Source organism: Macaca nemestrina, chromosome 1 (genome assembly GCF_043159975.1).
Source record: "Macaca nemestrina isolate mMacNem1 chromosome 1, mMacNem.hap1, whole genome shotgun sequence".
NCBI lineage: Eukaryota > Metazoa > Chordata > Mammalia > Primates > Cercopithecidae > Macaca > Macaca nemestrina.
Window position 1 is genome coordinate 138201633 of NC_092125.1, and position 565194 is coordinate 138766826.

A 565194-nucleotide genomic window follows, 5' to 3' on the forward strand; every position below is an offset into this window, starting at 1 on the left:
CTTAAAAAAATAAGGTTCCTCGATTCCAAATTCTCCTCCATCTCCCACCCAATTTATCCATTCACCTCAAAGAAAAACTTGCAATAACTGGAGACTGTTTTTTTCTTTTTCTTGTCCCATTCTCTCTTCTCATTTCCATCTGCCTTCCGTCACTACCTTATTTAGATCTCCAGTGACTAACCTGTTCCCAAGATATCTGATCCCACCTGTCAACAGCATGTGACATAGCTGACTACACTCTCATTCTTTGATTATTTTCCTTTCTTGGTTTTTTGGGACACCATTCTTTGCTAATTTTCCTCTTATCACCCCTTTTCTTTTCCGTCTTCTTTGCTGGCTCAATTTCCTCTACTAGACCTCTGAATGTTAGTGACTCCAGACTCTTCTCTATCCTGCATTGTCCAATACAGTAGCCACTAGCCACACGTGTCTATTTAAATTTAAAATAATGTAAATGAAATAAAACTCATTTCCTCAATCACACTAGCCATATTTCAATTGCTTAAAAGGTATATGTGGATAGTATACAACATGGATACAAAACATTTTTATCATTGTAGAAAGTTCTGGCCAGTCACGGTGGCTCACACCTATAATCCCAGCACTTTGGGAGGCCAGGGCAGGTGGATCACCTGAGGTCAGAAGGTCAAGACCAGCCTGGTCAACATGGTGAAACCCCATCTCTACTAAATATACAAAAAAATTAGCCGGGCATGGTGGTGGGCACCTGTAATCCCAGCTACTTGGGAGGCTAAGGCAGGAGAATTGCTTGAACCCGGGAGGCGGATGTTGCAGTGAGCCGAGATCGCGCCATTGCGCTCCAGCCTGGGCAACAAGAGCGAAACTTTGTCTCAAAAAAAAAAAAAAAAAAGAAAAAAGAAAAGAAAAGAAAAGTTCTCTTTGAGAGGACTGACCTCAACTCTCCTTTGGTGATCTCACCCAATCCTATAGCTTTAAATACCATCTATATGCCAATGAATTCTAAATTTATACCACTAGACCTGACCCAAGCTTCAGGTCTGTACATAAAACTTCCTATCTGGCATAACCACTTGGATGTCTAGCAGGTTATTCAAACTAAAGTCAAAAACAGACCACTTCATTTTCATCCTCTCCTCCCCTTCCCCTACCCACAAAAGCTTGTTTCTCCTTCAGTCTGTCTATTCTTAGCATGTAATACCACCTAACCAGTTTTGAATAAAAATATATTGGAGTCATCTGGATTCCTCTTTGTTTTTTAATCCCCAATATCTAATCCCTTAACAAATTTTATTGACTGTTCCCATAAAATGTATATCAAATCTGACCTCTTCTACCTCCACTGTTATCTCCCTAATCCAAAGTTTTTGCCTGGACCACTGTCTTATTTATACAACATCCCCTGTACCTAAAACAGTGTCTGGCACACAGCAGATGCTTATTAAATATGTTGAATAAATTAACATGTACAATCCTACAGAAAAGTACAAAATTATCTGAACCTCTAAAATAACTTTAAAAATATGCATGAGTAATATTTGCTGCAGAAACTTTGGGAAATAGATTTAAGAAGAGAATAAATATCGGCCAGGCGTGGTGGGTTATGCCTATAATCCCAGAACTTTGGGAGGCAGAGGCGGGCGGATCATGAGGTCAGGAGTTCGAGCCTAGTCTGGCCAACATAGTGAAACCCCATCTCTACTAAAAATACAAAAAATTAGCTGGGCATGGTGGCGGGTGCCTGAAATCCCAGCTACTAGGGAGGCTAAGCCAGGAGAATGGCTTGAACCCAGGAGGCGGAGGTTGCAGTGAGCTGAGATCGCACCATTGCACTCCAGCCTGGGCGATAGAGCGAGACTCCATCTCAAAAAAAGAAAAAAAAGAAGAAGAAGAAGAGAATAAAAATCACCTCCCAGGCTGAGCAAGGTGGCTCACACCTGCAATCCCAGCACTTTGGGAAGCTGAGGTGGGTGGATTGCCTGAGTTCAGGAGTTTGAGACCAGCCTGGGCAATGTGGTAAAACCCTGACCCTATGAAAAATACAAAAATTAGCCACGCATGGTGGCACACACCTGTAGTCCCAGTTACTCGGGATGCTGAGGTGAGAGCATCTTCTGAGCCCAGGGAGGTTGAGGCTGCAGTGAGCTGAGAGTGCACCACTGCATGCCAGCCTGGGTGACAGAGTGAGACCCTGTCTCAAAAAAAAAAAAAAAAAAAAAAATCACCTCCCAGACATACTTTACTTATGATTGGTTATAGACCACATATCATTATTCATTTTGTCAACTATTAACACAGTTTTCATGCTTTTTGCAGCACTATAATTTACTTCCATGAATCTGTTAAACACATTGTCAGCACAACTCACCTTCCCAAGAGAAATTTTAATTGTTGCTTCTTCTCACTCCGTCTTAACTTTCCTGATTAATCCACTATAGCTTTTTTTTTTTGAGACAGAGTTTTGCTCTTGTTGCCCAGGATGGAGTGCAATGGCACAATCTCAGCTCACCGCAACCTCCGCCTCCTGGGTTCAAGCGATTCTCCTGCCTCAGCCTCCTGAGCAGCTGGGATTACAGGTGCCCACCACCACGCCCAGCTAATTTTGTATTTTTAGTAGAGACAGGGTTTCTCCATGTTGGTCAGACTGGTCTCAAATTCCCGATATCAGGTGATCCGCCCGCCTCAGCCTCCCAAAGTGCTGGGATTACAGGCATGAGCCACCGTGCCCGGCCTTTTTTTTTTTTGAGACAGGGTCTCTGTCATCCAGGCTGGAGTACAGTCGTGCAAATATGGCTCACTGTAGCCTTGATCTCTTGGGTTTAAGCAATCCTCCCACCGCAGCCTCCTGAGTAGCTGGGACTACAGGCACACACCACCATCATGCCTGGCTAATTTTTTAATTTTTTATAGCGATAGGGTCTCACTCTGTTGCCTTGGCTGGTCTCAAACTCTGAGGTTCAAGTGATCCTCCTGCCTTGGCCTCCTAGATTGCTGAGATTACAGGCACAAGCCATTGTGCCTGGCCCACTACAGCTTCTTGACTTCTTGATTATCTATACATTCTGTGTCTGTCACAGCCCAGGACTTTGCTTACCCAGGTGGCATTTTTATCAGGACTTCTCAACTATGTTCCTGTCCCTGCCTGCTACCTAGCTGCTCCCTGCAGTTCTCAACTTCCTTGACAGGAAAACTGAAGAGTTTTATGATCACCTTAATTCAGAATAACTCAACCAGTAAGTCCAAACAATGTTGCTACCCCACCCTCTTTGATTCTCTGCATTTTCTGCAAGCCCCCAATGTTTGATTGCCTCCATTCATTCCAGCTATATGCCAAGTGTGGTCAAACTGATATTTCCTACAGATATAGGTAATTACAATAGTGAGGGGATGAAGTAATGGGAAATGCAAGGGTGTCCTTTAAGTATTAAATCTACCTTAATATAGAGCTTGGGGCCTGGAGCTAAGTAATTATCATATGCCTGACATTTTCATTGCATGTGTCAGTTTACAAAGCTTTTTCAGACACATCATCATCACAGCAATCTAGATGCTATTGTTTGCCTACCCAACAACCCTCCCTGCAGCTTCCTCCTTACTGAGAGAATGCCTATTTTGTTCAGTACCCACCCTCCATCCAACAGTCATATACTACAGGTGAGTTGTAGGTCATCCTTCTCCCACCTCCAGCAGCTTTGAGATTGCTTTCCTTTTATGCCTGGGAAAGTGATATAAGTATGGCCAAAAGGAGTGAAAGAAAGTCTGCTGTGAGGGGTTCTAGAATAAGTTTCCTTGCCAAAAAATAAATAAATAAAGCAGGCTGGGCACCACGGCTCACCCCTGTAATCCCAGCACTTTGGGAGGCTGAGGCGGGCGGATCATGAGGTCAGCCTGACCAACGTGGTGAAACACTGTCTCTACTAAAAATACAAAAATTAGCTGGGCGTGGTGGCGCATGCCTGTATTCCCAGCTACTCGGGAGGCTGAGGCAGGAGAATCGCTTGAATCCGGGAGGCGGAGATTGCAGTGAGCTGAGATCCGGCCACTGCACTTCAGCTTGTGTGACAGAGCAAGACCGGGGGCGGGAGGAGCAAAACAACACCCAATGACAAGATAACCTTTTTTGGCTACGGAGATTGCCATGTTGGATGTAACCATCCACACATCCCATTCTGGTACCACTAATGTCTTAAGAAAGAGGTAAGACTGTTTCAGGTTGAAGACATTATTAGGAATGGCAGAGCGGGCATATAAAAGTAAATGATATTCTTTGTATTATCCTCGAGCTGTTTTTCATACTACACCAAAGCCCCTACTTCTGGACTTTCAACTACGCATTTGTAAGCCCAGAGGGTTCTGATTCCATTAAAATTTGAGGGATACTGACTTCTTTTTTTGAGAAGGAGTCCCGCTCTGTCGCCCAGGCTGGAGTGCAGTGGTCGGATCTCAGCTCACTGCAAGCTCCGCCTCCCGGGTTCACACCATTCTCCTGCCTCAGGCTCCCGAATGGCTGGGACTACAGGCGCCTGCCACCTAGCCCGGCTAGTTTTTTGTATTTTTTAGTAGAGACGGGGGTTTCACCGTGTTCGCCAGGATGGTCTCCATCTCCAGACCTCGTGATCCGCCGTCTCGGCCTCCCAAAGTGCTGGGATTACAGGCTTGAGCCACCGCGCCCGGCCGAGATACTGACTTATAAGTCCACAACTATGAACTTTCTCCACCCTTTCTAGCTAAGTAGCCTTAGGCAAATTATTTAACTTTTATGGAATCTACTTCTTTATTTGTAAAAAGGGAAATAATATCCACTTTAAGCTCTTATTGTGAGAATGTATGGTTAAGAAGATTTGATGGAGCTGAGTGCGGTGGCTCATGCCTGTAATCCCAGCACTTTGAGAGGCAGAGGCGGGCAGATCACCCGAGGTTAGGAGTTCGAGACCAGCCTGGCCAACATGGTGAAACCCCCATCTCTACTAAAAATAAATAAATAAATAAATAAAAATTAGCCGGGCATGTTGGTGCATGCCTGTAGTCCCAGCTACTTGGGAGGCTGAGGCGGGAGAATCGCTTGAACCTGGGAGGCAGAGGTTGCAGTGAGCCGAGATTGTGCCACTGCACTCCAGCCGGAGCCACAGAGCGAGACTATCTCAAAAAAAAAAAAAAAAAAAAAAAAAGAAGAAGATTTGATGGAAGACAATTTGAAAGTGTTGTAAGGTCCACAAACTCTACTCACAAAGTCTCCCAAACTTGCCTGCTGATAGGAATGGACACACTGGTTACATAAGCTAATCCCAGGTGCCCTATCCCTGGAAATTCTGATTCAGTGCTTCCCAATGGACCCTGGGAGTCTGCACTTTTAAAAACACATTCTAGGCTCCAGGTAAGTGTGGTGATCAGGCAAGTTTCAATTTAGCAAAGGAATACAGGATGCTGTACTCCTGTCCAGCAGGACTCAGATTTCTGGTTTCTGATTCTAGATCTGATACTATTCCACTTGGGCAAGCAGTTGCACCTTTCTGAACCTGTTTACTCATCTGTATACCTGTTCAGTATAACCTACAGGTAGGTCTATGATGGACCGAAGGCAAATTATATTTGGGATGAAGGGGGTCCTGATCTTATGTTGTAATGTGGATTAATTAGACATAATAATAAGCAAAATTGGGATTGAAGAGGGTGTTGGCAGATCATCATTTTGGCTAAGGACATGAGAAACACACCGGGAATGCTTTGTGGTAAAATTAACTGAATATTAATTGTAGGACTGTGCGTTGTCTATCCTGCTACCTAGAGCCACTGAGCTTTGCAGTCCTCTCAGGACTGTGGCTTACCTTGCGGTGGTCACCCTCAACTACTCTGGTCACACTGAGACTGTGAAAACGCCGAGAAAAGTTAAAAACATACGTGTTGAGGGAGAGGGGATTTGGATGAGGGACCTAAATTAGATGTTGAAGCCTATGGTTCTTACTGGCGAACACTTTCAGTAATGTCTGTGCATGCAACAGAAACATTTCTCTTGGCATTAAAAAAAAAAAAAAAGAAGAAAGGATGTATTTCGTTAGCTTCAGGTGGCATTCACGAAGTGGGTAGAGCCAGAACATCTCCTAACTCGGGAGTTTCGGGGCCTTTCGGCACACAGACGGCCTGACCTGGTCGTGGGCGTATATTAAGCTTTCCCAGCGCTTAACTTTCCGATTTTCAGCTTACGCTTGGCTGCAGCTGCCCAGAATCCGCGCAGAAGCAGGGGTTCCGCCGACAAACGTGAACGTAGAGAACGTAGAAGCCTTTTAACGCTAACAGGCAGTTTCTCTGCATGGTTGTTATGCATTATTAATCTAGGTATTGCGTATTTAGTTTAGGAAACACGAATGCTCATGATAAATGAGGTAAAATGAATTGTCAGCGGGACCCCTGCTATTCCCTCGACCCGCCACTCCTCCCGGCTCAGGCAAGTCCAGCCCACCAGGAGGTGCGTCCCTCCGCGTTTGAGTTGCTTCGGCACCCGTAGTTGTGAACTTTGACAGCGGCCGGTCCCCGGAAGTTGGACGCATGCGCCATTTCTCTGCATGGTGTGTGTTCTTATTTTAGCTGCTGCTGCAGGAGCTGTGGCGGCTTTCCTAATCCTGCGAATATGGGTAGTGCTTCGTTCCAGGGACTTTACGCCCCGGGAGTCTCTCAGTATCTTGGTGGTAGCTGGGTCCGGTAAGTATCGAGGAAGCGACTGTCGGACTTGGGTTGGTCACTACAAACCCCAGAGTGCACCGCGACCTTCTTCCCTGGTACCCTTAGCACTTCTTGGAGTGTTGCATGCAGAGATTTGTAGTTTCTCTGCCTTGCCGGAACTGGTCAGTCTAGCCTGGGTAAGGGCTAGTTTGCTGACGCGGCCCAGAGGTCTTTTTATGACAAGTAATTTACACTTGTCTGTAATTAAGACTCTCTGTAGCGCATATTTTGCAAACAAATAATTAGTGAACAGAGAGAACGTAGAAGCCTTTTGATGCTAACATGCAGTTTCCCCGTATGGCTGTTGTGCATTATTAATCTAGGTATTGCGTATTTAGTTTAGGAAACACGAATGCTACATGACAAATGAGGCAAAATGAATTGTCACATTTATAAATATACAAAGTCCAAGAGGATAAAAACAATGATTTACGGACTATAGAGCAATACACACCGGGTGGCAAAGTGTGAGCAACCCACTGACCTGTCAGGTAATACAATCTAAATACACCAATTGTGTAGGTGCTTACAATTTTAAGTAGACATATATGACAGGGACAGACAGACAGACACACACACACACAATGTAAACATTTGGGGATGGCAGGAGATTGCATCCAGATAGAACATGTATAGTATGAGCAAATGTACTAAGTTTATGTTCGAGTATAATACATTACTTTATTCACTTAATCTGTTTTGAGCTGTTAGAGAGGCCAAACACTAAACTAACCTCTGGAAATAACAAAACTGACTAACATTGCTTGCTACGGAGTGCTGACTCCGTGCTAAGTCCTGTGAGAGATGCAAAGATACAGCAGTGAATGAAATAGAGAATACAAAAAAAAAAAAAAAAAAAAACCTAACAAAATAAATCAAAATGAGTATTTGCCACAATGAGGTAAATGCTATAATCTTGTAATGATTGTGTAAGAAGGACAAATTGCTATGGCAGTCTTCAGGAAGGGCACTACTTTATCAGGTCTTAAAAAACAGGCAGCTTCCTGGAAGAAATAATGCTAAACCAAGACTTGAAAGATGACCAAGAATTAGTCAGATGAGGGAGAGCCAGGGTTTTGAGGGGTGGGACGATGTGAAAAGAAGATAATAGCACTTTGAATGGCCGGAGTTGAGAGGACACTGTCGTGTAGAGTTCAATATGGGGAGGTAAACTGAGTCCAGATTATAAAGGGTATTTAAAATCTTGCTTTTTTTCTTTTCTATACAGAGTCTCACACTGTTGCCCAGGCTGGAGGGCAGTGGCACAGTCTCAGCTCACTGCAACTCCACCTCCCAGGTTCAAGCCATTCTCCTGCCTCAGCCTCCCGAATAGCTGGGATTACAGGTGCACCACCACACTCAGCTAATTTTTGTATTTTTAGTAGAGACAGTGTTTCACCATGTTGGCCAGGCTGGTCTTGAACTCCCGACCTCAAGTAATCCTCTTGCCTCAGCCTCCCAAAGTGCTGGGATTACAGGTGTGAACCACCACCCCGGCCTAAAATCCTGCTTTATAAAGCAATTGCTGCTACTCCACTGTTCCATATCGTCTAGGGGTTAAGACCACAGGCCTCTAGGTTGTCATAACACCACACATGAATCACATCTCTGCCACTTACTACTTTGGTGATCTTAGGCAATTAGTTAACCTCACTGAACCTTCTGTTTCTACATGGCTTGAGAGAGGACAGGAGAGATTAAATATGATCATATTTAAAGTGTTTAGGCTGGGCGTGGTGGTTCACACCTGTAATCTCAGCAATTTGAGAGGCTGAAACAGGTGGATTGCTTGAGCTCAGGAGTTGGAGACCAGCCTGGGCAACATTGTGAAATCCTATCTCAACACTAACATAAATAAATAAATTAGCTGGATGTGGTAGCATGCACCTATAGTCCTAGCTATTTGGGGGGCTGAGCTAGGAGGATCAGTTGAGCCTGGGAGATGGAGGTTGCAGTGAGCTGAGACTGCGCCACTGCATTCCAGCCTGGTTGACAGAGTGAGACCCTGTCTCACAATGAAATAAAATAAAATGATATAATCAAAAGCTTAAATTAAAAAATCAGTGTTTATTAAAGTGCTTGACATATAGTGTCAACCTAAAATAATTGAAGGGCTCAATATCCAGTTAGAAGAGTTTATTCAAGCACAAAGCGTGAGAGTGGCTGTCTGGGGAGCAAACCTATATCAAAGAATGGTGATCAGTGCTCCCCATGTGTGGAAGAATGAAGATAGTTTAGATAGACCAGAACAGAGATGCTGAACAAAATTACAACATTTTCCGTAGAAAGCTAACATACAGATATAAGATTTGGTTGGCTACTGTAAGGGCCAAGGAGAAACTTCTCTTTTGCCCTCTGAAGTTTCACTGAAAATCACTGACGAGGCAGAAATAATAGGAGAAAAGACACATACGTTTATGAAGCATATATGAAAGCGTTCTGAATGAAGACCCAAAGATACGAGGGAAATGGTCTGCTTTTATGCTTAGGTTCAACAAAGTATGGACAGCCATGTAGAATTATGACTGGACAAAAGGGTCTAATTTAATGCTAATAGACAGTAGGGAAGCCCAGCAAGGCCTATCTAGATTTTTCTTGGTCTCTCTGAGTATGCATTCTTTCCTTCTGGATATGGGGTAGGACCCTCTCTGGAATGGGGGGTCTTATGACCTATCATCAAACAAGGTAGGTCAGATAATTTATTTTTTTAAATTTAATTAATTTTTAAAATAGAGATGGTGTCTTGCTATGTGTACCAGACTGGTCTTGAATTCCTGGCCTCAAGCAATTCTCCTGCCTTTCAAGGTGCTGGGATTAAAGGTGTAGGCACCTCACCCAGCTCGGATAATTACTTTATCGCCAGTTTTTACACAGAAAGTTGGAGTAAAATTAGAGCAGTATTTTTAGGTTTTATGACTAGTTTTGGGGAGAAGGAGTTCTTGGTTTCTGTGACCCGCTCTGGGGAGAGAGATTCTAGTTTCTATGGCAAGCCTCAGGGGAGTATGGGACTGAGAGACAGAGGACAGGAGAAGACCAGAGAAAAAATTTTACTTCTGAGGCCTTCATTTTGGGATATTATTTTCTAAGTCCCAACACTACTATTGATTACACATTAAGGGATTTGTTTAACATTCTGGTATAAGGAGGTAACAATCACAAAGGCCTCTATCTCCAATGTCATTTAATCTAGGTTTGAATAAAGACTAGGGAATCTGGTTAATGTATAACATCTCAACACAAAGGTCAGGAAGCAGCAGTCATACACTAAAGAGAAAAAGCCATGTTACATGAGTCAGTTTCCAGGGCTTAGCTTTTCCCCTTAGCATAATAAATTTGGAAGATCTTGACATTTTCTTTTCTTTTTACGTAAGCAGTTAATAAATGGTTACTATATTAGTCTTGGTGGCAAAAGGAGCTTTTGAAGTTTTGTTTTGGTTTTTGTTTTTAAGACAGAGTCTTGTTATATACCCAGGCTTGCCTGTAAATCCTGGAATCAAGTGATTCTGAGACAGACTCCCGAGTAGCTGGGACCACAGGCACGTGCCACCGCACCTGGCTTATCTTTCTCAGTGGAGAGTCACCCACTTCCATCTGAGCGTTCACAAAGATTATTCAGCCTGCATTGTCAAAAGAATGTCTTGACAAAGACTGAAATAGAGAAACAAATAGGAGCCTTTTGAATATTTCTGATAACAGATAAAGATGGCCTGACTGGAGTGGTAGGTGTGGGGCTGGAGAGAAGCAATTGCATTCGGATGAGATTGGAAGATTTTAGGGGTTAAATCCACAACTGTGGATTGAAACTAGAGGATGTGGGAGGGAAGGACTGAAGGGTGATTTCCAGGTTTCTGACTTGAACAAGATGTTAGGACCAATGACTTGATAGTGTTACATTTGGTGGACTAGAAACCAAAATTAAGGGTGATAATTCATCTGGCAAATGGTGCCTTCATTCAAATTATTGAGGGTAGGAAGGTATCAAGGGCCTGAAAGAACCATGCCAGTTAAAGAAAGACTTGTAATCAGATAAGCAGTTTAATAGTTCATGCCCAAAATTTTGGAGGAGGAAGAAGACATTTTCAATATTTACCTTGAAGATGAAGCAACATTTACTCTTTAGATATCGTAAAATATTATTAGGAGGCCAGGCACAGTGGCTCACGCTTGTAATCCCAGCAATTTGGGAGGCTGAAGCAGGTGAATCACCTGAGGTCGGGAGTTCAAGACCAGCCTGGCCAACATGGCAAAACCCCATCTCTACTAAGAAATACAAAAAAATTAGGTGGGCGTGGTGACAGATGCCTGTAATCCCAGCTACTCAGGAGGCTGAGGCAGGAGAATCACTTGAACCCAGGAGGTGGAGGTTGCAGTGAGCTGAGATCGCGCCACTGCACTCCAGCCTGGGCAACAGAGCAAGACTCTGTCCCAAAAAAAAAAAAAAAAAAATTATTAGTAGACCACTTCTGTTCAGAGAACAATTGCCAAAACTACTTTTCTTTGAAACACAATACAGCCTTCTTAGGCAAATGTTAGATTTAATATCAAACTTTCATTCAATCTTTCCTTCAATAGGACGGCCTGCTCTTTCTAGGAATAGGAGGTACAGCAGTAACAAAACAAATAAATCCCTGCCCTCATAGTACGGTGCTTGCCTTCTAGTGAGGCGTGGATAGAGGAAGATAAAAAGCAAAACAAATAAATAGACTACACAGTAAGTTATGCAGTGATAAACACTGTGATTTGGGGAAGGGGGCATTGCTTTTATTTATTTATGTTTTTTCTTGAGACGGAGTCTCATTCTGTCGCCCAGGCTGGAGTGCAGTGGCGCAATCTCCGCTCACTGCAAGCTCCGTCTCCCGGGTTCACACCATTCTCCTGCCTCGCCTCCCGAGTAGTTGGGACTACAGGTACCCGCCACCACGCCCGGGTAATTTTTTTTGCATTTTTAGTAGAGACGGGGTTTCACCGTGTTAGCCAGGATGGTCTCGATCTCCTAACCTCGTGATCCGCACGTCTCAGCCTCCCAAAGTGCTGGGATTACAGGCATGAGCCACCGTGCCTGGCCGGGCATTGCTTTTTATGAAGATTGTCAGGGAAAGCCTCCTTGGGGAAATGACAGCCAACAGCAAGAAGGCTAGAGTGATTAGAGTAGACTTAGTAAGCAGGGAGGAACAGGAGATGAGCTCCAAGAGGGAACATAGTTGAGGTCAGAGTATAAGAAGCCTTTTATTCCACATGAGACATGAAGCTACTGGAGGATTTTGAGGAGAAGTAAATAATTTGATCAACTCGAATAGGGTCACACTGGATGTTACGTTGCGATAGACTGAAGGGGAAGAGGGTCAGGGAGCAGATCAGTAAGCTGTGTTCATAATCCTTGTGAGAGGTGATAGTGGCCTGGAGCAGGGGAGTAACAAAAGAAATGGTGAGAAGTGATTGGATGCTGGATATATTTTAAGGTAGAACTTAGAGGATCTTATTCTCAAAAAAATGTATCTTAATAAAAGAGTAAAATGGAAGACAAAGTCCATCATTTTAATGACTTTATTCAGTAACAAGGTTAAATTTTCAGTGAATATACTGTCAACCTAAATAACAGAGAGATTCTCCAAAGATAGGAAATATATTCAAGAGTAAGCATTGTAGTGTGGAATACCATGCTGAATAAACTATGGGCACAAAGAGGCAAGGGAAGACAGTGATTTTTAAAGCTAAAATGGGGAGCGTTATATAAGTTGTTTTGAAACAATTATCCTTGCTTACAGGGATCAATAATAAGGGTGGCATCAGTCCAAGGTTAGGCAGGCAGCGGCTGGGCAGATGTCCTTGCAGGAGTATTTTTTTGCATAAGGTTGCAATGGCCTTTGTACAAGGTTGTGGTTTTGGTATAGTCTTTTGTGGTAGTTCTTGTGTTCAGGCGATTGAGCATTAAGAACCCTTCCTTCATGGCCTTTCCCAGCTCCATTTTGTCACAGTGACTCTATTTTTATCCTGACAACTTTCACAGCATTCAATGAGGGTTTCCTTAAAAAAGAAAAAAAAAAAGAGGAAAAAAAAGAGTATTAAAGCAGGTATAATGAAGTTTTAATTGTAGTGGAAGATGCTGTGGATATTAGGTTTTATCCTTAATTATTCCAGCTGTGAAAACAAGTACCTACTTGGAGTACCACCACTTTTTTTTTTCTTTTTTGAGACAGAGTCTCGCTCTGTTGCCCAGGCTGGAGTGCAGTCTCAAGCAATTCTCCTGCCTCAGCCTCCGGAGTAGCTGAGATTACAGGCATGAGCCACCATATCCGGCCTGACTTTTTTGTTTTTTTCGAGGCTAAAACCAAAAATACTAAAAAGAGTATATACCAGATGTGTGAACTATATGCCCCAGTCAAGAAGATGGGTGACAGGTTATAAAGCTAACATATGATTTTAATTCCTGAAATTCACGCTAAATCTATGCCAAATTTGTTTCTATATATAATTCCTCCTGGAATCTAGAATGAAATCCTTTCCTTTCTACTATTAAAAAAAAATGTGGGCCCGACGTGGTGGCTCATGTCTGTAATCCCAGCACTTTGGGAGGCCGGGTGGGTGGATCACCTGAGGTCAGGAGTTCAAGACCCGTCTGACCAACATGGTGAAACCCTGTCTCTACTAAAAATGCAAAAATTAGCCGGGTGTGGTGGCGCATGCCTGTAATTGCAGCTACTCGGGAGGCTGAGGCAGGAGAATCGCCTGAACCTGGGAAGTGGAGGTTGCAGTGAGCCAAGATTGCACCATTGTATTCCGGCCCGGGCAACAAGCGTGAAACTCCATCTGGGGGTGGGGTGGTGGTGGAGGGAATTTGTGTTGGGGGAAACTCATGTTTAATTTATCTTCGTTTGTGTTCTTGTATCACTATATACTCTTTCTTACAACAATAAGGGAGGTGGGGTGGGGGAAGCCTTCTAGGTATGGGGAGCAGCATGACCAGAGGCAAGGAGTGAGTAACAAATAAGATGAATGCAGAGAATGTTAAAGACATCAACCTGACTGAGGCACAGAGCTTGTGAGATGAGACTGAAATAGGTATGATAGGGCTCCTTGATAAGGAGTTTGACTGTTTTGCTTAAATAGTTTATAGATAGGTAGGTATTCTAGTGTTGTTTTCATGAAGGAAATCTCAATGAACATAGTTGATTTTTAAATTTATGCTTTTGTAATTAATGTATTAAAATTTTGAAGATTATATGACTTCAGAAACTGAACATTACTCATTTGGTGAAGCTGATAAATATTTGAGGACCTGCAGTGTGCTGAGACCTCTGATAGGAGCTGGGGTTACAGTGGTGGACAAAAAATGTTTCTTAGGAAGGCCCAAGCCCTGCTAGTCTGTGCTCATGCCCCCTTCACCTTATTTCTCTACATAGAACCTTCAGTGACTGGCTTCCCTTTTCCCATCCTGCTTTCGTGACCTTATTTCACCCGTACCCTTCTTCACAGTATTCCTACCACACTTTGAACACATGTTTCAGATCTTGTCATCTCATGCCCTAACAATCCCCATCTCCACCCAGTGGCCTCCCTACTCCTATCTCTCCATTATCTTCACCTTTCAAGTCATCTCAGCCTTTTTCAGGGATCTTCCTTATTCTTTTTTTTTTTTTTTTTTTTGAGATGGAGTCTTGTTCTGTTACCCAGGCTGGAGTGCAGTGGCATGATCTCGGCTCACTGCAAGCTCTGCCTCCCGGGTTCATGCCATTCTCCTGCCTCGGCCTCCTGAGTAGCTGGGACTACAGGCGCCCGCCATCACAGGGATCGTTGTTATTCTTAAGGCATTGATTTTTCATAACCATTTGCTTACCCTCCACGTTTTAGTTTTTCTTGCTGTCTTGGATCTTCTTTGTCTTCATATATGTGTCTTGCCCCTTTCTCACCAGTCTTCTTGATAGCAAGAGCTATGTCTTATACTGTTTTGTGCCTTCCTTAGTACCTACTGCTAGTGCTTTTGATGTAAAAGTTGTATTTATACAAGTGCATAGATTTATTGTTTTCAAATGTTCTTGTGTCTTCTGAGAAATATACAATTACAGTGCCCCCCCACCTGAAACGATGACATTGGTATAACATGGTCAAATGGATATGTCCATTGTGGGTTTATTAATCTTAGGACTTCTGATATTTTTTCCAGGTGGGCATACCACCGAGATCCTGAGGCTGCTTGGGAGCTTGTCCAATGCCTACTCACCTAGACATTATGTCATTGCTGACACTGATGAAATGAGTGCCAATAAAATAAATTCTTTTGAACTAGATCGAGCTGATAGAGACCCTAGTAACATGGTAAGTGACAATTTCTATTTCTAAGAAAATTACAAGTTGTACATTGAGTTTAATCATCTTTTGAAATAATCTCACCACTCCTATTCAACATAGTATTGGAATTTCTGGCCAGGGCAATCAGGAAAGAGAAAGAAATGAAGTGTATTCAGGTAGGGAGAGAGGAAGTAAAATTATCCTCGTTTGCAGATGACATGATCTTATATCTAGAAAATCCCATTGTCTCAGCCCAAAAGCTTCTTAAGCTGTTAGGCAACTTTAGCCAAGTCTCAGGATACAAAATCAATGTGCAAAATCACTAGCAGCATTCCTATACACCAACAACAGGCAAGCTGAGAACCAAATCATGAATGAACTCCCATTCACAGTCACTACAGAAAGAATAAAATACCTAGGAATACAGCTAACAAGGGAAGTGAAGGACCTCTTCAAGGAGAACTACAAAAAACTGCTCAGTGAAATCAGAGAGGACACAAACAAATGGAAATACATTCCATGCTTATGGTTAGGAACAATCAATGTCATGAAAATGGCTATACTGCCCGAAGTAATTTATAGATTCAATGCTATTCCCATTAAACCACCATTTACATTCTTAACAGAATTATAAGAAACTATTTAAAAAATCATGTGGAACCAAAAAGGAGTCCGAATAGCCAAGAGAGTCCTAAGCAAAAAGAACAAAGCTGGAGGCATCATGCTACCTGACTTCAAACTATACTACAAGGCTGCAGTAACCAAAACACCATGATACTTGTACAAAAACAGACACAGGCCAATGGAATAGAGTAGAGAACTCAGAAATAAGACCACATGCTTACAACCATCTGATCTACAAACCTGACAAAAACGAGCAATGGGGAAAGGATTTTCTGTTTTGCAAGGAGTTGAACTGGCTAGCCATATGCAGAAAATTGAAACTGGATTCCTTCCCTACACTTTATACAAAAATTAGGGTAGATTAAAGACATAAGTGTAAAATCCAAAATTATAAAAAACCCTAGAAGAAAATCTAAGCAGTAGTATTCAGGACATAGGCATGGGCAAAGATTTTATGACGAAAATGCCAAAAGCAATTGCAGCAAAAGTACACAGCAAAAGAAACTCATCAGAGTGAACAGACAACCTACAGGATTGGAGAAAATTTTTGCAATATGTCCATCTGACAAAGGTCTAATATACAGAGTCTACAAGGAACTTAAACAAATTTACAAGAAAAAAGCAGTCTCCTTAAGAAGTGGGCAAAGGACATGAACAAACCCTTCTCAAAAGAAGACATTCATGCAGCTGACAAACATATGAAAGAAAGCTCAACATCACTGATCATTAGAGAAATGCAAATCAAAACGACGATGAGATACCATCTCACACCACTCAGAATGGCGATTATTAAAAAGTCCAGAAACAAGAGGTGTTGGTGAGGTTGTGGAGAAAAAGGAATGCTTTTACACTATTGGTGACAATCTACATTAGTTCAACCGTTGTGGAAGATAGTATGGAGATTCCTCAGAAATCTAGAGGCAGAAATACCACTTGACCTAGCAATCCCATTACTGGGTTTTTACTCAAATGAATATAAATCATTCTATTTTAAAGATACATGCACACATATGTTCACTGCAGCACTGTTCACAATAGCAAAGACATGGAATCAACCCAAATGCCCTCAATGATAGAATGGATAAAGAAAATGTGGTGCATATACACTATGGAATACTATGCAGCAATAAAGAGGAACAAGATCATGTCCTCTGCAGGGACATGGATGGAGCCGGAAGCCGTTATCCTCAGCAAACTAACGTGGGAACAGAAAACTAAATACTACACATTTTCACTTATAAGTAGGAGCTGAACTATGAGAATACATGGATACATATCGGGGAACAACACACACTGGGGCCTGTTGAAGGGAGGGGTTGGGGGAGGTAGAGCATCAGGAAGAATAGCTAATGGATGCTGGGCTTAATACCTAGGTGATGGATTAATTTGTGCAGCAAACCACCATGGCACACATTTACCTATGTGACAAACCTGCACATCCTGCACACATACCCTGGAACTTAAAAGTTGAAGAGAAAAAAATTGTTGCTTAATTTTCTGCATATTTTTTATTCTTTTAAATAGAGAAAGTGGTTTTTCATTGAATTCCAATAGTGAAAATTATTTTATTTATACTTACATACACGAAGCATCCAGTTCATGTGCTTATTGGCTCTTCATTAAAACTCTCTATCAGTGTGTTACATTTATGGATAATTTGATTTGTCTATGACTGCTGTTTCTTCTCCAAATCATGTTTGTGTCTGCCCTTGAAATTATTAATACTTCTTTCCCCTGGTTGCTCACTTCATTTTAGCATTTTAGTCAGTGTTTAGAGATTTTTTAAAAAATGAAACGGTTTCTTTATTAAGGAAGGAAACTAGAGCTGTTCCTTGTGTAGAGTCAGTGCCTTTATCCATCCCTCTCTCTGGGAATGGCCCAGCTGCAGGGCTGCTTTGGATAGTTCAGGGGTGGACAGCTGGCCTCACTCAGACCAATTGAAGTCTTTCTCTGAGCTTTTTGGGCTTGGAGACCTAGAGAATGGAATCAGTCTGTCTTCAAGCAAGCTCTGTAAATGATAAAGCTTGAAAGCTGCTGACAGTCATGTTTTCACTTAGAAGATAAAGGTAGTCTATAGATAGAAGAATGAAGATAATGAACAGGAAGAGAGGAGAAGCCAGTGTCTGGTGCTGCATTCAGTGGCTCAAGAGGCCCTGCTATAGCTGTGTTGGTCCTGGGTTGGTGGTTCTTTTCTTGGGAAGTCAGGATCCACTCCTAGAACCCTACCCCACTCCCTTTGTTCCCACCTTTGCGACACACACACACACACACACACACTCTTACACCTGTTTGAGTTAACTTTTGGTCACTTGTAAACATTATCCCCAACTAATATACTACTAAAATATATTCTCAAAAAATCCATGTCAAACAAGATCAGGATATAAATCTGCTTGCTATCATTCAGCTATAGCAAAATGTTTGGTACTTTTTTCCTCTGTGGAAAATAAGCCAAAATGATTTTGTTTTTGTTTTAGGAATCAATACTGTATTCGTTTCTTAGGGTTGCTGTAACAAAATACCATAAACTGGGTGGCTTAAAACAATAGAAATGTATTTTCTCATAGTTCTGAAGGGTAGAAGTCTGAAATCAAGGTGTCATGGAGCCGTACTCCCTCTGGAGGTTCTGAAGAAGAATCCTCCTTGCTTCCTGCTGGCTTCTAGTGGTCGCCAGCAATGCTTGGCCTTCCTTAGCTTGCAGCTACGTCACTCTAATCTCGGCTTCCACCATCCCATGACCTTTTCTGTATCTCTGTCTTCACATGCCTTTTTTATGAGGATACCGGTTGGATTTAAGGCCCACTCTAATTCAGAAGGACCTCATTTTAACTTGATCATATCTGCAGTGATCTTATTTCTAAATAAGGTCACATTCATAGATTCCAGGTGGACATGAATTTTAGGGGGACAGTAGTTCACTGAATGTAAATATTTATATTGAACTATTTTAGGAAAGTCTCTTTTTTTTTTTTTTTGAGATGGAGTCTAGCTCTTTTACCCAGCCTGGAGTGCATCATCACATTCTTGGCTCACTGCAACCTCCGCCTCCCAGGTTCAAGTGATTCTCCTGCCTCACCCTCTGAAGAGTAGCTGGGACTACAGGCATGTGCCACCACACCTGGCTAATTTTTGTATTTTAGTAGAGTTGGGGTTTCACCATGTTGGCCAACCTGGTCTGGAAATCCTGACCTCAAGTGATCTGCCTGCCTCGGCCTCCCAACTGCTGAGATTCTAGGCGCGAGCCACTGCACCCAGCCAGGAAAGTCTCTTTGACATACAATGCAAAACAACAACCTTGCCCTTTTAGAAATTGTGAAAGTCTAGAAATAGCAGGTGATTTTTTTGTGAGTGTAAAAGGAGAAAATAGAGAATATTGAGTATACTAGTAAGTGTTCCTTTCATTATTGTGAGACAGATAATAGTATCCTCATTTTACAAATGAGAAAAATCGAGGCTCAAAGGTGTAAATAACCAGAGTCCTGCCAAATATGTGTCACATACCTAGATGTTTCCTCCAAAGCCTTTGCTTCTCCTACATAACGACCCTGCTGCTTTTGTGTATTATTTTCCAATTCGAAAGACTTAGTATGAGAAGAATACCCTGGAAATTCTCATCTAAGGCATCAGAGATTAAAAATGTGATTTAGTCTCTTATGTTAGGGTGTAGTTGAGAAATGGTAGAGAATTTGGAGAAAATGATGATGATTTTTCATATAATGTGAAAAGTCTAGTTTACCAGTGGTATAGAGCACTTAAAAATGTTCAAAGAGCAAAATAATCACAAAATTGTTACTGTGTTTTTCACCATAAGGAGCCAGGTATCTTTGGTTTGACCCAACTGCTAGTGTGCAAGTTGCTTCTGAAGTTGCATCTAATTTGGAGGCTCTATTTTTAATTTAGCATATGTATTAAATATTTCCCTCTTGGTCTGTCACCATATGTATTGTTTATTTACTGAATGATTTCATGGTTTAGTGAAACATTTGGAAGATTGTTATATACTGTGCATCACAACACTTAGAACCAAGTAAGTTGGGTTTGCTTCACATCGATAAGAAGCCAAATATTTTGGATTTTTATTTTTATTTATTTGTGTGTGGTTTTTTTTTTTTTGAAACAGAATCTTGCTTTGTCTCCCAGGGTGGAGTGCAGTGGCATGATCTCGGCTCACTGCAGCCTCTGCCTTCCGGATTCAAGCAATTCTCCTGCCTCAGCCTCCTGAGTAGCTGGGGGTACAGGCACCTGCCATTGTGCCTGGCTAATTTTTTTTTTTTTTTTTTTTTTTTTTTTTTTTTTTTAGTAGAGACGGGATTTCACCATGTTGGCCAGGATGGTCTCGATCTCCTGACCTCATGATCTGCCCGCCTCAACCTCCCAAAGTGCTGTGATTACAGGCATGAGCCACCATGCCAAGCCAGATTTTGGATTTTTATAGTGCCATTATTTTGTATTTTCAAAGTGCGATGTAGGACTGAGCATCTCTGATCGACTTCCTTTTACTCACACTTTCCTACTGGGGCAGTGCAGCCACTGTTAGAGAGAAAATTCTGCTCCATTCCTAAAAGAGCCTCTATTCATGAATCTGAAGCTGGGAAGAGCTCTGCAGAGATGCAAATGAGCTGCTGACAGAGATAGCATGAACATTTCTGCTGGCCGCCACTGGGTACCACATTGTGTGTGTGTGTGTGTGTGTCTGTCTGTCTGTCTGTGTGCGTGTGTGTGTGTGTGTGTAGGAGGGTGTTGACAGGACGTGGTGAGGGACAGCAAGACAAAGAGGCAGAGGTAGACACCTTCCTGCCAAGCCTTACCAAGGTAGCAGGGGTTCCCTACTGGTCTTTTTCTACACTTCAGCTCAGCCATCTTTTGTACCTTGCATGGAGCTCACCAGACTAGGAAAAAGTGGGGTCTTGCTGAAGAAATTGATAGTGATCAATACATTTGCTGGAAGAGCCCATATTAGCCAAGTATATTTAACAATCTAGACCTGCAGTGTCCAGTATAGTAGCCACCAGCCATATGTGGCTACGTATATTTCAATTTAAATTAGGTAAAACTAAGTAAAATTTACAATTTGGTCCCTGGGTTGCACTAGCCTCATTTCTAAGTTCAATAGCCACATGTGGCTAGTGGCTACCATTATGGATCATATAGAATAGAAAATTTTTATCATTGCAGAAAGTTCTATCAGATGACACTGATCTAGACTTTCCTTTATAATAAACTGAAAATGAAATATGATTAGATATTGTGAAGATAATTAACAAGTTCAAAACAAAAATCCCCTCCCAAAAGTTAATACAGAAACAAAATAACTTTTTAGCTCCTGGGTGACCACAAGAAACTTAAAAAGGGGAAGAAAAAAAGAAAATAACTTTTTAAATTTCATATTATCATTGAAAATCTAGGAGATATTCCAAATAAACAAGAATAATCTGTTTGGGTTTTTGTTTGTTTTGTTTTGTTTTGAGACAGAATCTTGCCCTGTCTCCCAGGCTATAGTGCAATGGTGTGATCTCAGCTCACTGCAACCTCTGTTGCCCGGGTTCAAATGATTCTCCTGCCTCAGCCCCCCTAGTAGCTTGGATCACAGGCGCCCGCCACCATGCCCAGTTAATTTTTGTATTTTTAGTAGAGGCGGGGTTTCACCATGTTGGCCAGGCTGGTCTCGAACTCCTGACCTTGTGATCTGCCCCCCCTCAGCCTTTCAAAGTGCTAGGATTACAGGCGTGAGCCAGTGCGCCCGGCCAAGAATAATCTGTTTTATAAAGGAAGCAGTCTTAAAACAAGAAAGATTCCTTGGAAATTAAAACAAAATGCTTATCAAAATTAAAAGTTCTGAGTCAGTAATTATAGGGCTAAATATAGACTAAAACCTTATTCGTGAATTGAAAGTCAGGCTAAAGGAATTCTCCAGGCAATAAGGCAAATATGAGGGAAAAGAATCATGAAATGTCAGGAATGAGAGGAAAGAAAATTTTAAAAACTCTAGAATAGATTTTCATTAGCTTTCTCCTAGCTCAAGTATCACTTTTTAATTAAATCTCAACATATCATCAACAGTTATATAGTCTTAACTCACCACTGTTTCTTGTATACCATGTCTTCTTCTGATTTCATTTTGTTTTCTACTTGGCTCAAGTGTTTCCTTCAGTTTTTGTTTTGTTTTGTTTTGTTTTGTTGAGAAAGGTTATATATTTCCAGAATCTTTTCAGCTCTGAAGGTATCTTTTTTTTTTTTTTAGACTGAATCTCACTCTGTTGTCCAGGCTGGAGTGCAGTGGCGCTATCTCGGCTCACCACAACCTCCACTTCCTGGGTTCAAGTGATTCTCCTGACTCAGCCTCCCGAGTGGTCGGTATTACAGGCGTGTGCCATGACGCCCAGCTAATTTTTTTGGTATTATTAGTAGAGATGGGGTTTTGCCGTGTTGGCCAGGCTGGTCTCAAACTCCTGACCTCAAGTGATCCTTCTGCCTCAGTCTCCCAGAATGCTGGGATTACAGGTGTGAGCCACTACGCCCAGCTATCATCTCTGAAAAAAAATCTTCTTTTTTTATAAGACAGAGTCTCACTCTGTTGCCAGGCTGGAGTGCAGTGGTGCGATTTTGGCTCACAGCAACCTCCGACTCCCTGGTTCAACCGATTCTTCTGCCTCAGCCTCCCAAGTAGCTGGGATTACAGGCATGTGCCACCACGCCCAGCTAAGTTTTGTATTTTTAGTAGAGAAGGGGTTTCACCATGTTGGTCAGGATGGTCTCGATCTCCTGACCTCATGATCCGCCCACCTCGGCCCCCCAAAGTGCTGGGATTGCAGGGGTGACCCCACACCGTGCCCGGCCTGAAAATACCTTTGTTGTGACAATATCCCTATAGTCGTTTGGCTTGATGTACAATACTAATTGTAATGCCACAACTTTTTCCTCTCAGAGTGTGTAAATACTCTTCCATTCTCTTCCAGCAGTCAGAGTTCCAGAAAAGATGTTTGATCCTAGTTTGATTCTCTTTCCTTAGAATTCTGAAATTTAATCAGGCCATGTCTACATGTCTGTTTTCTTATTAATTCTTTCTCGAATTCAGTGGACTTTAATGATCTTTCTTCAATTTAGGACGATTTTCTTCTCTTTTTTCTACTTGTCTATTCTGTAAACTAATCCTTTTTCATATTATATATAGGTCATATGTGTATATCTACACACACACACACACACAGATGGTCATCTAAGGAGAAATGACCATCTGTGTGTGTGTGCGTGTGTGCATGTATTTTCATGACCTTGCACGGATGCCAAACTCCACAGATGCTCAAGTCCCTTTTATAAGATGATGTAGTATTTGCACATTGCTCATCCTCCCATATACCTCAAATACCTCCAGATTATTTATAATACCTAATACAGTGTAAATACTGTGTAAATAGTTGTTATACTGTATTATTTAGGAAATAATGACAAGGGGAAAAAAGCCTGTACATGTCCAGTACAGATACAGTTATCCATTTTTTTCCCAAATATTTTCTATCCATGGTTGATTGAATCCACGGATGCAGAACCTGTAGATCCGGAGGACTAACTGTGTGTGCGTGTGCATATATATATTTATAGGATGGTTACATGGACAATATATTTCCATATCCATAAACAGACTTGTGTGTGTGTGTATGTGTGTGTGTATATATATTTATATTTGTTTATTTATATATATAAAAAACTGTATTCATTTTCTTCCTGCTTATTCATTCACCGTTTTATATGAAGAGAAGTATTACGATTTTTTTTTTTTTTTTTGAGACAGAGTCTCGCTCTGTTGCCCAGGCTGGAGTGCAGTGGCCTGATCTTGGCTCACCGCAACCTCCACATCCTGGGTTCAAGCAATTCTCCAACCTCAGCCTCCCGAGTAGCTGGGACTACAGGCATGTGCCACCATGCTCAACTAATTTTTGTATTTTTAGTAGAGACAGGGTTTCACTATGTTCGCCAGGCTGGTCCGCCCGCCTCGGCCTCCCAAAGTGCTGGGATTACAGGCGTGAGCCACCACGCCCAGCCAGAAGTTTTAGATTTTAATGTTTATATTTTCCTTTAGGAATCCAAATGTATATTTTCCCTTAGGACTTAAACGTCATAGAGTTATACTCAAGTGTTATTTTCTAGAAGTTCTAATATTTTTCTTTTCTTTTTTCTAGACAAAGTCTCACTCTGTCACCCAGGCTGGAGTGCGGTGGCATGATCACAGCTCACTGCAGCCTTGATTTTCCCAACTGAGGCAATCCTCCCACCTCAGCCTTCCAAGTTGCTGGGACTATGGGAGTGCACCACCACACCTAGCTAATTTTTGTATTTTTTGTAGAGACAGAATTTCTCCATGTTGCCCAGGCTGGTCTCGAACTCCTGGACTCAAGCAGTCTGCTCACCTTGGCCTCCCAAAGTGCTAGGATTATAAACATGAGCCACTGTGCCTGGCACATTTTGCTTTTCACATTTGTCTTTAATTCATCTGGAATTGATTTTTTCTGTATAATGTTTGAAAGAGATCTAATTTCCATATGGCAAAACGGGCCCAGCCCAGCACCGTTTATTCAACAGTCCATTTCTGCCATGCCACCACTGATATGTCAAGTTTTTGTGTATGTATAGATCTGTATCTTAGCTCTCTATTTTTTTTTTCTGCTTCTATTATACAGTTATTCAGCCTAGCTGTCTATTCTATTAACTGGTTTGTCTGTCCCTCACCCAGTACCAAACTCCCTTAGCTTTATCCTTCAGAAGTGTTTTCATTTTCCTTTCTTTGTTACATAGGTTTTTAAATTAGCTTTGACAAGTTCACAAAAGAACCTTGTTGGTATTTTTATTTGCATTAGATTGAATATATCAGTTTGGGGAGAACTTATATCTATATGATGATGTCTTCCTATCCAGAAACTTCATCTCTCTCTCTCTTCAATGTTTAGATCTCCTTAATGCTTTTCAGTAACATTTCTAATTGTCTTTGTAAGAGTCTTGCGTATCTTTGGTGTGTTTGTTTCTGAGTATCTTGTATTGTTTTTTTACTTTTGGAAGTAATATATCTTTTAGTGACATTTTCTGTGTTGGTGGTATGTAGAGATATATTTGATTTTTGTATAGTAATCTCATAAGAACTGCTTGCTACATTCTGATTAAAGCTGATGATTTGTTATGACTCTTTGTTATCTGTGAAGATAGTCTCATCATCTACAAATAGTGGTAGTTCTAATTCTTTCTAATCCTTACACCTTTTATTTTTCTCATTTTATTTTGTTAGAACTTCCAGAACAGTAACAAATAGAGAATAATGTAGTGGACATCCTTGTATTCTTTCTGATTTTAAAAATGTACCAAGAGTTTTACCTTAAATCATACTTGCTTGTTGATTTTTATCAAACGTCTTTTCTGCATGTGAGATAATATGGTTGTTCCGATTGTATTTGTTTACATGGCCAAGTACGTGGTGTGAACTATTCTTGAATTCCTGGAGTAAACTCGGTTTGTTTATGGTGTGTTATATTTTAATACATTGCTAGATTTGGTTTGCAAGCATATTGTTTTGGATGTTTAAATGTATGTTCATGAGTGAGATTGCCCTGTACTTTTCCTTTCTCATGCTTTTCTTTGGTATTGGTATCAGGGTTACAGTACTCTTATCAAGTGAGCTGTGGAGTATAGACAACTTTTTATTCTCAGGAGGAATTTGTGTAAGCATGGAATTGATTATTTTTAAGTTTTACAGAACTCGTCTAAGACAAAACCACCTGGGCCTGATGTGTTCTTTCTGTAATGGTTATAGGACTCTTCAGGCTTTGTGTTTCTTTTTAAATGCATGTTGTGAAGACATTTTTCTAAGAATGTGTCCATTTTATGTAAATTTGCAAATGTATTGACATAAATATTTTCATAATTGTATTAGTCATTCTTGCATTGCTATAAAGAAATACCCAAGACAGGATAATTTAAAAAGAAAAGAGATTTAATTGGCTCACAGTTCTGCAGGCTATACAAGAAGCATAGCAGCTTTTGCCTCTGGGGAGGCCTCAGGAAGCTTACAGTCATGGCAGAAGGCAAAAGGAGAGCCAGCACTTCACAGGGGCAGAGCAGGAGGAAGGGGTGGAGGGAAGTGCTACACACTTTTAAACAAACAGATCCCGTGACAACTCACTCACTATACTGTACCAAGAGGATCATGACCAGCCATTCGTGAGAACTCTACCCCCATGATCCCGGCACCTCGCAACAGGCCCCTCCTTCAATGCTGAGGATTACAATTGGACATGAGATTTGGTAGGGATGCAGATCTAAACCCTATCGATAATATTCTCTTGTTATTTTTGTCATTCGCGCTGTGGCTGTAGTTTGTGCCCTTTTCCATTCCTAATTTTGCTTGTGTGAAGCCAGACATTTGTCAATTTTAATATTCATTTTTTTGTTGTTCGAGACAAGGTCTGGCTCTGTCACCCAGGCTTGAGTGCCATGGTGCAGGCACAGCTCACTGCAGCCTTGACTTCCGGAGCTCCAGTGATCTTCCCACCTCAGCCTCCCAAGTAGCTGGGACCACAGGCACATGCCCCATGCCTGGTTAACTTTTGTATTTTTGGAAGAGATAGGGTTTCACCATATTGCCCAGGCTGGAATTTCAATATTCTTTTCTATGTTTAGCTTTTTGATTTCTCTGTTGTATCTTGTTTTCTATTTAATTTCTCCTTCTATTTGTATAACGTTATTGCTTCTGATTTTATGTTTATACTGTTGTTCTCTTTCCAATGTTTTAGGTTGTATCTTTATCTCATTAATTTTCAGCGCTTATTCAAATACAAGTATGACTATAAATTGGTCATTAGGTAACATTTTACAGCGTCTCAAAATTTTGATATGTAACATTTTTATTATTGTTGATTTCTGGTACCACAACATTCTCATTATGAATTTTTCTTTGACCTTTTAATTATTTCAAATTTTTAAAAACTCTAAATATAATTTTTTAAACTGATTTATTATTTTGTTCTGGTGTAGTCAGAAAATTGGCCTGTAAAGGACCCAGTTTTTTTTAATTATTGAGATTTTTTTCATGGCCTTGAAACTTAATGTTCTTGCACGTGGTCAGTTGTTACATGTGTCAGTGAAAAAAATGTGTATTCTCTAATGGTCTGTTACATATGACAATTCAATGAAGCTCTTTAATTGTATTGTTCAAATCTACTGTGATCTTGACAACACTTTTGTATGTTTGACTTAGCTGTTACTAAAAGAGATATGATGAAATTTCCCTCTGTGATGGTAGATTTAGTTTCTTCTTGTAGTTGTGTCAATTTTGTTTTGTGTATCTTGAGACTATTTTATTACATGCATTTAAGTTTAAAATTGTTACAGGCTACTGGCCTATTGAACTTTTTGTTATTACAGTATTTAATGACTTATTTTATCCTTAAAATGCTTTTTCTTAAAGTATATATTTTTTCTGATGTCAATGTATCTAACTTAACTTTTTGTTCTTATACTTGGTACCTTTATGTGCTTTTGTTTTATTTATTTATTTGAGACAGAGTCTTGCTCTGTCACCCAGGCTGGATGGAGTACAGTGGCACTATCTCGGCTCACTGCAAGCTCTGCCTCCCAGGTTCGCGCCATTCTCCTGCCTCAGCCTCCGGAGTAACTGGGACTACAAGCACCCGCCACCATGCCTGGCTAATTTTTTTTGTATTTTTAGTAGAGACAGGGTTTCACCGTGTTAGCCAGGATGGTCTCGATCTCCTGACCTCGTGATCCGCCTGCCTCGGTCTCCCAGAGTGCTGGGATTACAGGTGTGAGCCACCGTGTCCAGCCTATGTGCTTTTATTTTTTGGATGTGTTGTCTGTAACTAACATGTAGCTGGACTTTTTGTGAAACTCTAATCTGACATTGTGGGCAGAGAATGTGGTCTTGTAAAAGAAGTTCCTTGGTATTTGTTAAGACTTACTTTGTAGCCTAGTATGTTTGAGTTTGAGTACATTTTGTGTGCTTAAAAAGAAATTATATTCCATATTGTTTGTTGCAGAGTTCTGTGTATGTCCATAATGTTTACTGCATTGTTCAAGTCATCTTCTGTATCTTTATAAATTGTTTTGACTTCTTGATCTATTCAGTAGGAGAGAGGCATGGGCTGGGTGCTGTGGCTCATACCTGTAATCCCAACACAGTGGGAGGCCAAGGCAGGAGGATTGCTTGAACCCAGAAGTTCTAGGTTACAGTGAGCTATGATCATGCCACTGCACTCAAGCCTGGGTGACAGAGTGAGACTCCATCTCTAAAAACAAACAAACAAAAACAAAAATCCCAAAAATCAGAAAGAGACAGGTATGTAAAAATTGTGATTGTGAATTGGTCTTTTTTCTTTGTATTTTTCAGCTTTCTGTACATATTTTTGCATTCTAGTTCAAATTTGATTCTACGTAGTGAATTATTTTTAATCATTATGAAGTGACCCATTTTATCCCTAATAATGCTTTTTTTTAAAAAAAATCTATTTTATCTAACATTAACGTAGAAATACCAGCTTCCTTTTGGTTAGTGTTTGCATGGTATATATTTTCCCACCTCTTTATTTTCACTTTTTTGTGTGTTATTGCATTTTTTATGTGTCTTTTATAAATGACATATAGTAGAATTTTAAAAATTCAAAACTGAGAATTCTCTTCTAACTAACATGTTTGGTACATATACATAATGCATTAGATTTCTTTCTCCTATTTTATTTTGTCCTTTTTACTTAGACCTTTTTCTTTGAATCTTTTTGTTTTTCCTCCTTGGGCTGCCTTCTGTTTGTATTAATGAAGATGTCTTTATTCCCCCCTTTTCCTTTCATTTGGAAATGGAAATTATTCTATTCTCTTAGACATTATTCTTTTTTTTTTTTTTTTTGAGATGCAGTCTTGCTCTGGTGCCCAAGCGGGAGTGCAGTGGTGCAATCTTGGCTCTGTACAACCTGTGTCTCCCGGGTTCAACTGATTCTCCTGCTTCAGCCTCTGAGTAGCTGAGATTACAGGCACGTGCCACCACACCTGAGTCATTTTTGTATATTTAGTAGAGACAGGGTCTCATCATGTTGCCCAGGCTGGTCTCGAACTCCTGACCTCAAATGATCCACCTGCTTTGGCCTCCCAAAGTGCTGAGATTACAGGTGTGAGCCACTGCGCCTGGCTCCTTACACATTATTCTTAAATTGTTAACGTGGGTAACTAAAGGAAAAAAATATAATATCTCCATCTTCCTCCTGAAAAACAAAGCTTTTATTTTTATTTTTTTCTCATTCTTGCTGTCATCTTAAGGCTTTTAGAATGTTTTCACTGTGAGCACTCCTTCTCCTCTTACATATTATTGTGTAGTATTTTGGTTCTAATTTGTTTTTATACCACCTAAATTAGTTATCATTATTATTGCTTTATACGATTGTGCTTATTCAGATGTGTATTTATATAGCATTTTCTTTCTTATCCTTGCTTCTTGTATCTTACTTGTTTTTTTGGATTCGACTTCTTTCTTTCAGAACTGTGTATTTCATTAGTTCCTTCATGGAAGTTCTGTAAGTGATGAGTTTTCGTGTTTTTGTTTGTTTACCTGAAAGTATGTCTTGGTTTTGTCCTTCCTTTGATTAGAATCCTAGTTTTCCTTCATGACCAAGTTTAGCATTCACAAACTTATTTAATAAATATTTGTTGAATACCTACTAAGTGTTAGGAATACAGTAGTGAATAAAACAGAAAAATCTCTGCCCTTATGGAACCTACATTCTAGTGGCAGGATAATAAACCAGATAATTAGGTAAAATTTATAATGTGTTAGTGAAAACTTGTTAAGGAGAGGAATAAAGCAAGGCAAGGGAATAGGAAGATTCAGAGGGTTAAAGGGGGGTTATAATTTTAGGTGGTGACCAGAAAAGGTGGTGTTTAGACGAAGGCGTGACGGAGGTGAGATGTTAAGCCATCTGGGGAAAGAGAATTCTGGGAGAGGAAGCAGTAACTGCAAAGAAGGCCCTGAGGTGAGGCCACGCCCGGCATGTTTGTAAAATAGTGAGAGGGTCCGTGTAGCCAAAGCAAAGGAAGCACGGGAGTAGGATCTGGGGTTATAGAGGTAAAGGCAAAGATGTTAGGCTTGGGTCTTTTAAGACCTTGTTCATTTTTTGGCTTGGACGGTTTTTCCCAGTGAGTGAAGTGGGGAGCCATTGGGAGGCTTTGGGTAGAGGAGGGACATGATCTGATAGGATCACTTTGGGTGCTGAGTAAACTGAAGGGGAGAAAGGCAAAAGCAGGGAGAGGGGTTTAGAGGCTACTGCAGTACTCCAAATGAGAGATCAGCATGGCTTAGACCAGGAATGGCAATAGGGGATATGGAAGAAAGAAGTCAGAGTCTCAATATATTTTGAAGTCAGAGCTGATAGGATTTCCTGGCATATAAGATGTAGGGTGTGAGAGAATGAGGAGGAGTGGAAGATGGCACCCGGGTTTTTGGCCTGAGCCACTGGAAGAATGCAGCTGCCACTTACACAGGGAAGGTTAGAGGGGTCATCAGCAGGGGTAATTGTGGGTTATCTGTAAACATACAAGAGAAGATGTAGATAATACAATGGGATCTATGAGTCTGAGGTTCAGAAGGCAAGTCTGGTCCATAATATAGATTTTGGAGTCTTCTGTGTATAGGTGATGGTATGTAAAACAAGAAACTAGGTAAGATTACCCAGGGATTAGGCAGGGCACAGTGGCTCATGCCTGTAATCCCAACAACTCAGGAGGCCGAGGCAGGAGAATTGCTTGAACCTGGGAAGCGGAGGTTGCAGGAAGCGGAGATCATGCCACTGCACTTCAAGCCTGGGTGACAGAGCGAGACCCCGTCTCAAAAAAAAAAAAAAAAAAAAAAATTACCCAGGGATTGATAGAAAATATAAGAAGATTAAGAACTGGTCCTTAGGGCCTTCTATTAATAAATTTCAGGTACAGGGGAGCTGTTATTGTCTTGGAAATATCAGCTATCAATTTGTTCCTTTGTAGGCTTTTCTCCTCCCCATCCTTTAGAGGCCCTGAAATCCCAGCCCTTAGGTGTCTGGAATAATCATGTCATCCTCGTCAAACCTTCATGTCACAGGCTGTCTGCTCGCTTTTCATTTTCTTCTTGTTTGTGGCAATTAGGGACTTCCGTTTCCTTCTTTCTGGTTCAGATAAAATCGTATTTTTGTTATATTTCTGACAGCGTTTAAAACTGTTATAGAAGGAGGGTTATAAAGCTAGTTTATATTGCTATTCTATTTCAGAACCAAAGTCAAATTCATTTTCTAATGAAAGTCAGAGTTTTGAAGTCCCCTTGGTGTGGATGCCTATTCTGCACCATTTGTGTAAATAGCACCCCCCCCAATTTTCCTCACTTTTAAAATCATGTATTATAATTGTGGCAGTTGCAATTTCCTGGCTATAGAAAACACTCCTGTGGTTATAGGCCTTGAACTATCTCTCTATAATTTAATTGTTTTCAGCCTTCTTAAGTGAACCAGAAAATCTGGATCATTTTAAAGCATTAATAGTAATTGCGCTTTGTGCTTTGGCAGAAGGTCTCATCCATATTACTTGGAACGCTTCAGGAATAAAAGGGCATCGATTCACACTTGGTTCTGGTGAGAAGCCAAAATCCACATTTTCAACACAGGCTTGCTCTTCCAAAAATTCAAAGAGCTTCCCAGAAATCAGAAGATACAAATTAGAAATATTAATCACTTATATAAGTAACAGGAAATTTCTGTCATTTGGTTAATAACTTTTTCTGATATGGAATTACCCAATAAATTTCTAAATGTTTTTGCTAATTTATAGAAAAAAAATTATTTTTATTTTATTCTATTTTTTGGAACAGGGTCTCTCTTTGTCACCCAGACTGGAGTACAGTGGCTTAATCATGGCTCGCTGCAGCCTCCACCTCCTGGGTTCAAGTGATCCTCCTGCCTCAACCCCCCAAGTAGCTGGCACTATAGACGTGCACCACCACACTGGGCTAATTTTTGATATTTTATAGTGACAGGGTCTCATTATGTTGCCCAGGCTGGTCTCGAACTCTTGAGCTCAAGTGATCTGCCCACTTCAGCCTTCCAAAAGTGCTGGGATTACAGGCATGAGCCACAGTGCCTGGCCCTTATTTTTTATTTTTTAATAATTTTCTTTTTTTTTTTTTTTTTTTTTTTTTTTTTTGAGACGGAGTCTCGGTCTGTCGCCCAGGCTGGAGTGCAGTGGCCGGATCTCAGCTCACTGCAAGCTCCGCCTCCCGGGTTCACACCATTCTCCTGCCTCAGCCTCCCGAGTAGCTGGGACTACAGGCGCCCGCCGCCTCGCCCGGCTAGTTTTTTGTATTTTTTAGTAGAGACGGGGTTTCACTGGGTTAGCCAGGATGGTCTCGATCTCCTGACCTCGTGATCCGCCCGTCTCGGCCTCCCAAAGTGCTGGGATTACAGGCTTGAGCCACCGCGCCCGGCCAATAATTTTCTTTTGAGGCAGGATCTCACTCTGTCACCCAGATTGGAGTGCAGTGGCGTGATCTTGACTCACTGCAACCTCTGCCTCCTAAGCTCAAGCAATCCTCCCACCTCAACTTCCTGAGTAACTGGGACTACAGGTGCACACCACCCACACCAGGCTAATTTCTTGTATTTTTGGTAGAGACAGGGTTTTGCCGTGTTGCCCAGACTGGTCGCGAACTCCTGAACTCAAGCAATCTGCCCATTTTTACCTCTCAACGTGCTGGGATTACAGGTGTGAGCCACTGTGGTTGCCCCCATATTTTTTTAATGTTCATTTATTTATCTTTTTGTAACTATAACCTTTCACAGCCTTCACGCAAGAAAAAAATTAATGTTGGTATTTACCTATTTATGCTAGATATTCATATACAGCAGATTTTAAGCTAAATTTTAAATTAATATAATTTTATTAATTGAATGTTAGAGGTGGCCTACATTTCTTGCACAAATTCTTCATTCAAATTTCTTCTGATTCTTCTGAATCAGTGTATTTTTTAATGGTATATAATATTTTAGGTGCATAATTCACCTTATTTATGATTACACAAGAGTAAAGATAAATAATAATCCTGGTTTAATAACTTTTTAACTCTACTCTTCAGCCTCTGTTTCTTTGGGTAGTTTAAGTAGCTTTTTAAGGAGAAACAGGCTTCCCTTGACTAACAACTGAAATTAGAAAGGCAAAGAGTGGAAAGCTAAGAAAAAAAAAAGGATATTTGACTGTGAAATTACTTATATGAAAAAAAAAAACCTTGAAAAACGTACTAAAGAAAAAGTAATTTCCACTGGGATTAGTTCTAAAGTAAAGAGTAGTAAAGTAATATCTTCCAGCAAAAATTGGAGAGTAACCTTTCCAAATAGAGCCAATAACCAGAGCCCTATGAAGGTAAATGAAAACTCAAACCAGAACGTTCTTCCTGGAGAGCAATAGTCTCCTTGTTAGGCCATGTTTCAGCAGGGACATCCACCCCTCCAAGGCGTGGAAGGAAATGAGACTCAGGGCATTGCAGTATGGATTTTAGTTCATTCTTTTATTTGCTTCTGAATCTGAGCCTTGTTTCTTAACTGCCTCCCTTGACAACCAACTACTATTCCTTGTAACTTCTGTTACAACATGACTTGGCCCCTTTTCACATTACTGAAGAAAAAAGCTCAGTGACATATGAATAAAACATTTTTTAACCTGTGTTTTAAAAAATATAGAATTTTTCATATATAAAACAACAATAGAAGTTGTTGAAAACTGATTTCGAAGGGTTAAAAATCAGAGCCAACTTGCCTCACTTTCAGGTCACTTAATTAGATCTCCCACTACTCTGTAATTAGGCTATGTTTTCCCAATAAACGTTATTTATTTGCTAATTCAATCAAAAAATACAAAACGAGTGCTGATTCTGTACAAGACACTGTGTTTAGTGGAAATTTCAGCAAATCTTTATTGAATATGCCCCATAATTAACTGTGGGAGGACTGTGAGTGGTTATTTTTCTGTTGCTTTGCTCTTTTCTACATTCCAAATTTTATTTATTGTTTATGTTTTCTCTTAAAGCATCAGGATCTTGCTCTGTTGCCCAGGCAGGAATATAGTGGTACAATCATAGCTCACTGCAACCTGAAACTCCTGGGCTCAAGTGATTCTCCTGCCTCAGCCTCCCAAGTAGCTAGGACTATGGTAATGCACCACCACACCTGGCTAACTTTTCTATTTTTTGTAGAGATAGGGTCTTGCTATGTTGCCCAGACTGGTCTTGAACTCCTGGTCTCAAGCAATTCTCCTACCTGAGCTTCCCAAAGCTCTGGGATTATAGGCGTGAATCACCATGCCTGGCCTGTTGTTTTCTTAATTTTAAAATTTTGGACAATACAGAAATATGCAAAGTAGGCCAGGCACTGTGGCTCACACCTGTAATCCCAGCACCTTGGGAGGCCAAGGCGGGCAGATCACCTGAGGTCCGGAGTTCGAGATCAGCCTGGCCAACATGGTGAAACCCCCGTCTCTACCAAAAATACAAAAATTAGCTGGGCTTGGTGGTGGGCGCCTGTAATCCCAGCTACTTGGGAGAATGAGGCCAGGAGAATCACTTGAACCAGGAGGCAGAGGTTGCAGTTAGCTGAGATCACGCCACTGCACTCCAACCTGGGTGACAAGAGCGAAACTCCATCTAAAAAAAGAAAAAAAAAGAAATATACAAAGTAAAAAGTGAAAGTTTCCTGTCACTATCCCAGTTCCACTCTCTAGAAGTAACCACTGTACCAGTTTGAGTTATATCCTGCCAGTGCTTTTTTCCCTTCTGTTACATGTATACATATAACAAAGTATTATGAATTATATATACACACATACATATAACCCTAGAGACAGTGCTGGGTGTTTTTTGGAAGGAGCAGGGTATGGCTAGTTTGTAAATCACATCCTGTATATTGTCTGTAACTTTTTTAAAAAATTTAATTCTGTACCTTCATAACTTTCCATGTTGGTTCAGACAGGTATGTTGTGTTATGTTATGTTATGTTATGTTATGTTATGTTATGTTATGTTATGTTATGTTGTGTTGTGTTATTTTTTGAGACAGGGTCTCACTCTGTCACCCAGGCTGGTCTCAAACTTCTGGGCTCAAGCTATCCACCCACCTCAGCCTCCCAAAGTGCTGAGATTACAGGCGTAAGCCACTGCGCCTAGACTACTTTTTACTTTAAAAATGATTGTAAACTGTAGTATTGATGTACCATTTCCTGTCATTTTCAGTTTTTCACTAAATACCATAGTATTATTTTATTCTGTAAGTTATTTTAAAAAGTACATTTTATACACATTCTGCAAGTATTTTTATAATTTTCCAAATTTACTACAATAAATATGGGCAATAAGCCCAAATTAAATAACTTGCTGACATTAAAGGGCTTGTCAACCCTTGCCCACTGTAGCATTGTGCTACATCAGCAGTCCTCAACCTTTTTGGCACCAGGGACCGGATTCGTGGAAGACAGTTTTTCTACAGATGGTGGAGGATGGTTTCGGGATGAAACTGCTTCACCTCAGATCATCAGGCGTTAGTTAGATTCTCATAAGGAGTGCACAGCCTAGATCTCTTGCATGCGCAGTTCACAATAGGGTTCGCACTTGTATGAGAATCTGATGCTGCTGCTGATCTGATAGGAGGCAGAGCTCAGGTGGTAATGCTGGCTCACCTGCCACTCACCTGCTGCCGTGCAGCCCGGTTCCTAACAGGCCACAAACTGGTACTGGTTCACAGCCTGGTGGTTGGAGACTCCTGTGCTAGATTGTTGATTGAATTCCTATTTTGAAGTACACCTAGAAGTTAGGAGTGTACATATATGGTGTAGAAACCAATGTAATAGATATTCCAAACTATTTTTATTGTGGCCACTATGCCCTCTATTCATATTTTTCAATAATTTACTCAAGCCAGCAATACTGGGTATACTGAGTATATACTAATAGAAGTAGTATTATAACATAATACTAATTAGTATAATAATATAATACTAATAGTATACTATTCTATTAGTATACTAATTCTATTATACTAATTCTATTAATATACTAATACAGTATGCTAATACTATATAATTAGTATACTAATACAATGTATACATTGCAGTACATTTGCAATGTATATGCAAACTCTACACATGCTGCTGAGTTGGACTCTAGTCTTCTTTAAATCACATTCATATCCCTGGCTGTCCATATTTAGCTTCCTAAAGCACTGCTTTGCATAAATAACCCATTATTCTAACATTGTCAATGGTTTCCTTAATATGAAACAGTGCACTTGGAGCCAAAAGCCAATGTCCATTACATTCTTTCTCTCTAAAATCAGAACCAAAAGAAGAGTATCTGCCATTAGTCATACTGTGTTTTGTTTTGGCCCTCCACCTCAGATGAAATAAGAGGTATAAATATTGAAAAAGAAGAAATAAAGTAATATATTCTATAAATAATTATATCTAGGAACAAAATCACCAAAAGACTATCAAGTAATACAAGTTCAGAAAGTATCAGATTCAAGCCAAATACGTAAAACTCAATTACTTCCTTATATGCTAGCTTTAACTATTAGAAAAATAATGAAGGAAGAGACCTAAAATATTAAACACTGGGAAAGGAGCTTTAATAAAAGGAAATTATTAATATGGGCCCAATAGTGAAATCTTATTGAGACATTAAATGTGGCAAAAATAAATACAGAAGCATGTTCCTGATGTTTAAAACTTAAAGATTTTCAGTTTTCCAAAATTTATAATACAGTGTCAGAATCCTAATGCTTTTTTAAAAAAAAAAACTTTGTTTATTCAATAATAAATATTTACTTTCCATTTGCCAGGCAGTATTATAGATATTTGGGATACACAAGTGAACAAAAAACACACAAAAAAGTCTGCCCTCATGGAGCTCACTCCACTTGACCTGGATGAGAAGGCAGTAATACCAGACATAGTGAAGAAGAAAATCGTAGAGCCTTTTCAAAGGTGATCAGCGCTATGGGGGCAGATTGCACAGGGATGGGGAACTGGGAATTCTGATGGGGTGGAAAAGTTGTGATTGATCTTAGGGCCTTGAAGAGGACGGGGACTCCTGAGAGAAGAGTGTTTCAAGCAGAGGGAAAAGTCTCTGGAAGAGCCATAGGGAGGAACATTCCTGGATGCTGGTGCAACAGCAGGTCATCCTGGTACCTGGAGGAGAGTGAGTGGAAGGAGAGACACTGAAGAGGAGATGGCAGGAGCGGGCAAAGACCAGATGATATAGGGCCTTGTAAGCCCTTGTGAAAACTTCCTGTCTTGATCTGAGGAAAATAGAGACCTGTTGGCAAGTTTTGCTTAGAGGAGTGACACAATCATACTGTTTCACACAGGTCACTCGTGTGGCTGTGTTACAAATACACCAAAAGCGAAACCCAGGAAACCAGTTCGGAGGTTGTTGCAGAAATCCAAGCAAGAGATAATGTGGCTTGCATGAGGAGGGCCAGGAGTAAGGGAAAGTAGTTGGATTCTGGATGGTTTTGAAAGTGGAGTTAACAGAATTTCATGGCAGAAAACAGAGGAATCAAGTATGACTTCAAAGCTGTTCTGAGCAATTATAAGAATGGGATTGCCATCACCAACCCTGGGATGTCTGAAAGCAGAGCATCCCGATATCCAAAGGTCTTTAAAGTGTTTCATGCCACCCAACAGCCTCCCTTGCCTAGAGGAACCTGGAAACTCCCTGGGATTCAAAGGGACTTCCCAGAACCACTTTGCACAGATTCAAAACCATTTCCTAAATTCTACACACTTGTGCACTCTCTCTGCCTGCTTCCCTGTTTCCCTTCCTCCCTCATTCCCCTCTCCCTCTCCCCTCCTTCTCTCTCTCTCCTCTTTCTCTCCTTCCTCTCCTCTCTTCAACCCTCTCTTTCTCTCCCCTCTCTTCCCCTCCTCGCTCCTTCTCCTTTCCTTCTACTTCTCTTCCTCCTCCTCTCAACCTTCCTCCTTCCTCTCCCTCCCCCAAAAGGTCCTTGAAGCTTCAGAAATGGACCAGGGGGGCCCCTCCAAGTGTTGAAGAACTTATGTTTTCTTTCCTCTGCAATGTCACCCCCTCATCCTGCCACCAGGTGGCAGTGCACTGCTGATCATTTAGCTGCTGACCTGCACTAGTTCTCAGTAGAGGCGATAGAGAGCTGAACAGAGCCTGCAGTCGGCCTTTTAATGCCTTTTTCTTCAATATTAAGTAGGGCTTCTCATCCTCGTCACTATTGACATTTTGGGACAGATAAATCTTCATGGTAGGGGAATGTCCTGTGTGTTACAGGATGTTAGCAGTAGCCCTGGCCTTTATCCATCAGATGCCAAGAGTGCTTCCCCAACCCCCATCATCAGTTATGGCAACCCAGAATGTCTCCACACCTCGTAAAGTGTGTATGGGGGGCCTCCTCTCCCATCGCCCTTGAGAATCAGTGGTTGAATCAACATCCACAGACTATCAGACATTTGAGGAAAGCCTCTAAAACGAGAAAACTAACCATCAGTGAAAGGAACCAGCGGCAGTGGGGAGTTTAAATGAAAACAATTATGTTCGAAGAAATGAGAGGGCATTATTTCCTTAAAACAAGAATGAGACCTATTTTTTAAAAAACTAAGAACACAAAAAACCCTTAGCTATCAAAATTTTGATTGCAGCAATAGAAATTCAATGAAAGATTGGAAGATCACATTGAAGAACTCAAGAAAAAGATTAAAAGGATAAGGAAAACATAAAAAACAATAGAGAAAGGCAGGAAAATTAGACAACCAAACTTGATGTTGGAGGTCCATTATCCAGAAAGAAAAGAAAATGGGAAAAGTTCAAAATGCAATACAATTATGACCCAGGGACATTTCCAAAATAGAAGAACCTGACTTTTAAAATAAAAGGACTATGCTGAGTCCAATGAAACTGTAGTCACAAGATACGTCATCTACAGTTTCAGAACTAACGATGAAGAGAAGATACCAAAAACTTCCAGAAAGAACAAGAAAAGGAGTCACATTTGAGGTCCAAATGGTATTCAGAAGTACAGTGGAGCAATGTCTCAAATGGATTCCACATGTACCCTCCTACAGAGGGTGTGCCCCACCAAAACAAGGGGCATCCAAAAGGGAGACTCGGTTCCAGGGATCTGGGCCTCAGTCCAGGGGAGAAGCGAAGGGAATTTTCAGGACAGCAGTGAAGGGAGTTACAATGTGAAGACTTCATAGGTGGTCCTAGAAGAGAGCAACCAGTTGGGGACAGAGCAAAGTGGCAGAGAACTCCAGAAGAGATGGTGCCAAGAAAGTAATGGGAATGATAAATAACCCAAAGAGTTTGACCAAACTGAGAAGACCAGAAGAACTTTAAAACCATATACGTGTGTGTGTGTGTGTGTGTGTGTGTGTGTTTAAATCAAAGATAAACAGAGGACAATGAGTGCTTTGAATGCAGAGGTGGGAGGGATCTCTGTGAGCTAGAGTGTTAGGTGGGGTGGGGGCTTCTTCAAAAGAGTAGGGAGTTATTGGTTGATTTTTGGTTTTGTCTTTGAATATTTTTCTGTATTTTCTAAAGTTACAATTAGAAAATAGCTATTTTTTTAAGAAACAAAACTAAGAAGAGATACAAGCTCCAGTGGGCATAAAAACCTATTAATATGGAATATTTAATTTTTTATAAATATCTAAATAAATATTTATTTTCTACAGAAATAATCCAAACACATACCATAGGCACCAATATTTTGAGGCTCATATCTTTTTATTTTGGAAGTACAAAAGTTTTGCTGCTAGTTTAACAAATAGGGATTCTTTTGGTTTGCATTCTTTTTTGGATTTTGCATTTTTGGTTTATATTGGAATCAGCAGCAGTTTGGTGGCTGCAGGATTTATCAACCAGCTCTTCTAAAATGAGCATGACATTCTTCCACTGAACACCACCTACTGTTTTCCACAAGGTGGGGTGCTAACTTCACACAGTGGACTGAGACTGTGTACAGCTTGCTGAGATGTCTACATTGATTGTATTTGTTGTTACTTTCCACAGTTCCTAAGCAGTTCTTTTTTTCCGTTCTTTTTTTTCTTTTTCTTTTTTTTTTTTTTAAAGAGGCAGGGTCTCACTGTCTGCCCAGGCTGGGGTGCAGTGGCGCAATCATAGCTCGCTGCAGCTTTAAATTCCTGGACTCAAGCAGTCCTTCTGCCTCATCCTCCCAAGTAACTGCCCTGGGACTACAAGTAAGGCCCATCACACTCAGTTAATTTTTTAATTTTTGTTTTTGTAAAGATGGGGTGTTGCTGTGTTGTCTATGCTAGTCTCCTTCGGCCCTGGCCTCCCAATCAGTTCTGAAAGAAATGTTTGTAAACTGTATAGTTTCAACTGTGGGGTTTTGTTTCAGTTTGTAAACTATAATGTATATTACACCTCCTGGTTTAACATAGTTACCGTTTTGAGTGTGTATAATGTGTGTGTGCACTTTTCCTCATTCATATGGACCTTAACTTACTGAATTATAGGTAACGGTAAAGAATATCTCTAATTTGAAAGAAGGCCAGTCTAAATGAGTGAAATATTTGAATAAGAAAATATTTGTAATTTACTGCAAATAGAGATTCTGATGTGGCCATTTTCAGTGAATAGATTCTTATTTTTGAAATAGTATATCAGGTAGATGTATACATGCTTTTAAAGTATTTTAAACAGCTTAATCTCTTAAATGCCTCCCCAAATCTCGAAAATTCCTTCCTCTATCTCTAGACCTAAGGCCAGTCAGGTTAAACTTTCTTTAAATCATGTTCTGAATGGATGAAATTAAAATAACTGTGAATGACATAGTGCAGTTATTTCAACCTTGTGGTAATTTAACCAATTTCCCTATGCCAGTTAAATTTGTATTGTATGGGATTCTTACAACATGGAGAACAGTGATATTTTATAATATAGTACTGTTGTTTCTCCATTTCAAAGCAAATTTATGGCATTCTAATCACCAATGTTTGGGTTTAAAAACATAAATAGCCCAATTTTTTAAAAAAAAATCTATACTATTGAGTGCAAACATACAATTTCTTTTGTGCTGTTATAAAATCAGGATGTGGCCTGTTTTGGAATTCCCTGTGTCCTTCCTTTTGCACAAATGGAGGCTGTTAGATCCGTTGCAACCTTTAGGCCCAAGGAGATGACTCTGGTAGTTGCAGTCACACCACAGACAGCATAATTCTAAGCTCTGCGTGTGGCCAGGCTGTGACTAGAGATGTACTTAAGGTTTTAGTCAGGATTGACCAAGCAGGTGAGCAGGGCAAGCAAGTAAAAGGGAAAGAGTGGGTGCCAAGGGACGCTCCCTTGTCCTTCAAGTACCTGGTAGATGCTCACTTTATGGTGCTTATGAAGTGTCATGAAGCAGCATACGAGTGAGGGAGCTGTGGGTTCTGCTAATAACCAGCTCTCTGTCACCTTGCGCGAATCAACCCCTCTGGACCTTAGTCTTCCACTGTGAAATAAGGAGGCCTGGCTGAGATTAGGAATCTTATTTATTTATTTATTTTGAAACGGGGTCTCTCTGTCACCCAGGCTGGAGTGCAGTGGTGCAAACTCGGCTCACTACAACCTCTGCCTCCCAGGCTTAAGCGATCCACCCACCTCATCCTCCTCAGTAGTTGGGACCACAGGCGCAAGCCACCACACCTGGCTAATTTTGTATTTTTTGTAGAGGCAGGGTTTTGCCATGTTGCCCAGCCTGGTCTTGAACTCCTGAGCTCAAGTGATCCGCCTGCCTCGGCCTCCCAAAGTGCTGAGATTACAGGTGTGAGTCACTGCACCTGACAGAGATCTCACACCTGGCTCTCAAGTCTGACTTGTCAAAGTCAAGTGAGGCTTCTGCTGCAGGCCGTGCTTCTCCAGGGCCTGTCAGCATCAGTCCAGCATCCAGATTCCTGAATACTATCTTTCTAGATTCCCAGTTGTCTTCCTCCATCCGCTTGTCTGCTAGGTCTACCCATTGCTTCAGTTATAGTACAAACTCCTGTCTGTCCCATTTCAACCTAAAATACCTGTGTGTGTTTTCTAATATTGATATATTTTGTACTTAAAGAGTATTTTACCGACTCAAAATTATGCTCCAAACAAGACCACAGTGAATCATGATGTGCTCTCAGCCTGTTTCCCCTCTTGCTATTCTCTCCCTAGGTCATGACAGTACCATTCACCCCAGCTAAAAACCTGAGAGTTATCCCAAACTTTCCAGCCTCTTAAATCCCCCTTCTCAGTGCTTGTCCTCTCCATTCCTCCACCTTAGTGCTGCCGCTGGCCGTCAGGCCTTCAGCACCATTCTCCTGATGTATTTCAGTGATCTCCCCAATTATTGCCCTTCTCTGGTCATGCCCTCTCCCCTTCTGTCCATTCTCTTCATAATTGCTAGACCAGTATTTCTTGAATGCATCTCAGGTCCCATTATTCCTCTCCAACTCCATTTTCTGTTGTTCTTTATGTTGCATCTTACGTACCAAAATACAGTTCCCCAAATATTGCATGCTATTTCATGCCTCTCAGCTCCGAACACGCTGCTTCATCTGGCTGGAAGACCCTTCACATACCCCCACTACTGTACTTAGAAAGTTTCATATCCTGCACAAGTTAGATCAGGTATCTCTTCATGAAGCCCGATTTACCTCATCAAAGAATAGCGTATTGGCTGAGCATGGTGGTTCACGCCTGTAATCCCAGCAATTTGGGAGGCCATGGTGGGAAGATCATTTGAACCCAGGAATTTCAGACCAGCCCGGGCAACATAGGAAGACCCTGTCTCTAGAAAAAGTTTTTTAAAAATTAGCAAGATGTGATGGGGCATGCCTCTAGTCCTGGCTACCCAGAAGGCCAAGGTGGGAGAATCGCTTGAGCCCAGGAAATCAAGGATGCAGTGAGTCATGGTCATGCCACTGCTCTCCAGTCTTGGCAAGAGAGCGAGATCCTGTCTCAAAAAAAACAAAACAAACAAACAAAAAACCTTTATCACTTTTTTTTTCGAGACGAAGTTGCACTCTTGTTGCCTAGCTAGAGTACAATGGTGCGATCTTGGCGAGTAGCTGGGATTACAAGTGCCCACCACCACGCCTGGCTAATTTGTGTGTGTGTGTGTTTTGTTTTGTTTTTTTGAGACAGAGTCTTGGTCTGTCACCAGGCTGGAGCGCAGTGGCACGATCTTGGCTCACCGCAACCTCCACCTCCCAGGTTCAAGCGATTCTCCGCCTCAACCTCCTAAGTAGGTGGGACTACAGGTGCGTGCCACCATGCCTAGCTAATTTTTCTATTTTCAGTAGAAACAGGGTTTCGCCATGTTGGCCGGGATGGTCTCAAACTCCTTACCTCAGGTGATCCACCCATCTCAGCCTCCCAAAGTGTGGGATTACAGGCGTTACAGGCATGAACCACCAAGCCCAGCCAATTTTTTGTATTTTTAGTAGAGATGGGGTTTCACCATGTTGGCCAAGCTGGTTTCGAACTCCTGACCTTCAGGTGATCCGCCCACCTCAGCCTCCCAAAGTGCTGGTGTTACAGGCATGAGCCACTGCTCCTGGCCCAGTTTAATCACTTTTTACTTAGTGCTAACATTATATTTGATAATTGTTTTATATTGTGTTTATTTCTTTTATTGCAATTATCAGTTTTCCTGTGCTGTCCTGATAGACTGTAGTGAGTTCCTTGTGAATGTCTTATTCACCTTTGTGTCCCTAGCCCAGTTCCTGTCACCTGGCAGGTGCTTGTTGAAAGTTGAATGAATGAACTAGTGAATGAATCCATGCTTATAATAAAGAGTACAGCTCTGAAATTCAATGTCATAAACAATCGTTTCATACATTATTTTAATATATATATTTTATTTTAAGAAAAGGAATGCAGTTTTCATACCATTTTAAGGACAGAGGAAGGGTGCTTCAACTTCAAGTGACACAAACCCACACTTAAAATTGGCTTGAACAATAAAGGGAATTTGTCAACTTACAAAACAGGAAAAATTCAGTCTTATTTCTGGTGAGACTTGGTCCAGCTGCCCAGGGATATCACTAGCAAGAGTTGTCTCTCTGCTCTGTCTTCTGCAGTGGCAGCTCCACTGGGCTCCCCACAGTGCTGCCTCCAGCAGCTCCAAGCTCTCTCCTTAGGGTAACAAAAACCTGTAGCATTTCCTGGCTTCATGTCTCTTCCTCTTCATGAGAAAGAAGAGGATCTCTTATAGCATGTGGGAGAGAGAGCCCCAGCAAACATCTCCTGCCTCACGGTACTCCAGTTGGGTTATACTCCCATCTTTCAGCTAATCATTGTAACCAGGAGTGATTCTTCCATGTTGCTTCAGCCATTCTAGGCCTACTCTTAGAGGTAGGGTTAGGGGTGAAGGAGACAGGCGGCAAATACCACCAAACCATCTGGCTGAGAATATGAGAGGAATGAGTTACCCAAAGGAAAATTGCAGTACTGTCAAAAGAAGGAGTCAATAAAAGCTGAGAAGAGAACAAATGTGCATTTATAAAGGCTTTGAAAATCTTCTGAGCTGGAATCTCATAATTATTTCAAAACAAACTACTTTTGTTTTTCCCTGAAGTCTGAGACCACCAGGCAAGGAGAGGCTTCTGGAGGTAAAGTGAGGAGTGGTTTCAGGCCCTGGAGCGGAGCTGGAGTGGCAGCCTCATTTCTCTTTGACAAGCCAGTCTTGAGCCAGGTGTGGGATCATGGTGGCTAGTTAAGGATCCCTGATCTCAGCCAGCCCTCGTTGCTTCACAGTGGGACACTGAGGTCCAGAGAGCTTGATTCACGCGAAGTGACTGGTTATCAGCAGGACCCATCCTGGGACTGTATTAGTCTGTTCTCATGCTGCTATAAAGAACTGCCTGAGACTGGGTAATTCATAGAGAAAAGAGGTTTGGGCTGGGCGTGGTGGCTCATGCCTGTAATCCCAGCAATTTTGGAGGTCAAACATGGCAAAACCCCGTCTCTACTAAAAATACAAAAAGTAGCCGGGTGTGGTGGCACATGCCTGTAATCCCAACTACTCAAGAGGCCGAGACCGGAGAATTGCTTGAACCAGGGTTCTGGTGGTTGCAGTGAGCCGAGATCATGCCACTGCACTCCAACCTGGGTGACAGAGTGAGACTCCATCACAAAAAAAAAAAAGAGGTTTAATTTGACTCACAGTTCTGCATGGCTGGGGAGGCCTCAGGAAACTTATAATCATGGCGGAAGGCACCTCTTCACAGGGCGACAGGAGAGAGAATGAGTGCCCAGCAAAGGGGGAAACTCCTTTTAAAACCATCAGAACTCATGAGAACTAACTCACTATCACAGGGGAACCGCCCTCATGATTCAATTATCTCCACCTGGTCCCTCCCACGACACATGGGGGTTATGGGAACTACAATTCAAGATGAGTCTTGGGTGGGGACACAGCCAAACTTTATCACGGCCCACAGCACCGTCACTCATATAACACTTCATGGCACTTCATCAGCACCGTAAAGTAAGTACCAAGTACTTGAAGGACATTTAAAAAAAATTTTGTGGTAAATTATGGTCATCTTGATTTCGTAATGATTAGTTGAACCATCCAAAATACATTTAAAAATATACATTGTATTATTTTTAAATAGTTATGAAAGAAAGCTGAAAACATTTTTGGTTGAATGAAATTTTACCATTTTAGCTTTGTCTTGTTTCCAGGATTTTTCAGTCGTGTGGCATTCACTAAATAATAAATGTATTGTATGTTTCAGTGTGTGGTAACAGCAAAGAATGACTTCATCAACCACTTGATCTCCTCTGTTGTGGTTTATGATGCCATCTGGGTTCTTTGGTGGAATTATTTCCATCTAAATCACTATAAACTCCTATTTAGTTTTCACAAATCTAAAGCCAGATATGTTTGTGGTTTTTAAACAGTGATGTAATTCTGGAACATACTTTGAAAGTTACAAGTTGTCATATACTGTTAGTATTTAACTCAGTGTTTCATATACTATCAGACACTAGAAGCCTGAACAAAATCCATTTCTCTGTTTTTTCACTCTTCAGCATCCTACTTTTTTGTCTGTCTTGCCACCATACATTTGATTATACATCAGTCAAGTTTATACAGGGAGCGTTGGGAGGCCCTGTGGGCATACAGAGTACTATGGGACATGGCCCTGCTGTACAGGAATTATGAAACTGAGATGGAAAGGTTGTTTCACTGTTTCACTAAAATATGTCTTTTTCTATATGATCGAGAATAAGAAAGAGTCTTACTTCTTTGGCCAATTGTGTGAAAGAGACCGGATTATGTTGAAGACAGGTAAATTTTGCAGGATATACACATTGAACTGCAAAGAAAGTAGAGAGAAAGAGACAGAGAGAGAAGAAAGAGAGAGAGAGAAGAGAAAAGAAAACTAAAACATCCTTTCTAGGAACATATAACCCAGTTGACTGCCAGGTAGGAGCAATAGCAAGACAGCAGAACTTGCCATAAGGGCCTTGAGGCCCAAAGTTCAACAGAAAAGTCTGAAATTTTCTGAGGTTATGTTGTGTTTTTATTCTGATTTTTCCCCTAAAAGGCTTAGGGAATGTGTAGGGGTTGGGGGGTGGTCATTGGTAACAGTGATAGGTGGGTTTGGTAAGCCAAGCCTACGGTGCAAAACAGGGCACAAAGGGCAAAGAGAGAGGAGGAGGCAGGGAGCTTAGTTCCCATAAAGGCAGGGAAAGAGACAACAAACTCTATGGGTTTGAGAGTGGGTGATTTGAAAATCGAGTAAGAAAAAGGAAATGGATCAGGATGGGTAGCTGGCTATGCATAAGAGCATCAGGAGGCAGGAAGTAAACTTTGTGGTTCAGCTCCTTATATGTTAGGGAAGGCAGCTCCTCAGCAGTGAGGCACAGAGATCCAAGCAAGGTCTAGAGAAGGAGGTGAGTCAGCAACATATTTCAGTACATGTGGAAGACGGGTTCAGGTCCTGGTGCTGTCACCTTGGGAAAGTCCAGATTCCTCATCTGTGACGTGAGAAAGTTGGAATAGTATGTCTCTTAAAACCCTGAGATGTCATGAGGTTAAGAGCCATCATGTTCCCCATCACCATCCAGCATAGCCCGTGGACTAGACTTCTAGAAGTTATAATGATAGTCATTTGTCTGTTCAGCAAGTTATTTACTGAGTACCCATGATGTGCAAAACATCAGGCAGGGGATTATAGCAGTGAGCAAGATAAAGTCCTTTTCTCTCATGGAGCTTGCATCCCAGGAAGAGGGACAGACTACATGCAATCACATATACACATAAATGAACAAGTTAATTGGAGGTAGTGGTGATTGCTATGCAGATGGTAAAACAAGACAGTGTGGTGGAGAGAGACCACATGTTTGGGGAAGAACTGTCTCCTGTCTGAGTGGGTAATGTTTAGATGAGACCTGATGTGCAGGAAGGAGCTAGTTGTGAGACAGTCTGGGGCAAATCAAACTGGTTAGAATGAGCAGACAAGGCCCTCAGGAAGGAGTGAGTCTGATACATTAAAAAAAAAAACAGACAGAAGACCAGTGTGGCTCAAATGAATGAACAAGGAGGAATTAGAGAGGTGAGCCAGCACCGGATTACATGGGACCTTGGGAGCAACTGTAAGGCATTTGGACTTGGTGCAGTGGAAAGCCTTTGTGGGTTTTTAAGCAAGAGAATGAAAGGATCTTCTTTACATTATAAACAGATGGGTCTGGCAATTCTATAAAGAATAGATTGTAGGGGAGCAAGAGGAGACGCAAAGAGACTAGTTAAGAGGCTGTTGCAGTAGTCAAGGTGAGAGATGGTAATGACTTGAATCGTGGGAGTAGCCGGGACATGTGGAACAAGTGGGTAGCTATGGAATGTGTGTAGAAGTTTTGGAAGAAGGAAACATGGGGCCGGCCTCCTCTCTCCTTTCTGTCCCTGCCAACCTCATAGATCTTCATATCTAGAAGGAAATCTATGATAGATTTCACTTTTGATTTGTTGATTTCTACCTTGGGAATACAGAAGGAGTAGCCTGTTGTGGTAGCAAATATGATAGTTCAGTTTTAAGTCACTGTAGAAAGGCCTAGTGGATAGAGGAATACAAATATATATATATATATCTCAGCCCCAGTAGAATGGATTGAGATCCAGATTAGTAGCCTACAGTGTCCATCAAAGGAAGAACTACTTTCCCTTGGTCTATAGGAATCCAGGAGAAGACTGGCCCTGCTAGGGTCATGTGGCCACTCCTGAACCAAATGGTAGTTCTGGGAGTAGGAGGTAGGGGTGGTAAAATGATGGAGCAGGCACCTTTTATGTCTTGCATCCCATTACAGGACATGAAGCTGGGTCAGGAACAGTTCCCTTAGGGCAAAGGTACAGACTAACAAAAACAACGTCTATAACGATGCCTTCATTTGGATTTCTCCAGATGCCAGAACCCCTAGGTAATTCCTGGCCAAAGGTCATAGCAGGCCTGAATTGTAGCTGTCTGAACCTCTGTCTCATTCTCGTCTTCAAAGGGACTTTTAAGACTAGAATATAAGCCTTGTATTGATTATTTTTCATTGACTTCCTTATATAGTTGATTATTTTCTAAAACTATGTAAAATAATAAAAACTCTCTTAAGGTTTTGCCACAGCCTGGCTCTCAGTGTCTCCTTTAAGTGACACAGGACATCAAGTAACCAGCACCCAATTTCTGTGTCAAGCATAGGTAATCTGAGGGCACTGTCCCTGTCAGGATGGCCCAGGTTCCCATCTACTTGACTGCATGGCAGCATAGCAGGTATCATAGGAAAACAGTGGGGCAGAGAGTTTTTGAAGCAGTATTAGATGCAGAAGGGGTTGCCCTGCTGCTCTGATTGGCAGGCTCCTTTCCCCTTTGTGTGCGTACCTCAAAGCCTCAGCACACTCCTCTCTCATGGTCCTATTTTCTGGAAAGAGGACCCACAGAGGCTTTTCACCTAGAACATGTTAGGGAAGGGAGGCATTTGTCTTTGGTTCCTTTGTCTCCCTCCTTCCTGTTTCCCCAACCCTTGGGGCTTGGTGCCTCCTAGCTTTGGCTGTTTATAAATCCCCAATTCCCTGCACTACCCCAGCCTTTCTCCTCTAGCTTCATGAATTCCATTCAGTTCAACCCATTTAAGGAGTGGCCCTTGCAAATAAGGCTTTAAGTATGCACTCTCAAATTACCCGCCTCTTGTTCTTTCTATATTCTAAATAAATCTCAGCCAGGTGATAGGAAGATGGAATTGATTTATATTACTGTGTAATGATATATTGAATTATTTATTCAGTAAATACTTTTCTTTTTTTTACTGCAAACTATAACCAACTACTCTTACAAGCACTGAGATTGCAGAGATTAAAGTTCCTGGCCTAGGGCCAGGCGCAGTGGCTCACACCTATAATACCAGCACTTTGGGAAGCCGAGGCTGGCAGATCACCTGAAGTCCAGAGTTGAAGACCAGCCTGACCAATATGGTGAAACCCCGTCTCTACTAAAAATACAAAAATTAGCCAGGTGTGGTGGTGCACACCTGTAGTCCCAGCTACTTGGGAGGCTGAGGCAGGAGAGTCTCTTGAACCCAGAAGGTGGAGGTTGCAGTGAGCTGAGATCATGCCACTGCACTCCAGCGTAGGTGACAAGAGCTAAACTCCATCTAAAAAATACGTTCCTGGCCTCCTTTTGTAAGTTATGTTCTAATCGAGGAGACAGCAATACATAAATAAATAAGTATATAATATGCCAGTATAGTAGATGCTATTTTAAAGCACACAGAAAGCTTGATGATGGGGGAGGGAAGAATATGTGTACATGGGGGCATGGGGAGAGGAGGATGGGGATATTTTAGAAAGACTAGTCAGGAAAGATATTTCTGAGGAGAACTGATATGCCACAATGGTCGGGGGATGTGTAGGTGAAGACTTGGATTTAGAGAGCAATCTCTTTTTAGTAGGATTTTCAGTTACCTGGATTTGCTGTCAAAAAATAATGTGAGAAAGATTGGATGGGGTTTGGAAGTGGAGGCTTCTCTAGTTTATCGCTATAAGCCAGAGAGTGGCACCAGATGGACTCTCCTGTCCCGTGCCAGTCATGTTAATGTCACGGTTAAGACTTCCAACTTGTCTTTCTTTCCAGCTACTACCACTTCAACTTTCATCCTTGACTTTGATGCAGATTCTCCCATCATATTGACTCTTCAGGCTGTACTGAACAAGGATCGTGTTCTCTGACTTGGAAGAGGCTCCTCATTGCCCTACCCTGTGGATAACCATGTCATTTAAATGGATACTTCTGAGAGCAGATGGGGCACTATCACTAATTATGCTGAGATAACAGGTGTAATCCTTTGCAATCTAGATGATTGGTCACTGTAGGCATGTGGTCATTGGCTGAGCTAGCTCCAGCACACAAATGGAACCAAGACTCCCCTCCCAGCTAAACTTCTGTCTGGAGACTAAGAGGTTGGTTCCTTGTATGGTACGTCTACAAGTCAAAAGAGAGGTCATCAAACTTTAGTTATTGGTCTTGTTGCCTTACCCTCAGGCCTGATTTTCTATTTTATATCTTGGAGGTCCTTCAGTTCCCATCCCAGAACATGCTTGTACTAGTTTCTATTCTTCTGAAAATGAACTGAGACCCATTTTCTTAGCTGCTTCAGGCTGCTGCCAGGGATGAGATGTAGACTTTCTTTCGTGTCCAGGTCTAGGAAAGCTATCTCCAGCCCCAGACGCTCTTGCAGAGGCTCTACCAGGCCTGGATGTTTACATCCTTGGAGCCAAGATGTAATCAGGGGAGCCAGAATCAAACTGATCACCCTTCCGGTCCCGGTGACACTGTCTGGATATAATCCAGAAATGCTGTTCATTGCTGCTGCTTTGTAAAGTTGTATGCTCATAGCCTTAAAAAAATTAAAGGAACATGATAAGCACCCATGCTTTTTTAAATAAAATATTATAGATATTGAGATTAGGCCACACAATTTGGTGGAAGTAACAGCCAAAAAAAACTTCTATGATGGAATTCTCCTGAATTATTTTTATCACAATAATAACAATGACGTGGCATCTTACTGGATTCAAATGTAGTTTGTAGTATAGGTCCACAGTCTCTTAGTCTGAAATCCTAAAGAGCTCTGATAACTGGGGGAAAAAAAATCCAGTTTTTCACAAGCTTATTTAACGGCAAAACCTGATTTGAATCAGCATGAAGCTTATAGTCTTTATTTATCCTATTTAGTGTGAATATTCAGGTATTGTTGCAGAAATACTAATGTTTTCTTTCTTTCCCAAACTTCAAAAGAGGCTATTCTATAATATGTGGTATATAAACCATATTAACTATCCAAACACTTCTGACCCAAAAGTTGTCTGAGAAGGGATTTTGACTCTACAATACTGCCTTGGCCTATTACTTGTTTTTAATTAATAATCTCCATAAATTAGATGAGCATAAACCTTAATTTCCTATTGCTTCTGAGTGGTTTATAGTTTGGGAACTACTCAGTATTAGTTTCTAGTTCAATATTTAGTACCTTAGCTTTTGGAAGGAAAACAAAACATTGATTTGATAAAAGATTGATAAATAAATAAAAATAGTGGATACATATTGAGCCCAGATCTCCCATTCTACACTGGTATACCATGGAGAGATGAGAAAATATTCTTTGCCATCATATGAAGAAGCAGAGTGGTCACACATTTCCATTCACTTTGTGCTGAGTCCATAAGAACTGCACTGGTGTTCTCTTGAAACATAATAGAAGCCTCCAAACACAATTTCACACTTTTTTGTGAGTGCAAGAAAGTAGTTATATGCTCTTACTGGTTTAGAAAAAGACTTTTCTATTCTCAAGGAACATATTGTTTCTCAAGGTCAAAGGGAGAGGAAGAATGTATTAAATATTCTGTTCTTTACTTTCTGACTGAACTGTGTGGTAGCCAGGCTCCAAGAAAGCCCTTGATGAGTCTCACTTCCTGGTTTTCACATTCCAGTATAGCCCCCTCCATATCAAATAGAGTTGACCTGTATAACTAATATCAAAATGTCAGAAATATCAGAAATATCAAAATGTGACTTCTGAGGTCAGGTCATAAAAGACATTACAATTTCTGCCTTGCCTTCTCTTGGAGCACTTACTTTTAAGAGGCTAGCTGTTGTGTAATGAGAAGACTTAATTAAGGAGCCCTATGGAAAGATCCATTTGGCAAAGGACTAAGGACACCACCCAACAATCAGCACTAAATGGCCAGCCATATGAGTGAGCCACCTTGGAAGTGGATTCTCCTGCCCCAGTCAAGCCTTCAGATGACTGCAACCCCAGCCACCCACTTGATTTCAAGTTCATGAGTCACTGCAAGCCAGAATAACCCAACTAAGCCACTCTTGGGTTCCTGACCCACAGAAACTGTGAGAAATAGAATATACTTGTTGTTTTAAGCTGCTAAGTTTGGAGGTAATCTGTTACACAGAAATAGGTAACCAATATACCTGGAACTTTGATTTAAGGAAAATATGTTAGTTTCTCTTAATTATGAAAATATGACGGCCAGGCGCGGTGGCTCAAGCCTGTAATCCCAGCACTTTGGGAGGCCGAGATGGGCGGATCACGAGGTCAGGAGGTCGAGACCATCCTGGCTAACACGGTGAAACCCCGTCTCTACTAAAAAAAAAATACGAAAAACTGGCCGGGCGAGGTGGCGGGCGCCTGTAGTCCCAGCTACTCGGGAGGCTGAGACAGGAGAATGGCGTAAATCCGGAAGGCAGAGCTTGCAGTGAGCTGAGATCCGGCCACTGCACTCCAGCCTGGGTGACAGAGCGAGACTCTGTCTCAAAAAAAAAAAAAAAAAAGAAAAGAAAATATCACTTTCATGTTGCAAATTTCAAACATATTCAAAGATATTCTGACCTGAAAAATGAAAATATCCTATAATATCATCCTCTCTATAATTTGTGGCATGTAGTTCCTGTTCCAGATTTTTTTCCTCCTTCTTTTTTTTGAGGCAGACTATTGCTCTGTCGCCCAGGCTGGGGTGCAGTGGCCTGATCTCTGCTCATTGCAAACTCCGCCTCCAAGGTTCAAGCGATTCTCCTACCTCAGCCTCCCAAATAGCTGAGACTACAGGCACCCGACTAATTTTTGTATTTTTTGTAGAAAATGGATTTCACCATGTTGGCCAGGCTGGTCTCGAACTCCTGACCTCAGATGATCCACCTGCCTGGGTCTCCCAGAGTGCTCGCATTACAGGTGTGAGCCACTGTGCCCAGCCCAGTTCCAGATTTTTTTAAATGCAAATACTAATGCACAGGCCGGGTATGGTGACTCAACCCTGTAATCCTAGCACTTTGGGAGGCCAAGGTGGATAGATTACCTGAGCCCAGAAGTTCAAGACCAGACTGGGCAAGATGGCGAGAACCTGTCTATACAAAAAAATTAGCTGGACATGGTGGCCCACACCTGTGGTCACAGCTACTGGAGGCTGAGATGGGAAGATCTGGGTGTGGTGGCATATGCCTGTGGTTATAGCTACTTGGGAGTCTGAGATGGGAGGATCACCCTGAGCCCAGGGAGGTCAAGGCTGCAGTGAGCTGTGATTGCACCAAGCACTCCAGCCTGAGCAACAGAGTGAGACCTTGTCTCAAGAAAAACAAACTAACAAATACTAATGTGTGTATGTATGCACGTGAGTATTTTGTTAATTGATGCTGGATTATATTAAACCTGCTGTCTTCCAACTTGCATGATTCACTTAATGTGTCTTGGGATATCTTCCATATGAATTCATATAGTTGTATGTCATTTGTTAACATATCTCCATATATTTTACTGTATGCACTTCTCCATTTCCTACTGGAGAATATTTGGTCTAGTTTCAGTTTCCACAGATACAAACAATGATACGGTGGGGTAATCTGTGGCATATATTTCCAGAAGCAGAAATGCTGGATCAAAGGGAGGCACATTTCAAGTTCTGATAGATATTTCCAGATTGCCCTCCCAAAAAGTTGTACCCAGGTATTTAACCAGGGAATGTAAATGTCTATTTCCCTATACTCTCAACAACACTGGTTATCCACTGTCATTGCCAATCAGGTAAGTGAAAATGACTAGTTTTCTGTTGTCCCCAGCTTGTTGGCCATCTTTTTACATGTTTATCATTATTTGTATTTCTTCTGTTTTGAGTTATCTGTCCATCTTTACCCGTCTTAATACTAGGTTACTTGTCTTATATATTGACTGGTAAGAACTCTTTGTATATCAGCAGGTTAAATTCTTTGCCTGAAATGTAGTTTATACAAACTTCCCCCAACTTATTGTTCAAACTGATTTTAACAGTTTTTGAATCATAGGAACTTTTTTGTCACATGTGATCCCATCTGATGTGTTATATAAAGCATGAGATAGGCATTACAACTCTAATTTAAAAGTGGTTAGAATGAAAATTTAAAATAAACAAGAAAGCATTTCTATTTCTACAGCTGTTAACTGTTACCATGTTTAACTTTGGTATCAGTGAATCAGTTGATTTGGATTCCTTCTGTTTCCTTCTAGTATACCAAATACTACATTCACCAAATTCCAAGAAGCCGGGAGGTTCGGCAGTCCTGGCCCTCCACCGTTTTCACCACCTTGCACTCCATGTGGCTCTCCTTTCCCCTCATTCACCAGGTGAAGCCAGATTTGGTAAGTAAGACCATCACTAAGGATAGGGAAAGTAACTCCCTGTAGATCTTTCATTAGTAACAGGACATACTGTTTTCTTAAACAGCTACCATTTATCACTGTGCCAGGTCGTATACAAGACCCTGAACTGGCTGGTGCCTTGATCTTGGACTTCCCAGGCTCCAGAACTGTAAGAAATAAATATCAGTTCTTTATAAGCCACCCAGTTCATGGTATCTCATTATAGCACCTGAAATAGAGTAAGATATCATCCTTGGATTTTTTGTGACTTTTATCACAAAGCACTCTTTCTCCTGCCTCAGCCTCCTGAGTGGCTGGGACTACAAGTGCGTGCCACCATGCCTTGCTAATTTTTGTATTTTTAAGAGAGATGGGGTTTCACCATGTTTTCCAGGCTGGTCTTGAACTCCTGACCTCAAGTAATCTGCCCGTGTCGGCCTCCCGGTGTGCTGGGATTACAGGCATGAGCCACTGTGCCTGGCCTGTGACCAGTAATCTTTGATGTTACTGTTGTAATTGTTTGGGGACACTGTGAATCGTGCTTACGTAAGACAGTGAACTTAATAAATGTGTGTGTTCTGACTGCTCCAACAGCCTGCTGTTCTCTCTCTCTCTGTCTCTCTCTCTCTCTCTCTCTCACACACACACACACACACATGCATTCCTTGAGCTTCCCTGTCTATGAGACACAACAATATTGAAATTAGGCCAATTAATAACCCTGCAATGGCCTCTCAGTGTTCAAGTGAAAGGTAGTATTTCTCATGTTTCACATTTGAAATCACAAGCTAGAAATGATTAAGCTTAGTGAGGAAGGCATTTGCAACAGGCACTTAGCCAAGTTGTGAATGCAAAGGAAAAGTTCTTGAAGGAAATTAAAAGTGCTACTCCAGACCAGGTGCATGCCTGTAATCCCAGCACTTTGTGAGGCCGAGGCAGAGGGATCACGAGGTCGGGAGATCGAGACCATCCTGGCTAACATGGTGAAACCCCGTCTCTACTAAAAATACAAAAAATTAGCTGGGCGTGGTGGTGGGCACCTGTAGTCCCAGCTACTCGGGAGCCTGAGGCAGGAGAATGGCATGAACCCAGGAGGCAGCACTTGTAGTGAGCGGAGATGTCGCCACTGCACTCCAGCCTGGACGATAGAGTGAGACTCCGTCTCCAAAAAAAAAAAAAAGTGCTATGGCACTGAACACACTGGTTTTATGATAAGTACATGACATAGCCTCATTGCTGATATGGAGAAAGTTTGAGCACTCTGGATAGAATATCAAACCAGCCACATTCCCTTAAGCCAAAACCTAATTCAGGACAAAGTCCTAATTTTCTTTAATTCTGTAAAGACTGAGAGAGGTGAGGAAGCTGCAGAAGAAAAGTTTGAAGGTAGCAAAGGTTGGTTGAGGCTTAAGGAGAGAAGCCATCTCCATAGCATGAAAGTGCAAGGTGAAGCAGCAGGTACTGATGTAGAAGCTGCAGCAATTTATACAGAAGATCTAGTTAAGATAACTGATTAAGGTGACTACACTAATCAACATATTTTCCATATAGACAGAACTGCCTTATATTCGACAATGTCATTCAGGACTCTCATGGCTAGAGAGGAGAAGTCAATACCTGGCTTCAAAGCTTCAAGGGACAAGCTGACTCTCTTGTTAGGGGCTCATGTAGCTGTTGACTTTAAGTTGAAGCCAGTGCTCATGTACCATTCTGAAAATTCTCAGGCCCTTAAGAATTATGCTAAATCTATTCTGCCTGTGCTCTATAAGTGCAACAACAAAGCCTAGGTGACAGCACATCTGTTTACAGCATGGTTTGCTGAATATTTTAAACGCACTGTTGAGACCTGCTACTCAAGAGACAAAGCTTCCTTCCAAAATATTACTGCTCTTGATATATTGGGCTGGATGTTTTTATTTTTAAAAAATACAAAATATGCTGCTCATTGACAATGTGCCTAATTACCCAAGAGCTCTGATGGAGATATACAAGGAGATTAATATCTTTATGCCTGCTAACACAGCATCTATTCTGCAGCCCAGAAATCAAGGCATAATTTTAACTTGCAAGTTTTATTATTTAAGAAAACATTTGTAAGGCCATAGCTGCCATAGATAGTTATTCCTCGGATGGATCTGGACAAAGTCAATTGAAAACCTTCTGGAAAAGATTCACCATTCTAGATGCCATTAAGAACATTCTTGATTTATGGGAAGATGTCCATAAACAGGAGTTTGGGAGAAGTATATTCCAGCCCTCCTGCATGGCTTTGAGAGGTTCAAGACTCAAGTGGAAGAAGTAATTGCAGAGGTGATGGAAGTAGCAACAGAGCTAGAATTAGAAGTAGAGCCTGAAGATGTGACTGAATTCCTAAAACCTAATGATGAAACCTGACTAGGACCCTGCTCTGTGACTGGATTTATACCGTGCACTCGAGGTTTAAGAGTAAACACAGCTCTATCCGTAAGTGGCCTAAGGTGATCTGTGAAAATGGCTTGCTATTCACTTGACCTAGAAAAATTCCAGGAAAGTCATGCAGATCAAGAAGTTCAAGTCTTCATGTTCACTTTAAGAACATCCACGAAATTGCCCATGCCAGAGAGACCTAAGTAACCAAGATGTTCTGTAACTCCAATTTTCTTTAGACATGTATTAGATTTTGCCAATATTAGCTAACTTGCTCAATTAAAAAGTTATCTAGTATTTTAAAAAATATCTTTGATGCAGCAGGTACTAAAAGGGATGAATAAAACAGCTCCTCAGGAAGCTTATACTTTAGCTTCAGGGAAAATGGAGTAAAGAAACAACAGGTAGACTCGAAATACAGATTAATTCAGTTGAAAATAGAGACCCTATTTAAATCAGAAATAGTTCTTCCTCTCTGCAGCCTACATTGAAGTACTTTTAGCTTGTTCTAGTATTCAGGATTCTCTTTATTTTATTAAAAAAAAATTTAAAGATGGGGTCTCTCCACATTGCCCAGGCTGGTCTCAAACTCCTGGGCTCAAACCATCCCCCAGCCTCAGCCTCCCAAAATGCTGGGATTACAGGTGTGAGCCACCGTGCCCAACTAGTTTCTTAGGATAGCAACTTAGGTTATTGATTAAGATATTTCTTCTTTTCTAATACAAGCATTTAATGCTATACATTTTCCTCTCACAACTGCTGTAGTTTCATCCTACAAATGTTGATATGTTGTATTTTCATTCACTTCTAAGTATTTTTATGTCCTTCAAGTCTTCATCTTTGACCCATGGATTATTTACAGTGTTTTGTTTAATTTGCAAGTGTTGGGAAATTTTTCCTATTATCTTTCTGTTATTGATTTCTAGTTCAATTTCCCTATGGCCAGAGAACATACTCTATTTTAAAATATATTGAGGTTTTTTGATCCTGGATGTGGTTTGTCTTGGTGAATATTCCATGGGCATTTGAAAAGAATATGTATATAATTGTCTATGAGATTCTGTTGATGGATGATGCCGTTGAGTTCTTCTGTGTCTCTGCTGATTTTCTAATAGTTCTGTTGTTGATTGCTAAAAGAGTGACGGGACACTTTGTTAACCCTTCTAAAACCATGTTTAAATAGTCCTATTGATCTCAACCCTTCGTAATCTCTTCTGTGTTCTTCTGCTAAAGTACACACTGATCCCACATTAAAATGAATTTTAAATATTCCATGGGCGAGATGGATACTCTTTTGTATCTTGAAGCCTAAAGATTTTTTCACTGTTGTGTCTTTCGTTTTTTCCTAAAAGTAGAAGTCTCTGTGTGAATCTTCAGTGACTAGGCTGATCTCATATCCTCTTGAAAATATACTCCTAAAGAGGAGTTAGTTCGTTTCAATGAGAAGAAGAGAAAAGTTAATTTGTGAGATTGCTGATGATTAAAGTAAGAGGACTGCTTATGTTGGGGGAAAAAAATCTATAAAGTTCTTGAGGGTAAAGGCCAAGTATTTTTGCATTTTCCATGGTCCTTTCTAGAAAAGCTTCCACATATTTGAGGAATGACTTAAAAATAAATGAATGAATACTGGATAAAATGAGTCATCACAAAAACAAAGACACCCACTCCCTACACTGGTGCTCTTCTCAGGCTTTATTAAGAGTCTGAAAAACCAGGAGGGTTTCCAAAGTCTGCAGTGTTTGATTACTGGCTTCATTCCACCCTGGCCATTACCAGATGAAATACTCAAGGAAAGAGCTCTGCATACAAAAATGAAACCTAATTTAATTTTTAATCAAGTAAAAAATAAATTTCAGATTCTCTGTATTAACAAATTGAAAGGAAATGGACCATTTCAGCCTAATACTCTGCCTCTTTGCCTGAAGCTGGTTTAATTCACCATGACAAATTTAGATGTACTTATTACATCTACACTCACTCACGCGTTGTATGAAAGAAGGCCATTATTTTATTTAGTCATTTTTTTCCATGTTCCATACCCAGTTTGAGCTGTGAAATGTCTAAGTTCATAGCAGTAGAAAGTTGATGGCTGGGTGCGGAGGCTCATGCCTGTAATTCCAGCACTTTGGGAGGCCAAAGCGGGCAGATCACTTGAAGTCAGGAGTTCGAGACCAGGCTGGCCAACATGGGTGAAACCCTGTCACTACTAAAAATACAAAAATTAGCTGAGCTTGATGGTGGGCACCTGTAATCCCAGCTACTCAGGAGGCTGAGGCAGGAGAATCACTTGAACCCGGGAGGTAGAGGTTATAGTGAGCTGAGATCACTGTACCCCAGCTTGGGGCATAGTGTAAGACTCCATCTCAAAAAAAAAAAAGTTGATGACACGGATGGTGGGTTATTATCCATAAGTAGGATACTGTGATTTTTTTTTTTTAATTAGGTGTTTTCTGTGGTGAGCCACAAACTAGGTGGCACCAAGATTATCACTGTTTGTATAGTATATAAAATTTTTATTGGCCTACTAATTAACATGTGTTTGAAATATTAAGAAGAGGCAATTAACTTCTTGTTGACATGCCAGAACCCTTACGGGAACTTTTTCTCCTTAACTGTTGTTAATTTGATTCTCTTTGTATAATGACCTTCATCTGGTATTATATTTGGTGGTGATCAAAAAACTTCATAACATGTTCAAAGGAAACTTGGCTAGACAAAGAAAAGGTCAGCTGTCCCAAGATGCTTATCTATCAATGGAATTAAGTGAGAGGAAGGTTTTCCAAGCCAAGTCAAATGAGAAACAATTAGACCACACTTGTCTACTGCTTCATGTTTTCCAAGATTAATGAAATCATAACTGGGAGCCATTTGTTTAGGTTTCCTCAGTTCCTGCTCCTCTGGTGCCCAGTCCCTCTATAATGCGTTAAAATAATGCCAGTGTCACTCCTTCCCACTGTGTGTCTCCTCTCCATATACGCACTGTAAATTTGGCGGCCTCCTTAAAGATACAGAAGGACTGGCCCTGCACTGTACGTGCATTTAGCAAGTCTGATGATGGTCAGAGTCCACTGCGAGAAGTGGTTTGATGTGAAAATCCTCCCAAATATCTGGTTTCTTGTGACTGACAAACTGCTTTTCCCAGCTGCATGGTGAAATTACCAGCTGTGCCACTGACACACTGGCTGAGTGACAACCTGTAGCTGCTTCCATCCATAAATGAGGTATTTAGTTTAAATGTTACAGCTTCTGTTTCACATTGAGTAAGTTCAGAACAACATCTGTGTCAAAATTAGGCTGCATATTAGCAGTTAGATTGCTTTGAGTTGTTTTTATTCGTCTCCATTTTGGGGGACTCTCAGCAGCTTGAAAATGATTTTTCTTTCTATGTTGATGATTTTTCCACTTGGCAAACATTACGTTTTTCCTGTCTGCAGAAGCCAGCGTGGCTTTGCCTGCGATTTTTGCTCCCTTGTTTTGCTTTGCCTGCATCACTCGTGAGCTGTCACTGTTCCAGCCCATCACAGGCTCATTTTGAATCTGAGGCTGGTGGGGACTCTTCCATTCAAGGTGAAAGCCAATGTGTTTTCCCAAGGGTAGCTGTGAGGTCACAGTTAAAACAAAAATGAAAGTTGAATGGAAAGGAATTCAGCTGTGAGAGGATAAGAAGAAGGAAAACAAAACTGTTCTTGAAGAAGGGACTAATGTGGTCATGGGCAGTGAGCTCCAGAGACATGGCCTTATAGACGAGGGTAATGGGAGGTGCTGGTGGCGAGGTAAGAACAGAGGGTGGGGTGAAGAGAAGGGAAGCCTTTGAAATGACCTTAGATGCATGAGTAATTCCTAGAACCAGTCCCAGCTTCACAGACTTCCAGTGCTTATTTTAAAGGATCATGTGAAGCAGGAGCTCTATTTGTATAGCACTTGAAAATCAAGAAAGTGATGTTTCTGTTTAGAATCTTTAAAATTTCTCTTTGACCTACAGAAAAAATAAAAGAAGGGGGCACAGACAGCACCGATAATTGAATATGTAATGGGAGAGCCTCGGAAGGGCTACTGCCCTCCAAGTTAAGTGGGATCATTAAAGTTTTAGAGTTTGTGTCACTAGAGTCAGTAGGGAAGCGTCATAGGAAGTTTTAAAAATTTGAATACAGACTGTGAACTCCTTGAGGAACGGTGAGGTATATTACTCATCTTGGCAGTGCTAGCACCTATTCTAGAGCATGGGGCATGTAGGAGTTCAATAAATTTTGAAAGAGTAAATCTGGGTAGGAGAGAGATTAGGAAAGGAGAAGTCAGAGAAGCTATTAAAACCTGACGATGACCATTTACAGCTTTTAGGTGGGCTGGAAAAAATAGAATAGGAAAAAACATTGCATAATTGCCCCTTGGTTAACTTTTGCTCCCTCTGAATTAACCGCTGAATTTGTCTAAGGATTTTTTTTTGATAACATGTTTCTGAAGTGTTAAATATTCTCTTTATCAAAGCACCATAAGAAAACGGCGAAAGTTTCTCATTCACCTTAACCAGAGTACACTTGCTTTATTTCTTTAATTGAAGTGAAATTTGCGTAACATGAAATTAGCCATTTTACAATGTACAACTCTGTGGCATTTAGTACATTCACCATGCTGTGCAACCACCACATACCTATACAGCATCGAGTTCCAAAACATTTTCGTCAGCAGTTGCTTTACTTTAATTTCTTGGTGTGGTAGAACCGCTTAGAGTTTTGTGGGTTTTTTGTTTTTTGTTTTTTTTTCTTGAGACGAAGTTTCGCACTTGTTGCCCGGGCTGGAGCGCAATGGTGCGATCTTGGCTCACCGCGACCTCTGCATCCCGGGTTCAAGCAATTCTCCTGCCTCAGCCTCTCCAGTAGCTGGGATTATAGGTATGCACCACCACACCCAGCTAATTTTGTATTTTTAGTAGAGACGGGGTTTCTCCATGTTGCTCATAGAGAAGTGCTGGGATTACAGGAGTGAGTCACTGCGCCCGGCCACCACTTAGGGTTTTTTACTTCATTTGGGGGAGAAAAAACAAACAAAAAGATTAAAACCCAGACAGTGTCTTCTAATAGCCTCTAAAGATCAAAGGCCGTCTCCTTCATGGTCTTTCTTTATAATTCCTTGTTTACCCTGCCCAGAAGTCATTGAGTAAATGTGTCTTTTCAGTTAGCATTTCCTCTTTGATACTTTGCAATTTGGTGACTTCTTTTTCTCCTTGTATAATTTTTTTCTTTTCTTTTTTCTTTTTTTGTAACTGAGTCTTGCTCTGTCACCCAGGCTGGAGTGCAGTGGTGTGATCTCGGCTCACTGCAACCTCCGCCTCCCAAGTTCAAGCGATTCTCCTGCCTCAGCCTCCCGAGTAGCTGGGATTACAGAGGTGTGACACCACGCCCAGCTAACTTTTGTATTTTTAGTAGAGACGGGGTTTCACCGTGTTGGCCAGACTGGTCTTGAACTCATGACCTCGTCATCTGCCCGCCTCAGCCTCCCAAAGTGCTGGGATTACAGGCATGAGCCATCACACCCAGCCAATTTTTTATCTTTTAAAGCATGAATACATTGAAGCCTGCTGGCAATGGATTTCTTCTTCCTTTCTTTCTTTCCTTTCTTTTTTTTTTTTTCCTTCCAAGATAGAGTCTTGTTCTGTTGCCCAGGCTGGAGTGCAGTGGCGCAATCTCAATCTCGGCTCACTGCAGCCTCCACTTCCTGGGTTCAAGTGATTCTCCTGCCTCAGCTCCCTGAGTAGCTAGGACTATAGGGACCCACCACCACACCCAGCTAATTTTTGTATTTTTGGTATAGACGGGGTTTCACCATGTTGGCCAGGCTGGTCTTGAACTCCTGACCTCAGGTGATCCACCCACCTCAGTCTCCCAAAGTGCTGGGATTACAGGTATGAACCACCGCACCCGGCCGTGGATCATGGATTTCTTTTTCCACTGTAAAACATATACGAAGTTAAATCAGCTGTAGAAAGCTTATTGCTGGGATTACAGGCATGTACCACTATGCCCAGCTAATTTTGTATTTTTAGTAGAGACAGGGTTTCTCCATGTTGGTCAGGCTGGTCTTGAACTCCTAACATCAGGTGATCCACCTGCCTCGGCTTCCCAAAATGTTGGGATTACAGGCGTGAGCCACCACGCCTGTCCAGGTTATCGCTTTTTTACCTGTTAGCCTGCAATTTGAAATTCCACTCATACCAGGACAGCATTTTAAAGCAGATGTAAGCCAATCTGCTTCTCACCTTCAGTGGGGCCTTTTCCACATAGTCAAAAGGGTTAACTGATTTTCCCTAAGATACATGGGCAATTAATTATTAAAATGTTCTTCAAAAGGACCTTACAATCAAGAATGAGGATACGTAGAATGAGTAAACACCTTACACATTTCAAATACGATTACGGCTTACTGCAAAAGCTATGTTAGCATTATTGGGTGAGGAATGTAAAAGATCCAGTCAGAAACAGGTTAGAGAGCTTGAACTGGTATTATACATGCTTAAAAATAACAAGAAGGTCCCTGCTGATAAGACCTTCAAATTATGGAAAAAATATATTGTGACTGATAATTTTTTTAAGAAATGTGCATACCAGATTTATAAGTTTCACATGTTTACAGTGTCAGAACTTCCATATTCTGCCATAAAAATGAAATCCTGCAGTGGAATCAGCTGTCGAATTGCAAAGGGCAGCAAATTCCATTTGTTAGCAAAATACCATTTTACATTCTTGGTCTTTCTGAATTCACATTTAAGCCACTTATACAAATCTTTGACATAAGCAATTTTAAAAATATGTTTATGGCTGACAGTTTGTGAAAACAGGTTTGCTTTTGTGGGCTAAATAATCACTTTTCTCTAAAGATAGGTGTCACATGCTTAAATCAGTTGTGTCCACATCTTAAAGCTCCAGATGTTATTTTTCACATAATTTGCTTACACAGTACAGTATTTTGTAGATAAGCCTTGTTAGTGGAGGCAGTGCCTGGATTCAGGGAACTTGGTCTGTTGCTGTTTAATTATTCCTAAGCCAATTTGCCTGTTTCAGTTTTTCAAGGAGACATGATTCATCTCTGAAGTCACACAAGGAGAGAAAAATTCCCCACTGGTCACTTCTATGAAAAAACAGAATTGGGAGGGGCTGGAGGTTGGGAGAAGGTGGGGGTGAATTTCCTGCTCTCTGTGGAAACCAGGTATAGCTTATGTAAGGCAAACTTTCACTCTTAAGGTCATAAAAGAAATCCCCATATTGACCCTCCCTCCCTCCCTCCCTCCCTCCCTTCCCTTTTTTCTTTTTTTCTACTAATTGAGACAGAATCTTGCTCTGTCACCCAGGCTGGAGTACATTGGCATGAGCTCGGCTTGCTGCAACTTCCGCCTCCCAGGTTCAAGCTATTCTTTCCTGCCTCAGCCTCCTGAGTAGCCAGGATTACACCCAGCTAATTTTTTTTATTTTCAGTAGAGGTGGGGTTTCACCATGTTGGCCAGGCTGGTCTCAAACTCCTGACCTCAAGTGATCTGCCCGCCTCAGCCTCCCAAAGTGCTGAGATTACAGGCCTGAGCTACCATGCCTGGCCACCTCATATTTTCTTTATTGGTTTGATTAAGAATTCATCCTGAATATTTGCTTCACATTTGATTTCCTATAATTTCCAAGCTACTTTTTTCTCTGGTTTGCATCCATTTTACCTCAGTTGTGATACACAAGAAAAAATACCATCCTACGAATCAGGAGGTTTTGACTTTACTCTCAGCTTTGTCAGTAGTTAGGTGTGGCAACTCAAAGCTAATCAGTTAGCTTCTCTGAGTTAGCTTCTCCTTCCTATCAAATAGGAATAATGAGAAGCTCCAATAGAAGAATCACAGCTGGCAGATCCACTTGCTTTTAACCAAGCCACTCCCTCTGCTGGGAAAGTGATTCCCTGAGATTCAAAACCACTTACTGCTGCTCACCTCCTGCCAGGACATATGATCCTTGGAGCTCCGGTGCCTCATTGGATTTTAGATATCGTAGATCTCAAAAATATATATATTTACTTGAATTATGATGTCGATGTGGCTGTTAGAGTCATTCTGGGGTTCCCCAGGGTTTCCTTCAGGAGCACCTATCACCCATACACATCCCAAGGGGCTTCGAGAAGGTGGTTGCCCTTCTATAGCCCTGCCTGATACATGCTCGTGGCTCTCCTCTCTCTTCTGTCTCCTTCCTTGCTTTAACTGTTCTTTCTCTTTCTTCCTCTCACCTACACATCTACTCTCCATTGGGATCGTGTTGAAGCCCCTGTTTCATCTTATCCTTGACATTCTCTCCCACCTGTTTTTGTCACAAAGACCCTAGAGGTTGGCCTGTTTACCCGCACTCCTTTCTGACTGCCCCAATCAGATTATACTGCAGGAATTCTTCCCCTAGGTCTCCCTTAGGTCTACTGGGAAATGAACTTCAATTTTCACCAGTTTTGGTATTTTTTTTTTTTCCTAGCACAGTGACTCTTCATTTTAAGGGCTTTTCCTGCAGTTGACTGTAGGAAGCAGATAGGTGTTAAAAACAGTTAAGCATTGCAGGAGTTAGATGTGTAGGAACTAAGGGGTTATTGATGGACTTTATTCAGATGTGAATTGGACAAGGTCTTTCTCAATGCCTTTTGTCTGCTTCAATTAGCTCCTTTTTATTTCTAAGACCAGCACTCATCAGGGCCTCCTGCCTTCTCTTTTTTATCAGCCAGTTCTGAAGCAAACTGATGATCCTTGGGCCATAGCAGACACACACATCTTGTCCGATTCATGTAGTTGGTCAGTATTTGGACCACATATTTGGTCAAGGTATTTCACACCACACACGCGCACACACACACACACACACACACACACACACACACACAACCTTTTGCAAAATTGCAAGGGCTGGTGACTGCAGGATGGACATTAAGCAGCCCTAAGTAGTGACTACCTGCCTGGGCTGTCCTCTCTGTGGGCTCTTACCTCTGGTGGTTTCATTTTTTGTAGGTTCCCTGACTGGACTGTCTTTGTGTCCATCCTTCAAGCCTTCTTCTGAGGATCTGAGTGGGCAGTAGCAGTGCTGAGAGGTGGCTTGGAGGACCAATAGGTGTTCTTGGGGACTAAATGCATGCCATGTAAATGAAGGCAGTGGGCTTACTGCACACAGTTGTGAGATAAACCTGCTGTCACTGAACCTTCTTCTTTAAAGTCCTGGAGCTTCCATTGCTGTTGTGGCAGAATAGTTCGTATTTATCAGATTTAGATCTTGGCAGATTTCTGAATTTATATTTATATCTTGGTGGGTTTCCAAATATAAAAATCAGCATGTGTCCGCATATTCCCCTTCCTCTTTTTATTAGAGCAGTCATATTATTCAATGGACATTCTCTGATGGAGAAGCCTTTTGTACACTTAGCATTACAAACTTATACAGATGATACCTCACCAACAATTTAATTCTATACCCACTTTTTAAAGTTTAGGTAATAGAACCAAAAGAAGGGAGTGCCTTGTCCAAAGTCTTAGAACTAATAGCAAAGCGTGGATAAAAAACCAGTTCTTTCACTCCCAGCTCCAGGTTCAGTTCTCTGACCACACCACAAATGAGACATCATAGACTTTTCTCCTCTTGAAAGGTATTAGGTGGAATATGCCTACATGGAATAGAGAAAATGGGCTTGAGCAACATGCATACCCGGGTTTAAAATCTAGGTCTGCCATTCTACTATTTGGATAAATTTAGGTGAGCTGTTTATTCTCCATAAACTTCCTTTTCCTCATCTGTAGAACAGGGACCACAATATCTACTTCATAGTCTTGTGTGAACATTCATGCATAAGAAGCCTCCATGGTAAGTTCCTGGATCCTTCTCCTCTTTTGTCATTAAGTTAAATATTATCTTCCAGAAATCAAGAGGCTAATAAGGAGTTAATAAATGTTTTAAAACTTAGACCACGGAATGTCTACACAATGCCCAGTTTGGATGCTATGGTATTCTGACTGTTTTTGTGTTGATTTTCATGCCACAGTGAGCCTCTTCAGACATGAAAACAACCAAAGATTATTTGCTTCTCTCTTCTTTGTTTTCTGGCCCTCTGATGTTTTCATCACAGACTCCATCGCTTCCAAAAACGGTGTGTGAGGATTTACTAATGAATTTCAGCTCCGTCCTGCTGGACCACCATTTAAGGACATCCTTCCAAACCTGCCCCTCTCAAGAAGGGCTCATCCACATGCACCTGATTCACAAACAACCTTAGTTCCCCAGTTTGGTTCTTCATTTTCTTGAGGCTTCTTCTGAGGCTTTTTGTCTTGCACCATTACTCCATCCAGATCTTGCCCTCCTGTGAACTCTTCTTGAACTTAGAGTTTAGCATTTAATTGTTCTCTAGTCATTTAACTTCTGCTGAATTTTCTCCCTCCCCAGATTAGATCGTGAGTACTTTAAGAGCCAAAAACCAAGCTTTCTGGGTTATTATTATCCCTGTGGAGCTTAGCAGTGTGTCAGGTGCTTGGAGAGGTCTTTGATTAATAAGTGAATAGTAAGGAACTGGAACACACTAGCTCTACCAGATGGAAATTAGCAGCACCCAGTCCCAGCTCCCTCCAGATCTCCATCTCTCTCGGTTAAATATCTCCTCCTCAGCTAACACCCTCTGATCCCTCCTGGATCCCACTGAGAGGTGAATGGTGTTCACAAGCCCCTTGAACTGCTTCCTGGCTCACCTTTATTACCCTGACTTGCTCCCAGCCTACTGTCAGGTGTGTTCTGCCCTCTTTGTTATCAAAGACTGGGGACTTAGGCCTCCCCTCTTCTGAGTGCTGTGGCAAGTTTAAAACTGTATGGAGCTCTCTTCAGATTGCAAAGGTTTAGGAATCATAACGAAGGCTTAGGAACTCGGGTCTTTTTCTGCTGCCATTCCATCAACATGCGCACTTAATTCTTAAAGAAAATGCTATTCATTGAATGTTTTAAATTTTTTAAATTTTTTATTTTTTAAGATAGCCAGAAACTATTAATATAGAATGCCTTTCTGACGTCATTGCTCTGGGATCATAAAACCTACATGTCAAAGCTATCCTTTGAAGTTATTTAGCCATAATTTTGTTATTTTATAAGCTTTTTATTGACAAATAAAAATTATTTATAAATCAATTTGTGAATAATTGTAATTATAAGTTTACACATAATTTAATTTTTTGAAGATAATTCTAAAAAAATTATTGACAAATTTGTTTTTATTTTGCATTGAGTAACTGCTGTGAGCTGAGACTAGAGGTAGGCACCATGGGAAATGGAGAGGTCTGTTTGTGCTCAGAAGAGTTTGTAATCTAGAATCCAGCCATGGCCCCAAGTCTGACGCTAAGAAGGAAGGATGATCTGGACTGGGAACAGAATTGACCTGCCTCAGGGTTCCAGACTGAAGCATCAATGTGATTTTTCAGAGGTGTTTTAAATCACAGGCCCTCTTTTGGAGGTAAGAACAGGTTAATTAGCCACTATCCCATTATTCCAGGCTGCACAAACTACATAGTAAAGAATATGGCATGAGGCTTCAGGATGTCTGACAGAATCATTCTGGAAGTCAGGGAAAGCAAACGCTCTTCAAAGGGCCCAGAACAAATAGCCCTTTAGGTCAGTTCTTAAATCAATAACAGATCAGTCACCAGAGGAGGAAGTCTGTTTCACAGCCGAACAGTGAACAATGCTGTACTGAAACCCTAAGTTCCCACAGTCTCTGGGGAGTAATTAGAACTTGTTCAGTAATCAGCTAATTTGTACTTCTGAGAATGATTCTAAATACAAAATGATAAAAGTTGGGTAAAGGGTAAAGTATAGACCATTGCTTCATAATGGAATTGCATAATTCAAGTGGGGAATCATAAATTTGGACATGCTAGAAGGGTGTTTTTTTTGTTTTTTTAAGAAAAAAGTGATTTAAAGGCAATGCTAATAAAATAAAAATAACCCATGACTAAAAATATATGCTGAAGCATTTGATCTCACTGCGACCTGAGAACAGTAAAATATCCAAGCTGGAGTCTAGTCTACTAGACTAGTCTAGTTTTCTCACTAGGCCTATAAATTAATTTTGAGACTCTGAAGTAATTGACCTCTTTTGTCTGCAGAGTCAGTACAGATTTGGGGTGCTTTTTGTTTTAGTTGTTGTCAAAACATTGTAGATATCCATATCCTGGTTGCTGTATTTTTATTATAAAGAGCAGGAAACTGGCCAGGCACGTTGGCTCACACCTGTAATCCCAACACTTCAGGAGGCCCAGGCAGATGGATCACAAGGTCAGGGGTTTGAGACCAGCCTGGCCAATATGGTGAAACCCCATCTCTACTCAAAATACAAAAAAAATTAGCCGGGCATGGTGGTGGGCGCCTGTAGTCCCAGCTACTCGGGAGGCTAAGGCGGGAGAATTGCTTGAACCCAGGAGGCGGAGGTTGCAGTGAGCCAAGATTGCGCCACTGCATGCCAGCCTGGGAGACAGAGCAAGACTCTGTCTCAAAAAAAATAAAAATAAAAACAAGAGCAGGAAACTTATTTCCATCAAAAGAGATGGAGGTCTAGGATACGTGAATAAACAATAGCTTATGGTTAATTTCAAATACAGCTTGTTACCCTGCACTAGAAAAATGAGACAATTCTATATTTAATTATATATAGCAACTCTAACATTTGTGATGAGAGGGAAAGATTCTTCTGGATTGTTTTTCTTTCTTTCTTTCTTTCTTTCTTTCTTTCTTTCTTTCTTTCTTTCTTTCTTTCTTTCTTTTTCTTTCTTTCTTTCTTTCTTTTTAATTGAGACAGTCTCACTGTGGCACAATCTCGGCTCACTGCAACCTCCACCCCACAGGTTCAAGCAATTCTCCTGCCTCAGCCTCCTGAGTAGCTGGGATTATAGGTGCCTGCCACCATACCCAGATAAGTTTTTTTGTATTATTAATAGAAAAGGTGTTTCACCATGTTGGCTAGGCTGGTCTCGAACTCCCAACCTCAGGTGATTCACCCTTGTCGGCCTCCCAAAGTTCTGGGATTACAGGCATGAGCCACCGTGCCTAGCCTGATTTTCATTGTTTCAACAGGACAAATACAAGAAAGACTTGAATAGTATCTCATCAGATTATACTTTTCCTGTGATATCGGTTTTGAACTTACAGTTTCTTTCTAGCTTCAAGAGTCTCTGATTCACTGATTCTAACATGACATACTAGGAAATTCTATCAAAGCAGGGCTCCTGGAACAGGCCCCGTTGACCATGGAGCAAAGATGTTCTCAAGAAGAAACCCACATATGGTGATAGGGTATATGACTAAACTGCCTGATTTGAGATACACAGCTTTTGTGACTACCAAATCTGGCATTTGTGTTTCTCAGTAGCAGATGTGGAGAATGAGTTATTACTTAATGAGCAGCAAAATCTTACTGGACTCCACTACAGTAGCACAGTAGCTCACCCTAATAAGACAAAACAACTGTAAAATAGTTTGTGTGAGTTTAGTTCCGAGTCTACTTCTGACCTAGTTGGATAGTATTATTTCCCTAACCTAGGGATTTCAGGTTACTGTGACATCCACCAAAAGATCCAAATCATATTCAGTAGAAGTTCATATGACAAAATGAGAATTAAACTAAATTTGGTTAAATGTTTTGAGTTTTACTTTTGTATTAGTCCGTTTTCACGCTGCCAATACAGACATACCTGAGACTGGGTAATTTATAAAGAAAAAGAGGTTTAATGGACTCACAGTTGCATGCAGCTGGGGAGGCCTCTCAATCATGGTAGAAGGCAAAAGGCACGTTTTATATGGCAGCAGACAAGAGAGAAAGAGTCAAGCCAAAGGGAAACCCCTTATAAAATCATCAGATCTCATGAGACTTAACTGCAAGAACAGTATGGGGGAAACCACCCCCTTGATTCAGTTATCTCCCACTGGGTCCCTCCCACAACACATGGGAATTATGGGAGCTACAATTCCAAGATGAGATTTGGGTGGGGACACAGCCAAACCATATCAACTTTTCATCACTGTAAGTCATTAAAAATACAGATTAAAACACTTAGTCACATATAGTTTTTAGATTCCAGTAATAAAGAATAATGAATCTTAATCCTGTTCTATATGGAAGTCTCTGTAGGCTGCTATAACACAGTACCATAAACTGAGTGCTTACTAACAATAAAAATTTATTTCTCACAGTCCTGGAGGCTGGGAAGTCCAAGGTTAAGGAGTCATCCCATTTGGTATCTGGTGAGAGTCCATTCTCTGGTTCATAGACAGTGGTCTTCTCACTGTACTCTTACATGATAGAAGGGATGGGGGAACATTCTAGGGTCTCTTTTATAAGACACTAATCCTGTTCCATGAGGGTCTCACCCTTATGACCTAATCATCTCCCAAAAGCCCATCTCCTAATATCATCACCTTGGAGGTTAGGATTTCAAGTATGAATTTTGGGAGGTCACAGACATTCAGTCCATAGCAGGAAGTAATTGGGATCTTCAAGTTTCTAGGCTAATCTAGATGCCTTCCTATATATCATTCTTTTTTTGAGTTGACTTTCTGATTATAGCAAGGCCAGGTCAGCACACAGTATTCTCAATATATGGTCAGGATGATTTCTTCTGACTTTATTCAATATCTTTATTTATATAATGAAGAACTTTGCTTGTTCTTATTTCTGCTATGCTCTGTTAGAATTGGAATTTTATCTTCCAAATCTTTAGAACCTTTTACTAAATATAGAATGATATTCTGGCTTTTTTTTTTCCTCTTCCAGTCAAGAACTATCTTTTCTTTGTAGAATTTAGGAATGGCAAAAGGAACTAATTCATTTTTGTGGTGTTTTCTAAATCCAGAATACACAAATGAGTAGGCACATGGCTGATAGAAATATCAGTATACAATAGCTTATAGCTTCTTTCTCTTTTAATACAAAATATAAAGGGCATTTTCACCACCATCAAAAATTTCCTGAATTCACCTGTAATCAATTTCTACAATCTCTTTTGCCATTTAGGCCAAAGTGAGGTTTTATCTTTATCATTGATAGACAACTTCATTGTGTCTATATCAATGATAAAGATGGCTGAATTTCAGCTTTATACTTTAGTGAGTGGAATATACTGGATTTTTTACTACAATACAGACTAAGATACTTGGGAGCAGAGAGTGGAGGTGGTCGAGGACAAGTCTAGGCTGAGTCCTATGTTTCTGACTTGGGCAAATGAATCAAACTTCAGCTACGTTTGGAAGTAGGGATGTCCACTGGATGTACTGTCAGAACTCAGAGAGCAATCTGGGCTGTAAACATTGATTTGGCAATAGTTGAAGAGGAAAATTATTTGAGAAGCTATAAATGTTAGGAGGAGCTTTCTTACGTAAAGTTTGTTCCATAAGATAAAGTTGAAAGGTTTGGGAGGATGAATCTAGGAGAAAGAAACACAGGACCAGTATGACAATGAGGGGACATGAGAGAATTGTTTATTAGAGCCACTAACTATAAAAAGTCTAATTTTTTTCCTCTGTGAATGTTGGAGGCTCATTCATGGATCATACTTAAAACCCCAAATTTATCATTGCTGTCTCTAATTATTTGGGTTAAAAATTTCAAAAGCCTATTAAAGTCTAGAAACTATAATTCCTTTTAGCTTTTTATTTTGAAATCATGTTAAACTTACACAAAAGTTGCAAAAATAGTAGAGAATTCTTGTGTGCTTTTTACTCAGCTCCCACTAATGTTAACATATTATACAATCATAGGTACAGTTATCAAAGCCAAGATATTAATGCTAGTATAATACTATTAACTAAATTACAGGCTATATTCAGGTTTTACCAGTCTTTCCACTATCGTTCATTTTCTGTTCCACATGCAATCCAGAATCCACATTATATTTAGTTGTCAGATCTCCTTAGTCTCCTCCAACTTGTGACAATTCCTCAGTCTTGCCTTATCTTTCATGACTGTTACACTTTTGATGAATACTAATCAATTATTTTGCATACAGAGACTACAACTGTATGATCAAATAATGGGATTTATTCTTACTCTATTTCTGAATGGAGCTTTGAGTTTTCTAAAGACTGTATTTTGTGTTTGTCAAAACCCTGGTGACTGGTCAAAATCCATTTCAGCACAGCACAATTATTGTGACTTCTTTGTGTTGCTTGGAAATTCCTCCTTCCTTCACTACAAGGAAATGATATATTCTCTGCTCTACTTACTATAGTAATCGCTCCATCTTTAATAATGATAAGTGAAATAGAGAGTAAAGAGTAAAAATTTTCACAATATATAGTTCCTAAATTAATAATTTTTTGTCTTAGAAGTCATTTTAAATACAACATGATTATACATAAAATATATAATATTTTATAAATATAAAAATAAAAAAATTACCATATGACCCAGCAGTTTTACTCCTAGGCATATACTCAAAAGAACTGAAAGCAGAGACTCAAACAGATACTTGTACACCAGTATTTATAGCAGCATTATTCACAACAGTCAAAAGGTAGAAACAAGTGTCCATCAACAGATGTGGAGAAACAAAATGCAGTATATATACACAATGGAATATTAGCCATAAAAAATGCAATTCTGATACATGCCACAACATGGATGAACCCTGAAAACATCATGGTAAATGAAATAAGCCAGCACAAAAGGACAAATATTGTCTGAGTCCACTTATTTGAGGTAGCCAGAATAGACAGATTCGCAGAGATGGAAAGCAGAATAGACGTTACTAGGGGCTGAAGAAGGGGGGAAATGGGAAATTATTGGTTAAGGGATACATGGTATCTGTTTGTAATCATAAAAATGTTCTGGAAATGGATAGTGGTGATATTTACACAACCTTGTAAATGTGCTTACCATCACGGAATCGTACATGTAGAAAGTGGTTAAAGAGGGTAAATTTTATATATACTTTACCACAATTTTTAAAAAATCCTTATACAACCATAGCTCTCCTGTCACCCACTTACTGGATCATTTAAATCCAATATATAGGGTCTTTTTATTCTACAGATTAAATTTTTTCTGAAAAACCTATTTTTCTAAATAGTATTATCATACTAAACCTAACCTTATAAAACTTGTATTTCACCTAATAGAAATTTGAAAAAGTTTCATCTTACATTTATTTGAATAATTTAATTTCTGATACTTGTATTTGATTAGTTATGAAAGTCAGTAATAGAAACATAAGCTTATTCTCACTAGAGGTATATTTTTTCCTGTTGGCTTGGATTTTGTGATAAATGTTCACATAAAGTTGAGCCTCTGAATAAATCTCCCTGCAGCATGTACCACCCACATTCATCAACGCTCCTGATTGTATGCCTCAAATTCTCTAGAAGTAGGAAGCACTACAGATACATGCTTACTGTAGGGAATCTAGAAATTAGGGACTTGTATCTCCATGAGCCCCTAGACTCATGGCACCATTTGTTAGCTTGTTCTGTTTCATGACTGACAGCTCCACCAGAATAACATGGAATGGGAAAGAAGCGATTCTCAGACGAAAGGAATACTGAGAAAAACAAAAACAGATGTCTAGCATACCAGATCATTTTATTAGTTAATTCCACTAATGTTTGCTGAGCACCTCTTATGTGTTTGGCACTATTCTAAGGGTGAGGGATACATCAGCTAACAAAACAGACAAATATGCCTGCTGTCATTTAGTTTACCTTGGAACTGGTCTGTTCAGCTGTAAAGGCACGTTGAAACTTGGGCAGCTGGCAAGTATAACATAAAGTACTTAGACTTCCATGGCTAACCTGTCTCCCACTTCTTGAAGTCATTGCATTCAAGGAGGATAGCAAGCTAGTATTCATGTCAGAGTGACTTCCTTATGCAGAGGTCTGCTATAGTTTCCATTAAGTTCAAACCAGTGGGTGGTATTGCTGTGGTTTTGGGGGCCCCTAGCATCTAGAATGAGATAAACTGGTACTGTTTTAGCCTGTGTAGACAACATGTTCACAATAGCCAGTCAAGTTGCTGCAGGATTTCGGTCTCAGACCAAAATGGGATGAAAAATCAGGAGCCTTGATGGAATTTTGCATTTTGGGGCTAAAGCTGAGGTTTACTAGACACGCAGGAATGCAGAGGTTTTCCAGATACATACCAGATTCAAGCTTAAGGCAGAAATACTAATTCCATTTTATAGACCAAGCCCCTGGAAAGGGTGGTGTTCCCGCCAGTCTTGGTTAGATCACTTGGGACATGGGCAGGGCACAGTCTGTTAAGAGAAAAATGTCTTCAGATGGGAAATGACCATAGGATGCTAGTAGATGGATGCTATCAGCAAATAAAAGTAATTGTTAGTATTTGTTAGGCAGACCTACATTTTTTCATTTAATCCTCACAACAAAAATGAACAAAGGGGGAAAAACCCTCTTTGAGATCAGAAGTCTACTTGCAAGTATTAAAAAATCATATAGAACTTGCTCAAACAAAAACGAAATTTTTCAATACTGGCAATACAGGGATTATTAAGACAGACCGTCCCCACCCCCCTCCTCTGTCCTGATCTCACTGCCTGTGCAAAGGGATAACATTTTTGCCTTTTGGAAATATTAGGAAATACAGTTACATGTTTCAACTCTGGAAGCCACATTGGGTTCTAGGCATCACACTTTTAAAGGGCCATTGACAAATTGCAGCATGTTCAGAGGAAAATGATCCAGATGGTGAGGAAATATGAAACCGAATTATATGAGAAACAGTTGGAGGAAGTAGAGAGGTTTAGCCTAAAGAAGAGAAGATTAACCAGAAAGTATTACAGAGACCACAGTTTTCAGATTCCAGAAGAGACACCACAGAGGTTAGGGATTCATCGGATTCATCATACTCTGCCCATTGGAGCCTCCCAGAACAAAGGCCTTTGTCGGGAAGATACAGGAAGAGCATGGAAAAGAAATTGATAACAAAGCCGTGCCAGAATGACTGGGCCTCACTGGAGACAGGTTCCAAGGTGGGTACTAAGCCCCACATTTCTGGAGTTATTCTAATGAAGGATATCAATCAGCACCCGCTCATTTCATTCTTCCTCCGTGAGTCTTCCCAGATCTCCCATGGTCAATAATCTCTCCTCCATGAGCTTTCCCAGATCTCTCATGGCCAATAATCTCTCTTCCTGGTTCTCCCCTTTACTTTTTACCTCTCTGAAGTGCTTTCATGGATTCCTTTGTATTCAATTCAATTTATATATCTCCATCTCTCACTAGTCATTCTCAAACCTATTGTAATCCTTTTTATATCTTGTCCTTTCCTATCCTGAAATGAAAGTCATAGTTAATGGAACCTACCTATATATAATTCCAAAAGTACAATAAAATACTCTAATTTTAATAAAAAGGAAAAATGAAAGGAATTTATAGTCAAATTACATGTTTTCTAATATGTACATACCCAGGCATGACCAACCAGAAGGCATAATCCAGTGCATAGATTCTGAATATAGAATTACCATGAGTAGGACAGCTACAATTCAGACCGATCCGGGTTCATTGTATTGATAACTCAAAACCTGTGAGCAGCTTTGCTGCCCATGATGTAATTTTTTAAAATAGTGAACAGCTTTTGTAAAGTTCCAAACAAACCAAGTATAGTCTTCCCTCAGTTTCCATGGAGGTTCTATTTAGGACAATTCAGTATACAACCTGTAAAAAAAAAATTTGTCTTTCTTTGTAAAACAGAATTAGGTTTTAGGTTCAAATAGCGCTAAACAGATTTTTCACTATGTAGATGTCCAATGGGACATTGAAAGTAAAGAGGGATGTAAGACAATCCCAAGTACTGCAGAATGTCTATATCCCTGGCACCTGTCCAATAAGTGCAAATAGCACCCCTTAGTCACCATAACAAACAGAAATCCCCCTATAAGTTCCCCTTACCTACTGCTCCATGAAGAACCAGACTATACAGTGAACTCTAGGAGGATGGGATCCAGTTTCATTCCTCTTTTAATTTTCTTTTTACTTGATACAAGAGAAACTCAATGTTTATTCAAGTGAAGAATGCAGTAAAGAGGATGCTTAACTGCTTCTCAAGTATTTCAAACTCAGTTTTTCCAAATTGAACTAAGATACCATCTTTCTGATCCCTGTCCCCACTCTTAATCTGTCTTACCTCTTTAATTTTGAGACCTAAATGATGTAACAGTATACAAATCCAGCAACTATGTATTCTTCTCTCTCACTGCCTGTGACCAGTAGGTCATAGACCATTTTGTTTCTGGCTTAGAAACATGTCCTGACTCTGGCCTCCTCCATTACCTTGCTTCTGCCTCCCTTTTCATGTTCACCTGGCTGTTGTAACTGCCTGTGTCTCTGCTTCCAGGCGCCCCACCTTCAAATACACACTGCACTCTGAACATTCCATGGACGTGTCAAGCCCTCTAAATTTTGGTACATGCATTTCCTTATTTCTAGAGTAATCATTGCTTTTTTCGTCTGAAAGACTTATCCTCATGCATCAAGACCTGGCTTCAATGTCTTTTCCTCTGTGAGGTCTTCCAAGATCGGAATTACTCTGTGTATCTCTCTCTTCGTATTCTTGTTGTGGCATTGCTTGAGTTAAACTGTATTTGTTCACATCTCTGTGGTCACTGCTAGATGGAGAGTTCCTGCCAACATGGTGAAACCCCATCTCCACTAAAAATACAAAAGTTAGCCAGGCATGGTGGCACACACCTGTAATCCCAGCTACTCATGAGGCTGAGGCAGGAGAATTGCTTGAATGCGGAAGGCGAAGGTTGCAGTGAGTCGAGATCATGCCACTGCACTCCAGCCTGGGCAACAGAGCGAGACTGTGTCTCAAGAAAAAAAGGTGGGGGAGGTGGGCAAGGTGGCTCACTCCTGTAATCCTAGCACTTTGGGAGGCCGAGGCTGGTGGATCACGAGGTCAGGAGATCGAGACCATCCTGGCTAATGTGGTGAAACCCTGTCTCTACTAAAAATACAAAAAAAATTAACCAGATGTGGTGGCGGGCGCCTGTAGTCCCGGCTAGTCGGGAGGCTGAGGTGGGAGAATGACGTGAACCCAGAAGGCAGAGCTTTCAGTGAGCCGAGATTGTGCCACTTCACTCCAGCCTGGGCAACAGAGCGAGACTCTGTCTCAAAAAAAAAAAAAAAAAAAAAAAGTTAATTACCCAGGGCCAGGCACTGTGGCTCACACCTGTAATCCCAGCATTTTAGAAGACCAAGGCAGGCAGATCACCTGAGGTCAGGAGTTCGAGACTATCCTGGCCAACATGGCAAAACTTTGTCTCTGCTAAAAATACAAAAATTAGCCAGGCACAGTGGCAGGCACCTGTAATCCCAGCTAGTGGGGAGGCTGAGTCATAAGAATTGCTTGAAGCCAGGAGGCAGAGGTTGCAGTGAGCCAAGATCGTGCCACTGCACTCCATCTTGGGGGACAGAGTGACATGCTGTCTCAAAAAAAAAAAAGGAAGTTAATTTCCCAGGCTTTGGAGTCAGTGCTGGAGTTTGGGTTCTACATAATTTAGTAGTCCTCTGGTCTTGGGCAAAGTCCTTAATCTTTCAAAGCCCCAGGTTTCTTATCTGTAAAATGAGGATAATTGTGGCCACCTCATAAAGATATTGGGAATTGAATACAATGCATACAAGATGTTTAAAACAAAGTTTGAAATATCCATTATCACTGGCTTTGTATCTATCCAACACCTCATAGTAAGCATAATAGAGAAGATACTTAACTAGCTGACTTTGAATGAAAGGACTACTGATATCAAATTCTGAGGTTTTGTGATTGAATCAAAAATGGATGTTATATTTAGAAATTATAGCTAATTTTGTCATAAATAAATTTATCTATGGAAAATAATATTAAAACAAAAATGCTATATTTTCCCCTCTTACTTTTTTGGTCCATTAAAAGGCATTCAGGTTGGGCATGGTGGCTCATTCCTGTAACCCCAACACTTTGGGAGGCTGAGGCAGGAGGATTGTTTGAGGCCAAGAGTTCAAGACCACCCTGGGCAACATAGTAAGACCCCATCTCTACAAAATATTTTAAAATTTTTAAAAATTAGCCAGGCATGACACACACTGTAGTCCCAGCTACTCAGGAGGTGGAGGCAGGAGGCTCACTTGACCCCAGGAGGTCAAAGCTGCAGTGAGTCATTATGGTGCCACTGTACTCCAGCCTGGGCAATAAAGCAAGACCCTGTCTCAAAAAAAAAAAAAAAAAAAAAAAAAAGACCGAGGGCATTCATTCTAGAACAATAATATAAAAACTCTTGAACTTTTAAAGTCCACAACCACTGTGGAAAATTATGTGCCCGCAGACTCCTGTGTTTTGGACTTTGACTTGTGTCTTCCAAAACATGAAGTGTGAAGAATGTCACCCTTCTCTTATTAATCTGGGATGGTGAAGGACAGTGAGCACCTCTGGTATTGTTGCGCTAAGCTCAGTAACTGTCCTGCAGTTCATTCACTTTCAGTTGAAAATAAATATGTTTATTCAGCCTATGGACCACTTGTTTCCTTGCTTTAAAAAGTTTTACGTGCTGTTTGCAATATAAAACTGAATCCTAAATTTTAAAACTTCCATAGTTAATACTCTACTAAATGTTTAAAGCCTGACATTTAATCTCCGTGAACTGGAACGCTCTGATTTCACTGTTTTCAGCTAGTAAATGTCACTCTAAACATTGTTGCTTTCACTCACACTTAAGCGCTTTCATCTGCAGTGGGTGCAGTGTGTCAGAGAATTCTTTGTTTGCCGCTTTAGTAAGGGGAAAAAAGACTAAGCTGGGCCTTGAAACAGAGTGAAAAACACTTCGTGGCAGGCAAAGATGACCCTGTTTTTATATGGTGTTTGTGAACACACAATCTTCAGTTCTACCAGATACTCTTAAAAAGCAATTACAGAGTCCTGCTGAGCTCATATGTGCTTGCCAGCCAAACAGTGGGAGTGGGGAAGGAGCAGTAGATAACTATCGTTGCTTTAATTCACTTTTGCCTGCAGGAGGAATCTTGTCATCTACTGGCTCCCCAAACTATTTTCAAATGGGATATTTTATTTCTGAGTTTCTGAAGGCTACTGGCACACAGGCCAGCTCTCACTTTTCATCATTTTGACATGAAATGGAAAATCCGTTTGTGGCTATTTTCGTAGCGTGTGATTTACTCTTGTTCTTTTATCTGTCTCCCCTTTATATTTTGTGTTTGGACATACTTTTCTCTTCAGTCTTTTGCTGTCCTGGCGTTTTTATGTTCATCCTCTTTCCCCTGCCTTCCCCTCATCCCCAACCCACTCAGCCTCCTTCCCCTGGTCCTCAGTCCCTTGCCCCGCCCCTCTTGTGCTCATCCAACTTAAGGCTAGGCTGCCTGCCTTTCTCCTTCCGGATCTGTTCCATGCTGCTGCTGGGGCTGCTTAGGCTACTTCTCCCCACCTTGCAGGTTCCCCCTCAGTACCTACAGGGCTTAATCGATATTGGCCCATGAGGTAACTGACAACAAGCAGTCATTACTGAACTCATCCCTCATCACTGTTGTAGAAAAATAGATTATCAGCAACATTCTTAGGCATACCTGTGTCTTTAAGGTACTTTGTGCCTGCAACAACCAGTGTTTCCAGTTTCCTGGCAGCCATCTGGAAGCATGAATTTACTCCTGGAAATAGTACATCGTATGAGAAGCATCAAAGTGGAAGTTTAGAAAATCATGCCTTTCTGTCAGACACAGATCCAGGTCTCTACTCTATAGCTTATTAGCTATGTGGCCTTGGGACAAATTCATTCATTCATTTAATTGAATGCCTATATTTATGCCTTGTATTTGGCTTTTAGGAAGCCAGTTGATAGCCCCCCCGTCTTCTCCACTTACATTCATAACCAGCTGAGAAATAAGACATAGAAATGGCTGGGTTTGGTGGCTCACACCTATAATCACAGCGCTTTGGGAGGCCAAGGTTGGTGGATCACTTGAGGAGTTTGAGTTCGAGACCAGCCAGGCCAACACGGTGAAACCCCATCTCTACTAAAAATACAAAAATTAGCCAGACGTGGTGGTGCACACCTGAAATCCCAGCTACTCAGGAGGCTGAGACACGAGCATTGCTTGAGCCTGGGAGGCAGAGCTTGCAGTGAGCGGAGATGGCACCACTGCACTCCAGCCTGGGCTACAGAGTGAGACTCTGTCTTTAAAGTTAAAAATTAAAAAAAAGAAGGCATAGAAATCAAATTATTCACTTTATCAACAATAAAAGCCATGTTGGAAGATGCTGCTTATATATGCAGCCACCCTAGGTTTACTAATACTTCTCTCCTAAATTAGACAGCAGGCCTGCCTCTGTTCTTCCCTATCCAGCACACCCGTCTGGGTGTAGAGCATGGTCACATGTTGACAATAGACAAGCTGAAAAGAATTTAAAAAGTGAAAAAGCCCATGGGGGCTGGCTGAGCATCCTCAGTCTGTCCTCCTAAACTCACTGATCAGGCAAGCTGCTCTTTCTCCTTAGAGAAGGATAGAGTGAGAAGACTGAAAAGAAGAGACTCTACTCTTCCCACCTGGAACTTGGAAATTCTCTTCCCTCTAGGGAAACAGGAGGGTTGAGTATTACCCCCTAACTTTAAGCATTGTATTTAACCAGTGATTACCATGGTAAGCAAAATAAACATTGCAAGCCTATTTTCTCACCTTAAAATATGGATAATCATAGCTACCACCTATTGTGGCTGTGGAGACTAAAATGAAATTACAAATTATTTACAAAGAATTTGAGTGTGTGTTAACTGCCATTTTTTGATCAGGCGCAGCCTGGGGCAGAATTGGTCATTTGGTAGGTAGGATATGTCTTTGTTGCCTTCTCTTCTTCTCTTTCTGAACCTTCAATTTAGTGATTTTTCTCCCTCCTCATTCCTGTTTTTCTTTCTTTCTTTTTTTTTTTTTAATGTGGCATGTTGGTCTTAAAGCTTTTGATTTCCAGTAAGTATAGGTTGAATTAACTCATACTGGCCAAATCTTTGCTAATCCTGGTTTATGTATTACAGAACTCATTAATTTGAACAAAGAAAGCATTTGGAACAATTAGGTCTGCTTTAGAATTGCACAACTGGTTGTACCTAAATGATCACCAAATACATGGCTACCAACAGGAAATATATTTCTTTTTTTTTTAGGACAGGATCTTGCTCTTACCCAGCCTGGAGTATAGTGCCATGAACACAGCTCACTGCAACTTCTGCCTCTCAGGCCCAAGTAATCCTCCTGCCTCAGCCTCCTGAGGCTAGCTGAGACCACAGGTGCATGCCACCCAGCTGATTTTTTTTTTTTTTTTTAGAGAGACAGGGTCTCACCCTGTTGCCCAGGCTGATCTTGAACTCCTGAGCTCAAGTGATCTTCCCACCTTGGCCTCCCAAAGTGCCGGGATTACAAGCATGAGCCTCCAGGCCTGGCCAGAAATATATTTCTTGATTCCTCACATTTATTGTTGTTTTAGTAACTGGAACAATACTTATGCAGCTTCTCTATTACCATAGAAAATAATTCAGGCGAGTCTTCAAACCGCAATAATGAAGAATAAAAGTATAGGTAGTGAGTTTTAGGAAGGAACTTTTAATCCAGGATATTTGGACTTTATTTCGAAGGCAGGAAGAAGCCATCGAAGGTAAGTGATGACATGACTAGATTTGCGTTTTAGGAAAAAGTCATGTAGCAGCACTGTAAAGAGTGAAATGGAGCAGGAGGAGATAGGGCTGGGAATGTGGGTGGGAGGGTTGGGGGAACCACGTGGGAGGAGAGATGGCCTGCACCAGTCAGGGATGGTGGAGATCAAGAGCAAGGCCCAGATTTGAGAGGCTTTCTGAGTAAAATTAACAGGATTTGGGCAAGAGAAGGAAAAAAGGCAAGAGAAGTGTATCATAGTAGGAGAGCTGTTTCCTAAAGTTAATAAGATTATAAATGGCAGTGCTGCCAGAGGTCCTTTCCCAGCAGGATGAGAGGGTTTCCGTGAGGAATCTAGTGTGGGAAAGACAGCTGGAGCCAAAGGAGAGATGAACTTGGCCAGTAAGAGAAGCTGGACCAGTCCCTCAGGAGGGAGCTGGAGAGGGAATCCCCTGGCAGGTTAAAACTGCAGGGAATGGGATAACACAGAGATCTGCCTTTCACTGACTGAAGAGAGAGAGAGAGAGGAGGGAAAGGAAGAGTGGAAAAGGAGTAAAGTTGGTGTGTTGGGGACGTTTGAGGGCTGCATGCTTTCAAGAATGCCAGGATGTTATAGATACTCCTGCCTCATAATTATGTCTAATCATTCCGATAAGCACTTGAAGCCTCATTTCAGGTTTTCCAAAAAAAATTGGTCTAATGTAAGTTTATAATGGGATACTTAGCTAGAGGGTTTTTTTGTTTTGTTTTGTTTTAATGTTGTGGACTATGTCTTTTTTGGTGGGAGTGGGGGGATTTAAATTACATTTTTCTTTTGCCTCAAATTGCCTGAATGTAGGGAATTTGACCCCTGGGACAGGCTCTCTCTTTGTAGTCTGCTTTTTATAAGGATGTTTCATAGCTTTTAAAGAGTCAGGACTGGAGCATGGAGTTTTTAACTAATGACATGTTTCAGAAGTTTTTGTTCATATTTGTACAGGTATTGCATAAAACCTATGTTTGTTCTGAGATATTTTGTGATGTTAAACTGGCCAGCACCTCTAGACACCTAACAATGTATGAGTAATTTCTTCAGTCTTCCCATGAGATTTTTTTGTGTGTACCTGCTTTGTGCAGAGCATGTGATAGGGGCTGAATACAATACCATTTCTCAATTGTAAGCTCTCTGATGGCTTACTCATCTTCCCAAGCCCCAAGCCAGGTAAAATGCCAGTACCACTATAATACCTTATATGTATTTAATCCTCACGGTAACCCTATGAGTTAGTTACCTACCATGTCTGTCCTCATTTTGTGAATAAGAAAACTGAGGCATTAGAAAGAAAATTGGCTTACCCAAAGTCTGAAGGCCAAGTGGCAGACAGGATTCAAACCCAGATAGCCTGAGACTACAGCATCTATACTTTATTGTTATACTATGCTGCCCTTCTGCTCAGGTCATGACTATTTAATTCATAAATATATTTTTTAATAAAGTCATATAGGTGAGACAACACAGAGTGATAAGCTGGTGGTAGTTATTAGAATTTTAACATGGATTTTAGCACACTTGCTTATAATTAACAGCACATTTAAAGTTAGTGTCCCTCCATCCAGTTTTCTTTCATACCTTCCCATTGCCAGCACTTCCCCCAATCAAAGGGAGCCTGGTTTTGTTTTCAGACCCAGCTCTCTGTTTCAAAGATTTACACCATGGTGGGCTGGCAGGGAAAACTGAATGGGGTTAGACAGCCAGTGGAGGTGGGAGTCAGGAACAACAATGGACAACTGGCAGAGAGGGCTGCATGGCGCTTACTCTCCCTGGAAACGCTCCGTCAGACTCAGGAAATGTGGTTTAATCCTGGTTAAGATAATTCCATTTTATACCCTAGAATGGACTGTCTATATTCTCCAACAGAATTTTATTTTAAATCTTACCCTGAGAAGCCCTACCAGTAAATAACTTGGTGTGCATTATTTTCCCTGTTAGCTGAACTGTACAAAATAGGAGTTTATTCTGCCACCGCCACCTCTTTTCCCCTTAAAAGACTCTTCAAAGAGAACCTGAGAACCTGCTGCCCCAACAGAAGATGCCTGGACTGTGGCCCAGCCATGCCCTCAGTGGGATTTGGGGGAGGAGAGAAGACTGTAATTCAGTCAAAAGAGCCACTGTCGATCTTGAAAGAACATCAACCATACAGATGCCATAAAGATTCTCCTCCCTGCTTCAGTTCCAAGACACATCTTTTGGTATTTATTGTGAGGCAGTCCTGTACAGAGAAACTAAAAATAAAACTAAGCCGCAAATGTAAGACGTGCTATGATCTAATTGCTTTGCCGATCTTACTTCACTTAATCCTCCCTATAACCCCATAAGGGAAGCACTACTCAAATCCCCGTTTTACAGATGAGGCAACTGAAGTACAGAGAGGTGAAATGATTCCCCCAGGATAACACAGGCAGGAAATGGTAGAGCCAGGATGCAATCCCAGGCAGTCAGGCTCTGGAGCCCATGCTTTCACAGCTATCCCTTCCCTGGACCGTCAATGCCTCAAATACCCCATCTTGTTTGCAATTAGGCAGAAACTGTTTCAATCAACAGGGGGCTTCATATTTGATTTAGAAAACTCAGAGGTTTAATATTCTCACCATGGTGTTTGAGAATCTCTTCCTTAACAAGACTCGGCTTTTAGTCAGGCAAAATGTCTCCAGATCAACTGCTGGATTAAAACTTGCTGCCCCTGCCCTTAAGACTACTCTGGGAGAGGGTCCACTCTGTGCTACTGACAGACTGAACCCCACCAATGAGGCCCTACTTATTGCACCCTCACCTCCCCCAAAGGCCCAGGTTGTAATGCAAAGCACCTGCAGCAAGCTATTTCTCACATGCCCTTTAGCAGGGATGGAATGGGACACCTTGGCAGGAAAGATGACTTTAAGTGGCAGGGGATATGGTGCCTTGTCACCTGCCACCTCCCTATTAATATTAATGTCTTTGTCTTTCCACTTTTGGGTGTCTTCCTTATATCCTGTGCATATTCTCTGGATACTCTAAACTACGCTTTTTTAAAGTGTTAACAGCTGGACATGGTGGCGCACACCTGTAATCCCAGCACTTTGGGAGGCCGAGGCGGGTGGATCACCTGAGGTCAGGAGTTTGAGACCAGCCTGGCCAATATGGTAAAACCCTGTCTCTACTAAAAACACAAAAATGAACTGGGCATGGTAGTGGGCGCCTATAATCCCAGCTACTTGGGAGGCTGAGGCAGGAGAAGCACTTGAATGCGGGAGGCGGAGGTTGCGGTGAGCCAAGATTGTGCCACTGCATTCCAGCCTGGGTGACAAGAGTAAAAAACTCCATCTCAAAAAAATAAAAATAAAGTGTTAACAGATAATTAGGGAACTAACTTCTAGTCCTTCCGATTGAACTCCACTCAGGGATACCTGCCTTCTAAGAGATGACTCCAGAAGCCTAACCAACACATGGAGGGGCATTCTGGCTGAGTTCTCCAATATCTGGCAGTTCTCTCTGCTGTTGGAAACCTCAGGCTCACTGAAAAGCCCCTCCCAGATGGGTTCAGCAGGGCTGCTTGCCCGTAAAGTGGTATTGAGCAGGATGAGAGAGAACGGCCTTTGATGGATCACCAGTGCCCACATCTCCTTCTTCCCACTGCTTTTCCTCTTTAACACACACACACCCCATCTGCCAGGTTGCATGAAGGTAGGGATACCATGCCTGAACATAGCCAACCCTGTTCCTATAGTGTAGAGCAGACGTCCCCAGTCTCCAGTGTGCACCAGAATCACCTGGAAGCTTGTTTGAAATGTGTATTCCTGGTGCCTAGACCCAGGGATTCTGATTTAGAAAGAATCTCCATTTCTGTTAAGTACCCCTGGATGAATGTGATGTGAAAGTCTGAGAAACACTAGCATAGAGTCACTCCTCTACTTGCTTTCAGTGGGATCCTCTCGGAATAGAGCTGGGATAAACTCACTGCTTTCCTGAAGTCCTACAATGTTCTTGTCTTTTGCATGTGCAATAGGAAACAGTCATTAGTGCAGCCAAGCAGTCTTAATGTAACTCAGCTGAACTTGAAGTCAGTTTTTAAAACCTTCCAAAAACCTCCTGATTTCAACAAAGCAGTGTCATTCTGCTTCTGTAAGTTACTGATGGGTGAGGTGCATCACTGCTATGATTTTGGGAAAGATGTGATGGACAAGTAAAGGAAACAATCTTTGAAAGCCTGAAAGCACTGACAGTGAAGGACATTTTCGTTGGAGGACCTTGACTGCTTATTCAATGTGTGGAATCCAAACTTGGCTCCAAAATATATACATTTTTTGAGACAGAGTCTCATTCTGTCGCCCAGGCTGGAGTGCAATGGCGCAATCTCAGCTCACTGCATCCTCTGCCCCGCCGGGTTCAAGCAGTTGTCCTGCCTCAGCCTCCTGAGTAGCTGGGATTACAGGCACGTGCCACTGTGCTCAGCTAATTTTTGTATTTTTAGTAGAGACGGGGTTTCACCATGTTGGCCAGGCTATTCTCGAACCCCTGACCTCAAGTGATCTGCCTGCCTTGGCCTCCCAAAGTGCTGGGATTACAAGCATGAGCACCTGGCCCAAAATACCACGTTCTTTAAGCACACTAAGAGTACAGAAACTTTAGGATCTCAACTTGTCATATTCTACCTCCTTGCCTCTGTTTCATTGTCTTTGAATATATGAATGTCTCTCTTTCTGTATATCTGTATCTTTCTCTCACACACATCAACACACACACATGCTCCGAATCTCATAGAGAAGTGTTCTTACATATCCTTTGACTCAGAATTAATGAATCAGATCATCTTCTATAAAAATTCTTAAGCTTATTTTTATACTGCAAAAATAGTATGCACATAAAATAAGGAACACTATTGACCAGTTTTCAGTTCAGCAAGATAGAAATTTAATACGTAGGTATGTGTACAAAAATTGAGGAAGTATCACAGGAAAACTATCACTTGCCTACTTAAGAGAGTGCCATGACTGAAGTCAGGAATTATATAATCATTTTGAATTCAAGCCAGTTCTTCCTGTTTAGGACGGACACTCCATTTTCTTGTGAAAACATTAACCATTTCACCATTTTCTCTGCTGAAAACCTTTCCTAATCCATCTTACTGTAACAATAGCATGTTATAGTCTGCTACTGATATCTCTGTTAAAGCTATATAAAATGTTAATAACAATTGCCAGAATTTAACCTTTAATTAAATTCCCTGTGTCAGAACCTTTCTTAGAGCCCTCTTGCCTTAAGTCCACTTCCAGCAAAAGCTAGACCTAGTTGGCAGGCCTCAGCCAGGCCAGTATGGTTGAGAGGAGAACCCTGGCCTAATCTTCAAAAAGCGTGGGTTTGAGTCTCAGCTATGTCACTAGCTAACTGTATGATCTCACATAGACCAGTTAATTTCTCTGTACCATAGCTTCCTTGTCTAAAACAGGAGGATAGAACATCTACCTCTCAGAGCTATTCTAAGGTTTAAATTAGGTAATTTTGCAAAATGCCACATGTAGACTCTGTTCCTAGCAAGTGGTATTGTCAATGTGTTTCCCTTACTCCTCAAGCCGAAGGAAAGGGATTGACCTAAATTATTCCCTGAGGTTTCATCTAGCTCTAGCTGTCTGTGCTTTTGAGAAGCCACTTACTTCAGGGTGTGGAGAAAACAAAAGGAAAAAATACTGGGTTAGTAGAGTTTAAAGCCCTCTGTGAAAACATTTCAGAGAGTTGAAAATACAATGAAAACAAAAAAAGATCAAGAAGCCAGGAAATCATCACCTTGGTCCAGAGAACAGGAAAACTAAAAGATTCGGTTTCCTCAACTGAAAGTAGGAGCCGCCAGGAAGGTTGGGAAAACAATGTTTGGTTAACCTGATAACGATCTGTAGTGATGATGCTAAGCAGGCATGGCCTGACCATTCCAACCAAAAAAATGTTTAGGTCTTTATTTATGTATTTGTTTTTCGTGATGGAACATCAGGGCAAGGAAATGAAATACCAACCCAGTGTGGCATTGACAACCTCTGAGCTCTTTTGCCTTCCCTCAGTTACAGTCAGGCAAGCAGTCATCAACATGCATGGAGCATGCAGACTGTATAGCCCCTTGGGTCTGTAGGATGCTACTGATATGCACTGAAACCAAAGCTGGGCATCCCTAAGTTGTAGAGGGGATGTTGGAGCCTGATGCCTGAATGTCTGCACTACTTATAGCTCAGACCAAACCCCAAAAATCAGGATGATCACAAGTAGGCTGGGAAGTCTAGTTTCCCATACAAGGGCAAAATTGACAACTCTTGTTTTGAAATGGCAAGCTCAGCCTTATTTATCATGTCATCAGACTTGTTCACTATGTTACGGCTACAGACCTTCAAGGCCATTTGGCCACGGGCTAAGAAGTGTACTACAAGGTCACTGCAGATCCCGAGTAGGGGAAGCTCAGGAATCCTTTAGGCATCCACTGTTGGTGGAAGTCCAGAAAATACTGCCCTTGGTAATCAGGCTTCTTCTATCTTTACACATGTATAAATATATATAAATTATAAATAAACATATATAAATGTATATAAATATATAAAGATATAGAAATATCTATACATATTTATATTTAATATCTTTATATATTTACATATCTTTATATATAAATATATTTAAAAGATATTTATATATTTATGTAAAGATAGAAGGAGCCTGATATATATATAAATATTTAAATATATTATAATATATATATTTATATAAAAAGAAGAAGCCTGATTACCAAGAGCAGTATTTTCTGGGACCCTTCCTCAATTTTTGCCCTGCCCAATCTACTCCAAGTGATATATATGACTGGAAGACAAAGAGACCAAATTGGATGGCTGGGTTACTATTATCCAGTATCCCCTGAAGGGTAGGCTGAGTCATGCCATGCAATGCTATGCCTGTGACAGAGTAACAGGACTTGAGGACAAGATTAGCACAGCCCACATCATCTATGTGTTTCATAAGGCTCAGGCCTTTCTTCCACACAGTACTCTTAAAGTTTGAAAAATGCCACAAGTATATTACTTTGCTCTTTGATGGATAATAATAGCTACCATTTATTGACGCATTACCATGGAGCAAGCACTGTGTTAAATGCTTTACATGTGTTATCTTATTTAATCTCCCCAGCAGATACCGTTTCCCCTGTGCTACATTTGCTTCTGGTTTGGTTAGCATTCCCCATCCCTAACATTCTCCACTTTACCACTACCAATTCCCAAGAAGAGAATATGTTAGAACTGACTTTCCACCTCCCACTAAGAACTGGCAGGGCCAATTCTGTCTTGCCCTGCATCTCTGTTTGGGTTATTCACTACAAGAAGTTCAGAACCCTGAGATACAGTTTCACCCTGGCATAATATTTCTATTTAGCTATAATCTGTCTCAAGCTCCCCCTCCTCTTCAGCCCCCAAACCCTTCCATTGGCCTTCAGTAACTTAGAGTCAGTCCACAAAATCTTCATTCATCATCCTCTTTACTGCCTCTTGCTCTAATCAGTATCTGATTCTGCCCAGAATACCCTACTACTTCATCAGATACTTGCTTATGAGTAAGTCACGTCCTCAGGAAAGTCTTTGTCTTCTATATCACCCCATTCCCTTATCCTGCTTTTCAGTCAACAACAGACAAACAATAGTGGTCCTGTAAGATTATAATGGAGCTGAAAAATTCCGATCACCTGGTGACATCATAGTTGTCCTAATGTAACACTGGTAAACAAGCCTACTACACTGCCAGTCATGTAAAAGTATAGCACATATAATTATGTACAGTGTATAATACTTGATAATAAATTACTATGTTACTGGTTTATTTACTATACTATGCTTTTTATCACTATTTCAGAGTGTACTCTTTCTACTTAGTAAAAAAAAAAAAAAATACATTAACTGTAAAACAGCTTCAGGCAGGTCCTTCAGGAGGTATTCCAGAAGAAGGCATTGTTCTCATAGGAGATGACAGCTCTATGCGTGTTAGTGGCCCTGAAGACCTTTCAGTGGGACAAGATGTGGAGGTGGATGACAGTGATGTTGATGATCTGATGCTATGTAGGCCTAGGGTAATGTGTGTGTCTATGTCTTCGTTTTTAACAAAAAGGCTTAAAACTTTAAAAAAAAAAAAAAAGATATAAAAAATCTTTTTGTTCAACTGTACAATGTGTGTTTTAAACTAAATATTTCTACAAAAGTCAAAGTTTTTTCAAAAATTTAAACGTTTATAAAGTAAAAAAAGTTATAGTAAGCTAAAGTTAATCTATTATTGAAGAAAGAACAAATATTTTTTAATAAACTTAGTATAGCCTAAGGGTACAGTGTTCATAAGTTCTACAGTAGTGTACAGGAATGTCCTGGGCCTTCACACTTACTCACCACTCACTGACTCACCTAGAGCAACTTCCATGCCTACAACCTCCATTCATGGTAAGTCCCCCATACAGGTGTGCCATTTTCTGTCTTTCATACAGTATTTTTACTGTGCTTTCTCTATGTTTAGAAGTGTTTAGATATACAAATATTTAACCATGTGTTACAGTTGCCTACAGTATTCAGTATAGTAGCATGCTATGCAGGTTTGTGATCTAGGAGAAGTAGTAGGCTATACAATTTAGCGTAGGTGTAACATCCAGATTTTTGTAAGTACACCCTGTGATGTGCACACACAGCGAAATCACCTAATAATGCATTTCGCAGAAAGTATCCCCATTGTTAAGCAACACATGACTATATATCTATTATTTTCTGTCTACCCACGGTAATGTAAACCTTACAAGGGCTAGGACTTTTGTTCACTAATAAATCCCTAATGCTCAGAACAGTACCTGTCATATTATCTTTGCTCAATAAAATATTTGTTGAATGAATGAATTCATGACAGGGGAAACTGAGACATAGCATGGGTAAGTAAACTGTCCCAGGTCACATTGCTGTTAAGCAGCCAACCATGGTCTGCATGATTGCAAAGCCTTGGTGCATAAGCACCATGTTATTCAGCCTCTTGATGGATTATGTGAATGCACAACGAGCAGGAATATTCTGACCAGACCAAATAACGATAGGGTGCGTTAGAGGGAACTTATCAATTGGGCAAGAGCCTACAGAACCAACGTTTACTGTTCTTCCCAGTTATTTATTTGATTCAATTGGAAAGTTTTTTTGAGTTCTCACCAAGCAAAATGCAAGTAACTAATATTTGAGGATGAGCCAATAAATTCAGTATCCTTAAAACACTGGTGCATTTGCCTAAATGAAAACAATTTATAACTTGCTTACCTTTTTGGTATGGCTTAAAAGAAGATGAAAGCTATGCTGGATAAAGAGAAATCAGCAAGTGGCTAGATGACTGCGGTACGTTCACGCAGTGGAGAAACACGGAATGGATGTAGCTGTATACGTGGAAAAGTAGACCCCAAAATGCTGTATACACAATGATGACATCTCTGAAAATTCTGTCACCAATAGAATTGTAAGAGACCTGAGGTTCATAAATAGTCAGTGATTCGAGGGTTTAGAATTTATTTGGTGATTTAATGTTAGTCTTGATATTTAGATGTTTCTGTTTAACTGTTACTCCTCAGATGATTAAATAAACATAAAAAAGAAATACTGTGTACCATCATGTGAGCCAAGCAAATACGTCATCCCCATCTGCTGCACATCCTTTTCCTTCCTGCTGTCCACCTCCACTGATTGCTGATGTTCAGCACAGCCTTTCCCAGGCTTCAGCCCAGCCTTCCTGTCCCCTGACTGTAACCTCTGCATGTTATACACCACCTGACTCCAACTGCATTTTCTTCTTTACTCCCTTGATTACTCTCAGATTCTTCTCTGTCTAGTTGCCTGAGGCTTTTGTCCCACTGCTTTTGCCCTTGTATCTTAGATAAGGCCTTTTGCTTATCCTTTCCAGACCCTGGAGCACTCTCCCAGCTTCTTTTTGCTGTGTAGTCATCATCCATGTTTTGCCCTGTCTGACTCCTAATGCCTACGGTCCAGCACCTTTAGCCCTGCCTGAGGAAATCCTGTGACTGCTCTGATGTGATCTGGCCCCTCTCTGTCTCTACACTTGCTGCTCTCAAATCTTTGTTCCTCCCATCTAGTTAGGATTCTTGATAGCAAACTATAGACGTCTACTCTGGCTGGTTGAAACAGAAAAAGGATTTAGTGAAGGCTATTGAGACCTCTTGGAATTACCAGGAATGTCAATTAAGCAGGCTTAGAAAATATACAGGGACAAAGTGGGAGCTGAGCAGCCAGAACCATGACTGAAATTCTATGGCCAGAGAGCTGGTTTCAGGAGATGCTGCTGCTACTATTGCTGGACAGTGGGCACTGCAGCTGGCACCAGTGGCACTGGATGCTGGACCCCTGCCAGTAGCACCTTTGCTACCAGGACAGAGTCTCCTCCAGCCCTGCCCCTCTGTACCAGTAGCTCCTGGTCAGATCTAGGCAGAAATAGCTGGGCAAGTCACTGGCCCATCTGTTAGCTGTAAGGAGGCCTAGAAAGGAGTATCTCACTTCTGCTGTGAGATAGGGGCTCTGCCTGCAACCACAGCTCATACACTGGGAAATTGCTTAAACAAATTCTAGACAGGAGCAAAACAAACAAACAAAAAGACCACATGGTCCATTCCCGATCCATAATAATTGTTGTATTAAACTTTCTACAACTTCCTTAATTCCTGAAAGCTGCTTCTTCTAACCTCTCACTCAGCAAGAACTCTGGAATATAGTTTAATGCAAAACTAAAACTCTAGGGATCACAGATTTATACACAAAGATGTTCATAACAGTATGATTTAGAATATCAAAAAAGGAGTCAGCCTAAATTTCCAACAATAACCATTTCCATTAACAAGAGAATGGTTAAATGAGTTATGAGATATCCATAGGATTAAATATATGCAGTCATTAAAAACCATGGGTTTTTAAAAAGTATTTTAAAAACGAATATAACTAAAAGCAACTTTACTAATATTATGTGTAAGCTCTCACAATTGCAAATGTGCATATGTGAACATATTTTATATTAGAATATAAATATATACAAACACAGAAGTTAGAAGAGAATACACCAAAATGTCAAGATTGGTGAGATTAAAAGGATTGTGTTCCTTTTTGTGTTTATCTATATTTTTCACACTAAGATGAAAAATTAATATTTAAAAGAGGGCAAACTTTCCTTGCCACTATTTTTATCTTTTATCATATTCTCAAAAAGTACAACTTTTCCCAAATCAACCTCATGAACCAGATACTCTGAATACTTACTCTTCTCCTGGTATTGAAAGAACTCACCCTTTTCTATATGATCATTTCCTCCTTCACTATCAGTTTGTTCTCACTGATCTTTATGTTTACATGTAGATCATTCATTCTATTCTGTAAACCCTTTCCCCAGCCCTGCTTGGCCCATCCAGCTGACACCTGAGCTCCCCTCTCCCACAGCATGCTTACTTTTCCCCTGCCCTGTATTTTGGTCCAATGACTCACTGAAATAGCCATCTCTGAGGTTTCTATTACTCTTGACCAGATCTGAAGATCTTTTCTCTGTCTCTATCTTTGTAGCTCTGCTACCTGAAAGAAATGGTACTGATCATTTCATCATCTTTGGTACACTTTTGGGGATAGGCAAGGGACCTTTTGGTTTTCTTCTTATTTGTCTAACCATTCTTAAAGCGTTTTCCTGACTTTGCTTCCTGTTCAGCTTTACAACCAAGCTTCTTCTCTTTATCTGTTGACTATTCCTACATGTCAGTGTTTTCTCCCTTCCTCATTTTCCCATTTACCTGTCTACCTAATGGAGCCAATACCCTATAAACAGAAGCATTGATTTTGACAGAACCCTTGACCTCCGTATAGGCTACCTACCCAAGCCAGCCCAGCTTTGACCGTGGGCTCCAGTTCTCTACCTTCATCCATGGCCCCAGGAGCTCAATAAAGCTTTCCCTGCAGCTATGTTCCTACAGTTCATGACCTCCCTCCAGCCTTCGCCTCAGTCAGCAAGAGGCTATCAGAAGGTCTGGGTTTGGGCCAGTGCCTTAGAGTTGGACTCTGCTTCTCTGTCCAGTCTCTTAAAATTGAAGCCTTAATTGAACTCTTCAACTGCCTTTCAGTTTCACCTTCACATGCTCTCTCGGGTCACCCTCAACTCCATGATCTCTGACCTACAAACCAACCCAGGATGCCAAAGTTCTTAGCCCATATTTGGTGGGGGTGTTTTACTGGGTCAGGAGTTAAATTCGGACTATTCAAGTTAAGTATGTCTTTTCTATTTATTTATTTATTTTTCTGATCCATGAGTTTCCTGAAAATGTGTCTTTTCATACATGCAGAATGTTATGTTTCAGCCAATGGGACTTGACCTGTGGTGACCCAAATCTACAGAACAACAATCCTGTTGAAACTGCTCTTGATCCTTGATGTGGCTCATCTACGCTCATGACCTTGTATTTATAGTTGTCCTGTCCTCTTTCCGTTTTCTAGACCCACAGCGTATTATTTTTAGTATATCTCTTAGACTTCCTGCTCTTAGAGAAGTTTGTTTATTGATTTGTTAATCATCCAGCAGACACGTATTGAACCCCTACTGGTTGGTGCTGCAGATGATCAGAGGCCAGTCAGGGAGTTGGACAAAACAAAGGGTTGTGTCAGGTAGTATGCTTCTTATTGCCAGTGACAGAAATCTTGATTCAAATTATTTAAGCAGAAATAGAATGTATTCCCTCACCTACCTGGCAAGTCTACAGTCAGATCTGGTTTCCTTCAGGCACAACTGGATTCATGGATCATAATGCTGCCTTTCGGACCTGGCCTGTCTTCATCTCTCGGCTCTACTCTGCTTTGTGATACCTTCATTCTCAAGCTCTCTACATGGTGGCAAAATGGATGTCAGTAGCACCAAGGCCACATCCTCCTCAGTTCCAGAACAGCAGAAAACGTGCAGCTTTCTCAGCCCCAGCAAGTGTTCTGCTAAGTCTTGTGGTTTCTAATTGGACTGTGCTCTTCCCTGAACCAGTGACTTTCACCAGGGGAATTCGATGCTCTGATTGGTCAGACTGGAGTCATACATCCTCTCCTTATCGCTGGGTATGGAGTCAGGTCTACACAAGCACTTAAATTGAGAGCGAGGGATACAGTGGTTCGTTCCCCTGAGGAAAAGGTGATGGATGTGGAATGGTTAAAAAAAAAAAAAAAAAAAGTCAGGTGCAGTGACTCAGGCCTGTAATCCCAGCACTTTGGGAGGCCAAGGCAGGAGGATCACGAGGTCAAGAGATCAAGACCATCCTGGCCAACATGGTGAAACCCTGTCTCTACTAAAAATACAAAATTAGCTGGATGTGGTGGCGTGTGCCTGAAATCCCAGCTACTTAGGAGGCTGAGGCAGGAGAATCGCTTGAACCAGGGAGTCAGAGGTTGCGGTGAGCCAAGATTGTGCCACTGCACTACAGCCTGGTGACAGAGCAGGACTCTTTCTCAAAAACAGAAAAAAAAAAGCTGTCAGTTAACCACGTAAGTGTATAGTTAGAATTACACATGGTCAAGTTTGGCAAAGGGACCATTTGAATCAATACAGGGTAAGCAAAGACCCACTCCTTCTATACTCCCTTGCTTCTTCCTTTCTTTCTTCCTTTCAGCAAAATGTAGTGAATGGCTACTTTGTTCTAGGTGCAGAGTATACGCTGTCCTAGAAGTGGACTCTGCCCATAAGGAGCTTACAGAGTAGTGAGGAAGAGAGATGGCCAGGGTGATGGTGTGAGACACATTCACTGATAATTTATATTTTGAGAAATGGAAGTATGAAGAGTACTTCTGTGTTTTTTTAAATTAAAAACACAGCTTCAATCATTATATCATTTAACATCTTAGACTATCTCAGTGAGTTCTGCTTTGTTCGATGCTTGGAATAAGTCTGTCTGGTATGCTTCTTTGAATAATGAAGACTCCATAATCCACTTTTATTTTTCTGCCTAAGCTGCCTCAAAAAGAGGTAAAACCTTTGTGTAATTAAAAGTAGCTTTCCTTTGAGATTAGTTTGCTTTTTTTTTTCAGTCCTTGATTTATGGGTTTGTGGTTTTACTATACCAGGGACTTTTGTAGGTGCTTCCAAATATACAGATGCAAGAGAGATAAACAAAATACCTTTAATTTATACTTTTACCTTAACAGTCTCTTCTTCTGACCTGTGGCAGGTTGTTAATGCATCTCCCACCAATGCCAGTCATTTCCCTTCCCATATACAGATATCTCTATCTGTGTATACATAGTTTGTATATAGAGAGTTGACTAGAAGTTGAAATGAACACATGTGGAGTTGTACCTTTTTTTAAAAAGGAACAAATGTGAAATTATTTCCGTGACGTTCAAGATCCAGCAATCTTTACATTATTTTTTAGCTGTAGTTTTTGTTTTGTTCTGTATTATTGAAACAAAGACTAAGAAAAGCAGCACAAATAATCCGAGGATTAGGGAGTACATTAATATAGTCGCTGTCAACTGGAGACATTTGGCAGTGATGGGAGTCATTCTTGGTTGTCTTGATTATTGGAATCTCGTGGGTAGAGGCCAGGGATGCTGCGAAGCTTGGCAAGTCAGATGCACAAGACAGGCCCCCATAACTAAAATATCCGGTCCAAAATATTAATAGTGCCTGGCGTTAATTGGATTTTTGGAATTCTGAACACTGAAAAGATTCAGAGCAAGTTTGTAATTTAGGTTTAAGACAAAGATAGAGGAAAATTATAGAGTTATAGAACCCTGGAGCTGAGAGGAAAAGACATTTAGTCCAGTCTACCCATTTTCTAGTAAGGTAACTGAGTCACATAAGAAAAAAGTGACCGAAGCAACATAACTCCTTCACCTCCTAAACATGTGATCAAGCAACTTGCCCAACTTCTGCGTGCCTCCCTTTTCTCCTCTGCAAAAAGGGATGATACAACTTGCTTATGCTCACTTTGGCAGCACATATACTAAAATTGGAACGATACAGAGTTATTTAAAAAAAAAAAGAACTTGTCTCAAATTATGATTGCTGTGACGACTACTTAAAACGTAATACACGTAAAACGTTTACTACAGTACTTGGCCGTAGTGTGTTGTTAATAAATAGCAGTGGTGAGGGGCGAGGTAGTGATTGTTATTTATGCTGTTGCCCAGAATCACAGAGCCAGTTTGCAATTGGTTTCACCCTGTTCTTCTGACTCTCAGTTCCATTTTCTATTACATTGCCTTGAGGGACTATGAAGAAAGGTTATAAGGGCAACTTAATGGAGATTAAAGACCAGTCTGGACAGCAGCTTAGTAGCTGGTAATTCAAGGGAAAGTGAACACAAATTCTCCATAAAAGACAGAAAGGGGGTTTGTAGATGGTAGGTAGAGAGCTTCGAGGAAGACATAAGGAAGATTGGTCTCATCTAAAACAGACTCTTTTCCCAAAGCTCTGTGGATGGTATTCCAGGTGGTCACGCCTCCTGGTGGAGCCTAGACCAGGTGACCTTTTTCAAACCCTCCAGCCTTGACTATGTTCACATGGAGGCAAGATGGCCCTCTTTCTGTCGGGGAGAGTCCTTGAAATGCTGGGGTGGTATAAACAATATAGACAGTACATATGGGAACCTTTCCAACTCTGAGATTCTCTGGTGCTAAGTTTTGTGGACCTTAGGCTGGTAAGATCATGTGACATAGAGCATGCCCAGTAGATATGCATAGACAATCACAAACCTCTTGTTTTATGGTTTGTGGAATAAAATGCTTTATTAGATTTTACTAATTCAGTCAACATGAGCATATGATTAAGATGTTGTGTAAAATGCTTTTTCCTCTGAAAACAGGAATATCTTACCAACAATTCTCTGAAATAGATTTTCTCTTATTTTCTTAAATGGCTTATAAAAATTCGGCCAGGCGCCATGGCTCATGCCTGTAATCCCAGCACTTTGGGAGGTCGAGGTGGGCAGATCACGAGGTCAGGAGATCAAGACCATCCTAGCTAACATGGTGAAACACCATCTCTACTAAAAATACAAAAAAAAAAAAAAAATTAACCGGGCCTGGTGGTGGGCGCCTGTAGTCCCAGCTACTCAGGAGGCAGAGGCAGAAGAATCGCTTGAACCCAGGCCGAAATCACGCCACTGCACTCCAGCCTGGACCACAGAGCGAGACTCTGTCTCAAAAAAAAAAGAAAACTTCATAGTCAATTAAAGACATTTTCTCCCAAATCAAGAATAAGTTGGTACATAAAAGAAAACAGTGAATCTCAGTTGATTTTGTTTTCTATATTTTTGGTGACATTCAAGGTCCACAGAGCAGTCAGAGAAGAGCAACACATGCCTATCTGATGAGGGCTGACTGAGCACCAGGCACCATGCTAGAAGTTAGAAGTTAAGTGATTTGCCCTGAGTCACACAGTTGGTAAGCAAGAGAACCAAGACAACACAGCTCTGCCTGGCTTCCAAGTGCATGGGCTTGAACATGCACTGTTTGCTGCATCCTGGTTCTTGACAGAGAAGGACTTATTAGAATAATAAGCAAATCCCCTCTGAGATCAGACTGTTCTTAATGCAAAATGCCTCCCTTAGATGATGATTCTGTGTTTTCATTTGAACTTCAACTTTTTCTTTCAGGTGTTGTGTAACGGACCAGGAACATGTGTTCCTATCTGTGTATCTGCCCTTCTCCTTGGGATACTAGGAATAAAGAAAGTGATCATTGTCTACGTTGAAAGCATCTGCCGTGTAGAAACGTTATCCCTGTCCGGAAAGATTCTGTTTCATCTCTCAGATTACTTCATTGTTCAGTGGCCAGCTCTGAAAGAAAAGTATCCCCAATCTGTGTACCTCGGGCGAATTGTTTGACAAATGGCAACTGACTTCTTTAGAATTTTGCAGTTAACAATAGTATGTACTCAAATTGGGGGGAAAAAAACCCTACATTTTATTGTAAAGGCGTCTGACAGTCCTGAGAATTATTGATGGTAAGGAATAAAAAATGTACAGATGACTCAGGGAAGAAACTGAGACTTCTCTTATGAAACAAACACTGATAAACAGTAACTACTAAATATTTATGCCTCTGTAAACCAAATCTCTTTTCTAGATAAAAATATGTATCACTACCTGCAAATTTTCTTCTGGCTGTTTTAGTAGTATTTTTTTACGGAACTAAATATAGAGTTTGTATGATTAGTAACATTTCCTGTCCTACAGCTTTTTTTTTTTTTTTTTTGTAAAGTATTCTGCATTGTAAAAGAAGAGAAAAAAAAAAGGTATTTCTGAGTTTTTGTTCAGATATAAAAGGCTTTATTTCCTGTGTGGAAACAGTGATGTCCCCAGTGAATCCTTTCAGCATAAAGGAAGCAGTTATATTAAATTGGCTTCATGACAATTTGCACTCCACAAGCCTCCAGAACCTTGAGCATAAACCAGTATTATTTTTTGTACTTCAGTCTTGCTTTTTGAGTAGTTGGCCTTAATACAGAGTATCTTTTAAAATCTCTTGTTTAGGCCGGGCACGATGGCTCACACCTGTAATGCCAGCACCCTGGGAGGCCGAGGCGGCCAGATCGCTGGAGGCCAGGACTTTGACACCAGCCTGACCAACATGGTGAAACCTTGTCTCTACTAAAAATGCAAAAATTAGTCAGGTGTGTTGGCACATGCCTGTAATTTCAGCTACTTGGGAGGCTGAGGCAGGAGAATCGCTTGAACCTGGGAGGCGGAGGTTGCAGTGAGCCGAGATTGCACCATTGCACTCCAGCCTGGGTGACCAGAGCGAAACTTTGTCTCAAAACAAAACAAAACAAACAAACAAACAAAACTCAATGATGTAGGGATTGTTATTATTCCCATTTTACAGATGACTTGTCCAAGATCACATGACTCTTAAGTAGGAAAGCCACAATTCAAGTTCAGGTAAGCCTGACTTCATAGTGGGGCCAGTTTCACGTGTGTGTAGCCTGTGCAGTCACATAGAGTTCTGCACTTAACAGGGCCCCACACTTGGTTTAATGTTCTGCTGTCACTGTCTTGAACTTCTGAATAATTTTTTAAACAAGGAACTTATATTTTAGACCCTCTAAATTCTGTCGCTGTTCCTGCTTGAGATTGTGTTTCTAATGGTGCCATGTCTACTACAATAGAAGTACAAGTTAGTGCAGTGCCTGGCCCAGGGAGCTCCTCAAAAACAGGAATTCCATTTCCTTCCCTCTAAGCTCTGCTTCTTTAACAAAGCAACCAAAAACACAAAACAAAAAGAAGAAGAAACAGAAAAGAGAAGATCCTCTCCTGTAGTATTTCAGTTTATATATAGGTTTTTTTCCTCTTAAATCTTTTGCTTTATAAGTATGATATAAATCTAATAAAGAAATAGTGATTAATGAAGTGATTGAATTTTAGTGAAAAGAGACATGATTATCCACAATCATGTAAAATTAAAATCCTGAGGCTGATCTAGCCTTTTTTCTTCTTCTTTTTTTTAAAAACAAAAAAACAAAAAAACAAAAAACCTCCTTCTCTGAATCATGTAACAGGCGCATCTGTCAGCCGGACATCTTCCTAGGTTTTTGGCTGGAGAAATGTGTGGCTGAAGATGTCTCAGAATGGTGAGAACACTTTGCCGTCTGGATTTAGTGGGCCTGGGGCAGCCAAATGATAGTTCATTCTGCTTTGATTTTCATCCTCAAATCTCAGGCACTGGTTGCTTCCACTGACCTGTAGACCTGGAGTATCAGAGAGCATATTCGTATCGTTCAACCAGGGGCTGAGGTGAAATAAGCCTTGACTTTTCTAGAGAGAAAGTGATTTTTTCAGGGACAACAGCATCTGCATTTCATTCCTGTTTAAGTCTTTCTCTGCTCTGTACTTTGTTCCTAAGTGGCACTAGGTAAATGAATGGTAAGGAAAAGAACTGCATTTAGTGAATGCCTCTCTGTGCTGTGGGGCAGCTTCCCCGGGCCCCCGCAGGTTCATCCTGCTGCAGAGGCTTCCATCAGGTCAGAACTTACAAAGATCAGACCAGAGAGAGTTGTAGAAAAGATGCTGTAATTTTTTCCAGAAACATATGTCCAGATGTTTTGCAGAGCCTTAACTTAAGACAGTGGTTAGCCTGGAATGTCAGAGAAAGAATGTGTATGTGTTATATCACCAAAAGTTTAGAAATCTTATATCTTTCATAGGTTCAGGCTGCTGTGTACTCATTCAGAGCCAAGCTGAGGCATGTGTTATTGCATCTTCCTGATCATTCAGATTACTTGGTAAACAAGTGCATGCTCTGCTGTTATGGCTAATTTGAGTCCTCAAGGTCCCATTAGCAGAGGGGGCTGGTGGCACAATTTCTCTGCTGTGCATTTCTGTGACATTCAGAAAGATAGTGCTCTAGCCTCAACTCAAACTGAAGAAGATGAGTAGCTAGCTTGTCCCTTCCAATTTCTCTTAGAACACTCTGAATGCAACTTTTACTGTAGGAGACTGTGCATGAGAAATTAATTGAATCAGTCTTCAAATGAGAGGCAGGGAAACCACACATCCTGCCCACACCTACTTCCCTGGAAGATTTCTGTCTGCAGTTCAGCTATCCTAAAAGGTCTCAGCAGCTTGCCAGGTCAGAAGGTCTAACTGTTTCAAAAACGATGCCCAAAAATCATGACAGGAAACTTTAGCCTGGAACGAAGAGTGCTATGAAACCGTGTCAACAAGAGGAGTGGTGTGCAATTGTGAGTTGAATAGCAAGACGTCCTTGCTAGGAAGGAGATGACCCAAACTTCCCCTCATAAAAGCAACTTGGAACACATTATTTTACCTTTCAAAGATACATGGTAAGTTAAAATTGAGAAACATACCCCTTTCCTATGCAGTTCCTTGGGTTGAATGAGTGCTTTATTTTTTCTGCAAAGCCCCATCCCCCAAAAGGCATTTGATAGCAATGTATGAAGCACCTTTTACCAATGATAAGAACATCATCATAAGTGTTAAAGAAAATTGTCCTTCTCCATACAGGTCAGCGTTTGAGCCTCACGGGGTTTCTTCCCATGATTTCAGCCCTGACGCACAATGAGCAGACACCCAAATCTTGTCCGCCCTGGACATTCTTTTGTTAGGGCCCATCACTCTAGCACTCTAAAAACAAATCATCTACAACTGTGTTCTTGCTGCCAACTCATTTTAAACATGAATTTGACATAGCTCCTCCTTTTCCCACTGGAGTAGTTAACTAACGCTAGCCCACTGGCTTATATCATGTCCCTCAAGCAACAAACTTTGGAATCATTTTTGCTTTTTCACTCTTTCCTTGCCCACTTATAATAGGTTGCCTTTCTTATTTCATTATCCCCAGAGTTTTCTCTTGTCTTCCTCTTCTCTCCTTGAAATTACTTTTACTGTTCCTCTCCTTTGTCATCACCTATTGATTCTGCCTTTGACTTAGTTCATGTGTACCCTTTCCTTTTCAGTCCCACGGTTACAACCTAAGCCAGTTCTTCAACAAAAAATTTCTTGCTTGATGAGCACATTTTATTGAGGAACTGAGGAAACACCTGTGGAAGGAACAAATGAATGATTTTGTTAATTATTTATGTTTGTCTTCAGAGACTGCACCTCATACTAGTTTTGTATCCTTGTTCCACCTTTTTCTTTTTCTTTTTCTTTTTTTTTTTTTGAGACACAGTCTTTCTCCATCGTCTAGGCTGTAGTGCAGTGGTGTGATCTCATCTCACTGGCTCACTGCAACCTCTGCCTCCTGGCTTCAAGTGATTCTCTTGCCTCAGCCTCCCAAGTAGCTGGGATTACAGGCGTGTGCCACCACACCTGGCTAATTTTTGTATTTTTAGTAGAGACGGGATTTTACCATGTTGGCCAGGCTGGTCTTGAACTCCCAACCTCAAGTGATCCACCCACCTTGGCCTCCCAGAGTGCTGGGATTACAGGTGTAAGCCACCACACCCGGCCCTTGTTCCACTTTTTATAATATTTACACCACAGAGAGGTTAAGTAATTTATTAAAGATTATAGAACTAGAAAGTGGCAAAGCTGGGATTTGAACCAGGGCATTCTAGCTCCAGCCAGGCTTACCTTAATAGCTATGTTAGGTGTTTTTTTGTTTTTTGTTTTTGTTTTTGTCTTTATTTTTTTGTTTAAAAAGAAAAAGTTCCTAGAAAGGAAATAAATGGGGTAACAGGGCACTATGATGGAGTAGAAGGTAGTTGGTGTTCTAGATAGGGCAATCAGGAAAGGCCTTTAAGAAAGTGGTTCTAGATAGGGAAATCAGGAAAGGCCTTTAAGAAAGTGGTATTTATCCAAAGGATAATGCCTTAAATATTTATCCTCCTTCTACTTCACTTCCAACTTAGATTTTGCCTCACTCACAAAGTCTTTGTCTTCAGCCTAGTTTGAGCAAATTATCTAAATAACTCTGTGACATAGCCACCCATACCAAAGGTTAGTACTGAGCTACATACCATTGAATTGCAGTCCTTGTACTTAGAAGCACCTATGGAAGGAACAATGAATGATATTGCTTCTTATTTATGTTTGTCTTCAGGGACTGGACCTCATGCTAGTTTTGTATCCTTGTTCCACTTTCGATTGTATTTACACCACAGCTCTGTACAAATGTAGGCATTAATTAAATACACAAATTATTTGGCCGGGTGCGGTGGCTTACACCTGTAATCCCAGCACTTTGGGAAGCCAAGGCAGTTGTATCACGGTATCAGGAGTTCAAGACCAGCCTAGCCAAGATGGTAAAACCCCATCTCTACTAAAAATACAAAAAATTTGCCGGCGTGGTGGTGGGCACCTGTAATTCCAGCTGCTTGGGAGGCTGAGGCAGCGAATTGCTTGAACCAGGGAGGCAGAGGTTGCAGTGAACTGAGATGGCACCAATGCACTCCAGCCTGGGCGACAGCGAGACTCCATCTAAAAAACAATAATAATTATTACTATTATTATTATAGCTTCAGACTTGTCTAGGCTCACTTCAGTTATATTTTTTTCTAGACCAGTGCTTCAGAAACTTTTTGGTCTCAGGACCCCCTTATACTAAAAAATTATTGAAAACCAGCTGGGCACAGTGTTTCACACTTGTAATCCCAGCACTTTGGGAGGCCAAGGCGGATGGATTACTTGAGCCCAGGAGTTTGAGATCAACCTGAGCAACACGGTGAAACCCCATCTCTACAAAAAAATACAAAAATTAACCAGGCATCGTGGTGCACACCTATAGTTCCAGCTACTTGGAAGGCTGAGGTGATAGGATCACTTGAGCCTGGGAGGCGGAGGTTGCAGATCATGGCCCTGCACGCCAGCCTGGGTGACAGAGTGAGACCCTGTCTCCAAAAAAAAAAAAAAAAAAAAATCCCAATGAGCTTTTGTTTGTGTGAGCGATATTTGTCAATATTTACCATTGTAGAAATTAGAGAAAAATTTTAAACACAGGAATATAAAAGGACGTATTCCATTGGCTGTCAGAACAATATCATCGCACATCTTTTAGCATCTGGAAAACTATACCATCATGAGAATGACAAGGAAAAGGCAAATAACATCTTAATATTACTATGAAAATAGTTTTGGCCTCATAAACCCCTGAAAACATCTTGAAGACTTCCCGGGACCTTGGACCACATTTTCAGAACTGCTGCTTTACATAATGTCACATTAATGAATTCATCTCCTCTTTTTTTTTTTAAATAGAGACAGGGTTTCACTATGTTGTCCAGACTGGTCTCAAGGAATCCTCCTGTCTTGGCCTTCCAAAGTGCTGGAATCACAGGCATACGGCACTGCGCCCGGCCTATCCCCTTTTAGTCAGTCAGTGATCTGTGTATTAGTTTTATTGCTGTGTAAAAAATTGTCACACATGTATTTGCTTAAAACAATACATTATCTCATAGTTCTGTAGGTTAGAAATCCAGGCAAAGAAGGTTCTCTACTCAAGATCTCAAAAGGCTGAAATCAAGATGATGTCCAGGGCTGAGTTCTGATCTGCAACTCTGAATCCTCTGTCAGATACATTCAGATGGTTGTTGGCAGAATGGCAGAATTCAGTTCCTTGCAGTTGTAGGATTTGTGGTGACCTGCTTCCTGTCCTTCAAGGACTCACATGACTGGGTCAGTATAATCTCCCTTTTGATTAATTCAAGGTCAACTGATTAGGACCATAATTACGTCCCTTGTGCCATGTTAATGTGACGTAATCAGAGGAATGACATGTCATGATATTCATAGATTCCACCCGTACTTACAGATAGTAGATTATCCAGGGCATGAAATCAGGGGCTGGAATATTAGGGGACATCTTTTTTTTTTTTTTTTTTTCTTTAAGACGGAGTCTCACTCTGTCACCCAGGCTGGAGTGCTGTGGTGCAATCTCAGCTCACTGCAACCTCCGCCTCCCTGGTTCAAGCGATTCTCGTGCCTCAGCCTCCTGAGTAGCTGGGATTACAGGAGTGCGCCACCAGCCTGGCTAACTTTTTTATTTTTAGCAGAGATGGGGTTTCACCATGTTGGCCAGGCTGGTTTCCAACTCCTGGGCTCAAGTGATCCGCCCACCTCAGCTTCCCAAAGTGCTGGAATTACAGGCTTGAGTCACCACGCCCAGTCTGGGGGCCGTCTGAGACTTCTGCCAACCACAATCAGCCAGATGTTTTTTGTTTTGTTTTGAAAAAAAATAATAATAATAACCTTTCACTTGGGCCACCAAACTCCTAACTTAGTATCCAAGTTCTCTAATTTTTTTTTTTAATATGGGAAATCCACATCTCCCAAACTCTATCCCTTTTCTAGCAAGTTACTTGACCTTTCTGTAAAATAAGCATAATGTACCGACGTTAGAGTTGTAGTGAGCACTAAACTAGATGATGCATGTACTGTGTTTAGCACAGAGCCTGCTAAATAGCAAGCCCTCAGTCACATTTGTCTCTATCAGTGGTAGCTCCCTTGGTGTGTTAAGGAGGCTCTTCTTAAACTAAGCACAGCAACCCCCTAGGATGGCTATAGTCCATGAAAACCCAGAAAATACATGCTGCCAAGGATTTGGAGAAATTGGAGCCCTCCTACATTACTGGTAGGAATGTAGAATGGTGCAGCAGCTGTGGAAAACTGAACTGTTTCACAAAAATCAAACATAAAGTTATCATATGACCCCGCAATTCTTCCCATAGGTCTATACCTTGGAGAATTAAAAACATATGTTTACACCAAACTTATATGTTCTCAGCAGCGTTATTCATAATAACCCAAAAGCTCACCAAAATGTGGTATATCCATACAGTGGAATATTACTCGGTCACACAAAGGAATGAAGAAGTACTCATATGTGCTACAGTGTGGATGAACCTTGTAAACAGTATGCTAAGTTAAAGAAGCCAGCCACCAGAGACAACAAATGCATGATTCTGTTCATACGAAATGTCCAGAGTAGGCAAATCCACAGACAGAAAGTAGCTTAGTGGTTTCCAGGGGCAGTGGGAAGGGGAAATGGAGGGCAACCCCTAATGGATATGAGGCTTCTTTTGGAGGTGATGAAAATGTTCTGGAATTCGACAGTGGTGATGGTTGTACATCTCTGTGAATATACTAAAAGCCACTGAATAGTATACTGGGTGAATTTTATGGTATCTGTAGACGTTCCAGTTGACGATCATATCTTAGTATAGACTTTGAGTCATCTCACTCGAGGCACTAGACATGCAAGAGGAGAAGTCTCCAGATTATTCCAGCCTTGCCACTTGAGTCACTCCAGCCTTTCTGGTCTTCCCAGCTGAGGCTCAGACATCGTGGAAGAAAGAAAAGCTCTCCTTCTGTGCCCTGTGGTTTGCTGATCCACAGAGTTCATAGGCATGATTAAATGGTAGTGGTTTTCCACCACGAAGTTTTGGAGCAATTTGTCACAAAGAAACAGGTAATTAGAAAAATAACCTTTCAGGCCGGGTGCGGTGGCTCAAGCCTGTAATCCCAGCACTTTGGGAGGCCGAGGCGGGCGGATCATGAGGTCAGGAGATCGAGACCATCCTGGCTGACACGGTGAAACCCCGTCTCTACTTAAAAAATACAAAAAACTAGCCAGGCGAGGTGGCGGGTGCCTGTAGTCCCAGCTACTGGGGAGGCTGAGGCAGGAGAATGGCGTGAACCCGGGAGGCGGAGCTTGCAGTGAGCTGAGATCTGGCCACTGCACTCCAGCCTGGGCGACAGAGCGAGACTCCGTCTCAAAAAAAAAAAAAAAAAAAAAAAAAAAAAAACCTTTCAGAAGGAGCCAGTTTCTCCAAAGCTTGGGTACTTTAGCTTAATATTAAAAGAGGAAGAAATTTCTTGACCCCCAGGCAAAAGGCAGAAGATGTATTTCTACACCATGGATAGAAAAAGGATTTTTTTTCTCTTTTCTCCTTGGCCAGCATGCAGCAGTGAAAAAGAAACCAGTGGATTCTTTTAAATCTTTAACCATATGCAGATGAATAAGCAAATGGTTGGACTTGATTCCTAATCTCTTTTCCTTTCCTGTATAACTGAGATTTTTTTTCTACTCTAATAAACTTGAACATTTAAACAGAAGTCATGTGTCACATATATGACGATTAGCAGCAAGAATGTAGAAAAGGAGATAGCGGCTGAGCTCAAAGCCTTAATTAATACCCAAGCCATTCAACTGAAAATAAGAACAATGTTTCTGGCAAGGAAATGTAAAAATAAAATAAAATAAAATTCTGTCCAATTTGGAATCATTTTTTTCTCAATCTTTTTAGGATAATGATTTAAAATTCAATGACTGTAAAGAGAACTTTTTTTTTCTTTTTTGAGATGGAGTCTTGCTCTGTCACCCAGACTAGAGTGCAGTGGCGTGATCTCGGCTCACTGCAACGTCTGCATCCCGGGTTCAAGTGATTCTCCTGCCTCAGCCTCCCAAGTGGCTGGGATTACAGGCGTGCACCACTACGCCTGGCTAATTTTTATATTTTTAGTAGATACAGGATTTCGCCATGTTGGCCAGGCTGGTCTCGAACTCCTGACCTCGTGATCCACCCACCTCAGCCTCCCAAAGTTCTGGGATTACAGGCATGAGCCACCGCACCCAGCCCAAGAGAACTTTTTTAAGTTTTCAGTTGAGCTCCAGTGATTGAAGTGCGGTAATCTTTGAATGACATCAAGGCCCACCCTCTCCACGTCTGGGTCCCCACTGGACTGCCAGTCCCCAGAACGTACACACTGAGAGTAGGAAGGGAATACAGCCCGAGAAAAGCCAAGCAGCCGCAGGAGGGATGGCATCTGGGGACAGTCTCTTCCCGCCTCTCAAAAAAAAAGGGAAAAGAAGTTTCATTCTTCAAAGAAAAGGGAGAAAAACAAGATTTTTATGGAAATACCATATACAGAGTTGGTAAAAATTCAGCAAGGAATAAAAAGTATCCAAAATGTTCCCTTATTCAGTTGCAGTCTGGCAGACAAATTAAAAGAGGTTCAATTTTCAAACTGATTTGCCCTGAATTATCTGGACCTAAAACCATGCAAGGCATCTAAAAAGACTCGTGGTTTGGTCCATTGACAGCCCAATTGAACAAGCGGAGTCTAAAGCAGCCAGATGGAAAAAGCTTAAAATGTTTTCATCACAATCTTACAAAAAACAAAGTATTTGCGGATGAAATGATAAGAGGCCTGAGATTTGATGGAAAATCCATTGCCAGAGTGGGCAGGAAGGAGAGTTTATAGATAAAACAGGATTAGCCACGCGTGTGGAAGCTCACTGGGCAGTGGGTACATGGGGTTCGTAAATAAGCCCATTATATTCCCTCTATTTCATATATGTTTCAGCATTTCCATAATTAAAAGCTCTAGACATATGTATCATGTAAGAAATTTTCAGTTGCTAAAAAGACAAAGAATGTATTGATTATAGATAAGTGAAACAAACTAGGTTTTTAAATGAGAACAAGAAAGGACACTTAAAAAATTACTTTTATTTCATGCTTAACTCATGAAAAAATAAAAAAAAGTGGGCCGGGCATGGTGGCTTACGCCTGTAATCCCAGCACTTTGGGAGGCTGAGGGGGGTGGATCACGAGGTCAAGAGATCAAGACCATCCTGGCCAACAAGGTGAAACCCCATCTCTACTAAAAATACAAAAGTTAGACGGGCGTGGTGGCACGCGCCTGTAGTCCCAGTTACTTGGGAGGTGGAGATAGGAGAATCGCTTGAACCTGGGAGGCAGAGGTTGAAGTGAGCCGAGATTGTGCCACTACACTCCAGACTGGCGACAGAGCAAGACTCTGTCTCAAAAAAAGAAAAGAAAAGAAAAGGGTCAGTCTGCAAATCTGAACCTGAATAGGTTTCTCTGACTTGAAATAGTCTATGTTGGGCCTTTCAATGCACTGTTACCGAGTTTGAAATGTCACCGTAATCTTTATCCACCTAAGAGCTGCGCTCCTCATTGTTTGGTAAATATTTGAGGTGTTCCAACATCAATTTGACAAAATCTTTACAGGAGACTTAAGGAGGCTGACTCCTATTGAAGGATCCCTTTCTCCAAGGGTGCACTACCCACTCCGTGTCAAAAGCGCTGTGTGTGCACTGACTCATTTAATCCTCAGACCTAGGCACCTGAGGCCCACAGTTTAAAAACATACACTTGCCACTTTCCTCCCTATGGGGATGGAAGGGCCACACTTTTCTAGACCAAACTCTGGCTACCCAGGCCCCCAAAATTCCCTGCCTCAGTGGCCCAAGCCTGCTTCTAGGGTTTGCATGGGCCTCCTGCCCCACGGAATGCAAGTGAACTGTGCCCCAGGGCTGAGAGATGGCACAGGTGGTTTTCAGTGGGGAATGGTGTGGCAGGAGTTAGGACCCGCAAGCTGAGGTGTGCAGGGCAGGATGGAGCCAGATGGAAAGAGAAGGGAGAGGGTTATGGCAGAGGTTTTTGTGTATACTCTTGCCAGGGGTCCTGGAAATGTTAGGGGTGGACCTAATGAGGTAAGTATTATCATGACCACCTTTTTGGAGAAAATAAAACTGAGAAAGCTTGAGTAATTTGCTCAGGGTTGCACAGCTGGCTAGTGGCAGAGCCGGGGCTTAGCCTGTCATTCTTGTGATTTCATGGCTCTTCCCTTTCATGCTCCACACAACAAAATCCACAGAATCTGCAGGTACCCGAGGCTCTCATGAGACACAGAGACAGTCCTGAAAAGCTGTCTTACATCAGTTAAGTTGCTTTTCTACTCCGTACTACATTACTGGTGCCAGCTCAGAAGGTGGCAGACAGAAGTGGTGGCAAAGCCTCATCCAGAAAAAAATTACCATGGGAAGTTGATTCAACAGAAAAATATTTGATACAAGAGTATGACAGTTAATCCTAGGATTTCACTTTTTGTTCTGAACTTCTGACCTACAGCTGCTAGTCCAGCCACGGAACATCTAAAAGGTACTTTAACTAGATTTTAACCCTGTGGAGCCAGCATTTGGCCAATCAAATAAGTAGGTCTTTGTTTATTTCCTTTAAACTCTAAAGCCAGGAAATTACTTTTGATATGTTAAGACCCCTGTCTTCCCTCCAAGGACATCCTGAGGCAAAGAAATAAAATCTAGCCAAACATATTTTCAATTACTATTCATAAGGAAACACCCATCACATTACAGGTAATTTGAAAAAGCGAATTTATGGAAAAAACTGTTAAAATATTACAATATTTTTAGAAGGCATAATTTGACGTACTTAATACCAAGTGGTCACTTTTTGATATGTTTTGGATACTAACCGCAAATATCTAAAGTTAATAGTAATAATAGTAGCTAACAGTAGTGAGTGCTTTTGCGCCAGGCACAGTGCTGGGTCTTTTACATGTATTAACTCACTAAACCCTCACAGCAGCCCTAGAGAGTAGTTATATTAGGTTGGTGCAAAAGTAATTGTGGGTTTTGCCATACTTTTAATGGCAACCTCTCTGGACCCTGTTTGTTTCTCTGGATACAACACAGATGTAATCAGGCTTCCTGGGCCCCATGTCTGCCCTGGAGGTCAGTTGCCTGCATTGTCACATGCCAAAATCCCCTAAGTATGATTCCAAAGGCTTTGAATAGCAGTGTTGATTTTTGCTGAAGATTCGGAGGGTGTGGGGGAGGTTGGGTTGCACCATATATCACCAGCAAAACATCCTTAAAGATTTCTTGAAATACTTTTCCCCCCAAATTCCCTTTTCCTCTACCAGCTGCCCAAATTCTCTTTCTCTCTTCCTTTCCTCTTTACAAAGGTATTTTTTCCCGTTCCATTCTCCAGTCACACTCAACATTTCTCCCTATTCCAAGTCTATTTTCATTCAACAAATATATATGTACATATGTATATATAATATGTTAACGTGTGTATGTGTGTGTGTCTGTGTCTGTGTCTGTGTGTGTGTGTGTGTGTATGTATATATATATTTGTTATCTAGCCTGGGTGACAGGAGACCCTGTCAAAAATATTTATATATTTAGATATATATATATTTGAATATTAACATATTTAATGTATTTTTTATATATATACACACACATATATATATTCAAATATTTGTTGAATGAAGCCACTGCACCTGGCTTCATTCAACAAATAATTTTGACCGGGGCATGGCAGTGGTAGCTCACACCTGTAATCTCAACACTCTGGGAAGCCAAGGCTGGAGGATCACTTGAATCCAGAAGTTTGAGACCAGCCTAGGCAACATAGCCTATCTCTACAAAAATTTTTTTTTTAATTTAAAAAGATAAAAAATTAATTTTAAAAAACCAAATATTTTTAATGCATCTACCATTTCCCAGGAATATTCCTGGTGCTGGTGGATACAACAATCAATGGACTTTACAATCCATCCCTTTCTTACATAGAGTAATCAAACTTTGTCTGATGTTTTCAATTTGCATGCAGCCAAAGGCAGGCTGTGGGGGAAATGCAGGGGATTTAAATTACTAATAATGTTTTTTTAGTGTTATAAATACAGAGATGAGTACTTTTTTGCTCTCAAAGGGCCTCTCAGTTCTATTTTTAAAAATGATTGTATGATTTTATAAAGTTTAATTCATAGCAATGTCTGCTTCCAAGACACTGATAATCATTATAATAAGCATTTATTGGGTACTCACAGTGGCTCTTAGCATTATATTAATTGCCTTACATTTAATCCTCACAATCCTATAGGTACTATTTTCTTTTTCTCTATAAAACTGGCATTTAGAGATGCTCTGTGACTTGCCTCAAGTCAAACAGCTGCCACAACATTGAGACCCAGTCCTGCCTGACTTTGGATGCTGTGCTTTTTAGCCCCTGTGCTCACTGCACCACCCCGACCCTCCTGTCAGCCCTTACCCAAAAGTGTTGCATCGCTGGGCTGGGAATATTAAAGTATTAGAATCGATTTTCCTGTACCATTTTTGCCATATCTTCTGAAGATTTTTGCCCTCTGCTGAAGTCAATTGGAATCTGTTTTTGAACAAATCATATTTCCACCAACCAACATCTATGGTGCACCTGGCACTGTAACAATGTTGTTGATTCATTATGAACCTTAAGAAATTATCTGTGGCCGGGGACTGTGGCCTCATGCCTGTAATCTCAGCACTTTGGGAGTCTGAGGCAGAGGATCACTTGAGGCCAGGAGTTCAAGACCAGCCTGGGCAGCATAGCAAGACCCCATCTCTACAAGAAAATTTTAAAAAATTAACTGAGTGTAGTGGGATGCGCATATAGTCCCAACTACACAGGGCAGGCTGAGATAGGAGGATACCTTGAGCCCAGAAGGTTGAGGTTACAGTGAGCTATGACTGCATCACTGCACTCCAGCTTGGGTGACAGAGCGAGATTCTGTCCCCAAAAAAGAAAGAAAAGAAAAAGAAATTAACTATTTACAGTTTTTAAGGTTGAGATAATAGAAACCCAACTTAAATTTAAAAATAATTTTGATTCAGATAAACAAAGGCTAGGTCTCAACCCAATTTCAAAGCCTGATGGATTCAAGAGCTCAAATAATAAATGTCAGGGCCCTATTTTGGCCTCCTCTTTTTTCCTGGCCCTGCTCTTCTCTTCCTGTCTTCATTCTCTATGCAGGCATTCTCTAGCTGGCAAGCAAAACAATCACCAAAAGCCTCAGGTTCACATCTCCCAACTCAGCAACCCCGAAGGACAGAGAATGAATGCCTCTCTCAATACTCATTTATCAATACCAGGGAAGTCTTTGATTAGCTCTGCCCGAGTCCCATGAACCAATCGTTATGACCAGGGAGGGCTGAGACTATGATTGATAGCCCCATTAATGCCATATGGGGTAGGGGAGAAGTTACCCAAAGAACCCAAAAGAGAAGAATAGGAAAGTGGGTGGGAGAAGCCAAATGGATAGATGCAGTCATCTACCACCTGGTCTCTGCCATCAAAGAACTTTCAATTTAGTTGAGGATATGGATACATGAACCAAAAGATAATGTGAAGAAGCATACACTTGCCCAGTGGTTGGCACCCTGCAATGCAGAAGACCCGACCTTCACTACTCCACAGAAGCCTTCTGAAGTTAGCCCCCAGTGTAGGCCTTCTAGCTCCCCTGCAGTTCTTGTTTGACTTCCTTGTCATCCCCACACCACCGCTGGTACCAGTTTCCTGTAAGCGTTTCCTAGAGTCAACCCCAGTAATGGTGGCAGGCACAGGAGAGAGGCCCAGTAGACAAAACGGTAAAGGTGGGAGATTCCCACTCACATGGCAGCAAATGATCTTTTCATCAGAGCAAACAGAGTAAACAGGAGCTGGCCATTTGGTGAAACGCGTAGCCTAAAACCCAAGAAAGGAATAAGGAAAGAGCCAAGAGGAAGGTAGAAAAAATGTAATTTCTACTATTTAAAATAATTAATTCTGAAATGAAGCTGTTTATTTTTTGCTGGACATGTAGAGTAATAGTACGGCCTTTCTTTAATGGAAAAAGCTCCATTCATTATGCTTGGAGAAGTCACTTGTGTGCCTCTCAACATGCTTTAAAGTCGTGGGCTTAACAAAGCCACTCCAGACTCCTAATTGGAGTCTCCTTTCTTTTGCTTTAGTTTTCTTTTTATGTATTTCATGTATGTATTTCATGTTTCAAATTGTTACTACAGCCTCCGGTCGGTTATAATTTTTTTTAAACAAAGTCTTCTTAAAAGACTGCCTTTGTCTATAAACCAGTGAGAACTCCTAGAAGGATTTATAAAGAACCAGGAAAAGTTTTCTATTTCTGTCCTAAAAACAGTGGAGTAAGTGGCAACATGTCTTCGGGGAGCTGCCCATACATTCTTCATATCAGCATTGGCTAGAGTGATCTGATTTGAGCAACAGAAGTCATTGAATTCTTACAAGCATCAGTGATTTTTGTGGAGGCTCTAACTTAGTATCAATCTTGACAACTGCGATTTAGAAGGTCAGGGTTTTTATGAATTTGTTTCCTCTATTGTCTAGTCACATAATTAAAGTATCCAAGGGCTACCACATGAGTCCTGGTTTTGTTAGGGACTTTCTATTGCAAACAAAAAAAGAAGGAAAGAAAGAAAGAGTCCTGACTTAGGTAAGAATGCTGAATGTATAGATTTAAGTATAAGGCAATGCATGTTAAAAGGTATATTCCTGTTCTGAAAAGGAAACAAGTCAGTTACAATGGAAGGATTTCCTTACTTTTTTCTCTACTGTTCTGGAGAGGGGCACAGTGGTCTCAAACCCAGACTTGGTTAACCAAACCTGTTAACATTTTTTTCATAAATTTACTGGATTGTAAATAGGAGTTAATTTACTCCCTACCCAAATTATATGTTAAATATTTTGGAACACTAAGGATCTGGCTTATACCATTGTTTGCTGTATAATATAGTCAGTAATCATATATCCAACATTTTTGGATCTTGTTTTTCCCAACTTTTTTAAGCCAGAGATTCTTAAACTGGAGTCCACGGAAATGGCTATGATTTTGGAGATTTGTGTGTATTTTCTGGAAGACAAGCTATAGATTTCATTAGATTCTCTGGATACCTTCCCCTCTCCCCCTGCAAAAAGATGCTAAAAGATTATGAGGCTTTTTAGAGAGGGACTCTTCCAAAAATGAAGAGTATAAAACAGTTTCTGGTGGCCAGGCACGGTGGCTCACGCCTGTAATCCCAGCACTTTGGGAGGCCGAGGCAGGCGGATCACAAGGTCAGGAAATTGAGACCATCCTGGCTAACAGTGAAACCCCGTCTCTACTAAAAAAATAAAAATAAAAATAAAAAATTAGCCAGGCGTGGTGGCACATGCCTGTAGTCCCAGCTACTCAGGAGGCTGAGGCAGGAGAATCGCTTGAACCCGGGAGGCAGAGGTTGCAGGGAGCTGAGATGGCACCACTGCACTCCAGCGTGGGCGACAGAGCGAGACTCTGTCTCAAAAATAAAAAACAAAAACAAACAAAACAAAAACCTGTCTCTGAGGACAGCAGAATGCCAGAAAAAAAGATAGAAAACAGGAATAGTACCTTTTTTTTTTTTTTTAAGAAAATGACTTTTTTTTTTTTTTTTTAACAGAAATCTGCCTTGAATTTTTTTCTATCCTGAGCCTCTTGGCCATTGTTAATTGTTATTTAGTATTCTTCACTGTGAATTACTTTGTGGGTGACTATAAATTACTAGATTCTATTTTAACTAAAGGAGCCAACACAGCAAATTTATGTTCTGTTATAAATTAAGTAATGTGATGACATATGCTTAGTGGTTAGACTGACATGCAAAATAAATCAGATGTAATCATGTGAATATAAGTTTGAGATACAAAATAGCCATTATGGGGTTGAAACAAAAGACAGAACCATAGGAGTAGGAGTTTGCAAAAGCACAAATAAGCTAATTCTGCTTTCAGTCAGCAAAAGAAAAATAATTTAAATTGGATATTTTTCTCCTTCTTTGAGTACCATCAAGAGAAGTTAATAACTCAGATGTAAGGCTAGGTGCGGTGGCTCACACCTGTAATCCCAGCACTTTGGGAGGCCGAGGCGGGCAGATCACCTGAGGTCAGGAATTCAAAACCAGCCTAGCCAACACAGCGGAACCCTGTCTCTACTAAAAATACAAAAATTAGCCAGGCGTGGTGGTGCGTGCCTGTGATCCCAGCTACTTGGGAGGCTGAGGCAGGAGAATCTCTTGAACACAGGAGGCAGAGGTTGCAGTGAGTTGAGATCATGCCACTGCACTTCAGCCTAGGCAACAGGCCAGGCCATCTCAAAAAACAACAACAACAGAAAAACAAAACTGAGATGTGAAAACACAGAATTTAGAGATAGAAGGTCTATAAGTGGACACCCTTACTTGTATTTTTAGCAGGTGAGGACACAGGACCAAAGATACTCCAAGCCACAGGTGGCTGGTCACAAATGCCCTAACTAAAACTAAGGTATTCTAATTCTTAGGCCGACTTTCCACAGCATCTTACCTAAAGCATTAAAGAGAGAACAACTGACTTTTGAGTTATTGTGCGAAGCTATTAAAGATTACACAGAGTGAGCATGGTAGCATCTGAAGCCCAGCACTTTGAGAGGCTGAAGTGTGAGGATCACTTGAGGCCAGGAATTCAAAACCACCCTGGACAACATAGTGAGACCCTATTGCTACAAAAAATTTTTTTAAATGGCCAAGAGTGGTGGTGTGCACCTGTAGTCCCACCTACTCTGGAGTCTAAGGCAGGAAGATAGCTTGAGCCCAGGAGTTCAAGGCTGCAGTGAGCCATGATCATGCCACTGCACTCCAGCCTGGGCAATAGAATGAGACCCTGTCTCAAAAAAAAAAAAAAAAAAATACACAATTTATAGTACCTGGAACTCAGATAACAGCTTGACTACTATGAGAGCTAAAGAGATACTACCTATCAATGAATAAATGATAACAAGAACACAAACTAAGGCTAAATTTTGTCATTCTGGCTTTTAGAGCAGAAGCTAATTTTTAAAATTGACTTTATTAAAATCATTTTATTCACTTAAATTTATACATACCCCGTGGAGGAGATAAAATTAAGGAAATGAAGAACTCTAATTTTTTTGAACATGGGTTTCTGTATATTTGAATTTTCTCCCTGATCAGGTAATCATCTGTTATTTTTTCTTTTTTTTTTTTTTTTTTTTTTTTTGAGACAGAGTCTCCTTCTGTTGCCCAGGCTGGAGTGCAATGGTACGGTCTCAGCTCACTGCAACTCTGCCTCCCAGGTTCAAGTGATTCTCCTGCCACAGCCTCCCAAGTAGCTGGGATTACAGGTGTGCATCACCACACCTGGCTAATTTTTGTATTTTTGGTAGAGACGGGGTTTCACCATGTTGGTCAGGCTGGTCTCGAACTCCTGACCCCATGATCTGCCTGCCTCGGCCTCCCAAAGTGCTGGGATTACAGGTGTGAGTCACCGTGCGCAGCCTCATCTGTTATTTGCATAATTTTGATTAAAAAAAAAAGACTCCTACACCTTGAGGTTTTGGGTTGATGTGCTGTGCTTCTCATCTACCAGTTTGACACTAGCAGTTGACTATTTTCTATGCTTAGCCTATCAATGGAATTCAAAAGAAAAGAAAAATGACATCATTTTATTTGTGGAGAAATTCAGTCTTATTTCCTTTCTTGTGTGATTCTCCAAGGAAAGATGGAGACCAGAAATTTGGTTAAAATAGAACTTATAACTGGAATAAATGTTGGCATCTTTGGGGCCAACCCACTACTCAGAGGGAAGCCGACTGCTGGAGGTTAAAAAACTCCCAGGGTTAATTGCAGCTAGTAAACAAGGATGGCAGGGCTTCAATCCCCGCCTCCATTCTCCCATGTATCCTCCCATCACCCATGGTGATTGCATTCCTGCAGTCAAGGGCATAAGTCATCCAATTTTACTTCCCATTGGTTTTCTATAGCTCCCATTGGACTGTCCCATAGAGAAGTCATTTGTTATGAGACAGTCTTGCTCTGTTGCCTAGGCTGGAGTGCCTAGGCGTGATCACGGCTCACTGCAGCCTCTGCCTCCAGGGCTTAAGCAATTCTCCCACCTCAGCTTCCTGAGTGTCTGGGACCACAGGTGCACACCTCCACACCTGGCTAATCTTTGTGTTTATCGTGGAGGAGAGGTTTTGCTATCGTGGAGGAGAGTTCAAGACCACGCTGGTCTTGAACTCCTGGGCTGAAGTGATCCACCCCCATGTTGGCCTCTCAAAGGGCTGGGATTACAGGTGTGAGCCACTGTGCCCGGCCATCATTTGTTTTGTCTGTGTCTCATCTCCCTCATAGATCCTGGCTAATAGTTACTGTGTGCCTACCATGTTTCAGGACACTCTACACAACATTAGCACATTTACTCTGTAGGGACAGTCCTGTAAGAGAGCTGCCTTTGTCCCTATTTACTATCAGAGAAAACTGAACTCAGAGAGGTTACGAAATCTGCACGAAGTCACACAGCTGGTAGGTGGTGGGACTGAGATTCAAACCTACATATGTGAGATTCCAAAACTCACTGGAAACACTACTGGATAGAATTATATTTTACTTGCCTTTATTTTCCTGACAGGTATTTGTATAGCACATTGCTATACAAATAGTAGGTACTCAATAAATGATTTTGCAAAAAATGAACAAATCATAGATCTAATAAGAACAAAGCATAAATGCTTTTTTATTTTTTATTTTTATTTTTTGAGATGGAGTCTCACTCTGTCACCCAGGCTGGAGTACAGTGGTGCAATCTTGGCTCACTGCAGCCTCTGCCTCCCAGGTTCAAGTGATTCTTCTGCCTCAGCCTCCGAAGTAGCTGGGATTACAGGCATGCACCACCACACCCAGCTAATTTTTGTATTTTTAGTAGAGATGGGGGTTTCACCAGGTTGGCCACTCTGTTCTCGAACTCCTGACCTCAGGTGATGCCCCCTACCTCGGCCTCTCAAAGTGCTAGGATTACAGGCGTGAGCCACCGCACCCAGCCAAAAAACTTTTTTAAATGTTATTTTTGGCTGGCCGCGGTGGCTCACACCTATAATCCCAGCACTTTGGGAGGCCGAGGCAGGTGGATACCTGAGGTCAGGAGTTCGAGACCAGCTTGGCCAACATGGCGAAACCCCGTCTCTACTAAAAATACAAAAATTAGCTGCGCGTGGTGGCACATGCCTGTAATCCCAGCTACTTCAGAGGCTGAGGCAGGAGAATCGCTTGAACCGGGGAGGCAGAGGTTGCAGTGAGCCTAGATTGCGCCACTGCACTCCAGCCTGGGCAACGGAGCGAGACTCCATCTCAAGCAAATAAATAAATAAAATAAATGTTATTTTCAATACTTCAGGTATGTTTTGTTCTACTCTTAAGGGGAAAAAAACAACCTATGCAAACTAAAATTCAGTAACCCAGTAATTCATCAAGTTTCTCTGTCATCTGAAAGGCACTATAGCAGAGTGGCTTAATACCTGTACCCTGGGGTCAGGCTGCCTGGGTTCAAATTCTGTCTTGCTTCTCACCTGGGCAGGCCACTGCACTTTACTGTGCCTCAGTTGTTTCATTTGTAAGGTGAGGATTATAGTTGTAACATCTTTATAGGGTTGTTTTGAAGATGAAGTGAGTTAATAGATGTAAAGCACATAGTAACACTCAGTAAACACTCAATAAAAAGCTTTATTAACCTAAATATGTTTCTTCATAGCCCTTGTAAAACCCTAGCCACTCTTTCGCAGTAAAGCATTTTCAAAAAGTACCATTGATCCGGGGTTATCTCTGTGTTCTTCTCCTGGAGGATCCTGAGTGCGGGCTGTGTCGACATCACGTCATTAATGTCTTCTGCTCCCTGCACTGCGGTCAAAGGCTTTTCAACATGGCCTTGGATCCCCTGGGTTTGCTGCAGTTCAGTGCACCTCGAAGCATGATAACAGGAACTGAAGTGGCAGAAACTGAAAGCAAAATAAAATTCAGCCAGGAAACACTTAGTTATTTTTCCCTTTGCTCTGCATGGGGGAAAAAAAAGGAGGAGATAAATCGAAAACCTATGAAGTCCAGCATGTATTTCAGGGTTGTTTTAATTTTCTAAATATAAGTACAATCTTCATTCCTCCCTTCAGCAAATATCTATTGAGTGTTTACTGTGGTGTGCCCTGATTCCCCATAGACATCTGGTGGCCATCTATCCAGGATTTTCTAGAACAATCCTAACTTTAAATGTCTTTGGTGTCTTTTCATGAAAATACATTTAAAAGGCAGTGGAAAAAAGCCTTTCTCAGGCCCCATGGCCAGAGTTTTGTTTCATATTTACTTTCAGCTGTTTCTGCTTGCCCCAAGGTCAGGAGCCGCCCAGTAAAAAAAAAAAAAAAAAAAAAAAAAAATTCTCCAAGTCCTGAAGGGCTGCAGGAGCCAGGACAGGGAAATTACTAGCTGGTATTCTGTGTTTCTCCTCTGGAGGAAGAGTTTTAATGCTTAAAATTTTCATCTGTAACCGTGGTTGTTTCTTTGGGGCTGGCAATACTGAAAACTAACTTTTTGTATTATACATTCTTATAATGTTTGGTTTTTTTACAGTTTTTAATGCGATGCATTACTGTGATAAGCAGAAAATAGAAGTTTTTAAAACTACTCACTTAAATAAAATAGACATTCTCTTTTTTAGCAACCCAATAATAAGGGGTAGTGAAAAACAATATGCTCCCTGAGGACAGGGACCGTCTGCTTTTCTCATCTTAGCATTCCCACAGAGGAGCACTGAATAAATATCCATCAAAGCAATGAACAAAGGCCTCCTTCATATGCCTTAAACCATCTTTACTTTCTGGAAAGGAACATGGTAGCTCACCTTAACCATGCCAAAAAAACATATACTTTGTATAAGTCCAGATTTACACACAAAGTATTATTTACTTGATGAAGGGATTTACCAGATTCCTTTCTACAGCAAAATCTCCTCAATCGATTTGAAGTGTGACTTGATTTGCTTCATTTTTCTTATGAGATAGTGGAATAAACGAAGAGAACTTCGGTAAGCCAAGAGCCCGGAGTGTGAACCCTGCCTCAGCCTCCAGATTAACTGGGATCACAGGCATGCGCCACCATGACCACCTCTGACCTATCGCGTGTCCTTGGGCGGGTTTTTGGTTTGCTTGTTTTTTACCTCTCTGTGTCTTAGTTATCTCCACTCTAAAATGAGAATAATTGGAAGGGTTATAGGTACCATATTAAAGCCCCTGGGACAGTGCCAGGAGCATAGATATAAATGGCAGCTGATAATCTTATTGTTGTTTATTAAACCTTTTCAAAGCATCCAACGCATGAATTGAAGTGTAATTGCAGTGATAACCACAGGTCCCAAAATGTATCATGAAGGCTCAAACCTAATTGATTTAAAAAAAAAAAAATCAAGCTTTTTATGCTTCATCCCAGGCAAGTGATTTAAATGCTTAACGCACATTGTTTCATGCTTGGAGTTCTGAGAGCACAAGGGCCTCCTTTACTTCCTTGTTTATGTGACAAGAGGGGAAATCTCACCCTTCTCCAGCCTTGCCAGGCTAACTTTTTGAGGTTCGGCTTGAAAAAAGAAGAGAAAATTAGCAGTTATATTTGGGAGCAAGGACTGGTGAGTTTGGTTACTGGGATTGAAGCCTAGCCTAGAGGAATTACTGAAGGTCGAACGCAACAAAAGCACCTAAACCTCATTCTAAACTTTTCAATCCAGGCCAGGCACGGTGGCTCACTCCTGTAATCCCAGCACTTTGGGAGGCCAAGGCAGGCAGATCACTTGAGCCCAGGAGTTTGAGACCACCATGGCCAACATGGTGAAATCCTGTCTCTACTTAAAAAAAAAAAAAAAAAAAAAAAAAGCAAAAATTAGCCGGGCGTGGTGGTGCATGCCTGTGATCCCAGTTACCCTGGAGGCTGAGGTAGGAGAATTGCTTGAGCCCGGGAGGCGGAGGTTGCAGTGAGCCAAGATGGCGCCACTGCACTCCAGCCTGGGTGACAGAGTCTAAAATAAATAAATAAACAAATAAATAAATAAACAAACAAATGTTTCAATCTGATAAATAAACCAAGAGCTGCACTGTATAGTGAAAGTAGGAAGTCTCAGGGTGCATTCGCGCCGGCACCTTGCTAAGATTTTTTGCAAGTTAACTAGTCAACAGGCTTCCTCCTCATGCCATGTCTGCCCTGGCTTCCTTCTAGAATCAGGGAGGGACTCTCAGGAAGTAGACCGGGCCCACAGTCCCCTGGGCTGCCGGACACTCCTACTCTCCCCAACAAATGAGAAGATCTCCCTGTCTCCTCTTGTCCCTGTCCCAGGTCCCCTCCGTAGTGATTATGTAATTCCATTACAATTCAGAGGAAAAAGGGATTTTTAAAAAGAAATCAGAGAGGCAGATTGGCCTTCAAGGTAAGGGATCTATAAAACCAGCCCCTTCTACCAGCCATAGACAGTGTTCAGATATCCTAGACAAAGAAAGTCGAGGAGGAACACAGAGGGTTAAAATTCCTCCTGGCCTTGGGCAGGTGCAGTGGCTCACGCCTGTAATCCCAGCACTGAGGTGGGAGGATTGCTTGAGCCTAGGAGTTTGAGACCAGCCTGAACAACATAGAGAGACCCAATGGGTACAAATAATTTTTAAAATTAGCAGGATGTGGTGGTGTGTGCCTGTGGTCCCAGCTACTCAGCAGGCAGAGGCAGGAGGATCGCCTAGCCCAGGAAGTCCAGGCTGCAGTAGGCGGTGACTGCACCACTGCACTCCAGCCTGGGCAACACAGTGACTCAAAAAATAAAAAAAATAAATAAAAGCAGAATAGCATTATTCTTTAAGCATATACACTCTCACACACACAAAGTTAGTGTACGTGGATATTATATCTTGAGTTTATTGAGATGTATGAGACCACAACTTGTGCTTTTTTGAGTTCTTTACAATTCCTGATGTAGTGCTATACAGCACTATACAGTAGATGCTCGATTGATATTTGTGAATAAATGCCTGTGAAATAAATAGTCCTGGCCAGGTGTAATCCCAGCACTTTGGGAGACTGAGGAGGCTGGATCATCTAAGGTAAGGAGTTTGAGACCAGCCTGACCAACATGGTGAAACCCTGTTTGTATTAAAAATACAAAAATTAGCCAGGTGTGGTAGTGGGCGCTTGTAATTCCAACTACTCGGGAGGCTGAGGCAGGAGAATCACTTGAACCTGGGAGGCGGAGGTTGCAGTGAGCTGAAATTGCCCCCTTGCACTCTAGCCTGGGCAGCAGAGCAAGACTCCATCTCAAAAAAAAAAAAAAAAAGAAAAGAAAAGAAATAAAGAGTTCTAGAGCGGTAAGGGTGGGCTTCATAAAGAGGGTAGAAAGCTACCTAGATTATTACAGGGCATTGACCAGAGTGCTGGTTGTAGCAAACTTTTTAGTTTTATTGTTAGAGCCAAGAAATAATACTAATTCCCCTCCACTTCTTATAAAACATGTCAAGGGGCAGGGGAGATGTAGCTTTTGAGTGCCCCTTTTTGCTGCCAAAGGTAAGAAAGTTAATTTTACTAGTTGTTCCCTAAGGTACTGGTTTATAGCCGTCCTCTTTTCAGTCCTATTGTTCTACCCTGCTTATAAACTTCATCATAAGAATCAAGACATGAGAGGCACAACAGTGAACACAACAGGAGTCAGACAACCTCTCTCTAAAGGGCACTTGCTACAAGAATAACCCATCATTTATTTCTGTTGAAAATGGAAACGTGGGGCAGGCTCCTTGGTGGTAATCTTCACTGCCTGATTCTGATTCTAGGCAGAGACAGAAATAGTTTAATAAAACCCAGGTGACCATATCCTTTCCTATGCAGACATAATGGATTACACAATGTCATGATTATCCTCTGTTCTCCAGGACTTTTGCAAACAAGTCATTATATTTTGGTAGAAAGTTGGAGGTATTCAATATACCTTGAAAATAATGTCTTTACCAGGGTAGGAACAGCCTCTGAGTGAAGACAAAGGAGTGAGAAAAATGACATTTCTGCATGGGTTGGCTATCAGTCTCAATACATCTTGGTGTAAATAAAGGAAGTGTTAGCTGCTTGGGATGGTTAATTGGCTGGGCCACAGTGCCCAGAGAGCGGTGAAACATTAGTCTGGATGTTTTTGTGAGAGTGCTTTTGAATTAGATTAGTATTTAAATCCATCAACTTTGAGTAAAGCAGATTGCCCTCCATGGTGTGGGTCGGTCTCATCTAATCAGTGGAAGGGGTGAATAGAACAAAGGTCTCACCTTGCCTTAGCAAGAGGAAACTCTACTAGCACATGGTCTTTGGACTTGAACTGTACATCAGCTTTTCCTGGGTCTTCAGCCTGCTGACCTACCTTGCAGATTTTTGTTTGTTTGTTTGATTGTTGAGACAGAGTCTCACTCTGTCATCCAGGCTAAAGTCCAGTGGCATGATCATGGCTGCCTTGACCTCCTAGGATCAAGTGATCCTCCTGCCTCAGCCTCTCGAGTAGCTGGGATTACAGGCGCATGTCACCATGCCTGGCTGACTACCTTGCAGATTTTGAACTTGCCAGCCTTCATAATTGTATGAGCCAATCCCTTATAATAAATCTCAATGAATCTCTTTCCATACATATACATAACCTATTGGTCCTATCTGTCTGGAAAACCCTGACTAATACACTGCTGTAACAAATAATCCTCCACATTTCAGTGGTTGAACACAAAGAATTTATGTCTCTCTCAAAGAGCAGCCCAAAACCAGAGTTCCCTGTTAGGGGGGAGTTTTTCCACCATGCAGTAATTCAGACACCCCAGCTTCTTGCACTCATGATTCATTATCCTCCAGGCCCTCTGCATCCTCTATGTCCAGCCAGCAGAAAGGAAAGTAAGAATAGAGAAGGCAAATCTGTGTCTTAACCATGGTGGCCTGGATATGGCCTCCACCATTCCCACTCGCTTTCCTTTGCTGAGAATGAATCACATGACTCCATGGAGAGGAGTGGTGGGGCTGGGGAAAACGGCCCTTGACTGCGGAGCCATTTCCCAACAGCAGCTTTCTACTGCGGAAAAGGGAGCAAGCATTTGGTAGCCACCAGTCTTCTTGGTGAACACTCGCTGTCTTATGTGTGTTTTTAAGAATTATTCCACCGCAACTCTTATCTCGTTTGTGTTTTCTCTGACAAGAGTCCCCCTCCAATTTGTTTCCTTCTAACATGGCACAGAGCATATTCTGTGAATTTCCTGAGTGACTGGCCTCACATCATTAGACCTTTCACAGATTTAAAATCTAGCAAGGAAAATAAGGTTAACAAAAATAAAAAGGTTAAATAATAATAGAAGGCCAGCACAGTGGCTCAAGTCTCTACTCACAGCAATTTAGGAGGCCAAAGTGGGAGGATTGCTTGAGCTCAGGAGTTCAAGACCAGACTGGGCAACAAAGTGAGACCCTGTCTCTACAAAACATTAGCCAGGTGTGGTGGTGCATATCTGGAACCCCAGCTATTCAGGTGGCTGAGACAAGAGGATGGCTTGAGCCAGGAGGTTGAGGCTGCAGTGAGTCAAGGTTGTGCCACTGCACCCCAGCCTGGGCAACAGAGACTCTGTCTCAAAAAACAAAACAAAACAATAGAAGGCAGTTTATTATTACATGTGCAGAAAACAGGACAGATGGTAAGTACAATGTGTGTTCAGAAGAGGGAAAGTGGCCGGGCACCATGGCTCACGCCTGTAATCCCAGCACTTTGGGAGGCCAAGGTGGGCAGATCACTTGAGGTCAGGAGTTCAAGACCAGCCTGGCCAACATGTTGAAACCCTGTCTCTACTAAAAATACAAAAATTAGCCAAGCATGGTTGTGCACGCCTGTAGTCCCAGCTACTCAGGAGGCTGCAGCATGAGAATCACTTGAACCCAGGAGGCAGAGGTTGCAGTGAGCTGAGATCGCATCACTACACTCCAGCCTGGGCAACAAAGTGAGACTCCTCAAAAAAAAAAAAAAAACAAGAAAGAGAGGTTCTGTAATCAGATGAAGTAAAGGTGTGCAGTTCACTAGAATCTTCATTTTGTGTGTGTGTGTGTGTTCTAGGTTTTCCCTTTTTCCAAAAAAGATTTTAAGTTCCTCATTAACCAGACAAATATTTGAGTATCTATTTGTTGGTTAGATTATCTCTTACTAATATCTTACTCGCATCTCCCTATATCACTTACGCTGGTACAGAGCATATAGTAACCACTGGACTCTCTCTAATTCTACTTTAGAAATATCTCATGTCCATTTCTCCATATGCATTCCCCATCCCTAGCCTATGAACAATGCCCTCTTCCTTCTTGCCTAGCCTACTGAAACGTACTCCCTACTGGGCTTCCTATTTCTAATCTCTGACCTTTTTAACTCATATTCACAAATCACCAGAGTTATCATCCTAAAACACAGGTCAGATTGGGACAGACCTTGACAGAGAACAAATTCCATAGGCCTTCACATGCTAGCGTGCTAGTTTGTTTTATGCTCATAAATTCCTCCCATCCCAGTTTGTATGCTCCTTTGCAGTGTGACCTTGCTGTTTCTCCCTTGGAGGAGTGGAGTTCGTTTTTCCACCCCCTTGGATCTGGGCTGGACCTGTGACTTGTTTTGACAAATACAATGCAGCAGACATGACCTAAGCGTCCTGAAGCTTAGGCCTAACAAGCCTGGCAGCTTCTGCCTTTGTTCATTTGGAAAGCTGCCCTGAGACTCCAATGCAAGGAAGGCAGTCTGGCCTAGTGGAAGAGGAGAGGCCACGTGGAGAAGAACTGAGGCTCTCTAGCCAGCAACCATTCCCCATCAACTGTCAGACGTGTGAGGGAGGGAGGCCCTCTTAGGCCTTCCAGCCCAGCTGTCACTAACTTATGCGGGCACATGAAGGAGCCCGGGGGAAACCAACGGAGGAATACCCAGGCAACCCATGGCATCATAAGAAATAATAAATCGTTGTTCTAAGCCTAAGTTTTAGGGTAGTTTTTTATTTTTATTTGTATTTATTTATTTATTTATTTGAGACAGGGTCTCACTCTGTTGCCCAGGCTGGAGTGCAGTGGCATGATCTCGGCTCACTGCAACCTCCACCTCCCAGGCTAAAGCGATTCTCCTGCCTCAGCCTCCTGAGTAGCTAGGATTACAGGCGTGCGCCACTACCGCCCAGCTAATTTTTGTATTTTGGGGAGAGATGGGGTTTCACCATGTTGGCCAGGCTGGTTTCGAACTCCTGACCTCAAATGATCCACCCACCTCGGCCTCCTAAAGTGCTGGGATTACAGGCGTGAGCCACCACACCTGGCCTAGGGTAGTTTTTTATACAGCAATGGAGAACTGAAACAGGTAGACTCGATAGGATAGGTATGAAGGTGAGGGAGGAGATGTCTAGAATGACTCCTATAAACTGAGGTTTAAGGAAATAGGCATTGATTTTCAATCAGAATGTAAGCATTAAGAACATATGGGATATGCCAGTAGAGATATCCTGTAGGTAAGTGAATACATGGATCTGGGGCTGTCTGACTTGAGCCATCAGTTTCAGTAATTGGGAGTGGATTAAATCACCCAGGACCACCCAGTAAGTGAGAGGGGGCAGAAGTCAAAGGTCAGAAGACAAAACCTTGGGGAGCGCTAACATTTAAGACTGGGCAAAGGAAGGAAAGCCAGCAGCACAGGAGGCTGTTTTGCAACACAACTAAAAGTGGACAGACTATGTTTACGAGCTTTACTTTTGTTCTTTACTTTTCTTGGGCCAGTCAAAAAAGGAAACAAAAAGCAGTGGAAGAAGCAAAGAAGATACCTGGGATAGTAACGTAAGGAAGTCCCAAGGACCTAATTAGTCATTTTTTGGATGCAAACAAGTCCTGCAAATGCAGCGGGCCGGTGCTTTCCAAGGCCCTGGGGAATCCTTAGCCAAGAAACACAGCAAACTATGCAGAAAAGGCAACTAACCAACCTTGCTATGCATACTCCTCTTTCACCAGGATAGAGAGCTGAGGGGGACCCAAACAAATTCAGAGCAAACTAGACAAACTAGCCACTCTAGTCAATAGCAGAAGAGACAGAGATATGTGCAGAGGCAGCCAAAGAAAGGCGCAAGTCAAAATATACCAGAGCACAGACAACACAGTGAGGACAGAAATAAAGATACACGGCGAGGCGTGCCTCTTGACTGTCCTATCTCTTCTTCACCTCCATATCTCTCTCAGACACATCAGTGTAGCTTTATGGACTCCTGTACTGTGGGAAGCTAGATGATTACATTTATATTTCAGGATATAAGTGTATAATTACACACTTATGCCAGAGTCAGAAACTCCCCATCCAAAAACCGTAACAGTTTAAATTAACAGAGCTGTTGATGCTGTTTACATTATGCAGGGAGAAAGAAAGAGAAAGAGAGAGGGGGGGAGAGAGAGGTGATCATTGCATATCCCCAAAAGAAACTCAGCTATCTTGGATCTAGTCCCCTAATTGTATAAGTTTTTGGAGATTTTTTGACACTAAGACTGCAGCATTGTTTACAACTCTCTGTCTCTTAACTGAGGATTCAATTTAACAGACATACCTAGCAGCCACGTGGTGCAAGGCTCTACAAGGCACACACAGATGTAGGCAGTAGTGTTCCGGTAAACCAGCACTCCACAGAAAGGGACTTGATTTAAAGCATTTGCTTGTTTTTGTGGCAAAAGTATTCCCACCGTGGCTGATTTTAAGCTACCAGTGGTTTAATAACTGAGGCTCATTAAAATCTTGAATATTTAGCATTCCTGGGTCTAACATTTAAGAATGAGGAAATCCGGCCAGGCATGGTGGCTCACGCCTGTAATCCCAGCACTTTGGTAAGTCAAGGCGGGCAGATCACGAGGTCAGGAGATCGAGACCATCCTGGCTAACAGTGAAACCCCATATCTACTAAAAATACAAAAAAATTAGCCGTGCGTGGTGGCAGGTGCCTGTAGTCCCAGCCCCTCGGGAGGCTGAGGCATGAGAATGGTGTAAACCCGGGAGGCGGAGCTTGCAGTGAGCTGAGATTGCGTCGCTGCACTTTACCCTGGGTGACAGAGCAAGATTCCGTCTCAAAAAAAAAAAAAAAGGAAATCTGAGGTACCCAAGACAACAAGACAACAGCCAGCACCAACTGTCAACTCTGTGTGTGAAACCATGTTGGTCCTTCCAGCCCAGCTGGCCCTCAGCCAAAGTATGCCCAGGGAAGACCAGCACCACAATCTCCCAGCCAAATCAAAGAATCATGAGAAATGGTGGTTGTTGTTTTAAACTACTACATTTTGGGATGATTTGTTACATAGCAATGGTTAACTGATACACACATAGTACAGATTGCCTGAGGGAGAGTCGGTTTCTAGAGAAGCAGGAGTCTTTTTTGGCCTTCTTCCCTGTTAAGCTCCCAGACCTAGTCACAAGCTATCTGAGAAATTTCCATCCTTCTGTTTGTTACATCAAGACTTTCTAGACACCTGGTACTAAGCACAACCACTGGCAGTTCTTATGCTCTTGCCCCTTTGAATGTGCTGCCAGTCCAACTTTTAGTCAGACTAGGGGCTGAACAAAGGAAAGATCATATTTACAGGCAGTTGTTTTAGGAAATTTTGTTTCTTGAAAATTAGGCTTGATGATTTCATCACATGAAAGGAATAGGAAACGCTGCAAGCGAGACTACCTAAGGCAGACAGAACATTTAGTAATGTCCTCCTCGTCTGTTTCAGTATCTCGTCTGGATACTGACATTTCTTATCTGTCCCGCCATCAGAATTAGACTCCAAATGTCTCTAACTGATTTGTTAAATATTGACTTGACATAGTAGCAAGGAGCCAGAGTCCATTTTTTTCCCACGACACCCCATTCCTAAAGTGAGTATTTTGTGCAGGTAATACTTTCTCTTTCTGAACACTTTTTCAGAGCAAGCCCCAGTTGGACTCCTCTAGGGGATTTTCCTACTAAAGATTTCAAAAGATCAGATCTGCCTCTTTGGCCTATGCACCTTTCTCATGTGTGAAATACTGTTGATTTCAAAGTATCAGGGACCAGGGCAACAGCAACAAAAACTCTTCAAAAAATCCATTTCCTGGAGAAAAGCTAGAAAATAATTATTACAAAAGCCAAGACAGTGTTTTCTCCTGGGAGGAGAGAGAGGGCTAATGGGGGTGAGGTGCCATGAGGGAGAAGCCTTCAGGTCATGTTCTAATACTTAGCCAGGTAGTAGGTCACATGCTATTTGGACTATAATAATATTTTTAAGCATCTGTGCAATTTTATGCTCTTTGTGACTGTAGGCTTTATTTCACAATAAGAAAAAATAACCAATTTAAAAGTAATGCATTCTGCATTCTGATTTCTTATTGTATGAGCTGGGAGCTTGTTAGAAATGAAGACTCTTGAGCTCCCCCGAAGGCCTACTGAACCTACTGATCCCCAAGTGGTTTGTCTGCACATTAAAGATTGAGCAGCACTGACCAAGACTGAAAGACAAGTCACTAGTTCCAAGATATTGGAAAAGTCACATTATCCTTATGCCTATGTCACATCTGTAAAATGGGCATAATAATGCAGATCTGGCCTCCTTTCCAGGCTGCTTTGAAGAGGATGTGAGATCATACATATGAGAGTACTTTGAAAAAAAACAGTAAAGCATCGTATACATTAGGTCTTACTATTACCTTGGGATAGCGTCCTGAAAGAATCAATTGCAAAGAAGAAATTTCTGCCTCTGGTTTCCTGGCAGCTTCGTGCTTCTCAATTCTGCTGTGTCAAAACTTGCTTTCCTCCCTGCCTTGAGGGTATTACCACTTTCACAACAGATGCAAGGTCAGCCATGCCCTTTGCAAGGTCTCTGGAGCAGATTACATCTTTCAAAGGGCACTGGAGTCCCCAATTTGACTTTCTGACAAATCAAATCCACATGTTTGGCTAAGCCTGTTGTATGACAACAGCGTCTGGCCTCACCTGGGCTGAAGCTGAGCTCCAGCAGGAACTGGGAACACCAGGCAGGCATCAGATGCTTTCAATTGTTCATGGCTCTTGGCTTTATTTTATTTTAATGTTTTCGAAGTTTAAAAAAATTTATTTTATGTGCAGAGAGCTAGCAGTGGTTTCTTTTGTTGAGCAGCTGTCTTGGATAATCCATTCAGGGAAGATCATTTAGTCCAACTTGATGAAGGCTATATCCCTTCCATTCTGATGGAAACACGGGTGGCACATATTGAGGTTATATTCCCAGATCAAACCTGCTGGTTTGACCAGACACAGCAAGAGCAAGAACCTTGGCCAAATTTTCTAGGGTAGTTCCAACAGAGCTGCTGATGACACATCTCTGAAAATAGAGCAGTAATTCTGTGCTCTGCACATTGTAAGGACTCAAAAAAATTGTTGGTGATGAATATATGCATTATTTCAAATACGACATTCAGTTTTCTCAATTTCAAAAGATACTAAAACAAACAAACAAAACAACCACAACAACAACAAAAAAAAAACAGGTCCAAATGGACAGGTAACTAAAGCACTTATCGGTGAGGCTTGCCTAGGTTTTCTTTCATTAGGGTCCTTCTACTGAGTTTCAGGAGTTGACATGATGTTGATATTTTCAGGATGCAGTACTTAAATGATAGACATTCAGATGTTGTGCTTCGTTACTCATTCATCTCAACACATATTGGAAGGCCAGTCTGCACCAGGTTATATACCTGGTTATATTTGTGTTCTGTCCATACAAAATGGGGAGATATGGGGTGTGTGTGTGTGTGTGTGTGTGTGTGTGAGAATGTGTAATTGTTTTTGATGACCATATTTTTTTTAAAAAGAAAGAAAATAAAGAAAAGAAAAGAAAGGGAAGGTGTATGGTGAAACTGTTGAGGACTTCCCCAGTGCCTATTCTAGAGTTAGGCCCTCTTGGTAATCCCAGCACTACAAATTATTAGTTGTGAGATTTTGGGTAAGTTACTGAACTCATTCACCTGGATCTAAATGTTCTCATCTGTAAAACTGTGACAAAAACAGGACCCATTTACTGTAAATATTAAAAGTTTTAAACCATGTGCCTGGCATGTGATAAGGGCTCCATAAATGTTAATTTCATGATAAAGAAAGGGAGTAGACATCAGTTTTGGGGGAAAAGAACCCCATCAAACTTGTAAATGTCACTATCATGATTATTGACACTCTGTTGATGATGTTGTGCAGAAAATAATTAACCTAGCAGGCCCCAACTACTGCCCGTGAAAAGGCCGGCTTGCAAGGTTGGCCCTTGGCTGGTGTCTGGGAGAGAATTGAGATTTTGTGAGGGTTCCCACCATTAACTGATAAGAGTGGTTCATTGTGCCAGACTGTTTGTGCAAACAATGTGGTTTGTGCTGAACACCTGCTTTCTAATGGGAAGCCAGAATTTCCATATGTGCTGGCTTGGGGCTGCCTACATGACCAGGCTCCGTTAGAAACCCTGTCTAACGAGCTCCCTTGGTTGGCAACATTTCACACTTGTTTTCACATACAGAACTCACGCTGGGGGGTTAATTTATCCTTTGTGATTTTACTGACAGAGGAGCCTTAGAAGCTTGTGCCTGGTTTTCCCCAGACTTCACCCCAGATGCCTTTTCTCTTTGCTGATTGTGCTTGTTATCTTTTTGCTGGAATAAATCATAGCCATGAGCGTTACATGATAGTAGGCTGAGTCCCGTAAGTCCTCTTAGTGACTCATTGAACCTGGGGATCGGCTGAACTAGTTATCTCTGAAGGAAATATATTTGTTTGGGAAAGAGTGGTATCACAGCATCATCTAATTTAATGTAGGTAAACAAACATATCATTTTCAAAAACTGACTCAGAAACATAGGATCTGAAAACAAGTTCTTAAATGAGTAAAGGATAAAAACGCTCCAAGCAGCATTGTATCCTCAGTGACCCTTCTCTAAAATCATAAAAATGTTAAGAATCTTCAACACTGTAAAAATTATACACCGTAGGCGGGGCACAGTGGCTCACACCTGTAATCCCAGCACTTTGGGAGGCCAAGGCGGGCGGATCACCTGAGGTTGGGAGTTCGAGACCAGCCTGACCAACATGGAGAAACCCCGTCTCTACTAAAAATACAAAATTAGCCGGGTGTGGTGGCACCTGTAATCCCAGCTACTTGGGAGGCTGAGGCAGGAGAATCGCTTGAACCTGGGAGGCAGATGTTGCAGGGAGCTGAGATTGCACCATTGCACTCCAGCCTAGACAACAAGAGTGAAATCCATCTCAAAAATAATAATAATAATAATAATAAAATTATACACTGTAATGTATAGATGTATAGAGCAGGGGTGTCCAGTCTTTTGGCTTCCCTGGGCCACACTGGAAGAAGAATTGTCTTGGGCCACACATAAAATACACTAACACTAATGACAGAAGATGAGCTGAAAAAAAAAAAGGCCCAAGCATAAATCTCATAATGTTTTATGAAAGTTTACAAATGTGTGTGGGGCCACATTCAAAGCCATCCTAGGCTGCATGCAGCCCACAGGCTGCGGGTTGGACAAGCTTGGTGTAAAGCAGAAGGCAGCAATGTGATAATTTACAATTTTTAGGTCATTGTACAGTCAAAGCTCCCTGGCTCCCCCTCCTACTCCACACACCTCCCTTTCTACCCCATTCCCTCCCCAGTAGTCTTGATTTCCTTCCCGGTGTCTGTGAAGCTAATTTTGGCATTCAGTAACAAATTCTGTATGGTTTGAGAGTCAAATGTAAATGTATCACATATAGATGTTTCCAGACTATTCTTTCAGCATCAGTTTGAAATATACTCATTCAGCAAGAACTAACTGAATACCTTCTACATGCCAGGCTGACATGTAAAATTATTTGGTTTAACATGAACCCTGCAGTTTTTATTATGATACCACAGAATGCAGCTTAAAAGCCCTTGTTAGGCAAACCTCTCAAAACCCTGTGCTTTATTTTCTGTCAAAAATGATCAACAAAAGCGTGTGTTTGGGTAGTGTTGTGCTGGCCTTTGTATCAAATGAACTAGTCGAGCATTATCTTTTATCCCTTTGATAGAATGCAGATTTCCCACTAAAAAAGCAAATCTTTCATTTTAAAAAGTTGGTTTTTTTTTTTTTTTGAGACAGAGTTCTTGCTCTGTCATCCAGGCACAGTGGCACAATCTTGGCTCACTGCAACCCCCGCCTCTCGGGTTCAAGAAATTCTCCCTGCCTCAGTCTCCTGAGTAGCTGGGATTACAGGCGTGCACCACCATGCCTGGTAATTTTTGTATTTTTAGTAGAGATGGGGTTTTGCCATGTTGGCCAGGCTGGTCTTGAACTCCTGAGTTCAGGTGATCCACCTGCCTTGGCCTCCCAAAGTGCTGGGATTACAGGCATAAGCCACCACGCCCAGCCAAAAAGATTTAATAAAATGATACTTCTTTCCAGCTGGTTAAATTTAAAACACTGGGGAAAAAAAAGTTTCATGCAAGACTGTTCTCCAAGTCTGGGCTAGAGCAGTTTCATTTGAGAGTGAGCTGATTGCACTGGTATTTAACTCACAGCCACAAGCATTTGTCCACAGAGGAGAGCAGCAGGCCCTTGTAGCCCTCCTGATTTGCCTGACAGTGCCATGAAGATTGCTGTTGTATTACTGCCGCTGGCCCTTCCCTCAGCGCTGACAGATTTCAGGGAAGAGCTGTGCCCAAACTGTTAGTATTTTCCTCTTCAGTTCTCAAATTAAGACATTCCTTGATCTCCTCATGACTCCACCTTCTCTGTTCTTTGAGGGAATTTGGAAGCCTACGTTCTATAACTGGCAAAAAAAATGATGGAGACAGATAGCAAATGCATCCAGCTGCAAAAGGAAGCAATATCTTAAGTCAAATCAGTATTTATTTACTGAGCATTGGTGCTACCTAAACCCTGGGTCAGGAATAAAAAAGTAAAATGTGACCCTCGCCCTCCAGGAGCATATAATGAGTTTGTATTAGACAAGACATTTTGGTATTAGGGAACAGAAGGCCACTTGGGCTGGCTTATGCAAAGCCAGGAATTTATTATACACAAGGGAAGGAAAGCTTCTGTGTCTTAATGAGGGATAGAACCCAAGAACTGGATGCCAACAGGAACCAGTGTTGCTCTCCTTGTCTCTTGGAGGCCCCAAGTCTCTCACAGCTGCTTTTATTCTGAGCCTCAACTTCGTGCTCACTTCCTGGAGATCAGTTTTATCTGTGGAGATGAGCAGAGGCTGCTTGTTGTACCTGTGATGTCACTCTTCCACTTTTTCTCTGAAAAGAGAGTATTAGCTGAACACTAGGTCACTCAGCTGACAGATGCACTTCCAAGCTTCCCTTGCCGGCAATTGTAGGCATTTACTAGGCTCTAGCCAATGCGATATGGGCAGAAATGGTATGTACAACTTCCAGGTTACACTCTTAAATAGAAAGGAATGGGCGCCTCCTTTCCTCTTTTTCCCTCCTTGCTGCCTGGGTGTGAATAAGATGACAGGAGTTGAAGTCATTGTCTTTAACCTAGGAATAGAATTACAAGTGGAGAATGGCAGAGCAACAGGTGAAAGGAGCCTAGGTCCCCAACTCCATGGAGCTAATGTGATCGTTAGCCCTGACCCAACTGCTTAGCCTCAGACTCTTATATAAAAGGGAAACATGGATCACCTCTGAGCTAGTATTATATTGGGTTTTTATTGAGGAAGCCAGAATCTGCAACCTAACTTATAAATCTGCTTTCTCTGTTTTTCTACATATAAGATGGCAAAGGACCACCCTCTTTCTTCTAAATTTGTAAGACCTCAGTTGAAGTGACCAAACAAGAAATCCAACTTCAAATGCCCATGTAGGAGGATCGACTGTGACATCTTCAGACTTCTAATCAGCTAAACTTAGAGGGGAGGGTAAAAGAATACAAGCCTAGCTACAGGGGCTGCTGTGGGTGGGGGTAAAGTTGGGGGGTCATTTTCAGCAGAAGGTCATCTACTTTATTGACCATGCTTCTATATTGGGTTTCAATATAGAAGAAATTATTTTAGAAAGAAATTATGCTTAATGTGTAAAAGCCAAGCCTATGCATTAAATGGAATAGTGAGTGAAAAGGAAATTTCAGAAATTGGAAGGGAAACTGACATCTCTCTGTCAATTAATAAAGTCTCCTGTGAGTGTGAAGGTAGACTGGCTGGCTAGGTGGTGATCTTGTTCTCCCTCACAGATCTTCCAAAGCTGCTTGCTCTGTCAAAGAAGATGGCAGTCACAAATAAAGAAAGGCTCTTTAGTGTTCGGAGCTGTGTTTTCCCGCTAGATCCTCAAAACAGACATAATTAGTGTGTTTATATGAGATCTGTTTAGTAGCTAAGAGAGCATTTGAGATAAAAGGAAGGTATCTTAGTCACCTTCCTGCTTTAACAAAATAACATAGACTGGGTGCTTATCAACAACAGAAATTTATTTCTCACAGTTCTAGAGGCTGAAAATTCAAGCTTAGGATGGTTGGGTTCTGGTGAGGACCTTCTTCCTGGCTCTCAGACTGATGACTTCTTTTTGTATCCGCACAAGGTGTAGAGAAAGCAAGCTAGCTCTCTGGCCTCTTCTTATAAGGGCACTAATCCCATTCATTAATGAGGGTTCCATCCTCATGACCTAATAAGGTCCCACCTCCAAATACCACCATACTGGGGATTAGATTTCAACATAAGAATTTCGGGAGGACACACAAATTTAGTCTGTCACATTCTGCCCATGGTCCTGAAAACTCATGTCCTTCTCAAATGTAAAATACTGTTGGTCATTCCATTTCAACAGCCCCCAAGCCCCACCACCAATTTTTAACTCATTCTGGCATCAACTCCAAAGTCTAAAGTCTGAAGTCTCGTTGAAGTATTATCTAAATCAGATATGGGTAAGACTCCACATACAATTCATCCTGAGGCAAATTTCCTCTCCAGCTGTGAACTTATAAAACCAAACAAGTTATGCACTTCCAAAATACAATGGTGGAACAATCATGGGGTAGATATTCTTATTCCAAAAGAGACAAATAGGGAAGAAGGAAAGGCTGACGGGTCCCAAATAATCCCAAATCTAGCAAGGCAAACTCCATGGGTTCTTAAGTCTCCTATCTCTGCACTCTGCCCTCCAGGCCTGCTGGAGAAACAGTCCTGCCTTTGGGACCCTGTGTGGCAGTCTCACCTTCCACACCGCCTGAGGTTGCAGTGCCTATCCTGTGGCTCTGACAGGCAGGGTCCTGCCCCCAGGGTCTTGCTGGGTTGGAGTCAAGCCTGCACAGCTTTGAGTGAGGATCCTCTGACCCGTTGAAAACAAGGTAACAACCTCATTTCAAAACTAAGGAGGCAGCCCTGATGATCTGTGAATCGCTTTCATGGTCATTCTTCCCTTGTCTTGGAGAAGAGTGCACATTTGCAGCTAAATAGCTTTAAGGTACTGTCCTGTAAAACCCAAGACTTCTGACATCCTTCCTTCATTCCTTCCCTCTCCTTCCCCTTCAAGTTAAACTGTCAGTTTATCTCTGGGGAGCTGATTAAATTCATGGTTCACACCTAATCTCCTTATTGAATGGTTTCTTGGCCGCCCACCCTGAGTGTCCCCTTCCAAGCGTGCTTTTCATATTTTTTTGCAATACAGATAGTTTGAGAATTTTTCAGATAATTATGTTCTAGTTCCTTTTGCTTAAAAATTCCATCTTTAAGTCATTTCTCTCTTCTCACATTTTACTGTGAGCAGTTAGGAGGAACCAAGCCACTTCTTCAACATTTTGCTTAGATGTCTCTTCAGTGAAATATCCATTTTATCACTCACAAATTCGGTCTTCCACAAAACACTAGAACATGAAAACAATTCAGCCAAATTCTTTGCCATTTTATAATAAGGATCATCTTTTTGCCATTGTCTCATAATATGTTCCTCATTTCTATCTGAAACCTCATCAAAATGGCCCTTATCATTCTTATTTCTACCAACATTCTGTCCATGATTACTTATATATTCTCGAAGAAGACAAAAGCTTCCTCGAGAGCTCTTCTCTTACTATTTTGAGCCTTCACCAGAATTGACTTTAAACATCCCGTCATGACAATCTTAGCTTCTTCTAGCATGCACTTTGAAATTTCTAATTCCAAAGCTGCTTTGACATTTTTAGGTATTTGTTACAGGAGCACTCTACTTCTCAGTACCAATTTCTGTCTCAGTTAGCATGGACATCACTAACACATTACCACAGACTGAGAAGCTCATACAACAAACATTTAGTTCTCATAGTTCTGGAGGCTGGGCAGTCCAAGATCAAAGACTGGCAGATCCAGTGTCTGATGAAGGGTTTTTTTTCCTCATTGCAGACTGCCAACTTCTTGTTGTATCCTCTTACGGAGTAACGAGGGCGGGCTTGCTCTCTTACCTCTTCTTATAAGGCACTAATCCCATTCCCAGGGCACCATCTGCATGACCTAATCACGCCCCAAAGACCCCACTTCCCAATACTGTCACCTTCACTATTAAATTTCAATGAGAATTTTGCGGGGACATAAACATTCAGACCATAACAGAAGGAATGTTAGACTGAAGACAGGCACTTCCGGGGTATTGGTGGGATAATTCCCAGTAAATGAAATAAGAGTGGTGAAGGATGCTTTTCTTGATGGGAGCAGGGGGTTCTTTGAGTTCATCCTTGTCTCTCTTCCTCTATTCTCCCTTGCAGCCAGCAATAAGCACTAGAGTGTAATAGTTAAGTGAATGGACCCTGGAGCCCCTCTGAGTAACCTGGGCAGGTCACGCTCTCTGGGCGACCTGGGCGACCTCTATTTTCATCTATAGAAGGGATATAACATTACTCACCTCACAGGGTTATGTTAGCTTATAGGGAAATTTGTAAAAAGTGCTGAAAACAGTGCCTGCACAGAGTCATGCTATCATAATTAATTAAGCCTCTAATAATGATTACTATTCTTTCATTAAGCAAATGTTTAGTGCCAGGGACAAGAGACCCAACTGAGTTAAGTAACATGCTCAAAGCTTCACTACTAATAATTGGTGTTGCTGGGTTTGACACAAATGGGTCTGACTCTAAAAAATGGGCTCTGGGGAGAATTCTTATCAATGTCACCACACACCCTCCCTTTCTTCTTACTTTTCTTCTTTTATTACAGTCATCACAGTAATAAAAGAATTAGTCCTTAAATCTAAGAAGCATATACAGTCAATTGTAATACAGCGCATTACATTCTATTATATAGATTAAAAACTAAAAGTCATGGGAACCCAGAAGTATGTATTTACCCAGATGGAGTAGGAGGACAAAGAAGGTTTCTTGGAGAACATGACTGATGAGCTCAGTGAGAGACAGACAGATAAGACAGAAGAGGACCATAGAAAAAATGGTTTTCTGGATACAGCTGCTTTACTGAATTGCTAAAAGCAGGCCACTGACTAGAACACAGAATATGAGAGCCCTTTTTTCCAACCTAGTTGTCAGTGAGACATTCTATGTGAAGAGGACTTTGTACACTTAGATATTTGGAGTTTATTCTGGAAGCACAGGTGTGTTCCGTAATAGAAAGGCAAGGCTGGTTGTGCAGCTGTCCTTGGGCGCATGTGGTTCTGCATGTGGTTCTGGTTAAGTAAAAAAGACCTAAGAACAATCATTTTGACTTTTTCTGAATTAGTTCAGATAATAAAACTCAAGCAGAGAAAACCATGACTTTCAAGGCAAGATCTTTGTCTGTCTTGCTGCTGTCTCCTCAGAGTCTAGAAAAGAACCTGGCACAGAGTAGACACTCAGTAGATATTTGCTGAATGACTAAATTGGATAAAAAGATGTGTGCATTTTAAGAGCAGCACTTGGCAAACTTTGTTCATCCTTCATGGGCTGATGCAGACTAGAACTGTATTTTTGGCTTACACCTGAAGGAGCCAACAAGTTATTAAGTTATATATTAACCAGTCTTTTGGATGGTTGTATAAATGACTCAGCAGTCCTCAGGAGGTAACATTGTAACCTTAACTTATAAATAAGTGGACACCTGCTTTGTATTCAGAACTCAGCTAGACACCAGTAAGGAACAGATATAAAATATAATCCCTATCCCATGGATTTAAGATACTATGCAACCAGGTGTGGTGACTCATACCTGTAAACCCAGCACTTTGGGAGGCCGAGGCAAAATGATCACTTGGGACCAGGAGTTAGTAATATCATGAGACCCTGCCTCTACAAAAATATAGAGACCTCATCTTTATTAAAAAAAAAAAAAATTGTCAAGCACGGTGGCTCACGCCTGTAATCCCACCACTTTGGGAGGCTGAGGTGGGAAGATCACAAGGTCAGGAGTTTGAGACCAGCTTGGCCAACATAATAAAACCCCTTCTCTACTAAAAATACAAAAATTAGTCAGGCATGGTGCATGCACCTGTAGTCCCAGTTACTCAGGAGGCTGAGGCAGGAGAATCGCTTGAACTTGGCAGGTGGAGGTTGCAGTGAGCTGAGATTGCACCACTGCTCTCCAGCTTGGGTGACAGCAAGACTCTGTCTCAAAAAACAAACAAACAAACAAACAAAAAACCAAAAAAACATGAAACAAAAAAGAAAAAAAAAGAAATTAGCTGGGCATGGTGGTACATGCCTGTAGTCCCAGTTACTCGAGAGGCTGAGGAAGGATTGCTAGAGCCCAGAAGTTTGGTTACAGTGAGCTCTGATTGAGTCACTACACCCCAGCCTGAGTAACAGAGCAAGACCCTGTCTCTGAAAAAGAAGAAGAAAAAAAAGGTGTAAGGCCAGATGCAGTGGCTCATGCCTGTAATCCCAGCACATTGGGAGACCAAGGCAAGTGGATTGCCTGAGCTCAGGAGTTTGAGACCAGCCTGGGCAACATAGTGAAACCTCATCTCTACCAAAAATACAAAAAATTAGCCAGGTGTGGTGGCACACACCTGTGATCCCAGCTACTTGGGAGGCTGAGGTGGTAGAATCACTTGAGCCTGGGAGGCAGAGGTTGTAGTGAGCTGAGATTGTGCCAAAGCACTCCAACTTGAGTGACGGAGTGAGACCACATTTCAAAAAAAAAAGAAAAGAAGATGTAAAGATGGGAATAGCACCCATGAAAAAAGAGTGGTCATTACCAAAGTTAATCATGTGATAATAACTAATGGTGGTTTAACTCATACGTGCCAAGATAAGAATACACAAATAACTGGGATATAAGATAAATAACTGAGAGTTAGAGTTAGTGCTATGGTTTGAATGTATCCCCCAAATTTCATGTTGGAAATTTAATTCCCAAATGTATATGTTGATGAAGGTAGGGGCCTTTGGGAGGTAATTTGGATTAAAGTTATCAGGGTGTGGCCTCTATGATGGGACTAGTGGTTTTATAAGAAGAGGAAGACAGATGTGAGCCGACATGCATATTCTTGCTCTCTTGCCATGTGATGCCCTCTGCCATGTTATGACACAGCAAAAAGATTCTCACCAGATGCCAGCACCATGCTCTTGGACTTCTCAGCCTCTAGAACCATGAGCTAACTAAAGTTAGTCTTTCTCTTTTTTTGGAGACAGTGTCTCACTTCATCACCCAGGCTGGAGAGTGCAGTGGCGTGATCTCACCTCATTGCAACCTCTGCCTTCTGGGTTCAAGTGATTCTTGTGCCTCAGCCTCCCGAGTAGCTGGGATTCCAGGTGTGTGCCACCACACCTGGCTACTTATTTTTGTATTGTTAATGGAGACAGGGTTTCACTCTGTTGGCCAGACTGATCTCGAACTCCTGATCTCAAGTGATCTGCCTGCCTCGCCCTCCCAAAGTCCTGGGATTACAGGCATGAGCCACTGTGCCCGGTGGTAAACTTCATCTTTCTGTTGCTATAACAGAATACCACAGACTGGATAAATTATGAAGAAAATACGTTTAGTTGGCTCACAGTTTTTTTTAAAGTAAGTTTAATTTCACCTTGGGAACATATATTTAGAAATAATAACATATTATCATTTAAATCCCACACAACCTTATTTTACAAATGAAACAGCTGAAGCTTACAAAGATCATATAAATAATCTACCTGAGGTCCACAGCAGACAAACTCAAGGCTGTTTTCTTAACTCCTACCCTGTACTGCCTACTTTATTTCAAAACTTTCATTAAGAATATGTTCCAGAGGACATGATGTCAGAGGGAAACAAATCATATGTACAACTGGCCCATGAACAACATGGGGATTTGGAGTGTGAACCCCCTATGCAGTTGAAAATCCATGCATCACTTTGGACTCCCCAAAACCTTAACTACTAATAGCCTAGTGTTGACCTGAAGTTCTTACCAATAATGTCGTCAATTAACATACATTCTGTATGTGATGTACATTATATACTATATTCTTACAATAAAGTAAGCTAAATAACAGAAACTGTCATTAAGAACATTATAAGGAGGAGAAAATATATTTACCATTTATTAAGTGGGAGTGGATCATGACAAAGGTCTTCATCATCTTCACATTGAGTAGGTTGGGAAGGTGGAAGAAGGGGAGTTGGTGTTACTGTCTCAGGAGTGGCAGAGGCAGAAGAAAATCCACATGTGTAAGTGGATGCATGCAGTTAAAAAAATCCATGTTGTTCAAGAATCAACTATATATAAAACCATTATACTTTCTGAAAATAATTAAGTAGCTAGGTTTCTTGAAGTTTTTTTTTTTTTTTTTTTTTTCCTGTTTCTTTTTTTCCTTGTCTTAGTCCATTTATGCTACAATAACAAAATATCTGAGACTGGGTAATTTATAAACAACAGGAATTTATTTCTCACAGTTCTGGAGGCTGGGACTCCAAAATCAAGTTGCCAGTGGGCTCAGTATCTATCTGGTGAAGTCTGTTCTCTGCTTCCAAGAGGGCAGCTTGTTGCTGTGTTCTCACATGACAGAAAAGCAGAAGAGCAAAAGGGGCCGAACTCTGTGTGAAGTCACTTTTGTAAGGACCTTAATCCTGTTCATGAGAGAGAAGCCTTCATGACCTAATCACCTCCTAAAGACCCCCACCTCGCGGATCACGAGATCAGGAGATCGAGACCATCCTGGCTAACCCGGTGAAACCCCGTCTCTATTAAAAAATACAAAAAACTAGCCGGGCATGGTGGCGGGCGCCTGTAGTCCCAGCTACTCGGGAGGCTGAGGCAGGAGAATGGCATAAACCCGGGAGGCGGAGCTGGCAGTGAGCTGAGATCCAGCCACTGCACTCCAGCCTGGGCGACAGAGCAAGACTCTGTCTCAAAAAAAAAAAAGAAAAAAAAAAGACCCCCACCTCTTAATACTATTGCATTGGAGATTAAGTTTCAAAATGAATTTTGGAGGACACATTCAGACCACAGAATTTCTGCTAAGACAACAGTAAAACCAGGCAATTCAAAGGAAAATTTTAACAGCTGAAACTGATTTTTTTTTTTTTTTGGCATTTGGAATAATGCCGATAAATCACACCCATATCCTCTTCAAGCTGAGAACTGAAAGCAAAAATTGCTCAAATCAGTTTACAAAGAAGTTTCTCTAAAAATCTTTTGGAAAGAAAAAAAGACTTTTAGGTGAGGCTAAAATAGATATATTTTTAAATTTGTGATCATGATCCAAACTATTTAAAATACAAAGTTGGAGAAAGAAATGGAAACTAGTATAGTGGCCAATTCTAAATACACAAAAAAGAATGGAAAAATTCTTTCCTATTATGTTGACCACATTCCTTCTCTGAATCATAAAGCTCTCAGTTGAACAAGTATTATAATCAGTGTTTATTTATCTAAAATGGTTAGAAAATGTGCCCACCTACGTAATTTTATTTTTCAGGTGAGTTATTAGATGCACCATTCAAGAATTTCTATTTCTAAATCACCTCAATACTGAACTAATCTGGTCTTATTTTAACCTTTAATTCAGAAAATAAAGACAGATGGGGTTTTCAGGATCACAGATCCTCATTGTTCCTCCTTTCAGGCCAAAATCCTCATAGCCCTCAAAACCCCGCTTCATCTGGTCTCTGCCTACCCTTCCCACTTCATCCTTCTCCTACTTGCTCAATGCCCCCAGCCACTTCTGTTTCTTTCTCTGTTTCAACCTCATTCTCTCAATACATTTGCCCTGATGACGCCCTCTGCCAGCAGTGCATTTCTCCCTTATCCTCTCAACATTCACATCTCTGCTTGAACATCACCTCCTCCCCAGACACCCTCTCTCAAGCAGCACACACACTCCCCAGCATAGTATCCATTCACTATCTTCACAGTGCTCTTGACTCCCCGAAATAGTCTTCCTTATGCTATTGCTTGACTATGGCCTGTAACCCACCCCTTACTAGACCAAAAGCTCCTAAGGAAGGATTTTTTTTTTTTTTTTTTTTTTTTTGAGATGGAGTTTCGCTCTTGTTGTCCAGGCTGGAGTGCAATGGCATGATCTCGGCTCACAGCAACCTCCACCTTCCAGGTTCAAGTGATTCTCCTGCCTCAGCCTCCCGAGTAGCTGGAATTACAGACATGCACCACCACGCCCAGCTAATTTTTTGTATTTTTAGTAGAGACGGGGTTTCTTCATGTTGGTCAGGCTGATCTCGAACACCTGACCTCAGGTGATCTGCCCACCTCGGCCTCCCAAAGTGCTGGGATTACAGGTGTGAGCCACCACACCCGGCCGGGAAGGATCTTAACCCTCTCACTTACCGTTGTATTCCCAGGGCCTGGTTCCAGAGCCCCGTGCAGGGCTGGCTCTCAACAGTGAATAAGTCAATTTCATGAAATAAAGTTCACCAAATGATATGCCTCTAAAGATGCTTTAGAGCATGATATGATATTGTTATCAACTTATTTGATATTCATTTAGTAGATTGTTAAAAGATACACTTAGGCACATTAAAATGTTACAGAGTTTATCTGGGGAGACAGCAGTTCACGAACTGGGCAGTACAGATTGGCAAGGGGTTCAGCATTCCACCCAGGGAGCATGAGGTGAAACATTTATAAGGTGTTTGTAAAAGCAAGGCCAAAAAAGAAAAAAAAAAAATTAGACAGGTTAAAGTGAAAAGTCCCTTTGGCCTTATCTAGAAGTTAGTTGGTGATTTCTAATTGGTCAAGTTTGTTTCATTTTAGTGCTTACATTGAGTTGGGTTTTAGTTTGCTGAGGCACTGGTGCTGTCTCAGCGGACTGCTTCTCAATTAATTATTTTAACAAGATAAACATTTATTGAATGATTACTATGTATAAAGTGTGGGGGATACAATGTTGAACAGAATGGTTCCTGCCCTCCTGAAGTGAATCATCTAATGGGAACTTAAAAAAAAATTATGTTACTTGAGTTTTCTGTTACTATATTAGTGTATTTATTTATTTACTTACTTATTTTTAGAGACAGAATCTTGCTCTATTGCCCAGGCTGGAGTAAAATGGCATGATCATAGCTCACTGTAACTGTATGGTTAATTTTTAAATTTTTTTGTAGAGATGGGGTCTTGCTATGTTGCCCAGATTGGTGTTGAACTCCTGACCACAAGTGATCCTCCCGCCTGGGAACCATTGCACTTGGCCAATGCTTTTAATACTATGGAAATAAATGTCTATTTTCCAGGCGTCTTCATTACCAAAAAGTAAACACATTTATTTTAAGAAACAGGTGCTAAGCAACTTTCAGCATAATCTGGAAATACTTTCCTTTGTCGGAACAGTGCTACGTGATGAAATTTAGACCGTTAATAAACTTTATTCCCACTGCCTCAAGTAGTGAAAAGGAATTGCATTTCAATAGGGTCGTTTCAGAGTGAACACTGTTTACAAAGGAATTAAACTGCATTAGTATTTTGATACCATCTTAAATTATCTAAGGTTTTTGATAAGCAACAAAGACTGGAATGTGACACTGGAATGTGAGTCATTCTGCATTTCAAAAGATTGCTGAGTTGAGATTCTTGATGTTAACCCTACTTCTTACAAATAAAAGCTTTTAAGCTGTATCCTTACCGAAGTCAAGAACACAAATTATTATAAAGAAGCTAAAACTGAGTACCTGTATTTGACAGAGGTATTATAAAAGGCAGTGGGGCCTGGAACTTTTTGATCCTCTTTCCCTTTGATAATAAATAAATGTAGAATCCTGTCCCCCCCAAAAATGTAGGTGAGTACATACACACACAAAAATAATTGCATAAAAGTCTTGTGAAGGTTATGAGCTCCAGAAAAGACAGCCCTGACTGGGCCCTTTCCTCTCTTCCAGAATTCCCTTTTGGGACTGCCAAGTCCTGTGGCTGCTGTCAAAACACTGTGTTTTATTGTTAACAACAAATTTAGAGAATCAGCAATGTCTTTGAACCTGAATGACAATAGATAAAATCAGTGAGGTATTCCCAATTGTTTCAAGCAGGAATAAGGCAAGGAGAGAGAAGAAACAACACACACACACACACAGAGAAAGAGAGAGAGTGAGAATAAATGAATATGGGAATGAGGAGAGAAAGGACAGCTATCATGAGAATAAATGAATATGCAAATGAGGAGAGAAAGGACAGCTATCATGAGAAAGAGAAAGTGGCAGGAGGAGTTTTAAAGGGAGAGGTGGTCTGTCTTCCTTCCCCATGTCCAGAACGAGCAGTTCACTCCCTCAGCTCCTGCTAGCCCCTTCCACTCCCAGAACTCTCATCTCTTCAGCTCTCCTGGCCCCTGCCTTTAGTAACTCTATAAATTCGCCTTTGCTTCTTTCAACCCAGCTATCTACTTGTTAAGGACTGCCCCCTTCTCAGCTTCCCTCCACTGTAGATGGTTTTTCTTTCTTTCTGGTTTTTTTGAGACAGGATCTCGCTCCATCGCCCAGGTTGGAGTGGAGTGGCAGGATCACTACTCACTGCAGCCTTGACATCTTTGGCTCAAGTAATCGTCGGGACTACAGGCACACACCACCATGCCTGGCTAATTTTTGTATTTTTGGTAGAGATGGGGTTTCGCCATGTTGCCCAAGTGGGTCTCAAACTCCTGGGCTCAAGTGATCCACCTGCCTTGGCTTCCCAAAGTGCTGGGATTACAGACATGAGCCACCGCCACCCGGCCTTATAGATGGTTTTCTAAATCTGCTCCCTCCATGTCTTCACCGACTCTTCCCTTCCTTACCCCAAAATGTGATTTCTACTGGAGCTGTGGCCTTGAGGCTTCTCCATGAGAAGGACCATATTGAAAAATAAAAGGCTCTTTTCCTTTCTGCACTTAGCTTGTATGTTTGTTCACCTTTTTCCTTAAAAACTTTCGTCTTCCTTGTTTGCTGAGTTCATTTTAGTATTATTTGTACTTGTTTGTGGTTTTACTCACTTTCTTTTTCTTTTTCTCCAAATCTCTGAGCCACCCCAGAATCTAACTCTTGCTTTTCTGTGTTCTTTACACTTCCTGTCTGAGGAAATACAGATATATAATGACATCATGTGCCAAGAAAAACATAGGTTTCAGAAGCAGAAAAAAACCCCTAAACTCTAATTCTGATCTTAGTGCTGTGTGACCTTAAGTCACTAACCTCTCTGAGCCTTGGTTTCTTCCTCTAAAAAAAAAATGAGGACAATAATGTTTCCTTCTAATTGTAATTTTAAAGATTAAATGGGGTAAGATTTGTAAAAATGACTAAGTGCTCATCATATTATTCATCAGACAAGCATTTGTTGAACATCAACTTCATGCCAGATTCAATATAAGATCCCAGGGAATGATGCAGTGAAGAAGGCATCGTTTTCTGCCCTAAATCTGCTCACAGACTAGAGAGGGGCATGTAAACAAATAAATTACACGACACTGTGTCAGCAGCAACAATAGGAACATTTACAAAATAGAAGGGACACACAGAAAAGGGGCCGAATAAATCTCATGGAGGTTTGTGAGACAAGGAAGCCTTCTGGGAAAGGTGATATCTGAATTCAATTTTGAAGAATAAATGTTAACACATAGAAGCAGAGAAAACAACATATTCAAACATACCTCAGTGTAAAACAGCATGGCCAATTCGGGGCTGTTTCTAGAATTAAAGCACAAGGTTGGAAGTGACGGAAGACAAGATTGGAGAGGTAGGGAGAGGCCAGATAATAGTCTTAGTAATAATCAAGCTACTAACACCCAATTATTGAGAAATTACCCTGTGTCAGGCACTGTGGCATAATTAAGTACTTTGCATATATGATTTTTAAAAATCATCATTATAGCAACTCTGTAAGTCAAAGAGCTTGGGCTTGGCATGTGGCCAAATGAAGAGCCACTAGACTTTTAAGTAAGGTAGTTATGATCCCATGCATATTTAGAAAAGCTATTAAAGCATCAGATTTTTAAAAATTGTGGTGAAATATACATAAAAATTATTATCTTAACCATTTTTCAGTGAACAGTTCAGTGGCATTAAGTATATTCACACTGTTGTGCTACCATCACCACCCATCCATCCATAGAACCCTTTCCATCTTGCAAAACTGAAGCTCTGTAGCTATTAAACAGTAACTCCCCACTACCTGGACTCTTCATCCCCTAGCTGAATCGTGCAGTATTTGGAATACTACATAGTATAGTAGGATGGAATCACACCATATTTATCCTGCTATGACTAGTTTATTTCAACTAGCATAATGTTCTCGGTGTTCATCTCTGTTACAGTATATGTCAGACTTTTTTCCTTTTTAGGGAAATAATATTCAGTTGCATGTATATACTACTTCTAGTTTTCTTTTTCACCCACTGATGGACACAGGTTGCTTCTACCTCTTGGCTACTGTGAACTCTGCTGCTGTGAGCAAAGGTATACAAGCATTTCTTTCAGACCCTGCTTTCAATTAGGTTGGGTATATTCCTAGAGGTGTATGATAATAGTGTTTTAATTTTTTAAGGAACTGCCCTGCTGTAAGGCTTTGGAGATGAATCAGAAGGAAAAGGCTAGGGCAGGATGCCATTTTCTGGCAATAAGAACCTCAGTTTCAAGCTGTTAGGAGTGGACGAAAAGCAGTGTAGTTGAGCAATTGACAAGACTTGGTTCCTAAATTGATAAGAGGGAGGTAGATATTCTGACTGACTCTCTTGTAGGATAGCTTCAGATTTTGAGGGGCCTAAAGCTTATACAAGTTTAGGAACCCTCCTTGAGAAAAATAAAAATAAAAAACAACAGATAAAAAAATCAAGTGCAGGACTCTAAAAAGGCCCGTGGAAGTGAGCGGCCTTGCAATACACACTGGAGAGAGAAGAGCTTGTGCAGTGGGCATCATCTTTATTTGTCCCGCCAGCATCTTTTCCCTTGTTTTCCTTTGGGGTTGTGCATCTTCCCTCTCTCAGCTCCCGTGGTGCTGGCCGAGCTGCTAACTTACCTCCACGCCTGCCTCAGGCACATACTCTGACCTGCCAGCAGGGCCTTCCTCCCGGTAGCCGCAGTGATTAGCATGGAAATAGGCAGGTGACCCCAAGCCGATGAGACTCAATTTTGCGACTTTTGTTAGAACTGTTGGGAAGTTTTTCACTTAGAAGGTTAGGATGTAAGCCTGGACCTTCCAGTGGTCAATTTCACTCCCGGTGGGTAGGGCTGAGGGAGTTAGCAGAAGAGAAAAGGTATGTGGAGACATGCTGGTTTGTCAAGCCTTTGACTGAGTCCTTGAATCTAGCCACGCCCAATGCTACATCTCCTTGACTTTTATGTCACATGAACCACTAAAGTCCACTTTTTGTCTAAGTCAGTTTGACTTTGTTTTCAGCTTCCATATCTGTTTACCATAAAGAACTGTGGTGGGTCCTGTTTGGGTCATGTGCCTCCTTGGGCCCAGTACTGGGCCTAGCGGGGGATAAGGTAATCCCTTTGAAAAGTCCGCCACATGCTTGCCTCTGGTGGAAAAGGTGGCACACGATTGATGTACTAATAGTATTACCTGGCCGGGCGCGGTGGCTCAAGCCTGTAATCCCAGCACTTTGGGAGGCCGAGGCGGGCGGATCACAAGGTCAGGAGATCGAGACCACAGTGAAACCCCGTCTCTACTAAAAATACAAAAAAAAAAATTAGCCGGGCGCGGTGGCGGGCGCCTGTAGTCCCAGCTACTCAGGAGGCTGAGGCAGGAGAATGGCGGGAACCCGGGAGGCGGAGCTTGCAGTGAGCCGAGATCGCGCCACTGCACTCCAGCCTGGGCAACACCGTGAGACTCCGTCTCAAAAAAAAAAAAAAAAAAAAAAAAAAAAAAAAGTATTACCTGGAATAATTGGTGAGCACTCTCGAATGGGAGGGGGAAAAGGAGCAGATGTGCCTTACAAGAGCAATTTCAGGGAGCTTCCAGACAGCTGAACCCATGGAGGTTCCTGAAGTGAGGCGTGACAGAGAGGCCATGGCAGTTCTACTCCCCTTCTCCCATACCTCACCCTATGCATCTCTTCTATTCGGCTGCTCACATGTCTTTTGGAAAAACTGATTTCAGATGAAGATGGGCAACAACAAAGGATCACTGTCAAATCCAATACAAAGTTGTTGTTATAAAGAAAAAGATGTAAAGGATAGGAGCTTTTTTTTAAGACACAGCCTCACTCTCCTGGAGTGCAGTCTCCCAGTCTGGAGTGCAGTGGTGCGATCTCAGCTCACTGCAATCTCTACCTCCTGGGTTCAAGCGATTCTCTCGCCTCAGCCTCCTGAGTAGCTGGGACTTACAAGTGTGTGCCACCATGCTGGCTTTTTGTATTTTTAGTAGAGACGGGGTTTCACCGTGTTGCCCAGGCTGGTCTCGAAGTCCTGGCCTCAAGCAATCCACCTGCCTCCCAAAGAGCTGGGATTACAGGCGTGAGCCAACTGTGCCAGGCCAGGGGCATGTTTATAATAAATTCCATAAAGCATCCCCCCTTGCCCTCTCAAAAAAGGGTGACTTCAGATTCTTCAGGGGTCTGGGAAGCTGGTTTGTTGAGCAATCATTCTAAACCAGGCCTGGTTTCAAATCCCAACTCTGCTCTCTATTAACTGTTTGACATTGACCGAGTTGTATACCCTACTAAACCTTAGTTTTTGATTATAAAATAGGAATAGATAATATGGATTATTACAGCGTTATTGCGAGTGATGCCTGTAAGTGAGGTGACTGTGATTTAGCATCTCAATGGGACACTTTTGAGGGTGAAATGAGCACACTATGAAGGGGCTTTATCAGGACTGCCTGAAACAAAAAAATATTAATAGTGCCCTTTCACTCTCAAAATGCCCCTATTTGGGTGAATTTTGATTTCACTGCCTGTTATGTGCCTCTAATAGTGCTCAGCACATAGCAGGTGCTTAAAAGTCTCTTAGCCTCTGAGCCTTTTAGGGTCCCTTCTGCCTTTACCGTAACTTATCCACGCCTTTGTGGTTCTCTTTAATTCTCTGGCATTGTGGACTTGTTACAGGAACAGGGTCCTGATCTAGACCCCAAAAGAGGGTTCTTGGATTTCACACAAGAAAGAATTCAGGGTGAGTCTATAAAGTGAAAGCAAGTTTGTTAGGAGGAATAAAAAAATGGCTACTCCAGACTCAGCAGCCCCTTGGGCTGCCGGTTGTCCATATTTATAGTTATTTCTTGATGATATGCTAAACAAAGGGTGGATTATTCATGCCTCCTTTTTTCAGATCATATAGGGCAACTTCCTGATGTTGCCATGGCATTTGCAAACTGTCCTGGCGCTGGTGGGAGTGTAGCAGTGAGGATGACCAGAGGTCATTCTTGCCGCCATTTTGGTTTTGGTGGGTTTTGGCCCACTTCTTTACTGCAACCTGTTTTATCAGCAGTCTTTATGACCTGTATCTTGTGCCAACCTCCCAGCTCATTCTGTGACTTAGAATGCCTTAACTGTCTGGGAATGCAGGCCAGCAGGTCTCAGCCTCATTTCACCTAGTCCCTATTCAAGATGGAGTTGCTTTGGTTCACAGGCCTCTGACAGACTTTCAGGGTGTATTCTCCAAAACACTTTATATTATTATTTTCGTGGCAAGATGTATGGCAACATGACCCACAAATTTGCCTCTATGAAAAAATACTTTTCTACAACTCTCCAACTGCTTTTAATTAATAAAAATTTGGAAAGGTTGAGTTGACCTCCGTAACAGCATTTATTTCAATTCAAAGTGTTCTGCATATTACAGAAGGTTCCAGGGAAAGTACTTAAGATTGCTGGGCCACACCCTGGTAGTTAGTTTGTAATGTGACATTTTACTTAAACTGAGCATTTGCTGACACATTCTAGTGTTAGAACTTGGTCAGGATTTTTGAAATGTATCCTAACAGTGACAAGTTAAATACCATAATAAGAAAACACACAATTCAATAAAAAGTAGGCAAAAGATCTGAACAAACATTTCATGAAAAAGATACACAGATGGCAAATAAATACATGAAAAGATGCTCAACATCATTACGTATTAAGGGCATCAAATTAAGGGAATTCAAATTAAAACCATAATGAGATACCATACTCCACATGTATAAGAATGACTAAATTTAAAAAGACTGGCCTACCAACTGTTGGTGAGGAAGCAGAGGAACTGGAACTCTCATACACACTGGTGGGAATGTAAAATGGTACAATTAGTTTGGAAAAAGTTTGTAGTTTCTTAAAAAGTGAAATATACATCTTTCACATGATCTAGCCATTCCATTTATAGGTATTTATGGGAGAGAAATGAAAGCATATGTCCATACAAAGACTTGTACATGAATGTTCATAGCAGCTTTATTTGCAATAGCCAAAATCTGGAAACAACCAAAATGTTCATTAATAAGGGAATGGGCAAAATCACTGGTGTATCCCTACAGTTGAATACTACTCAGTAATAAAAGGAATGAACTAATGATACATGCTACAACATCAGTGAATCTCACAATAATTTTGCTGAGTGAAAGAAGTCAGATAAAACAGAGTATACAATGTGCGATTCCAATTATATAAAATTCTAGGAAATACAAATTAATGTATAGTTACATAAAGCATATCAGGGGTTGCCCGGTGGGGTGGAGAGGTAAGGAAGGCTGGGAGGGAGGGGTTACATGAGGAAACTTTTGGGGTGATGAATATGTCCTTTGTCTGTTGTGGTGATGGGTTTTTAAATAGGTGTATCTATGTGTATATGTGTGTATCAAACTGAACACTTTAAATATACTTTGTTATACCAATTATACTTCAATAAAGCTGTTAAAATTGTCCCAAATTTTAAGTTTTTCTCATTTTATTCCATAGTGTCACAGTAGGTAGTCAGACGTGAGCAGAGCAGGAGAGGGCTCCCCGCTCCCACAAGGTATGTCAGGCAACCATCAGGTGGTCAGGCAGTTGTTAAACTGTCTCTCTAAAATAATAATTGGTCACAGCCGGCACTAGGGAAAGGCAGTCTCCCAATGGATAGAAAATACCTAAAACTGGCGATCAGCAGCTTCTGGATAAGATCTTAGGAGTCGGGCGAGTGGGCTCACAGGTGTGTACCAAGAGGCAAAATAGTGGCATTTAACTAGTACTCATATATGACCTTCCTCTAGGAACACTCGACTAGTAAGGGTAGAATGCCTCAAGTGAGCATGCGTGCAACTTCAGTTAACACACTGAGCATGTCGTCCCTCCCAAGTGCTGGCAGGCCACTGCACATGCAGACAGCCCACCCCAAGGGAAGAATCAGGGGAAAAGGGACACAACCCCCTGGAAGCATGCCAATGTATAAAACCCCGAGTCAAAGGTCAAGCAGCACACTTGAATCTATCAAGTTGCCCGCTTGGCCCTCTTCCGAGTGTACATTACTTCATTTCATTCTTGCTCTAAAACTTTTTATAAACTTTCACTCCTGCTCTAAAACTTGCCTTGGTCTCTCCCTCTGCCTTAAGCCTCTTGGTAGAATTCTTTCTTTGGAGGAGGCAAGAATTGAGGTTGCTGCAGACCCATACAGCTTTGCTGCTGCTAACACACTTTGGTGAATGCGACTCAGATACATTCCCTAGTGCTAACAACAGCATTACGTATTCCTACACAACCAGTTAAATTCGAGATGAAGGAAGCCTCTGGAGTACTGATGGACTCCAAGAGGACCAACAATATTTAAATAGTAAGTGCCAGTGGCAATGTCAGAAAGAACTTCAAGTACCTTAGGGAGGATAACAGTTGACCAAACAAACAAATGTAGAAAATTTCATGTTTACTTTAAAGCCATGTAAGTGTACGATGGCATTATACATTTACAATGTTGTGTGACCATTGTCACTACCCATCTTCAAAACTTTTTCATCATCCAAAACTGAAATCCTGTAATCCTTAAAAAATAACGCCCCATAAACAATAAAATTCATAGTTTTCAAGACAAAATACAATTCTTGAACATTTTACAAGGAATAAGCTAAAGTAGATTAAAATGACTTTGACCATACAACAGGAGCAGTCAGGCTTAGATTGCTGCAAAAAGGCTCTGCAGGCTGGGCACCAGGATTTGTACCTCAAATCTGGCTGTTATTTCCCACACTCCTAGGTCCCATAGAAATGTGGGTGAGGTCCTGTGGTTGACACACCATCACTGTCATACTACTGGAAAAACAGCCCAAACTGCTTGCCTCAGTGATAGTGGGTCAATTGTGTCATCTTCGTATGGGAAGAATGCCCTAATTATCATTACTCCCTTTGGATGAAATTAGCAAGTCATTTATAAATCATTTCACTTTCCTCCCTATTTGCCTCCTCCCCCTTCCTTCAGGTTCCATCCCTCAAAGTCATTGGGAAAAGCCTTGCAAAGTTGATAGCAGTTTTGTGCACTTCCGGCTCAAGTTGCCTTACTTCTGTTTTTTTAATGTAAAAAAACTTTGGATTTTTTTTATAGAGACAGGCTCTTGCTATGTGGCCCTGGCTGTTCTTGAACTCCAGGCCTCAAGCAATCCTCTCACCCCGGTCTCCCAAAGTGCTGGGATTACAGGCATGAGCCACCACACCTGGTTCACCTTACTCACTTCTATTGCAGGACGGTTCAACTATGATGTTTTGGCTCCTCTTCTCAAGCAGGTTGCCACACCTTGTTCCATGATCTCTTCTGGCACAGTAGCTGGTATTTGGCGAACATAGTTTTCATCCTGGGATCTCAGGGATTGAAATCTGTCCTAGGTGTGCACCAGAAAGTGGTGGCAAGAGATGAAGCTTCGGAGGAGGGTGACCTCGGCCAGGATTCTTAAGTCTCAAAGTTTCAGCTTTCTCACCTCTCAACAGACATGAAATCTACCTAGTAGTAACTTCAGGGAAGTAAATGAGATAATGTTTGGAAGATATCTAGTCTCCGAGGCGCTCAGGCGGGGGACGAAGGTTCTGTTTCCAACCCCTTCTCTATCGAATGCCTTTAAAACTCAGAAGAAAGCGTTGGGTAGGAAATGGGACTGCGAAAAAAGTGGAGGCTGCTTCTGGCCTGAAGGATACTTATCTCTATACAAAGGGCTTCTGATTCAAAGAGGCCCCTGGATTCAAAAACACAAGCAGAGCAACACTACGTGGGGTTTGGGACTAGCTGAATTCCGGATAAAGATTCCTGTAAAGAGGAATTGATGAGAATCCAGAAAAGCACTTGAAATGCCCAGGCTTTGCCATGGCACATTCCCCAGGATTTTTTCGCACCGCATTTAGAGGTTTAGACACAGTGAGCTCGAATCAGGCCAAAAGCCTTAGGTTACTCGGTGGCGGCGGCGGGGCAGAGGTCAGACCAACAGGTGTGGGAGGCTGCTAGGTGAGGGAAGAAGCAGGTGTCGGTGGAGGCCCCAGTTCCTCCCGCCCAGAGGCTCCAAGGCTGCTGTTGGTGTTCCAGCAACGGGTGGAGGGGTCCCGCCCGGCATCTGGGCGCGCTGGGCCTGGAGCCCGGGAGCAGGCAGACGGAGGCGGCGGGTCAGACCGGGTGGGCTTCCGCTCCCCTCCGCCAGCCCGGCCCGGCCCAGCCCGGCCCGCCGCGGAGGATGCCTGGAGGTTGACGTGAACTGCCTGTGGCTAGGAAGCCCCCAGGCGCCCTGCCTAGCCCGGGGGCGGGGCCGCCTTGCCGCCGACCCCGGTGGCGTGAGGGCTGGGGCTGGGGCGGGGGCCGCGTACCGCGCGGAGAGAAAGCGGGAGGGAGAGCGGCCCCCGCGGCCCTTCAATTGGCCGCACCGCCCCTCGGCGCAGAGGCGGGAGGAGGCGGCCCTCCATTGGTCGGGCCCGGCGGCCAATCCCCGAGGGCCCAGGCGGAGGCGGGGGCGGCCGGTGGGGAACCGCGGTGCGGGCGGGGAGCAAGGCGGGCGGCGAGCTAGGCAGCCAGGAGCTTTGGAGCGGACCTCGAGGCTCTGCGGCACACAGTCGGACCCAGTCGCCCAAGCACCGCCCGCGCCCCGCGGCCGCGACAGTCTCCTGCGCCGCCCAGAGGAGGGAGTTCCGAGCATCCCCCGCGGCGGCCACTCCTCGGGGCCAGGAGCGGGGAAGCGAAGTGCGAGAGACCCCGGACCCCAGCGCAGCCTCTTCCCGCCGCCCTAACCACCATGACCCACTTCAACAAGGGCCCTTCCTACGGGCTCTCGGCCGAGGTCAAGAACAAGGTACGCCTGGCTCGGGCGGGCGCGGGGACCCCCGGGGCGAGGGGTGCAAAGCGCGCCCGGGCTCCCTTGGGCTAGCCTGGCGCTGGGCCGTACTTCGTTCGCCCCTCGCGCTGTGGTTCACCCCTCTTTCCTGGAGAGGGGACGTCGAGGCGGCGCGAGCGTCGCTGCCTGTCCCGGTTGCGTCCCGTCCCCGGGCTCGCGGGGCCGGCTCCCGGGCACCCGCCTGGCTTTGTTCCCGCGCCATGGGACGGGACTAGTGGCTGGCGGTGGGTTCCCGGGCGCCTGGAGTCCCGCGGAGCCGGCCTTTCCGGCTGCGAGGGTCTCTGGGGCCGTTTGGTGGTTGCAGGACGCGCCCTCCGGGAAGGGGGCGCTCCTGCGTGGCCACTCGCCCTTAGGCGGAGCCCGTCCGCGCGGCCAGGGACCCGGCGAGCCGCTGCCGCAGCCCCCGCCATCTACCCGGGCCCCGGGTGCTGGCGGACCCCGCACCTCCCCACGGGGAGAGAGACCGCCCACTGTCCCGCCGACCCCAGGGCCCCCCGAGGAACGGGAGCCGGTCCAGGACCCATCGTAGTCTCCGATCCCGGTGCCTGGGAGGCATTTGGAGGCCGATTGCTGCTGCTGCCGCTGCCGCTGCTGCTGCTGTTGCTCTTGCGGGAAATGGAGACAAAGCCTGAGCGCGCCACTGTGCGAGCGATGTCTGCTTAGGCTTGAGACTTTTTATAAAACACTGAGAAGTTTGTAGTACATTAGACTTTCACGACATAAAGGAGTATTTTTGTGGGTTGCTTTTGTTTAGGGCTTGTTTGCCGAGGCGGCTTATAGTTTGGAGCGATTGGGATTTGGTGACGCTCAGCTTTGCTACTGAGCCCAAGAATGCGTTAGGTTTATCTTTGGGACTTTTGGCCTGGGAAAGAGATGAGAGGCGTCCCCCTCCCCAAATCCTCTCCTTCCTTCCTCCCTCCCTGCATTCCAAGCCCATGACATCAGGGGTTTCTAGGGGGAGAGACCAGCCAATCGGCGCGGAACTGCGCACAGAACGCTCATTGTCTCTTTTCTGCTGTTCTGGCCAAAGCGCCACAAAGGAGGGCTGCTGTGGTTTAATTCCCATTAACCTCCCGGGAGCCCAAGCATGTCAGGATTGCCACCGCACCGTCCGACCGCTGGTGGAAGGCACTGGCATTGTCAGAGCTGGAACATCCCGGGGCTGTGGGGGTAGGCGGTGTGAAGCGAATTATGTTGAGGTAATGAAGCGCACCGTTGTCAAACCCCAAGGGAGAGTTGTGGCTCTTGTCTCCCGCTGTTAGTCTGCACATCATACCGTCTTTGAAGCAAAGGGTTGATTTTAGTCTCTGTATCTAAAGTTGAAATGTTTAGGTCCTTTACTTTTTCAAACGTCTTGCCCGTGTTGGACAACAGTTTGCTAAACAGTTTTTTTAAGAGCAGAAAGGTGAGTGGTGTATGATTGAATGCAAACCTCACCAACTGAAAAGTTTGTAACAAGTTAATTGTTCCCTTCCTTCCAGGGTTTACAAACCGAACTTTAGGAAACTTTTCAGAGGAACGGGCATGTCCAAAACGTTGGACGTGTTGTGAGACTTTTTGGCCTGGTTGTGCACATTCATTGTAATTCCCCCCAGTGATTCTTGGTTGGCAGCAGTTGAGTCTCTTTACTACCTTTTGCATTGTAAATGAGGTACTGATAACGTTGGCAGCTCTTCAAGTGACTTACTTTTCTTGGATGTTAATAATATTCATGCTAATTTCTTTTTTGCTGACTAATGTAGCAGCTTCTGCCGTTTTCCTGCTTAATACTGAGCAGACTCAAGGAAATGCATGCACAGGCCAGATCACTGTAATTATTATAAATGTTTAAAAACAGTAAAACCTCAGTTTTTAGAACATTTGGAAAGTTAGTTAGTAAAGCTGTGGATTTATCCCTTTAAGCACCAAACCCATTTTTTAATAGCCCGTTTCATTTTTGTAGTCCTTTCAGACAGTATTCTTTCATAGGAATTCTTTTCATCTTAACAGCAGAGCAGTCCTGTAAGGTGAGGAGGATTGCTGGGATTATCCAACATCATTTACAGATCAGTACACTGAAGCTCAGAAAGATTTGCTCAAGGTCACAGAAGTTGGACTGTTCTAAGAATTTTAACTCTAAAAGCGATGTCTTAGTTGAGTGAAGTACTTAGGGATGTTCTACAGAAGACTCTGCTGTCTGTCGCCTTCCCCCCCACCTTTTTTTTTTTTGTTGAGACGGAGTCTTGCTCTGTCGCCCAGGCTGGAGTGCAGTGGCAGGATTTCAGCTCACTGCAACTTTCGCCTCCCGGGTTCAAGCGATTCTCCTGCCTCAGCCTCCCAAGTAGCTGGGATTACAGGCACCTGCCACCACACGCGGCTAATTTTTGTATTTTTTAGTAGAGACAGGGTTTTGCCACGTTGGCCAGGCTGGTCTCCAACTCCTCACCTCAGGTGATTTCCTCCTGCCTTAGCCTCCCCACATGCTGGGATAACAGGTGTGAGCCACGGCGCCCAGCCCTTCCCCCCATTTTTGCTACCCACCTGTCACTTCTTGACATTGTGATTATTTATGTGATACTGTTTCTGATCTGTTCTGGACCTGGGAATCAAATTAGCCGTGTTTGCTAGGCCTTTGTATGAGATGCTACATTCTGATGGAGTCCTCAGGACTCCCGGGTGAAAGGTGGGTATATGCAAAAGTGACATTGCGTGGTTTGACACTTTTTGATTCCTTCCTGCTTTTTCTTTATTGCATAATTGATACATTGCTTGAATGCTAGATTTCCCCCATCCACCCCTAAATCTCACTTAACAAAGAAGTATAGAAACATCCTGGGGAGACAATGTGGAGGGGACCTAGGAGTCTAGCATATGTGAGTTCTAGTCCCCGTTCCGCCACTTCCTGCCTTCTGTGATGCTGGGCAAGCTACCTGACATCTCTCTCCTAGTTTGTCATCTGTAGAATGGGGGAAAACAATAGTTACCACCCCTAAACACCATGTTGTGGAAATGTGTCTGGCTTATATTCAGTACTCAGTGACTGTATTGTGCTATTAGCTCTTAGTAGCAAAAAATTAGTTATTGGTATTATATTTCTAAGATATTTATGTCCCTGCCTCTTTAAGTAGTTGGTTTGTATTAATACCTTTTGGTCTTGTTATATAATATTCTAGCTGTAAAAGCAGTTCATCAGTGAATTGAGGATGTCTCTGATTTTAAATACTTTAATCAGTAAAATTTCAGGGAAAAATCTTTAAGACATTTGATTGATAAGATGATAATACATGGCAGAACACACAAACTTACTTTCTTTAATAGGCAAGAAGATGTGTGAAAACAGCCTAAAAAAAAGAAAAACCCTAAGAATTCCAGTCTTTCAGCGTGGAATACGAACAACGTTTCTTTAATAACAAAGAAAAAAATGACACCAAATGATCAATAACTTGTAGTTTACAAAAACTATCAGAGAGTAAAAGGGTCAGGGAAAATGCAGACACTGGTGTATGGATGGTTCGATGGAGGATGGAAACACTCGTAAAGTAATGGGCCCTACAGGTATTCTACAGGTTGAGCCAGGCCCTTGAATGCATCTTGGGAACCAAAATGAAAAGTGAAACAATTCTGTGCCTCATAAACCATGAAAAAATATAACAGGTACTCAAGGGAAGCACAGCATTTCCTGGCAAAATGTTGGAGTGGGGGTAGTTTCCCGTAAATTTGGACGGGAAAAGAGGACGCAGTGAAGCATGTCTTCATCAGACTTGGAGTAAATGCCGCAGGAACCTTTCTTACAGGTCTCAGGGAAAGTGGAAAAAATAAATTGACGAATGGGGAGCTGAAATAATCTTACCTCGGTATGTTTTTTTGGGAGGAGGCTAACTGAAATATTAAGAAGCATGGAATTGGAATGCACATTCTTCCAGTCTTCTGCCCCCCTGGAATGTCTGATTTGAGCAAAGCAGCTTCCCACGGGATCTTCTTGGTTACAAAATGGTATTTCTCAACACCTAAAAACCATCTTGAAAGGCTTATTACCAAAATCGTTGGTTGTTGAAGTTAATCATATAGTAATAATTGGACAGGACCAGTGTCCGCGGAGTCCTCCCAGCCTGTTTGCCGGCTGCGCTTCAGACGCACAGCTGCTCTGAGGGTACTTCTGGTAAGAGTAACCCAGGGTGACCCAGCTGTGAATTATACCCGAAGGTGGGTTGCCTTGTCTTGCTGGTAGAGCACCAGAATCTTGGTAAAAATGTGTTGGTGGGCTTAGCTTTTTTCTTTTTAATCTTGAAAGTTCAGAAATTGGTTTTTAATTAAAATATTTTTTTGTTTGCTTATTATCTGTCTCTTCCCACCAGAGATAAAGCTGTCTTATTCACGGGTGTGTCTCAAGATCGATATTTTAGAATATAGTTTGGCACATAGCTTGTGCTCAATAAATATTTGAATGTTTGTTGATTTAATGAATGTATTCATCAGGAATAGATTTTGCTACCTCTAGACATAAGAAGTTAGAAATTAACTCTGTAGTCTAAGATAATTCTGTAGTACAGTGTGATGATTTTGAAGGATGTGGTTAAAAAGAAAATATTCTAAAAACTATTTTATTTTTTTATCTCACTATGTTGCCCAGGTTGGTTCTTGAACTCCTGGCCTCAAGTGATCCTACTGCCTTGGCCTGTTAAAGCACTGGGATTACAGGTGTGAGCCACCATTCCTAACCCTGTTTTTCTTAAGTAGTTAAATAGTTAATATTACATTGAAATTTTTCATCTTTGCTGCTGATTTTGGGATTATCTCTTAAGATAGATATTTTGACTGGGCTCTTAGACTTCCAAGTTAGGAATGGTAGAGGTGTCCTCTGCAAGGATTTGCCCAGTGCCTGCATTTTCCTGAATACTGCTGGAGAAGGGGCCATTCAGCCAGGCCAAGGACTCTGCTCCTGGTACGAACCAGCCATTGCCGTTGGTCTGCTTTAGTTTTTGTTTTCCTGTCTTGACCAAAACAGATAAATAAGATACACTTTGCTGAAGCGACAAGAGGTACTATGCTTCCTCTTTAAAATGCTCAGCCTTATTTACTCTGGAGTTTTAACGAGGATTATTATCAGGCTCACTGATTTTTTACAGTCTAACATTTGTGGAAATTGTTCTGTCTCTAGCCACTCTTGTAGATTTCAGAAACAATCTTGACAATGATGACATTGCTAATACTACCATCAACAGAGGTATAGGCTTTTTTTTTTTTCCCTATGCCTGTTTCCCTTCCAGGTTGGGACATGAGGGTTAGTGTTTCCTGCCTCCTTTCCCTCTTCAACAGTGTGTTCTTAAAGCCATAAAGAATCTGATCTGCAGCATAAAAAAAGTAAGCACAATTGGATGGTTTTGGTTTTTCACCTGTCATTACCATTGTATTCAGGAGAGTGAGGAAATGCATTTTATTCGCTCTCTTTTTAATTTTTTTGAGATGGAGTCTCTCTCTGCTGCCCAGGCTGGAGTGCAGTCGTGCGATCTCAGCTCACTGCAACCTCCACCTCCCAGGTTCAAGCAATTCTCCTGGCTTAGCTTCCCGAGTAGCTGGAATTACAGGCACCTGCCACCACATCTGACTAATTTTTGTATTCTTAGTAGAGTTGGGGTTTCACCATGTTGGCCAGGCTGGTCTCAAACTCCTGACCTCAACAGATACACCTGCCTTGGTCTCCCAGAGAGCTGGGATTACAGGTGTGAGCAACTGTGCCCAGCCCTGCATTTTCTTTCTCAGTGAAACTAGGTGGTAGTTGGAGAAAGCTTGTCCTTAGAATTTGTTGGCAAGTTCCATTTAAATCTAGGCATTACCCTCCTGTAGCATATACCTTGTGCATTCGCTCTCTTTAACTCTGAACTTATTTTATAGCCCAAATGGGCTTTTAACTGTTATTCATGTGGACTTGTACCCTCAGATTTTTGTTAAGGATTCTTGGAACTCATAGGTAGATCCAGGTTGTTTGTGGGGACGAAGTTTATATAATTTTGGGGTCCTCATTATGGAAAATATATAAATATCTTTTAAGTTTTACAAAAACCTATAGCCATGTGAACCCTTTTGAACTTGAAGACTTCCCCATACCTGTCATACAAGGTTCTTGTCAGAGGGAGAGTAGAGCTTAGTGGTTAAGAACATGGACTGTGGGAACTGGGTTGGATTCCTGGTTCTGCATCTTACTGTGAACTTTGGCAAGTGACTTAACCTGCCTGTCTTGTCTGTAAAATGAGGCTATCATGATGCTCATCTTTATAGGGTTGTTGGGAGAAATAAGATAGATAATCCATGTAAAGTGTTTAGAATAATGCCTGGAATCAAAAGCCCACATTATGTAAATTTTAGCCATGGTTTTTCATTTGGAGACTGGTTCTCTGCTAATTAGGCTCAGTCTTGTGTTCTGAGCTGCTTTTCCCTTCTGGATGTTGATATTATTTCTAGAACTTTAATATTCATTCATGAATCTGTTTCTATCTGCCTGAGATTTCTGGTGGGTAGGGGACCATGACACCAAGCAATACTACTGTGTTTCATTTCTGTGTCAGGAATGTGATCTGCCCCAGAGTCCTTATCCAGGACTCCACCCCCAGGCAGCCTGTGAGGCGTTTCCACCGTGAAAGCACCAGGTCTGTAGATCTGCACCATTCTGTCCACGTTGCCCTTGGGGCTGAGGACTTCTCTGTAGAGCTGGAGGTCTTGCTTACTGGGCGTGGTTGTATTCTGCTTTTTCTAAGAGGTTGATTCCTTTTAAATAAGATACATCTTTCCTTTCTTGGTTTCAGACAGGGCTTGTATTCCTCCACAACTGGCTGGTTAACATATTTTCCTTCAAGTGTTTGAATTTGGCTTGCTTGAATCTGGAGGCTTTGAGTTTATGTGTTCTTATGAAGTCTCTACCTAGACCTGTGTGAAGCAAGTCCTTGAGTGGAGAAGACTAATTCCTAGTTTTCCCCCACAAGGTAGGGAGGGACCAGGAAAGTTCAGGGTGTGGGCGTGACTGTTGGGTGCTGTGTCTGCAGTGGGAAGGCCAGGGAATTGGAGGCATGAATGCAGAGAAAAGAGGAGGCCTTTTGTGCTTCGAAGGACTCTTCTGGGTGAGTTGTAACCTAAGCATTTATGGTTATTTCCCCTCTCCTGGAGAATTTTCCAGGGAACTCTAGCTGTGGAGTGGCCACACTGGGCGGGCTATGGCTTCATCATTGCTTCTTCCCGCCTCCACTGCCAAATGTTTGGACACTGATCTTTCTCCATTATCTGCAGCTTCTCACCCTTAATGTTACCCAGGCTCTACGAATGGATAGTGTGTGCTTCATTAGTGCACACTTCCCTGTCTCCTTTTGTTTCTTGTGGGAGGAAATAGGAGAGAAAACAATCAATACCATGTGTAGCAAGTCTCTGTCATGCTGTTGGTTAATTCAAACATGTGATTCCACTTTGAATGCAAAAATAGCAACAGCAATCATATTATGCTTCTAATCGAGTATAGAAATTATACGTACATTAGGCATCATCTTGTGAGCTTGCTGTGGTCCTTGGCCCTTAGCAGCTGAGCTGGAATCCTAGGGCTGCTCTTGGGAGTCACCTATGGCTAGATGCCTTCCCCTGAATGGTCCCATTCTCTACTCTGAATACTGGGGTGCATTTGTTTCTGGATTTTCCTTATCTTTCTTCAAAGACTTGGATACTGTATTTTTAAAAAACCCCATCCCCACCTGTCCCCGCTTACACACACAAACACGCATTCTTTGCCAGCCAGATTTTCATTTCAAGGTTTCTTCCTCTCTGGGCTTTCCCCTGCTTCTTTTTCTTCTTTAGTGATACCCTTTCCTTCAGTCGGTCTTACATCACCTTCAAAAACATGCCTGTGGCAGAAGGTTAGTCTTCATATGGGCCAGTGGGAGAGTAAAAGTGTTTTTAGTCTAAAATAGCTCTGCTAAATATCTTACGAATTTTTTTTTGCTTGACAGTCTTGCTCTGTCACCTGGGCTGGAGTACAGTGGCGCGATCTTGGCTCACTGCAACCTCTACCTCCTGGGTTCACGCAATTCTCCTGCCTCAGCCTCCTGAGTAGCTGGGATTACAGGTGCACGCCACCATGCCCGGCTAATTTTTGTATTTTTAGTAGAGATGGGGTTTCACCATGTTGCCCAAGTGCGTCTCAAACTCCTGACCTTAAGTGATCCACCCATCTCAGCCTCCCAAAGTGTTGGGATTATAGGTGTGAGCCACAGCGCCTGGCCTTATTATGAACTTTTGAACTGTGCTGGCAACGCCCTTTGGAACTAAGGATTCCTATGGGCTTGTTTAAATCAATTCCTCCCACCCGCTGCTGACTTTTTTCTTTTCTTTTTTTTTTTTTTGTGACAGTCTCACTTTGTCACCCAGGCTGGAGTACTGTGGTGTGATCTCGGTTCATTGTAACCTCTGCCTCTCGGGTTCAGGTGATTCTCCTGCCTCAGCCTCCTGGATAGTTGGGACTACAGGCCTGTGCCACCCTGCCTGGCTAATTTTTTGTATTTTTGGTACAGACGGGGTTTCACTATGTTGGCCAGGCTGCATTTGAACTCCTGACCTCAGGTGATCTGCCTGCCTCGGCCTCCCAAAGTGCTGGGATTACAGGCATGAGCCACTGTGCCCGGCCCAATTAGTCCTTTCTACAGCTGGGCAATATATTCATGTGCATTAGTCTGATACGATGATATGGGTGGTGGGTACATGTGGATATATTGTCACATCTTCATGAGTTAAAAGGACTTTATGTTAAGCCAGAGTCTAAGCATCTTCAGGCAGATTGCATAGTTGCTGTGCTAAGGCTGTGTATAGTACAGAGAGTTCCTGTCTTTCAGCTTGGTTGTGGAGTAGGCATGGGGGAGCATCCAGTGATGGAAAAGACTTAGACTTGGAGCCAGATCTGGGTCCGAATCCCTGCTGAGCCCACAACCTTTGGACAAGTCATCTCTGCATGAAGACAGTACATCTACCTCAGGGTGCCATCTTCCTTTCTTATGAGAACCACTTCTCTTTATGCAAACAGTTCCAAAATAGAAGAGTAAATAAGTGAAAGTATCCTGTATGCCTTACCCCTACCCTAACTGCTTGTACTGCTTTGAATATTGTTCAACCATTTTGAAAACTGAATTATAGTCTGTGGTATGGGTTTCCACTGATTATTCACTGCTTCCCTACTGGTAGATATTTCCTTTAAAAGTACTTGTGTAGAAAAGTGTGTAACTTTTGACCTAACATTTAAATGTATTCAGGTATTACCAAATTGCTCTCCAAAAAAATTAGTTCCTACCAATGGTAAGAAAGAGGAGGAGGATCTTTTGATGTTAAGAAAAAAGTAACTTGTTTTAGTTTCTTTATTACCAAGTCATGAGTCACTGACATCTGTAATCCCTACTCCATCCCTCATCCCCAGCAGACTCAGGTGGGAGTTGGCAGTGGGATGGGATGAGGGCATCTCTTTTCACAAATTATTTGATAATAGCTTTTTAAACAGGAAGCTTGGCCAGGCATTGTGACTCACGCCTGTAACTCTAACACTTTGGGAGGCTGAGGTGGGAGGATCACCTGAGGTCAGGAGTTCGAGACCAGCCTGACCAACGTAGAGAAATCTCTTCTAAAAATACAAAATTATCCGGGCATGGTGGCGCATGCCTGTAATCTCAGCTGCTCAGGAGGCTGAGGCAGGAGAATCGCTTGAACCTGGGAGGCAGAGGTTGCAGTGAGCCGAGATTGCGCCATTGCAATCCAGCCTGTGCAACAAGAGCGAAATTCCATCTCAAAAACAAACAAAAAACCCAGGAAGCTTTAGGTAGCATTAAAATGATATCAAAATGGCTATCAAATCATGTCAAGCAAGTGGTTTTTAATGATATATTGAATTCAAAGGAGGAGATCTTTCCAGTATCTTGATTAGAATGGCCAGCAAAGCATAGATGGAAGGATAAGTGTTGACATTTATTGAGTTCTTACAACTTATGTGAATTAACTCATTGATTTTTCCCAGTAACCTTCTGATGTAAGTGCTGTTAATGATCTCTGGTTGGCAGGGAAGAAAACTGAAGCAGAGGAAACTTGGTGCATGGTGGAAATGGGCTTCTAACACCAAGCATTCTGCTTCTAGAGTCCTTGCTCCTAACCATTTTAATCTGAGGCCAGAGCTCAGGGAGAATTGACATCTTTCAAGAAGAGGGGGTACTGAGCCGGGAGAGGGCAGACCAGAACAAGAAGTCCCAGTATAAAGTCCTTTAACAAGAAGCTGGAGGAGGAGAGATTAGAGGGCCCGCCTGGAAAATACTAGGTGCTACAGAGAGGCCCAGAGGATGACTGGAGACAGTCATCTCCAGACATCCAGACATCCAGATGACTGGATTTGGCTACTGAGAAGTCACTGATGATCTTTTTTTTTTTTTTTTGAGACAGGATCTTCCTCTGTTCCCCACTCCCTGCAACCCCCCTCCCCCGTTTCCCCCCAGGTTGGAGTGCAGTGGCGTGATCTTGGCTCACTGCAGCCCTGACCTCCTGGGCTCAGGCAATCCTCCTGCCTCAGCCTCCCAAGTAGCTGGGACTACAGGCGTGCACTACCATGCCTGGCTAATTTTTTGTATTTTTTGTAAAGACAGGGTTTTACTGTGTTGCCCAGGCTGCACTGGTGATCTTTCGAGAGATCGTTGGTACAGCAAATTTCCAGGGGTTAGGAGAGGAAGTGAGGAAAGTGAGGAAATGGGTAGGCTTGGCATGAAATAAATGAGAAACAGGACATTGTATGAGGCTGGCAGCAGGTTCAATCAAAGATTTGCCATTTCAGGGAAGACAGGGTAGCCTGTGCCCATTGATGAACCAAGTAAAGGCAATAGCCCAAAACAGATGGTGGGTAGGGGCAAAGCAGAAGGGCAGGAGGGTCAGCGGGAAGAGAAGGGGCCCAGCTGGGAAGGGGAAGGGAAGAGGACCATGAAAATGCAGCACTGATGTGGAGAAGTCATCTTTTCATCTGAAGTAGGGGTGTCACTTTGCTCCTGACCTTATTATGCTGGGGCCACTGATGTCTGATGGAGAAGGGAGCAGGAATAGGAAGAGATGGCCCAGGCTGAGCCCTGCCTGTGAGTGCACTGCTGATTGGGCTGTCCCTTTGGAGCCTGGACGCTGGCTCACTCTCCTCTTTCCATTGGCCCTTGATCTGGAAGGGATGGGAAGTTGGGTTTATTTTGTAGAGCCTGGTTGTCTCTAGCAAGCCTTTACTGTATAATCTCCAAGAGACCTTTGTGTTGGGGCATAGCACTCTGATGGAAGATGTAATGCTTTCAGGGGAACTTACATTCCCTCATCCATGCTCTCAGATTGCATTACAATTATGTAAAATATGGAGTTTACCTTTACTGTCGATGTAAAGGGTCCCCTGTGACCTCATCATAAGATCCTTGCAGACTTCAGGACTGGAAAGGGGAAACCATGTTCAGACTGACTTCCTTTTAGAGGAACTCTGAATCTTGTAGTTGATTATGTCCCTCTTTGTCTTGGTGTTTAAGATGCTTGGACTTCAGTTTGCATCCAACCTATCTTTGGCTGTTACCTGTGTAGGACTTGGTGGCATGCAGGTGTGTGAGCCTTCCCTCTGACTTCATCTTTTTTTCACACATCCTCATTAAAAGCAAAATGAACCTAATGGCTTTTTACTTAGGGTCTCAAAAAGTACAAAATATCTTTGTATGCTATTTCATAAGGCACAGTATGAATATTTTTAAAAGAAGGATATGGGACCAGCCTGGGCAACATAGGGAGACCCCATCTCTACAAAACATTTTTTAAAAAGTAGCTGTGGTGGCACATGCCTGTAGTCCTAGCTACCTGGGAGGCTGAGGCGGAAGGATTGCTTGAGCCTGGGAGGTTGAGGCTTCAGTGAGCTATGATCATGCCACTGCACTCCAGCCTGGGTGACAGAGCAAGACTGTCTCAAAAAAAGAAAAAAAAAAGAAAAAAAAAAAAGAAAATGGGAAATTCTATCCTACTTTTTAACGGAAATGTCATATTTTCTCATTTTCATTGGGGAAAAAATGGTGCTCTTTTGCACAGTTAACATATCTGTAAGATTCCATCAGCATCTATCCCATGTTTAAAATTAGATGTTTCCTCTCTGTTCATAGCTGGTTGTGTAAAGCCACCTTTCTCAAATGGACAGACTCCACTGTAGTAAGCAAAACAGCATTTGCAATCTGAGATCTAGACCTGGATCTAGACTCCAGGAGGAGTTCCAGATTTACTAAGGCTGACCCAAAGGGCTGAGATCCCTTTTCTCCTCGGCCCGCTTTCATGCCTTGTGCCAACAATAACCCTCAGTAAAGGAGCTGCGTGGTGTTTTGACTCAGTTTTGGGGTTGGCAGATGGGAGCATGGAGATGAGTGTGATCAGTGATCTGTGAGATGATCCCCAGGCTGGTTGAGACCAGTTCCTTCTCAGAACAATACAGCGAACTTTTGGGACAATGACGTTGAGGTGGATTTCTTGCCTTCCTGGAGTCACAGTAGACTGTGAGGCTCGTCCTGTGGAGCAGGCTTGCTGAAGAGTTGACGAGGAGTGAGTGTACATTCTGAAACTACAGAAAAGTTGCAAACATGTCATGTGCCTTGTCGTTTTGGAAAGACAAATGACAGCTCTTCAGTGTTACCCATGCTCCTGACTCAAGGGTTATTTTGGAGGCACCTAGAGGTCCTGCTGAAGAGACAGTGCTTGATAATCTGGAGAGTGGCAAAGAGCCGATACCTACAAATGCGGGAATGAGTTTGTTAGACTCTTACATATTCTAGTGGTGAGACAAAGAAAACAAACACTTGAGGAACATCTCTATTTTCACCTCTTTGACCTGTGGGGCTTCAGCTAAGATCCCCTTTCAGCAAAATCTCTACAGATCTCTAAAATTCAAGACCCGGCTGGCCTCCTTCCCAGTGAGAGAATGTTCTCCAACAAGCTTTCTTGGAGGTCATCTCTTCCTGCCTGTGCTTCACTGGCACTCAAAACATGGTATTTTTCCATGCCTGTTTGCTTCTTGTCCATCTCTCGGGAACTTCTATGTATATTTTCCTGGTCTGTCCTCTGTGTGTCATTCAGAATAAATCAACTCCCTCTTCTATATAACTTCCATCTAAATATTTAGATGGGAGCTAACCTGCCTCTCCTGAACTTCCAGGTCATATGTAGCCACTCCTGGCTAGCCAGTTTCTCATAATAGGCTGTATTTGGTTTTTCTAATCCTTTCACCACCTAGTTTACTCCTTCTAGTAACTGATGTCAGCTTATCATTGTCACCTTTCAGAATGCATCACTCAGAATTGATCATAGTATTGCTACAGATATGGTTTAACCTACCAGAGTACACTGGGATTGTTAACTGACTTCCTTTGATTACAAAGCTTTAGCTCCTTCTGTTTTAACCAACAGAATCACTTGGTGAGGTAGACAAGGTAACTCTGTGTAGAAGAAAGATTCTAATCCTTGCTTCGTCCAATGAACTTTTCCTGTCTATAAAGTATGGTGGTGATCACTCTGGGAGGTTTATGGCTCACATGAACTCCCATGCGCACCGTTTCTTATAAATAATGCTTTCCTTGGTTACCTCATGGGGCTGTTTTGATTTAAACAAATAACCAATACTATTTTATAAAGAATTGTATAACTATGCAGATCAAGATAGTGTTGGCTTTTTAACTCACTCAAGTCACTGAGTAAGCATTACTAGTTCTAAAACTTTGGGGCAGGAGTTTACATAGATTTTGAATAAACTGTGTATTAATGTAAGAAAGAGCCTTCTGATTCCCAGTTTCCTTAATAAGTATGCCCAGTAGTTTCCAAATCATTAACGACCAGAACAGAAGAGGACACATCTAAATCCAAACATTGAGGTACACATCACCATGAGTTTCTTCTGCCGTGACATAATCAGCACAGTGGGCATGGTGTTCCTTCTGACTGTACCCTACTTCAAGGGTTACTAAACTGGACTTCAGGAGTGCCCTAGACATAAGGAACTTTTATCAGAAAGTAATGCAGTTATATCCCTAGTGGGCCATCTAATACCAGATTGGCAGATTGAGGAGATGTGACGCCCATAAAAGGCAGTGACATTCAAATGCAGATGCCTTTCCGAAACAAGATAGATATTTAAATCTTAGGCATTTCCCTAGGCTGGTAATCCTGTCAGTGGGTGAAAAATCATGGATTGAGTGCCTACTGTGTATCAGGCATGGGCATGAGGGGTACTAAAATGAACAAGAGCCTGTCCTCCCCTCCAGGAGGGGACATGGGCAGGTGTTCTTGGACATGCCTGTGTGTCCATGCAGCCCTGGTGATGGCTGCCCTTCCCCCTGAGTGCTTGCACACTCTCTCCCCAGGAGTCCACTCTAGGAAGGGCACCTGCCAGGCTCTTCAGCCAGTAATAGATTCTTGCCTTCTGGGTGGGGATGGGGCGGGAGCAGGCCTCCCTCTAGGTTCCTGTTACTACTGTTTGCCAAAGCTTCTCTCATAGTGAGCTGCTTGATATGCACTTCTTTGTTACTTGTTGTTTCTGAGTCTAGATTCTTCTGAGAATCCAGTGTCTATACTTGTTCCCTCCTTGTTTAGATTTGAACTTTCAAAAATCCACTTTAAACTATGTGTGTTCTAAGCTTTATGGTCTAAAGGTCATTTTCTAGACAGAGAAGACAAAATTGACATTCTGTTTGCTCTGCATCTTTCTATACTCTTTGCTTTAGGCACTGGACCAGCTCCTCTTTAATTTTATGTATATATGTATATAAAATTTTTTTTTTGAGACGGAGTTTCACTCTTGTTGCCCAAGCTGGAGTGCAGTGGCGTGATCTCGGCTCACTGCAAAAACCTCCGCCTCCTGCGCACAAGCGATTCTCCTGCCTCAGTAGCTGAGATTACAGGCGCTACGGGCGTGTGCCACCACGCCCAGCTAATTTTTTGTATTGTTAGTAGAAACGGGGTTTCACCATGTTAGCCAGGCTGATCTCGAAGTCCTGACCTCAGGTGATCCGTCTGCCTTGGCCTCCCAAAGTGCTGGGATTACAGGCGTGAGCCACTGCGCCTGGCTTATTTATATTTTTTTGAGACAGGGTCTCCATCTATTGCTCAGGCTGGACTGATAGTAGCATGATCTCAGCTCACTGCAGCCTTGACTTCCCAGGCTCAAGTGATCCTCCCACCTCAGCCTCCCAAGTTGCTGGGACCACGGGTGTCTGCCATAGTGAGACAGGGTCTCACTATGTTGCCCAGGCTAGCCTCAAACTCCTGGACTCAAGTGATCCTCCAGTGTTGGCCTCCCAAATTGCTGGTGTGAGCCACTGCACCCATCCTAGTTATTTTTAAAGCTTTAATTTCTTGTCAGTCTCACAGTATTTGTATATTGAGTCATAATGTTTTTGTATGTACCTGATTATAGACATTTGGAGGGAAAAAATTTGTGCTAGTTGGTGCCATGTGCTGATACCTTGATCTGAAGATACAGTTGGACCTCTGAGAGGAGGACCTGGCTTTAAAATGCTCCTGGACTTAACTCAGCCGTAGTTTACATCTTGGGTGATATGTGCGATTGAGGAGAAAGCGGAGGAGATGTCTGGTGAGTAGTGTATTGCTAAGAATAGACCTGTGATGATTTGTAGAATTAGGCAGGCTGCAAGAAGTGAGCCGAAGTTTCATCATATGGAAAGGTTAGATGGGGTGGGTAAATCAATGAGGGAACGGTTGATTATTTTTATGATTGGGTTGGATTTGCGTATTGGAATCATTAGTGCTTTTATAGTTGAAGTACAACGATGGTTTTTCATATCATTGGTTATGGTTGGAGTCCATATGGAAGCAATGGCATATATTTTATTTACATTGAGTGTATTGTTAGTTATGGGATTTGTGGGTTTTTCTTCTAAGCCTTCTCCTATTTACGGGGGTTTAGCGTTAATTGTTAGTGGTGTGGTTGGTTGTGTGATTATTTTAAATTGTGGGGGGGCTTATATGGGCTTGATAATGTTTTTGGTTTATCTGGGGGGTATAATAGTTGTTTTTGGTTATACTACAGCGATGGCTATTGAAGAATATCCTGAGACATGAGGTTCAGGTACGGCTGAACCATCCGCTACCTCCACGCTAATGGTGCCTCCATGCTCTTCATCTGTCTTTTCCTACACATGGGTCGAGGCCTCTACTATGGCTCATACCTCCTCCTAGAAACCTGAAACATTGGTGGTGTACTCCTTCTTATAACCATAACAACAGCTTTCATAGGCTACGTCCTCCCATGAGGCCAAATATCATTCTGGGGAGCAACGGTAATCACACATTTACTATCTGCAATCCCATATATCGGAACCAATCTCGTTCAGTGAATCTGAGGTGGATATGCCATTGATAGCCCCACTCTCACACGATTCTTCACCTTACACTTTATCCTACCCTTCATCATCGTCGCCCTCACAACCGTACACTTACTATTTCTACACGAAACAGGATCAAACAACCCCTGCGGAATCTCCTCCAACTCAGACAAAATCGCCTTCCACCCCTACTACACAATTAAAGACATCCTAGGCCTAGTTCTCCTTCTCTTCATCCTAGCAATACTAGTACTATTCTCACCTAATCTTCTAAACAACCCAGACAACTATATTCCAGCCGACCCACTAAACACCCCTCCACATATTAAGCCAGAGTGATATTTCCTATTCGCATACGCAATCCTACGATCTGTCCCCAACAAACTAGGAGGCGTATTAGCACTCTTCCTATCAATCCTCATCCTAGCAGTCATCCCCATACTCCACAAATCCAAACAACAAAGCATAATATTCCGCCCACTCAGCCAGTTCCTATTCTGACTCCTAATCACAATCCTATTAACTCTCACTTGAATTGGAAGCGAACCAATAACCCAACCCCTCATCATTATTGGCCAAATAGCATCCATAATATACTTTATTACAATTCTAATCCTAATACCACTGGTCTCCATAATCGAAAACAACCTACTCAAGTGAACTTGCCCTCGTCGTATAAATTAATACGCTGGCCTTGTAAACCAGAAATGAAACATCCTTCCTAGGGCAGTCAGAAAGAAAGTACCTAACTCCACCACCAGCACCCAAAGCTGGCATTCTGACTTAAACTACTTTCTGTATTCTTATGTTGTATGGGCCTTACAATGTAACTCTAACACTAACCTACTTGTAATGCTACTATGTAATTCGTGCATTACTGCTAGCCAACATGTATAATATATAGTACTATATATGCTTGACTGTACATAGCACATGCTATTACATATCAACTTAATATTCTTGAAAAACATGCTTACAAGCAAGAACTCTAATGAACACTTCAACAATGACACATAACATGGCTTCTCCAAGTCTAAATCCTCCTCACCACGAATACCAACCGAACCAGCTAATGTCAGCCGTCCATAGTACATTAAATCGTTCATCGCACATAGCACATATTCATTAAATAATCCTTCTCACCACGGATGCCCCCCCTCACTTAGGGGTCCCTTGTTCACCATCCTCCGTGAAATCAATATCCCGCACAAGAGTGCTACTCTCCTTGCTCCGGGCCCATAACTCGTGGGGGTAGCTATACTTGAGCTGTATCCGGCATCTGGTTCTTACCTCAGGGCCATAATAATCAAGATCGCCCACACGTTCCCCTTAAATAAGACATCTCGATGGATCACGGGTCTATCACCCTATTAACCAGTCACGGGAGCTCTCCATGCATTTGGTATCTTTTATCTCTGGTCCGCACGCAACCCCATCGCAGAATGCTGACTCCCACCACATCCCGTCCTGAATGCGCCTGTCTTTGATTCCTAGTACATGCAGTTGTTGATCGCACCTACGTTCAATATTCTAGCTCCACACAAGTTCCAACAAGGTGTTATTTAATTCATGCTTGTAGGACATACCAGTAACCAATTCCGCGACACCACTCCTACCATACCACAAAACCACAATAAAATTTCACCAACCCCCCCCACCCCCATCTCCGACCTTCGTCCAAAACCCACTTTTGCCAAACCCCAAAAACAAAAGTCTTAATATGTCCGACCAGAGCTTGTATTTTCATCTTTTAGGTGTGCACAACTCTAACTGCCATCCCCTCAACTAATATTTACTTCACTAAGCACTCTTAACACCAACCCACAACAGGCTTTCTTCCCCACAACCCGAAAGAAACCACCCCACAACTACGCTCACACCTCCGTTTATGTAGCTTAAACCCACTTAAAGCAAGACACTGAAAATGCCTAGATGGGTTTGCACACCCCATAAACAAATAGGCTTGGTCCTGGCCTTTCTATTGGCTCTTAGCAAGATTACACATGCAAGCATCCCCATCCCAGTGAAGACGCCCTACAAATCATCATGACCAAGAGGAGCAAGCAACAAGCACGCACACGCAGCTCAAAACGCTTTGCCTAGCCACACCCCCACGGGAGACAACAGTGACAAATATTTAGCAATAAACGAAAGTTTAACTAAGCTATGCTATATTAAGGGTTGGTTAATTTCGTGCCAGCCACCGCGGTCACACGATTAACCCTAGCTAATAGAGATCGGCGTAGAGGGTGTTTAAGATCTGACATAATAAAGCTAAACTCCATCTAAACTGTAAAACCCTAGCTGATGTAAAATAAACTACGAAAGTGGCTTTAAAACTTCTGAACACACAATAGCCAGGACCCAAACTGGGATTAGACACCCCACTATGCTTGGCCCTAAACCTCAATAGTTAAATAACAAAACTACTCGCCAGAATACTACAAGCAACAGCTTGAAACTCCAAGGACTTGACGGTGCTTTACACCCCCCTAGAGGAGCCTGTTCCATAATCGATAAACCCCGATCCACCCCACCCTCTCTTGCTTAGCCTATATACCGCCATCTTCAGCAAACCCTGATGAAGGTTACAAAGTGAGCGCAAACGCCCCCCCCCGCAAAAACGTTAGGTCAAGGTGTAGCCCATGAGACGGTAAAAAATGGGCTACATTTTCTATCTCAGAAAACTCCACGAAAACTCTTATGAAATCTAAGAGTCCAAGGAGGATTTAGCAGTAAATTAAGAATAGAGTGCTTAATTGAACCAGGCCATAAAGCACGCACACACCGCCCGTCACTCCCCTCAAATATACTTAAGGAACATCTTAACTAAACGCCCTAATATTTATATAGAGGGGATAAGTCGTAACACGGTAAGTGTACTGGAAGGTGCACTTGGATAAATCAAGGCATAGCTTAATATAAAGCATCTGGCTTACACCCAGAAAATCTCAATATTATTTGATTGCCTTGAGCCAATACTAGCCCTAAGCATAACCAACACTAATACCAAACCAACATACACTAAATCATTCACCTACACAAAGTATAGGCGATAGAAATTTTAATCTGGCGCTATAGATACAGTACCGTAAGGGAAAGATAAAAAAATCACTCAAGCACAAAATAGCAAGGATTAACTCCTGTACCTTTCGCATAATGGATTAGCTAGAAACAATTTCACAAAGAGAACTACAAGCCAAATTCCCCGAAACCAGACGAGCTACCCAAAAACAGCTAAAAGAGCGCACCCATCTATGTGGCAAAATAGTGGGAAGATTTCTGGGTAGAGGTGAAAAGCCTATCGAGCCTGGTGATAGCTGGTTATCCAAGACAGAATCTTAGTTCGACCTTAAGCTTACCTACAGAACCACCTAATCCCCCTGTAAGCTTAATTGCTAGTCTAAAGAGGGACAGCTCTTTAGACACTAGGAAAAAACCTTACAGAGAGAGTAAAAACCCCAATTACCATAGTTGGCCTAAAAGCAGCCATCAATTAAGAAAGCGTTCAAGCTCAACATCAACTACCCCAAAAATACCAAACACATAACTGAACTCACACCACATTGGATTAATCTATCACTCTATAGAAGCAATAATGCTAGTATAAGTAACATGAATATTTTCTCCACTGCATAAGCTTAAATCAGACCGAAAGCCTCACCGATACTTAACAGCCCGGCATAGCAAGCACAAACAAGTCCATGCCACCTTCACTGTTAACCCAACACAGGCATGCTTTAGGGAAAGGTTAAAAAAAGTAAAAGGAACTCGGCAAACTCAAACCCCGCCTGTTTACCAAAAACATCACCTCTAGCATTACTAGTATTAGAGGCACTGCCTGCCCAGTGACACACGTTTAACGGCCGCGGTACCCTGACCGTGCAAAGGTAGCATAATCACTTGTTCTTTTAAATAGGAACTCGCATGAATGGCATCACGAGGGTTTAACTGTCTCTTACTTTTAACCAGTGAAATTGACCTGTCCTGTAGAGACGGACATAAAATAATAAGACGAGAAGACCCTATGGAGCTTTAATTTATTAATGCAATCAAAAACCATATAAACCCACGGACCCTTAAACTACTACACCTGCATTAAAAATTTTGGTTGGGGTGATACTGTTTACCTGGGGCGAGCATGATTTTCCACAGCTTTCAAATGTCTACTTCTTCCACATCAAATCTGGAGCACGTTCATACCATGGAATGAGTCTTAGATTCTGTGGTGACCTCAAGAAAAGCATGCATTCTATCTTGACATCACTGTCCCAAATGTAAAATGTTTTTATCTAGAAATCCAACTCCTATCCCCCATAAGATACGTGCCTGATTTTGTAAAATAGTTCCTTTATCTTTTCTGTCAGCAACAATCTGAAAAAGAATGAGAATTTGGGATGCAAACACATTCTAAGCAGAGAGAAGAGCTTTAGCAAAGACAGAGAGGCAGGAACTAGCCTCAGGAAGAGTGGTAGAGGGAGTGGACAGTGGTGAAGGCTGGCACCCCAGGTGAGCCTGTCTGCAGTGGGATTTTCTTTGCTATTGAAAACAATGGACTGAACAAGTTGCATTGGGGTTTGGTTAATAGAACGCCCTGTACCTCGAGCTGATAAAATTGGAGGGCGTACATGCTGATGTGTGTCAGGTATTGCAGTGGGTTCTGTTCCTATTAAACAGGCTTCATCCTCACAGTGGCCCTGGAAGGAAAGAGTCTACCCACAAGAAATGGGGTGACCTGGGTTCATTTACTTACCGAGGTCACACTGGAATTGGGAACACAGGGTTTTGAAGTTTGACTTGAAAGTCTGTGATCTGCAGTACATGTTTCTAGGATTCATTGCGGAGAGACTTAGGGCAGATAAAAAATGTTGAAGCCTGTTCATTGTCCTTGCATGGATACCAAGAATGGCAAGTGATAGTGAGAAGGAAGGAGAGGAGGAATCTTGATATTTGAGATGGAAATCTATTTTGTTCCTATTTTAGGACCAAGGTAGCCCCCATTGTTCTCTCTCTGTATTTTAAACGCCCCATTTTGTATATATTTTTGTGAACTCTTTAACACACCTTATTTAATATTTGTCTCTTTCTGCTAGAATGTAAGCTTTTAGGACAGGGACTTTGCCTTTGAACTGTGCCTGGTATGAACTAGCCATTTAGATGAAGGACAGAAAGAAGGATTCATGGAGAAAGAAGACGAAAGAAGAATCTAAGGAACACAGGGAACACTTGAAAAACAGAAGCTAATGTTGAATACAAATTTACTTAGAGAGTTTGGAGTAATGCAGTATTATTCTAGTGGCTCAAAACAGGGAGCCTAGTGAGAAGTCAGACACAGCTGAAATTAGGGAGATTGTTGTAATCACCAGGGACAATAACCTGGAATTGTCTGCTTCCAGGTTTGAACAAGCTCTGTGATAATACATCATGAGAAGGAATCCATGTGAGAAACAAGCAGTCTTCACTCTTCAGTAGATTCTGGAATGTCCTGGGTGTAAGGGGGGCATCGGACTGTTCTTGTACGTGAATATCGTCACTCTACCTCATGGCAGGTGCGCCCCCACCTTTTTTCCAAATTGCACTTGAGCTGAACATTCTCGGTGTACACCGAGAAGTACCATTCAACAGCGCAGGAATCGAGCTTTTGGATCAGCTGTGGAGGTGCTTTTTGGAGCTAGGTCTCCCTTTACTCTGTCTCCCTTTCTGAGGGTTCTGAGGGGGAAGCTTCTCAAATCTCAGAGCCAGGGAGGGGCATGGCTGTTTCCCAGCAGCTGGTAGGCTTGTATCTGCTCTAGTGTCTCCCTTCACTGTTAGCACGCATAGGCCCTCGGGGTTGTGTTTCTGAAGGCGGTCTTAGTCCAGAGCTCTTGGATATATGATTAATAGTGATATGTGATACGTGTGCATGTGGGCTGGAAGAAAAATTGGCTGAAGTATAGGCCCTTCCTTCTGGGAATGGAGTGTGATTTGGGGGAGAGAGACTCGTACATTTTAGTGTATCTCAGTGTTTCTTAACCTTGTTTTCATGATCACTTTCTCCAAGAGTTGTTTTAGACACTGTTCCTAGTTACCTCCTATCCCCTGCCAGATTTAGTACAAAGGAGTAAGATTTTGTTGGGTAGGGTTGAGCTTTGGAGAGTCCTAAGTGTTTGTATTGTCTAAGATTTTTTTCACCATCTACCACAAGAAGCACTTTTCACCCCTTTGGGACCCTGCCACCCCTGTGGAGAATGCATGTGCTACATACTTGCATATCATTTATTTATTTTTTTAAAGACAGAGTCTCACTCTGCCACCCAGGCTGTAGTGCAGTGACATGATCATCAGTTACTGCATCCTGAACTCCTGACTTCAAGCAGTCCTCCTGCCTTGGCCTCCTCCCAAAGTGCTGGGATTACAGGCATGAGCCACCCACCTGGCCTAATTTTTTTTTTTTTTTTTTTTTAAATAGAGACAGGGTCTCCCTATATTGCCCTGGCTGGTCTCAAACTCCTGGACTCAAGGGTTCCTCCTGCCTTAGCCTCCCAAAGTGCCAGGATTACAGTTGTGAGCCACAATGCCTGGCCTGGCCTAACTTAAAACAAAATGATTATTATTTTAGAATTGGCTGGGCAGGGTGGCTCATGCCTATAATCCCAGCACTTTGGGAGGCTGAGGTGGACAGATCACCTGAAGTCAGGAGTTCAAGACCAGCCTGACCAACATGGTGAAACCCTGTCTCTACTAAAAATACAAAAATTAGCTGGGCATGGTGGTGGGCACCTGTAATCCCAACTCCTCGGGAGGTTGAGGCAGGAGAATCTCTTGAACCCGGGAAGCAGAGGTTGCAGTGAGCCGAGATCGCGCCATGGCACTTCAGCCTGGGTGACAGAGCGAGAGACCCGTTTCTCAAAAAAACAAACAACAACAGCAAACCAATTAGTATTTTAGAATTATAAAAGAAAGTGAGGGCTAAAGAAAGGTCATGAAAAAAGAAAGGACTGACCTGCATTTGAACTGAAGGGTGACTCCACACTGGTGCTCTTAGCTGTCCTGAAGATAGAGCCGAGGGAAGCTCTAAGGGCTAAAGCCACCACCACCACCACCACGGGATGAGCCTTGGACCTCAGGCACAGGAAGATGAAGAAGAGCACGTGAAGTTGTTGGAGGAGCCAGAGCAGAGCAGGTCGAGCGCTGAATGCAGGGAGGAGGATCAGCTGTACCCAATGTCCCAGGAGGCTTTTTTCTTGGTCTTCATTTTCTTCACATGTTGATTGTATCTGGCAAGAGTGATGTTGGAGAGCTTCGGGGAGGAGCCTTCAGCAGGTGTGCCCAGACAGGATTCTCATCGGCCCCTGGATCATTTGCATGTGCGCCTTGATGCAAAGAAGGCTGCCAGGTACTGCTTGGAGAATTTGTGCGTGTTTAAGAAAGGAAGGGCGGGCATATAAAGAGAGGGGCTGCTGTGGATTTGAAAGAGCCAGGCAGAAAGTCTGTGAAAGCAGCTTGGGAAGGCCAAGAAAATAAATCTTGGTATTTATCAACAACTTGGAAGAGTAATTTTTATTTATTTATTTATTTTTTATTTTTGAGATGGAGTCTTGCTTATTGCCCAGGCTGGAGTGCAGTGGCGCGATCTCAGCTCACTGCAAGCTCCGCCTCCAGGGTTCACGCCATTCTCCTGCCTCAACTTCCCGAGAATCTGGGACTACTGGTGCCTGCCGCCACACCCGGCTAATTTTTTGTATTTTTAGTAGAGACGGGGTTTCACCATGTTAGCCAGGATGGTCTTCTCGATCTCCTGACCTCATGATCCCCCCTGTCGCCCTCCCAAAATGCTGGGATTACAGGCGTGAGCTACCGCGCCCGGCCAGGAAGAGTAATTTTTAAGTAAATTAGAGTGAAATTTCCATGAAGTATTAATAAGGTAAGTTTAAGCAATTATTTTAAGCTAACTTTCTTTTGTTGAGAGAAAGAAAATGTAAGTGGTTTTCTGCCAGATGTTCAGAAATTGAAGCTTTTTAGATGAAAATAGTAAATCATTTTTATGGCCAAAGATTACTTTTAAAAATTGCTCTCAGTTCCTTGATTTTAAAAGATAATGCTGTTTAGCTGGCCTGACTGCATAAAGCTCACTTACTAGAAACATATTCGCAGTATTTGGATAGAAGAATCCTGTTGCTCCTTTACTGAAAGGAAACCCTGAGCCCAAACCAACAGTTATTTGATGTGGCTGCATTCCTAGTTTTAATTTTTAATGGATCATATGGGGCTTTGAGTTTTGCATACATGTACTTACGAATTTCTTTTGTGCACATGGTCATATGGTAAGTCTCAAGGACAGCATCACCTGTCCAGAGCTCCCCCCTACAACCACTCATTGGCAGAGCCAGGATTTGAACTGAGGTCCATCTGACTCCAGTGCTTGATTTTTCTATCTCATCACTTCCTTGACCAGAACTGTCAGCAGAGAAGATGAAAACTTCTTACTGGGATCTACTAGGCTATTTCAAGTTAGGTCTGTAATCACTTCGTGGTTTGGGGCATGGCACCAAATCTGTTGGACACATTTTTAACAATGGACACATAAATATGCTTTTAATGTTTTTCTGCTTAAATAATAATTGGTGTCATTTAGTATGAAAATTACCATCACCATCACCATCCTGTGAAATACCCTAAACTACTCTAACATAATTTTTCTCTACATTGGAAGAAACAAGAGAAAATACTTCTTCAGTTTTTTATTATTTGACAAAGTTGTGTAGACAGCTGAGAGTAGGAAAGGACCTAGTGCAGTCATCCAGTTCAGACTTCCTCTTGGATCAAGAGAAGTTAGAGAAACTAACCCAGGGCCAATAGCAAAGATAGATGGAGCCAGGCGTGGTGCCAAGACAGAACTCCTCTCACCCTAGTATATTATGTTTTTCTTCAGATTGATCAAAATATATCTCCTAGTTGAGAACGCCTTCACTTTTGGGGAAAAAAAGTCACCTTACAATTAGAATGTGCTTTCCATAGTTAATGCTTGAGGAGTACTCTTTTCTCCTTTTCTTCTTTGCCTATCCCCTTTCATACCACCACCTCCAATTTATATAGCGAGGATTTATTTTTCTAGCCACCCAGAACAAGACCCCAGTGTGAAAATATAGTCAAGACTTTAAAAAATGTGTCTACCGGCTGGACACAGTGGCTCACGCCTTTAATCTCAGCACTTTGGGAGGTCGAGGCAGGCGGATCACCTGAGGTAAGGAGTTCGAGACCAGCCTGACCAACATGGTGAAACCCCATCTCTACTAAAAATACGAAAATTAGCCAGGCATGGTGGTGTGTGCCTGTAATCCCAGCTACTCGGGAGGCTGAGGTAGGAGAATTGCTTGAACCCAGGAGGTGGAGGTTGCAGTACACCGAGTTCACGCCACTGCACTCCAGCCTGGGCGACAGAGCAAGACTCCATCTCAAAAAAAATAAAATAAAAATGTGTCTACCAATTTAATATTTGCTTTTATTTTCTAAAAGTGCCATAAAACATGGGTTTATTTGATGTGTTGGAGGAGATATATTATCCTAGAATATTTATCTAAGGTATAATAGGAGTAATGGAGGCTGGGGGTGGTAGCTCACCCCTGTAATCTCAGCACTTTGGGAGGCTGATGCGGGAGGATCACGTGAGACCAAGAGTTTGAGACTAGCCTGGGAACAAATTGTATTTAAGACTGTCTTTTATAAACTAACCTCCAGGCCATACTTGATCCATGGAACATTGCACAGTCGTCTTAATATGAAAATATAAACTTACTGGATTTTCATTTGTAATTCTGGGTAAATAAATCTGCAGTTTAAATCAGTTATCCATTATTCTGTCAAAGCTGTAGAGCCATTTCTCCAACTTGGGTAAAGGGTGCAAAGGATCAAGAACTGCCATCTCCCTAATGCCACCGTAATTTAGTGAAATCATTTGCCCTCTCGCAGTCAAAGCAGAAGCTTCATGCTTTGGCATGGTGGGGAGGGGAAGAGAGTCCCTGAAAACAGCCCAGGAGTAGTCTGATTATGTGCCAGGGGATCCCTCAGGCTCAGGTGCACAGTGAGCCTTCAAGAGGGGGACCTGGAATGTAGACCTTTCCACTTACTTGACCTGGGAAACGGGATGTTTTTCCTACCTTGAGAAGTTAAAGGCTGTTGTGGCTTTTGATAGACACAAAAAGGAACTGTGATCAAGTGTGACACTTTAAGTCTGTATTTTTTAAGACTCAGCGTTGGTTTTCACTGTTGGGTGACTTACAGGTAAGCTGGCCAGGTTCGTAAATGTCTGTCCTGATCCTGGTGGTCAGGCTCTCTCTCTTGGAAAGGACCTGAATGCAGCCCACAGGCCTGTATGCTCTGGCACTAGGACCCTGGGGCGTTTCCCACAGTTGTGCTTGGTTCCTCCATGACTGGTGTAGACTGGAACTTGCGGGACCTCTTTGTGACTAAAATGTGAAGATGTCATTTCACTTCTTGCCGTGATTAACTCTCCCTATGTCTTATGGACACAGCAGACATTTCTACCTTCATTCCCATTTCCAACAACGTAATTGATTCCCAAGCTCATGATCTCTATCTCCTGGGCATTTCCTATGTATACTTGGCATTTTCACCTGTGCTCAATGAGAAGACGAATGACACTGGATCTTTCCTTCTTCCCAGCTGTGGGTTAATTTTTTGGCGGTGGGGCGGGAGACAGGGTCTCACTGTGTTGCCCAGGCTGGAGTGCAGTGGCGTGATCATGGCTCACTGTAGGCTCGATCTCATGGGCTCAAGTGATCTTCCTACCTTGGCCTTCCAAGTCACTGGGATGACAGGCATGCACCATCAAGCCCAGCTGAATTTTTTATTTTTAGTAGAGACAATGTCTGTCAATGGTGCTCAGGCTAGTCTTGAACTCCTGAGCTCCACAGATCCACCCAGCTCAGTCCCCAAATGCCGAGATTACAGGCGTGAGCCACTGCGCCTGCCTGAGCTGTGTTCTCCATAACCCTGATTGACCAGCCCCTTTAAGGGGACTCCAGGACACCGATAGCTTAAGAACTTGGGCATGTGATTTTTTTCACAATATTTTGCTTAAATTTTATTTTTTCAATTATTTTAAATTGAGGTCTGTGGTCTGACTAAAAAGGGATCTTTCAAAACTTATGTTTAGTAGTTTTATCATGTATAATAGCGTAGCATTTGTGTTGGTAAGTTGGCCTTTATTTTTGAATTCTGCAAGTAAAAAGTTAAACTTTCTTTTCGTTTTATCAGATGTTTGGGTGTCAGGTTCAATTCTAGATACTAAGAATCTGAACTAGATGCTTTTCCTTCTTGTAAGAAGTCTAATAGAATAGAGACTACAGAAACAGAATTTAAATATTGTACAATAATTAGTACTAAGTGTGTGTGTGTGTGTGTGTGTGTGTGTGTGTGTGTGTGTGTGTGTTTAGTATGTAGTGTGTATTTGGCGGAACAGAAGGCAAATACCAGAACTTTCCAGTCAACAAAACTATTGGAATGTTACGTATTGGCGAGGTGTGAGATACTCTGTAAAATAACTGCATGTGTCAGAATCCTCTCCCCTTCTTTTATTGGAATACGGTGATTAATGACTTAAACCTTAAAGTTGGAGTGCCATATTGTAACATACCATAAATCCTTGTCACTTCCTGTGGATCATGAAGGGAAATCTGATGTCTCTTGATGGATGTTCTCTCCTTGTCAGTCGCAGCCTCTCCGTGTGCTGTTCAAAATTTCGTATGACACCGTCTTCACCAAAAATTTGTTATTAGTTACTGAAGTTGTAACGGTTAAGTTTGCCATTGAGCTCTATTGAGTGTCATTTACTGCACTTCACAGCTGTGGTCTTAATGGATAGTGAAAGCAGAGCACGTTGTGAGTCGGCAGTTTCTGGTGCTTTCGTGAAATTCTTCTAAAGTGAGTTAACTTGTATTTCAGATTGCTTCCAAGTATGATCATCAAGCAGAAGAAGATCTTCGCAATTGGATAGAAGAGGTGACAGGCATGAGCATTGGCACCAACTTCCAGCTGGGCTTAAAGGATGGCATCATCCTCTGCGAGTGAGTTACAGCCCTCCAGAGTCAGTTTCCGCTCTTCCAGTTCTTTCCATGGCCTTCTCTCTTACTCTCCTTCTCAGCCCAGGGTGTCAGACCTTGATATTCTACAGATATATTTAATGCTTTCCCTTACTGATGTTAAAGGAGCAACTTGATATTTCAATCCTTGTTTTTGTGTGACTAGTAAATAAGATGTCTCTCATATTTTTCTTTTCAGACTTATAAACAAGCTACAGCCAGGCTCGGTGAAGAAGGTCAACGAGTCCTCACTGAACTGGCCTCAGGTAACAGCCAAACCAACCACCTCTGGTTCTAGTTGGTTGCATTTTATGTAGTGGAAACTTGATTTCAGGTTTGGTTTTTTGGTTTTGTGTGTTTTTTTTAAAACTTTTTGATTACAGTTTTTATATAGATGTAGCAGAAATTTGTGCATATTTAATTTTTTGCCCTTTTTTAATGGTTCCATATTACTTATTGAACTAGTTCTGTAATTATTATGTTTAGCTTAGAAGTTTTCCTGTATTTGGTCTGTGTACATTCAGAAGGACTTGACACAGCTTACACAGAGAAATGCAACCCAGACCTTAAGGATAAGGGAAAAAACAAGGCATTCTACATAACTAACAGTGGACTGCAGAACAGTGTATCAGACATAACCTTAGTTCATGAATGTGTATGAGTAAGGAAAATGGGATACTTACTGGTCTTGAACATGTGTTTTGAGATATGAGAGAATGAGTATTTGGTAACCACAAATTTATTCTGAAATTAAAATGAAAACACATAATGAGTTATTTACTAATATGAGTAATTATATACCTTTTGACAAATAAAATTCCAGGCCTGGATAGCTCTGATACAGAATCCTTTTAAAATATATAAGGAAGCTGTTGCCCGCAAAAACCGAAAACACGTAACTGCTTAAAAATATGAAGACCATGATGTGCCCCACAGTGAGAGAGACGCTCTCTTCTTGCTCTTTCCTGTTCCAGAGAGAGCCGTGCTTAGCATGTATTTGGTTGAATCCTTGTCAGACAGCTTTCTGGGTGGCATCTTGTAACTAGTTATGAAGACTTAGAATTCTTACAAATTATGAATGTCAATATTTAGCTCCAGAAGTTATCAAACTCTTCTTCTTTATAGTTGGAGAATATTGGCAACTTTATTAAAGCTATTCAGGCTTATGGTATGAAGCCACATGACATATTCGAAGCAAATGATCTTTTTGAGAATGGAAACATGACCCAGGTTCAGACTACTCTGGTGGCTCTAGCAGGTCTGGTACGTACATGTCTTTAATGGCTGGTTAACAGATTCCCACCACGTTGGTGATGAATTGCATCATTGCTGTTTCATGGGGGTTCAGACCAGGTGGGGCGGGGCCTGTCTCTTCTGTAATTATTAGCTTTGTGGAAAGGCTGCTGACATCAGCTGCCTCGTACTAGATAGCTTACTTAGAACAGTCACATTTCAAATGATGCAGTATATCACTGAACAGCCTGAAATATTTTTTATCTCTAGTTTGGGCCCCTTCGTCTATGACCATATCATTTCTTTGTTGTTCCTTCTGTGAAACTCTGTTGGCCTTTTCAGTTAGTGTGCATGTTTCTGTCTAGGCTAAAACAAAAGGATTCCATACAACCATTGACATTGGAGTTAAGTATGCAGAAAAACAAACAAGACGTTTTGATGAAGGAAAATTAAAAGCTGGCCAAAGTGTAATTGGTCTGCAGGTAAGTAATGTGGTGTTGCTTATTCAGTTACTTATTCAATATGATTAATTCTCACCATGCAAAATATTAAGCCTCTCCTAAGTGAAGAATAGATGGAAGTGCTATAGTACTTGGGGGGTGGGTATAGTTTATACAATTTATATCTATTTAAAGCCCATAAGACAATGATAATTTTTAGAGGAAACCTCAGGTATACCACCTGACTTGACAGTTATTTCCCCAGGAAATGAAAATTTTTAATTGAATCATATTGTCTATTTTTTTAAAGAAAAAAGCACTTTTAAATTTTTTATTTTAGCTTTTTTTGTTGTTGTTGAGACAGAGTCTCGCTCTGTCGCCCAGGCTGGAGTGCAGTGGCGCAATCTCGGCTCACTGCAACCTCCACCTCCTGGGTTTGAACAATTCTCCTGCCTCAGCCTCCCAAGTAGCTGGGATTATAGGCATGAGCCATTATGCCTGGCTAAGTTTTGTATTTTTGGTAGAGAGAGGGTTTCACGATGTTGGCCAGGCTGGTCTTGAACTCCTGACCTCAGGTGATCGGCCCGCCTTGGCCTCCCAAAGTGCTGAGATTACAGGTGTGAGCTACCACACCCAGCCAGAAATGTACTTTATAAATTCCTTAATGTTATTGACCAAATGAGGCAATTTTACACAACCTTAGTGCCAAAGTCACTTATTTACAATACCAAATCATGATATAGCAGCCAAGCCCTGTTAGAATTTGTCAGTTTAAATTCTTCTGAAATACGTAGTTCAGATGTTTTCCTTCTCTTCATTGTTCCCCTGGAGAGTGTCATGGAAACGCCATTGCTAACGCCCTAAATGCTGTTGGCTTTACTCTCCAAAAGCCACCATACCTGCTGGACACAGTGCCCCTTTCTGGACTGAGTCTGTGCAAGTTAGATTTGTTTTTGCACAGTACAAAATTGTATCAGTGGCGAGAAACTGGAAACCTACATTTCAGAATAATAGTCAGTTGGTTGAATTACAACTCCATAAAAGCAAAGTGTAATGTAAAATTTTACACTAGAGTTTGAAAAGATAGGTTATGGGGAAAAAAATCAGATCATCAAATACTGTGGTCAGCATGGAGTTTTAAAATGAAAACTGCACATGTTTTCGTATGTATTTGTATATGTGTATGTGCATCTATAGATATATACATAGACACATAGGTTAAAAAGCTAAAAGGATAGTCACAAATGTTGACAGTGAATGGATGGTGGAATCACAATGATTTTTTCCCTCTCCTTTTTGCTTACATATGTTTTCTGAATTGTCTTCAATGAACAGATTTTATATTTAGTAATAAAGGTTTTCTTTCATCTTATTTTTAAAGAAAAAAGATCCAACATCAGAAAAGTGTCCCTAACCAGTGGAACAGGGTGTAATGGTTGGTCCTGAAGCCATACTGTTCTCAGTGGGGAAGAAAATTTAATTACTGTTTCCCTGAACTTTGCTGAGTTCAGATTCCTCATTCCACCTTTCTCCAGCTCTGTCCAAGGACACGGGAGTTGCAGGAATAAAATGTGGTTCCTTTCTGGTGAAAATGTTGGTGATTTTGAAACTGAAAGAAGTCCTTGTCAAGCTCCCAGAGAAAACAGCTGGCATTTGCTTTCACATTTTATGTAAAACATTCCTGGAGTAGAACAGCATATTGCTTGGCCTAGGATTGCTTCTGTTTAAATAACCAAAGCTGGTACCTCTTAATTTGGTTATCTGGGGAAACAGTAGCAGAGGAAATTATTCTGCCACTGTAATGACTTTTAGTGTGTCAGTCCACCTGTTAAAGTGTGTTTAATTCTGCTATGTATGAGGTTTTATCTATAGTGAATTTCTTTAAAATTTTCTTTTTAAAGTTAGCACTTGAATTTGTTTGTAAACACATGGAAGAGTCGGCTGGAGCCTCAGCTCAGTAACTTGTCAGTTGTGCCCCTTCTGTCTTTTTAGTAGCGTGGAAAGTTTTGTTTGTGTTGTGTATATTGTTGACATCTGATAATTTGTGCAATTTTACTTTTAACTTAAAAGATGGGAACCAACAAATGTGCCAGCCAGGCAGGTATGACAGCTTATGGGACTAGGAGGCACCTTTATGACCCCAAAATGCAAACTGACAAACCTTTTGACCAGACCACAATTAGTCTGCAGATGGGCACCAATAAAGGAGCCAGCCAGGTAAGCAATACCTTTTTCTACTTGTACAAGAGTACACTTACCTTATTCTTATTAACTAGAAGTTTAAAGTAGGTATTTTTTGTATAGTTTATTTAAGAGTATATTCCTTCAGGAATGTGGACTTTGCTGGGAAAGCAAAAGAATCAAAAGACCTTTTCGATAGCAGCAAAAGCACGATGTGTCTCGTGGTTTTTGTTGGCAGTTAGAACAGCTGGCCTTCTTTCTACCTAGCCAGCAGAAAAAAAGATATGTTTATTCCAGTGTTCTTGCTCCAAAATCCAAGTAAAATATTGCTCATTTAAATGCTGACTTTTTTTTTTTTTTTAAAAGAACCCTTAATTAATAGGTAGAATTATCTGGTGTCCCACTAAGAAGGATTTAACTAGCATTCCTATTAGATGTGTCAATATAAGGAGATGGAAATGCAACGTGATGAAAATACCAGTACACCACATCCAAGATAGAAATATTTCCTTCTTAAAAATAGATCACCAGCACCTCAGAAGGAAGTTCCAACAACCATTTGAGAACAGACAGGTCTCACATCCAACATCAGCTGGGATATGGTTTGGAAAACATTTTCTTAGAGAGTCCAAGGGAGATTGATCACTTTGCCCTTATGGAACACATCCTGCCAGGTGTGGCATTATGTCTCTCATAGCTGCCACTCACGTGTACTTTTCTACCCACTCTGAACCTGGAAGTGTGTGCCTGATGTAAGTAGAGATGAAGTATGAGTTACTGTACTCTGAAAAAGAGGGGAGTGGCTGTGAAGTGGCTGGCTCTTCTGCATCTCAGCCTTTTGAAAAGACTCAAGTCCTTAAGATCTGCTGAACATAGTTTTTGTTGAATATATTATAAACTTGTGAAATTGGTAACCCGGATAATGTATGTGGTCCTCATGGGCATTCACATGGAACTTTGTGGTGTGGAAGCATTATGATTTCACGTTCTTTATGTCTCATCCTCACTTAAATCCAGAGTAAGTAGTAATGTCTCCATTTTGCAATTTGAGAAAGCTAAAGCTAAATTTACTTGTTTGAGGCCACATAGTAATTTTACAGCAGAGCAAGGATTTTGAAGAAAGGTCTCACCTAGCTCAAAAGCCAATGAATATTGCTTCCTGGAAGTGATTCGGTATCAGGATATTTTGGTTAAGCTAGCTTTACCCCTGAACCAAATGAAAGTTCATGTACTGCTGTTCATATTCAGTGTGAATTCTATAATCTGTAAATTATTCACAAGAGTAGATTCCAGCTGCCGCTTTAACTTTTATACTATGTTCTAATACCAGGCAGGGATGTTAGCACCAGGTACCAGAAGAGACATCTATGATCAGAAGCTAACATTACAGCCGGTGGACAACTCGACAATTTCCCTACAGATGGGTACCAACAAAGTTGCTTCCCAGAAAGGAATGAGTGTGTATGGGCTTGGGCGGCAAGTATATGATCCCAAATACTGTGCTGCTCCTACAGAACCTGTCATTCACAACGGAAGCCAAGGAACAGGAACAAATGGTTCGGAAATCAGTGATAGTGATTATCAGGCAGAATACCCCGATGAGTATCATGGCGAGTACCAGGATGACTACCCCAGAGATTACCAATATAGCGACCAAGGCATTGATTATTAGATCCACACAGAAGGAGCGCAGTATTTAGTCCATTGTTTTTATTCAGTGAGAACCAAGCTAGCCTTGAGTAATTTTTATCTTGTCTTCCTAAAACACTATTAAGCTTATTGTACTTTTAAGAAAAATTGCCTTACATACATTCCTTTTTCCTTTTTCTGCCTCTTCCCTCAATAGTTGCCTTTTAGTGCTGTAATAGTTAAATCCTACAGCATAATCAGTAACTCGCATATGAAGTAAAAAGGAATACTGTGAAAGGGGAGTACTCTTGTACAGCCAGTTCTTGTATGCAAAAATCTATGCATTTTTACAATCTTATATTAAACTGGTATTTTCAAACAATAGAAACTATTTTTTTTTTTTTTTTTTTTACAGTTTAGTGTATCTGGTTTCTACATGGAAGACTAAACTCATGCTTATTGCTAAATGTGGTCTTTGCCAACTAAATTTAAGATGCAGCATTTTAGAAATTTACATATCAATGTTTCTACAGTATTGTTTGCTAATTTTTAAATAAAGTCATGATCAGTGTGCATTTGTGATTATATGTGTACTCATTCTCTTACCTAGCGGACAAGATCTTTTCAGAGTGGTGTTTCTAAAGGAGCATGTACAAAAGTGGCCTGTGGACATTTAGGCCTGGGTGATGCATTTGCTCTTCCTGTTTGTGCCAATGTATCAATGTAGAGTTGCTCTGTTTTCTTCAACTGTATTTATTGCTGCATTTCTCAGCATAAACTTATCCCATTGTATTTTTTATAAATAAATATTTTGTTTTGAACATTCATATGAACCACAGGCTGATTATTTTCTGGCTAGCTTCTAGATAGGTAGGGTCAGATTTTTTTTAAGTACCTTTTTCCTAGGTGCTGTTACAAGGTACATTAACATTTTATTTACTCCACACAACACTGCACTCTATGCTTAAGGGGATTGAGGCTTAGGAAACCATTACACATAGTAAATGACAGGATTCAAATCATTTTCTGACCCTATTTCACTGTGACTTAGCTGGCCCAGATTCATCTTAAATTCAACTTGGAATAATCTTAAAATAATTTTTAGGAATATTGATATGAGCAGTGGGGAATTTTCCTATCTTAGGGTAAATATGAATAAGAAATATGCTAGGTCAGCCACAGGATGTGCTGCTTGATAATAAGCTACGGTTTATGGTGAAACATACACCTTCAGTCCTGACAGAGGGAAGCACAAACAATAACTAGGTGTCATAGTGACAAAAATGCAGTCACTAAAAGAAACTTAGTAACTCTCACTTTCCGACATTGTCTCAGCCAAGCCATGTCTTCTGATAGGATTGGCTCTATCAGGTTTGGGGGCGAAAACCGTCCATTTTTTGTGAGAGATGAGGAGTATATACACATGGTTTGACGAGCCCACAAAAGTGAAGCCTATTAGCTCATCATGTCACAATGACTAGGTTTAATGCTTCTGGGAAACTGCTTGTAAAGGAAACTATTGGAGTCAAGCTAATTCAATGGTGGCATTTAAGAAAAAAGTCACTGCATTTAAAATAGACCTGAGTTCTCAGGCTGTCCTTGTCATCTTTGACTCTTCAAAGTTTAGGGGACGGAAGCCTTATATCACACTACCTCCCCTGCCATTTAAGTCAGATTGATTCTCATGAGGCTGCCAATCAACATGTTAAAATGTTTCTATTTGGTTAGAGGTTTAAAAAGGAAAAGCTCTTCCCCTCACTCCCATCTACATAAATCTCTGAGGTCCGGGCAGAAGTATTTTTAAAAATCTGTCTCCAGGTAATTTCTCAGGTGGGGCTGTGGTTGAAAACCACTTCTTCCAGAATGTCTGCCGTAAGAGTGCTTGTGTATCAGGATTTCTGAGATAAATTGTGTGTGCCATCATGGAATGTGATCTGGTGGAGAGACATAACAAAAAGAAAGTGGATTCACAGTCATATCAGAGCATGGAGGAAAAGGACAGAAGAGAGGGCAAGTAATGCTCAGACGCATTGCAGAAGCATGATGCTATCAGAGCTGGGTTTTGAAGAATAAGTAGGAGTTTGCCATTAGCAAAGAGGAGGAAGAGTATTCAGAAAAAAAGGAAGAGCATGTGCACCGACTAAATCATTGGTTACACTCCTGCCTGTCCTGTACATGCCCAGTTCAGGTGGTAGTTAATGTCAGAGTTTACACTTTGGGCTTTTATTGTCACCAAATCTAAGAACCGTACTTTGAAAAGTGAATCCACTCAGCATATTTCCAGGATTGGATGAATAGGGAAGTGTCCTACTCTGTATAAGAGCAACGTTCCACGCTGGACATGGTGGCACGCCTGTAGTCCCAGCTGCTTGGGAGGCTGAGGCAGGAGGATCACTTGAGCCTAAGAGTTGGAGGCTGCAGTGAGCTATGATGGCACCTGTATGTCGCCACTATACTACAACCTTGGGAACATACTGAGACACTGTCCCTTTAAAAAAAAAAAATTCCAGAGATTTCCGCTAACAAAATCCTTAAAAAGGTTTATTTATTAGTTATGCACTTACAGACTTGCCTCAGTTCTTATATAGTGTACTTTTTAAACTGATGCATATAAACATGGTTTTAAGAGAGTTTTTCTGTCCTAATTTGTACAAAAAAAAGGTGGTAAACTAATATGGTTCCAGTATTGTTACCTGGTCAAACAATAATGACACAGACAATGAGAAAGAATAGTTTATTAGGTCTTCTTTAAAAAAGAAAAAATTCCACTAACTTTTCTCGAGTGGTCTTGTCTTCTATTCTGTAAATGGTTCTTCAGAAAGAAACGTTTTCCAGGTACAAGTCCCTAAATGGGTATCTATCTCGCAATGGCCTGGAGTTCTGTTCCCTCGTCATTCCTTAATGAGTGCTCGTCCCGCCGTGCCCTTGCATTGTTTAATTTGTTGCTCCTTTTTACAAAACTCTGAAACAAAAGAACAAGTTAGATGAGTATTAATGTGTCTGCACTGTTGATAATGTAGGGGCCAAGGGAAAACTTCTCCTTTGCCCTCTGAAGGTTTGCTGAAGAATTAACTTACAAAAGGCAGATTAACAGGCGAAATGGCATATAAATTAGCAAGCACAGCGGAGAATCACAGAGTGATTGTCTAACTATGAAATGGGGATGGGGAAGTGTGGATGATTTTTAGGGGGGTGGTAAATTACTTTTAGGGGAGTTTAATGAGCTTGAAGGATACTTAATGGCTGGGGACAAAGTCTGTTGGGCCCGCAGAGCAGACAGTGGTTTGTGACAAAAGTCTGTCCAGGTGTGTTGACTGAAGTTAGTTTTTGTTTCTGCTATATAAGTCCAGTTAATGGAAAACTCAGGGAAGGGGCCAGAGGCTGTTTTTTTCTTTGGTGAGTCTGGACTTTAGGCAGATAAGGGAATTTCATTCAGATGACAGCTTCATCCTGCACTTTGGGAGAAGGTCAGAGTCAAAGTGCCATATTCTGGAGTATCGGTTTCTGAGTCCCAGTGATAACCATTTACCAGTTATTGGCCTTAAATTTCAGATAAATGGATCCTTAAGAAAGTTTCTCCTGTTGAAACAACTATTTTAGGGGGTAAATTTTAAGGTGGATTTTTTTTTTGGGGGGGGGGTTAGGGAGACGGAATCGCCCTCTGTCGCCCAGGCTGGAGTGCAATGGCACCATCTCAACTTACTGCAACCTCCACCTCCCGGGTTCAAGCGATTCTCCTGTCTCAGCCTCCCAAGTGGCTGAGATTACAGGCGCCTGCCACTGCGCCTGGCTAATTTTTGTATTTTTAGTAGAGACAGGGTTTCACCATGTTGGCCAGGCTGGTCTCAAATTCCTGACCTCATGTGATCCACCTGCCTCGGCTTCCCAAAGTGCTGGGATTACAGGAGTGAGCCACCGTGCCGGGACTTCAAGGTGGATTTTTAACTGGAAAAGCAAATCAGGGGATGGGGACCTGGCTAGCTTCATACCACCATCATAAACACTTTCCTTAGAGTACATACAAATAAGTCAATAAACAAGTAAAAAGTAAAAATTGTATTTTGGCTGGGTGTGGTGGCTCACAACTGTAATCCTAGCACTTTGGGAAGTGCTCTTGGGCACTCTTGGGCACTCTTGCCCAGCACTCTTGGGCAACAAGAGCAAAACTGTCTCCATAAAAAAAAAAAAGTAAAAATTGTATTTTTATGTTTTATATGGAGAAGGATGAGGATACATTAATTATAAACTGTGGAAGTGGTTCTTAAAAAATTGAGTGGCTGCTGAACTAAAGAGTGCATTCAATGCTCTGTTTCAAGCTAAAAGGGCTTGAACACCTAATTTTAATGGCAACAGAATGAAAGAAAAGTATGAAAATCTATAACTCAGACAAGGAAAAGAGATGAGACATGATTCAGCTGTTAAAATATCCCTGTCTACCCAAGATAAGGCAAATAGGCAACAACTGTGTTGCAAAGGCTGTTGCAAACAGCTGCCTGCTACTTCCAGATACAAACAGTATGGGCACTCCGCTGAGGGTGTGGCTTTTCTCACACTGGTGTGCCTGGGCTAATAAAGGGCCCGAGAATTGCAGATCTGTCAATACTGGCACACATAAGTGTGCTCTCTCTAATAGAGTGGGTATGAACATCATGCTTGGAGATGCAAAAATGCTTTAGAAAAAGATCAACTGTTAAACTTCTAGACCACCCACAAGGCTAGATCATGCCACGAGCACCAAAGGGACCTGAACTACTGTGTTCAGGACATCTTCTGCCCAGGGTAAGAAGTGCTGCTGCTTCTGATCAGCATTCTTGTTCAGCTTCACTTCTCCAGGGAGAAGGTTCTCAGAAAGGGAAGTGGGTTCAGCCTTGGAGAGTTCAGCCCAAATCCCACTTTCAGGCTCTGGGGTAGTAGAAGCCTCAGAGCCCTCTAGAAGACACAGGCTGGGTATGAGCCTCTTTTGTGTGCAGCTTTACAAAACTGAGATTGCGAGCGTGGATATTGCAACTGGAAATGAAATGTTTGCTTACCAGAAATTCTTGGTCCATAAAGTAGGGCTTTTCTGACGATCCATCATTTGTTTCCAGATCAACAGCAAAACACAGGAAAAGTGCATCCAGCACAGTTTCAAACACAGATAAAAAACTATGGGCTACTAAGTAGGCAAAAAAAGCTACCAATAACAGAGGGACTGCCCACACCTGGAATGCCCGATTGTAGTTAAAAGCCATGAGTCCTCCAAAAACAGTGAAACACACCACTAACACCTGTGCAAAAGAAGAGTTTGTTGAAAATCTTTATGAATCAGTTGCTTAGATGTTTTTGTCAGTTACAAGTAATGCTTTAATATACGTTCATGTGTGCAACGTGTGTGTGCACTATTGTAAAGAATGCTTGTCAGGAATGTTGGCAGAATGAAATAGAGGAAAAAATGAAAAGCTGTATCAAAAGGAAACCCAGTTCATGGTGGGTAGGAAGGTTATATGTTATTTTATCTGTGCCTAGCTTTTGTATTCATATAAATGTAATAATATCTCACAAACTTTTTATTCTGTTTTTTCACTTAACACCAAAATAAGCTTATTCACTTTAAAACTTTTTGAGAAAACCCCCCTTTCTTTTGAGACGGAGTCTCGCTCTGTCACCAGGCTGGAGTGCAGCGGCGCGATCTCAGCTCACTGCAAGCTCCGCCTCCCGGGTTCAAGTGATTCTCCTGCCTCAGCCTCCCGAGTAGCTGGGACTACAGGCACCTGCCACCACGCCTGGCTAAGTTTTATATTTTTAGTAAGGATGGGGTTTTGCTATGTTGGCCAGGCTAATCTCAAACTCCTGACCTCAAGTGATCTTCCCGCCTCAGCCTCCCAAAATACTGGGATTACACATGTGAGCCACCTTGCCCAGTCCAGGTTTCAATACTCTTTCCATATATTCTTATTGAGAAACCCACAAACATTCATTTTCTGAGGTTAGTAGTATGTTCATTTTAGACCTGAAAAAGAATGAATCAGAATGGTAGAACTGATCACAGGTAAGAGAGTAAGAGTAGGATTAAAATTCTGGCTCTACCTATTGTAGAACCCTGGAAAGGTTATTAAACCTTCGTTTTCTCTTCTGCAAAATAGGGATACCTCTTGGGATTGAGGATTAAATGAGATAAGGAAGCACAGAGTCCACTACAGAGTAAGTACTCAAGAAATATAGTTCCCTTTCAAACCAATTGTTGTGTGGCTTAATTTTCAGAATCCCAGGCTCCTTTATGTATTTAGTCAAGATATCTCACCTTTCCTAGAAAAATTATGAAGTCTCCAAAGCAGTTAATAGATGTAAAATGACTTGAATTCTTGGACAAGATTTTGAATGCATCTTTTGCTGACGTACAGAAATCTGTCCCATTAATAGCAGTTGTAGTATATGCATTCTGAAACAGAAGAGAATTGTTTAAAAGGTAATTCTTATAATTATATTTTTAAGGCAATATATTAATACAGAGTGTTTGCAAACTAGAGTTACAATAAACCTACTCTCTCTACCCATAAAAAAATACCATTTTCAAATTCCTTTCCAGTCTGATTATACCCATATATATTTTCATATAGTGGCAGCAGATAGGAAAGATAAATAGGTACTTATGGTTAATATGAATATCCCACTACAAACATGTGGAAATGATGGGTAAAGCATAAGGGTTTTGTTTGCTTGTTTGTTTTGAGACAGTCTCACACTGTTGCCCAGGCTGGAGTGCAGTGGTGCCATCTCGGCTCACTGCAACCTCTGCCTCCTGCGCTCAAGCGATTCTTGTGCCTCGGCCTCCTGAGTAGCTGGGATTACAGGCGAAAGCCACCATGCCTGGCAATAAATTATTTTTTAATGCACAACAGAGTTTGAGGGCAGGAAGTTTAGGTCCCAGAAAGCAAGCAGGATCTAATGGTTTGTGAGAGCTGAACCCAAAGGTGCAACAGGCATGCAATTAGGCCCTTGCTAGGGAAGCGAACTCTTTCAACAAATTCAGGATTCATACTCAGTTCAACCTCAGTCAGCCATTCCAGGAAGATGGTACAGAAATCCACTACGTGCCTGGGACTGTTAAAATCCTAGGGTTTTGCAAAGGCAAAGCAACATCGCCACCTCCCAGGCCAGGGAATAGTGGAGTCCTACAGGTAACAACCACTGGAGAAGATGAGGAGCTCACAGGAAAATTTTACAGAGGACCCATGGAAATGAACAGCACAACAAACAGAATCTGTACCCTGAGAACAACCTGGAAAAAAAGTATTTAGGGAGCTATGTTTAAGGTACTAAGAAAATAGTGAAAGAAACAGTAACCATAAGGAATAAACAGAACAGTATGAAAAACGAAGAGGCAGAGTAGACAACAAACTGAATAGAAATCCTAGAAATAGGCCAGGCGCCGTGGTTTAGGCCTGTAATCCCAACCCTTTGGGAGGCCAAGGCGGCCGGATCACCTGAGGTCAGGAGTTCAAGACCAGCCTGAGCAACATGGAGAAACCCCATTTCTACTAAAAATACAAAATTAGCCAGGCGTGGTGGTGCATGCCTGTAATCCCAGGTACTCGGGAGGCTGAGGCAGGAGAATTGCTTGAACCCGGGAGGCGGAGTTTGCGGTGAGCCAAGATTGCGCCATTGCACTCCAGCCTGGGCAACAAGAGCGAAACTCTGTCTCAAAATAAAAACAAAGCTAGAAATAAAAAATATACAGTGTAACTGGTATGGTGTCATGATTATATATATTTTTTCTTTGTATAATAAGCATTTCTATGTTACCACATGGCTTTTATAATTTTAATTTTAATGCATATTCTGGGATGCACATATGTGCATGTGTACGTGCATGTGTGTAGCTGGGACATGTTGACTGTTTCAAATGTTTTGCTCTTATAAACAACCATGCGATGAACTCTTGATTTCCTGATTTTGGATAATTTCTTAAGCATAAATTCTCAGAAACAAGATTACTATATCAAAGACTACAAATGTGTGTGTGTGTGTGATTTATGTTCACATGAGATGATTTCTCAGGTCATTTTTTCCAAAGTACCTTCCCTTTATGACTACATTTCAAGACCATTTATGCCTCTTGAAATCTTTAAAAATGCTACTTGCATTGCAGATTACAACAAGAATTTAAAACTTTCCTGGGAAAATACACGAGAATACTACCTACTTGGGTTGTTGTCATTCCTTTTGGTTTGGATAAAGGATGAAAGTTTTTTGTTTCATGATATACAAATTAACCCTTTTGTACACCCCTTCAAACACATCACAAGGTAATCAGTGTGGAGTCTACTGCAGTAATCAGCCTGCCATGGTGCGGGGCCTAATAGAGTAAGTGGAAGAGATGAAGACCACTAACAAGTATAGGATTAAGAGAGGGGAATTAACTGACCCAGTTTACCAAACTCCCACTTCAAGGCCCACAAGAGAAGAATGTTTAGTTCTTAAAGACAAAAGGCTGAGCCAGGTGCGGTGGCTCATGCCTGTAATCCCAGCACTTTGGGAGGTTGGGGTTGGGGGCAGATCATGAGGTCAGGAGTTCAAGACCAGCCTGACCAACATGGTAAAACCCTGTCTCTATTAAAAATACAGAAAGAAATAGTTGGGCATGGTGGCACAAGCCTATAATTCCAGCTACTGGGAAGGCAGGAGAAACACTTGAATCCAGGAAGCAGAGGTTGCAGTGAGCCGAGATCGCGCCACTGCACTCCAGCCTGGGCGACAGAGCAAGACTCCATGTCAAAAAAACAAACAAACAAAAAAAAACAACAAAAGGCTGGAAACCATATCCCATAAGGGCACCATGCTTGCCTTAGAGATTTTCAGTCAGACATCAGATGAATTTCCTGCAAAAATGCCTTAATAGTATTCCACAAGGAACTTTTGGTTTTGGACTTACACAGAATGTGCGTGAAATTTGCTTTGAAAATCTCAAACCAGCTCTTGCTGGAAAGCTGCTCCAGTTTGGGGGCCTGAGCCTTGTGCAGGGATGTGGAAACTCATTTACTTATATTATTTAACTAGGCATCTTCAATCATCTTGGGTTTTCAAAGCCCTGATGACCAATCTATTCATTCATCCTCAAAGCACATCTGTAGGAAGGGTGGGTGAAGAATGGCATAATTGTTCCTTTACAGACTGGAAACCAAGATCAAGGGCATTTCCCCCAGGTCCCCTGGTGAATCCATGAGACAGAGACCTTTTTATTTTTATTTTTTTAATTCTAACCTTCTGGACATTACACTATCAATTTTCATTAGGAAAAATTGCTATTTAAAAGCATGGTGGTTACGGTAAGCACAGGCTCTGTAGCCAGACTGTCTCTGTGCTCAAAACCCAGTTCTACCACTGCCTGGCTGTTAGTCTTGGACAAACGATCTAACCTCTCTAAGACCTCAATTTCCTCATCTATAAAATGACTTACAGCACCTACCGCAAAGGGATGTTGGGAGGATTAAAGAACATACTCCCTGTAAAGCACACAGAAAATGTGTAATAAAGAGTGGTTATTATCATCCAGACATCACCAAAGATGATCTCATTTACAACTGGGAACACAGAAGCAACTCTTTAAGCACCTGAGGAGGTGTGGCAGGGGCCTGTGGTTGCTTTATCTGTAGGCTTTAATCCCTCACACCCACAGGGATCCAGGAAAGGGCTTTTCAGACCACATGCCAGTCCCCAGCATCATCTTACTTTGTTACGGCAACTCCACCATGTGCCGCTCAGCCTCTGTCTCTGCCTCCTCTCTTCATTCAGGCTGTCTCCAGCCCACCACCCCATCACTTCCCGGCTCTAAACTTTCTAAAGTGCTTCTTGCTTCCCACAGGGAAGCACTGTTTTTGTGGGGACTTCTTTTTCTGCAGATCACTGCCTCGTATTTAATTTAGCACCATCTCTCATAAGCAATAAAAAGAGATTTCGCTCTTTGGCTAAAATGATTAAAAGTTAAAAAGATATTATACTTTCTCATGCATGTGTTGACTCCAAAGAGTTTTGGGGCCTGTAAGCATTTATCTTTTCTTACGTATCAGGCCCACAGAAAGAGGGCATTAAAACCACTCTGATAGAGAAACTATATATGCCTTCCTGCAGGTACCACACCACTAGCATTTACCAGATTCAACCCTGAGTGCAACAGAGAGATCTAGAATTAACTTCTGAATGAATAGGGGGAGGAGGGAGGAATCACTCAAGACACAGGATAGGGATTAAACATTTCTGCTGCTTCAGCATTAGCTAATTTATACTTATTCTGAACAGAAGCTACTTGTCAGGCAGCTGGAAGATGGATTGCACTAACATTTTCATCGTTAAGTCCTTGTTCTGAGCATTTGTATTTGCCTGGGATGACAGAACTCAGGATTAACGTGCCAAGGTAATCTGCAGACTCTAACAATATGTGGAAATGATTGGCCATAATAAGGATTAGGAAATACGTTTTATTGGTTGTGGAAGTTAAGAGATCCTAAAGGCTAACCTTTAAACAAGTAAGCAGGAGGTAGTGGCATTCGGCTTTTGATTTATCCCCAAAATTCAGTGTGCATACTTCTTTAGCGTCACAAAACAGATGGGTGGATATTTCTGTCTTGAAATTGAAGCTATAAACACACAAGATAGATACGAGGAAGCATTGCCAAGTTGGCGGTGGTAGTACCTCAATATTAGATCCCAATTCTCATTCCCTTGCTTGGGATTGAAGACTCCCTCCAGGTACAGGTGGATTAGTTTTCAGACTTTAACGGACTGGTCGCCTGGGACTGTCCCAAGTGGCTGAGAAGCACTGGGGGAAGAACACAATGAGGACGGCCCTGTGTGGCTGTGAGGGCTTCAAAACAATGAAATACATAGCACAAGTGCACATGTGAGGGCCACGAAGAGCAGAACCACAAGCTGGAGGGAGAGGGGAAGAGAAGGCTCAGCAGGAGAGATCAGGGAAGGCTTCATGGAAGTGGCATGTGAGCTGGCCCCAATGTTGCCTGTCTCCAGCAGGGTAGGAGGCAGCAGCAGGAGCCAGCAATGTGAGCCACAGACGTGAGCGTACCAGCAGGCACTGGGGAGCCTGAGCAGAGGAGAAATGGGAAACAGGTCTGGAAGAGTCGGGGGTCAGCCTTCGGTTGGTGGGGCTGACACAGTGTGGAGCAAGGCAGTGAAAGGAAGTTTCAGGAGGACTCATGATTTTCAGCCTGTGCCTCTGGAAGCTCTCCCAGGCTGCCCTGGGGAAGTTCAGGTCAGATCTCCCTCATGACCATCTTCCGCTGAGCCACGAAGCTCTGCACCTTCCAAGGCTCATTCCTATTCAAGCCTAGGAGACTCCCCAAGCACCTTCACAATGCCTGCAGGGCTCTGCTGGAGTTGGGTAGAAATGCTGTGTGGCCATGCAGCCATTGAGCACACCAACCTGCCAGCAGTCATAAGCCAGGGGCTAGGCCCAAAGACCGTGAGTTCTCGGGAGAAAATAGGAGCGTTAGGAATAGTAACTCCTCCCAGGCACTCTGGCTCCCCTCCACCCCTACCTCAGTGGATGCCTTAGTGATATATCCCAAATGCCTTGGCACAGACCTAACGGTAGCTACAACTTTCTAATTTCCATCTGTGGCCTTTTTCTTTTGCAGTCATTAGGCAGGTGTGCAACTTTTGTGTGTAAATAATAAATAATAACGGCATTAATCTATCACATACTATGTGCCAGGCTCTATTCTACCTCTCCCCGAACACATTCACTCATTTAGTCCTCTTAACTCCAACCCGATGAGGTAGTTAAGGAAACTAAAGCACAGAGAGGTAGTGTACCCCCGGTCCCACGCAGGTCATAGATGTTGCGTCCGTCTTCCATGAAGTAGACCTCTAACTCGTTCAGGCCCATATGCTGGAAAACATTTACTTTGAGCTGTACTTTGCGCTTTTTCGCCCAGATAGGTCAAAATAACAAAGTGGTGTTCTCGTGAGATGCACCATTGAAAACAGCTGAGGATGTGGCAGGACGGCTCAGTGGAAAGAGGCTGGATTCCAGCCATGTTGCCTCCAAAGACTTGCAGAACGGCTTCCACCAAATCACATCATTTCTCAAAGGCTCTCACTTTGCTGCTTGGAAAAGACATCCACCAACTCCAACGTTCCATGATGCTTTATGTTTGTGCTTCGTGGCCAGCCACCCTCAGATCATCATCTCATTAGATCTCATCTGTTTTCACCACAACTCAGTGAAATAATCACCGTGGGTGGTATTATTCCCTGCCGCCTTTGTGTGTGTGTGAGAGAGGGAGTCTCACTCTGTCGCCCAGGCTGAAGTGCAATGGCGCAAATGTACTCCAGTGTTCAACTGATTCTCCTGCCTCAGCCTCCTGAGTAATTGGGACAACAGGCACCCACCACCACACCTGGCTAATTTTTGTATTTTTAGTAGAGACAGGGTTTCACCACGTTGGCCAGGCTGGTCTCAAACTCCTGACCTCATGTGATCCGCCCGCCTCGACCTCCCAAAGTGTTGGGATTATAGGCATGAGCCACTGCGCCTGGCTGGTATTATCCTTATTTTATAGAAAATTCTAATTATTGAAGAAAATGAGATTTAAGTGTCCTTTTAGGTAAGAGAAAATCTAGATTACCTCTTTAAGTTACTTTGAGAGCTATCCAAGAATGTTAATTGTAGCTTTAACATAGAAAGAGCGTTTTTTTAACTCCTGAAATCAAATGCTTAGCCAGCACAGCTCAGCCCTTTGTCCATCATCAGCTGAGTCTGTCCTCTGACTGAACTCAACTGTTTTCTTCTTTTGGTGGCAGAACTGTGAATCTGGGTTTCTGCCGACTCTTCAAAAAGGTAAACAGAGTTTCCCTCCGTAGTGGAGGGAAGGTATTTGCCGAAAACCATGCCATGAATAGCCAGCTTTATTTCTGGAACGCCTTCCTCACAGAATTCTGATATTTATTCTCAAAGCAAGAACTACTAAAACAAACTTGAGAAACTGGACAGTGAATAAATAACACTGGCATTCATACTTTCCTCAGAACTAAAAAAATTACAGTGAAATCTGAGTCCAGATACATCCCCATACATCCAGGGGCCTTCCTTGGACCTACAGTAAAACTGGCAGGAACCGTCCTAGACCAGTTTCATCTTGAGCCCTGTTTTTATCACAAACATATGTGGAGTGAGGCAGTGCACAGCCTCTGGGCCTTCCAGGGCCCTGCATTCACCGTTCAGATCCCTTCAGGAATGCACCGGTCACCAGGATGCAAACAAACATCCAATGAGATGGTGAGGAGGGAAACCAGCCAGTCCCCTGGGGCTGCCGCCAGGTGGGAGGTGGGGTGGAAGAAGGAAGGACAAATATGAGAGCTGCCTATGAAGCCAGGAACAGGGCTGTGCTGTTTTGTTTGCTCTTTTAAAACTTTTCTTTTTGCTTAATTTTTAGAATGGCTTTATTATTTCTATGCTTATCATAAAAAAATCAAATAACACAGAGACAAAGAAGCAAGAAAGTCACTGTGATCCCACCCCTTAGAAATAACCACTGCTAACATCGCCTGGCCCTCACCCCAGCACCCCTCTGTGAATATACACAGAGGAAGAAAGGCAGGCCGGATACACTGAGCATGCGCTACAGTAATGAACTCACTCTCTCCGCGGTACTTTAAATAAAAGGACAAATGTTCATTTGACTTCAACAAAAGAAAATGAAACTAAACTGACGCTGAAGGAATACCCAAATTTCAGGCAAATTGCACCTTCACACACAAGACGTAGGTTTTAAAAAAGTTTTCTGAAACATTAGGAAGTTAGAGTACTTACTGTTTTTTTAACATAGGGTTTTAAGTTTAGGCAGTGTAGATAAGAAAGATGAGTCCTCTCACGCTTTCTCCTGCATCCTGATTTTAGTGAGTTTCATTATTCTGACTTTGCCAGGGTTTTGAACATTTATAGGCTCTTTGATGATGAAAGTCTCTACGTCTAAGTTGTTTTTGTTTGCTTTGTTTGAGACAGGGTCTTATTCTGACACCCAGGCTGGAGTATAGTGGCTCGATCATGGCTCACTACAGCCTCAACCTCCTCCCAGGCTCAGGTGATTCTCCCACTTCAGCCTCCCGAGTAGCTGGGAATGCAGGCATGTGCCACCACACCTGCCAAATTTTGTGTAGTTTTTGTACAGATGGGTTCTCGCCATATTGCCCAGGCTGGTCTCGAATTCCTGAGCTCAAGCTGTCTGCCTAACTTGACCTCCCAAAGTGCTGGCATTATAGGCATGAGTCACCGCACCCGGCCTAGTCTTTGTTTCTTAATGAGGTGTATGCAGCACTGCCACCATGCCTGCCCCTTCACACACCTGCTGTGGACCACTGCATTCACACCATCCTGGAAGGCCCCAGTGGTTCCTCCACTCCCAGATGTGGTTCTCTCTGCTGAAATGCCTTCTGATCCCTGGCCTCTCTGTGGGGCTAATATTTGTTGAATAGATAAAGAAAGATGTTCTGGCAAACCAAGAATATCTTCTGAATAATATTTCTTCCTATGAAACCCAAATTCAATGGATTGATCCCTTTGTTCTTTCAGCAGAATGTGCGGATTAAAAGGCATCCTAGATATCACCTAGAAAAATGCTCTCATTTCACCAATGAGGAATTGGCAATCTCGACGAGGTAGAGGAAGTGACAAAGATGGAACAGGAATCAGGTGCTCACAGCCAGTGCTCTTTGTGTTAGATAAGCCTTGTCCTCCCACAAATTCAGGAAAGGCCACATTAGGCAACAGCATCTTGCTGGACTTGATCCTTCATTGATCTGCCAGCAAAGCTCTGCACTCTGCGGAGAAAGCCCACCAGAACGATGATTCCTAATGAAGAGACAGGTCCAAGTTAGAGGACCGTATGGAAGTGTCACCTTCATCCCCCAAGCTCTTTCCCAGTTGGAGTGCTGCTACATCCTTTATTCCCATTTGACCTGTGCATAATCAGTGGTGGAAGGGAGCAAATCAGAAGCAAGGCCTGGTTTTCTGGAAGGCAAAATTAAACAGTGGACCTGTGACATGGGAAACACAGAGGATGGGGAATGTTTGGGCTATTACTGACTTCAGGCTTTCTCAGAAGGAAGATGACATAGATGGGTTTGTCGCTATTAGTGAGCGCCACTCCCTGGTTTCCTCCTCCTTACCCTTAGCCTTGGCAAGGAACTCCAGGCAGCACAGCAAAGCCAGTGGGCCACAGCTTTTGGAGTCACGAGGATGACCACATAGTAGTGCTGTCACCCTGGACATGCTCTTCATCCTCTGGGGCTGTTTCCTCATTTGTACAATGGGGATAATACCTACCTAATACACAGAGTCCTAGAGAAGATAAACTGAGACTGTGTAAGCCAAATGTTTACCATGCTGCCCGGCATACTGGGCCAAAGTGGATGTCTATGGGACTTACAGACTTTAGAAGGTTGGTTCCTTTTTTTTTTTTTATTTGGAGTCTCACTCTCTCACCCAGGCTAGAATGCAGTGGTGTGATCTCGGCTCACTGCAACCTCCGCCTCCTGGGTTCAAGCGATTCTTCTGCCTCAGCCTCCTGAGTAGCTGGGAGTACAGGTGCGTGCCACCATGCCCAGCTAATTTTTTTTTTTTTTTTTTTCAGTAGAGATGGGGTTTAACCATGTTGGCCAGGATGGTCTCGATCTCCTGACCTTGTGATCTGCCCGCCTCGGACTCTGAAAGTGCTGGGATTACAGGCCTGAGCCACTACGCCCAAATATTTTTTTTTTTTCTTTTTTTTGAGACGAAGTCTTGCTCTGTCGTCCAGGCTGGAGTGCAGTGGCGCGATCTCGGCTCGCTGCAAGCTCCGCCTCCTGGGTTCACACCATTCTCCTGCCTCAGTCTCCCAAGTAGCTGGGACTACAGGTGCCCGGCATCACGCCCGGCTAGTTTTTTGTAGTTTTAGTAGAGATGGGGTTTCACCGTGCTAGCCAGGATGGTCTTGATCTCCTGACCTCATGATCTGCCCGCCTCGGCCTCCCAAAGTGCTGGGATTCCAGGCATGAGCTACCGCGTCTGGCCGATTAGTTCTTAAGAGAATGTCAGCCTTCTCTGATTTGAGGCCTTGAACTGAGGAAATGGTGGGAGAGAGATGGAGAGCAGAAACTGGAACATTCGTGTTTTTCATGTGTTCCATGTTTTGGGGAGATCATTTCAAGTCAGGTGCATGCGTCTCCACAAGCACACTGTTGGGGAGCCTAGGGGTGGGGAAGCCAGAGGCGCCCTGCCAGGCTGCTTGGGGAAGGCCTAGTGACAGAGAGCCTGGCCAGAAATCCAAAGTCACTGGCTGCTGGGAATAACTATTGTTTGGTAACACAGCTTGGTCCACACCTTGCAGAGAAAAACGTTTATAATTTAAAGGCATTTGCTTCAGAGACATTCACTGTAGTAATATATCTTTTCTTTCTCTTGAGATGGGGTCATGTAACATTACCCAGGCTGGCGTTGAACTCCTGTGCTCCAGCAATTCTCTCGCGTTGGCCTACCAAGTAACTGACTATAGGTGTATGCCACCACACCAGTTTTTTTGTTTGTTTGTTTGTTTGTTTTTTGGTCATTAAAAAAAAAAAAGCAGAACATTCAATTTACCATCTTAGCCATTTTTAACTGTAGAGTCCAGTAGTGTTAAGTATATTCACATTGTTGCAACAGATCTCTAGAACTTTCTCATCTTGCAACATTGAAACTCGATAACCACTAAACACTAATTTCCCCTCTCCCTAGCCCCAGTGCCCTTTAAACATTGTGTTTCCATAATTTTTGACTACTTTAGATACTTCAAATACTGCGTGATTTTATTCATACAGTATGTCTACTTTTACTGTATTTGTCAAAGACAGTATTTTGACTACTACATTCAGCATTTGAAGTATCTAAAGTAGTCAAAGTACTGTCTTTGACAAATACAGTAAAAGTAGACAAACTGTATGAATGGAATCAGTATTGAGGCTGAGAGAGAAATCTTACTGTATGGATGATTGGAAATACTGAATGGAATCATACAGTATTTGTCCTTTGTGACTGGCTTATTTACCTTAGCATAATGTTCTTGGGGTTCATCTATGTTGTAGCATATGACAGGATTTTCTTCTTTTTTTAAGGAAAAGAAGAAATACACTTGGCTACATAATATTCTACTGTATGGCTATATCACATTTTATTTATCCATTCATCTGCTGAGGGCACTTGGGGTGCTTCCACGTCTTGACCGTTGAGAGGATGCTGTGATGAACACGGGTGTGCAAATAACTCTGAGATCCTGCTTCGAATTCTTTTGACTATACACTCAGAAACAGAACTGTTGGATCATATAGTATTACAGACCCATTTTTAAGTTTTTGAGGAAACTCCATACTGTTTTCCATAACAGTTACAACATTTTACATTTCCACCAGCAGTGCACAGGGTTCCAACTTTTCCATATCCTCACCAACACTTATTTTCTGTTCTTTTGATAGTGGTCATCCTGATGGGTGTGAGGTAATATATGGCAGTTTTGATTTACATTTTCCTAATGATTAGTGATGCTGAGTATCTTTTCATATTGGCTATTAGTATAGCTTCTCTAAAGAAATGTCTCTTCAAGTCCTTTGCCTTTTTTTTTTTTTTTTTTGAGATGGAGTCGCTCTGTCGCCCAGGCTGGAGTACAAGTGGCGCAATCTCAACTCACTGCAAGCTCCACCTCCCAGGTTCACGCCATTTTCCTGCCTCAGCCTCTCAAGTAGCTGGGACTACAGGCGCCCGCCACCATGCCTGACTAATTTTTTGTATTTTTAGTAGAGATGGGGTTTCACCGTGTTAGCCAGGATTGTCTTGATCTCCTGACCTCGTGATCTGCCCACCTCAGCCTTCCAAAGTCCTGGGATTACAGGCGTGAACCACGGCACCCACCCTTTTTTTTTTTTTTTTGAGATGGAGTCTTACTCTGTCACCCTAGCTGGAGAGCAATAGCATGATCTTGGCTCACCACAACCTCTGCCTCCCAGGTTCAAGCTGTTCTCCTGTCTCAACCTCCCAAGTAGCTGGGATTACAGGCATGAAACACCACGCCTGGCTAATTTTTGTATTTTTAGTAGAGATGGGGTTTCACCATGTTGGTCAGGCTGGTTTCGAACTCCTGACCTCATGATCTGCCTGCTTCAGCCTCCCAAAGTGCTGGGATTACAGGTGTGAGCCACCACGCCCGGCCGTCCTTTGCCCATTTTTAAATCGGGTTATTTTTGTTGTTGTTGTTAAATTGTAGAAGTTCCTTATGTATTTTGGACAGTAACTTCTTAGCATATATAGTTTACAGTTATTTTCTCCTATTCTGTAGGATGATTTTCACTCTCTTTTCTTGGATGTGTAGAAGTTTTTAAGTTTGATGTGGTCCCATTTGTCTACTTTTTATTGTGTTGCCTGTGCTTTTGGTGTCATATCCAAGCAATCACTGCCAAATCCAACGTTCTGACACTTTTCTCCTGTATTTTATTCTAAAAGTTGTATAGTTTTAGGTCTTTTAGGTCTTTACTTCATTTTAATTTTCCCATATAAGGTAAGGGTCCCACTTCATTCTTTTACTTATGGATATCCAGTTTTCCCAAGATCATTTGTTGACGAGACTGTCCTTTCCCCATTGTGTGGTCTTGGCATCTTCATCAAAAATCATTTGGCCATATATGCAAGGCATTATTTCTGTGCTTCCTATTCTGTTCGTGGTCTATAGATCTATGTAGCACAGTGTATCTATGTTTATGCCAGCACCACACCATTTTCATTACTGTGGCTTTGTAGCATGACAGATGTTTTCTTTCTGAACCTCAAAGACTATTTGTCCCTCCCATTTTAGCCTCCTCTCTTCACTGGATCTTCTGCTCAGGAAGTAGTTTCCCTTGCAGTCAGTTCTAAGTGTGGTTAGAGCAAGTCCAACGAGAAAGGGCAGCTCCTTTGAGCGAGTATTTCTTTTTCCTTTATTACCTCCCTGCTCCTTTTGGTATATGTTAAAAAGCTGTGTGAAGGCAGCATGAACCCAGGGCTGATACTGAGGCTGTTTGGGTCCTCATACTCATTCTTCAATCCACGGACACACGTGGAAGGTCTGCTTTGGCCACGCTCCAGGCTGGGGACTGGGGACAGGGCACTAAGTGAGGTCAAGAGCCTCGCGTTCTTTGAGGCCTAACCAAGTTTCTCTGTTGTTGCTTTGATGGAAGCGAGACGTGGGCATGGCACACACCCAGAGCGCCCCTCTCCACCCGCACTGGGGTGCATCCTGATGAAGTCATTCAACCTCAGCTGTCTCGTTCCTGGGATGAATGCAAGTCTAGCAAATGCTCTCTCTACCCCACCCACGCCAACTGAGGCATTCCATAGAAGGCAAGAGAGGGAAGAGGAAACCACTTGAAACACTGTCAAACCTGGATCCACTTGCCAAAACTTTTGGGAACTTTTTCACCCCACCTAGATAAGAAAGCTATTTGAAGCAAAATTCTCTTAGCCACTTCCTCTTCTACTTTTCACAAACTTGTGTCTCAAATATCTGTAGAGATGGGACTCTCAACAGAAGGAGGAATGTCCAGCCACCCCTAAGACATGTATGATGGTTGGCTTCGCTCTCTTTGCTTCTGTTTCTCCCCCTTGTGTTTTTCTCCTTTCTCTTCTCTCCACATTCCCCATTCAAGCAGGACTCAGGCTCTGTGCTCATTCCCCCAGTTAAGGTTAGGGGGCCAGGTGCGGAGTGGAGGCAAGAAGACATCCAGTCTTCAATTCTCACTGGCTTTTGTTTTCCAAAATTTAGGCTCTTTAAGCCCTTACCTGCCAGGGGAAAAGGTGAAGAAGGAGGTTTCCCAATACAGACCAAACACCTTGGAGTAGCAGGCGAGTGTGCAGGTTTCCTCCAGCCTCACATTAGAAGTCTCACATTAGAAAATGACACTCTCCTGGGCTAGGGGAGGAGGAAACAAAGGTCTATGGGTCTTGTCCAGGTCTGCCCCTCACCTTTTTTTTAAACACAGCTTGGAGAACTGGCAAGGCTCTTCTATGACCACTCCCAGGTTCCTGGTTTGCCTGGGAGTGAGGGGGTACCAGAGACATGGGGCTTCTAGGTGACCAGGACAGTTGGTCACCTAGTGCTAGCATATCAAGGCAGATAGGACCATGGGTGACCATAGGTAAAACATTCCTACTTCCCAAGCTGGGCCTGAGGAGCCATAAAGATGGGAAGATGATGTCTCAAGGGCAACCTATATCTACTAATGTCTGGGGACACCTGAAACCTCATATATCCCCAAGGAGGGGATAGCTCAAGAATAAGAAATTAAGTTTTCCACCCGTCCAGTGGAATGAGAGCTCAAAGTTAGAAATTAGGTTGAGAGACATGATACAATATCATCTGCACATCTGAATCTGTGGCTGCTCTTCATAGCACGTGGAAGTCATTCAAAGATGAGACTCAGGTGGTTGTGGCCTGGGGTATCATGGGAGTCCTGCTTGTAGTAGGACATGACTTAGTGAGTGTTAAATCAAAGTGGCATGTATTTCTTCAGCCACAGTGACTCACGTCTCCTTTCATATGCTTTTTTCTTTTTATGAATGCATTCTCTAGTCTCTGGCCAATCATCACTTCCTTCCTCCAACAAGTCTCAATGCCTTAGGACAAATAAGAATGACAGCTGAGGAATGTGCCCACAGTCACTGCCTTGCTTAGAAGAGCGTGGACTTCAAAGTGGGCAGTTAGACCCCTCGGACAACAACTGTTCCAGACAAAGAGAAATGCCCCAAAGAATCCTGCTCTCCATCCTAAGGGAAGAGGACACTGGGGGTAGGAGCTACTTAATGGTTTCATTTCATTTTCCACACTAAGTGAATTTGGGAAACGTTGAAGCTAATCTATCCTCTTCACATTTCTTGAGCACTGGGGGTAATGTTGACAACTTAGGTTGGAAAGTTCCCTTTTCCACTCTGAGGCACCTCCCCACCTAGCCCTTGCCTAGCTGTGATCACAGATGACGGCCTGGCCGGCCTAGCCCAGGCAGCGTGGTGTCCACCGCACACACTAACCTGTGAGTGGGAGGGCATAGGAGGAGTCAGCCTGAGCTGCCAGATCCCTATATCCGAACACTGCTCGTCAGAACACAGTGTATTCACATGTCACCTGCTTCCTCCTTTATGAGGAAACTGGATGTGCTGATTCAAAGGTGGATTTCTTAAAGTTAAAAACCTGGGCGGTCTCCCTCAGCCTATTTCCAGTGTACCTAGAACATGTCATGACAGGAAGGCACAAAGAACATAAAGGGGTTGCTTCATGTTCCACATGGGGTTCAGACTTGTGAAAGAAGGCTCAGATTTACAGAAATGGTGACTCCTTGGATCAGCTGACCTTTTAAACTAGTGTTGTTGGAAACAGTCCCAGTTGCCTTTGCTACCATTAATAAAGGGTGAAACCCCAAACTTTCCAGGATGCAAATGTTCCTCACCCTTCTGCCGCCATGAGCATGGGCCTGTCTTCCATGCTGCCCAAGAGACGGGGGAGATCTACATAGAGTTCCGCCAAAAGGTACCCCAGGGCAGCTCATGTAGACATACTGTGTAAAGTGACACACCTGTCTGTCCTCCAGGAGGCTCAGAAGGGCAAGGGAAGAGAAGATGCAGAATAGGGAAGGGAATCAGAATGAGCTCTGTCCACCGTGTAACCTGGTTGAGGCATTCAAGCCCTCTGGACCCCAGATTCTGAATTATGAGAGGATGCTGTTCCATGATCTCTAAAGTTCTGGGGTTCTGAGTCCCTATCCTGTGGAAGGAGTGCCCTAGTGGACTGGTGAAAACCTGGGTTTAAATCCCAGTGTGGTGCTAGTCTTGATTTCCCTGGCTTTGTGTTTCTGTGGTCAGGGACTTCCTTTAGGCTAATGCCTCTCATTTGTTTCAGGGAAGGAGGTGAACTTAAGGGACTGGGCAAATTTGGAGGGAGCAGCAGAGTGCAGGTGGGCTCAGGCCCTTCCTCACTGTCTTTCGGGAACCACCTGTCACCAGGAACCTACTTTCTCAGATCCACAGAGAGGTTCACCTTGTTGGATGGGCCTGGTGAAGGGTGGGTTGGTCATTCTGATTCAGGGGTAAAACATTAACAACTGACTTGCCTACAGCTGTTCCTGTGGTAATTTTCCAATCAGATGATTTCGTATTCAAGGTGATATTTTTAATCTTCATCTGTTTGACTCTTGCATCTCACAATTATTCAGAACTTGGACAAGGAAGAGGAAATGACTTATTGGGACTTCAAAACCTCAAGAGTCAGCTCTGTTACTTTCCTCCTGTCTAACCTAGGTCAGGTTACTACTTAAGCTCTCTGAACCAAAGTAGTATCATCTATTTAAAAAATACTACACAGGCTACTTTGTGAGGCTATGGGTAGTTAAAACACATAAAGTAGCACAGTACCCGGTATCTAGTAAGCGCTAGTGAGTGGCTGGTATTCTTGTCTTCAGGAGCTGCACACTCAGGAGGAAGTCAAAGTCATTGGCACTGAGCACTCGATTGCCTCGCAGGAGCTCCTAATTGCCTGAGTGCCCTCTTATAACTTTCCCTCCCTTTCTCATGCAATAATTCATTCAACAAACATTACTTGCCTCTCCCAGAAGGCACTGAAATTTCATGTCAGGAAGCACTTCAGAGTCCAATTTAACATGGCAGCTGCTCACCGGGCCTTACCTCAAAGGATTGAGCACTAAGGCCCGCTTGGAGAAGACGGCTTTGAGCCTTACCCTCCTGAGCCCTGAGTCTTGTAACATGCCCACAGCAGGTGGGAGCTAGGCTCCAGAGAGGCTGCTCCCAGGAAAGCCACACTAAGCCATAGCCATATGCCTAGCAGCTTCTGAATCAAGCACCGGGAAACATGAGGATTCAGTTTGTTTTCTCCCAGACAGCCTGGGGCCTCTGACAAATAGGTGTCTTAATTCCTTTCTATCTAAAGCCAGGGTAGTAGCATTTGCCATGCAACAGCTGGGTGTGGAGATTACCATTGTCTATAAATGGGCCTTAATGCAAACTATCATATTGACACACATGTGAGCTTCGTTCTGAAGCATGCACACATGAGGCATCTCTCCAGAGCTCTCACCATCAGCTGGCTGCCCAGAATAGCTCTAAACCAGTCAGCGGGGGTGGAGGATTCAGAACCACTGCTGTCGCTGAAAGAATGGCTGTCTGGATGCTCTGTGATGAGACTACCTATTATGGCAATGCCAGCTTCTGAAAGAACTGTTTCTTCTTAAGAACCTTTACATCATTTTCCTAATCTAGTGAGATAAACTGCACAATATTTTTACTTTTTTTCTGAGATGTGCATGCTGCTCTGGGAGAGGAGAAAAGAGGAGTCACTGGAGATCTGCCAACTGGCTTGGGATGAACCGACCAAACCTGATGCGGAAAAGTCATTGAGTGCTTTAGCTATTGATGGACTATGAGAAAGAGAGTCATTGAAACAGAGCTAACTGCAAGGCAAGAGGTGGGGGAAGAGAACGTTTGGAGATACTACAAAGTTGAGTCAGCCGCAAAGGTTTAGAAGACAGAGACCAATATTATGTTCACTAAAAACAGTCTTGGCAGGCAGAGCAGGTTGGGGAGAGGCACTATGAGGTAAGAAGGGGAGAGAGGTGTATATTTCCCCAGAAGCAGCAGGTTTTTCTCTGCCCTGATCTTCAGAAGATTGTCTGGGACCTTTCTAACCAGTGTATTCGTTAGTCAGAAAGACAGGAAGCTGCTGGCATTTCTGATCAAATAGCAACAGGCAACAATCTGTACATGTACTTACTAAATCTTATCTAGAGGGATGACAAAGGAAAGTAGGCTGCACGCTTTACACACTGCATCAAAGTGCATTGGGGTCACTTGGTCCCCTCCTCAAGGGGATGCAGCACAGATCCATCAGGCTCCCAGCTATCTTGCACAATAGCCCAAGGCAGAAAAGGGCTGTGAAAGGCATTGGACATTACAGTACACTCCCACTGTTGAGAATGATCGAGGTGCCTGGCATTTGACCAGCATCTCATTACCAGTTATTTTATTTTATTTATTTATCGCTATATATTACAGCAGCACTACCGGCAGGATTGCTGTAAGCAGATACAGATAGATGGCTCCTCTTTGTTCATTCGCATTCTCAGACAACTCTACCAGATTCTGGTGCCTAAAAACTGAGGCAACATGAAACATCACTGAGTTTTGTGGTTCTAGGATAAGTCCTTACCATGGATACAAGGTATATCATGAAGAGAAATGAGCCTGTCATTTTGGAGCACCACAGGAAAACAAACAGCTCATACTGTTTTCCATTCTACCCCCATTTCCCACACAAAGCATCTCATGGTTTTGGTGCAGCGGGGTGGCATTCTGCATGCCCCCAGCTCTGGGCTGGATGCCATGACAAGGGTCAAAATGCCACACAAGAACCTTGGGGGTCACTGAACCTAACCCTTTCATATTGCAGAAGCTCAGCAAGGTTAAGGGACTCACCCAAGTTACTCAAATAATGAAGAGGCAGAGGCAAACTGCTGCTCTACCTGACTGAAGTCATTTTTACCTGGAAGCTTCTCCCAGGAGACTGGTACAGATACGGTGGTTCTCAGACTTCTGACACTAGCCCACAGCTCACTGCCTATACCCATTCCCACTTCTGCTGGAAGAAGAACAAAGCATTGAAGAGGAATGCAATGCTTAAAGTGATTTTAAAAAAATAGAATGGATAAACAAAAGGCCGGGCTTATACCTGTAATCTCAGCACTTTGGGAGGCCGAGGCAGGTGGATCACCTGAGGTCAGGAGTTCAAGACCAACGTAGCCAACATGGAGAAACCCTGTCTCTACTAAAAATACAAAATTAGCCAGGCATGGTGGGGCTTGCCTGTAATCCCAGCTACTTGGGAGGCTGAGGCAGGAGAATCACTTAAACCCGGGAGGCAGAGGTTGCGGTGAGCCGAGCTCACGCCATTGCACTACAGCCTGGGCAACAAGAGTAAAACTCTGTCTCAAAAATAAATAAATAAATAAATAAATAAATAAATAAATAAATAAATAACCAACCAACCAACCAACCAAGAACTGAATAATCAAGAGAAGTAAAATGTCCAGACAAGAATGACTGCAACTGAACAACATGGTCAACTCAAGGCAACACTAGTGGTAGCAAAGTGTTCTTTTTCCAATTTGCAAATCCCACTGTCTGCGTGCGTACATTCACAAATTTTGCAGGGTCACCAGGCATTGCCTCAGCAGCTAGATGTCTGAAAAGAATGAGTCTGAGTCCTTAAGAAACTACGTTAAGACACCAATTTGGGTTCATAAAGAACACATTTTAGTAAACTTTAATAACACATGCTCTACTTTATTGACGGGCAAACAACTCCCTGTTGTATGCAAAAATGAAAAATCTATGGAATTCTGCTATTTGCCTATAAAAATTGAAAAAAGGATTTTCTAGAATGTTCAGATCAGTTTGGAACCATCAGGAAGAGTCCTGGGGCTCACCGCTGGGTTTCATACTTAGAGGAACATTGACCTAAAGCCAACATCATGGCTGGGACAGATGCCTGTGTCCACAATGGACAAGAGATGTGCACTTAGGGAGACATTTTCATGAGGAACTGTGTGCAGACCCCATAAGAAACAGTAAGTACGCCATTCTTGCTGAGGGCTTAGCCTGTAGTCTCACAGCGGGGTTCTTAGCCAGGCCCCTGGACAGTGCTGGGAGGGAGAGGGGAGGCTGTAAGGCCCTTTTGCCTGAAAGTCTCTGAGAACAGCCAGCCAAGACTCCCAGACGCTTTGACCACTAACTTGCCTGACGAAAGGAGGAGGGGCCAGGCCACCCTGACCAGCCTTTTCTGGATGGATAACTGCTTGATTACAGTTATGGTGAGTTCATCATCTTCATTGCTCCTTCACCTTTCCTGTCCTCCTCCACAAAAGTCTGCTGTGTAACAAGACGCGCTTTGCCAGCTCTACTTGTACGGACTCTGGCTTTGCAAGGAGCAGAAAAGAACATCCCCAGGTGGTGGTCATGAGTCCTCCTCCGGCTATTTTAAAAATGCACAGTGGTTAAGGGCTTGGGCCTGGAGGCAAAACAGACTTGGATTCAAATCCTAGATCTGCCACTATGTGCCTTCTCTAAGCCTCAATCTCCCTATCTGTAAATTGAAGACACTATCTCAGAAACTAACAACTGGCCACAAATGGTGGCTCATGCCTGTAATCCCAGCAGTTTGGGAGGCCGAGGCAGGTAAATCGCCTGAGGTCAGGAGTTCGAGACCAGCCTGGCCAACATGGTGAAACCCCGTTTCTACTAAAAATGCAAAAACTTAGCACGTGGTGTCATGTGGTCCCAGCTACTCCAGAGGATAAGGCAGGAGAATCACTTGAACCCGGGAGGCAGAGGGTGCAGTGAGCCAAGATTGTGCCACTGCACTCCAGCCTGGGCGATAGGAGCAAAAATCCATCTCAAAAAAAACAAAACAAAAACAAAAAACCTAACAACTGATATAATGCAGGAAAAGTGCTCAGCATACCACTGGCAAAACAGTTGATTGCCAATACCCACAGCTGTTACTGCTGTCGTTAGTAGCTGGTGATCTCCAGTGGGTACTCTATACTCAGGTCCACTTCTCCTAGGAAATTTCCCCTAATTACAGAGTCAAATGACCTCTCCCAAAGACCAAGATTTTCCTTTTCTGAACTTCCACAGCCCTATCCCAATGCTTAAACATGCGCTTTTCTGTACAGTCATATGTCTCATGCATATGCCCCTTACTGGCCCCTGTCGCCCGACAGCTAGCTTGTCAATTTCTTGGAGGCCTGGCTTTTGCACCATACAGTAATGACTCTGTATCACCTCTATATCACCATGGTCCTTGTCCTTATTATACCCAGGTAGAAATAGTCTGCATACAGGATAAACACATGGTTGCTGGATGAACACATGTGTGAGGTGAACATGTAATTTTTTTCAGTATGTACACACTCAGTATTTATGATGTAGGGAGAAAAGTAAATGAGAAATTATGAGATTGAGAGTTTCATTCCCCACCTTGCAAGTGAATGCCTGTGCAGCCTTAGGCTGGGTGTTTGCAAAATGCAGCAACTGCCACCTGTCTCCCTACTAGGATTTAGTGAAGATGGATTAGGCTTTTAAGAAGCAGTGGGAAAACCCAACCAGCTCCTTGATGTTAAATAAAGACGAGCATCTGAGTTTTGATGGTAACAAATGGATCTCATTCTCTTTTAGTATTTCCCAGCTCCTATTCCACAAAATGAGGAACATAAAATAGGGTTCAGCCTTTTAAAATCTGATTTCCAGAGACAGAGATGCCACAATGTCCCCTAGTAAGTCATTCCAATGCAAGGAAATTTCTGAAAAGGTGAATCTAAATTCCTTTTCTCACTTTATGCTCGCTTTCCTTTGTCCACTGCCAAATGAGGCTGACAGTTGCTCTGATTACCATTTACAATCATCTTTATTCTTAAACATTTTTATTTCACTCTGCTTTCCAGTAGTCGACGTAGACCAGAAGTGACCCTTCCTTCTCCATTAATATTCACACCAGTTCTTGTTTTTTCATTCTTCCTCCTCTTCCCAATCTCCTGAACCTTAGGCCTCTGAGCATCACCCACATCAACTGGCACCACCCAGTTCTACAGGAGTCACCGCAAGGAAAAGACACTATGAAGCTGGTTTAGCCACAGCCTACTGCACAGGCACCATGATTAGAATCTGAAAGACCTATCCCTGTTTGCACCACTGACTCACTACACAAGCTGGATCAAGGCTGGCTTAGTTTTTCTGTGAATCGGGGATCATTATTCCCATCGACACATCTGTTATATGGAGTCATCACCTTTAGGATGGTCATTATGGTTTGGTTAACATTAGTGTCACTTATGAGTTTGGAAACATTTGAATTACCAAGGGAAATGGTCCTGGATTAATTAAGGTGGTGAAATTTCAGAAGGGAGGAAAATACGTACCTCAGGATAACGGCAGAGAAAACAAATGTGAAAATGGGACCAGAGGTTTTCAAATGTGTTTTAGCAGCAGAGACCTGTCCTCAAATGAAACCTTCAGTACACTCCCACACTCCCACCCCTAACCACATAAAGCGGAGTTGCTCTGGCTGCAAGGCCGGGCAGTATAGGCATGGTATGGGGCCAGGGTCCACCCTTCCTCCACCTTACCCATTTCTCTGCCCTCCTAACGTGGTGGTCCCCACAGTGTCCACAGGAGCCTCTAGGCTTCCAGGGGCCAGGATGAAAACCATGAGTGAAAGAGGGATGCAGAAAGTACCTGAATTCCCGTAATACAGTGAGAGGGAATGACAGGTCAACCCCGGGGCCTCGTATGGCCATATGGCCAACATATTTGTATATCAATGGTCTCATTCATTGCTTTTATCTTTCTAGTCTATTTATATGTTTCTTAACCTTTATTTTTCATGCATATATATTTTATCATAGTTAATACATTTTTGCAATGCATCTCAAAATATTTATGAAGTTGGTGTCTGGATACATATACAACAGCTATAACATCTAACACCATGACAAATGTATTCAAAGGGTTTGGACTCACTTGTTACATGTACCCCCCATTCCGAAAGGTCCTATGGTATTTGATTGTGTTTTACACATGCTGGTTTATAGTAATCCAAATGAAAACTAAATATACTCTAAAATGTTCTCCAAGATTATTAAGAGCCTAAAATAGACCTTACTATAAGAAGGCTACATTTTTCCCTGAATAATGAAAAGTATTATAAATACCACTTGTAAGACATTAAACATAGATGGTCTAATTAGTCCCTTTACTTCTAAAGGTAAATTTCTTAGGGAGGGGGCAATTATAAGAAGTACTTTTCTAAGTGAGATTTCTGTGAATGTTCAAATTATAAAACAGCCTGCTAACTTACAAAAATACTGCTTTGTGTAAATTTGACTAAGGACTATTAAAATCTCCTAAATGCTCTAAAGAGAAACACAACGTATTTAAATTTCCATTAATTTGAAAAATTCAGGAGAGGAAAAAAATCCAAAATCCAAACAATTGCAAGATATAATTTTTATAAGTTTAAAGGCATATTTATAGCTTCAAAAGGGAAGACTGGTGAAATCTATGACAATTAGGGAGGCAATTCTTTTCCTAGTTCAGGAAAATTATAGTTCTTAGAGAAGGCACTGAAAATCAGCTCTTAGTTGATATACATTCATTATGCTAGGGTTTCTAAATACTCCCTCTCCTCTTTATTTCTGAAAAGAGAAAAACTTTCTTTTAAAATTTGAAGCGTGGTTTTAATGGCCTATGGTTCTAGGGTAGGGTCTGCAAACTACAGCCCAGGAGCCAGCTCCATCACACTGCCCGCTTTCCTCTACAGGAGCTAAGAACAATTTTTACAATTTTACAATGGTTGGGAAAAAATCAAAATCAAAAAAAGAATATTTCTTGACATGTAAAAATCATATGAAATTCAAATGTCACTGTTGATAAGTTAAGGTTTACTAGAACATAGCCATACCCATTCATTGACATTTTACCTATGGCTGCTTTCCTGCCATGATGGCAGAATTGAGTGGTTGTGACAGAGAGACTGGTCTGAAAGCCTAAAATGTTTACACACTTTGGCCCCTTAGAGAAGAATTTGCCAAACCTTGACCTAAGAGATGGAGGCCACCTTTGGACCCTTCTGTGTGTTCCTGAGGCAAGAGGTAGGAGACGTACCTGGTTGAGATGGAGCAGGTATTTGTCAAGACACCAGAAACAGCAGTAGCAGCATCGGAACAGGTACCTCGACAATGCACCATGCTGCTGGATCAGGTTGAGAGCAAAGGAACAGAGTCAAAAACAACACAGGAAAGAAGACAAGGAGGCAGTTTCTGAGGAAACACAGTTTTCACTTATGCACCTAGGGAAACACTGGTGGCGTGGGAGAAGTTCTTATTTTGTGCATACTACTACTACTACTACTAATTATGGTTCTAGTATTATTGAGGAGAAACGTTTCTGTCTTGTGGACTTATATGTTAGCGGTGCTATTAGGGAGGTTAGTCCATACTGAACAGCAAAAGAAAAGCAGGTCTTCTGGTTCCAGTTAAAAAAAACCTCTCTTCCCCCTTCATCTGCCCTTAAGTGTCTGAAATGGTACACTTGGCTTTTTCAAACCAAAGTTTATATTCATGAAAAATTCACATCCCAGAAACAAAAAAACAAATAATACACTGTAGATACTAGTTATGTGCCCACATAAATAAAGAATCAAGTTTAACTTTGGAGGACATAAATGCTGTAGTGAGATTTTTTTGGGGGGACTAAAGTTCGAGGGATAAATTACTCCTTTGAAATATAACTTGAACTTGTGCATAGCTCAAGAATGAATACTTTCATGAACCTCTTGGGGGAGGGGTGCTTGGCGGCACCCTACCCACTCCCCAGAGTGAACACATCCCTGGAAACAATCCTGAAATAGCCTAGGATGAGGACCCCAGGAATAACTCAGCCTTATATGGCCATTTTCTCATCCCAATGTGAATTCAATTGGATGAAACTTGATCTGGACACTTTTCAGCCTGGCTGTGTTGGTGAATGAGCCTATTGAACTAGGGAAAATCACACGGTGGCTGTGTGAAACATTTAAATTGTAGACACAGTGCTGGCCAGTAAGGCTGCTGAGGAAGAAATTGTTTTTTAACCTAAGAAAGGACACATTTTCCCAATAGTGACATCACTAAAAGCAATTCTGGCCCTTGGTCCTTGTGGAATCTGGGAAGTGATAAATAACCTTTTAGACCACAGTCAGAGAGACCTTGGGCCTTCCACTGACTTCTCTTTTAGATTTATGAAAGGCTGTATCCCCAGAGAGTTTAAGATGCCTAGCTTTAGGAGGGACAGCAAGCTCCTCGCTGCTCATTAATTTGTGATTATTACTAATACACGCACAAACATATCACAAATAGACTTAAAATAAAATGCTGTCCTGTTCTTCAAGAAATCCTGCAAGTTTCCTAAGATTGAAGGATTGACTTCAAAATGCAGGAGCCAAAAGTAGTTTTGTCCTGGATATGGAAATGCCTCTTCAAGTCACCAAAATGTGGCCAAGCAAAATATTAATAGAAATACAAGAAAATGTTCTACAATCAGGGGCAACTGCTTAGCATGCATTTCCAGATAAGGAAGCCAGATAATTTTATGTGTTAGCCAATCAATTGCTTCTAATTGATAAACTAACTTTAAACCTTGATTATAGATTTTAAAATATCAACAATTCAGATATCTTTTTAAAAAGCAAATGAAAACAACTCTAAAATATAATGTAAACCTATTGGTAAAATTTCCTGAATTTACTAAGGACACATAGCTATACCCAAAAGGTTGGAATCAGGTAAGTTTGTGAAACTGACCAAGTCACCAACTCTGAGGTGGTGACGGGGGAGAGATTAACATTGTGTGAGAACAGAAGAGTTGGGAAAAGTCCTGTCTCCCCTTGTTTGGCAGGCCAGAAATACCATGAGAACAGCTGTTTTCCTGGTGTTCTGGTTTCCACTGGCATTCATAAGCAAATGTGCATGGAAATAAAAACTAGGGAGGAGAAATCCCCCGGGCACAAAAGCCCTACAGTTTTCTGTCCTTTGAGCTTAGATGTAGGTCAGCTTGTCCATTTCTCACTCTCAAGCGCATGTGTGCACACGCATGTGTACACACACACACACACACACTCATTCAAACCCTCTCCTTTTCTCCCTCCTCACTCCTCACACACACTGGGAATTTCCCATGACAGCTCTGGGAAACACAAAAGGCAGGCAGTATTTCAGCATTCAAACAGAAATGAACACATATTATTCCTATCTTACGGTGCATTTTTTCACTTAAAAAGGCATGATAAATGTTCACAAAAACCTTGTTTAAATTTCACCTTAAGGGTTCATCCTGTCTGTTCGCCATTTACATAAGAAGGAAAATCAGCTAACTCAGAACTACTCCCTCCCCACACCATCTCCACTGAGTTGGAGAAAACCCAATAAACAAAACCATAAACGAAACAGAGACTCTGGGAAAATAAAAGGTTTGCTGGGAGAGGCGGGGGATGGGAGCCGAGGAGTGCAGGAGCTTTCCGCACGGCTGCTGTCACAGGTCACATTTCTGTCCTGGGACCTGCTGTAGTTTTCCAGTAATTAAGTTTCTGGCAACCCAAACACGGAACGTGCTGTGTATCAGGAGGTAGCCTTACCTGTTCTTTCAGCGCGTTTTGCATGTACATGACAATGATTCTTGGAAGCCTCACCACAGGGATTAAAAATGACCCTTTCACAACGGTTCCTTGATGGTAGAAGAAGAGAATGGAGAGAGACGAAAGGATGGGACGATCAGGAGGGTCATTTTTACTTCTGCAAATAGGGAAAGGGACAGCATTTTAAAAACACTTTTTATAAAGCAGCAAAAACTCTCTGGTTCCAATCATCTGTGGCACTAACAACTTAGAAAGTGGTGACGCAATAAGCATTCGGCAAACTTTTTCTACTCCTTGGTAGCTTCGGTTAAATTGTTTCTTGTATTAATTTAATTAGTTTTGGTGCCACTTAATGCTACAAACAAAATAAAACAGAAAAACTTTAAAAAAAACTGATGAGTTAAAAAAAGTTTCCCTCTTTATAATGCCTAGCCCAAGCCCAACCACCAACCCTTTAGGGTGTCTATTCATCTCATTTTCACTTTCAGAAGTTTAATTGTATCACAGTCTTCAAGGTTTAAATGACACAGGACTATACATAAATATTGCCGGCATTCACCTGGTGATTAAACATCATCACCAAATCATGTGACCAGGATCTGCGGCCAGAGAGGTAACAGTGAGCTCCCGCTTACAGGAAGGGGACAGAGAGCCCTGGGTGCTTGGCTCCTGCACAGCTCTAGGCTCCCCAAATCCTGCTGGTTTCTACTCTGCTCTTTAAAGGCCACTTCAGTGTGAATCATTTACGGGACTTGTCATGACGCAGCTCCCAAGAATGTGTACAAGTCAGTTTCACAGGCAGGGAAAAAAAGTGAGAAAGAACAGAATGGGCACAGCCATCAGTCTCCCCCAAACCAGAAAGATAAAACAAAGGAGTGGGGGCTGATGCCACCCCACGGGTGACCCTCTGAATTCCCGCTGAAGCCAGTTCTAGAAAATAAGGCCTTTCTGAGAAGCAACTTCACAGATTCCAAGTGAAGCTTGGTTTCTTTATAATGGATTATTCTACAACTTGCTCTGGTTGCTAATAAGTCACTATGAATTAAGGTTTTGACAGCGGCCTAGGATTTGAGAGAGGAAAAGGAAGGCAGCCAGAAATGTTTCAAGAGTTGGCAATGGCTGCATTTTGCTGTTACTCAAATCAGCCAGGAAGAAAAAGAGAACATGAAAGTAATATTGGGAGCTGAAAAACTGCAACCCAGTTGTCCCACAAAAAGAGGGATGTGTGTTTCAGCCCAGTATCATTTAAAATAGGAAAAACCACAGAAGCTATTGCTAATAGGAATTCATTTAGATCTGATAAACTAGAAGAGTAGTGTAGGCCAGGAAAATCTGACACATTTTTTTTCCCCCTTCCCTCATTTTTTTTTTTTTTAAGGAAGAATGTTTACTTTTCCACTGAGGAGATTTATGTGCTTTAGAACTTATTATGGTGCTCAAGAGGGGAGGCAGGGAGAAGAGGACAACACCTGCTTTCCATCTGGCAGGGAAACACATGATTCATAGGCCACTGTGAATGGGGGCCTTGGGGTTAGCCCTCCAGGTATTAAAGTTTGGGGTTAGGCATCAGCTTTCTGAGGTTTCACTGTGATGGGGTTAACCACTTCAGGCAGAGGAGTGCCTGCACTGCCTCAGCTTCCCTAGTCTGTAACACATCCTGGTAATGGCTCGAGGCTCTGCCGGGCTTGGCTGGAAGAAGATGCAGAGGTTCCGGAAGCTGGGTTATCACGTGATGAGAGAGGGAACTTAAAAAGAGGGCCTTTTCAACCCAAGCCAGCCCACCGAGCCAGGAGTCACTGAATACCTGCCCTCAAAACTAGAAACAGTCCTACAGAAAAAAATGGCTAATGAAGTGGTGTGTCTCTGAGGCCTCCACCTCCTCTCAGACTCATTTCCATGTTCAAAGGTAACGTCATCCTGCCACCTCTCCCCTGCTGTGTGTGGAGCTAGTGCCTCCAGCTCTATCTCCCTCACAACCAGCCAAACCTGCCTGCAGGAAGAGGATCTGACGCACCCAGGGATGCTAAACATAATACTTACCTCTGGACTTATTCATATTTTAAGAATTGACCTGGGGGACAACATTGCAGTGTTGAGCATATGGGGCAACCCAGCAATGAGTGTATTAGGAGGCTGGTGAGGACTGGGCCTCCAGTCAGCCTTCCTCACCTCTCTCTAGATCTTCCCACTGGGCCACAGGCACCCCAATTCTGTGGGCAGTGGCAATAAGGAAGACACAGGCAGTGTTAGAGGGTAAGGAAACTCTAGCGTATGCCTGATGAAGCCCAGCTTCTCCCTTCCTTTGGATGTGTGGCTGCTTTGAGCGCTAATGCTGCCTGGCTCCCGGAACAACGAGGCCAGGTCCCCAAAGTACCACATCAACCTAAGCTGTGGGGCAAAGGGTTTAATGGTCCCATCCGTTCAAGTCCCCTGACAGCTCTGGGTCATGGTACAAAGTACTGTTTTGTAATTTCTAGTCCCATCAGACAACAGAGTGCATACAGCCAGGCAAGCCACATCATGGTCCTAGAGACAAGCTTTAGCTCTAGTTAGATCCAGCCTCGTGCTCACTAAGAACTCTTCTGATATTATGGAAAATTAATTTTGTGCTGAGGCTCCCGGACTAGGTGTGGGCTGCCTGGGACAAACGGCCTCCAACGTAAAGCTGGTCCCAGCAAAGATCCCTTCCCATATTTCTTACAACAAAATAACTGCAAGATGAGGCTTGGAAGGCTGAGAATGTTGTATGTTTCTTTCCTATTCGACAGAAAATGGAAATCTTCTTTATTAGAAATAACAGGATTATTTAACTGGCCTGGGTAACTCTTGCTAGGTTAGGAAATTCATCTGTCTCTACCTAAATTCCTTAGGCTCTGCTACGAATCCATTTCCTCTTCTCCCTCAGGAGATCCAAAGCTGCTGGAAACCATTCTTTGTATATTTGAAAACAATGATGAAGTCACACCTCAAGTGTCCCTTCACCACCTTGAAGGGTTCTAGTTCCTTCCCATCACATCCCTAACACCACCTTTATGGCTCTCTCAGTTGATCCCTCTTCAAGCCAATGGTTACAAAAAGTAAATTCTACAGACTGACCATATCCTGGTACCTGATGGTCTTTGTATGAATGCTTCAGCCCTCATAGTGCTTACATGAACGACAAAGATGAATGCACCCTGGCTATATTTAATCCTCACTGTGAGTGCAGGCCAGAAAAGGACATGAAGAATTGTGAACTTTGACGATAAGGAAAAACCTTGAGGTTTCAAAATTAGGCAGAAAATCAAAAAGGAAGTAGAGCTCTTTAGTAAATGGAATAGTTGTGCTAAAAATAAATCATTGTGTGTTATATTATAAATTATTTTTTTAATCAAAGGAATATGTAAAGTATCTTACAAAGCCAAAAAGCACTGCTAGACTTAATAGGCAAAACAGCAGTTTTTCTTCCCCCATTCACAATTCTGTCTCCCTAGAGATAATATTTTCGTTGTTATTAGAGAACTCACCTCCACACCTCAAAATTACATGTTCTTACTGCTATTTCTTGATTTTTTCCGCTTCAGATATTGTCCACTGACTTTTCTACTGTGAAAGATTCTGGTTTTATTTTCTTACACAGCCTAACTCCCCCAATCCCCTCACACTCATTTTCCCATTCTTCCAACGTAATTACATCAAAGTTTTTAGTTAATGCTTAGTGTTTGTTATTCATACATAGATAATATGTGCTGTAAATAATATTCACAACTGATCCAAGTAGCATATTCCAATTAGATTCCCTTCCTGTACAACTTTTTTTTTCTGAAGTTAATTGTTTCACATTTTTTTATTAGCTTGGATTTCCATGGGCCTCACCGAATGCTTCACCAATGTGTAATGCTTTTCTTAACATGTTTGAATACACCTGGTATTCCCTCAGTTCCATTTTCTTTTCACAGTGACATCTCTCCTGGAGTCCATTGTCTACCTTGGACTGGATGCTTTCCACGCCTGCTGCACAGCTACCCTCCTGGGAATTCCTTGCTCTGCTCTGCTCTGCTCAAGCCTGTTTTCTGAAACTCACGTTTTCCTCTCTGGTTTAAACATTAGTTTCAGCGGGGAACATCCCTCCTAGAAAGGATGTGGGCAGGGAAGTCTTGGGACTGCCTGTGCATGACTTTATTCTTCTTTACCCTTGACGGGTAGTAGGAATAGGCATAGAACGCTAAACTAGGTATAGACTGGCTATACAATTCTAGGTTGGAAATAATCTTTCACTAGACTCCTATAGCCTTCCTCCATTGTTTTTCTGGTTCAGAGTTGCTGTTGAAAGTCAGATCCTACTCTGGGTCCTCGATCCTTTGCCTGTGATCTTTTTTCCCTCGGGAAGCTTCTGGGATCTTCTCTTTACTTGTGTCCTCCAGCCCTGGGAAATTTTCTTTGTCAATTCCCTCTCTTCTTTTCTTTGTTCTGTATTTCTGGAACTCATGTTAGTCAGCTAGTGGGTCTCCCAAATTTATCCTCTTTTAATCCTTTCTCTCTTATTTTGTTTCTCTTTGTCTTTTCATTCTACCTTCTGAAAGAGTGCTTCCACTTTATATTTTAATCCTTCAACAGAAAATGTTCACTTTTGTAATCATACTTTTAATTACTCAAGGGTCTTGTTTTCTCACTATGCCCTTCTTCTGTTGGTGGGAGGGGATTCTGGCAATATATCTTTGTTCTCTCTGATAATATTATAGTTTGTTTTGTCATTTCATTTTGCAGCCTGCATTGTCTGTGTTTTCTCTAAGCTCATTTTATTTGTACATTTTGATCTTCTTCTTTCACTTAGAGGCATTCATCATGTTTAATAATCACTGGTAAACAGTTCAAATTGAAGAGTGAGGCTCTCCAGAATGACCTGGAAGCTCTGTGTGAGGAATGTTGCTTGTTGTCTGATGAACTTCACTGTTTTGCTAGGAGTCAGGGAATCCATTTCATTGGGGGGCCCCATATGGCACTATCTGTAGGTCTTTACTTTGGGTTAGGCAGTTTCTCCATAAAAGCATCCTCTAACCTCTTCCTAGGGAATATCAAACAAGCTGCCAATGTTCTGGGAGCTGAACTGTGGAATGGGGGGTGCTGGTGTGTGTGTGTGTGGGGCCTCACTTCAGAGTTTAGGCTTTCACTTACTCACCCTGCTTTCAGTACAGAGACTTGCCCCCAGCCTCAGCTAAATCTGAAACCCCAAGTCTGGCCCTCTCTGCTTTCTCTCTCTGGAGAATAAACTTCCCTGTCTTCAGCTGGTGTGGAATTTGGGGGTCTAACTACTCCTTAGGAAGGCTTTCAGCTCATCTTCGGAAACACTTTTTATACTTGAACTCCTGAGCCTCTCTGGGACTCTGGGGCTCACTTCAGGGTGCATCTTATTTGTACCTCCTCATGCAGCCAACACACATGGACAGGCTGCTTCTGCTTTCTCCAGCGGGCTTGGGGCACCGCTCCACCTCCCTCTCTTTGGCTCCCACCATTTGGTTGGTGTTTCTTATCTGCTGTCATTGCCTCTCTGTTTCTCACTGTCCTGGTGTGTTTGTGCCTGTTTCAATCTTTCATGATTTTTTGAGTGGCCGGAGAAAGGGAAGAGATTAGGAGATAAACACATATACTTCACTGGAAGTCCAAATTAGAAGTCCTCATTGAAAATGCTTTGGTTTGTTATTCTAAGATAACACAAAATTACTGTTAGGCAAATATTACCTACGGCAAATTTGGTTAGAATACTCTCTTTGCCCCCCTCCCTGGGAGGAAGCAATACACACAACCCACCTCCCGTTGCCTGGAGGTTCTCAGTGCCAAGGGCAACAGCCCCTCTGTGAGTCCTCTGGAGTCTCTAATGATGGAGGCTCCGGAACTGCAGCGCTACATTAAAAACCCACAGTGCTGGCCGGCGCAGTGGCTCACGCCTGTAATCCCAGCACTTTGGGAGGCCGAGGTGGGTGGATCACAAGGTCAAGAGATCGAGACCATCCTGGCCAACATGGTGAAACCCTGTCTCTACTAAAAACACAAAAATTAGCCAGGCGTGGTGGTGGGCGCCTGAAGTCTCAGCTACTCAGGAGGCTGAGGCAGGAGAATCACTTGAACCCAGGAGGTGGAGCTTGCAGTGAGCCAAGATCGTGCCACTGCACTCCAGCCTGGGTGACAGAGCGAGACTCGTCTCAACAAACAAGCAAGCAAACAAACAAACAAACAAACACCCCGCAGTGCTCCTTATCATCAGGAGGAAACTGCTCAATGGCAGGAAGCACCCCTGGCGGACTCTCTCCCCATGAAGCTCATGTTTCTCTTTTGGTCTGAGAGGCTGGAGGAGGATCAGCCCTATGAAGAGTAAACTTCTGTTTCTGAGCCCAGTCCTGCCATTGCTCTGGCTGAGTTCCTCTGTCCTGTGGGCTCTCACTGCCCCGGGGTGAGTCACACACACAGAAGAGGTAAAGCATTCAGGGGTGTGTGTGTTTGCGTGTGTCCTCAATTTCTTTCAGGATGTGATAGGAATATAAGCAGAGAAGCATGTAACTAATTCACTGGTTCCTAACTATAATATAAATTACATTTTGTAATTACATACAATTCCTTTAGGATTAATTTTTTTTCCCCAAGCAAACATTATCTGATTTTGCAGAGGACAAAGTGAGGCTCACAGAATTTACTGAAGTATATTCAAAATAGACCAGTAATTTTTCTGTCTGAAGTCAATTAGGATGGATATTCATAGGGGAGTTCGACTCTCCCTTTTTTTAATATTAAAACAATGGCAGCCGGGTGCGGTGGCTCACACCTGTAATCCCAGCACTTTGGGAGGCCGAGGCAGGTGGATCACGAGGTCAAGAGATCGAGACCATCCTGGCCAACGTGGTGAAACCCCGTCTCTACTAAAAATACAAAAATTAGCCAGGCGTGGTGGCAGGCGCCTGTAGTCCCAGCTACTTGGGAGACTGAGGCAGGAGAATCGCTTGAACCCAGGAAGTGGAGCTTGCAGTGAGCCAAGACCGCGCCACTGCACTCCAGCCTGGATGACAGAGTGAGACCCCTTTTTATCTTTCAAGTCTAAGCAATATGATCTCTTCCCTGTTTGGCTTGTTTCTAAATTTTCTGGCTTAAAGTAAAAAAGTTGGAAATGTGACAGATTCAGGGTATAATATTTCTTCCCACCACCAAATGAGCATACAGCTCAATTTTTAGCTTAGTCTTTTATTCTTGCCAACTCCTTTTAAGGGGCTAGGTCAGCATTCCCAAATATCTTTTGAGATATCAACATGAAGCACATAGATAAACCACACAGACAAATCAATAGAAAAAAAACCACTGGACCTACCTGTTGAAATAGCAAGTAACCACTGCCCCTGCTATAGTCATTTGCTGGCACGCAAGGATGAATTCACTAGTCCAGATGAGGCCAATTAAATGGTAGGACCACATATACCGAATGCCCGAAAGGGGCTTATATTCCACTTGGCCGCCTTCCATAACCTGGGCAGCTCCTAAAGTTTCAAACACAAACATGCTTTATACCAATGTTGTCCTAAGCATGAACCATGGTTCAACAAGCCACGTTTCTTTAGGCTTGGCCTTTGGCATTACATAAAACAAATGCCAAAGTCAAGTACCCACCATAATTTAAAATATACAGAGCAAAAGATCAAAATCAAAACCACACATTTAACTTGTAAATAATACCAACGGTGATAATGACAGTGACCATTGGTGGGCAATTTCCAAGACACCTGACATATACTATAATACTCATCCCACTTCGTGGATGTGAAAACTGAGGTTTAAAAGAGGCAAGGAGGCTGGGTATGGTGGCTCATGCCTATAATCCCAGCACGTTGGGAGGCTGAGGTGGGCGGATCACCTGAGGTCAGGGGTTCAAGACCAGCCTGATCAACATGGTGAAAGTCCGCCTCTACTAAGAAAACAAAAATTAGCCGAATGTGGTGGCAGGCACCTGTAAGTTCAGCTACTCGGAAGGCTGAGGCAGGAGAATCACCTGAACCTGGAAGGCTGGGGTTGCAGTGAGCCAAGATCACGCCACTGCACTCCAGCGTGGGTGACAGGGGAAGACTCCACTCTCCAGAAAAAAAAAAAAAAAAAGAAGAAGAAGAAGAAGAGGCAAGTAACTTTTGTAAAGTCTCAGAGCTCAGAATTAGTAGAAGGAGAATATAAACCTGAACACATGGGACTCTAAAAATCTGTAGATTTCCCTACCACACGACTTTGTGATGCAAACCAAACTCGGCACATTGATGAAACCACACAAAGCTATTAGTATCACGTTATAGAATCTTACTTCACCAAAAACTTAAACTTTGTAAAAGAGACAAGGGTCTTTGTTATCTCAAAAGGGATCTATTTCAGATTTCATTTCAAGAGCAAACTCTTAGCACATTTAAAACCTCTACTGGGCCTCAGTGTTAACCTTCCCAGGTTCAGATCCCAGCTTGACCCCTTTGTGGGTAACCCTGGACAAGTTATTTGGCTTCCTGGAGTTTTAGATACCTTATCTGGAATAGCTAGAGGACTTTTAGATTCCTTATCTGGAATAGCTGGAGGAGTTTTGGATTCCTTATCTAGAATACCTGTTTCCTGGTGGTATTCTGAGCGTGGAGTGAGATTACTTGGAAAACACTTGCATTGTGTCCAGACCATAGACAGATCGCACCATAAGTGATCATGGTTTATTACTATCATTAAATTTCAGGAGCACAGTGCTACATTCAACTGAGGCCAGCAAGGTTGCCTTAACAACTTTTTGCCATTCACGTGGCTATACCCTGCTTTCTTTTCTCTCCTCTAAAGAAGTCCTTTAATTAGCTCTGCTGGTAAATCCACTGGTAAACCCAAATTTACTCTGCTGGTAAATCCACTGGTAAATTCACTGGTAAATCCAAATCCCAGCTTCATGGCTGCATTTGATTTCCAGATCTTTTCCCACTATGGATTTTAAAACAACTACTACTGGGAAGAAGATGCGTGCTCTGGTCTTTGGTGAAAGCTATAGCTTGAAGAACATTTAGAGATTGTTTCATATTTCCTGTCATAGCTATAAATTGACTTTAGGTTCATCATTCAGGAGTCCTTAGAAATTCATAGTAGGGTCTGTGTGAAGGAAAGGGGAGGATATCCGTGCTGTAGATCAAAAACTGATTCCACTGACTAAGGCTGATCTTAATTCCCAAGCTCTATGTTCTGCTGAACAAGAGTTACATTGTAAGAAACAGTGGAGCAGCTTGATATACAGAGAGGTTAATATTTTATGAATGCTGGGCTCACTTTGGCTTGGAGGCAATCTCTGTTTTGGGTAAGGCATGGATAAATGCCTATGCTTTTCTAAAATGGGGTGATTCAGGGCACACTTCAGGAAACATTCCCAATTCCAGAGGAGGTGGCCCCTCCCAAGCAGAGTGCCTGTTAGGTAGATGAGGTCAGGGGACTTTGAGAACCACTCTGGAATTTCAGAAGTGCTCTGAGCCAGGGAAGAAGTACCTGCTCCTCCTACAAGGCCCAGCAGTATCAGCGACAGATTATGCTTTTGCAAAACTAGGTTTACAATATCACGAATAGTCTGAGGGCAGAGAACATTTCCACAGAACAGGAAGGATGATTTCTTCAGACAGACAAAGGTAAGTATGTCCTACAGGACCTGGACACTAATGGGGGCCAGACTCTCAGCTGCCCTGTGCTGTCAAGGGCACATATGCACACACCTCCCAACCTGGCACAGTCAGCGGTGGGAGCAGCTGAAGTGATGAGTCAAGATCCGCTTAGACATTATTTGGCATTCCCCCAAAGAATGGCATTTGGCATTCCCCAAAGAAGCTGAACCCGCAAGTTATTTTTAAGTGATCACTATTGTTTCTGAACGTCCTTATCAAAGCCATCTTCTATTTGTTCCTGGGGCTGTTTAGGACTTTCCTTTAGGGCAGGGTTTGTCACCGACGTTGTGGATCAGATCTTCGCTGGGGCTGGGACTGTCCTGCGCACTGAAGGGCGTTAGCAACATGCCTCTCCTCTCTACACAGATGCCAGGACGCTCTCCCTCCCCTCCCGCAGCCACGACAACCCAAAAATGTGTCCACACATTGCCAAATGCCACATCAGGGGCAAAAAGTCACCTGGTAGGGGGCACTTGAGAACCACTGCTTTAGACAAACGTTCAGGGGCGCTCTGGCTTCAGGGCGAAAGCAGGGAAACAAGTTGGATGCAGTTCCGAGCCTGCGGTTGCAGAGCCTGTGGGTGGGGCAGACGTGCTTAGGCACACATGACTGCCCTCTCCTGGATGGCTGTGTCAATGCAGGCAAGATCCCCTCATCACATGACAGTTGCTTTGTCTCTATGGACTGGGCACTACAGCTACTATCATGGGTAGCTAACGGGTGTTAAAGGGAAGTAGACTATGGGTAGATCCCAATATATGACGGATCTCAGGGGATAGTGGTGGGAAGAGCACTGAATTGGGAGAAGGCTTGGTTCCAAGCTCAGCTTTGAAATGTGTGACAAGCAAAGTGGGCCACAGCTCTCTGATGGTGAAGATGAGAGTAGACAAGATGAACTTGGGACAGTGATTACTGGCTTGGGCTTGAGAGTCACACAGGCTGAGAGTCACATCTCTGCACTGTGCCCTGAGCAACCTCGGGCAAATAGTGGGACTTTTTTTGAAATCTGCCTCATCACTTGAAATCAGAGGATAGTAATACCTACTTCTCACACCCTTGGTGATCTCGTCCTGTCTTGTGGCTTTTAGTGCAATACACATAGCTGTTATGAGTTAAGTATAATAAACAGGTAAGGCTGTTAGAATATTAAGTGCAATAGGGTTAGCTACAGTGAGTGCCACACAGGGTTAGCTATAAATGAGATATAGGTAGATAGAATTTCAATTCTGAAATTAACTTACACATTTATTGAGCATCTACTGCATGCTGGTATTATGCTGGACCTCAGCTATTGGGGGAACAATAAATGAGGCAAAAAAAAAAATCAGAGAGAGGATACCATCTGAGTTACTATCAGAAACTTACATGCTCCCATATCGGTCCATTCATTTCCCCTTCTTCTGCACAACTGTTTTATAAATCCCCCTTCAACCTTCAAGAGCTTCCTTCCCATCCTGACTCTCAGCCAATGATCTTACCTCCTGTTTCACTGAGCAAACTGATGCAATCAGAAAACCTCCACTAGTGCCGACCACCTCACACCTAAGCTGCTATCAACACAGGTCCATAATCTGAGCCCTCTCCCAGAACATCATATTAATAAATGGTCCATGATCCTACGGCCACACTTCACCAGATCCCACTCTTTCTCACCTGTGTGAACATAACTTTTCAATAATTTTCACCCTCTTCATCAAAATCTTTCCACTGAATCATTCTCAACTATCTCTCATCTTTAAGAAAAATCTACTGTGGACTCTTTCCTCTTCCAGCTTCCTCCCCATTTCTGTTCCTTTTAACAGCGAAATTCCTCAAGATTGTTTATACTTGCTCTTACAATTATTTTCCTCCCATTTTCTCTTCACCTGCTCCAATCATGATCATTCAGTGGTCAATCCTCAGTTCTTCCTTTAGCGGCAGCACTTGCCACACTGGACCACGCACATCTCTGTGAAACCCTTCACTCGCATTCCAGGGCCCCACACTCCACCCTTTCTCCTTCTGCCCCCGGTCACTCCCTGTCAGCCTTCTTTGTTTGTTCTCCCTCATCTCCTGGGCATCCTGAAGTGCCTCAAAGCACAGTCCTTGGATTTCTTCCCTTATCTATCTACATTCATTCTAATCTCATGGTTTTAAATACTATTAATATGTTCCCAAGTTCCTAAATGTAAATCCTAGCCAGGACCTCCTCCACTAACTTCAGACTCAGATAGCTAACTGCCTACTTAACATCTCCATCTGGTGGTCTAAAAGACATGTCAATTAAAGCAACTAAAAATTAATTTCTGATCTACCCCTAAAATGCTATACTCAAATTCTTGCCCCATATATCAGCTTATGGGAAAGTTATTTTCCAGTTGCTCAGGCCAAAATCCCTCAGAGTCCTCTCCGACTCCTCTTTCTTTCATGTAACCAGAAAATCCAATTTGCTCTACCTTCAAAATATATGCAGAATTCAATATGTCACACCACTTCCACCATTATGACCTATTCCAAGCCACCATCCTCTTCTTACTGAATCACTGCTATTAAAATGTAGTCAGGTCAAGTTTTTATTCTGCTTAAAATCCTGTAAAAACTTCCCAATTCAGGTTAGAAGCCAAAGTTCCTACAAAGGCCAGAAAGGCCCCAGGATCTGACTGTGTGCACCCTGACTCCCCCCTGAACCAAGCTCTCCCTCGCTCACTCCACTCTGGCTGAATAGGCTTCCCTTGCTGTGCCCTAGAACTCCGGCCTCTTGCCAGCCCCTGTGCCTGGGCTGTTTCCCCTTGCTTTAGATGTTCTTTTGGCTCTGCACTCACCTACTTCAAATCTTTCCTCATCATCACCTTCTCAGTGAGGCATCCCCAATCACTAAATTTTAAATGACACCCTGCCCCCTCATGCATTTCCTATTTGTCCTTTCTGCTTAATTTTTCTCCATGCCACTTATCAACTTTTAAAGTACTATAACATTGACTGACTTATTTTATTTAAGGCCTGTCTCCTTCTACCCTCCAAACTGGAAGAAAAGCTGTATCTCCAGCATTTTTAACAGGGTCTGTACACAGTAAATACTTAATAAATATTTGTTGATTGAATGAATGAATGGATATATCTTCCTCAAGTAATATATCTATTAAAGAGATTTGGAGACAATTTTCTAGAGATCTTCCTTGAGAGCATCAGAATAATCTGAAAGATATTCATAATGCAGTTAGCTGTAGGTCTGGATATTATTAGCAAGCTTTAAAGCATTTCAAAAGACTAAGGTGATATAATGATTATTGCAGATGGCAGTTCCTTAAGGAAGGCAGTCCAGCTGGTTGGGATAATTCCCCAAAGGAAGCAGGCCTAATTTGGAGGGGTTCTACTTTCTAGCACATTCTGTGCACTTGGCCTTGTCCAGCACACTGACCCAAGGGTCCTGCCAGCCCCAGTCTGCTGACACTCATCCTGCCTGTGTCTCGCACTAGCTTCAGCTTCTGCTCTGGCAGCAGCTGAGGATTAGGAAAAAAGAGAGGAAAGTCTCATTGACAGGCAGCCTGCAATATATGAGCTCTTCATGTGTCCATCTCATTTCACACCCATGACACTGATGTGATGTTACTCCCTGGGTCAGCACCCCTAACTGAATCCATTCAGGTATGGAACTGAGCTAAGAGACACAGAAAGAAAAAGGCATGGTCCTGGCCCTCACATGCTCTTCCTCTTGTGGGAGGACAATACATCTTGCTTTATTGTTCATCGCACTTATCACTAAGGAATGCATATTTCCTTATTCACTGCCTCTCTGCCCACCCACTAGAATGGCAGGCCTGAAGAGCAGAACCGCTGTCTTGTTCACTGCTGTATCTCAAGTACCCAGGGCATGTAGTGTGACTCCAGGGCTGACGGGGCAGGCATGAGATAAATCGTTGTTGAAAGAATGAAGAATATAAAACACGCAAGGAAAAAAATGGAGGAGAAATAGATCTAAGTACGGCTGATAAATTTATAGGAGATTTTCCAAGAAGAATAATACTCAAAACCAATCTTGAAGAATGACTGGTTTGAGGAAGCAGTTTAGGGGGAGAGTTGGGGTGAGAGTTGGGCAGGGGAGGGGATTCTAGAGGAAGATCCCAACAGGAGCAAAGGTATGGGGACGTACGTGAAGACTGCTTTCCTTTGCACCTTGCCAAAGGGACCAGGAACTTCTGAAATGCAGGAGCTGTTACAGCTCTCTCCTGTGCACCCTCCCTTTACTCTTTTCCTGGAACAAGACTGGGCCACTAGCAGGCTTTTGCAAAATAACTTCAATTATCTTCTAGATCTCTAATAACTTAAAAAAACAGACAATTTTCTTTTAAATTGTGTTATTGAATGTGCCAGAGAAAGCAAAGAATAAACCACAGAACTGAAGGTACTAGATGTTTCTTGGTCAACATTAATTCCTAATACAAAAAATACATATGGTTCCTTATTTGTAAAGCAAAGCTCTTGTCTCATCTCAGCCTCCTAACATCCTTGTGAGGCAACCTTACATCAGTTTCCCATGACAAAAATGGCAAAAAGGAAGCACAAAGGCAGAGCCAGCCTGGGTTCCAGGTCATTGGATGGGAAACCTATGGAAAGCTCTCTGTCTGAGCCTGCTGCCTCCTTTCCAAGCCCACTCCTTTGTGTCCCCCAAGTACATGGTGTATGCTGTGTGCAGCCCTGTGATTAAATCTTCTAACTGCAGCGCAGACCGGGAGGGCAGCCCCCACCCCTGCAAAAATCCAATAGAGGTCTTTTCTATTGTACAGACTCTGGAGCTTCCAGACCATCTTAATGACCACTGGAGGTGACCAGGTCATCTGAGCTCCTTCCAACCCACCAGATTACCAAGGTTACCACAGTTTTCACTTTTTCCTATTGGATTTTAGTAGTTCCTGTCATATTGCTGGTAACAGACAAATCCCAAAGGACTAATAAATGTCATTGTTGGGTGGTGGAGGATGGGGGTTTGATAAGATCTGCTGAACAAAAAATCCCCAAACAAGTCGGAATTTGTCAACTAGTTAAGAGAATGATTAACGGTCATTAGAAAAATAGTACATCTGGGCAAAAATGATCAACCCAAGTTCGCTCCTATCTCTCTTTTTTTTTCTTCTAATGCAGCCAAAAACAGTATTCATTCAGCCATCTGACACAACTTAAACAACTATTTGTGTGGCTCACACCCATAATCCCAACACCTTGGGAGGCCAAAGCAGGTGGAGTGGACTGCTTGAGCCCAGGATTTCTAGACCAGCCTGGGTAATATGGCAAAATCCTGTCTCTACAAAAAAAGCACAAAAATTAGCTAGGCACAGTGGCACGTGCAGCCCCAGCTACTGGGGAAGCTGAGGTGGGAGGATCACTTGAGCCTGGAGGTTGATGCTACACTTGAGCCTGAGCAACAGATTGAGGCCCTGTCTCAAGAAAAACAAACAAACAAAACCAACAAAAACGACCATTTCCACACTGAGGATGCCCACACACAAAACCGGGCGCTAACTGAAGAGTGTGTCTGTTCCCCTGAAGCTGCCTGTGGGAGGTGGAATGAGACAATCGGGCACTGTGTGGCGGGCTCGCCACCCGACCACCTGGCGCCTCTTCACAACAGGTGAAAGCGGCTCAGAGTCCCTCTCAAGTGTTAGCTGGGGCATCTTCTGAAGATCAAAAAGTGATGCAGCTGCTGATCTGCCCAGCCGCAGAACCAGGCTCTCTGGCACTGGTGAAAAGGCCTCTGAGAACAAAGGGGACCCTGTGTACCTGGGTCGGCCACAGGCAGGTGGAAGGAGGGGACAGGTGATTTGGTTTCTATGATGCCTGACCCCAGCGGGGTGAGGGGGTGGTGGTCGCTCTGCGTGGCACCTTCTCTCCTGAAAAGCCTGAAATCGACCTGCTCATAGATGCCTCCCATAGGTCCGGGACACCCAGTTTCCTTTCCGGCCCCTCGACTGTTCTCGCTGTTTGCTGCTTGCACTGACAGCGAATTGTCACACTTCACTGCGTGATCCTGAGAGGTGGCTGCAGAATGACACACTACCTTCAGCCCTGAAGAATAACCTCCAGGTCTCTCTGCAGTGGAGGCCACTAAGCCCTGGGCCCAACCTAGGCCTACGCAGGGGCACAGGCTGGCAGTTCACGCCCAAGCCGGCCTTAGGGCTTGTTCCTCTCTGATTTCACTGGCCTGGGCTCTTCCCTTGACCCCTGTGGCCAGGTCCTCTCGTTGTGCTGTCTTGACCCCCACTGCATCCCCCTTTGTCTCTTTCTGTATTTTTCGACCTGGCAATTTCCAGCCTGCCTTCTGAGAAGCCCTCCCTGACTCGCAGCACGGGTTACAGCCTTGTTCTGCTGCTCCCGTAGCTCCCCAGATTTCTCTAATCATCATATCCATCAACCTTCGCTGCAATCACACGTTTCATTGTTGGACCATCCTGCTCGACTGTAAGTACTGAGGGCAGAGAGACGACCTCAGTCTTGTTTCCTACCTCCCACTAGTGCCGTGCTCAGCACCTCATCCCCACAGTGCCCACCAAATACTTCTCAATTAAATTAAAACCATCCCTGCTCCAAAACATCATGGGGTCTAGCCATAGACACAGTTCCTTTTACCCAGATTCACAGCCAACAGGAGCCCCCTGGCTGGACTGGCTGCACTGAAGGAGGCAGGAAGAGGAGGGTCCTTCGCTGGTCCTGAGCCGTATTTCCTAAGACCTCACTGTTTCTCTGGTGATTCTCTAGAGGCGAGGGTACAAGCCCTACAGTGCCGCTGCCCAGGGCCACTGCCACCACCTCCATCACACCTCATCCCCAGCTCGCTCTGGCTGTCAACCTCGAGCCCCAGACACATTATGGGCACAGCCCACATCCACCAGCCAACTGCTATGGTCCCCAGTGAAGCTCAGCTTCATCCTGAGCAAATTTGAAGAGGCCTATTTTTATTTCCTAGCTTTCAATCTCAGATGCAAGGAAGGTGTGAGGTAGTGGAAAGAGCACAGGCTCTGTTCCAAAGCCTGGAGTCACAGCACGTCATGCCTCCCAGCTGTATGACCTCAGACACATGACTTCCTCAGAACCTCAATTTTCCTGCCTGTAACTTGAGCATAACAATGCCCACGTCACATGGGGACTGTGATGCCTGGGGGACAGAACATAAGAAAGCATCCATACAGAGATTAGAATCTAGGACATTTTCAACAAAGGTTTGTTTCACTTCATGCACCGGGGCCACTGCCCTTCCCTTCTGACCAGGGTTGAGCCCCCTTCAAGCTCTCTTGAGGAAGACCATCCAATGCTGAGACTTCACCTGTCTCATGGTATCTATTCTCCCCTCTTTTCTTGGTAATGGAACCTCTGATTTTTAAATGGTGCGTGGCTGCCGAAAATAAAACTACATTTCCTGGTGTTGCTTGCAGACAAGTGCTGCTATGTAACTGGGACCTGGCTGGTGAGGTGTGGGTGGAAGCGCCACCTGTGACTTCTGGGAGGGGCATGCTCGCTTTCCTCCCTGCCACCCTCAAGGTCGGAATAAGGCATGGCAGTGGGAGCCTGAGCGGCCGTTCACTATGAGGTGGAAGCAAGGGCAGAGGCTGCAGAAGAAGAAAGCGGGTGCCTGAGTCCTTGAGCTCTAGGGAACTAGGCTGGGATGGATCCTCTCCGTGTGGACTTCATCTGTGTGACAGAGAAATTACCTTACATCCTTCTTTAGCCACTGTTGTTTTGAGTTTTCTTTCACTCCCAGACAAACCTCATTCTGATGGATTACACTCCTTTGACCAATGTTCCTCCCTGGGTAATTATCAGAAGTTCACTGCAGGCCTTCAGCAAGCTTCCAGGGAGCCCCCAGCAGAATGCCCCTATGCACCTCTGAAGGTGGAAACATAGGCCTCCAAGGGCTGCATCTTCCAGGGAGCCTGCTGACCATCTTGGCACTGTGGCCTCAGTTAGGTCCAGAGGAGAAGGAAGGGGACTGAGTTACTAAGAATCTATTACATAGCAGCTGTTCTTACTTATATAACTGGAGCCGGTAAAGGACAAGATAAACTTCAGAAAACGTTAAGGAACTGCATCAGCCTTGCTGCTTTGACATCAGCTGTGGTCCTTATCTGTCTGGTGACAGTCTCAGGAAGCCACTTACTCTTTTGTACTTGCATCCATGTGTACTGAATTTGGGTCTTAAGAAAATCAAAGAGGAGTTAGAAGAGATCTAGACAGTGCCACTCAAAGTGTGGTCCACAGACAAGCTGTCTGACCTCACATTGTTAGTGAGATAAACAGCTTGTGCCAGAATGTAGATCAACCGCATCACTAAGCACACTGTTTCTCAGCTGACATTGTTTTTTCCACAGCAAGACTTTCTCAATGAAGGAAGCAATGGATTGATGTCCATTCTAGCTAAGCTCCTTGTCTGGCTTCAGACTGCACTCTGAATAGTGCTGCTTTAGAATATGGTTGCCCTGTTATGGAGCTTTACAAAAACATACTAGGTCCCACCCCAAACCACGTGAATCAGAATCTCTGAGGCTGGGGCCCAGATAACTGCATTTTAATAAAGCACCAAAGCCGATTCTGAGGAATAGCCCAGCTGAAGAACGACTATGTGGATATGAAAAAAGGATGGAGGAGAGAATCTTGTCTTTTCAGGACCAAGGCATGTGAACTATGAGTTTGCTTTAAATGTACACTGGCTCTGTGGGGCAACACATTTTTTTTTTTTTTTTTTTTTTTTTTGAGACGGAGTCTTGCTCTGTCACCCAGGCTAGAGGGCAGTGGCATGATCTTGGCTCACTGCAACTTCCACCTCCCAGGTTCAAGCAATTATCCTGCCTCAGCCTCCCGAGCAGCTGAGACTACAGATGCATGCCACCATGCCCAGCTAATTTTTGTATTTTTAGTAGAGAGAGGGTTTCACCATGTTGGTCAGGCTGGTCTCGAACTCCTGACCTCATGATCTACCCACCTCAGCCTACCAAAGTGCTGGGATTACAGGCATGAGCCACAGTGCCCGGCTGCATAACACATTTTTAATAGAGTCTTTCCTGGGTTCTTCTTTATCACCTACTGGTTTGATAGGGGTTGGCAAATTACCTTGGATAAAATTTATACCTGGAGACATCTGGTAACATTCTTACTATTGGCTTTTGTTCATATTGCAGTTTTTCCTAGAGCTTTCAGTCCTTACTGAATTTATTCTCTCGTGAAACACAAACCCAGCTTCTTTAAAACCAATACAAAAGAGGTAAAAGAACTTCCCACTTTCCCCCATGACAGAGCCCCTAACACCATCACTGCTGTCATCAGACACCTCTGGCTGAAGGAGGGGTTTGGTGCCTACAGAAACAGGCTAATGGTTCCAAAATGGTCTTCTGTGTGTGACTCCAAGGTGATGGAACCCACACCCACTGTCCCTTACCTGCAGTTCCCAGGCTCAGCAGCACAGCCACCCAGAGGACCCAGAAGAAAATGAGGATGGCAAATGTCCACAGTGGCTGGAACAGCAGGAAGGGAGCACTGCTGATGGCTTTATTTGTGATTTGGAAAAGCTCAACTGTCAATTTTATTCTCTTTCTGAGAACAAAAATCAAGACGAGCAGGACTGCCTGGTGAGAAAGGGGTTTGAGTAAATTACTTTCAAATAATGGAGAACTGGGTAGAGCTTAAAGCAAGCCCTATTATTATTATGACATCTCAGCAAACAGCTCTTTTAAGATAGTTACTCACTACTTTGTTATAATTTTACAGGTGCATTCGCAAACACTAATTGAGCATCTAGTAAGTGCTGGCCCCTGGAATAGATCTTAATAGATATAATAGTGAACAAGACACAGTCCCTCCATAAAAGGCCTTGTAGTCTGGTCAGAGAAAAATATAAAATGAGAATAAGGTCTTCTAATGTCAAGGAACTGTCTTATATCCTCCCCTCCACATCCCACAGAACCCAAGATATTGCAAAAGGCAAGCGAATATGAGTATGAGGCAAAAAGACTCAAAGCCACCTTCTGTGCCTTCTTCTAGTGTTCCCTCCCTGCATATAAACATTTACAAATCTCATATTAATGAAACAAACCATTCTGCACTCCTCCAACCCCATCCAGCCACTGCCATCTCTTACTCCTTTCATGGCCGAGCTTCTTGGCTTGTCTACACCCATCATCTGTACTTCCACACTCCAACTCATTCTTCAACCACTCGCAAACATCCAGACCCCAACATACTTTTGAAATGGCTCTCCCTGAAGTCACTTCATGTGACCTCCTGAGTGTTAAATGCCATAGAAACATTCCAGGTCTTGCTTGACTTCAGCATGGCATCAGATCCCTTGTCCACTCCTCTTTTCTCAAAACGTTTTCCTCCCTTGGCTTCCATGATCTTTCCTTTAGCTCTCCTACTTCTTTAATTGCTGCTTCTTGAGATCTTCTAGGGGTATCTCCTATTCCTCTGTGCTTTTAGCATCCTTCCTAGATGCTGACAACCTCCAAATAAAAACCTCCAGCCTCACTTTTCTCTAGGTGCTGGAAGAATAAGCACATCAGTTATTGACAAGGCCATGGATGTCCTACAGTATGTCAAACTCAGTTTATCCTGAATCAAATTCATTATCTTCACACTAGAACCTCCTCTTCCCCCTGTATTCTTTATCTCCACTGGCCCTAATTTTTCTGGACTCTCCAAGAGTAAGTTAGGTTCCCCTCTTGTGTGCTCCCACTTTATTCCACACTTACCCTATTTACTATTTAACATATTCTATAAATGTTTTCTCATCTGAATCTCCCATTAGATTAGGCTCCTAGAGAGCAGGGCCTTTCTTATTGTCAAGGACTGGCAAAGTACCCAGCACAATCCCAATTACCTCTGGTTCAGTTTCCTCAATACCTCTCATGCCATCCTTTCCTCTCTATTTTCACTGCTGAGGCCACAGCTTGAGTCTCAGCCTCTTTCTTCTAGACCCCAATAACCTCATTAGCTTTCTGCATTTAACCTCCCTGACCCCGCCCGCCCCCCAACTCAATCCCTCCTCCACTCCACAGCGAAGGAGACCTTTGGAAAGTGCAAAGACAAAAGACAGTATTTCCCGGCTCAAAATCCATCCACGGTGCCCCATTGCCTCTGGAGAAAGAACAAATCTATCATCATTGCAGATCAGGACCTTCCTGACATGACCCTCCCTGCACCTGCATCTCAGGCTTCCATCAAGGGAACTTCCTGCAAGTCACTCCCCTGCCCATGTGTCCTCATGTATGCTGTGCCCTTGGCCTGAGATGCTCTTTCTCTTCCAGCTGTGCTGGAGCATTTCTGCCCTCAACAGTCAAGTGGAGGAAAGACAGTCAGATGACAGTGGGATAAACTGTGCAGAAGCTGCTCCAGGATCTGGGAGCACAGCCTCCTGACCACACAGGGAGGGGTGTCAGGAGAGGCCCCACAAGACACCTAGAGGAGACCCTTCAGTTGTAAAGGCTGAGGAGGAACTCCCATCTGGGCTTTTCTGAGGATGAGTGAACTAGCTCATCCAGCAACCGGGAATTGGTAAGAACTCATGACAAATGAACAGGAGGTAAGCTGGGACTCAGTTCTGCCTTCTGGAGCAGCCCCTGTGCAGAACTCATGGACACAGGTGAAAACAGCCTCTCTGCTCACACGGCCTCCCCTCTCCCTAACCTTGCCCTGGCCCTGAGAGCTGGGTGGCATAAATGGTGCAGTGTGTAAACCCAAAGGGAGCCCTGTGGAGGAGAGACGGAGGAACCGGACCCTTCCCAGCTCCCAGGCCAGCTCCTCTTCCCCCACGCCCAGCCTGGGGAATGCGGAAGCCCTTTCATCTCTAGCCTCCTTTGCAGACTCTGTTGAGTGTCCAGCCTGGTCCCCGCCTGAGGCAAGAGCAACCAAGTGCTTTACTTTATTATACCCTTGCTCCTTGGCACATTTTATGTGAAGATCACAAACCCAAAACCTCACCGTGGAAAGGAGAAAATGTGAAAACTACCAAATATGGGAACAGAAGGATTTCCTATGAGAGAATTTTGTTGGGGTGAGAATCTGCATTTGCTGCAAGATTCAATGGGCTTGTGGAAACCCCTGGCTCTGCAGCTGTTCCACAGAACAGTCAGTAACCAACACACCAGCAAGAACAACTCTGGGTGACCTGAAGCCAGTGCAGGGCCTGCCCCAGGGCCTTGTGATTGTAGCCTTCCTAATGGCCCCTGGAGAGGGTCCTGAATGACAGCTGGTTGCCAACCACTCACCGCCAATAACTAATACCTGCTCCCTCAATATTCTAAGTTGGCCTGTTTTCAACTAGAGAGTTCACTGAGGAGGCAGCAGTTTCTTTGAACACCAAAATAACCCAGTGGCCAGTGGGTTTGGAAACAAAGGGCTCTGTGTGCTAGAGGGCAGTGGGAGCTGAGCATACACTGGCAAAAGGAAACTGCTCCTCACAAACAGGGAATGGGAACCGCTGTAAGCCTGCCTCCGCCCATCCACCATGCCCACCTTGTAGCCCCTCAGGACTGAGAACAGTGCAACAACAGGGATAAGACAGCAGTCTCTGGGAGGTGGCAGAAATGACTTGGGAAGAAGAACTAAAACTTTTTTTTCTTATTTTTGGAGGGTTTTGATTTATTCCTACACAGTTATCTCAAATCCAAAGAAGGCACATTCTGAATCAAAAGAAAAACAAATTCTAGTTGTTTTTGGCTAGAATTCAATGATTTGGATTTCAGAGTTCTGGCTGGCTACCTGACCTACTGCTGGAAGAGCATTTCTTACCGTGATGCCTGTAGATACGATAGCAAACCCCAGCACACACTTCATATTTTCCCTTTCTGTGTCCAATTCTATGCTGAGGTCATTGGTATAGTCATAATACAGCCACCATAAGACACCGCAGACAACTAGAAAAGAGAACAGTAGCAGAGCTCAGGACACGCGCCATGAGATAACCTTTCCCCAGCACACAGAATCATTCAGGGAAGTCCAGCCACTGCCCACTGGCTGTGTGGCGCTGCTCTGGCACTGGGTCCCAAATACTCAGACCCAACAGGCAACTGCTGCCCTCTGAAGAAGCTGGGCAGAGCCAGGGCAACCCATAGAGGACCCACAAGTTCTGGGATGATGCTTGTTTTGGGAGACCCAGGATGGTGACCCCAGAACACAGGCGCCTAACCCACAGGTTGGGTCTGGACGCCAGCAGGAGGAAAACCCCATGGACAGGATGGTGAGAGGGACAAGGCTAGAGCTCACTGTCTAAATGTTTTAAGCAAGCTCTGCTGGTGATATCTCCTGTGGGAGCCTGGATGTTGGCTGCTCACCCACAAAACCGGGCGAATTTACATGGCCTGTGGGAATCACGGAAGTCAGAAGCTCATTTGGAAGATGCCCTGATGCTGCAAGTACTCCACATTTAGGTAAGAAATACCACCTTATGCCATATCCACAGTAACTATAGGAAGGTTGGAGTGGACAGGAAGAAACCTCCCTCAGAAGTCATTGTGCCTGTCCTCCAACGCAGGGCTACAGGGCTCCATGTTGCTGAGGGCAGAGCTGATGACTCAGGGGAATGGAACATGACAATCACGTCAGTTTTTAAAAATTAAAATATAGTCATCACTGCATGATGATATTTGGATCAACAATGGACTGTATATATGATGGTGGTTCATGAGATTAATAATGCTGTACTTTTCCGTGTTTACATGTGTTTAGATACACAAATACTGACCATTCTGTTACAGCTGCCAACAGTATTCTGTACAGTTTAGCACGCTGTGCAGGTTGGTAGCCTAGGAGTAATAGGTTATACTGTGTGCCCGGGTGTGTAGTAGGCTCTACCATCTAGGTTTGTGTAAGTTCACTCTATGATGTTCACACAATGAGGAAATTGCTGAGTGATGCATTTCTCAGAACACATCCCTCCCCATCATTAAGTGACACCTTACTGTATGCCACACCAGTTGGTAAATGGCTGCTGCCTTGAGCCTCCTGTGTGCCCTTGTCCCTCAGACCTCTTTCCCAACAACTGCTGGTGAGATCCACGATCCAGCAATTGGGAGGGAAATATGGGCACAGTACAGGGTCTCCAGGACTCTGTTTCCACGCAGGCCTGTGTGTCTTCTGGCTGGTCAGAGCCTTTGCATGACAACTATGGGCACCCATGTGCCAATGGGTGAGGTGCACATTCAGAAGAAATCCTTTAAAATACTCCCAATGGGTACTGGGATTCTCTTTTAACGTTATGGATACCAGCACACACTATTGGAAAGTTCATCTCAGGGGCAGCATAACATAGCAGAAAAAACAACGGATTTGGCTGGATGTGGTGACTCACGCCTGTAATCCCAGCACTTTGGGAGGCCAAGGTGGGCGGATTGCTTGAGCTCAGGAGTTGGAGACCAGCCTGGGCAACATGGCAAAACCCCATCTCTACAAAAAATACAAAAATTAGCTGGGTGTAGTGGCATGTGCCTGCAGTCCCAGCTACTTGGGGGGCTGAGACAGGGGGATTACTTGAGCCCAGGAGGTTGAGGCTACAGTGAGCCGCGTTCACGCCACGGCATTCCAGCCTGGGCAACAAAGTGAGAGCCTGCCAAGAAAAGGAAGGAAGGAAGGAAGGAAGGAAGGAAGGAAGGAAGGAAGGAAGGAAGGAAGGAAGGAAGGAAGGAAGGAAGGAAAGAAGGAAGGCAGGCAGGCAGGCAGGCAGGGAGGGAGGGAGGGAGGGAGGGAGGGAAAGAAAGAAAGAAAAAGAAAGAAAGAAAGAAAGAAAGAAAGAAAGAAAGAGAAAGGAAGGAAGGAAGGAAGGAGAGAAAGAGAGAAAGAGAAAGAAAGAGAAAGACAGAAAGACAGAAATAAAGAGAGAAAGACAGAAAGACAAAAAAAAAAAAAAAAGAAAAAAGATTGGTCATTAACTTTGCACTGTCTGTGAGACATAGCAACTCCCGTTGTCCTCCCTGGGGCCGAGATTTCTCATTTGTAAAGTGACAGGGCTAGATACTCTTTAAGACTTCATGTAGCTTACAAATGCCAATGTTTAAGTTCTATACTTAATGGAAAGGCTTTTCATTTAATCAAAAAGAAATCAGTCAAGTAGAGAAATACTTACACAACAATCCCAAAATAACCAATGAAATGAAAATGTTAACCAGAAGGGTGGTGATGAATCTGAAGGTAAACATCATGGCCAAAGACAAGGCTGAAAAATTAAGCAAAACACATAAACCTCAATAGCAACAAAGGGTAGGGGAGATGATGGTAGCACTGCAATGATAAAACCCTCCAGAATAGAACAGTGATGGCTGAGGATTTCATTCAAACCCTAAATATCTTGGGATATCTACTAAACACTAAATAAAAATAACAAGGTATATGCGGGGCAGTCTCTGACGCACCATTCAATCAAGTGTGGTAAGCCAGTCTCTGGAAGTCCTAGTATTCTTCTTAAAAATAAAAAAATTTTGGCTGGGCGTGGTGGCTCATGCCTATAATCCCAGCACTTTCAGAGGCTGAGGCGGGTGGATCACCTGAGGTCAGGAATTTGAGAACAGCCTGGCCAACATGGCGAAACCCTGTCTCTACCAAAAATACAAAAAATTAGCCGGGCTTGGTGGCAGGCACCTGTAATCCCAGCTACTCAGGAGGCTGAGGCACAACAATTGCTTGAACTTGGGAGGCGGAGCTTACAGTGAGCCAAGATGGCGCCACTGCACTCCAGCCTGGGCGACAGAGCAAGACTCTGTCTCAGTAAAAAAAAAAAAGAAAGAAAAAAAAATTTATAGCAATATTATTCTCAAATTCCCAAATCTTTTTTTCCTACAAGTTCAAATGAACCATTTAAAATTCTTATCACATGGGTGCAGCACACCAACATGGCACATGTATACATATGTAACAAACCTGCACATTGTGCACATGTACCCTAGAACTTAAAATATATATATATATATAAAAATTCTTATCACACTTAAATCTTTTGACTTTACTGGGCTTATGTAAAGTTCTGACTTTACATGTTCTAAGGTACTCTTATTAAATATGAAAGATTAATGTCTTTAAAATGAAGAATTTAAGATCCTAACCATGAAATAAGCTGTATGTACCTTTTTTGACATAGGAAATTAGGATTGCATCTAGATCGGAGTTATGTTTAGTAAGGTGGGTTTTGGGATCACACAGATCTGGGTTTGAGTCTTAGTTCTGCCACCTCTTCTCCTAGGTGTGCAATACTGGCCAAGTTCTAAACCTCTCTAAGCCTCAGTTTCCTCTCTTACGAGTGGTACTGGGATTCTGAGGTTTTAATGAGTGAAGAATAAGTACAATGCCTGGCACAGTAAACGACAGCTGTTAATACCATTATGAATCTAATAAGTACATGACTATGTCCTTGCAGGGACATTAGGTCATTCTATAAGATATCAGGAATAACCTGAGGATTTTTTGTTATATATTGTAACCAAGCCAGTATCTGGTAGTCAAAGTATCTTGTTTGAGTCAACTGAAGTCATTTTCAGCCTCAATAAGAAGTCTGAAAGTCATAATGGTGACTAGTTAAATATCCCCAAGCGTTTAGGAATTAGGAACCTTTTAGTAAAGAAACTGTGGAAAACTCAATTTGTTAACTGTTAGAAATATGTTAATGTCTGACCAAAGAGTTTCTCTCATCCAACAGGTTGGGGGGCTGCCACTGGAAAGCAAGGAGACAACAGGCTCTTACCACTGTCTAAAGGAGCAGAGTGTATTAACCTGTTCAAAGAGAAAGTTGGCTCTTGATTTCAGCCAACTGAAACATAGAAAATGGGAACTCAAACGGTCAAGAGTGGGTAGCTGCTTCCAGAAATGCCCAGAGAAGGCTTGAGGCCTTGACCTGTCCACAACCCAAAGCAGGTATGTCTCTTAGAGGAGCAGGATACAGCAGGCCCTTGCAGTCTGACTCCATTTAACATGGATGCACACATGTCCTTGCCCTGCTCACCAAGCAGCCTTCTGATCTGGTTCACCTACAGGTGGAGGCATGTTTGGCCAGAAGACATGGTTTCTGGTCACTCTGACAGTTGTATTTTTCATGTCCCATCCACAAATTAGCAATCTGCTTTATATACCCATCCCCAGTGAGGAGCAGACACTAGGGCATGGTCAGTATATCAAGGCAACCCCACCCACTGAGGCTTACTGCCAGAGGGCCAGCTGTTCCTCTATTCTTATTGCCCCATCCCCCTTAAATCTGAAACACCGAAAATATCTATAAAAAAATACAAAGTTTTAAATTTAAATCAAGAGGCTAATTTTCATTGTACAACGTATAAAAGTGCTAGGAACTTTGGCATTCCGTAAACAATTACTAAAATTAACTTAACTGAGAATTACCTAATGTGAGGATACACAGGCCAAGGATTGTATCTCTTCCCGACATGATTCCACTTAGAATTCGGTGGAGGGTGTCACCATCATTTATCCAAACAGATGCAAACAGGGAGTAGCACTCAGGTGTTTGAGGGATGCATCGGTTAAATAAGGGAAATGACTTGCTAAAAATAGAAATAGAAAACATGGCAAAAATGTTTATTTAATATTTATCTTTAAAAGATGTTTATTTAACATTCTCAATAACCAAAAATGCTTAAGAACTATAGCAATAGAGCAGGGCCCAGCATGCCATTTGCAGAGCACACCTTAGAAAGCCAGGCTGGTGTGCTCTGCTGCATCATTAGTTGTGTTCTGAATAGGAAGTTGATTATGGGGACTCACAGAAACCAAAAACCTAAACTTGGGGAGCAACATTTTTAAAAATAAAAATTGCATATATTTAAGGTATACAAGGTGATGTTTTGATATATATAAACTTTGTGCAATGATTGCTACAGTTAAGCTAATGAACATATCCATCAATTCCCATAGTTATCGTATTTTGAGAACACTGAAGATCTGTTGTATCAAATTTCAAATATACAATACAGTATTATGAACTATAGTCACCATGCTCTACTTCATGTATCTAGAATTTATTCACCCTACGTAACAGAAACTTATATCCTTTGATCAACATCTTTCATTTCCCCTGCCCGCATCCCTGATAACCAGCATTCTATTCTCTGTTTCCATGAATTTGACTTTATTAGATTCCACATAAAACTAGGATCATGCATGAGATTTGCCCTTATGTACCTGATTTATTTCATTTAACATAATATCCTCTGGTTCATCCATATTGTTGCAAATAGCAGGATTTCTTCTTTTTTAAGGCTAAATACTACTCTGTGGTATGTGTACATGTACTACATTTTATTTATGGGTAACCACTTTTTTTTCTTTCTTTCTTTTCTTTTTTTTTTGAGACAGGGTCTGGCTCTGTCACCTGCGCTGGAGTACAGTGGCTCGATCACCGGCCAGTGCAACCTCCGCCTCCAGGGCCCACGCTATTCTCCCACCTCAGCTTCCTGCTACAGGCATGTGCCACCACACCCAGCTAATTTTTGTTTTTTGTAGAGACAGAGTTTCACCAAGTTGTTGCCCAGGCTGGGGGCAACATGAGCTCAAATGATCCACCCACCTTGACGTCCCAAAGTGTTGGGATTACAGGCATGAGCCACTGTGCCCAGCGGGAACCACATTTTTTACTCTCCTGTCTTAGCCTTTCTTAGAAACAAACTACCAACTCCAACAAAAGAACTTTATTTCTGTAAGGAACTATTAGGGATGTGAACTGGATGAGACAGAAGCCATGTTAATGACACTATTAGCTTAATTCCGTCCTGTTTAGGAAGGCATATGAGACTTGAGGGCCTTGCTATGAACAGTGGGTGCTCAATAAATGAATAGTAAATGTATGATTGATGCTGCAGTTAACTGCCTTGGGTAGATGAGAAAGTTGGCCTTTTTTTAGCCCCTTCCTGAAATGTAAAATAGCCGAGGAATATGCATTCTAATGAATCTTCATAAGGCCACTGATACCTTCACCGGGTCCTGTTCTTCTTTCTTTCCATGAACCCCAAATGGTGGAAATAATCCCAACCAAAGAAGTGTCAAATTATCTAAAAAGCTGCTCAAAACCCAATCACCAATCATTTTGTGCAATGTATAAGAATGAAACAAAGGAGAACCCAAATGTTAACAAGATTTCATTGCCCTGAAGAAAAGAAATGACTTTCCAAATTTCTAATGAAGCACAACCTAGAACACATGGAAAAATCTTTCTCCAGAAGTCTCAATATTACAGAAACAGTTCCTGAGTCACTGGATACTGGGTCAAGAGAAAAGTAACACAAAGGGTATTTTTGTAAATTACATTTTTGAAGGGGTAATACATTCACATGGCTTAAATTCCAAAAGGTACAAAAGACCAAACAGCAAGAAATTGCCTTTCCTTGTCCCTGAGCTACTGAAGTACATTTCCTCACAGGCACCCATTGTTTTTGGTGTCCTGCAAACCATTCTGGAGACTTTTATTAGCATATGTAAGTATCACAGGAAATTTATATGGAATTTGCAGCTGAGCTCAAATATAATAAAAATTATACTCCAAAATGAGATGCCAGACTCCACCATTCAGGGTGTGCCAAAAAAGAGGTGGGAGAAAAGTGGTTAGATTATTCTCAAACCCACATCCATTCTGAGAGCATAAAAGAGTTGGAAGTTGATAAGAAGAGCATTTTTTAAAATAAACTTTTAATTTCTGAATAATTTTAGAGTTACAAAAGAATTGCAACAATAGTAGAGGGTTCCTCTGTGTATCCTTCACTCACCTTCCCCTAACATGAATGTCTTACCTAACCACAGTATAGTTGTGAAAATTAAGATTTAACATTGGCACTAAACTACTAACTAAACTACAACCTTTATTTGGATTTTACCATAACATCCTTTTTCCATTCCAGGATCCAATTCAGGATAGCACATGGCATTTAATTGTCATGTCTCCTCTTTGGTCATGACAGTTTATATATTTTGTAGAGACAGAGTCTTGCCATGTTGCCCAAACCAGTCTTGAACTCCTGAGTTCAAGCCATCCTCCCACCTCTGCTCCCAAAGTGTTAGGATTACAGGTGTGAACCACTATGCCTGGACTGTGCCAAGTTTCTTAGTTTTTCCTTGTTTCTCGTGACCTTGACATTTCTGAAGATTCATAGTCAGGTATTTTGTAAAATGTCCCTAAATTTGTAGAATTTCTCTCATGTTTTCTCATGATTAGACTACAGTCAACAGGTTTTTGGGAGACTGCCACAGAGGTGAAGTGCCTTTCTCATCCTATCAGGGAACATGACTACACTGGTGAAGTTGATCTTGATCACCTGGTTAAGGTGGTACCTGCCAGGTTTCTCCATGTAAAGTTGTTATTTTTCTCTTTTCCCTCTCTATTTCTTGGAAATGAGTCACTAAGCCTAGCCCACTCTCAAAGGGAGGGAAATTCCACCTCTGGGAGGAAGAAGTAAAGATTTATCCCTTTCACCGGGCGCAGTGGCTCACACCTGTAATCCTAGCACTTTGGGAGGCCAAGGCGAGTGGATCATTTGAGGTCAGGATTTTGAGACAAGCCTGGCCAACATGGTGAAATCCCGTCGCTAATAAAAATACAAAAATTAGCTGGGCACGGTAGCGGGCACCTGTAATCCCAGCTACTCAGGAGGCTGAGGCAGGAGAATTGCTTGAACCCGGGAGGTGGAGGTTGCAGTGAGCCGAGATCACACCATTGCACTCCAGCCTGGAAAACAGAGCGAGACTCTGTTTCAAAAAAAAAAAAAAAAAAAGATTTATCCCTTTCCCCCATTTATTTATTTATTCAATTATTTATTTATATCAGTATGGCCTCATGGACATTTATTCTTTTCTTTGGGTTATAATCCGTAATTGTGTTATTCAATCTATTCCAGTTTTGGCCACTACGAGGCATCTGTGTCCTTTTGACAAGACCCATTCTTTTTCTTTCTTGAGCACTTCCTTACTTTGTGATGCTAGAGGATGATACCAGGCGTAGCTGGTGTTTTCCTTATCCAGGTCCCAGAGCCTGACATTTCTCCAAAGAACCCTTGAAGACTGACGATTAGAAACCATGATCTGGGTATTGGGTATGGTGGGATATTACTGATTCTAGGTCTTATAATCGATTCTCGTATGTAGTTTCAGAATTGCTAACCATTATACTCTACTGTTTAGGGAATTTTAAAAAAAATGAAAAAAATGAAAACAATTGTTAACCAGTAGCTATGTGATAAACAAGTGTACAATCTGACGTACAATGTTTATGTACAGTTCCTTTTGTTTTTAGCTTACAGTATCTAGTTACAAAGCTGTTTTCCAAAGTTACTCACATCAGCTCCTTCTTTGTAATTTGTCACCCTCTACACTCTTATCCTAAGATCTCCAGACATCTTGATTTTAATTTTTATTTGCATATAGTAAAATCCACTCTGCACAGGTGATGACAAGTGCAGAGAATCATTAGAAGAGTAATTTTGAAGAGTTGAAATTTTTTTTTTTACTAGACTTGTCATGTGACTCCATCCCCATTCCCAAGGGGAAGAGGGTGAAGGGTACTACTCCTAAGTCAGATGAGAAGGGTTTCATGGAAAACTCACAGAGCTTAGGGAATCCCCTGGCTTAAGGTCTGAGCCACCCAAAAAAATCTGGAGGGTGAGCAGCTTTAATAACAGAGCAGAGAGCTACAGCTGGGGAGTTAAGAGCCCCAGGGCATTTGTCAGGGCAAAGGGTGCAGAGGGCTTCCTGGGGTCAAGTTGTGGGCTGCATGTGCACAAGTCCCAGTGACGGGACTTCTACGGGGCTAAGACAGCCCTCTGAGGAAGGCTCTCACATGACCAGCCAGAGCACAGATGTCCTGGACTACATGAAAGGCATTGCAGCTGAAGGAGCCCCGAAGAACCCAAAACACGCTCATGAGGGAAAGAACTGGCCAGGACATCTACCAAGCCCAGAGAATGCTGGTGCTAGTGTCAGACAAGTAAATGTGTTCCTGCTACTCTTTTCTTATCTTCACTTTTGCTGCACCAGCCCCTTAGGCAAAACCTGTTTTAGCAAGCTGGGAGAGGAGGGGAGGAATAAACAGAGGAGAAGAGCAGCTGACTACAACCTCCTTCCTGGACTGTGGCCTTCCCACTTGCTCCACGGCCAAGCGTGCAGGGGGCAGAAGTTTGAATCTCCAATCAAGTGAGAACTTTATCACATCAGGCTGAATATTTTTTAATTTTTAAAAAAAATTTTGAGAAAGGGTCTTGCTCTGTCACCAAGGCTGGAGTGCAGTGGCATGGTCACAGCTCACTACAACCTCAAACTCCTGGGCTCAAGAGATCCTCCCACCTCAGCTTCAGCTAGGACCACAGTCATGTTCTACTATGCCAATCTAATTTTTAAATTTTTTGTAGAGACAAGGTCTCATTATGTTGTCCAGGCTGGTCTTGAACTCCTGGCCTCAAGCAATCCTACAGCCCTGGCCTCTCAAAATGTTGGGATTGCAGGCATGAGCCACTGTGCCTGGTCTGGGCTGAACATTTTAATTATTGAATTGAAAGTGTCTGTTACAACTTAAAGTGACTCAGTATATATTACCTAAAAGTTACCAGAGAAGCCTTGGAAATTGCCTGTGTTTTTATTCAGGGGCAGAAAAAACTAGTCCCACTGAATAAATTTAAAGAGACAGAGAAAGACAAAAATTAAATTGCTTTCTGACTACATCCTGTAAGTCATGCTTGATGTAATGGTTATACAAGCAAATATATACCTATATGTATATATTTATATGTTTATATATACTTATATTTTCCACTTTTTATGCAAAAGACAGTATACTGCACACTGTTCTATTATTTGCTTTTTTTTTTTTTTAAACAATACACTTCAGAACGTAAGGAATTCCTCTTATTTTTACTGAGGCAAAATTTATATACAATGAAATGCACTGATCTTAAACATAAAATTAGAGACTTTGATAAACATATACATCTATGCAACTACCACTCCTTTCGAGATTTAGAATATTTCATTAGCTGGGCTAGGGATGCATCTTTTTTTTTAGATGGAGTTTCGCTCTTGTCACCCAGGCTGGAGTGCCATGGCGCAATCTCGGCTCACTGCAACCTCCGCCTCCCGGGTTCAAGAGATTCTCTTGCCTCAACCTCCCGAGGAGTTGGGATTACAGGTGCCCACCACCACGCCCAGCGAATTTTTGTATTGTTAGTAGAGACAGGGTTTCACCATTGTTGGCCAAGCTGGTCCTGACCTCAGGTGATTCGCCCGCCGTGCCTTCCCAAAGTGCTGGGATTACAGATGTGAGCCACCATGTCTGGTTCACAGGGATGCATCTTTAGGCCATGGCCTGAGGTTTCTTCACCACTTCTGCTTTTCTTCTTCCCATTAGCAAAGCCACTCAAACTTGCAGGAAGTCATTGGGCAAGCTGCCTGTATATTTAGATCACCATGTATATGGAATTCAGCTGAGCAAACCATGCAGTGACATGCGTGGGCACCTACGTGGGAGGGTAGAACTAGAATTTACTGGGGGGAAAATATCCATGCCTTTTAGATTTTGAATACATGGGGGACTAAAAATACATTACCATGTTGAACACCAAAGTGAAAAAAGATCTATTTGCTTGTTATCTTCTGCAGTGCTTTTTCACTGCTCTTAAAAGCTCATACCTAGGTCCATAAACTTCTTGATATTTAGCCATTACTCTAAAAGGGTATGTTATACCTCACATGATCAACACAGGAGGAAGAAACAATCAGTTCAGTCAAAAAGAGGTATTTAGAAAATATTCTTTGGCCCTGTAGCCACCCTTCTCATGTTTTCCAGCTTTTCAGTCTTGGCACTGCTATTCCATGATAAATATGATCATTTTCACCTTAAACAAACACTTGCTTGTGCAGGAAAGGGGAATGGAGCCCTTGAGGCTATTTCTCTCTCTCTCTCATTCTGTCTAAAAAAGGCCACTCAGTCAAGGGTTTTGTCTTTACTTGAAAAGTTAGTATTGGAAACACTTGCATTTAGGGTGAAAAGGACTAGGGCTGGCTTGAGAGTGAGAAGAAATGGTGCTATTATGACACAGGGTACGGGGACTCTTTCTCCCAGCTTGATGTGAGTCTAGAAAGGCCACTCACCAGTCAAAATAAAACCAAGTCTTGACTCAAACATAAGACGCTACTTGGGTTTGAATGCCAGCTTTTCCATTTGCTGGGTGTATGACCTCAAACCTCTCTGCATCAGTTTTCTCAGTTGTGAGATACGGATGAAAACAATACCTACAATGTAGATGTTTTCTGGGGCCCAAATTATGTTAAGGATTTAGAAAAGTATCAAAAGCTCAATAAGTGTTTGTTATTATCATCATAAGTATCAAGATAGAAGCTTCCTGTGGAATTATGGTTGCCATCCCATTTATAGTAAGAGGAGAGTTTATCCAACTCCGGTTAAATTACAACCTTAAAAATTCCATTCTCTTTCAATTACATCTGTAGTTACATCTACAGTTACAAATTGTGTTCTTAAAAAAGTCCTCCTCTCCAAGTGCTAGAGAATTTTCCTTCCACCTATTACTAAAACATTCTAGTTTTTTTTTTAATTGGGTACAGTATGTTTCATTAAGATGTGTTTATGATACTTATATTTTACCAGAATGTAAAGTATCATAAACACATTTACAATTACCAGAATTTTAAAATAAGATATTATAGGCCAGGTGTGGTGGCTTATGCCTGTAATCCCAGCACTTTGAGAGGCTGAGGCAGGCATATCATGAGGTCAAGAGATCAAGACCAGCCTGGCCAACATGGAGAAACCCCATCTCTACTAAAAATACAAAAATTAGCTGGGCGTGGTGGCATGTGCCTGTAGTCCCAGCTACTTGGGAGACTGAGGCAGGAGAATCACTTGAACCTGGGAGATGGAGGTTGCAGTGAGCTGAGATCGCACCATTGCACTCCAGCCTGGGAGACAAGAGCAAGACTCTGTCTCAAAAAAAAAAAAAAAAAAAAAATTATAGAAAAATGAAATGGGTATTCTCCTCAGCAAATAGTTCTCTCCTCCTTCAATTACTTACAACATGGAGTATTTATTTTAGAAAAGAATATCACCAAATGGCTATTTTCTGCCTTCGATGTGATTAAAACCTACTCAAGTCTTTCTGTGTTTGTGTGAGCACCTGCTAGATGAGCATTTTTCAAGCTTCACTTGCAACCAGTCAGAAGACTATGAAATACATTATTTTTAAAAAGGCAACAGAATAGTAACTAAGGGTGTGAATCATATGTAGTAAGGGTAAAGGTTGCTTTGTGAGATTTCTAGTATTGTTTTATATATATAAGGACATATGAAGGTATGTGCATACAGGAGTTGGGATGTAATAAATTCCTTACTGTAAGTCCCAAACAAGAGTTCAATAAACACCATCCTAGAGGATTGGAATAATGCTTTGTTTTAATTAAATCATCATTATTTCTCAGGGATTTTTCAGAGAGGTCTCGTCTCCTACATTGTAAACATACTCACATCTTTCAAAAGAATGACAATTCAGAATCAATACAAGTTTTCCTTTAGTACATCTCAGCATCATGATGGTGGCAATAAATACTCATTGTGTCTTTCCCCTTAGCCTTCTCAAAGGTGTAAACATGTGCCATTCGCCATGCCAACGTAACCACTGCTCCATCATTACAACTTTATTCTACAAATATTTGTAAGGTGCCTACCATGTGCCAGGTAGTACACTAATTTATAGGGGTGAATAAGACCTTGCAAGGAGCCCACCAAATGTACTCTTGACAAGGACCTGTGCTTTCTGTTTTCATTGAGAAGAAAGGTGTGGTGCTCACTTGGCCTTGTCTATCTGGTCTGTTTCTTATGAAGATATCTAGAGCAATAAAAACTAACAAAGTCTGATTGTGATAAAAAGCCAAAAGTAAATGATTTCTTTCTTTTTCTTTGAGACAGAGTCTCGCTCTGTCACCAAGCTGGAGTGTAGTGGCGTGATCTCGGCTCACTGCAACCTCCACTTCCCGAATTCAAGCGATTCTTCTGCCTCAGCCTCCCAAGTAGCTGGGACTACAGGCACGCGCCACCACGCCCAGCTAATTTTTGTATTTTTAGTAAAGATGGGGATTCACCATGTTGGCCAGGATGGTCTCCATCTTCTGACCTCATGATCTGCCTGCCTCCGTCTCCCAAAGTGCTGGGATTACAGGCATGAGCCACCATGCTCAGCCAAAGTAAATGATTTCTACTTTGCAATAAATAGTTGGAGTAGAAAAAAATACACACTAATTTATAAAATTACCCTGTTAGTAATAGTTCATATGTTACTTCTTGCTAGTACTAGTGTTCTTTGAAGACTATGTATATTTTTACTGTTTGCTGAATTTTCTCCTTATTTAGCCTGATTTCTAATCCACTGTCCACAGGCATACTGCAAATAGTCCTGCCATGTTTTTATCCCTGGCTTCCATAGATTGTAAGCTCCCTGCAGGCAGGGGCTCTTCTGATATCTCCTTCTCACAATGCCTGTAAGAGTAACAGATGCACACCAAGTACCCAGTAACTTTTGTTGAGGGTTAAGGAAAAAGTATGGAAGCTTTTACCTTGGAGGAACTGGTAGCCTGGGGCACAGTGAGTCTGCTTTTGGACTGTGGGTATAGTTGGAGGAATTCAAACTATAAACACACAGGAAAGACCCTGGAAGCAGAACACATAGACATTATACCATCTTCCCAGGTGAGTCAGTAAGGAAACCACAGTCATGTTACCAAATCAGAAAGGAGAAAGAATCAGCTACAAGGTCTATGGGTGACAGAAACACAAAAAGAATAGTCATACAATCTGAGGTCTAGTGAGGGCCTCTCTTCCTTACTTTCTCTTCAAAACCCCAAATTCAAAACTAAAAGTTATATGATTGGTCCTAAAATAATCTGAAGCGTATTTGAAAACAATTTCTTGTAGAAGCTTGATAGTTTAAACCTGGCTTTGCAAATAATTTCTAAAAATCTGGCAAACCATTTTTCAGGCAGATAAAATTCTAAACAGCAGACCCAGTACAAGGTATTTCAGTTATACAAATGCTTTTGGTACAACTTGTGATATCTCACTGCTCAGTGGAAGTATCTTTTAGCCCCGACAATCTCATGAAAAGACCTATTTGTCGGCAATTCAACCCGCACCCTGCCCGTACATCTCTAGGATTGGAAGTGCCCATGTGCATGGAGCTCTCTGACTTCCTTCTGACCCTGCCTTTGGTCCCAAATGTGGGCTGTGTCCTCTCTCTCTCTATGGACAACCATTCCCCCGCAGTGGCAGGGAGCATACATGGAACAGCTAGGGCTTCAGATAAATCCATACAGAACAAAAATAACCTGAACAAGCTCAAGAGAACGTGCTTACGGCCTTTTCCACACAAGAGGAGGTACCCACAAGGAAGTAAACCTTTCAGCTTTCCAGAGAAAGCAGGATCAGGATAAATGATCTCATCTAAGTTCCCATAGCTTACCCCACCATGGGGAAAAGAATGAATCAGGCCTCAGTACCTACCACTGGTGTTTGCAAACAGCTGGACCTCTTCCAGGGAGTCAAGCTGCTCTTCAGGGCAGCTGGATACACAGAGGGCCGTGCGGTCGAGCCGCATACCTTTGACTTGGTTGCAGGAATTCATAAAGAACACGTGTCTAGGAAAGAGATGAAACAGAAGAATGTGTTAGAGCATTGCCTCTTCACTGGGCTTAATTGTGGGCCTTAAAAAATATCTACATGCTATCAAATGCAGGGATCACCCAGGCACACGTTCACAATTGTTTCAGCATAATTGAACACTTATTATGCCTACTGGTGGTCATCCGTGAGGCTGTGCAGCTTGGAAATGATCCAAAAATGTAAACAAAACTTTGTTTCTCCAGATTTAGTGTTTTCTGGGAGATAACACTAGGAGTTATCTGAGAAAATCTGAGGAAAAGAAGCAATTGATTAAACTGTCCGTTGATCACTAGATCGGGCCAATGCACAAACTATTCAATGGACTCCATGGATAACACATTTGTACCTAAGAGTGTTCAAATATGCTTCCGAGAATAAGTGAACACAGGGAAGTGAGAAGTGGAAAGGAGGGGCCAACGCTGGGAACTAAAGGCTTGTCTTTCCCCCTTTCTCACAGGTTGAGAGCCAGGACACTCAGGAGATCCCTCCTGCAGCTCCCCAGGGGCAGGGTAGAGCAGGCACAAGAACGAAACTGGTGTTGCCATCAGCAGGTTATGCGCTAGCAGCCACAGCTTCCAGACCTTTGTGCACCACTTATCCAGGCTCCGAGACCCCAGGAATGGCAGAGGAAGACCCCATAGGCTGTCCTCTATGGGAGAGACCTTGAGAAGTGGTCCCAGAAGGTTTTTTTCCCTCCTGTTGGGGATGGGAGAAGGTAGGTGCAAGAGGAGATGAGGAACAGATTTCCTGGGTGTGTGATATATATATTTTTGAAAAAGTTTAAAAATTGTGTTAAAATATACATAAAATTTACCATCTGAATCACTTTTTTTTTTTTTTTTTTTTTTGAGACAGAGTCTCGCTCTGTCGCCCAGGCTGGAGTGCAATGGCCCAATCTTGGCTCACTGTAAGCTCCGCCTCCCAGGTTCAAGTGATTCTCCTGTCTCAGCCTCTGAGTAGCTGGGACTACAGGTACCCACCACCACGCCTGGCTAATTTTTGTATTTCTAGTAGAGACGGGGTTTCATCATATTGGCCAGGTTGGTCTTGAACTCCTGACCTTGTGATCCGTCCACCTTGGCGTTCCAAAGTGTTGGGATTACAGGCGTGAGCCACCGCACCTGGCCCCATCTGAATCTTTTGGGCTATCGTCACCACCATCCATTCGCAGAACTCATCTTCCCAAACTGAAATCTGTACCTATTAAACAAAAGGTTCCCACCCTCCTTTCTTCCAGCCCTTTGCAATCGCCATTTTACTTTCCATTTCTAGGAATCTGACTACTTTACATATCTCCTATAAGTGGAATCATACAATGTTTGTATTTTTGTGACTGGTTTATTTCACTTGGCATGACATCCTCAAGGTTCATCCGTGTTGTAGTATGTGTCAGAATTTCCTTTTTAATAATTCATGGTAATGTACATATCACATTTTGATTATCCATTCAACCATTGATGGACACTTGAGTTGCTTCTACCTTTTGGCTTTTGAGAATAATGGAATGTATACTCACTTCAACCAGGAATGACTGTTTCTTGACACTGCATTATGAACACAATGTGAAACAGGAGCACATGGGCATCTAAGTTGCCCTTCCTCCTCCTGTCTTCTTTGTAAGTGGCTCTACAAATGCAGGAGAAATGCCCCCTCATCAGTCCATGTCCAGAAATAGCAAGAGCCCCCTTAGGAGGAACACACAGGAGGATAAGAGGATAAGAGGCCTAGTCTGAGATTTGTATTTGGTGACTCCAAACTTATATTCAGGATTTATTTAGATCCTTAGGATTTCTCTTCTAGGAGCGACTTTTATTATTGAGTCTTAAAAATCCTTTTTTTGGCTGGGTGTGGTGGCTCACGGCTGTAATCCCAGCACTTTGGGAGGCCGAGGTGGGAAGATCACAAGGTCAGGGGATGGAGACCATCCTGGCTAAACTCCATCTCTACTAAAAATACAAAAATTAGCCAGGCATGGTGGCGGGCGCCTGTAGTCCCAGTTACTTGGGAGGCTGAGGCAAGAGAATTGCTTGAACCCGGGAAGCAGAGGTTGCAGTGAGCCGAGATCACACCACTGAACTCCAACCTAGGCGACAGACTCTGTCTCAAAAAAATAAAAAGTAAAAATAAATAAAAAATCATTTTTTTGTTCCGTCATGTGAAGCAAGAGCTAAAATCTTAAAAATTCTTACAAGGCAGTCTCCATCTTAGAAGGTCATGGTCGGGGATTTCTCTCCCCTCCAGGGGATTCCCATCTCTTCTCTCCCCTTTCTGTTTCCCTGTGGGAGCTGGGGTAGCAGGGTGCGGGGAAGAATGCAATACCGCAGTGCCATAGCTGGGGCGGGGGTAGGACACAGGTCCCCAGCGTTCCAGGTGGCATTCAGGTGTTTCCACATAGAAACAATGTGTGGATGATGTAGGGTTCAAACATATACGATTGGTAACATGATTCTAATTCCTTATGGAGAATAGCAGCAATTAACGTTTATTACACCTTAGCTCATGCAGTGTCTCATGGATCCTTAAAACAACCTTGTGAGGCAGGTATAATAACTAGTTTAGAGAGATGAAAACTAGGCTTTGAGAGGTTAAGTATTTTGCCCAAGATCACACAGCTGAAAAGTAGCATGGGCTGAATTTGAACTTAGCACTGCTGATTCTAAAACTTGTACTCTTACTTGTACTATACACACAGCCTTCCTTTTTATGAAATAGGCTGACAGAGTTTTGAATGGGAACAGTTTCCAGGCTCTAAGTGATGAATTTATACAAAGTTTTGAGGTTCAGCTCCTTACAGACTGGGGACTTACTTAGATACTTACTTTTTTAGGGTCATGTCCTGCCCTGAAAGAGGGGCCCCTTCCACGGGGGAGTTCTTCTTGCCACACACGTTGCCAAAGCTGTCATAGCCGAAGAGGAGTCTCCCTGCAGCTCCAGCCACCACTGAGTAGCCCATAATAAACACCTGGCAAAACCGGGGGCATAAAACCGGGGGCATATGAGAGCCTGGCCAAAGGGCTGAGCACACAGTACCCCACACCCCTGCAGATGCTGATATAAAATGGAGCCTGGTGGAACGTGAAGCTCTCCAGCATCACAGCCCTTCACTCTGTCAGCAAGGGTCAACAACTCCAATCTATCAGCATCCTGCTTTTCTGCTATTTGTGAATTTAGGTAGAGAGAGAATCTAATCCACTGAAACAGATTTCTCTCTATTTTCTTACCTCTTTGTGCTTTTTACCCTTTTCCTTAAGAGTCTTATCATTTTTCTTTTTGGCCTAACTTTACTGGTACAACTCAATTTTTCTTCCCTTGAGGTTCTTGCTGTATTTAAGTGCTTCAGGGCTATGCTAATTCTTTCCCTGAGTTTTTTTCCCCCCCCCCACTAATTTTTGTTTTTTTCTCTTCTTACTTTTAGGGGATTCTGCAGAAGCAACACAGTTGATATGTATCAAAATACTGTTCACAAATCTGCAAATAGTGTTTTGGAATAACTGCTTAAGATGTACAAAATAAAGAACCACAGGAATTCTGTTGGATGAGAACATCTTGCACTCTATCATCATTTCTATCCAGTCTCATAGTGAATGTGGAATATTTGAAATTTCAGTTCAAACAACTGTGCCATTAAACTGACAGGCTCTCTGCCAAGATTGAATATGTATCTTCCCATAATGCAAACTTAGTAAGTTTCCCACTACTGTATACAATATATAGGATACCATTTAATACTCTATATTGACAAGTTCATCCCAGGAGAGCAGATATAATACATCATTCATTAATATATAGTATTGATACCTTATGCTGCAAAGGTACATTGTGCTAAATTCAAATACCTTCTAGATATTCTGTACTTATTACTAATTTAGAAATCAAAATAACAAACATTCTTCAAGTGCCCAGTGTGTGCTTGAGACTTCGTTACTGGGAGACACAGGAATGACCAGAACCTACTCCTTGCCCTCCAGGAACCCAGCCTAGAAGGCAAGCAGGACTTACGGGCTGCAGACCTCCTGGGGAAGGAGGCTCCCTGTCCTTCCCCACTCTCCAAGATCCTCCTAAGTCTAACTGGTCAGATTCTAGAATGAATGGGTCACCTTTGCTAGCAGTGTGTGTCACTCACCCTTTACCTAAAGGCTGTGGAGTAGGTGTGACTCTGTTTGCCAATGTGGCTGGCATGGCAAGCTGACTGCACCTTGACATGCTTGTCCCGTCCTTTCGAGTTGGAGTGTAGTAAGGTCTTGACTGTGTCTGGACTTAGAGGGAGGAAAGTGGTCATGTGCTTCTGCCCAGCTCACCAGTAATCTAATAACAAAGTGATGTTTTCCATTTACCATCATTCTTTCCTTTGGAAACCTGTGTTGAAGAATGGAAAGTTTTTCTGGGTAGGAAAGGTGGGAGCAGTTTTTGAGTATTCCTGAGTCCCTGCTAACAAAACTACAACTTTATGATTATTATTTTTTATTTTTATGTTTTGTAGAGACAGGGTCTCGCTTTATTGCCCAGGCTGGTCTTGAACTTCAAGGGATCCCTTGGCTTCAAGGGATCTTCCTGCCTCAGCCTTCCAAAAAACTACTACTATAAACCTTCACTGTCCTAATTTCAAACATGCAATTGCGATTCTATATGAGAGGTGATATAGGAGGTGTCTACACTGGTCTAGTGGGGCCACCAAGGTGGTCACTGTCAACCGTGCCTGAAAAATCAGGAAAATGGAATCCTAAGGGTTGAATAGGAAAAGGCAGGGTGGGAGAGGATACTGGAGGGGTAAGTAGAGGCAGGGACAGTCCAGACTTTGAGACTTTGTTCCTTGTGTTTAATGCAAATATAAACACAGGCTGGTGCTGCATTTGCAAGAACCATCTCTGCTTATAATTTTGGCCCCTTCCCCCAAGCCTTTGTCCAGTCCTAACTCAGGGCAGCACCATCAATAATAATCCTGTTGGGCATATCACCAGTCATGACATCTGTCACAAGACCTGAAAGCTGAGCAATGGAGACAGGAAAAAAACAAAACAAAACAAAACAAAACAAAACCCCAAAACAAAACACTCCTTGCTCTGTTTTAAATACCTTCAACTAAAAAATGTTGCAAAAGATACTAAAAGCCAGTGAGCTAAGAAAGGACTCTGACTCTTAAAACAGAAAGCCGTAATGAGAACTTGGACATATTAAAAACTTCAGACTTATTTTGCAAATGAAATGTAACTTTAAAGCAGTTTCCAGCTCCGTGTCACCTCAGCTGGTTCACAATTCTTCAGGCTGTGATAGGTCATCTACAAAGCCTTTCTCCAGGAATCTCAGCTGCTGGGCTGAGAGTTTGGTAGTGAGGTCCTAGGTTGAAGCTGTGGAGGGGCTAAGGCAGATCATTAAATCACAATAACAGCTTGAGGTCAAAGCTGCCAGGCACAATGCAGGCCAGTCGCTGCCTGCATTTATACAACAGCAGTCTCAGATAAAAACACCAACCATCTGTGAAGTTAAGCAGAAGGTATTGTAGGTGCACTGTCTCTCCCAGCTCCTAGAGGAGAGTTCCAACATAAGCAGCAAAAAGTCTGATTATGTGTTTCAGACCTAACCTTCCACTGTGCCTGTAACCAAACCTGTCTATGTGAAACGGATCACAGGTGAACAAATGCCTGAAGTCAACAAGTGAACAAATGCCTTTCTTACTTGGAAAGAAGAACCAACATGACATTTTAGGGCCTATTCAGATGGAATTCTTTTCAACAAAGGTAGTTACTATCTGGTAGTTATTACCCTGCTCTATAAATTAATCATTTACCATGCAGCAAATAGCATGCCTTAGCCTGGCATGGATGATTTCGTGAAAGTGGCCTTTGAAAACGTCAGGTGAGACGTTTTCTGCTGTTACCTACCACTCTAAAATAAGTACAAAAGCAGCAAGATTCAGCTTCCAACAGACTCAGGATTATAACTGCACAGCCTGATTGGGTTTACCAGCAATCATACACACCTGGAAACTAGAGTAGGAAAAATCATTCCTTGCTAGCTATGGTTAACAAGTATTGGCTGCTAAACACAACGTATCTTGTGTGTGTGTGTGTGTGTGTGTGTGTGTGTGTGTGTGTGTGTGCGCGCGCGCGCGTGCGTGTGTGATGTTCAGCTAAAGGAAATGCAATTTATTGCTAGGCTTACCCTGGCTTTTATTTTGTTAAAGGTGCACCAAAAGCTTGAAGAATATTTGATTTGGGGGTGTGGAAGGTGGTAAAAGAACTTCTCTTTAGTAAGTACGGATAGTAAGAGGAGACACATTGGCCTTACTAAATAGCAATCACGTTGTAAACTGTTAATTCCCATTTCCTAATGGAGTCACCCCTTAGAAAATGGCCTGTAGCAAAAAGACGGCCTTTCTAGCGAGTCTAGGACAAGAATTCTCCCGAGTACTAACTGCTGTTTATTGTGGGTTAATGGCAGAAGTCTCTCACTGCAGCACCAACTACGATTTACATTTGGGACAGAGTTATTTCCAGACACGCCACACACACTCTGGCCTCTTTCCTCCCAAGCACCCACACTTACCAAACCAGTCCAAAAGAGAAAGAACAGGAATAACCATGCCGTATCTGTGCATTTCCTATAAATCTGGGGTCGCCACTCCCTTTGCCTAGGGGCTCTTTCTGCAGAAACCTTCCAGAAAAAGGGAGAGTTGAGAAAAAGAAGATAAACAAGTGGACTCAACCTGGAAACCGAACCCAAATCTACTCGAAGAGTGGTCAAAGTAACCAATCTTTTTCTAAATTTTAAAAATTATTATTATTATTATTTACGTGGCCACCTGAAGCTCTTTCACGCAGCCTTTGAAACACCTGCCCTGTGCGGAGCCGATGTTCAGCCCCCTGCCGACAAGTGCTTACCTGGAGGTGCACCTGAGGGCGGCCCCAAGTTTGCGCCCCGCGGCCCGGGTCTCCCCCACCTCCGCCCCAGCACTGGAGCAGGGTCCAGGGTCCTCCCCGCCAGGTGGCCCCAAGGTACTAAGCAGGGGCGGGATCCCCGAGGCGCGGGAAAGGCGGAAGGGTCCGGCGGGGCAGGTGAGTGCAGGAGGGGGACCCGACCCTTCCCCGGGGCTCCTCCCCCGAGGGCCGACCCTGTGGGCGCTTACCAGGTACTCGGCGCCCAGGCAGTGCATCTTGCGCTGGCAGGCGGGGGCCGGTGACTGGGAGCCTCCGCCGCCTCCGGTACGCGGAGACTCAGCGCCCGCGAGCCGGGGCTGGGGCTGAGGCCGGGGCCGGGCCGGGGAGGGGCGGGCAGGGCGCAGCGCCGCCTCCCGTTCGCCTCTGCGCCTGGTCCGGCGACTGCGGGCGCCGTGGTCCACTGGGTCCGCCTCTTCCCGGCATGGGTTTCTGCCCAGCTCACCCGCTGTCAGCTGGGGTCCTGCTCTGGTGGGAGGAAAAGGCTGAGACGCTTCTCTGCCCTGTTGCTTCAACCACCTCGCGGCAGCTGCTCCCAGGATGTGCACTTTGACGACTGAAGCTGAGCCTGCGCCGCCACGACCTTGGGCGGGTGGTCGGCCTCTGCTCTGAGCAGGAAGTAGAAAGTCTCAGCAGACCCTTCCTGAGGGCCGAGCAACAGTGTATTCTACATAGCAAACAGGTAAGCAGCATTTACTGTGTGCTGGATTCTGTTCTCACTGCTATTGTTATTCCTAATCTACGGAGGAGGGAAACTGAGGCACGGCCAGCGGTGATGCAACTTGTTCGAGGAGACACACTAAGCTGTGTAGGCAGGAGTCGAATCCAGACACTCCGGGAGACCGGCACTCTTGAGGTGGTTTACTCAGACTTCTCTCCCACCTTGCCTTAGGACAATCATTGCCTGACTTCACAATTGAAATGGTAGTGTCCAACCGAAGCGACTGGTGGGGTAGTTTTCCAGGTAATATCAGACCAGCACAAAAGCACTGTTGGGGTGAGGAATTTAAAAAAAGAAAAACAAAAAAACTGCAGACCGACCTCCCCCCACCTCCTCCCAATCGAGCCTCTACCCTTCCCCCTGCCACCCTCAGGGTTGCTAGGTTAATTGCTTCCTTTAGGTGCTGCTTCTCCCTAAGGGTAGAAACCTGACTGGAGGAAAGATCTGGGAAAGTGGCAGAAACTGGGAGTGACAAACAGTGGTTCTCTGGTGCCAGCGATTTCCTTCTGGGCTCACACCACTCTCCCACTCCAAACTCACTGGGCCTTCCTTGTTTATCAGACAGAGTTGGTGAAACCCCAGGGGAACATGAATTCACAGGACAAAGAATTCGACACTGGAGGAGTGCAACTACTGTTAAAAGACCACAGTTGAATAACATCTGAAACTGATCAGTAGAGCAGATGGACCAAGATTTTTAAATAAGCATGATAAATTTATTTAAAATGAGTTATGATATTAGCAATATGAATCAGGAAAAAATATGAAACTAAAACAGAGATATTATGCATAAAAATAATAATTAGAATGAATATTGATGCTACGTATTAGTAATGTGCAATAGTCTAAAAGATGCAGCTGACGATAAATTAGTAATTGGAACAGCACTTTCAGCAACCCTCCAGAGGCAGTAGAAAAAGTTTTAAAAAACAAGTTAGCTTATTTGTAAATTTTCTAGCTTATACCGAGGTAAAACTAGAATAGAAAGGAAGAAATATAAAAACGGAGAGGAGGAAATATTTGAAGACATAATGGAGATAAATTTCAAGGTAGAAAAAACCTTCAGATTGAAAAGGTTTATCTCAAGCGAAATATTTCTATGTGTAAGTATTTAAAAGCATAACTTTGAACTTTCTATTAAGCCATATTGTCATTAGAATGTGAGAATGTATATACAAATAATCTTATGGAAGATTCATTTGAATGACATTCTTGGAGGAAGTAATCAAACAAGAAGAGAAACAAATTAAGGAGATGATACAATAGATACAGCATGAGAGTGGCCAAATATTTAGGCTGAATTTATTGTTGTGTTAGAAAAAAGGCCAGGAACCACCCAAGTGTCCAGAAACTGGTGGGTGACTATGCATAACTGTGATGCATCCATACAATGAAATACAACTAAGCATTAAGAAGGAACAAACTTCTGACATATACAAAAACATGGATGATCTCAAATGCATGTTAAGTGAAAAAAAGCCAGATATAATAAGCTACTCTATGATTCCATTTATGTGACATTCTGGAAAAGGCAGAAAATAGATCAATGGTTGTCAGGTGCTGGGGGTGAAGGGAGTCTGAAGAAACTTTTTGAAGTGATAGAAATATTCCATTATCTTGAGAATGGTACTGATGACCCAATGGTATCTATTTGTCAAAATCTGTAGAACTGTACACTAGAAAAGGTGAATTTTATTGTATGCAAACTATATTTCATTAAACCTGACTTATAAAAACTCTTTTCAAAAGTCTAGAAACAAAGAACAATATATGTATAATTTCTCAAACCTAAAATTATAGACAATATCAACATTTTGAGGGGTGTGGGGCTCAGGAATGAGAGGCCAAAATGACAGGATAGTGGATCTAAAATAATGCCATTCAAAGGGTGGTTCACAAAAAATTAATGGTTCTCAAAGAGATAAGGAGCTTGTACCAGAATGCATATCAGCTATGTTATAAGCAAACTCTTTGATTCAGCTGACACTTTCATAGCAAAACTTTCTCAATGAAGGAAGCTGTGTGTTGATTTACATTCAGGCTCAAATCTCATCCTGGAATGGATAAGTAACCCAGTACTACTTAGAGTACTTAGAGTAGTACTGGGTTAGATTACTACCATATGGGAGGAAGATGAAAAAAACTGTTAACTTTAATAAATCAATAAGGATAAATATTTGTGAATGTAGGTCTTAAGGGTAACTACCATTAAAAAAGAATAAAACATATAAATTTTAAAGCAGTGGAAGAAAATATTATCGAATGAAAGGCAAGAGAGCAGAGGAAAAAGGAATTAAAAGAAAGTGCAATAATTAGAATATATGAAATTTGATAGCAGAAATAAAATTACTAATAATAACTTTTACTTTCAGAGCACCTAATATATTCCAGATACTTTTCTGGGTGTTTCTTATTTGATCCTCATAATAACCTTATGAGGAAAGTACTATTACTTTCAGCATTCTCATTTTATAGATGACAAAACTGAGATTAATTAACTTGCTAGAAAGTGGCAGAACCAAGGCCTGAACCCAGGTGGTCTGGATCTAGAACCTATACTTAGAACCGTACTTAGAGCTATTCCATGCTGCCTTCTAAATAGAGCAGCAATTACAATAAATGTAAGTGGCTTAAACTAACCAATTAAAAAAACAGTCTTTCAAATTGAATGAAAACAAGGGATTCAGCAATATGTTTTCTACAAGAAACTTGTTTAAAACAAATAGACACTAAAAGGTTAAAAGGCTTGAAAAGGATACAGCGCAAACATGAACCAAAGAAAGCTCATGTAGTAATTTTAAAACCTGACAAAATAAAAGTTAAGACAGGAAGTTCATAAGGGAGGTCATAAATGTGCCCAACAATACAGCTTTAATATTTATTAAGCAGCAGCTAACAGAAGTTTAGGCAGAAACAGATAAATCAGCATTGTAGTTGGAGATTTCTAACTAGCTCCTCTCAGTAGCCAATAGATCAAGTAGATAGTAGATACTTTCTCTCTCCTCTCCCAACACACGTACACACAGAAAACAAACATGCAAGGTCTGGACAATTTAATAAACTTGAGCCATTGGATATTTACAACTCATATACATTTCCATCAAACAGTGAATACATGTTCTTTCTCTTTTCAGGTTCATGTGAAACAGTAAAGTAAAAACAAATCATGTATTAGATCTTAAAGGAAGGCTCAATAAATTTCACAGTGCAGTAAAATTAGAAGTAATGAATAATGATATGTGTGGTGGACAGATTTTAAGGCCCCTATGATTTCCACCTCCTGGTGTTTACACCCTTATGTAGTTCCCTTCTTTGGCTATGGATGGGATCTGTACCTTCCAACCAATTACGATGGTTAATTTTATGTATCATTTTGAATAGGTGAGTCATAGGGTATCCAGATATTTGGTCAAACATTATTCTGGGTATTTCTGTGAGTGTGTTTCTGGATGAGATTAGCATTTAAATTGGTGGACTGAGTAAAGCAGCTTTCCCTCCCCAATGTGTGTGCCTCATCCAATCAGTTGAAGGCCTGAATAGAACAAAGGGCTGACTCCATCCCCCTTGTAAGAGGATTCTTCTGCCTGATGGCCTTGGAACTGAGATATTGGCTGTCTGTCTACAGCATCCTACTGGTCTTTGGACTTGAACTGGAACATTGACATTTCCTGGTTCTGCAACAGCTTCCAGCCTTTGGACTTAAATTGGAACACTGGTTTTGGAGATTTTGGACTTGCCAGCCTTCATAATCCCATGAGAGTCAATTCACTTTAATAAATCTCTTTATAATATCTATTTGTCTGTCTGTCTATCTATCTGTCTGTCTGTCTATCTATCTATCTATCTATCTATCTATCTATCTATCATCCATCCATCCATCCATCCTATTGGTTCTGCTTCTCTGGAGACCCCTAATACACCAAAAAATATGGTAAATGTGATGGAAAGTCCTTCCCATGATTACATGACGTTAAAAAAGAAAGAGAACCCAGTTAGATTGTGCCCAGACTCCTTACCAACAGAAACTATAAGATAATAAATGTGTGTTGTTTTAAGTCACTACATATGTGGCAATTTTTCATGTATAACAAATAATACAGCAGATGTATTAGTTCATTCTTGCATTACTATAAAGAAATACCCGAGACTGGGTAATTTATAAAGAAAAGAGTTTTAATTGGCTCATGGTTCTGCACACTATACAGGAAGTTTAGTGGCTTCTGCTTCTGGGGAGGCCTCAGGAAACTTACAATCATGGTGGAAGGCAAAGAGGAAGCAGGCATGTCTCACATGACTGGAGCAGGAGAGAGACATGGGGGAGGTGCAACGCAGTTTTAAACAACCTGATCCCACAATAACTCACTATTATGAGAACAGCACTGAGGGGATGGTGCTAACCCATTCATGAGAACTCAGCCCTTATGATCCAATCACCTCCCACCAAGCCCAGCTTTCAATACTGGGGATTATAATTTGACATGAAATTTGGGTGGAGACACAGACCCAAACCATATCAGCAGAATAGCAAAAAACAAACAAAAACCCACAAACAAACAGAAACCAAAAAAATACCCCAAACTTCATTTGGAAACTAAATAACATCTTACTAGACAACATCCTTGAGTCATAAAGGAAATTAAGAAATATTTAAAATTGAAGGTTAATAAAAATTCTACATGTCAAATTGGGACACAGCTAAAGTGCCAGTTAGATGGAAATGTATGGTTATATCTATCAGGAAACAAAAGGTTAAAAATAAAGTAGCTAAGCATTCAACACAAGAAGCAACGGCATACACAGTGAAACAAGAAGAAAGGCAATATGGGCAGAAATCAGTGACACAGAGAAAAGTAGAGAAGATGAACAAAACAGAAGTCAGTCCCATGGAAAAGATTAAGAAGACCAAACTTTGGCAAGACTGATCAGGAAAAAAGAGAAAAGACTCAAAATAAGACAGAATAATGAAGGAAATAACAAAAGATATTAAAACATTTAAAAAGTGTTATGAACCCTAATATATGTAAACCTAGATAAAATGGATATGTTCCTAAAAATATAAAATGCAGCAATTGATATAAGAAGAAATAGAGAATTTGAATAAACCACTAAGTGTTTAGTAAATTGAAATGGCAGTTAAATATCTCTCCTAAACTCCCCCAACCCCAACTCAGATCTAGAGGCTTTTAAGGGACTTTTAAGAAACAGTTAATTTCTATAATACACAAGTTGCTCCAGAAATAGAAATAGAGCAAAAGTTGCTCAGGTCATTTTATGAGGCCAGCATCAACCTGATACCAAAACCAAATAAAGATTGTACTGGAGAAAAACAAAAGGAAGAAAGTACTATTATTACACTTGTGAACTAAGATGTCATTTCAAATAAATTTATTATTTGCTTTAAAAAGATCTAGTTTTAGGAATTCCCTAAAAATCTATTAGAGCAATAGGCTGACAACTGGATAATAGCTGTCATCAGGATAACATGTAGATCACTCAACTGGGTTACCACACAACTGTGCCCTTCAAAAATCACTTCAACTCCCTACCCTTCATTGTGCCCACCACTTCTCAACTTATTATATAACAAACTGGCCAATTGAATCAGCATCCCTGCCTTGAAAAACCCATCTTATGCCAGACCCTAAAACCCTTATAAATATCCCATCCTTGAAATACATTGACTATGTCTATGTTCATAAGTTCTCAATAATACTAAATGAAAATAAATTCTTAATGATTGCCTCTAGAAAATTCTAGGGACCAACTCATTTCAAAAACTTAAAGAATCAAACACATATTCTGCCTCTCTTATATGAACTTAAGGGTAATCAAATAATTGATGAGGGAGGTTTCTCTTAATAGACATATTGTGGCTTATAGAAGCAGAAGGAATAAAAGAATTAAGATATCACAGTTTTCCAAACATCGTAAAAGAGGGGCAGGCAGCCATCAGCCTCCTCCCAGGGAAGAACATATTGCTGCCTGTGAAATTTTCATGCCAGAAAAATCCAGTGGAATCTGACTACCAACTTAACAACAAATATAGGAAATAGAGGAACAAGTCAAATGACATCCCAGGGATGCCCACTGGCAAAATCAAGAATGGGAAAGATGATATTGACATTATGTTTTGACAGCAACCTCCACCACAACAGCAAAAAGATAACAAGAAAGAAAAGAGGATGTGAAAAACCTATAGATTAAAAGAAACAAATATTTTAACTAATTACAATGTGTGGACATTGTTTAGATCCAGATTAAACCAAGTGAAGAAATGAAAGATCATTTAGAGGACACTGTGGGAAATGTAAGCACTGATTGGATATTTGATGATATTAACTAATTTATATTAAAGAATTTGGGGGTCTGATGATGGCACTGGGGCTAACTCTAAAAAAAGGGAGTCTTTATCTTTTAGATTTATGTACCAAGAATGATGTGCTCTCTGGGATTTGCTTTTTAAAAAATCCAGGGCAAAGGAGAATGGTTGGAGGTATGGGGAAACAAGATTGACTATCCACTGATAATTGCTGAAGTTCATTAAACTTCATTAAATTGCTGGGGATTCATTAAACTATTTTCTCTACTTTTGTTATTTTTCAAAGTTTACACACCCACACACACGATGACTGTAGGAAGCGACCTGCAGACCCTGACCCAGCGACGGACGGATGAGAGACATACACTAACACAGATATTTTGCCTGTCAGTCCAGCTGAGGGGTTCTGTTGTGAGTCTGGAGCATTGCCCCACAAGCTGGCAAAATTCACATTTATTTAGTACAGATTAAATGACAAAGGTCTTGAGTAAACACCACTAGAGGGTAATTAACATTGCCGAGCCCCCAAGCAGAGAGCAATTATGCAACCGAGGTTGATCAAAATTTGGTCTTAGGACCACATGAGTAAACAAGCTATTTAGATAAACTCCCCGTATTCCCTTGTTATTTGCTTTTTTGCTATCAACTGAAGGTAAAGAGGATTAGGCTGCCTTCAGCCAAATCTGTTACTGAAGCCCCCCAGTAACCCCCCCAGCCTTCCAAGAAGGTTTGTATTTATTTTCTATAACTCTCTTTGTAAGTTTTCCTCTACAATTTTTCCCACCACCCTGACTGAACTCCCACAGATGACGACAATGCATGCCACCTCCTGAGCCTCCACTTGGGAAGTAGTGCTTAACACTTATGTATGGATGCACCTGCTCTTGAACATACCTACCTTGTTTCTTTTGTTTCTGCCTTTTTTTACTCCCCTCTGCCCCCCACAACTTGGGCACTCATGCCTGACCCTCTCTATTCCTCACTGAGGCAACATCATTGCTTAGCCTTAGGATCATTATATCTCCAGATCTATTGGCCCAGCTAAGGTGCCAAGCTCGCACAGTTTCCCACCCTCAGTCTCTTCACTCCAACCCCATGCAGGCCCCTGGAGCTTCTGTAGCACTTTGGCCTTAACAGTTTTTCCTCTTCTCTGTGTGTTTCTTCATTCCATACCTCACATTCCCCTCCTGCCCATATGTTCCTAACTTTCTCATGATTTTCATGTTTGTCTTATATTCTAATCTGCATCTCTTCCAAAGGCCTTTGGCACCTCTTTTTTAAACTTCTAGATGCTCTCTGAAGATGCTGGGATCTTGCTTCTGTCCCAATCTGGTCACACAAAGATGTAGTTAGGGCCACTCAGGTTGCCTGCTTTGGTTTCAAGTGTATGACCATTACCTCTTTGGGGCAGGTTTCCCAGATGCAGACTGAAGCTTGACCTAAGCTTCGCCTGTGTATCTTATTGACACTACTTTGGAGCCAGCACCTAAGAAAGGCCAGACTTCCCACCCTTCATCCCACTTTTCCCAGGCTTCCTTCCCCTCATCAGCTCCTGTGGCTGAGTTCCCAGCATGCTTTGGGCCTGATGCCCTCTGGATAAAATACCATGATGTTAGACTCTGATAGAGCAGTTTCTCTTCCCAGACTAAGAAGGGGCTCACCTTACAAGAGTCAGTTATCAGAGGCTCCAGTGGGGGCAGGATCACTGCCTCATAAGGACCAGATCCTTCCCCATCTTGCCTTTCCTGTCAGCCATGGGGTTCATCCCTCAGACCGGAAGCCAGAGATGAGATGAAGGATGCAAGAGGTCTTGGGTCATTGTAGTTGGTCCAGAAATGGCCCAAGATGTACTGGATAGATAAGGAGGTATTGGGGAGCATTTGAGCATTTGACTAAGAGATAGGGAGGGAGGTGGGGGGAAGGAAACCAAGCAAGGTGTGTGTGCGAAGGACTCCCAGCTCTTTAAATCTGGATCCTGGTCATTTCAGGATGAGGAATTTTCAGCCTCAGAAGTCCTTCTTTTCTCCTTGAAATCTTTGGATTAGAAATCTAGTCTCTGGGGGAACCTTGATTAATTTTAGCCTATCTTCATTTGACAGGGATTGACTCAGCACTTGCTTTGTGCCAGGACTTGGGCCAACTCAAGGGACACAAACACCAAGAAGGAATATTTGCCCACTCCAGCGAGGTCAAGCTTATCTGAGGGTTAATAATGAGGCAGGCTGATGCAGGTTCTTTGCCCAGTCCCATGGTTCCAGGAAGCCTACCTGGGAGAGGAGGCCTGAGTTGAATGGTGCAAGATGAACAAGAAATGGCAAGACAGAGAAAGGTGGGAAGGGCCTCCCAGGCAGAAGAAACAGCATGGCTAAAAGGCTAGGTGCATGGAGCAGCAGGGCACCCCCAGCCAGGTAGTATCACTGGAGGATGAACATGAGGGGGAGAAGGAGGGCAGCCGTTAGGGCCCAGCATGCCACACTAAGAAGCCGTTTGCCTTTCTATGATTGTATCTTTCTCATTTGCCCTCACTTTGTAGAACAGTTTTTAGAAAATGCTGCCCTGTCTTGGTTGTACTCAGAGGACTAGAATGAGAGGGGCTTGTGTTCCCCCTTGTACCTCTGAAGAGCAGGGAGCAAGGGTAGGCTTGGTGGGGGCAGCAAGATTCCAACAGGAAAATTATTGGGTAGGCTTGGTGGGGGCAGCAAGAATCCAACAGGAAAATTATTATTATTATTATTATTTTTGAGATGGAGTTTTGCTCCTAAGTAGCTGGGATTTACCAGCGTGCACCACCACATCTGGCTAATTTTTGTATTTTTAGTAGAGATGGGGTTTGTTATGTTGGCCAGGCTGGTCTCAAACTCCTGACCTCAGATGATCCACCCACCTTGGTCTCCCAAAGTGCTGGGATTACAGGTGTGAGCCACCATGCCCAGCCCCAGCAGGAAAATTCTTATGGGGAGGTGAGGTGAGGGAACAGTATAGCCACCAGCCTCCCTTCTTAAATGTATTCCTTGGAACACAGTCTCTCCTTTAGCCCTGAGGTGACTTTCAGTTTGGTTAAAATTTTTTTTTTAGTTACAGAAGATTATATATGTCACATTACATTATTTATGTTAGTATATTCTTTTGCATATATCAAGCATTGCATAATAAAACTGTATGTTTCAATCTCAGAGGTATGCTTTTCAATCTCAGAGGTAACCGCTGCTCTGAGTTTTGTTTATCCCCTTGCTTAAACATCCTTTTTATTTTTTATTTTTTTTTTTGAGATGGAGTCTCACTCTGTCAGCCAGGCTGGAGTGCAGTGGTGTGATCTCAGCTCACTGCAACCTCTGCCTCCCAGGTTCAAGCGATTCTCCTGCCTCAGCCTCCTGAGTAGCTGGGATTACAGGCACTTGCCACTATGCCCAACTGATTTTTGTATTTTTAGTAGAGATGGAGTTTTGCTGTGTTGGCCAGGCTGGTTTCAAACTCCTGACCTCAGGTGATCTGCCTGCTTTGGCCTCCCAAAGTGCTGGGATTACAGGCGTGAGCCACCGCACCCGGCCTGCTTAAACATACTTATTATTTTAGATTATTTCACTCCTTAAATAACATAATTGAGTTTGTTTTTTAGGGCATATTACAAAAAATGATGGTGTATGGTAGGGAGTCATTTGGAACTTTTTAACTCTACAGTGTTTTTTCATGTGTGGTTTTAAAGTTGAGGTTGGCTAAACATTTGGAACTTATGGACATAAAGAAACAATAGAAACTGGGGACTACTGGGGGAGTGAATGAGGAGAGCAAGGATTAGAAAACTTTGTTTATTATGTTTATTACCTGAGTAATGGGGTCATTTGTACCTCAAACCTCAGCATCATGCAATATACCCAGGTGACAAACCTGCACATGTGCCCCCTCAATCTAAAATAAAAGTTTTTAAAAAAAGGCCGGGTTCAGTGGCTAATGCCTGTAATACCAGCCTTGTGGGAGGCTGAGAGGGAGGATTGCTTGAGGCCAGGAATGCAAGACCAGCCTGGGCAGCATAGCAAGACCCTCTCTCTCTCTCTCTCTCTCTTTTTTAAGTTTTAAAAAATAAAATAAAATAAAATTGAGGTTAGTTCTTTATAGACTAAACCAAACAATCTAACCATAGACTTTCTGACCATAGTATAGAAGGACAGAACAGTCAGACTGCTAAGTCCTTGAATTCTATTGAAGATAAGATGTATGAACTGCTGGGGACTGGTTGGTCTAATTTGTTGTCTTTCTTTTGTTTCACCATTTCCATTTAGTTGGATATTAGTGGTGTTTGTATGTTAATCACATCTATCGTCTCCTACATTTCTGCATTTGTGCAGGGCAGATCCCTCCTATGAACAATCTCAAGAAATTTCCTACTTACCTTCACTAAGTATTTCTACCTGTGTCTGGGATGCCTCTTGCTGAAGCACTTGCTGGCACTCTGAGACACTCTGAGTACCAGTCTTGAGAGGCCATTTTCTTCTTTCTATATCTTTTAATGAGTAATAAGAGTTCTAGCAGGAAGGCATTTAGAATTATTCTTTTATGGTGTTGGAGACTGAACGGAAGGGAGATTATGACCTGGTCTCTCTTGTGTGTTCTGAGGAACGTTAGACCTGGAGGCGCTACTTGAAGAAAATATCCTGTGGTTAGATATGGTTTAGAAATATTGTTCCGTGTCCCATTTATTGCAGTGTTCATCAGTATACTAGAGATTTGACCAAAGTACCCGTGTATGTGTGTATGTGTATGTGTGTACCAAGTATTAACACTGGCAAAACAAAAAACAAAACAAAACAAACAGCAGTTTTGGATAGTGCTGTTAAAGACTACATTTTTTGAGGACATGGGCAACTTAATTTGTTTTGAAATAGGCAGGGTCTTAGGTAGAGTGGGTGGAATGATTGTCAAGGCACTTGAAAAGCCCTCCTCTATCATGCCTACCCTACCTGATTAATGTACCTAAAATGCTGTCTTAGAGAGGACAACTTGTTAACACACATTGAAGAAAAAATTAAAATACAAATAGCCCTGGGAGAGGGCATTTGAATAATAAATTCGTAATAAGATATAAATGACTAATGCCAGATTCTTTTCTTATCACAGGTTTTTAGAGGAAGAGAGCTACACTGCAAGGCCACCAGGGCTTTTGAAGCCTGAGAGCAGTGAGAGCAGTGTCATGAAAAGCAGGGCAGGGGTCCACAGGTCAAACTGCAGCCTCTTTTTAACCTTTCCGGAGCCAGTTTACTGCAACATTCAGTAAAATTTATGACCTGCAATGCTCATTTGTTTAACTGGAAATGTAAAACTATATTTGCATTTTTTTTTCTTTTTTTGAGACGGAGTCTCGCTCTGTTGCCCAGGCTGGAGTGCAGTGGCACGATCTTGGCTCACTGCAACCTCCACCTCCCGGGTTCAAGCGATTCTCCTGCCTCAGTCTCCTGAGTAGCTGGGATTACAGGTGCCCACCAGCATGTCCGGCTAATTTTGTATTTTTAGTAGAGATGGTATCACCACGTTGGCCAAGCTGATCTTGAACTCCTGACCTTGTGATCCACCCACCTCAGCCTCCCAAGGTGCTGGGATTATAGGCGTGAGCCACCACACCTGGACTACGTTTACATTTTGATTGCCAAGATACCATCTATTTTTGTTTTTTGCCAAATATCTGAAATAAATATCAACAATTTTTTTTTTTTTTTTTTTTGAGACGGAGTCTTGCTCTGTCCCCAGGTTGGAGTGCAGTGGCACAATCTTGACTCACTGCAATCTCTGCCTCCCGGGTTCAAGCGATTCCCCTGCCTCAGCCTCCCGAGTAGCTGGGACTACCGGCGTGCACCACCATGCCTGGCTAATTTTTTTGTATTTTAGTAGAGACAGGGTTTCACCACGTTGGCCAGGATGGTCTCAATCTCCTGACCTCATGATCTGCCTGCCTCGGCCTCCCAAAGTGCTGGGATTACAGGTGTGAGCCACCGCCCCCAGCCGAATATCAGCATTTTTAATAGATACAAGTATAAGCTTCTAAAAAGCAGGTTGAATTTTGTTTTCTAAAATTTGTTTGCATTTGGTAACCTGTCTATTTGGAGTACATGTGTAGTGTTGTAAAAACAGGAAAACCACTAACCTCTAGCACAAATGTACAAAATTTGATGCACCATGATTTTAAATTTAGATCTTTTAAGGGGGAAGTTTGCCTATTTATCCTGAGTTTTATCAGTCCAACTGTTACCAACCATGGGTTCTTGGGCTTTTAATGCAGTAGAAATTGACCTGAGGCCAAAAGAGTTTTCCTAAACAAGGCTTGAGAGAGAGAGAAGTCTGGCTGGCCCGGGAGGAGTTAGAGAGGCAGTTTTAAAGGGACCATGTGGGAAAGTGATGTTTAGGCATGTAGAGGTGGGGAACTTTTAGCCCCTGTGCGGTTCATAACATGCTTCTTCGCGTGTCTCATTAGCATGTTCAATCTTCACCCCGGGTGTGATTTTTCGTATCATAATGAAGCTAAGGTTAAGGATTACTCCATTCTTCTGGCCTTGTGGGCATGCGGGAGATGGCGTTAACTCCCTTGAGTAGGACTCATGGTGGGAGCTGCTTATTTTAGCTTCTTCAAGGTCCCCTAATCAGTGGGTATGGTGCCTTGAGCAAGATTTATGGTGCAAGGTCTGAATGATCTGATTGGGGTCCCCACCAGCTTGCAGTAAAGGTCCTTGGTGGGGCACGGGGCAGGGAGGCCCAGTCCCATCCCTACACTATCTCACAACAATGCTATCTTTTTCTCTTCGAGTGAGGGAAAGCAGAAAAGGAAAGGACGGAGGGAAAGAAGAGGGAGGAGGGGAACATAGTATGAATGGAAGAGGAGCAATTACTCATCTGTGTGGAAACGAGGCGCCAGCTGTAGGACATATGGCAAATTTCCTCTCTCTCTGGGCCTCTTTGTAAAAGGAGAGGAGAGAGCCAGGTTTTTCTCGATCTCCTTCCAGCTCTGAAATTCTAGGATTTAAAATCACATGGCATATGCATAGAAACTAATCATCCAAAGTAAGTAGAGGGAAGAAACGCTAGCAGAAATGAGTGAAATAGAAAACAAAAACACAGTACAGATGATCAATAAAAATAAAAGCTTATTCTTTGAAAAGACTGGAAAAATAAAAAAGGCAAGCCCCTGGTAAGACAGGTCGACAAAATAGGTTGCAGATAAAATGTGCAAAATACCTGGTAGGTAATAAGAGGTAGTCTCCTAATGACACGGATGATGACACCACCTCCCTATTTTATTTTTATTTTTCTCTTATATCTTCTTTATTTTTCTTCCTCTTATCTTTTACTTTTATTTGTATCTCTCCCTTTATTCCATATCCATGACTTGGACACTGGCACTCTGAGACACCTGGGTAATGAAGAGGTTATTAGCCCTCCTGCCCGGGTAAAACCCTGGCATTGAGGGCTACTGTAGTTGCCACTTCGTTACAGCAGATGGCACTGCAGGCCAGCGGCTGTGTTGTCAAACAAGACAAATTGTGTGCTTTTCTTCATTGATTCTAAAGTATTTTCTCTCATCTTTATTTTAATTAATTATTATTTTTTTGAGACAGGGACTTGCTCTGTTGCCTAGGCTAGAGTGCAGTGGTGTGATCATAGCTCACTGTACCTTTGAACTCCTGGCTCAAGTAAACCTCCTGCCTCAACCTCCTGAGTATCTAGGACTACAGGTGTGCACCACCATGGTCAGCTAATTTTTTAATTTTATTTTTTGTAGAGAAGTGGTCTTGCTATGTTGCCCAGGCTGTTCTTGAACTCTTGGGCTCAAGCAATCCTCCTGCCTTGGCCTCCCAAAGCTCTGGGATTACAGGTGTGAGCCACTGTACCCAGCCAACCATCTTTATGTTTTATTTTTTGCATTTAATATTTCCAAATAGTGAGGCATTTATATTGAACATATATATTTATTGTGGTGTTTTATGCTCTCCCAAAGCTATTATTAAATTGATGTCCTCATTAAATCTTACAATTGTCTTAAAATGAAGGACATTCAATATTGTTATGCATCTTAGCACTGCCTTGAACAAATTGATATCCTGTATAGACTAAAAGCACTGACTACAAGTTCTTACTGAAGAATTTTAAATGGTGCATTATTTAGTTGTCTGGAAATCACTGGACCTTTTGAGTTGGGCTGACTCAGGGTTTGAAACTAGGTTCAGACAGTTGCCAACTGTGTGATCTTGGGAAAATTACTTATTCTCTGTAAGCCTCTGTTTCCTCATCTTTAAAATGGTGATAACAATGGCTAATTTGGAAACTTGTTATTGTTTTCCTACCCTATAACTTGGCCCCAAACCAACTTATTGGTTTGGTTATTATTATTATTTTTTTGAGACAGACTCTTGCTCTGTCACTGAGGCTGAAGTGCAGTGGCACAATCTCGGCTCACTGCAACCCCCGCCTCCTGGGTTCAAACGATTCTCCTGCCTCAGCCTCCCAAGTAGCTGGGATTACAGGCATGTGCCACCATGCTTAGCTAATTTTTGTATTTTTGGTAGAGACAGGGTTTTACCATGTTGGCCATGCTGGTCTCGAACTCCTGACCTCAAGTGATCCGCCTGCCTTGGCCTCCCAAAGTGCTGGGATTATAGGCGGGAGCCACCGCTGGTTTGGTTATAGGTTCAAAAACCCATAGCTAGTGTTACATAAATTTTAAAAGCCTAGGTTAACGATGAAATAGGAAACAGGACTGTTTAATTTGTAGCAAATCAGGAGAATGTGCTTGTGCAACTCAATGAATCAGCTGATTTGACTCAAAGTCCCTCAGCTGATTGACTTGGGAGCTGTGGGTCTTGGGCCCTTGTTTGGTGCACAGCCCAGATGGCACTGCTTTATCACTGCTAGCAGTGTGGATCCCAAGGCAGAATCTCCTGGGGCGTTTCTGAAACAGGCAGATCCTAGGCCCAGCCAGACTAGATTAAGATCTCTAAAGGCAGGGCACAGAATCTGTCTGAAATAAGTTGTATATATCATTTATAGGAACACAAAAAAGCAGTAACTCTGACCTGGAATATGAATTCCTATAGACTAGTGCTGCAGATATGGTAATATTAATTTGCTTATTGGATAGTGGGAAAACAGGCAGCTCTGGCTCTGTCCTTTCTGCTCCCTGCCCACCCCGTGTTGTGCATCTTTCACAAGTTGTTGCACCTGCAGGAGCTTCTACCACAGTCATGAACGGGTCTGGCATGACAACGATGCCAGGGAAGAAGTGCCAACTCCATTGTGTGAGGCTGTCCGAAAATGAGATTCTAGATTAGTGAGCAAGAGTTCTAGATAACTGAGGTTAATTTTTTAAAAGTTCACATTTGTTATGGGCTGAATTGTGTCCCCCCAAATTCACATGTTGAAGTCCTAACCCCTAGTACCTCAGATTTATGATGCAAGGTCTGGAGGGTCTGATTGGGATCCCCACAGACAGATCAGCTTGCGGTAAAGGTCCTTGGTGGGGCATGGGGGAGGGAGGTCAAGTCCCATCCCTACTCTGTCTCACAACAATGCTGTCTTTTTCTGTTCCGAGTGAGGGAAAGCAGAAAAGGAAACAGGGCCTGTAAAGAGGTAACTAAGTTAAAATGGAGTGGTTAGGTTGGGCCCTAATCCAATTTGACTGGATGACCGTGGGCACTCCCTTCACAGAAAGCTTGTATGTGTAGAGGGCTGATCCAGGCACAGCTGTTTTCTAGGACACAAATTAAATGACAGGCAACAAGGCCATGGTGGGGTAAACCACCGAGAGTGCTGGATATCATCTCAGGACGGGACAGGAGAGGGCTCCATGGCTGACAGCACTGACAGATGTGAGTTCATGCTCACTGCCAAGAAGTGCAGCTGTTGTCACAGGGCTTACAGCGGCACTCGGAGCATGAAGAATGTAAACCACCGTGTCTTTTATGGGTTGATACATCTATTTACTTTTACAACATATGATTTCAGAGACAAATAACATTATAGTGAAATAGATCGGTATGGCTGCTTTAAGTGGGGGGACTGTGTGTGCCTCAACTTTCTCAAGGGCATACAGTCATTATTAGTAACAAAAATGATTGTACGAAGTGCTAATTTTGAGGGTTATTGTGAGCAGTTTATGTGGGGTGGTGGTGGGCAGGCCCGTTTGCCCCACACCGAATGTCCCAGCCCTGCCTGCTGCCTCAAATCTGTCCCAGGGTCTCACTGTGTGTGGGCCTCTCACTGCTCCTGCCACATTTCTGCTTTCCGATGTTCTCTTCCCTCTTATTTGCTCCTCAACCTTGCTTTTCTTTTCTTTTTCCTTTTATCTCTCATTCTAAATTTTATCTTAGATTCTCTGTTTTTAGAGCCATTTCTAACTAATGAGAATATCCCTCATTTTGTTAACTAAGACAGTTAAATAAATTTCTCTTACCCAACCCTCCTCTACATCTTTGGAAGATTTACTGAGTAGTCATTTCAAAAAAATAAAACTAAACAATGTTTTTAATACTCACAAATCAAAGATATTGGAACACTACTAAGTGTAAATAGCATGAAACCAAAAATATTTTACTCTCTGCATTTGAACAGTATGGAAAGACTGTAGAATCAACCATCACATCTATTTAAACCCCCCTCCCATATAGGTTTTACAATAATGCATTTTATTATAGCTGCTTTCATCTGCTCATATTCAGCTCTTCTTGGATTTTTAAAAAACAAGCTCTTGTGCTTGAAGCCTTTCAGAGCAGGCTTCAAGGGCAGGGGTGGTGGTTGTTCTGGACAGTTAAGGGCAGTTAGGGTGGCATAGGCCAGAGGGAGGTCATGACCCATGGACCAATAACACAGTTCAGACAAAGCGCTTCTCAAATGGAAATGGTTTGGCTTCATGGATTCCGTAAGAGCATTTAGATGGTGTCAGGCTGTCAATCTGTTCTAGCCTGTAGATGCCTCTTGCTACCAACACACAAAAATGACCTAGGAAGCAAGAGTGGGGCCCATTAGCCAGGCTGGGCCAAGTGGATGGTGACAGCAACTCCCATTGTGCAGCCCCAGGGCAGAGCTCTGGGGGAAACGGTGGCTCCCTCTCCCAACCGCTTGCCAGATGCTAGCTGGCTCACAGCATCCGGTTCCCTGGGGCAGGCTGGGACCAGGTAAGATGGACAAGGCATCAGGGGACCTGAGAGCAGACGCTTCCTTACCTCTGGACCCTAGATGCCCAACTCACCTCACCCCAGTCTCAGCCCTGCTCTGGCAACTTTCAAATGCCCTTACTCCAAGTACTCAAAATTCAAACCAGAAGATGGAGCCAAGTAACTTGAAAGAGAGCACAGGGCTCTCAAGTGGTTATTAACCAGATAAAACAAATGACTTGGAGAACTCTGCCCTTCTAGGTAGGGCACGGGTCTCTTAGGCAATGCTTCTGTTAACTAATTGTTTAGTAAAATGAAAACTGATCTAGGATTTCTCATCTACCCTAAATAAAAGTCCTATTGCATTATGTGTGGCTGTTCATTCTGTAAGGAAATGGGAAGATACAAAGTGAAACTAAAGTGGGAGCAGAATGGGAAACAAATGTAACAGATAGAAATAAAGGCATAAATTTTAATGAGCAATGCAAAAGAAGGCTGGAATAAACAGAAGGCCCATCATGTCAAGAAAGGAAAACATTGTGAAGATGGGACTTGTTTCAAAGTTAATTTTTACACTTAATGCTATTTCAAACTAAATCCACTGGGATTATTTCATGGGGTAGAAGGCTTGGCAAAGTATTCTTAAAATGTACCTAAGTGTATATTCAGGCAATTTATCAAATTCAAAAGGAGACTGGGTCATTATGGGAGTACTTGTGTTTTCAGCACACGTGATAGGGTTACAGTGACGGAAGGATGACTTCTGTGGAGCACACTCAGTGGCCCAAACATACTGCATATTACATACACTGTGCAAGAATTCACTACGTGTTACAGAGAGAAAGACTACATAAATAATAATAAATTAATTCTTGTTGGAACAAAGCTACGCATAAATAAATGAATAAAATAATAAGCAGTAATAATAAAAAGAAAGTGTATAGGTTCTCAATTCACATCATGGCTTGAAATACATTCCTGATGAATGAGAATTAAACAGACATTGTATCATAGAAAAACTTCACAGATGTAAATTTTACTATTTGTCAAGTTTCTAGAAGATGAAGGACCAAGTTTTCAAGTCATAGAAAATCATATTGGAAAACACTTGAATACAGACATAAATGAATGTAAAATGACAGGAATTCAAAACTAGGGATTGTTGTATCTACCGCAAATAGTTTCTAAAAACCTTGTATCTTTATTCTAAGTTAGGACCATAAAAAATTTTAGGGGAACACAACAGCAAAATGGGCAAATTTTTCCCCTAAAAAAAATTTTAGGGGAAAACAACAGCAAAATGGGCAAAAATGTTGGCCAATTTACAAAGGAAGACATGCATAAATTAGCATATGAAAAATGTACAACTCCTGCTATTAAAATGAAAACAACAGTGATATTCACTGACTTAAATGTCTTAAGTACCATATACATATTAAAAATAAAATGATCCAAATGTTGGAGAGAGTGCAATGAAATAGCAAGCTCACACCCAGAAGAAATTGATTTGTGTTTAACATATGAATACCACAAATCTTTACATTTTCCTCTCGCACTGCATAGACCACTGGAAAGTGGACTCTTATTTTGGCTTAGCCCTAATAAATGTACTTCTGTATGTCGCCATATGAAGTATAGTACAATGGCTGAGAGCTCAAATTCCAGACTTTGAGTATCTGATTTGTCTCTTACTGGTTTTGTGAATTTTAGCAAGTTACTAACTTTCTAGGCCTCCATTTTCTTTTTCTTTTTTTTTTTTTTTTTTGAGAGAGTCTCGCTGTATCACCTAGGCTGGAGTACAGTGGCGTGATCTTGGCTCACTGCAACCTCCGCCTCCCTGATTCAAGCGATTCTCCTGCCTCAGTTTCCCAAGTAGCTGGATTACAGGCACCCGCCACCATGCCCAGCTAATTTTTGCACTTTTAGTAGAGATGGGGTTTCACCATGTTGGCCAGGCTGGTCTTGAACTCCTGACCTCAGGTGATCTGCCTGCCTTGGCCTCCCAAAGTGCTGGGATTACTGGCATGAGCCACCACACCTGGCCTAGTTCTCCATATCCTTATCTATAAAATGGGCAAAATAATATTTACCTCTTTGCTGCAGGAATTAAATGAAATTATGTAGGATGAATTTAACACAGTGCTAATATGCAATAAGTATTCAATAAATGCTAGCTGTTTCTTTTCTTATTTTTCCCTTTTACCTTGATTTTTCCACTTAACCAAATTATTTAACTGTGTTTGCTTTTGTAAACTGCTTCAAATCCTTTTTGGAACTTGGCTGCACATAAATTAAACCATATTACCAGTGCTTTCTTAAAGAATTATACCAATTTATGATGCCAATTCCAATGGAATTAGATAACAGGGTCAGTTGTAATAAAGAGCAGTTTGATAACACATCAGTTGTAATACAGTAACAACTATCCTAAGACTTAAAAAGCTCATGACTTTTGATAGAGTAATTCCATTTTTTGGATTCTACACATGTTAAAAAAAATCTTACATACATAAAAAGATTAAAGTTTTCAAACAAAATTTGTACAAAATTTATATATAGTTCTGTTTATAATAGCTAAAATAATCAGAATGTTCCTTAAAAGAGAAATAATTAAGTTATTCACTCAAGAACACTTTACACAGTTATTAAAATGTTTTTGAAAATTGTGTGATAGCATGGTGCGTGCTTTTCTTATAATACCAAGTGAAAAAAAGTGATTTACTTAATTGTGTCTATAAATTGTCTGAAGCAATCTAAGATAACGCTACAAAGAAAAAGACTGAAAGGAAATAAGTTAGTGTGTTAATAATGTACTTTGAGAAACAATAGATGATTTCTAAATCCTTTTTTCCATGCATTTCTGTAATTCCCCATTTTCTTTAATAATGAGTCTCCCCACCCACACACAATGCCATTTAAGGTCCCTGTTTTTAACTCATGGATAAACACAAAGGACAACTCAGTTTGAAGTGTTCTTTGGACATGATGTCATCATCATTTCATGAGAAATACAATAATCTAAGGTATGATACTGAGACAGAGAGTCGCTTTCAGGCCTGTATAATGGGACAATTTAATACAGATTTTTGCTAGTGGATTCTAGACTGATAGAGTGAGAGAAAGCAGAAAACCTTTTACAGAAGGAGATTGGAAAGCAAAATCTTTGTACCAGTCTCTGAAGTTACAGAAAGAATTCCAAAATCAGAGAAACAAAATTTCAGAGCAGAGTTCATTGCCTGATTGGGCAAAAGTCCCTCAAACCGAATTTCTTGAAAGAAGTAAGCGCAATCCAAAAAAAACGTGTTGTTACTGTCATTCTGTCTAAGTATTGTTTTTTTAACCTAAAATTATCAAAATAGAGACACTTTAGAACCCTAAGAGAAAATTATATACTTTTAATTTTTATGCTATCTTGTCTTTTTCTGATTATAAAATTTAAATATACGAAATGTATAAAGAAGGAAATGAAATTTGCTCGTAATCCGAGCACCCGAAGAATGGCCACTGTTAAGATTTTCTGATATGAAATCTCTCATTCTCTCTCTGGTATAGATAGAACTAATATTTCTTTTGTGCTTACCAAATACTTGACACTGCTCGGAGAGTGTTACCTGTATTAACTCAGTTCATTCTCACAACAATCTTCTGAGGTAGGTACAAGGATAATCTTGTGAAGTTCCGTTTTTTGACCAAGCTGGTGTAACTGGGAAGTTGCAGAGCCAGGATGTGGGGACCCAGGAGGTCATGCTTTGCCTGTACGCCTAACTTCTCTTTCCCATGGCTTCGATTTATTATAAATACAGTACATATTTCCCAAAATGAGATTATGCTGTGCCTAATGTTTTGTACTGTAACCTGCTTTTTCTTTTGATGTATTTGAACATCATTCCAAATCAATAGATATCAATCAATTTCATTATTCTTAATGGCTGCATTGTATTTTGTTTCATGGATAATGTATTTAACTGTAATTCATATGGTTGGATATTTTGATGTTTTCACTGTTAAAGACAGCAATGAAATGTACATCTTTACATGCAAATGTGCATTTGAAAGGTTATTTCAAAAGAATAAATTCTCAGAAGAGTAGTGAAGCTTTTCAAGGCTGTTGCCAAAGGGCCCGCAAGAAAAATTGTGCCAATTACATTCCCACTAGCAGCCAAGGAGAGTGTGCTTTTCTCAACATTGTAGAGTGTTTTTCAAATCTTTTGACTCACTGGAAGACATACGTTTTGTCTAGTGACCCATTTACACACACACATACACACACACACAAGTATAATTGAAATAAATTTTACTATTTTCCTGACTAGTCGCAATAAACTTTCTCCCTTTTCCCCTCTTCCTTTTATTTTCAAAAACTTTTTTTTTTAAATACCAGATATGGTGGGGTTAACTTCATGATCCATGAATGGGTAGTAACTCATGGTTTGAAAAAACACTATGTTAATGCTTGGATAGTAGGATTCTTTTTAGTATTTGCCTATTTGACAATATGAGATAATGGCAAGTTATTATCTTATTCTTTAATCACGAGAGAGGCTGAGTATTTTGGAAAATTGTATTTTTGGAGAGAGTAAACTAGAGTTCATTGTTTCTCAACCTTCAGTGCATATTAGCATTTTTAAAAGGAATCCTTTAATTAATTTCTGGACCAAATAATCTCTAGATTATTTGGCTCAGGTATCAAAATTTGTGGCTAAGGCTGAGAACACATGCCACAGATTACTAAAATTCTTTTAACTGTTCAAATAGACTCTGTTTTTGCCCTTTAAACACCACATATTTTAAAAACATCATAGTCATCTGAAGGTTAATTCAGGGTTAAGTATGGAGTTAGGGAAGGATTCTAGTTTTGACTTATGAACTGTTAGCTGCACAAATCACAGTTTTTAAAATCCAGTGCATATTTGGGTCTTATTCAGTGGTAAATTATAGTGAAGAGATTCACATTATGGGAGACAGTTTCGATTCTCATGAATATAATTATACCGTGGGAGAACCAAGGTGCTATTTAGTATTTCAGAGTTCCATCAGATAGAGAGTTCCAGTTGCCTACTGGAAATTCTACCTAGATGGTCCTCTGAAACCCCAAATTTAATGTGTCTTGCCAATAGAGTTCTTAGCTCCCTCCTACCTCTTCCCAAACCCATCTTCCTTCCTCTGTTTATGGCCCAATGGACAATAATATGCTTTGCAATAAGACAGAGGTTTCTTTACATTGTGGATACCGGAAACGTACCATTTGGTGGCCCAAACCAGCCTGCAGTAATGCAGATGGGGGTGAGGCAGTGGTCTGTTGGCCTGAGCCCTGACCACTGGGATTTCAGCTCTGAAAGCTTGAGAATGCCCGTCTGGGACAGCCCTCCCTCCTTCTTCCTATTTTCTTTCTTTTCTTTTCATACAGAATCTTGCTCTGTTGCCCAGGCTGGCGTAAAGTGGCATAATTATAGCTCACTGCAGCCTCAAACTCCTGGGGTTCAGTGATCCTCCTGCCTCAGCCTGGGACTACAGGTGCATGCCACCACACCTAGCTATTTTTTTTTGTTTCTGTAAAGACCCTGGCCTCAAGTGGTTCTCCTGCCTCAGCCTCACGTAGTGCTAGGATTATAGGCATGAGCCACTGTGCCCAGCCCTCTTCCTGTTTTTTTGTTTCTCTGTTGTGCATGGAGAGGACCGCAGGATAGAACGGACACTCACAGGTGGTTCTTAGAGAACCAGCCTCTGGTACACAGGACTGCAGTGGGGACATAAAGACAGCGGAGTAGTGAGTCTATAGCAGATGTTATCTGGATAACTGGCAGAGGTGAGAGATTTAAATGACTTCCCAAAGGGCTGGACAAATTGATGCATGGCAGGTGACTAAGAGGAGCTGGGGTTGAGTCAAAGGGGGCCATTCTGGTCTTTCCACAGCATTTGTCCTTGGTGTGCTATTGGTCATACTGTCAATTCCCAAGTCTCCAGGTTTCTCTGTTACTGCTCCTTTAGAAGAGTGCCAGAGTAGAAAAAGCTTTAACCTTGAGCAAGTTATCTAACCTTTCTGTTTCATCTATAAAATGGAGTAATAATACACTGTTGGATCTGTGAAGTCCCAGCACAGGGCCAGGCCCTTGCTGGGACTTAATAAACGACAGTCCTTTAGAAGAAGCCAGCTGCGATGGTCAGGATCAGACCCTCTACATGCATCCAACTAGGCAAGTGCCCGAGATCTCAGATGGTCAAGCGAAGTGCCCAGCAGGGGGACTGGAGAGTAGTGGGGTGGTGGGTGGGCTGTGAGTCAGCCCATGGTCCCTGTCATCTTCTCCTGCAGTGTCAAGTGCTCCCCACTAGAGCAGCACAGCTCTGCAGAGACGCAGGAGAACAGTTATGGATCCAGTCAGATGATGGATCAGCTGTTCGGCTTCTACCTGCTATTCACCCAAGCTTACCTACTTAGAAAGAGAAGACTACCAGCAACCTAGAGAAAGAATAGAAAGTCCAGCCATCTTCCAGGCTTTGAGTCTCAGATGACGGGAGTGTGGATTTTCCTCTGGTTATCCATGGTCACTAGAGGTCAATGATCAAGTCATCCAACCCAGACATCAGTTATTTAGAGCTGGAAAACAGAAAACAAGAGAGCACTACATCCTGTTGGGTCACATCCTGTTCACGATGACAGGAAGCAGGGCAGCAGAACAAGACGGGTAGAAAAACATGACGCTTACGAGGCATTTGCACGCTAGATGTGCACGTGTGTTTTGGTGTACAGTTTTTAAAGACACTGTGAATCAATGCCCATAATTACGCTTTTGGAAGTTCTCAAGTTTCTTGTCAAATAAAATTGGCTAAAAGCCAAGTCTTTATTATCTGACTATGCTGGGCCTAAAACCATGCCAATTTAAGAAAGAAAAATATCCTATTTGCCATCTGAAAACTGATCACAAAGGCACTGAGTGTTTCCCCCAGGAATAGGAATGCAATGTTGGGAATTTCTCAGTTACACTCCTAGTGAGTATGAGATTGTGAGTGTTGCCTGGAAACGGGAAGGTTGTCGCCTCTCTCAAAGGGAAGGAATGGACTATCCCAGCCATGGACACCCTATAGTACATTGCCTGAGAGGCATCAGGCTGGTGTGGAATTGCAGGCATACAACCCTCCTTGCCTGAAACGTACGTGTCTTTCCTTCATTCAGCTTTTTAGACTCAGGATGGCAGTCCCTTCCGACCCTTCCCCTTCACCTCCACTGCTCTCATTCGTTTTCCCTTTCTTCTTCTCTCCCCTTCTCTTCTGTGTGTTTCGGGAAAGATAACGGCTGCATAAGGGCTCCCAGGCTGCTTTTTATGGGATTGGGATTAAGGAGAAAGTGCCATCTCTTAGGTTTTAGGTTGATAAAAGCATCCTTCAGGAAGTTCTATGAGAAACCCCCTCCAGTTCTGGACTTTCTACTAATTCAGTTCTGCAGTGCTTCTCAGATATGTCAAGCATTCAGGGTGGTGGTTCTCAAACTTTCGGATTATTGATCCCAATAACCTGTCTTTAAGGTTTAAAAACCATGTACTTTGCAATTTGTTCTCAATGGCCTGCTGGCTTTCTTCTTGGCTTTCTTTTCATTCATGATAAGTAATTGTGCTAGGAATGGGCCACAGTCACTAGGAAATTGTCTCTCATGGGACTCATGGGACTGGATGGGAGGGAACCTTGTAGGTAGGTAGGTCTGCTAAAGTCTTTGCCTGTCATTCAGCAATTTGAGATGTTACTACTTAGAAAAGGAGATAGAAAAGAATAATATTGACTGCTAAGATCTACACATGGGGAGTAGGACTTTTATTCTAAAAATTTTAAATTATTAAAATCCAGCACAAATATGATGCATAATTTTTATCCCAAAATAAAATTGTGTTTTCATTTGTGCATGTCACCTGCTAGTTCTTGTGATATGGACTTTTTAAAAACCTATTTAGAGTATTATCACGAATATTTTAAATTTTCACCTAAATTTATGTATCAGAGATTAAAAAAAAAAAAAGAAAAGAAAAGAAAATGGACTGGGTGCGGTGGCTCATGCCTGTAATCCCAGCACTCTGGGAGGCCGAGGCAGGCAGATTACCTGAGGTCAGGAGTTCGAGACCAGTCTGGCCAAAATGGTGAAACCCCCATCTCTACTAAAAATACAAAAAATTAGCCAGGCATGGTGGTGCATGCCTGTAATCCCAGCTACTTGGGAGGCTGAGACAGGAGAATCACTTGAACCCAGGAGGCAGAGGTTGCAGTGAGCCGAGATCATGCCACTGCACTCTAGCCTGGGAGACAGAGTGAGGCTCCATCTCAAAAAAAAAAAAAAAAGAGAAAATAACAATTAGACCTACTGTTGGTGCTGATGGATCGAGCAGTAGAACGACGACAGTAAGCAGTGGCTTTCCTGCCTGGCTTTGCCTTTGGGGCCTTCAACATTTAGTATTTCAGCTTGACCTCTAAAAAATGGGAGCTTACAAATCGCTACCTTACAAATATGTTAGGTGGAAAAATAATTGGTGTGTGATTTTGGGGCCACCAAGATGCAAAGATGTGGTATCAAATGCATCAATCCTGACAAAGTGTTCCAATATCTGGGTAGGCCACCAGACAGAACTGCCTCCTTCAGTTGTTTACGTCATTTACTTCTTTCTTTTCTTTTTTCCCTCAGTTTTCAGCCATTCCTTCCTCAAAATCCTGTGCAAGTCTAAGAGCAAGGATCCTGCTTGCTAACTGCCGTGTGCTGGGCAGGGTGCTAAACACTTTACTCACGTATCTCATTTAGTCCTACTATGCCACGAGAGAGATACCATCATCCACACTTTACAGATGAGCAAATGGAACCGCTAGTTAAGAATCTTGCTCAAGGTCACATCGGTAGTAAGGGATGGAGCCAGTGTTCTCACACAGATCTTTGCAGTTAGCCCTTTCTAATTACAGATCAGACTCTTTTGCAACACTGCACTGCCTTTCAATGTGGAGCCTGGGAGAGAAATGACAGAAAAAGATGTGTTAGAGTGGACTGTTTATTCTTTGAATGATCTCTGTCTCTCTCTTTTTGTTTGTTTTTCTTTTGTTTTTGAAGCTTGAATTTACTGTCACCGCCTACAAACTAGGGACATTCATTATTGGACATTACTGGTTAGAGAATATAGTTTTACATAATAAGGAAAGGCATTTCAGAAATGTAAACTGCAGGAACAGAAACACAGCGAATTTCCAGATGTCTGTGTTCCTTTTTTTTCCTTTTGTAAATGATTTGGTTGGTTCTATTTGGAATGAAAGTTAACTGCCTAGAGGATAAAAATATCCTCTTTTGTAGTTTTTACCTCGAACAGCAGCAACAACATATTATGTGTTTTCATGGAAAGATCTATTTTTAGAAAGAATGCAAGCCACCCTCAGCCCTGTGAGTAATAACTGTTTGGCACGATGATACTTACAATAGATAATCACTCTAAGTCCTTCTTTGAGAGCCTTATGAATTGTTTTTATTACACAATTTGTATGTGTTATTTTTTGATACATGAAACCTCATTTAATTAAAAAATCCCCAAAGGATATATGTCTCGAGCTTTGGGAATTCCTTTTACTTCCTGTATAATGATTCACAATTTAAATATACCACATTGGGTGGAGGAAGCGCCTATTATGGTCTTATGAAAATAAAAACTGTGAACCAGGAACAGAAACTGCAGATTGCTGCATGCTCATCAGTCCTCCTGTAGGTGGGAAGTGGCCTGCGTGCACATTATGTGAAGGCCACAAAATGAAATGACTGCTGAATGGTCAATGGGATGATCCTCGGGAGAGGGAATGGGCTGTTTTCTCTCAGCGCTTAAATTAGTGACATTTTAAAAAAATTTTTGGCATACTTTTCCCCAGATTCAGAAGTTTAGCCATCTAGCTTTAAAAAGCCAGAATTGATTCCCTACTCTCTGAAGTATTCAAATGGCTAAACACAATAGAAAAAGTGACTAACCTATAGAATTCTGGACTCAGAGAGTCATGGTTTCCTAGAATTATATAGATGAATGCGAGAGATGTCGTAGAGATGATTCCTGGGTTAGGTGGGTGGTCTTCAACTCTGAGATTCTGTCATTCGATGACTTTTACTCTGCTAGATCTGGTAAGTTTCTTCTGGGAGACAATTTTTCTGCCATTCAGCATCTCAGAGAGGCTTTAACCAAAATAGTTTCTCAATAAAAGCCCTGTGTCAAATACTCTCCTTTGTAGGGAATCAGTGCCAACAGTAGCTGGGAAGAACTGAGTGGCCTCAAACGAAAAGAAAAGGAAAGCAAGTTTGAAAGATGTAACTGTCATTATTTCCTTTAGAGAGATAATTATCTTGATATAAAAGTTACATTTCATGTATAACCCACCATTTGTAAATAGAGTCATGGATCTGCTCCTAGTAGATGTGGGCAACGAACACTTGCCAGAATTGTGCGTGTGTTTTGCTCCGAATTTCGTTGCACAAACTGGTAGGTATAGTTTGGTTCAGATTTCATCCAGTTGTACTATTTGGAGTGATAATTTCATCAGTGATTCAAATAAGTTGAAATTTATAGATTTAGAAAGAGATCATAAGCGTGATTTGATTTGGGTTATATGTTTTGTGAAAATTTTAAAATATCTTTTAAACCACCCACAGAACTTTCCAAGTATGAAGAAAGAAAGATGTTCAGTGTGGCCAAATGTGCCAGTTAGTTTTACCTAGGATTTTGAGATTCTTGAACTCAGTCATTGGGTGGCTCTGGATCTGGAAGGGTCACAGAACAGGCTCCAGACAGTAGCTTTGCAATAAATTTAATTTCATCTCTGAATTAATAAAAGTAAGAGTTAATTAGAAATTAGAAGTCTTGTGATGAATTTCTCTGTCTTTAAAATTCAGTGATCTTGGCTCCAAGTAATCATTGCTATAGATTTGGAAGATGGTACATAGAAGATGGAATAGTACCTGCACCACCTCATGATGACTGTGTATTCTTTTATTCTGACTCAATGACTGAGCCCTCCCCAGGTGAGATAAGCAGAAGACAGCAAAGGTTTTAAAGGAGAGGCATGCAACAGAAACTTCTGTGCTTTCAAAATAAACTACACGGTGGCTCAAGCCTGTAATCCCAGCACTTTGGGAGGCCGAGACGGGCGGATCACGAGGTCAGGAGATCGAGACCATCCTGGCTAACACAGTGAAACCCCGTCTCTACTAAAAAATACAAAAAACTAGCCAGGCGAGGTGGCGGGCGCCTGTAGTCCCAGCTACTCAGGAGGCTGAGGCAGGAGAATGGTGTAGACCCGGGAGGCGGAGCCTGCAGTGAGCTGAGATCCGGCCACTGCACTCCAGCCTGGGCGACAGAGCAAGACTCCGTCTCCAAAAAAAAAAAAAAAATAAAAAATAAATAAATAAATAAATAAACTACAAGTTGAGGAAGGCAAGTGGAAAGCTTTTGTCCAAATTGATTTTCATATTAGCAAGGATGATTTATGCCTAGGGAAAATTACATCTCATGAAATCAGTATGAATTTAAGTCTACAAACTCAAGTATGCAAGAATTAGCTCTGTTTTAAAAAATAATTGTATTGGGGTTTAATTTATTAGGTTGTTGCAAAAGTAATTGCAGTTTTGTCTTTAAAAGTAATGGCCATATATATATATATATATATATATAAATATATATATTCTGTAAAACTCATCCATTGTAACCACATAGTTGATTTTTAGTAAATTTCCAGATTTGCTACCATAACTGCAATCCAGTTTTAGACCCCTTCTGTCACCTCCGAAAGGATTCTCTGTGTCTGTTTGAGTCAGTCCTGCTGCCCACCCTCAGCCTCAGGCAACCACTGATCTGTTTCCTGTCTTCATGGTTTTGCCTTTTCTAGAAGTTTCGTGTAACTGGAGTCAAGTAATATATTATATTTTGCGTCTGGCATCTTTCACTTAATAATATTTTGAGTTTTACCCATGCTGTTGCACATATTAGTAGTTTGTTCCTTCCCATTGCTTAGTAGTTTTCCATTATGGATAAGCAACAATATGCTTATTCATTCATTCATTGATGGACATTTAAATTGTTTCTAGTTTTGGGTTATTGTGAATCCTGCTGCTATGAACATGTGCATATGAGTTTTTCTGTGAACATAGGTTTTCATTTCTCATGACTGGACACCTAGAAGCGAAATTGCTGGGTCATGTAGTAAGTGTATGTTTAACATGTTGAGAAATTGCAAAAATGTTTCCCAATGTTGCTGTACCATTTTATTTTCCCACCAACAATCTCTGACTTAGTAAGGTCAGTCTTTTCTATTATAGTCATTCTAGTGGATGTGGTATTAATTTGCATTTCCCTAATGACTACTAATGTTGGGAATCCTTTTGTGTGCTTATTAGTCATGTGTGTTTCCTTTTTTGATAAAATATCTATTTACATTATTGCCCATTTTAAAAATTGAGTTGTCTTTTTTTTTTTTTTTTTTTCTTTTTTTGAGACAGAGTCTTGCTCTGTTGCCCAGGCTGGAGTGTAGTGGTGGGGCAATTTCGGCTCACTGCAATCTCCACCTCCCAGGTTAAAGCAATTCTTATGTTTCAGCCTCCTAAGTAGCTGGCACTACAGGCGCCTGCCACCACGCCCGGCTAATTTTTGTATTTTTAGTAGAGACAAGGTTCCACCATATTGGCCAGGTTGGTCTTAAACTCCTGACCTCAGGTGATCCACCCACCTCGGCCTCCTAAAATGCTGAGATTACAGGCGTGAGCCACTGTGCCTGACCAGAGCTGTCTTTTTAAATTGATAAATAGATGTATCTATTTTGGGGGTATATGGGATATTTGAATATCTCAGATATTACATATACTGTGTAAAGATCAAATCAGGGTAATTGGGATATCCCTTACCATTACCATTTATCTTTTCTTGACGGCTAGGAACATTCAATTTATTCTCTTCCAACTGTTTTGAAATGTACAATAGATTATTGCTAACTATATTCACTCCACTGTTCTATTGAACATTAAGTCTTGTTTCTTCTATCTAACTCTGTATTTGCACCCATTAACCAAGCTCTCTTCAATCCTCCCTCCCCTCTATCCTTCCTAGACTCTGGTAACCACCAGTCTACTCTTTGTCTTTGTGAGAGCCACCTTTTTAGCTACCACATATGAGTGAGAATATGTGATGTTTGCCTTTCTATGCATGGCTTATTTCACTTAACATAATGATCTCCAATTCCATCCATGTTGCTGCAAATGACAGGATTTCATTCTTTTTTAATGGCCAAATAATATTCCATTGTGTATATACACCACATTTGATCCATAGACCTATTGATGGGCGCTTAGGTTGAGTCCGTATCTTGGCTGTTTTGAATAGTGCTGCAGTAAACACGGGGGTGCAGATATCTCTTTGACACATTGATTTCCTTTCTTTTTTTTTTTTTTTTTTTTTTTTTTTTTTTTTTTTTTTTTGAGACGGAGTCTCGCTCTGTCGCCCAGGCTGGAGTGCAGTGGCCGGATCTCAGCTCACTGCAAGCTCCGCCTCCCGGGTTTACGCCATTCTCCTGCCTCAGCCTCCCCAGTAGCTGGGACTACAGGCGCCCGCCACCTCGCCCAGCTAGTTTTTTGTATTTTTTAGTAGAGACGGGGTTTCACCATGTTAGCCAGGATGGTCTCGATCTCCCGACCTCGTGATCCGCCCGTCTCAGCCTCCCAAAGTGCTGGGATTACAGGCTTGAGCCACCGCGCCCGGCCCATTGATTTCCTTTCTTTTGGATATGTACTGAGTAGTGGGATTTCTGGATCACATGGTAGTTCTATTTTTAGTTTTTTGAGGCACCTCCATACTGTTTTCCGTAGTAGCTGCACTAATTTACATTCCCACCAACAGTCTATGAGGGTTCCCCTTTCTCTACATCCTCACCAGCGTCTTTTTGATAAAAGCCATTTTAACTGGGATGAGATGGTATCTCATTGTAGTTTTGATTTGCATTTCTCTGATAATTAGTGATGGTGAGCATTTTTTTTCATTTACCTGTTTGCCACTTGTATGCTGTCTTTTGAGAAATGTCTCAAAATTAGATTTTTAAAAAACAATTGCATTGAATTCCTTATGTATTCTAGTTATTCACCCTTTATCAGATGGATAGTTTGCAAGTATTTTGTCCTATTCATGGGTTGTCTTTACACTCTGTTGATTGTTTCTTTTGCTGTGCAAAAAGCTTTTTAGCTTGATGTAATCCCATTTGTCTATTTTTGCTTTTGTTGCCTGTGCTTTTGAGGTCTTACACAAAATAATCTGCCCAGACCGATAACCTGAAGCATTTCCCCAATGTTTTCTTCTAGTAGTTTCATAGTTTCAGGTCTCAGACTTAAATCTTTAATCCCTTTTGACTTTATTTTTGTATATAGGAGAGATAGGAGTCTAATTTCATTCTTCATGTTTGTCTTATATTATTAAGTTGGAAGAGTTCTGCATACAAGTCTTTTATCAGAAATGTAATTTGCAAATATTTTCTTCTAGATGGCAGCTTCTCTTTTAATTTGCTTAGTGATGTCGTTTGAAAAGTAAACACTTAATTTTGATAAACTCCAGTGTAATATTTTTTTCTTTTATGGATCTTGCTTTGTGTCCTATCTAACAAATGTTTGCTTAACCCAAGATCACAAAGACTCTCTGTTTTTTTTTTTTTCTAGAAGTTTTATAGACTTAGGACTTACATTTTAACCTATGACCCATTTTGAGTTATGTATAGTATTAGATGAGGGTCAATTTTTTTTATTTTTTATTTTTTTGCATATGAATATATAACTGTAACAGCACCATTTATTGAAAAGACTGTCTTTTCCCTCATTGAATTGCTTTGTCACCTTTGTCAAAATCAATTGACTATAAGTATGAGGATTTATTTCTGGACTCTATTCTGTCTGTTTGATCAGTATGTCTGTCTATACACAAATAGTATACTGTCTTGATTACTGTAGATTTATAGTAAATTTTGTTTAAGTCCTCCAACTTTGTTCTTCTTGTTCAGTTTTTTTTTTTTTTTTTTTTGGTTGTTCTCAGTCCTTTGAATTTTTGCATACATTTTACAATCAGTTTGTTAATTTCTAGAGAAGCAGGATCTCTGGATCATATATATGAAAAGAGTATGTTTAGTTTGGTAAGAAACTGTCAAACTGACTTCCAAAGTGGTTATACTATTTTGCATTCTTAACAGAAGTGAATGAGAGTTCCTGTTGCTCCACATCTTTACCAGTATTTGGTGATGTCACTGTTTCGGACTTTGTCCATTCTGATGTATGTGTAATTGTACCTCATTATTTTAGTTAGCAATTCTTTAATGACATATGATGTGGAATATCTTTTCATATGCTTATTTACCATCTGTGTATCTTCTTTGGTGAGGTACCTGTTTAGGTCTTTTGCCCATTTTAAAATCAGGTTCTTCATTTTGTTATTACTGATTTTGATGAATTCTTTGCATATTTTGGGTAATAGTCTTTTATCAGATACATCTTTTGCAAATATTTTCTCCAAGTCTGTGGCTTGTGTTTTAATTCTCCTAAAGGGTCTTTTGAGTTTTTAATTTTGATGAAGTCCAGCCTATTAATTTGTTTTCATGGATTATGACTTTGCTGTCATATCTAAAAACTAATTGCCAAACCCAAGGTTATCTAGATTTTCTCCTATGTTATTTTCTAGGAGTTTTATAGTTTCATGCTTTAAATTCAGGTTTATGAACTGTTTTGAGTTAATTTTTGTGTTTAGATTTTTATATTTTTCACATGGATGTCCATTCATTCCAGCACCATTGTTGAAAAAATCATCTTTTTTCCAGTTTATTGCCTTTGCACCTTTGTAAAAAATCAGTTGACTATATTAATGTGGGTTTATTTCTGGTCTTTGTATTCTATTCCATTTATCTGTCTATTCCTTCACTATGCCACATTATCTTGACTACGATAGCTTTATAGTAAGTATTGAAGTCAGGTAGTATTAGTCCTCTGTCTTTTTCTTCTCCTTCAATATTTTGTTGGTTATTCTGGGTCTTTTGCCTCTCCATATAAACTTTACAATTAATTTGTTGATATTCATAACTTGCTGGGATTTTGATTTGTATTACATTTAATCTATAGGTCAAGCTGGGAAGAGCTGACATCTTCACAATATTGAGTCTTTCTATCAATACACATGAAATATCTATTTATTTAGTTCTTCTTTGATTTATTTCACCAGAATTTTGTAGTTTCCTTCATATAGATATTGCACATTTAAAACAAAACTGATAACTAAGTATTTCATTTTTGGAGATGCTAATGTAGATAATATTGTGTTTTAAAGTTCAAATTTTACTTATCCATTGCTGGTACATAGAAAAGCAATTGACTTTTATATGCTGACCTTGTATACTGCAAACTTGCTATAATGGCTGATTAATTCCAGGGTATTTTTGTTGATTGTTTTGGATTTTCTACATAGGCAATCATGGTTATCTGTGAACAAGGATAGATTTATTTATTCCTTCTCAGTCTTTATGCATTTTATTTCTTTAAAAAATCATGTTACATTAGTTAGGACTTCCAGTGCAATGTTGAAAAGGAGTGGTGAGAGGAGACATTCTTGCCTTGTACCTGATCTTAGTGGAAAAGCTTGTAGTTTCTCACCATTGGGTAATATATTGTAGATTTTTTTGTATATATGCTTTATCAACTTGAGGAAGTTTCCCTCTATTTCTAGTTTGCTGAGTGTTTTTTTAATCATGAAGGAGTGTTGGAAGGTCCTTAAATTTTTGTTAGATTTGTTTCCTACCATGTGACACACAAATGTCTTACCAATAAGTCTAGTATAATTGCTACTTTTTGCTCACTAGGTGTAATCATCATTCATCAATGTAATGATCCAGTGGTCTTATGGAAAGGAAAGATGATCAAGTCCCTGCAGACTGTAATATAACATATAAGTCTGAAGGGTTGATATACCCCAAGGTAAGGCAGTTAAGGTGTATTGCTGGCTTTGCCAACTGAAGGCAAATCAATTCTGATGATATTTATTAATAGGTATTGAGAAAAAGGCATTTGTCAGACCAGTAGCTGCATACCAGTAATAGGGCATGTGTTAATTTGCTGAAGCAATGAAGCCTTATCTGAAAGACCAGCTGAAATTCAAGTCACCACCTGATTAAGCTTATAATTCACTGTCATTCTCCAATACCCATCTGTCTTCTGTACATGCCAAATAGGCAAGTCGAATGAGGATGTGGAGGGAATCACCACCCGGGCATCCTCCAATCCTTGATAGTGGCACCATTCTCTAGAATCCCTCCATGAATGCAGTATTGCTTTTAGTTTACTATTTTCCTGGGTAGAGACTGTTCTAGTGGCTTACACTTGGTCTTTCCTATTATAATGACCCTCACTCCACAAGTCAGAGAACAAGCATGGGGATCCTGCCAGTTGCTGAATATGTCTATTCTAGTTATTTACTCTGAAACCAGAGAAATGACCTCTGAATGGGTTTGGAGACCCATTGGACCCACTATGACTTGAGCTAAAACTTCACTAATTACCTGAGTTTCATAAGTTCTGACTCTAGGCCAGGCATGTTGGCTCATGCCTGTAATCCCAGCACTTTGGGAGGGTGAAGGGGGTTAATTTCTCGAGCCCAGGAGTTCAAGACCAGCTTGGGCAACATGGTGAAACCTGGTCTCTACTAAAAATACAAAAAAATTAGCTGAGTGTGGTGGCATGAGCCTGTAGTCCCAGCTACTCGGGAGGCTGAAGTAAGAAAATTACCTCTGCCAGGGGACGTCGAGGCGGCAGTGAGCTGAAATCACACCACTGCACTCCAGCCTGGGCAATCAGAGTAAGACTATGTCTCTAAATAAATAAATAAAGTTTATATTCTGACTGATAGACTACAGTGATGGTTTGGGTCTCCTAAGATTAGTGTCAGTAATCCAGTAAGTCAGTGTCCAATAATCACCTAAAAGTCTGATTATTATCATTATTATTATTGAGATGGAGTCTCGCTGTGTCACCCAGGCTGGAGTGCAGTGGCACCATCTTGGCTCACTGCAAGCTCCACCTCCCGGGTTCACGCCATTCTCCCGCCTCAGCCTCCCAAGTAGCTGGGACTACAGGCGTCTGCCACCATGCCCGGCTAATTTTTTGTATTTTTGGTAGGGATGGGGTTTCACCATGTTAGTCAGATGATCTCGATCTCCTGACCTCGTAATCCACCCACCTCGGCCTCCCAAAGTGCTGGGATTATAGGCATGAGCCACCGTGCCCGACCCAAGTCTGATTATTTTATTTTCCCTAATGCACAGTCACCATGGCAAAAGGCCATAGGTCCTTTGGGGAAGGCTGACAGAAAGATTAACAGTATAAACTTATGGCAGTGTAATGGGGTACTTCTTCAAGGAGCTCAAACCTCCCCTTCTTTCAAGGCATTTGGGATCTGTAAACTGGCTCAAATCTAGGAATTGATTGCAGAAACTATGACTGTTTGTTTTTATGATTCAAATTAGAGTAAGTTCATATTGCCTAGAACTCTTTGGCTTAAATAGTGCAAATAAGAATGTAGTAGACCGGGTGTGTTAGCCTCTTCTTGCATTGCTATAAAGGAATACCTGAGACTGAGTAATTTATAAGAAAAGAGGTTTAATAGACTCACAGTTCTGCAGGCTGTACAGGAAGCATGGCAGCATCTGCTTCTGGGGAGGCCTCAGGGAGCTTTTACTCATATGGCAGAAGGCAAAGTGGGAGCAGGCACTTAACATGGCGAAAGCAGGAGCAAGAGATATGAGGAGGTGACACATACTTTTAAATGACCAGATCTCACAAGAACTTACTATTGCGAGGACAATACCAAGGAGATGACACTAAACCATTCATGAAAAATCCTCCCGCCATGATCCAGTCACCTCCTACCAAGACCCACCTCGAACATTGGGGATTATATTTTGACATGAGATTTGGGTTCATCCAAACTATATTACCAGGCCAGCCCAGTGCTCACACCTGTAATCCTAGTGTTTTGGGATGTTGAGGCAGGAAGATTGCTTGAGGCCAAAAGTTCAAGACCAGCCTGGGCAACATACCAAGACCCCATCTCTCTAAAAAAAATTAGCCAGGTATGGGAGTGCATGCCTGTGTTCCTAGCTACTCAGGAGGCTGAGGTGGGGTATCCCTTGAGTCTAGGACTCTGAGGCTACAGTGAGCTATGATCATGCCACTGCACTCCAGTGTGGACAACAGAGCGAGACCTTGTCTCTAAAAAAACCCAGAATGTAGTAGACTGACTATTTCACTTTTAGGGATACCCTGGTCAACTAGCGAATGCCGTAGATCTCTATGAGTCATATGATTTTGGTAACTGCTTTGACTCTGTTGTCCACTGTGGTAGCCACACCCACATCTTTGGTGATTAAGTGCCACTACTTGGTCCCTGCCACCCTGGGACTTAATTATCCCCACTGCATTTAATGATTGCAGTTTACTGGTAGCAGTTACCATGGTAATTCCTGATCTATAGAGAAGAGCAACCACAGACCCATCAAGTTTATTCCGTATAGTCAGGGTGAAAGATGCATCATCCTCTGGATGTTTCTAGGGTGTGTGAGCAGGTCTTAAGTGACAAATTTACTCTAACATTTCAATCTCTGTAAGGCTGTGGATACCTTCTACTGCAGTATTCCCAGAGAGTTCTAACATTTCATCTTCCTTTGGTATAGACCACTATTTGGTCCATATTTCAGCCAAACAAACCAGCAGTTAGGCCCCTTTCTAGCCCCTCAAGTTACAACATTAAATCCAGATCTCCTGCTTAGTGGAACACATCAATAAATTTGACCTGATTCAACTTTGTGTTTCTTTCACCATTATCACACATGCTTACTGTTCATTAACACACACATTCTCCAGACCACTGTCTGTGTAAATTGGAAAAATCACGTACTTCCTTCTCATCATGGGGCACACTTTGTACTTCATCTTTTGGAGCCTGCTGGGACTTGAGTCTTGTAGGTTTAGAAGCCAAGAGGAGTGGCAGGGGATAGGTCCTGAGAATCAGTGTTGTCTTGCAAGCCAACCACCTCAGAGTTTCCTCAGGCAATGCAGGGTTAATCTCCTTAGATGGGGTGGAAGGGCTGTATATACTGACAAATAATACTTTTTTTGAGTGCCCATTTTCCTTGCCTAGCAGGAAATTCCAACCCAGTGGTTTTGAGGACTCTGTCTTGTCCCAGGGTTTTAGGTACTAAGGCAGTAGGGAGGTCCCTCCCGCCCTACGTTGTCTCCAATTGACAGGAACTATCTGTTGGCACAGGTGGCTGGGTGGTAATTCTCTCTCTTCCCCTCAGGGCCAAGCTCAGCTCCAGGAATCTGTAACCACTTAGCAGCTCCTCTCTAAAACCTTGCCACCTTCTTTCCAGTTTCTAGGAATCTCCATTTCCTACCTTGCTGCTCCTTAAAGACATTCCTCCTGCCTTGGCCCCCGACTTCCGTTGCTCTAGAATTGATGTCTGCTGTCTGTTTTCCACTTTATCAGAATCCCCTTACAAGAAATCACAAAACTTTGTTTCCTGATTGAAATAAGAGGTCAGGGAAAAGACAGGGAGCATTCACACAGTTGAAAATTCCAGCCTAGGCCGGGCGCGGTGGCTCACGCCTGTAATCCCAGCACTTTGGGAGGGCAAGGCGGGCAGATCACAAGGTCAGGAGATTGAGACCATCTTGGCTAACACGGTGAAACCCTGTCTCTACTGGAAAAACAAAACAAACAAACAAACAAAAAAATTAGCCTGGTGTGGTGGCCGGCGCCTGTAGTCCCAGCTACTCGGGAGGCTGAGGCAGGAGAATGGCGTGAACCCGGGAGGCGGAGCTTGCAGTGAGCAGAGATCACTCCACTGCACTCCAGCCTGGGCGACAGAGCGAGACTCCGTCTCAGAAAAAAAAGAAAAAAAGGAAAAAAAGCCAGCCTGTTACCCTGTTGTAGTCATCATATACCAAAGTTGTTGAAGACATGGAGAAAGACTTCCTAACATTTCTAGGGAACTTAAATGTTCTCTAAACATATAAGGCATGATAGATGTTCCCCATAACTGAATGATATTCCTCCCGTCCTATCCTCCTGCCCTAGCCTGAAGGCTTGTGTTTAGGAAGTTTGTTATTACTGCAGCCTGTATGACTTACTTTCTGGTGATAAATCTTGTGTGTGAATTGTGGGGACGGCTGGCATCCAAAGTAAATAGCGACTGTTGTGGTGGAGGCTGGTGGGACGGCCTGGCTGGCTGCACTTCAGCTCCTTGGCTGCTCCTACAGTGGTTGCTGCCCTGGAGCTGACTGCGGCTTCCCCAGGGCTCTGCTGAAAGGGCCTCCCAGCTCTGGGGAGGCTCTGCCCTCTCATCTCCCTCAGCTAGGACCTTGGCAACTCTGCTCTTCCCCCTGGCAATAGGCATCTGGAATGGCTGAACGGTGAATTCCAGGCAGCAAAAAGAGTGCAAGAGTCCAGGGCACTTCCTTCTCTGGAATCTCTCTATCAGCCCAGCACACTCCAGGTTGTGTTTTCTGAGCAGAACAAGGTGATTCTCTGCAATGTACTAGAGAAAAGGAAGGACCAGGATGCACTGCATGCAGCTATCTCAACTCACCTTGCTCCTTTCTTCCTCCGTACCTTTGCTTTGAACATTTTCTCTGCCTGGAATGCCTTACCTTATTCTCTGTCTTTCTCCTGGTGAAATCCCTACTTATCCTCTAAGGCTCAATGAAAACACTGTCTCTTCTGGGAAGCCACTCCCTCTCCCTCAAACCCTTTTCTCCCACAGCTTTTTGTTCCTAGCTCTGTTGTAATACTTACCATATTGTATTCTAGTGAGTTGTCTGCCTGCCTGAGTGCAATAACTTTTTTTTTTTTTTCCTCTAACTCTTTGGCCCTAGGATCTAGGATGGTGCCTGACACATATCCATGATAATGATGATCATAATAACAATTATTATTCATTATATGCTTAGCAGTCGCAAGGCACAGTGCTAAGAGCTCCATAACATTTAATCTCCACCACAATTCTAAGGGTAGCTATTACTGTTATCCTAGTTTTTGGATGAAGTGGCGGGTTTAGGGAGGTTCTGCAACTTGCTTAAAGTCCCGTATCTTTTAAAGGGTGGAGCTAAGTTTTGAACCCAGGTTTGTGCAGCAAAAAGGTCAGTGTTTTAACTTTTTTTGGTTAGGTTTTGATAGGTTTTTTGATAGGTTTTGATACCTATCACTGTTTTAATAGGTGGTTTTTGAATGCATGAATGAATGAATGATTCTAGAGGTGCCCAAGTACTCCCTCGATTCCCATCTGAGTGCTACATCTAGGGCGGGGGCTATTTTATTCCTCAGGCACTGGACTGCATCATGGTACCTTTGGCCCAGGCTCCTCACTTGATGGTGTCTTGCCTTTCCTTTTGGTGGGCAAGGAGATCAAAAGGCTCTAATGATGGGAGATGCTCCTGATCTGCTTATAAATATACTGATCCCAATGTCAAGCCAGCATCCCATTCATGGTCACAGCTCATGGTCTATCATCAAACTCTGTGACTGGTGGTATGAACAGGCTGGTTTGCATTTTCCCCAGAGCATTAACAGCCCATAATCTCTCCTTCCTCTGCCTTCCCTCTGTGTTTATACAGTGTAGGGCTTGGAAGGGTTGGGGACAGGGAATGTGTGGGGAGCTATGTGTGCTCCTTTCTCTCTTTCCCTATCACAGACAAGGGAGGGCAACTGGCATTATGCATTGATGTCACTGAAGGACAGAGACAAATTGCAAAAGTATATGCCTGCAAGGAAGTAAGCAAGTAGTTGCCACTAATGGTATTTGTCTGGTTTCTCCTAGCACCTGGCATATGACTGATGCTCAATTAATATTTATATGTTGAAAAAAATTACACCACATTCACAAATGCCTTACATTTCTGTAGCACCTTATGAACTCTTTACAGCTCTGTGGTAGCTATTGTTTCTACTGATTCTTGTATACATGTTAAGGAGGAGGATATTAAAGCTCAGAAGGGTTTGATGACTTGGTGAAGATTACCAGACTTATCAGAGGCAATGTCAAGCACAAAGCCAACACCTGTGACTTTGAATTCTAAAGGAGTGAAGAATGTGCAATCTCAAAATATGCCAAATTGGTATATTGATTATTTTGAGTTACAAACATTGAAGAAATTGTAGTTTCAGAAAGGGCCAGTTGTCCTGTCTTCCCCTGCATGCAGCAAGCCATAAAACTTCCTCTTGGAGGGGGACCTCCCTGTACTAGGGCAAGAAAATAGTCCTTATTACCAGAGACTGGGAAGTTAAGGTTGCAGTGGACCTAAATAAATATTTACCAAAGTAACCCCTATCATCCACTAGTTTTATGTCCCCTCATATGGCTTCTATGACTCCCTTAAAATTTACTGCCCCTAGCCAGATCCCCTTTACCTTGTCATTTCTTCTCAAATTCATTGTTCTTTGTCTAAAAAGTATAAAGACATCTTGCTTTGGGCACTTCTTTGGATTTCACTCTCTTGTGAAGATCCCATGTGCACAATAGTTGCATCTGACGGCACTGACTTAATCATACCCTGAGAATGACCCTATACGGCAGGTGTACCTGCCAGCAATGACTTAAGAAATGAAGGTTGCCACATGGAGGTTTTTGCGGGGAGGGTGCTAAGTGAAGGTGCTATATAAACTACATGCTTTTTTCAAGCAGTTACAGTTTCCTGTTCAGTCTTCCACCACTGGATTATTCCTATATGTAATTTCTCCCTAATAAAACCCCGTGTCTCGTTTGTTGGCTCTGGATCTCTTGTTTGGTCTCTCAAACATGGTGCCATTCCTGTTGGAGTCAATAGGGGTCTGGCATGACACCTACTTTCATTAAAACTAATACAATTAGTATGTTTTTATCTTGTTAGTCTGCCTGGTGTCCATTTGGTTTCTAGTTCTAGCCAAAGATACCACATTGCTTAAGGGTGTTGGGGGTGCTCGCTGACTCTCCTACAATCCCGTGCTCGTAAAACAATTAAACAGAAATCTCAGATATTCAATACCTAAATGTTTATCTTAAAGCAAATTCTACTTATATGGTTTCATTCTTTGCTTGACTGGTAACCTATCCTATTTCACTCTATTTTTTAAAATCTCTTTTCTCTCATTTTCTGTATTAAAACCATTCACAGTAACTTGTATAGCCCCTCATTTGGAAGAGAACATGGACTTTTTCTTTTTCAAATCATTTTAAATCAACAGCTCCTCAGTGAGTGCCTCCTAACTTAAGATTAAGGCATGACCCCTGCCTTCATGGTGCTTACTTTACATGGCTGTAGGGACAGACAGGAACCCCAGGGCATATGAGATTGCAGATACTCCCAACAGAGATTTTGATGAGCACGTCAGAGCATCAGTTGCTTCCAAGCTAGTGTAAGGATGAGTAGAAATTATTTTTAGACACTCCTTAGGCAGAGATGGGAAAATAATTTTAGTTTAAAAGAATAGCAGTGGCAAAGGTGGGGAGGCATGGCCTGTTTAGGGCTGGATGAGTAGTCCCGGGAGGGGATACAAGGAGAGAAATGAGGCTGAAAAGGTGAGCTGGTATCATATTGTGGAGGCTCTTGGATTCCCTAAGGTGTTGCATTTTTTTTCAGTAGACAGTAAGGAGCCATCAGTGGTTTGTACGGAGGGCAATGTGAGCTCAGCTACAGAGGAGAAACCAATGAGCAGCCATATCAGTGACCTAGGAGAGGCTCAGGGATTCATCCCTTATCTCCCAATTCCCTACTGAGGGTGAGGCACCATGCTGGGCTGGGGTTTCGAGATGAGCATGAGCAGCACAGAGCCAGGCCTGCAGGCACTGGCAATCAGGTGAGCAGGCCATGTACAGCTGTAAGTCACCATCATAAATGTCTCTATCTAGTTCAACGAGTGAACAAAGAAAGGGGCGTATAGGGTCCCTGGTGAAGGTGGACATCAGGAAAGCTTTCTGGTGGAGATGATGCTTGAGCTGAAATTATTTACAGGGCAAGGAAGGTGACGAAAGGGAGAGAGGAGGGAGAAGGCATTCGCAGAAGCAGAGCATCAGCAGAGTGACCAGTTAGCCGAACCTGCTCTGTGTGTGTGTGTGTGTGTGTGTGTGTTTAATACAATTGTTTTGCTTATTTAAGTAATATGTGTTGAATAAAATGTGTCAAATAGAGAAAAACTAAAAGAATAAATCTATAATCCCACTACTTGGAGATAATCATTTAAAAAATTTGGTGAATATCTTTCCGTTTTTATGTGAGTGTGTATGTGTTTGAATAAGAATAAATGTGTGTGTGTGTGTGTGTGTATATATATATATATATAAAATGTATCAATGAGTAGAAAATATGTGTATGTGTTAATATAGATTCATCTTCTCTTTGTATTGAATGTTCTGCTTCATCAGCTATAGGGTAAAATAAGGTTACATTTCTTTAATATTCAAATAATACTGACTTTGAACATCCACCAGTTCAGCCTGACAGGAAGTCTAGTCTTCCCTGGAGGGTCTCAAGTAATCTCTAAGAACGTGTAAGAAACTGCTACTTATTCCTCAGCCTGTCCTAATAGTGGCTGTTCCCATCTGCCCACTGACAATATGTCTAAGGTTTAAGTAGGAAAGGGAAATATGGGTAGAGTAGTCTTTCCAGCTAGAGTGAAAACGCCTCCCGGGTCAGGAACCATGTCTTTCCTGTCCACTGCTGTACCCCCAGTGCTTCAGATAAATACCCACCACATAGTAGATATTCAATAAATACACTGAATGAATGAATGGATTCAAACCTCCACTTGTTCAGGCCATGAACATTTACTGAAGATTTTTGATGTGCTGAGTTCTGTGCTGGGGATTAGAAGTGTACATGTAAACAAAATAAAACTTTCATCTTTGATGGGCATAAAGATAAGCATTTAAAAAAAACAAACTCAGCTTCCCTGGGAGTCAGTGAGATTCCTAGCATCTGAGGTGTTCAAGCAGACAACAAAGACTACCAACCAAGGCTGTAGAAGGGATTCTTGCTTGGGAGAAATGCTGGACTAAATGACCATTAATGACCCCTCCAAATGTAAATTCCTGTGATTGAACGAATTTGAGCTAATTGTTCCTAACTTATTAGTCATAACCAAACAGATCACAGGAGGACCCCAAAGGAAATAAAATTACAAATGAAAAACAAATGTTCTGATGGGATCCAAATATTTGTTGATAACAAATGAGATTTCTTGAGAAGCCTGCAGGATGTTGCTCTCAATAGGAGACATAATTTTTTAAATAGTAGAAATTAGAGAAGTAATAAATTTCAGAATGTGTTTAAACATATTTTCTTTAATTCAATCCATTTATTATATTCAAAACTCATATTCACAAGCAAAAATAACTAAGAACTGATTAAGACAACTAAAACAAGCTTTTGATAGGTCTTTTCTGAGGAAGCCCAAAGGTCTCAATTTTGATCACTGTTTGGAAAATCTGAGCACAACACTTTAAGACAAAAATTTCCGTATGTTGGTCTTATTAGAATTCAAAATTCATTCATTTATTCCTTCATTCAAGAAATACATAGTGGGGAGATAAAAGAAAGCCATAGTGAAAATCCACTAAGTGTAATATACTGTAGATTTTGCAATATGAATAATTCTAAAAGGTAAATGAGATCATCTATCACACATTTAAACAGTCTTTTAAAAAATTGATTTTATTACAAAGTAATAGTCATCCATTAAATAAAAAACTTAAAAAATGGTAATAGTAAAAAGAATACCCGTAATTATATCATTTAATAAATACCTACTGTTCATGTTTTTGTGATTTCCTTTTAGTGTTTCTATGCATGTAATTTTTATATCATTGTGATACTGCTGTGGGAACTATTTTGAGCTGAACATACGGTTGTGGCCATTAGCCTTATTAGCACACCTAGTTCCTGCTATCACTAAATAACTATTTGGCCACTATTTGTTTAATGACCAACTACCCTGTTAGACTCTAAACACCGCCTAGTTCACAGCAATATCTCTAGTGCATGGTTTATTGCCTGCTGCAGGCTTGGTTCTTAGTAGACATAACTGCAGTAAGTGAATGAATGACTCATTTACTGGGAAAGGTTGTTTGGGGATAGTTCATCTATCTATCCATCCATCTATCCACCCACCCATCCACCTACCCAACCATCCATCCATCCATCCATCCATCCATCCATCCATCCATCCATCCATCTATCCATCCATCCACTTCTTCATTCATCTATCATCAGATATCTTAGGGAATATTTGCCATGTAGTAAGCACTGTGCCTTGCACCAAAGACACAGGGTAAAGCAGTGATGACGCTGCTCTGGATGGAAAAGCTCGCTCTCTGGGTGGGGAAGGAGTGAGACCCTCCACTGAGGTCTTCAAATACCTCTTCTGCAGATCTCTTGCCCAGCATTTACAGCCCTAGAACTGTAAAAACTGGTCCTTTTATTAGGGCATTGTTTTTGTAAATTGCAAATATGCTTCAGGGTGGGCTTTCCAGTCATTAACAACTTAGAGTGAACTAGTTTCTCAGATTTAGGAGGGGAGGGAGAGAAAGCAGGCCATATGGCTATGGAAAGGACACTCTCAAGTAATTGGTTTCTCCCTTTTCTACAGTAGGAGGCCCTGGGTCATGGGAAGGCAGCAATGTAGCAGAAACATGCCCAATTGGCTTGAGTCTGTCACCACCTAGCTGTGCCATGACAGGCAGCTTGGCCAACTCTGAGCCTCAGGCTCCTTACCTTCCTGGAAGGTGATGCAGAACAAATGCTGCTCTAGACATGAAAGGGTCCTGTGAATCACATGACTACATGCTCTACCCCTTTCCAGGGAAGGGGTGAGTTTTTCAGACCTGACAGCCATGCACACACCTGCTGCTCTGCAGATGGCCCCTTCTGTGCAGCTTCCTTTTTAGAGGAAAGCCCTTCAAGCTTCTTGTATCAGGTGCCACACAGACATTAGTTGCATCTTCATTGTCCTCTCCTGTGAAGGCAGAGCCTGGTGCTGAGTCCCGAGCATTCCCAGGTAGGAGGGAGGCTGTGCAGGAGAGAAGTCAGACCTGGGGAAAGAGGCAAGGCATGAACCAAACTCTCCTTTATTGGCAAAAGCTCCCCTAGGCCAGCCCTCCTGGTGCTCCACAGCTCCAGGGTGCACCACAGAGCTGCACCCCAGTGCCAGCTTGTCCTGGCCCTTGGGAGCACAAACCTCCTGGGAAGGGCCCTCAGAGGACTGAGAGGCTCTGTCCTATCCAGCAGGGCCTTCTTCTAGGCCACATCTTTGTCACATGAGCTTGAGGACAAGGAAACTCTTTCCCTGACCTGGAGGTGAGTGCATCAAAACCAGGCCTACATTTGGGGCATCCCCAATGTGGATCACATTCTCCTTGTAATTCTCACAGCACCTCATGGTCAGGTCTCTGAGAAGGAAACTCTCTGACCTCAGGGAAGAGGGAGGGAGAAAGGAGAGGTGACCTTCCTATGCTGTGTTCCCAAAGAAAGCATGCATCGCAGTCCATTAGTTTTACCCTTTAGCTGGGCTACTGTCTTTGAAAAAATGGCATACATATATATGTGTGTGTGTGTGTGTGTATGTGCGTGTATGTATATATATAGTGTGTGTCTGTGTATATATATAATGACAAATGAGAGTTGGGATTGTTGAGAAATGAGTTCTGATTGTTGAATATAAATCTGAACTCAAGGAAATAACCACTATTAAAAGAACTTTAAACAAATAAAATTCAGCAGAGTCTAATTGAGCAAAGAAGAATTCATGAATTGGGCATCCCTAGAACCAGGACAGATGTAGTGAGGCTCCAGGGGCTGCCACACAGCTGGACATTTACAGACAGAAAAAGGGAAGTCAAATATAGAAAGTGGAAGAAGGGGAAAGTGAGGGACAGTGCTAGCCCTATGGTTAAAGCTGGAGTTTGGCTTATTTGAACTTGGTTTGAACGTGGGTTGTCTGTGGTTGACCTAGGTTCAGCTGCTGTGATTGGCTGAGATTGGGCCACTTGTTACAAGAGTAAGTTACAGTCTGATTACACATCAAGTTAGGTTACAGCTCACTATGTATGGAGAAACCATTAGGCCAAACTTAAGATATGTATGGAGACAGCATTAGGTCCAGCTTAATTCAAATCAACTCTGCTCATTTCTGTAAAAGCTTTTTACAGGAAAAAAAAAAGCTTTCAATGTTAATTTTACCCGGTATTTTGAAAAGAGAAAGTGGTTGATCGTTGATCTTCAGATTAAGATTAGAAGCAAGTAGGCAAAGTGTTACTCCACTTTTGATAAGGAGGAGACAGGGGCTGCATGAAAGCCATAGGACCTCCCCATGGGAACACCTCAATCCTCTGCTCCCTGCTCAATGTGAGGGCCATGGTAAACTGCCTCAGGTCTGAGCATAGCACAGTCCCTGATATACAGTGTGTTCTTCATAAATGCCAGCCAATCAGGCCCTTCACATTTATGTAACCATGTGTAGGTGTCCTGTACTTTTACTTTGTAATATTAATGACAACCTCTAATGATATATTTATTAATCATCTCATGTCAGTCCCTGGCACACCCACTATATGACAGCAGGGATTGAGTCGGTCTTGTTCACCACCTGCATGCCTAGCAAAGTGCCTGGCAGACTGGAGGCACCTGCCAAACAAGTGCAAGTTTGGGGAATGAAAAGCTGGCCCTATCATAGCAATTCTGCACCATCATGACACTTGGCCATGAACTTTGCTGCCTCCGTTACCTAATGAATCTAATGGGAATAACAATCTATCCTCTCTCAAGGACCAGTTCTCTCTAAGTTGGGAAACGCCATTGCTCAGAAAATGCGGTTCTTCCCGTAGAGGCTTCAAACTGCTGTGGACTGGGAGCACTCTTCAAGGTGCTCTCTCATGCCATGGCCAATTTGTGCTCTTTTCCATGAATTAGAAGCAGGATGTTACTTTGGACAATATCCAATAAAATTGTTCGTTTGATTATTGATGATTTGTCTGAAATACTTTGTTGAGCTCTTTTGTTGCCACACACTGAATCAGGCACTTGGGGCCCACTCAGACACTGCTCTGTGTGGTAACAAGAGCAGGGGGTGCATGGGCCATGGGAGGCAGTCCAGGTGCTCAGGGAGATGCCGTCCGATCTCCAGTGAATCTTGAAGGGCAGTCACAAATTAGCCAGCAAAAGACGACGTTCTCGTTGGAAAGGTCAGGATGATGAAAGCCTGCAGGGCGTGAGAACTCCCAGCATGTGTAGGATCCATCTCTGCATGTTTTCTCACGGTGTGTATGGTTTAATGATTACTATTTCTTCCTAATCAGAGCAATGGTTAGGTGACTTCTGTTCCAGGTGGGAATGGGCTTTCTGTGCCCATTTGGGAGCTTTCTCACCTTAGAGTATCTGCAAAGGCTGTCACCCAGTATGTTTCTGAGAAACCACACTCCTGACAGCTGACACCAGTGTGGGGATGAGAAGGCATCCTGTTTCCCGCTACTTCCTGTAACAGGGATCCCAAGAGAGCACTGTAACTTATGATTCACTTCAGGGTCTTTCCATTTTTTGGAAATGGAAAGACCTCTTGCCAAGGCCCTGCCAACAGAGGTGGGAACAGGCGTGGGTGCCCATGATCTGGGAGAGGTAAATAGGCTGAACTTTGGGGTCACCCAGAATCTCTAATTGAAAGGGGTTGAAATGAGCAGGTTGCCGGCCTCCTACAGATATTGGTGTCTGAAACCTCCATAGAAAAGTCTGGTTGGGTGCACATTTGCCCCCAGCTGGCTGTGGAGGAATAAGGTCTTAGCGAGTTGGGGCTGGTTTATCCTTAGGGTGGACTACTGGGCAGCAGGCATGGAGAGGCACACCCCAGTTTAGCCTGTTCCTCAGCACAGCAGCCTGCCTTGTTTTCCCTCAAGGCAGGTCTGCTTATGTTGACATTGATTCTCCTTGCAAAGTGATGTGTAGGCAGAGCTTCATTTACAGGTGATTATCAGTAAGTCCTGGGTTTCCATGAGATCATTTTGCTTTCTCCTGGGAGGTAAAGCCTCCTTCCTAACTCAGGCTGTCTCAGGGTTTTGCAGCCCTTTGTCACAACGAACTCATTGGTGGCTATTTCCTTACGAAGGCTTCTGATAGGTTCACATGCCAGAGTTTCCAACCTTCACCAGCAGCTCAGATTTATGCCCCAGTGAACGAATGTACTCAGTACTAGTTCCTTCCTATCAGCTTAGGAAAGTGTGTAGTTCAAGGATTTAAATCATTTAAACAAACCTAATTGGGAAATGTAGACACTTAAACTTTCTACCTGATGACCGCTTTGGTCCAGCCTAGCCACCTCAGGATTTATGATGCAGTGAGTATTACTCTGTTATTTTATCTCATCTTTTCACGTTTCCTTTTTTCTTCTTAACCGAGACCACAAATTAGAAAGAACCTTCAGATTCACTCCCTGCATTATATGCTTGAGGACACAGGCCTAGGGACATTGATTGCCATACTTGAGATCATGCAGCTATTAAGGGGAGGGGATGAGCCAAGGACCCAGGCTCTCTGATGCCCAGCTCAGGGCTCAATCCACACTGGCTCCATCTTTACATCTAGCCCTGGGTGTTCTTTTTTTTTAGAATTTATTTTTTATGTTTTTCGAGTCTCGCTCTGTCTCCCAGGCTGGAGTGCAATGGTGCAATCTCAACTCACTGCAACCTCTGCCTCCAGGGTTCAAGCAATTCTCCTGCCTCAGCTTCCTGAATAGCTGGGCCTACAGATATGCACCACCACACCTGGCTAATTTTTGTACTTTTAGTAGAGGCAGGGTTTTGCCATGTTGGCCAGCCTGCTCTCGTACTCCTGACCTCAGGTGATCAACCCATGTTGGCCTCACAAAGTGCTGCTCTTACAGGCATGAGCCACTGTGCCCGGCCTGGCCTTGGATGATTTACTGCATCCGTTTTCCCAACCATTCATGGCTTTGTAACCAGAGCACAGTGTTCTTTCCGTAGAAGGTACTTGAGGAAAGTGTTGCCTAACTTTTTATTTGCTTGGGGTTGCAATGTCAGCTTGCGGGAAATGCACTAGAAATGTGTAGGGAAACTCTGCTTAGCACCCTCCATGACTCTCTCATTTGGTTTTCAAGGACTGATGTAGTGATGTCATTCATTCTTGAACAGAAAGAACTAGCCAAGCTTGTTTTCAGAGTCTAGCACACCACTTTGAATAGAGGCTAGAATTCTCTTGCTAACCATCACGCTATGTACAAAGCATAGCCAATAACTTGCTGAATTTCTGTATCTCTTAGTCTTTAATGGAAAGGCATCTTCTCCAACCTAGGGAATAAAGTATAGGCTTTGTAATTTCATGTAAGGAAAACCCAATACTAGCTATTCTTTCTGGCATGTTTACTATGTGCCACATAGGTGGTGCCTCTATTATGCTGTACAAATGTTAATTCATTCAATCCTTGGCCCTAACTGGTAAAATGTATATTATTCTGAATTTTATAAATGAAAAGAGTGGGGCTCAGTTGCTTTTCCAAAGTCGCACAGCTAGAAAGTGGCAAAGTGTGGAGTCAAATTGATTATGAGTCCTGCAGACCAGAAAAGGTGACACTTTGCCTTTGAAGACACAACAAGAGGGCTTTCCTGGATGTCTGCCAGAAACTGCTGTCTTCTGGCAGGTGCTGGGCCTCTGTTCTCCATGTTCAGACTCCTAAAGAGAACATTTGTTTATTTCTGTCTTCTTCTGGTCCCACTTTTACATCCTATCCCCATGAGAGGGTAAAAAAGCAGAGGAGGCCCATCCACCTCCACTTCTCCTCTTGATGTTTGCACCAGCGGCCACAGAGATGGGGACAGACCGGACTCTGGTGCCATGGACTGGCACGTGGTCTCAAGTTTCTGGCCCTGGAGTTGGAATACAGTGCCACTTGCTCTGTAGGAGATCAGAGGAATGCTATTTACAAACATTGAGTATCTGAACTTATTTCAGTGGATTTGAGAAAATCACTCTCCATGGGAATAAAAGTTATCGAGAAAGAGTTTTTAAATACTCTATATATACATAGGTCGAATTTATTATTTCCAAATACAACAAATATAATTATCCTCTCCCATGATCTTAAACAGATGTATTCCAGAAACATTTTGTCTGTGTCTTTAAAGGACTGCTTTGCTTTTTCTGATATTAGGTCAATAGAGAAATGTACCACCCTGCTGGTAAAAGCCAGTTTTTGAGCAATATCTGCATAACTGTTAGGTGTATTATCATTATTTTTTGTCTAACTTTCATCCTGCACTCCTCAGCAGAACTGAAGATACTCCCTGTTCCAAGGAAACTCATAATCTAATGATGCCATTGGAAAGTCACCGGTTATTGTTGTGGGCCTTTTGCAAATACCCTCCAAAAAAAGCTTAATGTGAGTTTTAATCCAGATAAATAAACCTATTAAGAAGGAAAAGGAGAAGGAATAAGTGGCATGAAGATTTACTACTCTTGGAGTTTGATTTCTTCTCTGTAAGGAAGAGTTGTTCCCCATTGCTTCAATCACAAAAAACCATTAAACATGGTCCAAGAAGCGGGGAAAAAACATGGTAGAAGATCACTTTATAAGGGACAATAAGTACTTGAAAATTAGCAAACATTCCTTTAAATTTGGGAACTCTTTAAGTGCTCAGGGTGAATACATGAGAGGTAGTAAAGAGTGAAATGTGCAAACTCCATTTTATAGTCAATCTGGCAGCAGAATTCTCAGTGTGTCAAGGAAGTAAGCAAATGTTAGAGAGGCAAACAGATTCCAGATTAACTTACCTAGAAGAGTCTCCAAAAGCAGCTGGGAAGCAGAAGAATGCAGCTCCTTTCTTGCCATCTGTATTGACTGGAAATCCCCTGGTCTAGTGGTTCCATTGGCATGGGGGCATCACCCTCCTTCCCCCAAACCCTTCAGAATTTCCAAGGAAGCAAGCTCAATTAAGACTCATTGTGTCCCCCAGGGTCCTTTTTGCCACATGGAAGAAGAGAGAATATGTCTTATCTTGATGATTTTCTTCTAATCAATTTGAGTGTCAACAGCTAAATTTGAAAAATAGAATGCAAAGTGAAGACTAGATTTATCATTGTTAAGCTAGGAAACCAAGAGTCTGCATTTCTGTATTCTAGGGTGAAAATGGGAATTCACCTGTGGAACTCACTGGCCATTGTGGAAGAAACAGTAAGATGACCCTCCCTTCATTGTCCTGGCCAATATGGTATCAGATCACTTTGTGTTTCCACTTCAGAACTTTGTGGGTGGCTTTTGTTCACTGCTGTATCCCCAGCACCTAGAGCAGTGACTCATGCAAAATAGAGTTTCCATAAGTGTTTGTGGGAATGAATGAATGTTTGATCAAAAGAGGTAATTCTCTCATGCTGCCAAGATGAATGTGGGGTCTGAGAAATGTGTTCCTAGAATCCTGCATTGGAGCTTGAAACTCAATTGGAGCTTTCCTATGGAAGCAATGTTATATAAAGTGATTGGGAGTTATTGAAATAATGCTCTTGGCACCATGACTGCTGTAGGCACTTGTGGCTTGGCCTGATGCCTTTGTTACAGTCTATGTCACTGTTTCCATGGGAAAATACATTCTGGGTCCCAGGACTTGGCCTATAAGTGACTTTGAAAATACAAACCAGTCTTAGTTGAGACCTGCCTGAAACTTTGGTTTGACTGTGGCTGTCTTGGAATGTGTCCAAAATAAGACATTGCTAGGAAACCTGAGTGGCCTTTGTTCTTGTGGCTGGTTCCTACCAGGAAGGGTGGTGTCGTGTCAGGAATGTAGACTTGAAGTCTGTGGACCATACCATGCTAGCTATGACCTTTCCTTAAGTGGCCTAAAAAGACTAGAGGATTTTTAATGGACTGGGGAAAGGTCCTTCCAGGTATGTTAATATCTCAAACAATTTAGCTACATAGAATGTGGCCCAGAAACATCACAGTGGGTCACCAGCAACCATGATGTTCAGTGAGGTTCAGAGACAATCAGGGTATTACCCCAGAAGATCATAATGTTGGGCATAATATTTGTGGTATAATTGTTGTTTAATCAGCTCTGGGATATGGCTGGGCTATCTTACAGAACAAACAGCCTCACGCACGCTGATGCACATTTGAAGGAATATCCTCCATGTAGACTCATTCAGACATCCCAACCTGCTTTTCTGCAGATTGGGGTTGGTGTAAGCAGCCAGCAGTCTCAGATAGCATCGGTGTCGAGGCCATGGATATCCAGGAAGTAGCCTGGCACCTTATTCATTGGCATGAAGACCATGGGGCCTCAAGGGAAGGTGGAAAGTCTAAGCCTCTCTGGTCATAAGATAGGGTCACCTGGTGATGGAAGGGCTGCTATTGGTCTTGAGAGGGTTCCTGACTGACCACACAGATGTACTTGCTGGGGCATGAAGAGGTGTCTCTGCCGTGAGGCTGGTGGGTCTTGGGAGGGGACAGGGACAGAGTTGGAAACAGAAATCTAACACAAAGGTGGGAGAGTGATTTTAAGTTGTTGGAGGAGTTAGGAGATTCTAGCCAGGGTGTGGGGAATGAGGTAGGGGTGAAGGACAGCACTGACCTCTTGAATAAGGGCAGTATCAGTAGACTCTGTGTCACTGTGTCTGCATCAGGGGCCCCTCTGGCAGTGAACGAGGCTAATACAGCATGTTTCTGCTCAGGCTTGTTAATGCCTTTCATTGCTTTCTCTCTGCCCACACCCGAGGCTGCTGGTGTTAGCCTCATTTTCAGTAGGCTCTACTCAACTGTGGCAATGATGGGCACCTGTAGTACCAAGCTCATATCTCACTAGATTTGCTATGAAAGAGGACCAAGGAAAGTTCCAAGGCTGATGCTTTGCAGCCCAGAATGGATCATGGCTATTACCTTGATTGGCCAGGTCTGGGGTGGGTAACTACTCTCAAGCCCTTGGACTGAGACTGGGGGAAATGTGGTTCCCCAAGAAAAACTGAGTTCCTATTATCTAAAGAAGACATGAATATTCAGCAGAAAAACACCACATTTCCACACTTTTAAACTCTGAAATATGTGACTGGGTATAAGTCAAAGCCAGAAATTAAATGAGGGAATGGTTCTCTAAGGCCTTCATGTAGCTGCTAATGTTCCTGGAAAGTGAAGGGGTTTTCCCTGATTTGTTCTATGACATATCTTAAGTAAAGTATGCTCAAGTTCTTGTCCTGGAAAATCATCACATGATTAACAAACACACAGACTGGAAAATTGGGGAAGGGCAGGAGGAAGACTAAGAGAGAACTCTTGTACCCTTTCAACAAATAGGCAGAATCACTTAGCGTGAAGGAGGAAATGGAGCAATAATTGAAACCATGAAGTGGGTATCTTTGTATGTGTGCATGTGGCGAAAAAAAGTGCATCATCTACATTAACATATAGCCAGATGAAAACCCAAGTCATTTCCTTTATCGTAATATTATTAGATAACAGTGACACTTATTATTTCTTCATAACTTTCTAAGTTACGGGTTAATTTAATCTTGCAATCAGATTCTTCATCAGGTAAAGTTTCCTCTTATTCTTCAATGATACCTCTTTAAAGAGTCTTTCCAGATTCATGTAGGCAGGGATCTTTTTTTCTCCTTCTTGGTAGCTGCTCACTGCTTTTTGTGCATACCAGTATGGTAGCACTTGTCATGTTGCACTGTGATTTTTTATTGTTCAAAAATCGTCAGGCAAGAGCTACGGGCTTTGAGGCGCATCACTTGACTTCTCTGTAACACAAACTGGGAGAATAACAGTTCATCCCTCTTAGGGACATTACAAGAATTAAATTAAATGAGCTGATGCATGAAAAGCACTTAGCGTAATACCTGGTGTATAGTGGGAGCCCAGTAAATATTGGCAGCTAGCATTTTAGTGTTCATCCTCATTAAAATAATAATGATTATAATAATTATCATTGCTATGTCCTCTACTAGGTGGGGAAGTGCTTGAGGGCAGGGACTGTTCTGAGATCATAGTAGGTACTCTATGTGGAAAAAAAGGAGGGAGGAGGGAAATAAAAAATGGAAAAAACAAAGAGGGCAGCAATACCAGGTTTGCCTAGAAGTGACAGCTCTGGGTAACCAGAAACAGCCTCTCCAGCTAGGAAGGATCTCATGACCTTTTGTTTTATAGACAAGGAAATGTAGGGGTCAAGAAAGATTAAGGAGCATGTTTAGGATCACAGCATTGGCAGCAGTGGCCTGGAATCCAGGCTTTCTCCTGGGTTACCCTTCATAGCCCCTGCTTTATTGGCATCTCCACCTTCCTTAGTAAATGCCCATGTATACATATGGCTTGATAAACCTTGGTTGATCTGTCTGCCACTGAGAGAATAGGGCATTTCCTATGTATCCCCAGATGGAGACTGAGGAAAACATGGATATTTGATGGGAATGTAATGTATTCATTATCTTTTCACTATCTTTCTTGTAAAACCCAAAAGGCAGCCATTAAAAAACAGTATGATCCTGGTCTTAATCCAGCAGGCTCCAAGCAGCCTCAGCCATTATGAGAGTTACTGACTCTAATTGCAAATTATGAGACAGTTAAATAAATACAGTTTATGTCCTTCTTTAATATAGGCTTGAACCTTCTTTAATGTAGGATTGAACTGAACTGTCTACGAGGATTACTACCTTCCTTGGGAAATAGGCAAGAACTGAGCTGACATAGGAGCCAAAACAGGGTCTCTGGAACTCATACTGACAGGAATATCAGAAAGGAAACCCATTCCTGTGTTTGACTGGATGGGGCTCCTCAGAAGTGAGAGAAAATTAATAGTGAGATTGACAGAGTGCTTGAAAGGGGAGGTGAGAATGAACTAAATGTAAGAAAGCCAGGTTGGGTATAATACTGTCTGTAATTAAATACACTTAATCACAAGCATAATGATCTCATGTGTGTATTATGGGTTACATTATACCCTAGGTACAGTCATTTGCCCAAATTGGGAATTTGCACCCTAGGGTGGAGAGCCAGCATTCTAATTAGGAAGCCTGTAGTCCAGAAGCAGCTACTACAAGAGCTCCCATGACCTTTATCTATGATCAACAGTAGATGCTTTGCTAGCTGGCATATTTAATGTTAGAAATAGGTTTCCATTGATGAAATCCATGGCTTCTTAGCATAATGGATGCTCCAAACAGAATTTCATTCATGAACTTACTAGTGGTAAAGATAAGTGAATTGTCTACAATATTTTAGAGCAGCTTCCTGCTCTTGCTTAAAAATAGTATAAACATCTAGCCAGTCCTGTAGCTCTTAGTGATGCAATCCTGGATCAAGATTTGGATTCAGAAGATACTAGTGTCTTGATGCCAACTCTGCAGATTAATTGAATTCTGTATCCAAAATATTGTCGTATTTACCTGAAATGATAATGTGCTATCAGGAGCTTAAAAAGCCATGCTTTAACTGTGAAGGGATAAACCCAAGGACAACACGCAAAGTATGTTATTTATCCAACGCTCTCTGACAAATTACTCCAAAATGTAGTGGCTTAAAACAACAATAATAATAATCTCCCATGGTTTCTGTGAGTCGGGAATTTGAGAGCAGTTCTGGCTTGGAGATTTCTCATGAAGTTACAATTACATGTTGGCTGGAGCTGTAACTATCTGAAGGCTTGACTGGGGCTGAAGGACTCACTTCCAAGATAGCTCACTCCATGGTTGACAAGCCAATGCTCCCTGCTGGAGGGAGGCCTTAGTTTTTCTCTATGTTGACTCCTTCATGTGTCCTGGATTTCCTCACAACATGGTGGTTGAGTTCCAGAGGCAGGCATCTGAAAACAGAGAGCCAGGTAGAAGCTGTATCCTTTCTGTGATCTACCCTCAAAAGTTACATAGCATCACTTCTGCCCCACTCCATTGATTATGACAGTCACAATCCCCTGCCTAGATTTGAGAAGAGAGAACACAGACCCTTCCCTTAATGGGAGGAGTGTCAGTTGCCAGTCACATTTTGTGAAGAGTATGTGCTATGAGATAAATATTTAGATGTGGCAATTTTTGAGAAATACAAGATGCTACAGTAAGTAAGGATGGCAGTGAGAAAAGCTAAGAAAACAAAAACAAAAACAAAACCCACCTAGGGCCTTGATACCATCACTGGGCTACTGAAATAATCAACCATGAAAACATCTACCTCAGAATATCTTGTTTTGTGAGATAGTACTTTATCTTCATTGTTTTATTTGGGTATTCTATTATTGTAGCTGAAACTATTTTAATGGATATTACTTGGTAGAAAAGCTAGAGCAAAGACCTGGATTCAAATTCTCCCATGGCTCCCTAGATGATATGACTTCAATGAAAGCATTTATCATCATTCATGTATTCAACAAATCTTTATAAATGAACTGTGTGCCAACCAGGTACTGCTTAAGACAGTAAGAATGCAACAGTGATTAAAACCGGCAGAGATCCCTATCCTCATGGAGCTAACAATCGACTATGTGTTCTGTGGGACTGTCTGTGTGTGAGGGAGGTGGTGGTATGGAGTGGCAAGAAACAAACCAGATAAATAATTAAGATGACGTTGAGTGGTGAGGAGTGCTATGGAGGAAGGTAAAGCAGGAAAGGGTGACAGTGTGATTAGGGAGGTCCTCATGCACAAGGTGACATTTGAGTAAGGACTTAAAGGAGACCCAGTGTGTATTAGGAACACTTCCAGTGGGACCTAAGAGAGAGGATAGTAGGAAGTGAGGACAGAGGTTTTGGGGGTGGGAGCAAATTGTATAGTGAAATGGGAAGCTGTTGAGCTTTTGATTAGAGGATTATATAATCTGACTTACTTTTTTTTTCTTTTTTTTAGTTATACTTTAAGTTCTAGGGTACATGTGCACAATGTGCAGGTTTGTTACATATGTATACATGTGCCATGTTGGTTTGCTGCACCCATTAACTCGTCATTTACATTAGGTACTTCTCCTAACGCTATCCCTCCCCCTACCCTCCACCCCATGACAGACCCTGGTGTCTGATGTTCCCCACCAGTGTCCAAGTGATCTCATTGTTCAATTCCCATCTATGAGTGAGAACATGTGGTGTTTGGTTTTCTGTCCTTGTGATAGTTTGCTCAGAATGATGGTTTCCAGCTTCATCCATGTCCCTGCAAAGGACATGAACTTATCCTTTTCTATGGCTGCATAGTATTCTATGGTGTATATGTGCCACATTTTCTTTATCCAGTCTATCACTGATGGACATCTGGGTTGGTTCCAAGTTTTTGCTATTGTGAATAGTGAAACAAAAAGCATACGTGTGCATGTGTCTTTAGAGTAGCATGATTTATGGTCCTTTGGGTATATACAAAGTAGTGGGATCGCTGGGTCAAATGGTATTTCTAGTTCTAGATCCTTGAGGAATCGCCACACTGTCTTCCACAATGGTTGAACTAGTTTACACTCCCACCAATAGTGTAAAAGCGTTCCTATTTCTCCACATCCTCTCTAGCATCTGTTGTTTCCTGACTTTTTAATGATCGCCGTTCTAACTCGTGTGGAATGGTATCTCATTGTGGTTTTGATTTGCATATCTCTGATGACCAGTGATGATGAGCATTTCTTCATGTGTCTGTTGGCTGCAAAAATGTCTTCTTTTGAGAAGTGTCAGTTCATATCCTTTGCCCAATTTTGATGGGGCTTTTTCTTGTAAATTTGTTTAAGTTCTTTGTAGATTCTGGAAATTAGCCCTTTGTCAGATGGGTAGATTGTAAAAATTTTCTCCCATTCTGTAGGTTTCCTGTTCACTCTGATGGTAATTTCTTTTGCTGTGCAGAAACTCTTTAGTTTGATTAGATCCCATTTGTCTATTTTGGCTTTTGTTGCCTTTGTTTTTGGTGTTTTAGTCATGAAGTCCTTGCCCGTGCCTATGTCCTGAATGGTATTGCTTAGGTTTTCTTCTAGGGTTTTTATGGTTTTAGATCTAACATTTAAGTCTTTAATCCATCTTGAATTAATTTTTGTATAAAGTGTAAGGAAGGAATCCAGTTTCAGCTCTCTACATATGGCTAGCCAGTTTTCCCAGCATTTATTAAATAGGGAATCCTTTCCCCATTTCTTGTTTTTGTCAGGTTTGTCAAAGATCAGATGATTTTAGATGTGTGGTGTTATTTCTGAGGGCTCTATTCTGTTCCATTGGTCTGTATCTCTGTTTTGGTACCAGTACCATGCTGTTCTGGTTACTGTAGCCTTATAGTGTAGTTTGAAGTCAGGTAGCGTGATGTCTCCAGCTTTGTTCTTTTTGCTTAGGGTTGTCTTGGCAATGCAGGCTATTTTTTGGTTTCATATGAACTTTAAAGTAGTTTTTTCCAATTCTGTGAAGAAAGTCCTTGGTAGCTTGATGGGGATGGCATTGAATCTATAAATTATCTTGAGCAGTATGGCCATTTTCCTGATATTGATTCTTCCTATCCATGAGCATGGAATATTCTTCCATTTGCTTGTGTCCTCTTATTTTGTTGAGCAGTGGTTTGTAGTTCTCCTTGAAGAGGTCCTTCACATCCCTTGTAAGTTGGATTCCTAGGTATTTCATTCTCTTTGTAGCAATTGTGAATGGAAGTTCACTCATGATTTGGCTCTCTGTCTATTATTGATGTATAGGAATGCTTGTGATTTTTGCACATTGATTTTGTATTCCGAGACTTTGCTGAAGTTGCTTATCAGCTTAAGGAGATTTTGGGCTGAGACGATGGGGTTTTCTAAATATACAATCATGTCATCTGCAAACATGGACAGTTTGACTTCTTCTTTCCTAATTGAATACCCTTTATTTCTTTCTCCTGCCTGATTCCCCTGGCCAGAACTTCCAACACTATGTTGAATAGGAGTGGTGAGAGAGGGCATTCCTGTCTTGTGCCAGTTTTCAAAGGGAATGCTTCCAGTTTTTGCCCAATCAGTATGATATTGGCTGTGGGTTTGTCATAAATAGCTCTTATGATTTTGAGATACATTCCATCAATACCGAGTTTATTGAGAGTTTTTAGCATGAAGTACTGATGAATTTTGTAGAAGGTCTTTTCTGCATCTATGGAGATTATCATGTGGTTTTTGTCATTGGTTCTGTTTATATGATGGATTACGTTTATTGATTTGCATATGTTGAACTAGCCTTGCATCCCAGGGATGAAGCCAACTTGATCGTGGTGGATAAGCTTTTTGATGTGCTGGAATTGATTTGCCAATATTTTACTGAGGATTTTCGCATCGATATTCATCAGGGATATTGGCCTAAAATCCTCTTTTTTTGTTGTGTCCCTGCCAGGATGATGCTGGCCTCATAAAACAAGTTAGGGAGGATTCCCTCTTTTTCTATTGATTGGAATAGTTTCAAAAGGAATGGTACCAGCTCTTCTTTGTACCTCTGGTAGAATTTGGCTGTAAATCTGTCTGGTTCTGGACTTTTTTTGGTTGGTAGACTATTAATTATTGCCTCAATTTCAGAGCCTGTTATTGGTCTATTCAGAGATTCAACTTCCTGATTTAATCTTGGGAGGGTATATGTGTCCAGGAATTTATCCATTTCTTTCGATTTTCTAGTTTATTCACGTAGAGGTGTTTATAGTATTCTCTGATGGCAGTTTGTATTTCTGTGGGATTGGTGGTGATATCCCCTTTATCATTTTTTATTTCATCCATTTGATTCTTCTCTCTTTTCTTCTTCATTAGTCTTGCTAGCAGTCTATCAATTTTGTTGATCTTTTCAAAAAACCAGCTCCTGGATTCATTGATTTTTTTGAAGGGTTTTTTGTGTTTCTGTCTCCTTCAGTTCTGCTTTGAGCTTAGTTATTTCTTGCCTTCTGCTAGCTTTTGAATGTGTTTGCTGTAACTTTTCTAGTTCCTTTAGTTGTGATGTTAGGGTGTCAATTTTAGATCTTGCCTGCTTTCTCTTGTGGGCATTTAGTGCTATAAATTTCCCTCTACACATTCCTTTAATGTGTACCAGAATTTCTGGTATGTTGTGTCTTTGTTCTCATTGGTTTTGAAGAACATCTTTATTTCTGCCTTCATTTTGTTATTTACCCAGTATTCATTCAGGAGCAGGTTGTTCAGTTTCCATGTAGTTGAGCAGTTTTGAGTGAGTTTCTTAATCCTGAGTTCTAATTTGATTGCACTGTTGTCTCAGAGATAGTTTGTTGTGATTCTGTTCTTTTACATTGGCTGAGGAGTGCTTTACTTCCAACTATGTGGTCAGTTTTGGAATAAGCACAATGTGATGCTGAGAAGAATGTATATTTTGTTGACTTGGGGTGGAGGGTTCTGTAGATGTCTATTAGGTCCACTTGGTGCAGAGCTGAGTTCAAGTATTGGATATCCTTGTCAATTTTCTGTCTCATTGATCTGTCTAATATTGACAGTGGGGTGTTAAAGTCTCCCATTATTATGATGTGGGAGTCTAAGTCTCTTTGTAGGTCTCTAAGGACTTGCTTTATGAATCTGGGTGATCCCGTATTGGGTGCATATATATTTAGGATAACTAGCTCTTCTTGTTGAATTGATCCCTTTACCGTTATATAATGGCCTTCCTTGTCTCTTTTGATCTTTGTTGGTTTAAAGTCTGTTTTATCAGAGACTAGGATTGCAACCCCTGCTTTTTTGTTGTTTGTTTTCCATTTGCCTGGTAGATCTTCCTCCATCGCTTTATTTTGAGCCTATGTGTGTCTCTGCACATGATGTGGGTCTCCTGAATACAGCACACTGATGGGTCTGGACTCTTTATCCAATTTGCCAGTCTGTGTCTTTTGATTGGAGCATTTAGTCCATTTACATTTAAGGTTAATATTGTTATTTGTGAATTTGATCCTGTCATTATGATGTTAGCTGGTTATTTTGCCCATTAGTTGATGCAGTTGCTTCCTAGCATCGATGGTCTTTACAGTTAGGCATGTTTTTGCAGTGGCTGGTACCGGTTGTTCCTTTCCATGTTTAGTACTTCCTTCAGGAGCTCTTGTAAGGCAGGCCTGGTGGTGACAAAATCTCTTAGCATTTGCTTGTCTGTAAAGGATTTTATTTCTCCTTCACTTATGAAGCTTAGTTTGGCTGGATATATAATTCTGGGTTGAAAATTCTTTTCTTTTAAAATTAAAATGTTGAATATTGGCCCCCACTCTCTTCTGGCTTATAGAGTTTCTGCCAAGAGATCTGCTGTTAGTCTGATGGGCTCCCCTTTGTGGGTAACCCAATCTTTCTCTCTGGCTGCCCTTATCATTTTTTCTTTCATTTTAACTTTGGTGAATCTGACAATTATGTGTCTTGCAGTAGCTCTTCTTGAGGAGTATCTTTGCGGCATTCTCTGTATTTCCTGAATTTGAATATTGGCCTGCCTTGCCAGGTTGGGGAAGTTCTCCTGGATAATATCCTGAAGAGTGTTTTCCAACTTGGTTTCATTCTCCCCATCACTTTCAGGTACACCAATCAAACTTAGATTTTGTCTTTTCACATAGTCCCATATTTCTTGGAGGCTTTGTTTGCTTGTTTTTACTCTTTTTTCTCTAAATTTATCCTCTCACTTTATTTCATTAACTTGATCTTCAATCACTGATACCCTTTCTTCCATGTGATCAAATTGGCTACTGAAGCTTCTGCATGTGTAACATAGTTCTTGTGCCATGGTTTTCAGCTCCATCAGGTCATTTAAGGTCTTCTCTACACTGTTTATTCTAGTTACTCATTTGTCTAGTCTTTTTTCAACGTTTAACTTCCTTGCGATGGGTTCAAACATCCTCCTTTAACTCAGAGAAGTTTGTTATTACTGATCGTCCGAAGCCTACTTCTGCCAGCTCGTCAAAGTCATTCTCCATCCAGCTTTGTTCTGTTGCTGGCGAGGAGCTGCGATCCTTTGGAGGAGAAGAGGCACCCTGATGTTTAGAATTTTCAGCTTTTCTGCTCTGGTTTCTCCCCACCTTTGTAGTTTTATCTACCTTTGGTCTTTGATGCTGGTGACTTTTTGGTGTGGATGTCCTTTTTGTTGATGTTGATACTATTCCTTTCTGTTTGTTAGTTTTCCTTCTAAGAGTCAGGTCCCTCAGCTGCAGGTTTGAGGAGTTTGCTGGAGGTCCACTCCAGACGCTGTTTGCCTGGGTATCACCAGTGGAGGCTGCAGAACAGCAAGTATTGCAGCACAGCAAATATTGCTGCCTGATCCTTCCTCTGGAAGCTTTGTCCCAGAGGGGCACCCGCCTGTATGAGGTGTCAGTCAGCCCCTACTGGGAGCACCTACTAGCTATGACCTTTCTGGGGCTGCCTGGCTTCTTCACAACACAGAGATTGCGATCCAGGGGTCCAAGATTCCAAGGGTGAGTGGCCCCAGAAAGACAGGGAGCCAGACAGAAGCTGTGTCAATGTTTACAACCCAGCCTTGAAAGCCTTCTTTAGTTCAGCCACATTCTATTCATCAAGGCAGTTATAAATTTCTGCCAAAATTCAAGGAGAAGGAAATAGACTCCATCTCTTGATGGGCAGGGCAGAGCTGTTAGCTTTGGTCACTTCTGGACCTGCTAAGGTACTATCTTGGTACCCCTCACAAAATATGTACTCAATAAATGAGGATAAATAAAAATTAGCAACAAAGAGATACTATGTAAATAAAATGCCCTTAAAAGGGTAGCTATAAGTTTGAGGAAATTGTCAATTCTTGTTATTCCTGGTAGTTACCTTCTAGAAAGTTGCTGTGAATATTGAGTTAATGGATACTGAACTATTCCTCTTGGGGAAATACAGAGTTAGATTCCTGCCAGCCTCTGGTCACATTTTTGTTAACTTATCACTACATGACCTTGTATATGTTCCTGTTTAAAGACACCTTATTTATTACATAGTGTTGATTCCGTAACATTGAACTCAGCCAGCGGCACTAACTTGTACCTGAATGAAGCTTACATAACACATATTTTCTCCATAAGGCACATCTCAACCTTCCTGTGCTTAGGAACATTAGATAGCACTTTAGTACTACACTTGAGGACCATTTTATTTTATGTTATTTTTTATTTAAAAATATTTAATTGACAAATAAAAATAGAATAAATTCAAAGTGTATAATGTAAAGATATGGCATATGTATAATTATGTAACGATTACCAAAATAAAATTAACACATCCCTCATTACCTATGCTGTACATTGAATCCACCGAACTTACTTGTTCATCTTATAACCAAAAATCTGTGCTGTTTGACCAGTGTCTTCTCATTTGCCCTGCTCCCTGTCCCCAACCCCTGGCAATTACCATTTTATTCTCTGTTGCTATGAATTAGGCTTTTTTTTCCTTTTTTTGGAGACACTTTTAAACAGCAAAATCACCAAGAAAAAGCACAGAAACATGAAAAAACTTGCACTAAATAGACTGTGAAAAGGATCCCAGTTTACAGTATTACAGCTGAAACAAGAAGACAGAGAATTGTCTTAAGATCAACTAGGAAGGAGTGCATTGGGTAACTCAAATTTTTTGCTGCTTGGTGTGTGTCTGCTAATGACCTTGAAAGGACCACAAGTATTGATATTGGGACTGCAAATAAATTTTAGAGAGTAGGAAAGTTTGCAATAAGTAAACAATATGTAAATAATGAGTCTCTACTGTATCTAATTTGCTTTAAACTGAATGCAAAGGGCCAAAGAACAAGAGTTTTAGAGCTTTTTCTCTGTACATCCATGTGTAAGGGACCATCATTTCTATATATTTTAACTTTATTTTTATTTTATTTATTTTTTGAGACAGTCTTACTCTAGTAGCCTAGGCTGGAGTGTAGTGGCATGATCTTGACTCATTGCAACCTCTGCCTCCTGGATTCAAGTGATCCTTGTGCCTCAGCTTCCTCAGCTTCCTGGGACTACAGGTGTGCATGCCTGGCTAACTTTTGTATTTTTAGTAGAGACGGGGTTTTTCCACGTTGCCCAGGCTGGTCTTGAACTCCTGAGCTCAAGTGATCTGCCAGCTCCAGCCTCCCAAAGTGCTGGGATTACAGGCGTGAGCCACTGCATGCAGCTGGGTATATTATAACTTTAAAGATGTCATCAATGCTTTGGATCTAAATCCTTTACACAAGTGAACTGTGAAGTCGTGGTTGGTTTTGATCTTATTAGTTTGAAATGAGATTTTATTACTTTGAAAACAGCTTAACATTTCTGAGGCTATCCTCTTTGGTCGGCATCTTCTTTTTATATTCCTATAAATTAGATTCTCTGAGCAGGTTTTTCTCTTTTGTTTTGTTTATGGAGATTGAGACAAAGTAGCACTGAGATGCCAGTGCAAGGTGACCACTTCTCTCCATGGAGATGCTATGAGCTTCCTGTGAAAGAAAACCGACTAGGTTTGGTTTTGGTTTTGAAGGAGGAAAATATCTTGACCTTTTGGTTTTAAAAAACAATTTCCTAAATAGTTAAATTTAAGAAAAAAAGTTTATAAAATAAAATGAACAGAAATGTGAGCCCCAGGGTCGTTTAAAAATGCCTTTATAATTTTCCATGGAACATATTTTTGCTGTTGTTTATTACTTATCTTTTTGGGCAGCCTCATACTATTTGGTCTGTAGTTTCTAAAGGAGTCATGTAGTTCATTGAATAGTAACCAGCTGCCCCCTCAAACACCATTGCCCTTCTTGGAACTGGGAAATGCCTCTGGGGGAGGCTTGTGAGATGCATAGGCTCAAGGAGCCCCCCAGGGAATGGCTCCGTCCAGCCTGGTGGACATTGCTAAGTGAGTCCAAGATAAACAGAGAGCCACCGGCAGACAGAGCAGGGCCAATCTTACCATTAGGCTGATCAGTTTTCCTCTGCCTAGTCTCCTTCCCTAAACTGTTGAGTTTTCCTGCCAAGACAATGTCCCGGCTTGTGCAGATGCAAACAAGGCAAAAAGCCTTGTTTGTTTTGTCTGGAAGTTAACCTTGAATTCTCAAAGGAGCACTTAATGTCATATGGAAGCAACACTCTCCAAAGACAGCAGCCCCACTTTTCTGGGGACCAGACTGCCATTAACCTCAGCCTCCCCAATCACAGATGATTTCAGAAAAGGTCTTTGAGGAAAAGACTGGTGACAAAGCCCAGTTACTTTTCTCAGGCCAGCAGACCCAGGCAAATTAAAGAGGGAGTCTCTGGGGCTTATGGACACTGCTTGGGATACTAGTTTTGAAGGAGCATTCAAAACACAGTGGAATAAACTGGAAATGCAATGTCAGTTAACTCAGGTTTCTGTCTAGAGCTGTTCCTGTGCAAGTAAGCAGTTCCTCACTGTAAACTTTCCTGGTGTCAGGGTTCTCATGGAAGCATTCCTATTTGTGACACTTCCAAACAAATAATGGGGCACAACTGCAGGCAGAGCGTCAGCCCCGAGACCTGCATCCACACCAGAGACTGGAGTCACATTGTGGTCTGCTGACAGGTGACACCGAATAACTCATGGTGCCGTGCTGCTTCCTGGGAAGGAGGGGTTTCCTTTCCCTTTTATTATTAAATAATAAGCTCTTTAACAAGCTTTAATAAACATAGAATGGCTTAGAAAATTGCCCATAATAAGTGTATGCAACTATTCTCTTGTTTTGAATATAAAGAAAAAACATGATTTTTACTCATAGAAGTTTTTCACCCCCGCTAGTGTTGAACAAATATGCCTTAAAGAAGAGCTGCATTATTAATTGTCTTAGAGAGCCCCTGTGTCTCTGGCCTTGCAGAGAGAGGCCTGGACTTAACCAGTTTGACTTGCTTGGGAAAGGGCCTCCTTCCCCATCCCTAACGGATAGGAATGGACCATTGGAGAGGAACATAGGATCTATAAAAGCCAAGGGTTCTAGCCGAGTGCTTTCCAGCTTTCAAGTGAGGATGATCAACTCTCAGCTTTTCCTCATGTTTCATAGTGCTAACGCCTGGGAAGTCCTGGCACCATCTGGTCATTTTATCTCAGGCTAATTGTACATAGGGAGGCAGCAGAGTGGAGGGCTTACCTGTGTGGGCTTGGGGCCCAACGGCCTGGGTTAGGGCCTGTCTCCATTATTTAATTTGCAACCTTGGGCAAGTAACTTAACCTCGCTGCTTTTCGGTTTTCTCATCTGGAAACTGGTGGGGAAAATAATACCTACCTTTTGGGGATATTGTGAAGCAAAAATGAAACAATATATGTAGAGTAACTCTTAGTGTTCTGGGTACATAGAAAGTGCTCATAAATGTTGGCTATTATTATTGTGGTAATTTTTATTTGAGGGCACAATGATTTTTACCTCTCCAATAGTGGGATGGGCAATCCTGTACGAAAGACAACAATTAATATATCTGATGTCAGCCTGGATCTATCAAGAAGAGGTCTTAAGAAGGTGAGGAATTGTGGGATTGTATTCCTTTTGGAATCTATTTTATCAAAATAGATTTTACTTTTAAAAATTTGGGTGTCTGTAGGGGCAAGTCTCGATGATCTAGAAAATCTGGGCAGACAGAATTCTTGGAAAAGTGATATAGGGTCAAGTTTTGATGATCTGGAAAGTCTAGGCAGACAGAATTCTTGGAAAAGGGAGGCACAGCTCTGTATACATGCTCAGGGATCTGCAGGCTTTCCAAGTGCCCTTACTGGGGCACCAGACACCCGGAGAGCCTGTGGTTTATCAGCCTCTCCTAGAGACCCAGGTTTATCAGCCTCGCCTAGAGACCCAGTATCAGGCTGCAGTCGGTTGGTTGGTGTGTGCTGTAGAAAATCTCCCCAGCTCCAGCACTGGGCCTCCAGGCACATGTGTTTTAGATCAGTGGTAATGGAGTGTGCTTTTGAAGTTCTGATTTCCTGTTATTTGGCCTGCAAAGTTTTGCTGAGTCATTTGACCTCATGGATCTTCTGAAATAGTAGTCACATGACCAGAGGAAACCGTGTAGAACCACAGCTTGCCTGCAGATACGTATGTTTTTTCAAACTTGATTCAACCAGCATTCACAGATCACGCACTGCCTGCCATACATTACATTAGGGACCTGCAGCTTGCTGGGAGGTATAGGGCCCAGCTTTGTCCACAAAGAGCTTGCTTTCTAGTGAAGAGGACAGGCCCATATCTAAGGACTACATGTCCGACCTTAAAAAATTCGATTAACTCTTTTTTGAGACACAGTCTTACTGTGTCGCCCAGGCTGGAGTGCAATGGCACAATCTTGACTCACTGCAACCTCCACCTCCCAGGTTCAAGTGATTCTCCTGCCTCAGCCTCCTGAGGATCTGGGATTACAGGTGCATGCTACTATGCCTGGCTAATTTTTGTATTTTTAGAAGAGACAGAGTTTCACCATGTTGGTCAGGCTGGTCTCAAACTCCTGACCTCGTGATCCACCTGCCTCAGCCTTCCAAAGTGCTGGGATTACAGGCGTGAGCCACCATGCCCAGCCAAAAATTCGCTGAACTCTTAAAAGAAGTATACACTGTGTGACCAAGGAAGTACAGAGTGATTCATTCTGAGAGGGGAGAATCACAAAGGAAGAAACATAGAGCCAGGCTTTGGAAGAGAAGTAGAATAATGAAAGTCAGCAGAGGGCAAATGGAAACAGAGCACCATGTGCAGGTTCACTGTGTCCTGTCCGTCAATCAGCATGCTTGATTGGACCATAGGAAGCACAAAGGTAGAGTAGTGGGAGATTAATTGGACCAGTTGATGCAGAAGGTGGGGTGAATGCAAGACTACAGAGCTCAGACTTTATTTTATATGCAAGAGGGAACGGTTTTGAGCAAGGGAATGTTATAATCATGACTAGGCATTAGAAAAATGAATTGATGAAGGAGGGCATCTTTGTCAGCCGTCCTATGGAGTATGCAGGAAGACAGGAGAGAGCAGAGGTGTTAGTTAGAAAACACAAGCAAGAGTTCATGAGCGCTTGAAGTTTGGAAGTGACAGAGAGAACGGAAGGGAGGGCAGAGAAGTGAATAAAGACATTTGGGAGCAGGAAAGAGATTTATCAACATCCTGTTTTAATGTGGGAATCAAGCAGGATGCAAGCAGCAAGGAATGGAAGAGCAAACTGGATTCCAGTCTGGGTCAAGCCAAAAGGACGATGAGGGGTGAAGGCCAAGAAATGGGGTTATTTAGCCTAGGAAACAAAGGGTTAAACAGCACCTTAATGATAGCTTGTATGTATGTGAGGGACCAATAACAACTGTTTTCTGATTTCCTGAGGAAAAAAAAAACTAGAGTTAAGGTCTGTAGAGTTTAGATAAAATATAAGAAAAAATTTCCAAATGGGGAAATTTTGAGACATTTTATCTTCCTGATGGGTTTTGTTTCCAAGTGTAAATCTTCGCCTCAATGTCTCAAGATAGGAAGAGATGCCTCCTTCCCTCCCTCTTACTGGAAATCCAGCTCAGCTCATCCTCTGTCAGTGGTTTCTGCTCTGACAAGAAAAGACAGCATTGCTGTTACTTTAAGGAAAAACAGAAGCAGTTGATGTGGATTCGCCATTGGAAATGGCTGTACTAAATTCACAAAGACATTCTGAATAATTAAAATAAGCATAAATATAAAATAAGCATACTGAAAATAGCAGGTATACGTTGGTTTGTGGTCATGTAGCTATTAAAATTAAATCTCTCGAGGTGGCTCGTAACAGAATGCCACTTGCAAACAGCTTTGGCAGGAAAGAAAGGATGTTTGGAAGGGATTAGGGGAATCTCAGGCCACCCAAGATAGAGGGAGACTGAGATGTGCCCGGAGTCCTGAGAGTGACATTTGTTTCCTGCGCTGCTTCTCCCTGAGTTGGCTGTCCTCTCTCCCGGCATGCTGACCTTCACCAGGTCAGCCACCCGACAGCGCCTGCATGGCCTGTGTGCAGGGCAAGGGGCCAAGAGCCAGCCAGATCATGGCTCTACCCCAATTCCAAATTCCTGGGGAAGAGACTCTGGCCCAGCTCAGAGAAAAAGATCATATAGCTCAAGCATAGGTACTGAAAGGTGCATGCTGCTGTGGACAGAGCAGGCAGTTTTCAGAGGAGGGTATTATGAGCTGGGCAGTCGCTTCCTAAAGGCACTTACTGCAGTCTCTTTAAAAATTGACAGACTTTGTCCACTAAGAGCTTGCTTTCTAGTGAATAGGATAGGCCCATATTTAAGGATTGCATGTCTGACCTTAAAAAATTCAATTAACTCTTAAAAGAAATATACACTATGTGACCAAGGAAGTACAAAGTGATATATTCTGAGAGGGGAGAATCACAAAGGAAGGAACATAGAGCCAGGCTTTGGAAGAGAAGTAGAATAATGAAAGTCAGCAGAGGGCAAATGGAAGCAGAGCACTGTGTGCAGGTTCACTGTGTCCTGTCTGTCAGTCAGCATGCTTGATTGGACCAAAGCTCTCCATCTGTTCTAAGTATAGGACAGAATATTTGAAATGTAGAGCATAAAGAACGTCTAGCACAAAATCATTTAGAAAAGTCACCATTCTGGCCAGGTGCTGTGGCTCACGCCTATAGTCTCAGCAGTCTGGGAGGCTGAGGCGGGTGGATCACAAGGTCAGGAGATCGAGACCATCCTAGCTAACACCATGAAACCCCGTCTCTACTAAAAATACAAAAAATTAGCCGAGTGTGGTGGCATGTGCCTGTAGTCCTAGCTGCTTGGGAGGCTGAGGCAGGAGAGTCGCTTGAACCCAGGAGGTGAAGGTTGCAGTGAGCTGAGATCATACCACTGCATTCCAGCCTGGGCGACAGAGCAAGACTCTGTCTCAAAAAAAAAAAAAAAAAAAAAAAAGAAAAAGAAAAAGAAAAAGGAAAGTCAGCATCCTGAACTGTAGAATCATATCATACAATTAACTTATCTATTGAGGCGGTCAGCAAATAAAACATTGACCAGCCTTTGGCATCCTGAAACTCAGGAAGACTCAAGCAGTCATCACTGTTCTGAGAACACACAAGAATTGCCACTTCTATGGTTCTTCAAGCATAAAGCTGCAACAGCTCTGTTTTGATTATGTCATTACATTTCCCTTCTCAGGAATTACGTGTATTTGAATTGCAGGTCATAGAACTTTGTAGTAAGAACTTTAAGGTCCAGATCATCATATCTCTGTACTCCATCCTACCCCATTCCCTCTGATGCTTTTTGCTTATCTACTGATGGCCAACCTCAGTGGTTTCAAATCCAGGTTGTACATTGATTCTTGGATCTTACCCCTAAATATTTTGATTCTGAGCACTGGGAGTCTGTATATAATTTTAAAAGCTTTATTGAAGTATAATTGACAAATGACAAGCTAATGTAGTTAACATGCACAATTTGATAACTTTTAACATACATATACGCCTGTGTGACACTATCACCAAAGACGAGATAAAGAACATATTCACCAACTCAATTTTTCCTGACATCACTTTGTAATCCCACCATCCTGTCCTTCCCTTCCCTCCCCTCCATCCTCAGGCAACCACAGATCTGCTTTCAGTTATTGTAGATCAGTGGCATTTCCCAGAATTTTATACTTGTTCTAGATCATTTTGTCTAGTTTCTATCACTGAATATATGATTTTGAGATTCATCCATGTTGTTGCTGTTATCAACAGTTCATTCATTTATATTGCTGAGTAGCATTCATTGTATGGACACATCACAACATGTTTATCCATTCACCTGTTGGTGGTCATTTGGATTATTTCTGAGTTTTGGCTATCACAAATAAAGCTGTTATGTATGTTTGTGTACAAGTCTTTTATGGACAGATGCTTTCATTTTTCTTGGGTAAATGCCTTGGAAGGAAATAACTGGACAATATGATAGAAATGTGTTTAAGAGAAACTTCTAAACTGGTTTCCAGTGTGGTTACACCATTTTACATTCCCATCAGGAACGTATGAGAGTTCCAGTTCTTCTACCTCATTGCCAACACCTTTTGAAAATCATTTGATTAATGCCGTGTTTTCTACTTTATTCCTTTATTCTATTTGTTTAACTTTACACAAATACCACACTGTCTTGGTTACTGCAGTTTTGTCATAAATCTGGAAGTCAGACAGTGTAAGTTCTCCAGCCATGATTTTCCTTTTCAGATTTGAATTTTGTTTTAGTTTGTGGAGGTCCTTCACATTCCAAATGAATTTTATAATCAGTATGTCAATTTCTAAAAAGTGCCCACTGGAATTTGGGCTTGAATTGCATTGAATCTATAGATTGATTTGGGGAATATTGATATCTTAACACTATCGAGTCTTCTAATCTACAAATATGGTTTATCTCTCTATTTAGGTCTTTCTAAAATTTTCTAAGCAACGATTGTAGATTTTGGTTTTCAAGTCTTACCCAGCTTTTGTCAGATCTATCTCAAAATGTTTAACATTTTTGATGTTATTGTAAATGATATTGTTTTCAAATTTTAATATCAATTTGCTTATTGTAAATAAATACAGTACATTTTTTAAAATAAAACTTTTCTTTCTGAGATAATTGTAGAGTCACATGTAGTTGAAAGAAATAATACAGAGAGATCCAGTTTTCCCCAATGGTAACATGTTGCAAAACTATAACAATATCAAAACTAGGATGTTATCATTAATATAGTTAAGACACAGAACCATTCCATCACTGCAAGGGTCTTTTCTGTTGTTCTTTTTCTTTTTTTAAACTTTTTTAAAAAATTGTATTTATTTTGTTTTGTTTTGTTTTCCTTTTTTATTATTGTACTTTAAGTTCTAGGGTACATGTTCACAACGTGTGGCTTGTTACATAGGTATACATGTGCCATGCTGGTGTGCTGCACCCATTAACGCGTCATTTACCTTAGGTATATCTCCTAATGCTATCCTTCCCCCCAGTCCCCACCCCACAACGGCCCCGGTATGTGATGTTCCCCGCCCTGTGTCCAAGTGTTCTCATTGTTCAATTCCCAACTATTAGTGAGAACATGCGGTGTTTGGTATTCTGTCCTTGCAATAGTTTGCTCAGAATGATGGTTTCCAGCTTCATCCATGTCTCTACAAACGGCATGAATTCATCCTTTTTTATGCTGCATAGTATTTCATGGTATATATATGCCACATTTTCTTAATCCAGTCTATCATTGATGGACATTTGGGTTGGTTCCAAGTCTTTGCTATTGTGAATAGTGCTGCAATAAACATACGTGTGCATGTGTCTTTAGAGCAGCATGATTTATAATCCTTTGGGTATATACCCAGTAATGGGATGACTGGGTCAAATGGTATTTCTAGTTCTAGATCCTTGAGGAATCACCACACTGTCTTCCACAATGGTTGAACTACTTTACAGTGCCACCAACGGTGTAAAAGTGTTCCTATTTCTCCACATCCTCTCCAGCACCTGTTGTTTCCTGACTTTTTAATGATTGCCATTCCAACTGGTGTGAGATGGTATCTCATTGTGATTTTGATTTGCATTTCTCTGATGGCCAGTGATGATGAGCATTTCTTCATGTGTCTGTTGACTGCATAAATGTCTTCTTTTGAGAAGTGTCTGTTCATATCCTTTGCCTACTTCTTGATGGGGTTGTTTGATTTTTTCCTGTAAATTTGTTTAAGTTCTTCATAGATTCTGGATATTAGCCCTTTGTCAGATGGGTAGATTGTAAAAATCTTCTCCCATTCTGTAGGTTTCCTGTTCACTCTGATCGTAGTTTCTTTTGCTGTGCAGAAGCTCTTTACTTTGATTAGATCCCATTTGTGTATTTTTGATTTCTGTTGCCATTGCTTTTGGTGTTTTAGTCATGAAGTCCTTGCCCGTGCCTATATCCTGAATGGTATTGCCTAGGTTTTCTTCTAGTGTTTTTATGGTTTTAGGTCCAATATTTAAGTCTTTAATCCATCTTGAATTAATTTTTGTATAAGGTGTAAGCAAGGGATCCATTTCAGCTTTCTATATATGGCTAGCCAGTTTTCCCAGCACCATTTATTAAATAGGGAATCCTTTCCCCATTTCTTGTTTTTGTCAGGTTTGTCAAAGATCAGATGATTTTAGATGTGTGGTGTTATTTCTGAGGCCTCTGTTCTGTTCCATTGGTCTATATCTCTGTTTTGTTACCAGTACCATGCTGTTTTGGTTACTGTAGACTTGTACTATGGTTTGAGGTCAGGTAGTGTGATGCCTCCAACTTTGTTCTTTTTGCTTACGGCTGTCTTGGCAACGTGGGCTCTTTTTTGGTTCCATATGAACTTTAAAGTAGTTTTTTCCAATTCTGTGAAGAAAGTCATTGGTAGCTTGACGGGGATGGCATTAAATCTATAAATTATCTTGGGCAGTATGGCCATTTTCCCAATATTGATTCTTCCTATCCATGAGCATGGATAGCCCATGTGTAGCTGTGCTACCCAGGCTGAAGTGCAATGGCATGATCATATCTCGCTGCAGTCTCGAACTCCTGGGCCCTCCTGCTTCACCTCTCAAGTAGCTGGGACTATAGGTGCATGCCACTGTACCTGACTAATTTTCTTTGTTTGTTTGTTCGTTTGCTTTGCAGTTTTTATAGAGAGAGGGTCTTGCTATGTTGACCAGGCTAGGCTCAAACTCCTGGCCTTAAGTTATCCTCCCTCCTCAGCCTCCCAAAGTGCTGGGGTTATAGGCATGAGCCATCATGCCTGACTCTTCTTTTCTAATATGAGCATTTAGTGCTATAAATTTACCTCTATTTACTGCTTGGGCTGCATCCCACAAATTTTGATATGTTGTATTTTCATTTTTATGTATTCTAAAATATACTCTATTTTCTTTCCCTTGAGATTTCTTTTTTGACCTATAGATTATAGGTGTGAAATTTAGTTTCCAAATATTTGCAGTTTTTTCAGATATATTTCTGTTACTGATTTCTATTTTAATTTCATTTTGGTCAGAGAATATACTTTGTATGACTCAAGTCCTTTTAAATGTATTCAGACTTGCTTAATAGCCCAGAATATGGTCTGTCTTTGAAAATGTTTTATATGCACTTGAAAAGAATTTGTATTATGTTGAACTTTTTGTTTTTTTGGTGGAATGTTCTCTGAATGTCAATTAGATCAAGTTGGTTGATAGTGTCATTCAAGTTGTTAACTGTACTTATTTTCTTTCTGTGTCTATTAACTACTGAGAGGGAAGTGTTAAAATATTTTATTATAATCATGTATCTGTTAATTTATCCTTGCAATTTTTCCATATTTTGTTTCATGTCTTTTGAAGGTTAGTTGTTACAAATATAAACACTTTTGATTCCTATCCTATGTCTTCTTGATAATTTAGCACCTTTATTTTTACTAAATGGGAAACAGCTTGATCACTGGATATATATTTTTTGCTCTGAAATCTGCTTTTTCTGATATTAATACAGCCACTCCAGCTTTCTTAAGATTACTCTTTATATCCTTTTGCTTTTCACTTATTTGTATCTTTTTACTTAAAGTGGGTTTCTTATTGGTAGTATTTATTTGGGTCTTGCTTTTTGCTTATTTTAAATCAAATCTGGACATCTCTTTCTTTTAATTGGGATGTTTAGACCATTTACATTTGATATAATTGTTGAGATGGTTCAGTTTAAATCTAGCATCTTGGTATTTGTTTTCAATGTCCCATTTGTTTTTTGTTCTATTTTTCTTCTTTTTCCACCTTCTTTTGAACTAATTCAGTATTTTTAAAAAGTATTCTATTTATCTCCTCTACTGTTTATACTATAAACTGTAAAATAAGAACTTAAGTCACACAGTAAAGAATTATGGATAATATTTATGGATAATAATATTTATTATCCATAATTCTTTACTGTGTGACTTTAGTTCTTATTTTACAATTTATAGTATGTACATTCTTAATTATTAATTTTTACTATTATCTACAAATTAAACCCAGGGTCTATGATTAGTGGCCAAAAATACTGTAGGTGAATTTAAGTGAAATAGTGGAAATATTTATTTTTGAAAAATAAGTTTGGGAATAGTCAAAACACTCCAAGAATTATTCAAAGTTAAGAGAAGGAAAGGAATGTATGTGTGCATATATGCATGTTTATGTTTGTAAGAAGTAAAGTTTGGATAATCTGACTTCTGTACTTTTACAAAACAACAACAAAGTCTTTCCCTCTGCCATTCGTTCATTCATTCATTCAATAAATATTTGTGGGTACTTAGTATAGACCAAATACGGAATATTTTTACTACTCAATGTCTGCCAAGCACTGTATAACTTTGGAAGTTATACAATAAGCCAGAATAACTTTCTGGTGAAACTTGCTAGAAGAATTTACAATATGATAAAGGAGCTAGTATATCTCTTCAAGTAGAGACCCATTGCAAAAGCATAACACAAAATTTGGCAGTTACCCTAGGTGGCGTGCACTGGGTTAAGGGAGTGGTTAGAATGACATTGTTGAGTTTTGAATGCTCTTTAAAATCACATTTGACTTTTGTAAATCCAAATTCTGTTTCTTGATGGGATAAATGGCAAAACCTTAGGCTTGTTCATAAATTCATTTTTTGGAAATATTTATGTAGTTTCTAGTGTTAATCATGGGGCAGTTGCTGAAGATTCAGAGGTAAACAAAGCAGACCTCTTCCTGTGACATGCAGTTCCAAATGCCCCTGTCACCTGTGCGTGGAGATGTAGGGTGACTAGTCTGATGTGCCTTCTGGCAGACCCAGGTGTTCAGACCAACTCCTGCCACTTGGGATGGGCAGAAATGTCTTCTGTGTGAGTGCAGAGAACCATCCCCCACCAGGCAGTTGAAGTAATGGAGGGATTTAGTAACTCCTACCCCTCCAGCCAGAACTATCCAAAGGCAAAACTGGCTTTCTTGAAGGATAAAAGTTTCTGTCATGGGGGCTATTCAAGTACTGGCTTAATGACCACTTGGTAAGAATGTTGCTAAGGGAATTCAGACATCGACTGGTGGGAATGAGACTGGACAACCTTACAGCTGGAGGGCGTGTGATTTCATGAACTCCATGATGCCCAATCCCCAGTGCTCTGGCATTTCCCGTCTGTAGCTGCAAGGCCAGCTGGGCTCGCCCACCGTCTGCAGCCAACCCATCATCCAGAGTCACAGCAGAGCACTGGGTGGCCCGACGTCTCCCCAGGCAGGCAGTCAACATGCCCTGGGGCTTACTGTAGAATCCTGAGCCCTTGAGATAAACCTGCCGCCCTGTACCACATGTGCTGGTCAACATTCCTCCTCCTCAAACCCTAACCCCAGCAGGCTGCTTCTTTTCATGACCCTGGGGTCCCTGTGGCTTAAGTCTTGCAAGGCTGGAACCAGACAGCAGGGCAGGCTGTTTCGTAAGTGTTCCTTGGTCTGTCCAAGTTTGTACTTCCTTTAAAAGATCTTTTAGTTGTTATTTTTTGCTTCTCCCCTTCTTTTCATTAACTTGAAAACAGCAAATCATATTTTGCCAAGGGAGAAAAACCCTCCCTTGCCCCAGGGATTCCTTCTTAATTCACCCCTTAGTAAACATTATTTCTGATTGGATTTCTAGCCTGGCCTGGCTCTGGTTCCACCAATGAGATCACTCACAGAATTTGAGAAAAACATTTGGGACTGTTGCCTTGATTTGAAAAATCACCCTGTCTCTGTTCTGTTGTATTGCAGATCAGGAGACAAGAGATGCTTAAGGTGTGTGTGTACAGAAGGGCACATCTATTGTTTACCAGGTGTTGAAATAGAATGTCAACTGTCATGACAAGGAGGGCCTGAACCAGTAGGCCACTGCATCACCATGTTGAATGAACTCAAATGGAAACATGTTAATGTAATATGAAACATATCGATGGTGATCTGGCCCCAACTTTCTCTCTTGCTTCCTCTCCTGCCTATATGCCTATTCTTTCCTCAATAATTGGCCAAGTTACTTCAAATTATTGCCTTTAGCAATGCTACTTACATGTCTCCAAGAATTCTGGTTAAAAAGAGTGGGTACTATGGGATGAATTTCTCATTAACTGATTAGTACCCATCTTAGCAGGACTTGCTTTATCTCATGGTCTAGCAGAGAACTATAGAGTGGAGGTGGGATGGGACTAAAACAAGAAGATTTTGATGGAGAGGGGAGGTGAAGCAAAGAACCCGATGTGAGCAGAGTCTAGGGAAGTAAGGAAGGTGAGTGACCCAGGAAGAGCAGATGTAAGGATTGAATGACAGGGTGAACATGGTGGCAAGTGTGAGCATTTTCTGCCTTGTCTCACCCAAGGGTATTTCCCTGGTAGGTATTTAGACTACTCCTCCACTCACCCTTGCAGCCTACTAAGAGCAACAAGATGAAGGGCTTCTTGGCCACTGCTCAAGGGCTACTTCCTATTAGATGAAACAAGGAAACAACAGAGGTAAAACCTGTTGGCTTCCAGATACAGCCCAGGCTCATATCCAGGAGTCCTTGGCTAGAATTTTGTGTGGTAGATAGGGCACTGGGCTTGGAGTCAGAAGACCTGACTCCAGCCCAGGTCTGCCATGGACCAGCTATGAGATCTTGAGGCAGCCTCAGTCCCTTCATCTGTCTAATGACATCAGGCTTCTGCATCCTCCCCTTGGGTGATCTCACATGCTTCTGTGATACCATCTTCAGCTACTATGCCAGAGTCCCCTAAATCCATATCACCAAGCCAGACCTCTCCCTTGAGTTGCCAAGCCCTGAACCCAAACTTCCCCAAACATCTCTGTTTGGGATTTACATGTCCCTAGAACTCAGCATGCCCAATCAATCTGTTCACTTTCTTCCCAAACCTGTTCCTCTGCCTCATCCTACTTAGGTGAATGGCACCATCATCTACTCATGGACCCAAACAGAAATCCAGATGTTTGCCCCAGCTTCCTCTGCACCTCTCACAGTCATCTAGTCACAAGTCCAGTATGTCCTCTTAAATATATCCAGAATCATCCCTACTACCCATCCCCATTCCTACTGCTCTGAATAAAAATCTCTTCTCTCTCCTGGACCACTCAGGATCTTCCTGGCTTATCCCCTCAGTCCAGCATCTGCACTGCCTGATTACTCTTTTTTCTTTTTCTTTTTTTTTTTTTTTTTTGAGATGGAGTCTTGCTCTATCCCCCAGACTGGAGTGCAGCGATGTAATCTTGGCTCACAGCCACCTCCACCTCCCAGGTTCAAGTGATTCTCCAGCCTCAGCTTCCTGAATAGCTGGGATTACAGGTGTGTGCCACCATGCCTGGCTAATTTTTGTATTTCTAGTAGAGACGGGATTTCACCATATTAGCCAGGCTGGTCTTGAACTCCTGACCTCAAGTGATTAGCCTGCCTCAGCCTCCCAAAGTTCTGGGATTAGAGGAGTGAGCCACTGCACCTAGCCATCCTGACTACTCTTTCTAAACTGCACAGCTCATCCATATACCTGCCTTACTTAAAACCCTTAGCAATTACCTATTTATTTCCCTAGGGTAAAAATCCAATTTCCTTAACACATCCTGAAATATACTCACCTGTGATCTGGCCCTGAGTTCCTCTCTGGATTTATCTCCTGTCCACCTCCCCTATCACACTTCACACTCCACTTCAAGCCACACTCAGCTGCTCAAAGCACTACACTTGGGCCACACTTTCTCTTTTATAACTTGAATGCCCTCCTGCTTGCCTGGCATTCCTTTGGTCCCCTTCTTTGCCTGCTCAGCTCTGACTCTCCCATCAGGAATGAGACCATATTCCTCAGGAAACCTCTCTGGTTCTCCTGAGCCAGAATGGGCTCCCTCTGTGCTCTCTTAAGTTGCGGTGCCCTCCTGCCAAGGCACCTAGGCCTGGGCATTGTCTGTTTTCCTCGGTGGTCTGTGAGCTCCTCATGTGTGGGCAGCTCATCTTAGCCCATTCTGTCTCCCCAGGGTCTGGCATGGTACCTAGCCTTTGATAAGTGCTTGCTGAATAAATGAATGACTGAGTCTCTGTCATCTCACAGAGTACTTGTGAGAATTAATTGACATGTGAAAATACTTTGTAAACTGTAAATGTGTTAGGGATATTTTTGAGAGTCAAGGGATTTACAGAGGAAATGAGCATGGTAGGCCCCTGGACAGTGAAACTGAAAGGATGTTGAGCTGTGGTGTCCTAGGAAGCCAGGAGAGTACCAGGACCACTCTGAACATAAGACATACTACCTGGGACTACTTGTGAAAGGAAATGAGCATCTTGAGAAATCACTTTGGGTCCTGTGTCTCAGGGAAGATTGTTTTTATATGGTTCTGGTTTGTTCAGGAAGCACAGTCTGTCCTCCAATCAGGCACTCAGTGAGCAAATGCATTTGTAGCTTGAGGCCAGAGCTTCCTTATGTTTATATGACTCTTTATTAGGTGAAACATGCAGACTCTTGGAACAATAAACTGTCTTCATTACAGATGTACACTAGATTTTGATGGCATTTTTCCAGGGACTCTGGGAGCATCTGTATTCTCATGTTCTTCTTGCCTGTGAGGCCTCTTCTCTCTGAGAACAGAGAGAAGACAGCAAATGGAAAACAAAGGCTGCTATTTTTTTGTGGGGTACGCACAATACCTATTTTACATCTCTGCCCATCCCCATTTTCTCCTCCTCCAGAGAGCACACAATTAAGGCTAGAAACTGAAGTGGGTCTCCCATTATTTACCCCTAAAAATGAATGCAGATCTCAGGCTCTCATTACCCCTTGGTTAGAGAGAGAGCGAGCATTTTGGTCTGTTTGGGCGACTATAACAAACATATCTTAAACTGGGTGGCTTTTAAACAACAGAAATTTGTTGCTCACAGTTCTGAAGACTGGTAAGTTCAAGACCAAAGCACCAGCAGATTTGGTGTCTGGTGAGGGCCCACTTCCTGGATCACAGATGATGCCTTCTTGCTGTGTCCTCACATGGCAGAAGGACAAGGCAGCTCTCTGGGGCCTTTTTTTCTTTCTTCCTCCCTCCCTCCCTCCCTCCCCCTCTCTCTCTCTTTTCTTTCTTCTTTCCTTCCTTCCTTTCTTCCTTTCTTTCTTTCTTTCTTTCTTTCTTTCTTTCTTTCTTTCTTTCTTTCTTTCTTTCTTTCTTTCTTTCTTTTCTTTTCTTTTCTTTTCTTTTCTTTTCTTTTCTTTCTTCCCTCCCTCCCTCCTGTCTTTCTTTCTTTCTTTTCTTTTCTTTTCTTTCTTCCCTCCCTCCCTCCTGTCTTTCTTTCTTTCTTTCTTTTTTTTTCTTTTCTTTCTTCCCTCCCTCCCTCCTGTCTGTCTGTCTGTCTGTCTGTCTTTCTTTCTTTCTCTCTCTCTTTCTTTCTTTTTCTTTTTTTTCTTTTCTTCCCTCCCTCCCTCCTTTCTTTCTCTCTCTCTCTCTCTTTCTTTCTTTCTCTCTCTCTCTCTCTCTCTCTCTAAGGACATTAATCCAATCAATGAGGGCTCCATCCTTATAACCTAATCACTTCTCAAAGGTCCCATCTCCTAATACTATTGAGTTGGAAATTAGGATTCAACATACGAATCTGTGGAGGAAGGGGGACACAAAAATTCAGACCATAGCTGGTAGTTAGAGAGACAGAGAGAATGAGCCAGATCCGAATGTGGGGGGCAGGTATGAATGGGGGCAGCCGCTAGTCATGGACATGTGGATGTTTGCTGAGTGATGGATGAGCAAGTCCCTGCCACCTCATAGAGACACTGTAAAAACTGCTCTCTTGATGACCTTGGCAGTGCAATCATATTAGCAATGACATCCACCTTGAGGACGGATAAGATGGGTGTGAACAGGAAGGAGAGTTTCTTTCTCCTTACAGCCTCCATTGTGTGGCATAAAAATTAGGGCCCCCATGTATCCAGGAAAGCAGTCAGAGCATTAATTATTCAATAACCATAGGTACTTATTCCATACTGTTATGGACTGAATTGTGTCACCTCCAAATTCTTATGTTGAAGCCCTAACTACCAATATGACTGTATTTGGAGATAAGGCCTTCAAGAAGGTAATCAAGGTTAAATGGGGTCATAAGGATTGGACCCTAATCTGATAGGACTGGTGTCCTTATGAAAAAGAGACACTAGAGATTTCTCTCTCTTTGTATACACAGAGAAAAAGTCATGTGATGACACACCAAGAAGGTGGCTGTCTGCAAGCCAGGAAGGGAGGCCTCACCAGAAACCAACCCTGGTGCACCTTAATCTCAAACTTGGGATAATAAATATTTGTTGTTTAAGCCCCCCAGTATATGCTATTCTGTTATGGCAGCCCTAGCACACTAATATAAATGCCTACTGCCTGCAAAGTGCTTTGCCTTTGAGGGTTGCAAAAGAGGATGCCCTCCAGGGATCTATGGTCTCATTGAGATTTTCCTGTTTGGGTCCTATTCTTGAGTCTCCACAGGCAGCATTTCTTCCTGTGACAATATGGTATAAGACAAAATTGTGGCCTGCCATGAAGTTTTGAGAGAAGGCACCCCTCATTTCTTAAGGAAAGGCCACTGCCGCTCCCTCCTGCTCCTCTTCTCAGGAGTTTGTGCATCCATGAGGTAAGTGACAGAGTCACTGTCAAGCTCCTGCTGTATAAGATTTCTGCCACAAATAGATACCTGTCCCAGATGACTCAGCCAGGCTGATGGGGAGGACGTGGGTTCCCTAGCACTTCCCAGTTTGCAGCGTAAGTGTATTAAAACTTACATGTCTGACAAAATAGAACTCCTAAAGGCATACATATGACTTCAAATTTTCTCAGCATTTCATGACTTTTTTAAAAAAAGCTTGGACCAATTCAGTCTTCACTCTTGCAAACAGGGTATAAGAACTTCTGTTTCTTCTCCAATGTCAACACTTGGTAATCTTATAATTCTTTCCAGTTATATTTTAAAAGTAATGCCCACATGTGATGGAAGTTACACTCAAATAGGACAGAATACTATGAAAAGTCTCCTTCTCCCTGTCCTCATTCCATCCCACTCCCAATGGCAATCAACTTTAACCAGTTCTGTTCAGTTCTTTAGGTGGTTGCCACAAAATACTGAGTAATATGTATATACCTCTCTTTTATTTATCAGCTTTCAACACATTTATTGACTCCTGCCACATGAGGGTGTGTGTTTTCTCCACTGCCTCTGTGTCTTTCCATCTTCATAATTTTAGACTGTATTCCACTTGATTCCTCACAAGAAAAATGAGGAACTCATTACCCCATTTTCCCCTCCACCCGTCCTACTTCCTTCACCTTCTAACTTCTGCCTTTCCTGGATTTTCTTTTGTATTTATTGGGTTTGTAATAATTATATTCGACTCTGAAACCAAAGTTAATTCTTCCCTGCTTTGTTTAAAGATTGATTCTAAATATTGAAAACCAATACAGTTTCTTCCCCAATGTCAATCCTGTGAATATATAAACATTATTTACTGAAGAATCAAGTAAGAGATAAATAATCCCAGGCAATGCAAAAGAAAATGAATTCTCTTTTCCTACCTAATCAGTTTTTCAAAACTATGCCCCAATTTAGGTTGCTTCTAATTCTGATTTTTGTCTTATTCTGGGGCTTCTATTTGCTTTTCATTTTTAAAGTAATTGACAATAGAAACATACATCCTCTTTACCATATTGTGAAGATCATCCAGATTCTTAAGCATACCATTTTGAATAACCTAATTTTGTCTCATCGTCTTCTAGGTATGTACCACAGTTACCATCATATGTTTCTAAAATTTTAATTACATCCTTAAATTATATTCCTTGGATCCTATGACTTGCTTTTTCTTGGATTCCTCTTTTATCTTACTAGGGTGTGCACACAGGTAATCTTTCAGAATAGGGGGATAAACAGGTGAGTCTTTGTTTTGTCTATAGGTTAATTCTGAAGAACAAAAATCAATAATGAATTTGTATAATGTAACTGTATAAATATTATTTACTGAAGAATCAAGTAGTGTGATTCTGAAAAATTATTTGCTCTGACATTTGAATGGTTTGATTAGGGCTGATGATTCTAAATGGAAAATCAAATTCCCTTGGTACTACAAAGACATCGATTGCTTCACTAGGTTACTCTTCTGACATCCAGAATTACTGACAAGAAGGCAAAGCTTGGGCTAATTCTTATTTTCTACAGTATCTGCTTTCTGAAATCACTGAGATTATTCTTTTTATATTTCTAAATTTTACCACAATGTATATGGGTCCCTTTTTGCTCTTTTTGCTCAATCTTCGCTGGGTCCTTCCAGTCCAAAATTCTTATCTTTCCTTTGATAATGTTTCCCCTTATCTTCACTTTTTTTTTTTCCCCCTGGAATCCTGCTAGATGGATGTTGGACTTTGTGAATTGATCCTACATTCTTTTAACTTTTCCCTCATAATTTCCATCCTTTCTGCATTACATTTGGGACTATTTCCTCAATTTTGTCTTCCAGCCCTTCTACTGAGACATTTACTTTCAAGAGCTCTGGCTGTCCTTGCTTATCCACTCATATTTACATGCATATGTGCACAGGTAGAATATATGGGCCCCACTCCATGCCCCCTCTCAAAGTCAAAGCAAAAAAAAGCTTTTTAAAGGGCAATTTTGTATTACCAAAAAGAACCAGGGTCACCCTCCAATAATACTACTGTATAAGTTTCCAATCCACTTGAATGATGTTGAGCAGCAGCTGGCAAACCAGCCACAGAGGAGGCAGAAGAATACACACAGATTTCCCTCACTGCACACACACACATGTCCATGCTTGTGTCTGGCCACACATCTCACATATCGACTCACTAAAAAGGAAACATCAGCCATCCAAGTGCTTAGAGTTCACCCATTGCTGGCTTTTATTCTTTACTGTGATCCTTACATGGAAAGTTGTCTCTGGTGGTTTCTCCATCTTCACATGACTCATTTTGGTTTACTTTTGTGGAAGCGACCAACTTGAGAGCCTGGACTTTTCCCTCCTGCCAGGGCCTGAGGTTAACCACAGTGTTCCAAAGCCTCCGGGTGCTGGCCAGCCAATTGGAGGCATGCCCTTGCATCTGTTCGTCCTGTCCTTGTGGTTACTGGCCAGAAGAGGCTCAGACCTATGTTCCAAACGTGGCCAGCCTATCAGAGAAGCAGCCCTATGGCCTGACATGCTCACTTTCCCTATGTCATCGCTGAAGTTATGAGAAAGAGAACATTGTCTTTGGACAGACTCAGCAATGGCTGTCCAACTTGACTTGAGTAGAGAAGCCAGGTTCTTCCCAGGATTTGGTGATGAGACTCTTTGGAAATGCCTGTGGTCGAACTACATTTTTGTAGAGATTAACAGTTAAAACATAATTACTCACAACAGCCCTGTAATTTCCATGTTAGATGAGAAAACTGATGTTCAGTGGTGATCAATAAATTGTCCCTGATCATTCAGCTTGAAAGTAGTAAAGTAGGGATTAAGACCTAGATCTTATGATTCCTAATCCTGTATTTTTCATATACTCTGAGATATGTTTTTTAAGATTTTTTTTCTTAGTGTGATAGTTGCTGGGATTAGACAGGAACCTCTTTATTCCACTTCAGTTTCAGAGAAATCTCTGTTCTGGTTGCTTATGTCCAGCATCTCACTTTGTTGTGCTTTGGATCAAATCCTAAATTTGCTACTTAACAACTGTGTGTCCTTGGTCAAGTTCACACAACATCTCTGAGTTTTAGTTTCCTCATCTGTAAGATGGAAGTAATAATACTTCCAGTAAAACCTCATCAGGGTTGTTGTAAGATTTAAATGAGATAATGTACATCAAGCACTAAGTAGGAGTTCAAAGGGGTGGTGGTGATGGTGGTTGTCAATGGGAAGGGAATTATTTTGAAGCATGTTGGATCCGTTAAACAGCCCATCCAAATTTCCTCATCAGATGGGTTCCTATTAAACTATTCGCCTGTCTTTGTACATGTCAGCTTATCTTCAGAATGTTAATTTAAAACGTTAGCTACTTTGTAAAGATAGCAATCTTGAGCCATCACTCTTGCCAAAAGCAACTGTAGAAATGTTATGTAGCAAACAAACAAACAACCCCATTAAAAAATGAGCAAAGGACATGGAACACTTCTCAAAAGAAGACATACAGGTGGCCAACAAGCATATAAAAACTGCTCAACATTACTAATCATTACAGAAATGCAAACCAAAATCACAATGATACCATCTCACACTGGTCAGAATGGCTATTTAAAAGTCAAAAAAAATCACAGATGCTGGAGAGGTTGTGGAGAAAAGGGAATGCTTATACACTGCTGGAAAGAATGTTAATAGGTTCAACTACTGTGGAAAGCAGTTTGGGGATTTCTCAAAGAACTTAGAACTGCCATTCGACTAAGCAATCCCATTACTGGGTATATATCCAAAGGAATAGAAATCATTCTACTAAAAATACACATGTGCCCATATGTTCATTATAGCACTAATCACAATAACAAAGATATGGAATCAACCTAGGTGCCCAACAGTGAATTGGACAAAGAAAATGTGGTACCTATATACCACGGAATACTATGCAGCAATAAAAAAACTAAAATTATGTCCTTTGTGGGAGCATGGATGCAGCTGGAGGCCATTATGCAAGATTAGAAAACCAAAACTGCATGTTCTCAGTTATAAATGGGAACTAAATGTTAAGTACACATGGACATAAAGATGGGAACCATAGACACTGGGGACTAATTGAGGGAGAAGGGTGGGAAGTTGGTGAGGGTTAAAAAACTAGCTATCTAGTACCAGGCTCACTACATGGGTGATGAAATCATTTGTACTCCAAAACCCAGTGACATGCAATTTTCCCATGTAACAAACCTGCACATACACCCTGAACCTAAAGTAAAAGCTGAGGAGAAAAAAGTGTTGTTATGTGTCAGACCTTGGGCGTTCAATATGTGCATAAGCCGACAGAGGACAGCAAGCCCCCTTCTTTCTTGTCCACAGGAATGAAGTTCCTTAAGAAGGAGTGGGAGCTGTGTGCATAGTACGTAGGGCAATTTGCTGATGAGACAGCATCCTTTCTATTAGGGAGACAGGGATTTGTTAAGTGAGTTCCAAGTGCTCAGAGGATTGGGTACCATTTGTACTTGGTACATTCGTGCTTACCAAGGTCACAGGCAAACAAATGGAGGTTATTAATAACAGCTTTTGCATCTTGGAGAAAATGAATTTCAGACAAAATCTTGGGCTTCAGTGCTCCTCGAAGCAGGGTAAACAGGAAGCTGGGAGGAAAGTAGGCATCTTGTCTGCAGCAAGAGGACTGTAACACTGGCTTCAGCCATCCATGGGGTGGAAAAATTAAGTCATTGCCTGTAAATTGGCACAAGTCCATAAAGACACCAAACACAGAGAAAGGGAGGGAGGCTAAGGAAAAAGGTACACTTGTACAAGAAAAGATGGGTGTCTGTTCACTTACGAGAGACTTGTCTTTATAATAATATAAAGTGACCACACCCAAATATGCAGTAAATCAAGGGCCCCTCTAGTGCAGGGAGGCTGACAGTGGGGCCTTGATTATGTGTTCACCTAGGGAACTCTGAGAAGGTAGTACATCCCAGGCTTTAAAAGCAAGAAGCCTACTTGCTTTTGGAAGTCATGGTGAATGGAATTTTAGGATTGATCTGTGCCAACCTTGTGTACAGAGGAAGAATGAGGGAGAAAGAGGGAATTTCTCTGGCAAGCTAGGGAAATCTTCTCTGAGTAATCAGATGTATTGAAGGACATGCATGTCTTCAGACCCAAGTGAGTGAAAAATGCTTTGAGTGGACTTCAGAGTGGTCTGATTTTGCAGCACTTAAGAGACATACATTTAAAATATTGAGAAAGTTCATAACAGAAGATGCAAGAGAAAAAAGCATGAGTCATAACTTCAGAGCAATGGTGCTCAACAGTGAAGAGGGGGTGATTTTGCACCCCCTTCCAGGGGACATTTGATAATGTCTGGAGATACTGTTGGTTGTTACAACTAGGGGTAAGGGTTACTGGCATCTAGTGGGTGGGGTGCAAGGGATGCTGCTAAACAGGACAGACCCCTCCCCATCAACAAAGAATTATCTGGCCCAAAATGTCAATAGTGCAAAGGTTGACAAACCCTCATTTAGAGCCATCATCCTTTACACCACAAATATTAACCATTAGACAATGTAACTAGTTAAATGAAAAAACACCATAAGTGAGAACAGAGGCTTATGCCAGAAACAGAATAAGTCATGTAATTAATAAAATCTTGCAAATAAGAAATACTAGGTTTTCCTCACAAACTCCTTACCCTAAACTTTTCAAATATGCAGTAAGAATAAGATAACCATCAAAAAAAAAAAAAAAAACTCTACAAAATTTTATAGTGACATTATTACAACTTTTATATAGTATTTTTTATAGTTTATAAATCACATGAATTATCTTATTTAATATTTACAATTTGATGTAATTGTCCCAATTTCATAGACTGTGAGAATTTACATTTCAGTGTTTTTTTTTTTGTTATTGTTTTTGTTTTTGTATATCTATGTATCAGGCAATGTACTAGGTACTGAGTTTGTTACCAAGATAAATAAAAATTTAATATTAAGATGTTCAAAATTTCCTGGGAAACACAGACATGGGATAGCTATAATAACAGAAGTATAAACACAGCCACAGGAGAATGGGGTAGGGGAACTGAAATCATTTGCCTAAGGTACAAAACTAGCAATTCGAAGATCTGAGACTTGAGATGTGGGTCTTCTGAATCTAGAGTAAGTCCTCTGTCTTGGCACAATATAACCCTCTTAGCTTTCCCAGAGAAATAAACACAAAACTGAAAAATATTCACTCAAAAACACATGCATAAATTGCCAAGTGGGCGAAGTATGAAAACATTGTGGAAGCGGTGGTCAAGAGCAGGATATGAAAAGAGAAGATAAGACCTGGCAGACAGGAAGACAAAGAGGCCTCTTTCCAACCCACCCTCGGGCTGTTCTTGGGTTTGGATAGTTATGTTAAGATCCACGCCCCCATAGCAATCTGACTTTTGAGTTGGAAGCACAGGAAACATGAATCTCTTGCGGTTGGGCTAAGTCCCTCCAAATGCAGCCCAGGTTTCACCTCGCCTTGAGGCGGGGTGTGAGGAATTCTCCATTTAGGGAGACGGGTTGTAGGTGAGTGGGAGGAGCTGCCTAACAACAGTTGAAGTAAATATGAGGGAAAGCACAATAAATGGCCAGCTTCTCTAGCATTCAAATTTCTCCGGTCAGCAATTTCTTGCCTCCCTTCCTCCCCCAAATCTGGGTGGAAAGATGAAGCCACAATTCACTCCCCGTCACTCATTCTGATGACAAACAAGAAGTTGATTCCAGGACCTATCATTTCACAGCTGTTTGCTTCCAGTTCCCAGTAGACACGCTATTTGCCGCGGGACTTGGTTAAATGGCTCTGAGAGAGGCACCTTCAGGCAGCTCGGACTCCTGGTGGAGGCGGGAGGCCTGGGGACTGCAGCCCAGGGATGAGGCCGCTCTCTTTGTCCTTTTGGGCAGGGAGGGAGTGATGGGACCCGTGCCAGTGACATAAAGTACTCATCTTCCACTAAGGCCAGGGCTTTGTCCTGTGGAGAAGGAGCAAGAGGTAAACACGAAACCTGATTTGCCTGTGCCATGTGGAACCACAGAACCTTGATGTTATCTGGGCCAGTCCTCCTTTCCATTCCACTCCTTAGCAGGTGAGGCTGAGCTAAATAAATCCCTGCTTATTCCCATCCTGTCCCGGCGCCCCTGTCCACCACCACAGTTGATTGGACCAGCGTGGACACCTGACCCAGGCTGGGCCAATCACATCCTCTCTCCTGCAAACGTGGAAATGGCGCCTCCAAGACTCTGAGCCGTGCCAAACTGGAGATTCTTCACCTTCGCTCTGTTGAAATTGCCCAGGAATTCTGAAAACACTGTCTATGAAAAGAGTCAAACTCTAAAATATTTGGAGATTTATTATGAGCCAAATACGAGTGACCATGGCCCCTGGCACAGCCCTCAGGAGGTTCTGAGAAGCTGTGCCCAAGGTGGTCCTGGCACAGCTTGGTTTTATACATTTTAGAGAAGCATAAGACATCAATCAAATACATTTAAATACATTGATTCGGTCCAGAAAGGCGGGACAACTCAAAGGTGGAGAGAGGGATGGGGGGAAGGGAGGCTTCCAGGCTATACGTAAATTTAAACATTTTCTGGTTGACAATAGGTTGAGTATGTCTAAAGACCTGGGATTCATAGAAAGGGAATGTTCAGGTTCAGATAAAGACTGTGGAGACCAAAATTCTTTCAGAATCTTATAGTGGCTGTACTTTGAGACAATAGATGACAAACGTTTCCTATTCAGATCTTAGTTAGTCTCTTTAGGTCAGGAAGAAAAAGATCTAGCTATGTTAATAAAGTTTCTTTACAGATGCAAATTTTCCCCCACAAAGAACAGCTTTGCAGGGCCATTTCAAAATATGGCAAAGAAACACATTTTGGGGTAAAATATTTTGATTTTCTACTTTGCCTCTTAATGTTATGCCAGAGTCAGGTTGGAAAGTAAGTCACAATATATAAGGTTAAATAAAACCCATCGATGAGAATTTATGATTTGTAGGGCATGATTCCCCAGACTCCTTAGATAGGAATTTGGGCAAGATTAAAAAAAATTAGAGTTTAGACCTCAACACACCACACACACACACACACACACACACACACTCTCACATGCAATGGCCAGGTGTGGTAAAAAAAAAATCAGAGCTTAGTCCTCGACACGCACCATGCACATACACACATACACGTGCACGCAGATGATGGCCAGGAGTCCCCCCAGTTTCCAGTTTTGTTGTTCTGGGTTGGATTGATCTAAGTTAGCAGTTGCTCTGTAGCTGGGAGAAGCATCAGTGCATGGGGAAGTAGTCAAGCAGAGGACAATGAAGTGGACCTTCAGAGAGAAGTTGGAATGAGAGATCTACACCCTAGAAAGAGTAGACAGTGATCTTGACTCCTGATAGCTCTCTAGTTCTGGGTTCCAGGCCATCCTCAGGCCCGATTTCGTTCCTGCCTTTGAATCCTGGCTTCGAAATGTTTCTTGCCTTGAGTATCTTCTGTTACATACAACAAAAGAACCTTCACCAAGCCATTCTCATAGCCAATCCATCACCTGTCACAATCCTGATGATTCTACCTCAGAAATCTCAAATCTCATCCCTGTGGCCTTTTCAATGGAGTTCTCACCATGGCCTTTCCTGAGTGGACTCTGTCTGGGTCCTCTTCTCTCCCATCCAGGCTCCATAAAAAACATCTGATCCACTTGTTCCCAAACTTAAAGTCCTTTACTGGTTCCTCATTGCCTGTTAAAAGTAACAAAATTGTTTTGTGTAAACTGACCTGTGAAAATATTTTACTAACTGAAAAAAATTCAGCTGCAGATCAGTAGGTATAGGATACTTAATTTTTTGTTTCTAAAACATGATTTAAATATGCCTGCATAAATGTAAGAAGAAGAAAGGATATCTATCAAACTGTTAGCAGTGGTTTCCTTGGTCGAATGGTTTTGCATGGGCAGAGAGGGGATTTCTACTGTAACTTACTTTATATAAGATGTAAGAAATGAGGAGGGGTGTTGGTAATTTTTTTTTTTCCATTTTCTTCCAATACTTTTTTTGTTTTTGAGACGGAGTCTCACTCTGTCGCCAGGCTGGAGTACAGTGGCCTGATCTCGGCTCACTGCAACCTCCACCTCCCAGGTTCAAGTGATTCTCCTGCCTCAACCTCCCGGGTAGCTGGGACTACAGGCATGCACCACCATGCCCAGCTAAATTTTTTGTATTTTTAGTAGAGATGGGGTTTCACCATGTTGGCCAGGATGGTCTCGATCTCTTGACCTTGTGATCCGTCCACCTCGGCCTCCCAAAGTGCTGCGGTTACAGGTGTGGGCCACCGTGCCAGGCCCCCAGTATAAAAATTTCAAAGGTCCTTCACATTTTTGCTTGTGTCATCTCCCATCACTCTGTGCCACATACCCTCCAGCTATTCTGAACTTCTATTCTTCCCCCAAAATAGTATCCTTTTTCAAGTAACTATGGCATCACCTATTCTATGCCTCTTTCTGAAGTGCCTGTACTCCATTCTTCATCAGAAAAGCTTCTACTTTCCTTTTTTGATCCAGATCAAATGACACCTCCTCTTGGAAGCCTTCTTAGGCTGATCCATGCTTATCCCACATCAGGGTTAGTTATGCCATCCTAGTGGCCCCATGGTCCCCTGCTACTATGTCTGCTGTAATGCACCAAATTGTGTTATGGTTGATGTGATCATGTGATTTTTTTCCCCGTCTCAAGGTAAGTTCCTTGAAGATGAAACTTGAGTCTTATTTCTTCTCAGTCTCTTCTGCATCTAGCAGAAGAATAATGGTTGCACAGAAAAGCTTGGTTCAGTGGTTGAATGAATGAATGGATTAACAGGCTCTTGCACACAAGGAAGAGACATGATGTATTTGCATCCTTCCCTGCTTCAGCCGTGTAAGATCTACCAGCTTAGACTTATCACAGCCCTGTTTCTGAGCTGGTCCCAAGGATAGAGTTGTTGCTTTTTACCAGCAAGCAGGCTCAGTTTCCAAGCTGGGATGGTAACTGTTGATGTGCCACTTTAAACATCACAAAGAACAACTGCAAATATGTTTCTAGAGGTTAATGACTAATAAGAAAATAATGAAGCTATGCCTATTCTCAAAAATGTCTAAGTGATGGGAATGCTGATTTCTGTGTGGGTATTCACTTCTTCCTCTCCCCTATCTCTCTAAAGAGAATCTTTGATTACAGAGCCCTGATTTCTGTCCTCTTCCAAAGAGAAAAGATTCCTTATTGCTGGGAAAGAAACTAAGTCAAGCTATCTAATAAAATCCTAAGAGAGGAGGAGAATGGGGCTGGAGGAAAAACACAGTCATAGAAGCAAGGGGTAGAGGAATTTTCTTCAGGGATATGAGAAGTCTCATTGGAGGAACTATGAACAGAGAAGAAACTGGTAATTTAGGCTGGGCACAGTGGCTCATGCGTGTAATGCCAGCACTTTGGGAGGATGAGGCAGGAGGATTACTTGAGCCCAGGAGTTCGAGACCAGCCTGGGCAATAAAGTGAGATCCCTCTCTCTACAACAAAATAAAAGTATTAGCTGAGTATGGTGATGTGCACTTGTGGTCCCAGGTACATGGGAGGCTGAGGCAGGAGGATTGCTTGAGCCAGGAGGTTGAGGCTGCAGTGAGCTATAATCATACTGCTGCACTCTAGCCTGGGTGACAGAGTGAGACCCTGTTAAAAAAAAAAAAAGAAAGAAAGAAAGAAAGAGAAAGAAAGAAAGAAAGAAAGAGAAAGAAAGAAAAGAAAGAAAGAAAGACATTGGGAATTTAGTAAATGTTAAAGAGTTCCCATCTATGTTTATTCTCTGTTATGACTTACATGAGGATGAATAAAGAATGCATTTCCTTTTAAATTATATTTTGGATATTGTCCTGTGCTTCTTAAATACAACACTGTCCAAGTGCCAACACACAGGAATCCAGGATTTGTGAAAGTTACACCTATAAATGGGTAGGAAGGGCCTGCACAAATGCAAAACTATGCCTTTCACCCAGGGCTCTGCTAGCTCCACATCTGTCTCTGCCAAAGAGAATGGAGCCAAGGCAAGGAGAGGTAGCAGAGGTCCATAACTGGGCAGTTCAGGATACAGGGGGCAGACAGCCTGGACAGAGAAACACTGGATCTTGGGAGTGGGTGGGGGAGGGCTACCCAAACAAGGCACTGTCCTCACCATTTTCTGGGACTCTTAGGCCAGGGGTGTCCAGGAGCTCATGGTGGTTTGGAGGAAGGGGAAACTCATTTTGGAAGCAGTTTGCAGCCTGATGCTAATATCCTGGGGCAGCCTCAGGTGGGGCAGGCATCCACCCAGACCATTGACATACCAGGAACTGCAAGCCACTGGGCCATGGAGATCAATACAGGTAGGTGGTGGCTCTGGGGAAGTTACAGTTTCTAATATCCCACATATAGTTTACTCAAAAAGAAGCCTCTGTAGCTGGGTGTGGTGGCGCACGCCTGAAATCCCAGCTACTCAGGAGGCTGAGGCACAAGAATCGCTTGAATCCGGGAGGTGGAGATTGCAGTGAGCTAAGATCACGCCACTGCACTCCAGTCTGGGTGACGGAGTGAGACTATGTCTTAAAAAAAAAAAAGAAGCCTCTAAAATACACTTATAAGCCCCCCAAAAGGCTGCAGGTCTTAAGATGAGAAGAGGGAAGACCCCTGGGGCAAGGTCAATGAGAGACAGCAACATAGATGGGTTACCTGTAGAGAGAGGGGCTCTTGATCGTGGCAGGGCTCCTGGGTTCAGGCTTGTTACTGAAAAGTTGAACTTGAGCGAGGTAATAGCAAAGGTAAAGCAAGATGACTTGACAAAGGAAGGCATCATTTTAGATGGGAAGCAGTGGGATGTATTGGATGGTGAAAGCCAGAAGACTGGGGGTTGAAGCCTTGCCCGTTGCTGACACTTTAAATCATATTGGGCTCTCCATTTTCCCATCTGAAAAGCAAGATCTCCAATATCTTAAAGTGTTTGGCACATTGTGTGCCTTCATTCATGTATTCATTCTACAAAAGGGTTGAGCACCTTCAATGTGTCAGACACTAGGCTAGGCGCTGGGGACATGAGGTGAGTGGGTAGATGTGGTCCCTGCCTTCATGGAGCTTACATCCGACCGAAGGAATCAAAATGTTGACAAGACTCTTGCTGCCTTCCCACTTCCTTCCCTATCTCTTTCTTGTGGAATGGGCGTCAGCCCTTGTGTTTAGAAATTGCCAGCAGAGATAAGGAAAGACTCAGAAGACCACACTTTAGGATAGATAGGAAAGTGAAACTGATCTCCTGGCCGGCCTCTCTAGCATAAGGGCTTTGTGAAGAAGCTGGAGAGCTTCCAGAACAAAGCCAGGAAATGATTATAGCCTCCTTCCAGGCCTTTCCAAGAAAACTATAAATCTTTTTCCAGGCTTCCACAAGAAGCAAAGATAATCAAACCAGCATTTTAACCACTCTTCTGACATGTGTAGCATATCTGACAGGCCATTGCTAGAAGCTGAATAGATGATTAGAAAGAGATCACAGGACAAAAATGAAAAGTACTGTGATGATCAACTGTAAAGGCAAAAATACTATAGTGGTGATGTAATCAAGGTTATATATTTATACCAATTCTTTTTCTGCTCTATGGAGAACTGTTTAAGATACAACATATTTCTGTTGTAGCGGGAATTGTTTAAGTTAGACATGGAAAAGAACTTTTTCTAAGAATGCTGAGATGCCAACAAAATGGAAGGTCATAGAGTAAAATCAGCTTTCTTATATTTGAGGGAATACACTTGCAGATAAAGTAACTAGATAATTGGCCAGGCACAGTGGCTCACGCCTGTAATCCCAGCACTTTGGGAGGCTGAGGTGGGTGGATCACCTGAGGTCAGGAGTTTGAGACCAGCCTGACCAACATGGTGAAACCCCTTCTCTATGAAAAATACAAAAATTAGCCAGGCGTGGTAGCAGGCACCTGTAATTCCAGCTACTCGGGAGGCTGAGGCAGGAGAATCGCTTGAACCCGGGAGGTGGAGGTTGCAGTGAGCCAAGATCACGCCACTGCACTCTGGCCTGGGTGACAAGAGTGAAACTCCGTCTCAAAAAAAGAAGGAAAAACAAAAAGTAACCAGATAGCCACATAAATGCTTGTCATCTGATTATTTCCTTCAAGGCTAAAACCAAAGAAACACTGCCCAGTATCGATGATTATTGTCTTTGATATGTAAGCAAAACTGGACACCTGTAGGCTGATGGAGGTTTCCTCCCACTTGAAGACTCTGTGTTTGTGAGTCCCCACTTGGGCCTCCAGTCCATCTGCTGCCCTCTCCATCTGGCTCACTGTCCAAGTGGCTGGCCTCCAGGGTCTGCACATGGGATCCCTGGGTTGTGCCACTGGGAACCCTGGCAGGCAATCCTCTGGAGAGCTGGAGGAAAGTGAGGCAGGGTATCTATCCACCCTCTCTGCTGATGGCTTTCTGGGTTTGTTTGAGGGTTGCAGCTCCTGTTGATCAACCTTTCCAGTAGCTACAGTTCTCACTGCATTCAGGTAAATGTTCCCTTCCCTTGCACATTCAGGCCTGGAGGTGGTCGTGGACCGTTGCCAACCCTGGGGTTCCCTTAAACTTGCCTAGACTTTTGTAAATACTCCTTTAATAAGTTCCCCTTAGTCACCCCTTTGAGTGTACGTGCCATCTGTCTACAGCTGGAATTCTGACTCATACTCTCTGAATCGGACTTGAAGAATTTCTAAAATTTCATTCAACATTTATTTTAACAAAAAGGTTTTGAGAAACTACTTTATACAAGCGATAGATACTTAAACACTTAATAATAACACCTAAACATTTTTTGAGTGGTTGTGGTATGTAATCAGTACTGGACTAAACAATTTAGATGATTTAATCATCATAGCAGCTTTGCGGTGAATATGTTTTTAAACCTCTTTTCAGATATGGAAACAAATATTCCTTACAGTTAAGTACCTTGCCTGAGGCCACGACACCAGTAAGAAGAGGAGACAGGATGCATATTATATTTTAAACATGTTTCTTTTTGGTCTCTTATATACAATGATAATTATAATAGAGTGTTCAGAAAAATAAAGAAAAATGGGAGGAGGAAGGAACTCTACTACATGCCAGGCATGTTTATGCAGTGAACAAGGGGTGGGAGAAGAGCATGGCAGTGATGGGGCAGGGTGGTGGCCATTACATGCAGTGATATGCTGGCAATAGTTTCACAATGGGCCCACCTCTTCCACAGAAAAAGCCCTGTCTTAGAGTGCTTGCAGTTTCTGTAGTATAGGTGCTTCTAGCTTGGCTGACTTCAGGCTATGTGGCATTACTGAATGGGGAGTTGGAAAGAGATTTACTTGATTGTGTTCCAGCACACCTCTAAATTGACGTGCAAGGGCAGAGAATTATGAATAACCTGGTGTGTGGATAAGTTCTGCTGAAGCCCAGGGAACAAGCAGCTGAGGGACCATGTGCGGGGGTGGGGATGAGGCTGGAGAGGAGATAGAGAAGACCAAGGGCAAAGCTGTGGCTGAGTGGCTGGAGCTGTACTGTCCCATGTGTAGCCACACATTGCTACTCAGTGCTTGAAATGTGACTGGTCCAAGGTGCAATGTGCTGTGAGGGTAAAGTAGACACCAGAGTTTGAAGACTTACTGTGAAAAAAGGAATGCAAAATATATCATCAATGCTTTTTAATATTCGTTATGTTAATAAAATTTATAGACGTCATTGGTTTGGACTGAGCAGAAGCACTAGGCCCAGCAGACCAAACCAAAGTGGAGTTATGTGCATGCTGAAGTTCCACCCCATCAAGCCAAAAGTAAATTGTTTATCTGACCTTCCGAGAAATCAGGAGAGAGACAGATAACAGCCTAATCCCCAAAAGAGCCAGCTTTAGCCAGCATGATGAGGAAAGTGCCCTCTGCTTTTACCTTCACAAGGAAAGCAGCTTTGAAACAACCACTCTGATTTTTCGTTGTGTTTCTGCTTTCTTCAGCCCTTTTCTGTCTATAAAACCTGCTCAACCCATTGGAACACTTATTCTGTTTTATAAAATAAGATGTTGCCTCATTCTAGAATCACAAATAAAATCCAACTAAGATCATTAAGCTGAATTTGTTGTTATTTTGTCTTTTGACAATTACATGTTAAGATAATAATATTTCGGATATATTGGGTTAATCCTGTATGTTATTACAATTAATTTATCTAATTTGTTTAATTTGTTTTACTTTTTTAATGTGACTACTAGAAAACTTAAAATTATGTATGTGGATTGCCTTATATTTCTTTTGAACATCTCTGGGCTGGAGAATTTGGACTTCTTTAAAAGGCAACAGAGAGTCGTAGAGGAGTTTTAAATGGATGTGGTCTTCTTCCAGTAAAGATCATCCTGGTTCCTTGTGGAGTTTGCTGAACCAGGCCAGAGGAGGAAAACTGTTGAGAGTCCAGGCCAGAGGAATGTGGGACCGAATATAAGGCAGCAGAGCTGGGGATGAAGAAGGAGAAAGCAGAATGGAAAGTGGACAGAGACAGATCGAGGATGGTGCCCAGGTTTCTGGCTTGGGCCACTGTCTAGCTAGGAGTGGTAATAACAGGGATTAAAGTACAGGAGGGATGAAGATTTCCAGGGGAAAGGTAATGAGTTCAGTTTCCAATATGGTGAGTCTGAGGTGTGAGGGGAACATGCAGGCGTCCAACAGGCAGCTGAGCCCAGGAGTCTGGAAGCCTATGGATTCCATCTTAAAAATATATTTCAAATCAGCCGTTTCCTACCATTTCTATGGCTACCACCCAAGTCCCAGCCACCATAATCTCTTATCTGAAGAATTGCCATAGCAGTTGTTCAGATTGCGGGTCTCCTTGCTAAAGCATTTGCCATGTCTCTCAGTGTGGCAGCCTGAGGAATCTTGTCAAAAGTCACATCAGCATGTCTCCCCCTTGCAATCTTCTGATGAATCCTATCACACTCAGGGTTCATGCCACTCTGTACAGAGACCTAAGGCTCTATGCAACCTGGCTTCTCCTACTCTTTGAGTTCCCATTACTGAGAGAGACTCAGTGCCTCTGCTCCAAAGACATTGGTCTCCTCACAAATCCTAGAACTTGTCAGGAACCCTCCTGCCTCAGAGCCTTGGCATCTGGTACCCTGCCTCCAAAGCCCTTTCCTTAGATTAAGTTGACTCCCTCACCCCCTTCAGGCCTTTACCCAACGGTCCCTTCTTTGTGAAGCCTCCCTGTTCATTCATCTAAAATGACACCCCTTACTCTTTCCTTCCCTTCTTTATCTTTTTATTAGCTCTCACCACTATTCATCATACATGTTACTTATCATGCTTAATGTTTGTCTCTGTCACTAGAATGTAAGCTCTATGCATCAAAGATTTTGTCTTTTTTATTTTCCATTGCAACTCCTGTGTCTAATAGTAGGTACTGGATTAATATTTGTTAAATGAACAGATGAACAGCAGCATATCAGTGGGTAAGCACATAGATCCTAGAAACAGACCTGCTATTAACATACATCCCAACTCTGCCACTCATCATTGTGACTGTGGGCTGATAATATTTAACATCTCCAAGTTTTCATTTTCTCATCTATGAGGTGAAGAGATTAATAGTAACTTCCACAAAAGATTGTTGTTAAGATTCATTTATTCAATATATTTGGAACCCCTACCAAGTGCCACGAGGTGTACTTAATGGGGATTAAATGAGATATTGTATATAAGACTTTGGTGCTGGGTCTGGTATATTGTAAGCCCTCAGTAAATGCTTACATTCACTCAGTAAATGCTTACGAAATTCACATGTTGAAAATGTAATTCCCAATGCAACAGTGTTGACAGGTGGGGCCTTTAAGAGGTGATTAATGAATGAATTAATGTTGTTAATGGATAGATTAATGGGTCCTCATGAATGATTAATCGCATCATCAATAACAAATCTCATGCATTTGTTATTGCAAGAGAGGAAGTGTTATAAAAATGAGTTCAGTCTTTTCGTGTGTGCTCTTGCCCTTTCCTCTTTCATCATGGGAGGATGCGCAAAAAGGCCCTCACCAGACAACAGCCCCTTGACCTTAGACTTCCCAGCCTCCAGAACTATAAGAAATAAATTTTTTAATTTATAAATTTAGCCAGGTGTGGTGGTGCATGCTTGCAGTCCCAACTACTTGGGAGGCTGAGGCAGGAAGATCCCTTGAACCCAGGAGGTGGAGGCTGCAGTGAGCTGAGATCACGCCACTGCACTCCAGCCTGGGTGAGAGTGAGACTCTGTCTCAAAAAAAGTAAAATAAAATAAAATAAATAAATTACCCAGTCTGTGGTATTCTGTTATAGCAACACAAAACAAACTAAGACACTGAGTATTAGCAGGAGGAGGAGGATGAGGAGGGGTATCTGGCAGTCAGGAGAGGGGGCTGCTGTGAGCTGCTGATTTGGAATGAGCAAGATTAAAAGAGGCTGAGCTGACCCAGGGAGAGCAAGCAGAATGGGCAGCGAGAAGTGTGGACTGTGCCGACCCTGCAGGGATGCAGCTGTGACGGGGAGCTGGGAAGCAAGCTGGACTTTCAAGCCTGGTTAGGGGGTGGAAGGGGAATTCTGGTGTCATCATCAGCATATGAATCAGGCCTCCAGTGCCAGAGTCATGAAGTAGAGCAAATACCTCCCCAAAGCCACAAGTCATTACTCCTGCAACACTGTGGGGCCCCCTGCAAGGTGCAAGATGCAATGAGAAGAACATAACGTCACAGGATCATGCCTGCCTCAGACTGGATTAGGGTTGGACTCTGGAGTCCCAGGCCTCACTACTTGAGAACCCCTTGTGAAGAAGCTAGAGCCTCATTCTGGGAAGCAGTGGATAAAGGCTCCTCACCACCTTTTAGCGAGGAGTAAGCTAGGGCTCTGTGGAGGCAGAGGTCCAAGGGCTGCCGCATCTGTGCGGGTCTCAGATGGTGCAGAGATGGAGGTCGGGGTTCCGGGAGGTCCCAGGTCAGGCAGGATGCAAGTATGGAAGACAGGAGGCCTTGCCCTTCCCCACTGGCTCCAGCATGGCTGTGGCCTTGCTGCCCTGGGCTGTGCCTTGCCTGGGTCTTCCTGAAAGATTTTTCTGGAAGACTTCCCAGGGGCCTCAGCCACAGGACAGAAAGTTTAGAAGCCCCCTACCCCACCCTGGCTCCAGGCCCCAGGATAAGGAAGGCCTGGACAGTTATTTCAATGGCACGAGCCCCTCAGGCACTTTGGTTGCTCTGGTGTCCAGAAGCTGTTTCTTCTCAGAAGCTTTGCTGGTGCCAGTGTCCTGAACATGAAGCCTCCAGTATTTTATTGGAATGAACAGGTCAAAGTAGACCTGAGAAGTCATACCTGTAGAGTAGCCACTTGCTTTCCAGAGCTTAGTGCTCAGTACCCCCACAACCCCATCAATAATATACTGGCGGTCCTCAACTTAAGATGGTTTGACATACGATTTTCCTTTATCAACTTTGCAATGGTGCTAAAGCCATGTGCATTGGCTCCTCAGCTTATGATGAGCTATGTTTGGATGAACCCAACATAAGTCAAAGAGCGTCTGTAGATTACATAAGAGACACATGCAGTTCAACACATAATCACAAAGTGAACTCCTATGTAAACACCACGTAGGTCGTGATGGGGACCACGGCCAGCATCCCAGAATCTCTCCCACATATTTTGCTGATTTCAATCCTTTGCCTCCCCTAAAGCAACCTACTATTCTGACTTTTGGGACAATTATTTCCATGCTGCTTTTTACAAAGCAACATGGTACAGTGGTGAAGGACACGGAATCTGTAGCCAGAAGACATTGATTCACATCTTGGTTCCCTACTCACCAGCTATATATCCTTGGGCAAACTGCTTCATCCCTCTGTGCTGTTTCTTCATCTGTGATATAAGGATAATGAGAAGATGTAAGCTGATAAGGTTGTTTAAAAGATTAAGTATGGCGAATGTATATGAAGTGCTATGAACAGTGCCATAGATACAATTGCTGCTCTTTATAGTAAAGCACCTACGTATACATCTCACAATAAATATGGTCTAGTGTGCTAGTTTTGGGACTCTGTATTAAAGGAATCATACTATAAAACAATCAAATAAGCAAACAGACAGACAGACAACACCTGTGTGTTGAAAGCAGCCATGACTATGGAAAGGAGAGAAGGATGCACCAGTTGCTGAAGTCCTGGAAAGAGAAGCCTGTCCTGGTGGACAGGGCAGTGAGGCAAGGATGCAGAGGTGGCACCAAGAGAAGATGGGCATCTCAGCAGAAGAGTGCAACTGACAGAACCCTGCCTGAGTCAAGGAGTGGAATGGCCTCTGCGGAGTACAGCCCCCTGTGCCCTCCTTTCCCACCGACCTGCAACCAGGCAGACTGTGGTTAGGAGGAGGCAGAAGTCTGGGAGGCCGGCTGCAGACTTGAGGTAACAGGAGGGGAGTCTTCCCGGGTAAGTAGAATCTCCACATTAGATGAGGTAGGAAACCTCTTGGTTAAGAGAATGGCATTGGGACTTTCCCCAAACCGAGCTGGAGCCCCTTCTATCTGGAAACAGATAGAAGACGTTTCTCACAGATAGCCCACAATGTCCCTCTTGTCTGAAATGATTGATTTTAATCATACAAATAATTGATGGAAAATACAGAAGGTGAAAAGGAAGAACAAAATCTGCTCATAGTCTTATCCTATCGCATCCATTGTGTCGGTTGGGGTGTGTTTCCTCCCAGCCTTTTTATTCATAAATGAAACTCTAAATTCAATTCTTTTTTGATTTTTAATTGAATTCAGATTAAATTGAGCCAGGGGGAAAGGGTATCAAGATTTTGCTCCTGAAATAATAACTCTACTGCTGTATTCAAACTATGGGATAGACAATTTTAAAAACAACAACAACAAATATTTATAGAATGCTTATTATATGCTAGACACTCTGTTCTAAATCTTTCACAGGAATTTTTTTAAATTGATACCATAATTAATAAGGGTTAACCATAAGTTACTGTTATCCCCACTTTGCAGGATGAAGGGCAAACCATGAAAGGAAAGATGGGAGCTAGAATACAGCTTCAGTGTATTCTAGCAGTGAGTATGATTTTACGGTGTATACTAACCATCTACAACAGGCTGAGATGAGACTGCATTTCAGTTAAAGCGACAGTTTGTGAAAAGGAAAAGCTTTTTCCTGTAACCCTCCCTCCGCTTCCTTCCCCGTGCTGTGTGGACCACTTCTCCCTTCTGCCCCCTGGTTGTATTACTTCATCTAAGCAGGGTATTTCCAGCCCTGACTGCTAGACTTGACTGCTGTGGGCAGTTGTGCTGACAATAATGTTAGAGTACAGCCTAGACCGTGTTCGGAGCTGTGTGGACCTCTTGCTTGGAAAGCAACAGTCCTGCGCTTAGGAAACCCAAAGCGCCCGACTCCCAGCTGTGTTCTCTATATGAGTAGCGTTGAGTTGAAAATGTCAAGTTATTTAACAAATTCATATTAAATACTTGGAGGTAGCAAATACTTCAATGAAGTTACATGTTTTTCTTTTGGAGTTATGTATTTCCCTTCTGCTAATGTTCATTGAACACTTATTCTACTCTAGACTTTGTGCCACGAGCTTTCTGTGGGTCTGCCCATTTGGTCTTCACAATGCCCTCAGCTGAGGTTCCCCCCACCCTTTTTTTTTTTTGAGGCAGGGTCTCATTCTGCCACTCAGGCGCTAGAGTGCAGTGGTGTGATCATGGCCCTCTATAGCCTTGACCTCCCTGGGCTCCAATAGTCCTCCCGCCTTCAGCCTCCTGAGCAGATGGGACTATAGGTGCATGCCACCACCCCCAGCTAAAATTTGTATTTTTTTTTTGTTAAAGATGGGGTCTTGCTGTGTTGCCCATGCTGGTCTTGAATTCCTGGGCTCAAGCAATCTGCCTGCCTCGGCTTCCTAAGGTGCTGGGATTACGGATATGGGCCACCTGCTGCATCCAGCCTGTGGTTCACTTATGATTTCTGCTTTATAACAGGGGAAGTGGAGGAGGCGTGGTAGGGAGCCCATGCTCACATGGCCAGCAAGTAAAGGAGGCCTGGCAAAGGCCACACTCTTGGTCTGTCACCCTGCTGCTTCTCCTCACTTCCTTGTGTAACAACTCCTTCATCAATAGGCTGTGTGACTGCACATGCCGCTGCACCTCTGTGGCTTTCAGTTTCCGTATTTGTAAGTGTTTGCACTAGATGCTTCCCAAGGCCAAGGTCTGTGGGTCTGAGTGCTCTGCATTCCCTGATCAACTTCACTTCATTGAGGGCCTCCCATGTACATAGCCCAGTTGTGGGCACTTGGGAGATCCAGGAGAAGTGACATCATGGCCTCTGGCTCCTCAGGGAATTTAGAATCTACTTGAGGACATGATTGGTGGCACAATACAGCGAATTATTAATTTCCCAATGCGTGATTCAGACTACAGTGTAAGGGTTCTGGAAAGGCAATTGAATGAGTCTTGCCTAGTGGAAAAATGGATCATCCTAAAGGGAGAGCAAATCCTCCTTAACATTTGCTAAAAATTGCTTCTCTGTTAGGCAAGAGCCAGATGCACTTGAGCACGTCATCATCATCTGACTCCCAGTCTACCCCAACCCCCAGCCCGGGAGCCCTGGGAAGCTGGCGGATGTGCCACGTTTCAATGAGACCGTGAAACTTTGGAGGGCGTGTTGGTTTTTTCCTCCACATTATACACTTCTTTATGTTGAAACATTTTCTCCACAGGGCTGCATGGAAAGAAGATGTATGTTGACGAAGCAGAGCTCAGGGAAACAGAGAATTAGTTGGGATTGTGCAAAAATCACTTTGTGAATCAGAGGATGGAGACGCCTCATATGCTGAGGCTGAATTCCTTCAATCCTAAAGAAGTGGTTGGGAGCAGAGCACAGTTTGGATGGGTTTGCAGCTATGATACCAGGGAACAGAACTGCTGGACTCCATACTCTAGCCAGTTTAAACCAGCATTGAAATCTAGAGTGTACTTTAAATTTTCAGCTTGGGTTTGCTAAATGAACTAAAGAGTGAGTCTTAGGTTGTTTTTGCCTTACTCTTGTGGCATCTCAGAGCCTGTAGAGAGTTGGTGTTTCTCCCAGTAGTCTTGGTCTGCCATCCTCTGTCTTGCCCTGTTGGTATTTCCTAGGATTCTGTGCCAGCCCTGTTGCTCATTCTAACCTTGCAAGGGGCAGTAGCATCCATTTCCAAGGTTCCAATGTTCAAGAACAGGCTGCTGACTCTCCCTCCAAAGGTCCAGTTGAGAATTGACTTATAAGCTCTGAATCCATGTATGTGGCTGCCTTCTGGGCATCTTCACTAGTAGTCCCACAGGTACCTACTTCTCCACTAAACTCCCCAAACCTGCTTCTCCTTCTACACCTCCTAACTCAGGGAATGGCACCATCACTCATGCTCACCATCCCCTGTGTCCAAACAGTCAGCAGCTCCCACCCCTATGTCTTTCCAGTCTGTGTGGTACCTCGGTTCTGGCCCAAGCATCTTTGTCCTCCAGCAGTCCTCACATAGGTCTGCCTTCCTTCCAGAGTTGCTCTCCTAGAACCCATTCACAAAAGCAGCTAGAGGGCTTCTATGACACAAATAGGAAGTGCAGCCCCCATCCCCAACACCACTTAAAACTGCTTGAAGACTGCCAATTGCTTTGGGGATTTAGCCTACACTCCTCATTTTCAGGTTGCACCCTGCTTATCACTCCAGTGGGCTCTACGTGTGGGTTTCATGGAACTCTCCCTCTAGGGATGTGTATTATCTGACAAGATCAAGGTATGGGAGAGGTGAAGGTGTTTGATGGGAATTACCCATCCCTCCCACCATCTCCCTCTACCATATTCTCAAACTCAGAACGTCCCAACAGAATTCAGCATGCTGTTTCTCATGCTGGTGCATCAGAACAATGTCTCACAAATCAGCAAGAAGACAAACCACCTAAGATAACCACGGACGATCACCAGGGAAAAAGACAGAGCCTTTCCCGCCCTTCCTGGCCAGAGCTGACTGTTCCCCTGTTAGTCCCTCAGTGAACTTTGCCTGAAACTCCCTTATAATACTTTGCACTATATGACATGTATTTATTAGTTTATCTCTTTCTTTAAACAACCGTCAATTTGGTTCATCTGTCTGTATCTTCTATGTGTCTTCTACACAGCACATATCTGCTATGCATAGGGTGGGCTGAGGAGGTTCTCTGTATATGAATGTGAAATTATTACATCACAATATTATACCTTTTCTCCCATTAGTTAGGAGCATTTATTTCATTAAAATGGCTTGTTCTGAAAACATTCCCCGATATTACCAAGGTTTAATGTCCTTAATAAGCAATCTGTTCTTATTAACCAATAAGAAAAAGACAAATTCCCTAAGAAAAAATTGACCAAAGACATTGGATTCTTCCTTGTCTCCCATGTAAACAATAAAAGCTGCAGGTTATGGGAAACAGGTACTCTGATGTACCATTGGTGACAGTGTAAATTTGTAGACCCCTTTGAGGGCCATTAAGCAATAATAATTCCAAATTTAGAACTTGGTTAATCTCTGACCCAGCAATTCCTGGAACTTGCAGAGATTTGTCCTACAGGAATAGTCAGATAAAGACACCACATTCATGTAAAAGAATATTAATTGCAGGTTGGGCACGGTGGCTCATGCCAGCACTTTGGGAGGCCAAGGCGAGAGGATCACCTGAGGGCGGGAGTCCGAGCCCAGCCTGACAAACTTGGAGAATTGCCGTCTCTACGAAAAATAACAAAATTAGCCAGGCATGGTGGTGGATGCCTGTAATCCCAGCTACTTGGGAGGCTGAGGCAGGATAATTGCTTGAACCCGGGAGGCAGAGTTGGTTGTGGTGAGCCAAGATCGTGCTATTGCACTCCAGCCTGGACAAGAGCAAAAGTCCATCTCAAAAAAAAAAAAATATATATATATATGTGTGTGTGTGTGTGTGTGTATGTATGTATGTATATATATGTATATATGTGTGTGTGTGTATATATATATAGCAACACTATCAATAATAGTTAAAATGCAAATAATTCAAACTTTCATCAGTATTGGTACAGCCATATGACAGAATATTATGCAATTGTTAAAAGAAAAAAAAGCAAATCCCAAGAGATCTATGTTTTTACAAGGAATGATGTCCACAATATGTTAAGTGAAAGAGGTAGATTGTAAAGCCTTTTATCTATCTGCTCATCCATCCTTCCTTTTATTCTTTTATTTGACAAAAGAGGTGAAAACATATATATATATATATATATATATATATATATCTCAGACCACTAACAGTTTTATCACCAGATTATCACTGGATCAATTTAGACTTATAAGCTCTGAATTCCACATTCTGCTTCATATTTTGGATATTTTACAAGGAGATATTATACTTGTAGCAACAGCAAAACCAATAAATACTGCCAATCTGAGAGACAGTTTTTCTTCTTGCTTATTAAAGGAGCAATTTGAGAGACTTGCCTCTGCTAGCATGTGAGAAACTGGCTGCCACACGGGGTAATTTCTGAGGGACCTTGGCTTGGTGGTTTAGCTCCTGATGGCAGGTGTCACATCGCATGGATTAGTGCTGCATTTTTACTCCAGTTTTCTACTTACTCTTTAGAAACCACAAGACAACATTTCACAATCTATTTCCACCCAGCAAACAGGAAAAAATTATGCTCAGTTTTCAACTATCAATGGAAAAGAATTGTTTGCATAAATGAAATCTACAAATAATAGACAATTTATCCATTCATTTTTATCTCTTCCACCTACATTTCTCTCAACCATTCTTTTTCACTTGTTACCAAGACCAAAATAAACTGATTTACAATTTCTCTTTCACTCATCCTCAATGTGCCCTAGGCCTGACGTGTTCTTAGAGAACCCCCTCTGGTTCCTATTGGTCAATGGTTTATTTTTAGCCAGATCACAACAGGTTAATTAATACAAGCTTACGGTTTTTCTTGGTATTGATGGCGTGCTCATTGGACTATGGCTAATGGAATTTCATCTTTTTCCTTTCTTAGGAAACTGAAAGTACAGTGTACTTTGTCTGCCATATTGGTGACTTTATGTTGATTGAACCTGTTAAGATGGAAGGGGCAACAACTCTGGATACCTGTTAGGATTCATGTTCTTCAGAGGGTGGGAGATAAACCCTTTAGGGCTAAAAGTCTGCATGACCTCATCAAGCAAGCCACCTACACCACCAGAAGTACTTGCTGGGTGTGGGGGGAATCTAGAAAGAGTGGCAGAGCAGGGAGATGATGAATATCAGCCACAGCCAAGGTACCACTGCAAAGGTTTGTGTTACAAGTTTAGGTAAAAGAAGATTAATTGCGACATTGTTAATAATAGCTCAAATGCAAGTAAGTCAAACTTTCATCAGTAGTGGCTTGGTTAAATGAATACTAATAAATCAGTGACTTAGTTAAATAAATCATGGTATGCAGCCATACCATAGAATATTATGCAATTGTTAAAAGAAAAAAGCAAATCCCTAGAGATCTAAGTTTGATCCCTAGAAATTGAATAAGTTTGACTTACTTGCATTTTAGCTATTATTAATGTTACAATTAACATTCTTTATATTCTTTTTTTTTGAAATGGAGTCTTGCTCTGTCACCCAGGCTGAAGTGCAGTGGTGTGATCTTGGCTCACTGCAACCTCCACCTCCCAGATTCAAACAATCGTCCCACTTCAGCCTCCTGAGTAGCTGGGATTACAGGGGCATGCCACCACACCCAGATAATTTTTATATTTTTAGTAGTGACAGGGTTTCACTACCTTGGCCAGGCTGGTCTCGAACTCCTGACCTAAGGTGATCTGCCTTCCTTGGCCTCCCAAAGTGCTGGAATTACAGGCGTGAGCCACTGTGCCTGGCACAATTAATATTCTTTTATATAAACTTGTGTGAATGGTTTACATAAACTTGTGTGCGAAGAGATGTATCTTGTCTCACTAACTCTTATCTTGTTAGTTTCCCCCGAGAAACTGTGAGTGTCCACCCTCTTGAAGGCGCAATGGCAGGATGAAGTTCACAGAACGGAAGATGTGAGCTAGTCTGAGTGATGCAAGGGGTGGTCTTGGGTGGGCTCAGTTCCTGCTCCCTCAGAGGCCTTTGGATCTATTTTGGCTGTTACTGTGAACTCCACCAGTGCCTTTTGGTGCTTTTGCTTCGAACAGCCCCATACCTGTGACTCTCTTTGGAAGACTGCCATCTGGTTTCTACACTGCTTTGCCCACAGGTACAGAGCCCAAACATGCCAGGAAGTTTCCATCTGTTTAGGGCATCCCTTAGCCAGAGACCAACAGTTTCACACCACAAAGCCCAGCTCCCTTGTCTCCATGGGGACAAACTCAGAAATCTCACACGCTCCCTTGTGAGACCTGCCTGCAGTTGCACCTTTGCTTGGCTTCTTCTCAGTCCCCTGCCTACTTACCCCATTCCCGTACCAGACCCATTTCTTTGGGAGCTTGTCTTTACTAAGTCACTTGCATAGGAACCTTCCTCTCAGGATCCACTACTGGGCAATCCTCACAAATAACAGACAGATGATAATAGGTGGCATTCACTGAGTTTGACCATGTTTCAGGCACTGTGATAAGAGCTTTTTACATGCCCTGGTCCACTTAGTCCTCCAGAATTCCATCAGGCAAAGTAGGGCAATTATAACCTCTTGGCATAGTTGAGACTTGGGACTGCAGGCCCTGGAGCCTGACTGCCTGCGGTCAAATTTCAGTTCTCCTAGCTACTAGCTGTGTGGCCCTCGTCAAGTCACTTACTTTCCTCACCTGTAAAATGGGGATAATAATAGAATCTACTTCATTGGTTTGCTATGATGAGTTAAAGTGAGCAAGGTGTTGAAATGCTCTGTAGGTATTTCCTAAATGAACAAATACTTCACATAGCAGGCTATGGAGGTTTACAAAGATGAAAGTCAGGCATGGTGTAATCTCAGCACTTTGGAAAGTCAGTGTGAGAGGATCGCTTGAGCCCAGGAGTTCAAGATCAGCCTGGGCAACATAGAAAGGCCTCATCTTTACAAAAAATAAAAATGAATTAGCTGGGCATGGTGGGGTGTGCCTATGGTCCCGGCTACTCAGGAGGTCGAGGCTGCAGTGAGCTGTGATCATTCCAGCCTGGGCAACAGAGCAAGACTCTGTCTCAAAAAAAAAAAAAAAAAAACTAACTTGCTCTAGTTCACCTAGCTAAAGTTGGCACAGTTGGGGCTGAAATCCAGGTCTGTAAGATTTCAAAGCCTAATTTCTTAGCCATGATTCTATGCTACTTATGGTCAGTACCACTGCCCCTTCCTGGGCCTTCATACCTTTCAAAAGGACCGGTTTTCTCCAGGCCCCCTCCCATTGCTGGCTTGCCTTTGGGAGCATCAGTCACGTCTCAGCAGAGGGAGACTGGGTCTCCCTGCACTGCCCTGGGACGGAGGCAGCTCTCTGTGCTGCTGGATCCTGCCTTGTCCTGGAGGGGCCACCACATATTCATTCTTAAGGGGACCTCTCCGCAGGCTATATTTTCTCCATTTCATCAGCTCACTCCCTGCCAGCAACCCACCAGAAAAGCAGAGAGAGAATTTCTTTTGCTACCCAAGTAATGTAGGTTATGAATACATCTTTTCTAAATCAAAAATTTTATTCTCTATTTTCTCAATTGCAGAGGTAAGTGGTAAATGGGATAATAATTAAAAACATATGGAAACATGTGAGGAGGAAAGGAAGTGAAAAAACTCTCACTTGCTGCCCATGTGGCTTTTCTGAGTTTTTTAAATCCACCCTGGCCTTGACTCACTGGGACCATCATGGGGCTTTGGGATGACACACCTGGCATGCCTGGCCAATGTCCTTATAAGGCAGCCGCTCTGCAGGGTGTCAGCTGCTTCTCTGGCCTGCGTGTCAGTCGGGCGATGAAGCAACACCCCTGAACTGGGAAGGGCGGGGAGCAGTTTGCTCCTGATTCTCCATAGCCCCACTCGGGCAGCCCTACTTCCTTTTTTGTCGGGTTGAAAGTAAAAAAATTGAACTCTAGGAGAACAGAGAGAATAAGGCCACTTATTTCCTTATTACTCATATAGAAATATGTATTGGGCAGCTGCTATGTGCCAGGCATTTTAATCTCACCAGCTCACTCTCTACAAGAAAGGGAAGAGATTCAATTGTAGTGCTCAGATCGAACCATGCAGTTTCTCTCGTGTATGTGTGTGTGTGTCTGTGTGTATGTGTGTGTGTGTATGTGTGTAGGCCAAGGGGGCAGGGGGTGTCTTAAGGTCTCTTCAGGCCCTGGACTTGGGAACAGCAGTAGAATGAAGAAGGGACATTTAGCATTTAATGTCATACTTACCAATATACCAATCATCGTGGTTTACATAAATCATCTCATTTAATCCTCAGGGACTAAACACCTACTATGAAGTAGGTGTCAGGGGCTAAAGCAGAATTTCCCTGAAATGTCTACCTAGGTTTATCTTGCTTTTCCTCAGATCCCAAAGTCAGCCAGCATGAGGCCCATTGGGTTATTGACATCTTAACCTCAAAGGGTGTTTTCTGTTTCAACCTTAATACTTACAGCTCAGATCAGTCACTAAGATTTGCTTCCAGTTCAGATTCTCAAATAAACTGTCCTGGCCAATGGCAAATTCTTGACTCCCTGGGCTGGTCTGTCCCCTCCCAGAATGCCCACAGCCAGCCACCAAATATTCTGGATCCCTGAGAATTTGCCCTCTCTATCCCCTCACCTCACCTGTCTTGAGATAATCTAACCTCTGGGCTCCTAGGTCATGGCCCCACTCCACCTCCCTCAGTTTGTCTGCTCGGGACTCAGCTGCTCTGCTGGATGAAGGAGCCAAGACCTAGTTGATGCCCATGGTTTCCAAAGAATCTTACCTTGTTAGAAGAAGGAGTGCTGCAGACTCGAACCACTTTAGGACTCAGTCTAGATTGAGTTTCCTGTGCTATGTTCTTGCCTATTTCCTCTTTCACAGCCCTCAGCATGCGTTTCTGTCTTGGACAGGCAGGAGACAATTCCACTGGAAGAGCCGGAAGCATACTGAGATGGCTTCTCTGCGTTTGAAATGTCAGCCACCCTCTCCTCTCCAAGTTTTCCCCAGCTTCATCTCTTTCCATCTTCTCCTTGCTTCCTCCATTCTGGCCACATCAGTCTCCTTTCTACTCCTTAAGCCAAAGTCTAGGGTTGCCAGATAAAATACGGGATTCCAAGTTAAATTTGAATTTCAGATAAACAACACGTAATTATTTTAGTATAAGTATTGTAATCGGTTGAATGTGTGTCTCCTCCAGAATTCATGTTGAAACTTAATTTCTAATGTAATAGCATTAAGGAGTGAGTCCTCTAGGTCAGTGGTCCCCAGCCTTTTTAGCACCAGGGACCAGTTTTGTGGAAGACAATTTTTCAACAGGTTGGAAGGGTGGGGATGGTTTGGGGATGAAACTGTTACATGCTAGATCATCAGGCATTAGTTAAATTCTCATAAGGAGTGCACAACCTAGATCCCTCGCATGCGCAGTTCCAATAGGGTTCCCACTCCTATGAGAATCTAATGCTGCTGCTGATCTGACAGAGTGGAGCTCAGGCCGTAATGCGAGGGATGGGGAGTGGCTGTAAATACAGATGAAGCTTCGCTTGCTTGCTCGCCCCCCTTGCGTGGCCTGGTTCCTAACAGGACACCAACCTGTATCGGTTGGTGGTCCAGGGCTTGGGACCCCTGCTTTAGGTGATTAAATAATGAGGGTGGAGCCCTCATGGATGGGACTGGGGCCTTAGAGAAGGGCTTGAGAGAGTGGGTTTGCTCTTCTGTTCTGTGAGACACACTGTTCCTCACCTGCAGGGGACTCAGTAGCAAGGTTCCATCTTGGAAGCAGAGACTGGGCCCTCACTGGACACCAAACCCAGCTAATTTCTGTTCTTTATAGATGACCCAGTCTGTGGTTTTGTGTTATAGCAGCACACATGGTTAGACTAAGACAAGTATGTTCCAAATGTTGAATGGGACATATACTAACCAATCCCTTTTCTAGTTCATCTCCTCTTCTTTCTCATCCTCCTCCTCCTCTTTGTTAACCCTGCAAGTCTAGGCTGAGCTCATTCCCACACTAGGGATGTTCCTTCTCTGACAATGACATGATTTTCTCCTCCCTCGACTCTGGCCTCTGCCCAAATGCCTTTTCTTCAGGGAGGCCTTCCCTGATCTCACATCTCAGATGGCAGCCCCCATCACTCCCCATTCCCCTTCCTCTTGTCTTATTTCCCTCACGGCTTTATCCTGCCTGACTTTACCTTGTTTGTGTTTGTTTGTTTGTCCTCCACTAGCATGGACTCTTCAGCAAGGCAGGGATTCACGTCTGTTTTGTTCACTGCCATTTCCCTAGTGGCTCATAGGACCTGGAATAAAATAGGAATCCGAAAACTATTTGTCAAATGAATGAATTATTCTGTGAGATGAAGGCAGAAGAATTTGGAGTTTCCAGGTCAGCCCAAGAAAGAGAATGTTGGAGTAGAAGGCTATTAAATTACTGGGGGAAGAGAGGAAGGACAATGGTAAAGGAGAGAGCGAGACAAAGAGACAAGCTGCTTTCTGAGACCTTTCTGAGTCTGAAGGTATGGGAGCTCAGAAATATAGGCCTCTACACGGGCTGCTAGATCTCAAAGGAGACGCGTACAATGTAGAGTTTCAAAGCATGGGCTTTGATAACCCGGACTCAACATTTGTAAAGCACCTAACAAAACATCTGACACTTGGCAAGTGCCTATCGGAAGGCAGCTGTGAGTACATCTCATTGACAACCACACTCCTGATGAAATTCACACTCATCCATTGCCTCTTTGATTTTAGCTGACTTGCAGCTGATGGCGATTTTTCAAAAGCAAACAAAACAATGTTTTTTTTTGTTTTGCTTTTAAATTGTCACAGGAGGGTTAGGGTGCCCACATGGCGATTAAAATATGTCAAGCCAAGTACACTGTGAGCCATGTGACTCCCAAGCTGGCCTCATCGAGCGAGGATTCAAATTCAGCCACAGCGCAGGGATAAGTCACTACACTCAGGGGCCTTTGAGGTTTCTAGAATATAGTTGAAGCTGCAAGTGTTGAACCCAGGGGTGTCAAGGGCCCATGTCTCTGAGCACACGGGACAGGGTGTAGTTGTTAGTGCTGAAGCCAGTCCTGCATGACGTTTGCTAGCTCTGTGATACACAGCCTCACCTTTAGACCTCACATTCTTCCTGTGGAAAATGGGATGACAATTCCTGCTCTGCCTTTCTTACAGGTTTGGATGACCATAAAATGAAATAGGGTATGACAAAGAGCTTTGGCAACTGTGAACTACTATATAAAGCCCAGGATCGTCATGATGTCATCAGCATTGTCTGCAGGGGTGGTCTTGGTTGGCCGACTTTGGGTCGCCAACCCCATGGACATCTTGATGTCCTCCACACCCTCTTCCCGGCGCCAGGATAAAATACCAATCAGTGATGTGTCCCTGTGGGGCTCAAATGACACAAGATGATCACCCTCTGGAGCTCTAGCTCTGTATCCTCGGGTCAGGCCAGCAAGTGCTGCCAGATATGCACCTCCCAGTCCAGCAGCCACTGCAAAGGCAGGAAATTAGCACCAGCTCTGAGTAAACATCTCTGTTCTTTAACTCAACACTTTGCTATGTTAGTAATTGGCTACGTTTTTCCAAGACTAGACACTACACATGACAAGTCCCACGATCTCCAGCACCAGTGAGACAGTCACAGCCTGGGCAGGCTCCAGCCCCTCTCCTGGCCCAGCCTCAGCAGTTCTGGCGAGTTCTTAGATGGCAGCACTGTCCCAGAGCCAAATGATGCACCCTCAGACAGACAGGCAAGGGACAGGATGCACTGGTGTCCATGGCCTTGGCCCACGATAGCCTGCAAAGCCAGTTGCCCCTGAGAAGCAACTTTTCTTTCTCTCATTTGGATGTCGATTGGCCAGAGCTGTCCTCAAACTGCAGCAGGCAGTATCCTTGCCTTAGGATCTGCAATTTCATGCATTTATCAGACAAATATGAACCAAGTGACTGCTATGTACTAGGTGCTCAGAATGCATCAGTAAACAAAACAGACTTGAGTTTCCCTTCCTTCATGGAACTTACGTTCTAGTGGTGGGAGGGGGACAGAAAACAATAAATAACTAGATTATGAATTGTGTTAGCAGATGATAACTGGTGTGGGAGCTTAGCAGGTAGAAGGCAACACAGGGTTGAAGAAGCCGGGGATTCCACCTTGACTAGGTTGCTCAGGGCAGGCCCCACTGAGAAACCACCACTTGGATGAAGGAGGTGAGCACCTGGGGGAAGAGCCTTCCAGGCAGAGGGAAGAGCCAATGCCAAGGCCCTAATGCCGTGGCCACTGCCTGGTACGTCCAAAGAACAAGGAGACCCATGCCAGTGGCTTCAGCTGAGTGAACCAGGGATGTAGAAATGTGTAGAGGGCGGTTCTGGGAGGTGGCAGCAGGAGAAAAGGGGCTCAAAATCAGCTGGTGGTACCATCTCAGTTTGGTTTGTGGACCTTGAAGCCTATAGAATTTGGGGGCACTTTCTTTAAGAAAAGAATGTAAAATTACAAATACGAAATTAGGTACAGGGCTTTGAAAAGGCAAGCGAGGGTCCCTGAAACCTATGTTCCTTCGCTTCCCTCTAGTGGAGCCCTGGACCTGAGGACTGTGCTGGGAGGGTCCCACTCACCGCAGAGCCTCCTTCCCTCCCTCCTAACGTTGCCCTTCTGTGACTTCTTTCCTCCCTTCAGACTTCCTGTAACAGTCATCTCAACCAGAGTTTGCACAGAGCAACATGGGGACAGAGAGAGGAGCTGAGGGACTGCAGTGAGGCCCAGCCCAGGCCCACATTCATCAGCCTCCAGCCCTCAGGGAAAATGCGGACAGTGGGGTGGCCGGGAAGTTCCTCCTGGGAGGCGAAGGGCGGGAATCACTCCTCCACGGAGGACATTTCTCCCTTCTTGGTGGTTCTGTTCCCACCCAGGGAAAGAAACTAAGAGGGCAAGGCACGCATTTACCATGAAAGCAGGTTCAGCATCCTCTCTCCGGTCCCCACATGGTCCTTCAGGGAGTAGCTTCAAGGCACTGGGGCCCCAGGGAGATGAGCAGTGAGACTCTCTCAATCTGGCTGGGTGAGTTCCACTCAGGGAGGCCCAGACTCTGTTTCAAAAACCTAGAAGTAGTTGGGAGGGGAGTGGAGCAGACAGGGAGAGGAAATACTATGAATTATCCTCTGAGCCCAGTTATTAAATATCAGCAGAGGGGAAAGAAACTCAGGGTAGGTAGGAAACTCAGGCTAGACATGTTTCGTCATGTACTTTCTCTATAGGATGTCTGCTGAGGGCCTGGTTAACTACAAACCATGCATTTTTTTCCTCCCTCCCTCCCTCCCTCCCTCCATCCCTCCCTCCCTCCCTCCATCCCTCTCTCCTTCCCTTCCCCTTCCCATTCACCTTCCCCTTCCCCTTCCCCTTCCCCTTCCCCTCCTTCCCTCCTTCCCTCCCTCCCTCCCTCCCTCCCTCCCTCCCTCCCTTCCTTCCTTCCTTCCTTCCTTCCTTCCTTCCTTCCTTCCTTCCTTCCTTCCTTCCTTCCTTCCTTCCTTCCCTCTCTTCCTCTCTTCCTTCCTTGCTTCTTTTCTTCTTTGGGGAGAAAACATGCCATTCAAAAGTGCCCAGTGTGTGCGCACACTCTCTTTTTCCTTTTTTAAAATTTAGCCTTGACTTGAAATGCAGAGTATGCACATTTTTAAAAATTGTGACAATTTTTTTAAAAAAGATGCCAGCTGCTAATTCCACCTAGGTAGAGACATTTAAACAAGTTTGGCTATAATACAGGAATTTTGATGAATTTGTTTAAATGAGATTCTCATTATAATACAATCCCTTGCTGTCTGGAAGAAATCAGTCAGTCTAGAAACATTTACGGAGCAGCTGCTATATGCAGGGTTTTATTTTAGGTCTCGTGTGGTGTTCAAGAATGTTGATTCCAAAGTCTCACTCCTCGAGGAGTGTCCTCCAGCCATGAGGTTAATGTTGATGCACGTGGAAAGAGCAGCTGAAGATGGCTTCTTGGGCTTTCATGTTGACCCCTTCCTCTTCCTTTACACTCTCCCTGGGCTCCAGCCTCAAAACCCAAGACATCAACAACCTCCCCCCAGGCTTGCAATGCCAAATTTGTATCTCTAGCCTGACTCCCAGTGCCTTCCAGTTGTCTGTCCAGACTGGAGGCTGGCTGTCTCCACTTCCCTTTCCAACAGCGGCCAGGGTGGCCTGCCTCAAATACACGCATCTGGTCACAGCACTGGCCCACGCCTGCGTAGGAGCTGGCCCTGGTCACCGTCATCCACGTCAGAGGTCCCAAACATTTGGAAATGTAACTTGTTTTTCAAATAAATATTATATTCAACAGCAATAGAAGGAACAGATGAAAAGTTATCTTATTGGTAGATATGTACTTTATAGGCACACATTGTTATAAAGCCGGTCACTCCGAACAATGTGATTATTTTAAGAAGTGTAAACATTTGACATTCATGGTCATGGGGTACAGTTGCAGTTTTATGTCAGCCTTGGTATTCGATTTATTTCTGCATTTGTTTCTATTGTCCAATGTTGAGAAAGTTTGATTCACAGAAGTAAGTCATAAAAGTGTTTTGCTTTACTTTATTTTTAATTTTTAAACAGCTTGCCTTGAAATCTCAGGATGCCCTCAATTAAACAGACCCAATACCTTAAATGTGGAGCAGGAGGAAAAATTAATTCTAAGTCGAATCATTAACAATATCTAAGTGCTTTTACTCCCTGTGTTAAATGTAAAAGTCAAATCAAAAGCAGCCCAGCCTCAGGACAGGTGCTTGTGTGATATGATCGTGACTGTACAACTCACCATTATGCAGTGGGAGGGACTGTGATCACCTAGGTTTTGCCTGCATGAATTTGGTTGAGTGTGACTCAGTTTACCCTAGTAGTATGCTTGTACAAATTGAGAGGATATGCATGGACCTGGATTTTACGAAATCACCTATATAGAGCTACAATCTTACTAATCAGTGACACCTCTATTAAACATTCAAAGTTATGAACCAAACTAGCAGAAAAGATAAATTGTTCAGACTATCTCAAAGATAATTTTCCTGGCAGCATGAGTTAATACATTGGTGGTCTCCAATACGTTACAATGTTTTGATACAAAGCACATGTGACTATGTTGTTGTAAAATCACAGTTGATTTTTTTAAAATGATTTAAAGTATATATTTTGGGTAGCTTTTTAAAAAGCACTTATTCATTTAATTTGAACAGGATTTATTGGTTTTCTTTGAGTGCCTCTGGTCAAGCTTTGGAAGTTGTTTTATTTTTTTAAATAGAAAATTCATGGAAATGGTACAAAAGCCAAAAGGTGAAAACAACAACAAGAAAGCATATTTTGTGACAAATAAGTTTCCTCCCTCAGCCCTGTTCCCAAGAAATGTTTTTGTTCCCAGAAGCCACACCACATTTATCAGTTTCTTTGAATCCTGCCAGAGATAGTCTATGCCTCTCTGTGTGTGTGTGTGTGTCTTAGCTTGGGTTACCCCAGAAACAGACTTTGACACAGGATTTAAATGCAAGCAGCTCATCTAAGAGGTGCTCTCAGGAAACATCTTGCAGGAAGGTGAGGACAAAAGATGGGAAAGGGAAGGTAGCGAATGGAGGAAAATTGATCAAGTAAATTAACACCGTGGACAACCAGAGCTAACCCCACTGGGGAGCTCTGAGAGCCAGCATAGGACCTGTGGCTCAGAGTTATTTCTCCCAAGGGAAACGGAGCTGGAATTTTGTAACCAACTCCGTTGTCTGAGAGCTGTGGGATGTGGGCAACCAGCCATGTGGTCAGGCACAGTGGACTCTGTCCGTCAAAGAAAAATGTCAGTCAAAGCAATGCAAGGGCTGGCGGTTTGAAGTGGGCAGGTGTGTGATGCAATGTCAAGGAGCAGGAAGTATGGGCAGGGTACAAACAGCATCTGCTACAGTATTATCTGAAACACATTTTAATGAAATTAGCACCAAACATGTGCAGTAACTCATGGCCCAGCCCTGTGAATGCCAGGCTTTCATGGAGCCTGGTCTGAAGACCGTTGCCATTTTTGGCATGGCAAACAAAACCTTCTGGGGTTGACTCATTCAGTTACTTCTGGTTCCTTTTCCATTGTGATCTTAGTCAAGTTTTTGCCCCAGTAATACAAATGACTTGTGCTTGCGGGTTCCCAGACAACCCGTGTGCGCACTTCCCTGCTTCTGTTCATGATGTTCTCTGAACCTGGGAGCACCTTTCCCCCTTCCTCTTACCTGCCTGATCCCACTTGTCCTCTCAGAGTCAGGTGAGTTGGAAAGAATACAACTGGCCTTATGGAGTTGTAGAAGCCTCAGTGAGAGGATGTGTATAGTATTCAGCATGGTGTCTGGCACAGAGCTCAGTAGTGGTCAACTGCCTGCCTGTCTCCCCATCTGTCTGATGACTTGGGAGCCCACCCCAGTGTTCCCAGACTATACTGGGATTCCTCCCTTCTGTGCCATCCTAGCACTCTAGGCACATCTATAGGAATGATCTGCTGGTCTGTCTCCCCCGATTGTGCTGGGAGCTTTGGGACAGGAAGCAGACTTTACTAATCTTTGAACCCCCATTGCTGATACAGTGCCCAGCACACAGTAAGGCTTAGTGAGTGCTTGAGTAGAGCTCAGCTGAGTGTACCACACAGTAACAATTCTTTGAAGTGTTTGTAGAAATTCTGAAGAAGGAAAAAGCACTGCACCTAGGGTGGCTCATGAAGGTGTTTTTAGATGGGCCTTCTGTAAGAGATACACATACAAAGATTGCTTCCTTCTTCTTATTGGAAGAGCGAGCCTTGTTGACCTATGAATTTTTGCATGCTAGATTGCATGCAAGATTGTTTTGCTCATTACCTTCTCTCTCTCTCTCTCTCTCTCTCTCTCTCTCTCTCTTTCTCTCTCTTTCTCTTTCATGGATAGTCAGTCAGTCCACAAATACTTTCTGAGTCCCTACTATATATTGGACACTACTCTAGGGGACGGGGATACAGTGGTGCACATGACAGAAGGAGACTCAGTCTCAAGGAGCTTCTACTTTCTTGGAAATTACAGAGTGGAATGTTCATTTGGACTGGCCTGTTGCTGCCAGGAGGATCTGAAGAATCTGGAACAAGTGGGGCTCCTCAGGGCCTGGCTGATGGAAACATCAGGCAGTTTTAGGTAAAGACACAGGGGCAAAGATTCCAATTGGAGGCAAGCACCAAAGGAGATCAAGGACAGCTGTCATTTAGAAACATACTGAGCACTCAGCTGTGGCCAGAATATGGAGGGCATAAAGAGATATAAGCCCCGGTCCCTGTAAAGATGTGCTGTCTGCAATGGGAGAATAGAGTTAAGTCTCAGTTATTGTGAGTGGATTAACAACTTGATGACTATCCAGGCAATAAGTAATTATAGATTCAAAGGAAGGTACAAAAAGTAGTTTAGAGGGGGACTGTGTACTCTTCACCCAATTTCTCCCAATCTCACAGCCAGAAAGTTGACATTAGTATAATACACACACCTTACTTAAATTTCACTAGTTTTGCGTATGATTTCGTACATTCTTATCACTTGTAAATTCATGTAACAAACACCATAATCAAGACACAGAACTGTTCTAGCACTACAGAGCTACTTCTCGTGCTATGCCTTAGTAGTCACACTCCCAATCCCCTACTCCCTAGCCCCTGGCTACTGTTGAGTGTTCAGGGTTCTTTATGTATTTTAAATATGAGTCCTTTGTCATATGTGTGTTTTGCAAATATTTTCTACTAGTCTATAGCATGTATTTTCATCTCTTTTATAGTCTTTCACAGAGCAAAATTTTTAAATTTAAATGAAGTACAACTTAATGGATTTTTTATTTTGTGGATTGTGCTTATAGTGTCATATCTAAGAACTCTTCACTTTGCCCTCGGTCCTAAAGATTTTCTCTTATGTTTTCTAAAAATTTTATAGTTTTACATTTTACATTTAAATCTATAAGGAATTTTGAGTTACTTTTGTATAAGATAGGAGATATAGATTGAAGTTCATTTTTTTTTCTTTCTTTTTGCCTAAGGATGTCCAACTTTTCAGCACTATCTGTTTAAAAGGCTATTCTTCCTTCGTTGATGATCAGTTGATTATCTTTTTGTGAATTTACTTCTGGCTTTTCTATTCTGTTTCATTTATCTATCTGTTCCTTCACTAATATGCATTGTCTCTATTGTCTGTTGCTATGAAGTAAATCTTAATCAGATAGAGTGATTCCTCCCACTTAATTCTTTCAGGAAATTGTTTTAATTGTTCTAATTCCATTGCCTTCCACATAAATTTTATAATAATCTTGTCTAAGTCTTCAAAAAAACCTTGCTGGAGTTTTGATAAGAATCGTGTTAAACTAATAAGTCAATTTCAGGAGAGTTGTGTTAAACGAATAAATCAGTTTCAGGAGAATTGGCATCTTTACTACATTGAATCTGCCAATCCATAAACACAGTATATTTTTCCATTTATTTACATCTTCTTTAATTTCTTTCATCATCATTTTGAAGTTTTCAGCAGTCCCATACATGTTTGTTGGAGTTACACTTACATACTTTTTATTCTGAGGGGGTGGCACTGTAAATGAATAGTGTGTTTTAAATTTTGGTTTCCACATGGTCATTGATAGTATACAGAAATACAATTGATTTTTGTATATTGATCTTGTATTCTGCAACTGTGGTAAACCCAACTACTAGTTCTATGAGGGTTTTCTTTGCTTGATTTTGTTTTTTAGATTCTTTGGAATTTTCTACATAGGACATTATGTCATTGGCAAATAAACAGTTTTATTTCTTCCTTTCAAACTTTATACCATTATGGGTTAATTATCAACTCTAAGGACCATCCAGGAAAAAAAGATTATTTAACCCACAAATACTGTTTCCCCACTCATTTCTGGATTATTTTCCCATTGTCCACTGTGCACTTGGGGAATATAGACTCACTCTTACATTAGATCAAGCAACTATTATTAGGGAAACATCTGGAAAGAATAAAATACATTCCAGACCAAAGGAGGGAAGATCAGGGACTTTTCACATCACGCCTCCTCCATGAGCAAGGGTCAGTGAAGGGTGACTGTGTGTACTGTTTGTTCCCTTAGGTGAGGGGCCACCCAGGCCTCAGGCCTGACCTTCTCAAAGCCCAGCCAGAGCAATGAGCGACTCCTTTTTCAGCACTGGCCAAGGTCAGGGCCTCCTGAGGTAGGCTGGGAACAAGGACTGTCCCCCCTGGGTCTGATGAAAGAATGAGATGAGGCCTTATGAAAGTTGGGGAGCATTTCGAGGGGTTTTTAGTGGGTGAGTGTGGGCCATCGCTGCTGCTTTTGCCTCTGAGCTGAGAAATCGGTCCTGCAGGATGTGGGTTTAGGTGTGGTTTACCTGCCCTGCTTCCCAGTGGTAACAACACTGGGAAATGCTAGGAGAACTGTGTCCTTGACACCACCAGGGACACAGCAGGGAGTGAGAATTGGAGGGAGGATAATGCCTTCAGTTTCATTTAGTTGTCTTTCAGCTAGCAAGATACATGGACCTGAAGGAACAGTAATATACCATATATTTCAAAAAGAAAAACCAAACCAAGGCTAGAGGCGTGGACCCAAGTCATCTATGGAGATGTATAAGCAATGCTGTGTGAGTGAAGGGATCCAGTATAATTAAATCTTTATGTACCCAAACTACTGGGAGTTTTAAAAATCACAGTTACTATTTACTTTTATGATAAAGTGATACAAGTGCTGGGCACTTTTTATGATAAGGTGCTGGGCAATTTGTGACTGGAATATACTGAAACATTATACGCAATGCAACACGTGTTCAGCACATTTGTTAAAGGCAGATATGTTTAAAGAAGCTAAAACAACGGGAATGCAATTCTCCCTGACACGTCCTTGGCTGTGGAGACATTTATTTCATCTAGCATAATATTTTCATCTACTTTCTGTAAAGCAAGAGGTGAAAATACTTTTTTTTTGTTTGTTTTTAAAGCTAAGACTATCTTGAAAATGGCAACTTGGAGGAAACCTTAAAGGTAAAATTTAGTTAATTGGTGTAATAAGATCCTATGGTTTCTCTGGTCTATCCCACGCCATACATAACTTTATAATCATTCTAGCAGTGTTATAACAACACTGTTTTAACAGCTTCAGAAGTAACTCCACTGATGGGTATAGCCAAGAGAGTTTTATCTGAAATCCAGATCCTGTCAGTATGAGACTTTTCAAGCAAAATGCAGTCGGTGCCTTAGCTTCATCGAGTGCAAGCCTCATCTCCTACACTGCATATGGATTTCCATCCCTTCTAGGTCTCCATTCACTGGTGTCCACAGCACACTAACCCCCTTTCACTGTTCACCCCAATACTGACCTTTGGATGCCAAGTAGATACTCCCCGCTCTCTCCAGGAATACCTCCATGAGTCACCAGATATCAGGATGAGGTACGGGGACTCCAGATATCTAGGAGGAGAAGGCAGTCTTCTCTTAATCCAGGGCTCTTCCTTAGGTCGGCCTGAACTGCCCAGCATTCCTGTACTCTTTTCTCCATGCCCAGAAGTCCCTGCCCCAAATTTTATCTTTGCATCTTCTTCTGTTATCTTTTTTCTTTTTGGTTTCTCATATTCCCTGAACCATCCTAGGAACCAAAAGGAAATGCTCTCTTGTCTGTGATGCCATTTGCAGTGATTCTGAGGTGAGAAGCAGCTGTAGCTGCCCTCTGAATCTCAGCTCAGAGGATCCCACATAACCTGGATCTGCCAACATCTCCCTTTGCATTTCTTGACGAAGAGCACGGGCCTGTGGGAAGTTTGATTGACACATACCTTTGATACCCTTTGCCTGGGCCATGTCTGCAGCCCTCTGCAGCTAGGGCTGTCTCTGCAGAAGGATGGAGTTTTCATCTCTAATTGTGAAAGAGCTTTTAAAGGCAAGCTGGCCACAGTAATAAGCATGTAATCTGGAAGAAATCTCATGTTCAATGGTGGATCTGAAGTTGCTTTTTTTTTTTGGTTGGGGCTTATAAACCTTCGTTTGTAAAAGTTAATCATGGTCATTCTTTTCAGGACCGGTAGGAGGTGATTTCAAAAGAGTATATGAAAATGACGTAAGCATTGGCTAACATGGGAGAAGGCCCAAACTCAAAAGGATAAGATCCTGAGTTAAGTGCTACAAAAATTGAGTTCTAACAGGTGAGCAGGAGTTGGCCCTGAAGATTAGGGTAGAGGAGGGCTTTGGGGGCAGAGGAAACATTTGTACAAAAGCAGGAAGACACATAAGAGCATGGCAGGTCAAGCAGCATTCTGGGTCCAGCCCAACTAGAGTACAGAGTAAGTTATGGGGAGTGGAAAAAGAGATTGGAAATGTGTTAGGGTTCTCCAGAGAACCAGAAGGAATAGGACGAAACTGGCTCATGCAATTATGGAGATGGGCAAGTCCCAAGATCTGCAGGGTGAGTCTACAAGCTAGAGACCCAGGAAAGACTATGGTTTAGTTCCAGTCTGTGTCCAAAGGCCTGAGAAGCAGGAAAGCAGATGGTGTTTCTTCATATCTGAAAGCCAACAGGCTTGAGAACAAGGAAGAGCTGATGTTTCAGTTCAAGACGGAAGGCAGGAAAAAAAGCTGGTGTTCCAGTTCAAAGGCAATTAGGCAGAAAGAATTTCCTTCTACTCGGAGAAGGGTTAGCCTTTTGTTCTATCTGCTATTTCAGCTGATTGGATGAGGCCCATCCACATTAGAGAGGGAAATCTGCTTTACATAGTCCACCAATTTAAATGCTTATCTCATCCAAATCACCCTCACAGAAATACGCGAATGATATTTGTCCAAATATCTGGGCCCCCCATGGTCCAGTCAAGTTGATGTATAAGTTAACCATCATGAAATCATAGGCATGGAACAGTAAGAGGCCATTTCAAAAGAGTGTAATGTTCTGGGGCCAATTTTGATTACTACCTCAGGATCAAGTTTCTTACCTGCTAGTTCAAGGGTTGGTATGCTGAGGAAATGTTTCTTACCCACTTTTAAAATCTGAATATTTTCTTACAATAATGGCTACCACTTACTGTGTACCTACTATGTGCTGGCTGTTCAGCAAACATCTCACTTAATCCTTTTGTTTTTGGTTTTTTTTTGAAACTGGGTCTCACTCTTGCCCAGCTTGGAGTGCAGTAGTGTGATCCAACTTGTTGCAGCCTTGAACTCTTGGGCTCAAGGGATCGCCCTGCCTCAGCCTCCTGAGTAGCTGTGACTACAGGAGTGCATTGTCACGCCTGGCTAATTTTTTTTTTTTTTTTTTTGAGAGAGACGGGGTCTTGCTATGTTGCCCAGGCTGGTCTTGAACTCCTGACCTCAAGTGATCTGCCTGCCTCAGACTCTCAAAGTACTGGGATTACAGGTGTGAGCCACTGTGCCCCACCATGTCACTTAATCCTATCACTAATCCTACCCCCTACTGAGTTTACTGTCAAGGGAAGGGTTATTATTGCCATCTATATGTGAAGAAACCAAGGCTCAAAGAGCTGTATGCTCATCAATGTTTACAGTGCCTGTAACACAGTAGATATTCAATAAATATTTGTTAAATGATTTTAAGCCTCTAGTAAGTGGTGAAGTTAGATTTCAAAAGCAGATCATTTGACTCTAAAACCAATGGACTTTAGAAGAAGCTGGTGAGCACAGGCAAGGAAGAAAACTTGCAGTCTGAGCAGTCAAACCTCTGACATTTTATCTGACTTCTCCCTGAGGTAGGCCAAGATGACTGAGCCTGAAGAAATTCTGATAATTCCAACAAAGTCTGTCAGCATTTAGCACAGCTTCTTGAAAGTGACCTTGAGCAATTAAACCACGCATGTTGGCAGACATTAGTCCCGGTTCGGGTTGACTAAAAAATTCAACAGCCCCATTTATGGCATGCTTTTAAGTATAATTTTTTTCCCTGTTATCAATTCATACTCAAAATTTCTCGGCAATAGCTAAAAAGATGGGAGATAATGTATGTTTCAAAGCTGCTTCATCTCTTTTAATGAACAATGTCTAGCTGGGGAAGGTATTGGTGAGGAAGAAGGGCTGGTTATTGATTTCACAGAAATCCTGTTGTTCAGTCTCAGTAAGACATTCATCAAGGGGCTAAGTCTCTTCCCTAGTAATTTATTAGCTATATATGGAAGCATGTTAAGTCTTGGAGGTCTCAAGGCACCACTTGATGATTCTCAGTGGTGACTCATGACACAGAAAGATACCTTAATCACTCTTTGAGGTTCTTCCCACTTTTAACTTAGGGGCAGCTTTACACCAGGAGCACTGGACTTGAGCATTCCTTACTGTTTCTCTTTCTTCTCTCCCTTCCCTGCTCCTTCCCAAGGCTATGGAGAAACTCTTTTTCATCTTCAAAGAAAATGTGTAGATGATTTATTTATTGACACATGATCATTGTACGTATTAATGGGGTGTTGGGATTCACTCAGGATGATGGCAAAAATATTAAAGGGAAATACTAGGGAAAGTTATAGGAAATAGTCACAAATCTTTTGGACGGCTGAAAGGTTACATAGCTTGTAATAATTGAACAGGCTGAAGGCAGCCTGTTACCTTAGAGCATTAAGTCATAGGGTAAATACTAGTAACAAGAGAGGCTTCCGCAGTTAAGTCTTTTTACCCTGCCTCCTTTAATTAACCTTTGATCCAGATGGCCCTCTGGCGGGGAGGTCGACAGGGAAACTGCCCCCTAATAGTATTTACTTTAGACCTCTGTACCTGAGCTTTAATCATTTGTAGAACTACTCTCTTAACCATGTTAATTATCCACAAGTGTGTTTACTCAAAGCTTCTGTTATTAATTGTATACTAAATAAATGCCTGGAGTGTGAGCTGCTCAGGGCCGGCCGCAGTGACAAACCTCTCTTGGTGTGCAGGCGGTCAGACACTCAGCTGGACTGGCAAAGCAGAATATCTGTGTGTCAGCGTACATTTTATTCATCCGTCGTTTGGGTCAGGGTCTGCGGGCAGACCCCCACAGCTAATGCCCTTGTGTGAGGAGCAATACCTCACACAACACTCAAAAAAATACTCAACATCACTAATCATCAGGGAAATACAATCAACACCCTAATGGGATACCACCTCATTCTACAATTTGATTTAAAAAAAAAAAATATATATATATATATAAAATCACACATATATTTTTTATATATCACACATATATTTTTATATATATCACCTATATATTTATACTCACATATATATCACACATATTTATATATATCACATATATATCACACATATTTATATATCACATATATCACACACATATTTTTATATATCACACATAAATATTTATATATCACATATATATCACACATACATATTTATATATCACATATCTACCATACATATATATTTATACATATCACACGTATATATTTATATATCACACATATATATCACACATATATATTTATATATCACATATATATCACACATGTATATATCACATGTCTATATCACACATACCTATATGTTGTATAATGATCCAAGTAGGGTAGTTAGTGCATTCATCATCTCATGCATTTATTGTCTGTTTTTGGTGAGAACCTTCAAAAGCCTCTCGGCCAGTTGCAGTGGCTCACGCCTGTAATTCCAGCACTTTGGGAGGCTGAGGCAGTGGATCACTTGAGACCAGGAGTTTGAGACCAGCCTGGCCAACATGGCAAAGCCTCATCTCTAGTAAAAATACAAAAATTAGCTGAGTGTGTTGGCAAACGCCTGCAGTCCCAGCTACTCGGGAGACCGAGGCATGAGAATTGCTTGAACTTGGGAGGCAGAGGTTGTAGTGAGCCGAGATCATGCCACCACAGTCTAGCTTGGGTGACAGAATAAGACTCTGTCAAAAAAAAAAAAAAAAAAAAGCGTCTCTTCTTGCTATTTCATAATATACAGTACTTTACTGTTAATCATAGTGACCCTACTGTGCAACAGAACATCAGAACTGAATCCTCCCATCTCATAGTAACTTTGTACCCAAAACTGGAGTATCAAAAACTCCACCTATGTGTAAAACCATGTGTTTTGTCTTTTTCTTTTTGTCTTTTTGTGTTTGGCTTATTTCACTTGACATGATGTCCTCCAGGCTCATCCATGTTGTCACAAATGACAGGATTTTATTTTTTATGGCTGAATAGTATTCCATTGTATATATATACCTCATTTTCTTTATCTGTTCATCCATTGTTGGAGTCTTGCTCTGTCTCCCAAGCTGGAGTGCAGTGGCGCGATCTCGACTCACTGCAACCTCTGCCTCCTGGGTTCCAGCGATCGATTAGCTGGGATTATAGGTACCCACCACCGCGTCTGGCTAAGTTTTGTATTTTTAGTAGCAGTGGGGTTTCACTATGTTGGCCAGGCTGGTCTCAAATTCCTGACCTCAGGTGATCCACCTGCCTCGGCCTCCCAAAGTGCTGGGATTACAGGAGTGAGCCACTGTGCCTGGCCTCTTTTGTCTTTTTGTTAATAGCCATTCTAACTAGAATGAGGTGGTATCCCATTATGGTGCTGATTGTATTTCTCTGATGATTATGATGTTGAGTATTTTTTTATATGCCTGCTGGCCATTTGTAGTCTTCTTTTGAAAAATGTCTATTAGGGTATTTTGCCCATTTTTTTTAGTCTGGTTATTTGTTTTTGTTTTCTGTTGAGTTGTTTAAATTCTTTATGTATTCTGGAAATTAACCCCTTGTCAGATGTATAGTTTGCAAATATTTTCTCACATTCTGTAGGATGTCTCTTCATTCTGTCAATAGTTTCCTTTGCTGTGCAAAAGTATTTTTAGTTTGATATAATCCTGTTTGTCTATTTTTGCTATTGTTGCTTGTGCTTTTGAGGTCTTATTTAAACAAATTTTTGCCCAGTACAATGTTGTGAAGTGTATCCCCCATGTTTTCTTCTAGTAGTTTCATATGTTAAGTTTTACATTTAGGTCTTTAATCCATTTTGTGTTGATTTTTTGTATATGGTGAGAGAGAGGGATCTAGTCTCATTCTTCTACATGCAGATATCTAATTTTCCACCATTTATTGAAAAGACTGTCTTTTCCCCAATGTGTGTTCTTAACAACTTGGTAGAAAATCAGTTGGCTGTGGGTGGATGAGTTTATTTCTGAGCTCTTATTCTGTGCCATTTGTCTATGTGCTCTTTTTGTGCCAGTACCACACTATTATGGTTACTATTGCATTGTAATATGTTTTGAAGTCAAGTGGTGTGATGCCTCCAGCTTTGTTCTTTTTGCTTAGGATTGCTTTGGCTATTAGGGGATCTTTTGTGGTTCCATATGAATTTTAGGATTTTTTTTTCTATTTCTGTGAAGAATGTCATGGTATTTTCATAGGGATTCCATACTTTTAATAGATCCACAGATTGACAGGTTGCTTTCAGCAGTATGGCCATTTTAACAATATTAATCCTTCCAATCCATGAACACAGAGTATCTTTTCATTTATTTGTGTCCTTTTCCATTTCTTTCGTCAGTGCTTTACAATTTTCAGCATAGAGATCTTTCACCTCCTTGGCTGACTTTATTCCTAGGTATATATTTTTTCTAGCTATTGTAAATGCAATTGTTTTCCTGATTTCTTTTTCATACAGTTCATTATTAGCATGTAGAAACACTATTGATTTTTATATGTAGATTTTGTATGCTGCGATTTTACTGAATTTGGTTTTTAGTCCTTTTTTTCTTTTTTTTTTTTGGTAGAGTCTTTGGGGTTTTCTATGTATGCAGTCATGTCATCTGCAAACAGGGACAACTTGACTTCCTTCTTTACACTTTAGATACCTTCTATTTCTTTCTCTTGCCTAATTGATCTGGCTAGGACTTCTAGCACAATGTTGGACAGAAGTGGTGAAAGTGGGCATCCTTGTCTTTTCCTGATCCTCAAGGAAAAGCTTTCAGCTTTTCACCACTCACTATGATGGGTGTGAATTAATTTTAGAGGGCAGTCTGGCTATTTTGTCTGAGCTCACCAAAGACTTGATAAGGAGATCTCAAAAAGGACAATGTGGTTCATTCAATTATTTTAGACAATTGGTGATGAATAGCCAGAAAGAAGGAAATATGGGAGTAGCTTAGGAAAGAAGATTCATCCAGGCAGTGGGCCATGGAAATGTCCTATTGTCTAAAAGCGACATGAGTCATACTGTGCCAGAAAGGTGGAAGGTTGATTTCGGGAGGGATGTGTTGAGGGATGGCCTTACCCTCCAATCTAAAACTGGAAAGTGAAGCCAGAGGCTTTGTTTTGAGTCATGTCACTTCAAGATACCATGTCTGCTGTGGTGTTACACCTCCAAATCACATGTGGAGTGTGGCTTTGCCTCTTCTCACAGCCTCTATTACTACCATCCTCATCTGAACTACCGTCATCTCTCCCCTGGGTAGCTGCAAAAGCCTGTTCCTTTCTCCTGCAGTGTATTCTCCACACAGCAGCCTGGTGATCTGTGACAACCCAAGTCACACTGTGTCTCGACTCTGTTCAAAAGCTTCCTGTGTCTCCCCACATCACTCAGAGTAAAAGCCACAGTCCTTCTGTGCCCCCCTGATCTGACCACATGCAATCCAGACTCTCCTCTTTTCCCTCCCTGACCTCCTCTCCTACTTAAAGATAGGACCCCAAACAATGACTCAGTCTCCACTTTCCAGTCTTAGGTGGTTAGAAGTCAAGGTTTCACCTCAACAAGTCCCTCTCTGTGACAACCATTGGCCTTTCTTGGGCCTCCCTGTCCTCCAGTCTTGTCAAGTTCAACACAACTTATATCAGTTATAGGTAATGGACCCATTTCCATTGGCCGCCCTCTCCTCCTTGTTCACTCTACTCTAGCCACATTGGTGTCATTGTCCTTCTCAAACACACCAGCTCTCATTGCCTCGGGACATTTACACTTGCTCTTCTCTCTGCTGGGAATGCTTTTTCCCCAGATAACTGCATGGCAGGCTCCCCCATCTCCTTTAGGACTCTGCTCAAATATTTCTTTCTTAGGGAAGACTCTCTGACTATGCTATTTATAATCGCAACTCCTGTCCACCCTCTTTTCACTCTTAGTACTCCCTTTCTTGAATTTTCTCATTAGCCCTTTTCATGCCCTAACTTACTATATATTTTATTTATTGTATTTTACATGTTTCCCTGTCCCATGAAGGCAGTGATTTTTTGGTTTGTCTTATTCACTGTTGTTTCCCCAGTTCTTAGAAATATACATGGCACCTCCTAAACATACATTCAATAGTTGTTGAGTGAACAAATGAGTGAATGAATGAAGCATTAAGTGGTCAGCTAACATGTGCACAGCCTTGAACCCCATGCGCTTGATGTGAAAGGCATGCTGCATGCCCTAAAGAGATTCATTTGGGAAGACAATGCTAAGAGAACTGATGATTCTGTTGTTTTTATTGTGAGACACAGAGACTCATTCAAAAATACTCTCAGAAATTGGGGTTGACTTTAAGGATACTGGTGGACTAAATTTGGCCCAGAAACCAGCAAGCCTTTGGGAACTTGAAGTAACATTGGAAACCTCATTTGTTTTCTTACTCACACAGTTTCTCTGTCTTGTGGGATCTCTATTCCTTTCCTTCTCCCAAGTCCTGGTTTGTTCTTATCACCTACCAGCATGTCCACTCCATCCCTCATGCTCTTGTCTAGACCCCAAAGGGAGCTGCTCAGCCTCGTGCTCACCATCCCCCTGCTGGGCAGAGCCCCTCACAACTTGTGGGTCTCTGAGCCCACCCAAGGTGGGCTGCCCTTGGCTAAGTACCCCCTCATAGAACAGCTTCACTCTAGTTCCCAGAGTAGGGAGCTTGGTGAAAGACATTCAGCCAAGGCCAGGACAAAAATAGTATAAGACAGTTTGAGAGTCTGAACTTCTACATGGACTTCTTATAATTATAGACAATTATTTTAAAAAATGGATTATAGAAAAATTGAAGGTATAGATAAGAAAAACATAGCCTAGAATCCTAATCACCATTAACATCTTGGTAAGTGTCCTGGCATAATTTCCTTCCAGAGAGACTCATCCTTTCAGGAGTATGGTCTTCGCTACCATATTGTTTTCTATTTTTTTTTTTTTTTTTTTCATGTAACCATATTTTTTGAACATTCATGTCATATATAGAGAGATATTGACATTTAATTACTGAATACTGTTCCATTTTATAGTTATACTATAATGTATTTAATCAATCGTCTATTCTTGTATACTGAGACTACACCCAGTTTTTGATATTATAAAAAAAGGCTGAAGATATAGTTTTTATAAAAATTCATGTTACTTATTCTTTATTCTAGAAGCAGAATTTCTGGGCTAAAGGGCATAAATATTTTAAAAATAATAGTAGCTACCAGTTATTGAGCACTTGCTGTATACCAATTATTTTAGCTGTAACAATCATAACACTTTTATAAACTAGACACCCTTACTGTACGATTTGCAGATAAGGACACATGGATGGAGACATTAAATAACTTATCCAAGATCCCATGGCAGGTAATTTGCAGAACAAGGATTCGAACACAGGAACTCTTATATGACACTCTCTCCCTGGTTAAGACAAATCACTATTATAATAAATTAAAGTATAAAACCTATACATACTGCAGGATTTTAGGGATAGAAAATAGGTGGGGAGATTGATGTAAGCTGGGAGAGTAGGGAAGAAATGATTGTAGCATGTGGGACCTGTTAGGTCCATGAGCAGGACTTTAACCCAAAGGGCCATATGTTACTGATAATGACAGGAAGCAGCTAAATGCCTAGGCAGATAAGGGAGGGTCCCTGGTGAAACCCCACCTCCAAGCTGAAGATAATTTAAAGCCTGAAAGCCAAGTTACAAGTTAAATCCTCAGACTAAATTGAGAACTTGCCTTCCTGTTTGGTGCACTTTCCTCACCCTTCACCTATTTTACATATACCTACCCTTTCCTAATTGGTTTTCTACACTGTTGTGCCCACCTTTGAGTGGTGTTTTCACTTTAACCTTTTTTGCATACTCACAAACCAATCAGCACACACTCCCTGTTCTGAGTCCATAAAAGGCCCTGGACCAGCCACACGTGGGACTTTCCTCCCTTTGGGGAAGGGAACCACCCCCATATCCCCTGTCTCCTGAGAATTTTTTTTTTCACTTAATAGATTCTACTCCACTCACTCTCCAGTGTCTGTTTACTTCATTCTTCCTGGTCGTGAGACAAGAACTCGGACCCAGTTGAGCTAAGGAGCAGGAAGACTGCTACACTACCAGTGAAAAGGTGTATGCTACTGGTGGACAGATTCATTTATTTAACAAATGCCATCACATGGGCCTCCAATTAACAATAATGTCCCCTGTTGGTGACCTTGGATGCAGCTAAGATGTTTCATAGTGAGATTTCATCTCTGACTCCAGGAGCACCATTATTGATCTTTTAAACATAGAATTTGCTTGCTGGCCTCTTAAGCCAGCCAACTGCCCCTTGACTGAGAAAACGTTCCCTTTACTCCTGATGGGACTCAAAGTTTTGCTGGGGAAATTGCTCATTTGTCTCAGTAACCTGTGTTTCTGGAAAATTACTAACCTGTATCTAACTATTGTACAAACCCACTCTTAAAACAGCAATGTAAGGTTTGTAGTTCTCCCTCAGGTGATAGAAGGCACAAGAGTGGGCTAAAAAGGGGCTGTCAGTGACTATCAAAGAGCATGTCAATCAGACTGACCTTGTTGTTATTGCTAGCAACAAGTTCAGCCTGAACAGTGACACAATTCAGGCCAATAAAAAATAACAGGAGTAGCCTGAGCACGGTGACTCACACCTGTAATCCCAGCACTTTGGGAGGCTGAAGCAGGCGGATCACCTGAGGTCAGGAGATCAAGACCTGCCTGGCCAACATGGCAAAATCCCATCTCTACTAAAAATACAAAAAGTAGCTGGGCATGGTGGCAGGCACCTGTAGTCCCAGCTACTCAGGAGGCTGAGGCACGAGAATCACTTGAACCCAGGAGGTGGAGGTTGCAGTGAGCTGAGATCACCCCATTGCACTCCAGCCTGGGTGACAGCAGAGTGAGACTCCATCTCAAAAAAAAAAAAGAAGGAAGAAAGAACGAACAGGAGTCTCCTAGGGGATTCTAAGAAAAGATTACATCCCTCTTAAAAAGAAAAGCAGAAACTTATTTTTAATTGGACATTTTTGTGTTTTCATGTGATACAACAGAGAATGCCATTTTATAACCACAAGTTCAATAACCTGAGGACAGGCCAATAGATTTGCACTGAGGATGGGCAAGCAAGAAAGTGGAGAGAAGTTGGGATTTTGATGATGTCACTAACCTGGGAGCCAGCCTATCACATCCGGGTAGTGTTTTTTGTTGTGTGAAATCAGAATTTTTCTCCATTATGTCAGGGTTTTTTTTATTGGATTTTTAGTTACTTGTAGCCAAGAACATCCTAATACCAATCCCCCAGTGTTTTCATACTCAAAGTTTCTGATCTGCACTAGAATCCAGCGTATCTCCTCCTTCAGGGGAAACATTCTAAAAGGCATCCTGGTTATGAATACAAATTAAACAGGATTTTACCATAACTGATTGGAGGTAAAAGAGGTGGAAGTTGAGTCATGCATGCTCCCAAGTCAGCCAAAGTGGTTCTGAGAATTGTTGCCAATGCCTATTTAGCCAGAATTCTTCAAATCATGTTTCTGGGCTCTAAACTTGAAATGTTTGTGGTAAGCCTTTAAGAATGATAAGCTGTAGCATAAAATATTTCCAGGCCCCTATTTATCCTACTCTGAGATGGGTGGGCATGCCTGGAAGTTGCCAGTAGATTTCACAACCAGTTCATTACAACATGTTGTCGCAGTTCAAGACAACATTAGTAATAATAGATGGTAAGTGGATAACGAGACTCTGAAGCTCAGAAAATCACAAAACTAGTGCCATTGAAGGACAGACAATGCCATTTTGCATAAGAAATGACCCATGCTTTTGTCCAAAATGGTCATGAAATTGTGAAAGCAAAAATTTCTGTCATGACTTAGAGTCAATTTTTTTGTTTACTTTCACATCTCCTTTTATTTAATTCATATGGAGCAGACATCGGATACATCATCATCTCCTGACTGCAAAATAAAGATAAAGACATGTTTTCTAATTCAGTGTTTAGTAAGAGCACCCAGAAGGAGCCCATTTTTTTCTTTTTTTTTTTTTTTGGAGAGTCTTGCTCTGTTGCCCAGGCTGGAGTGCAGTGGCACGATCTTGGTTCACTGAAACCTCTGCCTCCCAGATTCAAGCGATTCTCCTGCCTCAGCCTCTCGAATAGCTGGGATTACAGGCACCTGCTACCACGCTCAGCTAATTTTTGTATTTTCAGTACAGACAGTGTTTCGCCATATTGGACTGGCTGTTCTTGAACTCCTGACCTTGTGATCTGCCTGTCTCGGCCTCCCAAAGTGCTGGGATTACAGGCGTGAGCCACCGTGCCCGGCAGGAGCCCATTTTTCTAAAGGGCTCCAGAAATCTAGCATATTACACTCTTGATCAGGAGGTAGTTTTACTTTAGAAGACAGCTGGTCTGTGACTTTTATGAATCAGCTGGACAGGAAGTTCCCCAAATCCTAAGACTATCCTCTCTTAGCCCGTATTAGCTAGGGTTAGAAAAGAGCGGATGTAATTTTAATGTCACAGATCCTGCCAAAAGCCAGTGGCAGGTGAAGGTCTGGGGCTTGTGTTCTACCAGTAAGGGAAGTTGGGTGCAACACCCTCTTCAGGGATTGATGGGAAAAGACTAATTTGTGGGAGGTAGGGGCCCAGAGTTGCTGTGATTTGGACATTAAGTAAGGGAATGTGACTTTCTTTTCTAATCAAAAGCTGCTGCACTGGGTATTCTACACTTGTCCCTTTAGATCCCCGTTCCTCCCTCTCCACCATCCTCTGTGTCCCAGAAGGTTGAGGATCTGCATCAATAGGCTCCTTTGATTTCTGACCTCTGGTTGGGTTTGGCCAAGGGAGGAGACTGGAGGTGCGAGGAGAGTGAGGTTGGGACTTTCTTCCCCCAGCTTCCTGTGAGCTATGGGTGGCTGTGGCTCCATTCTTCTACTGAAGGCACAGCCCTTATTGAACAATGCTCCCCTGCTGTTACATTCTTTCCAGATTCTGAGTTACCTAGGAAATCTAGGTAACGGCTTCCAACTGTTACTAGTTCCTGGGCACCTCATCATCCCTTACTAATTACCCTTAATCCCACGCATCTTTGTAGATAGTCCTTTTCTTGACCTCAGCTCAGTTTTCTGTCACAGGTACCACTAGTCTCCCACTGACCCCTGACTGGTGCTGTTGTTTCTAGTTCAGATGTCCAGGTTCACATGAAAATAAGTGGGTTGCACAAGCAAAGAAAATAGATTTAATCTATAGGGGAAAGGGTTTTTTTTTTCTTTAGTTATTATTGTTATTTCTGTAAAATGTGAGGTCTTGTTTTAAGAACTTTTTGGCCAAAACTGGTGTCATTTCTTTTTTTTTCTTTCTTTGTTTTTTGTTTTTGTTTTTGTTTTTGTTTTGTTTTGTTTTGTTTTTTGAGACGGAGTCTTGCTCTGTCACCCAGGATGGAGTGCAGTGGTGAGATGTCGGCTCACTGCAACCTCTGCCTCCCTGCTTCATGCCATTCTCCTGCCTCAGTCTTGAGAGTAGCTGGGAGTACAGGTGCCTGCCACCACGCCTGGCTAATTTTGTTTTTGTATTTTTAGTAGAGACGAGGTTTCACCATGTTAGCCAGGATGGTCTCCATCTCCTGACCTCGTGATCCGCCCACCTCAGCCTCCCAAAGTCCTGGGATTACAGACGTGAGCCACTGTGCCCGGCCCCAAACTGGTGTCATTTCTTAATCCAAACCTGCCCTATGTCGCTTAGACCTAAGTAGCACTCGCTGAGCTCCTACAAATTTGTGATTTCCAAACCACTTGCTGTTCACTCCTTTCCCTTGTAAAGTGTTAGAAAAATTTCTATGAGTCCTTAATGTGGAAGCCAGCAAAAGAAAAAAAAAATCATTAGCTTAGATTTCTGGATGTGAAACCAAAAAGATAATAATCACATAAATGAAACCTGTCTCCCAAGAGATTATCAACAGATGAGCTGGTCATATTTAGGCTTCAGGGGCTTAAAGATGTATAAAACACACTCTCTGACCTTAAAACATTTAAGGTGCGGTCGAGGTGTTCTAACCCTTCACAAGGGAGAGGAGAGGACAATAAATTGAAAATCATGAATGTGGAGAAGCTCCGCCAGGGCCACTGAGGAATTAAGAATAGATGGGCAATTTGCATTTTAAAATGACACAAGATTTTAGCAAGAATTTTCACAAATGAGACCTCGTATTTTATACACACACAGAGTTTAAAAGTAGAAGTGGGTGGAGCTGGGGTCAGGGAAAGTATGTGTAACAGCACCAGATCAATCTGGCTCAACTTTTATGGAACAAAGTTGTGAGTTGTTTTTCAATTGCCATGGACCCCCAGGTTGAAGGTCACATAACCTGAGCATGCCTAAATAAAGCAAGTATGCAATCACAGGGGGCTCCTAAGGGCTGGAACTGAGGAGTGGACTGAGGAAGGGGACTGATGTAAGAAGCAGACACTGCATGGCAGAATTCAGGCTCCAATCAGATCAAGCTCGATGGCAGGGTCTAGGCAGATCACGCCTCCTGGCAACACCTCATTGCAGGATCCATTGCAGATCATACCTCCTTGCCAGTTGACGGGCAGTAAAACTTTTCTTTTCTCAAAAGCTTGTGCCATAATATTGGCTTCTATGTGCATCGGGCACCAAGTCCATTGATTGTTCAGTAACACGTGGACTCACGAACCCATCCTTTCAGCACCTATGAACTAAGTGTTAAAATGGGATTTTGTCCTGGCATGTTGGGAAGACAGAGGAGGAGCACTGGATCCGACTTGATATTTGGGAAGATTTCCTGAAGAAAATGATACCTGGGCCGATCTTTGGTAAAAGACTTATCCAAGTAAAGTAGGCGTTGTGTAAATGAGTATTAACAGAGGGAATCCTGACAGCAAAGCACAGAGGTGTGAAGCAATGCAGTGTGTGAGACAATTAAATGCAGTTTTGTGCCCAGGTGATATGGTTTGGCTCTGTGTCCCCACCCAAATCTCAACTTGAATGGTATCTCCCAGAATTCCCACTTGTTGTGGGAGGGACCCAGGGGGAAGCAATTGAATCATGGGCGCCAGTCTTTCTGATGCTATTCTTGTGATAGTGAATTAGTCTCATGAGATCTGATGGGTTTATCAGGGGTTTCCACTTTTGCTTCTTTCTCATTCCTTTTTTCTCTTGCCGCCACCATGTAAGAACTGCCTTTCACCTCCCACCACGATTCTGAGTCCTCCCCAGCCGTGTGGAACTATAAATCCAATTAAAGCTCTTTTCTTCCCAGTCTGGGGTATGTCTTTATCAGCAGCATGAAAACAGACTAATACACCGGGATAGAAAGAGGATTGTAGGACCCAACAGGACCTAGGGGGCCAGGCAAGGCCTTAGACCCACCACCATCGATGACACCCTGGATGTGCAGCCCCAGCCCATTTATTCATTCTTCTTAATCCTGCTGCTTCCTTGTGGCCTAGAACAGATGCCAAAAGTAAGCAAAGAGCCTTCTCAGATTTACTTAGGATGAAAACAGAGACCGATTCCAGAAAGGGGCATTCCTAATGCTGCCCTTACCAAGGAGAGGGGAGTTCTGTTTAATTGGCAGCAGTCTCCTTCACGGGAAAGCCCTAAGTGAATGGGATAACTAACTGCTAAAGGAAGCAGCAACCCGGGGCTTCCACCCAACCTCCTCCCTGCCCCCAAGTCCTGGAAGAGTGGTTCCCAGCACCACCCACGGGCAGGGCAAAGGAGAGAGTGGGGAGCTTTTAGGGATATAGATTTCCAGACCCCATGTGAGTCAGAGCATGGGAAGTGGTATTTAAGAGGCTCTGAATGTGGCTTGGATGTCCAAACAGGTTTCTGAAACTCTCTTGGAGCCACATTTCCCAAGCTGTGTGCCATTGATCTGGGAGCTACTGGGCCCTATGATGTTAACCAGACATCTTGATTACAAGACCTCTCCCTTCTCTTCATCAGCTCGTACACTTTAAGAGCCTCCAAGACAGGGGGAACAGCCATTGAAGAGGATACATTAATACTATACTTTCTAATTATAAATATAGTTTCTAAATATATTGCCCATATAGTCTCTCTCTCTCTCTCTCTCTCTCTCTCTCTCTCTCTCTCTCTCTCTCTGTCTCTCTTTGGTGGAGTATTTCTCAAGACTATGCAGCACATGCGCAAGACTCCACACAGCCCCCTTTTGGGGGAAAGTCACTCTAGAAGCTCAGGAAAAGGGTGACTTCCATCGCCCATTGAGGTCCATGCTGCAGGAATGGGGCCAAGGCAGGGTGGTCACCTCACACCAGCCAGCCAGGGATCGCCATGTAGTCAGGAGACATCAGGGTGAAGGACAGCAGCCTCAGTGCGTGGAACCTGGCTGGTGAGTGTTCTCTTGCAGAGCCAAGGCTTCCTGGGCAGTTTCTAGTTATCTGAAGAGGATGATCATGCTCTCCCCGGGACACTGCTTTCCACTGGAGCAAACTGATGGGCCTGGCTGTTTCACTGTGATGTGTGGGCCCCAAAGTGAAAGGCTGGAGTCTTATTTACGGGGTTGTAGAATTGACCAAAAAACACCTTCCGTCCCTTCGTGCTTGCTTGGGGTGCTTCCGGGAGACCTGACATGGGTCCCTGTAGCAGTCACAGAACATCCACACGCTGTTGGTGCAGCTAGGGCCCACAGAAGTCAAAAAGGAAGCACGTTAGAGCTGAGTCCCTCACAGGAACCAACCTGCTCAGGAGGATGATGGCAAAGCCCACAAAAGGCAGCAGCTACAGGGAGCCTCTTGTTTCTATGTTCAACATGGTGAATGTCAACCAGCGCAGAAATTACTGCAGGTCAGAGTGTCGCTGCCAGTGATGACATGCTAAACTTGGCCAAGCCCCCTCTCCTGTGCATGACGTAGGGCTGGAGAGAGCAGTGCAGAGTGCTCCAGAGACTGGTAGAGCTGAGGACTGGGTGTGGATTGATCCCTCACTGGGGTTCAGAACTGTGTGGCACAGCACCCTGCAAATCAGCTGTGAATGCCATATACTCAGGTTACAGTTGATGCCAAGATGGGGCTTTAAGCTTGGAAAAGTTTAACTTTTGGGGAAGGAAGGAAAGATTGGGGAAAGAATGAAAAAGGAGGAGGAGAGAGAAAAGAAAACATATTATGCTTTCTGTGCTGGGTGTATACATTTTCTCATTTAACCTGCAGCACACCCAGTGAGGTGAGTACTCTTATTACTCCTAGGACAGGCATGACGTAAATGGGAAGGACAGTGGTCAAAAGACTTGCCCACTCCACATAGCAACGATTCTCACTCCTGCTTGCAGGTGTGCTGGGTGGAGCAGGAAGAGGGCAGGTTGGAGGGGATAGAGGACAGATGCTGTAGTCTTAGGGAAAGAGGATGGTTCCTGGGGTCACAGGACTAGAAGCAGAAAGAACAAGGGGGTGGAGTATCAGTTTCTACAGTGTTGAAGACAGCACTTCTTTAGCATCTAGGCTGGGGCTTCTAGACAACTTTTTGTGTTTTCTCTGGATTCTTCTCCTTGGGAACAGATGCTTTGTAAGTTACACTCTTATTTATGTTTGTCTTATTTCTGTTTATTTACCTATTCCCTTGGAGCTACCAGGAAGGGCTGTGGCCTGTGGCCACTTTTCCTCTGAGTGGGACCAGCAGCTGGAAGCAGTGGGAATGAGAAGGGAGGGGGCTGGAAGGCCGGCTGATGCCCAGGAGCATCTTCAAACCTCATGGGAATTTGGCCCACCCACTGCTGCCCTTCCACAAATGGAATCTTTTCATTTTAACAGCTGGCCCAGAGCCCTTTCGGCAGATCCAGTTGAGCTCTGTAATTTCCATGAGACCACGTGCTTCTTCTGAGACCCATTCCTTTGCCAAATGGGCACAGGATCCTGTGGCCAGAGGGATAATTGGAAATGTGTGGGCCAGGCAGATACCCCATTTCTGATAAGACCAGCAGCTTGAACGGCCTGAATAAGACTTGCAAAATCAGGAAAGGAAACTTGTGCACTGCCATCCCACTGTTCCTCTTCTGTGACCTCAGGCCTGGATGGTGCCTGACAGCCCACCCACCACAGCACACCCCACCTGAAGCCACGGGGATGTGGGATCTTAGCTTCCCCTGGCTGCCTGGTAAAACCTGCTTTCATGTCATACCCGGGCATTTCCACTTTCTCAGGGGCAGAAGGCTGCCATGGTGGCAATGCTGAAGGGCAGCCTCTTCCTCCCTCTCTTCCTGCTCCCCTGTGTGAAGGATCTGGGCCTGCGTCTCACTGCCCTCCAGGAAGGCAGGCAGGAAAATAAGGGTGAGCACAGGCCTGAGAAGAAGTGAGGCAGCCAGTAATGAAAATGAGAATCAGTTCTCCTTCATGTTCCCCTTGGGTTTCCTTTCATGGCATTACTGAAATCAGGGTCAAGAGGCCATCTGGTTTCGAACCCAGAACAACCCACTCCAGAACACTGTAGGGACCCGGGAGGGTGACCACGTGCTCTTCCTTGGTGACCCCCACTGGCGTTGAGTCACTCTTTCCAACAGCTACCAAGCAGGCTCCCCTCCATCCTCTTCGGAGATGAACCCCTGCTGGGCAGGGCCCTTCTACACTCAAGACTGGCTAATAAAGGACCCCTAAACCTGGTGTGTGTGTATGTGTGTGTGTGTGTGTGTGTGTGTGTGCGCGCGCGCGCGCGCTTTAACAGCTTTATGGAGATATAATTCATATGCCATATAATACACCCATTTAAAGTGTATATTCAATGGCTTTTAGTATAGTCACAGAATTGTGCAACTACCACTACTAATTCCAAATATTTTCATCACTCCAAAAAGAATTTCCTTAGTCATCCTTCCCCCAGTCCTCCCAATTCCCCAGCCCTAGGCAATCACTAATCTACTTTCTGTCTCTGCAGTTATCAATTATGAATATTTCACATAAGTGGAATCATACAATATGTGTCCTTCAGAAGGCTGGCTTCTTTTACTTAGCCTAATATCTTCCAGCTTTACCCACATTGTAGCACATAGCAGTTCTTCATTCCTTTTTATGACTGAATAATATTCCAGTGTGTGGTTCTACCAGTCAATTTATCCATTCATCATGGTCATTTGGACTGTGTTGACTTTTTGGCTATTATGAATAATTTTCTATGAACATTCACATACAAATTTTTGTGAGGACATGTGTTTTCATTTCTCTTGAGTGTATATCTAGGAGTGGAATTTCAGGGTCATTTCTCACCCTATGTTTAATTTCTGAGGAACTGTCAGCCTGTTTTTCAAAATATGTTCCCAGTAGCAAAGTATGGGGGTTCCAATTTCTTCACAGCCTCAATAATGCTTGTTTATTATCTTTTTCTGATTACAGTCATCCTAGTGGGTGTGATGTGGTATCTCATGGTTTTCAATTTGCATTTCCTTGACAGCTTGAATCTTTGCTTTTCAGAACTTTAAACCTTTCATCTTTCAACCCAGGCTCTAGTTCTTTGTTCATTTTGTCAGTCTGAAAGAGGTGGAAACTCTTCCCCGGGCCATGACAACATTAGCTCCCCAAGTACCCTGAGAAATCTGGAGTCTGTTTTGGCATTGTTTGAGATTTCTCAGCAATAAAACCTTGTCAATTGCTATCCTTTGAAATTCTCTGAATTCTTTGAAATTTTCACATCTCTATTTATAAAAGGGATTTTTCAACAAATTAGTAGCATAAAAAGAGGGTACTGTTCTAAATTTAAAAAGGCATTAGAGACACAGCTTAATGTAATGTGTACATTGTAGTTATATCATGATTTGAGCAAACTGACAGTGAAAAGACATTTTGGGGGCAATCTAAGAAAAGGCAAAAGTATTAGGTGACACTAAAGAACTGTCGCTAATTATGTTAGGTATCATGGTGTTCCAATTATATAAGAAAATCTCCATATTTTTAAGAGATATCTACTGATATCCCTGAAGTAGGAATAAAATGACATGTCTGAAATTTGTTTTAAACTACATCAGCAAAGGAAAAAGATGAAGCATAGATGGTACAGTTTGAACAATGGGATATGGAGGTTCACTCTACTTTTCTCTCTATTTCATATATCCTTGAAATTTGTCATAATAATAATGATAACTATGGAGACAATCCTAAAATATTAATGTAAGTTGAAAAATTATAAAATATCTGGTTCCCAGACTACAGAATGTCATTCATTTACGTTCAGCTAAAATATTTTTAGGTTTGTACTTAAAAAGTAACGAAACTGGTTTAAACATATCTTATATATTGTATTTTAGCTTAAAAGATTGTTCAGGGCCAGGCACAGTGGCTCATGCCTGTAACTGAAGCACTTTGGGAGGCCAAGGCAGGCTGATCATTTGAGGTCAGGAGTTTGAGACCAGTCTGGCCAACATGGTGAAACCACGTCTCTACTAAAAATACAAAAAAATTTGCTGGGCACAGTGGTACATGCCCATAATCCCAGCTACTGGGGAGGCTGAGGCAGAAGAATCACTTGAACCCAGTAGACAGAGGTTACAGTGAGCTGAGATCACACCACTGTACTCCAGCCTGGATGACAGAGTGAGACTCCATCTCAAGAAAAAGGAAAAAAGATTAGTCAACATTTTGATCTTAAGACTTTTTTTCTTTCAGTATGGGTCCTTCTGATTGGCATTTGTGTTTTGTTTTTGTTATATAAACTACAGTTACACTGTCTTATTTATAATTTTTAGTTTTAGCTTCTTCAAAGGGAAATAAGATATAGACACTATAGGACTGAGTGTAGAATCTTTCTACATTTTTTACTATTTTTCATCAAACACCACCACTTACTTCACACATCAAAACTGACTGCAAATATTTTTAGAAATTTACCTTTTTTTGCCCCTTAATTTAGTTTTCTTTTTATATAACCAACGGATCTCTTTTTGCACTTATATTTCATTGGTTTATTTGATACTCAAGTAAAATACATGGTTACAATTAAAGGACTGTTGCCATAAACAGGCTTGGGGACAAGTGCAGCTGCCCCCTGGTAAGCATATAGCTCATATAGCTCAGCTGGTGGGAGCTAAAGCATAGGGTGTGGGCTTCATGCTGAGAGGCACTGGCCAGCACATTTTACAGGAAGATGAAAAATACTATGGTTTCAATGTATATGTCCCTCCAAAATGTATGTGTTAGAACTTAGCCCCCCGAATTAAGATAGTATTACAAAGTGGCACCTTTGGTAGAGTGCTCACAGGTGGGAGTAGAACCCTTATAAAAGAGCTTGAGGGAGAGAGTCCACCCCTTTTCTCCCTGTGCCATGTGAAGACACAGCAACAAGGAGCCACCCTGGAAGCAGAGAACAATATCTCACCAAACACCAAATCTGCTGGCACCATGGTTTTGAGCTTCCAGCCTTCAGACTATGGGAAATAAATTTCTATTATTTATAAATCACACAGTCTAGGGTATTTTGCTACAGCTGCAAGAATGGACAAAGACAGAATATAGTAGGTTAAAAGGAGATCCATTTAAAAAGCTGCTTCTCTGCTCGGAACAGTGTCAGTTGACTACAGTTTTCATCTTCCATCAAGTTATTTGAGTGACAGGTAACTGGCCAACAAGTTCTTTGATTGAAGCTGGAGTCTTCAACATGGTGCTGCAGACCATGCAGTTCATTCTGCCCATAGGACTATGGTCAGGACTCCGCAGGCACCAAACCTGGGAAAAGGGAGCTGGGAGATGAGTTAAGGAGCGTGAGTTATTTAATCAAGTAATGTTGGCTGTTGCTCTTTCCAGAGATTAAAGTTGTTCAAATGGTTGCCACAGCAAATTTATGCAGAGAATGGGGGCCAGCAGCTAAAACCCAAGCCTTCTGGATTCCACTGCAGCCTTTTCTTCAAACTCAGCTGGTCTCCCTGGGGTGAGGCTCGGGGTGGATGAGTGTTTGCTTCCCTCTTCCAGGTGGTTTGGCTGCCATCTCCTTGCAGAACATGATGTGCTCTTGTGGGAGGAAAAGGGGATGATTATGAATCATGGAGTATCAGAGCTGGAAGGGGCCTTGGTGACCTTTACTCCCACTGTCCCGTTTTACAGAGGAAGAGATTGTGGGCCAGATAAGAGGTTATGGCTTTTCACCAACTTGACCACCACACTGTTTATGTTCAGCAAACATAGATATGCTATTATGTATTAATTCCAAACTTCTGCTCCCAATTTTCTGAAGCTCAGAGGGACACCTTGTATTGCTGGATGATAAAAGAGGAACAAAGTGACGAAGTGCTGACAAGGCAATGACAGAACATGAGAGATTTACTGCTGCGTGGGAAGAGATCTTCAGTGATCATGTAGCCTGAAGCTCTCATTTTGTCATCGAGGGACACCAAAACTCAGAGCAGGTTAGTGACTGAATTATCTAATGTATGAGCTAGGTAGTACAAGCAAATGAATTTTAAAATGCTGGAAATTCATCAGTTGAAATACACTGCACCTGGGTTGCTAAGAGCCCCAGACTGGCTAGTTAGTTTTATCTCATGCATCTCCTCACCAGTGCCTAGTACAGATACATATTAGGTTCTTGATAAATGTTCTTTAAATAAATTATGAAGATCATCATTCAAGTTAACATAGCATAAGGCAAAATATATATTCCATAAGGAGACTAAAGGTAGTCGAGACCATAGTTGGTTGAAAGGGTAGGAAAGGCTTTGAGGTGGGGCTTGAAAATTAGTGGGATTTTGAGGGTTGGGTTAGGGGAGCTGTAGATGGGAAGATCATGTTGTTGTAGAGGGAACAGTGAGCATGATAAGGAGGCAGAGGGCAGGTGACCCTGGAGTTTGGGGAATTTCGGGACATCCAATTGGCCACAGCATAGCATTGGAGCAGGGGAGTAGGGGTGGTGGCTTGTCACCGAGGGCCCAGAACTCTCCGTCCTTAATTCTTCAGGAGGTTCTGGAGTTTATAGTTTTGAGGAGGGGAAGGACATACATGACCCATTTTTGGCAATAAGACATTGCAGGATGCTGATATTCAGTTCAGACACAGGAATTTTCCCCACTTCATCCAAATGTCCTGGCTCTGGCTCTGTGAAGAGGTCAGAAAAACACTGGGGACTGTCTTTCTTTGGAAATACTTTTGGACCATCGAAGTTTTCAAGGAGATAAACATCCTTATGACGTTTCTGGTGGTCCAGGCCCATCTGGCCGAGGAAGTACAAAGATACATGCAGATTAGGCATACTGGAGGGGAATGTTTGCTAAACATTCTTCATTCTTTAGAAAGGTTCAGGCTCAGTTCAACTTTGGGAGTGAGGCTTGAACTAATGTTGATTTTATCAGCACCTATTTGCTCCAAGACTGTAGAAGAAAGATTGTTTGCATTCCTTCTTATGGTGCTGCTAGAGGAAACAACAATGACCATTAATTGGGTGTGTCCTATTATGTCCTCTGTTAGGCAGTTATGTATACTTTTTTTTTTTACAATTGAGACAGAGTCTTGCTCTGTCGCCGAGACTGGAGTGCAGTGGCGCGATCTTGGCTCACTGCAACCTCTGCCTCCCGGGTTTAATTTGATTCTCCCGCCTCAGCCTCCTGAGTGGCAGGGATTACAGGGACCCACCATCAAGCCCGGCTAATTTTTGTAATTTTGTAGAGACAGGGTTTCACCACGTTGCCCAGGCTGGTCTTGAACTCCTGACCTCAGGTGATCTGCCCGCCTAGGCCTCCCAAACAGTTATGTATACTTTCACTAGTCTTTTCACAATTTTGAGAGGTAGTTTTAGAGGTGTGTGATACCTTTTGTTTTTGTCTCTCCAGCAAGATTTTCCGTTCTCCTGGCATTTGTGGCCATGTGACCTGGGCCTGGCCAATCATTATCACTCATCCCCTGACCACAGTGATTGGACCAGGGAGTGGGCACGGGACCCAATCTGCTCCAATCCTGGTCCTTTCCTGAGACTGATGCCTTGATGCAGGGAGAGAGAAGTACTTTCTGCGCAGGTTGCTGAACTGAGGCTGCCCCGATTGTATGACAGTTGTACCGCAGCTCAGTCCTACTTCCTTTATTTTCCCACAGTTGTTGTTCCTGAGCATTGGCTTCAAAAACCTTGCTGCTCATTTATCTTGTCTCCCAGGGAACCAATCAAAGAGGAGGAGGAGGAGAATAGTGGTGGGGATGGGTTGTTGACATCTGACTTTAGAGAATTTTTCTTTCATCACACAATAAAATTAAAAAATAAAAAGACAAGGATGCAGGACACCCTCAGAGTTCATCCGTCATATTTTCAAAAGGAAATTTTAAGCCCGCAATCTTTCCATCAGCTGCCAGGAGTATTTTCTAGAATAGCTGAAGGGTGCTTTTGCCTAAAACCTGGGGGTTGGCATAGGTGGCCTTTCAAGGATGCTTCTAGCTTCAAGTTTCTGTCAATTATGCTTTGCACATCTAAGAGCTGTTTGGGCTGGAGAATTTCAGAGAAATTTTCCATGTTCCAGGGTTGAGATTCAGCATCTTTTTGCTGAGTGGGCATTGATGAGAAATGCCTCTGAACTCGCAGGGGTGATGCAGCCCCTGGCCAGCCTGCCAACTCTAGATACTCTCATCGCTCCAATGCTGTCACACTTGCTGTTTTTAGGTCTGTTATGGGCAAATCTGTAGCAAGCATTCCAAAAGCTAAAACACTTTTAACTGTCTCCAGAGCAGCCAGAGATCCTCATAGCAAAGCCAGGTAACCCTAGGGGCCAGGGGCACCGTATGCACTATCCCTGAGGGGCTGAGCGGGCTGAAATCAGCCTGCACCCTGCTTGCTAACCGTGCGTGGGGACACTGTGTCCACTTGGAAGACTGGATGCCTTTCTCCAGTTTCACACTGACTACTTCCTCCCTGCCAAGAGCACACCTTCCCTCCATCTGAAGAAATAAAAGGAGCTTGGGGCCCCAACATGAACGATTGCCAGGGGCTGGGACACACCTGTCATGGGCAGGTTTGTTCAGGGTTCAGGGCGCATAAAGACTTAATCTGCTTTCACATTAAATAGGCTGATCAGATACGACAACAATTTCCCACTGTTATTTGAATGGCAAACAGGATTTAGAGCACAAGAGAAGGAACTTTTTTGTATATATAACTTTTCATGCAGAAAGTCCACAGAGTTTACCTGTAATCTTAGCTCACAATCAGACAAAAGGATTAGAGTTGGACATGTAGAGCTTATCAAAAAGCTTAGAGGGAGACCAAAGGAGGGCAAATGCAATTTTTTCTTTCTTTTATGCCCATGTCAAAATGCATGCTTTAGTCAACATCTTGAAAACTCTCCAGTGGAGGTAACTCTACCTTCCTGTACTACAACTATTAGGTAGGTGCAAAAGTAATTGCAGTTTTTGCCTTCAAAAAAAAAAGGCAAGCACTGTAATTACATTTCACCAACCTAGTACTTGAGGACGATGATAGAGCACTGCCAGAGAAGCACTGCAGCCCCAGCCTCATGGCTGGAGCATCTTGTCACTCCGAAGGAGCAAATAGGCCTTATATAAGGGACAGGGCAGGCCACTTCTGGTGAATTGCATACCTTGCAGTGAGACATGGGCTGAGGGTCCTGGGATTGGTGAGAGCAGTTAGCATGTTTGTGCCCCAAGCCTTCAGTCTGAGGAGGACAGGAAGAACCTCTCTAGAAACACTAAAGTCAATGGGAAATGAACTTGGGCTTGAGTTATTTTCTGATCAATTTGATTTAAATATAATATTAATAAAAAGAATACATGAAACTAATAGGCTGAATGACAGACCCAGTGGATATGACCTGCTTGGGCAATTTGAGTGACTCTGGCTTTGAGTTTAATATGGCTTTTATTGAAGAAATTTTTTTCTAATGGTAAAGAAAAGAAGTAAATCACTAACACCTTAGCAAGAGTGAGTTTGTCATCTGGAATCAGGGGAACAATAAGAGAGGTCTGGGAGTTGTGTGGGAGTTAGGATGAGGGTCGATGGGAATCTGGAAGTGAAGGGGAAAGGCCTGATGAGGGAGTTTGTCCCTATCCTGCAAGCTTGGCTTTTTTATGAACTTTTTCGGAGTTAAAAGAGCACACTATATTCAGTCCTAGCCTCTGTTGTGTAGCCGAAGTGTTGGAAAATGTGGATTTCCTTGTTTCTGCACAATAGGGGTGCCTCAGACCTCCAGACATAAACAATGCATCCCGCAGGCCAATGCTTCTGAGTCAGGTTTGGGCCACAGGATCCCACCAGAATCAAGGAACAGCCAGCCTTACTGAAAACCAAGCCACGCTGAGCAAGTCCATTTTGAATTCCAAAGTTAATGTGAAGCACCTATGAAAATAAACATAGGCAGAAGCAGCTGTTAGAGGGAACACAGTTGCTCTATTTGTTCTGTGGGGGCTAGATACCTAGAGGAAGCCCTCCTCTTGCAGACAGAATAGATCATAGGATCTGGAGAAAAGAGGCAACAAATCAGCTAGAGAGTATGTAGCTCTAGATTAGTTGGGCTTCTTGTGTTCCTAAATGTTTTTCTTCGCAAAAGACCCTTGATCATGTGGCAGTCCATCTACCCATCCATCCACCCATCAATCTATCCATCCACTCACCCTTCCATCTATTCACTCATCATCCATTCATCCACCCATCTACTCATCCACCCATCTCTCCACTTATCCAATTATTCATTCATCCATCCATCATCCATCCACTCATCTTTTCACCCATGATCCACTCACCCATGTATCTATTCATCCACCCATCTATCCACCCACCATCCATTCATCTACCCATACATTAACTTATTCATCCAACTGTCTGCCCATTATCTACCCACCCATCCCCCCTACCTATTCCCCTACTCATCTACCTCTCCATCCATCCCCCAAATACTACTTGATACCCATTACATGTGCCAAGCTAAGGACAGCTGGTCAAACATATCTACTTGCTGAGTGGGCAGGAAGTAAGCTGTTCTCTTTGGTAAAGGAAATGACTGACAGACATAATAAGGCCCAGTAAGATACAGTAGAGCATAGAGATAAAAAACACAGGCTTCATGATAAGTCTGTCACTTTCTAGCTATGCAGGAAAGTTACTTCACTTCTCAGCACCTCAGTTCTGAGGTGAAGGAATAACAGTCGTTCCTGCTTTACAGGGTCTTTGTAGGAATTAAGTGATTCAATGAAACCTAAGTGCTTAGCACAGTGCCTAGCACATATGATGTCCTCAGTAAATTTTAGCTTGTGTTATTAAAAGTAGGACATCTAGAGAAACACAGTGAATTATGTAATCTAAAGAGGCAGTGGGAAAGGGGTTTCTTAACCCATTTCCCATTTGCCCCGGAGCACTTGCAGCTGCAGAGTTTACCCCAACAAAACTCACAGATTACAGTCCTAACCTTACCCCCAAAGTTTGCCACAGAATATTTTGCTTTTATTATTATTTTTGCATTGCTGTAGTATATCAACTTTGGAAACAAAATATATCATTCTATTTATAGCATTCTGTCCATTTATAAAATAGTCATTCCTGATCACTGGAAATGTCAAATCCTAGAAAACGTAGCATTCCCACGCATGATGTTAATTCTGTGGTGAACTTACGGCACTGAAATGGTGTGACAAGGAGGTGACAATTTTGTTCACATTCCACAGTGATACTGTGATTGAAGTAAACAACAGAAATGGAAAGAAGTCTAAGAAGCCACGTGTCATTGTGGATTATCACAAGAATGTGGGAGCAGTGGACTGGCTGATCAGATGCTCACTATCTATCCAACTGAGCACAAAAGGCACAAGGTTTGGTCTAAGAAATTCTTATTTATTTATTTATTTATTTAGAGACAGAGTCTCGCTCTCTCACCCAGGCTGGAGTGCAATGGCACGATCTTCTCACTGCAACCTCCGCCTCTCGGGTTTAAATGATTCTCCTGCCTCAGCCTCCCAAGTAGCTAGAATTACAGGCACGTGCCACCACACCCAGCTAATTTTTGTATTTTTAGTAGAGATGGGGTTTCTCCACATTGGTCAGGCTGGTCTCTAACTCCTGACCTCAGGTGATCCACCTGCCTTGGCCTCCCAAAGTGCTGGTATTACAGGCATGAGCCACCATGCCCAGCCTTAATTATGTGTATGCTTTTCTTTTCTGTTTTTTTGTTTTTTTTTTTTTTTTTGGTTGAGATGGAGTCTCGCTCTGTCGCCTAGGCTGGAGTGCAGTGGTGCAATCTTGGCTCACTGCAACCTCTGCCTCTCAGGTTCAAGTGATTCTCCTGCCTCAGCCTCCCAGAGAGCTGCGACCCAGCCAATTTTTGTATTTTCAGTACAGACAGGTTTTACCATGTTGGTCAGGCTGGTCTCACGCTCCTGACCTAAGGTGATCCACCCGCCTAGACCCCCCAAAGTGCTGGGATTACAGGTGTGAGCCACCGTGCCCAGCTGGTCTAAGAAATTCCTTTGCCACCCTCTAAACACTGCAGTGCTGAGCTCCTACATCCTGTTTGGGAAGGACAATCCTGAGCACACAATGAGCCATGTAAACTTCAGACTGACGTTGAGTGAAAGAATGCTGGAAAAGCATCGCAGGCCAGGGCCGCAACGTCTTCAAGGTCATCCGTGCTCTGATGATGTCACACTTCTTCCCTGTCTGGAAGACATTTCCCCAAGAGCGTACCACCAGTATCAGGGAAATGGAATCCAACTGGTCGCTGCAAAGTTTGCTGAGCACACAATGATAAAGATGGCAAGAAGGTCCGGAGAGAAAAGCAATATTTTTGTGCAGAATGTGATGTTCTGCCTTTGTCCCATGCTTTGAAATTTACCACATGAAAAATAAAATTAAATATGGATCATCATATACATTTCTGTTACATTAGGATTAGAGACAAGTTCTGTTTAGAAATAACTCCAAGAACAGTTTTTATATTTTGTTTTCACATTGAAAAATCAGTCAGATTTGCTTCAGTTTCAAGAAGCGTGTTTATGTAAAATTAAATGAGTGCTGGCAGGCAGCTAGCTGCAGATTTTTTTTTTTTTTTTTTTTTCTGAATGGGAAATGGGACAGAAAGATGCGTTCGAGGCCATGACCAGGCTCTGGGTACTTTGCAAATGCCCAGTGGCTGAGCATGGAGGGAATACATTGCTGGCGGAAGTTAAAACCTAGGGCTTTCTCACCTGTTGTCTTCTTGTTCCCATAAGTCCAGCAATGGCTCAACAGTGTAGCCAACAAACAAAAGGCCCCAATGAGGAAAGTCAGGGGTTGGGGGACACCCCAGAAAAATAGAGCGGGGGAGGTCAGAAGACCTTGGGGGCAGAAATCCTGCAGGATCCTGACAAGGGGCCAAACTGGCAGCCAAGAGAGGTAGCTGAGGCTGTGAGAGACAAGGCAGATGGAGCCCCTGAGCCTGGGAGGCCCTGGCTCTTCTCTACTAAATATTCCTCCAAGAAAGCAACTAATAAAGGGAGGTCAGGAGTGGCCACAGAAAAGACAAAGGCTGGGTCTAGGACAGAAGTTCCTGCAGTCAATATAGTGACTTCTGCCAACCCACTGTAATGTCTGGAAGAAATAGAGGCCCTAGTCAGGAATCAGGAATCTGACTGGAGATATGATCTGATATGGACAGGCTAGATGATACTGTCCCTGGCAGGGGAGAGTGGTGACTGCCGTATAGACATCCCACAGGCTTCTTTCGGCCAACTGGTCCCTGGAACATGGGAGTCGGGATTTGTTTAAGGGAGAATGCTGTGGATAACAGGAGGATCTCTCCAATCTTGGGAGTGGGCCTGGGAAGCATGAGCAGAACAGGTGGAGGTGAGTGGGTCCCATCAAAGACGGGCAGCAAAGGCCCTGGGGCCACCTCAGTGGGATCTGCCATTAAACATCTCTGGGACTCTTTCTGTATATCTTGAAGGTGGAAGGTAAGTCTCTGAACACCCACTGCGGACAGCAGTGAGACCCACCACCTGGGGTGAGCTACCTTCATCTCTAGTGGTGGCGTAAAGTCTGAGGAAGATTGGAGACCTAGAAAGAAGGACAGAGAAATTGGAGAAGAATTCCTCCTTCTGGCCCTTAAACTCTGAACTGGGAGAGAGACAGGCTATGGGAGAAGATTGAGATGGATTAGAGAATTCCTCTTAAGGGCCTCTTCCCTATCCCTGCCCCCAAACATGGAAAGAAAGGAAGATCCTGAGTTCCTGCAAGGGAAATTCTAGGCACCTAGCTAGTTCTGAGAAGTAAATAAGCAACTTGATAAGCAAAAAGGTAACGGTAGCTTAAAACAATAGTCAAGGAAGCTAGAATCACAGAATGTTTGGTTCCCCTACAAAAACTAAAGATAACATCTTATCATGTCTCTGAGTTGCTTCTCAGAAACTGGCACCCCACCAAATGGATCTTCTTGCATATAGACCTCAGATAAGGGGGAACTGGGGACTGAACTCAGCACTGTTCTTTGTTCTACATTTCTTTCTGAGAGGCCTGGAGGAAGTCATACCCAACCAGAGTAACATGCTTTTGTGCTGACCCCAAATTTTTAAACAAAACTTCTCTTCTTTAACCAATTATAGAAATCTTTGAATCTAACTATGACCTGTAAGCCCCCTGATTCAAGATATCCCACCCTTTTAGGCCAAAATCAATAAGTAACCTCCATGTATTGATTTATGATTTTGTCTGTAACTTCTGCTTTCCTGAAATTTATGCCTGCCTTTAAAAACCTTCACCTACAAACCATATGGGGAAGGTTGGGACTTAAGCATTAGCTGCTCGATCCTCCTTGCCTGGCACCCTGCAAATAAACACCTTCCTTTTTCCTGCTACAAACCTTGGTGTGGGTATCTGGTGTTACTGTGCTGAGCCAGTGGACCCCAGTTTGGTTCTGTAACAAGATAATGGTTATTTTCACACTTACACAGTAGAGAACCTCACTGCCTTAGGAGCAGATACTCCTGAGGCAAGGCAGAACCCAAAGATGCTGGGATAAACTAGCTGAGTTTGTCTAGGAGATGCCACATGCATGGCACCCAGAGAATCCTACCTCATCCTATAAGATGCATAAAGATGGGCTCAAATACCAATTCAAAGACCCGCGGACAAGAAAAATCACCCCTACAATATTCGCAAATTCTAAAAGGGCTTGCTTGTGGTCAGCCTTGGCTTTTGAGTTCCTGCTTCCACTGAATTAGTTCAGTTTCTGACTCAGCTCTTCAGTCTGTAGATGTTGTCTTTGTTTTACATCAAAGTGACCCACATGTGGGACTTGGCCTATTCACTTGACTGCCACTAAAAAAGCCACTCCTACTCAATGTGAATGCCTGTAAAGCAGACTGTCCTGAAGGGGTAAGGAAGCTGTGGAGTTAAGTACATCAGAACAGAGCAAATGACTTTGGAATCTGAAGCAGACCTCCTTATTCCCAGCAGTTTTTTGGCCTCTCAACCACGTGGCTTGCCATCTTTCTTCTTTCTCCATCAACCCCCCAACAAATCTTTTCTGTTCAAGTTCCATTGAATTCTAATTTAGAAAAGTTTAATTATCTTCTAATGAGTTTGTCTTCAGCTAAGTCATGATTCAGGATCTCACCTTCTAACCCCAGATGTTTATCAGGGTCTTTTCTTCAATAAAGACAGTCCTCTCTGAGAAGAGGGTTATAATTTTTTTCACTCCCTTAAGACTGAATGAAGGTTGACTACAGAAGAGAAAGGATGTTGCTTTTCTTTGCTGGCCTGGGAGGAGATAGACTTTTTCAGCCAATGTGAAATCTGTGAAGGTGGTTCAAGAAGCAAAGATTGAAGGACAGATCTTCATCCTTCCTCTACCTGGAGAAGTTTTCCTTGTGCTGGTGAGGAAATCATGTGCTTACTTTATCTTCTTCAAAGAGCAAGGAGTGACTTTGAACTGAGGTGGGTACTCTTTCCAGATCAGATGCTCATCAAAGCAGCCAACCCTAGTTCTGGAAGTCATCCTTGACAAAGGCATTTCTTTTAGTAAAATTCAAACAAAACTTTAACCTTCACTAAGAGAAGGAAATGGATTGGTTCAGAGTTATTGCTATGAATAGTGTCTTGCTAAGCTACCCTAGAAAAAGGGAAATGGACCATCTGTCCCCTCCATTCATTGCCCACTCTATGAAATACACAAAAGAATAGAAAGGACTTAACAGTTGTTTACTGACCAAACAGGGTCTGTATTGAATACTTTGGATATATGATCAATTTAATCTTCAGAGAGAATCTTCAAAATTTCTCCAAGAGATTTATCTCCATTATGTGTGTGAAAGGAAAATAAAAACTCAGGATCTCAATTCACTCTGCCAAAGGAAAAAAATTAAGCTAAAAGTCATGCTTAATGACTTTGCATGAGTCATGCAAGAAGCTGCCTTTCTTTTTGCTTCTAAGCAGATAGCTACAGATAAGAGGTTAAATATCTCCACATGCAGTTAGTTTATGTTCACTTTATCTTAAGAAAAGTGCCAATTTACTGAGCACAAGATGAATACATAATTGACTATTCCTCTACCTGCTCCTTTTCTCTTGCAACATAGGGATTACCATACCCTTCCTCTTTCCCCTCCAGTCCACTTTTTCCCTTTAAATATTGATGTCCTCAAACTAATCTTTGGCGAAAGGCACAGACCACAGACTATTTCTGTGGCTCTGTCTTTATTTCTTCTGGGCGTGTCCTTAACCTTGATAAAATAAACTTCTAACTTGATTGAGACCTGTCTCAGATACTTTTTGGCTTACAAATTGGCAGCCAACGGAAGGGATTCTGAGAGGAGGTGCCCCGACCTTTGACAAATCTCCTACCAGTGCTTGGAATCAGCTTAGGTTATCTTTGTTGCTCAAACAAAGATAAGACAATTTTCTGAGGTCTGGGAGCTCCTCCCTCCAGAGAATCCCTGATCACCCCAAATTTGGTTGAGATCTAAGGTTTATTTTGAAGTACAACTCCTTTTCTGGAGTTTTACTCACTTCCAACAAAAATGGCGAGTTTTCCTGTTTCCATGACAATGGATGGCAGGCAGCTCCTTTTTGGAGTTTCTGCTTGCATCCAACAGGGAAGGTGAGTTTGAGTCTTTTACTGCTTCTAAAATGGTAGAGAGCAGTATTGAGCCTGGGCGCTATTCCTAGGTAAGTAGCTGAATTGGAGTTTTGTCTTGAAAATCCTGCTTAATGACTAAGAGTTAAGATTAACAACCAGCTGATCTTAATTTCCTCTTAACACTAAAGTGCTCAGTAATCGCACTGGTTTTGTTGTTTGTTTGTTTATTTTAGTCTTTCTCACATTGGATTTGACCAACTCTACCTGACTTGGTCAAATCTAAATGAGAATTTCAAATTATGGGAGCAATGTTTTTGAATTGGCTAAAACTCCTCACAGCTGCAAAAAAAGAAGAAAAAAATCATACGTTTGGTTTTGTTAGCAGCAGCAAATCTGTATGAGTATGCAGCAACTTGATTCTTGCCTCCTCAGAGGAAAGAATTCGTCTGAGGGGCATAAGGCAGAGTGAGAGACCATGGCAAGTTATAGAGCAAGAGTGAAAGTTTATTAAAAAGTATTAGAGCAGGAATGAAAGAAAGTAAAGTACACTTGGAAGAGGGCCAAGAGGACAACTTGAGAGATCCAAATGTAAACTTGGGTTTTTTTGTGTTGGCATGCTTCTGGGGTCTTGTGTCTCTTCTGCCCTGATTCTTCCTTTGGGATAGGCTGTCCACATGTGCAGTGGCCTCCCGGCACTTAGGAGGGAGCCGCAGGCACAGTGTGTTTACTGAAGTTTTGCACATGCTCACTTGAGGCGTTGTTCCCTTACCAGTCAAGTGTTCCTAGAGGAAGGTCATATACCAGTTAAACTCTGCCATTTTGCCTCTTACCATGTGCATGATTGAGTCCACTTACCCGCTCCTGAGATCTTACTGGAAAGCAGCTGATCAACAGCTTCGGGTGTTTTCTATGTATTGGGAGACTGAATTTCCCTGGTGCTGGCTGTGACCAATCGTTTTAGAGAGACAGTTTAATAACTGCCTGACCATCACCTGACGGTCTCCTGGCAGTCCTGGTTGAGGGGTAGGGCACTGTCCTGCCCTGCTATGTCTGCCTAACTACCTACTCAAACAGTTTCTCTGTTCACTTCCTTTCTTAAAAGATTGTTCTTTTGTTTACTTTTCTTCCATTCTATTCCTCCTTCCCCTTTTGCCGTCTTTGGTACGAAGCAAATTCAAAACAAAAACAAAAACAAAAAAAACAACAACAAAAGAAACAAAACAAAACAGAGAAGGCTTCTAATCAGACCCCTTAAAGAACTCAGAATAAAGGTGCCACTCACCCTTTTTGGGGGTGTCCTGCTTGCTTTGTGGAGTTTCAAAAGTCATGGGCAGATTTTTCTCAGGTCTAAAGTTCTGCTTTCTTGTATTCCATTACCTGACATCTTTGTCTTTGGTGGGGGTACCAGAGATCACCTTGTACTGTGAGAGAATTTGGCTTGGTGTTATGTAATGGTGGTGGAGAACCACAATCTTAGGGATGGCTAAGGACAGTTTATAGGAAATAGCATTACTACAGGGGGCTACTTATTTCTTTGCACATTTAAATTAAGAAAATTGCATATGCTTTCTTGGCGCTACTCCTTAAAGAGATCTACCATAAAGCTAGTAATATAATCAAGCTAAATTGAAAATAACACCTATCAAACTGAGTCACTTTAATAAAATTCTTTGCAAAGGAAATTTACATCTTTACAGGAAATCTCCACTTAGTAAGAGCTTCTCGGTCCCTACAATGGCTTAAAGTTCACATAACAGACATCGCCTTTGTTTAGATCTAAGTATTGATCAAAATGGCTTTGAGATGTACATTTTCTACCTTGTTTCACCTAAGTCATGTCTTTGGGATGCAAATTTACATTGCCTCATCTACAATTGTTTAGGACATAGAACAGATAATCATGACATTAACAGTCTAAAATAGAGAAGAGAAAAGTTTTGAAAACAGGCGAATGAGAACTTTTAAATCTGTAAGATCTGCGTCTGTCTCGGTGTCTATTATGTCTGTATGTTCCTATGTCTCATGTGGAAATAACATTTCACTATCAATTATGTGAAAGAGCTCTAATTAATTGGCTTAAAGAAAAGTCAGTGTTCATCAGCCTAATAGAAGCTAGCTCAGAGGCTTTTCAGTTCACATGACTTTAGTAATCTTTAGTGAGATTAATTTGGTAAATTTAGTCTCAAAATCCTCTACAATAATTTAAAATCTTAAAGTCATGTTAAGTTAAATTAAGTAATCCTAGGTTTTTTACTGGGAATTAGAGTTACTAAAAGTTAGATTAGTAGGATAGTATGATGTGTTTTGGGTGAGGTTTATAAAAACATGAGGATGTGGTTTTTGCTTAAGAAAATGTAAATTTTTTTCTCGTTCAGAGGCCCTTTCTACTGATGTTGAGAGAAAAACCGTGTTCACATCCAGCTGTTTTTTGGTAAACTGGTTAGGTTTGTGTCAGTATCTCATGGCTAGAGTTCTGAAGTAAAAGCTATAGGATCTTTATTTGTATGAGTGTGTGTGTGCTTAGGTGTGTTTATGTGTACCTACATGTGTATTGTTATGTTTATGGCCACAAGGTACCAAACTGACTTAAAAATAAAGGAGAACTCACAAATTCAGTAAATAAGCCCAACTGCTTTTCAAGTTAAAGTCACTTAAATAGAGTTTTAATAAATAAATTGGCTTTAAAATTGTTGGTAAAATAAAATTAGAAGTGTCTTCAGAATCGCCAACATACATTATTGTTTAGATTTATTGGTCAAGCAGTTTTACATTTTTTTCTCTTAAATATGATAAGGTGTCAAGATTTGGCATGAGAGTTGTAAAGCTATAAATGTAGCCCAAAAGAGAATTATCTTTGTGTAACTTTTTGATAAAGCAATTAATATCGTTGGTTTAATGAAAATAGCTAAATCCTGAGTTATTGACAAAAAAAAACCCCAAAACATTTATTTAACCTTAATATTCTTACTTAAGCAAACACCTGAAATTCACAGGCTATAAAAATTGTTAACAGGGAAATAACTCTAAATGATGACCATCACAGTTTTCATATGTAATCTAGATCAACTATTTAAAAAAATTAAATAGGCAAATGTAATAGAATAAATGCTTGTAAATAAACTTGTCATATAATTTAGAACCTAAAGTTAGGTTACATAATATATATTCATTAAATATGTGGGTCATTTCCAATTGTTTAAATAAAAATTATAGAAAATCATTTTTCTAAAAACCAATGTGTTTTTTAGAACACAATGTGTTTTTTAGGAAACAATTTTTGTCTAATTCAAAGGTTATTTAAAGGTTGTTTATAAAACAAGCTAAAATGAACCAGTAAATAAGAGAGATGTAAAGAAAGTTATATGTATAAAGAGATATTTGGGGTAAGAAAGATTAAAAGGAAAATCATTTTATATGAGAAAGGATCTTGTATGGTAAATTTTTTGCCCTAAAATAAAATAACTGGTTATTTAAGAAAGAGTGATATTTAGGATAAGACAGGAAGTCTAAGCATGTCATAAATGGTTTGTGCAAGTTCGAACAAGGGTTGTAAAAGAATTTATGAAAAAAACTTTATGTGATCAAATTGACTATAACTAAAAGGCAATTATAATATTCTTTCTAGAGGTCAGGCTTTGGTATTTAACAATACACTAATAAACTAAAGAGTTGGTTGGAACAACAAATTTATCTGAAGGTATTGATTTAATCTTAATAAAATTATAAGAGATTTTAACTTTTTTAACCCAAAAGTTCAACTTTTATTGCATGTCATTGCTTTCAGTTTTCTCTCCCCTTTGAGAAGGGCTGAGATAATAATGTTCTCCATCAACTTTTTCGTCAGCTCCTTTAATTTTTTTCCTCAGGTTCTAACTTCCATTGTATCCTGATGCTAAAAATGTTTTATCTAAATGGTCTAAAGGAAATATTTTCTTCCAGTATAACATTGTGTGCTCTTGGCTTTAAATTCTTCTATGAAATTGAAAACTTTCACTTATGACTCAGGACATACTCTTCCTATGTCTAACTAATGTAAGTCCTAGGAAAACTGAGATTTAAAAACATTAAGGTTATTATATCTATGTAACTTTCTGTATTGCTTTTGAAATCCTGAGCTGTTAAGTTACAGGGCTTTTACTTTTGGATCTAGAAAGGACTCCAAATCCTGTTAAATCTTAAACACTGACAGCAGTTAAAGCCTCATTTACCAACTCAGGAGAAGATGAGTATCAAAATAAACCATTCATGAGACACAGAGCCAGAAATTAAAACTATTTAACCCTTCTAGGCCCCAGGACTACCAAGAAGAGATAGGCCACATGAGATTGTAGGACTGATTTTGAGAGATAAAATTAGTTTAAAGTTTCTCTATGAATTAAACATTAATATCAACGTTACATGGATGCAAGACCAGCATCTGGGCCCCTGTGTCAGACTAACAAGATTTTCTTGGAGTATTAACTAACTCTTTAATTTAAAAAATTGTAAAATGTTATAAAAAGGTTTATAGAAATTATATGTTATAGTGAAGTGACTAAAATTTAATACATTTTTTTATAAGATTTGTGAGACATGTAATTGGCCCCATGCTGTCTTTATCAGGGCTTATTGTTTGGGGAAGTAAGTCTCCTCTCTCAAAGAATAAAGGTTTTTGCCTTTTTTTGAAATCTTTGAGTTATCACTTTGGCTAAATGAATGACTGATTTTACAATGACCTGTGATCCTATTTTGTGATATCAAGTGTTTTAAACTTTAGATATTTGACAAATTTTCCAAAATCATATTCTGAATGCAGTCCTTTTGACCTCATTAATGTTTTGATATTAGGTCTCATGAAGTCTAAAAGAAACATATTTGGTTTATTTGGTACAATAAAATAATAAAGGAAGCATTGTCAAATATAAAATGGTAGTTAATGGATTATATTTATATAAATGGTATTTAATGGATTATATTTATTTAAAGGTGATATTAGTGTTTGTTCCAAAATTATATGAGAATCCTGTGATTCTGATATGTCTTAGTATATGCTTTCAGTAGTAGTAATTATGATGATTATGTAAAACTTTTGTATGCCACAGAAGTAAACAATTTTTTTTTTTTGGTCAATTGTGTCTTTAACCATGACTATTCTAAGATTTTTGTCATCCATGACTGTTTTACTTTGATCCTTTTATAGGGCAGTTTATAATCAGCTATAGAACTTTGAGGAGTACTCTTAAATATAGGTTTCTGGTAAATTGAGAGATAGTGCCATTGGAATAGAGAAAAACTTCCAGGACTCTCAGGGAGGTCTGATATATTCATGAGGATTGTTGATCCAATAACGATCAGAACAGGAGTTAATTGAATGGACTGAACTAACTGAAGATTGAAATAATCTTTTATGACTTTTTGTTTAAAACATTTGCTGATTCTTCTTGTTTTGTTTTTCAAAGTCAAGAAAACTTTCTCTTCTTTTAAGCTACTTATAGCTTTTAACAATTGAGTAAAGTATGCTCTTATGAGCAAAATTTAAAACATATCCTTTCTCTCAACCTAATTTCTCCAAAATTTGGAAGCTATTTTGTGAGTATTGTTGATTTGTGACAATATAATTATTTGCATAAGTTCAATAAGGATCTGTTTTCTTTTATAAGAGGGCATAATTGGAGACACTAGTTGTTTTACCATGGCTTTGACTGAAATGGCATTTTCAGATTGCCTTGAGAAAAGGAGGCTGACCTACAGAGCGGATAAAAGCCCCCTGAAAAACTGACTTTATACCTTGTCCTTTACAGGGTCCTGACCTGTGGTAAGTGAAGAATATCACTTTCTGTCAGGCCTAGGAACCCCAAGTTTTCTTGGCACCTCAAAAAGAGAGAAATTCACCCAATTCACACAGGTATCTGCAGGCTGGGCTCAGGGCTTTTAAGAAGGTCTAATCTTAGACTCCTTATGAAAAAGGTTTCAGCAAAGCCAATTTTAAAAAAAGAGAGAGAGACAGCCTATATGGCAAGTGGTTATTCTTGCTGCAATTTATGCAAATAATTAAGGCAAGTATAATAGAACTAAAACTTATTTTACAAGCAAATTGGTCCTACTACAATTTTGTCTTTAATAAAATTGGGGAATTGGAGAGAGAAAAGTTATGTTTCCAAATAAACTGTACACCCATTATTAGATTCTAACCTTGCCTAAGGCTTTTTAATTTTTATTATTTTCTACAATTTGGACTGAATTCTAAAAATTTTCCTGGCTACAAGTCTCCAAAATAATGTTTTCAATTTTTTTCCTTCTTTTCCTTTTTTCCCCATTTTTCCTGATTTGAAAATCATGAAAAACTAAGCTGTGCTTTTTAAAATGCCATACAAACTGAAGCTAGACAACTTAAATTTTGGAAGAAAATAACAGCATCCTATTTATATACATAAACCACTTTCGTACCTGCCTACTGATACATGGACTTCAGGGTAATATGGCCTATATCAGGTTTCCAGGATTGTTCTCCTTTTTCGTTTGTTGTTTTCTTTCTCTCTTCCTTCTCCTATGTTTTTTTTTTTTTCCTCTGTGGGATGTAAGACTTCACAACTTACTAAAAGTGAGCTTGCCTAACAACTTGGGACCTATCTGTCTAGGAATAAACTGTCCTTGCCATGAGACATCAGACAAAACCTAATACCAGAGACTCAGTTTCTTCTAAAATGCTTTCTCTGAAAGCTTTTAAAAAGAAAAGGGTGGAGAAATGTGAAAGGAAAATAAAAATTCGAGACCTCAATTCACTATGCCAAAGGAAAAAAATTAAGCTGAAAGCTGAGTCATGCAAGAAGCTGACTTTCCTTTTGTGCCTAAGCAGATAGCTACAGATAAGAGGTTAAATATCTCCACAGAGTTACTCTATGTTAGCCTTATCTTATGCAAAGTGCCAATTTACTGAGCACAAAACAAATACATAATTGACTATTCCCCTACCTGTTCCTTTTCTCTTGAATTACCATACCCTCCCTTGGATTACCATAACCTCCCTCTTTCACCTCCAGCCCACTTTTCCCCTTTAAATATTGAAGCCCTCAAAATCATCTATGGAGAAAGGCACAGGTCTTTCTCCTGTTTCTGTGACTATGTCTTTATTTCTTCTGCAAATGTCCTTAACCTTAACAAAATAAACTTCTAAATTGATTGAGACCTGTCTCAGATACTTTTTTGTTTACATAAGGATGAAGAAACTGAGACTTGGAGAGGCAAATGGACATTTCTAAAATCTTAAAGCCAGTGAAAGGTAGAGACTGATTTAAACTCAGTTTGCCCTCCTCCAAATCCCAGTGGTTTTCTACTGTTGGGCAAATCCCCTTCTCTCAGGTGGCCCCAGCATTCCATACTGGCTGCATGTACAAGCGAGACTAGCCAAGGAAAATGCCACAGAACTGAAGGATGCAGAAAAGAACAATGACACTGAGATCTGGGGAGGGGCTCTGTAACTACAGTCTTTGTGTCTTTAGTTCTTAGTTTTCCTTTGGTTCTTGGTAAGGCACCTTTGGAAAAACTCTAATCTGTCTCAGCTGAACAATGGGCAAAGATACTTTGTTCCTGTCTTGTCCTGCCCCTGTTCCTTTTCCCTTAACATTCCCCATAGAGTCACAGGTGGGAGCAGACCTGGAAGAACTCAGGGAATGATGGCCCTCACCCTAAGTACACCTTCAAGTCAGGCACTATGCTACAATTTATAACCTCATTTACTCCTCACAGCAACATTTTGAGGTATTGTTGATTGGCCTTATTTTCTAGGCAAAGAGGTTAAGAAAAATGAACAACTCAACGATTAATCATATAGCTAGTCTATACCTCTCTTATCTCTAAACACTTTTCATTTGGAGCTGTTAATGCCCTCTAGCCTTTATTATAATTATCACATATAATCCTGCCTATTCTCCTCAAAATTATCTGTTGGAGTCATCTTAGAGTCTTTACAGAACACAAAGCATTCAATCACTTTATTGTAGATGCAACCTTCTTTTTGATAAACATATGTTAGTCTTAAGCCATCTAAAGTAATGCTAATGTGGGATCTCATGGACTACTGGCAATACAGGAAAAAAACTGGCAAAGAAATCTGACACGTTTGGCAATTATTCCTGAGGATCTGACCTCTCAATTGTTGAGTGTTGGAGGTCACAGCAAACAAACCATACAAAGATCATGTTAAAAGTAATTAGTAATGTTAAAAGTCAACATTACTAATATACCATACTTGAAGGATATGTGGTTATTGTCTCATGTGTCTGTGTGAAGAGACCACCAAATAGGCTTTGTGTGAGCAACAAGGCTGTTTATTTCACCTGGGTGCAGGCGGGCTGAGTCCAAAAAGAGAACAAAGGGTGGTGGGATTATCATTATTTCTTATAGGTTTTGGGATAGGCAGTGGAGTTAAGAGCAATGTTTTGGGGGCAGGGGGTGGATCTCACAAAGTACATTCTCAAGGGTAGGGAGAATTACAAAGAACCTTCTTAAGGGTGGGGGAGATTATAAAGAACCTTCTTAAGGGTAGGGGAGATTACAAAGTACATTGATCAGTTAGGTTAGGGCAGAAACAAATCATAATGGTGGAATGTCATCAGTTAAGGCTATTTTCACTTCTTTTGTGGATCTTCAGTTGCTTCAGGCCATCTGGATGTATATGTGCAGGTCACTGGGGATATGCTGGCTTAGCTTGGGCTCAGAGGCCTGACGTTTCCATCTTCTTATATTAATATGAAAAATAAAACAAAATAGTGGTAAAGTGTTGGGGCGGCGAAAATTTTGGGGGGTGGTATGGAGAGATAATGGGCAATGTTTCTGAGGGCTGCTTTGAGTGGGATTGGGGTGGCATGGGAACCTACAGTGGCAGAGATTCAACTGAAGAAAGATTTTGGGGTAAGGGGTGATATTGTGGGGTTGTTAGAAGGAGGATTTGTCGTATAGAATTATTGGTGATGGCCTGGATGCAGTTTTGTATGAATTGAGAAACTAAATGAAAGACATAAGGTCTGAATAAAAGAAGAAGAAAAATAGGTATTAAAGGACTAAGAATTGGGAGTACCCAGAACATCCAATTAGAGAGTGTCCAAGGGGGTTCATGTTATTGTTTGCTTGGCTGGTGAGTTTTTGGGCTCTATCCTTGAGTTTTTTTAATGTTGTCATATACCAGACCAGATTGATTTAGGTAAAAAAAAAAACCTCTTCATTTAAAAATATACAAAATCCTTCTTTTTTTAGCAGTGAGTAAATTGAGGCCTCAGCAGTTCTGGAGGACAACTGCAGCTAGCGTCAACCTGGGCTTGGAGAACAGATAAAGTTTGTGATATATCTGTAGTGCTGGCAGAGAAGTCATTAGAGAGGCTGCGGAATGTGGTGGCAGCAGTTGAGATGCCTGCTATTCCAGTTCCAAGTGCAACAGTGGAGGCAGAAAGTCCTAGACCCAGAAGTAAAGGGATTAGTGGGATGAGTCTTTTTTTGTCATGTTGGTGTCATGAGGTGGACAGGCAGTTATTTGTTCCCATCTGCAAACTGGATTTTGGGGGTAAGGAAGACTAGAGTACATGTGCCCATCCAGTTGGCAGGTAGGCATATGTAGGTGGAAGGGCCACATAAAAAGAAGAGACCTTGTGTCAGGCAGAACTGGAAATGTAAAGTGAAAAGGTGAGAGTGTGTACTGAAAGAGGAATCCTGCACCCAAAATCCTAGAGCTCCAGCAAGGGCAGCAGCCGTTAGAGACTGTAATGGGGATGGATGGTGCAACTGCGTAGAGGGAGAGGTTTGGTTCTCATGTTGTATGAGAAAGTTCAGAGTGTCTACAAGTGACCTTTCACTGCTATTCATGGGGCTAGTTATAAGCAAGCAGGAGGTGGGTCTAGGAGGAGATTTAGATGAGCAGGGGGAGGGTAGGCAAGGATGGAGTGAGATGCAGGGTAGGTGTCTTCCTAAACAATAGTGACTGCCAATGATTTTTGGTTTGTCAGTAATGATAAAGGCTTATCAGTAATGCAAAGCTGGAATGCTCCCATCTGTTTGGTAACGTGTGTGGCTGGGTTCTGGAGATAAAGAGTAAAGGAACATCTGGACAGTGGAAAGTTGCCTTAAGGGATTTCAGTAGGCCGTTGTCAGGAGATGCATAAAGGAGCGGCAACAGGGATAGTTGTTTGTGTGGTTAGGGGTCCAAATATGGAGCGGGGGTGGAATTGGCATAAGGAGAAAGGTGCCATAAGTAGATGTGGAGGAGTGTGGCAGCTTGTTGGTGTGAGATGTCTGGGGAGTTCTCACCAAATCTGTCTGGAAAGTAAAGAAGTTCCTCAGGCGGGTAAAGATGAGGGCTATTAAAGGAGGTTCTGAGGTGCAGGGAGACGGGAGAGGTAGCCCAGTCGGACTGCAGAGTGGGGATGGCTGTGTAAAAGCGGGAAGAAAGGGAAACACATAGCCAACAATTCTTTGCTAGAGAAGGATTGGAGGCAGTGAGCAGAGAGTGGGTGAGATTGATAGTATGCTGGAGGTAACTAAGGAGACGAAGAGAGTGGCATAAGAATGGGAATGAGAATAAGAGTGAGTATAAAAGTGAAGAATAGAACTTCATCAGGGTGGAAGTATTGGAGGGTGCCCTGCCACTAAAGATCATCTACCCACTCCAAGAGGGAGCCAAGAGTGGCGGTTTGGGGATAGCACCAGGAGATAGCAAATGTGATGTCTTGTAGAAACAATGTAAACTGGCAGTGCAAACAAGAGCAGGTCATTTATGAGTAGTTGAGAATGGTGAATAGGAGTGTGACTAGACAGAATATAGTAGGGATGACAAGTTTTTGGGGCACAGTCCAAGTAGTGGGGGTGACTGCGTAAAGCCCTGTTGCAAGGAGTAGGGTAAGGATGGATAGACCTAATAGAATGAAGGGATGTATTAGGCTCATAAGGGTTATTATTATTTCTTCAGAAATGCAAGTAAGTTTTAAGGGAAGTAGGGGAGAGTACTTGTGACTTCCAGGAGGAAGAGGAGATATCTGGCTGGCTGTCCAATGGACATAGCTTTATCCTGGAATGGTGAACCCAATGGGGAGGGTCCCGAAGGCGGACGGTGATTGGAGTACTATAGATGACTAAGTAGGGTCCGGTCCATCGAGGTTGTAGAGTTTAAGGGGTCAGATTCTTAACAAGAACTGATCGTCCAGCTAGGGTGTCTTCATATGGCTGGAAATCTGGGGTAGGCAAGAGAAGATTAGCAGCCTGGTGAATATCCTGTCTAGCCTGCTGGAGGACTGGAAGATAGTCACCTACAGGGCTGCTGTCTGGGATAAGGTTGGGGCAGAGTAAGAAAGTGCATCCATATAAAAGTTCAAATGGACTGTACCCTGTAGCATCTCGAGGACAGGCTCTAATTCTGAGAAGGGCAAGAGGTAAAAGTACTGTCCAGTCCTTTTTAAGTTGGAGGCTGAGCTTGGTGAGGTGTGTCTTTAAAAGACCATTAGTCCATTCTACCTTTCCTGAAGATTGAGGACGGGAGGGGTATGAAGGTTCCACTAAATACCAAGAGCCTGAGAAACTGCTTGGGTAATTTGACTAATAAAGGCCAGTCCATTATCGGACTATATAGAGGTGGGAAGGCCAAACTGAGGAATTATGTCTGACAGAAGGGAAGAAATGACTGTGGTGGCCTTCTCAGACCCTGTGGGAAAGGCCTCTACCCATCCAGTGAAAGTGTCTACCCAGACCAAGAGGTATTTCAGTTTTCTGACTTGGGGCATGTAAGTAAAGTCAATTTGCAGTCCTGGGCAGGGGCAAATCCCCGAGTTTGATGCATAGGGAAGGGAGGGGGCCTGAACAATCCCTGAGGGGTAGTAGAATAGCAGATGGAACACTGAGTAGTGACTTCCTTGAGGATAGATTTCCATGATGGAAAGGAAGTGAGAGATTCTAAGAGACAGGCTGGTGGCTTGTAACCTACATGGAAGAGGTTATGAAATGATGACAGAATAGAATGGGCCTGTGAGGCTGGAAGGAGATATTTTCCTTAGTCTAAGAACCATTTGCCTTGTGTGGGAAGAGATTGATATGTGGAAGTTTCAGCGGGGGAGTAGTGGGAGTGACTGATGAGAAGGAGAAAAACTGGCCATGAGGGACAGAAGTTGGATTTCTAGCTACTTCTTTAGCTACCTTATCAGGATAAGCATTGCCCTGAGCGATGGGATCTGATGCCTTTTGGTGGCCCTTTTAGTGTATGACTCCAGCTTCTTTTGGAAGTAAAGTGGCCTTGAGAAGAGTTTTTATTAAAGAGACATTAATGATGAAGGACCCTTGTGTAGTGAGGAAACCTCTTTCAGCCCATATAACAGCATGGTGGTGCAGAATATGGAAGGCGTATTTAGAGTCAGTATAAATATTGATGCTTATCCCTTTGCAAGGGTGAGGGCTCGAGTTAAGGCAATGAGTTCAGCTTGCTGAGAGGTAGTGGAGGGGGGCAGAGCAGTAGCCTCAATGATAGATGTGGAAGATACTATAGCATAGCCTGCCTTTGCTAGTGAATGGTGATTAGACCTAGTGGAACTGCCATCAATAAACCAAAGGTGATCAGGGTGAGGAACAAGAAAGAAGGAAATATGCGGAAATGGAGTGAATGTCAGGTGGATCAGAGAGATACAGTCATGGGGGTCAGGTGTGATATCTGGAATAATGTGGGAGGCTGGATTGAAGTCCAGGCCAGGAACAATGGTAATTGTAGGAGACACAACAAAGAGTGAGTATAGCTGAAGGAGCCAGGGAGCAGTAAGTATATGCATCAGGTGTGAGGAAGAAAATAGATTTTGGAAGTTATGAGAGCTGTAGAGAGTGAGTTGAGCATAGTTTGTGATTTTGAAGGCCTCTAAAAGTATTAGGGTGGTGGCAGCCACTGCAAGGAGACATGACAGCCAGCCTAAAACAGTAAGGTCAAGTTGTTTGGACAAAAAGGCTACTGGACACAGTCCCAGTCCTTGTGTAAGAATTCCAGCTGCATAACCCTGCACTTCAGCTGTGTGTAATGAAAAGGTTTGGGATGAGTCAGGGAGAGCTAGTGTGGGGGCAGTCTCTAAAGCTGTCTTCAAGGAATGGAAAGAGGAATGGGAAAAGCATTTAGGATCTATGGGGTCAGCTAGGTTTCCTTTTGTGAGTTTATGTAATGGTTTTGTTAGGATGGTAAAACCAGGTATCCAAAGACGAAAGTATCCAACCATGCCTAGGAAGGAATGTTGTTGTTTTATAGAAGATGTTGGGGTTTGAGAGATCAGTCGGCAGGGAGAGCACGTGTGTTTTTAATGAAGAATTATGCTGAGGTAGGTAATGGATAGAGAAGAAATTTGAGCTTTGGAGGGGGATACCCAATATACTTTGGAGAATAAATGTAGAAGGAGCAGGAGGGTGTCTTATTGAGAAGATTCAAAGGAGGGGCTACAAAGTAGAATGTCATCAATACATTGAATAAGGTGAGAAGCGGAGGGGTGGAAACAAAGTAAATCATGGAAAAGAGCTTGGCTGAAGTAATGAGGGCTGTCCCTGAAGCCTTGCAGCAGCACAGCCCAGGTAAGCTGCTGGGACTGATGGGTGTCAGGGTCAGTTCAGGTAAAAGCAAAGACAGGCTGGGATGAGGGGTGCAGGGGAATAGTGAAAAAAGCATCTTTAAGATCAAGAATGGAAGAGTGAGTTGTGGAGGAAGGTATTGAGGACAAAAGAGTGTACAGATTGGGCACTACAGGGTGAATAGGTAAAACAAATTGGTTGATAAGGGGCAGATCCTGAACTAACCTGTGAGACTTGTCTGGTTTTTGGACAGGTAAAATGGGGAATTGTAATGAGAGTTTACAGGTTTTAGAAGCCCATGCTGTAACAGGCAAGTGATGACAGGCTTTAATCCTCTTAAAGCATGCTGTGGGATGGGATATTGGTGTTGAGTGGGGTAAGGGTGATTAGGTTTTAATGGGATGGTAATGGGCATGTGATCGGTTGCCAGGGAGAGAGTAGAGATGTCCCATATTTGTGGCTTAAGGTTGGGGGATACGACCCTGGAATGCAAGGCTGGTTCAACTTATGGAAATCAATAAATGTAATCCATCATATAAACAGAACCAAAGACAAAAACCACATGATTATCTTAATAGATGCAGAAAAGGCCTTTGACAAAATTCAATAGCCATTCATGCTAAAAACTCTCAATAAATTAGGTATTGATGGGACCTGTCTCAAAATAATAAGAGCTATTTATGACAAACCCATAGCCAATATCATACTGAATGAGCAAAAAGTGGAAGCATTCCCTTTGAAAACTGGCACAAGACAGGAATGCCCTCTCTTACCACTCCTATTCAACATAGTGCTGGAAGTTCTGGCCTGGGCAATCAGGCAGGAGAAAGAAATAAAGGGTATTCAATTAGAAAAAGAGGAGGTTAAATTGTCCCTGTTTGCAGATGACATGATTGTATATTTAGAAAACCCCATCGTCTCAGCCCAAAATCTCCTTAAGCTGATAAGCAACTTCAGCAAAGTCTCAGGATACAAAATCAATGTGCAAAAATCACAAGCATTCCTATACACCAATAACAGACAAACAGAGAGCCAAATCATGAGTGAACTCCCATTCACAATTGCTTCAAAGAGAATAAAATACCTACGAATCCAACTTACAAGGAATGTGAAGGATCTCTTCAAGGAGAACTACAAACCACTGCTCAACAAAGTAAAAGAGGACACAAACAAATGGAAGAGCATTCCAGGCTCATGGATAGGAAGAAACAATATCGTGAAAATGGCCATACTGCCCAAGGTAATTTATAGATTCAATGCCATCCCCATCAAGTTACCACTGACTTTCTTCACAGAATTGGAAAAAACTGCTTTAAATTTCATATGGAACCAAAAAAAGAGTCTGCATTACCAAGACAATCCTAAGCAAAAAGGAAGCTGGAGGCATCATGCTACCTGACTTCAAACTATACTATAAGGCTACAGTAACCAAAACAGCATGGTACTGGTACCAAAACAGAGATATAGACCAATGGAACAGAACAGAGCCCTCAGAAATAATACTACACATCTACAACCATCTGATCTTTGACAAACCTGACAAAAACAAGAAATGAGGAAAAGAGTCCCTATTTAATAAATGGTGCTGGAAAAACTGGCTAACCATATGTAGAAAGCTGAAACTGGATACCTTCCTTATATTGTATACAAAAATTAATTCAAGATGGGTTAAAGACTTAAATGTTAGACCTAAAACCATAAAAACCCTAGAAGAAAATCTAGACAATACCATTCAGGACATAGACATGGGCAAGGACTTCATGTCTAAAACACCAAAAGCAATGGCAACAAAAACCAAAATTGACAAATGGGATCTAATCAAACTGAAGAGCTTCTGCACAGCAAAAGAAACTACCATCAGAGTGAACAGGCAACCTACAGAATGGGAGAAAATTTTTGCAATCTACCCATCTGACAAAGGGCTAATATCCAGAATCTACAAAGAACTTAAACAAATTTACAAGAAAAAATCAAACAAGCCCATCGAAAAGTGGGCATAGAATATGAACAGACACTTCTCAAAAGAAGACTTTTATGCAGCCAACAGACACATAAAAAAATGCTCATCATCACTGGCCATCAGAGAAATGCAAATCAAAACCACAATGAGATACCATCTCACACCGGTTAGAATGGCGATCATTAAAATGTCAGGAAACAACAGATGCTAGAGAGGATGTGGAGAAATAGGAACACTTTTACACCATTGGTGGGACTGTAAACTGGTTCAACCATTGTGAAAAACAGTGCGGCAATTCCTCAAGGATCTAGAACTAGAAATACCATTTGACCCAGCCATCCCATTACTGGGTATATACCCAAAGGATTATAAATCATGCTGCTATAAACACACATGCATACATATGTTTATTGTGGCACTATTCACAATAGCAAAGACTGTAAACCAACCCAAATGCCCATCAGTGACAGACTGGATTAAGAAAATGTGACACATATACACCATGGAATACTATGCAGCCATAAAAAAGGATGAGTTCATGTCCTTTGTAGGGACATGGATGAAGCTGGAAACCATCATTCTCAGCAAACTATCACCAGGACAGAAAACCAAACACCTAATGTTCTCACTCATAGGTGGGAATTGAACAATGAGAACACTTGGACACAGGAAAGGGAACATCACACACTGGGGGCCTGTTGTGGGGTGGGGGGAAGGGGAAGGGATTTAGCATTAGGAGATATACCTAATGTAAATGACTAGTTAATGTGTGCAGCACACCAACATGGCACATGTATACGTATGTAACAAACCTGCACATTGTGCACATACACCCTAGAACTTAAAGTGTGGAAAAAAAACAAAAAAGTTGGGGGATACCAGAGGAAGATGCAAAGGAGGCTTTGGATTGGGAAGAAGGGTGGCAATGAGATGTGGCTATAGTCCGGGAATAGTCAGGGAAGCAGATAATTTGGTTAAAATGTCTCAGCCTAATAAGGGAACTGGGCAAGTGGGGATAACTAAAAAAGAGTGCATAAAAGAATGCTGTCCAAGTTGGCACAGGAGTGGGGGAGTTTTAAGGGGTTTTGAAGCTTGGACATCAGTACCCACAACAGTTATGGGGGCAAGGGAAACAGGCCCTTGAAAAGAAGGTAATGTGGAGTGGGTAGCCCTCGTATCGATTAAATAGGGGACAGACTTACCCTCCACTCTAAGAGTTACCCAAAGTTCAGTGTCCGTGATGGTCCAGGGGACTTCTGAGGCAATTGGGCAGCATCAGTCTTCAGCTGCTAAGCCAAGGAGATCTGGGAAGGAGTCGGCCAAGGAACGTTGGGTTTGGGCTCCAGGGGAGTTAGGAGTGGCGGCAATGTGAGTTGGACAGTCCAACCTCCAGTGGGGGCCTGCGCAGGCAGGGCACTGCTTAGGAGGAATCCTGGGCTGTGGGCATTCCTTGGCCCAGTGGTCAGGCTTTTGGCATCTGAAGCAAGGCCCATGAGGATGTTTTGAAGGAGCCCCTGGGAGCTTGGGGTTGGGACTGAAGGGACAGGCGGGAGGGAAAAAAGCAAGATTTGGGACAGTTGCATTGGGAACAGAGACTAGGGAGGGAACGAAGTGTGAAAAGTGCCTGGACGTAAGGCACCTCAGACCATTTGCCCATTTTTTGACAAAAATTATCTAGGTCTCATAGGATGGAGAAATCAAAAGTGCCATTTTCTGGCCATTTAGAACCATTGTCGGGTTTGTACTGGGGCCAAGCCGTATTGCAGAAGAAAATAAGACTTTAGGTCAGGCGAGAGTTGAAGAGGTTTTAAGTTCTTGAGAACACAGGCTAAGGGAGAAGAAGGAGAAATGGAGGGTGGAAGGTTGCCCATAGTGAAGGAGGCAAGTTTAAAGACAAGGGTAGAGACACGGTGAAGCAGGGTGGGGAGCAGCCCTGGGCTGCAACGTGGGTGAGCAGCCACCAAGGGAATTGACTTGCCACCAAGGGAGGGTGGGTGAATGACCAAGGCAGGCATCCCGTCAGAGATCAGACACCAGTGGAAAGTGGGTGAATAATCAGAGAGGCGCCCCCGCAATGATTAAACACCAAGGGAAGACTGCCTTCGCGAGTCCATGACCAGCGCGCGAGTTTTGGGTGCACGGATAAAATGTGTCTCCTTTGTCTCTACCAGAAAATGAAAAGAATTGAAATTAAGAGAAAGGAGAGATTGAAGGGTGGCACCAAGATTGAAAGGAGAAAGAGATTGAGGGATATTGAGAGAGGTTGGAGAAGAGAGTAAAAAGAGGCCATTTACCCAATTTAAAATCGGTGAGATGTTCCTTGAGCTGGTTGGTCTGAGGACCCGAGGTTGTAAGTGGATCTCTTCATGGAGTGAGGGTGAGGACAGGGGACTGGTGTCCTGAAGGCATCCCGCCGACCCGGGTCTTTGGCACCAAATGTCTTACACATCCGGGTGAAGAGACCACCAAACAGGCTTTGTGTGAGCAACATGGCTGTTTATTGCACCTGGGTGCAGGTGGGCTGAGTCCGAAAAGAGAGTCAGCAAGGGTGGTGAGATTATCATTAGTTCTCATAGGTTTTGGGATAGGCGGCGGAGTTAAGAGCAATGTTTTGGGAGCAGGGGGTGGATCTTACAAAGTACATTCTCAAGGATGAGGAGAATTACAAATAACCTTCTTAAGGGTAGGGGAGAGTATAAAGAACCTTCTTAAGGGTGGGGGAGATTACAAAGTACATTGATCAGTTAGGGTGGGGCAGAAATAAATCACAATGGTGGAATGTCATCAGTTAAGGCTATTTTCACTTCTTTTGTGGATCTTCAGATGCTTCAGGCCATCTGGATGTATATGTGCCTGTCACAGGGGGTATGATGGCTTAGCTTGGGCTCAGAGACCTGACAGTTATCTTATGAGATCACAAATAGGGAAAGAACTATCATGGCATGAGGTACAATTTTCAATGACAACGTCATATTTAGATTCAATAAGTGCTGAATCTCAAGCAATCCGGATGAATATGAAGATATTGTGCTCTGAAAAATGGACTTGAAGACTGGCCCTAGGGAACGTCAAAACACTGATGTCAAAAGTGCACTGGAAGAATTTGATTAAAAGTATTGCATTGTGAGTGGGTAAAGGCAGTATTTCTGCATTATAAACATGATGTGATTTTTTTTATGTGTGATGGAGTCTCACTCTGTCACCCAGACTGGAGTGCAGTGGCACCGTGTCAGCTCACTGCAACCTCCGTCTCCTGGGTTCAAGCATTCTTCTGCGCCAGCCTCCCGAGTAACTGGGATTACAAGTGCCCACCACCACGTCTGGCTAATTAAAAAAAATATATTTTTAGTAGAGATGGAGTTTCACCATGTTGGCCAGGCTGGTCTCAACCTGCTGACCTCAGGTGACCCACCTGCTTTGGCCTCCCAAAGTCCTGGGATTACAGGCGTGAGCCACTGCGCCCAGCCATGATTTTTAAATATATAATTTAAACTCAACATTTTAATCAAGATATACAAATTAATGAATAGCATGTGATTTTACCTATAAGTAATTAAAATAACACATTATTATGCACAGACAGTTGTCATTTCATTAGCATCCTGATATGTTTTAATATCAACAAATATAAAAGTGAAAATCTTTTCTTAAGAGTTTATTTAGTAAATGAGGATGCTGTAATATTTGGAGTCACTCACATGTGGTACTTAGTCTTATATCCACTATTCCACTTTCATGGAAGTGATGACTATGTGTTCACTCACACATAGTTCAGACTAGCATACAGTCTGTCCTCAGTCAACGTGTGTTGAGTGTTGCTGTCATTTCAGAGATAAAGAAATACAGACTCCAATGAGTTAGGAGACTTGGCCAAAGCACACAGTGAATAATGAGCAAAGTTGGTTCTGTGACAGTTTTCTGACCTCCTGGCCAGAGTATAAGCCACTACATCCAGCTAGAGTGCAAGGAATCATTTCCTCTTACCCCGCTGGGAGGATAGCCTCATCACAGGGCAAAGACTACAAAGCTTGTAAGCCATGAATGATATCTAGAGACATGTATTATGTCTGGATCTGGCCACTGCTCAGGACAACTTCATGCATGCAAGTCTGGCCTTTTGCTAATTTGTTATCAGTTCATGATAGCTGGCAAGCAAAATTGGCAATATTTGATCACTTGGCTTAGTAATACCACTTTTTTCCATTTCAAACATTATCTCTTTTTGTCTCACATTCTTTTCAACACATGATAGCAGCAGCTCACACTGCTGATGCAACACAGGTGAAAAGCACCTCCCCCTCCCCCACCTGTGGGCCGATCCCACCATGTGGATCCCAAGGCCACCCCAGGAACTCTTTGGAGGGGAGAAGCCCAGTGGAAACTTTTTCAGCTGTGTGGTGACTTAAGAAATACTAGGAAAAGGGTTTTGGCAGAATAGGCATAGCAACAAGGTTATTAATGTTGCAAATTGGCATACATTTTAATAAATGACATCAGATTTAGTCACAATTAGAGAAAGTTTTTTTTTAATCACAATTTTATTAAGATGTTGGAGGTATATTCTCACAAGTTAAAGAATACAGTCTCCAAGTATCATTTTAAGAATTGTACTTTAAAGAAATGTTAGCATTCCCTTAATTAAGAAATGCATGGAATATATGTGTGATGGGTGTGTGTGTGTGTGTGTTGTTTAAATCTTTTTCACTCTGGGCAGGGCAAGTTTTCAAAGGCTGGGCTGTCTCTGGGTAGAATCATGCCATAAGTTGCTTTCTGCCTTGCCCCCTCCCCACCATTCAACAAAAGTCCTTGTAGACCTCCCATCAGCTCCCTTCTTCCTTTCCATTCCCTCTCCAGGCTCCATGCCAGCCCTCAGAGTTGTCCACCATAAAACATTCCTCCTGGGGCCTCACCCGGAAATGGCGTGTCTCCTTTAAAGTGATTAGGTCCCAGAATGTTAGGATCAGAAAAGACTTGAGGTTGGGCATGGTGGCTCACGCCTGTAATCCCAGCACTTTGAAGGCCAGAGGGGGTAGATCACCTGAGGTCAGGAGTTCAAGACCAGCATGGTCAACCTGGTGAAACCCCATCTCTACTAAAAATACAAAAATTAGCTGGGCCTGGTAGCAGGCGTCTGTAATCTCAGCTACTTGGGAGGCTGAAGCAAGACGATCACTTGAACGGGGAGGCGGAGTTTGCAGTGAGCTGAGATTGTGCCATTGCACTCCAGCCTGGGTGACAGAGCAAGACTCCATCTCCAAAAAAAAAAAAAAAAAGACTTGGGTAGGTCCCTGGGTGCAAACACTTCTTGTGTTCAAAGTAAAGGGCTCAAGGACCAAAGACTTCAATCTTCTGGGGTGACATGTCAGGGCAGAGTCTGAGAATCATGTCTGGGGGTCTCTAATGCTTTCCCAGGGCCCAGAAGAGCAACCCATGTGGACAACGCTGATAAAAGGAATCAGTCCTTGAGGTTCCGGCACCATCCTACTCTTTGCCTTGCCTCCTTCCTCCAGACTGGCCCCAAGTGCTTTTTCAAATCCACCCCTCTGAATGGGCCAGGGTGGACCTACTCACTGAAACGTGGCTGTGCCAGAAGAGGATTCCAGATTCAGACTGATGCAGGGGTGGGTGAATACTATGACTTGGAAAAGATTGCCTGGGCTTGAGTCCTCATTGTCAAGAACAAATCCATATTATCATGAACACTTACTGGGCTGGGCATGGTGGCTCACACCTGTAATCCCAGCACTTTGGGAGGCTAAGACAGGAGGATTGCTTGAGGTTAGCAGTTTGAGACCAGCCTGGGCAACACAGGGAGAACAAGTCTCTACAAAAAATAAAATTAGCTGGGTGTGATGGTTCACACCTCTACTCCAGGCCACTCAGGAGGCTGAGGCAGGAGGACTGCTTAAGCCCAGGAGTTTGAGGCTGCAGTTTGATTGTGCCACTGCACTCCAGCCTGGGCAACAGGCAAGACCTTGTCTATAAAAACTAATTTTTTTAAAAGGACATTTATTACAATCCCTTTAATTGTCAACCTGTGAGTTACTGGAAGCTTACTATTTTAGGGAGACCAAAGGCTAAAAAGACAGTTGTTAATTCTCAGCACAATTCAGAATTTTTTGGCATACATATAATTCTTTTCTTCCCTGATCCATACACATGTATCATTCACAACCTGAACCCTTCAATGGAGTCTCCTTGTTCCTAAGATAAAGTCCAGCCCTATAAAGGCCCTCAATATGGAACCTTGCTGACCTCTCTGGCCTCATTTTGTACCACTGACCCCTCTTTCTGTGTGCTTCAGCCCTCTTGTCTTCTTACTAGGAGAGGCTTTTCCTCATTCCTCAGTCCTAGTCAAGCCCCCCATCCCCACCCCAGTTGCACACTCGCTTAGCAACTTGGCAACTTCTGAAGGATTTATACAATTGTATTTAAGCAATTAGTTGAGTAACTGGTTGAGTATTCACTCCATATTCCTGAATGACCACTCCCAGAGGGCATGGTTCATCTCTGTCTTGTCCCCCAAGAGCTTGTGACTGTGCCTTGCATGTATAATGGGTACATAATATTGGTTGAATGAAGAATGGGGACCATGGTGGGGTAGAATGTCTGGCAACCACACTGAATACAGAGGTGGGGTCTGGCCCAGCTGACTAGCAATGGGAGCTGGAGGGACGCAGCCTAGGTGGCTTATGAGAGCAGCCAGTGAACAGGCTGCCAGGCCAACCGGGGAGAGGGAGGCACAGCCTGGAGCATCTCATGAATAGGCCTCAGATAACCCTGCTGCCTGGGCCCCTCCTGGGATGAGCGCAGAGAGGACTCTGGAATTTGGCTTTCTGGCTCCATGTGTTTCTGAGCAACACAAGATTGGGATAAAAACCAGTTTAGGAGGAAACACAATATTCTTTTATTCCTTGAAGGTCTGGGAAATCCTCTTGAGGTACAAGACAAGTCGGAGTGGTCAAACTCATTCTCCACACCACATGACCCAGAAGGGACCCTGGTCACCGTAGGCATTAGGGTATTTCTGGCTCCAGTTGAAAGAACTTTCCTGGCTTTGGAGTCGGGAAAACAGGTTCAAATCTCTGTTTTTCCACTTGTTAGCTGTGTGAACTCCGGCAAATGACATGATCTCTCCTTGAGCTTTAATATTCGCTCTTATAAAATTGGGTACAATTACTAGGTTAACACGGGAATTAACAGATCATAAATAAAGTGCCTGACCTAGAGGAGGCATTATATGTAAACAATCATTAAAATTACTGATGGTTTTATTACTATGTCAGCTTCTGGAGGGACTTTGGCTTTGATTCCTGTAACTTTTGACTCTTCTTTTAATGGGGGTTAAATAAAATCCCATTGTGAACAGGTGTTCTAGCTGCTAGAAAGTGAGATTTCTCAGATAACAGAAATCTTCCTTTCAATAGCCTTTTATTCCTATTCAATGCAATTGCAGCTCTGATTCAGAAACTTGATGGTCAGGACTGTTCTCTCCAATGAGTGGGAAGGGAGGTCACCTCCACTCTGCTGTCCTAGCGATGACAGGAAATGCTGCACTGAGGTGTTGAGCGCAGTTACTAGGTACTGTTAGGAAGGACACACAAAGAGGTGCACATTCCTGAGTGATGAGTGCAGGGCATTTTGTTTATCCATTCCTTATAAGGAATAAGTTATCGCTGGTTCTGCAGAAGGTCACTGTTATTTCTCTCTCCTCAAGTGGCTGTTATCAGCTTTTTCCTCAGAGGGGTGGAACCATGATTAAACAGGGTAAACATGCCAGCACTTAACATACCCAATTATGAGGATATTGACAGACCCTTGGAACAGAGCTGAGGATTTTGTCTAATCCTACTGACTCTCAGAAGACAAGCCTCGCTTGAACCCCAGAGGCGAGGCAGCCTGGGAGCCAGCCACAAAAGTTGGCCTGGTAGGAAGAGCTGGAGTTGTTTTTACCCTGCCACAGGCCATTAGTTCCTTTCTTCCTTTTCCTTTCACTGATAGCCCTTGAGTACTGTGGTGTTGTGCAGGGGGTCCTGCAAGGAGCAAGGGACCCAGAAAGGGAGGGGTGATGCCTTTCCTTCTCTCAGAAGGATCAGTCCTTTACACTCAAAGGAGCATGTAGATCTCAAGGCCACCCCTAGGATCTCTAAAGCTCAAGCCTCACCTCTGCGCTGAAGCCCCTGTCCTGTCCACCTCCTGTCCTTGGGACTCCCACTGCACCAGTTCGCACAGTCTGATGCTTGCTTTTCTATGGTCTTTTGTGGTTTGTGATTCTTTCATGGGTGCTGGTCTGGCCTCCTCACCGAGACCACAGGCTCCTCATAGACAGGTACCACAGCTTCCACTTCATATGCGACCCTGCAGGGCTCAGCCCAAGTGCAAAAGTGCAGAGCATTAAAGGTGTGCTTGGTGAAAGCTGCTCGATGGATTGATGGAAAGTGGGTTAGGTTTGTTTTTGGTTTTTTTGAGACAGAGTCTTGCTCTGTTGCCCAGTCCAGAGTGCAGTGGTGCAATCTCGGCTCACTGCAACCTCCACCTCCTGGGTTGAAGCAATTCCCCTGCCTTAGCCTCCTGAATAGCTGAGATTACAGGCGCATGCCACCACGCCCAGCTAATTTTTTTTTTTTTTTTTTTTTTTTTTTTGAGGGGGAGTCTTGCTCTGTCACCCAGGCTGGAGTGCAGTGGCACTATCTCAGCTCACTGTAAGCTGCACCTCTAGGGTTCACGCCATTCTCCTGCCTCAGCCTCCCGAGTAGCTGGGACTACAGGTGCCCGCCACCACACCTGGCTAATTTTTTGTATTTTTAGTAGAGACAGGGTTTCACCATCTTAGCCAGGATGGTCTTGCTCTCCTGACCTCGTGATCCGCCCGCCTTGGCCTCCCAAAGTGCTGGAATTACAGGCATGAGCCACTGTGCCCAGCTGGATTAGGTTATACAAGACCAAAAAGCCTGGATGATCACCTCCTTCCTATAGTCTGTTAAGAACAAGCCCTATGGAATACTATTCAACCATAAAAAAGAATGAAATCCTGTCATTCCCAGGAACATGGATGGAGCTACAGAACATTGCATTAAGTGAAGTAAGCCAGGACCAGAAAGTCGAACACCACATGTTCTTATTCATATGTGGAAGCTTAATAAATACAGTTGATGTCAAAGAAGTAAAAAGTAGAACAGCGTATACTAGAGGCTGGAAAGGGTAGAGGGACAGGCGGGATGGGGAGACATTTGTTAAAAGGTACAAAATTATAGCTAGCTAGGAGGAATAAGTTTTGGTGTTCAATACCGCTGTAGGATGACTTAGCTAACAATACACATTATATAGCTTCAAATAGCTAGAAGGGGGATATTGAATGTTCCCAACACAAAGAAATGATAAATGTTTGAGATGTGGACATGCTGATTACCCTGATCTGTCACCATTTATTATATGTATCACTACATACTCTGTGAATATGTACAGTTGTTATTTGTTAATTAAAAAATAAATAAAATAGGCCGGGCACGGTGGCTCAAGCCTGTAATCCCAGCACTTTGGGAGGCCGAGACGGGTGGATCACGAGGTCAGGAGATCGAGACCATCCTGGCTAACACGGTGAAACCCCGTCTCTACTAAAAAATACAAAAAAAAACTAGCCGGGCAAGGTGGCGGGCGCCTGTAGTCCCAGCTACTCGGGAGGCTGAGGCAGGAGAATGGCCTAAACCCGGGAGGCGGAGCTTGCAGTGAGCTGAGATCCGGCCACTGCACCCCAGCCTGGGCGACAGAGCAAGACTCTGTCTCAAAAAAATAAATAAATCAATAAAAAATAAATAAATAAATAAAATAAAAATTAAACCAACCAAATGAAACCAAACCAAAAGAGTGAGCCAGATGTAGAGAGCTGGTCTAAAGGCACCTATGTCTCTTCCACCCAACACGAGCTCCTAATTGTCCACAGAGCTGACCAGACACAAGAATTCCACTCTGGATTTTTCTTGCAGATGACCATTTAAAAAACCCACTTTCCATGTCCTCCTCCAGGCTCATGGGACCCCATCATTACACGGTACTTCCTGGGCTCCGTAGTGTGCCCAGCACTGCACTTAGAACTCAGTGCAAAGGAACAGAGCTGCCACCTTGCACCAAGGACATTCTGTGTCATCTGGGGTGAAAACACACACCGAGAGGCACCTCCTTGCCATCCCCACATCCCTCTTGCTTCTATCCCTCGGGACTTTGTAAACCTTTTATCATCTATTCAATTTCCTGCTATTGCTTTCCAGAGCCTGGAGAACAAGGACCAATTTCCCAATCTCCCCTTTCTGGTTCTCTGACATCTTTCACAGACCTCCTTGTTTTTTTTTTTTTTGTTTGTTTTGTTTTGTTTGGTTTGGTTTGGTTTGGTTTGGTTTCATTGTTAATTGCCATAGGAGCAAATAAGAACAGGCATGGGAAAGTTCAAAGGTTCCCAAAGCTTTACTTTTCTCCCCTGCTGATGGAAGTTAAGTTGGTACAAATTTTCTGGACAGCAAATTTCCACTACTGCCTTAATAGCTCATGGACTGTAGCTCTTGCCCCCTCCTCGGGTCCTTCACGACCCACCGACCCACCAGAGAAGGGCAGAACCAGCATTGGGCGGAGTCAGGAAAGTGCCCCCCGTTGCCCAAGGGGAGCTCTCCTAGCAGGTCTTGCATGGGCCTGAGAGGGCTGCCCGGTGGATGCCAGGACTGTGCTGAACAGCTGCGGTAACCTGAGGCACTGATGTTTAGAGACTACAGCATCTGAAACCCCAATGTTAAAAATGGGAATTTTCTAATATTATTGAGAATCATTTCATTGATGGTCTTAGAAAAAGGATCTCTACTTTGACTAATAAGAACACGAAGGAGCTTAACAAATTTCCAAGACAGTTGGCTGCTTACATAACTAGAATAATTGGACAAGCTAGGAAATGCCCACATAGACTACGTAAGGGCATCTATTGCAGAAAGAAAGTTCATCTTTTTTTTCCAAATCTCAAATCTTTCCTATGGAAAGGAACATTCCTCTTCAAGTGGGGGCTGTGGGCATGGCAAGTAAAGAAAATGAACTGGCTTGTGCAGGCCACCCGCCGGAAAAATTACGCCATGATAGTTAAATATATCTGGTTAACTCCAGTGCTTCTGATTTTTCACAGACAGCCTATTATCAAAATATGGCGGGTTTCCCTAAGGTTTCCAAGAACCGTAAAACAGTTGCACAAGTTCTGTTGAACATGAATTTGAGATTGAAAGTAGCTTTAACTTTTTGCAGAAGAAGATGTGTAAGTGAATTTGTACCTTATTTGGTGAGAATAGAAGATCTTGGAGTTTGGTGGATTGCCTTCTTGTGCTCACCAATGCTTTACAGGAAGAAAAGCAATACACCTTACATGGCTGCTGTATAGATTTGGTGCCACTGGCAAAGTCACTACTTAAAAGCAAATTTGAAGACTATGTAATAATTGGTTTAAACTGGATTCAATCAATCATTAAAATATGGTGGTCAGGATTACAATGAAACAAATTCTAATAATGGAAATATTCAGATTTTAAAACAATGAAGTGTATTGTGGGAACAGGTAAACCATCTGGGAAATACTGCTATTAGAGCCAAGGATATAAACACTTATTTGTAACAGTGGCATTGAGAGATTACAGCTACTAAAGAGTGTTTGGTTATTCAAAGCGTCCCTTGACTATATGACTTCCAAGAAAATGCCTCATCAGAATTATGAACTATGGGTGAAATCAAAACCACTTTTGTCTTTAAAAAGCCATATAATGAACCCACTAATGAAATTCTAACAATATACTTCATACTGAAGTAGAAAAATACCCAAAAGGAGCAGCTTCAACTTCAATTAGGTGGAAGTATACTATGAAGATACTTGAACTTTGGAGCATTTGGGATTTATGTGGTTATTTGGTAACATTGTTTAGGAACTACTGGGTCTTAATGCAGTCCTGCATATCACATAAGCATATAATTTAAACTACATGAAAAAATAAGACAAGGACTTGTTACTAGGAATCATAAAGACCAATCTTAGTTAATTTTTTAATGATTATGTTTTATAAGAAAACAAATGTGTGCAGCTATTCTCTTATGTTGAAAAGGCTTTGAAAGTTTAAAAAATTATGGCAAATAACCAATATTAAAATTGTTTTTCTCACAATGAGATATTATGAATGCAAAAAGCCTTAAATGTTAATAAGCTGATGTGTTATGATACCAATATCTGTAAAACATTTGTTTGATGATAATCCTGACCACCACATTAAAAAAAAAAAAATTTAAAACCATCCATGCTTCTGCGTGTTCAAAGGTAAATCAGAGGAATTAAATCAGAGGTTTACATTCATGAAGAATATTGTCACTGAAATGTTTTTCACAACATTTTTACAACTTGAGAATATTTTTAGCATCTGATTTTTTTTTTGACCAGGGTCATCATGTCATGTAGGCATATGTTATCTCTACATAAAAGGAAAGAATTAATATGTATTTTTATGAATGCTTAACTAGAAATGTCTACGGAGTTGGCTAATTTATACACATTTAATTAGCTATAGATTTCTAATATTTTCAGTTCTGTATAATTTAAGCTTTCTTTGAGTAAATTTATTAGATACTCTTTTTTAAAAAGTTCAAGTGCTTTGATCAGTCAATTCATCTGCAAAATTAGGAATAAAAAGAAAAATATGAAACACAAAGAATTGTATACAATGAAATTAAGACAGAAAAAAACTATTTTGAAACTGTTGAACATGATGTTTTTAAGAATTTTTAATGATATAAGAAAATGCTCAAAATATAATGTTAGGTGAAAAAAGAAAACACAGTATACATTCTCAACCACAAAATTATATGTGTGTGACTATATAGACGTATGTGTGCATGTGTGTGTGAATGTTATGAAATCAAAGTATATCAAAATGTTAATAGTGATTCTTTTTGAGTATTGGGAACACAGACAATTTTTATTTTCTTTTTTTATGGCTTTCTGTGTTTTCCAAAACATCTACCATCATAGTTTTCCACATGATCAGGAAAAAACCTCATGTTAAAAGAAAAAAAAAATGTTTAGGAAAGTTCCTTACATAATAATTGCTAGCAAGAAACAGAGTGATTACTGTATCCAGGGGCTTCACACAGGTATCCTCTGTGGTCTTCATAGCAGCACTGGGAGCTGGGTGTCAGTGCCCCTGTTTTCAAGACCTAGAAGAGTCCCAGGCTCAGGGAGATTAAGTATGTTGTCCAAAATCATACAGCTTTTGTGTCAGGGCCAGGATTTGATGCCACACCTGTCTGATCAGAGGTGGGACTTACAGACGTTCTCGGGTACAACCTGCTCCACATTTCCTTGCCAAGCGTAGAGCTCGCTCAGCAGCCTTCATCCCAGGGAAGGTGTGAGCAGCAAATGAGAGTACATAGGTTCGTTTGGTGTGTCTATGGCGCTTTTAAACTGTGACATGTTGGACTTCAGCACCCAGACAGGGACCCTTAAAGGACCCCTGTAGAGTCCCACCACATTTTAATGAGAAGTCAGTCTCGGAGTTGAAGAAAATCTTTTATTTACAAGAAGTTGCCTACACTAAAATGAGTTTTCTGTGTGGGTGGAAGTCTGCCTGGTTAGAAATTGAATTCTTGATTTGCATCCAAGCTTTTCTAATAATCCATTTAAGGAAAGGGAAATACTCCCACACGGGACGGGTTTACAAAGTCTTGAGAAACCTGTAGCTCTCTGAGTTTATCTAACAAATAGGCCTGTCCCTGACTCAGCCTGCTCAAGTCAGGAGGCTTGCGGGAATACGCGAGCTGCCTAAACAGATACGAAAGCTCTTATTTCATCACCAAAACATCTTCTGTAAGGCAGTGTTGAGCTCCGACATGATGACAACTTGGATAGGATCCTCAGGGTACAAAGCTGCTTGGAGTGACTGCTGCTCTATTAAGCATATCAGATCTCACCCATGACCCCCTCCCTCCTAGCCTCGCTGTCACCACCTGCCCTCTCCCCACCCCACCCCTCCGAAAAAACAATCTGTGGCTGGGCCTGAAGTCTCTTTGATGAGGATTAAGTTTTTCATTGATGATTGGAGAGGCAGCCTAAATGAACACAGTGCCCAATGATATGATTTAAATTCCTACCAAGCTGTCACCTGTCCAACCCTTTCCTGAAAGCAGAGCGGGAGTGAAAGGGGAGAACATGAGGTAGGGAGGTTGTGACCTGGAAGACAGCAAAGGACCCAGAATGGACAAGTCCCTTGTCAACGCAGCACTTTCCATCATTTCCTGCTTCTTGAACCCAGACAGACACAAAGAAGACCTGCAAGAAAGGGCATACCCTAATTTGCCTGGTGTCCATGAAGGTCATGGATGTAAGGTTTGCAGTACATTGTGGGGAGAAGAGCCATAAACTAGGTAGGCATCGCTTAACTTTGAACAAATCACTTTACCTCTCTAGGCCTCAGTTCCCTCTTCTGTAAAACAAGGTTGAACTGGACATTTTTCGAGTTTCTTTCCAGTTCTAAAGGACTGCCGCCCCACGCTTCCCTAAATAACCTGCTCCTGCTTGGATTCAATAGAACACTGGAGATTCTTTCTCTTACCCTCCTGGAGCGAAGAGAGACCCATGAGGACACCTGATCCAGTTCTCCAAGTCCCTCCTTGTCCACACTTGGTTGTGTGTGAGTAGTAGAAAGCATCAGACCTATCAGGGTGGTTGGTCTTTGCTGCCCAATAATTTGCTGTGTGTGACCTTAGAAAATCTTTGCACCTCTGCTCCTTGATTACTAGAAGTGAGTGATTGCAATTGCTCCTGCCTGGCAGAGTCAGGAGGAGGTTAGAGTTGTGGGTAATGTGATTAGAAGAATGCCTGGCTCATCATAAGCATGCTCTTGTCATTGGCTCCTATCCTTCCTTCTTGCTGGCTAAGTCATGTTGGGCTGTATGTGTTAGGAGTAGGGAACCCCAGGAGCTGCTCCAGAGGTATATCAGTTAGGCAACATAATGAGACCTTGTCTCTACAAAAAAAAAAAAAAAATGTCAGTTAGTCAGGTGTGGTGGTGCATGCCTGTAGTCCCAGCTTCTTGGGAGGTTAAAGTGGGAGGGTTGTTGGAGTCCTGGAAGTCAAGGCTGCAGTTAGCCATGATTGCACCATTGCATTCTAGCCTGGGCAACAGAAGAAACCCTGTCTCGAAAGAAGACAGAGAGAGAGAAACAGCCGGAGAAGGAAGGAAAGGAAGGAAGGCTCTTGTCTCAGCTACCCAGAGTGCTGGGATTACAGGTCCGTACCACCAAGCCCTACAAATTTAATTTCTCTCTGATTAGCAATCAGAGGAAGGAGGTTGGTGATCGACTCCCCTCTATGAGACCCAGTTTTCCATATTCTAATCTTCTTCAAGACCAGCTCAAGGCCCATCTCCCTTGGAGGCCCCAGACCCCTCTCATCCACAGAGATCATACAAGGTGCATTCTGAAATGCATACTCACCATGAACTGCCTTGCAGTGCTAGATGAATTTTCAGATGAGAAAGTTATGATTCCTCCACTAGATTGGGATCTCCTTAAGGTCAAGGGTCATGTCTTCTTGATCTTTATCTCCACTTCCCACTCCCAACCCATCCTCAGAAAAATGTCTGGCACGGGGCTTGGCACATGGTTGGCTCTCAAGGCGGGTTTGACTCTGAATGAATGCATTCCTGGGGACTCCAGTCAGCTGTGATAATGACCATCATGAAAGCTGAGGTGTTTGCTTAGTCATCGCCACATTGCATATTTTTCAGCTTAATTATCATGTAATTTCTTCATATCTTCCAATAAAGGAAAGACAAAATATATCTTTAGGGGATGTATGCGTGTGAAAATTAATTCTCATGAAAGTCCTTGACTTACCACAAAAATTCAAGAAATGTACTTCTTACACATGGACACAGGGAAATATGGATCTTCCTGTCATGTGCAAATTAGGAGCCCTTGGACAGAAGAACTGAGTGTGAACCCCAGTGGAGTGAATATTTGTATTTGTATTCCTGTAAATTTTATAGAATCAAATTTCTTAGTGGGAAACCATAGTGCAGTCATCAGTCTGGTAACTGCTCCGGATTTAATAGGTTACGGCTAGCAATCCCAAATAGCAATGTAATTCAGCCATCTATCTCGATGTTTTTGTTGTTGTTGTTGTTGTTGTTGTTGTTGTTGTTTGAGATGGAGTCTCGCTCTGTCCCCCAGGCTGGAGTACTGTGGCGCGATCTCAGCTCACTGCAATCTCTGCCTCCCAGGTTTACACCATTCTCCTGCCTTAGCCTCCTGAGTAGCTGGGACTACAGGCGCCCTCCACCATGCCTGGCTAATTTTTTTTTGTTGTATTTTTAGTAGAGACAGGGTTTCACCATGTTAGCTAGGATGGTCTCGATCTCCTGATCTCGTGATCCACCTGCCTTGGCCTCCCAAAGTACTGGGATTACAGATGTGAGCCACTGTGCCCGGCTTTTTTCTTTTCTTTTCTTTTCTTTTTTTAGACAGAGTCTTGCTCTGTCACCCAGGCTGGAGTGCAGTGGCTCAATCTTGGCTCACTGCAACCTCTGCCTCTTGGGTTCAAGCAATTCTCCTGCCTCGGCCTCCTGAGTAGCTGGGATTACAGATGCATGCCACGACACCTGGCTAATTTTTGTGTTTTTAGTAGAGACGGGGGTTTCACCGTGTTTGTCAGGCTGGTCTTGAACTCCTGACCTTGTGATCTGCTTGCCTCAGCCTCCCAAAGTCTTGGAATTACTGGCGTGAGCCACAGTGTCCGGCCCTACCTTGATGTTTATTTCACAACTGTGCACTGAAGAAAAGTCACACAGCTTAAGTGAGTGGGGTCAGTGGGAGCTCTGCTGAGATATTTTATAGTTGGCATGGGGGGGGGTATATTTTGTTTCAACTATTTTGAGCACTTCACCCTAGTATTCTTGTAGCCATTCTCTGATAGCCCAACTCCAAGTTCTCTCTATGAAGCATCTTGGCCCTGCCCACTACTGTTCCTTTAGCCCATTTCTGCAGTACGTGAGATGTTATGTATCCTTTTTTGGCACTGCATGTTTTATACATATGTGGCAAGCCACCTTCGGCTTTGGCTACTGGTTAAAGCCTAGGTCTCTACACTTATCCAGCCTCATAAATGGGGATGCCTCATTCAGTTGTACAGGTTGTGCACTGCATTACTCCAGGGAATGCATGTACATGGACCATCGTGGTGCTTCTAAAGCTATGTTGGTATAATCTCCATGACACTCCAAGAATGACCCATTCTCATAAACCACCTGTCAATTTCTCAGCAAATGCAAGCTTCATTGAGAGGCACTGGCAAGAGCCATAAAGCATGCCCGATCCTGGGTACTCCAGGTTTCTTTCTGGGAATATAGATCTGTTCCTGCTACTCTAGGTCTGTTCCTGGATCCATTCAAAAGAAAGCTGCATCTCAGCACCACACTGTTCTGGCCCTGCTTTTACATTAATTGTACTCTGGTAAAAGACATCAACCACACTGGAAAATGTAATAAGAAGTACTCTGCTCCTTGTTGCTGCAGCTTTCTAGTGCTCTGAACTGAGGACTTTGCTCACAATATTACAACCTCTTTAGAAAGGATAATGGGAGAACTTTCTCTCTGATCTTGGTATCAGGAAGAGTTATTATGTTTCTCCTGAACAAATGGTTTGATTGGATTTTATAGTGATGCGCATAACTGAAGCTGCTTTCAGGTGTGTGCTGACTGTTAGAAAGTGGAGCGGCAAGTTTGTGGCTTAACACTGAGCAATATAAAGACCTTGAAGTGTGTGCTTCATGCCTTTGCCTCACTCTTCTTCATCTGCACTCATTAAGCAACAAGTAGTTAGTGAGTACCTGCTACCCACCAAACACTGTTCTACATACTTCTCTGAAAATACATTTTAAATAGAGCAGAGGTCTGAGAGGCACTGACTGAGAAGGTGCCATCTGAGCAAAGCCTGAAGGAGAGGTGTGTGCTGTCTAGCTCCCCGGGGAAAAAAAGCATTCTGAACTCAGGGATTTCAGAATCCTGAGGCAGGAGCGTGCCGCGCATGTTGAAGAAGCAGCAAGGAGGATGGTGTTGCTGGAGTGGAGTGGGTGAGGCAGTGATAGGATCTGAGAAGTAACTGGAAGCAAGCTCCTGTCGAGCCTTGGAGGCCTTTGCTGTACTTGGGCGTTTACACTGCATAAGATGAGAAGCCATTAGAGGGTTTGGAACAGAGGAGTGGCATAACTTCAAAAGGTCCCTTTAGCTAACGAGCTGAGAGCAGACATCGGAGACAGAAGCAGAAGCAGGGAGACCACTCAGGAGACCCCCTGCAGGGACTCAGAGAAGATGGTGTCCTGAGCCAGCATGGTAGTAGGTGGGAAGAGGTCACATTCTGGATAATAGGATTTGTTAACAGACACAGTGTGGGGCACGAAGGGCAGGAGGGGGCCAAGGATGACCCTGAGAAAATGGAAGAATAGAGTGTCTTTAACTACCTGCTCTCCCGTGAAGGGAATCTGGGACAGTAGATTTGAACACCCCAGGAGTGAGGGAGCTGTTAGACCCCAAGTTGAGATGAGTGAGCTTGGGTTTCAGGTAGACATCTGGCTGAACAGAAACATGTTACTGGTATTTGGAGCCATGGCCTAGAGCAGATGATGGAATAAAGGGTAGGTGGGGTAGCGGGAGGGTGGACAAGAGGTGCTTCCGGGGCTGAGCCCAGGGACAACACGAGGCTAAGAGTTCATCTAAGTATCCTACCCTCTTTCTTAAAAAACCTAATTTCCTAGGCTGGTATTTTACAAATCTTATTCCATTTTATTCAGTTCTATAACCCTTTTAAATTCTTTCCAGAACAAGAAAAATGTATTTTAAAGCAGTGCAGTAATAGTATCAATTCATCCCTTTGAGAAATATTTGTTAAGTGCCAGTTATGTGTTAAGCCGTAGGAGCTGGATATTGGGGGAAACCCCACCCCCGTTATTCAACATGGGTTCTTTTCTATTTCCCTAAAGCATCGGCTGATCTGAGAAATAAAGGGAAAGAGTACAAAAGAGAGAAATTTTAAAGCTGGGTGTCCAGGGGAGACATCACATGTTGGCAGGTTCCATGACACTCCCTGAGCCATAAAACCAGTTTTCATCAGCGATTTTCAAAATAGGAGGGAGTGTATGAACAGGGTGTGGGTCACAGAGATCACATGCTTCACAAGGTATTAAAATATCACAAAGCAAATGGAGGCAGGGCGAGATCACAGGAGCACAGGGTGGGGCGAAATTAAAATTGCTAATGAAGTTTTGGGCACACATTGTCATTGATAACATCTTATCGAGAGACAGGGTTTGAGAGCAGACAACCTGTCTGATCAAAATTTATTAGGCGGGCATTTCCTCATCCTAATAAGCCTGGGAGCACTACAGGAGACCGGGGCTTATTTCATCCTTTTGGCTTCGACCGTAAAAGACAGCCGCCCCAAAGGGGGCCATTTCAGAGGCCTACCCTCAGGGGCGCACTCTCTTTCTCAGGGATGTTCCTTGCTGAGAAAAAGAATTCAGCGATATTTCTCCTATTTGCTTTTGAAAGAAGAGAAATACGGCTCTGTTCCGTCTGGCTCACCGGCAGTCAGAGGTCTTATCTCTCTTATTCCCTGAACATTGCTGTTATCCTGTTCTTTTTTCAAGGTGCCCAGATTTCGTATTGTTCAAACACACATGCTCTACAAACAATTTGTGCAGTTAACGCAATCATCTCAGGGTCCTGAGGCAACATACATCCTCCTCAGTTTACGAAGATGATGGGATTAAGAGACTAAAGTAAAGATAGGCATAGGAAATCACAAGGGTATTGATTGGGGAAGTGATATGTGTCCATGAAATCTTCACAATTTGTGTTCAGAGATTGCAGTAAAGACAGGTGTGAGAAATTATAAAATTATTAATTTGGGGACCTAATAAATGTCCATGAAATCTTCACAATTTATGTTCTTCTGCCATGGATCCAGCTGGTTCCTCCCTTCGGGGTCTCTGACTTCCTGCAACAGCTGCGGATAACCAGACAAAGTGCCTCTCTTGTGAAACAGAGTATATTTGAGGGAAATGACAGATACTTGACATGTAGATAAACACATAATTAGGATAACATCAGATCCTAACAGGTGCAATATCAGATCATAACAGAAACTAGAACAGATAAAGGGGTAGAAGTAACACAGGACAGGGAGTGGTGGCTTCACTGAGGATATGATACTTGAACCGAAACTTAGGTGATGAGAAGGAGCCACGCAATGTTCTGGCAGAAGAGCATTCCAGGATGGGGGCAGCAACCAGCACAAAGGTCTGGGATGGGAATGAGCTTGGCATGCTGGGATGAGTAAGTAGGCTGGCTGGAGTGGCTGGAATACAGTAAAGGGGAGCCATGTAGGAGGGGAAGGGGCCAGGTCATGTTGGGCCTTGACAGCATGGCTTTTAGTTAAAGTGCACCAGGAAGCCACTGCAGATTTCCCAGCAGGGGAGGGACGTGATGTGATTTGTCCTGCCTGCTGAGTATAGAGCCCCTGAAAAGAAGCAGAGAGACTGACATGGAGGTGGGGCCATGGATGAAGAGCCAGATGGTGGCACTGGACTGGAATGCGGTGTTGCACGTGGGAGAGAGGCTCAAGTGTATGTTCAAGGCTTTTCTCAGGGATTGAAAGAAGGAGGGGAGAAGTTAAAGCTGACTCCTGAGGTTTAGTTTCAGCAAGTGGATGGATGTGGATGCTGTTTCCTAGATGGGGCAAGCTGGAAGAGGGGCAGGTTTCCTGGAGAAACAAGAGTTCTACTTCAACTGCGTCAGCCTTCAGATGCCTATTAGCCACTTTGCAGCTCTCCATGTTATCTACATGGAAAGTCACACATTCACTCAGTTAATATTTGTTGAATGAGTGAGTGATTGCCAGTCCTTTAGGGATGGGGAAGGCCGGACATAGAGTTATAGATTGGCAATTCAGAATGACGCCAATGCTGGAGGAAGCAGTTTCACTGATGTTATGTTGATCAGTCATCTTAGCCACCTGCAGAGGCGTTGGCTGGGAAATATTTTCCTTATTCAAAAGTGAGGTGTCTGAGGCTGTAGAGAGTGCATGACTGCCCATTGTACCTACCCACAAGGGCAGATGCAGCAATTTTTCCTGTGTCTTCTCATCCCAGGCTAGTGCACTTTCCACCATCCAAATCCAAGCTCTTGTCAGTGTGCTTCCTGTCACCTGGGAGAGCTGCATTGGATGGTGCCATGTGATGTGGAGCCAACCCTGGCCTTTGTGGCCGTGGTGACTCTGGTCACACAGAAGCTGTGACACCCAATTCCAGCCTGAAAGTGGCCTGGGCCATCAGTAGACAACCTGAAGCTGACTGGGACTTCCTAACAGGCCTGACCAAGTTCTGTGACAAGAACAATGACACCCACAAATAAGGCTCCCCCACCTTGCCCTGGTGAGTCAGAAGCATAATGGGGGAAGGCTGGTCCAGGCTTCGGAATGGAACTCAGGCCAGGTTTCTCCTGTGGCACACAGGCCTCTTCTCTGGGTGGTTTGCATCATTACAGTTCATTAATTGGGGATGGGGAACAGGCGTGGTCTCTTCCTAAAGGTGTATGAGTTTCTTGTCCCAGCTTCCAAACTTACTATCTCACACCAGCTTGGCACATTCCCCTTAAGATGATTGGGTTTTGCAAATTTCCACATCAAAGGCAGAGATATAGATTTTTATTTTTGCAGGTGCAAGTGATGCATTAAATAATAATCATTGCAGTGAGTCTTATACTGAAGCATAAGAATCAATGGGGAGAAGAGGTAGTATTGCACCCTGGTTGAAAGTATTGTGCCTGGTTGCAATCTGAAGCTAGACTGCCTGCATTTCACTCTCAGCTCTACACTTACTAGTTCTATGCCTTTGGGAAAGTTTCTTAATCTATCAGTATCTCGGTTTACTCATTTGTAAAATGGGGACAATAATAGTACCTAGTCATAGATTGTGCTGATGATTAAATAAGTCATTATGTAAAGCACCTGGAATGGTGCCTGCACATATTAATAGTATTTTATAAATATTAGCTACTATTATTAATAATATTATTTTTTTTTATCGGTGGGTAACTTGTTAAAAATGTCAAGTCCAGAGTTATACCCACAGCATTTCTGTTTCAGTGTATGTGGAATGGGGCCCAAGAATTTTGCACAAGCATTGGAAGAGATTTGGGATGCAATTGGACTCAGGTGACACTTGGAGAAACCCTGGTCTATAAGGCAAAAATGAACATCTAGGAACAAGGCAAGGTGGGAGGTACTACAGGTAGAAAAGTGGGGATAGATAACAGTGTACACATCCCTGCTTCGTAATCTCATACTCTTCAGCGTGGTAGGTTTAGAATGGAATCCAGCAGGCTCTTGCAAGGGATACAAAGATGGTCTCCAACAAAGTAATTTAACTGTGCTGTTGATTTTTTTTCATATTACCTAATTACTTAATTTATTTTGTCTCCCTCTGCCAGATTTTTTAAATTGAGATATAATTCACACATTGTATAATGGAACCTTTTAAAGTGTACAACTCAATGGTTTAAAGTATATTCACAAAGTTGTACAATATTACTACTGTATAATTCCAGAATGTTTTTTATCACTCCCCTCCCCAGGGAAAAAAAAAGTACCTATTAATAATCACTTCCTATTCTCTCCTTCCCACAGCCTCTGGCAACTACTAATATGCTTTTTATTTCTATGGATTTTCCTCTTCTGGACATATCATAGAAATGGAATTACATGATACATGGCCTTTTTGACTAGATTCTTTCACTTAACATGCTTTCAAGATTCATCTATATTGCAGCACACATTAGTACTTCATTCCTCTTATGGTTGAACAATATTCAATTATATAGATATACCACATTTTGCTTATTCATTCATAAGTTGATGGACATTTGGGCTCTCTTCACATTTTTTGGCTATTTTGAAAGTGCTGCAATAAAATTTATGTACACTTATTTGTGTAGACACATGTTTTCATTTCTGTTGAGTACATACCTAGGAGTAGAATATATGGAGTATAGAGTAACTCTATGTCAAACATTTTGAAGAACTGCATTACTGGTTTCGAAAGCAGCTACACCATTTTATATTCCCACCAACAATGTATGAGAGTTCCAGTTTTTCCACATCCTCACCACCATTTGTTATTGTCTGGATCTGTCCTTTTTATGTTAGCCATGATACTGTGTGTGAAGTGGTATCTCTGTGGTCTTGATTTGTATTTCCCTAATGATTAATGACATTGAACATCATTTCATTTGCTTATTGAACATTTGTATATCTTTTTTGTAGAAATGTCTGTTTAATCCTTTGTCCATTTAAAAATATGATTATTTGTCTTTTTATTGTTGATTTTTAAGAGTTCTTTATATGTTCTAGATACTAGATTCTTATCAGATATATGATCTGCAAATATTTTCTCCCATTTTGTGGGTTATATTTTCACTTTCTTCATAGTGCTTTTTGAAGCACATAAGTTTTCGATTTTGATGAAGTCTGGTGCATCTATTTTTTTCTTTGTTGCTTGTGTTTTTGGTATCATATCTAAGAAACCATTGCCAAACCCAAGTTCATGAAGATTTATACCTATGTTTTCTTCTAAGTGTTTTATATTGTCAGCTCTTATATTTAGGTCTGTGGTCCATTTTGAGTTAATTTTTTATATGGTGTGAGGTAAGACTCCAACTTTACTCTTGTATGCACCATTGATTTTTATCTTCATAATTTTATGAAGATATACAAACAGAAAAGTGCACAGATCAAATGTGTACAGCTCACTGAATTTTCACAAAGAAAATGCACTTGTATAAGCAGTACCCAGATAATGAACCAGACAGTGACAGAATCCCGAAGGCTCCCCCATGCCCTCTTTAAGTCACTGGCCCCAACAAGGGTAACTACTATTCTGACTTCTAACTGATGAGTATTGTCTGTTTTTTAACTTTATAGAAAGAAAATTGTAGTATCTACTGTTTTGTGCCTGGTTTCTTTCTTTCACCTTCATTCTGTGAGTGAGATTCATCTTGGTGTTTCACATAGTTGGAATTGGGATTCATTCACTCTCATTGCTGTATAGGGTTCCATCATATACATATAGCATAATTCCTTTATACATACCACTGTTGACAGACATTTGTGGTTTCTAGTTGAGACTATAATAAATAGTGCTCCTAAGTACATTTTTGCTTGTCTTTTGGTGAACATATATGAACATTTCAGTTGAGTGGAATTGCTGGGTCATAGGGTATATATGTATTCAACTTTGTTAGTAGAGATACTTACATTCTCATCATAAATATGTGAGAGTTTTAGTTACTCCATATCCTTACCAAAACTTAGTATTGCGTGTCTTTTTCCTTTTTGCCATTCAACTGGATGTGTGGTGGTGTAACAGTGAGATATTTAATTTGCAGTTCTACTGTAGTCCATTTGAGCTGACAGCTTATAAACAACAAAAATTGTTTCTCAGTCCTGGAAGCTGGGAGTCTGAGATTAAAGCAGTCAGTATCTGGTGATGGCCCACTTTCCAGCTTATAGATCGTGCCTTTTTGCTGTGCCCTCACATGATGGAAGGGGTAAGGGATCTCTCCTGGGCCTTATTTTTATTTTTATTTTTTCTTGAGATGGAGTCTTGCTCTGTCACCCAAGCTTGAGTGCAGCAGCACGATATTGGCTCACTGCAACCTCCACCTCCAAGGTCCAAGTGATTCTCCTGCCTCAGCCTCTCAAGTAGCTGGGATTACAGGCATGCACCAGCACACCCGGCTAATGTGTGTGTGTGTGTGTGTGTGTGTGTTTAGTAGAGATGGGATTTCACCATGTTGGCCAGGCTGGTCTTGAACTCTTGACCTCAGGTGATCCACCCACCTGAGCCTCCCAAACTGCTGGGATTACAGGCGTGAGCCACCATGCCCGTCCGGGCCCTTTTTATAAGGAGACCAATTGCGTTATGAGGACACTGCCTCTATGACCTAATAACTTCCCTAAATCTCCACCTCCTAATACCACCACTTTGGGAGTTAGGATTTCAACATGTAAATTTTGGGGGCATACAAACATTCAGATCATAGCAAGTTCCCTGATGACTAGTGAAGTTCAGCACCTTTTCATATGTTTATTGGTCAGCTGGTTATTCTCTTTATAAAACATGCTGTTGATTCTTAATCTCTTTTACCCCTGATAATGTTGTATCTTCTCTTGTTTTTCTTATCATCAATATATTATATTTATTTCTCTTATATTATTATTTGCTATTTCTGTGCATCTCTCTCTATCTTCTAATTAACGTATGATACTCTGCCCTTGCTGGAAACCTGTGACAATATTCATTAGGGAAAAGAAAATGAGAAAGAATAAATGAAGATTTTAGGTTTAGGATGCTTTAGGATGGAGCTGATGTCCTCAAAGAACAATGCGGACAGAGTAGGGAGAAAATGTACATGCAGCCTGGGCACCTGATCCCCTTCCATAGTCATATCGCCTCTGCTCCTTCTGTCTAATTTATTCCACATTGTGACATTCGTCTATCATTCTCCAATTGTTTTGTGTTGTATGTTCTGTATACCCTGACCATCAGTATATTTTTCAAGGGAAAGGATGCTATCTTTTACTTTGTATATGTACTCGTCATTTTACCCTAAATAACCTTGTATGTAACAAGACCTAACAGTCTATCTCTAAGACCATAGTAATCCCAAGCACTTAGATTCTGAGTTTTGTGTTGAAACCACAGTTGAGCCTCTGTTGTTTTTGAGTCTGTGCTTTCTAAGTTCAAGCTGTGACACCGAGAACTGCACACCCTGCCTCCTCTGGAAGCATCCTACTTTCTACTGTCATTTTCTGGCTCTCCCCATCAGCAGGGATTTGGGTCCGCAGACTGAGATGCAGGGACGTGACTGCCCCCTTTCCCATCTCCCAGTCTAAAAAAGGAGTGTGGTTTACAAGGGTATGAGCAAATATCTAGGCCCTTTCTATCACAGATGTGATTTTTGTTTGAGGGCCTAGTAAAGGAAATTAACTAAAATAGTTATTATTTTCATAAGCTAAATAAGTAGTTGAAGAAAATAATATGAGTAGGATATAAGAAAAATTTTATTGGAAGAAATTTCATTATTTAAATATTCACCTGAAAGATCTTTATTTGTAGTGAAACCCACTCACCCCTCATCCTCCTACATGAGGCAGGCCAAGAACACTGCCCTGGACCTCCAGTGATCCTGTAACACACAAAGATAAACAGGCACTTTCTCGGAACCAGAATTTAAACTTCCTTCAGCGATCTCAGGACTAACTCAAACACAGGGTGTGTCCTGAGTGCTAGGGGTTTACTTGGAGTCCTCAGTTGCTCAATCACAAGAATTTCCAAGTGTTTCCAGTCACCAGTTTCAGGACTAGGGCACTAAATTCCTGGGGGTCTGGGAAAAGGGAGTATATCACTAAGGGTATCAAAGCCAAAACTTGATCAGAAACAGATTTGACTTTCACTTATAATCCAAACCAGGAATTCCCTGGACATAAGATCACTAATCTAGGGGGAATCCTGCGTATGGGTATTCTGGGCTATTCCAAAACCTTAGTTATATGGGAACTCTGATTCCAAACTGGAATGTTTCTTTTCCATGCATGCTCTCTCATCCTGTGGGCAAGAATCATGACTAATTTACTGTTTTTAGAGCTTATTACTACTCTAATCTCAAGCCAAGGCATTTAAAAAAAAAAAAAAACTTGCCACCACTCATATGATATTCTGTTCTATCAGGGACTTCTGTCAAACCATGATTGTTGAACAGCTTTGCCTCTCTGGAAAGCAGCTTTCTAGAAAGACTTGGGATAGAGAGGGAGGGTCATGGCCAGATGCCGAAAGCAACATTTACATATTTAGTGAAAGCCCAGGCTTTATTTCTTAGTAGCTATGTGATTTTGGATAAGTTACCTAATTTCTGTGAACCTCTATTTCTTCCTCTGAGAAACAATGATAAGCACACTTACCTCAAAAGGCTGACTTGAAGCACAAGTAAACAGTGGACATGAGAGCACTTGGTAAACTACGAAGTGATCCACAAAGAAGGGGATTGTCATTTTACCCTTTCCTCCAATCCTCAGTGGAACTTTCCTTATCTTTTCAAACCTCCTCCCAGACCCCGATCCCAGACCCGAGGAATAATTCCTGACATTCAGCAGGTATTCAATAAAGGTTTTCTTATCTGGATGAACAAAATATTGAATAGATGAATGGATTCAGTCATTTAACAGATATTTGTTGGGTGCCTAGTAAGTTTCAGAGACTGTTGGAAGTACTGAAGAAATGGCTGTGAACAAAACAGACAAAAGCCCACGCCCTCACGGAGCTTCTGTGCCAGAAAGTGGAGAGAGACCCTGAAGACATCAATCATTAAAACACAGGATGCTGACTAGTAGTGAGTCCTGTGGACAGCAGCAAAGCAGGGAAGGAGGAGAAGGGATGGTGGGGGTGAGGTTAGCCTCTCAAAAGATGGGTCTGGTTATTCCTAGAAACTCCAATTCACAGCTCCAGAAGCTGAATTCTTTGGGGATGAGTTAGCTTTCCAGGACTCCTTCTAAAGAAGTGTCATCTTCCTCCCCACTCAGCAATCACTCTGGTCCTGGGCACCCAGTGGCCAGGCTCAGGGTCAGAAGCCAGGCAGCAGCTAAGGGAAAGCAAGGACAGCCAGGCAGATGGAATGAGACCCAGGGGAAGTATTCCAGGCCACCCATCCCTGGAAATTAGATCACCTTGAGAATGAGTCTCCACCTTGCTGTGTCTAAAAAGCCCTGCACTGTGTTTCCTTGAGTAGAACTGGATGGAGACCAGTTTCGTATACTTTAAAGCCCTTCCCTGTTAGCATTGTATAAGTGACACATTCCTGTCCAAACTCATCTGACTAACAGCTGCTAATTTCCTAGCAACCCTGCTCTAATGATTATTGCATGGAATGAAATGAATCATAGCACAGAAGCACAAGTTTATATTTCAGGGGGAAAGAATTTCAGAATTCTTTCACCATGTCTCTTCTGCTACTCAACCTCCATCTGGACCATCCCTGACCAAACTCAGCAAGAGGTTCCCTTCCTTCAGCAAGCCCTCACTGCATGACGGCAGTGTTGAGAGTCCTCTACCAAAATATTAGTATTCACCAGGCTTACACTTACAAAGAGCCATCATGGTTATTTCTTGACTTTTTGGAATCATTCAGTTTCTGCTGCATGGCAACTGCAGTGGGAAGCCTGGACAAGACAAATCTACAGAAACTGATTTAAAATCACGTAAGAAAGCCTTGTACATCTGTTCGAGGATGGCAACTAAGTTGTATTTTGCACTCCAGTTCCAAATGATTGGTGTTGGTTCTGTGCAACACGGGTCTGTGAAGGAGCTCAGGGAGCTTGTTGGAAGGATAGTGGGGGGCGATTGATTAGTCATGCTGCCATGGATGAGATACAGTACAGGGGCACTCCTCTACTCCTCTTACTCCCTAAATGGGCATTCCATTTACAATAGCATCAAAAAGAATAAAATACTTAGGAATAAATTTAACAAAAGAAGTGCAAGACTTGTACACTGAAAATTACAAAAATTACAAAATCCTCTTGGGATTTAACACACCTCGTCTCATTCCAGCTTCTTATTTTACAAATGAGGAAACTGATATTCAGAGTTGAGGTAAGCCCAGCAAGATCGTACCACCAAGGAGCAGCAGGGTCGAATCTAAAATCCAGCCCTCTGGCTTTCCATTTGAGTATTGTTTTCAACATCAACTCCTTTTTTCGCTCTCTCATAAGGTCTGTAGAGGGCTGATTTTATGAGGCAAGGAGAGATTAGGGACCTGGCTGTCTGTGTAATGCCTGATACATGGTTCATGATAACCAGCTGCTCCCTGCTCCCAGCCTGGTTTCTGAGCTCTCTGCCCCCTCCCAGCGGGACTGCAAACCACAAGCTGTTGCAGCCCCAACTGGAAGAATGAGGGGGCCTTCCCATACAGAAATCCACAGTGATGCCCTGGGGGCCTGGACTCCTGTTCCTGTGCCTGAATTCCTTTCTCCTTGTAATTTTATTGCCTTCATCGTTCTTATCATCCCAGTTTGGACAGGCTCGAACTTGTGATGGTATGCTTTTATTTTTCTCTCAGAGTGATGTTGATATAAAGTGCATTTACTTCTATTTTAAAACTTAGTCTTCCTAGCTAAACTGATTTATTCTGTGGGAAAAGACCATCACATGTGAATGTGACTAGAAGGAAAAAGGGACCAGAAAGTTTTTTTGTTTTGTTTTATCAAGAGATTAGCTTCTATTTAAAAAATAAAATAGAATAAACCTTTGCTCAACTGATATAATTACCTTTTCCTTGGGACCAGGACCTGGCCTAATGCCAGGCTTTCATGCTGGTCATCACCTCCTCCTGAAATGCTCTACGTCCTCACCACGCCAAACTCTGTTCTTCCTTTATGTGTTTAAAGTCCTCCTTTGACTTGGGGTACAATGAAGAAGATTTGTTGAGTTCAACAGTTACTGAGAGTCTACAACGTGTCCAGCACTGGGCTTGGCACTCAGGATTCAAAAAATGAGTACAGACTGGGCTCAGTGGCTCACACCTGTAATCTTAGCACTTCGGAAGGGAGGCCGGGGCAGGCAGATCGCCTGAGGCCAGGAGTTTGAGATCAGCCTGGCCAACATGGTGAAACCCTGTCTCTACTAAAAATACAAAAATTATCTGGGCGTGGCAGTGGGCATCTGTAATCCCAGTTACTTGAGAGGCTGAGGCAGGAGAATCGCTTGAACCCAGGAGGCAGAGATTGCAGTCAGTCAGGATCGTGCCATTGCCCTCCAGCCTGGGTGATAAAACTGAAACTCTGTCTCAAAAAACAAACAAACAAACAAACAAAAGAGTACAATAAGGACCCCACATTTGGGAAAAATAACTGAGCAAATACAATGAGCCAGAGGAAAAAAGCTAAGCCTCACACCCTATTACCTATCTATCTCATTTACTTCTCAACCTGAAACTACTCTTGTGGTCATGAGCTGTATGTCTTTTGTTCTCCACTCTATTCTCAGCACCAAATGCAGTGCCTGGCACATGGTGCCCAGGAAAGACTATTGACTGAATAACTGATTTCCTACAACCAGTCTGCAAGGTAGACATCCTTTTTTTCCCTTTTTTACAGGTGAAGAACTAACGTTGATGGAAGTTTAGCAACCTTTCCCAAAGTCTCGTAGTGGTAATGTCTTGGGTAATTTGTTTCCAAACTCTGCTTTTTCTCCTGTATAGGACCCTGAGCCACTTCACCTTTCCAGACTCAGTTTTCTCTTTTTTTTTTCTTTCTTTCTTTCTTTTTTTTTTGAGACAGAGTCTCATTCTGTCGCCCAGGCTGGAGTGCAGTGGCGCGATCTCAGCTCACTGCAACCTCTGCCTTCTGGGATCAAGCAATTCTCTGCCTCAGCCTCCCGAGTAGCTGGCACTCAGGTGCGTGCCACCACACCTGACTAATTTTTGTATTTTTAGTAGAGATGGGGTTTCACCACATTGGCCTGGTTGGTCTTAAACTCCTGACCTCGTGATCCACCCACCTCGGCCTCCCAAAGTGCTGGGATTACAGGCTTGAGTCACCGCACCCAGCCTAGACTCAGTTTTCTTAACTGCAAATTCAGAGGAGAAGGCTGGATGACCCTAAAATCTAACCAAGCTCTAAATTTCATAACCAGTGCCCAAAGTTGGTAGTGGAATGCATATGCTCATTTTCCCTGAGAGAGTACTTATTTGTCTTGTTTTTATTTTTTTTTTAACATGCATTTCTTCTGCACATGTCATTATACTGCCAGCTCTTTGAGCTTAATGTTTCATTTTGTAACTGGTTTGTACTACTCCCAGATCTGTGTTCTGTGCTCAAGGACTTCTCAGACATTTTAAACTTCATGACTTTCTGTAAGCCTACCTTATCTTAAAGACTAAGCAAACCATGTGCTACAGTTCCCGGCACCAGGAATTTTTTTGTTTTCTCTCAAGGACAACCCCAAGCTTTGGGTGCTCTATGGCAGGCTTCAAATAATCTCTTGCCTTAAGATGGAGAAAACATTTCTTGGAAATAATGATTCTTGACTTTGTAGGGAAAAAAACAGATTTTGAAATTTTGTGGGATCATACAGAAATCAATGTATTTCTATACACTAACAATGAGCAATCAAAAATGTAATTAAGAAACAATTCCATTTACAATACCATCAAAAAGAATAAAATACTTAGGAATAAATTTAATAAAAGAAGTGTAAGACTTGTACACTGAAAATTACAAAATACTGTTGAAGAAAAAGAAAGAAGATCTAAATATATGAAAAGACATATTTGTCTTTTCCACAAAAAGATGTTTGTGGACCAGATAACTTAATATTAAGATGGCCACACTCCCCAAATTGATATACAAGTCTAACAAAATCCCTACCAAAATCCTAGCTGGCTTTGTTTCAGAAATTGACAAGCTGATACTAAAATTCATATGGAAATCCAAGGGACCTAGAATGGCCAAAGCAGTCTTGAAAATGAAGAACAAAGTTAAAGGACTCACACTTCCCAATTTCAAAACTTACTGCAAACCTACTATAATCAAAACAGTGTGGTACTGCTATATGGATAGATATATAGATGAATGAAATCAAATGGAGAATATAGAAATAAACCTTTGCATTTATGGTCAATTAATTTTGACAAGGGTGCCATGATAATTAACTAGGAGAAAGAATTGTCTTTTTAACAAAATGTTCTGTGATAAGTGTATATCCACATGGAAAAGAATGAAGTTGGATTCCCACCTTACACCATGCACAAAAATTAACTTGAAAAGGATCAAAGACCAAAATATAAGAGCTAACACTAAAAAACTCTTAGAAGAAATTTTAGATGTAAATCTTTATGACCTTGGATTTGGCAATGGTTTCCTGGATGTGACACCAAAAGCAAACACAACCAAAGACAAAAATAGGTAAGTTGGATTTCATCAAAATGGAAAACTCTTGTGCTTCAACAGACACTATGAAGAAAGTGAAAAAACAACCACAGAATGGGAGAAAATATTTGCAGATCGTATATCTGATAAGGGTCTAGTGTCCAGAATATATAAAGAACTCTTCAACTCAACAATAAAAGCACAAGTAACACAAATTAAAATGGGCAAAGGATCTGAATAGACATTTCTCTGAAGAAGAATGCAAATGTTCAATAAGTACATGAAATTATGCTCAACATCATTAGTCATTACGGAAAAGTCAAAACTATAATAAGATGCCACTTCATACCCACTAGGAGAATATACTAGAAAAGAAAGACTATAACAAATATTAGTGAGGATATGGAGAAATCAGAATCCTCCTCCATTGCTGCTGGGAATGTAAATGGTGCAGCTACTTTGGAAAACAATTTGGCAGTTCCTCAAAAAGTTCAACATAGAGTTACCATATGCCCCAGCAATTCTTCCTAGGTATATACTCAAGAGAAACGAAAACATAGGTCCACATAAAAACTTGTACACGGATGTTCATAGCAGCATTATTCATGATAGCCAGAAAGTGGAAAGAGTCCAAATGTCCATCAACTGATGAATATATAAAGATAATGTGATGTATTCATATAATAGAATATTATTTGGTAATGAAAAAGATGATGTACTGATTCATGCTACAACATAGATGAGCCTTGAAAACATTATGCCAAATGAAAGAACCCAGTCATGAAAGATCCCATATTATAGGATTCCGTTTATATGAAATGTCTATGAAAGGAAAATCTGTAGAAATAGAAAATAGATTAGTGCTTGGCTGGGGCTTGGGGGAGTTGAGTGGGAAGTGATGGCTAATGGGTACAGGTTTCTTTGGGGGAGGTAGTATTCTGGAATTAGTTATACAATCTATAAACATACTAAAAACCAGTGACTGTTATACTATAAAATGTGAATATTATGGTGTGTAAATTATATCTCAATAAAGGTGTTTGAAATAAATTTTGTGTAATCAAAGAAAATCCACTACAGAAATAAGACTAACGGAAAATCCCAAGCTAGCCCCATTCTTAGCATTCACAAGGCTCCCACCTCTATTGTAGCAGGTCATACCCATAAAACTCTAATCTACATGGATCCTCAAAGCTTGGCTTCTCCACTTAGTCAATGATTCTTCAAGCCCATTTGTGATACATCCTCTGGCTGATCATCCAACCTGTGCTTAGCTAGGATCATTTTACCTCCTTTTCAAGCATTTATTGAACATCTCCTCTGTGCTCAGCTCTGCGCTAAGTGTTGAGAATACACTGCATTGTTATCTCCTTAACGCAACAAACATTTATTTGATTATTTGTAATATATAAGACATTTTACTGGTTTCTATTCATTTCTGTTTATTCATATCCCTTTTAGCTTAGATTCTCCTAGAAGTGGATCTTCAAGCAAAGATTCAAGATCTACTTCTAGAGAGAGTGTATTTGGGAAGTGCAAGTAGTTCTTGCCAGGAAGTGGGGAAGGGGTCCCTAAAAGGAAAGGGAGCCTATAAAGTCAGCTGCCACAGTAAGCCACTAGAGCTTAACCCTAGAAACTCTGGGGAAAGATGCAAAACACATGCTGAGAAATTATTCCACCCGAGGATGAATTGCAGAACTCCTGCTGGAGATGTGTTCATTCCACAGCATCTAGACTATGCTGCCTTCCCCAGTTTCCAGTCAAGAGAGAGGATAAACCTCAGGAGCAAGTGCGGGTTCAGGCAATTGGTTGGCAGGACTTGTCCAAGGGATAAGCATGGGATACTGACAGCATCAGCTGCAATACCCTTCCTCCTTCCACAGAGGACTGAGGATGGTGTACGAGAATACACAAAACGCAGCAGAATGCCATGAGTTAGATAAAGAGGAAAACCAAAGATAAAAGGGAAACTAAGTCTTTATGACAAGGACAAGGCAATGACTATCTTCCTGGTAGACTCAGAAAACAGATGCTGTTTCTGTTCTCAGCTTCAACATAAGCCTATATTCCATTACACACTAAAATACAGTTTCATGAAAGCAGTTCTCTAGGAAGTCAGCTGTCCGTGGTCCAGATACGGAGCTCTCTGTGATTCTTGCTGAGCAGGATTAACATGTGTGGCTGGGAAGAAGCAGTATTAGAGGATACAGGCTTAGGGCAGTAGCGCATGACGACTTCTATGGCTGTCGGCAAGTCTGGTTCCAAAGCTCCAGCTGAGAGTGGGAGATCGCTGCGGTGTGGTTCCCTAAATGACTCCTCACCTGGAAACGTGCTCCTGAGGAAGATCCTGGCGCTACCTCTCTGCCAGACTGGGTGGAAACTCTCACTGAAGCCAGGAAGGAAATCATGGCGCAGCCACCCTCTGTCATTGCCCCTCTTCCAGTCTCATCCCACCTTGCCATTGGAGTCCTAGTCCCGGCTGAGGGCATCCTTTGGAAGCCGGGCTTGAGGGCAGCGGGAGTGATGGGCAGGTACATGCTCTGCTACTGTTGCCTGATAGAATCACCAGCATTGCAGGGGATTCTCAGCCACTTCTCCTCTCCAGGGCTACCTGATGATGACACTCTTTCACTCGCCTTATTTCATCAGAATTTCACAACACCCTAGTTGGCAGGCAGGCCGGGCTACATCCCTCTCCCGCCTGACAGAGGGAGAAACCAAGGCTCAAGGTCACATCAGCAAAGAGAAAAAGCTGGGGTTGACAGCCAGGTCTTCTGACTTAGTCCGGGGTTCTTTCGGAGGTAGGAAACTTCCCTGGGTACTCATCCCTAAAACAACCGTGGCAAAATTATTGTCAGGCTACAACTCCACCAAAGTGTCTGAACACTGGAAACCGCTTATTTTAATTGGGAATGTGGTCTCGTCTGGCTGCAATCTACATGGCCTTGCTGTTCAAACATTTAAAAATGATTTTTTTTTTCCATTATGAAGTCATAGTGCTCATTATAAAAAATGTGCTTAGAGTGGATTTGTGGATTTTTGTGCTTTGGAAGGAAGGCCTTCAGTCCATTCTTAGGGGGAAGATGATCTTGTCTTCAATGAATGAATGTTCTCACGGAAGGGTGATGCCAAGGCCTCATATTATGTTTCTAGGAAAGGGTAGACCCGTCTCATTCTCTGAGTCAAGGTCACGGTGGTATTGTGATTCTAGGGCACAATGGGCCCATCTCACTCTTCAGAAGGGTAAACGAGTCCCAACAGGTTGAGGTTCTGGCTTAACAGGCCGTCTCACCCTTGCCAGCAGGCTGGCGAGCCTTCTTAAACAGAATGAGAGCTTTTGTATAAAACAGTTGGGCGGGGTGGCTGTGCTGCCATGGAGAGGGAATCCCTCACTGATGTCTCAGCTGCCCAGGAGCCCATCGCTGAGAGTGGTCTAACGGTGAGTTTGCTGAACTCAAAGTGCCCCAGTGACAGGACTGAGGGAGGGAGCGCTCTGGGGACGCATTCCTATGACCAGGGGTCATGCCGGACCAAATCCCTGCCCCTGTCCCTGCCCCTACCCCAGGACCAAGCTAACCTACTAGGGTGCCCTAATGGAGGTGAGAACTCCCTGGACCCCTCCCTGGAACTCCCTGGACCCCTGGGGTAGGAGCCACCCCTACCCCAGTGCCCAGCTAACCTGCTAGGGTGCCCTAATGGAGGTGAGAACTCCCTGGACTCCAGAGGGCCCAGCAAGGTGTGAGGAGGTGACACTCCACAAGGGCTCTGCTCTTCACACCTCCTCAACACTCCAGGACACTCATAAGGCCCATCACGGCTGGGCCAGCATGGCAGGGAGTGATGGCTAGAATCCCATTTCCATATCTGGAGTCCAGACAGCAACTGTCAATGCACCCTGAGCCAGGCGCTGTGAGGATGAGACATCAGTCTGACAAAATACAGAAGAGTTGCCAGGATCCCCGCCTGCGTCTCGCATCCCAGGAGGCACAACTAAGAGCACTGAGTCCTGTCTCCAGCACACTCTTCCACCCCGGGCCTCCCTGAAGATGGGAGGGTTGGTGGCTCCAGCTGTCTTTACCACACAGGAACCTAATGAGAGTGCGCCCTACCTTTCTTATTCCCTAAGTCAGCAGCATCTTGTAGCACCTCAAACTGGTCATAGCCACCTAGGATTTCGAAAGCCAGATACCTGCCATGCTGATAAGATGTTTATCAGTGGAAAGAGTAAGTGCTGGTATCAGCAGAGCATTTGGGTGGAGGCAGGCAGCAGCTCAGGAGTTCAGATCCTCACTGCAGGTGAGTGCAGGGCGTGTGTCCTGTGGACTCTCCTGCTCGGGGCATAAGTGGGATTGAATAGCTTTCATTTGGCCCTGTGGACACGATCAATGTCCAGTAGTCTTTTGGCTGCTTCATTTCATGGTTCACAGTAAGCCGGGCTTCTCCTTACTCCTGTGAGGCAAGGTGATGGCTTGTGATTGAATCTTGGCTGGTGTATTGTGAGGATCATATGTATTTGTGTTAAATTAAGTTGAATTCAATAATATGTAAGCCACATGTGGTAGGTGAATAATGGCTCCCCAAAATTGTCCATATCCTAATCTCCAGAACCTGCAAATATGTGAGGTTGCATGGAAAAGGGGAATTACACTTGCAGGTGAAATTGAGGTTGCCAACCAACTGACTTGAAGATCTAAAGATTATCCTGGATTATCTGGGTGGGCCCAATGTAATCACAAGTGTCCTTAAAAGTGGAAGTGGAAGGCAGAAGAGAAGTCAGAGTGGTGCAGGGAGAAGGTCTCAACCTTCCATTGCTGATTTCGAAGATGGAAGAATGGGCCGCAGACCGAGGAAGGTGGGAATGTTGGCTACCTCTAGAACCTGAAAATGGCGAGCAAACAGATTCACCTCTATGACTCCAGAAAGGCCTAAGATCTTGATTGTAGCTTAGTGAGTCCCATGTTGGACTTCTAACCTATAGAGCTGTAAGATGATAAAGTCGTGTTGTTTTCAGCCACTGTGTGGTGATTTGTTACAGCAGCATTAGAAAACGTATAAACCGTGCATCAACAAATCTTCAGAAGCAGCTCCCCAGGCTTGAAGAATGTTTCAGAGTTTTCAGATCTTTGCTCCAAACAAGGCAGCCACTCTTGCTCCATTTTTAAGTTTCTCCACATTTTGTGTTTCAAAAGAAAGACATATTCTTAAAGTTTCTAGTGTTCTTGGCTGCAAAAATGGCTTGAGGAGTCTCAAGTAGGTGGGAAACAAGTATGATAAGGTTTTCTCTTTCTTCAGTCACCACTTTTGCCCATCCTGTAATGACTGTCTAAAGTATATTCCACAATCTAACAATCACATTCATTCAGTGTCCAGTCCAGTCTGGTTCAAAATGCCAACCTTGGATCTAATTTAAATCTCATTTCTTCCCTCTCCTTGGGAAAGTCAGCCCTCAGCGAGGGATTTGAGGGAGGTAGAATGTGTGGTCAGTCCTCTTATTCTTCACTTTCCCTTTCATGGGTTAAGTGTCTCTAGGTTGGAGGGGGACAGGGACCACCTAACATGGCCAGCCACCTGTCTGTGTGGGGAGATGTTTCCAGTGTCACCCTGGCTCAGTCAGGGTCTATATGATCCTGGAAGTTTTGATGGTACACTGATCTTATCATAAATGATGGGCAAGGTTTTTTGGAGGCTGTATCCAGATATACCCCTGTTCTGAGTCCCCCTCAGGGCAGCCATATCTCCCTTTGACCAGCATTGTGGCCTGTGCCTTTAACTTCCTCTCTGGGCAGGGCATTGCCTCACTTGGCCAATTAGCTTACTGCCAAGCAACTGACAGACAGTAACCTCATTCCTCTGCCCAGGCCACTCCCACGGGCCTTCTGCCTTCAGAAATCTCCAAGTTTTGGCCTCAAAGTTCACGGGTGCCTCCAAACTCCCAGCACACAAGTCAGGTTCTTCAAGAGCTCTCCCAGTGTCACCACGTTCTGCTCTACTCAGAGGGAACCCCCAGTCTCAGAGCACGTCCAAGTCTCCACCTAGCTTGGGGAGGAAGTCACCTTTCCCTGTGAATGCCACATTGACTAACACTTGTCCTCTTTCTCCTTCTTTCCCTAGCTTTCTGCTTATATTACAGAGGGGAGCTGGGGTGAAGGCTTGGGGGAGCCAGCAGGACCAGTTCTGAAGCCTCTTGTTAAGTCTTCAGCAAGGGGTCTAGCCCCTCTTTAAAATGAGGGGTTCCTAATTATCACCCTTCCTTTCAAATGCAGCCTGGCCTCCCATTCCTGTTCCACCTGTTCCAGCTGCTTTTCAAAGGGCCCACCTTTCCGTGTTGACTTTTCATAGACTCCGCCTGTCAGTTGTAACAGCCATCCTCGTAAGTGAGCCAAAGGATTGGAAGGAAGGTTTCCTGTGAGCACAGTCCATAAGGATTGGGATTCGTATTCATGAACAGGAAGAAGCCCAGCCCCACAGAAGTGAAACACAAAAGAACGGAGGAGTTTTACTAAATGCTATGGTCTGAATATTTGTGTCCATCCCAAATTCTTATGGTGAAATTCTAACCACCAAGGTGATCGTGTTAGGAGGTGGGGCCTCTGGGGAGGTGATTAGGTCATGAGGGCCCTTAAGAAACGCGCCGGGAGCTCACGTGCCCCTCCCACTGTGTGAGGACACAGCGAGGTGCCGTTTGTGAACCAGAAAGTGGGCCCTCAGGACGTCAAACCTGCCGGTGCGTCGATCTTGGATTTCTCAGCCTCCAGAACTGTGAGGAATACATTTCTGTTATTGACAAGCCACCCAGCTTGTGGCATTTTGTTATAGTGGCCTAAGTGGACTCGGCTACTAAATTTAACAGAATAACAGATGAGGTGAGGAGAACTGCTGCGCTTCAGGCCCCTCCCAGGAGACCACCCTCACCTTTCTCTGAGCTACCTAGGGGCTATAGGGAAATGGACTTTGACTCTGAATGGAGCTGTGCTGGGGCTTCTATCTGTGACCCAGCCTCTTTGGCCTCATAGCCAGCAGGTGTGGACGAGGCTACATTCACAGTAGCGGCCCACCTGCAGCTACCTCTTACCCACCCACACAGGCCCTTCTCCAATGTGCACTCCAGCCCCAGCTGTCTCGGCGTCCCCAAAGCATTCCCTGCTGGCGGAGGAACCCCTGGGTGCTGCAGGAGCTGAGCTGGTGCTACTCTCTGATGTGCTGGAGCCTCTCGGGGTCTGCGGAGAGGCGTGAGGCCTGCTTCACTTGCCTCCTTGGGCGCTGTCAGATGGTCTCAAACTAGAGCTTCTTGTGCCCTGTCTTACAGGTGCTTTGGGTTTTTTGTGTATGTAACATTTAGCATTTACAACGTTCTAAACAGTTTACAAACACAAACTCCGATGACTTCAGAGCAGCCCTCTCAGGCACTTCGGGCATCACCAGTTAATGATGAGGAGGCTGAGGCACAGAAAGGTGAGGTAACCTGCCCACAGTCACACAGTTGGTGGGTGGCAGGACGAAGCTGAGATTTTTAAATAATATTTTATCATATATATATGTGTGTGTGTGTGTGTGTGTGTGTGTGTGTGTGTGTCTGTATTTTGCTGGCAGCCCTTTCTCTCCTGTGACCCAGATGAGGTCTTCAAGGGACCAGATGGAGAACAGATGCAACCACACAGAAGTCAGGATCACAACTTGCCTCCGACACCTGACGCTTCACTCTTGGCGAGGCCCACTATGCCTCGCTCTCCCTCTGGAGTGAGTTCTATCCCAGAGGCTCCTATACCCTTTGGAAATAAACTGCTCAGGCAGCCCAACCAGTTCACCCAAGAGGCCTGGAACCGCAGCAGTGTTGACAGCTGAGATGAGAGGTGGTCCCTGATCTGATACAGAGCCTGGGTTTAGCTTTGATTTCTCTCTTCTTAGGCAAGATCTTTAGAGAATGGCTTTTTGTGCCTGGCCATCTCCTCTTTTCTCAACTCGAAAGGGCTACGTTCACCTGAAGAAGAAAAGCAAGAAGGCTTCCTGGGCTCAGGAGGCCAGCGCTGGAAAGAACTGCTCACCGTTTCTGAGCCGACGGGACCCACCTGGGCTCCTCACTGGTCAGAGAACTGTGGCTGAGCTGCAGAGTGATTGCTTTGACAAGAAGGGAAACACTTACCTTTCCTTCCTCCCTCTGCTCTCTCCTCATTAACAATTAAATGGAGGGGGTTGCAAAGACAGGTCAGAGACTTCAATCTCCTCCTGGCCTGAGGATGAAGGGGGCTCGAACCCGAGTGTTGTCTTCACTGTGGCCAGTACCTAGGGGGCTGGGGTTGCTGCCAGCTCGATTGGAGGCCTGCTTCCAGCCCCAGGCTGTTGGTGAGGGGCCTGACAGATTTCACAAACAGGAGGATGGCTGACCAAGCACCAAACTATTTAGAGCAACACACACCCTCCCTTCCCGCCAGAGTTTGGGCTGGTTTCTCCCAATGCTAATGAGCAGCTCATAAGTGTTAATAGGCTCCTTGGCACCTAGGAGCCAGGCAGAGTAACTTCCAGTGTGAATTTGGGCCAAGGACCCTGATGCAGTCTCAGGATTTTCCAAGCCCCTGTTGAGTCCGGGGGCATGAGACACGCGGGGAGGCTGGGGCTGCTCCCAGGAAGCAGGCTCACCAGAGCCAGACAGGCTCCCAGACAGCTTCTAGGTCACAGAAACCTCCGCCTGCCAGACAGGCACGAACACGGAAACTCTCCCAGATCCTCGGAGTGTGGAGCAGGCTCCAGGCGGGCCAGGATCAGTGCCTGGTCTCAGAGAACACTTAGGTGGGGGTGAAAAGCAGGAACCGAGAGCTTCCCATCCAGCACCTGTCCCTGCTACCGCCTAAACCTGTGTCCATCAGTGCAGGAATTGTACAGGCAATACTCTGAGCCTGTGCTGAGGCCATGTTGGACTGAGGAAACCTCACTGTGTGTGTGTGAAGTTAATTCAAACCTATTTCCCCGAGTGCTTACATATTTTCATAAGGAAAGTTCTGTCAGGAGAGCTGCCTGAAACAGCACCTCTGCCTGCCCTCCCACTTTCTCCTGCTGGTGTAGGGAGGAGAGGCTGACATCACTGGTCCAAGTTCCTCTGCCCCAGGTGGGGTATTCATGCTGCCATTCCCACGTGACCTGCTGTTTCCCCTCGTCCTCAGGAGGGCTGGTCTCTGAGGTGCAGGCAGCTCCGCCAGGCCTGGGAGCATGACGCCTCCTGCCAATGCCTTGCCGAGGTCCATTGGCCTTCACCCTTCCGCAGGCCTTAGCCTCTGTGACTCTCTGCCTCAGCGATTTCTCTGGATTTCTTTGTCCTCAGGAATGTGCTGGGGCCACAGGCAGGTCAGGCCAGGCTTTCTGGGGAGCGAAGGCTCTCTGCCAGTGGCGGAGGGAACTGGTAAGACACATCCCCCAGATTCCTCTCCTGCAGGTGGGACGGTGCCAGGAAAGTTCTACACCATCCTTCCCAGGTCCTAGGAGGACGAGCACAGTTGTCCACAAGGTAACATCCTGCTCATTCAACACCTGTGTATCTGTGTCCCTCCCTCATCAGCCCCCTTAAACCCCACAGTGGGTAGGAAATGTCAGAAAGCAAGAGAACACGCTAGAGATAAGGGAACTTCTTTAGGATTTCGTCAAGTCTACATCCCTGAGAAAAGTGGGCTCTGGTGAATCATTTATCAGTAGTGTGCTCTGATCATTGTCCTGGGCTAAATCGTCAACCCAAGGCTTGCCCACCCTTTGAGTCCACGCAGGACAGGAACTGGGCACATTTTTCCTTACTTTTGCAGGGCCTGGCAGGGCCTGGCACCTCACAGCACTTGGTAGACTCCGATAAATGCTCAACCATGCTGAGTTCACTCCACAGTAGCTCAGCTGGAAGGGGTTCTTCGAAGACCACTGAGATGAGAAAGAGTGACTTTGTTGAAGACCTCTGTCCATCCAAAGCTATCAAGGGTCAGTTGTTCAGGCATTGCTACCTCCCATTTGTCTCTAGCACTGGAGAAGTCTGCTTTAAGTTCCGGGTACGTGAGCCAACAGAGGGTTCCTGGCTTAGGAGCTGTGTGTAGTATTCAGGCGGGAGAAGCCTGGAGCTGGGCCTGCCTTAAGGGCAGAAAGTCCAGTCCTGGACTGAAGGCCTCCCTGTCTCCAGAACCAGGACCAGGATATCTGGGGCTTCTTTCAATGCTGTTTCTACAAGGCTCACCTTAGACGTTAATCTCATGATGTAATAATATTTGACCATAGTATTTATTTATTGTATGTGGCAAGGAAGCAAGAGGATGTTGAAAATTCCTCGTTGGATCTGAATTTGGGAACAAGTTTGAGGAATCTATTTTACTTAATCCTACTGAAAAATTCCCTAATAAGTTAAAGAAAAACAAAGTAAAAGAAGAGAAAAAAGCAGCTGGCACTTGAAATGAAGATCAAATCATCAAGTCCTATATGTCACCCACAGATCTGAGATCGCTGATTCCCAGAGACACCCGGTTTCTCAGTGTCAGAGCACACTGCCCGGGTTAGTAAGCACAGGCTGCGACCTGAGAGGAATTGATGAACCAAATGTGTCTGGGCTTTTCACTTCCTTGGCATGAGTCAGCCAAGAAAGCCCACCTCTTCTCCCCAGCAGCGTGCGGGGCCTCTGCAGATAAATGTGCAGGAGAGCAGACCTGGGTGTGGTGCTGCCTGGCACTGAACCAGCCCCCGGATTCTTTGGCTGCAGAGTGGCCTGGCTGACTCACACAGGTAGCACCCTTTTTCCTCTTGGAAAAGGAAGCACCAGGTGGAAAGGGAGGTTAAAGGAAGGAACACAATAACTTTTTTCCAGGCCCCTCTACCCGCATGTTAAAGGTTTTTGCAAAATGCCTTTAGTGGCTTTAAATGTCACAGATGACATATTCCAGGGTGGATCCAGCCTCCAATGGACTTGGCCCCTCTATTTTGATTCCTGCCTTTCCCCATCCTCAGCCCTGAGCAGCATAACATCTACATGGGGATAGCTGCAGGTGGAGCTCAGAACACAGCTCCTAGACAAGTACAGTGGGGTCTACGGCTTCATCATCAAAATGTAAAATTTAATTATATAAATGAATAAAGGCTAGATAGATGCATAAATATACATACACACATACATTTTATCTGGTGCCAGGACCAAGGCCTTATTACAGCTCAGAGCTCCACTTTCAGCATTTGAGGGCAGGCTGGGCTCCGAGCTTCTCTCCCCTCAATGCTGCCCCAGGGTTCATAAGCAAGGACCCACATGTGGGGGCTCCTGATCGCTGAACTGAAAGTCGACTCTCTAGTACAACAGGTAAACTTGTTTGAGAGCATGGGACATAATGACGTCTAAGCTATTGCTTCTTGGCAGCATTGGATGATCAGGTCCTCGCCAAGGCTTGGCAAGGCCTGTCCTAGGAAATGTTCCTGGGCTTGATTTCACCCTCACTGTTGAGAGAGTTTATTCCTTATAAGGTCCATCTCAATTCTTAGGGCACCACAAGACAACGTGTCTCCCCTCTCCTGTGCCATCAGTCAAAGAACATTTAGTCAACCTCAACTGGGAGCACAGCACTGCTGGGGCTGTTGGGCATTCAAAAGAGGCAAGATATTGGGAATCTACCAGGCGTCTGTACCCTTGTGGGGGAGCCAATCCATACACGGCAGCAACTGTTAAGTGGTGGCACCTGCTGGCTGTAGCACTTAATAGGTAGGTGTGCATGGAGTCAGACTGCCACATACACAGACCAGCCCGACCACTCACAGTAGCTGTGATCTTGGGCAAAACACAAAACCTCCCTGAGCCTCTCAATTTCTCACCCACTAGTAGCACCTCGCTAAGCATGTTAGGAGGAGTCAATGCGATAGCCTACGCAAAGTGCCTGGTATAGTGCCTGGCACACGGAAGGTATTCAATACCTGCCAGCTGTTGTTGTTTTTCTGCAAATGAAGTGTAAGCCCGTTGAGGACAGAGACGAGTGTTCACAGCTCTTTGTTACCTGCCACAGAACCTTTCACATAACATGTGCCCAAGGGTTTGCTGCTCTACTCTGAGGGAAGGGGCAACACGAGGGGAACATAGTTTTATTGTGTAGGGTAATTTCCTCCAGGAAAGAACAAAACAGTGAATCTGTGAAACTTGGTATGGATTTTTTTAAAAAATCTCTTTGTAAAATGAAAGTATTTTCAACTGCATGTATCCCTATTTTTAAATAGTTAACCAAGATTTTGATACCTGTAGTTTATTCTAGAATATTTAGACAGGTATAACAGATAAAATCTGAAGTAAGTAAAATAAGCCAAATATAATCTAGAGAAATCTGCCACAAACATGTAGTTTGCTTGGATGAACATTACAATGGGTTTTTAAGGGAGTATGCAGAATGAAACTTTCAGAAAATAGACCTCCCTTGGTCCACATTGTCAATCACCGACAAGGCTTAACTCCAGGCAGACAAAATGGTCTCCACAGGCTGGTTCCGTGCCTGCCCTGCATGTGCACCTGGGGCTGTTGCAGAGTGGTTCTGGGTGGGGCATGACCGACAGGCTTGTGATGTGTGTCACTCCACCCCAGCCCAATGGCCAGACTGACCGCCACCATGGACAGCTCAGCCAGGAGAGGCCCTCTTCTGCTCTGACATTCCCTCACGCAAGCTTGCTGTTGTATCATGGAAAAGGGCAGGATGAAGGTTTAGGAAGTGACCTGCATTCATGTCCCAGCCCTGCCACTTTTAGCTATGTGAACTTGGTTGACTCATGCTCTCTGAGTCTCACTCAGAAAGACCCTATATGTGTAGATTTATAGATGGGGATGGTCCAGATGGTGTGAGTGGTCAGTTCCGGCTCTAAATCCTGGCATTTTCTGGGATGTGGATGAGTTCAGCAAGAGGCAGGCAACCCAGCTGCAGGCAGCACGTGGCTAGTGGATGCCAGTGCCTGGAGCTCTCTCAGAGATCACATCCAGGTTCTACCTGTATACCAGCCCCAGGATGTACACACACCATAGTACCACCCCTATGTGTAGATGGCAAATATCCATTTGAAGTGTTACCAGAAAGGGATCCTGATTGAGACCCCAAGAGAGGGCACCTGGACCTTGTGCAAGAAAGAATTTGGGGCATGTCCACAAAGTGAAAGCAAGTTTATTAGAAAAGTAAAGGAATAAAGAATGGCTACTCCATAGGCAGAGCAGTGGCACGGGCTGCTCCGCAGAGTATACTTACGGTTATTTCCTGATTATAGGCAACAAAGAGTGGATTATTCATGAGTTTTCCAGGAAAGAAGTGGGCAATTCTTGAAACTGAGGGTTCCTCTCCCTTTTAGATCAAATAGGGTAACTTCCTGATGTTGCCATGTCATTTGAAACTTCTTGGCACTGGTGGGAGCGTCTTTTAGCATGCTAATGAATTATAATCAGTGTATAATGAGCAGTGAAGATGAGCAGAGGTCACTTTCATCGCCCTCTTGGTTTTGGCAGGTTTTGGCCGGCTTCTTTACCACATCCTGCTTAATCAGCAAGGTCTTTGTGACCTGTATCTTGTGCCGATCTCCTATCTCATTCTGTGACTAAGAATGCCTAACCACCTGGGAATGCAGCCCAGTAGGTCTCAGCCTTATCTCACCCAGCCCCTATTCAAGATGGAGTCACTCTCATTTGAATGCCTTTGACAGAATCACATAATCAAATAACATTTGCTGAGGACCTTTTGCAGAACAAGGGGGACTGAGGGCTGTGCTGTGAGGGCTACAGAAGATGTGCACATCCAGACCCTTGCCCTCAGGAAAGTGTCCAAATGCCAGCTGTGTCTGCAACAGGCTATGAGGCCTTCAGCACACTACAGCCTCTCTAAGCCTATTTCCTCGTCTGTGAAGCAAGGATAATAAAACTTATCTTCCTCGTTATACAAATCAGAGGTAATATGCATAAAGCTTGTTGGATTGTTTTTAGGATTGGATTGTTGTTAAGAAATAGATATTATATGCTAAACTGCTAGCATAGTGCCTAGCAACTGGTAGGCATTAAATAAATGGTAATTACTATTGTTATTAATATGCTATTGTCATTATTTTTAGTGTGGATCAGTGTTAAAAGTGCTTCATGGAGAAATGGAGACCTGAAAGGGACTGTGAAGGAGGAGTGGGGCTCAGCAAACAGCAGAGAAGTTTCAATCCAAGCACGCATTACCCCCCCAACACACGGCATACGTGCACCTCATCTCCTCCTGTGTCGCTAAGAAGCTACCCATATGTCTGTCATTAATTCTTCAGAATCCTTGGACACACCCTTCTGCAGGGCTTTCTAACAGGAAATACAAGTCTCAGATTTTTTTTAAGTTAAAATTGAGTACAGCACTCATACCTTTCTTCAAGCATGAACTGTCAATCAACACTGCCTCATGAGCTACTGCTCTCCTCCTCTTTGAAAAGACAAATCCTTATTTCTTTGTGGTGATCCAGAAGGCAGTGGGAAGAATGACAGGTGCTTGGTTATCTTCAATTTAATCTCTACCCTTCAATGGGGCTGGTGCAAGCTAGGGCCATTTTACTGCACCCAGAGGAATTTAAGACATCTCTATTATCTCTAAAGAATCCAGATTAACACGCCTTCTTGGTGGGAAGGGAGACCTGCTATGAATTCTAGGATCTTAATTCAAATGCTTTCAAATTCTTACTTCTTGTTCAGTTAATTACATATATGTCACCACAGTCTTTAGCTTTTTTTTGTTTGTTTTCTATGCTCCTAATTTTCTCTGAAACTGTAGCATCATTTTAGGGGTTAATAAATTTGTAATTGGAAAAACTGTTTTTACTTCTTTAGCCTCACTTTTCCTCCCTTTCTGCTTCCCCTCTCTGAAAAAACCTTTCTTTTCTCCAGTGTCCGTTCTTTCTGTAGGAAAACCACCATCATCGTAATTACAATATGTTAAGTGACTACTATATGCCAGGAATTAGCTCCATTCTTCACTTGTTTTATTTTACATAATCCTTTCCAAAACCCCCTGTCATAAGTAATATTATTATTCCTACTTTATAGCTGAGACTCCTGAGGCTAAGAGAGGTGGAGTGATTTGTCCAGTGTAGTCGGTGGGTAGAGTTAGGACTTTAATCCAGAACACCAACGACTGTTCTCTTCTTCACCATTACACTACTTTTTTCAAATTTCTAGAGACCTTCATGAATTCTTTGCATGTTTTTTTTTTTTGGTAGTCTAAATATTTATATTCCCGAAGGCCAAGTAGCTGTTCTTAATAAACAATTGCGGCCGGGCGCAGTGGCTCACACCTGGAATCCCAGCACTTTGGGAGGCTGAGGTGGGCAGATCACGAGGTCAGGAGTTAACCTGGCTCACACAGTGAAACCCCGTCTCTACTAAAAAATGCAAAAATTAGCCGGGTGTGGTGGTGCGCACCTGTAGTCCCAGCTACTCGGGAGGCTAAGGCAGGAGAATTGCTGGAACCTGGGAGGCGGAGGTTGCAATGAGCCAAGATGGCACCACTGCACTCCAGCCTGGGCGACAGTGAGGCTCTGTCTCAAAAAAAAAAAAAATTAATTAATTAATTAATTAATTTAAAAAATAAAAATAAACAATGACTTCCATGGAAGCAGTTACAAGCTGCCTTGAAGCAACTGCCCACAGTGGTTTTCTGACCTAGGTGAACTTGAAAATGGAATGATCAGCTCTTGGCTGCATGGTTTTGTTCTTTTCAGAAACAAGGGAAAGGACAATGTGACTTTGCAAATATCTAGGGGACTACAGCTTAATATTCTTAGCATAGCAGAACAGTGCTGGGAATCCCCGGGTCTTCTACTGAAATCCCCCTAAAAATTCCTCAAAATATTTTCCCTCCAAAAAAAGAAACCTCAGCTCTGAAAGTTTACATGTGTTGATTGCCCCAGACAACAGGAAGTGAAACGACTTAGTTGGAAGCAGACAGGGTCAGGGTGGAGGTGCTGCTGAGTGTGGGAAGTCTGGAGTGTGGAGAAGGCGCCCGGAGAGACTTCCTGGTGAGCTCTTCAGAGGAAGGAGCAAGTGCAAAGGCGGTTGCAGAAGCCGAGGGATCATCTTTTCTTCAACATGCACACCCAGAAGAAGAATTTCAGAAGCTGCATGTGCTCTAAAGAAGAGCTGCTCCTCTCTGGGTCTCTTGGACTCCACACTGCTTCCTAAGTTTCTGAACCTCTGGAACTTTTCCTTCCCGGTGAATAACTCAAAGCCTTAATTCTAATGCAGCAGGTTGAAAGCACTTGCATGTGATTTAATAGGAAAGTCTGGGGTGGATAGTGGTCATGAACAACAATATCCCAAAGTATTTGTTATTTCTGCCTGGCAATTATAAAGGATGAAAGTAGCATGGTCATGGCAGAAATAGATAGTGGCTTAATGGTGGGTTAAGTTAGTAGATCTTGGGTGTTGGCAGTTTCCTAAGCCTTTGAGGTTCCCAAAGCTAACATCTTCAGAACCAAAGGGGCAATCTTCTATCGGTTACCGACTAAGAAGAGGGGGCAGTATCTCTCAGAGGGTATTTGGTAATGTAGGGGTGTCCATGGTGTCATGGTTATCGCAATGATTGGGGAGTGTTGCAAACATCTAGTGAAGAGGGCAGGGATATTAAGTGTCCCGCAGTGATAGAACACTTTTGTGCTGTGAAGAACCACTCCATCTCAAATGTCAGCAGCACCCCTGGGCAGGTCCCTGCCCTCAAAGTGGTGCTTGATTCTGGACTAGGTCCGGAGCTCTGCACAGTCAATCTGAGCTTTATTTTCAGGAGACTTTGCTGAAAAAGGACTGATGACATCACCAGCATCATCCTCAACAAGTGTGTGTGACAGCCTGTGATGTGGAAGGCAGGGTGCTGCCTAACAAAAGGCCGCAAAATGCTTTGAGAATCAAATGAACTCTAACACAACTCCCAGTCTGTTACAATATCCAGGATGCTTGCACTTAACTTAGAAAGGTAATGTATCCCCTTGCCTCTTTCTTCTCTCTTATTCTGTGTGAACAAGGATTTGCTCTATGAAGCCAGAAAAAACAAAATTCTTACATACAAGTTTCCATTAGCAGTTCCATATCAGTATCTATCTTCTCATATGATATGCTTTCAAGACTACAGACTTCTCAAAATAATCAAAAGACTCTAGTGTACACAAAAGGCTGACAAGGCTCTGATCTAAAATAATATTTTGGTCTTATCATTTGGAGGGCGTTTTGTGACATTTTGACTCTAAATTTCACATGTACAAAATTACACAGAAAAAAAATTTAATTCTTAGACATTCTGAAATTGTTTTAAAAACCCAAACTATTTATTATGGTCAAACATGCCAAAGGTAACTCGCCCTAAACACATTTTCTTCAACTGCAAAAGAAATGAATAAATTATGGAAGAATAGCAGATTTTATAATTTTAACAAGATTCTGCGTTTTCTGAACATTGATGTATATATATATACACCTAAAGACACCCTATTCTATGTTCCAGAGTGAATTCTTATGCTGTGAGTTCTACCTTCAACAGCACTAGTGCTAAGTAGGATAAGAGTTACGCAGATCTCTCTGCTAACTCCTCCTCCCCAACCCCATATGTCTGTTCCATGGCTCAGTTCCATTCCTCTGCATTCCTTTCCTTGCATATGTTACAGGAAAGTGGTCCCGATCCAGACCCCAAGAGAGGGTTCTTGGATCTCACACAAGAAATAATTCAGGGTGAGTCTGCAGTGCAAAATGAAAGCAAGTCTGTTACAAAAGTAAAGGAATAAAAGAATGGCTACTCCATAGACAGAGCAGCCCCAAGGGCTGCTGGTTGCCCATTTTTATGGTTATTTTTTGATGATATGCTAAACAAGGGGTAGATTATTTACACCTCCCCTTTTTAGACCATATAGGAGTACCCTCCTGATGTTGCCATGGCATTTGCAAACTGTCATGGTGCTGGTGGGAGAACAGCAGTGAGGACAACCAGAGGTCACTCTCATCACCATTTCGGTTTTGATGGGTTTTGGCCGGCTCCTTTACCATGACCTGTTTTAACAGCAAGGTCTTTATGACCTCTATTTTGCGCTGACCTCCTATCTCATCCTGTGACTTAAAATGCCTTAACCATCTGGGAATGCAATCCAGTAGGTTTCAGCCTCATTTTACCCAGCTCCTATTTAAGATAGAGTTGCTCTGGTTCACATGCCTCTGACACGTAGACTCCTGAAACTTGACCTTTCACCTCTCACCTTTATCTAGGTTGTCTAAAACTGCATTTTCATTTCTGACCTCTCAACACATGCCTAGAGTCACATTTAATATTGCCTAATGTGCATTTCACATGCAGGTTATGTCTCCCTTCCAACAGTGTCCCCAAACACCACCTCTCCCCTCTTCTTCCTAATTCTTTCAGTTTCTCCGGCTGTCTCACACCCTTTCAAATGAAAGCAAAATTGAGAAGACAGGGAAAGTGAAAGTGGATTTCAACTTTAGCTCATAATACCTTGTGTTATCAGCAACCCACTCCACCACTCTATGACAAAATAAGAAACATCTCTGGGGCTAGATGCTTCTTGTATCCCCAGAATCCACAATTCATATATGGCTAAGAAGGTTGGGAAGGATGAAACTATAAACTAAAAATAAAATCCTAAGCTCCCCAGCTGATGGAATGGACTCCCTCTTGTCCAAGGAGGCCTCAGAAAATGTTAAAAACCGAGCCTTGACAGGAGATCAGATACGCCTCATTATGCCCCCTCCCTTTTATGGGTTAGAAGGAATCGAGCAGCATTAATGTTAAAATTGAGCTCATAAGACTGACAGAACAGACTCTTCATGGCAATAAAATATCAAATTACAAACAGGACCTAGGGCCATGCCAGACAAGGGTTGAGTCACTCACCTCTACACTTAAAGAATAAACTGTGTTCTCTGCCACAAGGTTTACCTTTTTCTCTAGCAGCTAAACAAGCACTGGCCTCGAGATAAACAATAGTAAAATAATTTGCAGCCATTGTCATGCACTAACTGACCTCCCGTTCCACAAGCCATCACTACAGCTTTGATTGGACAAGAGACTGCTTTCAGTAACTTTCTCCTGATAAGAAGACCACCAACCATGGACTGACTCTGGCCAGTTTACAGAGGATGCACACTTGAGTGCCTTCACATTCTAAAAAGACCTTTTGACATTTAGGGCCTAATTGTAACACATTTAAATGTTAAGTCTTCACCCCTAGGTGAACACAGGTTGTATGTTACATGCGTGTTTGTTCAATATGCATGTGTCAGGACCACCTTCGTGAATATTCACAGTTCCTCTTACAACCTGTTGAATATGTGTACTTGACCAACCCATTCAGCGTAAATTCCTGCCCAGACCCTCCTCCTTCAAAGTGCCTGTCTTTGGTCTTTGCCAGAGGCTACGCTTCCCAGCCTGCAGATGGCCACTTTGCAGGCTGTAACCCTTTATAAGAAATAAAGTCTCCTTTCCAAATTTATACATTTGTGATGTTTTAGTTAAGAAAAACAGTGATCTCAACCAAATTTCCTTTGCCGGTAGAGGGCAATAATTTGAATAGCATATAACAAAGTGACAGAAATTCAACTCTAACCAGCTTAAACAAAGGCAAATTTTCTTAGTTTAATGAACTAAGAAGTCCAGGAGAGCCTGGACATGGAGCACTGCTGGATTTGGGTGCCAGACAATGTCATCGGGGACCTGTCTCCTCCCTCTCTTTAGCTCAGCTCTCCTCTGGATTACCTCCATTCTCAGACTGGCTCTCCCCAAGTTAGGCAAAGACAATGACCAGCACTTCCTGCCAGCTTTGCACCACCACCAGGAGGAAAGCTCCATGTCTTATTGTTTCTGCAAAAGGTTGGGGGCTGATGCTCATTTCCTCTGATTGGTCAACATGGCCATGCTCACCCCTAAACCAATCAGAGATCAGTGCCCTCGCTGGCCAGGTTTGGGTCTAGACTCCTAGAGCCAGTCACTGGGATCAGCCCTAGGCAAGTCACATGGACTGAGGATGGAGGAAGAGTGATCCTCTAAGGGTGGTGATCTGTTGGTGCCAGAAGAAAAGGAAGTGGATGCTGGGCTGGTAAAAATAGCAGATGCTCCCTGTAATCCCTAATAATGATACCTACACTGTAGGATTGTGGTAAGAAATAAATAATATGGATTCAAGAAGTTTGAAAACCATAATGCAATTTTATCTAAAAGGTATTTTATTGTTAAGCAGATAATTCTACTTTTCCACAGAAAAACTTAGATAGATTGGGCCAGGCATGGTGGCTCACACCTGTAATCCCAGCACTTTGGGAGGCTGAGGTGGGCAGATCACGAGGTCAGGAGTTTGACACCAGCCTGGTCAACATGGTGAAACTTCGTCTCCACTAAAAAATAGAAAAAAAAATTAGCTGGATGTGGTGGCACACAACTGTAGTCCCAGCTTCTGCAGAGGCTGAGGCAGGAAAATTTCTTGAACCTGGGAGGTGGAGGTTGCAGTGAGCCAAGATCGCACCACTGCACTCCAGCCTGGGCAACAGAGTGAGACTCTGTCTCAAAAACAAACAAACAAACAAACTTAGATATATTGCATTGATGCTATAACCAAAAGCAATAGCCATTGCCTGTGCTGCTGGTTGGTCCAGCGGACTCCAGTGGCAGAGGAAGGCATCCTGGTTTTGTGGTGGGAAGAACCTTGGCTTTGAAGTCCTGCAAATGTGGCTTCTGGTCCTGACTGCGTTTTTTTATTGGCTGTGTGAACTTTCACATGCCACTTAGCTGCATTTCCTTCAGCTGAAATGTGAGTAAATCACACTTTCTTGACACCCCATTTCTAGGTGGATTAAGATGTCATGTGCAAAGCACTCATGAGGCCCGGCAGCGCAGATGAATGGTCAACAAACATTAGAGATATTAGCCCTTTCTCACTCCCGTGCCTCCAGGACTTATTTTATTGCTTTATTACCATTGAAATTTCAATAACTTAAGGCATCTTAATACTGAAATGTGAAACCTGGATAATACTATTTTTTAAAATAAAGAAACAGAAGTAAATCGAGTTAATCATTGCTGTGCTGCCATTTAAATATTTCCTAAATATCCTAATTGGTGGGGGAGGGCGATCTGAAAATGGAACTGGGGCCTTTGCCCTAAATATCCATTAACCCGGGCCATGAACTTTGGCTTCAAATGTTGTTGGTATCTCTGTCATAGACACACCAATTCAAACAGCACACAGGCCAGACCTAGACAGCAGGTAGAGGGTTACAAAATTATCTTCCCAAGGTGCAAAAACTACAGTTTTTGAGACAAAACTGTGAGTCAGCAATGGGAGTGAAATGTGAGCAAGGAGACCGTCAGCGATAAGGAAGGGGTGACTAAACGAATCGGCCTTCCTGGCGGGATTTGATTTTCAGTGTGTATTTTGGGCCAGGTTAGATGGGAGCAAAGACAGGAGTCAACAAGACTGTAAGATGACAGCTTGCCTCCTGAAGGAACTTGGGAGATGCCCCGTACGCACTCCCACGCCCCTTTCTGCTAATCGCTTCCTTCCTCCCTCAAATCCTTTTTCGCTCCAAGAATCATCCTCTGGGGAGAACATTTACTCAGTTTACTCATTACTGCCACCTCCCCCACCACATTTATAAATGAGCCAGTGCTCAAGAAAATATGCATTCCCTTCTCTGCCTCCCCAGAGTCATAGCACCACAAAGAGCCACCTTAGGGCCATACGACGCTCCCAGCTTTTCCCAGGAAGTTTCAGGCCCCTCTGTTTATAAAAGCAGCAACTAAAGGAATGCCAAGTGCCCTTCAGCTCTGTGTCAGTATAAACAAGTTTCACACTGGATGGATTGCCATCAGCCCGGAGTTTCCACAACCAGCACGAAGTCACTCCCCTCTGTTTTCTGCTCTCAGCTCAACTTGGCCGCCCACCTCCCAGTGTGTCTCAGAGCTGTACTTCCTTGTGGGCAACTTTCTGAGCCTGCAGAGGACAAGGCATCAGCCATACTGCAGGGTTTATTCATCACGATTTTCAGACAGTTTCCTAGTATCTCAATCAATTCAGCGGATAGCTATTGAGAAACTAGAGAGTTCACTCCAGGTGCACTGAGATGCAGTCTCCACGTGAAGAAACTCAGAGCAGGCCTGCCGCTGCAGGACGCAACTGCTGGTGCCCCTCGGTGCAGCCACGCCTGGCTGCCCAGCTCATCAGCTCTAACTCTGTGTTCTGAGGAAATCTCCATTCACTGAGTCCTGCACCTTAACTCAGTCTGATGATGGGATGAGAAGGACACAGTGTGGGGCCTTGATAAGAGAGGAGCCCCCTGAGGCAAGCTTGGGGCACAGTGGCCGAAGGAGTTACCGACAGGACACTGCAACTCACTGATCCTCACTTCTTGCTTTCCTGTCTGCGGTCGAACCCCTGATCCCTGCTTCATCATTCACACATAGACCACTTGTCTCAAAGTTCCAAAGTTAGCAATGGCCAATCCTTTCCAGACCCCATTGGTTTACACAGCCTACACCCCGAATTCTACCTGTCTTTGTTCTCTGTTTCCTGTAGGACTGTGTGTGGGCCTCACATCCTTGGCTAACTAGACTGGAAGCTCCTGGAAGGCAGGGGCCTCACCTGGGTTCTGTTTTCCTTCTCAGCACTCAGCAATCTGCTTGGAGCAAGGCTTATAGATCACTTTGTTGATTGTTACCAAAACATGGACTTGGCCAGTTCTGGGTAAATCTTTAACTTTCAAGGAGCCTGTGAGCAGACGAATGTCCGAAGCTGCTAAAGTTGTATGACTCAACAGACACAAACACAGACGTGGTTGGGTCATTCCTTATTCCACAGCTGGTGCTCTGTCACCTGGGTCCATATCCTCCCAATAAACAATCTGGCTGAAAAGTAGGAGCTGAAGGGCTACGAGAGAACAGTAGGCCCAACGCCCAAGGAGGAGAGAGGGGAAAGCAAGAAGGGAGGGATTAAGAAAGAGATCCACAAAGAGGAAGACAGAGAGAGATTAGAGCAAAAGAGACAGAGAGGGGCATGGAGAAAGAGGGAGAGAAACAGTAGAGAGCAAGAAAGGTCAGAGGTGCCGAGGGAGGGTGGTAGAAAGCTCAGATGGTCTGGGATCAGGTCACCGAGCCATGATTTGTCCTAATAATTGACCACCTGCTACGTGCCAGGAGTTGTGCTGGGCCCTGGACATACAGTGGTCAGGAAGACAAGCCTGTTTCTCAGGGAGTTTATATTCTAATGGAGGACTGATGATAACTAATATGCAATAAGATATGTTGAAGAAAAATAAAGCAGAGGCTAAGGATGTTGGGGGTCACACCTGTAATCCCAGCACTTTGGGAGGATAAGACGGGCAAATTGCTTGAGCCCAAGAGTTCAAGATCAGCCTGGGCAACATAGCGAGACCCTGTCTCTATGAAAATTTTTTAAAAAAAATTATTAGCCAGGCATGGTGGTACGTGCCTGTAGTCCCAGCTACTCAGGAGGCTGAGGTGGGAGGATCACCTGAGCCTGAGGCTTCAGTGAGTCATGATCACGAAACTGCACTCCAGCCTGGGTGACAGAGCAAGACCTTGTCCCAAAAAGAACAAAGCTAAATAAAGCAAGGTGGAAGTCTACTCTCAAGTAGAAGCAGAGCTTCACTTAGAAGATTTGACTCCTCATCCAGTGCTCATGTGAAAGACAAAATGCACCAGGCCATCAAGGAGATGGTTTTGTTCAGGGTATTGCAATAGGGAGAATGTTCATGAAAGGGGAATGTCTCAAAGAAAATGAAGGGGCCCTGGGGCTTTATACAGGCAGGTAAACCAGGGAGTCTCACAGGAATCTCTAGAAAGGATGGAGGCAGGTCTTACTTGACATATTGGAGGGCAGGATGGTCCTTTGCAATTTTGCCATGGAACAAAAAAGGATGGGGGTGTTTTGGAAAACAAAAAGGTAGGGGACTTCTTAAGCTCAGGTAAAGTTTAGCCTTGTCCCTAATATCCTGCCACCTCCATTTTTCTAAACACTGAGTATGGTCACTTTGCTATGTTCGTTTGCTTCTTACCTGCACTGTAATATGGAGTTCCTTCAGGCAGCACACAAGCCCTTTGTGATCTGATTTCTATCTGTTCCCAATTACCTGAGGTAGGGAAGCACATGGAGAACACATGAGAGGATCCTGTGGGCCAGAACACCCAGCATCTCTGCACACCTCCCATTGGCCAGAACGCAGTCTCGTAGCATCCTCAACTGAAAGGGAGGTTGGGAGGTATCATCTAGCTATTTGACCAGGAAGGAGGAAATGGATGTTAGTGGTAACAGCTAGCCAGCTTTGTTGCATGTGCTGTTCCTTCTCTCTTTAGAAATGTCCCTCTGCTTCCTTCCTCGCCCTTCTCTGATTAGAGGGTGCTGGTGCATCCTTTGGGTCATGTAAGTGTGTTTTCCTTTAGGAAATCTTTCTTGACCACCAGTGTGATCAGTACTCCTTGAATCCCTCTGTAGCTCCCACAATATTTTATAGCACTAATCAAACTACTCACATTGTTCATTTTCTCATCAGTCCCCTACACGACACCTTGAGGTCACTGACACTAGGAGCTGTGCCTTTTGTCTCTCTGTCCTCAATACCTAGTGCTGTTTAGCACTAGGTGGGTGATCAATAATGTCTGTCAAATAAATGAATAGCTCCTGCATGGCTTCTAAATGGCCAGGATCTCCAGATGTACTCCAGAAGGATAATTTCAACCAAGAAAAAGACACAGAAGCTCCCACAGTCACCCTAATAGCTTTTGTTTGCCATCTGGGCCTGGGTCAGTTCTCACACTGGGACCCCCAGGAAGAAGCTTAGTGATATGGATGTTAGAGATGCAAAGCGAGCTCAGGTGCCCTATTTTGAGCTCAGCCCACTAACCATCTTTACAGCTTGATTAGCCTTTAGAGAGAAAAGAGAACTTTGGCCTCAACTTCCTGGCAGGTAAGGAAAGAGATTAGCAGATACCCATTGTGAGAACCGGCCTAAGAATACAGCCAACTCGGAAGGAAGGCGATGGGCTGGAATGGCTCCTGTCCACATGGTATTTGGGTAAGTTAAGAAAAGTTACATAGTGACACACTCTGGTATAACTTTATTGCTCTCAGCCAGTTTGTGTCAGGACCAAAGACAGTAAAATCTTATTAACATAGGAGAGAAAGACTGAGTCATTTCCATAATGACTGGTTCACAGCAGGAATCATTACCAAGCCTGAGGCTGAGAAAATGGCGCTCTCTTTTTATGTGGAGTTATTTGCTGGAGTCTCACCTTCACGACTTTTGAAGAAGGAATTATATGACTCATACATCCAAGAACAAATAAAACAGGGATGCTACCTCATGGTGTTGTGAGTAGTCAGACAGCAATGTGACCAGTACCTATGGCTTCGGGGGGGCAGAGCAGAGAGGGGTGGTGTTGAGGAAGGCCTGGGAGGAGTTGGGTGTCTGCATCTCTTGGGCCTGCCAGGGTCCCCTTACCACCTCCAGTACTCGTGTTTGAGGTTCATTAGGGCCAAGCGAGTAAGGAAAAGGAACAGAACATAAATTTCATAACTTTAAATGGTTGACTTGGGCTCTATATGTGGTAAACCCAATGAAATAAAGGTGAATCATGCCTTTTAAATCTTATGCCTTCATTTAGGTTCCAGTGCTTCTCTTCCTGGTTGGGCTCGTTCTTATCCAAGCCTTTTGAGGGCCATGGAGGGTGTCTGAGGGCACAACAATGGGCCTCCTTAGGGACACTGTGGCCTCAGGACCTTCATTCCCAAATGCTTCTGTTCTCTTTAGCTCTCCTCACAAGGGGAAACTGCTGCGATCTCTCTTCTGTGGAGTTGTAGGTATGTGCCTGCATTAAGCAGAAATGTTGAGCTGCTCAGATGATGATGATGATGATAGCTGTCACTGAAACTTATGACGTCCTAGGCACTAAGTAGGGTGTTTACATGTAAGATCTTGTTTAACTCTCATAATCACTCTATAACATATGTACTACATACATCCATTCATCGTTTTAGGTGGAAAACATCCTGGTAAGGAAGATTCTGAGAAATTCAGCTCCAAAATAGAATCATACTAGGAAACCCACCTAGAAGTCCTGGCAAGGATGTGTTTCTGAGTTCGTGGTTGCGCCCTGGGAAGCAGCACAGGCTCCTTCTTCAAATTTCATTTCAAATTTTATCAGTTTTCACCACCCCCACTGTAACAATTTTAATCCATTTACCATCATCTCTCACCTCAGCTACAAACAATAACAAATATTTTTGAGCTATTCTTGGGTACCAGGCATTGTTCTAAACACTTTACATGTGTGTTATGCCTTAATCTTCACGGTAACACAAGGTAGGGCTCATGATGGAGACCGCTGCATTGCACAGCTCTGAGTGGCACTGTTCATGCTGTACTCGTTGGACTGCAGGGGGAGATTCTGGAGTTGTACAGTGTGGTAACCCTGTTATCATCTCCATTTTATAGATGAGAGAAGTAAAGTGCAGGGGAGTTATTTAACTTGTCCATGCTCATGCTGCTCATCAATGGCAGAGACATGCTTCAAACCCTGGCAGTCTGGCCCTGGAGCCTTCCCCACTGTTACACTGCTTCTCCATCGCTATACTAGCCTCCTGGTTGGGGCCTCTGCTCTTGCCCCTCTGTATTCTCCAGTGGCTAAAGTGATCCTTTCAAAGCACATAAACAATGTAATGACTCAAAACCCTCCAATAGCTTCCCATCAATCCTAGAATACAATCTGAACAAATTTCACAGCATGCCCCATGAGGCTCTATGTGATCTTCCCCGACCCCATGCCTCCAGGCTCCTGTGTGATAACCTTCTCCCAGCTCAGTATCTTTTTGTTTTCCTGAGACCATACCCTCCTGATCTTTTTGTTTTCCTGAGACCACACCCTCCTGATCTTTTTGTTTTCCTGAGACCATGTCAAGCTTGCGCTCACCTCAGGGCCTTTGCACACGCTGTTTCCTCTGCTCCTGCCCCATCCTCTGCCTGAATCCTCCCGTGGGCCTCCTCCTCACCTCATACAGGACTCTGCCCAAATGCCACCTTCTCCAGAGAGGCTTTCTTGATGTTTCCATATGAAATAGCCTCCAACTCACTCCCACCATTCTCCATCCCTTTAGGCTTCTTTGTCTTTCTTTGAAGCACTTAATAGTACTCAAAGTTACACTATGGATTGATTAATGTATTGGTGTATTAACCCTTGGATGTAAACAGGGAGTTTTTCATCCTCATCACTGAGTCTTCAAGGCTGGAAGACAGTCTGGTACAAGTTGGAGTTCAATAAATACTGGTTGAGTAAGTGAATAAGCAAAGCTCCTGGAGAGCCAGGCCACCTCTGCGCCAGTCCAGGGGACACAGTCAGTTCTCAGTAAGCACCAAGAAAGCAGGCAAGGATGGGGAAAGGATAAGGAAGACAGGGAGAAGAAGAAAAGCATTATTCAGATTTTAACTTGACACTACTTATTTAGTGTTTCTTTGGTGCTAGACACAGTGACACATATCTCATTTAATTCTCACATCCTGTGAAGTAGGTAATTTTAGCAAGAAAGGGGAAATACAAGGATGGTGGGCAGAAATGTGTTTGCATTAATTCCTTGACACAGTCTCTACTTATGACAGAAAAAAGGCTATCATTAAAGATATGGACTTTGAATTGCTTATCTTTATGCAACTCAAGCCACAAGAATTTTGTGTTTATTTTTTATGATTCAAAAGCATTAATCTTACAGGCTATATAATTTGTATTTACTTTTGCTATATCTTCAAGATAAAGGATTCATTCTACCATCCGCTGTTCCCTCAATCCAGCTTTTAAAAATCCCCCACGTAGTGATTCAGTTCATGGAACACCTGTGACTGCCCTCTACAAATTGCTGTGTCCGTTTTTCTGCGGAAAGAGTCTGAGTTTTTCTAAGAATGTGTCCAAACTAAAATACCGTTTTATAATAGCATTAAAACAGCATTTTAATCACTTGATCATTTTAATCACACAGCTTGCAAGACTCAAAATCTTCAAAGTGTCCTCGTCTGAAATTTTGGGGACTCCGAAAAACAATTTTTTTGAAGTTGTCTCTCCTTATTGAAAGAAAGTACTCTTCAGTGGTCTAAGCTCCTCCTCATCTAACAAGGCATACGCTGGTTGTTCTGTGGTTAAACCTGAATTTACACAGTAAGGATGTGGCTACTACCACAGGGCGGTGCAAAACAGGGGAATCTTGCAAAGTCTCGACTTTGGGCAGGGTCCCAGTGGATGCGACAAACCCCAATCCAACGGCTCCTTATACCACTGGGCCAGCTGACGAACCTGACTGGCCCCTCCGGTCCTCCCTCTGCGTGCCAGCAGGACCTCATAAATTCAGGTTGAGGTTAGAATTAGGATTAGCGGTCACCCTCTTGTAGCTCAGACCTACTCGGCGCTGAAGCAGCTCCATGGGCTGCTTTCCAGAGGTGTCGGGGCTCTTAAAGGGCTAGTAATACTCAAATAATAACATGCCCCAGCCAGAGACATTTAACCCCTGAAAAATGTCAAGGATAATGGAAATGATAAACCTGTGTTTATCACTTCTGAGAGATATTTTGGGGGCTCATTTCTTTCTTTGTGTCCTGATGAAGAGAAAGGCAATTTGCGTATTCTGCTGAACCCTGATTCTCAACCGCCACAGTGTCCTGGGCACCAAGTTTCATAATAGGACATTTAGGGGAGACCCTTTCCCCTTAGAGCCTGGCTGCTGCATCTGCCACAGTCATCCCTTCACATAAACAGCCCCCTCCGTGTCATTTAAAACTTAGAAGTGCTCTCCACAACTCACTCCTGATCAACTATATGCCTAAGGTGAGGCTGGGCACGAGCAGGTATTTTGCAGTGAAATGAACTACCATTTGTATAACACATTGTATTTATGGTACGGCTTCATCCTCAGCCCTGGGCTAGGCATTATTATGACCATGTTGGTTAGTGGGCAAACCCAGGTACAGAGGGGCTGATAACTTGTCCAAGATCATACAAGGAGAAGAGAAAGAAATGGAACTTGAATTCTGATCTTTGGACTTCACATTACAAGCAAGCAAGACTCATGAAAGCAAGCCTAAGCAAACCCAGCTCTCAGTGGGATGGAGGCCCTCTAATGCCAACACCAGACAGAAATACCACACTTTACAGAACCTTCTTGCCCAGGAAAATATACCGGAGTTCTTACGGCTAACAGAATTATAGGATGATGACAAATGGGTCCGCTGAGGACAGGGGTAAACACCCGACAAGCTTTGGGAGCCTCAGAGGGCAGTGCGTCGGCATGATCTGATAACTGGCTTTCATAAAAATGCTCTTACATCAGCAGGGCGAATGGGATCTGATACGGCATTCTTGTTTCACAAGGCAGTGAGTTAGCTGGAGATTTGGGAAACTCTTACATCAAAGAATGTATGACACAAACATTAAGACCCTCAAGAGATATGATTTAAATACTGGAATATTTTATTTCTCTGAAATGCCTCATGCCCTGATGATCCCTGATAAATGGGATGCTACTGTATGGATCTGCTCATCTCTCAAATCTAAGTTTCAGCACAATGTTTAAAGTCCCAGCTTTAAACAATGGAAAAAATTTATAGTTAAACTTCTCACAACCCTACATTGTTTCAGTCTAGGAAAATGAAAATAAAGTCTTCCTTTACCCAGTGAGCCTCTAAAATTCCTAAATCCTTGGTAACAGACGAAATAACTGACATAACTTGCTGCTTTCATGTGCATAAAACATCACTTTCTTTTTTTCAGTCTCCCATGCACCAGGTTTTCAGTGAGTACCAAAAAACTAAACGTATTTTCCAGAGTAAAATGTAGCATATTCCCAATTCTTAAGGCTCCTCAGAGGATTAAATGTGATTTAATGGACAGGAGAACTTGTTCTGGTAAGTTTCTCAGATACTGGAACAGTGTAGGTGGAAATGGCAGAGAACATGAGGGATGCAGTTGTCCGCCACCCAGGGCCACCCTCTCGCCTCTCAACCTCCTCATTTCCTCCAGGAGAGGAGGCTGGCTTTCCAGTGCCCTGGGCTTGGGCAAAGGAAGCTCTTGTCCCTCCCTGCTCACTGCCCTGCTCAGCTACCATTCAGGTGAGGCTGCCCTGCTCCTGGGGAGCCAGGCTAAGTCTAACCCACAGAGAGAGAAGCTGTATCTGGACAAGTCTCTAGAGACTCCTCCCCAGTGACCTTGGCTGGTGACAACCTATTCAGACGGGAACAGAACTGTGCTCATTCCACACTTTGAGCTTTTCCCATGGAAATTTGTCATCATCTAACTATAGAATGTCTGTAAATGGAAAACTGAAAATGCTAATAGTAAGCCCTCTCTATTGTGACTTGTATTGGTATTGGTGTTCGGCCCTCTTAGAGAATGCCTGCTGCTTTATATATATATATATACACACACACATATGGGACAGAAAGGGAAGCCTATTATGTCACCTCTTTCTAAAATTTTTTGATGACTTTCTCCTTTCTACATAATAAAGCCTGGGGTTCTTATTCTAATAGGTAAAGCCTGCTGCGAGCTACTTCAAACTACTTTTCCAGTTTTTTCTCTCATCTCATTCCACTCCATCTCCATGCCCACGTCCATCCTAAAGACATGCACATACACACCACACACACACACCACACAGCCTCCAGAAACTCCAATGGTTCTACATTAATTACTTTTTCTCAGGCCCTTTCTGCTCTTCTTTTCTTTCTTTGGGGTACCCTTTGACCATTTCCCTAAGTTACTCTAAGCACTGTTCCAACTGCTCCTCCAAGCCAAGCTCAAATGCCTTCTGTTTCCTGAATGTTCCCTCAACCCCCTATGCTGAATGCCCACCTCAGTTTACCTTTTCCAGGGCCTTGCCTTAGAGTTATCTGTGTACACATCTGTGCTGCGGAAAGGTAGGACCCTGTCCACTCAAGTCTGTATTCCCCGGGGCCTGTCTGGGGTCTTCCATGAAGTAGATACACACTAAATAGCTGAACCACAAGTCCACCATTCTCAAAGAGAAACTGGGGTCAGGGACCCGGGAAGAAACAAAAATGGCTCTACTTTTTACTCCTCCTGATGATTTCAACACTGACTTTGAAATTCTTCCTCTCTGCTCTGGCTTGCAGGCTGCGACAGGCTTCACTACCAGTGACCACTGGCTAAAGCCAGGTGGCAGTGAAGATTCAGACAGTTAGCTGAGTCCTCCAGGCTCCTGGCAAAGTAACTGGAATTGCGGTAAAGCCAGCAGGGAACCCTAGAGCCGCCTCCCAAATTTGAGGTTGGACGTTCTGCTGAGATCCCACCCTTCCGGCCCACCACCCTGTGCTTACTGCTTCCCTCCGGGGTAGGCAGTGCCTTCTGCAGACAGGGCACAACTGAGAAACTCTGGGCACACTATTTCACCCCTAAAGCAGAAAGTGCTGGTTGTGGCCGGGCGCGGTGGCTCAAGCCTGTAATCCCAGCACTTTGGGAGGCCGAGACGGGTGGATCACGAGGTCAGGAGATCGAGACCATCCTAGCCGACACGGTGAAACCCCGTCTCTACTAAAAAATACAGAAAACTAGCCGGGCGAGGTGGCGGGCGCCTGTAGTCCCAGCTACTCGGGAGGCTGAGGCAGGAGAATGGCGTAAACCCGGGAGGCGGAGCTTGCAGTGAGCCGAGATCCGGCCACTGCACTCCAGCCCGGGCGACAGAGCGAGACTCCGTCTCAAAAAAAAAAAAGAAAGAAAGAAAGTGCTGGTTGTTTGGTCCCAAAGCCATTCTTTAATTCCTTGATATCAAAAGCCCTGATTTTTAGTGGGGTAAATGGCCTCCCACAATAAACACTACATTTTCCAACCTCCCTTGCAACTAGGTCTAGCCATGTGACTAAGTTTTAGCTGATGAGTTATAAGTGAAAGCAATGTATGTGACTTTCAGGAATTGTTCTTGAAAAAAGCGAGTGCACTCTTTTTTGCCCCTTCCTCTTGCCTGCTGGCTGGAACGTGGAGGGGATTGCAGAAATTGGACCATAAAGTAGAAGCTAAAGGCCGGGCATGGTGGCTCACGCTTGTAATCCCAGCACTTTGGGAGGCTGAGGCTGGCAGATCACGAGGTCAGGAGATCAAGACCATCCTGGCCAACATGGTGAAATCCCATCTCTACTAAAATTACAAAAAAATTAGCTGGGTATAGTGGCATGTGCCTGTAGTACCAGCTACTCAGGAGGCTGAGGCAGGAGAATCGCTTGAACCTGAGAGGCAGAAGTTGCAGTGAGCCGAGATCATGCCACTGCACTCCAGCCTGGTGACAGAGCACGACCCAGTCTCAAAAAAAAAAAAAAAAAAAAAAGAAGATAGAAGCTAAAGCTGAGATCGACAAAGCAAAAAGGGCTCGGGTCCTTCCACTACATAAAATTGTGTAAGCTCTGAATTGTTTATTCATAAACTTCTTTCACATGAAAGAGAAATATAGTTCTATCCTATTTTAGTTATTATTACCTTAGGTTTTTCTGCCATAGGCATCCAAACCTAAACCAAACGGAAACATTCCTGTGCTCTGATTTCTTCCTGTGAAATTTCCAGTGTCATAGAGTTACTCCAAATGTTAAATGAAAAATCTCTTTTAAAGTGCTCTTTAAACAGACTCCTAAAATTTTAGCTTGACACACAGGCATGGTGGCTCAAGCCTGTAATTCCAGCACTTTGGGAGGGCAAAGTGGGTGAATCACTTGAGCCTAGGAGTTTGAGACCAGCCTGGGCAAAGTGGAAAAACCATACAAAAAATACAATAATTAGCCAGGCATGGTGGCACACACCTGTGGTTCCAGCTTCTCAAGATGCTGAGGTGGGAAGATCACCGGAGCCTGGGAATTCGAGGCTGCAGTGAGCCAAGACTGCCACTGTACTCCAGCCTGGGTGACAGAGTGAGAACTTGTCTCAATAAAAAATAAAAGCAAACATAAATAAATAAATAAATGAAAGACTTGTAAAGTTGCAGCTTGACACCTGGGATGTGATCAGTAAGTATCTTTTATCTAACTCTTTTCTTTTCCAGCTCAGGCTTAAGAGATTTTGCTGTGACTTTTTCCAGGGGGGTTTAACATGCATGTTCTCTCCAAAATTCTTCTCCTGGTTGACTATAAGACACAGCATCTGGTGGAGCTGAAATAGCAACAGCCGTTACTCACGGAGAGCTTGCCACACGCTGGACCATACAGTCACTTTACACGGAAGATCTTACCTCGTTACTGTGACTGCGCAGTGTGAGGTGAACAACACCGTCATTTTGCTGAAGCAGAACCTGAGATTCCAGGGAGTGAAATACTTGCCCAAGGTTACACAGCTCATCATCAGCAGTGCTGGGATTCAAATCTAGGTCTGGTCAGCCCTGGAATCCATGCCTTTGACCACATGGCTGCCTCTGCTGAAGGGCAGAAGACTTGGGGAAGCAGGAAGATTTCCCTGCTGCTCACCCCGCTTCACCTAAACTGACCTCAGGACCCTCCTCCAGCCCCTCCTTCTCCCCCTTTCTCCACAGAGGGCAGAGGTGTGTTCATGAATCTGCTCTCCTCAGGCCCTTGAATTTTGTAAGAAGTGTTGCAGAAAAATGCTTTCACTCGTGGCTGAGTCTGAGGCTTTGTCCTTTCCCTAGTGATTTTGATGCCACTGCGCCACTGCGTGAACATACCTGTGAGATGTGTTATTTTTGTTATAAATAATTTGAAATTATTGGAATGTAAGAATCAGCATTTGGATATAGCCGTTTGAGGGAAGAAGGAGGAAAATTACCCGGTATCGTTAGAGCTGCACCAAAATTGCATTGAGTCAAACTTGCCACCAAGAGCCCAACAGTCACCATGATGCTGAGCACGGAAGGCAGGGAGGGGTTCGTGGTGAAGGTCAGTGCCCTACCCTGGTCCTGCTCAGCCGATGAAGTGATGCGCTTCTTCTCTGATCGCAAGATCCAAAATGGCACATCAGGTATTCGTTTCATCTACGCCAGAGGAGGCAGACCGAGTGGTGAAGCATTTGTTGAACTTGAATCTGAAGAGGAAGTGAACTTGGCTTTGAAGAAGGACAGAGAAACCATGGGACACAGATACGCTGAAGTATTCAAGTCTAACAGTGTTGAAATGGACTAGGTGTTAAAGCATACAGGTCTGAATAGCCCTGATATTGCCAACAATGGCTTCGTCCGGCTTAGAGGACTCCCATTTGGCTGTAGCAACGAAGAGATTGTTCAGTTCTTTTCAGGGTTGGAAATTGTGCCCAATGGGATGACACTGCCAGTGGACTTTCAGGGGCGAAGCACAGGGGAAGCCTTTGTGCAGTTTGCTTCGCAGGAGATAGCTGAGAAGGCCTTAAAGAAACACAAGGAAAGAATAGGGCACAGGTACATTGAGATCTTCAAGAGTAGCCGAGCTGAAGTTCAAACCCACTATGATCCCCCCTCGAAAGTTCATGGCTATGCAGCGGCCAGGTCCCTATGATAGGCGGGGGCTGGCAGAGGGTATAATAGCATTGGCAGGGGAGCTGGTTTTGAAAGGATGAGGTGTGGTGCCTATGGTGGAGGGCGTGGAGGCTATGATGACTATGGTGGCTATAATTATGGATATGGCTTTGGGTCTGATAGATTTGGAAGAGACCTCAATTTTTTTTTTGAGGAATGTCTGATCATAGATATGGAGATGGTGGGTCCAGTTTCCAGAGCACCACAGGGCACTGTGTACACATGAGGGGGTTACCTTACAGAGCCACTGAGAATGATATTTATAATTTCTTCTCACCTCTTCATCCCATGAGAGTACATATTGAAATTGGACCCGATGGCAGAGTTACTGGTGAGGCAGATGTTGAATTTGCTACTCATGAAGATGCTGTGGCAGCTATGGCAAAAGACAAAGCTAATATGCAACATAGATATGTGGAACTCTTCTTAAATTCTACTGCAGGAACAAGTAGGGGTGCTTACGATCACAGCTATGTAGAACTTGTTTTAAATTCTACAGCAGAGGCAAGTGGTAGAGCTTATGGTAGCCAAATGATGGGAGGGATGCGCTTATCCAACCAGTCTAGTTATGGAGGTCCTGCTAGCCAGCAGTTGAGTGGTGGTTATGGAGGTGGTTATGGTGGTCAGAGCAGTATGAGTGGAAATGACCAAGTTCTGCAGGAAAACTCCAGTGACTATCAGTCAAACCTTGCTTAGGTAGAGAAGGAGCACCAAACAGCTACTCCATATATAAAAGCTGTACATTTGTGGGAGTTGAATAGAATGGGAGGGATGTCTAGTATATCCAGTATGATTGGTAAATGGGAAAGATAATTGATTCTGATCACTCTTGGTCAGCTTCTCTTTCTTTATCTTTCTCCTTTTTTAAGAAAACAAGAGTTAAGTTTAACAGTTTTGCATTACAGGCTTATGATTCATGCTTAATGTAAAGTGGAAGTTGAGATTATTGTAAAACTTCAAGCTCAGCAATTTTGAACACTGAAACATTCATCTGGGACATAATAACAAAGTTCAGTATTGACCATAACTGTTAAAACAATTTTTAGCTTTCCTCAAGTTAGTTATGTTGTAGGAGTGTACCTAAGCAGTAAGCATATTTAGGTTAATGCAGTTTCACTTATGTTAAATGTTGCTGTTATACCCCAAATACACTGAAAACTTCGGATGCATGTTGAGAAACATGCTTTTCTGTAAAACTCAAATATAGGAGCTGTGTCTACGATTCAAAGTGAAAACATTTGGCATGTTTGTTAATTCTAGCTTTTTGGTTTAATATCCTGTAAGGCACGTGAGTGTACACTTTTTTTTTTCTTTTTTTTTTAAGGATACGGGACAATTTTAAGATGTAATACCAATACTTCAGAAGTGTGGTCATATAGTTTATATGAAATTCTGAGGCTTTGGTTTAAATCTTTCCTTGTATTGTGATTTCCATTTAGATGCGTTGTACTAAGTGAAACTTGTTAAATAAATCTTCCTTTTAAAAACTGGAAAAAAATAAAGAATCAGCATTTGGAAAGTTTATGTAACAGGATATTAAATTGAAGCTTTGATGAGGCACAAAACACAGTATGTTTATAATCCCAGACTAAGGAGTCAAATCTCCATGTTTGCTTCAAAGGAAAATTCAGAGAACCTGCTCCATAACTGTTCAATCTTCTCACCACTCAGAGAATAAAAAAGGGCCAAGAGCGCCAGGTGTGGTGGCTCACACCTGTAATCCCAGCAATTTGGGTGGCCAGGGTGGGTGGATCACTTGAGGTCAGGAGTTCGAGACCAGCTGGGCCAACATGGCAAAGTCCTAGCTCTACTAAAAACACAAAAATTAGCTGGGCATCGTCGCATATGCCAGTAATCCCAACTACTTGGGAGGCTGAGGCACAAGAATCACTTGAACCCAGGAGGCAGAGGTTGCAGTGAGCTGAGCTCACACCACTGCACTCCAGCCTGCGTGATGAAGTGAGACTCTGTCTCAAAAAAAAAAAAAAAAAAAAAAAGGCCAAGAGGGTGGCAAGGAGAGAGGATTCCATGAAGAGGATTTATCTGGAGAACGCTGTGCTATGGGCCCATCCCCTCTATTCCCTGAGGCACAGAAGATTGCCTGCTTCCTTGGCCCCCAAAGAGCTTCATATACTACCCCTATAATGGGGGAGAAAGGCCTGACTCCCACCTGGGATCCCACAGGATGAGAGCTGGACTGACCTCCCGCTTTGGAAGCCGGGTCAGCAGATTGCTGTTTTGGCAGGGCCAGCCAGCACCCCTGGTTTGTTGGGGTGAGGGCTGTGCAGTGTTGTAAAGATGGACTATAAGGAAAGATACCCTGGCTTGGGTCATCATAGATGTTGTCCTAAGGGCCTCCTGCAGTGGCTGAGAGATCCCCACAGCAAGAAGTTGGAGGTAAATGCTTGGGACTAAAGAAGGAATGCCAGCAACCCCTCAAAACAGAGATGCCCTGACTTGGGTCCAACAGCGCTGCTGAGGGCGGTTCTGTTCCCCTGGTGGGGAACCTGAGAATTGCTCATGAAAGTGCCCCAAGAGATGGAGGACCAGAGGCAGTAAAAGGTGAGGCCAGCTAATGACAATCCCCGTTGAAGTGAGACTTTTCCCCTCTTCCCTCCCCACAGGCCAGCCCCACTTGGGAGAAGCCAATCAGACCACCACCCAGTCCTCCACAGTCAGCTCCCAGCCCTCTGCAGGCCCTCTGCAGGGTTTGACATCTTATCGGGATCCGAGTTTTGATTGCTCTCTTAGGCTGGACTTTCTAATTGCTGAATTAAGTCAGTATTTGCTGCTTTAAAAAGCCCTGGAATTGTCCCTTACCTAAGAGTAAGCAAAACATCTTGGGGCCTGCTTGGAGTTCTCATCCAACAGCAGGGAGAGATCACCAATAGTAAACACGACATTAAGGAACATGAAGGCACGGTGGGAGACTGTAAATAAAGACAGGAGTTGATGACTTTAGGACTCTGCTTGTGCAACATGCCGGCAACTCTTGTTTATATGTGGATTCTTGCACAAACACAGCAGCATGGCAGTAAATCAGGAGAGCCTCCAGTGTCACATCAGAGGGAGCCACTTTGAGTTTGAGATGACAGGAGGAATGTGCCTGCCCAAGTCAGGAGAGGAGGTAGATCCTCTGTAAGGGGAGAGGATCCTCTTTTGTCCATTTTTCCTTTGGGCCAAGTTTGTTCCAAGACACAAGGAGGTCCGGCAAGGAGCCTCTGTAGCTGCTGGTGGCTATACCCAGGCTCCTTCAGAAGCAGACCTGGGGGCGGAGGTTCACACCTTGTAATCCCAGCACTTTGGGAGGCAGAGGCGGGTGGATCAGTAGAGATCAGGAGTTTGAGACCAGCCTGGCCAACATGGTGAAACCCCGTCTCTACCCAAAACATAAAACATTAGCCAGGCAAGGTGGCACTCACCGGTAATCCCAGCTACTCGGAGGCTGAGGCAGGATAATCGCTTGAACCCAGAATCCAGAGGTTGCAGTGAGCCGAGATTGCACCACTGCACTCCAGCCTGGGCGACACAGTGAGAGTCTGTCTCAAAAAAAGAAAAAAGAAGCAGACCTGGGCCAATAATCTTGAAGTCACTGACATAATAGTCCTGAGAGCATTCGAGGTTATGACCTGGGAACTTCAAAGTGTTCACTGAGGTCCCTCCTGTAGCGCTTACCAGAGTTTCCCCCCTTGGAGGACTGCATATTCCTTCCTTCTCTGTCGGGGATAAATCCATCCTTTCCTTGGAGAGAGGAACCCTATGCCTCTGAATTGCATTCAGGGAAGGATCATAAAAGGAATCACTGTTCTTCCCAAATGCCTTGACTTGTAGCTGTCTCGTTGTCTCTGTTATACATGAAACACTTCCATCTGGGCTGCCACTATGACTCCCACCATCAGGTGGCTCCTGGGACTCATTTGGACAGGGCATCTGGACAGGTGTGAGCAACACATTTATCTCACCTGAAACAGAGAATCTTCTAAATGTTAGGTTAAAATAAAATGGAAATAAACTGGGAGAAAACAATCTACCCACGGAAGGAGCTTCAGAGCACAGGGCTGCTATGCGGCAATCACCAGCCTCTGGTCATACATTGACTGCACTGCAGCCACAGCTCCCGGAGACCTGGCTCCTCACTGTATTTCAATAATCCTGAAGGACCCCACCCCAAGCCCAGTTTTTAGTCCAGCAGGACAGAGTTTGGGAAAGGAGGAACGAGTCCACGCTCCTCCCAGTTTAGATAATAGAGTTGCTTGCATACTCTTCTGGGAAGGCAGTATTTTTAAAGTAGAGAAAAGACTCTAACTGAGATGTCCATCCACAAGTATCAGTCTTTCAGTCTGTCTCATCATTTTAAGTGACTACGTTTATTCATTCAACAGACATCTACCGAGCACCTGCTGGCCAGGCTGGGTTAGGCACTGTAGGTCTGGAAATAAATAAGGCACAGCTTTTGCCTCTAAGGCAGTGGTCCCCAAACTTTTTGGCACCAGGGACGGGTTTTGTGAAAGATAATTTTCCAAATTTTTTCACGGATAGCAAGGTGGGATGGGGGGATGTTTTGGGATGAAAACTGTTCCACCTCAGATCATTACGCGTGAGTTAGATTCTCACAAGGAGCGGGCAACCCAGATCCCCCGCATGCGCAGTTCACAGTAGGGTTTGCTCCTGTGAGAATCTACTGTCACTGTTGATTTGACAGGAGGTGGAGCTCAGGTGGTAATGCTTGCTGTCTTGCCTGCCACTCACTGCCTGCTGTGTGTCCCAGTTCCTAACAGGCCACGGACCGGACCCCTGCACTGAGTTGCTCACAATCTAATGGGCCAGACGGTTGTGTACAGAGAAGGTCTGCAAGAGAATGTAGCACACTGGGATCCCCAGAAAACTGTCTCTGAGACAGAATTGGGCATCCAGCCTGCCCTTGGGGTCAACATCTGTGGAAGGAAGGAGGATGAAGCAGGGTGGGTAGAAATGCTAAGCTGTGATACAGGCTTGATGAAGGCAACCCCACAGGAGCTCCGTCCCTTCAGGATTGTGCTGGGTTAGACACAGATAGCCTTCGCATGCTACACTGATTCATCACTGGATGTGGGCCACCAGACAGGAGCCTGACGTGGGCAGCTGGGGGCATCCTTGAGGAGCTGACAGCCAAAGGCCATCTACCAACAGCACTTCTAGCAACGGGGGCAACAAGTTCTGCAATGAAGGAGGATTCAGGTGGTGCAGTGCAGGGCCCACCTGCCAGGCGAAGTGCCCTAGAGAAGGAGGAACAATCAGCTGCTGCGAAGACTCATGAAGCATCTTAGAGGATGAGAAGAGCTTTCCAGGCAGGAAAAGAGGGAAGTAAATTTGAGCTAAGGTGCATATGGACTACCGCCGCCTGGTGGGCGAAGAGTGGCATCCTGAGGGGCAAGTAAAAGAACACAATTCATTCCTCACCCCGCCATACACTGGCTGCACTGCAGACACAGCGGTGTCCACCATGAAGACTTGACTCCATCCCCTTTCCTGAATCCAGGAAGCCCCGGCATGTTCCCGAAATACTCGATGAGCATAACGGTGTGGATAAACATTTAGTCAACTGATGTGGCCAGAAAGAAATCCAATCATGATCAGCTGGTGAGCAACTCAATAGGAGTTTTAAATTGGCAAATATTTAGTTGTTAATAAACACCAGCACCTGCCTGTCTGGCTCCCTGACTTCCTTCCCAGAAGTCTGGAGGCTGCAGTGCGTGTGGAGGAAAGGGCAAGTGCTTTAAATTAAACAGACCCAGAACCCAGGCCTGACTCAGCTGCTCATTTTCTGTGTGATCTTGGCCCAGTCACTTCAGCTGTCTTCAAACTTCAGTCTCTCAAATGTAAAACAGCTGACACTTCCCAGGGTGCTTGTGAGACTCAAATGAAAGAGCATATATACAACTCCACTGTATATACTGGGTCCCTGCTACCAATTTGCTGCCTTGGGCAACTCACTAGAACTGTAGGAAATGACTTCAACCTGCTTTAAGGTCACTGTTGCTCTCTGCCACTCTTTCTTGAAATATATCATTACAGTCAGTGTGAGCCTGAGGACACTTTTCTGTTCTCATAGTCTTTCCAGACAAAGCCATGAGCCAGTAATGAGCGGAGACTGGGAAATAAGTGGCCTCATTCTTTCTCTTCTTGCTAGCTCTAGACTGGGGTTAGAGATGGTTGCTTAGCGACAGTATTCATTCATCTGAGGGATGGACAGGCCCAGGACTGCCCCTTCCCATCTGGGAGGAAATGCTACCAAGCCAATCAGAGCTCTTGTTTCTGAAGAGTATTTGGGTCATTTTTCCTGAAAGGGATTTTATTCTAAAGGAGGTAAATTGGAGACCTTTCTCAGATGGTAATTTTTGCCGAGATGAAAGAAGAGCTATGAGACGTGGGCCTGGGGGCGGGGTGGATGGGAGCTACAATCTGGGGCTCCTGCCCACTCTTTTCATGAAGCTGATTATTCAGAACAGAGGCAGGATGACCAAAGAGGGGCTGCACAAATGGGGCCTCTGTTTTATGCTTGGCAGGGAGAGCTGTGACCTCTTTTCTCCTTTTAAGTCTTTCTAAGCCCAAGCCATTGTGCTGACACCATAATGGGAACTAGGCTCCCGAGCCTCTCAGAACTGAAGGTGAAAGAGGTGAGTCAGAGCACCCTAAATTACAATGGCATTGCAGTGCCCTGGGAGGTCGGAATTTCTGGACTGTTCCCAGTGAGCTGGCTGCTCTGGCCTCCCAAAGATGGATGGGCTCCCGCACTCTCCGAAGGGGACATACTGCTTATTTCTTCAGCCTACAACCTAGATTCCAATTGCTTTTGCAGGTGGAAAGCACTGAGCAGTGAGGCCCTGATGGTCAGATTTTCCATTAAAAGATGGAAAGGCATGAGCTATGACATTTCAAGAAAATATTATTTCCTCACTAAGCAGCTTCACATGCTTTTCAAGGTGGAAAACAATGAAAGAAGCAGAGCTAGTCACATGAGTCTGCTCCTTTCAAATTCATCTCACAGCACAGGGTTCCAGTAAGAGGAGAACTCTTTTTAAGATTGACAAACAGAAGAAAGCAACTTTCCGTGAACTCATTAAAAAACAACAACCATAAATTTTTCAGACCAGGTGCGGGTGGTTCACGCCTATAATCCCAGCACTTGGGGAGACCAAGGCAGGCGAATTGCTTGAGCCCAGGGGTTCAAGACCAGCCTGGTCAACATGGCGAAACCCACCTCTACAAAAAATTCAAAACTTAGCCAGGCTTGGTGGCACATGCCTGAAGTCCCAGCTACTCGGAAGGCTGAGACAGGAAAATTGTTTGAGCCTGGGAGCCAGAGATTGCAGTGAACCAAGATAGCATCACTGCATTCCAGCCTGGGCAACAGAGTGAAAAGCATTCAATTGTGCAGTGAAATCCTGCTTTGAAGATAGATGGAAAGAGCACTGGGAGACGTTCCGGTGGTGGTTCTGGCCACAACAGTGCTGCCCTCCAGCAAGCCTGGATCGGGCACTTCTGCCTCCTCCCATACGGGAACAGAATTTACACTCAGCCCTGGTAGCCAGTCTATCGGTCAGTACCGCGTGAGGTGAACTCTCCTGAAGTCACAGCTGCTGTGTAAGCCCTTTGTTGTTGTTGTTGTTGTTGTTGTTGTTGTTGTTGTTAAATGCTCAATGGCTAGCCATGCAAAAATCAAAGAATAATTTGTAGGAGTGTTGAGCCTTTTCTAGTTTCCTTCTCCTACTATCCAGAAATCTAAAATGCCTTCTTGAGGAATTCCCCTCTACTCCATTCTTACAAATGCCAGGGAGAAAAACAGCGTCAGGGAGAAATAAGATCGCTGCCAGGTGTCAATGACCTCGACAGCCCACAGCAAGAAAGGAAAGCCCTCTTCTACAAACTGTGGGCCAGAGTCGGAAATGAGGAGAGTGAGTCATTACTTCAGTCCGGTAGTTTAGAGACCTGAGGCCTGCTATGTTTGTAGTATTATTGATCTGTTAGGGAACCCCATTAGCATGGACCATCCACAACTCCAGTCGTCTGAGATTCTCCCTCCACGGGCTTGAATCCCTCTGTGGAAGCAAGGGAAGACCGCATGCGTCTAACTGTTCTGGTTTTGCTCTTTTGGGTGCAACAAACAGATCACAGTGACTCAAAAAGTATGGAGGTTTATTATGAGGACTGCACAGAAACCCAGGAAAAGAAACTAAAATTCAGAAAACATTCTCAGCTATTCTTTTTCTGCCCTTCTACCTTTTGCCGTGTTCTTTCCCTCTGCTCAGTCTTATTTGTGCCTCTTCGCTGATGCTTGCTTAGGGTTTCACTTCCCTGTAACTTTTGATGCCAGGAACATGGACCTGGCATGGTCCCAGCTTTATCTGCTTCTGAATGTCCCCTCTTTTGAGTTGGTTCCTAGTAATTTTATCCTCTTGATATTTTTAGTTGCATTCCTAGACAAGTTTATCATTTTGAACTAGGTCATGTCATAAGTTACTGGATGGCCTATATATCACCCTAGGTCAACAGCACATCCCAGGTCATTTCTTATGGCTGGAGAAGGGCCCTGGGGAGGGAGGGAGGGCGGAAAAGAGGATCCATGTAGCAGAGATGCTGAAAGGGGGACCCTTCAGCAGAAGTGCCTGAGGTATGGTGTTTAGTGTAGGGTCACCCCTTGGCTCTGGCTGACCGAGACAGCCCCAGTGTTTGGCAATCTCTATTGGAGAGGCAGACTTACTGAGAAACTCTTTTATTAATATTTTGCGTGAAATCTGTTTCATACTCAAGGTGACAGACATAGATGAACTGTGAAGTACTTTCAATAATCAGTGAATTTCAGGTGTTTGTGAAGGACCAGATCTAAGCAAGGTGCTGGGTATGTGAAATCACACAGAAATTAATAGGCTTAGCAGGGTGTTTAGCTTTTGACCCAAAAGTCCTGGTCCTACAGGGTGGAACTCTTTATGTCTGCTTTAAATACAAGGAAATTCAGGGTACTAAGAAGATCTCTGGGTCAGGATCCAGGGAGAGGGACTGTAGCCTTGTCAAAGCCAAGGGTCTGACTATAGGAGAACTTCTCCCTGTCTCCATCACTCTGCTGTGCTGGAGAGCTGTGGACTGGCTGAGACACGGGCTTGAGGCCCCTCCACCTCACCACTCTTCCCACTCATGCAGGCCATGCACCTTCCTCAGATTATTTCATCTGTTCCTGAAAAAAGGGAGGTTTGACTACGATCGTTTGTTCTGGCAGAAAAATCACATTTGGGCACTTTAAGTCTCCACTTCCTTGTAACAGTTATGCTCTCAAGAACCTCAGCCCAAACCAGGAAGGAGGATCTTTGTGTTTCCTAGGAGAAGAGAAAGATCTTTGTAATAGGCCATCACTGATGGGGGACTGAGAGTTCCAGAAACTGCAGTGACCATCCTGCATGGGATGAAAGCAGTGGTGTCAGGTTCAAGCTTGCTTGAGAGAGGAAAGTGATTCTTTGCTGGGGAAAACTAATTAACTAGATGCCTTGAAAAGGCAACTCGTTTGAAACTGAAGGGCCTTCCATTTAGGAAGAGTTCCTACCTATTTTATTATTCTTTGTCACTTTTTTTTTTTTTTTTTTTTTTTGGTGATGAAAATCTCGCTCTGTAACCCAGGCTGGAGTGCAGTGGTGTGATCTCGGCTCACTGCAACCTCTGCCTTCCAGGTTCAAGCAATTATCCTACCTCAGCCACCTGAGGATCGCTGGGATTACAGGTGCCAGCCACCACACCCAGCTAGTTTTTGTATTTTCAGTAGAGACAGGGTTCACCAGGTTGGCCAGGCTAGTCGCGAACTCCTGACCCCTCAGGTGATCCATCCACCTCGGTCTCCCAAGGTGCTGGGATTACAGGCATGAGTCACCGCCCTGAGCCTCTTTGTTACATTATTTTAAATAATCAGTGACAACTTTTAAACCCAGTGTTTAAAAAATAATAGTCAGGGCCTGGCACAGTGACTCAAGCCTGTTATCCCAGCACTTTGGGAGGCTTATGCAGGAGGATCACTTGAGGCCAGGAGTTCGAGACCAGCTTAGCAAGACAGTGAGACCCCATCTCTATAAAATAAAATAAAATTAAAAAGTAATGATCCCAGTGTAGTGGCACATGCCTGTAGTCTTAGTTGCTCAGGAGGCTGAGGCAGGAGGATTGCTTGAGCCCAGGAGTTCAAGGCTGCAGTGAGCTATGATCTCACTACATTTGACATTTATTTTCAGGACCCAAGCATTTAAAAATTATCTTAAGATATTCCTTCTGATGAGCTTAAGGTACCTGCAGATTTCCACATCTTTACTGGCATAAAACACCTTTTTTAAAACCAAATTTTGGTTCTTCTGTTAAATATAAAGGTGAATTAATTAATTTGACTGCTTTCCTTTCTTGCTTATTAATAATATCTGGGAAAACTCTAATATCAACCAATCAATATAAAAATAAAGAACAAATAGAACACTTTGAAAACTGCTAGCATTTCTCAACTTAAAAGTTCTTGTTATCTATCCAAGCACTATCGCATAGTCAGTAAGTCATATTTTACAGCTTTCGACTTTCCAAAATAATTCTGGATATAGCTATTTTATGGGTACTTTTAGTGTCTTTGTGGTATGTGATGTGATAGTGTTTATATAATTAACAATATCTTCACTTTTCAAGGGAACCTTGGAAGTCTGTCACTCTAAATGAGTCTATCACTCTAAATAAATATGTGCTCAAGTATGACCAGCTCAGTTTAAGACACAAAACAGCAACTTGAAGGAGGAAAACTGAAGAGAGTTTATAGGTAATGGGTTAAATTTTTGCCGTTGCAATATTAAGTGTGGTTTTCTTATAATATTTCTAAATGAAAAATCATATGTATTTGTTACCATGTATGATGATTACTTTGTTAAAAGCAAAAGTAGTCATGTGGTATATTAAATGTTAATTGTTGTTTTCATGTTTAAATCATGCCAAACAAATCATGTCTGTGCCATTCAGGGTTTATTGTTAATCTTTTACTGAGTACTTGGATTGGGATAAAAGGTTTATACTGTGCAGTTTTTATTAATGAATAAATCGAAAACATTAGTAACGCTCAGAAAAAAAAAATGTCTTTTTGTAGGCTGTGTTCCATCATCCTTGCATCTGAGTTATTCCAGTTGCCCTCTATCATCAGGTGACTGTGAGAAATCACTCAATAAAATACACAAACCCATGCCAGCTCGTAATCACCACTGTGATCTTGCCATAAAAGAACATGTAGTTTCCTGAAATCTTTGCAAACAAAAGGAATAGTTTAGTTGACAGCTCATATGACCCCAACAAGAACAACCTGAGAAGTTCATAACAACATGTTAGACAACACTGTACAAAATCCCTCATAGAGAAATCTGGAAATCGTTAGGCCGCCTAAAATCATAAATGCTTGATTATGTTTACTAGGGATGCCATCATGGAAAATTTTGAAAAGTCTTAAAGGATTTTCTTCCAAGGTAAATTATAAAATGCAGAAAGGGCGAAAAGATAAGTGAGAGATATCAGACTGAAGTCAGAAAAGGTTTTGGCCAATGGCTTGAGGGTCACTTGCTTTCGTAAATCATTTTTTAAAAAGTTTTTTTAATGAAGTGAAACATACGGAAAGGTTATATATGATGAGTGTACAATCTAAGGAATTTTTGCAAACAACACAGCTGTGTAACCAGCACTCAGCACAAAAAACAATGTCACAAACACCCCAGAAGACACACTGACACCTCCTCCCACAAAGGACAATCCCTATCCCAATTAGTTTTCCTGTTTCTATATTTCACATAAAATAAATCACATAGTGTGCACCTTTTGTGTCTGGCTTCTTTCACTCAACATTCTGCTTATGAGAGTCACTGGTATTGTTGCATTCGTAGCAGGTTGTTAATTTTTTTTTTTTTTTTTTTTTTTTTTTTTTTGAGACGGAGTCTCACGCTGTTGCCCAGGCTGGAGTACAGTGGCGCGATCTCGGCTCACTGCAAGCTCCGCCTCCTGGGTTCACGCCATTCTCCTGCCTCAGCCTCCTGAGTAGCTAGGACTACAGGCGCCCGCCACCGCGCCCGGCTAATTTTTTGTATTTTTAGTAGAGACGGGGTTTCACTGTGGTCTCGATCTCCTGACCTTGTGATCCGCCCGCCTCAGCCTCCCAAAGTGCTGGGATTACAGGCTTGAGCCACCGCGCCCTGCCGCAGGTTGTTAATTCTAATTGTTATAATGTATTCCACTGTGGTGATTATGCCCTCAAGTTACCCATTCTATTAGGCATTTGGTCCAAGTACGGAGAACCAAAATTTATTGTCTGGATTTGGAAGCTTTTTTAAAAAGTCACATATTTGAAAGAGACACACAGGGAATTTTTATGCTGACATAGAGAAAGAAAATAGAAGGACCATTTCATTTGTTCAGGCCTCTAACTTTATTCTGTTTTGCTTTTATCCCCCAGCCTCAGGAAAACTTTAGAGTAATGCTTGCAGGAGCACTAACTGTTACAAGGAGGGTGAGATCGAGAGTTCCAGAAAAATAAGAGAGTCTTGCATCTGGAGCATAAATGATCTTCAAGAAATACACACAGGAAGTTGAACAGGTATAGAAACTTCAGAGAAGCTCTCTGGTCTCTCAAAAATCCCTGTAAATATCCCAGAGCAGCTGGGATGCCTCATTATCCCCAGATGCCTAATTCATTCTCATCATTGTGACTTCAATCTTTAGTATCTCAACAAATATGGATATCCAGCCACTTCTCAACCTCAAATCCTCAAGAAAAAAGTGAGATCATGGGCTGCGTATTTGATCCAATTAAGCTTCATCAAGTCCTGGGAGTGTCATCTTCCTATTTTAGATATAACTGTGGCCAAAATATTTATCTACCACACAGCTCATGTTTTCCTTCTCTAAGAATACAACAATTGCCCTGATTAAGGTCTCTTTCGAAAAACTCTAAATACCAACTACTCACTGTTTCCAATTACTCGAGGGAAAGCTAACTTCCAGACAGTCTATCTGGGTGCAATTATTTCAAATATTTCTAAGTACTTGGGAGGAAGAGCTCTTGAAACTTTAGTCTCTGATGACCAGTGTATGAATTCAGGTGCCTTTGAGACCTAAAGAAAACAAGAGAGTTCATTTGAAGGAGGGAGGGTGGGAAAAATAGGAGGAAGTGTAGTGTTTAGATTCATCAGTTTGGAAAGACTTTAAAAATATTTATATCAGTATTGAGGATTTGTGTATGTTTTATTTCTTGTCGTGGCTTTGAAGCAGTTACATGTATATCCTCAAAGATTTTAAGTATTATTTCATAGAGAATATCTATTTATAAACACAAATGTATGAGATGACTTTCAATTTTGTTTTATTTTTGCTGCATCTCTTGGCCTGCATTTTTTTTTAACTTGATTTCTTCTAAACTTTGTGAGCCCAGGACAGTGGTTTATGGGAATTTTCTGAAAGGACATCTGGAAAACCAGTTAATGACATCTCAGGTTGAGCAAGTACCCATGCTATGGTTCAGATGTGTCCTAGTCTCCTGATAAAGTTAATATATAGGTTTAGAGTACAATAATCCACAATAATAATAATATAGCTATGCTATATGGATCCTGAAAAAAATAAAAGAAATAGAAAGCTCTCCTTCCTCCCCATGACTATGAGTTCTTCAAACTGTCAGTTCTTCAAAAAGCTCACGTTTTCTGTGCCTTTAAATTTTATGCCAGTCACTGTATAGTTTAATGCATTTTGAAAATTATTCTTCACAATGACTCTATAAGGTAGGTAATAGTATCATCCTCATTTCATAGACTTGGAAACTGGACTTAGAGAGGTTAGCACCTTGCCAAAGTTACAAGGTTGTGAGTGGCAGAGTCAGAACTCAAATCTAGCCCTGGCCTGAAGCCCAAGCCTTACCCACTGTGATTTACCACCTTTCCTGTATCATCCAAGCTGCCCTTGAAGGCTGACACTGAGACCCAGTTAGCCTGAACATAGAGGTACCACTGGGCCCTGGAGAGGCAAAGGCTTAAATTGCTAATTCCAAAGGTATGGACAACTTCTATTGAATTTGTTGAAAATAATGAAATCTAGTTCTTCAACAATTTAGGGAACACTGTCAGTATTGAAATTTGGTTTTGGTTTTGTCTCTCTTTTTAAGCAGGTGACATGAAGAAAATTTCATTTGGAGAACAAGGACTATTATGTCCACTGAGTTTCTACATGTCCATTTAGTTTCTACTCTGTGTTGCTAGGTATGAGGAACAGAGAAGTTAACAAAACATGGTCCTTGCACCAAAACATAAACATGTGACTAAAGCGTCTATTTCACTGGGCAAATGATAGTTTTGTCCCTTAAGTCTACATTTACTATTAACACCTGGCTAATCTCCTTAGGGTTAATAACCCACAGTGGACACCTTCTTGGTCTACACTGCTAAAATGAGCTTGGTTCCCTTAAGGGTTCCTTTCCAAGTTTTCTGAGTGAACTGTGGGGTTAATTCCACCACCTCCAAACGTTTGCCACTTGTACACTTCTCTCCTTCCATCTTCTTTGCAGAGCAGCCTTATGCAGAAAACAAGCTCAAAAATACAGATTTTTCTTTGGGCAGGATTCACACCCAACTCCCAATGAAACAGAATTCTAGGAGGTGAGAGCCAAAGTGGTAGAATTGACCATAAAAACACTTGATCCATCCCTTCTTTTTAAAATGGAATAACCAAAACTTTGAAGAGATAAGTGGCTTGCCTGTTGTCCCGGAGAAATAAACAACAAATTCGAAACTTGAACTCAGGTCGTTTTTCATTTTCTACAACTATAGTTCATGCCAAGTACAAATCCTATGGTCAGAGATGCCCCTGATGTGAGCTGTGGTTCATCACTTTGCACAATGCTTGGAAAAAGTAGATTCCTAGCAAAAGTTGATAGAGCAAATATACTTGAATGAGTTCCCAGCTTCTACTCTACCTCTACTTACCTCCCGTACCAGCCCTTTCTCTCACTGCATGTTCCCTTCCTGAGCTTAACTACCCAGCAATGCTAATGCAACTCTTACCTGAGCAGCAGCAACAGGGACAGTATTTCCAGAAATACGCCTGGGCAGAGACGAAGACTACTCTGGAGAGCTATTTAGTCAGTGCATTATCAGGATATATTTTGCTAGTTGACCCCTAGATATGCTACACAGAGGATGAAGCAAGGATGTTTTAGTAGTAGGGGTTGGTGACAAATCAAGAGCCTAGGGAATAGAGAGCAGTGAGATAATTGGGCCAAACCACTCAAAAATGCAAAAACTAGAGAAAATTGGTGGATTAACTGATTTGCCCAAGGCAATACAGCTCTTTGACACCAGAGGGGGAATTTGAACTCTCGTGTCAGGATTCCTAGTCTGGCAACTCTACATAATGCTGCTCTCACAGCAGACCAGAAGCCATAGTGCCTAGTTTGGGAGGTGCTTGTAGCGGGATAAGGATGGTGCAGAAATGGGCTGGGTGTGATGGCTCACGCCTGTAATCCCAGCACGTTGGGAGGCTGAGGTGGGTGGATCACCTGAGGTCGGGAGTTTGAGACCAGCGTGATCAACATGGTGAAACCCCATCTACTACAAAAAAATACAAAAATTAGCTGGGCATGGTGGCATGCACCTGTAATTCCAGCTACTCAAGAGGCTGAAGCAGGAGAATCGCTTGAACCCAGGAGGCAGAGGATGCAGTGAGTGGATATCACGCCATTGCATGCCAGCCTGGGTGACAGAGCAAGCCTCTATCTCAAAAAAAAAAGAAAAAAGAAAAAAAAGAAAAAAGGATGGTGCAGAAATGTAAAGGTCAAGGAGCCAAAGAGGATGCATATGATCAATGAGTGTTTATGGAGAACTTACTCGCTATGTATTAGACATTTCTTATGAATTAAATTGTGTCCCTCCCCACAAATTCATATGTCGAAGCTCTAACCCCCAAAGTGACTGTATTTGGAAATCGGGCCTTTAAGGAGGTAATTAACATTACATGAGTTCAGGCCGGGCGTGGTAGCTCACACCTGTAATCCCAGCACTTTCGGGGACTGAGGTGGGTGGATCACGAGGTCAAAAGATTGAGGCCAACATCGTGAAACCCTGTCTCTACTAAAAATACAAAAATTAGCTGGGCGTGGTGGTGTGCGCCTGTAGTCCCAGCTACTAGGGAGGTTGAGGTAGGAGAATCACTTGAACCAGGGAGGAGAAGGTTGCAGTGAGCCGAGAACGTGCCACTTCACTCCAGCCTGGCAACAGAGCGAGACTCTGTCTCAAAAAAAAAAAAAAAAAAAAAAACTTACATGAGTTCATAAGGGTGGGGCTATAATCCAATAGAACTGTTGTCCTTATAAGAAGAGGAAGAGACACCAGGAGCATGCACACACAGAAGAAAGGTTTTGTGAGGAAAGAGGAAGAAAGAAGCCACCAACAACAAAAGAGGGGAGCCTCAGGAGAAACCAAGCCTGCCAGCAAGTTGATCTCAGAATTCCAGAACTGTGAGAAAATAAATTTCTGTCGTTTAAGCCACCCTGTCTGTGGCAATCTGTGATGGCAGCTCAAGCTGATTATTACAGCACTGACGGCCAACAGCGAAGGGGCTGCTGAAGACCAGCTCTACCTCAGTCTCTTTCTCTTCCAGGATTGCTCAGGCCCAGGCAGATGAGGAGCTAACCCACACAGTCAAAATCTAACCAGGAATTTTCAGGTTCACCAGGTCTGCACTAAGACACACAAGAAAAAAGACATTAACAAATGATGAAAGTTGAAGACAGTCACAAACAATTTATCTTTTTCTGTGGCTTGTCTGTTTGTACATCCATTAATGGCCTTGTTTTACTGGTGGTTTTTATAAGAATAAACATTTACCTCAGAAAACTCACTTCTTGAAAACACAGCACATATAAACTATTTGGGGCTTTCGATTTTTCAATGTTTGGAAAAATAAGAGTTGATGTCAAGGAAAAGATAAATGCCATTGAAAGAATCTGTGGAGGGATACCAGTGAAAAGGATAAGTGAGGATTGTGGAAAATCATCTCTATACAAGCAGTGAGAACACTGACAAAAATTGTCAGAGTCAACTTTTTCAGAACATTGGAAATTAAGCAAAGGCTTGCAGCAATACAAGGAAAGTTTATTCAAGGAAAAATGGCTCAGTCTCAGTAAGGGTAGCAATATTTGTGATATTTTAACTTCCTCTATCCCCATTTTCCCCTCCACAACTCAACAATAGCCTCGAAAACCAACAGCCCCCAAGTACAGTGAAAATCAGCATCCAGAAGACACTGGAGGGGTTAAGTGGGATTAGATCTGCTTCAAAGCCCCATTCCTAGAGAACTGTCATTATTTTATCTGTCTGGTGGTTCCTGGGAGGCTCCACTTGCAAGGATGTCTTTATTTGAACCGACTTGGAAAGTACCTACCTACCGTGGAGAGTCGTTTCCTAGAAGCATTGGTTGAAAACAATACAGCTGCCCAAAGTGGTAGATAGCAGATGGGCCAAACAACAAGATAATCAAAAATCTTAAAAAGAAAATCAGGGAAGTGAAATGTCCATAGGGAGCTTTGGAAAGCTTTGATATATTCCTGGCAATCTAGAAGATTACCTGCATGCCCAGGCCTATGCTCATGCTCAGGAAAGAACTAAGAAGGCCTACACTCTCACCTCTGATTGATATTGAGGTTCTGCCCAAGCAGGAAGTGAAGGCTAAGGTGGAGTTGGAAACTGTCTGGCTGAATTTTGAAGATGTTTCTCAAACATTCACACAGACCCCCTGACCAAACACTGTGACACCTATTGGTCCTAGACATTTGATAAATTTCTGTGTAATCATTACCTGACCACTAAGATAACTGAGCAGAGACATCAATAACTGCATATGAAAAAGAATGCAAATTTTACAGAATTAGTTCAGAAACAAACCAGCAACAACAAATCCTGGGGATGGGAATCTGATTTCCAAAGTTGCCATATTATATTTTTAAAAGTCTAGTTTTTAGAAATGTCTGTAAAAATTATGAAACATGCAAAGAAACAAGAATATATGGCCTATGCTCAGGGGGAAAAAGCAGCCAATAAAAACTATCCCTGGAAAGCCAGATCCTGTACTACTAGACAACGTCAGCTATTTTAAATATGTTCAAAGAACTAAAGAAAACTATGTCTAAACTAAAGGAAAGTATGATAAGAATGTCTCACCAGATAAAGAGATTAAAATTATTTTTAAGAAAACAAATAGAAATTCTGGAGTTGAAAAGTACAATAAAGGGGCCAAGATGGCTGATAAGAGGCAGCTGCAGTCTGTGGCATTCACAGAGAGGAATGAAAGGGATGAGTGAATACAGCACCTTTAACTGAAATATCCAGGTGCTCGCATTGGGACTGATCAGGGAAACAACTCAACCCATGGAGAATAAAGAAAAGTAGGGCGGGGTGACAGCCCACCTAGGAGCGATACAGAGTCAAGGGAGCCCCCACCTCCAGCCAAGGGAAGTGGTGAGTGAATGTGCAACCCTGGGAAACCATGCTTTTCCCACAGATTTTTGCAACCCACAGATTAGGGGATCCTTTTGCAAGCCCACACCATCAAAGCCTTCGGTTCAACACACAGAGCTGTATGGAGTCTTGGCAGAGCACCTGCTCAGGCATACACAGAGACCCAGGAGCTTTGCATATTCTGGCCTCAGGATCTCTAATAAAGGTGTATGCAACTGAGGCAAATCAGGAGGTCTGTGCATACCCCAAGGAAGGGGGCTGAATCTAGGGGGCTGAGCAGCATCAGTCTGTGGGCCCCACTTTCACGGAACCTCACAAGAGAAAACCTGCTGGCTTGGAATTCCAGCAAGCCACCAGCAACAGGGTGGAGCCTGCCTGATACAAGATTGGACCCCTAGGGGGAAGGGCGGGTGCCATCTTTGCTGTTTGGTCTACTTGGCCGTTCCAAACTGTGGGCTTTGGAGAGAACAGACAGTCCAGATGAGGAGGGGTCTCCCCAGCATAGCTCCTTTGCCAGAACCTGGCTGGAATGCTTCTTTAAGCAGGACCCTGATCTCTCCCAGGGATGGAGTGCCTGGGGAGGAAGGGTGGGCCACTACCTTGGTTACTTGGATGACTCAGTCATTCTAGCCTGCAGGCTTTGGACAGTCCAAGTCTACAGGGGCAGAGGCAGCTTCCCAGCACAACATGGCTGTTCTGTTGAGGCATGGCTTCTTCAAGCAGGACCCTGATCCACTTCTCCTAAGGCATTGGTCCTCCCAGCAGGGGCCTCGGTCATTCCTGCCCATGTTCTATGGCTGACGGAGTTCTAATTTCTCCCTGGGATGAAGCGCCTGGGGGGTGGGGCAGGCCAACACCTTGGCTGTTTGACATCTCAGCTGGTCCAGCCTGAGGGTATTACAGAACCCAAACCAACTGGGGGCTGAAGGGATCCCCAACACAGCACATCTGCTGTATCAAAAAGCAGCCAAACTGCTACTTTAAGCAGATCCCTGATGCCATTTCTCCTGACTGAGAGACCGGGATCTCCAGCCACTTCCTACAGGTACATTCTGGCTGACAACAGGTCACTATCCTCTGGGATGGAGGAGCTTCCAGGGGAAGGGGCAGGCTGCCATCTTTGCTTTTTTGCAGCCTTCACTGGTGATACCTCCAGGTAGGGGAAAAACCAAGGTGACTAGGGTCCAGAGCGGACCCCCAGAAAACTGCAGCAGCCTATGAAAGAGTGGCTAGATTGTTGAAAGGGAAACAAACAAACAAACAAACAACAAAAGCAAAAAGGCCCACGAAAACCCCATCCAAAGGTCAGCAACTCCAAAGATCAAAAGTAGATAAGCCCACAAAGATAAGAAAGAATCAACACCAAAATGCTGAAAACTCAAAAAGTCAGAGTGTCCCTTTTCCTCCAAATGAGTGCAGCACCTCAGCAAGGAGTCAGAACTGGGCTGAGGCTGGTATGGCTGAAATGACAGAAGTAGGCTTTAGAATGTAGATAAAAATGAACCTCACTGAGCTAAAGAAGCATGTTGTAACTCAATGCAAAGGAGCTAAGAATCATGATAAAACAATGCAGGAGCTGACCTGTTGCCAGCCTGAATGTGCCTGTAGGAAGTGGCAGGAGCCAAAATATCCAGTATATAGAGAAACATAACTGACCGGATGGAGTTGAAAAACACACTATAAAAATTTAACAATGCAATCACGAGTATTAATAGATAACAGACTAAGTGGAGGAAAGAATCTCAGAGCTTAAAGACTATCTTTCTGAAATAAGACAAGCAGACAAGAATAGATAAAAAAAAGAATGAAAGGAGAAAACCTCCGAGAAGTATGGATTATGTAAAGAGACCTAATCTACGACTGACTGGGGTACCTGAAAGAGGGAGAATGGAATCAACTTGAAAAGCATACTTCAGGATATCATCCAGGAGAACTTCCCCAACTGAGCAAGCCAGGCCAAAATTCACGTTCAGGAAATGCAGAGAACCCCAGGAAAATTCTCCACAAGAAGATCATCCCTAAGACTCATAATCATCAAATTCTCCAAGGTTGAAATGAAATAAAAAATGTTAAGGGCAGCCAGAGAGAAGGGCCAGGTCACCTACAAAGGGAAGACCATCAGACTAACAGTAGACCTCTCAGCAGAAACCCTACAAGCCAGAAGAGATTGGGGGGTAATATTCAACATTCTTAACATAAAGAATTTCCAACACAGAATTTCATATGTAGCCAAACTAAGCTTCATAAGTGAAGGAGAAATAAGATGTTTTTCAGACAAGCAAATGCTGTGGGAATTTGTTACCAACAGACCTGCCTTACAAGAGCTCCTGAAGAAAGCACTGAATATGGAAAGGAAAAACCGTTATCAGCCCCTACAAAAACACACTGAGGTACACAGCCCAGTGACACTCTGAAGCAATTACATAAACAAGTCTGCAAAGCATTATGATGTCAGGATTAAAGCCACACATAACAATACTAGTCTTAAATGTAAGTGGACTAAATATCCTAATTAAAAGACACAGAATGCCAAGCAGGATGAAGAACCAAGATTCACTGGTATGCTATTCTCAAGAGACCCATACCACATGCAAAGACACATATAGGCTCAAAATAAAAGGATGGAGGAAAATTTACCAAGCAAATGGAAAACAGAAAAAAAGTAGGGATCGCAATTCTAGTTTCTAATAAAACAGACTTTAAAACAACAAAGATCAAAAAAGACAAAGAAGGGCATTACATATGGTAAACAGTTCAATTCAACAAGAAGAGCTAATAAATATACACATATATACATATACATATATATACATATGTGTGTGTGGGGGGGTGTGTATATATATATCTCCAATAGAAGCACCCAGATTCATAAAGCAAGTTCTTAGAGATCTTCAGAGAGACTTAGACTCTCACAAAATAATAGTGGGAGAATTCAACAACCCATTGACAATACTAGACAGATCATCAGGAGAGAAAACTGACAAAGATATTCAGGAACTGAACTCAGCTCCAGATCAAGTGGACCTCATAGATATCTATAGAACTCTCCACCCAAAACCAACAGAATATACATTCTCTTTATTGCCACATGGCACTTACTCTAAAATTGATCACATAATCAGAAGTAAAACACTCCTCAGCTAAGGCAAAAGTACTGAAATCATAACAAACAGTCTCTCAGATGACAGCACAATCAAATTAGAACTCAAGATTATGAAATTCACAGGCTGGGCATGGCGGCTCATGCCTGTAATCCCAGCACTTTGGGAGGCCAATGCGGGTGGATCACCTGAGGCTGGGAGTTCAAGGCCAGCCTGTCCAACATGGAGAAATCCCTTCTGTACTAAAAATACAAAATTAGATGGGCGTGGTGGCACATGCCTGTAATTCCAGATACTTAGAGAGGCTGAGGCAGGCAAAACACTTGAACCTGGGAGGCGGAGGTTACAGTGAGCCAAGATTGCACCATTGCACTCCAGCCTGGGCAACAAGAGCGAAACTCCATCTCAAAAAAAAAAAAAGAAAGAAAAAAAAAGAAATTCACTCAAAACTATACAACTACATGGAAATTGAACAACCTGCTCCTGAGGGACATTTGGGTAAATAATGAAATTAAGGCAGAAATTTTTTTGAAACTAATGAGAACAAAGATACAATGTACCAGCATCTTTGGGACACAGCTAAAGCAGCATTAAGAGGGAAATTTATAGCACTAAATGCCCACATCAAAAAGCCAGAAAGATCTCAAATTAACAACCTAATATCACAATTAAAAAGCTAGAGAACAAAGAGCAAACAAACCCCAAAGCTAGCAGAAGACAAGAAATAACCAATATCAGAGCTGAACTGAAGGAAATGGAGACAAAAAAACCCTTCAAAAAAATCAGTGAATCCAGGAGCTGGTTTTTTGAAAAAATTAATAAAATAGACTACTAGCTAGACGAATAAAGAAGAAAAGAGAGAAGATTCAAATAAAAACAATCATAAATTATAAGGGGAATATTAGCAGTGACCCCACAGAAATACAAACAACCATCAGACAGTACTATAAAAACCTCTATGCACAGAAACCAGAAAATCAAGAAGAAATGGATAAATTCCTGGATACATACACCCTCCCAAGACTGAACCAGGAAGAAATTGAATCCCTAAATAGACCAATAATGAATTCCAAAATTGAAACAGTAATAAATAGCCTACCAATAAATGAAAGCCCAGGACCAGATGGATTCACAGCTGAATTCTACCAGAGGTACAAAGAAGAGCTCATACCATTCCTACTGAAACTATTCAAAAAAATTGAAAAGGAGAGACTCCTCCCTAACTCATGCTGAGGCCAGCATCATCCTGATACCAAAATGTAGCAGAGATACAACAACAAAAAAAGAAAACTTCCAACTAATATCCTTGAGGAACATCGATGCAAAAATCCTCAACAAAATACTGGCAAACTGAATCCAACAGCACATCAAAAAGCTTATCCACCACAATGAAGTAGGCTTCATGCCTGGGATGCAAGCCTGGTTCAACATACACAAATCAATAAATGTAACTCATCACATAAACAGAACTAAGACAAAAACCACATGATTATCTCCATAGATGCAGAAAAGACCTTCAATAAAATTCAACATCGCTTCATGTTAAAAACATATTAGGTATTGAAGGAACATACATCAAAATAAGAGCTATATATGACAAACCCACAGCCAATATCATGCTGAATGGACAAAAGCCAGAAGCAGTCCATTTGAAAACCAGCACAAGGTAAGTTTGCCCTCTCTCACCACTCCTATTCAACAAAGTATTGGAAGTTCTGGCCAGGGCAATTAAGTGAGAGAAAGAAATAAAGTGTATTCATATAGGAAGACAGGAAGTCTAGCTATCTTTGTTTGCAGATGGCATGATCTTATATCTAGAAAACACCTCATCTCAGCCCACAAGCTTCTTAAGCTGATAAGCAACTTCAGCAAAATCTCAGAAAACAAAATCAATGTGCAAAAAATTGCTAGCATTCCTATATGCCAAGAGTCAAATCACGAATGAACTCCCATTCACAATTGCCACAAAAAGAATAAAAAACCTAGGAATACAGCCAACAAGGGAAGTGAAGGACTTCTTCAAGGAGAACTATAAATCACTGCTCAAAGAAATCAGAGATGACACAAATAAATGGAAAAACATTCCATGCCCATGGATAGGAAGAATCAATATCGTGAAAATGAGCACACTGCCCAAAGCAATTTATAAATTCAATGCTATTCACATTAAACTACTATTTCACATTCCTCACAGAATTAGAAAAAACTATTTAAAAAACTTATATGGAAACAAAAATGAGCCCAAATAGCCAAGGCAATCCTAAGCAAAAGAACAAAGCTGGAGGCATCACGTTACCTGACTTCAAACTATACTACAAGGCTACAGTAACCAAAGCAGCAGATACCAGTACAAAAACAGATGCATAGACCAATGGAACAGAATAGAGAACACAGAAATAAGACTGCACACCTACAATCATCTGATCTTTGACAAGCCTGACAAAAACAAGCAATGGAGAAAGGAGTCCCTATTTAATAAATGGTGCTGGGAGAATTAGTTGACTATTTGCAGAAAATTGAAATTGGATACCTCTCTTAGACCATATACAAAAATCCACGCAGGATAGAGTGAAGACTTAAATATAAAACCCAAAACTATAAAAACCCTAGAAGAAAACCTAGGCAATACCATTCAGGACATAAGCACAGACAAAGATTTCATGATGAAGACACCAAAAGCAATTGCAACAAAAGCAAAAATTGACAAACAGAATCTGTTCAAACTAAAAAGCTTCTGCACAGCAAAAGAAACTATCAACAGAATAAACAGGTAACATACAGAGTGGGAGAAAAATTCTGCAATCTGTCTATCTGGCAAAGGTCTCATATCCAGCATCTATAAAGAATTTAAACAAATTTACAAGAAAAAACCCCATTAAAAAGTGTGCAAAGGACACGAACACTTTTCAAAAGAAGGCATACATGCAGCCAACAAACATATGAAAAAAAGCTCAACATCATTGATCATTAGAGAAATGCAAATCAAAATCACAGTGAGATATCATCTCACACCAGTCAGAATGGATATTATTAAAAAGTCAAAAAGCAACAGATGCTGGCAACATGTGGAGAAAAAGGAACATTTTTACACTGTTGGTGGGAGTGTAAATCAGTTCATTGTGGAAGACAGCGTGACAATTCCTCAAAGATCTAGAACCAGAAATATCATTTGACCCAGCAATCTCATTACGGGGTATATATCTAAAGGACTGTAAATTGTCCTATTGTAAAGATACATGGACATGTATGTTCACTGCAGCACTATTCACAATAGCAAAGACATGGAATGCACCTAAATGGCCATCAATGATAGGCTGGATTAAAAAAAACATGGTACATATACACCATGGAAACTATGCAGACGTAAAAAGGAATGAGATCATGTCCTTTGCAGGAACATAGTTGGAGTTGAAGGCCATTATCCTGAGCAAACTAATGCAGGAACAGAAACCCAAATACGGTTCTCACTTTTAAGTGGGAGCTGAATGATGAGAAAACATGGACACATGGATGTGGAATAACACACATTGGGGCCTGTCAGAGGATGTGGGATGGGAGGCGGGAGAGGATCAGGAAGAATAGCAAATGAATGCTGAGCTTAATACTTGGGCAATGGGATGATGTGTGCAGCAAACCATCATGGCACACATGTACCTATGTAACAAACTTGCACATCCTGCACCTGTACCCCTGAACTTAAAAGTCGGAAATTTTTTAAGAAGAAAAGTACAATAATTAAAATTTAAAAATCACTAGAGTAGTTCAACGACATATATGGTCAGGCAGAAGACAGAATTGGTGGACTGTAAGATAGGTCCATTGAGAGTATCCAGTCCGAGAAAAACAAAGAAACAAAAAAATAAAGAATATGAACAGAGCCTCAGAGACCTGTGAGACACCATCAAGCATCCCATAATATACATAATGAGGGTTTCAGAAGGAGAGGAGAAAAAGGAACAGAAAGAATATATGAAGAAATAATGGCTGAAAACTTCCCAAGTTTGACAAAAACTTTAATGTACACATCCCAGGAGCCAAAAACAAAACAAAAACAGGATAAATAGCTTGTTCTTTCAAGTAGGATAAGCTAAAAATGATTCACGCCTAGACAGATCAAAATTAAATTGCTGGAAGCTGAGACAAAGACAGAATCTTGAAAACAGCAAGAGATAAATGACTAATCATGTATAAGGGAGTCTCAATTAGATTAACAGCTGATTTCTTATGAGGAACCATGGGGGCCAAAAAGCAGTAGGATGCCATACTCGAAGTTCTGAAAGAAAGACTGCCAACCAAGAATTAAACATCCTTCAAAAGTGGAGAAATTAAGATATTCCCAGATTTTAAAAACTGAAAGAATTCGTCACTAGTGTCAGACCTCTGAGCCCAAGCCAAGCCATCATATCCCCTGTGACCTGCACATATACATCCAGATGGCCTGAAGTAACTGAAGAATCACAAAAGAAGTGAAAATGGCCTGTTCCTGCCTTAACTGACGACATTACCTTGTGAAATTCCTTCTCCTGGCTCATCCTGGCTCAAAAGCTCCCCCACTGAGAACCTTGTGACTCCTGCCCCTGCCCACCAAAGAACAACCCCCTTTGACTAATTTTTCTTTACCTACCCAAATCATATAAAACAGCCCCACCCCTATCTCCCTTCGTTGACTCTTTTTTCAGCCTGCACCCAGGTGAAATAAACAGCCTTGTTGCTCACACAGAGCCTGTTTGGTGGTCTCTTCACACAGACGCGAGTAAAATTTGGTGCTGTGACTTGGATCGGGGGACCTCCCTTGGGAGATCAATCCCCTGTCCTTCTGCTCTTTGCTCCATGAGAAAGATCCACCTATGATGTCTGGTCCTCAGACTAACCAGCCCAAGGAACATCTCACCAATTTTAAATCAGGTAAGAGGCATCTTTTTACTCTCTTCTCCAACCTCTCTCACTATCCCTCAACCTCTTTCTCCCTTCAGTCTTGGCACCACACTTCAATCTCTCCCTTCTCTTAATTTCAGTTCCTTTCCATTTCTGGTAGAGACAGAGGAGACGCGTTTTATCTGTAGACCCAAAACTCTGGCGCCGGTTGTGGACTCAGGAAGCCAGTCTTCCCTTGTTGTTTAATCACACGGGGACGCCTGCCTGATTATTCGCCCACATTTCATTGGTGTATGATCACCACAGGGATGCCTGCCTTGGTCATTCACCCACATTCCCTTGGTGGCAAGTCAATTGAAGGGATGCCTGCTTTGGCTGCTCACCCACATTGCAGCCCAGGGCTGCTCATCCCACCCCTTCTCTCCATATCTCTACCCCTTCTCCACTTTCCTGGGGGGCAAGCACCTCCCACCCCTTCTCCACTTTCCTGGGGGGCAAGCACCTCCCACCTCTTCTCCACTTTCCTGGGGGGAAAGCACCCCCCACCGCTTCTCTCCGTGTCTCTATCCTTCTCTTTAAACTTGCCTCCTTCATTATGGGCAACCTTCCACCCTCCATTTCTCCTTCTCCCTTAGCCTGTGTTCTCAAGAACTTAAAACCTCTTTGACTCTTGCCTGACCTAAAATCTAAGCATCTTATTTTTTCTGCAATACCGCTTGGCCCCAATACAAACTCAACAGTAGTTTCAAGTAGCCAGAGAACGGCACTTTCGATTTTTCCATCCTACAAGATCTAGATAATTCTTGTTGTAAAATGGGTAAACGGTCTGAGGTTCCTGACATCCAGGCATTCTTTTACACATTGTTCCCTCCCTAGTCTCTGTTCCCAATGCAACTTGTCCCAAATCTTCCTTCTTTCCCTCCTGTCTGTCCCCTCAGTCCCAACCCCAAGTGTTGCTGAGTCTTTCTGATCTTCCTTTTCTACAGACACATCTGACCTCTCTCCTCCTCCCCAGGCTGCTTTTCGCCAGGCCAAGCCAGGTCCCAATTTTTCCTTAGCCTCCGCTCCCCCACCCTATAATCCTTTTATAACCTCCTCTCCTCGTGCGGGGTCCAGCTTATAGTTTTGTTCCGCAACTAGCCCTCCCTGACCTGCCCAGCAATTTACTCTTAAAAAGGTGGCTGGAGCTGGCTGGGCGCAGTGGGTCACACCTGTAATCCCAGCACTTTGGAAGGCCAAGGCGAGCAGATCACGAGGTCAGGAGATCGAGACCATCCTGACTAACATGGCGAAACTCCGTCTCTACTAAAAAGACAAAAACAGCCAGGCGTGGTGGCAGGCGCCTGTAGTCCCAGCTACTCAGGAGGCTGAGGCAGAAGAATGGTGTGAACCCAGGAGGTGGAGCTTGCAGTGAGCCGAGATCGTACCACTGCACTTCAGCCAGAATGGCAGAGCGAGACTCGGTCTCAAAAAAAAAAAAAAAAAGGTGGCTGGAGCTGAAGGCATAGTCAAGGTTAATGCTTTTTTTTCTTTATCCGACCTCTCCCAAATCAGATAGCGTTTAGGCTCTTTTTCATCAAATATAAAAGCCCAGCCCAGTCCATGGCCCATTTGGCAACAACCCTTAGATGCTTTACCGCCCTAGACCCAGAAGGACCAGAAGGCTGTCTTATTCTCAACATGCATTTTATTACCCAACCCACTCCTGACATTAGAAAAAGCTCCAAAAATTAGATTCCAGCCCTCAAACCCCACAACAGGACTTAATTAACCTCGCCTTCAAGGTGTACAATAATAAAGTAGAGGCAGCTGAGTAGCAACGTATTTCTGAGTTGCAATTCCTTGCCTCCACTGTGAGACAAACCCCAGCCACATCTCCAGCACACAAGAACTCCAAACGCCTGAACCGCAGTTGCCAGAGGTTCCTCCAGAACCTCCTCCCCTAGAAGTTTCTACAAGTGCTGGAACTCTGGTCACTGGGCCAAGGAATGTCCACAGCCTGGGATTCCTCCTAAGCCATGTCCCATTTGTGCGGGACCCCACTGAAAATCGGACTGTTCAACTCACCTGGCAGCCACTCCCAGAGCCCTTGGAACTCTGACCCAAGGCTCTCTGACTGACTCTTTCCCAGATCTTCTCGGCTTTGCAGCTGAAGACTGACGCTGCCCAATCGCCTCGGAAGCCAACAGGACCATCACAGATGCTTTGGGTAACTTTTACAGTGGAGGGTAAGTCCGTCCCCTTCTTAATCAATATGGAGGCTACCAACTTCACATTACCTTCTTTTCAAGGGCCTGTTTCCCTTGCCCCCATAACTGTTGTGGGTATTGATGGCCAGGTTTCTAAACCTCTTAAAACTCCCCAACTCTGGTGCCAACTTAGACAACATTCTTTTATGTACTCCTTTTTATTTATCCCCACCTGCCCAGTTCCCTGATTCAGCCAAGACCTTTTAACCAAATTATCTGCTTCCCTGATTATTCCTGAACTACAGCCACAGCTCATTGTGACCCTTCTTCCTAACCCAAAGCCTCCTTCGCATCCTCCTCTTGTATCCCCCAACCTTAACCCACAAGTATAGGGCACCTCTACTCCTCCTTGGCAACAGGTGATGCACCCCTTACCATCCCATTAAAACCTAATCACCCTTACCCTGTTCAATGCCAATATCCCATCCCACAGCACGCTTTAAAAGGATTAAAGCCTGTTATCACTCACCTGTTACAGCATGGCCTTTTAAAGCCTATAAACTCTCCTATAAACTGTAGAGTGAGTTGAGCACAGTTTGTGATTTTTAGGGCCTCTAAAAGTATTAAAGCAGTGGCAGCCACTGCACGTAGACATGAGGGCTAGGCTAAAACAGTAAGGTCAAGTTGTTTGGACAGAAAGGCTACAGGACGCAGTCCTGGCTCTTGTGTAAGAATTCTGACCACACTAACCATGCCTAGGAAGGAAAGGAGTTGTTGTTTTGTAGAAGGGATTGGGGTTTGGGAGATTAGCCAGACACAATCAGCAGGGAGAGCACATGTGTTTTTATGAGAATTATGCTGAGATAGGTAACAGATGAGGAAGAAATTTGGGCTTGACTGAATGGGGGCTCTCTGTGAAGCCTTGCAGCAGTATATATATATATATCCTCAATGCCTCCCTCCACAACCCATTATTCTGTTCTAGATCTCAAACACGCTTTCTTTACTATTCCTTTGCACCCTTCATCCCAGCCTCTCTTCACTTTCACCTGGACTGACTCTGACACCCATCAGGCTCAGCAAATTACCTGGGCTGAACTGCTGCAAGGCTTCACAGACAGCCCCCATTACTTCAGTCAAGCCTAAATTTCTTCCTCATCTGTTACCTATCTCGGCATAATTCTCATAAAAACACACGTGCTCTCCCTGCTGATTGTGTCTGGCTAATCTCCCAAACCCCAATCCCTTCTACAAAACAACTCCTTTCCTTCCTAGGCATGGTTAGTGGGGTCAGAATTCTTACACAAGAGCCAGGACTGTGTCCTGTAGCCTTTCTGTCCAAACAACTTGACCTTACTGTTTTAGCCTAGGTCTCATGTCTGCGTGCAGTGGCTGCCGCTGCTTTAATACTTTTAGAGGCCCTAAAAATCACAAACTGTGCTCAACTCACTCTCTACAGTTCTCATAACTTCCAAAATCTATTTTCTTCCTCCCACTTGACACATATACTTTCTGTTCCCCGGCTCCTTCAGCTATACTCACTCTTTGTTGAGTCTCCCACAATTACCATTGTTCCTGGCCCAGACTTCAATCCTGCCTCCCACATTTTTCCTGATACCACACCTGACCCCCATGACTGTATCTCTCTGATCCATCTGACATTCACTCCATTTCCCCATATTCTTTCCTGTTCCTCACCCTTAACATACTTGGTTTATTGATGGCAGTTCCACCAGGCCTAATTGCCACTCACCAGCAAAGGCAGGCTATGCTATAGTATCTTCCACATCTATCATTGAGGCTACCACTCTGCCTCCCTCCACTACCTCTCAGCAAGCTCAACTCATTGCCTTAACTTGGGCCCTCACTCTTGCAAAGGTACTATACATCAATATTTATACTGACTCTAGATACACCTTCCATATCCTGCACCACCATGCTGTTATATGGGCTGAAAGAGGTTTCCTCACTACGTAAGGGTCCTCCATCATTAATGCCTCTTTAATGAAAACGCTTCTCAAAGCCGCTTTACTTCCAAAGGAAGCTGGAGTCATTCACTGCAAAGGCCATCAAAAGGCATCAGATCCATCACTCAGGACAGGACGCTTATGCTCTTAAGGTAGCTAAAAAAGCAGCCATCAAAAGGCATCAGATCCCACTGCTCAGGACAATGTTTATGCTAATAAGGTAGCTAAAAGAGCAGCTAGCGTCAAAACTTCTATCCCTCAAGGCACGTTTTCTCCTTCTCATCTGGCCACTCCCACCTACTCCCCCACTAAAACTTCCACCTATCAATCTCTTCCCACCCAACACACATGGTTCTTAGACCAAGGAAAATACCTCCTTCCAGCCTCACAGGACCATTCTATTCTGTCATCATTTCATAACCTCTTCCTTATGGGTTACAAGCCACTAGCCGGGGTCTTAGAACCTCTCATTTCCTTTCCATTGTGGAAATCTATCCTCAAGGAAATCACTTCTTAGTATTCCAGCTGCTATACTATTACTCCTCAGGAATTTCTCAGGCCCCCCTCCCTTTCCTACACGTCAAGCTCGGGATTTGCCCCCACCCAGGACTGGCAAATTGGCTTTACTCACATGCCTTGGGTCAGGAAACTAAAATACCTCTTGGTCTAGGTAGACACTTTCACTGGATGGATAGAGGTCTTTCCCACAGGGTCTGAGAAGGCCACAGTAGTCATTTCTTCCCTTCTGTCAGACATAATTCCTTGGTTTGGCCTTCCCACCTCTATACAGTCCAATAATGGACCAGCTTCTATTAGTCAAATCACCCAAACAGTTTCTCAGGCTCTTGGTATTCAGTGAACTAATGGTCTTTTTAAAAAACACCTCACCAAGCTCAGCCACCAACTTAAAAAGGACTGGACAATACTTTTACCACTTTCCCTTCTCAGAATTCGAACCTGTCCTCGGAATGCTACAGGTTACAGCCCATTTGAGCTCCTGTGTGGACACTCCTCTTTATTAGGCCCCAGTCTCATTCCAGACACTGGCCCAACTTGAACTGCACCCCAAAAACTTGGATAGGGCCCAAAAACTCACCAACCAAGCAAGTAATTAAGCTGAACCCCCTTGGGCACTCTCTAACTGGATGTCCTGGGTCCTCCCAATTCTTAGTCCTTTAATACCTGTTTTTCTTCTTCTTTTAATTCGGACCTTGTGTCTTCTGTTTAGTTTCTCAATTCATCCAAAACCATATCCAGGCCATCATCAATCATTCTATATGACAAATGCTCCTTCTAACAACCCCACAATATCACCCCTTACCACAAATCCTCTTTCACCTTGACATCTCCCACTCTAGGTTCCCATGCCGCCCCTAATCCCATTCAAAGAAGCCCTGAGAAACATCACCCATTATCTCTCCATGCCACCCCCCCAAAATTTTTGCCACCCCAGCACTTTACCACTATTTTATTTTATTTTTCTTATTAATAGAAGAAGACAGGAATGTCAGGCCTCTGAGCCCACGCTAAGCCATCATATCCCCTGTGACTTGCACATATACATCCAGATGGCCTGAAGTAACTGAAGATCCACAAAAGAAGTGAAAATGACCTGTTCCTGCCTTAACTGATGACATTACCTTGTGAAATTCCTTCTCCTGGCTCATCCTGGCTCAAAAGCCCCCCCACTGAGCACCTTGTGACCCCCACCCCTGCCCACCAAAGAACAACCCCCTTTGACTAATTTTCCTTTACCTACCCAAATCCTATAAAACAGCCCCACCCCTATCTCCCTTTGCTGACTCTCTTTTCGGACTCAACCCACCTGCACCCAGGTGAAATAAACAGCCTTGTTGCTCACACAAAGCCTGTTTGGTGGTCTCTTCACATGGACGCGAGTGAAAACTAGCAAATATGTCATACAGAAAATAAATCCTGAATGAAGTCCTTCAGACTGAAATGGAAGGACACTGGACAGTAACTCAAATCTACATAAATAGAGTGCACTGGTAAAGATAAGCACATAGTAAATATGAAAGATAGTATTTTATGGTTGTAACTCCTTTTTCTCCTATCTGATTTAAAAGACAACTGCAAAAAACAATAATTAAAATCTATGTGATGGGCATACAATATATAAGATGTAATTTGCATGGCAATAACAGCACAAAAGAGAATGAGGGAATGACACTCCAGAGAAGCAAAGCTTTTATGTACTATTGAAATCAGGGCATTATTAATCCAAACTAGATTGTTACAAGTTAAGATGCTAATTGTATTCCCCAAGGAAACCCTAAAGGAAGTAGTTTAAAAGAATCTGTGGTACAGATGGCTTAGTTAAATCTAGCAAAGCCTCACTAGTAAAACCAATATGCATTAGTAAAACATCCGAAGAAGGAAAATTACTCACTGAGGATGTAATTTTTATTAATTTCCCAACATACAGTAATTGGAAGGGCAAATAAGGTATTCTTTTATTTACTTTAGATTAATTGAGAGCCTGCTATGTTTCAGACACTGATGCTGCAAAATAGAGGCTTAGCTGAATCTGTCCTAAGGAAGAGCTTTTCTCATGGACCTATAATTCCTACCAAGCTCCCTATTTCTGTTACTTTAATTTCCTAATGACCCGAGGTCTCCCTTGAGAGTTTCTCTTATTAACCATATTTATGTCTAATCTAATTTGTGTATTATTTAGTTCAACAAATATGTGTTGAGCTTCTGTTATATCCCATTCATTGAAAATAGAGTGGTAAACAAGATAGAATGAGTTTTTGCCCTCCTGGCTTCAGGGAGCTTACATGTAATGTATAATATAATGCAGTGTAAACAATGTAATGGCAGGAGGTGAATGTGCCAGGAAGAAAAGCAAAATCAGGGCATGGGTGGGGGAGGACGCTTTTAACATAAGGTGGTCAGGAAAAAACTTTTTAATAAGGTGACACATGAGCAGAGATTTAAATAAATGCAAAGATCTGGGGGAAAAGGGTCCAGGAAGAAGGAACAACTATAAAAGCTGAGAAGGACGGGGCTAGGCCTGCCTTAGGATTCATAAGAAGGCCAGTGTGAGTGCAGTTTCTTCTTTCAACTTACGTCTTGAATTCAGCCTGCCTCTTCATGCTTCCTACCGCAACTCATATCCTTACTTGTATCACTCACATCTAAGTTACTACAGGTATCTTCTAAATGTTTCTCTTACCCCAGTTCTGTGTCTCCCCATTCATTGGCTGTCTCCCCATTCAATCCTGGCAAACCTCATTGCCAGGATGATTTTTCCAAAGCAATTCTATCATATCATTTTGCAATCGAGAAGTTCCAATGACTCCCTATTGCTGTGAGCCCCTTGGTAACTCCATAGGCATCTCCGTTTCTACCATGTCTCAGTCACATTTCTAGGCACCGTGCATAAGCCCCTAATGCACAAAGACCAGGTCTCTGCTCTCACAGAGCTTATGATCTTGAGGGATAAGACAGACAATAAACAAGTAAACAGGTAAATATCTAGATAATTGCAGATAATGGTAAGTGCCAAGAAGAAACCAGATAGATAAATAGTGATGGAGGAGGTAACCTGAAGTGTTATGAGGTGATCTGGAAAATCTGGGGCCAAAATATGTTTTAGGAGTGGGAACAGCAGGTGCCAAGGCCCTAAAGTGGAATTCATATCATTTGGCAAGTCTTCCTCAGCATATCAGGGAAGCAAGCTGCCTCTCTTCTGAGTGACAAAATCACGGTGTCCATGCTTCTATTCGAGTGATTATAAAAATTGTCAAGTTTGTCTCTCTCTGATAGACTGAGTTTGCTGACTATAGAACCCTATTTAATTCATGTCATCTGGAGTCACTGATAAAATTTTGTGGAACTGAATTGAAGCTTGGTGTCCTAATCTGGCAGGTAGAGTCATTCATTAATTGACCTCTAATCTAACATTAGCTCACACTCCTGGATCTAGTTAAGCCAATATCCTCACTGCTCTCGTCCTCTCTGGGTAAAACTTGGCAAAGTTTACAAACTTTAATAAATCAGTATTACATGAATGTAAAATTCTAGAACACAAATTATTATTTGCCCAGTTAAAATAACTGACCTTTCAAGAATTAACCTATTTTAACTCCTAGATTGCACTAGTCAACTGCCTCTTTCAAAATAATTTAGACTTTGAAACTGATATTGACAACAGTGATATCAACTTCACTGTTGATAATGGTGATACTTTATCTTGATTTAGTCGTTTTTGTTTAAGGAGGTTTGTTGAAAGACTGTCACTAAATCATTCATTCAATTAATATTTTTAGGTACTTCATGGGCCAAGTATAGAACCTGTTCCTGAGTATATAAGGGTGAATAAAATAAAAATGTTCTGTTGCCTCTGTGGAGTTTCTAATCTTGTCAGGAACACAGGTAAGAAACCAGAAAACAAATGTATAGTTATAGCTTACAATACATGCTATTAAAGACAAACGGTGTACAGGACAGAAAATAACAGGGAAGACCTTTGTCTAGGATGGTGAGGGAAAGCCTCTCTGAAGAAGTGACATTTAAGCCTAGACTCTGCCATGCAAAAAAAAAAAAAAAAAGTCACACAGCCTTTAATAAATACTAAATAATTTGCGTAATTCTGACAGATAGTTCACAACGACCATTATACTTTTCTATGTTCATATAAACAAGACTTTTTAGCTTTATCTTACAACTAATCAGAATTCATGATACTTATAGTACATTATATTTAGAATACTTACCAAGGAGATGCTCTGTTCTTTATCCTCCTGGAGCATGTTCTTTGTTATTCATTCAAGCTGGGTTGAATGACAGCATTTATAGTTGTGTCTCCTAATGACATTGATCTCACCGAGTGCTTCCAAGTATGCAGGCTTCTGTGGGCTCATATTGGTCCAGTCCCACAGCCACATATCATAAACCCTTTAGATTAGGCAGATTATTCTGGTTAGAATGTGGTATCTGTGGAATATCTGGGAGATATTGGGATTAGAGTCTGGTGACAGCACCAGTTGTATTCCACCCCTGACCAGCACCTTCACAGCTTTGTGCTGCAGATCTTATAAGGAATTACAGGGAAGTGGAGGTTCATCAGGGCAAGTCCTTCACAACCTCACAGAGGTACTACAGGAGGGCACCTAGCGATTGTATTAATTGGTTCATTCTGAAGTGGCTCCACTGATCTCAGAAGCAGGTCAAAGGTAACTTAGAAGCATGAAAGGCATGCAGCCACTGCTGACCTCAGAGGGCTCTGCTGAGAGCAGATGTTTACTTAACAACTCCTCAAGGCTGTGAGCACCCAACCTGGACAGGGAAATTCGTGTGAATTCCAATGCCCAAACACAAATGCCAGGGATCCTCCCTGAGTTTCTGAAGGGAATGTGTGCATACTATTAAAGAGAAGGACAACCAGAGAGTCGCGAGGTTGGACTTCTTTAACAGAGATTATTGATCTAGTCTTAAGCAACTCAAGGTGTTGTAAGCAGGAGCCATGAGCAAAGCAACACATGTAGGATTGTTAGAACAGGGTCCCCCACCCCTGGACCATGAACTGATTCCAGTCCATGGCCTGTTAGGAACTGGGCTACACAGCAGGAGGAGAGTGGTGGGTGAGCGAGCAAAGCTTCTGTGTTTACAGCCACTTCCCATCACTTGCATTACTGCATGAGCGCCGCCTCCTGTCAGATCAGTTGCCACATTAGATTCTCATGGAGCGCGAACCTTGTTGTGAACTGTGCACGCACAGGATCTAGGTTGTCCACTCCTTATGAGAATCTAACGCCTGATGATCTGTCACTGTCTCCCATCACCCCCAGATGGGACTGGGGTACCACTGATGCTACATTATGGTGAGTTGTATAATTATTTCATTATATATTACAATGTAATAATAATAGAAATAAAGTGCACAATAAACCCAATGAACTTGAATCATCCTGAAAACATCGCCCCACCAACCCCACTCTGTGGAAAAGTTGTCTTACATGAAACCAGTCCCTGGTGCCAAAAAGGTTGGGAACTGCTGTGTGAGATGACTATCGATTTACAATTCATCAAATAAAAGAAAGCATGTCTAATCTAGCCTGCAAAAGGTGAGATAATGGCTGCACTAATAAGAAGTGCAATAAGGGGGGTCAGGAAGCAAGACACCAAGCAGGGCTGAATGACCTGGATGAATGCATATAGCCATTGCGTTTCTGCTCAGGGGAGTATTTACCACTGGGGAAACAGTTGCTTGGCTTGAGAACTAAGCTCAAATAAGGATCTTAGACATAAATCTATTATTGTTGTGGGAACCCATAATGCCCAGAAGCATCTCTCACCAAAATTGGATTCATTCCTTTATTCTTTCACTTACCAATATTTGTTGAGCACCTACTATGTTCTAGATACTATTGCTGGGTCCCCAGTGCCTCCAAATGAAACAGAGGAAGTCCCTCCTTTCATGGAGCTCACCTTCTGTGGTGTGGGGCTGAGGGAGGTAGAAAATAAACTAGCTAACCAGCAAGTGCTATGAAAAGCAATAAAGCAGGTAAGAAGACGGTGAAACTGTAGGGTCATGAGAAGGGGCCTTAAGAGAAGCACTCTTTGAGGGCTATTTCATATAGAGTGCTCCAGGGACGCCTCTCTGAGAAGTGACATTGTGCAGGAAGTCCAAGGTAAACCGGAAAGATGCTGGGGAAAGAGCTCTAGCACAAGGGGAGAAACGAATGGGGCAGGAGTGTGCTTGGCACAGTCAAGGAGCAGCAACAGCACCATGTGGCTGAGATGAGTAAGTGGAGCAAATGAGGGCGAGAATTGTAGGAAATGAGACCAACGCTGTAGGCAGGGATCAGACTGTGGAGCCTTGTAAGCCACGGCAATGACTGGGATGTAAAGCCACGGAAAAGTTTTGAGCAGAGAAGTGATGGTATCTAACTTCAGCTTTATAGGGATCATCCTAATTGTGTATACAAAACACAGTGGAAGCAGGAATAGCCCAGAAGGAGACTAGGGTGGCAGATTATTAGCACATTAACATGAACTTTGCCATCCATACTGAGAACCTCAGGTCAAGTTGCGTTAATGATGAGTTCCTTGCATTAGAATTCAAAACTGCAGAAAATCCATGGTATAGAAAAGTCTTAGGACTACACTCCTTTCTAATATAGTAGCCACCCACTTGCTACCTGTGGCTACTGAGAACTTGAAGCACAGCTAGTTCTAATTGAGATGCTCCTTAAAAATGATACACTGGGCCAGGCGTGGTGGCTCACATCTGTAACCCCAGCACTTTGGGAGGCCGAGGCGGGTGGATCATGAGGTCAGGAGATTGAGACCGTCCCGGCTAACACAGTGAAACCCCGTCTCTATTGAAAATACAAAAACAAAATTAGTCGGGTGTGGTGGCGGGCACCTGTAGTCCCAGCTACTCGGGAGGCTGAGGCAGGAGAATGGCATGAACCCGGGAGGTGGAGCTTGCAGTGAGCCAAGATCATGCCACTGCACTCCAGCCTGGGGGACAGAGCAAGACTCCATTTCAAAAAAGAAAAAACAAAAAAAGATACATTGAGTTTTGACTTAGTATCCCCCCCCCAAAAAAAACCAGAATGCAAAATAGCTCATTAATAATTTTTATACTGATTACATGTTGAAATGATAATGCTTGGGATATACTGGGATCAGTAAAACAAGCTCAAAACTCGTTTTACCTGTTTCTATTTTTAAAAACATGGCTACTAAAAACTTTAAGTCACATATGTGGCTCACATATTTCTGTTGGATAGCACTGGTATTACAAACTGAGTTAAACAAAGAAATCCTTTGTTATTTCAAGACTTACTGAAAATTTTTCTAAAACACATTGCTCATGTCCGGGTTTTAATAAACAAAGTGGTACAAAGCATAGCTAATGTAATTGAGTTTCCTTTTATTAATGTGCTGGAAGTGTGAATGATTCTGCATCACCAAAGCTTTGCTCTAAACATTTCTCAGTGGCCCCGTTGTCTTGAAGATAGTAACAGTGGCTTTTCCATGCTGGTCCTGTCCTCGAAGGAGCCCCTGACCTGGGATCTTCTGCCCCACATGTTCAGAGCATGGGCTTTGTAAGTTTCCTGGCTGAAATCTTAGAGACACATTTCTCGAGAGTTAACATGAGAACAATGGCTTTCCATAAAGACAGGCTTGCCTGTGTCATTCTGTCTGGCCTCTATCTAATTCAGCTTTTCGCCTCCCAAAGGTATCTATGTCATGGGTTGGGCCCCAAACCCAGGCAGGGCAATGAAAGCTACTGAGTGGAGAGCACAAGAGGCCAAGAGACTCTAAAGGTCAATGACCTCACACAAGAGCAGCTGTGGTGTTTGGAATGGCCTGAGGGGCCCTCACAGAGATGCAGAGTAAATCTATCTTAGGTGGCATCTCTCTCAATCCCGTAGTGACTTTCCCACTTCTCCTTACCCACAATAAGCAAGCTGTAGAGGGACAAGTTGAATGGTTCAAGTTCATTAAAGATGGTCATACACATTCCAAAGGCAATTCACTAATTTCACTAATTTAGAGGAGGAAACAAATTGCTAGAGATCGGAGCATTTGGATCAAAAAACAACTTCACTCATCTCTCTGTGGGAGAGGCTGCTTAGGAGAGCAAATCCATCCACATAAGGAGACTGCTTGACAGGCAAAGGCGGTGGATGGGGAAGATAGAATGGTATTCCAAACATTTCTCTTTTTTTCTTTAAAATATTTTTATTGAAACATAATTGGCATATTTAAAGTGGACATTTAAAGGCATAATTATTTATTTTTAATTTTTTTATTATACTTTAAGTTCTAGGGTACATGTGCACAATGTGCAGGTTTGTTACAAAGGTATACATGTGCCATGTTGGTTTGCTGTACCCATCAACTCATCATTTACATTAAGTATTTCTCCTAATGCTATCCCTTCCCCAGCTCCCTCCCCCAATAGGCCCCAGTGTGTGATGTTCCCCACCCTGTGTCCAAGTGTTCTCATTGTTCACCCACCTATAAGTGAGAACATGCAGTGTTTGGTTTTCTATCCCTGTGATAGTGTGCTTAGAATGATTGTTTCCAGCTTCATCCATGTCCCTGCAAAGGACATGAACTCATCCTTTTTTATGGCAGCATAGTATTCCATGGTGTATATGTGCAACATTTTTTAAATATATTTTTATAGTTTCAACTTTTATTTTAGATTCAGGGGATACATGTGCAGGTTTTTTTTACATGAGTATATTGTGTGACACAGGTCTGGAGTACAAATGATCCCATCACACAGGTAGTAAGCATAGTACCCAATAGGTAGTTTTTCAACCCTTATCCACTCCCTCTCTCCTGGCTCTAATATTCCCCACAGTCTGTGATTCCCATCTTTATGTTCATGTTTACCCAATGTTTAGCTCCCATTTATAAATGAGAACATGCAGTATTTGGTTTTCTGTTCCTGCATTTGTTCAACTGGGATAATGGCCTCCGGCTGCATCTATGCTGTTGCGAAGGAAACAATTTTATTCTCCTTTATGGCTGTGTAGTATTTCATGGTGTATATGTACCTCATTTTCTTTATCCAATCCACTATTGATGAACACCTAGGTTGATTCCATGTATCTGCTATTGTGAATAGTGCTTCGATGAACATATGAGTGCGTGTGTCTTTTTGATATAATGATTTATTTTCCTTTGAGTATATACTCATTCATGGGCTTACTGGACTTAATAGTAGTTCTAAGTCCTTTGAGAAATCTCCATACTGCTTTCCACAGTAGCTGAACTAATTTACATTCCCACCAACAGTGTATAAGCATTCCCTTTTCTTCACGGCCTTGCTGCCCTTGTTATTTTTTTGACTTTTTAGTAGCCATTTTGACTGGTGTGAGGTGATACCTCATTGTGATTTTGATTTTCATGTCTTTGATGGTCAGTGATGTTAAGCATTTTTTCATGTTTGTCGGCTACTTCTATGTCTTCAAAAAGCGCTTTAAAATGCATTGTTGGTCCTTTCAGTAATTCGACCACCAGCAACTTCTTAATGGCTGTAGCCACCAAAACCCCTTAACATCTCATGATTTTTCTTTTTTTCTTTTTTTTTTTTTTTTATTATACTTTAAGTTCTAGGGTACATGTGCACAACATGCAGGTTTATAACATAGGTATACATGTGTCATGTTGGTTTGCTGCATCCATTAACCCGTCATTTACATTAGATATTTCTCCTAATGCTATTCCTCCTCCAGCCCCCACCCTACGACAGGCCCCAGTGTGTGATGTTCCCCGCCCTGTGCCCAAGTGTTCTCGTTGTTCAATTCCCATCTATGAGTGACAACATGCGGTGTTTGGTTTTCTGTCCTTGCGATAGTTTGCTCAGAATGATGGTTTTCAGCTTTATCCATGTCCCTACAAAGGACATGAACTCATCTTTTATATGGCTGCATAGTATCCCATGGTGTAGATGTGTCACATTTTCTTAATCCAGTCTATCATTGATGGACATTTGGGTTGATTCCAAGTCTTTGCTATTGTGAATAGTGCCACAATAAACATATGTGTGCATGTGTCTTTATGGTAGCATGATTTATAATCCTTTGGGTATATACCCAGTAATGGGATTGCTGGGTCAAATGGTATTTCTAGTTCCAGATCCTTGAGGAATGACCACACTGTCTTCCACAATGGTTGAACTAATTTACACTCCCACCAAAATGTAAAAGTGATCCTATTTCTCCACATCCCCTCCAGCATCTGTTGTTTCCTGACTTTTTAATGATCGTCATTCTAACTGGTATGAGATGGCATCTCATTGTGGTTTTGATTTGCATTTCTCTGATGACCAGTGATGATGAGCATTTTTTCATGTGTCTGTTGGCTGCATAAATGTCTTCTTTAAAGAAGTGTCTGTTCATATGCTTTGCACACTTTTTGATGGGGTTGTTTTTTTCTTGTAAATTTGTTTAAGTTCTTTGTAGATTCTGGATATTAGTCCTTTGTCAGATGGGTAGATTGCAAAAATTTTCTCCCATTCTGTAGGTTGTCTGTTCAATCCGATGGTAGTTTCTTTTGCTATGCAGAAACTCTTTCATTTAATTAGATCCCATTTCTCAATTTTGGCTTTTGTTGCCATTGCTTTTGGTGTTTTAGTCATGTCGTCTTTTCCTATGCCTATGTCCTGAATGGTATTGCCTAGGTTTTCTTCTAGGGTTTTTATGGTTTTAGGTCTAATGTTTAAGTCTTTAATCCATCTTGAATTAATTTTTGTATAAGGCATAAGGAAGGGATCCAGTTTCAGCTTTCTACATATGCAGTTTTCCCAGCACCATTTATTAAATAGGGAATCCTTTCCCCATTTCTTGTCTTTGTCAGGTTTGTCAAAGATCAGATGGTTGTAGATGTGTGGTATTATTTCTGAAGCCTCTGTTCTGTTCTATTGGTCTATATATCTATTTTGGTACCAGTACCATGCTGTTTTGGTTACTGTAGCCTTGTGGTGTAGTTTGAAGTCAGGTAGCGTGATGCCTCCAGCTTTGTTCTTTTGGCTTAGGATTGTCTTGGCAATGAGGGCTCTTTTTTGGTTCCATATGAACTTTAAAGCAGTTTTTTCCAATTCTGTGAAGAAAGTCATTGGTAGCTTGATGGGGATGGCACTGAATCTATAAATTACCTTAGGCAGTATGGCCATTTTCACAATATTGATTCTTCCTATCCATGAGCATGGAATGTTCTTCCATTTGTTTGTGTCCTCTTTTATTTCCTTGAGCAGTGGTTTGTAGTTCTCCTTAAAGAGGTCCTTCACATCCCTTGTAAGTTGGATTCCCAAGTATTTTATTCTCTTTGTAGCAATTGTGAATGGGAGTTCACTCATGATTTGGCTCTCTGTTTATCTGTTATTGGTGTATAGGAATGCTTGTGATTTTGCATATTGATTTTGTATCCTGAGACTGCTGAAGTTGCTTATTAGCTTAAGGAGATTTTGGGCCGAGACGATGGGGCTTTCTAAATATACAATAATGTCATCTACAAACAGGGACAATTTGACTTCCTCTTTTCCTAATTGGATATCCTTTATTTCTTTCTCTTGCCTGATTGCCCTGGCAAGAACTTCCAACACTATGTTGAATAGGAGTGGTGAGAGAGGACATCCTTGTCTTGCACCAGTTTTCAAAGGGCATTCCAAACATTTCAAAGAGAAATGGGCACCTTCTGAAGAGTTACACTATAAAGTCAAGTCACCCAATGGGTCAGAGAAGAGCCATTTGTGTTCGTTAACTTGGAGAGAATACTCAAGAACTATCTATTGCCTTCATGCATCTCTAATCTAAGAGTCAGTAGACAAAACGATTCCCAGGCCAGAGCAAGACTTGACTGAAGTATTAACATATTTCATGGACTGTATTCATCACCCACAGAAGCATAAACAACGGGGAGTTTCAGACACAAATTTTGGCCATTTGCTCCATCCCAAGAGACTAGGGGGTGTCCTGCCTGGAGGCAGGTGTCCCAGAGCAGCCTCTGGAGGCCAATATGAGCATAAGGATCCCAGCTGTGGAGGACACATCCAGCTGTCAGAGCCTGGGCTATCCAGCATCTAAGTCCTAGAACTATATTCCCTGGTTCCAATTCCAGCATTACTAAGCTGGTAACTGGGTTTTCTGTGCAGCTTTTCAATGGGAGAAACTATACTAGAGAGCTCAGTTTAATCCAGTCTGCCTAAGAGTTACATCTTTCCATTGTGCCATACTAATTGGATTTCTGGTTGAAGACAGCAGTCTCTTATGACTGTTTAAGCCTGGAGTTCATTCACATAATGAAGCACATGAATGAATTGCATTTCCAAGTCCACAAGACTTACTCAGGTGGCACATTCACTAAGTTGAGCCACTGTATCCCTTCTTTTGAAATCCCCCCTGTGTTACTAAATCCCACTGCCTTTCAGTAAAGTCTTCAGCAGTGAGCACAATGAGTCATGTTCCAGTCTGGCTACTATGCCCTGCTTGGAATCTGCCTGTCCAGTCAGCTGACCGCAACCCTATACTTTGCACAGCTGTGTAGACTATAGATATGGAGGGAGGAAAGATGTTGAGGTGAATTTTTGCTTTCCCAAAGACAGCTCTGAAAATTTTTTTAAAATATGTCTATTATCAGCCTTTTGGCATATAAAAATATAAAACCAGGATTGTGGTTTGTTCATTCATGCATTCAAGAAATGTTTATTGAACATCTGCTATATTTTAAGCCCTGTTCTAAGTGCTGGGGACAAATGTAACTGAATAAAATACCCAAAGATATCTACTCTCAAGGAATTTATAGTCCGGGAGGTAGGCAAGGAAGAGAAAATCAACATGATTTTCTTAAAAACTACTATATAGCATTTTGGTAAGAGGTAAGTGTTACTTAAAATAAAAACAAAATTGAGTAAAGAGAATTGGAGGTGCTTGACAAGCAGATTGCAGAACTAAAAGGCTGCAGTGGGCTCTGTCTGGCTTATTTCCACTTTCAGCACAGGCACAGGAAAGCAAACAGGTAACTGCACGTGCTTTTTAAGGGCTAATATAAAAAACCTACAGACCAGGGAGAAAAACTGAAAAGAGAAGTATGCTAATGACATCTATTCTATATAAGGACCATTTCACCGGGCCCTCATTACGTTCTCTTTAGGAGCCGCTTTAGGCAAATCCCACCCCACCACGTGCTGCTTACTGAATTGCTGTGTTTTTAAAAATTTTTTTTATTTTGCTTTTTAGAGGCAATGTCTCACTCTATTGCCCAGGCTAGAAGAGAGTGGCAAAATTGTAGCTCATTGCAGCCTCTAATTCCTGTGCTCAAGAGATCCTCCTGCCTCAGTTTCCTGAGTAGCTGAGAGTACAGGTGTCTGCCACCATGCTTGGCTATATATCTTTTAAAAAATTTGTAGAGATAGGGTTTCACTATGTTGCCCAGGCTGGTTTCAAATTTCTGGCCTCAAGGGATCCTCCTGCTTTGGCCTCCCAGAGCACTAGGATTGTAAGTGTGAGCCACCACATCCAGCCCTGAACTGTTGTTTAAGAGTCAGAAGTACTAAGTCTGACATGTTTATCAATTCTGACCAGCCAGCAAGGCTCCCCAAACCTATCGCCCACTCTTTTCCCCTTCCTCTTCTCAAAGGGCAGGAAGAGAGAAAGGCTCCCTTCAGCCTCCAAACAAGTCCCTTGATCACCTTCCATAGCAAAAGTCCCTCTGTTTGATGAGGGTTGAAGTGCTGGCACTTACTCTCAGCACATCTCAGTCTTTGGACCTTGGAGTGCTCATTGACAAAGCTATGCTGCAGACTATTCTCACCCCATGCTTTTGAAATCAGTGCCAGTCAGAATTTAATAGGATGGTTTGGGGTGCAAGGTTCTTCCTTCTTCCCGTCTCCTATCAATCTACCTGCGTGTTTTACTTTTTACTTCTTAAAAGATCATAATGTAAGCTATCACTGGCTTTTTCCTTTTGAGTAAAAAAAAAGCAATGGCTCAAAACATTCAACAGAGTTATTGAATAAAATTAACCGTGCAGTTTACCTAGTTTCTGAACAGCATCAATCAGTCCCTTTCAAAGGAGCTCAAATCAAAAGCAAAACCTTGGTATCATGCCCTCCAGCTTAGAGTTTGGTGAAGCCAGCATTTAGCCGATGTCTCATAAGGAAAGACACCTGTCTGGCCCCACAAGGTCATATATTCAGGACCTGCATGTTTATCAACACCATCCAGTATTTACCAGGGCTATACAAAGTTAAACATTCTGAATCTCTTCATTTTTTAATCCTGCTCACAAAGACTAAGCAAACATGTGTTTAATAAACAGGCAAGATTAATAAACACAGAAAAGAAATCAACTAAGGAAGCCAATTTTTTAGTAAAAACAAAGGTATTGAGTTCTTTAAAAGGCCTTAGGTCTGGGTTACCTCTGAGCATATCTGGAAACAGATAGCAGCTGACTTCAGGTATGGGGCATGAGCTGACCTTATATACTGTGTCGATAGTAAAGGAGCAGAACCAGCTCTCAGAAACCAAGTCTTAGAGTTACAGTTGCTGACTGTGGCCTTACTGCTCACTGGGTCTTCCTAGGAGGCAGGTCTTTGTCTCTAAGGCAACCACCCTAATGTAAAGCCAGGTGGAAAGCCCTGGTGTCTACACCCTAATATAAAGCCCATTGAAGGTAAAGCCTAAGGTGCCTCTGAACCTTGGGAGTTGCCTGGCACATCCTCCCCAAGCTCAATAGACAGGGAGTCTAACTGCCTGGGAGGAGCCACTCTGAACCTATAGCAGGGGGCCTCGAGGCTTTCTTTGAAAAAAAATAAAAATAAAAAAAAGAATAGCAATCAATGTACAGTGCCCTCCAAAACATTGTAAAAAAGAACAAAAACCCACCTGCAGAATACATTCTGTATAACCCCATTTATGGAATAAACAAAAATAGAGTATCTGCAGAGGCCCCATATATGTGTGTATATGTACATAGAAGGAGATCTTCAAAGATAGATGTCAAATTCATAACAGTCTTTTGGAGAGAAGAGTAGAACTGGGGGACGATGAGGGGGAGAGGTTCACTTTTTCTATATATTCTTTATTTACTGAAGATTATATAATAATAATATATTTATTGTTTTTAAAATTAAAATTAATTTAAATACACAGTATAATGGTCCATATAGCTATTGGGCCAATCTTGGGACTATTAAAACTTTGTATATTAGTATCCTATTTCACCTATCTCAGTTAACTAATTAAAGAGCTTTTATTTCCAGTAACAGATAGCATAACACTTTCGTATATGTTACTTAAATTTGACCAACACCCAAAAGAAAAGAGCAATATAGGACAGAATTCTTCTGCTAAAAAAAATAAGATACAGATGCATATTTGCCAATTTCTTTTAGTTATTGAACAGAGTAACATGATGTTATAAATAAATACCTAGGCCGGGCGCGGCGGCTCACGCTTGTAATTCTCAGCACTTTGGGAGGCCTAGCGGGGTGGATCATGAGGTCAGGAATTCAAGACCAGCCTGGCCAACATGGTGAAACCCCGTCTCTACTAAAAATAGAAAAATTAGCTGGGCTTGGTGGTGCGTGCCTGTAATCCCACCTACTCGGGAGGCAGAAACATGAGAATCACTTGAACCCAGGAGGCGGAGGTTGTAGTAAGCCGAGATCATGCCATTGTACTCCAACCTGGGCAACAAGAGCGAAACTCTGTCTCAATAAATAAATAAATAAATAAATAAATAAATAAATAAATATTGAGTACTAATTAATGAATATGCCAGAAAATATTTGAATATAGCAAACACATTTCATATGCACTCTGTTAGATGTGATTCTGATTTAGAACTGCTGAAATTTAATGACTGTGCAAAGAGGAAAAAAAAACAAGACTTTTTTGCAACGGTATTTTGAAAAAAGTTAGAATAAATTGTTTATAAATGCTACCAGTACATAGTTGAGCAGAATGTTCTAGTAACACTTTGTTTTACAAAGCAAACATAACTCTGTTTTCTTGGGTTTCTTCGTGACTTAGCAGAGAGCTAAGAACTGCCAGCCAAAGCCACACTTGCTACAACTAAGAAGTGACCACCAACTTCATATATACAGGATTATCCTAGACAGGCATCTATTACTAGTAACTGCTGTTGTAATCTTCAGAGCTCCCTTTGAGGTGCCAGCACCCACCATCTGCAATCCTCACAACCCTTCAAAACAGGCTTTCTTCTCCTCATTTGAAGAATGATATTAAAAAACAAAAAAAGACTTAAATAATTTAAGAAACTATCCCAAACTTACAGAGCTTGGGAGATCCAAAGCTGGGACTCCAAAGTAGGCGTGTCTGGCTCTGATGACAACTCCTTTCCCACTGAACCTCACCAACCCAGACCTGCAGCCCTGAGTCATCTGCCGGCTTCCTTGGGACAGCTACACTGGATCTAGCTTTGGGTTGTCACTGGCATCCAAAGCACACTGGACAAATGGCTTTGGCAGAAGTGAAAGGTGGCCTGACATTGAGTGAGTGACAAGTCAGGTACCCCAGCTGTCTCCAGGCTTGGAAGGCAAGCAAAATCATTGCCGAGTTAGTGCTCTTTCTTTTCAACTAGCAATCTTTCAAATGGTTGCTCCAAAAGAAATAGAAATTAAAATTGTTTTCAGCATGCAGTGAATATTTGGATGAATGCTAATGAATGAAATAAGTACTTACTTTTAGCCATTCAAGGATTTCAGAGATTTTCCATAGAGAACTGATTATCAGGGTATCTGGTGAGGGCACCCATTCCAGTCAAAAGGAAAGTGGGGGGCTCACATGAAGTCAGCAGTGGTATTTTTGCGCTGTGTCCATTAGAGTCTTATCTGATGTCAGAAGCCACTCCATGTTTCTCACACAGAGTGGATTTGTTACACGGAATTGGTTACAAAAGTCATGGAAGAGCTGAGAAACCAGAAAGGGCACAGGAGGCAGTCTCAAGAGGAACAAGAGCTGACACCTGCTACCATCCCCAGGGACAGGGGACAACAGGAAGAGGTGGTGCTACCAGATCCCAGGTGGAGGGCTGCCCAGCTGGGTCCAAGAAAGAGGCACAGCCAGCAATGGACACGCTGACCAGCACAGGACCTGAGAGTGGGGAGAAATGCCCAGGCATCTCCCTTTCTCTTGCCCTCCAGGCTTCTGACAGCTCCTCCCAATGACTGAACTTACCTGAGGCTGGAGGGAAGAGGAGCCTGGGAAGTGGACTTCCCTGACATATAGGGCTGGACAGAAAGAGGTCAGTTATGAATCTAAGGGCGAACAGGTGAATAACTGGCACTATGCTGAAATCAACAATGTAGCGGAGAATCGGTTGCAAATATGGCAAGAGGTGGGGCGGGGCGGGGAAAGAAGGATTGGAGGTATTGCTGGAGGCCACTGATCAAGGATGAGTAGGTAATATGCAAGGACTTTCTCTGCTCATCCCTGGCAAAAAGGATGTTCTCCTCAACACATTATCAAATATATTAAAGCATTTTTAAGAAAGTGAGAAAGAGGGCCCTAAAGATGGGCTAAAATCCAGGAAATGTAAATTCCAAGGAAGTATCAAAGAATAATGAATGCATGTTCAATTTGCAAAATAAAAGATAACTATAGAACTAACTTCTTGTAGTTATAACTCATTTTAATAAAGCTATTTGAGAAAAGACAGAGCTTGACAACTGTCTGAAGAGAAGCAGCCAAACCAGAAGAGAGTCAGCCCCAGGCTCCGGGATGGCCATGGGCTGGAAGGCTGAACCTCTCGGCCTCTATGCGTCTGGGTCCAGGACTGCAGAGGGCACTGCTCATGCTGCAGCTATGTGAGGCCCTTATGTCCCCGGGGTAAGTGATCATCTGTCTCTTCATTCATTCCACAGAAAGTCATTGAACCCCTGCAATGTGTCAGGCAGTATTCTAACTAAGCACTGCAGAGAACAAAACAGACAAATAATGAGAATTCCTCTGCCCCTGGTGTGAGCCAGAGCACTGTAGTCCACCCCATCCGGAGAAGGAGGGAGAAAGCGGGTGTCCTGGCAGGGTATTATCAGAAAGGATCCTCAACCCTTCCCTCTGTCGTTATTCCTAGTTCTGGTAGACACATTTATGGCAGTAAAACATGTAATAAGGACATATCTGCTTTATTAATAGACATAAGACTATAAAGAACAACTATATTTTGCCCCAGATTCTAATTTATTCAGCTCAATTCAACAAGCACCTATTATGTGTCAATTCCATGCCTATTACTGGAACCAGAGATGAACATTTTCTTCAAAAGCATTCCCTTCAAAAGCATTGCCCTCCACATAGCAGCAGCAGTAAATCCAAGCAACTTCAAACTCAGAAATTGTTTCAGGGACCCGCATGCCTCATAGGTTCACACAGAGGGTGAAGAGTAGTTTCCCTACCAGGGCAAAGCGGTGATGATACTGTTCGGGACAATGTGAAGCTGATCCGAGCCAGCTTGGGAGCCTCCAGCCAGTACTTCTGAGGGCTGATGCTCAGCCATGGAAAGCCTTTACAGTTTATCCTCCAACCTACCCGAACAGTCAGGCAGATACAAGGCAGACCCCTGAGCAGCTCTGCAGGATTGGAGAATGTTCTTCCAGCTTCTTGGCCGGGGGGCTTCACAGCCCATCCATCCCTCCCCATCTGGAAGGGGGCAGGGAGTGGAAAAAACATATTTTATTTACTTCTAAGTCTGATTTTTCTCCTCTTAGATTAATGCTTTTCAAAAAGTGCCTAGGTAAGTAAACTAATTCAATGGTATAACTTACTTTCTGGTTGATTAATACTTAGGAAAAAAATACATCTGAATAAATTTCTTGCATAGCAAACTTTTCTTTAAAAACGGGTTTATCTGGTTGATAAGGAAAAAGAAGACTGTCTTTGTTTTTCAAGATATTCATTTCTTTCCGGCAATACGCTCAGAATTGCATTCCTGGGATGATATTGTTGTATCTTAAGAGTGCAGATATGTTTCTGTTTCATAAGAGGAAAAAAATCATGTCCAAACCTGGACATCCTTGGTGTCAAATCTCTGCTTCCTGGAATACTAAATTTTTAAACATAAGCAAGGACTTAGGTAGCCAAGTGTCTCCGTTTACTCAGCCACAGGATGTTGGGTCTCATGTGGCAATTTGTGCAGACCTCTCTATCTGTTTGTGTTTTCAAGAAAGGACAAAGTCTGCTGGAGTCTTGCTGAGACATTCCCACCCTCCATCCCCAGCGGGGCTTGCAGCCTGGGGCTCAGCAGGGCTGTTGGGCAGCCACCCTTCCACCCCCTCAGGTCTTGTTCATTCCAGCCTCCTCACCCACCGCACCCCAGAGTTTCCTGCTGCCTCACTCTGAGTGAATTTACACAGAAAAAAACAAATTCTACCTGGATCTGATCTTCAGTAGCATTTTGATCATCACACTAATCTGAAGTTTTTATTCCTTTCAACACCTAAAGACATCAGCGAAGTTTTAGGCTTTGTTTACAAGATCAAACACTGTCATTATTGTCATTGGCTTGAGCAGCCAAGTCAAAACATTACCCATCAATCAAACAACTGTCCAGGGCGTGAACTTGAGGGCTGGGTGGATGCGGGGTTTGCCTGATTATTTGACTGGTTTCATTAAGCTAGATCAGTTTAACAGGTGTGGGAGGGGCAGATCAACTTAAGGGACTGTTCTTCCTCCTCAGAGTTAATCAAAAGATTTTACATCAACATTAACACCTTGGGAAGGAATGAAGTAAACTGCTAAACAAAGCTAAATTCACCCTTGAAGAGAATTGACAGTAAGAGAAAAAACAAAAGTGAACAGAGAGGCATCCAAATATTCGGGGAATGCAAATGAGAAAACGACTCTCAAATTTTGTTTGAAGCCATACATCCATTTTGTGTGGGTGTAAAAGGCACTTTTTCCCCAGTTTTCAGTCTGAGTCATTGTTTTAATATATAATAATTCATGTTAGCCAGGTGAATTGAAAGAGAAAAGAATTCAAACCCAGAATTGTCGACTCTTTTCTCAGGCCCCTGCAGCACTCTTGTTCTGCCTGTGTCATGGACCTGGCACTGTGTCCTCTTGTAGTGCGGATTTCTGCCTTCCCCTCCCTAGGCCCCCTCTAGGGCAAGAGGAACAGCTTGTTCTTCTGACGCCGTCACAGAATCTCACTCTGTGCCGACGTAGAGTGAGTGCTGGGTAGGGTGCGCTCACCGGCTGGGTCGTCGTCAAGTGCACACACTCTGGAGCCAAACAACCTGCTTTGGGCCCCAGCTCTACCACACCCCAATGTGTGATCTTGAGCAAATTACATTAGCCACTTTTAGCCCCAGCTTTCTCAAGGGTAAAATGGGGAAGGTTATGGCGTCTGCTTCCCAGGGTTTTCACGAGCAGTAAATTAGCGAAGCCTAGTGCATGACAAGCACTCAAAATATTCAGGATGTTATCAGTGACTAAACAATAATACCCTAGGTAGAATACTCATCAATGCTGGTAAAACAATGGTTTCTTTGTGAAGTGTTCAGGCAAAGGGAAATCTACTCATTGAGGCAGGTGCTTAGGGAAGGTGGGAGGATTAGAAAGTGGGTGCTGAGGGAAACCACCAATACTTGTCCATTATCATCAAGAAGGCTTTGAAGAATCGAGAGGTCAGAAGCTATTAGTTGAAGGGGAAATTCAGTGAGTTTGTCTGGGGGGATATTATAGGCGATAGAAGAATCCCAGAAAATTGCTTCGTGCCTTACTCTCTCACCTGTCCCTCTTTAGTTCTCTCCTCCCCGAAGCCCTTCGCAGAACAGCACATGCCTGCTGAGTACGGAAAGTGATGAACGCTGATAGCAGGTGCAGAGCCTGTCTTGCAACCCATTTTCACCCAGTCATCTCCTTTGGGCGTCACCTACCCTGTCTGGGTGTGTGATTGCCCTACCCGTGTGCCTGGTGAGATTATCCACCCCTGAGAGCTGAGCATTCACTGGGTGCCGACTGTATGGCCGAGTCTTAGTAATGATGGACAATGCTAAGACTGCAGTAACCATAATTACTGCATGTGTCAATGCTGAACTAAAGCAAACAGACCCACAAGCAAATGGCCTCTAATATCTGAGTCAACTCCTGTGAAAAGAAACAATCAGTCTGGTTTTGGTGTTAAACTCTCACAACCAGTTTATATCTGGAAATACTGGATGCTTTGAACAACGTCAGTTTGGAAAGTAGGTTCACAGAAACTATGAACTACAATTATTAGAAGCAGATAAATGTCAATTAAAACTTTAAAATAAAATTAGAAATAGTAATTATTCAATATAACTGGCATAGGTCAGCTATGATAATCAACTCTGGCCCAAATGTTCAAGTCTTTAAGTAGCAAATCATAAAATATGAGATCCAGACCACAGGCCCATTGCCCCATTTTTACAGATAGTACAGCTAAACCCCAGGAAAAACAAATGGCTAGACACATATGGGCAGCATGCATTCACATTTCCTTCCCTTCGTGGAAGGCGTGTATGCCACTTTTCCATGCTTATATTTCATTTTAAGACGTCAGCTATTTCACATGGCCCCAAACCTCAGTGTGCTTTGCTCCTGGATTAACTGAACCATTTAACTAAAGGCTTAACTTGTTCCTAATCTTCTCTTTGAAATGCTGACTGGAGAATATTTATTTAGTGCTCTGCCCAACAGGTCACGAGCACATAAGAAAGCCAAGAGCCAGCATGCACACTTCTCAAGCAACAGAAAAGGCCTGGATCAGATATCTGGGGATCAGATTTTCAGGAGGCCCACATTGGATACAGCATACAAAAGGCAGAGACCAAAGCAGGGCCAGACATCAGATACTATCAAGAAAGAATGCAGCAGCTGGAGCTGAAACTGCAATGAAGGAAGAAGTTCTCTTTGGTAATTTAGAGTGGGTGGAATTCTCTGTGAAACAGAACCACAGAGATAGCAGCTCTGGCACACCTATTGTTATTGTAACTCATCCCTGTATGAGACTGTGAGAAACCATTCCAACCCGACTCAGCTAAAAAGTAGCTGGGACTCAGAATCTATTGGTATTGCTTGTTATCACTGGGGTAATATCTCCAGTTACAGCATGACCTTTCTGCCCTATAAAGACAGAGGCAAAATGACTTTCTCACGTATGGGTCCAAAGCTCTCCTTTACCATTCGTGGGATATTCACAGAGAGCTGGTGGGTGTTTGTGGTTCATGCCTACACAATCAATTCCAAACCCTCTTCATTATAAAAATAAAATTATCTCCACCTTCCCCAACAGCTCCCTAACACACACACACACACCACACACACACACACACACACCAAGCGCCGTCTCAATCAGCTACCATTGCGCCCATGGCTACCATTTTCCTTAATGGCTGCTTGTAATGATTATTATAACCTGATTGCCAAATGATAAAGATGTTTCTGATGGGAGGGAAGAAAAGGGGACAAGGTGATTTTTCCCGGGATCAGCCTCAGTCGTGGGTTCTGCAGACGCCAACATTTTTCTAGGTGACACCCAGGCACTGGTATCACCTAACCTCGTCCCAGAGGCAGGCTCTGAGGCTGGTACCAGGCAACCTAGATCAGATTTGGGGAAGTGACTGATCACAGAGGAGTCAGGTCGTAGTGGAGACCACCCTACATCCCACAGGAGGGAGCTCATCTGCAGAGGCTCCCTATGGGACTCTCAAGTAGGGAGAAATCACTGCACAAATAGTCCAGGGAAATAGAAGTGACTGCACAACAAATTCCAGCCTGAGCCTGGATGTCTGTATCACGATGATAAATACGACATTAATTCATAGGCGAACAAAGGGCCGTGGAATGGCTGATAGATAAGCGAAAGTGATTATGGACTAATCTAACTCATCAGTTCAATGATGCCGTAAGCAAGAAGTAGGTCAGAAAAGGCTTTCCTAACATTTATGAGTTGTAATCATGACCCATGTTTCTTAATAAATAATAAGATGCTGAGGAGCATTTATCTCATGTTGTCAGGGTAAATAAGCCATTTTCAGAGATAGCTTCCTTTTTCCTATTTTGGAGAGGAAAGCAATCTAGATGTGAATGAAATGAGTTGGAAACAAAGCAAAAGAAAGATCCCTTTGTTCTTGACTTGGGCCAGGTTTTGGCTTAGTTTTCTTTCGGAAAGTCCCCATATTTTGAAGCCAGGTGCGTCATAGAGGGTCAACTTCACCAGGTAGAGAATACAGGGGAAAGAGGAAAAAGGGACTTGAATCAGTGCAGTGGTTTTCACTGAACTTTCATGGGAAGTGTGCATGTGTTAGTGTCATGACTGAGGAGAGGCCACATAGCGTCACAGGTTGTGGATGTGCACCTTGCAGCTCCACTATTTGTGTTCAAATCCCAGTTCAGCCATTTCCCAGCTGTGCAACTTTGGGCAAGTTATTCAACCTCTCTGGGCTTCAGGTAGCCTATCTGTAAAATGTATAGTTCTACCTACCTCTCATAAGGCTGTTGTGAGCATTAAGTAAGTTAATACCTATAAGATGCTAAGATGCTAGAACAATATTTTTTGGCCATTTCACTGGCAGCAAGTAATAGACTGGTAATGAGATCACTGGATATTCCCAAATGATCATTTGCTTTTCCGTTGACATCATGATATCAGCTAAGAAGAAATAAAAGACAGAACAAAGCCATTTTGCAGATTTTCTGAATTCTCAGAAAGGTTTTGTCATAACCATAACCATGACATAACCTGTCAGAACCATGTCAGGTCTATGTCTTTGTTAGCATCCATTTTTTGGGGGGTGGGGGGGAAAGTGCTTGATTGTAGCATCTAAGCATGTGGAGGTACTGGCCTTTGGTGGAAAACCAAGGCAGACACATTCCTGCCTGCATGATGATAGGCTAGAGCAGAAGACACAGACATTGTGTGTAACCTCAGTATAGGGTGATGAAAACTTTTGTGAAAGGAAAAATCAATGTGGCAAACTTCATGTCATCTTATTTTAAGAAATTGCCATGGCCACCCTAATTTTCAGCAATCACCACCCTGATCAGTCTGCAGATAACGACATCAAGACAAGACCCTTCACCACCAAAGAAAGTACAGCTCGCTGAAGGCTCAGGTGATTCTTAGTATTTTTTTTTTTTAGCAATAAAGTATTGTTAAATTAAGGTCTGTACTTTTTCAGACATAATGCTATTATATACTTTGTAGACTATGCTGTAGTATAAACATAACTTTTACATGTGCTAGGAAACTAAAAAGTTTGTGTGAGTTGCTTTCTTGTGATACTTGGCTTATTGCCATGGTCTGGAATTGAATCTTCATTATCTCCAGAGTCTGCCTATAACTGGTTTTCTGCTCACTCTTAGTGGCCATGACCTCCTCTTTCTTACTAAATCTCTCCTCCTCCTCTCTGTTGTTCCTCGTGGTCCAGTTTGCTGTGGTCTGATGTTGGTTTCCTCCTAAAATCCATACGTTGGAACCTAATGCCCAATGTGGTCGTATTAAGAGGTGGGGCCTTTTATGCAGTGATGCATGAGGCCCTGCTCTCATGCATGGGATTTGTGCCCTTATAAAGGAAGTTAAAGGGAGCTGCCTTGTCCCTTCTACCGTGGGGATACAACAACAAGTTTCCAGCTATAAATCAAAGAGTGAGCCCTTGCCAGACACCAAATCTTCCAGTGCCTTCATCTTGGACTTTCCAGTTGCCAGAACTGTTATTTCTGTTACTTATAAATTACCCAGTCTATTTTGTTAGAGCAGACTAAATGGACTAAGACACAGCTTAAATACTACTTTCCTCTAGGGAACCTTCTCTCATCACCCCAGTGAGAACCAAACTCTCTCTGTAGAGGTCCTGAACATCTTCTATATCTTTAAACAAAGCTTTATGAATACAGAGGAACTACTGTGTGCCAGGCACTGTTCCTAGCACTGTACATACCTCTAATGATAAAGCAGTCTCTTCCAGCACAGGGCTCCCAATCTACTAGCAAGAGATGTGGCACTATATCCCACATCACTCACACCACTTTCCCCTGTGGAAGCTTATGTATTTGTCTCCTCTCCCCGACTAGTTGCAAGACATTTTACCAAAGGGACTCATAGTTCCTGATACACTGTCCTGTACATAGTAATCCCTCAATAAGTATTGATTAACCCATATAAGGCAAGATCTTGGTTAACAAATCCATTATGATTGGAGATGCAAAGTAAACACTATTCTTAAAATAAGGTTCAGGTCTAAGATCAATCATTTTAATTTGATCATTTTAATAGCTGTCTCCATAGTATATGTCTTGTATCTTAGTCCATTCAGGCTGCCATAACAAAAAATACCATAGTCCAACTGGCTTAAACAAACATAGATTTATTTCTCACAGTTCTGGAGGCTGAGAAGTCCAAGATCAAGTTTCCAGCAGATTTGGTTCAGCTTCCTGAATCATCTTCTTGCTATGTCCTCACACGGCGGAAAGGAAGACGAAGCTCTTTTATAAAGTCACTAACCCCATTCACAAAGGCTCCATCCTCAACCAAATCACCTACTTATGGCTCCACCTCCTAACACCATCACATTGGAGGTTAGGATTTCAACATACGGATTTGTTTGGGGGGGTGTGAGGGGACACAAACAATGAGCCTAAAGCAACCTGTTATTCCCCTTATGGCAGGGAATACAAGTATTTGATTTATAACCGTGAGAATAGAAGTAGTTGATTTAGAACTGTGAGATGCTAAAATGTTGTAACATAAAGAGTAATGATGGTTTAGGATGACAATTACACCTAGTCAAACGTTATAAACATGTTTCCAGTGTGAAAATAACTTTGCTTACTAACGAATTACCTGTGTCTTGAGAGCTCTGCTTGAATGTGGAGTTGGAATAATAGGATGGAACATCACCATCAAAGGCAGCAAGGGATTGGAAGGGTTACAGGCTCAAAATTTGGAGCATCTGTTAACTAGGCTATAAAATGTCAACAAACAAACATAAAAATAACAATGAAATACCTTGCACACATGCTTTTAAGCTGATTATTTTATGTATTTTTTTCTTCACCGGAGGAATCTCCTTGTTGGTTATCTTTTTCTGCTAGACTTGTCCTTTTATAAAGTTGTCTTTCTTGTTGAGCTTCATGTTTTTTCCATATTCAAAACTTTGAGAGTTCATCAACATATTCAAACTGACAGAGAATGTATATTTTAAACCTGTAAGTCATTTTTTGAGTTAAAGATACCTATTTGGTGAACTGATCATGACACATCTTTCTGGGGGGAGGACAGAATGAAATTTGTAAATAAACAACACTGTTAAGATTTTTTGGCCGGGCGCGGTGGCTCAAGCCTGTAATCCCAGCACTTTGGGAGGCCGAGACGGGCGGATCACAAGGTCAGGAGATCGAGACCATCCTGGCTAACACGGCGAAACCCCGTCTCTACTAAAAACACAAAAAATTAGCCGGGCGAGGTGGCGGCGCCTGTGGTCCCAGCTACTCGGGAGGCTGAGGCAGGAGAATGGCGGGAACCCGGGAGGCGGAGCTTGCAGTGAGCTGAGATCCGGCCACTGCACTCCAGCCTGGGCGACAGAGCGAGACTCCGTCTCAAAAAAAAAAAAAAAAAAAAAAAGATTTTTTATATCCAATTCAAATACTGACAGAAAATCATTCAAACCATAAAATCTGCCGGGCGTGGTGGTTCACACCTGTAATCCCGGCACTTTGGGAGGCATAGGCAGGCGGATCACCTGAGGTCGGGAGTTTGAGACCAGCCTGACCAACATGGAGAAACCCGTCTGGACTAAAAATACAAAATTAGCCAGGCATGGTGGTGCGTGCCTGTAATCCTAGCTACTCGGGAGACTGAGGCCAGAGAATCACTTGAACCCGGGAGGTGGAGTTGCAGTGAGCCGAGACTGCACCGTTGCACTCCAGCCTGGGCAACAAGAGCGAAATTTCATCTCAAAAAGCAAACAAACAAACATAAAATCTGGACATAAGTAGGAATGAGGATATGTTTAACAGGAAAGGGACTTCTTTGTTTGACTCCATACATCCAGAATCTAGCAAAGAACCCAGTATCTGGTGGACATTCAAGCAATTGCTGAATGAATGAATTTCTGTTCATCAAATTTAGTGCATTTGTCAGGTATAAAGAGTTACAGAAATGAGGAATTAAGAGATGCTTAAGTAAATGATACCATATACACAATTTTAAGTCACATAAATACTATACTAATAAGAACATAGGTTAAGGGTTTTCATTTTAAATGACTTTTTGCTACTAAATACAATTCATATTTATGATTTATCTATTTTGTCACGATTCTATGTAGATAATAAAAATAATATTTACTGTTCATCAAAACAAAGGTTGACAGGAAGTTTGATAAGCTTTCAGTTTATAAAAATAGATGTCTGCTGAAAATACCAATCCCAGTCTAAGACTTGAATTGGAAAGTTTTTCTCTAAAGTTATATTTTTCAGAATACTGGTGCTATGTGATAACTCATTTAGTAAAGCTTCCTGTAAGCTATTCTGGACAGTTGATAGAAGTATTTTGAATGACCAGGATAATAGATTTTATCATACTGACTTTCAACTATTTAATTTTTATCTAAATGAACTGTTGGACTAGTATATCGCTATTTTCACAAAATGCATAATCATGACTGCCAATTTTTCCATGACTAACTATACCCTGCCAGATGTTTCTTAGATTCTGCTGAGTCACTTTTTTCCTTTTCCTCCAGAACTCTGTGTTCCTACTAACTCCTAATTCCCACTGGCCTTTTCTCATACTTTGCCTTTTACCTGAATTTTGGGTAAAATGGTTTCATTGCTGTTTTTACCATTTCACATGCATAAAATAAGTTTCTCTGAATTATTCTCAATTCTGCTTGCTATCATATATCTTAACCTGTGTCTTTCCTGGGAAATAGATATTTTGAGGAATTTGTTTTAAAAAGTTATTCAGCCTTTGTATGCAAGAAAAACTATCAACAACCTCATCACATGATGAAGTATATTCGGAATCACCGTAGAATCTAGTCTTTTGGAAAAATGCTAGCTAGTTTCCAAACTTCTGCATCTGGTTTCTGCTTCTCAGCTATCTCTCCTCCTGGTGAGATTTTCTGGTGGTGCAGAGATAGTTAATCACTGGTTAGACTGCTAGAGCTTGCTGTCGAGTGGTGCCTTTCCAGTCATGATGGATTTGTATTTTCTTATCAATCTCAGCATTATGAAACACTCACTGCCTGGCTCCTAGAAAGAGAGTTTTCAGTGACAGATTTCATCTCTTGAACACCAGTGAAATATTTGGCTGCACGCATAGTGTCATAAAGTATTCATTGACTCAAAAGGTATTAAGTGCCTATTATGTGCTGATAATTGTGGGAAGGTTTGAGAGAGGAAAAAACACAGACAAAAAACCCAATCCAACAGGAAAGATTAACAGGTAAACACACAAGTGAGATTAAGTGAAGTTCTCAAGGAAATTGAGTCGGTGAAATTGGCAGCAAGTACTATGAAAGTACAGCGGAAGGGCTGAAACATCTCTGCAGTCATTTTCAGACTTCTCATCAACCACATTTCATCACCGGTTATGCAAAGGGAACTCAAACTCTTCTACATGT

The 565194-nt window shown here is 42.5% G+C and overlaps 3 protein-coding genes, 4 long non-coding RNA genes and 1 pseudogene across 14 annotated transcripts; 4 read left to right on the top strand and 4 right to left on the bottom strand.

Moving 5' to 3' along the window:
• Nucleotides 1–6491: 6491 nt before the first annotated feature.
• LOC105485430 (ALG14 UDP-N-acetylglucosaminyltransferase subunit) lies at nt 6492–109530 on the top strand. Of its 4 annotated transcripts, XM_071076006.1 has the most exons (5): nt 6492–6675; nt 14858–15009; nt 45346–45382; nt 54193–54324; nt 84358–88923. In XM_071076006.1, the coding sequence occupies exons 1-5, from the start codon at nt 6540–6542 to the stop codon at nt 84741–84743; spliced, it is 843 nt and encodes a 280-aa protein (XP_070932107.1). In that variant the 5' UTR covers nt 6492–6539; the 3' UTR covers nt 84744–88923. The 4 variants fall into 4 exon arrangements, with proteins under 4 accessions (XP_070932107.1, XP_011746089.2, XP_011746090.2 ...); XM_011747787.2 differs by lacking the exons at nt 45346–45382; nt 84358–88923 and adding an exon at nt 99047–109530; XM_011747788.3 differs by lacking the exons at nt 45346–45382; nt 84358–88923 and adding an exon at nt 95194–95576.
• Nucleotides 50413–76280, bottom strand: LOC139357694 (uncharacterized). Its single transcript, XR_011611294.1, has 3 exons — nt 76168–76280; nt 74882–74995; nt 50413–50541 (listed from the first exon to the last, which is right to left on the bottom strand). It is a non-coding gene; the product is annotated as an uncharacterized lncRNA (long non-coding RNA).
• On the bottom strand, nt 76293–90067 carry LOC105485431 (uncharacterized). The gene is made up of 3 exons (XR_989566.3): nt 89990–90067; nt 80316–80396; nt 76293–76418 (listed from the first exon to the last, which is right to left on the bottom strand). It is a non-coding gene; the product is annotated as an uncharacterized lncRNA (long non-coding RNA).
• Nucleotides 109531–156582: 47052 nt separating the features above from the next.
• LOC105485418 (calponin 3) lies at nt 156583–191675 on the top strand. Of its 2 annotated transcripts, none has more exons than XM_011747775.3 (7): nt 156583–156881; nt 185231–185352; nt 185567–185633; nt 186493–186630; nt 186966–187082; nt 189111–189257; nt 190552–191675. In XM_011747775.3, exons 1-7 carry the CDS (start codon nt 156825–156827, stop codon nt 190891–190893), a joined length of 990 nt encoding a protein of 329 aa, XP_011746077.1. In that variant the 5' UTR covers nt 156583–156824; the 3' UTR covers nt 190894–191675. The 2 variants fall into 2 exon arrangements, with proteins under 2 accessions (XP_011746077.1, XP_011746076.1); XM_011747774.3 differs by lacking the exon at nt 156583–156881 and adding an exon at nt 157972–158122.
• Nucleotides 191676–193570: 1895 nt separating this feature from the next.
• Nucleotides 193571–267699, bottom strand: LOC105485419 (solute carrier family 44 member 3). 3 transcript variants are annotated; one of them, XM_071076128.1, is made up of 15 exons: nt 267552–267699; nt 266972–267079; nt 263248–263390; nt 260270–260403; nt 259327–259420; nt 250114–250274; nt 247856–247945; nt 245527–245651; nt 242180–242366; nt 230439–230604; nt 223106–223262; nt 220600–220686; nt 197131–197268; nt 195881–196117; nt 193571–193812 (listed from the first exon to the last, which is right to left on the bottom strand). In XM_071076128.1, the coding sequence occupies exons 1-15, from the start codon at nt 267576–267578 to the stop codon at nt 193708–193710; spliced, it is 1959 nt and encodes a 652-aa protein (XP_070932229.1). In that variant the 5' UTR covers nt 267579–267699; the 3' UTR covers nt 193571–193707. The 3 variants fall into 3 exon arrangements, with proteins under 3 accessions (XP_070932229.1, XP_070932212.1, XP_070932275.1); XM_071076111.1 differs by having other exon boundaries at nt 220600–220683; nt 267552–267697; XM_071076174.1 differs by lacking the exon at nt 267552–267699 and adding an exon at nt 267307–267326.
• Nucleotides 267700–267722: 23 nt separating this feature from the next.
• Nucleotides 267723–426546, top strand: LOC105485421 (uncharacterized). Of its 2 annotated transcripts, XR_989554.2 has the most exons (5): nt 267723–268042; nt 319731–319819; nt 412580–412751; nt 417994–418137; nt 418815–426546. It is a non-coding gene; the product is annotated as an uncharacterized lncRNA (long non-coding RNA). The 2 variants fall into 2 exon arrangements; XR_989553.3 differs by lacking the exon at nt 319731–319819.
• Nucleotides 379148–383290, bottom strand: LOC105485420 (uncharacterized). The gene is made up of 3 exons (XR_989551.2): nt 383141–383290; nt 380382–380486; nt 379148–379271 (listed from the first exon to the last, which is right to left on the bottom strand). It is a non-coding gene; the product is annotated as an uncharacterized lncRNA (long non-coding RNA).
• A 77886-nt stretch (nt 426547–504432) lies between the features above and the next one.
• Nucleotides 504433–506773, top strand: LOC105485424 (heterogeneous nuclear ribonucleoprotein H2-like; annotated as a pseudogene).
• Nucleotides 506774–565194: the final 58421 nt, after the last annotated feature.

What these genes read in the sequence shown, in the direction of transcription:
- LOC105485430 (XM_071076006.1), top strand. Translation starts at nt 6,540, where the DNA reads ATGGTGTGTGTTCTTATTTTAGCTGCTGCTGCAGGAGCTGTGGCGGCT. An exon ending in CTTGGTGGTAGCTGGGTCCG is followed by an intron (nt 6,676 to 14,857) that starts GTAAGTATCGAG and finishes TATTTTTTCCAG; the next exon opens with GTGGGCATACCACCGAGATC. An exon ending in GCATTCACTAAATAATAAAT is followed by an intron (nt 45,383 to 54,192) that starts GTATTGTATGTT and finishes GTTTCCTTCTAG; the next exon opens with TATACCAAATACTACATTCA.
- LOC105485419 (XM_071076128.1), bottom strand. Translation starts at nt 267,578, where the DNA reads ATGCACTGCCTGGGCGCCGAGTACCTG. An exon ending in AGGCTACCAGTTCCTCCAAG is followed by an intron (nt 250,275 to 259,326) that starts GTAAAAGCTTCC and finishes TTCTATTTTTAG; the next exon opens with CAAGTCATTTCCCTTATTTA. An exon ending in TCGTATCTACAGGCATCACG is followed by an intron (nt 242,367 to 245,526) that starts GTAAGAAATGCT and finishes CTTTCTCACCAG; the next exon opens with GCAGTCCTGCTCGTCTTGAT.
- LOC105485418 (XM_011747775.3), top strand. Translation starts at nt 156,825, where the DNA reads ATGACCCACTTCAACAAGGGCCCTTCCTACGGGCTCTCGGCCGAGGTC. An exon ending in GATGGCATCATCCTCTGCGA is followed by an intron (nt 185,353 to 185,566) that starts GTGAGTTACAGC and finishes TTTTCTTTTCAG; the next exon opens with ACTTATAAACAAGCTACAGC. An exon ending in TGGTGGCTCTAGCAGGTCTG is followed by an intron (nt 186,631 to 186,965) that starts GTACGTACATGT and finishes GTTTCTGTCTAG; the next exon opens with GCTAAAACAAAAGGATTCCA.